Raw genomic sequence first — 576,716 nt, forward strand, 5'->3', positions numbered from 1 at the left:
GACCCTTTGCTCGCTGCTCCGGCAGTCTCGCTCTGCTCTGACCCTTTGCTCGCTGCTCCGGCAGTCTCGCTTTGCTCTGACCCTTTGCTCGCTGCTCCGGCAGTCTCGCTCTGCTTTGACCCTTTGCTCGCTGCTCCGGCAGTCTCGCTCTGCTCTGACCCTTTGCTCGCTGCTCCGGCAGTCTCACTCTGCTCTGACCCTTTGCTCACTGCTCCGGCAGTCTCGCTCTGCTCTGACCCTTTGCTCGCTGCTCCGGCAGTCTTGCTCTGCTCTGACCCTTTGCTCGCTGCTCCGACAGTCTCGCTCTGCTCTGACCCTTTGCTCGCTGCTCCGGCAGTCTCGCTCTGCTCTGACCCTTTGCTCGCTGCTCCGGCAGCCTCGCTCTGCTCTGACCCTTTGCTCGCTGCTCCAGCAGTCTCGCTTTGCTCTGACCCTTTGCTCGCTGCTCCGGCAGTCTCGCTCTGCTCTGACCCTTTGCTCGCTACTCCGGCAGTCTCTCTCTGCTCTGACCCTTTGCTCGCTGCTTCGGCAGTCTCGCTCTGCTCTGACCCTTTGCTCGCTGCTCCAGGCGGCCTCATCCTGCTCTACTCTCGCTCACCGCTCCAGGCAGTCTCGTCTTGCTCTGCTCTTGCTCGCCGCTCCGGGCGGCCTCACTCTGCTGTGTTTGTCCACCGCATCTGCGGTTCTGTTCCTGAGTCCCTGTCTGTACTGGGTCCTATCCACTCTGTGCTCCAACCTGTCGTACCTGCCGGTACCTCCCTGCCTGCATACCAGTCGTGCTTACCAACATCCACCTGCCTGCATACCGGCCGTACCTGCCAGTACCTCCCTGTTTGCATACCAGTCGTGCTTGCCAGCATCCACCCGTCTGCATACCTGCTGTGTCTGCCTGTACCCACCAGTCTGTGTGCCAGCCTAACCTGCCTGTTCCTGTATTCCCCGGTGTGGGTCAACAGCCGTGTCCGGGGTCTGACCTGGAGTAGCACCTGGTCCCTCTGCTCGGTCCCTCCTTGGTGCACTGGCGTCGTATGCCGTCGTGCGACCTTGGTCGGATCGGGTGGATACTTAGTTACGCCCCTCCAGGCATTCACTCTCCGGTACGGTCCAGTGGAATCACTACATATACACACACACGCCAGTCAGTCCGGGCGTGTGCATTACACCGTGTTTCAGAAGCGTTTGCAGCTTCCGGCTCACAGACTGGTGTGTGATGTCCCCACTCGTTGGAACTCTACACTGCAGATGTTGGGAAGGATTTGTGAGCAGAAGAGGGCAGTTGTTGAGTACCATCATCAACAAAGCCATTGGTATTCAGTTCAGACTCCACACATAAGACCTCAGGAGTGGACATGGATGTCAGACATATGTACCATCCTCCAAAACTTTGAGGACTCCACCAACATGGTGAGCGCCGATGACGCCATAATTAGTCACCATCTCGCTTCTCTGTCTTCTGAAATGCTCTCTGCTCACAATCAAAGAGGATGCATTGCAGGCAGAGCACGATGAGATGGAGCAAGGAACCATACAGGGTGATTACACACAGCCCAGCCTCATCTCATCCCAATGTGACAATGAGGAGGAGGAGGAGGAAGAACAGGAGCTTGTTTCATGCGCTATAGACGGTACTACCTGCACAACTGTCATAACGTCTGTTCAGCATGGATGGCCAGAGGATAGAGAGGAGGAGGAGGAGAGAATGGTCAGTCATCCTCTTGGTGAGGACACGGAAGTATTGCCTGTTAGCAGTCTGGCACGCATGGCTGAGTTTATGTTACGCTGCCTTTCCCATGACCCTCGCGTTCTCAAAATTTTGGGTGACAGTCATTACTGGTTGGTGACACTTCTAGACCCATGCTACAAGGAGAACTTTATATCTCTTATTCCTGAGGCGGACAGGTCTACAAAAAAGGTGAAGTACCAGAAGGCCCTTGTTGCGGAACTATTAAAAAAATTCCCATCTGAAAACTCTGGCGGTAGAGGTCACAGTTCGTTGGACAACCAAGGAGTACAGGAGAGAGAGACACAATTTCAATCCAGCAGAGGCAGGGGAACACTGTCAAAGTTCTGGGAGAATTTTCTCAGCCCCTCCCATCGCACAGGCCCTGAGGCGCGTCGTACTCTCACAAGGAGTGCAAAGTTTGGGAAGATGCTGAGGCAGTACCTTGCCGACCGTACCAACGTCCTCCGTGATTCCTCTGTGCCTTATAATTATTGGGTATCCAAGCTGGATACATGGAATGAACTGGCTCTCTACGCCTTGGAAGTCCTGGCCTGCCCTGCCGCTAGCATTTTATCACAGCGGGTTTTTAGTGCTGCTGGTGGAATTATAACTGATAAGCGCATCCGCCTGTTAACTGAAAATGCTGACAGGCTGACTCATAAAAATGAACAAGGGCTGGATTGGGCCAGACTTCTCAACACCACCGAATGATAGCAGCGTAACATAAACTCAAATCCAGTGTCTTTTTTTGGGAGGTGTATTCCCATGCACCTCTTCACACCCACACATGGGTATACGCTTCCTGATTTTGGCTATTTGCTCTAGTCCTCCGCCTTCTCCTCATCCTCATCCTCCACCACCATATCACCAGGGTGACCTTGGTCCGTGATGCAACACCCACATAATTTTTGTAAAGGGTGTTTATGATGCTCGTAAAAAAAAATTTTTATACAGTATGTTCATGTATACCCCCCAGGGGTAAATGTTTGTCAGCCCATACACTTAGTGCATGGGCATTACAAGTATAGGAGACCCGCTCCTTTCTAATGGGAACATTTTTTATGAGGCCCTCCTCTACGTCTCTTCCAAGGGGCATTGGAGTGCCTCCAAATTTTTGGCAACCCTTGAATTCACTGCATAGGCAAACACAATGGGAGACCTACTTCCTAATAATGGGAACATTGTTTTCAGGAGGCCCTCCTCTAAGTCTCTTCAAAGGGGTATTGGGGTGCGTCCAAATTTTGGGCAGCTCTACCACTCACTGCATACGCAATAACAGTAAAGGAGACCCATTCTTTAGTAATGGGAACAATAAAACAAAGCCGACTGATGTCTCTCTAAGAATAGTGAGGGCCGACAAGTCATTACCCTGGAAAGGATGTTCCTTAACATATTTCCCAGGAAAATCCATTTTGGTTTCATTTTTGTATGTTTTATTGTGAGTCCGTAAAAGTGGCGTAATACCTCTGACAGAGTTGTTGACAGAAGTGACCTGGGAGTCAGAAATGCTTCCAGGGGTCTTCCCCATGCTGTCCCCATGTTATTTGAGCACTGTTCCCATCGATTTGGTCAATTTTTAGGCCCTCTGCAGACCGCCGAGGGGAGCCGTCTGAAAAATGCTCGAGTTTCCCATAGACTTACATTGGGCTCGTTGCTCAGGTCGTGCACCCGAGTATTCCAATGTGCTGGACCCGAGCATCGAGCACCCGAGCATTTCAGTGCTCGCCCATCACTACTAGTGTGCATAGGGTCAGACCAAGAAGGATCCGGGTCATCACGTGTGAAATAATTAGCCGTTTATTGTATTTTCAATATACAAGTCATCAGACGTTTCAGCCCATCCCAGGCTTTTTTCAATAAATATTGTATGTTGAAACAATAAACTACTAATTATTTCACACGTGAGTGCCGGGATCCTTTTTGGTCTGACCTGCATTTCCTTCATGTGCACCACGAAAACTATACGCCGACCAGCCTGCCTTCTCTAGTATGCATAGGGGACCTTGAAGGAGTTATCCAGGACTATATCATTTTTATTTTACTATGGGCCTAAGAGCTAACAGGCAAGTAGCTGCTAACCTGCCTGTTCTACCCGGAGCCGATCTCTGCTGAAATAAGTCGGTCACAGACCGTTCATGCCTTTGATTCTGCAGTTTTTGCTGACATCACTTTGACAGAGCAGCAGTTTCTTTTCTGCTCTGCTCTGTTAACAGGGCATGACCTGCTAACGACATGGTGATTGACAGTCGGTTTCAAGCAGTTAGGCAGTGGGGAGCCGGATGTCAATAAGCATGACATCGGCAGTCACACCCCGTCGTCAGAGCAGCCCGGAAGAGCTGATCTGTTAATGTGGAGCAGCTAAATCGTCAGCAGGAGTGGTCAATGACTGCTGTGAGACGGCGTTGGATAGAACAAGCAAGTAGTTAGCAGCTGCCTGCCTGTTAGCTTTTTGGCTCATAGTAAAAAAAAAAATATAGTCCTGGATAACCCCTTTAACTACTATCTAACAGGTATGTGCACTTTTAGGGCAGAGACAGACTGCCGTATAACTCTTATGATGATCGCATCGCACTGAACGGACTGGCAGGTACAGCTGACATGCTCTGGTCAGGGCAGCATACAGGCAGTACGAGGTTTATGATGCGATCCTCACACGAGAAATACGGCAGTCTGTCCCTGCCTTAGTCTGACTTACCAGCAGGGAATGCGACCACTTAAAATGTCTAGGGCAGCATGAATGCCAAATACGGCCCTCCCAGGATTAGTAACACACACACCAGGAGACCTTGGGTCCCATTCAATAGGTTTTACTGTACAATTCAGGTACACTCGGCTGCGGCATACAGTATGGGGCAGAGCCCCCTCCGGTTGATGTTCCCATAAAACAGTACACTTCAAATCCTGCCTCCTGTCTGCCCAAACTGTCCCCACCTTAACAGCAGAATTAAGTATGCTGATGTCCTCTGCATCAGAACCACCACAGCCTGTGCTGTCTAATTTATAAATCAAGAATAACCTAGAAAGGATCAGCCTGACACACTTATTCACAGGCACATGCTTCTCTTTGAAAAGTCCAAAGTTCCTCACATCCCACAAAGTCTGCATCACACATGTGTGGCACCCTGCTGTTCACAGGTACCACAGGACCCAGGGTGCATGGATGGACTTCTCCACAAGAGGCCCTCACTACATACAAACACCTCCACCCTTCCACCTCATACCAGCAGAGGGAGCCGTTAGGGACATATATATATGGAGGGTGGAGCCAGGCAGTCAGTCAGTTGGAGAGAGTCAGACAGAGAGTGAGTCTGAGAGTGTGCTGCCACTGAGAGCAGTGAAGACGCAGCTCGTCTGCTGCTGAATTGAGGGCCCCGAGTGTGGCCGGAGGCAGTAAGGAGAGGAGTTGAGGGGGCAGAAAAGCATCATAGGCTCACCCCAAGTCACAAACCGGACACCGGGTCTGCGCCTACAGGGTCCTTTATACCCAGTAGGGATCACCGGCATACCAGGAGGACTACAAGTCCCTGGCTGACCTGAAGCTAAACCCATTACAGAACCAGGAACCACGAAGGCCCCGGCGCCCAGGGATAGTGGTTGCCAGCGGAAAGTCCTACTACCAAGCGACAGGTGAAGAGAGCAACACGACACAGAAGCTAGGCCCAGTCGCAGGCTGGCCAGTAGCTTAGAGAAAGTGAGACACGGACCAGGAGGCCTTATACCCGCTCACTGGGGAGAAGTCCTGAAGTGCACCCTTCCTACCGAGTACCCTGGACCGTACCTGACATCCGCACCAGTAAAGTTATTGAAGCGAAACCCCTGTCTCTGTCAGTTACTCCTGCTGCGCAATCCCGACTGCACTACAAGCCCCAGCATCACCACCCACCATCAAACTCTACACTGTCCTGAGGCCCGCTCCACCTGTGGGGAGCTGTTCCATCCTAGCTGCCTTATCAACTGCCTCAGAGGTCTGCAGCAGCGCTGGTACAAATTACCAGAAACCACAGGTGGCGTCACGATCAAACTGCAAATCCCATATAAACTATCCCCTTTTTGTTGACCGCCCTGGGCCACGGACCGGGCCAACCACTGTGACATATTCCCCCCAGCATCCATAGGCCCAGACACCGAGTACCCCACTGCCCTGGGGGGGCGCGTCACATGCCATAATTAAAAATAATGCTACACGCACCAATTCCAAACATCGCAACACGCCAATCAATAAAACTCACACGCACTAACACTTTACACAAACCACCTACACTCTTCCACAGACTGATGGCATAATCACAGTCCCACATAGTATGCCACACAGTTTCACATCCACCACATCCTTCTCTCGGGTACACATCCATTCTGATCAGATCTCTACTCTTCTGAACCTGTCTCACAGGCAAAATATTGTGCAAGGACATCTATACATTATCCCTTTGCCTATTAGACATCCCATACATACTGTAACAGAGTCACTAGCAGGTTACTGGGGAGAGAGATGTATAGCACTGATATTGATAGCTGCATTGATTGTGCATAGTGAAAAGTTTCCAGCGCACGAGTATGTTAAACCACCATCTTGGTTCTAGGGTGATTAAAGCACCTGTAGAAAGGAAGGAACTGGGAGGATAGAAAAACACAGCCTTGCAGATCATTTAGTGTGTGCTGGTCTGAAGGAGGGAGCTCTGAACTGTTTGTGGCACAAATGCTGGATATATGGAGATTGCAGGTCTCCTGATGTGAATTCCTTTGTTAAAGGACGTAGACGCTGGATTCTAAGCCAGGTGGGCTAAACAGCACTATTGTATGGACTTGTTATTTTATGTTTTACCTTCTGCTGGACAAAGGCTGTATTTACGTTTTCTACTGACATGTTTTATGAGGACTGCAATAAATCAGCTGCACTTTAAACAGAAACGGTTCCTGTGTCTGCCTCTTTAAGAAGCCGAGTGAGTCGATCAACTACAATACCCAAACTCTTCCATGCAACCAAAACTTCATTCCCTCTCAAACCCCCAATATTACACTCCACCTCCTTCCTACATATTATTTTCATCACATTCTTAGCCATTCTAAAATCATTCATCGGCACACTCAGTAAATCATGCTTCATCACAAACTTTTCAATCACCTCATACCAGACCGGACACTTGAACATTTTGGTACGGTACGATAAATGATTTCTTTCCCTTTTTCATGCATAATATGCTTTAATTCATTCTTCATCTCAACCAGCAGATCAGACACATCCATCCCACTTTCTTAACCAGTTTAATATCTGCTCCGATAAATAAGAGCTTTTTTATAGCCCCATTTTTTTGAAGATTTTTTGCAACACATTTACTCAGTCCCACCATTCAAGCACACACGCAAAATTCCTCTTACGTACTCTCCACTCTTTATACTTTATTTTTAATTCATTCATCACATCCTCATCTTCTAACAATCTTACATTTAACTTCCAAACCCCACCTCCATACACACGGTTATCAATCACACTATACACACCTCTCAAACACTCATGATCATAAAAAGGTACAACATTTTGTTCAAAATTCATACACAACATATTTTTGGAAAATAACATTTTATCTATTCTGAATACAATGCTACCCCTATCAGCATGGTTTGTTGGTGGTGGTGGGATGCCAAATTCAAGATCAGCAGCATTTAGAAGGGAGAAATCAGAAATAAGATTGGATAACTTATTACCAGTTATGTCACAATTCCCTTCTGTGATGCAATTCAAGTCCCCAACTAAAACTATAAGTTTGTTTCTTCCAGGCAAAATGACTAATTTTTCCAAAAGGGCCATCCGCTCCTTTTTTTGTCCTTTCCTGATAGACAGTACACATTAATAATTTTAGCCCACCACCTCCTATAGCTAATGTGCAATTATACATCTACCCACCTCTACCACTGTGTAGCTATCTAAACTAATCTCTCTGTTACAAATTAATATCCCTACACCATCATTCCCATTAACACATGAGCCAGACCATACATCCTGTCTGTAAGGCCAGTCTTTATCACTTGGAGAGTCCACAATCCCGCATTCCTGAAGACAGAAGATATGAGCATTCATCTGTTTGATATAATCTAGGACGGTTGCCCTCCTGGATTTGGATCTAATTTGCCTGACATTCAGGGACTCAATGCCCCAACAAGCCTGGGGAGCCATAACACGATGGTATTGTATACATGATGACGAACAGGCAACTTCCTCTTCAATCCGGAACTGCAACTCCTCAAATCTGTTTACTTCTGCGGGAATGCCTAAAAAAAGCATTGGTGTCAGGAGAGAAGACATTCTGAGGGTAACTACATTCACTTACCGGACTTAAACAATCTTTACCGGCGTCTGCCCAATCCGTTCAGGGCTTCTTACAAGAAGTTCCAGGCTCCTCGTCCTTAGAGGACCTCGCAAGAGTGAAGTCACTTTGACCTCCAAAACTGACCAACTCCTCCTCAGCAGCTATCCAAGATACACTGGGGAACTTTCCAAGAGAACCGTCCAACTCCCCTTCCCTGCAGACATTAGACTGATGAGGGAGCTCACATTCAACTTCAGCAAGTTCCAAACTTGCCGCCTCTGGGCTGGGAGATTCCGTTTGAGGCAGGGCCTCCTCATGTGCATCCATGATTTCTGGTTCCTCATTAAGATCAGGGCCTGTAACCTGTGGATTGTCACCAACAGCAGCAGGGGCGCAGGTGCCTCACCTGAGACTTCAGCATAAGATCTAGGACTGGTCCTGGCCTTACAGTCCCGATACTTGTGGCCCTCCTAACCGCAAGCATTGCACATAACAGGATTTGTGCAGTATTTTTCCATATGGCCAGAATGATTGCAATTCCTGCAAGTTGGCATCTCACCGCAACTATCCTGGGTGTGTCCGAAATTCTTACACCTCCTGCAGTACATCGGGGCATCCGGGAAAAACAAAACAACACTATTCTTCCCAATTGAAAAATTAAGAGGAGGGGGGGTAATGGATGCCTCCCGGGCTTTGGGGACCCATCCCAAATCTCACAAAAAAATTGTACTTCCCAGTCCAGTTTCCTTCTCCATTCAGGACCCTGTAGGAGTACTGAACATAAATGCAATGTCTCTTTAAAAATAAAGTAATGTCATCCAGGGAAACAAAATGGTTGTATATAAAAACTACAAGTGGGACACCCCCCTTAGAGTAAAGCACAGTAAAGGTTAGACCAGGGGTCTCAAACTCGGCTGGGTATATGGGCCGCACACGGAAAAAAAATTAATTTGGGTGGCCGCATTATTTGCAGGACAAAGTAACATTTTTAGTGATACAATTTTTTTTCTATACACCTTTTGAACATTTTTGCTGTTTTATTTTTTATAGCTTGGGTCGTTATGGATGTGGCGATAATAAAACATACACTTTTTTTGTTTACTTTAGTTTAGATATAAAGCAGCATTTTTAGTGGCAAAATATTTTTGCCACTAAACTTGTAATGCCCATGCACTAAGTGTATGGGCTGACAAACATTTACCCCTGGGGGGTATACATGAACATACTGTATAAAAAAATGTTTTACGGGCATCATAAACACCCTTTAAAAAAATTATGTGGGTGTTGCATCACGGACCTCGGTCACCCTGGTGATATGGTGGTGGAGGATGAGAAGAAGGAGGAGGACAAGACCAAATAGCCAAAATCAGGAAGCGCATATGTGGCACCCCAGGGGTCCGGTTTCCACAGTGGCATAGCCTCCCTCACAAGAGGTGATGCCATGCGTGGAAGCAAGCAGGGGTCCCCTAGTCAGGTATACTAGCATGCAACAGTTTCTTGGCTCCAGATCAGCAAGGGAAGCTCCTCCCCTTAGCAACTGGAATCTGGAGGCGGGTTAGTTAGAGTTAGTGAGAGGAGTTGAAGACAGGACAGCAAAGAGGAAAGACCTGGGGAGTGGAGCTGCAAGGCAGCTCACCCCAGAGAGGAGAACCGGACACCGGAGTCAGAGGTTGTGGGGCACTGAAGGTCCATCAGCAGAAACCGGAGGGCAGAAGACTTCAGGTCTCCTGGCCCCATTAGACGCCCGGAGGCTCAGCAGCACATAGGGCCCAGCACCGCCACGTGGGAGTGACACTCCAGGAAGGCCCGAGCTGCCTGCCATACGGATGAGCACAAAGACGTTTTACTCAGGGACGAAGGCCACAGCACAGCTATAAGCAGTAGGGCCAAAGAGATTAGCTCAAAGGGGAGGCCTCCAACTTCACCTAGTGAGGTGGATTCCCAACTCGCTTCCAGGCCGCCTGGACCTCTACTACAAGCTAGTACCCGTGCCCCGGTCTGCCTAACCACCGCAAGTAAAGATAAGAGGAAACCGCCATTAAGTTCTGGATTGGTTATTATCTGCGCCATCCCCTGCACTACACTGCACAGCAACATCTATAACATCACCATTTCCTGCCCTGGAGCTAAGCTCTGCCTGTGGAGAGCTGTCCCAACTCTGCAGCGTCACCATCAACTCCAGAGGATCTGCACCGCAGCGGCGGCTCCATATAGCCGCATACCACAGGTGGCATCACGAACATTAAACTAAAAACTATAATCCCCTTTTATTTGACCGCCCTGGGTCACGGACTGGGTCACTGCCACTGTGACATCCCCTGCACCGACCGGCCCGGCACTGAGTACCCCACGGCCCAGGGTGCGCGTCAACTTGTCGTCACGAACAGGATTCATGAAGCCCAGTATAACCGGGTCCTGTGTGCCATAGACTTTACTGAACGGTGTGATCACGTCATTTGCCGTCCGCCGAGGGGAAGCAAGAAGCCCCGATCCGGAACCGCCAGTTAAGCAATCCCTCCCGCCTGCAGAGCAGCATACTGGTACGTCAGCAGAAACCCAGGACCTGGCTGAGGTTCACTAGGGGGGAGGAAGATGCCAACCTAGAAGAGGATTCAGCCGCAGGAGAGGCCGCCGCCACTGTAATGCCGTTATCAATGCCGTATTTACCAGGGGTGGCGTGGTTGCCCCAGTACTCAGGGGAGTCGCATACCCTGAGCGCCTTTGAGGAGAGACTGCGCAGTTTGTTTAAAGTGTACCCCCTGTCTGAGGAGCAAAAAGTCAGCATCCTCATAGGCCAGCTAATCGGTGCAGCCCAGAGAGAGGTGAAGTCCTGGCCAGGCAGGGACAAAGGCACTGTTAAGGAAATACTGGCCCGGTTGAAAGATACCTTTGACACCCGCACCGCAGCAGAAATTAAGATAAAGCTCTACGGGTGCAAACAAAGGGTGCAGGACAGTGTACAGGACTATGCTCTAAACCTGCAGGAGGCACTGCAGGCCATTAAACAGGTAGACCCTGACAGTGTGTGAGACGGGGACTGATTGCTAACTGAGCAGTTTATTGAGGGGCTCCTGTCTAACGCTCACCGGACACAGCTGCGCATTATGGCTCTGCAAAACCCATGATCTGGACTTTGCGCAATTTAAAGACCGAGCCATCCAGGTGCTACGATAACCAACCCCAGGTGGCACTGCATCCCTCCGGCGCCAAGCTATCACCTACCACCAGGAGGTGGCGTCCTTTTCCCCAGCACCTGTGGAGGCTGACGCGCAGACCCTAGATAATAATCCGTCTGCGGACCTACGCCTTCAGGTCCAGGAGCTGACCAAAAGTGTGGCTGCGTTAACCAAAACCGTGCAGGCCATGCAAGTGTCTCTAAAGGAAAGGATCCATCTGGCTTCTAGTCCAGATGACGTCCCGTGGCGACGACAGAGAAGAATTCCACCGACCAGAGGGAGGAACAGCGATCGCTACGACCAGGATGGACAACCCATCTGCCGCCGCTGTCAAAAGGCGGGGCACTACGCAAGATTCTGCGGGGTTAAACGAGCAACCCCTGGGGCAGAGGGCCAACCCCCAGGAGTAAGACGACCAGGCCCACAAAGCTGGCGAGACAAGTACGTGGGAGGACGACCGATCCTACCTGTCGTGCTTGATGGCATCCCGATGAACGCACTGCTGGACACTGGGTCCCAGGTGACCACAATCCCATATATCCTTTATAAGCAATACTGGACTGATTCAGACATTACCTGCCGTCCAGATGAACATCTTAGCATCTATGCCAGCAATTGTCAGCGCTCGTCTCAGGTGGGGCATAAAGAGGTGACCATAAAAGTTGGTCGAGTAGAATTGCCATCACAAGGAATGATTATTGTTGATATTGATGGCCGAGAAAGTCATCTTATGATAACTATAGGCACCAATGTGATAGAGAATTGTCTTGGGGAAATTTTCTTTTGTTGCAACAGGTCACAGAGACTGCCAGTTCCAGTCAGCAGGGAGTTCTGCAGAAGGAAATCAGAGCCCCGATGAAAAGACAACATGTAGAGCAGTCTGGAGGAGAAGTTGGCAGTGTCAGAATGAGTGATTCATTCCCCATTGCAATGCCCCCTAGGAGTGAAATGTTAATATGGTGTCAGGCAGCAATCGGTCTCAGGGGTCAAGATTATCAGGCCCTGGTAGAACCCGTGTACTCTGATAGTATCTCCACCATCTTGACAGCCAGGGGGGTAGTCGATGTCCGCAATGGGAGAGTACCGTTACGCATCCTGAATTGTGGGGAGAAAAAGGTCCATTTACCCCGGTATGCTACCCTTGCTAAGCTATTCACTGTCAGTAACAACGCAATAAAGACAGTTGAACCCTTACCTCCATCCAAACCGGTGGAGGATAATGGCTCCAAGGGGCAGATGGAGGATTGGTGTCAGAAGCTACAAGTGGGCACTGACTCCACCCCTTTGCACCAAAAGTATGGAGTATACCGGGTGGTCCAAGAATATGAGAGAGTCTTCAGCAAACACCCACTAGATTTTGGGCAGGTAAAAGGGGTCCAACATCATATCCCCACAGGAGATCATCCGCCTATTAAAGAAAGGTAGCGGCCTGTACCCCCAGCTCACTATCAATGTGCCAAAGGAATGTTACGGAAGATGAAGGAGGCTGGGGTGATCAGAGATAGTTGTAACCCCTGGGCAGCTCCATTAGTACTCGTTAGAAAGACAGATGGTACAATGAGGATGTGTGTTGATTACAGGCAGATTAACCGCATTACACATAAGGACGCCTACCCATTACCCAGAATTGAGGAATCATTAGCAGCATTGAGATCAGCTAACTATTTCTCCACTTTGGATCTCACCAGTGGGTACTGGCAGGTTCCTTTTGCAGAGGCGGACAGAGAAAAGAGTTCAACTGCATGCCATTCGGGCTCTGCAACGCCCCAGGAACCTTCCAGCAGTTAATGGAGTGTTGCCTAGGACACAAAAACTTCGAAACCGTCCTGCTGTACCTAGACGACATAATCGTCTACTCAAAGACATATGAAGACCACCTGGCGCACCTGACCGAGGTGTTCAAAGCCCTATCTGGTTGTGGCCTGAAAGTAAAGCCGTCCAAGTGCCACCTGTTAAAGCCCAAGGTGCAGTACCTAGGTCATGTGGTAAGCGCCAAAGGTGTAGCACCAGACCCGGAAAAAGTAACTGTAATCAAGGACTGGCCAAGACCCTCTACTATCAAGGAAGTGCGTCAGTTCCTCGGGCTGGTAGGCTACTACAGGAGATTCATCAAGGGTTTCACCAAGATAGCTGCACCCATGCAGGACCTCTTAGTGGGCCAGCCCAAGAAGGCCAAGAACCCGAAACCTCCGTTCAAATGGGGTAAACCAGAAGACGAATCCTTCACTCGACTGAAAATGGCTCTTACTGGAGACGAAGTCCTGGCCTACCCCGACTATGGCCAACCCTTTATACTCCATACGGATGCCAGCAACGTGGGATTGGGAGCGGTGCTGATCCAGGTACAGCAGGGCAGAGAGAGAGTGATTGCCTACGCCAGCAGGAAGCTCCGTCCTATGGAAAGGAACCCCGACAACTATAGTTCCTTCAAATTGGAGTTTTTAGCCATAGTCTGGGCTGTAACAGAGTGCTTCAAACACTACCTCGCCTCCTCCAGATTTACAGTCTTCACAGACAACAACCCACTGACGCACCTGGAGACTGCGAAGCTTGGTGCCCTAGAACAACGATGCATGGCCCGACTGTCTAACTACGAGTTTACCATTAAGTATCGGGCGGGGCATAAAAACACCAATGCTGTTGCGCTGTCCAGGATGCCCAACTTGCCAGATGGGGGAGAAGACCTGGAAGATCTACAGAAGATAGAGCTACTTGCTTTCCATCGTCACGGGGTGACCCAGTGCTCCCACTGTGTGAGGGACAAGCGCTCCGCCAACAGAGAGGCCACGTTCAACCCATTGCCTCACCATGGATGGACAGAGACGCAGGATAGCGACCCGGCTGTCTGCCTGGTAAAGGAGTTGCTGACACAAGCTGATTCGCACCCTGATCCAGATGCTCCACAGGAGGTCCAACAGTTGTGGAAGGAGAAGGGCAAACTGTTCATCTACGAGGGAAAGCTGTGTCAAAGAAGTATCAACTCCCGGACACACGAACTGGCCTGGCAGGTGGTAGTCCCGAGGCAGGATGCGCCAATGGTCTTAGAAGCGTACCACGATGGAGCAGGACACTTCGGGTGGAAGAAGTTGGAAGCCCTGCTACGTGAGCAATTCTACTGGGCTGGCATTAGGAAAGCAATCGAGAGATGGTGTCGAGAATGTGGTCCATGCAACCTGAGATGGAAAGACCGTGATAGCCAGAGGGCTCCCTGCAGCCCATAATCACCAAACAACCACTTGAACTGGTAGCCTTGGACCATGTGAAGCTAGCTCCAAGCCGGTCAGGCTATGTCTACGCTCTCACCATAGTAGACCACTACTCACGATTCCTGGTGGTAGTGCCAGTGAAAGATCAGACGGCAGCCAAAGTGTTTCAACAACACTTTTGTCGCCCGCATGGTTACCCTGAACGAGTGCTAACCGACCAAGGTCCAGCCTTTGAAGCAGAAGTGTTTCAGTAATTCTGTAACTTGTACAGCTGCAAGAAAATAAGGACGACGCCGTATCATCCCCAGACCAACGGGTTGTGCGAGAAAATGAACAAGGTGGTAATAGACCTGTTGAAGACGTTGCCCCTTGAAGAAAGTAGCCTATGGCCAGAGAAGTTACCAGATTTGGTGGACCTATATAACCACATCCCGGTGAACTCCACCAACTGTACACCCGCTTACCTGATGAGAGCAAGACCTGGCAAGTTACCCATTGACTTAGACATGGGAGTCATAACACCAGAGACGACATCACCAGATGCAGATTGGGATACAGAGTGTCAGCAACAATACCGCAAGGTGCAAGAATGTGTGGAGAGAAGTTTGTCCCAGGCGAGACAGAAGCAGAAGAAAACTTACAATCAGCACGCACCTGCAGTTCTCTTATCACCTGGAGAACAGGTACTCAAGAGGAACAGACGAGTCCATAAATTAGATGACCAGTAGGAGGTTGAGCCATACACCGTCCTACCCTCGAATTACGATAACACCAAAGTGTGCCTCATCAGTAAAGATGGAGGGGAAACTTCAGCGGCAGTCTCAAGAGACCACTTGAAGATATGCCCTGAACAGTTGAAACACAAAGAAGACCAAGACAACCCTCAGCCCATAGAAAAAGTGGAGGAAACGGTCCAGACAGTCCTTGGAGCATTTCCCTGGTCTTGGACGCAGGTGAACAGAGCAATTGTGGTACTGGTCCTGACCTTTCTCCAAGCGACCTCACCGGAAGCTGCAGAGGTTTCAGAACAGCAGAGAGACCAATTGGCCCCAGAAACAGATGCTTCATCAGCAGCAGATCAGGAGAATCTACCCTCTGCTAGCAGTGAACCTGTCGTACCCAGGGTGAGCCAAAGAATTCGTAGGAGATTACCCAGCCTACCGGTGTTACCTCAGACTACCCGTAGTGTAGTTCACACTGAACCCACCACACCAGGGGTAGACATTAGGGACCAGGGTAGGTCAGTGCCAACAAATGTACTACGTAGATCGACCCAAAGTACTAAAGGTCAGCTCCCTGCCCGCTGGAGGAACTAAAGTGTATGTTATATATAGTTGTAACCGTTAAATAATCTTGGATATGTATAGTTGTTAAATTTATGGACAATCGGACTACAGGACTAGGTGTGGTCAGGACAATATTGAAAATAGTTAGTAAGTGGCCTTGAAAATAAAATGCAGGCGTGGCCGAAGACCAGGCCCAACGACAGAGTGCCCTGAAGCCACGCCCAGGAACGATACACAAAGTGGGTGGACGCGGTTCACACCAGCCAAATTTCAATTATCCGGATAAAGACTAAGCACCGCAGTGACTGCTATAAATTTTTGGTTGGCATGGCCAACCAAAAAAAGCTATTTGTAATGTGAATTGTTACTATTTGTAATGTGAATTGTTATTATTATTGATTGTTAATTCAAAAAGGTATCCTCAGTCCGGGAATTCTGAATTTAACTAGGGGGGAATGTGGCACCCCAGGGGTCCGGTTGCCACAGTGGCATTGCCTCCCTCATAAGAGATGATGCCAAGCCTGGAAGCAAGCAGGGGTCCCCTAGTCAGGTATACTAGCATGCAACACTTTCCTGGCTCCAGACCAGGAAGGGGAGCTCCTCCCCTTAGCAACTGGAATCTGGAGGCGGGGTTAGTTAAAGTTAATGAGAGGAGTTGAAGACAGGACAGCGAAGAGGAAAGACCTGGGGAGTGGAGCTGCAAGGCAGCTCACCCCAGAGAGGAGAACCGGACACCGGAGTCAGAGGTTGTGGGGCACTGAAGGTCCATCAGCAGAAACCGGAGGGCAGAAGACTATAGGTCTCCTGGCGTCATCAGACGCCCGGAGGCTCAGCAGCACATAGAGCCCAGCACCGCCACGTGGGAGCGACACTCCAGGAAGGCCCGAGCTGCCTGCCATACGGGTGAGCACAAAGACGTTTTACTCAGGGACGAGGGCCACAGCACAGATATAAGCAGTGGGGCCAAAGAGATTAGCGCAAAGGGAAGGCCTCCAACTTCACCTGGTGAGGTGTATTCCCAACTTGCTTCCAGGCCGCCCGGACCTCTACTACAAGCTAGTACCCGTGCCACGGTCTGCCTTACCACTGCAAGTAAAGATAAGAGGAAACCGCCATTAAGTTCTGGACTGGTTATTATCTGCGCCATCCCCTGCACTACACTGCACAGCAACATCTATAACATCACCATTTCCTGCCCTGGAGCTAAGCTCTACCTGTGGAGAGCTGTTCCAACTCTGCTGCGTCACCATCAGCTCCAGAGGATTTGCACCGCAGCGGCGGCTCCATATAGCCGCATACCACAGGTGGCATCACGAACATGAAACTATAAAAACTATAATCCCCTTTTATTTGACCTCCCTGGGTCACGGACCAGGTCACTGCCACTGTGACATCCCCTGCACCGACCGGCCCGGCACCGAGTACCCCATGGCCCAGGGGGTGCGTTACATACTCATGTGTGGGTGTGAAGAGGTGCATGGGAATACACCTCCCAAAAAAAGACACTGGATTTGAGTTTATGTTACCCTGCTATCATTCGGTGGTGTTGAGAAATCTGGCCCAATCCAGCCCTTGTTCATTTTTATAAGAGTCAGCCTGTCAGCATTTTCATTTGACAGGCGGATGCGCTTATCAGTTATAATTCCACCGGCGGCACTAAAACCCGCTCTGATAAAATGCTGGCGGCAGGGCAGGCCAGGACCTCCAAGGCGTACGGAGCCAGTTCATTCCACGTATCCAGCTTGGATACCCAATAATTATAAGGCACAGAGGAATCATGGAGGACGTTGGTACGGTTGGCAACGTACTCCCTCAGCATCTTCCCAAACTTTGCACTCCTTGTGAGAGTACCCCGCGCCTTGTGCGATGGGAGGGGCTGAGAAAATTCTCCCAGAACTTTGACAGTGTTCCCCTGCCTCTGCTGGATTGAAGTTGTGTCTCTCTCCTGTACTCCTTGGTTGTCCAACGAACAGTGACCTCTGCCGCCAGCGTTTTCAGATGGGAATTTTTTTTAATAGTTCTGCAACAAGGGCCTTCTGGTACAGCCCCATTTTTGTAGACCTGTCTGCCTCAGGAATAAGAGATATAAAGTTATCCTTGTAGCGTGGGTCTAGAAGTGTCACCAACCAGTAATTACTGTCACCCAAAATTTTGAGAACGCGAGGGTCATGGGAAAGGCAGCGTAACATAAACTCAGCCATGCGTGCCAGACTGCTAACAGGCAAGACTTTCGTGTCCTCACCAAGAGGATGACTGACCATGCTCTACTCCTCCTCCTCCGAGTACTGCCATCAGGTTACAGAATGCTTCCATCTCCATGAGCCTAAAAGGTAACATTTTGAGCACAAGAAGTCGTGAAATGTGGGAATTTAGTAGTGTGGCCTGTGGGTTGTTGGCTGCGTATTTGCAAATGCCTTCCAAGGACTGGGGTATGGACAACTGAATGCTGGGACAAGGACGTGGACGTGCTTCCTGATGCTGCTACTTGAGAGTATGCAACGACAGGTGCAGGGCAGGAGGCATCTTCGCATGCACCATGGACAGGGGATTGGCTTGCATGCACAACAGCGGAAGAAGCAATAGTGCCACCCGCAGACACTGTTCCTGGACCCTGGGGTTCGGCCCACAAAGTTGGGTGCTTTGCTGCCATGTGCCTGATCATTCTGGTGGTGGTCAGGCTGCTAGTTTTGCCACCCCTGCTGATGCTGGCCTGGCAGGTGGTGTAAATGGCTTTTTAGGGGTTATCGGCAGAGTCTTTAAAAAACATCCAGACTCGGGAAGACCTAACAGTTGTACTGGCAACTTCCCACGTGTCGGTGTTACGGGGAACGGTTGCCTGCCTTCTGTCTGCGGCCACCACACTGCTTCTTCCTGCCTGTTGGGGTGCTCTGCCTCCCTCCCCCTGTGTGCAGCTGTCCTCGCTCTGCATGTCCTCCTGCCAGGTTGGGTCAGTTACTATATCATCCACCACCTCATCTTCCACTTCCGCACCCTGGTCCTCCTCATGACTTTCTGGCAATTGTGTCTCATCATCGTCCACCTCTTGTGACACTTTCCCACCGTCACCTTCATGTGACCGTGGCTGCTCAAATATTTGGGCATTGCTACATGCGATTTCCTCTTGCCCCACTTCAAGTGGACCGGGCGAGAGGCCTGAATCTATAAATGGAAAAGTGAACAGCTCTTCAGAGTGTCCAAGTGTGGGATCAATTGTCTACAGGCACTCGGCATGGAGGGAGGAAGGAGGATCAGGGTGAGGAATATGCGGTCCAGACTCACGGCTACTGAGACTTGACCGTGTGGAAGACTGGTGGTGGTGGTGGTGGCTAAGTGACTGGAAGCATTATCCGCTATCCAACCTACAACCTTTTGACACTGCTCTGGGTTCAATAGTGGTGTGCTACAGTCCCCTAGGAATTGGGACAGGAAGGTTGGGCGAGAAGATGTGGATGTTTGTTGTGGCACAATTTCAGCTTGCCCACGGCCTCGGCCTCTGCATGCACCATCACCATCACGTCCAGTTCTCCGTCCCTTGCCACGCGCCGTGTCCATTTTAAATGGAGGACAATATCTTCCACGCTCACTACAAATGGCTGCATTTGGAGCGAAATTGTATGTAATCCGTGTGATGGAGAAACCACAGTTTTAAATACCTGGCCTGTAGGTAACTATTTTGAACAGCAAACCGGTGCCAAAAACTTTGCTGACACACTGAAAAAAAATTTGAATGGAGGCCAAAAATGGCAGTATTTTCAGCGCAATTATATGTGAATATGATCCGTGAGACAGAGAAACCACAGTTTTAAATACGTGGCCTGTATGTAACTTTTTTGAACAGCAAACCGGTGTCAAAAACTTTGCTGACACACTGAAAAAAAATTTCAATGGAGGCCAAAAATGGCATCATTTTCAGGGCAATTATTTGTGATCTGTGTGACGGACAAACCACAGTTTTAAATAGCTGGATTTAAGCGCTGTAATATGGAAAGGACCTGGCTGTATTCTGCAGTGCCAACAAGCAAATGGCGCAGAAAAACGGTGTTCTCTGAATTGCTTTTTAAGCAAATAATGAGGATTAAGATCCAAAAAAAATTATTCCTGGCCCCTGAGACCTGGGCCTTTGTCTAGAAGTATATAACAGCAGCAGAAGGCAGAACTGGAATGGAGCCTCTTGTGTTATATGCACTGCAGTCTGCTATATACACTGCCTGCCTGCCTATATACACTGCCTGCCCAATATCTCTGCAGATGGATAAGTCCTCAGAAGGACTGTTTGTTGAGATGGATATGTGTAATGTACTTGTTTTCTCCCTACGCTACCTAATACACAACCAAATATCTCCCTAGCTTAGCAGCCGCTCTCCCTACACTGTCTGATTCTGGAGTGACTGTGACGAGCATGGCGGCGTCTGGTCTGATATAGACCTGATGACGCTGTGTGGCCAGCCAATCACTGTAATGCCACAACCAACATGGCTGCGGCATTACAGTGAGTGGCAGGCAATCCCTGCTGTTGATTGGCTCTCTAAATAGCGCCAAACATGCAGAGAGGGAACCCGAGCATCCGCCCGAGCATCTCGCAGGTACTTGGCGAGCTCCGAGCATCTCGAGTACTGAGATGCTGGGGCGCGTACCGAGTCCTTGCGAGTATGCTTGCTCATCACTAGTCTTTTTATATACAGTCATGGCCAAACGTATTGAGAATGAGATAAATAGTAATTTTTCCAAAGTTTACTGCTTCATTTTTTGTAATGGCAATTTGCATATACTCCTGAATGTCAAAGAGTGATCAGCTTAACAGCAATTACTGTACTTGCAAAGTCAATATTTGCCCAGAAAATGAACTTTAACCCCCAAAACACATTTCAACATCATTGCAGTCCTGCCTTAAAAGGAGCAGCTAACATCGTTTTAGTGATTGATCCATTAACACAGGTGTGGGTGTTGATGAGGACAGGGCTGGCGATCAATCAGTCATGATTAAGTAAGAATGACATCACTGGACACTTTAAAAGGAGGCTGGTTCTTGGTATCATTGTTTCTCTTCAGTTAACAATGGTTATCTCTAAAGAAACACGTGCAGCCATCATTGCACTGCACAAAAATGGCCTAACAGGGAAGAGTATCGCAGCTACAAAGATTGCACTTCAGTCAACAATCTGTCGCATCATCAAGAACTTCAAGGAGAGAGCTTCCATTGTTGTCAAAAAGGCTCCAGGGCGCCCAAGAAAGACCAGCAAGCGCCAGGACCGTATCTTAAAACTGTTTCAGCTGCGGGATCGGACTACCAGCAGTGCCGAGCTTGCTCAGGAATGGCAGCAGGCTGGTGTGAGTGCTTCTGCACGCACTGTGAGGCGGAGACTCTTTGAGCAAGGGCTGGTTTCAAGGAGGGCAGCAAAGAAGCCACTTCTCTCCAGAAAAAACATCAGGGACCGACCGATATTCTGGAAAAGGTACAGGGAGTGGACTGCTGAGGACTGGGGCAAAGTCATTTTCTCTGATGAATCCCCTTTTCGATTGTTTGGGACATCTGGAAAACAGCTTATTCGGAGAAGAAGAGGTGAGCGCTACCACCAGTCTTGTCTCATGCCAACTGTAAAGCATCCTGAAACCATTCATGTGTGGGGTTGCTTCTCAGCCAAGGGAATCGGTTCACTCACAGTCTTGCCTAAAAACACAGCCATGAATAAAGAATGGTACCAGAATGTCCTCCAAGAGCAACTTCTCCCAACCGTCCAAGAGCAGTTTGGCGCCCAACAATGCCTTTTCCAGCATGATGGAGCACCTTGCCATAAAGCAAAGGTGATAACTAAATGGCTCATGGAACAAAACATAGAGATTTTGGGTCCATGGCCTGGAAACTTCCCAGATCTTAATCCCATTGAGAACTTGTGGTTAATCATCAAGAGACGGGTGGACAAACAAAAACCAACAAATTCTGGCAAAATGCAAGCATTGATTATGCAAGAATGGACTGCTATCAGTCAGGATTTGGTCCAAAAGTTGATTGAGAGCATGCCAGGGAGAATTACAGAGGTCTTGAAGAAGAAGGGGCAACACTGCAAATATTGACTTGCTGCATTAACTCATTCTAACTGACAATATAACCTATTGGTACTCATAATATGATTGCAATTATATTTCTGTATGTGATATAAACATCAGACAAGCACTAATAAAAACCAGAGGCCAGCAGATCATGTGAAAATATAATTTTGGTGTCATTCTCAAAACTTTTGGCGATGACTGTAGTGTATGTAAACTTCTGGTTTCAACTGTATATATTTTTATTCATGTTTTTATATATGTTTATAACTGTATGTATCTGTATACATATCTGTATATATCTTAATAGCGATCTATGTACATTATTGTATAGATGTCTGTTCATATGCCTAGGAATAGGAAAGGGTTCTTTACAGTCAGAGCAGTCAGGCTGTGGAATGCCGACCACAAGAGGTAGTGATGGCAGATACTATAACAGCATTTTTAAAAAGGGCTGGATGCTTTTCTCAGCAGAAATGGCATTGTGGGTTATTGATCATTTTGGTGACTAAGAATATATAAGTGGTGGTTAACTTGATGGACCTAAGTCTTTTTTCAACCTATGTAACTATGTCTGTATTCATATCTGTATATATTTGTATAAAGGTCTATATACAGTATATCTGTATACATGTATGTAAATATCTGTAAACATGTCCATATATTGCTATATTCCTGTTTGTAAATAGCTGTATACATGTCTGAATACACCATATACCAGTCTGTATAAATTCATATACATATGTGTATATCTCTGTGTACATGTTGTTATATATATAAAGCGAGGTTGCTGAGCAGAGCAAGGGCTGTGTTAAAGGGACTCTGTCAGCACAGAATGACTGTTCAAATTAAGCCCCGCTGCTCGGTGCATCATGGCGGGGCTTAATTATATAAACCTTCCCATCTGCTTGTTTTCCATCAATCCCCCCCCCTCTTCTTTTGATTGACAGCTCTGGCTTCCTAGACCCAGAGAAGGGTTGAGATGAGTGGAACACAAGCTGGGGTGACAGTGTATATAAATGTTTGACCCCGCTGTGAAGCATCGAGCTCCTGTACTTGGTTTGAACAGTCATTCAGTGCTGACAGAGGCCCTTTAAAGTGCAAGGGTTACAAATAAGTGCATGGTTAAGCACAATATCATAGTTTAGCACAAGAGCATAGTTTGGTGTTTTCCTTATCTATTTTTGTATTGTTTTTCTGCTATTATCTGTACTGTTTATCCCCATTTAGTATGTGCTCCATGGACAATGCTACCAGGTGAGCGTCTTGTAAGATGTATGCATGCCTTGAACAGCTGTTTGAGGGTGAATATATCTGAGCTGGATATCAGCGAGTTACATGTTTGGAAGCCCAGATACTGGATCTAAATGTGCCGCTAGCAACACTCAGGAGCTTTGCAAACCTCAAGAGGAGTTTAGAGCTCACTGAGCGTGCACTGGCTGGGGCCAGTGATATGGAGGAGGGTGGAAGTGGGGAAGATCAGGACCCAGAAGTAGGTACCTGGGTAACAGTTAAACAGTTAGAAGAAGGGGTAAGAGGAAAAGTGCCAGGGAGCCCAGTACTGATCTGGCAGAACATAGTAAATATGCCTGTTTGGCTGATATCAGAAATGCAGGCCCAGGGCTGGGATCACTACAGCAGGACATTGCTCCAAGGGCAGAGGAGAGGGGGAAGAAGAGGAGTAAAAAAAAAAAGCCTGCGGTTTTAAGGGACACGGGCCCTTTAAAAGCGCAGGAAGAGTATATGCAGGGAGGTGCACACGCAGCGCTCATTACCTGAACTGCCGAGGTGCACGACCTGCTGAAGCTGAGTGAAGTCATCGTCATGCGCCTACTGTGAAGGGCTCACGCAAGTCAGCCGCTAGCCTCTGCTATTAGCGCGCCGGATCTTAGCAGAGGAGGACACCGCACAGCGCCGGGAGCACAGGAAGGTAAGTGGAATCTTTTTTTTTTTTTGTGTGTGCGAATGCAGAATGGGATGGGGGCCTGGATGGACACATGGGGGGGCAGGCTGGACACATGGGAGCCTGGATGGATATATTGGGGGGGGGGCAGGCTGGACACTTGGGGGCTAGGATGGATATATGGGGGGCAGGCTGGACATATGGGGGCTAGGATGGATATATGGGGGGGCAGGCTGGACACATGGGGGCTAGGATGGACATATGGGGGCTAGGATGGATATATAGGGGGCAGGCTGGACACACGGGGGGCCTGGATGGATACATGGGGGGCAGACTGGACACATGGGGGCCTGGATGGATACATGGGGGGTGCAGGCTGGATACATGGGGGGCACAGGCTGGACACATGGGGACCTGGATGGATATATGGGGGGGCAGGCTGGACATATGAAGTCCTGGATGGATACATGGAGGTGGGCAGGCTGGACACATGGGGGCCTGGATAGATACATATGGGGGCCTGGATGGATATATTGGGGGGGCAGGCTGTACACATGGGGGCCAGAATGGATATATGGGGGGGACAGGTTGGATATATGGGGGGCAGGATGGACACATGGGGGCTAGGATGGATATATGGGGGGGGGGCCAGGATGGATATATGGGGGGGCAGGCTGGTCACTGGGGGGGCAGGATGGATATATGGGGGGGCAGGATGGATATATGAAGCGGGGCAGGCTGGATACATGGGGGCCAGGATGGATATATTAGGGGGACAGGCTGGACACATGGGTGCCAGGATGGATATATTGGGGGGGCAGGCTGGACACATGGGGGCCAGGATGGATATATCGGGGGGGGGCAGGCTAGACACATTGGGGCCAGGATGGATACATGTGAGCTAGGATAAATATATGGAGGGGCCGGATTGTACATATAGGGGCCAGGACAAATATATGGAGGGGCCAGACTGGACATATGGGGGCCAGGACAAGGGATATATGGGGGGGTGGGTAGCAGGATGGATATATGTGGGGGGCTGGCAGGATGGATATATGCAGGGTGGGGTTGCAGGATGCATATATACAGGATGGGGGGCAGGATAGATATATGTGGGGTAGTGGGGGTAGGATGGATATATACGTGGGGTGGCCCAGGATGGATATATGGGTGAGGAGTCAAGGCTGGACACATGGGGGGGCCAGGCTGGATGAGGAACATGGGGGCAGGCTTGACAAGGGACTATATTATTGTTTGGAGGCCAGATTGAGGAACATACATTATTAGTTTATGGTGGCGAGTGGGGAACATTATTACTTTAGGGTCCAATTAGGGACATTATTACTTCTGTAATATAATTTACTTTTTAGGAAACTGTTTTCCATGGGGTGGGGGACAAAAGGGAGGTCCTGTTACTGTGCAGACCGGCACTATGTCACTTTTTTTCTTCAACTGGTGCAGTGTAGAAGTCGGGGAAAAAGTGGGAATGTGCTCTAGAAGAGATCAGTTTTTGATAACTGTGTGTTATTTTCTGCAGAGATGAGTCCTGACTGAAAGAAGTGATGGTGGTCTGTGCCAGATGAAGAAGAGCGAAGATGAAGGACTTCACCTAGTGAGTCAGTGTATTACATGTACACTTACACTATACACTATATAGTATATACAGAGCTCCTGTGTATGTCGCTGGTGATCACTGTATTACCTCTACACTGTAGCCTATATACAGAGCTCCTGTGTATAATGTCACTGGTGATCACTGTATTACCTGTACACTATCTACAGAGCTCCTGTGTATAATGTCACTGGTGATCACTGTATTACCTGTACACTGACAATATACACAGAGCTTCTGTGTATAATGTTGATGGTGATCACTGTATTACCTGTACACTGGCACTATATACAGAGCTCCTATGTATAATGTCACAGGAGGTAATAACAGTGTTAGTATTGTGGTTTGTATTCATGATTAGTATTGTGGTATTTGGTCACTATGTTGTGGTAATATGTGGTCTGGTCATGGTGTGGTGGTATTTGTTCCTTGTATGTGGTATTATTCGGTCACTATGTGGTGGTAATATGTGATCTGGTCATGGTGTGGCGGTATTTGTCCCTTTTGTATGTGGTATTATTGGTGCTGGTATAGTGGATTGTGTTGTGTATGACGTTCATTTATTCTCGCTGATATTAACTAGGAAAAGGTTATTTCCATTAGGCCACAGCCCCACTATTAGTATTTGGTCAGTATTCGGTCAGTATTTTTTCTTACGAGTGGGGGTCAAAACCAGGAGTGGGTGATAAATGCAGAATTGGTGACTTGTTTGTATTATACTTTTTCTCTGATTGTTGCTCACCTGGTTTTGGCTCCCACTTCTGAGAAAAAATACTGACCGAATATTTTCCAAATACTGATAGTGGAGCAGTTTCCAATGTTCGGACCCAAACGATCAATAACTTATCACCTATCCTGTGGAGCCTATGGATCGGTGATAACTTGTTTTAACCAAAGAATTTCTTTAATGCAAACTGCCGTAGTTGTACATCCCGGTTATGGTGGCGTACAGTAGATGTGCAGGAGCCGCCTGTGATTTACAGTCGACGCTCCACTATAACAGGATTAACGGAAAACAAATATTTGCATATAGCTGTAGGGTGGGCCCCAGACACCCCAGTCCGACCCTGGTGCTCCTAGCAACCAGGAAGATGACTGCTGTAGGAAGGAGGGAAATAGGAGTGCAGCAAAGGCCAGTAGTATGTCAGTGGTAGGGGACTATATAATTAGACGGAAAGACAGGGTCATCTGCCGCCGAGACCGTGAATGCCGAACAATGTGTTGTCTGCCGAGTGCTTGGGTTTGGCATTTTGTGGATTGGATAGACAGATTGTTGGGTGGAGCTGGAGAAAACCCAGTGGTCGTGGTACACATCAGTACCAATGACAAAGTTAGAGGGAGGTGGAAGGTCCTTAAAAATGATTGCAGAACTAGGAGAGAAGCTGAAGGCCAGGACCTCCAAGATGATGTTTTCAGAAATACTGCCAGTGCCACGAGCGTCACTAGAAAGACAGCAGGAGGTAAGGGACATAAATAAGTGGCTTAGAAATTGGTGCAGGAAGGAAGGGTTTGGGTTCATGGAGAACTGGGCTGACTTCACTGTCAGCTACAAGCTCTACGGTAGGGACGGGCTGCACCTCAATGGGGAGAGTGCAGCTTTGCTGGGGTGGGAGGAAATGGTCAGACGGATGGAGGAGCTTTTAAACTAGGATCTGGGGGGAGGGTAGGTATTTGTGCAAATAAGGGGATAGATAGAGTAGACAGAGAGAGTGAGACAGTAGTGGTCAATGAGGATTTAGGGGGGTTGGGATAAGCAAGGAAAGTAGGGAGGGGAGCAGGAGTAATAAATGTGCTAACAGTATTAAATGTCAGCTGGAAAATGCAAGAAGTCTTGCAAACAAAATGAATGAATTGGAGACTCTTATGTCAGTCACTGATTACAATGTTGTGGGCATTACGGAAACCTGGCTGGACGAAAGCCATGACTGGGTAACAAATGCAGAGGGTTACCCTTCATTTAGAAAGGTTAGGAAAGACAGAAAAGGTGATGGGGTGTGTGTTTTCGGTAAATCCAACTTAAAGGGGTTATCGTGTCAAAAGTGATAACTCTGTGTGACTGCAGACCTATGAATCCCCTCAGCGCAGGCACTCAATACAAGTGCATGGAGAGCGAGGCCACGCCCACTGGCCGGGGGTATGCGTAACGTATACATACCCTCAGTTACCGGGTCTCATGCCAGCGTATCCTCACAGCGCAAAGTGTCTGTGCTGGGGGGGGGGTGGGGGGTATTCATAAGTCTGCAGTCACACAGAGTGACTGCAGACTTATCACCTTTGACCGGACAGGACAACCTGTTCTCAATGACGACATTGGGGGGAGCTGCGACAATGTGGAGTCAGTATGGGTAAATGTACATGGGGATGGCAATAATGGAAAGCTGCTAATTGGAGTTTGCTATAATCCTCCTAATATAGCTGAAAAGGTAGAGGATGAAATGCTGCAACAAATGGAAAAACAGCAAATAATAATAGGGTCCTTATTATGGGGGGTTTTAACTATCCAGACATTCAGTGGGACATAGAATCTTCTGGTTGTGCTAATAACTGCAAGTTCTTATCCCCAGTTCAGGACAATTACCTCTCTCAACTGGTAGATGAACCAACCAGGGGAGGTAATCTGCTGGATCTTGTGCTGTCAAATAGACCAGATACAATTTCAGATCTACAGGTCCAGGAACATTTGAGGAGCAGTGACCATAATATGGTAAGTTTCAATGTAATATTCAATAAAACATTTCAAAATGGGAAAAACCTGGAATCTTTAGGAATCTGAGTTCAACAAATTAAGGGAAGAGCTTAATCGTGTAGAGTCTGACTATGTCATAGTAACTGGGGATACAGAACATACATGGGGCATGTTTAAATATATACTACTGGAATCCTATAGTAAGCTGATACCATCTGGTAATAAAATGTCCAGGAATAAAAAGAAACCATGGATAAATAAGACAGTACAAAGTTTAATAAGATAAAAACAAAGGGCATTTAAAATCTTGAAGGCCAAGAAATCAGAAATAGCATTTCAGGAGTATAAAGATCTCAATAAGAAATGTAAAAATTAATCAAGCTAGCATAGTTGTCTACGGGGAAAGTAATAGCCAGTGACATTAAAATAAATACCAAACATTTTATAAATATATCAATACCAAAAAGGGAAAAATGGATGGTATTGGTCGCTTAAAATGCTGAGATATTAAACAGGCACTTTTCATTCGTGTTCACTAGAGATGAGCGAATATGTTCGGAAAACTAGTTTTTTTTTAAATTTCGGCATCAACATTGAAGATTAGGATTCGTGATCAGACAACCGAGCGTTTTTATTGAAAATCAGTCCAATTTGGCAAAAGTGCGGGAAATTATTGTGTTTCTGTGGCACCCCAGGGGTCTGGTCTCCACAGTAATAGCAATGTTATGTCTGAGAGCAGGTGGGAGGTCTCTTGGTCAGGAATCCTATTCATGCCACACCTCCTGCCCGGTCCTGGGAGGGGAAGGACTTCCCCTATATAAAACTGGGGCTGAGGCAGGGTTAGAGAGAAGAAGAGGAGCAGCTTAGGAAAGAAAGATCAGGAGCTCAGTGGGAGCAGTGCTAAAAGGAATCAGGGGCTGGCAGCTGAAGAGCTCGCCCTGATTGAAGAGTTACCACCGGACCCGGAGTCCGAGGCTGTGGGGATTAACCCTGACCCAGCAGCAGAAACCGACCGGCAGGGGATTTCAGGTCCTCTGGCCAAGAAACCCGAAGGCACGGTCACACGCGTGGGACCAGCACCGCCGTCGTGGAGCGGAAGCCACTAGGAGGCCCCGAGTCACCGGCCATACGGGTGAGCACCACACGGTACACTCAGGGACGTGGGCTACCTTTACCCGCCTCTAGCAAGGAAGCCAGAAGAGTACAATTAGTTGGGGAGGCCTACAACTCCGCCTGGCCAAGGGGGATCCCATCTGCTCAAGGACTGACCAGGCCCCGACCGCTAGCCAGTACTCCGGGAGGGTCTATCTTTGTCACCAGTAAAGACCCTGAACTACACCGCATCGTCTCTGAGTGGTTCCTGCTACCCCCATCATCCACGTCGGCTGCCCTGAGGCCATACCCCTCCCGTTGGGGGTTACACCATCCACGCTGCACCATCCTTCCACCGGCCTCAGCGGTCTGCCCTGCAGTGGCAGCTCCGTAGCTGCATTCAACGGGTGGCGTAGTCGTCCTACATCTACTGCTAATATACCGCCACTTAGTCTGACTCCCTGGGCACGGACCGGGTCATCGCCACGAGACTACTACCCCTATCCGATCCGGCTCCGGGTAGGCTCCCGCGTGCGCAACGCTGCGCGACTCAGGCCCAGGGGCTCGTCAGCTTTTGGCGTAGTCGGCAGGATCCCGTGCCCGCAACCACCGGGTACTGCGTGCCTGAAAAAAGAGACTTTTAAACTTACCTGTGGTGAAGATTCCCGCCATCCGGCGCCATCTTCAGCCTTCTTCCCGCCATCGGTGAAGATTCCCGCCATCCGGCGCCATTTTCAACCTTCTTCCCGCCTTCCGTGGAGTTTTCCGGCCGTTGGACGCCATCTTGAAGACGCCGCGCGGGAAGAAGAGGGGCGTGGACTCCAAAAGCGCGCGAGAACTGAAGCCCCGCCTCACGTCCAGACGTCGCGTAAGGTCCTGGAAGGAGCCCAGCAGATGCTGACGTCACAGGAGCGCGACGGAAGGTCCTCAACCCGATCCACTGCGGAGCCGCGGCCTACGGAAGAGGATCATCGCAAGGTAGGCCACGGTCCACTAGGGGGGAGGAAGATGTCGGATACGGAGGAGAGCTTCACTGCCTCAACCCCCGCCAGCGCCAGCGCTGCTGCAGTCATGCCTTTTACCATGCCCTATATCCCGGGAGCAGCCTGGCTACCCCAATACTCAGGGGAGTCACATACCCTGAATGACTTTAGAGAAAAGCTGGATAGCCTCTTCCAGGTGTACCCCCTCACAGAAGAGCAAAAAGTGAGCATCCTGGTGGCCCAACTAACCGGGGCAGCCCAAAGGGAGGTAAAGTCCTGGCCACCTGGGAGGAGGACTGTCGCGGGGATACTAACCCGGCTGAGGGACACCTTTGATACCCGCACCTCAGCCGAGATTAAGCTTAAATTCTATGGGTGCAAGCAGCGAGCACATGAGAGTATAAGGGACTATGCACTAAACCTACAAGAGGCCCTGAGAGCCATTAAGCAGACCGACCCCGACAGCGTGGGAAACGAGGACAGGCTGTTGACCGAACAATTTATAGAGGGACTATATTGCAATGTCCACCGAACCCAGTTGCGGGCCATAGCCTTACAGGATCCTCATCTGGACTTTGCACAGTTCAAGGACAGAGCCATCCGGGTGCTCCGAGAACCGGCACCGGGTGGCGTTGTGACCCACAGGCGCCCAGCTATCACTTACCACCAGGAGGCGGCGCCCTTGTTGGCAGGGCCTGTGGGGGCTGATGCGCAGGCTTTGAACAATGACCCGGCTCCAGACCTGCACCATCAGGTCCAAGAGCTAGCTAAAAGCGTTGCTGCGCTAACCCGAACTGTGCAGTCTTTACAGGTTTCCACTCCAGGGAAGATCCAGCTGGCATCCGGACCGGAGGACATCCCGTGGCGTCGACCAAGGAGGACCCCACCGGCCAGAGGAAGACCCAGCGACCGATACAACGAGGACGGACAACCCATCTGCCGCCGCTGCAATCAACCCGGACATATGGCAAGGTACTGTCCTTAAACTGGCACAACCTGGGGTAGAGGGCCAACCCCCAGGAAAAAGATCACCAGGCCCATCGAACTGGCGCGACAAATATGTGGGAGGACGTCCAGTCTTGCCTGTGGTACTGGATGGCATTCCTATGAGTGCCCTACTGGACACCGGGTCACAGGTCACCACCATCCCGTACGTGCTCTTCAAGCAGTACTGGAATGACTCGGATATAACCCGCTACCCTGACGACGACTTGAGTATCATTGCCAGCAATGGTCAACCCGTGCCGCAGATCGGATTTAAAGAGATGACCATTAAAATCGGTAGAGTCGAACTGGCAGCACAGGGACTGATCATTGTGGACATTGACAAGCGTGAGAGTCACCCAAAGATAACTCTAGGAACTAATGTGATTGAAAATTGTCTTGCAGAGGTGATTTTCATTTTACAGCAGGTTGCCAAGAACGCCAGCTCCGGCCAGCAGCGAGTGCTCCAGAAAGAGATCCGGGCACTGATGCGACGGCAACAAGTGGAACTCTCCGGCGGTGAGATTGGTAGCGTAAGAATGTGTGACCCTTTCCCTATTGCCATGCCCCCGAAAAGTGAAATGATGATTTGGTGCCGGGCAGCTATTGGTCTGAGAGGTAGAGATTACCAGGCCATGGTAGAGCCAGTCTACTCGGACAGTAGGCCCACCATTTTGACAGCCCGGGGGGTAGTTGATGTATGCCATGGGAGGGTACCCGTTCGCATAATAAATATTGGGAAAAGGGAAGTATACCTGCCCCGGTATGCTACGCTAGCCAAATTATATACTATCAACCAAAATTCTATACAGTCTGTGGAACCCTTGCCTCCATCTCATCCGGAGGAAGGTAACGGCTCTGAGAAAATAATGGAGGATTGGTGTCAGCAACTACATTTGGGTACTGACTCCACTCCCTCCCACCAGAAACAGGGAGTCTACCGGGTGGTTCAAGAGTACGAGAGAGTGTTTAGTAAACACCCGTTAGACTTCGGGCGAGTCAAGGGGGTAGAACACCACATCCCCACGGGAGACCATCCTCCCATAAAAGAGAGGTATCGGCCCGTACCCCCTGCACACTACCAACACGCCAAGGGGATGCTTAGAGACATGAAGGAGGCTGGGGTAATCAGGGATAGCTGTAGCCCCTGGGCAGCTCCACTAGTCTTGGTCAAAAAGAAAGACAACACCATGAGAATGTGTGTAGATTACCGGAAAATTAACCGTATCACACACAAAGATGCGTACCCCTTACCAAGAATAGAGGAGTCTTTGGCTGCTTTAAAATCTGCTAACTTCTTCTCCACCTTGGATCTCACTAGCGGGTACTGGCAGGTTCCTGTAGCAGAGGCGGATCGGGAGAAGACCGCATTCACCACCCCGATGGGACTTAGCGAGTTTACCTGCATGCCGTTTGGACTCTGCAACGCACCAGGAACCTTCCAGCGATTGATGGAGTGCTGTCTGGGACACCGGAACTTTGAGACGGTCCTGTTATACCTGGACGATGTTATCGTCTACTCCAAGACCTACGAGGACCACCTGAAGCACCTGGCGGAAGTGTTTGAAGCTCTGGCAAGTTACGGCCTAAAGGTGAAACCTTCCAAGTGTCACCTCCTGAAGCCAAAGGTGCAGTACCTGGGACACGTGGTGAGTGCTGACGGAGTGGCTCCCGACCCTGATAAGATCACCGCAATTAAGGAATGGCCAAGCCCCTCCAGCGTAAAGGAAGTGAGGCAGTTCCTCGGGTTGGTAGGCTACTACCGAAGGTTCATTCCCAGTTTCACCAAAAAGGCAGCTCCTATGCAGTACCTCCTGATAGGCCAGTCCAGGAAGGCCAAGAACCAGAAGCCACCCTTCAGATGGGAGAAGCTGGAAGAAGAGTCCTTCCGCCAGCTGAAGATGGCCCTAACGGGGGATGAAATCCTGGTGTACCCTGATTATAGCCAGCCCTTTATCCTCTACACCGACGCCAGTAACATCGGGCTAGGAGCCGTACTATCCCAGATCCAGCAGGGGAAAGAACGGGTAATTGCTTACGCCAGCCGAAAACTGCGACCCACCGAAAGAAACCCTGAGAATTACAGCTCATTTAAGCTAGAGTTCCTGGCAGTGGTGTGGGCAGTCACCGAACGCTTTAAGCACTACCTCGCTTCTTCCCGGTTCACCGTGTACACGGATAACAACCCGTTGACACACCTGGACACTGCAAGACTCGGTGCCCTAGAGCAGAGATGGATGGCCCGCTAGTCCAACTATGAGTTTACAATCAAATACCGGGCAGGACGCTCCAATACCAACGCAGACGCCCTGTCCAGGATGCCAAACCTACCGGACGTAGGGGAAGATTCAGAGGAACTGGAAGAAGTTGAGCTCCCCTCGTTCCACCGTCATGGGACTATCCAGTATTCCCACCGTGTAAGAAGTAAGCAAACCGCTACGTTCAACCCCTTACCTCATTACAACTGGGTGGAGACGCAAGACAGTGACCCTGCCGTCCGTCTGGTAAAGGAGATGCTGACTCGGCCAGATGCACGCCTTGACCCAGACGCTCCGGAGGAAGCCAACAACTGTGGGCTGAGAAGAGTCGACTGTTCCTTTACAAGGGAAGGCTGTGCCGCAGAATGGTTAACTCCCGGACGCATGAACTAATCTGGCAAGTAGTGGTGCCAAGAAGAGACGCAGCTATGGTGATGGAGGCATACCACGACGGAGCTGGGCATTTCGGATGGAAGAAGCTGTAGTTCCTGCTGCGCGGGCGGTTCCATTGGGTAGGCATGAGAGGAACCATCGAGAGGTGGTGCAGAGACTGTGGCCCATGCAACTTAAGAAGGAGGGACCGTGCCAGCCAAAAGACTCCCCTGCGGTCCATCATCACCAGACAGCCGTTGGAACTGGTAGCCTTGGATCATGTAAAACTGACCCCAAGCAGAAGTGGCTACGTCTACGCGTTAACCATCGTGGATCACTACTCCCGGTTCTTGGTTGTCGTCCCCGTCAAGGACTTAACGGCTCACACAGCAGCTAGAGCCTTCCAGCAGCACTTCTGCCGTCCGCATGGATACCCGGAGCAGGTGCTGACGGACCAGGGGCCTGCCTTTGAAGCGGAGGTCTTCCAGGAGTTCTGCACCCTGTATGGATGCCGGAAGATAAGAACAACACCCTATCACCCGCAAACTAATGGACTTTGTGAGAAAATGAACCAGGTGGTGATAGATCTCCTGAAAACATTGCCCCTGGAGGAACGCAGTCTGTGGCCTGAGAAGCTGCCCGACCTGGTGGACCTATACAACCACATCCCTGTAGGTTCCACCAACTGTACCCCGGCTTACCTAATGAGGGCAAGACCTGGTAAGCTTCCTGTTGATCTGGAGATGGGAGTCCTGACACCCGAGGACACTTCACCAGAAGCCAACTGGGACACAGAGAGGCAGCAGCAATACCGAAAAGTACAGGAGAGCGTGGAGCGTAGTCTCTGTCAAGCTAGGGAAAGACAAGAGAAAACTTACAACCAGTATGCTCCCGCTGTTCCCCTGGTGCCCGGAGAGCAGGTCTTGAAGAGGAAAAGACGGCTCCACAAGTTGGACGACCAATGGGAGAAGGACCCGTACACCGTACTGCCCTCAAGCCACGACAACCCAAAGATCTGTACAATCAGTAAAGACGGAGGGGAAACCACAGCCATTGTATCCCGGGATCACCTAAAGAAGTGTCCCGAACAGCTACGGAACCCTGAAGAGGAACAAGAGGACCCTCGACCCGTAGAGGAAAGGGAAGATATGGTTAGTACTGTGCTCGGAGACTTCCCTCGGTCTTGGACTCAAGTCAATGGTGCTGTTGTGGTACCCGTCCTCACGTTCCTCCAACCAGCATCCCAAGTGCCTACGGAGACACAGGTAGAACTGGAAGAACAGCCGGTCCAGGAGGCAGAAAGCCCCACACAAGCAGACCAGGAAAATCAACCCTCTGCTTATAGTGAGCCTGCCATACCCCTAGTGAGCCAAAGAGTCCGTAGACGGCTGCCCAGTTTACCCTTGACAGCTCCTATACCCTGTAGCTCAGGACCAATCAACCAGCTCCGTAGGTCCACTAGGGTCACTAGAGGCCAGCTGCCCATACGGTGGAAGATCTAAATGTTCAAGCTATTTTATTAATGTTTACCTGTTTATTGTTGCTTGTGTATAATTATGTGTTTCTAGTTATTTATAGGAGTCTTTGGTGGATTTACCGGGAATCCTTTGTGCATATAGTTGGAGCGTAACCCAGGACGGACTGAAAGACTGTTAAGGACTCGGGGCAGGACAGACCCCTACCTGGTTACGTCTCCCTGTGTTGGTGAAATGGACACCCTTGTTTTCCTCAAAAGTTACACCCGGTTGCGGACACGCCGTGACCACCTTATGTGTTGTCTCTATCAGAATGTTATTGTTTGCACCTTGTTATGTTTACAAAAGTATGTTTAGTCCCGGAGTACTAACTTTCACTAGGGGGGAATGTGGCACCCCAGGGGTCTGGTCTCCACAGTAATAGCAATGTTATGTCTGAGAGCAGGTGGGAGGTCTCTTGGTCAGGAATCCTATTCATGCCACACCTCCTGCCCGGTCCTGGGAGGGGAAGGACTTCCCCTATATAAAACTGGGGCTGAGGCAGGGTTAGAGAGAAGAAGAGGAGCAGCTTAGGAAAGAAAGATCAGGAGCTCAGTGGGAGCAGTGCTAAAAGGAATCAGGGGCTGGCAGCTGAAGAGCTCGCCCTGATTGAAGAGTTACCACCGGACCCGGAGTCCGAGGCTGTGGGGATTAACCCTGACCCAGCAGCAGAAACCGACCGGCAGGGGATTTCAGGTCCTCTGGCCAAGAAACCCGAAGGCACGGTCACACGCGTGGGACTAGCACCGCCGTCGTGGAGCGGAAGCCACTAGAAGGCCCCGAGTCACCGGCCATACGGGTGAGCACCACACGGTACACTCAGGGACGTGGGCTACCTTTACCCGCCTCTAGCAAGGAAGCCAGAAGAGTACAATTAGTTGGGGAGGCCTACAACTCCGCCTGGCCAAGGGGGATCCCATCTGCTCAAGGACTGACCAGGCCCCGACCGCTAGCCAGTACTCCGGGAGGGTCTATCTTTGTCACCAGTAAAGACCCTGAACTACACCGCATCGTCTCTGAGTGGTTCCTGCTACCCCCATCATCCACGTCGGCTGCCCTGAGGCCATACCCCTCCCGTTGTGGGTTACACTATCCACGCTGCACCATCCTTCCACCGGCCTCAGCGGTCTGCCCTGCAGTGGCAGCTCCATAGCTGCATTCAACGGGTGGCGTAGTCGTCCTACATCTACTGCTAATATACCGCCACTTAGTCTGACTCCCTGGGCACGGACCGGGTCATCGCCACGAGACTACTACCCCTATCCGATCCGGCTCCGGGTAGGCTCCCGCGTGCGCAACGCTGCGCGACTCAGGCCCAGGGGCGCGTCATTTCCACTACTGTATTTTTTATGACTTTGGCTAGGATAGTGGTGCTGTATGATGAGCGGGGGGGGGAGTGTTTGATGAGGGGAGGGGGTGGGGACTCGGGAGAGGTCAGAGTAGCGTCGGGTTACTTATCTATTTTTTTCTTAACTTAATGTGTGCAGATTCCGGTAAGCCAATTAGGGCACAGGAACCATACACAATGTCCAGACACAAGGGCTTCTGTCATTGGCTGCTGAAGTCACATGTCCCTCTCCATATAAAGAGTGGACATGTTGTTTTAGCACCATTTTGTCAGTGTAACAGCGCAGAGAGGCTGCTACTGATGCTGGTCCTGGATACTGAGAGATTTGAGATAGTTAGTAGGTGGTTGCTTCTAAGTCATATAGTTTAGATAGATAGGATCCTGCGTGGCTGGAAAATCGACCTTCCAGCAGATCAATCGGTTTTGCTATTAGTGTGGTTCAGACAGAGACAGCAGGCCACATTTCAGCATAGAACTATGTTGCACACTGCTGATATTGTGCTCCATGCAGAAGTACACCTTTGAAACTCTATTTTTTTCTGTTACTAACTTGATACATACAGCAGGCCACATCTCAGCTTGTAATTTTATTGTGGTGAAATTTAGCTGTGTCCAGGTCTCATCCACAGTAAAAAATCAAATTTCTTCTGTTACTAACGTGATACATACAACAGGCCACATCTCAGATTGTAATTTTTAGGCGCATATATTCTGCTGTATCCAGGCCTCATCCACAGTAAAAAATTTAATTTCTTCTGTTACTAACGTGATACATACAGCAGGCCACATCTCAGCTTGTGTCAGGATTTCTGTTGCCCTTCTACAGTTTGACTACTAGTGGCAGCTATTGTTCACTTTAATAATTTTTTTTACCACATTCACTGAATGCTAAAACTGACCTGCCATTATTATTCTCCAGGTCATTACGAATTAGTGGTGAAAAAAATCCAAAGTTTGCTAAAAAAAAAAAAAAAAAAGGCGCCATTTTCTGAGACCTGTAGCGTCAGCATTTTTCGTGATCTGAGGCCAGGTGAGGGCTTACTTTTTGCATGCCGAGCTGACATTTTTATTGATACCATTTTGGGGTAGATATAATGTTTTGATCGCCAGTTATTGCATTTTATTGCAATGTTGCGGCGACCAAAAAAACGTAATTCTGGCATTTAGATTTTTTTTCTCGTTATGCCGTTAACCGATCGGATTAATTCTCTTTTTATACTGATAGATCGGGCAATTCTGAATGCGGTGATACTAAATATGTGTGTATTTGTTTTGTTTTTTTTAATGGGGTGAAAGGGAGTGATTTAAATTTTTAAATATATATTTTTTTATATTTTTTAAAAACATTTTTTAATGGGAGACTAGAAGCTGCAGTTGTCTGATCCCCTCTGCTACACACAGGCGATGATCAGATCGCCTGTGTGTAGCAGAATGGTGGTCGGGGCTCATAGCAATCTGGCAATGACAACCACAGGGGTCTCCTGCAGACTCTGGGTGGTCATGCCAACCCATCGGTGACCCACGATCAGCTGACATGTGCCCAGAAAGGTGCAGGCTCAGCGCCGGAGCCGGCGCCAAACAGGGGCATCTGACGTGTGGCGTACTATTACGCTCCACGTCAGAAATGGGTTAATTCTTTGGTGCTGATATTGTTCTCCATACAGGGGTTCACATGATAAAATCAAAATTTGTTGTCTTACTACTGTGTGTCACGCAAGGTGTGGGAAAGACTAAGTGCAACACAAAGGGAAGAGGGGAAGGGAGCCCAGACACTAGGGAAAGGGGGAGTGGAGACCTCCTAGGCTGATCTGATATCACCCTGTCTCCCCTATCGTCACTATATTGGTTCCCTACCAATCGCCACACAGGAACCTAAACCCTGTATTTCCCTAGAGCTTGGCCCTGGATTGGGAAGGGGGGATGAGCACTTGTCAGTCCCCACTAACAACTAAAGACAAGGGAAACAAACACAGGGGAAAGTAACTTAGCATGAGCCGACTTCAGAGAGATACACCACACATCCTCTTAGCACCAGAGGAAGTAATCAGACTGCAACAGCTCCAAGCCTTCACAAGGGAACATGTGACTATCACCGGCACCTCCCTGTAGCAAACAGAAAGTATTTAAACACTCAGGCCTGGGTGTCAATTAGCAGGAGGGAGGTAGCTGCTGGGTCCTAGAGTGAGACAGATCTAAGAACGTGTCTGAAATGCGAAACGAAGAGATCTTCTGCAACCAACAGCAGGGCGACTGTCTGTCACATCTGACACACCTATGACACTGTGCTATAGAAACGATGCCACATTTCAGCTTTTAATTCTTTGGTGCTGATATTGTTCTCCATACAGGGGTATGCATAAAAAAATCTAAATGTATTTTCTTACTACTGTGCTACATAAAGCAGACTACATTTCATCTTTTAATTCTTTGATGCTGATATTGTTCTCCATACAGGGGTTTACATGATATAATCTAACTTTGTTGTTTTACTACCGTGCTACATAAAGCATGCCACATTTTAGCTTTAAATTCTTTGGTGCTGATATTCTTCTCCATAAAGGGTTCACATGGTAAAATCTAAATTTCTTGTCTTACAAGTGTGATACATAAAGCAGGCCACATGTCAGTTTCTAATTCTTTTTCTGCAGAAACTAGGCCGCATTTCAGCTTTTAATTGTTTGGTGCTGATATTGTTCTCCATCCAGGAGTCCACATTTCACAGTATAAATTTGTTGTACTAATAACTTGGTCCTGAAACCATGCCACATTTCAGCATTGGACAGGGCTTGGAGCAGCATTTCTAGATTAAACTTTGAGCAGTAACTGGTGGATGAGTGACAGCTGTAGGCCTGGTGCTCTGAGAGCTCTGCCAAATTCAAGCAACACACATGAAGGAGACCCAACTTGGAGACCAAACATTTTCAATAATTATAGTAACCCAGTAGTCAGCACTATTTCTAATCCTAACAATAAGGGCAATCATGTTGCAGATAGTGCTGGAAGAAGGCGCTCATGGGTCGGTCTTTTTCATGAGGTCCAAGCCCATAGATAGGGGATCATTATCCTCTTCATCTCCTAACTGTTGCGCGTCCATGTCCATAACCTCTTCCTCTTCATCCTCCTCCATTTGTTCCTCGGCTCCTGCACCTTCACTAACAGTTTGTCTGGTACCATGAGCCCCCCATTGATCACTGTAATCCACCCTCCTATTGCAACCGCCTGTGCGTTGACAGTCCAGAATTTAGAGATATTGTTAGCCCTTCCGCATCCTCCTCTGCTTCCTCCTCTTCTCCTGGGACCACCACCTCCTCTCGCAGACTATTCAAAGTGTGCTCCAGCATGTAGATGAATAGAATAGTGATGTTGATGATGGCATCATCAGCACTAACCAGAGGTCCTTCATCTGTGTCCACTCCGCAAGTGTGATTTGCACCACGTCCATACTACGTTGGGCCAGGCTATGCAAAATGACATACTGCGTCAGGGCTCATCACTGCTGCCAGATTGCAGGTTGAGGATGTGAGCCATGCAAGGCACGTGTGTGAGGTTGCCCCGGCGTAGGGCCGCCACCAGGTTTGCATCATTATCGCACATGGCCTTCCCTGGCTCCAGGTTAAGTGGAGACAGCCATTGTTCTGTATGACTGCGATCTCCAAGGCATTTTAATTTAAACACCGCCTGATTGCAGTGAGCCATGGGTGTGCAGAACGGAGGTGGGGGGGATTCTCTCTGCACTGTTGGAACGCTTGTCTCATTAAGGCAGAGGTTGAGAGCACAGGTGGAGACCCTAGAGGAGGTGGAGGAGGCAGAAGCAGTGGAGGAAGTGTTAGATACAGAGGTTTGTTCCGCAAGCCTTGGGGATTCCAAGACTTGATGTCTAGTGGTTTAGTTCTCCATCCCCTGGTGTGTAGTGGTTTAGTTCTCTAGCCCTAGCTGTTTAGTAGTTTACTTCTCCAACCCCTGTTGTCTATTAGTTTAGTTCTCCATGTTCTGATGAGTATTTGTTTTGTTCTCCAACTCTAGGTGTTTAGTAGTTTAGTTCTCCAACCTCTGTTGTCTAGTAGTTTAGTTCTCCATCCCCAAGTGTCCAGCAAGCCTTGGGGATTCCAAGACTTGTGGAGCAGCCCATTCCCTGCCTGCCCCCACAGCCATCAGAGTCACCTAGTGGCCAGTCAGCGAGATGTAACATCCCTGGCCATGCTTGCTTGTCCAGGTGTCAGTGGTGAAATGTACCCTGGCAGACATAGATTTTTTCCATGAACGGGTGATGTTGTCTGCAACATGCTGGTGTAGCACAGGCACATCTTTCTTAGAGAAGTAATGGTGATTAAGCAACTGGTACAGGGGGACTGCGACGGCCATCAGCTTTAGGAAAACGTCTGTATCCACCAGGCGCAAAGGCTGCATTACCGTGGACAACAGATTGGAGATGGTGAAGTTCAAGCTCTTTGCTTTGTAATGTGTAGGAGGAAACATCCTTTTACCTGACCAAAACTGCAGGACCGAAGGCTGTCTGCTGTGCTGAGAGAGCGTGGAGTAGGATGAACACGACAAACTGCTGGACTGTGAGAGAGGTGCAGGTGGAGATGTTATGATGGATTGAGAAAGATCGGGTGTGCTTGGCATCTGAGATCAGTCAAAAAACAGCAGGCATGTCCACTTCCATAACAGCTGACGGGCTCTCACGCACCCCAACTGTAGCGGTATCAAGGTTCTGCTTCTGGAGACCTGTGTGAGAACACTTACCACGGTGACGGAGGAGGAAAAAGCAGCAGTTGTGGTTGATGGGGCGGCCGGTGCATTTTAGTGCAGTGAGATTCCCAGTCTAATGAATGTTGATCGCGCATGTGTCAGTTCATGCATGTAGTAGTCAAATTATTGCAATTTTTGCCTCTACTCAGTCGTTTTTAACAAAGTTGGCAGATTACATGAGTTGGGTCATCCTTAGCGGTCTCCAAAAAGACACAGGCTAGGCAAACCTTGCCGCCCCTGCGAACTGCAGACCCACGACCGCTGTTGGCCACAACCAGAGTTGTGGCTGAGGATGCAGTGCTTTTTGTAGTTGCATCACTCAGTGTCTGTGTGGGAAGCCGCAATGTAACCTCCTCATCTTCTTCCTCCTCCACCTTCTCTGCTGAGCTACTCAGCTGCGTGCCTCTGGGTTCACACCAAGTGATATCTACAACCTCATCGTCATCCTATCTGTTCTCCCACTCCTCGCCCTGAGAGTCACCCTCCTCCTCTTCCTGCCCTGACGGCACAGTACAGTCTGCATGCGCCTCAGGTGTCTGAGTCTCATCAGTATAACCTCTATGCTGATGACACACAGATCTATCTTTCTGGACCTGATATCACCTCTTTACTAATCAGAATCCCACAATGTCTGTCCGCTATTTCATCTTTCTTCTCTGCTAGATTTCTGAAAGTTAACATGGATAAAACCAAATTCATCATCTTTCCACCATCTCATTCAATTCCCCCAACTGACCTATTCATCAAAGTCAATGGTTGCCCACTCTCCCCAGTCCCGCAAGCTTGACTCGGATCTCTTCTTCAAACCTGAGATCCTAGCCCTTTCCACTTCTTGCCGACTCCAACTCAAAAATATCTTCCGGATCCGCACATTCCTCAGATTCCATGAATCTGGAAAAACAGTAGTGCATGCCCTGATCATCTCCTGCCTCGACTACTGCAACCTCCTGCTCTGTGGCCTCCCTTCTACCACTCTCGCACCCACCCAATCTATCCTAAACTCTGCTGGCCGACAAATCCATCTGTCACCCTGCTATTCCCCGGCTTCTCCCTTCTGTCATTCCTTGCACTGGCTCCCCATTGCCGAGAGACTCCAGTTGAAAACTCTAACTTTGGCATCCAAAGCCATCCAAAACCTGTCTCCTCCATACATCTGTGACCTAGTCTCCCAGTACTTACCTGCACACAATGTCCGATCCTCACAAGATCTCCTTTTCCACTCCCCTCTAATCTCCTCTTCCCACAATCGCATGCAAGATTTGTCCCGTGCATCTCCCCTGCTCTAGAACTCTCTACCCCAACATATCAGACTCTCGCCTACTGTGGAAACCTTCAGAAGGAACCTGAAGACCTACCTCTTCCGATAAGCGTGCAACCTGCAGTAACCTTTGCTCAACCCGTACCGCTGTATGACCAGCTCTACCCTCACCTACTGTATCCTTACCCATCCCTTGTAGATTGTTTGTGAACCCTCGCGGGCAGGCACCTCTCTCCTTCTGTATCAGTCGGTGATTCTTTTGTTCAAGATTATTGTACTTGTTGTTTGCTATGTATAGCCCTTTTCACATGTAAAGCACTATGGAATAAATGGTGCTATAATAGTAAATAATAATAATTATACTATTTGTACTGTGGGTCAATTGATGCCTCTTTTCCTGGTGTCTGCCCCTTATTTGAACTGTTTTGGCAACTTTTGGGCCCCTTTGAAGGTGTTGTGTGTGCGTTTGGTTTTGCCTCCCATTGAATGTTTGACGAACTGTTAGACGAATAGTTCGGCGAACATCGGGAAGTTCGCCGATCAGAAAGAAATCGAACCTTTAAAAGTTTGCTCATCTCTAGTGTTCACCAAGGAACTGTCTGCTCCAGGGATCATTCAACAAGGCAAAAATCAAAGCTCACCATCTGATATAACTAATTTAACACAAGAAGAAGTACAGCTGCGTCTAAGCAAATTAAATATTGACAAATCCTACGGGCCAGATGACATTCATCCACGGATATTGAGGGAATTGAGCTCCAGTTATTGACAGACTGCTGTATCTTTTTAGACTCCCTTGTAATAAGGTCGGTGCCACAGGATTGGAAGATGGTTGATATGGTACTGCTATTTAAGAAAGGTAAGAAGGTGGATCCAGGCAACTACCGTCCAGTAAGTCTAAAATCAGTAGTGTGCAAAGTTTTTCAGGGCATTATAAGAGATGACCTGCAGAAATATATTGCAAATAATAATATAATAACTGACAACCAGTATGGATTCATGAAAGATAAGTCATGTCTAACCAACATGTTGGGTTTCTATGAGGAGGTAAGTGGAAATCTGGATGTTGGTAATGCGGCTGATGTGCTTTATCTGGACCTTACAAAGGCATTTGACACAGTACCACTCAACAGCCTTATACTGACGCTTCAGAAGCAAGGACTAGGGGAAGTTATATGTAGATGGGTAAGGAACTTGCTAAAAGACAGGAAACAAAGAGTCGTCATAAATGGTACATTCTCTAAATGGGATATAGTCAGGTCCGTATTTGACACTAGACAAAGGAGGTCCACCAGGCTCAGGATTTAATTTTTTTTTAAATCTTTCCTCCCATCCCCAGACTTCATAAGAAAACCGGAGTGTTTGTGGAGGGAGGCAGGGGGCGGCATCCCTGTATTCACCTGTACTAGCATCTTTAAGATGCTAATGCAAATGAAATTCCGTGCGCTTTAATCAGCTCCCTGACCCGGTGTGCGGTGGCGTGTGCATGCTTCTGATGTCATGTCAGTGCGATGAGTTTACCTGTTACTGCTGACCGCCGGAGAGGAGGAGACGCCGCCAGGGCTGGGAGCGGCCAAGTAAGCGCTCATTGAGCCGAAGATACAGGGGACAGCCTGAGGTGTGAAAAATGGGGCTGCATGGGGAGGATGTATCTAAAAAAGGGGGGCCACATGGGGGGGTGTATCTGAAAAAGGGGGGGCCACATGCGGGGGTGTATCTGAAAAAAAGGGCTGCTCAAGGGGGAGAGTCTCTGAAAAAGGGGGCCACATGGAAGGGAATGTCTCTGAAAAAGGGGGCCACATGGGGGGATGTCTCTGAAAAAGGAGGCCGTATGGAGGGGATGTCTATGGAGAAGGGGCAGCTGGGGTGGGATGATTATGTAAAAGAGGCAGCGTGGGGTGGTATGAATATGGATAAGTGGCAGCATGGGGTGGGATCACTATGGACAAGGGGCAGCATGGGGTGGGATGACTATGGAGAAGGGGCAGCGTGAGGTGGGATCACTATGGAGAAGGGGCAGCGTGGGGTGGGGTTACAATGGAGAAGGGGAAGCGTGGGGTGGGATGACTATGGAGAACAGGCAGCGTGGGGTGGGATGACTATGGAGAAGGGGCAGCGTGGGGTGGGATCACTATGTAGAAGGGGCAGCATGGCGTGGGATGACTATGGAGAAGGGGCAGCGTGGCGTGGGATCACAATAGAAAAGGGGCAGCACGGGGTGGGATCACTATGGAGAAGGGGCAGCGTGGGTTGGGATCACTATGGAGAAGGGGCAGTATGGGTTGGGATCACAATGGAGAAGGGGCAGCCTAGGGTGGGAACACAATGGAGAAGGGGCAGCATAGGGTGGGATCACAATGGAGAAGGGGCAGCGTTGGGGGGATCACAATGGAGAAGGGACAGCGTGGGTTGGGATCACAATGGAGAAGGGGCAGCGTGGGTTGGGATCACAATGGAGAAGGGGCAGCGTAGGGTGGGATCACAATGGAGAAGAGGCAACGTGGGTTGGGATCATAATGGAGAAGGGGCAGCGTAGGGTGGGATCACAATGGAGAAGAGGCAGCGTGGGGTGGGATCACAATGGAGAAAAGGCAGCGTGGGTGTCATGCAAGGTGTGGAAAAGACTTAGTACAACACAAAGGGAAAAGGGAAAGGGAGCCCAGACTCTAGAGAAAGGGTGGGAAGTGGAGACCTCCTAGGTTGATCTAGCATCACCTTGTCTCCTCTAACGTCCCTGTATTGGCTTTTCACCAATCGCCGCATGCGTACTTCGCCCTGTCTTTCCCTGGAATTTGGCTCAGGCTAGGGAAGGGAGGAGATGAGCATAAGTCGATCTCCACTAAACACTATAGACAACAAGGAAGGACAAACAGGGGGAAATAGCTTAGCTTTAGACGACTCTAGACAAATGCTGTTAATTAGCCAGAGGGAGGTAGCCGCTGGGTCCTAGAAACAGCCTCTAAGAAGACGTCTGCAATGCCAAACATAGAGATCTCCTGCAACCAACTGCAGGGCGACTGTCTGTTACTTCTGACACACCAGTGACAGTAGGGTGGGATCACTATGGAGAAGGGGCAGTTTTTCCTCATAGACTGTAACTTTGCGAGAAGGGCCCTCACTCCTTTTAATATATGAGTTACGCTTATTCTGTAATGTTTTTTTGTCTGTTCAAGCCCCCCTAAAATTGTAAAGTGCTGCGGAATATGTTTGGCGCTATAAAAATAAAAAAATATTATTCTTCTTATTATTAGTGTGGGGTGAGATCACTATGGAGAAGGGGCAGCAGGGGTTAGGATCATGGTATAGAAGGGAGGATGGTGTGGTGGTCGTAGTATAGAAGGGGGGCGGCTTGGTGGTCATACTATATAAAGGGAGAAAAAACTGTCTGGCACATCCAAAACAAGAAATAGGTGTGTAAAGGTGCTTACTAGGAGCAGCTACCTCCATATACAACTAACACACAAAGTAGAACTCTGTAACGCTAAGTATGCGAACATGAAATATATGAAATTTGAATAGTATTACTGCTCGAGACAATAGAAATAACTGACAAATCTTAGCGCATAAATTGGCCAATTCATGTATGCCTGGTAGCCATGGTAAGGCGTTTTGGATGTGCTGGTCAGTTTTTTTTGTTTATATGTATAAGCTTTGACTGAGCACTCCGCCTCTATGCCACAGGTGGTTTTAATTGCAGCAGGATCTTACCTTCCCATACACATGCAGACTTTGGTCTCTTAGAGAGGTATTCACATTGATAGGGTCCTGGTATCGAGAAACGCCTTACCATGGCTATCAGGTACACATGAATTGGCCAATTTATGCGCTAAGATTTCTCATTAATTTCTATTTTCTACAGCAGTAATGCTATTCAAATTTCATATATTTCATGTTCACATACTTAGCGTTGCAGAGTGCTGCTTTATTTGTTAACTGCCAAGAAAGATGATCTTTAACACCTTCATGACATGTGCCATATACAGTACAGACCAAAAGTTTGGACACACCTTCTCATTTAAAGATTTTTCTGTATTTTCATGACTATGAAAATTGTACATTCACACTGAAGGCATCAAAACTATGAATTAACACATGTGGAATTATATACTTAACAAAAAAGTGTGAAACAACTGAAAATATGTCTTATATTCTAGGTTCTTCAAAGTAGCCACCTTTTGCTTTGTTGACTGCTTTGCACACTCTTGGCATTCTCTTGATGAGCTTCAAGAGGTAGTCACCGGAAATGGTCTTACAACAATCTTGAAGGAGTTCCCAGAGATGCTTAGCACTTGTTGGCCCTTTTGCCTTCACTCTGCGGTCCAGCTCACCCCAAACCATCTCGATTGGGTTCAGGTCTGGTGACTGTGGCGGCCAGGTCATCTGGCGTAGCACCCCATCACTCTCCCTCTTGGTAAAATAGCCCTTACTCAGCCTGGAGGTGTATTTGGTGTCATTGTCCTATTGAAAAATAAATGATGGTCCAACTAAACGCAAACCGGATGGAATAGCATGCCGCTGCAAGATGCTGTGGTAGCCATGCTGGTTCAGTATGCCTTCAATTTTGAATAAATCCCCAACAGTGTTACCAGCAAAGCACCCCCACACCATAACACCTCCTCCTCCATGCTTCACGGTGGGAACCAGGCATGTAGAGTCCATCCGTTCACCTTTTCTGCGTCACACAAAGACACGGTGGTTGGAACCAAGGACTCAAATTTGGACTCATCAGACCAAAGCACAGCTTTCCACTGGTCTGATGTCCATTCCTTGTGTTCTTTAGCCCAAACAAGTCTCTTCTGCTTGTTGCCTGTCCTTAGCAGTGGTTTCCTCGCAGCTGTTTCACCATGAAGGCCTGCTGCACAAAGTCTCCTCTTAACAGTTGTTGTAGAGATGTGTCTGCTGCTAGAACTCTGTGTGGCATTGACCTGGTCTCTAATCTGAGCTGCTGTTAACCTGCGATTTCTGAGGCTGGTGACTCGGATAAACTTATCCTCAGAAGCAGAGGTGACTCTTGGTCTTCCTTTCCTGGGGCGGTCCTCATGTGAGCCAGTTTCTTTGTAGCGCTTGATGGTTTTTGCAACTGCACTTCGGGACACATTCAAAGTTTGCCCAATTTTTCGGACTGACTGACCTTAATTTCTTAATGTAATGATGGCCAATCGTTTTTCTTTACTTAGCTGATTTTTTCTTGCCATAATACAAATTCTAACAGTCTATTCAGTAGGACTATCAGCTGTGTATCCACCAGACTTCTGCACAACACAACAGATGGTCCCAACCCCATTTATAAGGCAAGAAATCCCACTTATTAAACCTGACAGGGCACACCTGTGAAGTGAAAACCATTTCCAGTGACTACCTCTTGAAGCTCATCAAGAGAATGCCAAGAGTGTGCAAAGCAGTCATCAAAGCAAAAGGTGGCTACTTTGAAGAACCTAGAATATAAGACATATTTTCAGTTGTTTCACACTTTTTTGTTAAGTATATAATTCCACATGTGTTAATTCATAGTTTTGATGCCTTCAGTGTGAATGTACAATTTTCAAAGTTATGAAAATACAGAAAAATCTTTAAATGAGAAGGTGTGTCCAAACTTTTGGTGTGTACTGTATGTACAGTGCAAGTTGTGTCTCTCCCTTTGATGCGGGCTTCAGCGCTAAGTCCCGTCACATGACAGCTGATCTGATCAGCTATCATGTGCCCCTAACAGCTCCGGGTGGAATCGTGATTCACCCGCAGCTGTCAACATGTTAAATGCTGCTGTCAATCTCCGACAGCAGCATTTAACATGGCCGCGCCGGAAGCGTGTCAAAAACCACGTCCATTGGTGCGCCTGTCACATGATCGTGAGCCGTCGATGGGTTGACATGACAGCCCGGGGTTTGCAGGAGACCCCTGTGGTTGTCATAGCTTATCTGCTATGAGCGCCGCCCAGTGGTCGGCATTCAGAGCAGATGAACATTTTTGTTACCAATAGCGCCCTGCTACAGTATGTGTAACACAGGTGATGAGATGATTGCAGATTCAAGTCTTCTATGAAGTAAAAACTAGAAAAAAAAGTTTTAAAAAATATAAAAGTTCAAATCACCCCCTTTTCGCCCCATTCAAAATAAAACAATAAAAAATACACATATTTGGTATTCATAATCACCTGATCTATCAGTATAAAAAGAATTAATCCGATCTGTAAACGGCGTAACGAGAAAAAAAATCAAAGCACCAGAATTACGTTTTTTTGGTCGTTGCAACATTGCAATAAAATACAATAACAGGAGATCAAAAAATCGTATCTACCTCAAAATAGTATCAATAAAAACGTCAGCCTGGCACGCAAAAAATAAGCCCTCACCCGGCCCCAGATCCTGATAAATAGAGACGCTACAGATCTCGGAAAATGGCAACTTTTTTTTTAACAAACTTTGGATTATTTTTAATAAAAAAGAACCTATACATGTTTGGTGTCTACGAACTCGTAATGACCTGGAGAATAATAATGGCAGGTCAGTTTTAGCATCTAGTGAACGTGGAAAAAAAAAAAAAAAAAAACAATTGTTGAATTGCACTTTAGATTGCACTTCCAGATACTGAGTCACAGCCTTTATTCTAGTCCCAGTTTTGCCGTTTGCTGGAGAAACTGACCTCAGGTGACAACACCTTCCCTGCAGTTGGTTAGTAGGTTTCCTTCCTCAGATTAGCGTTCAGCTCTTGGGGTACAGACTACACCACCCAGGCCAGACATAGAGGCATCATGGAGTACTGGGAGAGTTCAGCTTTCTACCCTGCAGAGCGAAGAATGCAGCATTGACTAGAATACAGGCTGTAACGTAAAACAATACATAACTTTAATGTTCAGCAATTCTATAGCTAAACTGTAAAATGGTGTTCAAAGGAAGACACACAGGCACAAATGAGTGTGACCAGTGAAAATCACATTGTGTCTTGTAAAGAAAAGGCCAGGACACTTCTTGACAAGACTCAGATTGAGCAGAGCTGTACCTGTGAGTACATTTAGGAAAGTGCCAGCAGAGGGAGCTCTTAGGAGCTAGCTCCCAGAATGGAGCTTGTTCTGCTTTTCACTCACACCCAGTGATGCAGCTAAGGGAGGAGAGCAGAGGCTGGTGGGGAGTAGGCACAGGGAGGGAGGAAGGGGAGATGTGTGCTGGATGGAGTGAGGAGACAGGGATTTGGCACTTGCAGTAGTGGGGCTTGGGATGTGCAGCAGTCACAGAGTCCTGTAAATAGCAGTGTGTGTGCTAGGGTGGGCTCAGCATTGTTCTTCATACCTGTTGTGTGGACTGTGCCTCAGGATCTGTTTCTTCTTCTTCTCCCCTCTGCCTGCAGGATGTCCTGACTGCTCCCTGATCCCGAGCTCAGGAGTTGTCATCTCCTGTGCTCTAGACCATGAAAACGGAGAGTGAACCTGAGCTGAGCTGGAGCCTGCTCCTTGCCCCTGGCCTGAGTGAAAGCCACCGTCTCCCTGCGAGGAAGAGAGCCAGATCCACAATTGGGGTACCCGGCAGATCCCCCATGGCATGGAGCTGAGAGCTGGCAGAAAGTGACAAAGTGACTAGCGTCTCAGAACCGTGGTACCGAGCTCTATCCATATTCTAGAACACTTCTCCGGGATAGTGTCCGGACATGGCAGCGCGGTGTCCACTGTGAGTGCAGCAAGAAACTTGGACCCCGAGTATGGGGCCCCTGGTCCCACTGCTGCTGGGGGCCCTGATTTGGGTCTGTGTCTGGACAGATGACCCCAGCAAAGTGATATCAGACCGGTATGCAGTCTACTGGAACAAGAGTAACCCCAGGTAAGACCGGTGTGGTGGGCAATGACGGTGAGGGGCAGAAACTTTCTCTCATGATAAAGTATAGCAGGGCGGCCAATGTAGAGCGGTATTGGTGGCATTGTAGAATACAGTAATGTGGTTTTCTGGTAAGTACCCCACTATCTTACATAGTTACGTAGGTTGAATAAAGACCTAGGTCCATCAAGTTCAACCTTTCTTCTCCAACTGTACATTGTGTCACTAATGAATGGAGTCTAGTTAGAAACTTAGTGTGAGAAGCTCTGGGGCGAGCACCTCCCAGATAATACCACAAATTACCCGTATAGGTAGCCATTATATGCCATGGTGAGGTAATATCGTTCCATTCTCTCTAGCCAGATCTAATCATTTCTACCTGACTAGCTGCGTTTATTGAAATCTTTTACTTCATTTTATAGCTCACACCACCAACTGGAACGAGATCCAGCCAATCCTCCAGATCCCTGCAATAATTGCCGGAACGATATGATCCATTTGTAGCAATATTGCCACTTTCTGGCCACGCCCCCTTTCCAGAAACAAACGAGACTATTGGAGAAAACATTGTAAATGAGCCGCAGTTTGCAGATTTGAGCAGTCTTCTGCCATAGGCACAACGATACATAAACTCGTGTGTGAATGATGACTTGTAACAGCAGGGCCTTGAGCGTTACATTAAAAGTGTAAGAAAAATGGGAGAAAGTCTAGAATATTAGTGAAGAAGGCGTTCCAAGCTCCCATGTGTGTACACGTTTCCCATCATCTGGGACATTGATGAAACTTTCTGATATCCTCTGCATTTATCCACAGCAATGCTTATTAGGCAGAAAGCTTCTCTCACCATATACAGCACAGCGGCCATGTGGGGATTTCCTTTGTGATGGGGTCTCCCTAATAACGTAACGTTTCCCTAGCTAACTCGTGTCTTCGCTGGTAGATGTTACTAGTGCGCAGTTCACACTATAGAGCTTTGTTAAGCTGTCTGTTTTTACTTTAGTGCTGTCTACATTAATCTTTCTGCCCCAGTGTCTCATCTACCAGCCAGCTCGGTGCCTGCTCAGTATGTGACATGCCATGCTGATCCTGGCCACATTATCGAGCTTCTCCAGAAGGAAACCCCAGGGAGCTGGCTTCTCCCCTAATGCCCTGAGTCATTATGTGCATCTCATGATCACAAATGGGCTCCCAAGAAAGTACCCACCAGACACTTGTAATGAGTGTGTGTAGACTGGTTCTGCGTGTGGGAAGCTGGTATGCCAGTGCCCATTTTTTGTTACTGGTTAGCATGCGTAGTGCGTACTATGTTGTATTGGTTGGCAAGCACAGTGCGTATTATGTTCAATTGGTTGGCATGCATAGTACATATTATGTAGTATTGCTTGGCATGCAACATGCTTATTTTGTAGTATAAGCTGGCATACATATTGTACCCTATGTGTAATTGGATGGCATGATGGATACATATTATGGAGAATGGGCTGCAAGCATAAAGTGCATTGTATTGTATGTGCTCACTTGCCCAAATAAGCAGGTACCAACTTGTACAAGTTGCTAACAAGTCTGTTCTGGCATGTATAACGGCATTAGCAACATGTGGATTTAGTGTGACACATTTTTCCATATTTCATGGGCTAATGGGTTAATAGATAATGGAACCATTACAAGAAGATTTATGAGCAATATGATACTTGAGGGTGTATTTTGTGTTCATGGATGGTCAGTATATCTGTGTATCTATCCTAATGATCTAGCCACTGTGTGTGCATACGACAGGTATTAGTGTGTAAATTGGGGGAAGTTGTGTCTGTGTGTGTTAGACTGCTCATTGGAGTCACAATCATACTTTTTGTATAGTTTAGTCTGTTTGCTATCATTTAAGGTGACTTACTTTCCATAGGTAAGTAAAATATCTCAAGTATTGCACTTTTAAGTACTTTGGCTTATATATGTACATTGCATGTAACAAGGTTGAGTCTTGCCTGTATGATCAGCATGCACTGGATTTATTGTACTGGACTAATCTCCATTCATTTGCTCCATGTTGGCACTATTGCATGACGTTGCATGTTTGGTGTAATCCCAGCCTCGCTGTTATATACGTGTGTATTGATGTGTCTCATATAATAGTGCCTCTGACATTGTAGTGCCTTGCTCTGTTCATATACTCTAGTAAGCTGTTATATGATCAGTGCAGAATTTCTGGCACCACCAGTAATATAGGTTGGCATGATCATTGGATGTACTATGAGCACCATAGTGTTCAGTGATAACCATGTGGAATTGTGTATGTACAACATATGCATGTATGGGTGTGTTCCTGGTTTTATGTCATATTTTCTTGACACTTAATATGCACAGTTCTATTATTAGTGCCATCATATGAATATTGACTCTTGGTGGCCATATTAATAATGTTTCCTCCAAATGTCCTTTTTTGGGTCTTAAAGGGATCGTCATGACTATCAATTCATTCTACATTGGAATGTAATAATGAATTTGTTGTGTTCAGCATGACAGTAGTGTAAAATATCCTAATTCTCAATGTTAGTCACTGATTATGTCTATTCACGTGGGTTCATATTTGGGTCTACTTTCCTATCTTATTACTATATACACACAATGGACAAACCAGTAACATGCGTGTTTTTTGCTATTGGCATGGACACAAGAGATATGGTCAACGAGTCAATAGTTGAACACTGAATAACAAATTTAGTAGACATTAAATTGGAGGGATGTGTATAGATCACAATGGGCATGATGCCTGTGTATCATAAAGGTCCTATAATAGCACAGGAAACCTTGGACTATCATTGATTGTCACCTATCACAAGTAAGCAATGCCACCATTGTAATGTATAGATTTGGCACATTCTTTTTAGCATTTCCCACTTGGTGAGTTATTGTAATATTTGTTAATGCAACCTGTTACTCTCTTTTGATGCAAGCTGTGACTAATATATGTAGAAAATCCATATATTTTCATTTCATATACTTACATACATATATGCTGTATAGTGCTTGGTAAGCTGGCATGTGCCCTGTATCCTCACCCAGAGTGTTGCGTGGAGAATATGTTGCCTTTTGTACTTCAGTCTGGGTTAATATCAGATTTTGTGATCTTACTTTGGCCTTTATATTTGTAAATGATTTCATAATCTATCATTATTTAATATTACATGTTGTAATATTAGGTGTAAAATAACATATCTTTACAGTCACTCGTTTATAGGAGCTGCCAGTTGTTTTGTAGGGTCCCTAAAAATCATGTAAAATCTGAATTTCAGAAACCTGGAGTACTTCTAGGAATACGGTGCCTGCCGTCTGCAGCTTTCCCCCATTTAACGTCAGTAAGTCTTATGGGCAATATTTGCAGAGGTGTTATCACTCTGTGCCCAGACCTGACATCAATTAAACGTTGTGCCGCCTAATCTAAAATACATTATTTCGGAAGGAAGAAACAGTCTTGTCATCTGTCCCACCACTACTTTCAAAGCATGGGAAGAGATAGAGTAGCTCAATGCACATCCATGCACCACAAATCTAGTCAAAAATCTCTCAGATAAATATGGACTTAGATGTGACAGGCTGATCCAGTTGCCAGTGTGAAACCTAAATTTCTTAAAAGTCCATTGAGGATGTGCATCAGAACCTTGCTCTGATCCGATGTACCTTCTTATTGTTGGGGAATGTCTTCCTCCACTTCAATACATGCACAGAGATGAATGAGTTAATGTTAAATGATCATTGGCCATTTTTTTTTCAGTTTTCACAATGGATGAGTAATAATAAAAAAGTAGGATTCTAAAATATAATGATAATTTTGTACCTCTTTAAGACTCAGTCTAATAAGTACATCCACCGGCGCATGTTTGAAAGCTAACCATAGCCGCTGTTTTGCAGAACTCAAGTTGTGAGATGAACTTTCTAAAACTTCTTGCTGCCGTCTGATTGTGGAGGCATGTTCTAGAAAGCCCTGGGTTACTATCTAGAAGCCAGAAGTGGCTAGGCGTGCTCACATTGGGACAATGCCATGTTCCAGCTGAGAGACTGTGGGCTATGCTGCTTTGTCCTCCACGTCCCTTGCTCTGCTGATTTCTTCACATATGGATTTTATTACATGCATTACTCCACATTTTTAGTCCCATTTCCCCAGTTTTGGTTTTCTGCCTGTGACTGTATGCTTGGCCTAAGATATTTCTTTTGTTCACCTAAATGCTCAACATATGTTAAAATTCTTTAAGGATCCCAAGTCTGGCGCGAATCAACATTTTTTTTTTTTTTTTTAAGCTCAGCATTTCCAGACCTGGCCGGCTTCTTTCCAAGTGCTCGAGTTATTAAATGAAAAAGAACAGTCTGAGAGGATTAAGCACCTCACATAATTTAACACACTGATAGCGATCTGTAAAAATAGCACTGCTTACTTACTCCGAGTGTTCCGGACAAGTTTTCAGGAAAAAAACCAATAAATCAAACAAAAAAAGAGAACATTTCATCCTAAACTATAGATTTTTTTTATGTAGCCTTACAGTACAATGGTAATTTTTACTGGAAAAAAATAGAAAATTGTTTAATATACTACTATGAGATACAACGTGTAATATACTGCAGTAGATTTTTGTAAACATTTTAGTGTTTTTGAAAAAAAAAAAACACAAAAAAATATTTCGGTAATTAGTTCAATGTCCTGTGTCCACAAATCTCTTAATATTATATATACATTTGGAAAATGTAACATAAATTAGATAGCTGCTCACAGAGGCTGCTATATACTCTCACACACACTAATATATATATATATATATATATATATATATATATATTTATATAAATTAATATATATTAATTTACACAACTTTTTTATTCAATTTTTTGCACATTTATTTGTACTTGCACTGTCCTTATGCCCTTGTATCATGTATATGCACAATTTACCACAATTATACAGCATTTTGGCGATGGCGTCTAACTCCATTTTCTTGTTCATTAAATATTTTTTTAAGCTGTTCAAATCTTAGAAAATATCTAGTCCTCCTTTGAAAACAAGCGCTATGTTCTGCACTCCCTCTATATTATTTCCTGTATTCTCTCTTTGTCATTCTTAAATACATATAAGTTAATTATTCACCATATGAGCATTGCAAAAATAATCCTAAAAATACTTCTTCTTTTTTTAAATAAAATAAAATACACACTATAAATGATATATGTCTAAATATTTAAAACCTAAAGATAGAATATCAATGTCTCTTTAGAAAAGCACCTATATATTGATAAATGTCACTAGAACTAATCTAATACTGTATAGTGCAAAGAAGAAATAGTAAAGTGATGCATGTGAATGTGAATTACCATTATTGTGTAACATGCAAGATACAACCAACAGCTTTTAAGAATTTCACATATTTATATTTCGGGGTTTTCGTAGTGCCCTCGTTATCCTGAGTACCTTTCATAGGAATTACATTATAGGGTAGTCAAGCAATGTTATCAGTGACATTGCTTAAGAAGAAGTATGGTGACATGGAGACATCTGATTCTTGATGGTAGGTGACATTGTTTGACAGTCTGCCTGCAAACTTGGGATGTTTGGGGGCAATCATTCTACCAGGATGGATTTTTCTTGTTTGCTTTCATAGACTACTCCAAAGATCTGTTGCCCATGTGTTAACACAAGTCTGTGGCTAGTTTAAAACAACCTTCATCTCATACGGAGCACATTGACTACAGTTTATAAGGTGCTTATGTCGATCTCCACTTTAATGCAACGTATCCACTTTGTATGTATTATATAGAGAGCACCTTAACCAGCCGGCCTCAGGATGTCAGTTACAGTTTTCCGGGGGCCTATGGATCAGTAAACCTTGAATCGTTTGTGACTTGTGGAAATTACATCAATACCATTACAGAGATACTTATATACGGCCTGCCGATAAATGCCGCTGTTGTTCATCATTATAATTAGATATTTTATCAGTGTTTACCGTGCATGTTGTTATATTACACCCAAAAAAGACTTTTATCCATCATAGATTCAGATTGCTGTCAGTTCTCACCTAAATACTCCATCCATACATGTAAATGTAAAATCCACACCTCTGAAACATTTTTAGATGTTTGGTGTTTCGCCCAAATTCATCAGCTTATCTTGGGCCACGTTCTGTGTTTCTTCTCATCTGAACATCTTTGTAAATCGTAGTCACTGAAAATATCCATAGTTATTTTGGCACCCACACCGTTGTATCTCTAGAAGAGCTTAATTCCCTAGGCGTGGAGTGTGTGGAGAGGTTTTCCATTTTCAGCCTGCTTGAGGAATCTCTTTGAATAAGCTAATATTTTACAAAAATTGCCAGGGTCCTTATGCCCATACATAGCAAGGACATTTGAAGAATACTTGCTGGGCCCTGCAAGTTCATCTGCAGTGAAAAGCAGGCGTTGATGGAATATGTAAGAACGGTGGTAATTTGGTTAATTTTACGTGGGGGTTTCTCCCTCTTCACATATGGAGCCATGGCTTTGGTCAGAGTGATTTAACTCATAAGATCTTATAGAAAACAGGGTGGGATGTGAGTCCACGATCTGTTGCATATATGCTTCTTCTGCTATTAAGCCCCTTAGGTTTGACCAGGTGTAGATATATGGTTATGATGATTATATTTAGCAGCTGGAGTCCAGTTTGATAACAGTGTTAAATTTGTTAGTAATAAAATGATATATAACTCGGCACTCAGAAGGACTCTGCAGAAAAGAAGAATTTTATTCACCACCCAATAATCTGGAATAATTACTACCAGCAATTCCATATCGCCGTTCTTTACACAATTCTTTACAAACGCCTCTTTCTGATGAAAGTCCAGGTGTTGGACCGAAATGTTAAAAAAATAAAATTCTTCTTTTCTGTTAAATCCTTCTGAGTGCCGAGTTATGCATAATTTTATTATACAAATTGGAACCCTACTCGCACTCCTACTCGTATCTTTGGAGTGGCATACACTACTATTTACTAGTGTTCAAATCACTAAGGTCCAGTATTTGTGAGAGGAAGTCTTACATATTGTCTTTTAGCTCGGTTTCCCTGAACATCTGTCACATGCTAATCACAAATTATTTTCCTAGTAGGATTTGTTCTACTTGGTGCAGTGGTATTTCAATGGCCTTCAACCATAGTCTGTTGTAGGTACCAATATCTCCATACCTCCTCTGACTGCACCTGAAACTTTTGGCCTCTGAAATGATCCTACATGTTGTTCCTGTGTATAAAACTGGTGTAATCATTTGCCATGTACATGATTTATGACCCAAGAATGGTCAGTTGTCTGACTTGTGTCTGTTGCCTGGATCACAGCAATATTTTTTATCTTATCATTTATTATAATACTTAGAGACGACAGGCATCTCAAGTTTTTTGGGACGCATAAATCATGGAAATATTGTTAACTCTTTTCTTGAAGCCCCACCATTTCTATGCATCCTCCCTATATATTTAGATTTACCATTTTATAATTTCACACCAGTGTTATATTTACTGTCTGCAAAGTATATGTATAATAGTATATAATGCAAAGCAAAAGGGAATAGTGGCTTTGAAGATATGAATGATGATTGTTGTCTCTATGTATATCTGGAAATGTTGTCTGGTGAAAGGGTTTTTCTGAGATCTTGCAAATTTGGCCAAGGGGAGGAAGTGGTATTAAATACGATAAGAACAAAAACCCACGTGTTATATCACCTGCTGCTGAGGCCCGTGAGTGTATACAGCGGTCACATGGATGAACGGGATGCGGTGGTGTGGCGGATGACTTAACAAGTGAGTATAGGTCATTTCGTCATTTTATATCATTCTTTCCCTGTGGCTACATTTTACAGGATCTCATAAAACCCTTTAAGCTGCTAAAGGTGCACAGTGACTTTTCTATCCTCAGTGTTGGGCAAGGATCCGGGTAAGTATACCATTCAGTTGAAAGTGGCCGTTATAATTTTTTATATAATAAAACTATTCAGTTTGTTTTTATTCTTAATACATGATTTGCAGAACACTGACTCAGGGGAAAGCTATAGAAACAACAGATAGCAGTATATATAGTTTAGGACGTTCTGCTCCTAGAACGCGTGGTTTGGGCACCAGTTGAGTGGTCTCACCCACACACATTGCATCCAGTGTAATGTGCTTTCTTCATGTTTATATTAGCACAATAAGGAAATTGAAATTTTACTTATGAACAATGATGCTTTTATTTCCATTGACTGCAGTAGTTACTGCATACTGTCATGGCCTCTAACACTATCTTATTTCTAGATAGTACCATCTGAAATGTATTCTTGATTTTCTCTTGTTGCGGAATATTTTTGATCATTTGATCCATCTTATTGTCAACCATTTTACATTCATTTTTGTGCTCACAGTCACATTTATTTCCCTTCTAATGTTTGGGCTATACTTGGGCATTTTGCTCAAGTAATGGGACTCACTAGTGATTTTTTTTCCAATTGCTAGTAGTTCGTTTCTCACTCCACAAAACGTTAAAATGATTCGAAAATCGCTCGGAAATCTTTTTAATCGCTTAAAAATCAGTAGTTTATGTTTCAGTTACTCTGTGGAAAAATAGCTATTCACATGTGTAGCCCCAGCCACCATATGGATTGCCTTGTAATTGGAAAGCACATGCTTTATAAGCTTTATGAATAATAATAATACTGGCATAGCTTTGACACTGTTAATATTTGAATACACATCGAATACAGTCATCAACTAAAATGCAAACATTCATGTTGTGGTACTGTATCTAAATTCAGAAAACCATATATCAGGCTAAAGACAGATACCTTGCAAAGTTTATATGACTTAAGATATTTGGGAAATAAATACTTTGAGGGTGAATTATCATGAAAATAAGTTATTTTCATCATCCATATGACAAAGTAGATCATCATCATCAACATATTCCTTAACACTGTGCTGCCCCATGCCCATGGTAAATCATGATGTCTATCTGAAGCACTGAGGAGCACATTTCTCTCACTATGTTGACTAGAAACTTGGGTTTATGCTTTTATTTCAGGTACAGGAATTATTTTTTAAAGAAAATAGTATATGTATACTATAAATGTTTAGCATTAAATCACCACAGATGTTCCACGGATCTTACAATATAAAGCGATTTTCGCAAATTTCTACTGGCCAACTATAGGATATATAGCTAGATGTCTGATAGTGCTCTAGGGCTGGAGTTCATTGAGTGTTTGCTCTGCACTAAAGGGAAGTTCTCATAAGTGTATATGCAGCAGGGACATGAATATATATATATATATATATATATATATATATATATATATATATACTTGTGATTGGTATGACCACCGACAAACCTGCATGCTAATTCACGGATGACAGCCAAAGTTATCATGGATGATTGATAGACAGATGGATAGATAGACGGATGGATAGAGAGATGGATAGATAGATCATATAGCTGGATAGATAGATAGATGGATAGATAGACGGTTCGATAGATAGATAAATAGATAGATAGATAGATAGATAGATATGTGATGGATAGATCATATAGCTGGATAGATAGATAGATGGATAGATAGACGGTTCGATAGATAGATAAATAGATAGATAGATATGTGGATAGATAGATGGATAGATAGATAGATCATATAGATGGATAGATAGATAGATCATATAGATGGATAGATAGATCAGATTGATGGATAGATAGATAGATATGTGATAGATAGATCATATAGATGGATAGATAGACGGTTCGATAGATAAATAGATAGATAGATATGTGGATAGATAGATGGATAGATAGATCATATAGATGGATAGATAGATCATATAGATGGATAGATAGATAGATCATATAGATAGATAGATTGATGGATAGATAGATATATATGTAGATAGATAGACGGATCAATAAATAGATAGAATCCAAAAAAAAGGACCGCACTCCCAATATAGTCTAATAAATCACTGGACTTTATTGGGGTGCTGTCCTTTTTTTGGATTCTATATAGCAGGTTTGGTCTTTGCCTGGGACGTGCACCCGCTGGTTTTTGTTTTTGCTTGCTGGTGCTGTTTTGGAGTCTTTTTTTCTAGATCAATAGATAGATATATGGATAGATAAATCATATAGATAGATAGATAGATAAATCTAACAATACTATATATAATACAACTTTTCTTTTTTTTTTTTTTGTGGACAAATATTACCGATGTGGTGAAATGGGTATGATATCATTTCTTGCAGAATGTAAGTACATAAGGTTCAGTTTGTTTATATAGAAAATGTATATAGCAAGCACGTTCCGACTAGGTACAGTATGTGAATGTGAGCACTGAGAGCATAAACCATAGTGACATTTTATTCTTGAGATGCATTTTTGGGGTTTCTTTATGTGTTTTATGACATTTCGGCTTATCTTGTAATGCATCAGTCGTATTTGGAACCACACACACCAGACAATTAGTTGCTAGATTGCCCTGTAACCTCACAATAGTCACACTCTCTAATTTGCTCTTTCTTTCCCTCTGTAGATCTGTTGTCTTTGTAGCGGCACACACTTTCCTTTGATCCGCTGCCAGCGTTATTTGCTCTCAGCTTCAGTATAGGAAGTTGTCAATCATGTCTCTCCAGCAGGAAGATTCATTCACATCACACCTGGGGACATTTCCACATTAGGAAAATGGAAAAAATAATAATAATAAAAGTGCAAGAATTGAGAATCTGCTACATGTCTTTATGCAGTGCGCATCGCTTACGCCCCCTGCTGATACTGTCTGAAGTGTAAGGTAATCGGAGGAAGGTAAATTTGCAGTCTCTAAAAAGATTTTTTTATTAAAATGTGCATAGTGTTCTCAACTTTCATGTCCGCTTCTAGATAAATATGTTCTCAAAACGATAAAATTGCGCAAAACCTTATGCAATAATATTCTCTTGAACCAAGAGGTCAAGGTGAAATAAAAACACCAAAATACAGTATGTTGAGGCTTGTTCTCTTAGGAACCTTACTTATGTAATATTAAATATATCAGTAATATTTTCCGCCTTCCAAATTCTTATATTAAACCCACATAGAGTATCTTGGAAAGTGGAACAACTGCACAACACCCCAGGAAATCAATTTTAGGCTAATATGGGCTTAGAAATAGCACTTGGCTTAGATAATGTTATTGGTCACAACATTTTAATCAAGCCAAGAGAACATCTACAATTGTAGACATACCGAAATAATCAATTTACCATTAGGCTTGTTATACATAGCTATACTTGTAAATGTTACCTGTAAAAAGTCAATTTGTCTTTTGTATTCCTGTGTAAAGGATTAAATAAAAATATAGCTCCAGCAAAATTAGAAAAGTGCTGCGCGATATTCTGGCGCTGCATTATTCTTATTTTTATTAAATTGTCCTGTCCCCCTAAACCTTAATCTACTGACAGTATGGCAAGTTCTGTACACTATAGTACCACCAGTTTATCCCTCCTCTTCTGTCCACTAAAGTAACTCCAATTTTAGAGCTTTTGTTTTTTTAAGATTTTTGTTGTGCATTTCATTATTGTGAGAAATAGATTTTTTTTGTGCGTGATGCGATTGTGTAATATAAAGTGCAGAGGAACGTGTAATAACATTTTCAGACAGCTTTGGGGGTTCAGAGTTGCCTTTGTCCAGTAGGTTTTCAAACATATCACTAGATCCCATGAATTTGTAGTACTACATGAATTTAAGATATATGCGTAGCACTTTTCTCCATGTAACCAGTGCACCAGGATGTTTCCTACACAAATCTGACTGGCAGGTAAGAACAGCCTGCTATTGAGGGTAACCAACGATTTGTTTGGAGGAGGTATATGCAAATTAAGGCCCCAATTACACAATTGTTACAATTTGTCTATTCCCGCACCATTTGTAATTTGTAATTGCCCAGTGTAAATGCACAAAGAGATTAGCCAAAAATGAGAAAATGTTCGTTTATTGCTGGCCTTAATTTTGCACTCGTCATCAGCAACAGGACCAGTAAATTCACGGGACTTACAATGGCTAGTACTAGTGCTCTGGAGAACCTCTGCTAGGTTAGGATGACTTTGGTTACCGGGAAGGGAAATTTTGTCACGCATTGCTTTTATAGAAATGTTCATCATTTACCCAGGATGATTTCCTAACCACAAATTGTTTGTCATCCTGTGGCTTAAAAAATATATTATGATTTTGTGATTTTTTTTTAACTATGATGCTTAAAATTTTACCTGGTGTCACAGTAGTCAGAAATGGGAAACATGTTGTTCCTTCTGTTGGTGCCCTGTCTTCTTTGCATAGACATTTTTTATCCTTCATGTTTGTACAGTCTGAAATATTTTTTATAAACATAGGTGCTGATTTATTAAAGTGGTTTAAGTCAGCTATTGCTATATAACTTATTGTAGAGATTTCACTCAGCATATTAAATTATTGTAGTTTTATTGTACAAATGTATATCTTTATGTATACCTCTTGTTTCTGGCTTTTCATTTCCATACTGCAATTGATCAAATACTTCATTGAATCCAGCATTAACGCTAACTGAGGAGCCATATACTAAGGAGAGAGTACAAAAACAGAGAGCGCCAGCCGACTGAACGAATAGTGAGTCACAAGCACAGCACACAATAATATTACTTATTGCAGGGGGGTGGACCCTCAGTGCCCCCTTATGCCGGTGCGCCTTCTCTTTACAAATTCTCAAACCTCCATGGAGGGAAATTTCAAAAGCCTGGGACCAGTGTTATTCTTACCAAAACAGGTTTTGTACAAAAGGTTTAACAAGGGAATGAGCTACGCGTTTTGGCTTTCCCATTCATTAGTATACGGCAAACGCATATTTCACACACTATGAAGCATGTGTTTGCCATTTCCTGATGAATGGAAACCCGAAACACATGGATGATTTCTCCTGCAGTAAGTATTATACTATTGTGTGCTTTGTTTTTATCACTATTCGTTTAGTTGGCTGGCACTTTCTGTTTTCTTGTGATGTCTCATAGTGGTGCGCCATCTAGTCCTGCTTACCATGTCTGGTAGTGGAAGCTGCAGGCCAACGCAGGAGTGTGGAGCTGTGTGCCTTATGTGAGTGACCATCCCATCACTCGCAGAGAGTAAGTTCACTTGTTAATTTCCCTCCTGTTTTTTTTGTCCTGGTCCTTTTCTGTCTTCAGAAGCGCCAATTACAGCCTAGTTTTGTTTTTGTTTGTTTGTTTTTTACTTGGAGAACCAGTAGGAATGAGGGAGAAGGAGAGAACAAGAATCATGTATTTCTATGGAGCTTGAGGGACCCTGTGACAACATAATTGCCCCAAAGCTGCTCCAATTAGCAAGTGTAACCTAGCTCCTTCACTTCTATCCAGCCTTAAGATGAAGGTGAACAGAACTGATTGACATAGGATGAGTTCACACCACAGCAAACGTTTTCATGTCCCAGCAGATATGTGCTTTTAGTTAAAAGGGATATCTGTGCAAAAAGTACTTGTTACTTAGGGGTTGAACTATGTAAAAATAACAAAATAAATCATACTCACCTGCTGGCACCCTCCTAGATCCAGCGCAGGCCACTTTGTCGTCTACGTCGGCCCTGGAATTACTGCACTGTTCATCCGGCCAGGGCTGTGGAGTCGGTAAGCCAAACCTCCGACTCCTCAATTTCCATGACACCGACTCCGACTCCTTCATACACGGCTCATGTTTAAGTGATAATTTTACTGTAGCACAGATTAATCTCAGCTAAAAGCCTAGTTCCTTAGATCAGGAATAGGACAGACATTTATAGGACATTTCATAACTTTCCCAAATTCTGATGAAAAATATTCCCCACAAACTGCATTGAACTACTGTACCCAATTTATTATATATTTTAGGAGTTGGAGTCGGTCCATTTTATACCGACTGCGACTCCATCAAAATGGACCACGACTCCGACTCCACAGCCCTGCATCTGGCCACAGGACTGTGTTGGCTTGTGATAGGCTGCAAAGGTCAGGAGACGTGAACAGCACATAATCAGGAAAACATTCATTAATTCACGGTTCAAGTCACCTGACCGCTGCAACCTATCACCATCTTTTACTGTCCTGTGGCTGGTTGAACGGTGACATGTTCGCTGGTGGTGTTGAAGCAGACAGAAGGATGGCCTGCACTGGATCCTAGAGGATGACAGCTAAAAAGTTAGATTTAGTTTGGTGTTTTTACATAATACAACCTTAAAGTATAAAGTACTTTTTGCCAAGACAACCTTTTTAACTTAAGCTCAAAGGAGTTAGGCCTCTTAGGTGAATAATGAGTTGCAGGGAAGGGACTTATACTTATTCTTTATTCTTGACTGTACATAAAGCAATATAACTTCACAAATCTTTATAATAGAATTAATCATCCTTAGTCATATTCATAACAGTCTGAAAATAGGTCACTGTGCCAAATATTGTGTTTATGATCCTATTAAAATGCAATGGGGGGGTAGAAAAAGAAGGATCTTGTCATTTACAATACGGTGTTACAGGTAGTAAAGTCATGGCCGCAGTCAGCAAATGTTAGCTTTCATCAGTGACTTTCACTAAGATGATTAAAGTTCCTTCCTGACAGTAGGACATGAGGCAGAGCACAGGGTGCCGCTGGAAATGTTACAACATGAATGTGGTAGTTTTGTTAATCCGTACTAATAAAACGTTCTTAAAGATCCTCCTTTGTGCCACCATACTGATGCCATGCTTAGAAGTTAGAACAAACAGTATGTGACAATCGTCATCGAACCATCTTCGCAGTACGGCACACATGGCAGTGACTGTAGTAAAGCTTTCTTTCTGTATAATGCATATTAGTTGAGACAAAGTGGCACTGTTACTAATTGCCCCTGCTGACTTTTCATTGGTCCTCCTACAGTAACCAATTATATACCCATATTCTTTTCGTACCTAGGTTGCACTTTGTTTTGAGGGAAAAGACAAGCAGCACACATAGATGGCTGCAGAGCATTAATGTCTTCTTCACCAGCAGACCTTTCTCAGGCCTCTTGAGTTTCTTCTTGAATAAAAAGTTCCCAACGTCCATACAAATCCACATTCACTGTCTGTGAAGTATTTTATTTGATAAAATTTGAGAGACATTGAAGTTCTCCCCTTCCAGAGTCTGGTCGTGGAAGGAATAGAAACAATGGTGAGCCTTCTAAATACGTCTTGGTTTTGGCCTGACCTGCATCTTTCTGTATAAAAAGCCTGTCGTCCCTTGTGCTTTCAATGTTCATTATTTATCGTTAAGTGTTGGGAATGTCCATTTATGCTGCGCTGTGTAAGGCCTGTTCATAATTGCTAATTATCTGTTAATGAGGTTTCCCACTAAGCTGAAGCTGAAGTGATATACATAACTGGGTCCTGCAGTAAGATGCAGTGCCCTGCCGGACAGCTGAAGCACTTGGGAGCAGAATGAATGGACACTACCTTTTTGTTAGACCACAGCACTTCTACAAACAATAGGCCACAAGATGTTTGTACAGAATATACACAGATAACTTCTCATAGTATCTTCAGGAATGTGTACAGAAACAGTCAGCAATTTTTCAAGGCAGTTTGATTTATTTTATTATTCCTATATAATAGCATATGTGGGTAGTACCAACATGATCAACAGTGATGTACAGAGAGCATATTCATCTACAATACTCCCAGACGGAGCTAATATTCTTATTTCCTGGGAACCAGACATGGGAACATTTTACAAGAAACCAGTCAACCCAAGAGTGTATGTTTATATGGGCGCATTGGAAGTAATGCTGAATAAAGCAACTCTGCGGCAAAAAGCATGATTGTAAAACCGCAGTACTGTCCCATATGTTAAAGCTTTTAAAAATACAGAGTACTATAAAAATGTATCTTTGTGGTCCGCATTGTTAAAATGTGATTTTTTAAAATTTCTATTCAGAACAATAAACTACTACTACATTGACCACAGCTCCTAAATATGAATATATTAGAAACATTAAACACATACAAATTTTATAAAGGAGATGCTATGTGTGTATTAAAACTTTAGCCCAAGTGCTGGAATGCTGGCCACTATCCCAGTGCTGTATGTTTCCCATTTTAATGTATACTAGAAGGAAACCAAGTGTTAACATTCTAACTTGCTATTATCCCATGGATTCATGGATATTTCCATTTGAAATATATGTGTAAAGGATTTCACACTGGTATATCACATCCAGCCTTATTTGTGACATTATTAAGAAATTGCATCCCGATATGGCAACATAATTTAATACAACAAATGTCTAGATCTTAACTTTTAGCCTGAGCTGGACCCCAGCTTAACTAGCAGTAATTTCTTACCATATCTCCTGCCTGAGGAAGGAATATGACAATCTGGTACTGACATTATCAGGCTATGTGCCCACGATGCAGAAATGCTCCGGATTTTTCCTGAGCGTTTCTGCATCTCCCTGGCAGGAAAAAACGCATGCGGATTGTACATGTGGATTGTACATGCGGATTGTACATGCGGATTGTACATGCGGATTGTACATGCGGATTGTACATGCGTTTTCCTGCCAGGGACATGTGGATGTGAAACGTTCTTCACTTGCATTTCTGCATGCAGGTTGACAAGCGCTTTCCAAGCGATTTTAGCATCACTTGGAAAGTGCTTGATATAATAATAATAATAATAATAATAAGTGCTTAACAACTTGGTCACACTATATAAATCCATGCGACCGGGATGGATTTATATAGTGTGACCGTAAAGAATGGTAAAAAATAAAAAAATAAATCTATACTTACCTTATGATGGCCCCCAGAGTCTTTATCTGATGCGTCTCGGCTTGCTGGCAGCTCGCGGTACACTGAAGGACCTGCCGTCACATGACTAAATGATGTCAGCGCAGGTCCTTCAGTCCACCGCGATCTGCCGGCAAGCGAAGACAAGGAGACCGGGGGCCATCAGAAGGTAAGTATAATATTTATTTTTTATTTTATTCTTTTTTTTACAGGTTCTATGGTACCCGGGTCCGGAGGAGAGTCTCCTGTCCTCTAAACCCGGGTACCATCCACACATTGAACCGCATGATATCCGCATGTACAGATGCAGTGATGCATATGTCATGTGATTCAATGCAAGTCAATGACGGTGAAAACGCCGCGCTTCCGCAAAATAATTGGTAGTGCTACGTTTTTTTCCCCAATGATAATCCGCAGTGGAAATTTCCGCAGCATGTGCACAGCACATGCGGATTATCATTGGGGAACATGGCAGACCTTCTACCAAGTGTTTTTTAAGCTTTTCTGCGGCCGAATTGCCGCTGCGGAAACGCTTAAAAAACGCATCACAGCCTTAGACTGACATTATTACTTCCTGTCCCATTCCTCAGTCACCTGGTAACTGGTACAAGATATGAATGAAGGGATGTGCCTCTGATGATGGGTTGTTGCACTAACCTGACTGCTCTAGCTAATCTTGGGTCTGACCAGCCAGGTGAGCAAAGAACAGAAAATCACAGCTTCTTGTCTCACCACAGACCATCGGAGCAGCCTGCGCTGGAGTCGTGGGGGTTAAAGAATGTGAGTATACACTGGTTTAAAAAGTTTTTACCCATTAGTGGCTTCAGTAATCATTTTTTTTTTAAGTTGGACAACTCCTTTAAGTCTACTACCCAGCAATGTTGTTGGTTTAGTTGAGAGAACTACAGACTCGCGCTAAGGGTACATGCTAAGGGGTGCATGGAGTGACCAATTATTACTCGTACACATAGTGTGCAAAAAATTCCTATTTAAATAGTGTTGTGAGATGACACACAGTTGCAGAGCACCAGTTTTACAGCATGTGACAAATGGCAGCATGATTTGATTTATTGGGAAGTGATATACATACCACATATTACATTAATAAAGCAGGAGCTGTAACTATAACTGACCTGCTAGCAGGATGGGCACCTTTTATTCCATGCCAGGGGCTGTTGTGTTCCCGTGTTTGTTGTTGTTATTGAATATTTTTTAACAGTATGCCAAGCACACAATGTCCTGGATGGATTCCATCCTATTCTACATCTTCAGTGACATCTGCAAATTGTTCTCGACTATTTCCCTTGTGTTTTGTGTTTGGAAAAATGAAATATCGTACTAATTACTATTTATATTTCAGCTCATTGTAATTAATATTTTATCACTTGCCAGATTTCTTTTATTTCTTTATTTGTGGAGGATTTTTAACCAGTTCCTAAATATTCCTGCTTTATTATCATGACAACTAGGACTTGTTCACACATAGATTGTAATGCTTCACGAACAATGATACTGACAATCAGATGTGTTCCAAAAGCATGTGTTCAATCTGAGCCCAGGATGTGGAGGCTGCCGGAGTGGAATGAGCTCTAACAGGAAGCGATGGATCTTGCTGATCCAGCAGGTAAGTATCACATATTAAACTCCTGATCCACCTGGTTAAAGTGCTTTTTCTAGCTTTCCGTCCCTGGTTAGTACCTCCATATTGAAGAAACAAATTGTCATTCTTCCAAAATGGATGACTTTTCTAAAGATAAAGAATTAGAATTCTTTTGACATCAAGTAAATGAAGATTACGCTCCTCATCATTCCTTGGATTAGAACATAAGACCGGTATGAATAGCCTGGCATGAGCCTTAAGGCCACATGATCTGGAAATATACTTAGGTATGGTTCCCTGGATGAGAAATCTTGGAATTCTCCCACCCGTTTGGCTGTTGTGATTGCCATAGAAACAGGGCCTTCCAAGACAAATATTTAAGGGATGCCTCATCTTTCGGCTCCAAGGGAGAGCCTTGTAAAGCTTTAAGAACTAACGTTAAATCCCAAGAGGGCGCTGGAGCTACAAAGGGCAGTCTCAGGTTTTGGATAGCTTTAAAAAACTTCTTTATAAGAAACAGCAATCCAGGTGGGCATTGATGGTAGAAAAATGAGTCTTGAGAGTGTTGAGCTTCAAACCCCTCTTGAAGGAACTGCAATGCTGAGTCTATGGATTTTATATCTGATTGTTCGCCAAACACCAGACTTTATATTTATATCTGGCATAGATATATACATCCATATTCTGGGATAGATTTTGAGTGTCGTTGGTGTTCTAGTTGTGGACAAAGTTAAAATTACCTTTTCTGATAGATTGTGAGCAGCTAAGTTCTCCTGGACAATCTCCATGCTGTCAGATGTAGCCCGGCTGAGTCTGGGTGGAAGTTGTTTCCTTGGATCAAGAGATCCGGCAACAGAGGTAGCTTTCAATATCTGCCTTTTGAAAGATGCCACATGGAAGGAAACCAATTTTTTCAAGGCCAGAAGGGAATGATCACTATTCCTTCTGCCTCTTCGTCCTTGATCAAAACCCTCAGAATTAATGGCAGTGGTGGAAATACATAGACCAGCATGCCTGCCCAGGGAAGAGAAAGACCGCCCAGAGCCAACGGATGGTCGCAAGCTCAGAGAGAACAAAAACGGAGGATCTTCGCATTCTGAAATGTAGCCATAGCTGTTAGAACCTTGCTCTTAGGTTTTTTTTCCTTTGCTGGTCACATGACCTTGTTGGCCTATTTAATCCTGCTCCGCCCTTCTGGCTTTGCTGGACTTCATTGTATATCTACTTTCTAGCTAGCCTGTGCTCTGTGTCTTGCTCTGTTAGTTTGCTTGGTCTACTGACCTCTATGTTCTATATATTTTGTTTGTTCGTCTGTCTGCTACTATTTCTGTTGGGAGGTGTCCCATATTCCTCCCAGTCCTTAGTACTTGTAGGGATTCCTTCCCCACATCTATAGGTCTCCGTACAGACTAGCTTAGGACTTTAGCAGGTCTGATCGCAGGATCAGGTTCCCTGTTACATCGTAGGGATTAAGCGGAGTTCTATCGTAGGGACAGATCTCCTCTCTTTCCTTAGCTCTGGTAGCAGAACATAACAGTAAGTCCAGCCAGCAAATTCTCTAAGGAAAGATTTTTCTGTTCCATCATGGTGTCGGTTCAGGATTTGGTTCATCGCCTGCAGGGACTCTCTCTGGAGGTGGCCGAGCTCCGTCAGCACGTGAGTAACTGTCCTGGAGCACATTTCTTGGAGCCTAAGGTATGTTTGCCGGATTTATTTTTTGGTGAACACCGAGAATTTTTTTTCATTCAAAAATGCTTGCTTATTGTATTTTCATTTGAGACCTAAGTCCTCTGGGGATGAATCCCAGCGCGTAGGGTTCATAATGTCACTTTTGCGCAAAGAGCCTCAGGAGTGGGCCTTTTCTTTGCAACCTAGTGATACATGCTTCAGATCAGTGGATAGTTTTTTTTCTGCTTTGGGACTATTATATGATGATCCTGACCGTGTCGCATCAGCTGAGACTGAGTTGAGACTGAACTGAATTACGATATTGGTAATCGGGAATTATTGGCTATTAAACTCGCATTTGAACACTGGCGCCACTTCTTGGAAGGTGTGGAATTTCCCGTTCAGGTTCTTACGGATCATAAAAATCTGATATATCTTGATGCTGCCAAGCGCCTGAATGCCCGTCAGGCTAGGTGGGCACTGTTTTTCTCGCGGTTTAATTTCTCCGTTACTTACATCCCTGGTACTAAGAATGTTAAGGCGGATGCCTTGTCTCGCAGTTTTTCTCCCATAGTCGGTGCTGAGAAAGAGGAGAACATTTTACAAGAAGGTGTTGTGATAGCTGCTTTGGACTCCGTTTTGGAAAATGAGATTCTTAAAGCACAGGAGAATGCCCCATCTAACACTCCTCATGGGAGGTTGTTTGTGCCTGGGACCTTTAGGAGAGATTTGTTTGTTGAGTGTCACGAATCTCGGTTGGCAGGTCATCCCGGAATCTCTGAGACCAAGAGACTGGTGGGTCGCAGTTTTTGGTGGCCTGGATGGCAGAATGAAGTCATTAAGTGGGTGCGTCAATGTACTATATGTGCTAGATCTAAGTCCTCACATACTCCTGCTGCGGGGTTGCTTTGTCCTTTGGAGGTTCCCAGTGCTCCTTGGACACATTTGGCTATGGACTTTATAACTGACCTTCCCCCCTCTGAGGGTTTTACTGTCATCTGGGTGGTCGTGGACCGTTTTAGCAAGATGTGTCACTTGGTTCCTTTCGTCAAACTGCCCTGCGCTAAAACTCTCGCTAAGGCCTTTGTCAAGGAAATTGTCAGACTTCATGGCGTTCCTACTGACATTGTTTCTGATAGGGGTCCTCAGTTCGTGGCTCGTTTTTGGCGTGCCTTTTGTGATAGGTTGGGAGTTCATTTGTCGTTCTCGTCCGGATATCATCCTGAATCTAATGGCCAGACAGAAAGGAAAAACCAGGATGTTGAGCAGTTCTTGCGTTGTTTTGTGGCAGACAATCAAGAGGGGTGGTCTGAGTTTCTGCCACTTGCTGAATTTGCTCTGAACAATCATACATCTTCTTCTGCTGGTTGTTCGCCTTTTTTTTGTTGTTCTGGGAGACATCCGTCGTTTGGGTCGTTCTCCAAGTTGGGATCTGCCGTGCCTGAGGAGGAGAATTTTTCCGGTGATTTGGAGAGAGTTTGGACGGATGTGCGTGGTAATCTTCAGGAGGCCAACAGAAAATCTAAAGACTACTTTGATAGGAAACGACAGGAGGTTTTGTTCGCTGTTGGTGACATGGTTTGGTTGTCCTCTAGGAATCTGCGGTTGAGGATTCCTTCAAAGAAATTGGGTCCCAAGTTTGTAGGGCCCTTTAAGGTGCTTCAGGTTGTCAACCAATCTGCTGTTAGGTTGGAGGTTCCTACCTCCTGGAGAATTAATCCGGTATTTCATGTCTCTCTGTTCAAAAAAGCTGTTGTATCGGATTGTGACGCCTCTGCCTCTGTTCCTCCGGTGGTGGAGGACGGGGAATATGAAATTTCTCGCATCCTTAACTCTAGACGGTATAGAGGTAGTTTGCAGTATCTTGTGGCCTGGAAAGGTTTCGGTCCCAAGGATAACTCTTGGGTGAGGTCGGATGATGTTTCCGCGTCCAGACTTATCAGAGCGTTTCACAGGAGATTTCCTGATAAGCCTGGTCCTAGGGGATCCGGAGGATCCTCTTAGAAGGGGGGGTACTGTTAGAACCTTGCTCTTAGGTTTTTTTTCCTTTGCTGGTCACATGACCTTGTTGGCCTATTTAATCCTGCTCCGCCCTTCTGGCTTTGCTGGACTTCATTGTATATCTACTTTCTAGCTAGCCTGTGCTCTGTGTCTTGCTCTGTTAGTTTGCTTGGTCTACTGACCTCTATGTTCTATATATTTTGTTTGTTCGTCTGTCTGCTACTATTTCTGTTAGGAGGTGTCCCATATTCCTCCCAGTCCTTAGTACTTGTAGGGATTCCTTCCCCACATCTATAGGTCTCCGTACAGACTAGCTTAGGACTTTAGCAGGTCTGATCGCAGGATCAGGTTCCCTGTTACATCGTAGGGATTAAGCTGAGTTCTATCGTAGGGACAGATCTCCTCTCTTTCCTTAGCTCTGGTAGCAGAACATAACAATAGCATCCAGATCGGGAGACCCCATCTTGCTGATTATATGAAGAAATATTTTGTCATTGAGGCTCCATTCTCCTGGGAGAATCTTGTTGCGGCTCAGCCAATCTGATCTGAAATTGCAGATCCCCAGAATATGGCTGCTGTGAAGCTGTGGAGATTTTCTACTGCTCAGATGAACATCTGCTTGTTAGAATCTGTGTCTTTTTGACCATCCGCCATTTTGTTGTGGTTTTCTGGCTGCTGGTCTTTTTCCCCTAGTGTTGGGTTTGTCTTTGTCAGGTGATTGTATCACCCTTTATTACCCAGCACCTGCCTCCTAGTACTTGCCGGACAACAGTGTTTATCCGTTATTGTTCTGGCCAGGAGACCAGTAGTGCTTCTGTGTTTAGTTTTGTGCAGTTCTGGGATCTTCTAGTTCTGCCTGCTGAGATTTCTTTTAGTCCTTTTTCGTTACTGCAGCTTCCTCTTTTCCTTCTAGGAGGTCACCTGTTTGTTATCCCAGCCCTTAGATCTTCCAGGGTTTCCTTCCCTCTTCCTTTAGGTCTTCTATTGAGTGTAGTCTACGAAATGTCGGTGGGTCTATTCGCCAGGAATAGGTTGCCCACTCCATCATAGGGCTACAGACTAGACCTAGTGCAGGGACAGCTTTCCCCCTCTTGTCCTAGTTCTTAGTTGTAGTATCGTAACACTGCTGACATTCTGCCTCTATTGAACAGCTCCTGTTCATGCCTTGCTTGTTGATGTATTAAATCGAGGTCAGATTGTTGGAGTGAACTATTATTGCCTGTTGGTATAGAAGAAATTGAAAATGACAGAGTACCAGGCCTATTGCCCTGAGTTCCCTGAGGTTGGATGATAGGCAACTTTCTTGGCTCGACCAGGATCTCTGAACCTATCTGTCGCTGACATGGACACTCCAACCAAAGCTTGATGCATCCAATGTGAGAATCACTTGGACGTTGAGGGCGAAGAGACTTGCCATACCTTAGATGGGTTGGAGACAACCATTGACGTAGATCTGGCTTGGTGGGTCAGGGAAGTAGAATTGAGGATAGTAGGGAAGAATGGTTCCTTCTCAAATGAAGGATATCTGTCTGAAGAGCATGAAAATGATGCTTGGCCCATGAAACTGCATCTATGGCAGAGGTTAGTGTACGTAAACTCTTCATTACCGATCTGATGGTGAGCCGAAGTGAGTGGACGAGATGTGTTACACTGTTCTGACATTTCTGAATTCTCTCTCTGGACATCCTGACTGATAGATGGTGTGAATTGATGATGTACCCCAGAAACTTCAACTCCATGAAAGGGGACAGCTGAGACTTCGCCCAATTGATTAGGAACCCATGCAAGGTCAATAAATTCAGAGTCATCTGCAGATGGTTCTTCAGCTGCATCCCGGAGGAAGCTTTCATTAACCAGTCATAAAAATAAGGGACTACATATATCCCTTGTAACCGGTGTGCTGCTGCTAGTACCACTGCTATTTTGGTGAAGACTACTTTGATGCCAAATGACAGGTGAACTGAAAGTGAAAAACCTGTGATCCCCACTTCATGGGCAGGTGAAGAAATCTCTGATGTGCTGGGAGGATTGGAACTTGTACATATGTATCTTTAAGATCTATGGTTGATAGTCTTCCTTCTGAAAAATTGCAAATACAGACCAAATTGTTTCCATTCTGAATTTTTTTCTTCACCAGGAAGTTGTCCAGGTAAGTAAGGTCTATCACTAGATGCCACTGTTCTCCAGGTTTGAGGACTGGAAATATGGTATAATATATTCCTGAGCCATCTTGCTGAGCTGTAACTTCTTACAGTGCACCAGTACACCATCGGATTTTTGCTTTGGTTCAATAGAAACTGATCAGACGGGAACTCTTTTGGCTCCAAAGAATAACCCCTCTTTATTATTGACAAAACCCATGCGTCCGAGGAAGTCTCTGCCCAAGCTGGATAGAAGTTGGCTAATCTTCCCCCTATGATTGATGATCAGCTGGCGTCATAGATTCCTTATTACTCTATTGCTTTTGGACCCAGCCTCAAGGTCTCAGTGGAGGAAAATAAAACAGTCTCTGTTTCTTTTTTTATTGTCTGTGACTTTTTCTTTCTCAACAGCTTTTTTAACAGCCTTTAGGGGGCTGACTCACTATTAAATACATATAGGAGGAAAATCATCCATAGGAAAATCATCTGCAATGTCCGAGCTGCTTCCATTTTCAGACTGTGAAGATGACGCAGAGTTCAATACTTGGGGAGTGTGCTCCCTGTGAGGTTTCTTAGACCCCCTTTTTCATAGCTCCTGAACTCCTGAAAGGTCTTTGAGAGTTGACCTTTAAACCAGCTGAGGAATGATGCAGCTTCTGACCGAAGGGAGGTCACACAGGAGGAATATAAATCCTGAGCACAGTCGTCAGGTAAAGGTTGATCGCAGGTAGAGTAGAGCCTGCGCCTTGATTTGTTTTTCCTTTTTGTGGAGCTGACATCTGAAAAGGAAAATGAATAAGATGTGGGAGTAAACAATACCTCTGTACAGTACACAGAACGGCTGCCGACATGAGTGCTACTAAGTAAAAGTCTGTGTCAGCAGAAAAGTGTCATCACCCGCGGCGCAAGTGACATCACCCGCAGCGACGCCTGCACCAAAGAAACACTGTGTTAGAGAGAAAAAGCACGTGCCACGTAACACGATGCCCGTGCTGGGTCAGTGCGTGCCGAAGTAACTGCCTCCTGTGTGTGACATCCGTGATCAGCCTCGCCTGGACTGCAGACATCCTCCTCAGGTAAATGTGATCGCAAGGGAAACTTGCAAAAAAAATGGAGAGAGAGCTTTCACTGTTCGCATGCAGCCATAGCTGCATAGGCACCAAGGATATAGGCTTACACTGTATAGCAGGCAGCCGTCTCCTGGGGTTAAACTGGTCACCATGACTGAGGGACAGATTTGTATGTAGTCACCCAGAACTTCTACCCCTAGGGAGAAAAAGCACCTTGTGTATACAAGGAGGCACAAACAGCAGGAACGGTGGGACATAAAGATGTATACCGGACCTGCTCTTAAAAAGGGTTCATCTTCCGTTCCTGCAAGAAGAAAGAAAAATACATGATATAGGGTCTCCTTACTCCATTTATGGGAGGGATTGTAGTAGTGTCTACTCAATTGATTATGTTTCTTGCCCATTAACCTATCTTCTGTTCCAGATAGGGATAGAGTATAAACCCATTGTGTGCTGCCGTAGAACGACAGGAAACAGTGTTTTATATTAACAGCAATATTAATCAGACTTCTATATCTCATTCATACATTTGTTTTCGTTGCATTTTTTGATCTGTGGTGCATTTTTTTAGAATGTCTCCAGTTCACCACTATATACATTTTAACAATATGGAGGGATTTTACGTATTTTGTACCATATATATACGTGTACTGTATATCTCTAGTGTAAGGACTCATCTGAATGGAGCCATTTGCACAGAGCTGTAATTGGACCACCATGCTGGTCCATGAGTCCTCTGTTGTCTGCTGCCCACATGCCATTGATTTCATAAAGAAGTTTCTTTTTATACAGGGTGGTCCAAAAGTAGGTGGACAGAAAGTGTAATAAGGTTATGAAGGGGGAGATTTATCAAACACTAAATTGCAGCCGTCTTTCTGGATCATTCTCCAATAAACCATGAATTAGACGTGGGCAATAAGCTTTCCACCCAATAGATTTCAGGATTCCCATGATAGAAGCTCGTGAAATTCACAATTCCAAAGAGGCTCTTCTGGTGGACTTTTTTGGACTCTGAACAAATGTTTCAGCAACAAGTTGTTTATTATCTTCTGTACAGACTGTTTTGGGTCGACCAGTTTTTGGAGCATTAAGGATTGAGCCAGTGGCATTGAATTTGTCACAAATGCGGTAAATGGTTTGTCTCTTTGGGGCTTCCGTACCAAATGTTTACACCCAATTTGCTCTAACGGTTTCAGCATTTTGAGATTTCCAATACTCTGTTAAAATCCATTTTCTTTGATCTGTATTTAAATTATTAGCCATTATGTGTTATCTGAATTATCTGAAAAGAAAACAGATTTGGGGGAGATCTATCTGTGAAAACTAGATCTGTGAAACTGGCTCAGTTGCCCTTAGCAACCAATCAGATTCCACCTTTCATTTTCCAAAGAGTCTGTGAGGAATGAAAAGTGGAATCTGATTGGTTGCTAAGGGCAACTGAGCCAGTTTCACTTTACATCATGTTTGATAAATCTCCCCCTACATAACCTTATTACACTTTCTGTTCACCTACTTTTGGACCACCCTGTATATTGGATTGTTTAAACACTTTGTGGCATGCTCCACAGCTCTGTACATACGGAGTCCAAGGAGCCTGGGAATGGCGGCTGTGCAATACTTCTAACTTTCAGACTTTTGTTTTGCAGGCTTTATGGAAAGGGCTCTGCCATGTGTATGAGCGCTTTAGTAATTGTCTTTGCATGTTAGTTAAATATGTCCACAAAACATATCAACTTTCCAGATATATGAAAAAAACACAAAAATATTGAGCTTTGGGTTTAAGTTGGCATACATGCAGCACATAAACGCATGTTCACATTGGCCATTAAACTGACAAAACCTACAAGAAACAAAATGATCATAAACCCTGGTGTAACTAAATAAGTAAAAAAGCAAAAGTGCATTTATATAACATAGGGTTCTTAGTAACACTGTTTTTGATCGAAAAAACATAAAAGCCATCCCACCATGACAAGTTGACCCTGTTTGGGATGGTCTTACATTATCTAATATTAAAAACCTTACCATGAGTCAGAGTTGACCTCAATGTGTATAATGGCAGACAAAGGACCAGGTCCCAAACTGTGGACACCAGCCATGGGAAGCTATTTAAATGTAATATCCAGCTCAAGGAAGGGAGGCCATGCCCTGGCTTGCATAAAATGCAAAAATACAAAGAAAAAAACACAAAAAATTGATCTTGGATTTGTCTGTCCTTATAGACATTGAGGTCAATTCTGACACATGGTAAGGTTTTTAATATTAGACAGTGTAGGACCGCCCCGAATAGGGTCACCTTGCCGTGGTAGGATGGCTTTTATGCTTTTTTGATCAAATTCAGTTATTTAAATCCACTTTTGTTTTTTTACTTACGGTATTTACTTACTGCAGGGTTTATGATCATTTTGTTTCTTGTAGGTTTTTTTCCAGGTATGTGGTAAAATTACATGTCATTTTATAATATACATTGACAGGGCAACTAATATTAGTAGCTCATCGTTAAATATATTCATTGTCAGTACAGTCTAATGTAGTGTTGACAAAAACAGATTTATGTGGCTTCCCACTTTTTGTAGAATCTATTTATCAGGTAGTAATGACGAGCAGACACACATTGACCTATGTGGACATAGTTTCTGTAGTCCCTTGCCATTGACAAGCCAACCTGCAACCAATATTGGCCTAGTAAACACAAATCCTTAGTAATGTTTTATCCCATAAGTCATTTATACCTAGAGGGTGACTCTGCTCAAGTCAGAATAATTACCTGCTCAGAAACTGCTTTATTAATTTCAATTAAATTATTTACAATTGACTTATAATTTAATGTAACTCATGTAATATTTGCTTTCACTATTGTAATTTATGCAGACTTTGTTTCAGATATTATTGTAAACCCAAGCTATTTTCAAGAGTGGTCCATATTGGAAAATGATGTATAATTTAGGAAATGTTTGGCAAAAAAGACATCTTTCTTCTGTTAGGCTATGTGCCCACGTTGCATTTATGAAGCAGAAAATTTCTGCTTCATTTCTGCAAGTCCTCTCCCGGAAAAACGCATGCGGAATTCCGCACGCGTTTATCGCGCATTTTTCGCGCGTTTATCACGCGTTTTCCACATGCGGAATTGCCTTGCGTTTTTTATGCATTGGACAAAGGCAATTCTGCTTGCGGAAACGCAAAATTAAATGACATGCTGCGGATTTTTGAACGCAGCATAAACGCTGCGGAAAAATCCGCAGCATGGGCATTGACATTGCGGAATGCCATTGGGGACCATGGGGTGTGGATATACATGCGTTTTTCAAGCGTTTACGCTGCGGAAATTCCGCAGCATATACGCTTGAAAAACGCTACGTGGGCACACAGCCTTAGAGTAAAATTGTATTTCTTGTATTCATTTATTCATTGCTTGTGACTTTTTTATTGATTAAAAGAAACCTGGATTTTTTTTGTACTTTAAGTTGGAGTAGACTTGTACATCTTAGTGGATGCACATTTCTTACAGATTTTCTTCCATTACCCTGCTATTATTTTGGCCTGCCTATGAGCTCTCTCAGTGCTTCAATGTCCTGTTGTTAATTAGGCCCCAAATCCATACTCCATATTAAAGTTGAGTTCCTGACAGACGGAGAGAAAATTATACTTTCCTCTTGTAAATGTATCATTTTTAGTACTGGAAACCATTTTGCTGGCTTTGGCTGATTGAGATTTTGTGCTGTTGCAAACTCTATTATCCACAATTACTTCCAAATCCTATTCCATCAACAATTCACTTAATATAATCTAATTTAATGTGGAGGATACATGAATATTCTTCACTTCCCAAATGCATTACCCTGCATTTATCCAAACTGAATCTCATCTCCACTTATCCACTCAGTCCTCAATTCATCCACATCCCTTTCCTGCGGTAAGAAAAATAATTTTTGAGTATGCACCCTTCATATTTTTTTCATTCTGTCATATTCCTTGTCTGACGTAACAAATAAAATGGCATTATAAAATGCAGCACAGTAAAAAGTCTACATAAGGTCTGACTTACAAATAGTAATAACATTGGTACAAGACTATATTTCCTATAGGTGCGAATGATTTATGAATCTATAGTGTCAAGCACAACAGTGATTCACAGCTTTATCTTTCCACCTTAATATCATAGCTTTGATTGTAGGACACCATCTGGGTCATATATCAATGAACTTACTTTATTTAGGTGGTATAATTACTTTGAAAAAAATAATGCATTCAGCACTTTTATGTTATAGACACAAACGGGTGTTTAGTTTGAAACCAGGGAGTGGTGTCCTAGGTGTACAGGTATCATAAGGAAAAAAGGGAGTGGTGTCCTAGGTGTACAGGTGTCATAGGGAAAACAGGGAGTGGTGTCCTAGGTGTACAGGTATCATAGGGAAAACAGGGAATGGTGTCCTAGGTGTACTGGTATCATAGGGAAAACAGGGAGTGGTGTCCTAGGTGTACAGGTGTCATAGGGAAAACAGGGAGTGGTGTCCTAGGTGTACAGGTGTCATAGGGAAAACAGGGAGTGGTGTCCTAGGTGTACAGGTATCATAAGGAAAAAAGGGAGTGGTGTCCTAGGTGTACAGGTGTCATAGGGAAAACAGGGAGTGGTGTCCTAGGTGTACAGGTATCATAGGGAAAACAGGGAATGGTGTCCTAGGTGTACAGGTGTCATAGGGAAAACAGGGAATGGTGTCCTAGGTGTACTGGTATCATAGGGAAAACAGGGAGTGGTGTCCTAGGTGTACAGGTGTCATAGGGAAAACAGGGAGTGGTGTCCTAGGTGTACAGGTATCATAGGGAAAACAGGGAATGGTGTCCTAGGTGTACAGGTGTCATAGGGAAAACAGGGAGTGGTGTCCTAGGTGTACAGGTATCATAGGGAAAACAGGGAATGGTGTCCTAGGTGTACAGGTGTCATAGGGAAAACAGGGAGTGGTGTCCTAGGTGTACTGGTATCATAGGACACCACTCCCTGTTTTCCCTATGATACCTGTACACCTAGGACACCACTCCCTGTTTTCCCTATGATTCCTGTACACCTAGGACACCACTCCCTGTTTTCCCTATGATACCTGTACACCTAGGACACCACTCCCTGTTTTCCCTATGATACCTGTACACCTAGGACACCACTCCCTGTTTTCCCTATGATACCTGTACACCAAGGACACCATTCCGTTTTCCCTATGACACCTGTACACCTAGGACACCATTCCGTTTTCCCTATGATACCTGTACACCTAGGACACCACTCCCTGTTTTTCCTATGACACCTGTACACCTAGGACACAACTCCCTGTTTTCCGTATGATACCTGTACACCTAGGACACCACTCCCTGTTTTCCCTATGATACCTGTACACCTAGGACACCACTCCCTGTTTTCCCTATGATACCTGTACACCAAGGACACCATTCCCTGTTTTCCCTATGACACCTGTACACCTAGGACACCATTCCCTGTTTTCCCTATGATACCTGTACACCTAGGACACCACTCATTGTTTTTCCTATGACACCTGTACACCTAGGACACCACTCCCTGTTTTCCCTATGATACCAGTACACCTAGGACACCACTCCCTGTTTTTCCTATGACACCTGTACACCTAGGACACCACTCCCTGTTTTCCGTATGATACCTGTACACCTAGGACACCATTCCCTGTTTTCCCTATGATACCTGTACACCTAGGACACCACTCCCTGTTTTCCCTATGATACCTGTACACCAAGGACACCATTCCCTGTTTTCCCTATGACACCTGTACACCTAGGACACCATTCCCTGTTTTCCCTATGATACCTGTACACCTAGGACACCACTCCCTGTTTTCCCTATGATACCTGTACACCAAGGACACCACTCCCTGTTTTCCCTATGACACCTGTACACCTAGGACACCATTCCCTGTTTTCCCTATGATACCTGTACACCTAGGACACCACTCACTGTTTTTCCTATGACACCTGTACACCTAGGACACCACTCCCTGTTTTCCCTAGGTGTACAGGTGTCATAGGAAAAACAGTGAGTGGTGTCCTAGGTGTACAGGTATCATAGGGAAAACAGGGAATGGTGTCCTAGGTGTACAGGTGTCATAGGGAAAACAGGGAGTGGTGTCCTTGGTGTACAGGTATCATAGGGAAAACAGGGAGTGGTGTCCTAGGTGTACAGGTATCATAGGGAAAACAGGGAATGGTGTCCTAGGTGTACAGGTGTCATAGGGAAAACAGGTAATGGTGTCCTTGGTGTACAGGTATCATAGGGAAAACAGGGAGTGGTGTCCTAGGTGTACAGGTATCATAGGGAAAACAGGGAATGGTGTCCTAGGTGTACAGGTATCATACGGAAAACAGGGAGTGGTGTCCTAGGTGTACAGGTGTCATAGGAAAAACAGGGAGTGGTGTCCTAGGTGTACTGGTATCATAGGGAAAACAGGGAGTGGTGTCCTAGGTGTACAGGTGTCATAGGAAAAACAATGAGTGGTGTCCTAGGTGTACAGGTATCATAGGGAAAACAGGGAATGGTGTCCTAGGTGTACAGGTGTCATAGGGAAAACAGGGAATGGTGTCCTTGGTGTACAGGTATCATAGGGAAAACAGGGAGTGGTGTCCTAGGTGTACAGGTATCATAGGGAAAACAGGGAGTGGTGTCCTAGGTGTACAGGTATCATACGGAAAACAGGGAGTTGTGTCCTAGGTGTACAGGTGTCATAGGAAAAACAGGGAGTGGTGTCCTAGGTGTACAGGTATCATAGGGAAAACGGAATGGTGTCCTAGGTGTACAGGTGTCATAGGGAAAACGGAATGGTGTCCTTGGTGTACAGGTATCATAGGGAAAACAGGGAGTGGTGTCCTAGGTGTACAGGTATCATAGGGAAAACAGGGAGTGGTGTCCTAGGTGTACAGGTATCATAGGGAAAACAGGGAGTGGTGTCCTAGGTGTACAGGAATCATAGGGAAAACAGGGAGTGGTGTCCTAGGTGTACAGGTATCATAGGGAAAACAGGGAGTTGTGTCTTAGGTGTACAGGTATCAGGGAAAACAGGGAGTGGTGTCCTAGGTGTACAGGTATCTTATGTAAAACAGGGAGTGGTGTCCTAGGTGTACAGGTGTCTTAGGCAAAACAGGGAGTGGTGTCCTAGGTGTACAGGTGTCATAGGGAAAACAGGGAGTGGTGTCTTAGGTGTACAGGTGTCATAGGGAAAACAGGGAGTGGTGTCCTAGGTGTACAGGTATGATAGGGTTGCCACAGGTATTTGATGTTAAAGTATCAGTAGTTGTTGGGGAGGAGGGTTGGAGGCTTACCACGTTGAAAGAAGGAATGACTTCAGCTTGAGAAATCCTGTGGGTGCCACACCCGTTGGTGGTCACAGACCATGAATGGAGCAAAAAAGAGTAGAACTGGCACTTCCAACCAGGACATATAAAAGGAGAAAAAATTCTTTTTTTCTTTACTTTTTTCTTCAAATAATTTTTTTCCTTTTATATGTCCTTGTTGGATGTGCTGTTTCTACTCTTTTTTTCTCCATATCAGTAGTAGTTGTTTGAAAAGCTCCTGATATCTATGCCAAGTGTAATTATAGGCTCCATTTACCCAACAGAGGCAGAAAGAGTATTCTTTTGGCCTCGGTAGGACCTCTATACATCAGTATACTTTTTTCAGTAAGGAATAACATATTAGAAAACACTATTCCTTCTGACTTACTCCTTGGGTGATTTTCCGCAATTTAAATCACTGAGGTCAAACATGATAGGAACAAAATGGAATGTATTACACCTTTATATTCATGCATTTTTTTAGCTATCACCGTCGAGGAGAACTAGTTAACCTGGCAGACAAGGGGCAGTCACCTGACATCCAATAGGGTCTGACAGCGAACCCTTCACACATTAGTTCCCACTCCACCAACATACTGTTCTATATTTGAGTGGCACACTACAATGATGCCACTAGTCCCAGACATGAGCCTTGTGGTGCCTGATGGTGTAGAAGCCCTGTCTAACGTGGGTACAGTCACAGCTCATTACACTGCATAGATATGGGAAGCTCTATAGGCAAACATATCGGAAAAGCTTTGAGTTTAGAGCAAATCGTATAAATGCATTTCCAGAAATTAAATAAAAATTGAGGCCTGTAAAAATATGTCCGTTACTAGATTTACTGAATTCTCTGTTAATTAGTATCAGAATACAGAAACCTGCACAGAAAAAGTCGACTCAATTAAGCATTATTAAAAGTGAATGAAAATGAACGGCTTGTGAATTACAACCTTATTATTACACTACACAAGGCAGATCATTTACTGCTGGCAGCGTGAGCCGCTGAATAGCACGCGTTCACACTGTAATCTCAGATTGACAGGTCGCATTATGTTCTGCAGTGACAGCGCCATATTGTTACAAAGGACTAGCTGACATTAGACAGGTATCTGACATTGCCAGAGCCCTGCACTTTGGTTCGCAGCTATTAGAGAGCACCGTGGACGTGGGAAACATTGCCATGGATTCGTCATTTCAGTTTTTTCAGTTGACATTTTTTCGGTATAAATGATATAATAATAAAAACTGATCAGGAGTGTATCATTGTTACAAGCAGCCAGAATCATTGATGGAGATAACTCTATTACCTTGAAAGCACAGATTAGGGCTGCTGTTCCTCTGTGTAACACAAAGCAGTTCTAGAATATCTATGATGCTGATTTTAAGGATTTGTTACAGGATAAGTCACAGTAACTTAATTTAGGGTGAGGCAGGTAACCCTTAACAATGATTAGGCCCTCTTTCCACGACATGGGCTGAACTTGAAGCGCTAAATATTAGGACGTCATATGAAATTAGTGCACGTGAATGACAGGAAAGAGTCATGAAAAAGCTCGTGCATGTTATCATAGTCTGTGGTATTAAGATGACTCCTCCAATACATATGCCATAGACTTCCCTGAAACTGACTGTAAAATATGTCTTTGAGACAGTATTTATACTGTACAACTTTTTACAACATTTTGTCGCACGTATGAACTAATTACACCCAATAATATTTAGCGTACTACTAAATTTAGCACGTTGTCTTAATTTTTTCCCCATCTGTTCTGCGGGAGCATGTTTTTAAGACTTTGTATAAAAAGTTGTCAATAAAAACAGGTCTTACATAATTTGGGTAAATGTTTCAGCAAGACATTACTAGTTATATTCAAATTTGCTACTTTCTAAATATGTTTGCTATATTCCGGGAGATAGCCACAGGACCGCCGCATCTGTGTAAAAATGTTCCTTTTACTGTTCTTCCATGTGCAGTGTTTTTGGCCGAGTATCCAGTGTTTACAGTTTTCACATGTAATGGAGACACTTACACAAATAGACCCATTTAATTGTATGGGACTGCGAACATGTCAGTGTGTTCACACGGACACACGGTCACACCCACACATAGACATGGCCGTTTTTTCCATCAGCACGGACCGCAATGGGTCCCGCACACATGCACTTATGACGCACGGGTAACATCCGTGTTTCTTCTGTGTGACACTTACCGGAATGAAATGTTCCGGCATCTGGGAAAAGCTGTACAGTTAGCGCTGTTCCCAGGCGCCGAGTTCTCACTACAACTGTCATCATCCTCGCCTGGTCTCCCTGTGATCAGCGAGACCAGGTGACGTTGATGACAGTTGTAGTCAGCATCGGTCGTCTGTGCATTAAATAAATAATTAAATTTAAAAAACGGAGTGGGATCCCCCCTATGTTTTATAACCAGCGCAGATAAAGCAGACGGCTGCAGGCTTCTATTATCAGGCTGGAACAGTCCATGGTCATTGGCCCGTCCCTGTCCAAAAAATAGAAGAGCGCAGCCACCCCAGAATTCGCACATCACATTAGATACGCCAATTCTAGCGCTTTAACCAGCTCATCCCGATGCCCTGGTGCGGTGGCAATCGGGGTAATATATAAGTTCGATGACAGCTATGATTTGTCAAAAATCACAGCTGCCATCAAGCCCTGGGTTCAGTAATGGAGAGGTGTCAGTCAAACACCCCCATTACTAATCCCGTAGTGAAAAGAGATAAACACACACAGAGAGAAAAGTCCTTTAATTGTAAAAAGCACTCTTCGACACTTACCCTCTTATACCCTTTTATTACAACAACAAAAAAGCAGTCCTCAGGGGCCCGCTGTAAATCCATAATAAGGCGGTCCCACATCGATCCTTGACTCTGCTACATCTGGAGGCAGTGATGAGCGGTGACATCAGTAACGTGACCGCTCACCACGGCTGCCGGAACACAATGACAGTAGCGTGAGAACCCGCCTGCAGTGACGAGCAGTGACGTCATTGAGGTTACCGCAGGTCACAAGAGGCGGTTCTCATGATAACCTCTGTGTGATCCGCCAGCTGTGAACTGCTTTAACCTTACTGACTTCACTGCTTACTGACTGTACATATCTTGGTTTATGAGAAACTGATGTTTTATAGCAGGTGTTGAAAATGTCCACCGTTTGCATCCAAGCACACCTGCACGCGCTGTTCCATATTGTTGAATGTATTCCGCAGGACGTCTGGGGTCATAGTCTGAATTTCTCCCTGTATGTTCTCTCGGAGTGCCTGTAATGTTCATGACTTTTACTGTACACCCAACCTTTCAAATGGCCCTAATGGACAAAAATGTGGTGGTGTTAATTCAGACGATCTTGGTGTCCACAGTCTCTTGGAGATTACTCTGTCATCAAAGAAAGCTTCAATACACAGCTTGGACTGCGGATGTCGACCTCCAAACTTCTTTAGAAACTCACTTTGGCACCTCTTTAACGTATTCACACCATGGCGGTTTTCCCTCCCCTCCTTCCAGAGCCATAACATTTTTATATTTTCGTCACTATATGGTAAAAGTGACCTGTCAATATGATCCCCCAGGTTATTACAAGTACGCAGATACCAAACATATATAGTTTATTTAAGTGGTGAAAAAAAATTCCCAAATTTGTATGAAAAAAGTTTTTGCGTTTGTTGCCATTTTCCAAGAACCCGTAGTGTTTCCATTTTTTGGGATATGGTGCTGTGTGATGGCTTATTATTTGTGCCCTGAGCTGCCGTTTTTATTGATACCATTTTGGAGTAGATACAATGTTTTGATTGCCCGTTATTTTATTATAATGTTGCGTTGACCAAAAAAATTTTAATTCTGGTGTTTCAATTTTTTTCTCGTTATGTCATTTACTGATCTGATTAATTTATTTTATATTTTGATAGATCGGACATTTCTGAACGCAGTGATACCAAATATTTATATTTTTTTATTGTTTTATTTTCAATAGGGCAAAACTAGGGTGATTTGAACTTTTGTGTTTTTTGTTTTTTTAGATATTTTTAAAAACTTTTTTTTCACTTTTTACTTTATTTAATTAGGAGACTTGAAGCTGCGATCATCCGATCGCCTGTGCTATACATAGCAGTTCTTCACCACCAGGAGTATCCTAATGTCAGGCATGAGGGTCTTCTGCAGATCCCCGGCTGTCATGATAACCCATTGGCGTCCTGCAATCACGTGACAGAGGCGCCGATGGGCGGTCGAAATGATGCGCTTCTAGAGATTGACAGTGTGATTTAACTGGTTAACAGGCGTGGGTGGAGCTCCTATACGCCTGCAGCTGTTAAAGGCACATGACAGCTGATTTAATCAGCTGTCATGTGTGGGGAAAGATGTGGGCTCAGCGTCAAAGTCAGGGACATGGCATATGATATAAATACATATCATATGCAAGGAGTTTGTATGTTCTCCCAGTCTTTGCATGGGTTTCCCCCGGGTTCTCTGGTTTCCTCCCACACTCCAGAGATATACTGATAGGGAATATAGATTGTGAGCTCCAATGGGGACAGTGCCCATAATGTCTGTAAAGCGCTGTGGAATTAATGGCGCTATATAAGTGGGTAAAATAAATGAATAAAAATAAAAAATATGTTATGAAGGGGTTAAGGACTCAGTTTTCCAATACGTTTTGACAATGAAAACATGCTCCTCCAAACTGTATCTGCACATTGCTAACAAATGAAGAAGAAATTTGGTAGGAGTGAAATGCAAGTATCACATAAACTACCGACATGCAGAAAGGCGTGCAGCAAGTCTATCTCATAGTGGAGACGACCGGAGGGGCGACAAGTCATTGAGACCACTCGGCGTGAGGTTGTTTCTTGCTGCTGTCGCTGAGGTTCCTTGCACTTGCACTTCTCATGAACCAAACTATGTACAGCCCAAATTTCAGTACGGTCGATGGTCTCTTTTAGAAGTTACAGCAATTTTTCTTGGTAAATTAGCGAATGAATCACCCTGTATAATATAACAAAATAAAATATATATTACCTGCCATCACATTATAGGTGTATTACACATCCGCTCAATAATCTTGTTTTTCTGATATAGGCATTTTGCTGCAAATTGAGAGTGCAAGAGCCAACAGGGCTTTCATTTTTCAGTATCATCAGAAACAATGATGTGCGCTGTATCAAAGGTTAAATTAGTGTATTTTTCAGCTGTGGCCACTAAGTAATCATTATCTATTACTAACCTGATATTAATAGTTGATGCAGCTGTGGGTATTGTCAGCATAGCATTAATATTACATGTAACACTATGTACTGTCAGCACAACATTAATATTGGATTAAACATGGAGTTCTGTCAGTGACATTAATATTACATGTATCATTGTGTACTTGCCTGTGTGACATTAATATTGTATCTAAGTTGTGTAATATCAGCGGAAAATTATCACACTTGTAATTTAGTCAGATGCATTGAAGTGAAAAAACTGTGTTCTACAAAGAAACAGATGTTGGAATATAGAAAATATGTCATCTGTTCTGGAATATATAAGACTTCACATACATGTCCTCATTAATATTCATTGTAGTTTACTTAATGACGGAAATAATTCATGTAATTTATTATGGTGCGGTAGAATCAATTAATTTTCAGAGTTTCATCAACCTATGGAATGATGAAGACGACATTTGTAGGGATCTGTGTTCTGATTTCCAAGACAAGGGTGCTATGGTCAATAACATGTCTTATGACTGCCAGCCATTGTATCGCCTTGGAATTGCAATTTATTTAGTGTCCTCCTGTTGTGGTGTCCATCATTTTAACGGGTAAAGTTAAACTACTTCACTAGTTGTTCCAGCTAATCCTGATGAAGGGCTCCTGATGTAGACTCCAATGCATATCTGGGCTTGTGTATCCTGCAGCATTGAATTTTATAGTATAAAGTATCCTATAAGTCATTGTAAACCGATTCAGATTTCTAAATGACTCTTTCTTGACGATATTGGGCACATGGTGTGTTAATACATTTTGTTCATAATATATTCCTAAATATCAGGTCACGAGTTATTATAATGATTTATAGGGGTTGTCAACTCCTGGACATCCCCTGCTTAATCAATTCAGGACCCTAATTAAAATAAAAATGGTGGATACTCCCCTCCAGCCGCAGCACCATGTCAGCGATGTCAACACCACTGCTCCCGGAGAGTGACGTGACTTGTGTCCCAGGCGGACTGCCGCCATTGAGTGGCCAGTCTCTGGCTGCAGCTCATCAATATTCCTTCACGGCGGACTAATGAAAATGATAATAATCCGCGGTTGCTCATTGACTGCAACCTGCATGTGACACAAGTCAGCGGCACCGACTTGCTTCGATGGCACCATTGCAGAAAGTAAGCATACACTGTTTTATTGTAATTAGCATCCTGAATTTATTAAGCTAATATCTTGTAATGAGCAGCCTCATATCTGCTGTATAAATATAGAACACAGCACAGGTTTATCATATGCACTGCATACATATCAGATTCTTTAATACTGGGGCATCTGTACCCCCTTATACACATTAATGTGCCAAACTAGCACAAAACCTTCCCTTTGTGGAGTTCGGTGGTATGAACATGGATGCTACCATTTATTATCTAACATCAGGATGGAAACCCCCCTAAGAGCTTGTTTACACGTAGCATTTTTGATGCTTTTTTAAGTGCTTTTTTTGTGCAGCGTGTCAATTATTTTAATATTATTACTATAGTGTTTCCCCATTGAGATTAAAATGAGTTAACTCCAAAAAGTGCATCAAAAATGCACCAAAAGTGTGTAATTTATGCAGCACTTTTCTGGCCATAGCCTATGTTTCATGCAGAAAAAAATGCACCAAAAACACTATATCTGTGCATACATTTAAAACATAAAAATAACCATAAAGGTAAAACATGATTTATGTGTGGCTGAATGTATTGTAAAATGGACACTGTGGAAGAGACAAACTTTGGCCGGAAGAGGAGTTATATTTTAAAATATCGGAGCCATGTTAACCATATTACTTTCCACTTACTGTTTATAACTTAGGCCTTAGCCAAAGCCATTTGATTACTGACAACTGAAACCACTGGCTTCAGTGGGACTAGTCAACCATTTAAAGGGAATCTGTCAGCAGGCTTTTGCTTTGTAATCTGAGGACAGCATGAGGTAGAGGTTAAACACAGATTTCAATGAGGTGTTACATGTCAGGCTGTGTGCTGTTGGTTACTTAAAATGAAGGTTTTATTACCTGGTGATTATCATTGCCTGGACTACATCAGTTACAGTAGCACATGCATGCTAGTGCGACTCCACCTCCTTTGATAAGCAGCTCACTGTCTATGGACATTGTACACTGCTCAAAAAAATAAAGGGAACACTTAAACAACACAATGTAACTCCAAGTCAATAACACTTCTGTGAAATCTACCTGTCCAGTTATGAAGCAACACAGATTGTGAATCAATTTCTCCTGCTGTTGTGCAAATGGAACAGACAACTGATAGAAACAATAGGCAATTAGCAAGATACCCCCTATAAAGGTGTGGTTCTGCAGGTGGTGACCACAGACCATTTCTCTGTTCTCATCCTTTTTGGCTGTTGTTTTGGTCACTTTTTCATTTTGCCATTGCTCTCACCCCTAGAGGTACAGTAGCATGAGGCGGTGTCTACAGTACAACCCACAGAAGTTGCTCAGGTAGTGCAGTTCATCCAGGATGACACATCACAGTGCGAGCTGTGGCAAGAAGGGTAGCTGTGTCTGTCAGCACAGTGTCCAGAGCATGGAGCAGATACCAGGAGATGTGGAGGGAGCCATAGGAGGGCAACAACCCAGCAGCAGGACCATTACCTCCTCCTTTGTGCAAGGAGGAACAGGAGGAGCACTGCCAGAGCCCTGCAAAATGACCTCCAGCAGGCCACAAATGTGCATGTGTCTGCACAAACAGTTAGAAACCGACTCCATGAGGGTGGTATGAAGGCCCGACGTCCACAGATGGGGGGTTGTGCTCACAGCCCAACACCGTGCAGGACGCTTGGCATTTTCCACAGAACACCAGGATTGGCAAAGTCGTCACTGACGCCCTGTGCTCTTCACAGATGAAAGCAGGTTCACACTGAGCACAAGTGACAGATGTGACAGAGTCTGGAGACGCCGTGGAGAGCAATCTGCTGCCTGCAACATCCTTCAGCATGACCGGTTTGGCAGTGGGTCAGTAATGGTGTGGGGTGGCATTTCTTTGGAGGGCTGCACAGCCCTCCATGTGCTTGCCAGAGGCAGCCTGACTGCCATTAGGTACTGAGATGAGATCCTCAGACCCCCTGTGAGACCTTATGCTGGTGCGGTTGGCCCTGGGTTCCTCCTAATGCAGGACAATGCCAGACCTCATGTGGCTGGAGTGTGTCAGCAGTTCTTGTAAGATGAAGGCATTGAAGCTATGGACTGGACTGCCCGTTCCCCAGACCTGAATCCGATTGAGCACATCTGGGACATCATGTCTTGCTCCATCCACCAACGTCACTTTGCACCTGTCCAGGAGTTGGCGGATGCTTTAGTCCAGGTCTGGGAGGAGATCCCACAGGAGACCATCCGCAACCTCATCAGGAGCATGCCCAGGTGTTGTAGGGAGGTCACAGACACGTGGAGACCACACACAATACTGAGCCTCATTTTGACTTGTTTTAAGGACATTACATCAAAGTTGGATCAGCCTGTAGTGTGTTTTTCCACTTGAATTTTGGGGGTGACTCCAAATCCAGGCCTCCATTGGTTAATAAATTTGATTTCCATTGATTATTTTTGTGTGATTGTGTTGTCAGCACATTGAACTTTGTACAGAACAAAGTATTCAATGAGAATATTTCATTCATTCAGATCTATGATGTGTTATTTGAGTGTTCCCTTTATTTTTTTGAGCACTGTATATACTGAGCCTGGTGTGGGCAGGGTTAGCTCTCTCAGCTCTGCTTCATTGCTAAATCTAAAAGCTCTGATTGTGTGAGAACGGCTGCACCGAGTAATCTAAGTGATACATCGTTGGATTCAGCTTCTCTTTGTCTACATCACACTGCTCTCAAATGAGGTAACACAATCCTGCTGACAGATTCCCTTTAATATGTATGGTGTCTTGACTCTCCTCCATCAGCAGATGTCAACAAACAGAAGGGTTGGACATGTTGGATTTCAATACTTGCCATTTATTTGTTCTTAAGAAGATAGCCTCCCTGATAACAGTTATTTAAATGTACATTATATGGACTGGTGATCAATAGCTCATCATAGAGCACCGCTTATGTTACTCTAATACATTTTACAGAGTGTGAGCTATAAAGTTATAAAATCAGACCCTTTTTGCTGCTTTTGATGTGACAGTGGGCCCTCTTAGCTATAGTGCCCCTGCACCATAGATACATCCCCCCTGGGCCAGCCTATGACTGCTCTATTACTGTAAGCCTAATTGGCTTATTTCATTATAGGAAAGCTTTGTGTATACTATCATACAATTCACCCTGAGATAAGAAAACTAACTTTTTTCAATAGCAGTCAGAGTGCTGTACTCAGCTGTCGGCCAGTTTTATAGACTTGACATGAAGCAACAGCGCCCATGAGGGACCACTGATCCATTCAATCCTCTCCTCGGGAGCCTATGAGTGGGTCCCCCATAGGGCCGACCCTTACTACCTATTCCTTCAATAAGATTAAAATTGTCAATATTATGTAGTTCTGGGAACACCCCATTAGCCTGAGCTATAATAGGAAACATGGATACTTTTTCATCAAGAAAGGTTTGTTACATTAAGTAGAGGTCTCCTGTAAGCAAAGCTTTTTTTCCTTTTTTTCTCTATTAAAATATTTTAATTTGTATTAAATAGAGTTCACTAAAACAACATGGGCTAATGACAGGCTCTGGTGGCAAGAGGATACCTCCAAACTACGGTGCAAATGGGGGTTGTCCTGTGCTGCTCAGGTTCCATTATTGTTCATACCATGGATATATATCTGCAGTCAGGGGCGTACATAGGAATCATGGAGCCCCATAGCAGAAGCTCTAATTGGGCCCTCCCCCCCACAAAAAAAAGTTAATAATTGTCGGGGTCACCAAAGATCAGATCTCACAACTTTCCATCCTTTACATAGTAATTTTCCTCCTGCTGAAGTCCTAGATCTCTTTCATTGCCCTATAAAGTGTGATTCCAATAAAAGGGCCCCCCAAACACAGTATGATACCCCCATGGTGAATTCCTCCACATATGCAGTATAATGACCATACTGTACCCCACCTCAACTCCCAGGGCAAAGTATGCTGACCCCAACACAGTATGATCCCCCAACTGTGAGCCCCTAGAGCTAGAAAGGATGGTACATAATAAGGGAGGGTGTTATACATAATAAAAGTGGAAACTATATAACTAAGGATGGCGCTATACATAATAAGTGAGTACACTATATATTAAGGGACTGTGCTATACATAATAAGGCTACATTCCCGCATCTGTGTGCAGTGTCGGTGTGCTGCCCTGTTTTACCGACACATTGAGTATGTCCTATTCTAATCCTCAAAATCGGATCAGAACAGGACATTCTCTGACCCTCACAGATCTCATTCTCAGATCCGTGATTTTCATGGGTGTGTGAATGGATCTATAAAACTGTACGAGTCCGTAGACCATCCTATAAAAAAAAAATCTGGCAGCACACAGACATTTCACACAAATGTGAGAATGCAGCCTAAGGGATTTTACAGATAACATTATCACTCCAAGTCACACAGTGCAGATATAGAATAATATTTACATCCAGGCACTTACCACTGACGTCTCATATGATCAGAGTCGGTTTCTGCTGCTTCTTCTCCGTCTGGTCAGACCTTCATATCGACATCTCCCAGCCACGACTCGTCTTGTCACGATGATCTCCAGCCTAGAAAATAACAAGGTCACATATTGTATGCATACATGTGTCTCCCCCGCTCTGCATCCTCGAATACAGATATGTACCCCCCCATTAATATACTATTAGCCACTTAGTAATCAAAATATAAAGTGATAAGCAGCACTGTGCTTATCACTTTAACTGTAATCTCCACTGGCCAATAATATAAATGATTCAGTCTCTGTGACTCTCCCCAATTAACTGTAAGGCTATGTGCACACGGAAAACATACAAGGCTTCACAGTACAAGCAAAGTGAAACCCCCATAATTGCTCTCTCCCAGCACCCTCATCATTGCTCTCTCCCAGCACCCTCATCATTGCTCTCTCCCAGCACCCCCGTCATTGTTCTCTCCCAGCACCCTCGTCATTGCTCTCTCCCAGCACCCTCGTCATTGCTCTCTCCCAGCACCCTCGTCATTGCTCTCTCCCAGCACCCTCGTCATTGCTCTCTCCCAGCACCCTCGTCATTGCTCTCTCCCAGCACCCCCATAATTGCTCTCTCCCACCACCTCCATCATTGCTCTCTCCCAGCACCCCCATCATTGCTCTCTCCCAGCACCCCCATTATTGCTCTGTCCCAGCACCTCCATCATTGCTCTCTCCCACCACCCCCATTATTGCTCTCTCCCAGCACCTCCGTCATTGCTCTCTCCCAGCAACACGTCATTGCTCTTCCCTTCCCCACCATCCCCATCATTGCTCTCCCCAGCCCTATCAGCCCCATTATTGCTCTTCCCAGACCCATCATTCCTCTCCCCAGCCCCATCATTGCTCTCCCTAGTCCCTAGCCCCATCAGCCCCATTATTGTTCTTCCCAGCCCCATCATTCCTCTCCCCAGCCCCATTATTGCTCTTCCCAGCCCCATCATTCCTCTCCCCAGCCCCATCAGCCTCATTATTGCTCTTCCCAGCCCCATCATTCCTCTTCCCAGTCCCATCAGCCCCATTATTGCTCTCCCCAGCCCCATCACTCCTCTCCCCAGCCCCATCAGCCCCATTATTGCTCTTCCCAGCCCCATCATTCCTCTCCCCAGCCCCATTATTGCTCTCCCCAGCCCCACCATCCCACCATCACTCTCCCCCCACCTCCCCTCCCCAACCTTTCAGTAAAAAAAAACAACAACTTACCTCAGCTTTCTCCTCTGCAGCAGCATCCTCCTGGTTGCCGGCAGCTTTCTTCCAGACCCAAGCGCGCGCTGCATGATGACGTCATCAAGCTGCGCGCGCCTGGGTCAGGGAGGAAGCAGAGGACGAACCCTCCAGCTCCGCTGCTATTCTCCTCCTGACAGCAGTGGAGCTGCAGGGATCACTCCCTGACCGCCGCCTGGGGACCCGGCGCAGTTGCACCGGCGGCGGTATGTCCACCCCTGGACTGCTATGGGGCCCCCCCGGTTCACGGGCCCCATAGCAGTCGCGTGGTCTGCCGCCATTGGCGGTACGCCACTGTCTGCAGTACATCATGAGGCAGGATATGCTCATGGTCCTCCCTACAAGCGACAGAAACTGCAAAACATATATTACATTTCCACTGGCAAGTGAAAAACAGAAGAATATATTTAGATGATTTATCCTATTTTCTGAGAAGCTGTTTCACATCCAAAATTCGTATACAAAACCCAAAAACTATGGCGGAAGCGGAATTGCATTCTTTTCACCATTTCATCGCTTTTCACATTTTTTCCTGTTTTCACAATACACTGTATGGGAAAATTGATGATGTCATACAAAACTACAACTCGTCCCATAAAAATCAATCGCTCATACAGCTATGTCAACGGAAAAATAAAAAGGTTATGGCTCTTGGAAAAAGGGAGGTAAAAGCAAACATAAAAAGGAGAATTGGCTGCAGAAGCAAGGGTTAATATATAATAAAATGGATTTCTAAGAAACAAAATCTCCTTTTTTCATATTTTTTAAGGTGTGGACACTTTATGAAGTAATGAAGGAAAACATAATCTTCTTTCATTTCTATGATGTATTATTAGTTCAATACATGTGTACTCTGTGTGTGTATATATACACATGCAGTATATACATAGCATATGTATTGCTCTCAAAAAACACTGGAAAATGCTAAAAAAAAAATAAAAATTGTGAAATCAGTATATATATTGTAAGGCAGCGCTATTCATCATGCTGAGGGGCACTCGCTTCACCGGGTCAATTAAAGCACACATGCAACGTCTTTCCGGTATTTCACAATCCAGCAGTTTATTACTTATCATAAACCGCTCATAACATAGTCCATCTCAGTGGCTCGCCGACATGTTACACATAATATCCCGGAGCCTTTCTAGTGACAGACATGTCCATTTGGCTCCTGATACAGCCTTCAGCAAGGTAACAATATCAATGTCCACATCAAGCAGCGTTTTACCTTTGCCGGGTTTTAGCTGCTTCTCTCAGCTCGGTTCTGCCACCGCTGTGGCTTTACGGCTTCCCAGACGTGGTCTCCAGGCCTCGTACCTTCCAAGGCTACTGGTATGTTTAGACACATAACATCCAGCCTCTGCCTTCCAGGACTCTTGCCTTCCAAGCCTCTTGCCTTCCAAGGCTACTGGGATCCCCCACACACCCAGGGATCCAGCCTCTGCCTTTCAGGCTTCACCAGGCTTCACCAGGCCTCTCTAGGCCTCACTCTCTCTCTAGCCTCTCCAGGCTAACGGTGTCCCACACACAGGGAACAGGCCTCACGCCTTTTTCACCCTGTTTCAAAACTACCAGGGTTTATATATCCTTTTGTGCACACAGGACCTGTGGTGATGTCACAGTCACGTGATCAGTCACCTGAGGGGGAGGTAAATGGTCAGCTAGAGCACACCCCCTGGACATTCTAGCAATGCAGCAAGCTGCTGCATTATATATATATATTGTGTGTGTGAGTGTGTATATACAGTACAGACCAAAAGTTTGGACACACCTCATTTAAAGATTTTTCTGTATTTTCATGACTATGAAAATTGTACATTCACACTGAAGGCATCAAAACTATGAATTAACACATGTGGAATTATACAGTCATGGCCAAAAGTTTTGAGAATGACACCAAAATTATATTTTCACATGATCTGCTGGCCTCTGGTTTTTATTAGTGTTTGTCTGATGTTTATATCACATACAGAAATATAATTGCAATCATATTATGAGTACCAATAGGTTGTATTGACAGTTAGAATGAGTTAATGCAGCAAGTCAATATTTGCAGTGTTGCCCCTTCTTCTTCAAGACCTCTGTAATTCTCCCTGGCATGCTCTCAATCAACTTTTGGACCAAATCCTGACTGATAGCAGTCCATTCTTGCATAATCAATGCTTGCATTTTGCCAGAATTTGTTGGTTTTTGTTTGTCCACCCGTCTCTTGATGATTGACCACAAGTTCTCAATGGGATTAAGATCTGGGGAGTTTCCAGGCCATGGACCCAAAATCTCTATGTTTTGTTCCATGAGCCATTTAGTTATCACCTTTGCTTTATGGCAAGGTGCTCCATCATGCTGGAAAAGGCATTTTTGGGCGCCAAACTGCTCTTGGACGGTTGGGAGAAGTTGCTCTTGGAGGACATTCTGGTACCATTCTTTATTCATGGCTGTGTTTTTAGGCAAGACTGTGAGTCAGCCGATTCCCTTGGCTGAGAAGCAACCCCACACATGAATGGTTTCAGGATGCTTTACAGTTGGCATGAGACAAGACTGGTGGTAGCGCTCACCTCTTCTTCTCCGAATAAGCTGTTTTCCAGATGTCCCAAACAATGGAAAAGGGGATTCATCAGAGAAAATGACTTTGCCCCAGTCCTCAGCAGTCCACTCCCTGTGCCTTTTGCAGAATATCAGTCGGTCCCTGATGTTTTTTCTGGAGAGAAGTGGCTTCTTTGCTGCCCTCCTTGAAACCAGCCCTTGCTCAAAGAGTCTCCACCTCACAGTGCGTGCAGAAGCACTCTCACCAGCCTGCTGCCATTCCTGAGCAAGCTTGGCACTGCTGGTAGTCCGATCCCGCAGCTGAAACAGTTTTAAGATACGGTCCTGGCGCTTGCTGGTCTTTCTTGGGCGCCCTGGAGCCTTTTTGACAACAATGGAAGCTCTCTCCTTGAAGTTCTTGATGATGCGATAGATTGTTGACTGAGGTGCAATCTTTGTAGCTGCGATACTCTTCCCTGTTAGGCCATTTTTGTGCAGTGCAATGATGGCTGCACGTGTTTCTTTAGAGATAACCATTGTTAACTGAAGAGAAACAATGATACCAAGAACCAGCCTCCTTTTAAAGTGTCCAGTGATGTCATTCTTACTTAATCATGACTGATTGATCGCCAGCCCTGTCCTCATCAACACCCACACCTGTGTTAATGGATCAATCACTAAAACGATGTTAGCTGCTCCTTTTAAGGCAGGACTGCAATGATGTTGAAATGTGTTTTGGGGGTTAAAGTTCATTTTCTGGGCAAATATGGACTTTGCAAGGACAGTAATTGCTGTTAAGCTGATCACTCTTTGACATTCAGGAGTATATGCAAATTGGCATTACAAAAAATTAAGCAGTAAACTTTGGAAAAATTACTATTTGTCTCATTCTCAATACTTTTGGCCATGACTGTATACTTAACAAAATAGTGTGAAACAACTGAAAATATGTCTTATATTCTAGGTTCTTCAAAGTAGCCACCTTTTGCTTTGATGACTGCTTTGCACACTCTTGCCATTCTCTAGATGAGCTTCAAGAGGTAGTCACCGGAAATGGTCTTCCAACAATCTTGAAGGAGTTCCCAGAGATGCTTAGCACTTGTTGGCCCTTTTGCCTTCACTCTGCGGTCCAGCTCACCCCAAACCATCTCGATTGGGTTCAGGTCTGGTGACTGTGGAGGCCCGGTCATCTGTCATAGCGCCCCATCACTCTCCTTCTTGGTCAAATAGCCCTTACACAGCCTGGAGGTGTGTTTGGGGTCATTGTCCTGTTGAAAAATAAATGATCGTCCAACTAAACGCAAACCGGATGGAATAGCATGCCGCTGCAAGATGCTGTGGTAGCCATGCTGGTTCAGTATGCCTTCAATTTTGAATAAATCCCCAACAGTGTCACCAGCAAAGCACCCCACACCATCACACCTCCTCCTCCATGCTTCACGGTGAGTACCAGGCATGTAGAGTCCATCCGTTCACCTTTTCTGCGTTGCACAAAGATCTCAAATTTGGACTCATCAGACCAAAGCACAGTTTTCCACTGGTCTAATGTCCATTCCTTGTGTTCTTTAGCCCAAACAAGTCTCTTCTGCTTGTTGCCTGTCCTTAGCAGTGGTTTCCTAGCAGCTATTTTACCATGAAGGCCTGCTGCACAAAGTCTCCTCTTAACAGTTGTTGAAGAGATGTGTCTGCTGCTAGAACTCTGTGTGGCATTGACCTGGTCTCTAATCTGAGCTGCTGCTAACCTGCGATTTCTGAGGCTGGTGACTCGGATAAACTTATCCTCAGAAGCAGAGGTGACTCTTGGTCTTCCTTTCCTGGGGCGGTCCTCATGTGAGCCAGTTTCTTTGTAGCGCTTGATGAGTTTTGCAACTGCACTTGGGGACACTTTCAAAGTTTGCCCAATTTTTCGGACTGACTGACCTTCATTTCTTAAAGTAATGATGGCCACTTGTTTTTCTTTACTTAGCTGCTTTTTTCTTGCCATAATACAAATTCTAACACTCTATTCAGTAGGACTATCAGCTGTGTATCCACCAGACTTCTGCACAACACAACTGATGGTCCCAACCCCATTTATAAGGCAAGAAATCCCACTTATTAAACCTGACAGGGCACACCTGTGAAGTGAAGACCATTTCCAGTGACTAACTCTTGAAGCTCATCAAGAGAATGCCAAGAGTGTGCAAAGCAGTCATCAAAGCAAAAGGTGGCTACTTTGAAGAACCTAGAATATAAGACATATTTTCAGTTGTTTCACACTTTTTTGTTAAGTATATAATTCCACATGTATTTATTCATAGTTTTGATGCGTTCAGTGTGAATGTACAATTTTCATAGTCATGAAAATACAGAAAAATCCTTAAATGAGAAGGTGTGTCCAAACTTTTGGTCTGTACAGTATATATATATATATATATATATATATATATATATATATATATATATATATATATATATACACACACAAATTTAGTATTTAAAGATGTACTGGTACAGTGCCTTCAAAAAGTATTCATATCCTGTGAAGTTTTCCACATTTTTTCACGTTGCACCCAAAACTTAACCTTTCTCCCCAAGCCTGTTTTCACCTTCCTGAATAGGCCAGATTTTACAATTCTGACCAGTGCGGTAATAACTCCAGAACTTTTCAACATATCCCAGTAATTCTGATACTGCTTTTTCATGATATACTGTACTTCATGTAAGTGGTAAATTTTGGTCGGTATGATTTGCATTTATTTATGAAAATATCGAAAATTTTACAATAAAATGTGAAAATTATCAAACTTTGAATTTTTATGCCCTTAAACCAAATAGTTATACCACACAAAATAGTTAATAAATAACATTTCCCACATGTCTACTTTAGATCAGCACAATTTTTTAAACTTTTTTTTGTTAGGAAGTTATAAGGGTTAAAAGTTTATTAGCAATTTTTCATTTTTCCAACAAAATTTACAAAACCATTTTTTTTTAGCGAACACATCACATTTGAAGTGACTTGGGGGACTATATGATAGAAAATACCCAAAAGTGACACTATTCTAAGAATTGTACCTCTCAAAGTCCTCAAAACCACATTTAAGAAGTTTATTAACCCTTTAGGTGCTTTATTTAAATTTTTCTACAAAAATGTTGCTTTTACCCCAAATTTTTCATTTTCAATTTCTCCTTAGTACACCATTACCTCATATGTAGTAGAAAACTACTGTTTGGGCGCACTGCACGGCTCGGAAGGAAAGGAGCGCCATTTGACTTTTGGAGCGCAAAATTGACTGGAATAGATAGTGGATGCCATGTCAAATTTACAGAGTACCCGATGTTAAATACTTGAAGAGAAAGAATACGACCATATCAACCCAGGGTTGTAATAAAAATTAACTTTTATTCATAAATAGTATAAAAAGTTACTACATAGTCAGTATAGGGCACAGTACAGAAATACGAAAAGACATATAACATGTAGAAAAAACCGTCTCACTGAAGGGACGATGTGGTCCACAAATAACGAAGGGGGGGCCTCAGCACCACAGCAAAAACATATATATATCTAGTCCTTCATCTGTAATGTCAATAAGGAGGACTATCGGATAGCCACAGAGAAATACCCATAATAATATCCATATGGTAATGCATGTCACAAGCAGTATTAGAGTACTTAAAGATTTCCTCAGGGGGGACTCATAATCAGTACTATCTGAATGCCATATGTGGGCTACTAGACTGTGCTTTTCATCATATCAGATGCACAGTATGAAAATAGGTGGATGTAGAGTTGAATAAAGGCAAATACTGCATAATATCAAGAAGGTTACCTGGGCTACAAGCTGTAATGTCGGGGCTCCCCCACGTGGACCACTCGCCCACCCCAACGCACGTTTCGGCGTTTGCCTTCTTCAGGGGGCGTGAAGAAGGCAAACTGTGCATCTGATATGATGATATGTTTTTGCTGTGGTGCTGAGGCCCCCCCTTCGTTATTTGTGGACCACATCGTCCCTTCAGTGAGACGGTTTTTTCTACATGTTATATGTCTTTTCGTATTTCTGTACTGTGCCCTATACTGACTATGTAGTAACTTTTTATACTATTTATGAATAAAAGTTAATTTTTATTACAACCCTGGGTTGATATGGTCGTATTCTTTCTCTTCAAGTATTTAACTATGTTCAAACGACCCAACCTTGATTTTCATCAGTAGGTGCTAGCTATTTAGCAAGAGACATACTATCTTTAATATGCACCGATTGAGAAACTTACATTAGAGTACCCGATGTGCCTAAACAGTGGAAACCCCCACAAGTGACCCCTTTTGGAAACTACGCCCCTCAAGGAACTTATCTAGAGGTGTATTGAGCACCTTGAACCCACAGGTGCTTCACAGAACTTTATGACGTTGAGCCGTGAAAATGAAAACATAAATTGAGTTTAGTAAATGGAAAATTACCATTTTTTCCAATACAATGTTACTTTGGGCACAAGTTCTTAATTTTCAAAAGGGATAATAGGAGAAAATGAGAGGAACAGAAGGAAAATAGCCCATATTATATTGCAGATTTTGCTGTTATGGTTTACCGGTGTCATGACGCACTGGAAGAGCCCCTGAGTTGACAGAATAGCAGAATGAATTCATCTAAAATTTGTCACACAATTTCTGCTGAATGTCGCAATACCCCATATGTAGCTGTGCAGAACAGGGACTTGGGAGGGACGGACCGTTATTTGAATCTTAGTTTGTAGCCTCCAAATACAGAGCCCCTAAGTGCCAGAAGAGCAGAATCCCCCCTCAAGTGACCCCATTTTGGAAATTACATCCCTCTGGGAATATATTAACAGGTGTAGTGATGATTTTGCCTCCATATGTGTTTTCCAAAAACAAGCAGCAGTGGATGTTGCCCAGAGAATATTACAAATCTGCCTTTGTAGTGACCAGTACATTGTAGTGCCAAGTATGTTGTAATGACCAGTACGTTGTAGTGCCCGTACGTTGTGCCCGTACATTATGCCCAGTTTGTGCTTCTGGAGACACGTACCAGTAAGTTAAATAGGCTCTCATCACTACAGAAATGGCAAACATGTGGATGCTAATTGTGGTTTTAGGCACCCTGGTGTTCAGAAAGGATGGAGGCATTTGGATTTGGGAGCACAGAAGTTTCTTGATTTCTTTTATAGAGCGAGTAGCCATAGCACTTTTCCAAAGCCTTTGTGTTACTAGTAACATGGAAGCCCCCTATATTTCCATTCACAGATGACGGATCTGAACTGAGACTTGCTTTTTGCGTGGATGGAGTTGAAGCTTTTACTAGGAACATTTTACAGAACGTTTTGGATCACATTTATACTGTGCTCTACATTGAGCACTTACATCGAGGCTTCAATCAAAATCTCCAAATGACATGATTCTGATGAAACCCCTGACCGATCCATTTTCTATAATGAGGCAGCAGAGTTACTCTGGGCTCCGTCTGGCCTCTGTTCTGCGGTGTCCTTCTTTTCAGAGGAGTTCAAAACTGTCGGACACCGCTGGATCACAGGTCAGACGGTGTCTACAGTGTCTCCATCTGTCTCATTATAGGGAATCTTCCGCCGGAAGTTACATCTGGATAACATATTTCAGAGATTTACACAGAATCCCTGGTGTAAGTGTTCAGCGTATAGTGTAGGATAAATGTGATCCGAGCCTTACTGTGATCTTTGGGAGGTAGGTCAAGAATTGTTTTTATTTATTTTTTTTGTATTGTCATATTTTGAAATAAATAATTTTTCTATATTTCTGCCGACACAGTCATGTGAGTGCTTGTTTTGCTGGATGAGTTCACGTTTTTATTTGTACCTTTTTCAGCAGATAACATTTTTTGATCGCTTTTTTTTCTGATTTTTGGGAGGCAGAATGAACAAAAACCAACAATTCAAGAATTGTTTTTTTTTAATGGCAATCGCTGTATGGTATAAATGATAAGACAGCTTTATTCTTTGGGTCCGTACAACTACAGTGATACCACATTTATATAATATTTTTTATATTTTGCCACTTTTTACAATAAAAACTATTTTATATAAAAATAATTGTTTTTGCATTGGTTTATTCTGAGAGTTCTAGCTTTTTTACTTTTCCGCTGATGGAGCTGTATGGTAACTTGTTTTTTGTGGGACAAGATGATATTTTCAGTGATACCATTTTTATTTACATACGACATTTTGATTGCGTTTTATTCCACTTTTTTTTTTGCGGTATGATGAAAAAGCATGGTTTTTTACCACGTTTTTTTTTTTTCATAATGTTCACCGATGGGGTTAAATATTGTGACTTTTTTATATATCAGGTTGTTCCCAACGTGGTGATACCAAATATGTGTACCCTTTTTTTGTTCATTTATATATTTTTTTACATAAATATACCTATTTATTGGTTTAATGTTTCTTTTCATTTTTTGTTCTTTATTTTTGTGATTTTTTTTTACTTATTTTTTAACTTTTTTACTTCGTCTCTCTAAGGTACTTTAACTTTTATTACTCTGATCACTAGTATAATGTGCACTGCAATGCATTATACCCATCAGTGATATAGTGACAGAACGCCTTTTAGTCCATGACGACCGCGGGTTGCAATGCCTCGGGGGTGCCGATCGCGTGGGAGAGGGAGTCTCATGCCTCTCCCATCCTCCTAAACACTGCAATCGTTATTGAGTGTGGCATTTAGGGGGTTTAATGGCCCGGGGGCTGTGCGGGCACCGCTCCTGGCTGTAACAGCCGGAGCTCGGATATCATTATCATTTATCCTGTGCCCGCATAATCGCCATGACTTAAATTTACGTCATTTTGCTTAAACCCCTTCCTGACCATGACTTACTTCAAATGTCGTGAAGGGGTTAAATGTTTTTTTTATTTGGATTTTATGCGATCTACCCTCACAAAGTAGCAAGTATTTGTGAAATGTAAAAGAAATGATACATGGTTTTCTAACTATTAAAAATATAAATCTGAAAATTGGGACGTTCATTTGTATTCAGCCCCCCCTGAGTTAATTCTTTGTAGACCCACCTTTCGCAGCATTTACTCCTTCAAGTCTTTTGGGGTTTGTGTATACGGTACCTGCTTTGCACATCTAAATGCTACATTTTTTACCCATTCTTTGCCCACATTTTTGTGCAGGAAAAAAAATGCCCAAGGTCATGTTCACACGTTCAGTATTTTGTCAGTATGTTACATCAGTATTTGTAAGCTAAAAACAGGATGAATTAAAGTTTTTATTGGTGCCATATTGGGGTACATATTATTCTACAATCTCTTTTTATTCAAATTTTTTGGACATAGAATGAAGAAAACTAATAAATTCTGGAATTGAAACAAGAGGGGATTGTAGGGAGAGAAAATAGGAAGCGCAGGCTTCTAAGTGTAGTAGTTAGATTCCAAGGGTATATACTCAGTATAAATCCACTCACCTATTTGGTATCTTGAGGTAAAGCATGTAAATCCAATCAGTGGATCACTCCATTCCTCTTTCCATTCAGTTTGCTGCAGAAATCTGGGAGCTGATGAGAGCACTGGACAGCGCTTTCATAGGCAATACCACTTTGTAAATGTTTTTTCCCAGCAATATGCGCTCCTGAAGGATGATGATGGAACTTGATATTCGGATTCAAAGAATTTTTATTTCAAACTAAAATACAACCGGTTTCGACTTCTTTGAGTCTTCCTCAGGTATAACATCATGCATATAAACAGATCTATCTACACACATTTTATAGCAGATATCCCTGCTTGTCATTTTGGGTGGAGACTGAAAGATCTGTTTTTCAGACACACCCAGATACTCAGATATGCAGGATTTTGCACTCTGAGGAATCTAACGAAACCCATATACTAAATGACTTTCATACAGTTTTAAAAAAAAAAAAAAAATTTTTTTACACACAAATTTTTTCTTTTTTTTCTCCTTTCCTTCCTTCCTTCACACAGAAAGCATTTTCTTTTCTAAAAACACTATAAATATAATTATAATTTTACCATATATAAAATGTCTTCTAAAATGTTATTGAACATACTAAAAGTGTGATTTCATACAGAAATGTAAAATCCTGCAAAAATGTACATTATGACAAAATTTAAAACCTTTTCTTTCTTCATATTAAAACCATTATCAAATACAATTTCGTAGAAAAAAAAAAAAAAAAAATATATATATATATATATATACATATACATACACATAAATACATACATACATACACATATATACACATACATGCATACATGCATATATACACACGAAAAAATATATACACACACATATATATATATATATATATATATATATATGCATGCACATGCATACCTGTCGACATTTGCATGTCAAATACCCTCTATAATATCATTTAATCCATCTGGGTATAATGTACCCAGACGGAAGATCCAATATGATTCTTTCCGGTTTAAATTTTGTACCCTATTAGTACAATTCTCAGGTATTTGCTCCAACGGGGTCACGGAAATATAAAATATTTTATTATGCTTCAAACATAAGTGCCGAGATAAGCTCTGTTTTAAAAACCCATTTTTGGTATTGTGCCTGTGGCCATTCATACGGGATCGTAGGGACTGGATGGTCCGACCCACGTATTGCAGGCCACAGGTACAGGTAATGACATATATTACAAAATCACTATCACATGTTAATTTTTGTGTGATTGCTATAGTTTCACCCGTACTGTACGATGTAATGTACTGAGTCATATGATTGATGATTTTGCAGGTACAACATTTTCGGGAGCCACATCGATGGACCCCCGATTTGAAAGCATCCGTTTTATTTGTCCTAGTTTTTTCTTTTTTCTTAATACATTCCTGTTCCCCATCTTTGGTCATTCTGAGATTACTAGGGGCAATTATACCCTTCACTGTTTGGCCCCTACGAAAGGTAATATTGGGTCTATCTGGTAGAAGTTTTTTCAAAAATGTATCCTTTTTCAACAAGTACCAGTATTTATTTAAAATGTTTCTTATCTCCGTATTACTACGATTGAAAGCGGTAATAAAGTTATACTGCCACCCATCTTTTTTTCTTTCCTTATTCTTATTAATTATCTGCTTGGGCTTTTCTCCTCCTTCCTTCGTTATCCCCTCCTCCACATCCTTATTTTTGTTATTCTCTCTAGATAAGCACTCCTGCTGAGTTCTTGCTAGATTAGTTCTGTATGCTGCCATAATTAATCGTTTTGGATATTTCTTATCTGTAAACCTATTGATCAGAATTTTTGATTGTTCCACATAATCTTCCTTATTTGTATTATTTCTCCTAATTCGACGAAATTGGCTATAAGGAATGTTTTGCTTCCATTTTTGGTGTGCGCTCCGAAAATCAAGGAAGCCATTAGTATCAGTTTTCTTAAAGTATGTTTTAGTGCTGATTTTTTTATTTTTATGGGATATTTCTAAATCGAGGAAATTTATTTTTTCTTTATTGACCTGTGCAGAAAACGTGATCCCCTGTCATTCCTATTTAATGTCGTGATGAATTCTCGAGCTTCAACCTCAGTACCTTTCCAAAAAATGATTAGATCGTCAATATAGCGACGATAATATAATATGTTGTTACAGTGGGGGCGCTGACACAAGGGCGATGAGGACTCGAAGCATCCCATGAAACGATTTGCAAAACTTGGGGCTACCCGAGTCCCCATCGCTGTGCCAAGCCGCTGTATATACAATTGCCCCTGGAAAGTGAAAAGGTTATGTTCCAATATAAATTTTAGACCCATTATTAAAAATCGTCTCTGCGTGTAGATAGATCTGTTTATATGCATGATGTTATACCTGAGGAAGACTCAAAGAAGTCGAAACCGGTTGTATTTTAGTTTGAAATAAAAATTCTTTGAATCCGAATATCAAGTTCCATCATCATCCTTCAGGAGCGCATATTGCTGGGAAAAAACATTTACAAAATTCTGGAATTGGTTTCATTTTTTTAAACCATTCACTGTTTGGTAAAATTGTTAAGACGGCTTTATTCTTCAGGTTCATATGTTTAAAGTGATACCACATTTATATCGATTTTTTATATTTTGCTCACTAAAAACTATTTTACACAATATAATTAGTTTTGCATCACCATATTCTGAGAGGTGTAATTTTTTTCTCTCCATGAGCAGAGCCATATGGAAAAAGTTGATGTTCTCAAGGATGCCATGTTTTTTTATTAAAGCAAAATAGAAAAACTGGAAAGACAAAAAGCACAAATAGGGTCCTATCTGATAGCCAAGTGGTGTAAAATATTATAGGTACGCTCACCTGATGGGGTTGTGACAGTTACAACTCCTATAGAGGCGTGTAAAGGCTGCGGCAGGACCACCAAGGAGATATGTTGCAGTAAATGTGGAGTACGGTGGTTCAGAATCTGCGCTGCCCAATGGTTCAAATATGTGATCACACACGAAAGTGAAGCATGAATGTGGTTTATTTTTGTCAGCGCGTTTCAAGGTTTTCAAAACTTCTTCATCAGGACCTAACCACAATGATAATCATGAAATGAAATGAAAAATTCTAAGTGTAGTGAAATTGCAATAGAAAAATCTCCACAATTCCGCCATTTGTTTTTTGTGGTTTGTTTTTACGGAGTTCTTTGTATGTTAAAAGTAAGCTTTAAACATGATTCTGCAAGTCAGTACAATAGCTTTGATACCAAATTTGTTCAGTTTATTAGCTTAGTGTCGAAAATAAAATTTTACATTTATAATAAAAATTGTTTATGTATCAGTTTTCTGACACCTCTATCTTTTTTTTCCACCTATGGAGCTGGGTGAAGTCATGTTGTTTTACACCTTGAGCTGATGTTTTTATTTTTACCGTTTTTGGATATGTATGACATTGTGAGCACTTTTTATTACATTTTTTGGGGGAAGTGTTGTCCAAAAAAGGGCCCTTCTGGCATTCCAGTTTTTTTTCTTTTTGATGATTAATGAGGGTTAAAATAATTTTGAGAAATTGGACTTTTTCAGACACAACAATCCCCAATATGTTTATTTTTTTAAATGTTTTAGTTTATTTTTGAGGGAGGAAATGAGGGGGTGATTTCAATTTTAAAATATATATATATATTTTTTAATTCTAATTTTATTTTTTAGTCGACTTAGGGGATTTGAACCAGTGATTGTTTGATCACATATTATGTAACATAATACCACAGTGTTTCTCTATATTCTGTATATAGTGAAATTGTGGATAAGCAATGAAGCAATGCAATGTGGCTGAACTTCAGGAGGACTACTAACATGGCTGTTACGGGGTCCTTCAGCAGGCTACCAGCAGCCATGGTAAACAATTGGTTCCAGATGCAGGAGGCGATGGCAGCTGGTGCATGCACACAGGCACTGGTGTCCTTTAATTGCGATAACACATAGGCCCTGATTCATCAAAGTGTTTGAAAAGTCACAACATTTTTGCGCAACACAAGGTTCACCAAACATTTTGTGACGTTTGATGTTTTTATAACAGTTTCAACCAGCTCCTCCATGTTGGATGAAGCTGAAGCAGGATGAGATGTGGTGATGTCCGCTCTTCTAATTCATGATAAGCTTTGGTGTACTACACCACAAATCTTACTCCGAGGCGCACACACTTTTAAGACACGCCTGATGAAATAAAAGGCGAGCGCAGCTTAATGAACCAGGCACCTCGAACGCTAACGTGCCCCTCATCAAGACTGGTAGAATCATCGGTAGGAGCTGTCTGTGATCGTTCTGAACCGGTAGAGATCAGCACTTGGCAGAACCGGCAGATAGATTGCAACTACCTGCCTGTAAGCTCTTAGCTCCATAATAAAAAAAAATACTAAAGTCTCCAATAACCCCTTTAAATTCAATTAGCAATTTATGGATAATTCCCTTTCTTATAGTTTTTTTCAGTTACTTGAAAGTTCCCTTGAGCCCTCGAATTATGGGCCATGATGTATAATACAATTCTTCCAGGGCATAACAGCTCTAGTTTAAAGTTTATGATATTTTCTTCTATGCATTCTCTCTTCCTTCCAGTTTAATTGGGAGCATAAACATTTCTGTTTTTATCAATGAATATCTATGTGTGTAATATTGTCTATATGTTATTGTATATGCCCATGCTTACCCTGTTGAAGGTAGGGTTAACATAGAAATGTGCCACAGAAATATGCCATATATTATTTATGTTTAAAGAGAACCTGTCACTTGATTCATGCTGCCCAAATCATGATCAGCATGATCCAGAGCCAGGTTTGTTTCTCTCTGAAATACTCAAGTGTTACAGAGAAAACATAGTTTGAAAGAGAAGAGATGAGTCTGGGTCCCCGGCGGGATACTCCCCCCTGCCCAGCTCCAGGTGACTCCCTATGTACACATGAGGAAGAGACCAATCAGTCAACTGCAGCAGGATGGGGGAATCTGGCTGGGGACGCATCAGACTAATTACTTCTCTTCCATTGGCTAGCTCTTCAAACTAGGTTTCTCAGAAACACCAGAGCATTTCAAAGAAAAACATATCTGACAATGTGGCACCCCTGGGGGTTCGATCGCCACAGGGATACTGCACCTCTTTAATGGGGTGTGGTATCTCTCCTTCGAGGTAAGGATGGTGCAACTGTCAGGACCCCACCTTCGCACCCAACACTACACTACTCCCACCTGCAGAGTGGGGCTAATAGGCACCAGTGTGCTGCCCCATCCGGGATAAGTGGAGATGGGGGAACCATGTAGTGGGTGAGGGTGGAGGACGCACATGTAGGTTACACTTAATAATTCATATTTAATAAACAGCCATCTTGGGCTCATGGTCTTTTGATTGTGATCTTCATCACTGAATGTGGCTTTCTGAGTGAACCTGCAGTTGATGGGGACAAGGTCCTCGTACTCTGGCCTTGAGTCGAGGAGCGGGCAAGAGTTAACGGTTGTCTCTACCTGGTCAAGGTCCCTGCCCAAGAAGGCCTGGAGCAGAGGAGTCTAGCTCCACCGCAAAAGGATCCCAGGGGGATGCAGACGGAGCGGTACACGCCACCTGTCCTCACTATTCTGGCCTGGTCAGAGGGATTCCTGCTGCAAAAGGGGTACCGGCCCCCGATATCTGACTTTGTTACTCTATGTCTCAGTTGGAGAAGTCTGGAGGCTCAGTGGATCCCACCGGGTAACGGAGCGGAGTCGCCTCCCGTGCCCTTGTTCTGTGCATAGTCCAGAGGGAGACCCGGCCTTTCTACACACAAGGATAGGAGAGGACTAAAGGTGAAGTCTAGGAACACTTTGGTGAGGGGTCCTGATTAGAGCACCTGAATTACTCGGAGGTTGTCGGACCCCCGGTCCTGGTGGCCGCAGAGCCCTGTGAGGAGCAGGGAGAAGCCTTGTAGCTGCGTGCTCTTCCGTGAGTAAAAACCCTGGAAGTCTACCCCTATGGCCTCTGGTCTCTTTATTTCTGCACCGCACAGCACAGCACCAGAACTCCTCCACTACAACTCCCTCCATCCTCCTCTCTGCCGTGAGGCCCTGCTCTGCCTGTGGGGAGTAGCACCATCTCCTGCTGCCACTACATCCCGCCTCAGAGGACTGCCGCAGCGCTGGTGGCCATCACCAGACACCACAGGTGGCGTAGTCAATTTCACCACTCTATGCACACTAATCCTGACAGCCCATTACATCCTTTTAATGTGACGGCCCTGGGCACGGAACGGGTCCAGGCCACGGCTACAACCCACCAAACATCTGACCCGGCTCCGAGTACCCCCATCTTCCCAGGGTAGGGCTGCGAGCGTCACAACAACAATCGTTCAGCCAGACTCTCAATTATGCTGCCTGTGGTTTGGGAAGCATGAATCAAGTGACAGGTCCCTTTAAGCACTGTTTTTTTAAATTGGACGCAATGCTTGGTGTTTGTGCTCTTGATGCATGTTAGTTCCAAACACTTGCCATCATGGCACCTACCCTGTAATAATATCCCCCATTCTGTAATAATGTCCGTCTTCCTCTAACAATGTCCGTCTTCCTGAGCTCCACCCTTTAATAATTGACCTCGTCTTGTAATAATGTCCCCCATCCTAGTCCCTTATTGTAATAATGTCCTCCATCCTGTAATAATAGCCCCCATCATAGCACTTTTATTTAATAATGTTCCCCATTAAAACCCCTTCCTGTAGTAATGTCCCCCCCCCCGTATTAATGTCTTCCATCCTGGGCCCCATCCTGTAATAATGGGCCCCATCCTGTAATAAAGCGTCCCATCCTGGGCTCCTTCCTGTAATAATGGTCCCCATCCTGGACTCCTTCTATATTAATGCTCACTGTCCTGTATTAATGTCCCCTGTCCTCGGCCCCATCCTGTATTAATGTCCCCTGTCCTAGGCCCCATCCTGTATTAATGCCATCCGTCCTGCCCTCATCATGTAATAATGGCCCTTTATGTAATAATGATCCCCCTCCTGACACTTTTTTAAACATAAAAAACAATCAATTCTTCTTACCTTTCCTCTCTCCTTTGGCGAGTACTGCCCCCTTCCTCCTTCATAGCGAATGGCACGCAGAAGTGGAATCATGCAAGCACTATAGCTTTTGCGGTGCAGGGAGCTGGTGGTTCGGTGCACCGCAATATATTTCAGCTTAATGTGCATTCAAGGAGGCACATTCAGTTGAAAATGGGGTTGGGATCAGTGGGCTCCCGCCCTGCGCGGGCCGTTATGCCCCTGGCTGAAATCTATCTTGTTCAAAAAAAGATGGACTGCTAGCAGAATGAAATGTTACATTACACAGCATTATTGAAATTTATGGAGAGAGGAGCTGGTGAGGAGGAGAGAAGAGTAGAGATATGCAGAGAAACAGATTCTGTAGGTTCTATATAGCTTATAACAGAGCTAGATTCACAGCTACACTGCTCAGTACTGTTGTATATTGTTCGTCATGCCTCTGCTGATTCGATGTTATGTGCTACCAAAGGAAAAAAAGAACAGGAAACCCTCTTTCTATGTTTTTAGTGTATGGAAGACGTCATAGCAGCTAGACTCCACTCACTAGATCAGAATACATTGCAAATTAGAGACAGAGCCTGAAGGGATTACTGGTGAAAATTCAGCTTACAAGTCATAATATAGCCTGCAATAGTGTACACACATCAGCTTAAACTTGCTTTAAAGTATAGTTCCCCTTTAAGTAGAACTATTCGTGAGTTCATCCTGCTGAGTCTCTCTATTCAACATAAATTGCATCCTCACTTGCTCCTTACATGTCCATAGATAAAATAACATGGTAGAAAAAAAATACCCTGATTTTGTATTTATATATATGTGTGCCTTTGTATAATGCTTGGAAATGATGCTCAATCTACAAGTATATGCCCCTAAAATCCTATAATAAATATGGTGACAATGACATCCCTTAGAGCATACATATGAAAGGTGCCATTCCATCCACTGTGATGACAAATAACTGTTCTCAACGCTGCAGTTACACAGACATACTTCCAGTCTTTGTTCCCTGTGTACGCTGCACTCTTCAGACCTAAATGACATATTTTTTTTCATATGGGCCCCTTTCTGTGTATCCATCTGTTCTGTTTGGAGCCTGTCTGTCTACTCTTTTGTATTGTCTGTCTAACCAATTTTCTGTCTTTTCCCAGTATATGTATGTCTCACTTCTCTTCTTGCTATGCTGTCAAAAGATTCAGGCAGGGGATTCAATCAGGTCAATATTAGCATAGAAAGCTTAGATTTCAGAATGTTAGACTAATATTGGAAATTTGCTAACATTTGTATGACTACTCAAATGAAAGAATGCATGTAGAAAAAGCTACGCTAGCAAATACATAGGGGAAAAGTTCCCTTTGTCTCTTCCAGATAGATAATACTCAGCAAATTCTATTTACCTTTTATTATGATATAGTAACTACAGCGACTGACAGGGAACACACATTTTTCTTGTGGAACTGGATACACGATGTAATAGTGTCTACAGAGCGGAATATAACTTTTTTTAAAATTTTTTATTTTTGCCTCTCCGTTGCGGAAATATTATCAATAAAAGTATTTAGCACCTAATGAGTTAATTTTTGTTAAGTACAAGTGGGTGTTATCAGATAGTTTTCACTGGGGGTGTGTACTTCTCCCTGTAGGATGCTGATCAGTCATAACTAGGCAGCAACACTCAGGAGAAAGATGAATACGCCCCCATCATAACTTAGAGCAAGTTTCTCAGTGTGCGAGATGTAATGACAGACAGCCCTGATCTCCTGGTCTAACCTCCTGCATGATAATAATAATAATAATAATAAGTTTATTTTTATAGCGCCAACATATTCCGCAGCACTTTACAAATTTTAGGGGGGACTTATACAGACAATACAGAATAAGCATATCTCATATCGAACGGAGTGAGGGCCCTGCTCGCGAGCTTACAGTCTATGAGGAAGTGGGGGAGACACAAAAGGTAAAAAGTACATATATTGTATAATGCAGCCTTGATATACTGAATAGGATAAATAATAATACATGGACTGGTCGCCAGCCAGTATGTGTGCAGTCCTGACAGAGGCTTTTATGTGCATGGTTGGTTTGAACCCGAAGTTGAAGAAGATTTTAATATGGGGGAAAGCTGGGATGGACAGAGTGTGTTTAGGTGATACGCCAGTCTAAAGAAATGTGTTTTTAGGGTTCGCTTGAAACTGTGGGTATTGGGAATTAATCGAACTGTCCTGGGTAGTGCATTCCAGAGAATTGGCGCAGCACGCGAGAAATCTTGGAGACGGGAGTGGGAAGTTCGGATTATGGAGGATTTTAGTTTCAAGTCATTTGCAGAACGGAGGGCACGTGTAGGGTGGTAGACTGAGACAAGGGAGGAGATGTAGGGGGGTACTGAAGCATGGAGCGCTTTGTGGGTAAGCGTGATAAGTTTAAAACGAACTCTATATTGGATGGGCAACCAATGCAATGACTGGCACAGGGAAGAGGCATCTGAGTAGCGGTTGGCGAGGAATATGATCCTGGCTGCTGCGTTCAGGACGGATTGGAGAGGGGAGAGTTTAGTAAGAGGGAGACCGATTAGTAGAGCGTTGCAATAGTCAAGACGAGAATGAATAAGAGCGACAGTAAGAGTTTTTGCCGAGTCAAAGGTGAGAAAAGTCCTGATTCTTGAGATGTTTTTGAGGTGTAGATGACATGAACGAGCGAGTGATTTGATGTGAGGAGTGAAAGAAAGATCTGAATCAAAAATGACCCCAAGACAGCGGGCTTGTAGCTGGGGAGTAATGGTTGAGCCACAAACGGAGATGGCAATATCGGGCACAGGTAGATTAATGGAGGGAGGAAAGACGAGCAGTTCAGTTTTTGACAGATTCAGTTTTAGGTAGAGGGAGGACATAATGTTAGACACAGCAGAAAGACAATCACTGGTCTTTTGTAGTAATGCAGGGGTGATGTCCGGAGCAGAGGTGTATAATTGGGTGTCATCAGCATAGAGATGGTACTGAAAACCGAATCTACTGATTGTTTGTCCAATAGGAGCGGTGTATAAGGAGAAAAGAAGGGGGCCGAGGACTGATCCTTGAGGAACCCCGACAGTAAGAGGAAGTAGGGAGGAGGAGGAGCCGGCAAAAGACACAGAGAAGGAGCGGTCAGAGAGATAAGAGGAGAACCAGGAGAGAACCGTGTCCTTGAGGCCAATAGTGCGGAGCATAGTGAGGAGGAGCTGATGATCCACAGTGTCGAATGCTGCAGAGAGATCCAGGAGAATCAGCAGGGAGTAGTGACCATTAGATTTAGCTGTTAGTAGATCATTAGAGACTTTAGTGAGGGCAGTTTCAGTAGAATGTAAAGAGCGGAAACCAGATTGTAAAGGGTCAAGAAGAGAGTTGTCTGAGAGATAGCGGATTAGACGGGAGTGGACCAGGCGTTCCAGGAGTTTAGAGATAAAGGGAAGATTGGAAACAGGTCTGTAGTTGGCCGTGCAGTTCTGGTCGAGGGATGGTTTTTTAAGTAATGGTTGTATGCTGGCGTGTTTAAACGAAGAGGGAAAGATACCAGATGAGAGGGAAAGGTTGAAAATTTTAGTTAGGTGAGAGGTGACAGCTGGAGCAAGGGACTGAAGGAGATGTGAGGGAATAGGGTCGCTGGTGCAGGTGGTAGGGCGAGAAGATGCAAGGAGCCTGATCACTTCATCTTCCGTGACTGGTTCGAAGTCAGAAAATGAGCAAGATACAATGTGGCGGGGGGGAGCATGCATAACATTTGGGGATTGGGAGAAAATTTCCTGTCGGATATGGTCAATTTTTTCTTTGAAATAGTTAGCCAGATCGTCAGCGCTGAGGTCGGTGGTCGGGGCCTGTGCTGTTTGATTGAGGAGAGAATGAAACGTGTCAAAGAGTCGTTTAGGATTATTGGAAAGTGAGATGATGAGGTTGTTAAAGTAGGTTTGTTTGGAGAGGTGAAGGGCAGAGTTATATGTTTTCAGCATAAATTTATAGTGGAGGAAATCTTCGGGCAGATTTGATTTTCTCCACAGCCGTTCAGCGCACCTGGAGTACCTCTGGAGAAGACGTGTTTGAGGCGTGTGCCAGGGTTGTCGCCGTCTATGCCGAATTGTTCTTTGTGTAGGAGGTGCGGCTTCATCCAGGGCGCATAGCATTATTTTGTTATAATGCTTCAATGCAGATTCGGGACATGAGAGGGAGGAGATTGGGGCCAATGATGATTGCAACTTTTTTATAAATTTCTGGGTGTTAATGGCGCGTAAATTTCTATAAGTGTGGACGGTGGGAGTGTCTTGAGTAGAGTCACAGTTCTTGACAGAGAATGAAAGAAGATTATGGTCAGAGAGTGGAAGGGGAGAGTTAGTAAAGTCATGTACTGAGCAAAGCCGGGAGAAGATCAGGTCCAATGTGTTCCCATCCTCATGTGTAGGAGAATTAGCAAGCTGTGAAAGGCCGAAGGAGGAGGTTAATGATAAAAGATGCGTGGCAGATGGGGAAAGAGGATCGCCAATTGGGATGTTAAAGTCTCCCATGATTATCGTGGGGATGTCGCAGGATAGAAAGTTTGTAAGCCAGGCAGCAAAGTGATCCAGGAATTGACGGAGGGGACCTGAGGGGCGATAGACAACCGCCACTCGCAGGGAGAAGGGCCGGTAGAGTCTGACTGTGTGGGCCTCAAAGGACGGGAAGATAAGGGAGGGTACAGGGGGGATAACCTGAAAAGTACATTTTGTTGAAAGAAGCAGACCAACACCTCCACCTGATCTGTTGTCAGGTCGCGGGGTATGAGAGAAATGTAGGCCACCATAGGAGAGAGCTGCAGCGGCGGTGGTGTCCGACTGCTGGATCCAGGTTTCAGTGAGAGCCAGAAGGTTGAGGGAATTAGAGAGGAAAAAGTCATGGATGTAAGAGAGTTTATTACAAGCTGAGCGTGCATTCCAAAGGGCACAGTTGAATGAGACAGAAGATATGCAGGGAATATTAATGAGATTAGCAGGGTTTCTGAATGTAACAGGGAAAGAGTTAGTGTTATTATTACTGGAGGGTCCTGGGTTGGGAGAAATATCACCTGCGACTAATAGAAGGAAGATACAGAGAGTGAGCAGATGATTGAGTGATTTGTGAGAGCGTTTCCTGCGTTGTATGGTGGGAATGAATGGATCTGCGTGGTATAACATTGTGAAGAGAGCATGACAACTGTACATAGGAGAAGAGAGGAGTGAGGGATTAATATGGATGAAGTGTGCCGCATTTGTGGGAGAACGGTGAATGTGGATGATTGTAGCAACCAGAGTATAAATGGCACAGATACAAATGGTGAATACTGTTTGCCAAAAAGATGATCTGTAAGCAAGTTTGTTTAATTGTCTTGCATGTCTTACCTGTCTCCTGCCCTGTCCAACTGCCATTTTCTAACTGCCAGGGCACTTTGCTAAATTATGGCACTTCGATAAAGTATGCATAAATGCTATATGCATAAATGCCCCCCCTTAACTAAGTCTCAATATATAGGGACGTATCTGCTTAGATCTGCACAGATTTAACTCATTAACAATCAATCACTAGCTTAAAAGACAACAGGAGACCATAAAGTGCAGGGAAAAAAAAAAGACTAGTAAACTCGGCATGGATCATAAACTCTTAAAGTAAGTGTGATGACCTTTAAGTATCATGGAATAAAAAAGCTAGAGGAGTGAAAAAATATATACCAGAAATTGATAGGCTGCAGAGCATTGCATGGAGATATAATGCAGTTTTCAGGACAGATCACACAAGCAGTGAAAAATATATACCAGAAATTGATAGGCTGCAGAGCATTGCATGGAGATATAATGCAGTTTTCAGGACAGATCACACAAGCAGTGAAAAATATATACCAGAAATTGATAGGCTGCAGAGCATTGCATGGAGATATAATGCAGTTTTCAGGACAGATCACACAAGCAGTGAAAAATATATACCAGAAATTGATAGGCTGCAGAGCATTGCATGGAGATATAATGCAGTTTTCAGGACAGATCACACAAGCAGTGAAAAATATATACCAGAAATTGATAGGCTGCAGAGCATTGCATGGAGATATAATGCAGTTTTCAGGACAGATCACACAAGCAGTGAAAAATATATACCAGAAATTGATAGGCTGCAGAGCATTGCATGGAGATATAATGCAGTTTTCAGGACAGATCACACAAGCAGTGAAAAATATATACCAGAAATTGATAGGCTGCAGAGCATTGCATGGAGATATAATGCAGTTTTCAGGACAGATCACACAAGCAGTGAAAAATATATACCTGTAAGAAGAGAAGAAAGATGAATATTAGCAAAGCCATTTTCTAACTGCCAGGGCACTTTGCTAAATTATGGCACTTCGATAAAGTATGCATAAATGCTATATGCATAAATGCCCCCGCATAAATTAGAGAGCACTGCAAGTAGAGCATAGATAGCTAACATCTTTGAGATAAGGTCATTGCATTAGCAGAGTAGAGTGTTTAGGCTGTCATTATATGTCTCACACAGGCGTAACCTACTCTGCTCTCACTGCAGAGCACTAACAATTTGCTGTTAGCACAACAGACATAAATGTGATTGTTGAGACATTTGTCTCTTCTCCTGGTAGTCCGTGTGGGGGTAGGGGTAGTACAGGTAATAGTGGTATGAGAGTATGAAAGCTGATCGAAGGGTTTGTAATATGGCACAGCTAAACTCAGATGTGCTGCCACCTCCCCCCACAGGAACCTTATCTGAAAGGTGTTAGTCTTCTGTGCTCTACCCCCAGCCCTTTCTAATCATGCAGGAGGTTAGACCAGGTTATCAGGGCTCTCTGTCATTGCATCTCACAACCTGAGAAACCCGCTCTAAGCTACAGTGGGGGCATTTTCTTTTTCTCATGTATGTTGCTGCCTGCTTATGATTGGCCAGCATCATACTGAGAGAAGAAGTACATGATTCCCAGTGAAAGCTGTCTGATAACAATCACTTAACAATGTCTGATAACAATCACCTAACATACGTTAACTCATTAGGTGCCAAATACTTTGATTGCTAATAACTCCTCAATTAAGAGGCAAAAATAAAAATGTAATAAATAAACCCCATTTTATTCCGCTCTACAGCCATTATTACATTGTGTGTGCAGTTCAACGTGTTCTGTCCCCTATATCGTCAGTAATGGACTTTAGTACCATGGACTTACCTAAGAAAATTATCATGGGAACATATGCTCTATCTATATTGCATATGGGCACTTGTAATCGGATCTTAAGCTCTGTTGTTTTCCTAGCACCACAAGTACCATTGTAAATGTTGAATCTCTTTTGTACCTGGGTCTTGTTATTGTGTTAGCTCCTTCTTTTATAGAAGCCTGCTACCCTCTATACAACAGTGTCAAACCCCGAGTACACCAGATTGTATATAAAGTGAATTATTTGGAAAACTCCCTATCCCCACCTGGTGGTAGTAACAGGTTCTGCTGCATTTTTATTTTGCTGTCTGCATCTTTTAAACATATTTATATTGAACCCTGTAATGCTCTTTTAACATGTATAAGTTTGTACTGATTTGTTCTTTCTGGTATCTTTAGTCTTCTTCCTAAAAGCAAGCTTCCATTATTTGTAGACCTACATAATTGTATAAAAGTGATAGGTTCTAATTATAAACGTTCTGAACATCTCTCTTAAAAGCAATGTTGCTTTGTTAGATCAATCTAACGATATATATACTCAGACTTAAGCCGGGTTCACATGAGTGTATGCACAATTGTCCCTTTGTCATCCAGAAAAAGACTATACAATTCACATGCCCTTTTAGTACATCTGTATGGCATCCGTTTATTACATGAACAATATAATAAATAATAAAAGGTCAAATACAGTTTCTTATGTTAATAATTGTAGTAGTTCCATGAAAATCAGATAACGTATTGATGGTATCCCATTTTTTGTGCACCCATTGACTTATAATGGATGAGTCTGATCCGAAATACTGACCAAAGTAGGACATGCTGCGATTTTTTTAAGCCAAAACCAGGAGTGGAACAATCCAAGGAAAAGTATAATAGAAACACGTCACCACTTCTGGATTTATCACCCACTCCTGGTTTTGGCTTATAAATACTGATGTAAAATACTGACCAAATACTGAACGTGTGAACATGGCCTTATTGTAAGGGTACTTTCACATGACCATATTTTCATTCAGAGTGTTGACCATGGAAAACACAAACAGCACTAGGACCAATGTTATTCAGTTGGGCTGGTCAGATGCACCAGGCTCTTCCATATTTCAGATGAGACTTGCCCATTTGAGCCTGTGGCCACTTTCACACGGTCAATATTTTACATCAGATTTGTAAGCAAAAATCAGGAGTGGAACAATCAGAGGAAAAGTATAATAGAAACATGTGCACAGTGTCGGCCTGGGGTGACAAGGACCCACCAGTAGCGTTGACTCTGGAGGCCCACTATTCAGCTACATGCAAATATTAAATTACCTTCATTCACAAATTTACCTGTGCTTCTATATAATAATAAGCTAGGTTGTTTTTGGATGAATGATGAAATGCTACATCTTTCTGTACATAGTAAGTCAAATGTATTAGGCCAGCTAATGCTCATGTTGGTGGAGAGTGGCTTACTCCTGCACAGGGGCCCACCGGGGAAATCACCTGTTCCCCTGTGGGCCAGTCCGAGCCTGCATGTGCACCACTTCTGCATTTTTCACCCACTCCTGACCAAATACTGAACATGTGAACGTGGCCTATGAGTGTGCAAAAAATATCCCATACAGATCAACCATATAGTATCTCATTTTTATGGATACATTGCAATTCTTTCACCCTTTCATGCTTTATCCATCATGGAGCAGGTAAGGGACTTTAGAGCCTATTCCACTCCGAGCTGATGCCAGGTATGGTATGTAGCCGGCATCTGCTTCTAAATGCATCAATCGGCACGCCTGCCAATCGCTGCTGTTACCCTCCTAAATACTGCTGTCAATCGGTTGATTGGTTGCTATGACACAGGAGGTGGGGGGTTCGGCTGCAAGCCCCCGTGCATGTCATATCATTTCTTCTGTGACATCCAGCCTGTGGCTGAGCGTCATAGAAGAGTGTGATTTTCACTGTAATGAGAAAAAAAATTAAAACAACACAATGGTTTTTGCAATTATTTAAAAAAATCCAATAAAAAGTAGTCAAAGCATAGTATTAAATAAAAGTATAAATAATAATAAATAGTATAAATAAAAACACCGCCTTGCCACGCAAATAACAAGTCCAAAAAACAATGGCGGAATTGCGTTTTTTCTCCATTTCACTGAACTTGGAATTTTTTTGCCATTTTTCCCTTACTCTATATGGTAAAATGAATGGTGTCATTCAAATCCACAACCCGTCCCGCAGGGCAAAAATAGAAATGTTATGGCTATTTAAGAAGAAGAGTAAAAATGAAAACGCAAAAATGAATATTTGCTGCTGAGGGAAGGGGTTGACAAAGGAACCTGTGCTTGGTCTTGTAAATTTGATTCACTGCTGATGTATAAAAACAAATGCCATATGGGTGGCATACAGATGACAAATGCAGATGAAAAATCGTCTTTTTTCCGGGACGACTTTTACACGGTTGTGTGAACTTGGCCTAAGTGAGGTCTTTTTATCACACCCCTCCCCCGAATCGGGCCTTTTATTTCACAGTTATCAAATACGTAGCATAAAGTTTGCCCAAATGGCCTCCTGGAAAACTATTTCTTTTTAAGGGATACTACAATTATTTTATTATTTAGGTAATATCACTTTTTAGTTCACTTTGAAAAGTAAACTGAGAACATATAGAAGAAGTATTTCTGTCTTCGAAATTGGATGCATTTCTAATGTTAGCGTTGCTAGTCCATCAATTTACAGTTTAATAGCATATACATGTCAGTATTAAATTATATACTACCAAACATAACATCAATGGGCTTGACTTGAAATGTGCAGTCTGACGTCTTCTTTATAGTGGACAGCATGATATTACATGCCATGTTGTATGCTGTCACTGTTCCAATAATAAAACGCTCCCTGCTACATGTAATTACTGTCATTGTGACAACACTTACATTTAACACTGTGATGTCTATGGAACCATAAAGCACATTGAACTGTCAAAAAAACTGCTTGCGCGGACTGCTGTGTCAACAATATAATACTGTACTCGGTTATAACAGGCTGGAGAATTCCATGCATCTCCTGATAACGCCCAATTCATGATACCCCTGTAAGTAAAGAATAGGTACGTGTCAATTCTGCATAACCATAAGGGTATATTCACACAATGCTTTTTTTTATGCATTCAATTTAATGGGTAAAAAAAATGCACCAAAAATCTGAAATAATTGACATGCTGCGGCTTAAAAATCACATGCAGCCAAAAACAAAAAGCGCGGAAAAAATGCACACTGTGTGAATGAGATTTTAGAAATCACTTTTATTTTATTGCTACACTAAAGCTATTTTTAAAAATAAAAACAATAAATATATCTCTATCAACATTTTAAATTAATTAAACCGTAATTTACACGCTGAAAAGAAAAAAAATCAGAATACTAGATTTGCTATATTTGGCCACCATACTTCCCAAGAAAATGCAATAAAATGCTATCAAAATGACAAATGTACCCCAAAATGATATCAATAGAAGCATCAATTCAGGGTGCAGAAAACAAGACTTCACTCACTTTCATTGATGAAAAAAAGTTATAGGTCTCAGAAGATCAGAAGATGGCGAGCAAACAACATTTTTTTTTTTTTTTTTAAATTTCAGAATTTTTTTTTACCATCAAAATAAAAAAACCTGGACAAGTTTATTATCGCCGTAAGGCCACGGCCCCACTATCAGTATGTGGTCAGTATTTTTTCTCAGGAGTGGGAGACAAAACCAGGTGAGGAACAATCAGAGAAAAGGTATAATAGAAACAAGTCACCAATTCTGCATTTATCATCCACTCCTGAGAATAAATACTGACCAAATACTGATAGTGGGGCTGTGGCCTAATTGTACTGACCTGGAGAATCGTTGCCAGATCATTTTTACCACATAATGAATGCCTTAAAAATTAAACCCAAAAACAATGGTGGAATTGCAGGTTTTTTTTTTTGCAATTTCACCGCACCTTGTTTTTTTTCTACCTGTGTATGGTATCACTTAAAACTACAACTTGTCCCCCCCAAAAACAAGACGTCATACAGCTAAAAAGGTAATAAATATATAGCTCTTAGATGAAGACGAGGAAAAATGATAGCCACAAAATTGAACTCTTTCCTCGTTAAAAGGTTGCCTGTTGGTGGCCAGGAAATTAAAACTAAATAAAAAAATAATTTTATACATATATATACAGTACAGACCAAAAGTTTGGACACACCTTCTCATTTAAAGATTTTTCTGTATTTTCATGACTATGAAAATTTTACATTCACACTGAAGGCATCAAAACTATGAATTAACACATGTGGAATTATATACTTAACAAAAAAGTGTGAAACAACTGAAAATATGTCTTATATTCTAGGTTCTTCAAAGTAGCCACTTTTTGCTTTGATGACTGCTTTGCACACTCTTGGCATTCTCTTGATGAGCTTCAAGAGGTAGTTCCACATGTGTTAATTCATAGTTTTGATGCCTTCAGTGTAAATGTACAATTTTCATAGTCATGAAAATACAGAAAAATCTTTAAATGAGAAGGTGTGTCCAAACTTTTGGTCTGTACTGTATATATATATATATATATATATATATATATATGGAATGGGGGAAAGAGCATATATACATGGAATGGGGGGGGGGAGCATATATACATGGAATGGGGGGGACAGCATATATACATGGAATGGGGGGGACAGCATATATACATGGAATGGGGGGGAAAGGGCATATATACATGTAATGGGGTGGAAAGAGCATATATACTGTACATGTAATGGGGGAAAGAGCATATATACATGGAATGGGGGGGGACAGCATATATACATGGAATGGAGGGAAAGAGCATATATACATGGAATGGGGGAGAAAGAGCATATATACATGGAATGGGGGGGAAAGAGCATATATACATGGAATGGGGGGGCAGCATATATACATGGAATGGAGGGGAAACAGCATATATACCTGGAATGGAGGGGAAACAGCAGAAATACATGGATTGGGGAGTGCAGCCATATGTACATGGATTGGGGGAGGGCGGCATATATACATGGATGGGGGCATATAACAAGATGGGGGTGAGCACATTCTTTATTTCAGCAGTCTCATACCCCTGCTCCTTTCTGTGGTTGCTCTATGCTACCCTTGTCTGCTCTCTCTATGAGTTGTTTTTTCTAAGCTAAAACCTCAGTATTCAGGTTAATTTGCCATGTTAGCACTTGGCGATAAATAAGTGGGTTTTGGATTGCAGTTTGGGCACTCGGTCCGTAAAAGGTTCGCCATCACTGGCCTATTACATCAAGGTGATCGTACAGACAGCGCTACTATGTTCACAGAATCAATAGTAGGAGGGGTTGGTTGTAATAAATAGCGGCACTGCTGCCCAGATCAGGGAAAATTCTGATCCTTCAGACCCTCTTGTGATCACCAGTCTTACTAACGTCATGGGTACTGGTGGCACTGTGCGGATAGCATGAGACCAAATAAAGGGCTCTGTTCTGTCCCTTAAAAACCCTTTAGGGCATACCAGTAGCATGGTATAGCAGCTGCCTCTTCATGTTAATACAAACAGGCGCGGTATACTGACATACATAGATAAGTTCCTTTATAGAATAACAAAAAAAAACAAGTTACAGGGAACCTGCCAGGTGAATCATGGTGCCTGATCCTCAGAAAAGATGGATCTGACAGTGGTAAAAGTTGTATAATTGCTTGATTAAATTAAATTCACTGTATGGATGAATTACCCACCAATTTGTATTTTTATCATACTTTAATGTTAACTGTTCCTATTAGGAGGTTAAATATTTTTTTGATTAATGATTATTTTCCAGCTTTCCTAAATAAAGTCTTAAACTGTTTTCAGGAGCACAGAGCCTCCCAGCTTTCCTACTTCCGGATTGCTTGGCGGGACAGGTGATTAATTAACAGGTTAAAAGTAAGATATAAAAAATAAAAAAAATACTCATACTCTACTCAACATCACCCATCCAGTCCGTTATATCTGATGTTTGCCTCTATAAATGCTGATCCCCAATCCTCTTCACACATGATGGGACTTCCGGCAACTACATACAGTAGGCCCGGGACTGTTCTGTGCAAGCGTGCAAAAGATCACAATAGTATGATGTCATGGGGTGATCAAAGCCGGAAGTTCTGGCTTACTGTGAAGAGGCACGGGAATTCAGCACTCGCATGGCATTCAGAAGATGCTACGAAGACTGGATGAGTGACTGTAAGGAGTGGAGGGGCCAAAGAGGTGAGCGGTAAGATGAGCGACCATCATCTCGTTGAATCTGCGCGGAAGCAAATTACAAAAATGCGCATTTTGGCAAATGGAGATTTTTGTAAAATTCAATTCCACTGGAATATTCGCTCATCTCTAGCGTTCTCCTCTTAATGAATTTGACGTATCTTTCAGCTGACTTGTGTACATTTCTGTTATAATTTACACCACTTTTACATTATGATGAATTTATTGGCTGCATTGACCATCCCCCACCCAGCTAAGCTTTGTCCACTTTTAAAAATTTGGTGGAGCTGGCGTAAAAATGCCAAAAGAAAAAAAAAAAATGCAACCACAAGTTGCGTTAAAATTTGAAGAAATTCATTCTGGCAAAACTGAGAAATCGGGGCCATAAACGTATTCTGAAACAGGCTCTGTGGCTACGAGAGAGGTTTTAACATTTGGTATTCAGTATTCAGTTTTTTCCCGTTTTAAGTCCATCATGATAAATGCTATAATTTCAAAATTAAATGTTAAAAGTAAAACAATGTGGCATGCTGTAAAACTGTTTCAAACCCAGAACAGAAATAAGCTACAATGTATAAATTTCACACCTATCATCTCATATCGTAGAAATACCTAACTCATTCTTATAATTACAGTACAATTCTTTTAATCTAACCTCTAGCTAATCAGAAACTCTTATCATCTGGCATCTTGTTTCCTCGACAGATTTGCAATATAATATAAAGTTTCACAAAACAAGGAAACAGAGCAGAGAAAACAAGCCTTACATACCTTGGATTATCATATATTTATTTCTCATACATATACTGAATATATTTTGGCCAGTATTTCTGAAAGTAACTTTTATATACTTTTGTATACTTTATATACTCAGCATGTCTTTAATTTCTCAAGGTGTTTGATATTCTAGCATGTATCAGCACACATTAATGCGGGATAAAAGGAATTTTATATATAAAATAGGGGTAGCCACTACTATTCTTTCTAAAACCAAATGAAACCATTTCATGTATTTGGTTTAAAGAAGTGTTTTCTAACCAGTAGACTTGGAGCCACGAGTGGCCATCAGGCCCCCAGCAATTTGCTCTCCAGTTGTTGGCTGCTCCAGATAAAATTTTGTTACTAGGGTCAAAACCATATTATTGTCAGTCAGCAATAGACTTAACAAACATAAAAGATGCAGCACTATTGTAGTGCTAATATTTGGCCCCATTACAATATTTGATATTTGCTCACGTCTGCTTCATGTATGGAGTTTCTGGTTTGACAAGGGTCGATATTGACTTTCAGGATTGCTACATCCAATGGATGTTACAAGAGTTCAAGTCCTTTTTTTGTCTGGAGAGTCTAGTTGTACAACTAAATATTGGCACACAGAGCTTGATGGTTACAAATTAAAGTTGAAGCACAGTTTAGTGATTACCAATTGGAGCAGTCTGTTAATATGGTTCACTGTAGGCACCAGCAACAAGAGGTATAGCCTATTTACTCAATACTCTGTGCAATTCACTTGGCACAAATTGCAGCCCAATGTGTCATTCATTTGGTACAGTCTACATAATAACTCACTTCAGGCAGCTACAGGATAGCCGGGTTGGTGTGATGACTCATGCCAGTCACTAATTTTACCTGGGCATATCATTTTGTTCTAACCCAAGAACTCAATATCTTCACCAGGGCATTCCTTTTTGTACTAGCCAACAATGCCAGCTACACTCAAGATGTAGTCCGTAATTACTTGCAAAATCTTAATTAGCCTGTTAGGGTTATGGCTTGTTCACTATAATCGTTAGGAAAGGCTAGATGATGCTAATTTCCCACCTTTATAAAAACCCAGCCTCCTCTAACCTTGTGCCAAAAAACAGCAGCCATAGGTTCTTCTAAGCAGCTGCCTAGCACTCTGAAAATGGTGGAGGCCCACAAAGCAGGAGAAGGCTATAAGAAGATAGCAAAGCATTTTCAAGCTGCTCTTTCCTCAGTTCGAAATGTAATTAAGAAATGGCAATTAACAGGAACAGTGGAGGTCAAGATAAGGTCTGGAACACCAAGCAAAACTTAAGTAAGAGCTGCACGTAGTATTGCTAGAGAGGCAAATCAGAACCCTCGCTTGACTGCAAAAGACCTTCAGAAAGATTTAGCAGACTCTGCAGTTGTGGTATATTGTTCTACTGTTCAGAGACACCTGCACAAATATGGCCTTCATGGAAAAGACATCAGAAAAAAACCTTTCCTGCGTCCTCACTATAAAATTCAGCATCACAAGTATGCAAAATAACATCTAAACAAGCCTGATTCATTTTGGAAACAAGTCCTGTGGACCGTTGAGGTTAAAATATAACTCTTTGGTCACAATGATCAAAGCTATGTGTGGAGAAAAAAGGGCACAGAATTTCAGGAAAAAACATCTCGCCAACCATTAACCCCTTTACCCCCGAGGGTGGTTTGCACATTAATGACCAGGCCAATTTTTCACAATTCTGACCACTGTCACTTTATGAGGTAATTACTCTGGAACGCTTCAACGGATTCCACTGATTCTGAGATTGTTTTTTCATAACATATTGTACTTCATGATAGTGGTAAAATTTCTTTGCTAACTCTTGCATTTATTTGTGAAAAAAAATGGAAATTTGGCGAACATTTTGAAAATTTAGCAATTTTCAAAATTTGAATTTTTATGCCCTTAAATCAGAGAGATATGTCACACAAAATAGTTAATAAATAACATTTCCCACATGTCTACTTTACATCAGCACAATTTTGGAACCCCAATTTTTTTTTGTTAGGGAGCTATAAGGGTTAAAAGTTTACCAGCGATTTCTAAATTTTCCAACAAAATTTACAAAACAATTTTTTAGGGACCACATCACATTTCAAGTGACTTTGAGGGGCCTATATGACAGAAAATACCCCAAAGTGACACCATTCTAAAAACTGCAACCCTCAATGTGCTCAAAACCACATTCAAGAAGTTTATTAACCCTTCAGGTGCTTCACAGGAATTTTTGGAATGTGGAAGAAAAAAATGAACATTTCACTTTTTTCAAAAATGTTAATTTAGACCCCAATTTTTTTATTTTTGCAAGGTAACAGGAAAAAATGGACCTCAAAATTTGTTGTACAATTTCTCCTGAGTACACCAATACCCCATATGTGGGGAAAAAACACTGTTTGGGCGCACGGCAGGGCTCGGAAGGGAAGTAGCTCCATTTGACTTTTTGAATGTAAAATTTGCTTGAATAATTAGCGAACGCCATGTTGCTTTGGAGAGCCCCTAATGTGCCTAAACAGTGGAAACCCCCCACAAGTGACCCCATTTTGGAAACTAGCCCCCTCAAGGATTTTATCAAGGGGTATGGTGAACATTTTGAACCCAGAGGTACGACACAGAATTTGATAACATTAGGTCATCATATTAAATACGTTGTCATTAGTCTTGAGTGCAAGTGGTCGCTATTTGAGTTTGCATCGGGTACTCAGGTATGTTCCAAGTATCGCAGGTGCTCAAGTGACCTGCTCGAGTCCCCGCCCGCATGTTTCACGGACACCCCAAAAAAAAACAATATGTAGGGATTGCTCGTGCATGGCAGGCAATCCCCGCGAGGTTTTTTTGGCTGTATAACAGCTGCAAAACATATGGGGCGGAGACTCGAGCATGTCACTCCAGCACCCGCGATACTCAGTACATACCCGAGCACCCGATGCAAACTCAAGTAGAGAGCACTTGCGCTCACTAGTCGCCATATCATTGTCATTTTTTTTTCTTTACTTTTTCTTTTAAAAAATCCCAATCCTAACCCTAACACAACCCTAACCCTAGAGTTTATTTTTTACGCTGTTCCTCGTGCGGTATAAGTGATTAGACCGCTTTATACTTTGGGTCGGTGCGATTACAGCGATACCAGATTCATATCGGGTTTTTATGATTGACAGCTGTCACACACTAAAAGAAGCTTTTTTTTGCAAAGACTAGTTTTTGCATCGCCATATTTTGAGAGCTATAATTTTTCCGTATTTTGGCCTACAGAGTCATGCGACGGCTTGTTTTTTTGCGGGACAAGTTGTCGTTTTTATTGGTACCATTTTTGGGCACGTGACATTTTTTGATTGCTTTCTATTCCGATTTTTGGGAGGGAGAATAAACAAAAAACAACAATTCTGGAATTTTTTTTTTTTTATATCGTTCCGCATGTGGTAAAATTCATAACGCAGCGTTATTCTACATTTATATTTTTTTTGTGTTTTGTCGCTTTTAAACAATAAAAACTATTTTATAGAAAAAATATTTTTTTTTGTATCGCTTTATTCTGAGAGCTATAACTGTTTTATAGTTTGGCCGATGGAGCTGTATGGCGGCTTATTTTTTGCTGGACAAGATGACGTTTTCAGCAGTATCATTTTTATTTGCATCCGTCTTTTTGATCACGTTTTATTTCATTTTTTGTTTGGCGGTATGATGATAAAGCATGGTTTTTTGCTTTGTTTTTTTTTTTACCGTGTTCACTAAAGGAGTTAACTAGTGGGGCAGTTTTATAGGACAGGTCGTTCCTGACGCGGCGATACCATATATGGGTACTTTTATTGTTTTTTTTTGTTTTTTTTCCACAATAATATTTATTTATGAGTACAATATATTTTTATTTTTTTGGATTTTTTTTTTTTAATAATTTTACAATTTTCTTTTTATTTTTTTTTCACATTCTGATTCTTTTTTACTTTTACACCTTGTCCCACTATGAAACTTTCACATTTTATTTTCAAATCGCCTGTGTAGCATAGAGAGCAGCAGCAGCAGCTCCCTGTGCTATACAGGCTGTCACTGCTGCAGAGGGAGAAGATACTTTGGTCGCGCACTGCGCATGACCAAAGTATCTTCCTGCTGTCTGGTGACCTGGATGTTGTCATGACATCGGGTCGTCATGGCAACATCTGGGAGCCATGGCAGACAGCGCTGGACGCCGGCAGGAGAGGAAAGTATCGGCGATCACCTCCCCTTGCTCCCGCAATGCTGCGATCGACTTTGATCGCAGCATTGAGGGGGTTAATGTGCAGGAAGCGGTGCGGGACCGCTCCTAGCACATAGCACCGGGTGTCAGCTGTGACAATCAGCTGATACCCAGCGGCGATCGCCCAGCACCGCTTGTGTGTGGGCGCGATCACCATATGACCTAATAGTATGTCATTGGTCCAATCGGCCCAGGTCACCATGACGTGCTTTTAGGTCAGACGTCAGAAAGGAGTTAAGCAAGGGGGTGGATCAATCATGCTTTAGGGTTGTGTTGCAGCCAATGGCATGGGGAACATTTCACGGGTAGAGGGAAAAATGGATTAAATTAAATTTCAACAAATTCTTGATGCAAACATAACACCATCTGTAAAAAAACTGAAGTTGAAAAGAGGATGGCTTCTACAAATGGATAATAATCCTAAACTCACATCAAAATCCACAATAAACTACCTCAAAAGGCGCAAGCTGAAGGTTTTACAATGGCCCTCTCAGTCCCACATCATTGAAAATCTGTGGCTAGTCCTCAAAATAGCTGTGCATGCAAGACGACCCAGGAATCTCACAGAACTGGAAGAATTTTCCAAGGAAGAATAGATGAAATTCCCTCAAACAAGAATTGAAAAACTCTTGGCTGGCTACAGAAAGTGTTTACAAACTGTTATACCTTCAAAAGGGGGAACTACTAGGTACTAACCATGCAGGATGTCCAAACTTTGACATCAGCCCATTTTCCTTTTTGTAATTTTTAAAATGTAAAAGATGAAAATATATATATATATATTTTTGTCTAAAATCCAAATGAAATCTGTCATCTTTAGCTTTAGGCCTTTTAGAGATCATTTCATTTTCAACTTGCTTAACTGTTCACAATAACAGTAATTTTGACCAGGGGTGCCCAAACTTTTACATGCCACTGTACGTTTGCCATGTATAGTCAACCTACCTGGTGCCCTCTAGATGCCTCATCCGTTGGGATTGGCATTTCAGTCTTCTTGCATCCAAGATGGCCACCACAGTAACATGGGGAGCTCAGTAGTAAGTGAATAACACCTCCCTGCATTTCATGTGCTGTGGATCATTCAGATTTACAATTGCGAGTCCTTATACCACTCTGATGAGCATGTTAGAAGCAGGAAGACCAGAACGCTAATCTGAGCGGATGTGGTAGCGAAAGTCAAACTGAAGGCACCATGTGGGTGACTACTCATAAGTGTATACTCATTTTTCAGTGCCAGGGCTGTGTGTGGCTTTCATATCACTTATAATACATGGAAAGCAGATAGTGTGTATTAGAAGCTTGCAGCCCTCTCTATAACATTATCATATGAGTGTATATACTGTACCAGAATGGAAGGGATTGGGCTTTACATTAAATAGTAGATCCAGATATATATAAGGTTGTGACACAGATGATCTCTTTAAGGCTGCCGTGTATTGATATACATGTTGAATCCATGCCAGTTCCCACTACCTGAAAGAACACAGCATGTTAATGTGTTATTGAAGTCTCAGTTTGATAAAAAACACTTCTGTGTGTGTAATTAATGGCTCCCGTCTCTGCAGACCCCTATATGCTGTTCTACATTATCAAGCTTATTGATTATTTTACCAATTTAAAGCAGAGTTATTGACATCCTGAAGAGTTTAGCACGATCACTGGTGTGAGACGACCAAAGGCGCTGGGTTTCCTGGAATCATGCATAGTTCAATGCATTTGTTATGTATCACAAGCAGGTATTTGTGATAAAAGAACCAGATCCATTACTTCACCTTCCATCTTTTTTATATTTTTTTTCCCCTAAGATTATAATTAAAAGTATTTAAAAAAATGCTAATGAATTCAGAAATACATGCCCAGCCAGAGGATACCTTCCACTTAGTAGAGTACCATATCTATAGTTTACAGTTCATAAAAGAGAATCTTTTGATAACAGTGTTCACATATGTAAATTATTTGGGCATTTTTTGTATGGGGATAAGAAAGGGCATTGTTAGGGTCTTAAAAGATCAGGGGCCCAAGCCCCAAAGTACATTTTTCCCCATTTGACCTGTCCCCTGCCACTTAAAAAAACAATCAATACAAATATAATGATCATATACCACTGATGCTATTATGCTAAGAATAATTATAACCTATATACTAAAACACAATTTACAAAAATCAATATTACCAAAATTACCACTATACAAAGCCCAAGTAATACCGCTACATGATTACCACTATATAATGAATAAAAAATATTACATTATAATAAGTTCTGTACATTACAGAGACCAATATTACCAATAATACCACTGTACAGTGTACACATACCACTACATAATGACTGAATTGCACCACCAAACTATTAATAAATAAAAATAGAAAACAAAAAGACCTCACATTACTAAAAAGACTGATTTTACCTCCATGCAGTAACCATATAGTGATAGATACCAGCCCTGCCATCTGTCACGTAGTGACAAGGGACTATGGGCACCTACACAATCCCTCAAACTAGGGGCACCCTAGTCTATCCCTGTCTCCCGGATTACTCCTGAAGGTGGGGACGTCGGGTTCTCTCACCTATCTATGCTCCTAACGTAACCATTTTTTGATCACTCCCCTACCCAGAGAAGTGAGGGGCTTAAGTGTATAGGAAAAAAACTAACCAGACAGACAGGGATAAAAGAAAACTACAATCATACAAATACACTCACAAAACAAGAGTGGGAAACAGGAAGTATAGGAAAGGGAAACCAAATGTGAGAGGATAAGGAAGAACACGCAAACCAACTCCACGCAGCAGTTGCCACAAAACTCCAACCTCCAGCTCCTAACACTGAACTCTCTCCGTCAGCACCAAACCAAGAAGTAGAACTATCACTGGCAACTCCCAAGTGCAAGTGGTGAGCATATATGATGCGCCCCCTGGGCCGTGGGGTACTTGGTGGCCGGTCGATGCTGGGGGATGTCACGGTGGCAGTGACCCGGTCCGTGACCCAGGGCGGTCAATTAAAGGGGATAAGTAAAAGGGGAATAAAGTAAAAGGAATAACGTTTTTATAGAGATAATGTTCGTGACGCCACCTGTGGTATGCGGCTATATGGAGCCACCGCTGCGGTGCAGATCCTCTGGAGCTGATGGTGACGCAGCAGAGTTGGTACAGCTCTCCACAGGCAGAGCTAAGCCCCAGGGCATGAAATAGTGATGTTATGAGGTAGATGTTGCTGGTGCTGTGTAGTACAGGGCTGGTGATGGCGCAGCAATAATTCCAGGACACAGTGGGGTGCAGTCTTCCAGGTTTTACTCACAGTTGTTCAAGACTCCAATTTACCAGGGCCAGTGTGTAACCTCCCACGTCGTCCTGCGTTCACTAAGGAAGGGGTTCAGCAATCTCTCAAGTATCTCAGGAGTACTTAAACAGGACCCCGTTCTATGTGCCTTCCTGCGCTGGCTCTCACCCTCCTGCCCTGCGCCTCACAATCAGTGTCCCAAGCCAGTAGCCTCGGATCTTGTCGGGCGACGTGCAGTCCCCTGAATCCAATGCGGCCACCTTTTCGGCGATGTAATTGTGGTTTTGGGCAGCTGTACTTTGCAAGTATAGTAGCCTCCGGTTATCTAGCTGAGCCTTGTAGTTCTCCACTAGTTAGGGGCTGGTTCCCTCTGCGGCCTGATCCCTCCACGTCCGTGTAGATTCGAGCGCACGGGTGGCTTCCGCACTTGCCGTGCCCCTGGGATCCCCTCTGTTCCTCTTGGACCCTTCCCTCTGCTCCTGTCCTCTCTCAGTCTGTTCTCCTGGGCCTCTCAGTCTAGGCCCGCTCCTTCCCCCTCTCCTCCTGAGCAGAGCTCCTACAGAGCTCCTGCTCCCATCTCTCTCCCTCTCTCACTCTCTCCTCAGACTGACTCTGTCTCCCTCAAGATGGTTCCCTTCTTATACTCCTACTGAAGGTGCTCCCCTGATCTACTTCCTCCACCCACACCCACTACATGGTTCCCCCCTCTTGGTTCCCCCCCTTACAACAGGGCTCAGCATTAAGCCAGTGCATCTTGCCCCGCCTGCTGGTCTGGAGTGGTGTAGTGTTGGATGCAGGTGGGTGGGTCCTGGGCAGTACTCCCTCCTTACCTGAGAGTGGGATACCACATCTCTGGGTCAGATGCAGTACCTCTGTGGCGACTGAACCCGCAGGGGCGCCACATATATACCAGAGGGGAGTGGCCAACACAAAAGAGCTGAGACAATTCAGAATGGAGAGCTCCAGGAGATCAGCTGAACTGATTAACCCTTGCCATGACAGCAAGGAAAGCCTGCACTGTTTAATAGGATGGTGAAGCAGTTCTAATAAGTAACTGCAGTTTTTTACATGCATATTTTTTTGGGCTTCACATACAAGGCTCTAGAGAAAAAAGCACCAAAACCACACAGTTCAGCAGTGGACGGAGTTTCCATGAAATCACATCCTATTTGCTTGGATTTTTTATGCAATTTACCGATCTCCATAAATAACCTGATCACTGTATTGTGCGGGTTGTTACAATTATAGGGATATCTAACATGTCCATGTTATTTGTTGATTTGTAATTTTTATTATTTTTTTGTTTAAAAAAAACACAGTAAAAATTACAATTTTTGATTGTTTTTCATTATTTTTTTGTCATTTCACAGGCAGAAAAAAATCTTCTATTTTCTCCCTAGAATACAGGTATATAGAAATACACTCCCCTATACAGAATTAGTGATTTCACAGACTACAATGCACATTCAGGTACAGAAAATCCTCCCATAGCTGTCAGTGCAGGCTGTGGCTCATAGATTTAGCTGCCGCCTGTAACGATACAAATTGTGGGGTTGATTTCCAGGGAGACCAGATCTCAAGAAAAGAAGACCTAATGACTAGTGATGAGCGAGCATGCTTGTTTCTCAAGATTTACGAGCATGCTCGGGTGTTTTCCGAGTATCTTCGGCCTGCTCGAATGTTATGTTTGAGTCATGTTTGACAGGCTACTCCTGCATGTGTCACAGCTGTTAGCGGCGGCTGTTACTGAAATGCCGAGCAGGCCGAAACTACTCTGCGAGTACCAGAGCATGCTCGTTTAAATGGTTAAATTAGTACGCTCGCTCATCACTAATCTCTATGTATCAGTATAATCTGCCTGTGGGTTCAGACCCTGCAATGCTGCATCAAGTACAGAAAATCTTCCCATTCTTGCCAGTGTAGGCAGTGGCCCCTAGCTTTATCTCCTGCAGTGATACAGATTTTGGGTTAGATTCCCAGGGAGACCAGATGAAAAGAAGAGAATTGTTCATGTAATTAATGTAAGTGTGTGCAAAGATATTCTGGCCCCACCCCTGAGGAGAGGAGGCGCTAAGGAGCGATGAAGACATCCCAGTTAGAATGTGAATGGAAGTCAGGACTAGAGATGAGCGTTGTTCTACTCGAACTGTTCGCCAATCTCAAATTCGAGCTGTTTTGGGCGGTGTTCGAGCCGTTCGGCGAACACGAACGATTTGAGAAAAATTCGGCTGTTCGAGGTTATGTTCGATAACTGTTCGTGCACCAAAATCATAACTGGATTTTTTCTCAGTAATGATGAAAATTAATGTTAATACGCAGTTTGAGTGTACAGCGGGGCGGGGGGAGGGGCAGGGGATGGATCTCTGCAGGAACAATGAAGATCTCCATTTTTTTTTCTCTTTCCCGCATTTGCAGTGGGGAGGTGCAATCTGTCAGCCTATCAGCAGCGCACACACGGAGCGAAGTGCTTTTTTTCACACAAACAAGGGCATGTGTGATTGGCAGTGTATGTCACATGTCCTTGCCCTATAAGACCAAGCCATTTTCCCCGTCGCCACCATTTTCTCACTGCTGCAGCTGCGTGTTAGACGGCACCGCTGTTGCTGTGTGCGCTATACCTTGTTAATTTCAAGCCAATTTTCGCACAAATATACAGATAGCTTGGGAGTAGGGAATAGTTGTGATTGCAGTCCTTTTAAGGACTAGGTTACAGCATTTCCTACGACTTTTATCAGGCAGGTCTGTGCTCTTAAATAGATAGATTGTGGGAGTAAAGACTAATTGTAATTGGAGTCCTTTTCAGGACTAGGTTACATCAGTTCCTATCAGTTTTTGCCAGGCAGGTCTGTGCCAGTGCTGTGCAAGTTTTTTTCACAGCATTTGGCTGAATCTAGCAAAGCTAATCCTTTTTGGCCTATTGCAGAGTGTGTTAGTCAGTGGAGTAGCCTATCTGTGTTGCAAGATATACCACCTGTGTATAGAATACCAATTTTTTTACTGCACCTAGTGAAGTAAAATCTTTTGGGCATAGCATCATTCTATTAGTCCATCTATACTGACCTCCATCAGGTTGCAAACTGAATATAATTTTTTTCTGCATCTAGCTCTGAAAAAATATTTGGGCTTCTAGCAGTGTGTGGGACTTGGTCTATTAGTCCATCTATACTGACCTCCATCAGGTTGCAAATTAAAAATAATTTTTTTCTTCATTTAGCTCTGAAAAAATATTTGGGCTTCTAGCAGTGTGTGGGACTTGTTCTATTAGTCCTTCTATACTGACCTCCAGCAGGTTGCAAATTGAATATAATTTTTTTCTGCATCTAGCTCTGAAAAAATATTTGGGCTTCTAGCGGTGTGTGGGACTTGGTCTATTAGTCCATCTATACTGACCTCCATCAGGTTGCAAATTAAAAATAATTTTTTTCTGCATCTAGCTCTGAAAAAATATTTGGGCTTCTAGCAGTGTGTGGGACTTGGTCTATTAGTCCATCTATACTGACCTCCATCAGGTTGCAAATTAAAAATAATTTTTTTCTTCATTTATCTCTGAAAAAATATTTGGGCTTCTAGCAGCGTGTGGGACTTGTTCTATTAGTCCATCTATACTGACCTCCATCAGGTTGCAAATTAAAAATAATTTTTTTCTGCATCTAGCTCTGAAAAAATATTTGGGCTTCTAGCAGTGTGTGGGACTTGGTCTATTAGTCCATCTATACTGACCTCCATCAGGTTGCAAATTAAAAATAATTTTTTTCTGCATCTAGCTCTGAAAAAATATTTGGGCTTCTAGCAGTGTGTGGGACTTGGTCTATTAGTCCATCTATACTGACCTCCATCAGGTTGCAAATTGAATAAAAAAATTTTCTGCATCTAGCTCTGAAAAAATATTTGGGCTTCTAGCGGTGTGTGGGACTTGGTCTATTAGTCCATCTATACTGACCTCCATCAGGTTGCAAATTAAAAATAATTTTTTTCTGCATCTAGCTCTGAAAAAATATTTGGGCTTCTAGCAGTGTGTGGGACTTGGTCTATTAGTCCATCTATACTGACCTCCATCAGGTTGCAAATTAAAAATAATTTTTTTCTTCATTTAGCTCTGAAAAAATATTTGGGCTTCTAGCAGTGTGTGGGACTTGTTCTATTAGTCCTTCTATACTGACGTCCAGCAGGTTGCAAATTGAATATAATTTTTTTCTGCATCTAGCTCTGAAAAAATATTTGGGCTTCTAGCGGTGTGTGGGACTTGGTCTATTAGTCCATCTATACTGACCTCCATCAGGTTGCAAATTAAAAATAATTTTTTTCTGCATCTAGCTCTGAAAAAATATTTGGGCTTCTAGCGGTGTGTGGGACTTGGTCTATTAGTCCATCTATACTGACCTCCATCAGGTTGCAAATTAAAAATAATTTTTTTCTGCATCTAACCCAGCCAATAGTTTTGGCCTAATACCACAGTTTGGCCACTCAGCTCTGCTCGGTTACCATCCATTGTTTTTTTGTGCAAACAACTCCAGAGTTGTGAATTAGTTAACCACCAAAATGAGTGGAAAAAGGCCTGCTGCTGGTGGAAAGGGGAATAGGCGTGTTGGGAAGGGGAAAAAAGGTTGTGTCCGTGGGGTAGGTGCAGAAGAAAGACCATCTTCCAGCCAAACTAAAATGTCTACTTCTTTTAGCGGACAATGTGATAAGATCCCTTTCTTACGGCCACGCCAATCGCTACAAATTCCAGATAAGGCACAAAAACAGCAGGTGCTTCAACGGATATCAAGTGCTCCTTTAAGTGGGCTCTCCTCCACATCAACTTCAACATCACAAATACTCCAGTCCTCAAAGGTGTCACCCAAATCGCACTTGCTTCCTCACAGCTCCCAAATCTCCAGCTGCCCGTCTGAGTATGAGGTAGAACAGATGGTTGAGTCTGCAGAGCTGTTTACTCATACTATAGCCTGGGAATCAGAGGTCGACTCCAGCGCTTCTGTGAATCCAGACGAGGAAATGATCTGCACTGATGCCCAGAATCTTTATGAGTCGGATCCAGGACCAGACGCAGAAGGTTCTGACCATAATGTAGACCCTCATTCCCAAACTGTAACTCCTGTTGGTGGAGACAATGAGGAAGACGATGATAAGACTCAAATACCTGATTGGAGCGACAACTTTAGTTTTTTGTCAGGGCAGGAACAGGTTGGCTCTGAGGACGACGGGTGTGATAACGCACAGGGTGATGATGATGAGGTCGGAGATCCCACTTACTGTCAACCCACAGTCAGCCAAGAGATGAGGTCAGCAGAGGAGGTGGAGGAAGATGCTAGTGACGACGAGGTCAGGTTGCGCCTTCCTGGACAGAGACGTAGTACTGGAAGCACGTCAACAACTGCATCCTCAAACACAACTCTGCCTCTCACCACAAGTCGTGGTGGCTCTTCAGGTCGCATGGGTGCTAAGCCTTGCATAGCCTGGGCATTTTTTCAGATCGATAAAGATGACCCAACTCGTGTTATCTGTAACATTTGTCAGCAAAAGCTAAGTAGAGGCCAAAAAATACATAGTTTGAGTACTTCATGCATGAACCGGCACATGGACATGAAGCATAAGTTGCAGTGGGAAGCTCAGTGTGCTACAATGCGGTCTAGCCGGCCGGGCCAACCACCGTCTGCCATATCTTGTGCATCCGCGGCCTCTTCATCCTCTGTGACTGGGGGGACAGCAGTCACACCTGTTTTGGGGCGCAGACCTGCCACCTCTTTACCCGCAACAGCCAGCGTGATTGGCAGGTCATCATTTTCTTTGGAGGTGGTAACACCAGCTGGTCTTGAGCGCTGTCCGACATCGATAGCACCACCTTTGGATCAAGGCAACCTAACATGTCCGCCTGCATCTTCCTCACAGACCGGCAGTTTGCCGGGGACACCCTTATCAACCCCGTCTAAGCACAATAGCCAGCCCTCGGTCCCTCAGATGTGGACAAGTAAAAGACCATTTCCTCCTAGCCATGAGAAAGCTAAGAGGTTGAATTTCACCATCTGCAAGCTCTTGGCTACAGAAATGCTGCCTTTCCGCCTGGTGGACACAGAGGATTTTCGAGACCTTATGTCCGTCGCAGTGCCCCAGTACCAGATGCCCAGTCGGCACTACTTCTCAAAGAAAGGTGTGCCTGCGCTCCACCAGCATGTCGCACACAACATCACCGCTTCTTTGAGAAACTCTGTGTGTGACAGGGTGCATTTCACCACAGACACTTGGACGAGTAGGCATGGACAGGGGCGTTACATGTCGCTGACTGGGCACTGGGTAACTATGGTGACAGCAGGACAAGGGGCTGCTGTCCAAGTCTTGCCGTCCCCACGAGTTGTGCGTCAATCCTCTTTATGTCATTTTTCCTCCACTGCTTCTGCCTCCTCAACCTCCTCTCGGTCTTCCACCTGCACCCAAAGCCTGTCTGGTCATGCCACAAGCTTTCTAACTGCGCAGAAGGGATCCTGCACACCTCCTTACTATGCTGGCAGTAGGGCTCAACGTCATCAGGCGGTTTTTACATTGAAATGTCTGGGAAATGTGAGTCACACAGCTGAGGAGTTGTGGTCAGCTCTGGAGAACCAATTTCATGAATGGTTGTCTCCACTGGACCTGAAACCAGGGAAGGCCGTGTGCGACAATGCTGCAAACCTGGGTGCGGCCCTTCGCCGGGGCAATGTCACACACGTGCCTTGTATGGCTCACGTGTTGAACCTGGTTGTCCAGCAATTTTTAGCCCACTATCCCAGACTAGATGGCCTTCTGCAGAGGGCACGGTCGCTGTGTGCTCACTTCCGCCGTTCGCATCCCGCAGCTCAGCGACTTACATCTCTACAGAAGTCGTTGGGCCTGCCACTTCACCGGCTAAAATGCGATGTGCCTACCCGGTGGAATTCAACTCTGCACATGTTGCAGCGACTGTGGCAGCACCGACAAGCCCTGGTGCAATACGTTCTGACGTATAGCCTGGGCCAACGAGATTCAGAGGTGGGGCAAATCACGCTGGAGGAGTGGTCTCAGATCAGGGACCTATGCACCCTTCTGCACAGTTTTGAAATGGCGACGAAGATGTTTAGTGCTGACGATGCCATTATCAGCATGACTATTCCGGTGATTTACATGCTGGAGCACATGTTAAACAGAATTCGGAGTCAGGTGGTGGCACAAGAGGAGGTGGAGGAAGTAGAGGAGGAGGAGTTGTATGCGGAAGGGCTAACATCTGCAAGGTCCAGACGGTCGGCAGCACCAGGGCGGCAGGCATGTGAGGGTGGGGGAGATGATTTTACCAGGGCGCATGGTAGCAGCCAAACTAGTGAGGAAGGTGCAGGAGCCCAGGAAGAAGTGGAGGACGAACTGATGGAAGACTCATCAGATGAGGGAGACCTTGATCACATTTCTGTTGTGCGAGGTTGGGGGGAGAGGACAGAGGAAGGAAGCATGATTGTTACCTCGCCACCAACACAACAGGGACTTGGTGCTCCTGGATGCGCAACACACATGAGTGCCTTCTTGCTGCACTACCTGCAACATGACCCTCGAATTGTGAGAATTAGAAATAATCCTGACTACTGGGTTGCCACACTGTTAGATCCCCGGTACAAAAGTAAATTTGCAGAAATTATTCCTGCCATAGAAAGGGATGCACGCATGCAGGAGTATCAGCAGAGACTGTTGCAGAATCTTACATGTGCTTTTCCACAAAATACCAGTGGTGCACGTAGTGAATCTCACAGTTCCAACTTGCCAACCATGGGACCGTCAAGTGTTCAGCACTCAAACCGTAACAGAACCACAGTATCTGCTGGTAACATCAATTTTGCGGAATCATTTCACCACTTTTTTAGCCCATCCTTTGCAAGGCCACAGGAGACAAGAAGTCTGACACATAGTCAACGCCTAGAGACGATGGTACAGGAGTATCTCCAAGTAAACATTGAAGCCACGACTGTGTCACTGGACCCTTGCTCTTTTTGGGCTTCCAATCTGGATAAATGGCCGGAGCTAGCCACTTACGCCTTGGAGATCTTGTCATGCCCCGCAGCCAGCGTTCTGTCTGAACGTGTGTTCAGCGCTGCTGGTGGTGTGCTGACAGATAAGCGCACGCGGCTCTCCACTGATAATGTAGACAGACTCACGTTCATAAAGATGAACAAATCATGGATCCGAAACGACTTTTCTACCCCTGTGTCATCCTGGGGAGAGTAAAAGCTTGATGATTGGTTAAAATCACCCTACCAACCGTTTTAAGCTTTCAAATTACTAATCATGTTTATCTGTATCTTGACTGGAAAATAATTTGGGCTTTGTAGCAGTGTGCAGCACTGATCCTATTAGGCCATCTATAATAAGCTTCACCAGATTTAAAATTAAAAATAATTTTTAGCTGCATCTAGCCCGGAAAATAATTTTGGGGCTCCGAGATGCGCAAGACACATAAGTGCCTTCTTGCTGCACTACCTGCAGCATGACCCTCATATTGTCAGAATTCGAAGTAATCATGACTACTGGGTTGCCACACTCTTAGATCCCCCAAACTTTTCGATCAACCTTTTCATTTTAATAAAGACCAAAAAAATGGTCATTTTTGAAATTATAAGCATTAGCAGGTTGTTAGAAACTGAAATCAAACAGTTTTCAACTCAAAACTTTATTCTAGGTGATGTTACATTTTCACATAGGACCCCTTGTTCGAAAGGAGCTTCTGAACTCTCTCGTCCATTGAATTTGTCAGGTTTTGGATGGTTTCTGCTTCAATTGTTTTGCATGAGGACAGAATACCCTCCCAGAGCTGTTGCTTAGATGTGAACTGCCTCCCGCCATCATAGACACTCCTTTTAATGATGCTCCAAAGGTTCTGAATGGGGTAGAGGTCAGGGGAGCATGGGGGTCACACCATAAGTTTGTCCCCTTTTATGCCCATATCAGCCAGAGATGCAGATGTTTTATGTGCAGCATGAGATGGTGCATTATCATGCAGAAAAATGATCTTGCTGTGAAATACACGGTTCTTCTTCTTGAACCATGGCAGGAAGTGCTGTTTGAGAAAATCCACATACATTATGGAGTTCATCTTTAGCGCCTTCAGGGATCCTAAAGGGGCCGACAATCTCTCTCCCCATGATTCCAGCCCAAAACATTACTCCACCTCCTCCTTGTTGGCGCTGTAGCCGTGTTTGCGTGGGGTGTCCATCAACCAGCCATCCTCCACTCCATTCATCTGGACCATCGAGCGCTGCACGGCACTCATCCGTGAACAAAACAGTTTTGAAATCAGTCTTCATGTAATGTTTGGCCCACTGGAGCCGTTTCTGCTTGTGTGAAGTGGATAGAGGAGGTCGACAGGATGGCGTATGCACAGCTGCAAACCTCTGAAGGACCCTGCATCTTGTTGTTCGGGGGACGTTGGAGGCACAAGCAGCTTCAAAAACTTGTCTGCTGCTATGACAAGGCTTTTTTGCCGCTGCTCTTTCAACCTGACGTAATTGCCTGTAGGAAAGAGTCCTCAATTTGCCCTTATCAGCACGCACACGTGTGTACTGTGAATCAGCTACATACTTCTTGATTGCCAAGACACTTCATCCTGATCATCGCACAATGTTGATTGTAGTCATGCCTTGACCTAAACACTCCACAATTTGTTGCTTCTCAGCAGCCGACACATCCTTTTTCTTTCCCATTTTGGCAGAAAATGTAGGCTGCTTAATAATGTGAGAGAGCCTTCTTAAGTAGTCTTGCCTTTCATTGGACACACCTGCCAAACTAATTAGCACAGGTGTCTGCAATTGCTTACAGTGATATAAAGAGCCCTGACACACATCACCATCAATGAGTTTAACTGACAAACAAACAAATTCTTCCCTTATCACTCCTAAACACTTTTTGCATAATAATTTGGAACGCGGTGTACATGTGCTTTTCCACAAAACACCAGTGGTTCACGTAGTGAATCTTACAGTTCTAACTTGCCAACCGTGGTCTGTATGGAGTTGTTCAATAAAGGGCCCAAAATTAAGATAACATAGATGGGAGAGGTCTCTATGAATAGGAATTCCTAAGTATTTGATACCCTGTGAGGGCCAGGCAAAGGGAAAGTTGGACTGGATGGAATCCTATATGGATTTAGGGAGGGAGACATCGAGGGCCTCAGACTTCGCTGCATTGATTTTAAAATTTTACCATGTAACAAAGTGATCTATTTCAGCCATAACAGCAGGGATGGATATATGTGATTGAGTGATATATACTAGGACATCATCAGCAAATAGAGAGCACTTGTACTCGGTGCCTCCCACCTCAATCCACCTAATATTGGGGTTATGGCGAATTGATGAGAGCAGGTGCTCCGTCACTAGGATGTATAAGAGAGGGGACAGAGGACATCCCTGCCTTGTCCCATTGGTGATTGTGAAAGGTGATGAAAATGTTCTGACGCACCCCCTGGGCCTTGGGACACCCGGAGCCGGACCCTTTTTGGTGGATGCTGGTGGTTGTAGTCTTCGTGGCGGCGATCCGGTTCCGTGGCTCAGGGCGGTCAAACCAGTGGCGGAACTATTTATGTGGTTTTGATGTTTAAATGTCCGACTACGCCACCCGTGGATTGCGGTCAGAGTGAACCGCCGCTACAGGGCAGACCGCTAAGGCTGGTGTTGTGGGTGCAGCAGAGCGTAGCATAACTCCCCACGGGAGGAGTATAGCCTCAGGGCAGTGTATGCGGAGGATGGGGGTGATGGTGCAGGGCAGCAGCAGTAACGACACGGAGTCAGTGATGCAGTTCAGGGCCTTTACTCACAGTTCTTATTATCCAGACCACGTCTGCAGGTAACGGCTGCCCACGTCGTACTGTGCTCACCAGGTGAGGGGCTCAGACAACTCCCAGATAACTTTGGAGCGCTTCACAGGACCCCCTTTGTGTGTCCTTTGGCCTTTCTTACCAACACTTCTGTCCGGCTGCCTCGGGCCTCCTCTTGGTAAACTTGGCGCCAGTTTCCCTGACCCTATGTGGTGCCTTCCTAGCGGGTGGAGCAAGGGGCTGCGCCACATAAAATGTCAGAGCCTCCGGTTTCTAGCTGAGGGTCGTTTCCTGCCTCCACTAGTTCGGGGACCGGTCTCCCCCTTTGGCCTGACCCCTCCACGCAGGTGGATTCGGGCGTGCGGTGGCGACTCGCCCGTCCGCACCCCTGGGATCCCTTCATTCCTCGTTCCTGGAGCCTTCTCCGCTCCTCTTCCTTCCTTCTCCCTCTTGCAGGCCTGGGCCTCTGTTACTAGGCCCGCCTCCGGAGCAGAGCTCATGCAGAGCCCCTGCTCCCTGCCACTTCTGCTCAGACTTCTCTGCACTGAACTAAGATGGTGCCCACCTTTTATACTCCCTTCTCAATGCACCCAGGAACTGCTTCCTCCCTGCTCCTGCACTGCAGGGTTCCCCTTCCTCAGTGTTCCCTCCCCCCACTCCAGCCAGGGACAGGGACTGTCGTGCCCATCTCAGGGGCATATTGGTCGCCCTGCCCCACGGCAATGTGGTGTAATGCATGCAGGTGTCGGGTCCTGATCCACACTCCATCCTTATCTGAGAGTGAGATATCACACCTCTGGGTGAGGTGCAATACGTCTGTAGCAACCGAGCCCTCGGTGCTACAGTTCCATTTATCTTCAGCCTAGGTGACGTATTGTGATACAGGGCCGTGATTTTGGCTATAAAAGGGTCCCCTAGACCCCTACCCCAAGCTTTTTAAGAGAATCATATATGGCGTGCCAGGAGACTCTATGGAATGCTTTCTCAGCATCCAACGAGAGTATCTACTTACAAATTTTTAACTGCATCTAGCCCAGGAAATACTTTGTGCCTAGTAGCAGTGTCTGCTAGTCAGCGGATTATCCCAGCTGTTAAGCAAGCTACACCACCTGTAGTTTGGACACTTAATTTTTTCAAAGGAAATGCTTCGGGACCACGGGATACTTAGTGAAGAGCATCAGGAGGCACCCCAAGGCATAGGGGCTGGGACTGGCACTAGGATGCCTTGCGGTGGACAGCCGAGCTCGATCCTTATAAAAGCTTTTTAACTGCAGCAGCTTTAGTGGACGCTACTGGAGCTGGAATTACGCGGCTGCTGGCATGAGACTTGCCCTCCAATAGATCCTTGTAAATGGATTTAAAGTGTATTCATTCAAATTAGAGGGACAATTTAAATTAAAAAGCTTAGAGCTGCCTCCACCACAGGGGGGCTCTCTCGACCCACCAGCGGACAGGCACCAGTATTGGGAGAGGGGGGCTGGCCGTCAGGGTTCACCGCGGCTCTGGCACAAACCCGGCGACACGGAGGTGGCACGGGCAGGAGCGGACTGGCCGTCTCGGCTTCTCACTTTTTGGATTTTAGAAGGGCATGACATGCCTATATCTGTGTCTCCCCCTCCTTTTACTCCTCCACCTCTTTTCTTTTCGCATGACTATATGTACTTGTCACTTTTCCATGTGTTAGTTGTGTCTTCTGAGCAGTTTGTCAGCTTTTGGACACCTTTGAAGGTGTTTTCTATGTGTTTCTATGTGTTTTTGTTTGCCTGCCATTGGTTTTAACGGTGTTCGAAGGTGTTCGACGAACAGTTCGACGAACAGTTCGGCGAACACACGGGTGTTCGACGAACCGAACCGAACTCGAACACTACGGGGGTGGCTCAACACTAGTCAGGACAAAGCCCTAATGTAGCATTTGGAAACTATGAGACTGACATGACAACTTCTTCCAGCTATGACTCTTCTGCAGCGTTTATAAGAAAGACACATTTGACTTCTCACATTTCCATCACCGTCCATACTTATTTAAATACGCAGTACTTGTCTCAAAGATACAGAAAATCACTGTTTTGTGTTGTCACAAGATCTTTTTCCGGGTCATGGTCTTGTAGGCCATTGGGTTAATCTTCCAGATAAAATGCTTACTAGTAGATAAGGGACAAGAAAAATGGTTAGTAGAGCTAACTACACATTACAGTAACACTGGAAGAATGCCTATTGAAATATGCCGTTTAATTTATATAGTTAAAACCCACAAAAAAGCTGATTCTAGCATGGACAATTAGAGATGTGAGAAGAAATAAAAGTAGCCTTGTAGTGACTTGTAGCTCATACAGATGGGTACAGGCGTCATATTCCGATGCCATGTAGCTTGCATGACTTATTGTAATCCCATCAGTGGCACTAATTCTGAACGGATCATGGGGACTGCAAGTCCACAAAAATCAACATCCAAATACTACCTTCAAATAACTAGTGATTATGAAAAATGTCTCTTACAGAGTATTTGCCACAAGAGGGCAACCTTATGGAACTAGACCCACCCAATAATTATATACCTTCAACATCTCCCGAATGGATTTCACAAGTATCATCAGAAATATTCCCCAACCTAAAAGATTCAGGCAACAATACAATATACACAGGAAAAAGTAAGACTATTGACACGTGCTCTTGTCAGTGCCAGCCATGTCTTGTCACCAATACTTCTCCTTTTTCATTCTGTACTTGGGTACTTAAAGCAGTATTTGGCATGGCCCTTGTGCCCTTCAGCGCTACTATAATATTACTTTTGTTTTCTGCTTGCATCCCAGTCTACTTCTAGTATCACCTGGATATTTGCCTATTAATTATCAGTGTGTTGTGGGTTTTAACTGTCTAAAGCCCTGTTCACACTGGGTTTACAGTATTTCCTGGGGATTCTGGCTGAATCCCTGAAAAATAGTATTGATAAGGGACTGCTGACAGAGCCACAGACTGCAGTGACACAAACAGAATTCCAATGGACTCCTTTTGTGCTTTATTTTTGAGTACATTATTGTTCCTGTCTGAAAATGGACAACATTGGAAAAGAGCACAAAGGGCGTCCATTTGTACTCTGTTTGTGCCATAATCACAGGTGAAGCGATGCATGAAGATATCCTCAATATCTTTACATTGTGCCCAATTCATTAAATTGTTTCTAAAACATTTTGATACAGCACTCTGAGCAACCAGCTTCTTTAGCAATGACCTTTTGTGGCTTACCCTTCTTGTGGAGTGTGTCAATGACTGCCTTCTGGACATCTGTCAAGTCAGCAGTCTTTCCCATGATTGCGGAGCCTATTGAAACAGACTAAGGGACCTTTTTAAACGCTTAGGAAGCCTTTGCTGGTGTTTTTTGGTAATTCTAATTTACTAAGATAATGACTTTTGTGTTTTCATTGGCTGTAAGCCATAATCATCAACATTATCAGAAATAAACACTTGAAATAGATCAATCTGTTTGTAATGACTATATAATATATGAGTTTCACTTTTTGTATTTAAGAACTGAAAAAAATCAACTTTTTGATGATATTCTAATTTAGTGAGAAGCACTTGTAACACGGCCAGTACCTGCCTGGTATAATGCAGGCTCAGTTCCTGAGATGGCTTCATACATTCTATTAACCTATGCCAAAAATTATGTCAGGAATACATGGAGACATATCTGATTTTAACCTGAGTCATGGTTCACACTCACCAATGCAAGTCTATACAGCTATGAAAAATGGATGGCACTCGGATGCCATCCATGTGCCATCCTAGAGCTGTCCCATTTTCATGTTGGTTTGGTAAAAGAAGATTGAGAAACTTGATGTACCTCCAGCATGAGCTGATTTGATCTTTATACAATTTAGTTAATTCCTTAAATGCAGAGTTAAATGATGGAGTCTATCTAGGTTGGGTATATAGTACAGAGAAATACGGCACTCCAGAATCCGGAGGGTGCACAGGTAGGGTACAACCCCGTAGTATATACAGAAAAGAATCTGGCACTCCTAAACCGAAGAAAATATTGAATTTTATTTTGTACAATCCAGAAAATCCAGTGCTGTGCATATAAATATGATGTTTTGGTAAATCAGACCTTTCTCAAACATGCACAAAGTGGCTGGAGTGAGAGGAGCTGAAATTGGCACAAAGCGCAATGGTAATGCAACTAAGTCGCTGCAAGAATGGCGCATGTTCTAGGTTGGGTACAGTAACGGTCTGAAAAAACCTCCTTGGCCTCTGTTATCCATTGATTGGTATCTAATCCAGTGGATAAACACCTGCCATATCCAGTTAAAGTATAGTAGAGAGATAGCAAATATGTCGTATACAAAAAGTTTCAGCGATAATATATGTCAGATGTAGCAAGTAGCAGCAAGTGGCTATTAAAAATTAACCTTTATTTGGTTGTTTAAAATATGAGAAAAAATGTTCATAAGAACCTGTATTACCAACAAACATACACTGAAACAAAAAGCACAAATAGTGACTAAAATGAGCGCATAGGCACCTCAGCCCTTTATGGTCAGTTTGGAGCTGCTGAGGACCAAGCAGCTAAACACACTCCCCTGATGCCCCCATGTTGAAGAAACGCGTCGGGACATATTTGGACCTTGAATGTTTGGAATGAGGTTATTTTAAAGGGTGTCTCCTCCCGTTCTCATCCTAAGGCCACTCCTGAGAAAAAATACTGACCAAATACTGATAGTGGGGCCGTGGCCTTAAATGAGGGGCCTCCTAGGAACACGCATGGACATTCCTGCATTAGTCTGGTGAGATTGTTCCTTCGTATCTCCATGCGGTATGTTATTCCTATATATATTGCCTAGACAGATATACTGTGCTGTAGTGGCATAATAGGTATATATACTGCTTTCATCAGACGCACCCCTGTTATATCGTACAGGTGACACTGACGTGCCTATGCATTAATGTTAGTCACTATTTGTGCTTTTTGTTTCAGTGTATGTTTGTTGGTAATACAGGTTCTTATAGCTTTTCGTTTATTTTAAACAACCAAATAAAGGATAATTTTTCAGAGCCACTTGCTGCTACATCTAAAAACCACTGATGTGTGAATGAGCCCTTAGATGTATATGTCTGTGTATTGAAAAAGTATGTAGATATTTAGTGTACAAAATCTATCGGCTTAATGGGGCAGATGTAGGCACAGTGTGCTCCTGCTGTGGATCTACGGTACTGAAAAGCTACTTTGGGACAGTGGGAAATCATAGCGATTACATACATTATGGTAGTTTTCTTTTTTTACCAGGATTCAGTGGCAGTTGTGTAAATGTGTTGGCTGGCAGTTCTATGTGTTTGCATCCTTTTATGTATCTGTAAACTTTAGCTTAATTATTAGCAATGTTAATTGTATATGGATTTTATAGATTTAGTCATTGTGCCCATCATTGTCAGTCACAGGTTTCTGTCTGAGATCGCCGTCTCATATCGGTGCGTGGGACCCAGAAACACAATGATAAAGTCACACAGAACTCCTATATATTTCCTTTATGAGTTATGTCTGTTTTTCCTTTTTGTGTTAGTATATGCTGTATAAACGACAGGTTTCCTTCTGATGTGAGTGTGTCATGGGTAGGGCTTTTTATTTCCTATTGTTCCTATTATTCTGCTTATTATAAATGACAGACTGGCTTAAAGCTTCTGTTTAACTGCTTAATAGCTGTTTGCCGCTGAGTGTGTTGGTGGGAATTGTTTTATGTCTCTGCAGTTGAAGCATTTGGAAGTACAGCGGGGCCTTAGCGGTCAATGGGACCTGTATGGTTGTGTGCATTGGCCCAAACATGGTTTCCAGATGTTTTTGACAGATCTCTCTTTTGCTTGTAGTAATACAACTACATAATTTTTGTTTCATAAATGTAAAGAATTTTTGATTGAAAATGGTACAGAAAGATACTTCACGGACCACGTCTGGCACTGACAAGACTATGATCTCACAGACCGTAGCACTATGACTTATTTTAGGTCGTCCTTTTCATCATTAGGGTGTTCTTTTCCCAGAAACCTTACTAGGTTAATTCTATAAATTGTAATTATTTCTGCTTTAGCTTCTCTATCTTGCTGTGAAATGCAGTTTTGTCCAGTAAATCGTGCCCCATTTGGCATATCTTGTTAGACTGAATTCCCTTGTACCTTACTGTAGTCATTATAACATAATTTTCAGCAATTTACCAAAACCACTTGAGAATTTTCATCCTCATTTGTTGGGTCAGTATGCTTTCCGTATTTAATTTATTTGTTGTCTTCTATATTCTAGATAATTAGGTCTTTATACTTGTAATTTATCTGCTGAAATTTGTTTTTGCCACTATTGCTTTCTGAAAGGTATTTATTTTCTTTTTACATATTCTACTTCTGTCATGTTTTCAGCGAAATCTCCAAAATCGACACTAAAATATAAACCTTTCAATGACAAATACTATACTCATATATTCATGTGGTTACTATTTAGCTGCTCTTGGTTGGCAACCTGTTTGTTCCATTTATTTGCCCAAATGTCGGAGAGGCGCTGCTGCCTGCACTCCTATAGCATTCACACAGCTGCCAAGAGTCCCGAAAGCTATTGTTACCCTGTGTAGCAGGACATAGACGTGATCCCTGCCTTCAATCTGCCCAGTAGACTTTGGAGATGTATAAAAGGTAGGGATTCAGAATAGTGATATATGCACAATCCCAGGTTGTATGGGATTATATGTATCTTTCCATGCTTTATGGGCTGTTTATTTTAGTAATGTTTAATGATTAATTACATTGCGAATTGCTTTTCCATGCAACTGCTAATGGTTCCTTAAGGTAGAAAGAAAACAAACTCTGGGTTGCCCGGAATATGTTCATATTGGGGCTTTCTACCAAATTGCAATATGGTTCCATAGTGAGTTTGACTTAAAGGAGTAGTCCTATCTATTGGAGTTATTATGTAAATGCTCCTGAGTTCAGTTATTGCTGTTACATACTTTTTATGGCACTCCTAATTTTCCTTTCTTATCCACCTTATGTGTCAAATGCTGGTAAGAAAATACACCAAATCTTTTTTTGCTGGCGACACAATAACAGGAGTCAGTGTGCAGACCATAAGGCCACGTTCACACGTTCATTATTTGGTCAGTATGTTACATCAGTATTTCTAAGGCCACATGCACATGTTCATTATTTGGTCAGTATGTTACATCAGTATTTCTAAGGCCACATGCACATGTTCATTATTTGGTCAGTATGTTACATCAGTATTTCTAAGGCCACATGCACATGTTCATTATTTGGTCAGTATGTTACATCTGTATTTCTAAGGACACGTGCACCCGTTCAGTATTCGGTCAGTATTTTACCTTAGTATTTGTAAACCGAAACCAGGAGTGGGTGATAAATCCAGAAGTGGTGACATGTTTCTATTATACTTTTCCTCTGATTGTTCCTCTCCTGGTTTTGGCTTACAAGTAGAGATGAATGAATCCGAAGTTAAAAGTTCAACATTCGTACCGGAAGTCCATTGCAATGTTCGGAGTTCCCGAGAGAGAGAGCATTTTCCAGCCAAAAGTCCGAGTCCCCATTGTTCTCAATGGGGTTCCGGGTCTGGCTCAAGTTCAGGTACAGTTATGACACACAAACCGAACTTTGGAATAAAATTTGGGTGAGGTACTAGAACCTGAACTTCCACAGGTCTGCTCATCCCTACTTAATGTGTGAATGTGGCCTTATACAGAGGATTCAGATAGTGAAGCTGAGTAAAGCTGCACTGGACAGATTAGGTGGACACTGAGAGAGAAAGTCAAAAGGCATGCAAGTATCGTATGTAACACCAAAGTCTAGCACAGGCAGAAATGAAAAGTGTTATGTTTTGTGTGATCTAACAGAGAATAGTGATAACGAATAGTGGATAAACCGGATGAGTGGACCCGTGGAAGTTCGGGTTCCGGTGCCCGACCCAAACTTTGTTCCAAAAGTTTGATTCGGTACCAGTACTGTACTTGAATTTTAACCAGAACCCAATCCCCATTGAAACGCAGACTTTTGACTAGAAAATCTCTGTCTCTGCAACGGACTTCCCTCAGAACTCTGAACATTGCAACAGACTACCGTGGAAAGTCCGTGTTCAATGTTTAGCATCGGACAGTAACTGTCCGGTACAAACGTGGAACATTTAACTTCGAGTTCGCTCATCTCTAGATATAACCTCTTTTTTGTATGAAGCTCAGAGATTTTGCTGAAATGACAGCAATAGTCTAATTTCTGCAGTATTTTTGCATTTTTGTTACACTTGTCCTGGATCTCTGCTTCTTACTTTGATTAGTTATAATCTGCTTTAGGCTATGTTCACATTGTCTGTTAGTCAGTGGCTCGTTGGGGCTTATGTCTGAAGCCCTGTAAATGGGATTTGGACGTTTGCGCTGATGGGTCCATTGACTGTAATGATGCAGAGTCAAATTGTGCTCTGTCGGACATTATTACCATCATTTGAAGTGGGCTCCAAGTCTCAGTTGAAAACGTTTTGTTGCCCACTTGTGAACGTAGCCTTAGTCTCTCCTCTCCACTTTTACGTTAACTCCTCCCTCACCTTTTTGCATTTTTCTCTTCTGCTTTTCTTCTTCTTTCACTAGTGTGTTTCTCCAGGTGTAAAACTATTTTCACACAGAATTTTTGAGGAGTTTTATGGTGTGGATCATCTTCAAAATCCTCCTCAAACACTCGGAAAACTCTTCCTATTCATTTCTATGGGAAATCCATTTTGCTGATCTTATGAAGATTTTTTTAAGTGTTATGTTTTCTGAAGAGCTCTCGAAAAACACCTGATGGAAAAGAAAGTGCATATCACTTCTTTGAAGTGGATTCTGCTTGAGAAACTTGTCATTTTTGATTGCCTCAAAAACTCAGTGTGAAAAGAATATTCTAAGGTCTCGCTTTGGTCTTCTTGAGTTTTGCATTTTTTGTTCACCACATGTGCCATTTCTGCCACTTTTTCAGCTTTGTTACTATACATGTTTGCAATCATAATCCCACAAGAGAATGTAAAAAAAAACTATTTACATTGTGGATTTCTTCTCTTTAACTTTTGATTCATGTTGTACACTGTCATGTTTTATACATTAAAAACTGTTTTACCTTAAATACAATGAATGGAATCAGTCGCTATAATACTTTATACAAGTATAATTCTGTATACCAATATGAATAGTTTTTCCCCATGAAAATACTCATTATCACAGGGCTGTAGTGGGATTGTGCTGTAGATCCACATGATCTTAGGACTACCAACACACGGGCAAATCCATCGTCTGGGACACCCGACTTTGTAATGTGCAGTTGAGTGTCCACCCTTCATGCCAAGGATTAGAAAAGAGGCCGGCATGCTTTACTCTTTCACTCCTTCTAATGTACTCTTGCTTTTTCCCTGCCACGGTAAATATGTTTTTGATACCACACCTTGTTGATGAAGTGCTGCTGTCTTTTTATGTCTTGTCGACATGATTTCTTTGAAGCTAGCAGTTAAGCCTTAACATAAATTTATGTTTATGTCAGCTCTACATATATGATTGCTACCCGTGAAAAACTGTCTTTTATGTCGGATCATATGTTGCTTAAAGGTGTTGTAAATTCTCCATCAAGCATTTCGTATCTGTCTGCCTATAACATATGCATACTAGTTCAGCCGTCTGTGACCCTCAATTACAAAACCATATGCAGACAGTTCCTTGTCTTTGATGTAACTCTACTCTTGAGTCTTGGCATTTTTCAGTATAAAGGATGATTGGAATGAAAGGTAAATTGAGAGCTTTTTCCGCTTGAAGAGACTTGGAAATTTCTACTAAATTTTGCATAAAATTTTGGTGAACATTAGGCCAACTAATAGGAAGCGTAAACTAGACTAGACAGTTTAAGTATAAGCCGAATCTATCATCCTGCATAAACCACAGTGATTCATTTTGCAAATTTAAAGACTATATAATTTCAGATTATATTTCCTAAAAAGTAGACAGCCTTGATAAACCTGCAGTAATGTGTGTAATGGAGAATTCTGTAATAGAACCCTAGAGTCCTGAATGTGCTGAATTAAGGCTATGTTCTCATGATCAATTGTTGGGGTGTATTTTTGCTACTCAAAAAAATGCAGCATCTTACAGTTCCAGCAAAGTGTATGGGATCTATAGGAATCTCATTATGCTTTTTTTACGCAGTGTAAACTGAACTGTGGTGCTTTTTTTTTTAATCTGCAGCATGTCAATTTCTCTTGCATTTGATTTGCAAATTTTCTATGTAGATTTGAATGAGATGAGGCAAATCCGCATGTAAAAAACGCATAGACGTGGAAATGCACTAAAAGCGCATGCAATCTGCACCAAAAATTTATCAATACAATTTAATCAAAGCCAAATACCAGGAAGTGTGAAAAACAAAGAAACTTTATTGAAAACATGACACATAAAAAGGAGACAAAAACCGCAGCAGACATAATGCGATAAAAACAGATGTGAAAACACGACTTTCTTTAGGTAATTGTAACACCAAATACCCATAATGGGAACATAGCCGAAGGGCTCATTTATGTCAGTGATTCTTCCCATACGCAAAAACAGTCTAAGTTTCATCAGTGTTTCTTATCAGAGTATCATTAGAGTTTGGTCAGTATGTCACATTTTACTATCAGAGTTTTGGTCCGAACTTTTCGTTTTTCTCAGATGACAATGGTGAAATGAATGGTGAAATGGTGGAGGTTTCTCAAACTTCTCCTATCAAGCAGTCCGTGAAAAACAGACAGCATACGGATGTCATCTGAGTGCTGTCCGATTTTTTTCACAGACCATTTGCATTGGCAAGTTTGATTCAACAGTTAGATCCATATCAAACATGTCTCCATGCTTTTGTGTGGAAAACTTCCTAGTAAAAAAATCGGTCATGTGAAAAGCCCATATACTATCATAGGTATGAGTGCTATGGGTGAAAAACATGTATAGCACTGGAACAAGAAAAACTGACGTTTGAATGAGCCATATTATGACATCAATTTATTTTTTAACATTATGATTCTATATTTAATTGCTCTGCAAACACATTAGTGTTTTTCCTGGCTAAACACACCTCTGTCCTCTTTATTACTTATATGTGGCCCAATTCATTATTTGCATTTTTCTCAAGTCACTTTTTTTTGTCTTATATTTGTTGACATTTTTCCACCAAATTCTTCTTTTTTGTTTTACTTCTCCATTGCTCAGATATTAGATATCAAAGTATCTGGCACCTAAACAGTTTTTTTTAAGTGGGTGTTTCCAGAAAGATTTCACTGGGGGCTTGTACTTGTTCCTCTTTCTGATGCTGACCAATTATAATTAGGCAGTAACACACTGGGAAAGAAGAACAGGCCCTCACAAAAGCTTAGTACAGGCTCAATGTGAGACATGTATTGACAAACAGTCTGCTCACCTCATTGCACAGTGATTACATGTGCTGTAGCACAGCAGACCTGCATGTGACTAACTGACAGCATTCAGCGTTAAAATCCCCGGCTGTCAGTTTTGGGAGGAGCAGTGCTGTAGAGTTGCGTCTTGTTACAAACACTTCTAGTAGCTCTTATCTCAAATTCAAATAAGCTTTATTGGTAGGATAAAATACAGATTAGCATTGCCAAAGTGTGTAGTGCTGCCAGCTCTGCCTGCTCCCCCCCCCACACTAACTGCTGGAGATGAAAAGTGGCTAATCACACTCAGGTCTGTTGTGCTTAGCACATATAATCACTCTGCAGAGAGGAGAGCAGACTGTGTCTTTATGTCTCACACAGCGTGTTCTGAGCTATTGTGGTAATTTGGGGACATGTTATTTTTTCCTCAGTGGGTTGTTGCCTACTTATCATTAGTCAGCTTCAGAAAGAGGAAGAAGTACACGCCCCCAGTAAAAGCTCTCTGGTAATGCTCACTTGGACTTAAACAAAGGAACTGTTTAGGTGCCAAATACTTTGATCGCTAATATTTCTTAAGTGGAAAGGCGAAATTAAAAAGAAACAAAAAACATTTTATTCTATTAATTAAATATTAAATAGTATTCCCATCTCCAAGATCCTATCCCAATATGTAGGAGGTGTAATAATAATAATATTAGCAAATACCTCCAATTAGAAATGTAGTATAGTATTTTTGATTCGTTATTTTTCCTCATGTGCAGGCATTGCAGGACCTTAGGTATCCATGGTTACGTCCACTGATAAAGTGATAGTTAGTTAGCTAGCTGCTAGTGGTCATAACCGTGGATACCTAAGGTCCTGCAATGCCTGCACATGAGGTAAGTGACATAGCGAATCAAAAATACTATACTACATTTCTAATTGGAGGTATTTGCTATTATTATTATTACACCTACTACATATTGGGATAGGATCTTAGAGATGGGAATACCCCTTTAATAAACATTTTATTCTGCTCTGCAACTACTATTACTTGTGTGTCCAGTTCAACATGAGAAAGGTCCTCCTTAACTTGTTTTGTGAAGTTTTAGCACAAAAAGTTGCATGTTTCGCTAAAATTGCACAAAATGTATGCAAAATTTCATATGTGTATAAAATTAATCTGTTGGGGGAATGAGATGACTGGAGTACACAAATTTTGCGATTTTTAAAAATTCTTTGCATTTAAGGAATCATGAAAGAAACTTTTGGAAACCCCAAACCCCACAGTGCCGAACATAAAAAAATGGGCGAATGCATATGTAATATACTTTAAAGGAGTTGTCCACTACTCTAACAACCCCCCCTTTAAAATGTGGCTGCCCTCTGACTTCCTGTTGATATTCGATACGTCTCTAGATGAGAACAGTGCAGACGGCACTGATTGGATGCAGGGCTCGTGTGACGTAACACCCTCACGTGAACCCCTGGGAATGCGAGTGCCGACACTGCTGGGACGGTGCTGGCATCGGGGCTGAGTATCAGTGTTTTTATTTTAACAGGGGCAAACACTCTGAGGAGGGTTCTCCGAGTAGTGGACAACCTCTTTAAAAACACTCAAATTAAAAGATAAATAATAACAACAAAAACTAGACAAGAAATAGGCACAAATGCAATAAATAATACAGTCAACAGAATTGTGCATGATTGAGCTAGTGCAGCTGCCTGTGAACATATGTATAGGAATAGCAATGAAGCGATTTTCATCTGTAGCCATGCGATGTTAAAGACACATTTTTCCGTGTAGCCTGTCTATTTACCTGATGTGTAATAAATAGCAGCTGTCTTCCATTACTACGGAGCAGTGGGTCTCTTGCGTGGAAATGCATACAACAGGGCTGTGCGGATTAACATCCAAGCCTGTTTAGAGTGAAGGTAAATCCGCACAGGGACGAGTACGGGAGGAAGGTCATAGTCATATGTGTGTCTTTAACAATAGACTTTTCTCCTAAACGTGGCAGAGTAAAGCGTCAATGATAAAAACCTACCAGCTGAATTAGCTGTAATATCAAGTTCTAGATGAAATTTGGAGCTTATTAACAAAAGTGAAATCCCTTCCCTTAAGCTCATTTTGCTTAATTATATCTTTAGAAGGAATGGTTTTTTGAATGAAGAGTAAAACCATTGAATTTGACTACATTTAAAGAATACAGCTTTATAGTGTATAATTATGTTATATATCAAGTACTGGAAAGCAGAGAGATAATATGAAGTTCTTAGCCGAAATGACAAATGATAAGATGATTCTTTTGCTTATCTGGAGATTTCTATGTATATATTCCCTGTGATTAGGGGAAATGAATTCTGATAGGTATTGTCTCCTTCACCGTGTTCCTGGAGCACGTCCTTGGTGGAATACCATTCTGAGGGCTCTGTAAGTACTCGGGCCTTTCAACCTTCTGCCATCAGCCAATTAGAAAGGTCCCGACGCTAAGCAGAGCTCACTCAGTGCCAACAGGGAGGGGAATGACTGAGCTGCCTTTGAAGTTTGGAAGTCGCCCGATGGGATTTCCACCGGCTTTTCAAAGCCTCTTTTACTTTTATTATTAAATAGCAATTGAGATGGATGGACTGACAATAAAAATACACACAGATATACACACTGTGGTGCACATATTAACCCTAATTTATCAATATGTTAGACAGCACTCATATTCTGCCTTAAATATAGCATTATCAACATTTCATAATTCAGAATAGATCTTCCCATGATTCACTTTTCAGGGGTTATCTATTTTTGCTATGTATAATTGGCTTGAAAGTAATGGTTTTGTACTGGGATGTGTATACACAGCCTGTAGACAGTTCTACGTCTGCACAGAATAGAAGGACGCCGGGTAGAAGACATTGTGGTCCCCAGTATTCAGAATGTAAAGAATGAATATATTGGAGACGGGGACTGAGGACGCAAATCTTCCACATAGACTTTTCACTGCTCTTCCCTTTATTCTCTAGTGTAACCTATGTGATGACAGCGCTGCAGCACTTTGGAACCGCTCTACAGTGTTTGATGCAGAATATATTGTTTATTGGATCTAAAGCAGCAGATATATCAATATTTTGGACCTAATCCTACATATTCAGTAGAGAGGTTATACATCATCTTATCACTGTCCCCATCAGAGCTTACAATCTAGATTCTCTATCAGTATGTCTTGGAGGTTGAGGGAAATCCCTTGCAAACACGTTGTCCTTGATGGGGTTGAGCTCAGGCCACCAGTGCTGCGAAGCCACAATGTTAACCACTCTATTACCATTGTGCTCATCTCAGAAAATCACATTTACATATTAGGCCCACTACTGTATTGCTATTGTCTTATTGCTGCGGTCACATTGCAGTGTCCATGGCAGATTCTGCATTTATATAGTAGCGTAATTGACTACTGACCAGACTGCATAATAGGGACATATAGTATGATGGGGGTGCCATACAAACTGGCCACATGGAGCACTAAGAGTACACATTTTGGAGGTACGTACAGTACTGATCAGCTATGTTCAGAGAATAAACATCACAGAAATCCAATAACTCATAACTGACATCTTCTCAGTTGTACTTCTCTTCTGGTCTTTCCTATGTTGCCTGGCATGAGGCTTCTTCCCGCTAAGATGCACCAGTGTTTCATTTGCAGGCATGTTTGGCTCATTGCTTTTACCTGCTATGACAGTTGCAGATTGTCATCATACCAGCCATTATTGCCCTTACCCTTGTGTTAGGCAGAGTGCTTCCAATGAGAGCAACAATGTAAGACAAGACCATCCCCAATGACGGCTAGAATATGCTCTATGCCAGGCACAGTGCTCATGTGTCAGCGCCCTTTAGTGCTTTTGCCAAGAGCCATTCCAGTTATACAGTAAATCAGTTGTGATTGGGAACTCCACATGGGTCGCGTGACACTGAAATCGCAGTGAATATGAATAGCGGTACCAGAGCGCCAATAACAGGGCAAAAATATTAAAAGGACTGATTTATTAATACACACAACGCATTTCGGTGGACACAGCCACCTTCATCAGGTTGTGGAGCTTTACACTGGGGTTGTGCAGAGGTGCACAACTTCATAAGGTTAGTAGCCATCCCCACACCCTTTTAACAATTGCAATACTGAGTCACCCATTGCGCCTTGTTCTCTCCTCTCTTTACATACTGAAATTGCAGTGACACATTGCAACACTGGAGGCAATGGTTAGGCTATGTTCACACACGTTGTGTTTTTTTCTACTACAAATCTGCTAACTTTTCTCTGGCAGGAAAACAGCTGCGTAAAAAACGCACATATTTGCTGCATATTTGTTGCATTCTTTGCTGTGTATTTGCGGCTTATTTTTGGCCACCCATTACTTCCTATGGGTGAAAACACGCAGGTGCGTTTTCTGCTGCAGAAACGCTGGAAGAAGTGACATTCTCCATTTTCCAAATACGCAGCAAACAAAAAGCAACAAGTGTGAACAGAGAATCCCGGAATCTCATAGACCTTGCTGGTTCTGCTAGACACTGCTGAAAATTTGTGTAAAAATCTGCTGCAAAATATGTGTGGCACCCCAGGGGTCTGGTTTCCACAGTAACAAGCAATGTTATGTCTGAGAGCAGGTGGGAGGTCTCTTGGCCAGGGATCCTGTGCATGCCACACCTCCTGCCCAGTCTTGGGAGGGGAAGACCTTCCCCTATATAAACCCGGGGCTGAAGCAGGGTTAGTCAGTCAAGGAGAGTAGAGACAAGAAACAGTCACAGGAAGAAACAGCAGAAGCTCAGTGGGAGCAATACTACTACAAGTCAGGGGCTGGCAGCTGCAGAGCTCGCCCTGACTGAGAAGCTTTCTTACCGGACCCGGCGTCCGAGGCTGTGGGGACTAACTCTTACCCAGCAGCAGAAGCCGACCGGCAGGGGATTTCAGGTCCTCAGGCCCAGAAACCCGAAGGCACGGTCACACGCGTGGGACCAGCGCCGCCATCGTGGAGCGGAAGCCATTAGAAGGCCCCGAGTCACCGGCCATACGGGTGAGCACCACACGGTACACTCAGGGACGTGGGCTACTTATATCCGCTTCTAGCAAGGTAGCCAGAAGAGTACAGTCAGTTTGGGAGGCCTACAACTCCGCCTGGCCAGGGGAGATCCCATCTGCTCAAGGACTGACCAGGCCCCGTTCGCTAGCAAGTACTCCGGGAGGGTCTATCGTTGTTACCAGTAAAGACCCTGAATTACACCGCACCGTCTCTGAGTGGTTCCTGCTACCCTCATCTTCCACGTCGGCTGCCCTGAGGCCATACCCCTCCCGTTGGGGGTTATACTATCACGCTGCACAATTCTACACCGGCCTCAGCGGTCTGCCCTGCAGCAGCAGCTCCTTAGCTGTACTCAACGGGTGGCGTAGTCGTCCAATATCTACCGCTGATACAGCGCCACTTAGTCTGACTCCCTGGGCACGGACCGGATCACCGCCACGGGACTACAACCCTCAACAGATCCGGCTCCGGGTAAGCTCCCGCGTGCGCAACGCTGCGCGACACAGGCCCAGGGTCGCGTCAACCTTTGGCGTAGTCGGCAGGATCTCGTGCCCGCAACCACCGGGTACTGCGTGCCTGAAAAAGAGACTTTTAAAACTTACCATCCGTGAAGTTTTCCCGCCATCGGTGAAGATTCCCGCCATCCGGCGCCATTTTCAGCCTTCTTCCCGCCATCTGTGAAGATTCCCGCCATCCGGCGCCATCTTCAGCCTTCTTCCCGCCATCCGTGGAGTTTTCCCGCCGTTGGACGCCATCTTGAGGACGCCGCGCGGGAAGAAGAGGGGCGTGGACTCCGAAAGCGCGCGAGAACTGAAGCCCCGCCTCACGTCCGGACGTTGCGTAAGGTCCTGGAAGGAGCCCAGCAGACGCCGACGTCACCGGAGCGCGACGGAAGGTCCTCAACCCTGACGATCTACTGCGGAGCCGCGGCCTACGGAACAGGATCATCGCAAGGTAGGCCACGGTCCACTAGGGGGGAGGAAGATGTCGGATGCGGAGGAGAGCTTCATTGCCTCAACCCCCGCCAGCGCCACCGCTGCTGTAGTTATGCCCTTCACCATGCCCTATATCCCGGGAGCAGCTTGGCTACCCCAGTACTCAGGGGAGTCACATACCCTGCATGACTTTAGAGAAAAGCTGGATAGCCTCTTCCAGGTGTACCCCCTCACAGAAGAGCAAAAAGTGAGCATCCTGGTGGCCCAACTAACCGGGGCAGCCAAAAGGGAAGTAAAATCCTGGCCACCTGGGAGGAAGACTGTCGCAGGGATACTAACCCGGCTGAAGGATACCTTTGATACCCGCACCTCAGCCGAGATTAAGCTTAGATTCTACGGGTGCAAGCAGCGAGCGCATGAGAGTATAAGGGACTATGCACTAAACCTACAAGAGGCCCTGAGGGCCATTAAGCAGACCGACCCTGATGGAGTGGGAAACGAGGACAGGCTGTTGACCGAACAATTTATAGAGGGACTATATTGTAATGCCCACCGAACCCAGTTGCGGGCGATGGCCTTACAGGATCCCCATCTGGGCTTTGCACAGTTCAAGGACAGAGCCATCCGGGTGCTCCGAGAACCGGCACCGGGTGGCGTTGTGACCCACAGGCGCCCAGCTATCACTTACCACCAGGAGGCGGCGCCGTTGTCGGCAGGGCCTGTGGGAGCTGATGCGCAGGCTTTGGACAATGACCCGGCTCCAGACCTACACCATCAGGTCCAAGAGCTAGCTAAGAGCGTTGCTGCGCTAACCCGAACTGTGCAGTCTTTACAGGTTTCCACCCCAGGGAAGGTCCAGCTGGCATCCGGACCGGAGGACATCCCGTGGCGTCGACCAAGGAGGACCCCACCGGCCAGAGGAAGACCCAGTGACCGATACAGCGAAGACGGACGACCCATCTGCCGCCGCTGCAATCAACCCGGACATATGGCAAGGTACTGTTCTTTAAACGGGCACAACCTGGGGTAGAGGGCCAACCCCCAGGAAAAAGATCACCAGGCCCATCGAACTGGCGCGACAGATATGTGGGAGGACGTCCAGTCTTGCCTGTGGTACTGGATGGCATTCCCATGAGTGCCCTACTGGACACCGGGTCACAGGTCACCACCATCCCGTACGTGCTCTTTAAGCAGTACTGGAATGACTCGGATATTACCCGCTACCCTGACGACGACTTGAGTATCATCGCCAGCAATGGCCAGCCCGTGCCACAGATCGGATTTAAAGAGGTGACCATCAAAATCGGTAGAGTCGAACTGGCAGCACAGGGACTGATCATTGTAGATATTGACAAACATGAGAGTCACCCAAAAATAACTCTAGGAACTAATGTAATTGAAAATTGTCTTGCAGAGGTGATTTTCCTTTTACAGCAGGTTGCCAAGAACGCCAGCTCCGGCGAGCAGCGGGTGCTCCAGAAAGAGATCCGGGCACTGATGCGACGGCAACAGGTGGAACTCTCCGGCGGTGAGATTGGTAGTGTAAGAATGTGTGACCCTTTTCCTATTGCCATGCCCCCAAAAAGTGAAATGATGATTTGGTGCCGGGCAGCTATTGGTCTGAGAGGTAGAGATTACCAGGCAATGGTAGAACCAGTTTACTCAGACAGTAGGCCCACCATCTTGACAGCACGGGGGGTGGTTAATGTACGCCATGGGAGGGTGCCCGTTCGCATAATCAATATCGGGAAGAGGGAAGTGTACCTGCCCCGGTATGCCACGCTAGCCAAATTATATACCATTAACCAAAATGCTATACAATCTGTGGAACCCTTGCCTCCATCTCACCCGGAGGAAGGTAACGGCTCTAAGAAAACAATGGAGGACTGGTGTCAGCAACTACATTTGGGTACTGACTCCACTCCCTCACATCAGAAACAGGGAGTCTATCGGGTGGTTCAAGAGTACGAGAGAGTGTTTAGTAAACACCCGTTAGACTTCGGGCGAGTCAAGGGGGTAGAACACCACATCCCCACGGGAGACCATCCTCCCATAAAAGAGAGGTATCGACCCGTACCCCCTGCACACTACCAACACGCCAAGGGGATGCTTAGAGACATGAAGGAGGCTGGGGTGATCAGGGATAGCTGTAGCCCCTGGGCAGCTCCACTAGTCTTAGTCAGAAAAAAAGACAACACCATGAGGATGTGTGTAGATTACCGGAAAATCAACCGTATCACACACAAGGATGCGTACCCCTTACCAAGGATAGAGGAGTCATTGGCTGCTTTAAGATCTGCTAACTTCTTCTCTACCTTGAATCTCACTAGCGGGTACTGGCAGGTTCCTGTAGCAGAGGCGGACCGGGAGAAGACCGCATTCACCACCCCGATGGGACTTAGCGAGTTCACCTGCATGCCGTTCGGACTCTGCAACGCACCAGGAACCTTCCAACGACTAATGGAGTGTTGTCTGGGCCACAGAAACTTCGAGACGGTCCTGTTGTACCTGGACGATGTCATCGTATATTCCAAGACGTATGAGGACCACCTGAAACACCTGGCGGAAGTGTTCGAAGCTCTGGCGAGTTACGGCCTAAAGGTGAAACCCTCCAAGTGTCACCTCCTGAAACCAAAGGTGCAGTACCTGGGACACGTGGTGAGCGCTGACGGAGTGGCTCCCGACCCTGATAAGATCACGGCAATTAAGGAATGGCCAAGCCCCTCCAGCGTAAAAGAAGTGCGGCAGTTCCTCGGGTTGGTAGGCTACTACCGAAGGTTTATTCCCGGTTTCACCAAAAAGGCAGCACCTATGCAGGACCTCCTGATAGGCCAGTCCCGGAAGGCCAAGAACCAGAAGCCGCCCTTCAAATGGGAGGAGCTGGAAGAAGAGTCCTTCCGCCAGCTGAAGATGGCCCTCACGGGGGACGAAATCCTGGCGTACCCGGATTATAGCCAGCCCTTTATCCTCTACACCGACGCCAGTAACATCGGACTAGGAGCCGTACTGTCCCAGATCCAGCAGGGGAAGGAACGAGTAATCGCCTACGCCAGCCGAAAGCTGCGACCCACCGAAAGGAACCCCGAGAATTACAGCTCATTTAAGCTAGAGTTCCTGGCCGTAGTATGGGCAGTCACCGAGCGCTTTAAGCATTACCTCGCTTCTTCCCGGTTCACCGTGTACACGGATAACAACCCGTTGACACACCTGGACACGGCAAGACTCGGTGCCCTGGAGCAGAGGTGGATGGCCCGTCTGTCCAACTACGAGTTAAATACCGGGCCGGACGCTCCAATACCAACGCGGACGCCCTGTCCAGGATGCCCAACCTGCCGGACGAAGGAGAAGATCCGGAGGGACTGGAAGAAGTTGAACTCCCTGCGTTCCACCGTCATGGGACTATCCAGTACTCCCACCGGGTACGGAGTAAGCAGGCTGCTACGTTGAACCCCTTACCTCACTACAACTGGGCGGAAACGCAAGACAGCGACCCTGCCGTCCGACTGGTGAAGGAGATGCTGACTCGCCCGGAGGCTTGCCTTGAACCAGACGCTCCGGAGGAAGCCAAACAACTATGGGCAGAGAGGAGTCGACTGTTCCTTTACAAGGGGAAGTTGTGCCGCAGAATGGTTAACCCCCGGACGCATGAACTACTCTGGCAAGTAGTGGTGCCACGAAGAGACGCAGCCATGGTGATGGAGGCATACCACGACGGAGCTGGACACTTCGGGTGGAAGAAGCTGGAGTTCCTGCTGCGCGAGAGATTCCACTGGGTAGGCATGAGGGGAACCATTGAGAAGTGGTGCAGAGACTGTGGCCCGTGCAACCTAAGAAGGAAGGACCGTGCCAGCCAGAAGACTCCCCTGCAGTCCATCGTCACCCGGCAGCCGTTGGAACTGGTAGCCTTGGATCATGTAAAACTGACCCCAAGCAGAAGTGGCTACGTCTACGCACTAACCATCGTGGATCACTACTCCCGGTTCTTGGTTGTCGTCCCCGTCAAGGACTTAACAGCTCGAACAGCAGCGAGAGCCTTCCAGCAGCATTTCTGCCGTCCACACGGGTACCCGGACCAAGTGTTGACAGACCAGGGACCTGCCTTTGAAGCGGAGGTCTTCCAAGAATTCTGCACTCTGTATGGCTGCCGGAAGATAAGGACGACACCCTATCATCCGCAAACTAATGGACTTTGTGAGAAAATGAATCAGGTGGTAATGGATCTTCTGAAAACGTTGCCCCTGGAAGAACGCAGTCTGTGGCCTGAGAAGCTGCCCGATCTGGTGGACCTATACAACCACATCCCGGTAGGTTCCACCAACTGTACCCCGGCTTACCTAATGAGGGCAAGACCTGGTAAGTTACCTGTTGACCTGGAAATGGGAGTCCTGACACCCGAGGACACTTCACCAGAAGCAGACTGGGACACAGAGAGGCAGCAGCAGTACCGGAGAGTACAGGAGAGCGTGGAGCGAAGTCTCTGTCAGGCTAGGGAAAGACAAGAGAAAACTTACAACCAGTATGCTCCCGCTCTTCCCCTGGTACCCGGAGAGCAGGTCTTGAAGAGGAAGAGACGGCTCCACAAGTTGGACGACCAGTGGGAGAAGGACCCGTACACCGTACTGCCCTCAAGCCACGAGAATCCGAAGGTTTGTACCATCAGTAAAGACGGAGGGGAAACTACAGCCATTGTATCCCGGGACCACCTGAAGAAGTGTCCCGAACAACTGAGGAACCCTGAAGAGGAACAAGAAGACCATCGACCCGTAGAGGAAAGGGAAGATATGGTTAGTACTGTGCTCGGGGACTTCCCTCGGTCTTGGACTCAAGTCAATGGTGCAGTTGTGGTACCCGTACTCACCTTCCTCCAACCAGCATCCCAAGCACCTACGGAGCAACAGGTAGAGCTGGAAGAACAGCCGGTCCAGGAGGCAGAAGACCCCACACCCGCAGACCAGGAGGATCAACCCTCTGCTTGCAGTGAGCCTGCCATATCCCTAGTGAGCCAAAGAGCCGGTAGACAGCTGCCCAGTTTACCCTTGACAGCTCCTACACCCTGTAGTTCAGGGCTAGACAGTCAGCTCCGTAGGTCCACTAGGGCCACTAGAGGCCAGTTACCCGCACGCTGGAGGATTTAAAGTGTATAAATTGTTTTATTTATGTTTACCTGTGTATTGTTGCTTGTGTATAATTTTATGTTTCTAGTTATTTTTAGGAATCCTTGGTGGATCTACCGGGAATCCTTGTACAATTAGTTGGAGCGTAACCCAGGATGGACTAGAGACTGTTAAGGACTCGGGGTAGGACAGACCCCTACCTGGTTACGTCTCCTTGTTTTGGTGAAATGGACACCTTTGTTTCTTCAAAAACTGCACCCGGTTACGGACATGCCGTGACCACCTTTATGTGTTTCTTTATTGTATTGTTATTGTTATATCTTGTTATGTTTTTCTAAAATATGTTTAGTCCCGGAGTACTAAATTTCACTAGGGGGGAATGTGGCACCCCAGGGGTCTGGTTTCCACAGTAACAAGCAATGTTATGTCTGAGAGCAGGTGGGAGGTCTCTTGGCCAGGGATCCTGTGCATGCCACACCTCCTGCCCAGTCTTGGGAGGGGAAGACCTTCCCCTATATAAACCCGGGGCTGAAGCAGGGTTAGTCAGTCAAGGAGAGTAGAGACAAGAAACAGTCACAGGAAGAAACAGCAGAAGCTCAGTGGGAGCAATACTACTACAAGTCAGGGGCTGGCAGCTGCAGAGCTCGCCCTGACTGAGAAGCTTTCTTACCGGACCCGGCGTCCGAGGCTGTGGGGACTAACTCTTACCCAGCAGCAGAAGCCGACCGGCAGGGGATTTCAGGTCCTCAGGCCCAGAAACCCGAAGGCACGGTCACACGCGTGGGACCAGCGCCGCCATCGTGGAGCGGAAGCCATTAGAAGGCCCCGAGTCACCGGCCATACGGGTGAGCACCACACGGTACACTCAGGGACGTGGGCTACTTATATCCGCTTCTAGCAAGGTAGCCAGAAGAGTACAGTCAGTTTGGGAGGCCTACAACTCCGCCTGGCCAGGGGAGATCCCATCTGCTCAAGGACTGACCAGGCCCCGTTCGCTAGCAAGTACTCCGGGAGGGTCTATCGTTGTTACCAGTAAAGACCCTGAATTACACCGCACCGTCTCTGAGTGGTTCCTGCTACCCTCATCTTCCACGTCGGCTGCCCTGAGGCCATACCCCTCCCGTTGGGGGTTATACTATCACGCTGCACAATTCTACACCGGCCTCAGCGGTCTGCCCTGCAGCGGCAGCTCCATAGCTGCAAATCAACGGGTGGCGTAGTCGACACTCAAATAACATCTATCAAGACTGCCACACACTGAGTTGACTCCCTGGGCACGGACCGGGTCCCCGCCACTCGGAGACTACAACCCTCATCTGATCCGGTTCCGGGTAAGCCCCCGTGCGCGAGACGCTGCGCGACACAGCAGGCCCAGGGGCGCGTCATATGCAGCAAAACACAACGTGTGTGAGCATAGCCTTATACCAAATAATCATTATGTCTGAGACGGAAGATGCGTGTGCTCACCTGAACAGCTGCTGCTCGTTGCTCTTTTCTTCATGTCTCTGCTCCTTACATGATGATTGAATAAAGTTGCCGTTATTTTATGCCAGTGGTGAGGGCCTGCATATTGGATGGAATGATTTCTTATGGTGTCACGTTACGACCTGCTACCTACTGCGACTATGATATGGAATATGTCTCCACATGTGCTTTGGAGTTTCTGGTCGCACACGATACCCTTGATATAGACTTCAATATTAGTTGCTCTCAACATGTGACTTGTGTACGATTTATCTCTGAATTGTTACAGGGAAAAAAAAAAAAAAAATATATATATATATATATATATTTTTTTTTTTGTACCGTGTTAGCCAATAGATAGAAAAATATTTCGATTTGAGAGTCCTCAGTGGTTGATACCTTTTAATGGCTAACTGAAAAGATGGTAACAGGTTGCAAGCTTTCCAGACTACTCAGACCTCTTCATCAGGCTAGTATAACCCAAAATCTGAAGAGTCACATATTTATACACAATAGGGCACAGAAATAATGCAATAGATGAGACAGGTGATTAAAAGCAGAGCTATTACTATGGGAGAGATAAACATTTCTGGCTGTAAATATTTTGGCACTATAATGACCACAAACAAGATGAAGATACCCAACTCACATCAGGACTACAAGATCCCAGGTACTTTCAGCTGTATCACATCTAATGTAGTGTACTTAATTATATGTACCAAATGTCCAGCTGGGTGTCTGTATGTAGGGGAGACGGAGCAAAAACTTAGGACAATGATGAATCATCATCGCCACACAATAAAAGAAAAAAGAATAGATCTACCTGTAGCCAAGCATGTTTGTTTCCCTCATCACAGCATCAAAGACATGAAATTACTGGTATTAAAAGGTAACCTCAAATCTCAGAGATAGAGAAGAGTCTCTTAATATAAACTAATGGTGACCTTTGACACCTTCAGAGCAGGAATGAATGTGTCGCATGGATTTATGTCATTCTACATCAATTAAGGAATGTTGCCATCAGACTTGTGGGGTCATCACAACACTGCACCAAACAATAAAACCTTCACACTCCTTATCTATGAACTGCTAAAATATTTACAGACAGAAATGTTTATCTCTCCCATAGTAATAGCTCTGCTTTTCATCCCTTGTCTCATCTATTGCATTATTTCTGTGCCCTATTGTGTATAAATATGTGACTCTTCAGATTTTGGGTTATACTATCCTGATGATGAGGCCTGAGTAGTCTTGAAAGCTTGCAACTTGTTGCCATCTTTTCAGATAGCCATTAAAAGGTATCAACCACTGAGGACTCTCAAATCTAAGTATTTTTCTCCGAATTGTCTGAGACTTGACTGCTTTATTTATGGCAAGCTCAGAGCTCTAGAATGGTTGCACAACAGGATGATGCAGAGAAGTTGCACAAATGTCGAGCAAGTTTTCAGAGAATTGCTGTGGCCTGACACGTTGCCATGTAGCCCCAACCTTAAAGGGGTATTCCCATCTCCAAGATCCTATCCTAAAATGTAGTAGGTGTAATTATAATATTAGCAAATACCTCCAATTAGAAATGTAGTATAGTTCTTCTGCTTCACTATGTCTCTTACCCCATGTTTAATGCATTGCAGTAGCTGAGGTATCTATGGTTATGACCACTCATATAGTCACAGCTGTTCATGGTTGTAACCATGGATACCTAAGCTACTGCAATGCCCTGCACATGGGGTAAGTGACATAGTGAATCAGAAGAACTATACTAAATTTTTAATAGGAGGTATTTATTAATATTATTATTATTATTACACCTACTACGTATTGGAATAGGATCATGGAGCTGGGAGTACCCTTTTAATCTAGCAGTTTATGTGTCATCATCACAAGAGAAATTATTGATCACCTGAATCACCTCTGAGTATACTTGAGTGACTATAAATGACTAACCCAGCCGTACTACCATAAACTCTATACTACGTTCTTCAATCTTTATACAGAAGTTTGCTGCACTGTTTCTCCACTGAAAGGCAAAATGTACCTATTATTGACTCCTCCATCCAAATGTCCACAGTATGTGATAAACATTTGTCATTAAGAATGGAATAAAACCTCTTGTGGGACTTCTGAGATATGGAACAGATGAGTAAGGACAGATGAAGCATAGTGGAAACAGGAACACATCAGTGTGCAGTACTGACATACAGGTGCATGCATTCATAGACACCTGGAGAGATGTAAATGCTCAGAAACACATCTCAGGGTACAGGCCGAAAGCTTGTAACAGTATACATAGCAGACTCTTAGGGGAGGAATTGGAGGAGATTGTCATACAGATCTTTACGTCAGAAGAAGAACATAGTTAATTTGAAGGCAAAGGAGAATGGGGGAGTTTGAGTAAAAAAAATGACAAGAGGGGGTTACGTAATACTGCAATGCAAAATAATACTGTGTCAGCATTGTGTTGGCAGGACCGCCATAGCATTTGTCAGGTTCATAAAAGTTTATATTGTCCATGTGGAACAGTAAATCTACTGAGTGACATTCCTGCTTATCTGCTCTTTCTCCAATCTTTTCTCAGCTGCAATTGGATCCAGATTCATTCACTTTCTTCATTCATATGTTTAGTTACCTCCTTAGTTCCTATGTAGTTTTTTTCTGATTCTCTTAAAACTCTGCGTTCTACTCCATATTTTTCATTTCCCAGCATTATCTAAAGTGTATTTTATTGATTTTCCTTAGTTAAACCACTACACATGATGATAGAGTAGTAAAAACTGTAGTGGGAATAGAAGAGCAAACAGATGCACATGTGGCATGGAGTTAGCAAAGATTCTACTATAGTACAAATGGACTGTATAGTGGACTGTATAGTGGACTGTATAGTGGACTGGATAGTGGACTGTATAGTGGACTGTATAGTGGACTGGATAGTGGACTGGATAGTGGACTGTATAGTGGACTGTATAATGGACTGGATAGTGGACTGGATAGTGGACTGAATAGTGGACTGGATAGTGGACTGTATAGTGGACTGGATAGTGGACTGTATAATGGACTGTATAGTGGACTGGATAGTGGACTGGATAGTGAACTGGATAGTGGACTGTATAGTGGACTGTATAGTGGACTGTATAGTGGACTGGATAGTGGACTGGATAGTGGACTGTATAGTGGACTGTATAATGGACTGGATAGTGGACTGAATAGTGGACTGGATAGTGGACTGTATAGTGGACTGGATAGTGGACTGTATAATGGACTGTATAGTGGACTGTATCGTGGACTGGATAGTGAACTGGATAGTGGACTGGATAGTGGACTGCATAGTGGACTGCATAGTGGACTATATAGTGGACTGGATAGTGGACTGGATAGTGGACTGGATAGTGAACTGGATAGTGGACTGGATAGTGGACTGGATAGCGGACTGTATAGTGAACTGGATAGTGGATTGGATAGTGGACTGTATAGTGGACTGGATAGTGGACTGGATAGTGGACTGTATAGTGAGCTGGATAGTGGACTGTATAGTGGACTGGATAGTGGACTGTATAGTGGACTGTATAGTGAACTGGATAGTGGACTGTATAGTGAACTGTATAGTGGACTGTATAGTGATCTGTATAGTGGACTGTATAGTGGACTGGATAGTGGACAGAGTGGGATGAATCCACATTGGCAAGGTATATGAACCTGGATGTGTATGGTTTATAGATTTAGACAAATGGCTGTATATCTAATGGCTGTTAACCCTAAAATACAAGTTGGTTTATGGTGCCACTAAGGGTGTTTCAACACGGGTCAATTGGTGCTTGTTTAGTAACATTTGCATGCGATTATTTGTATGAAAACCAGCAACATCGGTTACATGCAGCCTGCACAGACGTAGTGCCCTCACAGCACATGTCCACACACCCAGCCAGGACCCCCACCTTCATGTAACGTGACGGGGGCAAGAGACGAGTGCCTCGCCCACAGCTACCGCCCCACGCCACGTTACATTTACATGAGAGGATGTGATGCCAGCTAACAATAATTAGTATTATTATGTATGTTCAGAAGATGAGATCAATGACAAATGAACATTTTATTGTTTCTTGCTTAATCATTGGGGCAGCTTACACTGTTACACAGAGCAGTCATCAGACATTAACATTTGTAAGAATGATGGTTATGCAATCATTGGCCTATGTTGTTGTTTTTAACCCAAAAATTGCTATATATGATTTGGATTTCATTTCACATATACTGCGTCTTCTGTCATTTGAAAAATATCTCCAGATAGCCTTATTTGCGCGTATAATTGGTGATAGACAATACACTATTTACACCAGGCAGGCCTGTTTAAGAAGTAGCATCATCATCACATGCCACCATTTCTGCCTCGGTGTCACTTTGTAGTTTGGTTACCCACAATAAAGTGCTTCTTGTCTCTGTAATTGTATAAATGTTGCTATTCTCCTGAATCTGGTGTTGTTTTTCTTTTTTTCCTGCTCATTTCCATTCATGAGATATGGATCCCCTTTCCCTGTATGTAAATCTAGACTTTTTAGCCAAGTGGGTGTAGTCCTCAGATCTTCTTTATGGGAATTTTCTTTAGTGCTACACCCAATTCAATAAAAAGTCTAGATTTATGGATAGGGAAGAGATTCCATATTTTAGGAATAGAGAGGTGCACAAACAAAAATATAAGCAATGCCATAGTCAGAACAGAGGCACATACTGTACACCAGGTAAAAAAAAATCACATTTTTATAGCAAGTGACAGGTCCTCTTACAGGTATGTCCTTCATTCTAGCACAGTGAAGGTTCCATCTTTGGACCCCCTCAATCAGCAAGTGATATGTCACAATTAGTTACGATCGTAAAACCCCTTTAACCTTTCCTAACTAGTTCTAGAAGTACCAGACTCATCAGGCCATTTCATTTATCAGAGATGGACCAGATGTGAGTAGGATGGACTGTGCCTACTGAAGTTCTTGTAAATAATACAGGATGAAGAAAAGTTGTATATACTGGTGCATCTCACTAAATTAGAATATTATCAAAAAGCTCATTTATTTCAGTTCTTCAATACAAAAAGTGAAACTGATATATTATATAGAGTCATTATAAACAGAGTGATCTATTTCAAGTGTTTATTTCTGTTAATGTTGATGATTATGGTTTACAGCCAATGAAAACACAAAAGTCATTATCTCAGTAAATTAGAATACTTTATAACAACAGCTTGAAAAATGTTTTTAAAATCTGAAATGTTGGCCTACTGTAATGTATGTTCAGTAAATGCGCTCAATACTTGGTCGGGGCTCTTTTTTTATGAAAACACAAAAGTCATTATCTCAGTAAATTAGAATAATTAACAAAAAACACCTACAAAGACTTCCTACGCATTTAAAAAGGTCCCTTAGTCTGTTTCAGTAGGCTCCACAATCATGGGGACGTCTTCTGACTTGACAGATGTCCAGAAGGCAGTCACTGACACACTCCACAAGGTTCCAGAGTTCCAATTTTCATTTGGAAATCAAGGTCCCAGAGTCTGGAGGAAGAGTGGAGAGGCACACAATCCAAGCTGCTTGAGGTCTAGTGGGAAGTTTCCACAATCGGTGATGGTTTGGGGAGCCATGTCATCTGCTGGTGTAGGTACACTGTGTTTTATCAAGACCAAAGTCAGCGCAGCCGTCTACCAGGAAATTTTAGAGCACTTCATGCTTCCCTCTGCCAACAAGCTTTTTGGAGATGGAAATGTCATTTTCCAGCAGGACTTGGCACCTGTCCACACTGCCAAAAGTACCAATACCTGGTTTACACACAACAGTATCACTGTGCTTGATTGGCCAGCAAATTCGCCTGACCTTAATCCCATAGAGAATCTATGGGGTATTGTCAAGAGGAAGATGAGAGACCCCAGACCCAACAATGCAGACGAGCTGAAGGCTGCTATCAAAGCAACCTGGGCTTCCATAACACCTCAGCAGTGCCACAGACTGATCGCCTCCATGCCACGCCGCATTGATGCAGTAAGTGATGCAAAAGGAGCCCCGACCAAGTATTGAGTGCATTTACTGAACATACATTTCAGTAGGCCAACATTTAGGATTTTAAAAACATTTTTCAAGTTGTTGTTATAAAGTATTCTAATTTACTGAGATAATGACTTTTGTGTTTTCATTGGCTGTAAGCCATAATCATCAACATTAACAGAAATAAACACATGAAATAGATCACTCTGTTTGTAATGACTCTATATAATATATGAGTTTCACTTTTTGTATTGGAGAACTGAAATAAATTAACTTTTTGATGATATTCTAATTTAGTGAGATGCACCTGTAAGTATTTATATACATATCAGATGTAAAGTGAAAGAAGGATCTGTTATAATCACTGCAAAGGCAACAGAAATATTAAGCCTTTCTTTAAAAAAACACATGTAATATTAAACTGGTGTAACTTCTCTTCATTTCTTTTGCAATAATATGCTGAAACATTGACAGCCTTAAACATTTGGGAGTTTGCTAAAATATATTATCGTCACTTATAATGAAATATCTTACTCTTTGTTTAGGACAGATATAGACCAAAGAATACATGAAGACAGATCTTATTTTATTGTCAGTCCCGTCTTAGAAATGTCACAGCGGCTGCCTTTCTTTGACATGATGCAACAAAATATTGCCCCTCAAGACTCCGCGAGAAAACTGCTTAGCAAAGTCTCCATGTCCCTTCTCAGTGTTGATTGCATTATTATGGCGTCATGGTTCAGTTGGGAGGAAGAAGCCTTTGCTGAATGCTAAATAAAAAAACGAACAAAGCAGCATTTGCCGGATAGCGTGTCTGTGACAGTGCGGGGGTACTTCACGCCAGGTACAATGGAAGCTCCAGAGATCCCTTCCCTGGCCTTACGGTTGGGATATTTTTATGAATGCAGATGTCCTTGCCGTTAACATTATTATGTCTTATAAATTTCTAGAAAGCTTATAATGTCCTGTTTATTTTAGTAAAAGAGGCCCAAAGTTACTTTATATCTTGCCAAAGGCTTCATTGTAACTGCGGAAAGCCTGCATCCCCAACACTGTTACATGCATCAAACCTCATTTTTTACTACGAAGCATAACAATTTGATTTAATTATGTTATTAATGTCATCTGAAATATTACATGCAGGGATAGCAGGTTTTATAGAGCCTTCATTATTTGCATATCTGATGCATATTCGAGCTGTCATTGTATATAGGAATGGAGTCAACTTTATGTCATGCCACCCTAACTGCAAGAGTCTAGATTGATAGTAAAGTACAGCCGACTTCATACATAGGGTGAAGTGATAAGTCTGGCATTTGGTATGGCTTTAAAGAGGACCTGTCACCAGGTCAGAAGTGGCCAGGTTTGCTCTTATTTTATTCCCTATGCTCTCCTGAGTGTTTAGTTGTTCTTTTTGAGTGTCATACTGTTCCAGGGACTTGGGGTATTTTTATTTAGTGGTAAATTGTATGATCTTCACCAAGGGGGCGGTGCTTACTGGATTCTCTGGGGGCGTGTCTTTAGGCTGCTTTGCATAATCACCCCTATTTAACACTGAAGGCCCATATCTCTAGAACAGTATGGAAGATTTGAAAAGGGAAAAATGGAAACCTCAAGAGAGAGAGCAGAGGGAATAAAATAAGAGCAAAATCAGTCCACTTTTGATCTAGCTACAGGTCCTATTTAACTGGCGTCAATGGAATTTTACTTCAGAAATGATATTCCATCATCTAAACCACGATAAATCGGAGCAATAATCAGTGCCTTCACCGCAGCAGTTAGAGTTCTCCTGGCCAGAAGTTGGATTCAATGCAGTAACAGAACAACAATGTCAAGAACAGATCACATATAAGACTCAGGTCCACAAGTAATGAACTACTGAGCAAAGCATGGGTGATGGTGTGTTACTAAAGGCCATTAATTCCAGTCCATACGGCTGCTGTGATAATGTCAATCCCAACCAAACTATCAAGCCTGGTAAATTTACAATGAAGTCTGGTACATCAGCACCCAGCTCACCCGGGCAAGTGCAGTGGCCATGAGCAAGCGGGGGGCCCACTCACTGTCGGGGACCCCGGCACGCTATGTGGCCCGTGAGTCGGGGGAGCTCGTTGCCAGCGCCTGAGAGTGGGTCCACCTGCTTGCTCAGGGCCCCGGCACTTGCAATACTTATCTCTCCCTGTTCCTCTGCAGGTCCTGTCTCTTCCGCGTATTCTGACACTCTAATGTCTCAGGTCAGAGGGCGCGATGACATCACTACAGTGCGCCCTCTGCTCTGAGTGTCACAGTGCAGGGAGCCGGAAGACAGCGACGCTGAGGAGTCCAGAGCAGTGGCCAGCGAAGAGAGGTGAGTATTTGTTTTTTTTTAGATTTTTTTATGTATGGAGCAATATATGGAGCCCCTACAGCATGGAGCAATATATAGGGGCCCATAGTGCATGGAGCAATATATGGGGCACATACTGCATGGAGCAGTATGTGGAGCCCATACTGCATGGGGCATTATATGGGGCTGTTACTGTATGGACCATTATATAAGGCCCATTCTGTATGGAGCAATATATGGGGCCCATTATTCTGTATGGAGCATTATATGGGGTTCATTATTCTGTATGGAGCAATATATGGGCCCATTATTCTGTATGGAGCATTATATGGGGTCCATTATTCTGTATGGAGCTTTATATGGGGCCCATTATTCTGTATGGAGCATTATATGGGGTTCATTATTCTGTATGGAGCAATATATGGGCTCATTATTCTGTATGGAGCATTATATGGAATCCATGATTCTGAATGGAGCATTATATGGGGTCCATTATTCTGTATGGAGCTTTATATGGGTCACATTATTCTGTATGTAACTTAATATGGGGCCCATTATTCTGTGTGGAGCATTATATGGGGCTCATTATTCTGTATGGAGCATTATATGAGGCCCATTATTCTGTATGGAGCATATTATGGGGTCCATTATTCTGTATGGAGCATTATATGGGGCCCATTATACTGTATAGCGCATTATATGGGGTCCATTGTTCTGTGTGGAGCACTATATGGGGCCCATTATTCTGTATGGAGCATTATATGGGGTCCATGATTCTGCATGGAGCATTCTATGGGGTCCATGATTCTTTATAGAGCATTATATGGGGTCCATGATTCTGTATGGAGCATTATATGGGTCCCATTATTCTGTATGGAGCTTTATATGGGGCCCATTATTCTGTGTGGAGCTTTATATGGGGCCCATTATTCTGTGTGGAGCATTATATGGGGTCCAATATTCTGTGTGGAGCATTATATGGGGCTCATTATTCTGTGTGGAGCATTATATGGGGTCCAATATTCTGTGTGGAGCATTATATGAGGCCCATTATACTGTATGGAGCATCATTATATGGGGTCCATTATTCTATATGGAGAGCATTATATGGGGTCTATTATTCTGTATGGAGCATTTTATGGGGTCCATTATTTTGTATGGAGCATTATATGGGGCTCTTTATTCTGTATGGAGCATTATATGGGGTCCATTATTCTGTATGGAGCAATATATGGGGCTCATTCTGTATGGAGCATTATATGAGTCCCATACTGTATGGAGTATTATATGGGGTCCATTCTGTATGGAGCATTATATGGGGCCCATTATTCTGTATGGAGCCCATTATTTTGTATGGAGCATTATATGGGGCCCATTATTCTGTATGGGGCATTATATGGGGCCCATTCTGTATGGAGCAATATATGGGGCCCATTATTCTGTATGGAGCATTATATGGGATCCATGATTCTGTATAGAGCATTATATCGGTCTCATACTGTATGGAGCATTATACGGGGTTGATTATTCTGTATGGAGCACTATATGGTGTCCATTACTCTGTATCGAGCATTATATGGGGCCCATTATTCTGTATTGAGCATTATATGGAGCCCATTATTCTGTATGGGGCATTATATGGGGCCCATTATTCTGTATGGAGCATTATATGGGTCCCCTTATTCTGTATGGAGCATTATATGGGGCCCATTATTTTGTATGGAGCATTATATGGGGCCCATTATTTTGTATGGAGCATTATATGGGGACCATTATTCTGTATGGAGCATTATATGGGTCCCATTATTCTGCATGGAGCATTATATGGGTTCCATTATTCTGTATGGAGGACTATGTGGGGCCATTATACTGTATGGAGCAATATATGGGGCTCATAATACTGTATGGAGGACTATGTGGTAATGGATTAAATAAATAAATGTTCCAGCTCCAAAAAGTTAATTTTTAAAAAAATTCTTAGAAAATTTTATTTGAGAAAAATTATTTTAAAAACAGACAGGATACAAGGGCCGCAGTGGTTAATACCATGTAACAACCATACAAAAAACACACAGAGAAGAGGATAATAGGCTACGCGTTTCGGCTGCAACTACAGTCTGTTACGCTCGCGCCCGGACTGACTGGCGTGAGCGTGATTAGTGATCCAACTGTACCATGAACCGAGGAGTGCCTGGAGGGGCGTAACTAAGTATCAACCCGATCCGACCAAGGTCGCACGGCGGCTCAGTCGACTCCGTGAACCAAGGAGGAACCGAGCAGAGGGACCAGGTGCTACTCCAGGTCAGACCCCGGTCACAGCTGTTGACCCACACCGGGGAATGCAGGAACAGGCAGGTTAGACTGGCATACAGACAGGTGGGTATTGGCAGGCACAGCTGGTATACAGACAGGTGGGTACTGGTAAGCACGGCTGGTATGCAGACAGGTGGGTACTGGCAAGCACGGCTGGAGTGCGGACAGGGAGATACTGGCAAGCGCGGCTGGAGTGCAGACAGGTAGGTACTAGCAGGTTGGAGCGCAGGCTGGATAGGGTCCAGTACAGACTGGGAGACAGGAACGGAGCCGCAGATGCGGTAGACAAGCAGAGTTAAGCGAAGCCGCCGGAGGACAAGGCACAGCAGAGCGGAACCGCCGGTGCGGTGAGCAAGCAGAGCAGAGCGAAACCGCAGGTGCGGTGGATAAGGCAGAGCAGAGCAAAACCGCCGGAGCGGTAAACAAGGCAGAGCAGAGAGGAACCGCCGGAGCGGAGGACAAGGCAGAGCAGAGACGAACCGCTGGTGCGGTGAGCAAGCAGAGCGGAGCGAAACCGCAGGTGCGGTGGACAAGGCAGAGCAGAGCGAAACCGCCGGAGCGGTGGACAAGGCAGAGCAGAGAGGAACCGCCAAAGCGGTGGACAAGGCAGTGCAGAGCGAAACCGCAGGAGCGGTGAGCAAGCTGAGCAGAGCGAAACCGCAGGTGCGGTGGACAAGGCAGAGCAGAGAGGAACCGCTGGAGCAGTGGACAAGGCAGAGCAGAGCAAAACCGCAGGTGCTGTGAGCAAGCAGAGCGAAACTGCAGGCGCGGTGGACAAGGCAGAGCAGAGAGGAACCGCCGGAGCGGTGGGCAAGGCAGAGCAGAGGGAAACTGCTGGCGCGGTGAGCAAGCGGAGCAGAAGAGGGCTGAAGGTTCAGGCAGAGAGGACAGGGCTCTGTTCACATGGAACAGACTGGAAAATACAGGAAGATGGCTAGAACACAGGAGGTAGATACGGAGGAAGGGAAAAGGGACAAGCAGAACCAGATACACACAAGGTACTACAATGAAGTAGCGAGTGGACACAAAACTCACAAACAGAACTACAGAGACAACGAGTTGGAGTTAGGTGCAAGTTCAGACACTGCAGGAAAAGGGAAGGTACGGACATAGAGACAAACAGGTAACAGGCTAGGAGACAGTTCAGACAGGAACTGACACTGCAACGAGATACAGGAACGAGCCTTGGTATACAGCCCCCAGAGTGGCGGAAACAGACTAGAAGTCACAGGTAACAGGCCTGGATATACAGCCCCCAGAGTGGCGGAAACAGACTAGAAGTCACAGATACAGGTAACAGGTCTGGCTATACAGCCCCCAGAGTGGCGGAAACAGACTAGAAGTCACAGATAACAGGCCTGGGTATACAGCCCCCAGAGTGGCGGAAACAGACTAGAAGTCACAGGTAACAGGCCTGGATATACAGCCCCCAGAGTGGCGGAAACAGACTAGAAGTCACAGATAACAGGCCTGGGTATACAGCCCCCAGAGTGGCGGAAACAGACTAGAAGTCACAGATACCGGTAACAGGCCTGGGTATCCGACCCCCAGGGTGGCAGAAACAGACAAAATGCAGAACAAGACCTGGCAACTCAGAGGCAAGGAGCACACTGATAGTGTTGCTCAGGCACCTCCTTCTGGGTGGAGGAGGTTTAAATATCCAGTGACTCACAGAAATAGGCAGGGGACGCATTAGGAGTGCGCCCACAGCAGCTATAAGAATCAGGAAGTAACCGGGCCGCCGCCCTAAGCAATCAGACAAGAGACATGCACACAGCATGAAGGGGCCCATAATACTGTATGGAGGACTATGTGGGGCCCATTATACTGTATGGAGGACCTAGAGGGGCCATTATACTGTATGGAGCACTATGTGGGGCCATTATACTCTATGGAGGACTATGAGGGGCTCAGTATGCTGTATGGAGGACTATGTGGGGCTTATAATACTGTATGGAGGACTATGTGGGGCCATTATACTGTATGGAGGACTATACTGTCCGGTCTGCATTGTGCACTGCGAGGATTCGCCGGTTTCTGAGCTATTGTAGAATTTACAATAGATATATCTCATGTAATGTAAGAAGTGAAATCTTCTGCATTGTACTATATATATATATTTCTCTGCTGTATCTGTGCATCATGAATTGTGGTATGTGTTAAAGGGGCCCAATGAGACTTTTTCACCCGGGGCCTGCAAAAACCTGAAGCCCGCTCTGTACATCTGCATTGTCAAGTCAATATAAAAAGTTAACCTTGCTTCAGTTTTTCCATAACATTCAGAATTGATTTTAGTGGCTATGTATGAATGGTCGGCTTTGTTCCCTAGAAATGGTGCCACTCTTGTCCATTGTCTGTTTCTGGTATTGCAGCTCAGCCTCATTCACTAAAATAGGGATAAGCTGCAACGCCAGACTCTGCCCTTTACAATGGCTGTGTTTCCAGAAAAAAAATCAGATCCTTTTTTTCTGTTCCTGGACAATTGGTGATTGATGGACATTTATAAGAGGGAGTAATAATAATAATCTCTTTAATAATAAGTGGGTAGGAAGGATTTAAGCTGCTTAAAAGGTAAAAAGCCACAGCTGTTCGGAGAAGGTATACGGTATCGTTTCATTCACCAGGTCTCTCCTGTAGTTTGTGGGTAGCAGCATTTTCAGCCTTTTGGGATATTTTATTAAAGTAGGCCCCTTTCAGAAGAAGTTATAAGGTTACGTTATTAGGACCCTGGGATATAATGCATTTAGGGGATACCGGTAAGAGATGTGAGAAGAGAAGCCCAATATTTGCCATGTGAAAGTAGAGATGAAGACTAACAACTTGCCGCTCTCTATCATACTTCATTCCTTATACATCACATTCTCCCTTCTATTCATAAATATACATGCCAATATAATGTACATGTATGTATATACATGTATAATCTCCCATTTATTTTCTTCACAGTATAATTCTGAAAGACAGGGGCTTATGAATAATTTATTACCCCCTCGCTGCTTCTGCATACAATCCTGGTTTCTAGTGAGGGCCGTGTCCAATGCATTTGTGAGTAGATCTCGACCCAATTGAATTTCAATCATTTTTTTAAGTTAGGTTTAAGAAGGCAGGGTTTGGCAGTGGGGAGGGAGGTGGTGTGTGTCGAGGGTGAAAGGGCTGATTATGCAGCACATTTCCCTTTACTGGCTTTGTGAATATGGTTTTTATTTGCCTCCCTTTATCAGGGGGCCAGAATGGACATTATTATGATGCCATTCAGCAATGCTTTGGGAGAAACATGATTCTCTGGTAACGTCATGCAGACCTCCACATAGTTCACGCATTAAGCAATAATTTTACAAAGTCAGATCTGTAACCTACTGATATTTAGTAATCCTGTCTATTAAATCATTTAATGATCTGAAGAAGTAAAATGCAAAAAATCAATACATCTCTTGCATAAAGTATGGACATGGAGATGACAATGTATCATAACTTGCATCAAGGCCACCTTGGTGCGCTGTCTCAGGTATGGTCAGCAGAATAGAGGTGTTTTTTTTATAGTCTATGTTATATGAATGGACTCCAACCATAATGCCCCTCAACCCCTGCGAGATATAGTCTGTATTGTACTGATGGCACCTGAAGGAACGAGGCATTCCATTTCAGGACACACCTTTTGGCTTTGATCATGGAAGAGAGTGGTCCTGTTCACTGTTCATCAGTTAGGGTGTTGCTTGTAATGACGTTTTCTAATGTAATAATGAAAGTAGCTTCAAACTGAAACTTTAAGTCAGGTAAAAGAAATATGAAAGAAATATAAAAAAGGAGCTGAACAGAAAGGTTTATTCTGTGATAATCTTTACTAGGTTCAGTTCTTGCCATGGTGGAAATGGAGCCTGGACTCAGGTGATGTCTAGCATAGAAGAGGGAAGGTTCAGCGCAGGAGGAGAAGGCATCTATGGCCGGCTAGAATGGCTTTCAGGAGGTGGATAACAACAGGCAGGATGAGGTAATAGGACTCAAAGACATAAAACACTAACGATCTGGCTGCCAAAATCAGTTTTCTTGAGATGGCAATGGAGGAGGGGGCAGAGGAAGAGCGGGATGAGACTCAGTGAGAGAGAGACAGAGAGCACCTTTTGGAAAAAGATTTAATCTGATTAGTCCCTAAGTGAATAGAGAAAGGGAAAGGAATTAAATAGTAATGAAAGGGCCTGGAGAGGGAGCCCAGGCTGCTATTGTGTCCTGTGAAGTGGAGACCCCGATATCTCACGCCAAATTAGGTCACATTAATCTGCACAACATTAAAACTCATCTAAGGAAATCAGTGTGTTTTTGTTGGCCCTACTGACCTACTAGTCTCAGCAGGCTTCTACAAGGCAGTGTAAGCACAAGGATGGTACTGACCACCAAGGAGGAGGTCCATGTGTCTTGGTGCAGATCAGTGGTCAAAGCTAAAGTGTCCTATAGTCTTACATCACAGCACCCGAGAAAATGTAAGCATTGGTTAAACAAGCAGCCTGAATCAGTGGATCTCATCCTGAGACTGGACAATGTATACAGTATTCCCAGTTAATTAGTAGACTGCATTGTCATGGTTAAGCAGATTTTGATGGGACATAGTATATGGGAAGCAGCTGATTCATTTTCACTTCTTGATTAGAGCAATAAGTAGCCTAGAATGGTGCATCTCAGAAAGGTCTTGAAATGATTCCAGTATCGATCTTGGCATAGACAAGAGGGCCCTTACATAAAGTAACTTGACCAACACCAGCGTCAGAGTATAGGATTGGCATCATGCATGGCTATGGAGACATTCAACATGTGGGTGTATACAAATTCATGAGCAAATGGCAGAAACTTGCTAGATCAGCACACAACTGGTGAGTCACTGTGCTTCATGGAAATGAGATGGATACATCTCAAGTGCTCATATTAATAGGTCTGAGGATAAGTGCAAGGATGTATTTAATGTGCAGTACTGTTATTCCAAATTATCGGAATTGCTTACATAAAAAGAAAAATGGAGATTCGCTCTAGAATGATAGAAATAAATACACGTATTTTTTTAATTCTTATATCTTTATAGCCAAAAAGACTCTGTGTGCCTTTGCTCAGCCTCTTGCTTAGTACATGGTGTAGCTTGAGTGAACCTCAATACAATAGGGTAGAGCAGCTGCAGGGGAATAAAATTACAAGTTGTTACTCCTTAAAGGGGTTGTCCACGTATGAGGACTTTTTTTTAACTTAAATGCATGTAATTGTAGCTAAGGCCACGGCTCCACTATCAGTATTCGGTCAGTATTTTTTCTCAGGAGTGGGAGCCAAAACCAGGTGAGGAACAATCAGAGAAAAGGTAAAATAGAAACAAGTCACCAATTCTGCATTTATCACCCACTCCTGGTTTTGGCTCCCACTCCTGAGATACTGACCAAATACTGATAGTGGGGCCGTGGCCTAAAGATAACTTATTCTGCAGCCTGCAATAGACATCTTCAGTAAGATAGTTCTACCGATCTGACAGGAGAGTTTGTAACTCCTTTATCTGTCTATTTTTGAGCTCCTCTCAGCTGATTTATGACCACAGACCACATGAAAGTTGAGTGTACAGGGGAGCAAAGAGCCTGTTAAAGCCAAACGGTGCAAAATTTGCAATGCAACTCAATTGTAAAAATTGTTTTCAACCCCAGATCCATGCACATATTTAAAAAAAAATTGTCCGCAAAGAAAAACAACTTTAAATTTGATAGCATATTCACAGCAGCCTGTATTTTATCTATGAAAAAGTTACACACACGCTGCTGTAAAATATCTCGGATTTGCTGTCTGCTGATACAAGTAGCCCTGGGCGACCTACTTATTTACTTTATTTTCCAGAATAGTCCCACAGAAACCATCAGGATTCTATTTAAGTTCCAATGTTTGTTCTGATACAAAGTAATAACGCTTTAAAACAGATATTATGATGTTAAATAACATGCAGTTCACTTGTCAATTGAATTACCCATGAAGTGCAGTGCCGCCTCATATCTGGTGGGAGACACTTCCTATAACATGTACAAGAATCATCTGTGCAATATTTGGCAGAATTTCCAGTACCCTATCCTTCCAGTAGAGAGAAAATGGCCTGAGGCCTACTTCCTCCTGGCAGACACTGCAATAAAGAAGAAGTGACTGTCTGGGATCAAGCAGAACTATAATAACAGCTTATTATTAGACCACAATGTTTTTTCCTATCCTGGGTTGAGACCTTGCTTAAAAGAACACTGACCCTAGAATTTACTGTGAAAGGTAATCTGTATATAAACCATAGCTCCCAACCGTCCCGTCATGGCTCAGCTGTTCTCCCGGCGTCTATACTTACCTCTCTCCAGGTCCTCATCGCTCTGTAGCTCCTCCTCTGGGGGCGGGGCCAATCATCTCTTCTTAGTGCATAAATTATATATTCACCTCCTCTCACTCCTGTTATTGGTCTGACCCAAGACTCAAGCTCACAATCACAATGTCCCAACATGCTTCCCAATGCTCACAGGCTGCTTGCTCTAACCACTGAGCTACAACCCATAATGGTAAAGATAGGAAATTTTGGTCATCCTGACTCTACATTGCAATGAATCCAGAAGCCAAGTATACATTTCCATAGAAATACATTGTATATACAGTACAGACCAAAAGTTTGGACACACCTTCTTATTTAAAGATTTTTCTGTATTTTCATGACTTTGAAAATTGTACATTCACACTGAAGGCATCAAAACTATGAATTAACACATGTGGAATTATATACTTAACAAAAAAGTGTGAAACAACTGAAAATATGTCTTATATTCTAGGTTCTTCAAAGTAGCCACCTTTTGCTTTGATGACTGCTTTGCACACTCTTGGCATTCTCTTGATGAGCTTCAGGAGGTAGTCACCGGAAATGGTCTTCCAACAATCTTGAAGGAGTTCCCAGAGATGCTTAGCACTTGTTGGCCCTTTAGCCTTCACTCTGCAGTCCAGCTCACCCCAAACCATCTCGATTGGGTTCAGATCTGGTGACTGTGGAGGCCAGGTCATCTGATGTAGCACCCCATCACTCTCCTGCTTGGTCAAATAGCCCTTACACAGCCTGGAGGTGTGTTTGGGGTCATTGTCCTGTTGAAAAATAAATGATGGTCCAACTAAACGCAAACCGGATGGAATAGCATGCCGCTGCAAGATGCTGTGGTAGCCATGCTGGTTCAGTATGCCTTCAATTTTGAATAAATCCCCAACTGTGTCACCAGCAAAGCACCCCCACACCATCACACCTCCTCCTCCATGCTCCACGGTGGGAACCAGGCATGTAGAGTCCATCCGTTCACCTTTTCTGCGTCGCACAAAGACACGGTGGTTGGAACCAAAGATCTCAAATTTGGACTCATCAGACCAAAGCACAGATTTCCACTGGTCTAATGTCCATTCCTTGTGTTCTTTAGCCCAAAGAAGTCTCTTCTGCTTGTTGCCTGTCCTTAGCAGTGGTTTTCTAGGAGCTATTTTACCATGAAGGCCTGCTGCACAAAGTCTCCTCTTAACAGTTGTTGTAGAGATGTGTCTGCTGCTAGAACTCTGTGTGGCATTGACCTGGTCTCTAATCTGAGCTGCTGTTAACCTGCGATTTCTGAGGCTGGTGACTCGGATAAACTTATCCTCAGAAGCAGGGGTGACTCTTGGTCTTCCTTTCCTGGGGCGGTCCTCATGTGAGCCAGTTTCTTTGTAGCGTTTGATGGTTTTTGCAACTGCACTTGGGGACACATTCAAAGTTTTCCCAATTTTTTGGACTGACCGACCTTCATTTCTTAAAGTAATGATGGCCACTCGTTTTTCTTTACTTAGCTGCTTTTTTCTTGCCATAATACAAATTCTAACAGTCTATTCAGTAGGACTATCAGCTGTGTATCCACCTGACTTCTGCACAACACAACTGATGGTCCCAACCCCATTTATAAGGCAAGAAATCCCACTTATTAAACCTGACAAGGCACACCTGTGAAGTGAAAACCATTTGCGGTGACTACCACTTGAAGCTCATCAAGAGAATGCCAAGAGTGTGCAAAGCAGTCATCAAAGCAAAAGGTGGCTACTTTGAAGAACCTAGAATATAAGACATATTTTCAGTTGTTTCACACTTTTTTGTTAAGTATATAATTCCACATGTGTTAATTCATAGTTTTGATGCCTTCAGTGTGGATGTACAATTTTCAAAGTCATGAAAATACAGAAAAATCTTTAAAGGAGAAGGTGTGTCCAAACTTTTGGTCTGTACTGTATAACAATGTATTTTTATGGTGGCTGTATACTGAGCTGAAGAAAAATATTTATCTTGTTCCTATAAGGCTGTAAGCCCATGCTCTGTAATGGCAGCGTTTTGGACACAGCTCACCTGCACTGTATAAACTCACCAGAAGTGCAGATTTACAAGCCGCAGCATGTCAATGTCTGTTGCAGAGACACTGGTCTCCACTATGAAATTTCCACAATAAAATATCATTAGATGTGGTAACTTCACATGGTTCAGTGAACACATGCGGATTTACTTGCATGATTATAACGCAGCGTTTTGGACGCAGCGAGAATACGCTGCGTCCAAAGCGCTGCTGTTCCTGATTGTGGTAATGTAGCCTAAAAGTATTAAAAATAATAAGCAATTAAAATATATATTTTAGTGTCTACTCAGGTTTTGAACGCACAAACCTTCAGACATTACAGATAAATGGAGTTTTAGTGTGCTGAGCGACAAGCTCTAGTGGTGTAGTGAAGAGAATTTCATGTACTTGATCTGTACTGCAGAATCTGACTAGGCTGAAATATACTGCTGTGTACAATATACCTGTATGTATTTTTATTCTACAGGGAGAATCAGGGTATGTGCTCATGATGCGTACCATCCTGCGGCCCCAACAGTCCAGAATAGCCGGCGGCGGCTTCTGCTCAATATGCAAATGAGCGGCGCCATTTTTTTTTCCACCTACGGACTTTCCGCATAAAGGTTAGGTCTATGGGGAAAACCTGCATGCGGACCCCCAGGAGAAATTGACATGCTACAGTCTGGAAAGACGCCGCATGTCCGTTTCCGCGGGTGATCCGCTGGTGCCCAGATACGCTTAGTGGACATGGGATTTCTACAAATCCCATACACTATTCTGTAACACCTGGCCGCTGCGGGTTTGATGCTGCATAATACGCAGCGGCTCCGGATTGTGTGCACATACGCTAAGAGATTTTTTCATCTTATAAAATTACTGAAAAAATAATAATGAAATACACTTGAAAATGAAAAAAAAGTTATTTTTAATGCGTTTATTTTTAAATAATGAATATCACAAATCAGCAAATATCAGCCATATTTGGTGTCCCTGTAATCGTAACAACCCGCACAACACTGCGATCAGATTATTTATGGGGATCGGTAAAGGACGTAAAAAAAATGGCGTAATTTATATTTTTCTCTATTAAATCCATAAAAATGTAATAAAACGGCAATGCTGAGGCCGTGTTCACACGTAGCGTAAATGCTGCGTTCTTTCTGCTGCTTTTTTCTGCAGGTGTCCGCACCACATGACACAGTAACAATCTTCTCTGATTATTAGTCTTTGCTGCATTTCTTTTATGCGTTTTCCATGCAATTTTGGGGCAGATATGAAGCAGAGTTTTTAACATTTTTTAACAGTACAGAAAAGCTTTGATTCTTATTGTGTAGTTTGGTGCGGATCCTGCAGAAAACAAAAAACACAGTATTTCTGCACTGTGTGAACACGGCCTTACAGAAACAAAAAAGCCAGGTGTCATATAGTGACGCTACATAAAGATGAGAAAGTTCTGGCGGCTCTGACTGTGAATGAGGGAACAAAAAATAATCCACAGGTCCCAACTAGAGATGAGCAGGTCACACAGATGACTTTGCGCTGCCCCAGAAGATACGAGATTCACGGCCTCCCTCCAGCCGCCAGGTAGCACTGACCTGGACGCTCGACTGGAGACCCGGGAATCCATCCGCTCATCTGTACTATCAACTGTCCCGGATAAAACGGACAGTCCTGGATTTGGGTCTACGCCTGCAGTCTATGGAGTCTGCTGAATGCCCCCTCATTACCAGCGCCCCTCTGACAAATCCTCCTGGTGGGGGAGAAATAAATAGTAAATGGGCGTGGATTGGGGTGTGGCCAGGGGCATGACTAAAATTTGACATAGCACGCTACGCACGCCACATGATGTGTCCCTCTTTCTGTATAAATGTATAAACATCTGCACAGTGTTTCTCAGTCTGCAGGGGTTTTAGCTTGTTCTTGTGGAAATTATGTAGAGAATGTAGGGTTTAATTTCCTGGTGATTGGTTTCATTTGTGGCTGGTGAATGGCTGAGGAGTAGGGCTTAACACTATTTTGGTCTTACTGCAGATAAGTAAAGGGGAGAGGCTCCTGCTGCAGCCAGTTGTCTTATAGCCAGACAGAAGACGGTGAGATAGAGGATGGGAACATGATTGAGCATCTGAGACACATAGAAAAGGCTACTTCATATTTTTTTTTATTCTTGCTTATGATATGAGGCAAAATTGGATCAAAGAGGAAAAGGAGAGTAAGGGTTTTCCCATTCAATACATTTATGGCGTATCACTAGGATATGCCATAAATGTATAACAGATGTGGTCCCAACAATGAGACCCACTTCTATCACGAGAACTAGACCCTGTCACACACTACCTTCAGTGAAGAGTTGGTCAAAATTTCCGTATAAAAAATGTGAATTCCGACTAGCTCCCCACTGATAGCAGTGTGCCTTGTGGCCCCATTCTCAGGATAGGTGCAGCTCCCTGTACATCTATAGCTTGGGAGAGTTAGTGCTGGAATGTTTGGATATTTTTTTGAATTTCTTATGCTTAGTGCTCCATCAACCACCTGCAGCCAACCATCGCTGTAATAGGAGATTTACTTGGACCTTTGTAATAGTACCCCTACTCTTCTGTATACACCTCTGGCAAGCTTGTATGTGTCCGCAGCTAAGGTGTCTAAGCAATAAGGAACCCCTGATCTGTTTGCATTGCATGCAGGTTACAATATATACTATGCAGGTATAGGCTTGGATATAATATTTCCATTATTTTTGTTAAGTCGTTTTAAAAAGATAAAATAAAGGCTTAAAAAAATAAAATAAAGTGCACTCTATTACAATATGCAGCTCTTGACATACCTGACAAAATGGGCGTATATGGGTCTCACAGATAATAAAGCAGCTTCTTAGAGATCAACAAGCCCATGATGAACTGACTGACTAGGGTCTGAGGGTCTAAGAGATTGGTCACTGAAACCCATCTGATCCAGGAGGATAGATTTATGTCTGGTATTGGAGGAGGCATCAATCCAGGTCAGCAGGAATGTAAATTGCACCACATTTGGCCCAGCTTGGTAAGCAGGTGCCTGTATTATGCTCCAAAATGACATACAATTTCAATAGCTCATCTTTTCTAGGCAGGATAACTTTGGTGATCATGATACACTTCATTTTTCGCTCATTTTGTTTTACAGTTTCACCTCTATTGACTTTTCCTATCATGTGTTTACATATATAGCTTACCTTTGACATTCAGCTTTACATTTGCATTGATTTATGAAAAGTATAACTGATTTTAATATACAGGCCCTTTACATCTTTTATACTGTCGCCGTAAAAGGCAAAGTAAAATTCAGTTTTGGCTTGTAGTTGGAAAAATGATATTCATTATTGAAATAATAAAGGTTTAAATCTAGAAAAAGCTTCTTAGAAAGTAACCTTCTCAATGCGTTGTTGCATTACGTGTCTTGAGCTTTTGTTATAGACCTGAGCAGCATTCATTATTCTGCAGGTTTGCAGTGGAGTCGTGCATTACTGTGTTCACAGACACTTTCTTAACTGAGCTCCTCTACCCAATCCATCTTGGAGGGTTTGATGACTGGGGCATTTATACATGAGATTACTGTACAGTGCCTCCCAGCATTTAAATAGGCAGCACATGTTAGATTTGCTGGCAGATGTGAGCCCAGAGAAAAGACAAGCAGAATTCTGAATGCAGCTCCTGAGGATTACACTGCCACAAGGGCAGCAATGAGTCAATATCAGACTGGTAAGTGATCATACCTGTTGATCCTGTTACATACATTCTTTATATCCTGTGGATAGTGACTTGTATGTTTAGCAATGTAAAAAGACAAGATTTTCCAGGGCAGCAGAGCCTCACGCAGGGCTTGGTGGTACTGTTTAGGGCACGTACATGGGCTCCTGGGAGGCACACAGAATTAACAGAAGTTTTGATCTAAGCAAGTTTATGACACGTGTATGATAGAACTGAAATGGGACGTAATTGAATGACGGATGAGCTTGCAGCAGCCACATTTCCAGGGAGTAATGAAAACTAGAACAGCTATTGACTAAAGGAGCTTAACAGGCTGCTTGGAACAGGGAGAGGATGAGCCAGCAATCAGCTGGGAATATATCAATACGCAAAGTAATAGCTCAGTTATTATTATAACTCCTCACTGTGCAGAGCAAATACTAGTTAGGAACACAAAGGAATCATGGGATCCCGAGGACGCACTGCTGGCTTAACAAATAGTTGGCAAATTATATTTAAAAATGCAAAATGCTGCAGATTTGCAAATGTAAATATCTTGCCTTAAAATACATAATGGATGACAAAAAAGGCTTTTTTTCCCTTTTACTCTGATAGCTCATAATTATTGAGCAGCTGACTTTATATTACGAGATACAGTTTTATAAAGCTCAACCCTTTAAATGGATAAAAAGAGAGAAATGTTACTCCCACTGAATGGAAGAGGCTCTACCCAATGATGATACTTTTCAAAAAGGGGGTAAATATTATTAAATATCATTAATATTTACTGGTGTCTTTTTTATTCACTAGGTTAGGGTAGTAACTGTGTGCTGCAGTATTGTGGTTGAGGGTGGGAAGTTGGCTGCGTCTCACAGGGGTCATATTCCTGTGTCAGGATAGTCAGTGTGGTGCCATAAGCAGATCGCAATAAATCCCTTAAGAATTGGAATTATTAGCCCACGGTATCTAAAGTTGGAATTTGTCCAATAGTTCAGTCTGATGTTCCTTGACCATTGCCTATCTCAGTGTAGGAGCAGCTGGATAGACTGAAGCTTCAGTGCATTTAAGAGTTATTTTAGACTCTAAACCCTAGTGATTTTTTATTGGATTTTATCGCCATTATGTTTGCTAAAATATAAGCTGTGTCTCAGTTATATTCATCCAGAAGACCAGCATCTCTGATGATGATATATTATGACAAGCTCTATAGTATAAAAGTTTGTATTTCAGATTGATTTATATTTTTCTTTAATATGTATTTCTTTATATTTATATTTTATTTTAGCTCTATAAACAGCAAACAATAAATAACTTTTACGTTTAGGCTCATGCTGTGTTTTGTACATGTTATATTTTCTGTTATGGAAAAGTGCAAGAGCGCAATAGGGTCTTATCTTAATTAATAAATAGTAGGGTGGGACACAACACCTATAAAGCCTGGTCTCCAAATGCTGCAGCTTCCTATGGATATGTCAGAGATAGATGCTGGGAAAGGAAGTTGTTTCTACGCTCTCTGCAGTCACGACAAACCATTAGTATGGATATTTTCTGTTATATTGGTGTGGTGTCTATGCTTTTATGTCTAAAATACTTTCAGAGGTAACAAACTACAGTTTGCTATGGTAAGCGTTGTTTTTGAGACCTTTAGAGGAGCGAATCACTAAGCAGGACTTTGACATTGTAGCGAGTACAAGCTTTGTTGAAGCTCAAAGCCTCCAACTTGTGTCATTAGTTGACTAAATGTTTATTGTTAAAATTCACCATTAGTGAGCATTTATTTGATTCATATACAGGTGCATCTCACTAAATTATAATATCATCAAAAAGTTAATTTGTTTCAGTTCTTCAATACAAAAAGTGAAACTCATATATTATATAGAGTCATTACAAACAGAGTGATCTATTTCAAGTGTTTATTTCTGTTAATGTTGATGATTATGGCTTACAGCCAATGAAAACACAATAGTCATTATCTCAGTAAATTAGAATACTTTATTACAGCTTGAAAAATGTTTTGAAAATCCAAAATGTTGGCCTACTGAAATGTATGTTCAGTAAATGCACTCAATACTTGGCCGGAGCTCCTTTTGCATCAATTACTGCATCAATGCGACTTGGCATGGAGGCGATCAGCCTGTGGCACTGCTGAGGTGTTATGGAAGCCCAGGTGGCTTTGATAGCAGCCTTCAGCTCATCTGCATTGTTGGGTCTGGTGTCTCATCTTCCTCTTGACAATACCCCATGGATTCTCTATGGGGTTAATGTCAGGCGAGTTTGCTGGCCAATCAAGCTCAGTGATACTGTTGTTTTTAAACCAGGTATTGGTACTTTTGGCAGTGTGGACAGGTGCCAAGTCCTGCTGGAGAATGACATTTCCATCTCCAAAAAGCTTGTCGGCAGAGAGAAGCATGAAGTGCTCTAAAATTTCCTGGTAGACAGCTGCGCTGAGTTTGTCCTTGATAAAACACAGTGGACCTACACCAGCAGATGACATGGCTCCCCAAACCATCACTGATTGTGGAAACTTCACACTAGACCTCAAGCAGCTTGGATTGTGGCCTCTCTACTCTTCCTACAGACTCTGGGATCTTTATTTCCAAATGAAAATTGGAATTCTGGGACTTGTGGAGTGTGTCAATGACTGCCTTCTGGACATCTGTCAAGTCAGCAGTCTTCCCCAAGATTGTGGACCCTACTGAAACCGACTAAAGGACCTTTTTAAATGCTTAGGAAGCCTTTGCAGGTGTTTTTTGTTAATTATTTTACTTTGCTGAGATAATGACTTTTGTGTTTTCATTGGCTGTAAGCCATAATCATTAACAGAAATAAACATGTGAAATAGATCACTCTGTTTGTAATGACTCTTTATAATATGAGTTTCACTTTTTGTATTGAAGAACTGAAATAACTTTTTGATGATATTCTAATTTAGTGAGATCCACCTGTATATTTCATGTAAGAGACTTCTTTAATACAGACTTATTATGGCATCATGTTTGCAACTATTAACAGGAAATAACAGACATTGGGAAATTGTACCTTTGCATGCTGTTCCAATGGGGACTGTCATTGGACCACCCCTTCCTAGTCATGTTGTACCATGATACGCTATGTTATGTTTAGCATGTATTGCAGTTTCCTGTTATTTTATTGAAGAAACTACTTTTAGATGTTTCTTGTAATATGACAAAAATTCTGCTGTTAAATACTGGCCCTTTAAGAAGCAGTCAGCAAGTGTATTATAAGTCAGTCCTCCGAACATATATGTTTTAGTAAACAATTGTGTTATTAGAATAATTCTAAATCATCATTTCTTGTACTCCACTCCTTTGTGCTGTTATTTCTCCTATTACTTCATTATGAGTGTTACCATTGGGGGTTGTGTCCTTGCACCCTCTCATACTCTCCAAACAGTGATGACTGTGCCGGGACACAGGGAAATAGTAATACCCAGTGGTCAAATGAATCCTAAATTTCCAGGAGGAATGGCAGATGATGACATCGTTAAGGAAAAATAGTGGGTCCTGGCTGGCTACTAATATTACTTATATTGAGTTTAGTATGTATCCATGGTTTATTGTATGTTCTCTGCCTGCAAACCAAGTAGAGGTAGGGCATGCAGGTTGCCTAGTGAATGGTCACATATACTGTATGGACCCTACAGTGCTGCTCTTCTCAGGCTCCTTGCGAGATGAGATGCTATAGACATGGCATGCTGCACTATGTGGTCTGAGAGAGATATGATGGGGTGTGCAGCAAAGTCGCACCTGTCCCTAGCCCCTAGTAATGATCCTAAGATCCAGCAGGACAGTTCAGAGGCGGACATATCATTGATGCAACGTGTGCAGCTGCACAGGGGCCCAAGAGCAGGTGGAATTGTGCATTATGAGAAGCTATTGGACTGGGAAGGGCCCATATACTGTTCTTGCACAGGGCCCTTTTCTGTGTCCGCCAGTGGGACAGTTACACACTGCTGCATTTGGGCCTGCTGCCATGACCACTCTAGGGGCACATGTAGCCCTTGATAATACATATTGCTGTAACTGAGCTAGCCTACTTGCCCTATAGCTGCCACTGTTATCACATGAGTCACTGTGAGTTACATTCATCACCAGTATGAGTTGTGATCTGCCATGAGAGTTTTCCTCTTGCTGTTATTACAACCCAAATTCTGTGCCTCTGTTGGAAATGTAACTGACAAGCTCTGTGCCTGCACCCTGTTGTGTAATTGCCAATTTCCGTGCCAATAATGCATTGTAAGGTCATTGAGCAAACTTGTCAGTCATTGTGCCATCCTCGAGTGGGGTACCATGCCAAGGAGCCAGTTACTCTTCACAAATTCAACAGCTATTCACTGACAAAATGCAGTTACCACAATCTGCATGACGGCACCAGGGAGAGCAGCTACGGAGCGATTGATTGCCCATCTCTTCAGTCACCTATCGATCGCATTGTTCCCATCTGTACAGGGGCCATTTTGCTAATAAGTGTATATTGAAGAATTCCTGCCCACAAATGTTCACTCAGTGAGGGGAAGGACGTAGGGAGCGCAAGCGTTGATTGTAGTGGAAGTGGCGAGTGGGAGAACATACACTCCCATGTAGGAAGCTGCAATACGTAATATAATATAACTGATGGATAGACTCTTCAGTTCTCCCACTACTTCATAGCATTCATTCACCTTGTGTGAACTGCTGCTTACACAATGAAATGGATCCTTCTTCAATATATTGCAACTCAGAGAAAACATTTTTAATATGCAGAAGTATTCAACCAGTGTAGACGTTTTCCTTCTAGAGCAAAACATATGATGGCATTCACCTAAATCTTGTAGCTGCTTTTCTTTTTGCTCTGTCCTTTGATCTTATTGACACTTCTTGAAATGAAACATTTAATGGCTTTGCACAATGTCTCTGCGATTAAAATAACAGCCATGTGATTTAAGAAGCTGAAGGAAATAGGATTTTATGAGTTTCCCGGTGTTTTGTGCAGCAGCTTCTCAGACTAGTCTGTATGTGTGCGGGAAATGTATTATTATTATCATTATTTTTATTAATAATAATTGCCAAGATAAATTGCTGCATCCTTTTCACACAGAAGACCTCTACTTCCTGGCAATTCAGGGGCACATATACCTTACATACCAAAACTAGGGTATCGGGCATATTTTAACCCCTGAGCAACCAGTATTGTATATTTTCGTCACAGGTTGCATGTGAAGTGTATGGCATGGGTTTAGGAGACAGCTGGCATCTGCCTGTAACAACAGCGACCAACGCTAGCTCCGATCATTGCTGTCTAACACTTAAAGGCTGGGCGATTTTTTGTTTTTTGTTCTCTCGTTTTTCCCTCCCCTTCTTCTAAGAGGTCTAACTTTTTATATTTTTATCGAGATATGAAGGCTCGTTTTTTGCACGACAAGTTGTCATTTTGGATGGCACCATTAGTTTTCAATATAATATTATGAAAAATGTGAAAAAAATTTCAAGACTAATGAATTGGTGAGAAAATTGTAATTCTGACATTGTTTTCTGGGTTTTGTTTTTATGGTTTTCAGTGCACGGAAAAAATGACCTGACAATATGATTTTGAGGTCAGTATAAATACTGTGTATAGTTTTTTAAAACTATTTTAGAGGCTTAAAAAAATTCAGGACTTTGTAAAAAAAAAAAACTATATTTGACGCCATTTTCTGAGACCCTCAACGTTTTTTTATTTTTATGGTAACGGAGCTGTTACTGAAGCTTTATCTTAAACACCTAAAAGAAAGAAAAAATTTAAACTCTAGAATTATTGTTTTCAGTTGCTTCCTTTCCCAAAAATATTAAATAAACAGAGAACAAATTGTAGTATTTATCCCAAAATGGTATAAAAAAAAACTACACAAAAAACAAGCCCCTTTACAGTTAGAACAAAGTTATGCATTTCATAAACTGCCAATTTTTGTTACAAGGATCTGAGTTTTTTTAACCACTAAAATATGAAAAAATATATAATTTTGATAAAACATATGTGAAGAATCACAGCGCCATGTCATGTTTATTGCATAATAATGAATGCAAAACCCAAAGAACAACGGCAACGTTGCTTTTCTTTTAACATTTCTCCTATATTGGAATTGTACGTTATATGGTAAAATTAATGGTGTCATTAAAAACTCCAATTTGTCTTGCATAAAACAAGCCCTACTATGGCTATGCTAGGGGAAAAATAAAAGTGTTATGGCTCTTGGAAGAAGGGGAGGATAAAACAAAAATTAAAAATCAACAGGTCATGAAAGGATTAATCCAAAATGTGCAATCTTTGCTTTACCTGATCTTTGCCAGTCACCTCCCTACACATTAAACGACCAAACAGTCCCCAGGTTTCACTAACTTTCATCTAATGTGTAGAAGTATCTTTGGTCAGCAGAGAAAACACTCGTCAGCCAATCTTCCTCATACATTTCTTTATTCATTTTAGGTACCATTTATTTAGGTCTCTATACTCTCATTGGGACTACTTCTGAGCCTCTTTATGGACTCAGCTATACCAAATAACCAACCTAGGGTATCCTACAGCTCACCTTTCAGACAAGCATAAAAACTGGAACAGCAATTCTTTAGATGCCACCTTACGGGTGTCTCTCATGAAACAAGCACAATCTATTTGTTACTGAGAGCTTAAAGAGATTGTCCACTACTTTTTCATTGATGACATTCATAGGATAGATCATTAATGTCTTATCGGTCAGGGTCTGACACCCGGCACCTCCGCTGATCAGCAGTTATCGGTGACGGCGGCGGCGGCGGGCCGGCAATACTTGCGGAGCTGGTCGTCTTCTGATTACATCCGCCTCCTATAGATTTGAATAGGTGGTGGATGTGTAGTATAAAAAGCCTCGGCCACTACCAGAAGATGGCCAGCTCCGCAAGTGAGTACTTCTGGCCGATGGCTGCCGCCACAGATAGCAGCTGATCGGCGGGGATGCCGTGTGTAGGACCCCAGCTGATCAGACATAGATGACCTGTTTTAAGAATAGGTCATCAATCGAAAAGTAGTGGACAACCTCAATAATTTACACCTCAGTGTATTGTTCTACATCTATTTCTTACCCTTTACATTGAGCGCTCCCATGGATATGACTTTCTCTTGCTGCGTCTTATATCATACATTTGGTTTTTTCATTGCCTCTTTAATCTTTTTTTTGCGATTATAATTATACTTGTATTGTATTTTTCCAAAAACTACACTAGTGCAGAGTATGATGAAGGCACTGTTGGTTTTACATTGTACTATTAGCATTATCCTTAAAATTCCTTTATTTGCTTTATCTGATTGGTGCTGCAGCCAATCACTGGACTTGGTAGAGACACAGCTCAGTGATTGGCTGCAGCAGTGATGTGCACTGTGCTGGTAACGTTAAATCTGCAGCCAGTAAGCAGAGTCCATAACGGTGGCGGAGAGCCAGGACTGGACCCAAGGAGTATGAATACTATCTGTATTTGTTGCTGTAGAGATATGCCACCATTTGGGGAGATGAAAGACGACCTTGGGAAACTCATTTAATTCCAGAGTCATTTTCACTTTGGAGATTAGAATTTATAAAGTTCTACTCACCAGATGGTAAAAGTGTTGCACCAGGTTTCTTATTAGTAACGAGTGTTTTACATTTTGGACAACCATTTTAGAACAGAATTTTCAAAGATTCTTTCTTCTCTACAAGGATCCCAGATTGTATTTGATTTTTTCTATCTTTCTATATGCAGTAAAACCCTCTTTGAAATAACCACTCAAAATTGCAAAACGGCCAGTCTGCATGATATATGGTGGAATTGAAAATCTGTCACAGGAAATATGGTCTGGATAAGGATATGGATTTCTCAAAGAGGATGTCTTAGAGAGGATTCAGTGTGTATGAAGGTTGCCAAACATTTAGACATTCCTGAACAGTTAGTAAAAATAGTGGATTTTTTACAGAATAAAATAGATGTGGTCATGATTTTTTTCAGGCTGGTGGAGTTTGGACAGGTCCTTGTGACTGAAATGTTCATCATTTTTCAGCTCACAGTAAATGCTGCTAAGGAGTACATATCCGGATATTGACCTATAGACATGAACCATTTATTATATTCCTTATTCATCATTGATTTGTAATTTGTGCAGACGGAATGTTGGTTGTCCCTAATTTTGGTTGGTAGAACAGGAAATAATGACATTCTGGTTGACAACCCTACTGTATATCAAGTTTCTCATAGTTGATCATTTGCCTCTCTTCTTAATCTCTGTTCCTATTATAGTAGATGGCCCTTTATTCAGACTGACAGTTCCAATCAGTGGTCCACACACAACCAACTGCCAGTAATTGGAAATATGGGGGCTTTTCTCGTTGTTAGTTTTATGAAAGATTGGAAGTCAGACCTTCTCCCAATACTAGCAATTAATATGTCAATGGACTTAAATGATATGTTGAATGTTTACTCCCATTGTAAAAGACAGTATCCCAGTCTTGAGTTAGATCATCATCTTAGATACTTTCTCTGCTGACACGTGTAAGAAAATGCCTGTCATCCACTTCTTATATCATCAATGCATACTCTCTATATATGAACTTGTCAGAGTTTGGTACAGTAACATGAAGGAATGCCATGACAGCTCAATGAATGTCTGTACCACTGTAAATGGTGTGCTTCCAGCAGGGGCGAGCGAGACTCATAGAGTAGACTTTACAAGCTGGTATTATGGCTAGTGAGAAGTGACCCTAGTGAAGAACGAGGCTGCAGATCCGAGTATTATGTCGTACATCACCCCTGCGATCTCAGATCTGCATGTACTAGTAGTTATCTGAACAGTTAGTGCTTGAAAAGAATTATTCCTGTAATTTCAAAAATAGAAATCCTATAGTATGAGAAGGTCTTCTCTGTATCTCTATAAATGTAGTAGGTATATAACGTATGTAAAGTGCTGCGGAATATGATAGCGCTATATAAGCTATGCATAATAAATAGGTATGATGTATTTCCTGACAGATGGTGATTATATGTTCAAGTGGTTTTGCAGACCCATCACAAAATGTCAAATCATCTGGATTCAGGAAAAAGTAGCATAAACTTTCAAATATCCATCTCTCCTGTACTAATGGCGTCTTTGTTCCCCAACGTTATCTGGTTTATGTGACACAGCGACTCGTCACAACAGAGACATCAGTTAGGTCAAGAAGCCATCGATTTCTTTACAGAAATGGCTTCATTTTTAAGATGTCTTGTGGCACCAGAAATAATTTACTGATAGTTGGCTCAATGGTAAAAACAATGTCATTGGCAGCTGATACTTAGAGTATTACTGTTATTCTTTTCTAGGCTTCAGTATCACAGAATTTAAGATAGATGAAATATGGTACTTTCCATATTCCTTATTGGGACATGTGCATGTACTAGAGGAAGGAATCCCCCCCAGACTGTGTGTCACCTCTATAAATCAGAGCATGTCTGTTCATTACATAGATAGGTAAATAAGTTCTCTATTTCTCGTAGATGGATAAATATCGTAAAAACTAGACAACTGATTCAAAATGTAGACTGAAGGCTTCTCCACCTCACCAATATTTATTATGGTGAGTTTATGAGTACGAGTTAAAGGGCATGTATCATCAGAAAATGACTTATTGTTTAAATCTGGTTTGGATGTTAAATGTATTTTTTTTCTAGATGACAATGTTTTTTTCTTTCATTTTACAATCTGTATTAAACAAATAGAAATCTTGCAATTTTCACACTGGCCACTAGGTCTATTTTAGACTCCTATTTCCTGTTGAGTACAGAACACTTTTCAGAAAACTCATCGCCTTCACAGGCAGGATTGCAATGACAGGTAACATCTCCATACACAGCTGATAACACAGGAGCCGCAATTCACCGTAGGTAATGTGCAGCTCTGCATATCTCATTTTCACATGCTCATTCCATGATTCAATACAAAAGATTTCATTTAGATGTGAATTTCCTGAAGAAACAGAAGCATGTGTCTATGATAGCCAGAGAACAAAAATTGCAAGGTTTCAAACATTTAAAAAAAAAAATAAAAATACAGATTGTGATATGAAATAAAATGGCAAAAATCAAAAAAATACATGTAACTTAGAAACTTGCTTTAGACACTAGGTCATATTCTGCTTGTACTTTCTCTTTATGTAAAAGTATTTTAAATTTCATGCCCTTTTTCTGCCTTCAGTTAAGAGAGAATTCTGTTGTAATCTGAAAAACAAGTAATGTTTGACAGTTTCAGGGGGGTTCCACATGCCAACCTATAAAAAAGTCTGCGGTTGTTAGGGGGTTTATCCATACTAGCTGCTATACATGACTCCCAATGTCGTTATGGCACTATGACAAAGTAGCTTGGCAGCAGTGAAGGCATGACCATCAGCACCACATGCGGTAGGTAGAAGGCTTAAAACAAAGTTACATTAAGTTAGAGAACTTTTTCTATTAGCATGACGGTGACTTGGTGGAAAATGTGAGAGAACCACATATAGAAATGTTATTGTCTTAAATATATTTATAGTAGCGTAAGTCCCCAGAGAGTGATGATGTATCACATGTAATTCACACATTTCTATCATGATATAATATAGTGCCTTGTATTCAAAGACCACAGATAGTCTCCATGGTCAGTTCCCTCACTTCCTAAGACGTAGCTACAGCATAACTATTTCACATTACCTCCTTTTGGCAACATTTTTTATGATCTTGGAAAACCCCATTAAAGGGGTTGTTTGGAGACGCAAAATCCATGACCATGGCGCTTATGATTTATAAGTAAAACACTTAGTAATTAGATTCCATTAGCAAAGATTCCCTAATCCCATGAACACAAGAGCAGCCATGGAGTGGTTTTTCAGAAAGCTGGGACATATGATCACAGGAAGGGCAGAATGCATTACAGCTTTTAGACAAACTACTAAATGTCTGGAATCATGTGTCCTCTCAAACATTAGGGCATGTTTCCTAATGATATGTAATATCATGATTAAGCCTACGGAAAATCCTTCTAAGGGCCTGTGCACATTTGTCGCGTGTTTGTTGCGTTTTTTCTGTGCAGATTTGTCACAAAACCTGATGCCAGCAAAGTGAATGAGAATCCTGGAGTGTCATGCACACGTTGCTTATTTGTGACTTGCAGATTTGGTGCAGATTTCGATCTACAGCATGTTAATACTTTCAGTGTTTTTGCTGCAAATTTCACCCATAATAATAAATGAGAAAAAATCGGTAAAAAAAGTGCATATAAAAAATGCATCAAAAATGCACCTATTTTGCCCTGCATTTTTCCTGCCAAGAGATGCAGAAATGGTGCAGAGGTTTCTGCACCCAATACTTAACGTGTGCAGGCAGACTCCTTCCCAGCTAGACACATTTTCACTTTTCAGCTTTCATTTTTTCCTGTCCATCACACTTACCAAACTTGTGCATTTTTTTTAGGAATTTAGTGGCAAAAAAAATTAAGAACTTTGTAAAAAAAAAATTACCCATAGCTTTTTTATTTGTCCAATGATGCTGTAGGATTTCTTGTTTTTGCACGGTGAACTGTCTTTTCTTGGTACCATTCTAGGTTATACATGATGTTTAGATTGTTTTTATTGCATTTTTAGAGCACGGTACAGTGACTGAAAAATAGTTATTTTGCCGTTTCACATTTTTTTATACCATTTACTGCATGGGTTAATTAGTTTTATATTTTTGTAGATTGAACTTTTATTAATGCTGCAATATAAAATATGCTTATTTTTTCATTTCTTTTTACATTTCTTTATTTTTATAATTGGGAAAAGGGGGGTGAATAAGACTATAAGGCTACATTCACACGTTCAGTATTTGGTCAGTATTTTACATTAGTATGTGTAAGATAAAACCAGGAGTGGGTGATAAATCCAGAAGTGGTGACGTGTTTCTATTATACTTTTCCTCTGATTGTTCCACTCCTGGTTTTGACTTATAAATACTGAGGTATACTACTGACCAAATGTGCATGTGGCCTAATATTATTTAATAATCAGAAGAAATTTTTTAAAATTACCCTTAATTTTGTTTGATAACTTGTACTATATACTGCAATGTATTAAAAATTGAAATCTCCAAAGAGTCCAAAGATGTCAGTGATGGTTCGCCTGTAGTTGGTTCCGGACAGTCATACTTTGTAACCAGAATCAAAGGGCCTGATTCATCATTTGTCACTATTGTTTGTCTTGTGGCATTGTTGTCGTTCTTAGCATCAAATTGTACAAAATGTTGCACATGCAGGTCAAGAATTTTGTGCAAAATCAAAATGCTCCATATTTTTGTCTTTTACCTTTTTTAGGCCTTTTCAGACCAAAAAGTTGCCTGTTCCCTTAAAATGTCCCACAAAACTCAATGTAAAAATTTCTGGCCTACAAAAATCACTCCAGGGGCAGAGTGAAAAATATTTGTGCAAACATTTTCTAACTTTCGCCAATATTGAATCAGCCACAAATCATTATAAAAACGTTGAAAAGTCAAAAATAGACTTAAAATATATTGGTGCAATGTAAAAGAAGAATTGTTGAAAAACAGCCTTAAAACAGGAAAACCTACACAACAAATAATAATTCGGGCCCTAAATGTTCCAATGTAATACCTACCAAAGGTAGAATCAATTGACCTCAATATTATTGTAGCAAGCAGTATTTGTTAGAAAATCACATAATGAATAATGATTTGAGTAATTGAAATCTATATGTTAAAATGAAAAGCTATTATTGTTTGGAGGGCAAATTGGTTGCATAAGTATGAATGTGATATATGAAGGTAATGTTATATTTTGTTAGTTAAATTGTATGGTTCATGAGAGTCTACACGAGTATTGTCACTGCTGGGTGATATGTGTAATTATGTGTCACAAAGAACTGAGCTAACCCGTAACCATAGCTTGTAGTAAGAGGACTACAGAATGTTACATGAACATTACTACCTATGATGCTGTGATTCCCATAATTAGATGAGTGATTGTTTAATTATGATCTCAACAACCAATTGCTGCTTGAATTCCCCAGTGCAGTCATTATTTGAGGCTCAGAAATCATGAAATAAGGCCAAATGTTTGCACAGCATGTGGCACTTTTTATGCTGTATGTGATGCCTTAATGATTTTCCAGTTTTCCGAGTAGAATACCATATCTGCACACATTTCTTTTTACACTTTCCAATGCTGATACAGAACAACGATTGTGCAATTATTTAGGAGTAAGATAAATATTGGTGCTCAGGACACGCGTCGGTGGCTGTTACTATCTCGGGCCAAAAATTCAGCATAGCTGTAACAGTTATGTTTTTATATATTTTTATGGGGTTTTGAAATATATAAAGCATAAGGCTAAGGCTGCACCCAGACTTTTTGTAGCCTAATTTTCATGTTTTATAGGGAATCTGTTATTAGATTCATGCTGCCAGAACAATGGGTAGCATGAGTCAGAGCCTCCAGTGTTTCCGAGAAAACACTGTGTACACAGTCAGTCACCTGGAGTAAGACAGGGAGAAGCTGGCCTGGGGACATCATCGGACTAAGCAAACAAAGATATCCAGCCGTTTGGATATAAAACTTCACCACTGCATTAGTACAGCTTAAAGAGTTCCAGGTACATTAAAAATATTATGTTGGGACAAAACCGACGTGTTTCGGACATAGACCTGTCCTTAGTCATGGATACCATAGTTTTTGACTTGATGCAATATTTTATGAACCTGGAACCTTTTATAATGTACTAATAAATTCATTAAGGTTTATATTCAAATGGCTGTGGATACCTTCATTTGCTTTGTCGGCATCTCAAGCCAAGCAGGGGCTTTTATTTATTGTGCAGAGGGTCTTCCCAGCCAATCTACAGCAGCTGGTGAATTTTGTACTTTGTGCTTATATCATCCAACTAGTCAGATCTTTCCCTATAATCCCCAGACAGTTTTTCAAACGATGTTTTCTTTGGAATGTCACAACCTTTTAAAGAAAACATACCTGACTGTAAGCATGCAGCTAGGCTCTGGTTCATCCTGTTCATAGTTTGGGCAGCATGAATCTAATGACAGGTCCCCTTTAATTATTGAGCTACAACTGCCTTTCAAGGGAACAAGCTAATAACAACTTAGCAGTTCCCATAGAAGGCAGCTGTAGCTTGATAATTAAATTAAACATGATACTAATTACCAGCTGATCAGTGGGGATGCAGGGTGTGGGACCCCCACCAATATGATATTGATGACTTTTTCCAAGAATAGGTCATCAACATCATATGCTCAGAGAAACCCGTTAAAGCATTTTAGTAAGCTAAATGCACCGGAATTCTGACTCAATTTGCTTCAAAAACTGGTGTACATTGCCCTGTACTACATTTATTTGATTTATTTTTAGACACTTTTGTACCTCATTTGACAACAGAAAATGGTAAATCAGCATTACAAAGATTATTGCAGTAGCCCAAATTGTTCCAGATCTAGGACCATAGGACAAATATTGAAAATTCTCAGGTCTTTACTCTGCAGCCATGAGAAAAGTTCCACTTGTAAGAGAACAATAAAGTTCATAGGAGCAATGTTGGGTCTGGTTGACTATGTAACTTCCCCTACGACACCCTGAGGGCCGGCTCCAGAATCACGTCCAACGGTAATTCAATGTGGTTTAAGAGGTTTTAAGTCTCAATTCATCATCTTTTCGCCTTTAAAAATGGTTCTAATAGTGACGTTGTGCCTTATTCACTGTATAAATTGCACTGTTTTTAAGTTAGTTTTATTTGGTTTCGTCTTTTTTCTTTTTTTTACAATCTGGGCATGGTTTTCTTGTTTTAGCCCAATTCATCTCTTTCCACCTTTTGAATTGTAGTGAATTTGTTGTGCAATTGTACTCCATTATTTACTAGTGCACAAGATTTGTCTAATTGTATTTTTATGCAGTTGAAGATTAACAACATTTTACAGGATCATGCAACTTTTTACTTTAAAAAAGGCATAAAAAAGATTAAAAAAAAAAAGATCATCTTTGATTTTGGGCAAATTTTATCAACCCACATGTGTCATTTTATTGGTAATGTAAAATATCTGGTACTGTAACATCTGTTGTTACTTACTCCTTACTATACTGACAATGCATTAAATGGTAGACCACACATAGCACCACCTATAGAAACCACTATCAACTTGGTCTTATGGACATATACAATTTGACTCTGTAAGAGTTTCAAATGTCATTGTTATGCAAAAAAAAAGCACCATGTCAGTGTTGTTTTTTTATTTCTGCGCTGGAGTGGTACCATAAATGTCAGTTCCATGACTCTAGTATTATACTTACCAGCTGTCGTCTTCAGCTCTTCCCAGTGCCGCTCTGGTCTCGATCTGCCATCTTTCAATGTAAGTTTATGAGAGCTTCGTTTTAGCTCTTATAGATTTACATTGAGTTGTGACTTCCGGGTTACCCAGCAAATACTTGAGCGGTCTGGCAAGTCACAATCTGTTGAAGATGTCCGGAGCGGCGTCGATAGCATATGAAGAAGGCGCTTGGTAGGTATGATAGTAAGTGCAGGAACTAAGCTTAGTGGCTTCACTCAAGCAGTAAAATAAAAAAAACACGGAGTGGGGCTTTACCACAAGGGAAGTCTTTTAAAACTTGTTTAGTATGACAGAGCCATTCTTGATGTATATGACAATTTAACTATATTTACCTGCTCTTTGTACATTGTCCTGTCTGTCATGTTGAGCCACCAAGCTCTGTAGTGCCCAAATTGCAATACAACAAGGTTTAGGGTAACTATGGAACTTATAGCGCCCTGTTGCATGCATGATATTGATAGAGATTGCAGAAAGCTCATGAAACATGTTTCGCCTTTAAATGTAGCAATGTTTTGTAGCTCAATATACTGTTATTTCGAATAAGAGTAATATGGAGTGCACTCGGTGTCAATTGGATGGAGGTACAAGTAAACCAGGGTGGGTCCAACAATATATATAGTCTTATTCACTGCACACTCCTGAAGAGATTCACATAAAAAAAAGAATCTTCCATAAGATTCATAGAAGGTTATAGAGCACTTTAGGTGACTATAAAATAGAATATTTTGACTTCAAGCTTTTGTCATGCTGTCGCTATAAGTGAAATAAAGATATTATATGTACATATATATATATATATATATATATATATATATATATATATATATATGTTTATTTATTTGTAGTGTGCCTTGAAAAAGTATTCCTACCCCATGAACTTTTCCACATTTTTTTAGGGTACACCCACAAGCATAAACATATTTTATTGTGAATTTATATGATATGCCAACACAAAGTAGCAAGTATTTGTGAAGTGTAAAGAAAATAATACATGGTTTTTTACTTATTTTAAAAACATAAATATGAAAATTGTGATGTGCATTTGTATTCAGCCCCCTGTAGTCTGATACCGCTAAATAAAATCCTGAGTAACCAATCGCCTCCAGAAATCACATAATTAGTAAATTGAGTCCACCTGTGTGTAATTTATTTTCTGTATAACTACAACTGTTGTGTGAAGGCCTCAGAGGTTTGTTTGAGAACATTAGGGATCAAACAGCACCATGAAATCTAAGGAACAGATCAGACAGGTCAGGGTAAAGCTGTGGAGAAGAGTAAAGCAGGGTTAGGTTATATAAAAAAACAGACCAAGCTCTCAACATCTCATGGAGCACTGTTCAATCCATCATCCAAAAATGGAAGAAGTAAGGTAAACCTACCAAGACATGGCCCACCACCTAAAACTGAGATCCCAAGCAAGGAAAGCACTAATTAGAGAAGAAGCCAAGAGGTCCATGGTCACTCTAGAGGAGCTGCAGAGATCCACAGCTCAGGTGGGAGAATCTGACCACAGGACAACTAGTAGTCATATACTCTACAAATCTGGTGTCTATGGAAGAGTGGCAAGCAGAAAGCCACCTTGAAAGCAAGCCATAAGAAGTCCTGTTTGCAGTTTGCAAAAAGACATGTAGGGGACACATCTAGCACGTGGAAGAATGTGAGATGAGATGAAAGTAGAACTTTTCTGGCTAAATTGTAAATGCTATGGTGTGGGGATGCTTTTCTTCAGGAGGGAAGCTGGTCAGAGTTGATGGGAAGATGGATGGAGCTAAATACAGAATTCCAAAACAATCGGCAAGCCACTGTAGCGGTGGTGCACAAGGAGGGTAAATAGTGTAAAATCGGAGAAGTCACAGCACTCATTAAGGTGTAACATTTTATCTGAATGTTTCAGCCCATCCCGAGCTTTCCACCCCAGTAGGAAGCTCAGGATCGGCTGAAACGTTCTCTTGGATCAGTGTGATGTAATAAAGATAAAAGGTTACACCTTCCTTGAGTGCCAGGATTTCTCTGATTTTGAAGCTAAATACACGGCAATTCTGGAGGAAAACCTGGGGCGTAGGTTCACCTTCGAGCAGAGCAACGACCCTAAACATACTGCCAGAACTACAGTGGAATGGTTTAGATCAAAGCATATTCATGTGTGTGAATGGCCAGTCACAGTCCAGACCTAAATCCTAGTGAGAATCTGTGACAAAACTTAAAAATTGCTGCTCAGACGCCTCCATCCAACTGTACTGAGCTACGAGTGTGCAAAGACTAGTGGGCAAAAAATTCAGCCTCTAGAGGTGCAAAATTTTATTTATAGTGACAATGGATGAATCAGCCACACACCTTGTGGGCGTGTTTTGGTATCCATGTTTGAATCTTCATACTATTGAAGACTGTTATTTGCTGCTGTATATAATCTCTGTGGTTTCCTGAAGAAGTTGTAATAAACCGCACTACCAATACTTTTGCCTGATTCTGACTCCTTGATTGCATACACACCAGCAGCGCAGGTCACCTGCTATCTCCAAGCTACTCCGATGTGCAAAGCTGGTAGAGACGTAACCCCAAAGACTTGCTACAGTAATTGCCTGGTCCTACAAAGTATTGGCTCAGGGAGGCTGAATACAAATGCACGTCACAATTTACAGAGTTATATTTTTCAACAAAGACCTTACAGAATAACACAAAACTGAGATAGCAAAATGAGTGAGGGCCCTGCCCGCTAGCTTGCAATCTACATTTAAGTGTGTGGGTGTAACGTGGAAAAATGAAGAAAAGTTCATGGGGTGTGAATACCCTTTTTTCAAGGCACTGTTTATATATATATATATATATATATATATATATATATGTGTGTATAATGTCATACAGACAAATAAATATTGGGATAATGCTTAACTAAAATTTGGTCAGGAGATGTATCATAATCAATGGATTATGAAGTATTATTTTGACTTTTTAAGAAATGCTGTAATGAGTAAATTAAACATAATGTGATTTTAGATTCAGAACATAAAATACTGACTAATAGAAGACAATATACAGTAATGGGATTTACACTTTGCATTTTTCACTATTCACTATGATCATTTATATTAATACAGCATATCATTTGATACAGCATGTTATGTTTCTGTGTTTTCTACATAATTCAAAAACTCTAACATAAGTCAGTTTTGGCCTTAAGGAGCGCTGGATGTTTTCCTCCATGCCTCACAGCATTCTGTCAGTGGTTACTTCTGTTTTTCCTTTTCCGTCTACACAGTGGCTTGTGGCCTGCTCGGGTTCTTAATTTGAATGATAATCCCCATTGTAGTTGTCATAGACGTGTCCAGGCGTCTCATGTTCCATGCTTCACTAGAGATATGTAACACTACTAGTACCTCTTCTGAAGACACCGAAGAGGAAGATCTAAGCACATGGAGCTATCTGTAAGCACAGCTTCCAGTGCCCAGTCCAGATGCTAAGTGCCCATGTCTCTTTATTCTGTACAATTCTAATGGCTATTTTGGTTTCCCAGCAGTTTGCTGAGAGGCAGTAGATGCTCCTCAGAGGACGAGGACTTGATTCTCAGCAACGTTACCCTAAGAAACGTTACAGATTAGCTAACCACGGCAATGCGACATGAGATTGTGAATGTGATGTGACATGCCCATCTTGGCATTGCTTAATGACTTTAGTTGTTATACCAAGAGGATGTAATGAACAGTAATAAGGAGACTTCAGTGCTCCAGACGTTAATTGCTGGAAATATGAACATTGAGCTGATAAAACAGACCCCACCTTCTCTCGTGCTGCTCCTCTTACCAAGTTTAACCTCTAGACTTTCTAACATGCCACTAAGCCCGCGACTGGCACATTCAAAGCTTTTATGTGGAAATGAGTTTCTTTTTTAATCTTTGACAGAGTATGTGCTGTGTTTACATAACAGAGAGAGTGGGTCCTCTGGAGGCAGGCGCTGACAGTGCTGGCAGGAGATGCTAAGAAAGATCTAACATTTCTGATCTTTGTTTAGCCAGAGGCATTGAGAGGCAGCGAGAGGCGGCAGGGGAATGGGAAAGCAGGGGAGGGAGGCAAGGAAGAGGATGATTGTCGGGAGCTGGAATCCCTGACAGACCGAGGGACAGGCGAAGGAATCATCGCTCTCTGGCTTATGGAGTCACAGGGCCTAATGTGCCCTCTCGAAACTCACAGTTATGTTTGGTAACCTGAGCAAGAACATTTCATTCATGGCGCTTCTTCCCTTTGTCATCCTGGCCTAAAATCTTGGTGAAACTTTTGCATACTTTTGTGATATTAATGAACATACAAATATCTATAAATTATATCCACGAGTGCTGGGAATTAGTCTTCTTTCATAAATGGAACAGCTTAGAATTATGATAAAAAATACTAAAATAAATGATAATGCCATCTTCTCTGACTCCTTCCTAACCAGTGAATCCTCTTTCTCAATGACTCCTGATATGCCCACAGTTTACAGTAGAGGGTGCAGTAATCCGCATGTAGTCCAAGAATAATCAAGTCCATGAGATATTTGATAAATCCAGGTAAATGTTGCATAATAAAAAGCACCACCACACAAACAGAAAATGATAAGGTCTGTGTAAAATTACACAAAGGGCATATTTTATGCTCATCAACCTAATCCTTATCTATTATGAATAAATATATTCTGGAATCCCCCAGGTGAAGCTCTAAAATGTAGAAGACTGCAGGGCCTGGCAGGTTAAAATGCATGAATTGAGAATCGTTCATTAATGGCAGTTCTGATTAGTTTCACGGCTTAGCTAACAAGTATCCATGCTAATAGGTGAGACCCGAGCGGATGGCAGACGCTGGTGCCAGACCTGGAGCTGGCGTGCTGTACATACTGGATGGCTGTAGGATTTGTGGAGTGCACTACTGCAGATCTATGAATATAACTATTTTTTCTTGTTCTCTACAAATGTATTTGTGTCTATACTGAGAGGAAACAGCAAATATTTCAGGTACATTCACTAAGGGCAAATAAATGAGGCTGCGCTGTCAGCTCGCAACTTGTGAGCGCAGTTTAAAAGACATTTTTCTTCATAACAAGTGCACTGGATTACATGGGAAAGGGTATAGAAATCCACAGTTACACCATATTACAGTCCAGCATATTTCCTCATAGTATAATACTGTGAGAAATCATTCTTATAGGAACGGTAATAAAGAATGTTCATTTGACATTGATAAGAAAATTATTGTGTAGTATTTTCTAAAAGAATTCCCATCCTTGTAAAATCCTTTATAGGACACATTGAGCCATTGTATCTAAATTTATGATGTACTTTACTACAGAGAATTGCCTGGCGTTACATTTCTCATCATGAAATGACTACTGAAGTTTATATAAAAATAAAACATAGTAAAGTATAATAGCAATGTGTTTTTGTTTTTTTTGTATTCGGTTCATAGGAATACATTAAAAAAGATGGACTTCACTTAGCGATTGGCCTCAAGATTCTTAAAATTCTTGAATTATAAATTCTGCATTTACCCAGTAGTAATGTAATCACTGCCAAAGAAGATATTATTCATAATTCATAGCTATTTTTGAGATATTAGATTATATTTGTGCTATTGTGGTCCATATAAGGGTGTTTGTTTTTTTTTTACATATTTTTGATATTTTTTTCACTTGAAAACTTAATTGTAAGTACTTCATTTTGAAGCATCTCTAGAACTTTCCGGATTTAAACATGCAGTTTTAAAATAGAAGTAACATACCCTGTTTTCAGTGTATTGTGTTACCTCATTGATTAGTATTGTATCTCTTTTTGGATCTGTTAAGTTTAATTCCGGCATTCAGTGTTTAGGTGTGTTTTTTGCATCAAAGTTAAAATATTGCAGTTAGATGTGTTATTCTATAGGGACATCTACATTTCTCTACGCACATAGTCATTTAGTTTGTGGTTTTTGTGTGTTATTGTAGTCATTTCTTTCTTTAATGGTAACATATTAGACACATAGAGCACACACACCGATCACAAATAAACATGTACAGCAAACACTGCTCACATATTGGTCACATACAGCACAAACACCAATCACATATTGGATGTATACAGCACACACCTCTCACATATCAGCCGTATACAACACACACACACGGTTCATATATTAAATGCAGACAACACACACACTGCTGACATATCAGACAAATACAGTACACACAGCTTTTACACATACTGCACACTCCATTCACATGTCAGACAAATGTGGCACACACAGCTCACATGCTAAATGCATACAGTATACACACCACTCACACATCAGACACATACAGTACTCTCACTGCTTAAAGGAGTTGGCCACTACTTTTTATGATTACCCCAATCGATGGACCCTGTGCCCCTAAGTGTTTTTCTAATTACCTCCTGCTGTCTTTCTTGCCTGTGAGCAGTGCTACCGCTGGCCACTCACAGGCATCACGTGACCCGCCGCTGATGTCACGTCAAGTGAGGCATGACATCAGTGACGCGGTCCCTATGGTGGCTGATGGGCTGTGGGCGGGGGTTACCCCGCGTGTCACACCCAGCATCCACTGTGCGCTTTCCCAGTGAATGGGACATTAAACGTTAGCCTTAAATATTGCACACATATCAGACACGTGGCGCACTAATAGAACTTACATATCAGACACGTGGCGCACTAATAGAACTTACATATCAGACACGTGGCGCACTAATAGAACTTACGTATCAGACACGTGGCACACACATACAACTTACATATCAGACACGTGGCACACACATACAACTTATATGTTGTATCAGACACACGCAAAACACATGTCCAAAGAAAGAACCGACAGCACTCAGCAAAATGGACGCCCGTTGACTCCAAGGAACCCACTTGGAAAAATTGCAGCATATAAAAGGAAAAACAGCGTCCAATCCAGGGTGTTCAAGGTATCAAAATTGTAGTTTATTCCGCCAGAGTACAACGTTTCGACTGTTCGCCGGTCTTTATCAAGTATACATATACTTGATAAAGACCGGCGATCGGTCGAAACGTTGTAATCTGGCGGAATAAAGTACAATTTTGATACCTTGAACACCCTGGATTGGACGCTGTTTTTCCTTTTATACACGCAACACACATGACATTCTGCAAGACAGCTGAACACATCACACATCCTAAACTTTAATATTACACGATATTACTAACTACATTGTAAAGATTGCATTGTAACACTATCTATTCACTTCTGGGGCAGCAGGTCTCTCCTGCACATCAGCCCGGTCCTCTTCCCGTCACACGACTAAGGTCCGGCATACTCTAATACCAGATGGACCCCTTTCACTACTTTTTGTCCCCGCGACCTGACTGCAGTATCACTTGTATTGCTCTTATGGCGGACCTGTTAAGCATTCATGCACGTGACCATATTATGGCTCTGTACTATTTCCGAAGCCAAACAGAATATTGTATATCTACATGGCTCTTGTTTCATGCAATGTTTTTTTCTTGAATTCTATTAGTGTGCCATTTAATAGGACATAATGTGTGCCAGATACTTTTTCTGTACTATTGAAGAACTATTATAAGTATATAAATGTACTGAACTGAAATCTGTTGAATAGAGTCACCCGTTGAGCAAGGGCCAGATTACAATAATTTCTAGATTAAACAAATTTCACTTTATTATTCTTATTTTCCAATAAAGAGGCCGAATGTACAAAGAAAACCAAACTAATGCTTGAGAGGATTGTTAAGGAAAACTTTCCCTCCTACTTTTTTTAGTATAAAATCAGATAAAGCAGTAAAGCAGCTAGAGCATGTCCTCTTATATGTTTAGACAAAGCATCGTGAGCACTGAGGGCTCCTCCAAAATGATCACTGTTCGCGCAGTGAGATTTCTAAATGATCAAGGCTCGGGGAGCATTATGTATGCTTTCTAGGATAGACAGGCCTTTTATGCCAACAAGAGAGAATTATTCAGTAGTAGGAAGGTGTTTGACATCTGGTCTTGTGCTCTGCCCCGTTCATTTATGCAGAGAATGATACAGTTTTCTTTTCAACCAATTTAATAGAAAGCTTCAATCACACATAGAAGATGTAATACAGACAGCCTGCAAGGAGTAACATAAGGAACAATTGGCATTATAAGTTAAAAATGTGCTTAAAGACAGTGCTTTTGGGGAGACCAATCTAATCTTTTTAGTAGATGATTTGCGCAGTTGCATTTAGCTGGCAGGTGCAATCACCTTAATCTGGAGCTGCCACTCTTATCTATACAATGTAGACTGTATGGCTCTACTTTACTAGGATTTGGTGAAGATAGACAGAGATGTGATTATATTAGCCATGCTCACTATGCTACGAGAATGACAAGAATCTCATACCAACAACTATTTAGTGGGTGAGATAAGGCCCAGTTCTGGTTTTGCTGGAACAATGATGGATCCTTTGAGTAATAGATCCTGATGGATTTTGTTGACTTGCAATAGGTATAAGAATATAGTTTCTGTTTGATTCACAGGAAAGAATAGCTCAGCAGACTAGCCATCAGAGAGCAAAGTTACCCTAACAAAATGGATCCAGTGTGAATAGAGCAATAGAACTACAATGCATTATGGACTCATTGACTGTGTTCGTCGTTAGTGTTTATTCCACAGCTAAACATTCAGTTTGACCACTGACTATTGTTGACTCAGACAACAGCCTCATGAGGCTGTGGTTTCACATAACTTAAACGCCTACCATCTCTTTGGTATAATACATGCTCATGTTACTTTGATTTTATGTTTATTTGGGGAAAAGATGCTATGAAAGGGGACAGATGAAAACTATGACACATGACCAGCATAAAGTTTGCTACTATTTAATTGCACTGAAAAAACATATTCCTTGTATTTTTACACCAGAAATAGTCTGTTTAATATGTTTAGGTGTAAACATTTACTTTTAGCATTTGTGAAACTTTAAGGGGTAGTCTTCTCTTCTGCAGGAGGACATGCTACCCAGCCATCAGGCTTCCTCTCTGCTTGATTGACACTTTGGCCCAGAGGCATCATCACACCACTTGCCCACATAAGGTCTTGGCTTTGACTAGGCCACTCCAAAACATTTACACATTTCCCCTTAAACCACTCTCGTGTTCCTTTAGCAGTGTGCTTTGGGTCATTGTCTTGTTGGAAGGTGAACCTCTGTTCCAATCTCAAATCACTGACAGACTGATACTGATTTTGCTCAAGAATATCCCTGTATTTTTCACCATCCATCTTTCTCTCGACTCAGACCATTTTCCCTGTCGCCAAAAAACATCCCCACTGCATGATGCTGTCACAACCATGTTTCACTGTGGGAATAGTGTTCTTGGGGTGATGAGCTGTGTTAGTTTAGCGACAGACATAGCATTTACCTTGGTAGGTAAAAAGTTCAATTTTGGTGTCATGTGACTACAGGATGTTCCTACATACATTTGGGGAGTCTCCCACATGTCTTTTGGCAAACTTAAAACGAGCCTTACAATTGTTGTGTGTAAGTAAAGGCTTTTTTCTGCCCACTCTTCCATAAAGGCCATCTCTATGGAGTGTATGGCTTATTGTTGTCTTATGGACAGAGACACCAGTCTCTGCTTGGGAACTCTGCAGCTCCTTCAGAGTTACCTTTGGTCTCTGTGCTGCCTCTCTGATTAATGCCCTCCTTGCCCATGCTGAGAGTTTTGGTGGGTGGCCCTCTCTTGGCAGGTTTGTTGGGGCACCATGTTCTTTCCATTTGACGATAATGGATTTGAAGGTGCTCTGGGGGATCATCAGAGATTGGGATATTTTTTTATAACCCAACCTTGACTTGTACTTCTTGTACTCTGGGCCGAGTGCTATACAGTAAAATATCAGATAGCACCCAGTCGTGTTATACGCTCGTGTGAATGAGGCCTAATAGTCAATTCCTCCTCCTCCTTCCTTCCTCCTTTACCTAAAGGAGCATGGAGCAAAGATATGACTTTATTGTGATGTCCTGTTGTTTGGAAAATTTCTGCAGACTATTTTTTTTCTCAATATAATAAAAGATATTCAAATGTAAATAAACATGACATTGGTCTGGGCATTACCAGTATATAGATAATGTACATTAGATATCAGGATACTTTTGGGGATTTCTGGTGTATTCTGCCAACATTATGTAAAATTGTAGTGTAAATTATTCCTATTACTTTTTAGTTATCATTTGCATCCTGAATGTAAGTTTTTAAATATACAGTCATTAATTATTATTATTATTATTATTATTATTTATTATTTCATCTATGACTTTGGTTACTGCAAGATCAACATTATGGCTCACATGTGGTGTGTTTTTTTTTACATTTTTGGGATTTTATTTTTATAATTTTTTTAATGTGGATAAAACAAGCGTTTGGGTGTTAGAGATAGGATGAAACTTTTCCAAAATTATTCTAGAAGTTGTATTATATGTAGTGCAAATCCCAGGATTTCCATAAGTCTCCAAGCATATGTTTAACAAAGGAAAGGTCTACTCATCTCAATCCCTTTTCAAGCTCTTTAACACAAACACAGCCTTAGTAATGTCAAAGTTACCTCATCATAGAAAATGATGGATACCCAGTAGTAACCAGCAGCCAAATTAATAATACAGAGTACTGTCATGTTTCACGTTTTTTTTACATTTGAAATCAGTCAAAAAATGATCCCTCTTTGTCATTTCTGATCAGAAAGACAGTTCTGTGCTAGACACTGACTCAAACTGATGGTGTTGTTGTCAGAGGTAAAAGCATACTGCTGTCACAGAGACGAGTGATGTGCTATATTATTATTATATATTATTATAGCGCCATTTATTCCATGGCGCTTTACATGTGAAAAATGGGGTATACACAGCAAAAACAATTACAATAATCTTTAACAAAACGTGACGGCGACGGGTACAGGACAAGAGAAGAGCCTGCCCGCGAGGGCTCACAGTCTACAAGGGATGGGTATTCTATAATGCCCTCCACCTCCTCCCAACTTATACACTCACCAGAGACAAAGGAGCTCAACTCACCAATAGCTAGTTGCTAAAGCAAGTGATTTTGCTTTTGCTTCTTCAGGCAGGTACCAAATTCTTAGCTGTGCTATGGGACTTTTTCTTTTCAACTACCCCATCTATTGCCATTGTCACTATACTATAATTAAGTTTTGACAATCTTTTGAACTCCAATTGTTCAACCTTTGCCAAAAAGGATGTAACAAAAATACAAGGAAAGTATGTAGGTACAAGTACAGAAAACAAAATGTGGCAGCAGCATAGGTTTGGCGTGTATGGTTATCAAACTGGACTTGTAAAACAGGTGTGCAAAATAAGACATACACAGTTACATTTCAAAATTTTGGTTATTTATTTTTTTATTTACCAAAATTCAACCTCCTTCATAAAAATGACATAGTAATAAATGTGAGGTAGGTAAATATCCATAATCCCGCATCTGCAACAGAGCGCTATATTGGTTTGGTGTGTAAGGATGTTAAATTTGACTGGTAAAAGAGATGTGAAAAAAAACTAATTATTGCTTGCAACATGCACACTTTGTGAGGGAGACAGTCGCAAGTTAAATTTTGGAGAATTTTCTACCGACTTTTACACTCATTTCAGATGTTGTGCTGCCTTAGTGCTGCTTTTTTTGCATTAAGAATAAAGAAAAAATGTATTTGTAATTCATGTGCAACAGGACAGATGCCAACTACACCATATTACTGATAATATCTGTGATGAATGGCACCAGAGAGATCCCGCAGAATCCCACCGCTGCCACCACTTGTGATGGATCCACACCTCGCTACCCACCTGACATCACAATTACGTCTGACGGATCACGTGATACCAATCTGCCTTTTGCACCAATGTGACGTTCTGCACCCCCCTCGAGGATGCCTAAGGTTCTACACAGACACCCCCTGTCCACACGGGTACAGGAAGGCACCGGGAGTGAGAAGAGGTGGCCCATTCAGTCCTGACGTGGCACCACACTCGCTCACACCCCTGACAGGCTGAGAGGTCCCTTCACTAGCCCCAGTGAAGCAGAACCTTGTCGGCCTGGTAGAACTGCCACCAGTTCCTATTAAATATAATTCCCGCTAGTGGACTGGGGGATTATATCAGGCCAGGAACCAGCCTCGGTAGCGTGTTCGTGGGACCGAACAATAGACGTGAGAGTTCATGGATAAAGATAAAAGAGCAGCCCAAGGTTAAATTATATATTTAATCGCCTTAAGGGCACACTAGACAATACACTATATACATAAGGGTTACACATACATAATGGTCAGAGATGCAAGCACAATAGTAAGGTACAAAAGATATAAGCAGTTATTAAGTCAGTTACCAGTCAGATGGAAGGCCTGGCTGGCGGGGGAAGGGCTGCTACATGGGAGGCTTGTGGTCCCCTTTGTTGCAGGACTTCTCCCACACAATGTGTCGTCGCGACCTCCCAGGGAAAAAGACACTGAGCTAGGGCTGCTGGTGCTCTTAACCCCTCTTGGTCACTCCCCCTCCTGTCCCCTGGCTGAACCTAAATCTCCACCCCTGGTCTCTCAGCTACAAACTCCAAAAACTAAAATGGGCTATACTTCCTTAATGGACATTCCTAGGGAGCCGGTTCTGGTGTCATCGGATCCAGCTGGGCCCCTGCTACGTGGGGAGACCAAACACAGTGACTCTAGGGGTTTCCGAAAGGCTGTTCCGTTTATCTCCCTAGCCCTACGCGCTAGACTGTGCTGGAAGCTAGGGTGACATTCCTCCTGTTCGTGTGGTTCCAAAAATCTATTTGGTGTATCACTGGGATGTATCATATTCCCATAACTCGGTATTGAATTATACTTGTCTGACACAAAGGACATGCCGCATGGCTGGGGTCCACAGGAGGTCTTCCTGTGGCAGTTCCACAGAAGTAGGTGGGGGTTTTGTCACTCACTGTCCTTCAGCCCTCTTCCTTCTTCTTTAGCTGCAGAAGTGTCCGATTACAGCTGTACATTGTAGACCTCTATAATCTCCCGCCAAACAGGGCACAATGATTGACATGGGATTATATCTTCAATATTTTTCACAATATTACGCTGAGTATGATGCAGCTGCTGGCACAGCTCATATCTCTTCCACTGTGAAGTGAATCTCTGTATTATTTGCAGAAAACTATACTCATCTTTTTCAGTGTTTCATTTGTACAACACATTACTGTTTGGAGTATTTATTCAATGTTTTAGGGCTTTCTTTTCCTATCTCTATTGCTGAGCTCTGAAGTCCTCAGTGTATCCTAAATCACCCTAAAATAGCTGCTGCATTCACTCCCTTGACTCTTAAAGGGGTTATCCGGGACTTTTTATTTTTTTTTCTACTATGGGCCTAAGAACTAACAGGCAAATAGTTGATAACTACCTGCCTGCCATAGACTGTCATAGACTGCTCCTGCTGGCCATTTCTTGGGTTCCGTTGACGTCATGTCAACATAGCAGTTGCTTCTCTTCCACTCTGCCTTGTTGATGGGCCATGACTGCTATTGTCATGCTGATTGACAGCTGGCTCCCAGATGCCTAACTGCAAGAAGCTGGCTGTCAAGTCAGCATGACTCCAGCATTAACGCCCATTGACAGACCAGCCCGAAAGAGGAAGAGCTGCTCTTTTGAAGTGAAGTGGTAGAATCCACTTCAGGAGTGGTCTGTGGAAGTTAGCAACAACCCGCCTATTAGTTCTTAGACCCAGAGTAAAAATAAAACAAATATTAAACAGACTTTGATAGTCCCTCCTGATTGACTGTGCTATACCAAATCAAGTGATAGCCACAAGGCAAGGGGAAGCTTGGTCGTGCTTGAGGTCAGGTAAACTTTCTGTGGCTGATGCAATTTTCTACAATGTATAAAATAAATGCAGGCTTTTTTTTTGACAATTCATGTCAATCGAATTGCAAATTGTTCAAATTTGACGGGTCCTTTGAATTTCATAAAATTCAGCATGAATTTGATTTGCATCAAATTGATTCTCTCATCTCCAGGGTCAAATACAGATATATATTTTTTTTTGGACCACGCTGAGCCTAGTTTTGAAAAAAAAAATGTATGTCTGCGAACACTACTAGATTTCTCACGTTGTAGTATTAAACATTTTATTCATATTGCATACTTCTACCATTTATCCTCTTAGACATTTATGTTCACAACCCAGATCAGTTTTTAAGCAAAGCAACAAATATGGATTGTTCTTTTAAGTCCCCCAAAATCTACTATAATATAGAAGTTTTACAGTTTTAATTTGTCATAGTTACATAGTTATATAGTTTGAAAAAAGACAAGGGCCCATCAAGTTCCGTCTTTCTCCAACACTTAGACATTTTCTATCACTAGATTATTTATAACCCACAATGCCATTTATTGTGGGGAAAGCATTCAGCCCTTTTTATGACTTGCCTACGTATTCTGCACCTTTGTCCTAAATGTCCAGATCTAACTTCTCTGGTGCATTTTCTTCCTAAAATCTTAAATATACACAAAATACGAGAAGCATAATCCCACTCTGTGTACGTCATATAGTTAATGAGTCATGAGAAAGTCCTATCTGTGGGATTGAAGACAGTAACTGACCTCCAGGTAAAAATACTGATGTATCCCATTTGCCTTTTATTATTATTGTAATAATAATAATACTATTCTAGTTTAGTAATATATTATGAATAGTGCATCCTACTGTGGTGCACTTAGCTTACCTTCTAATGGTTTATAGACACTTGTCACAGTAAAAGTATACATAGATGACCAGTAAAGTGGTAAAGCACAAACTTTCTATTGTACAGTACAAAGTGCATGGTTTACTGAAATATCACACTGATTGTGGTCATTTTGGAGCTCTCCTTTTATAAATTGCCTGTGTTTTATATGATACAAATCGATATAGTGTCTGGACAAGAGGTGGAGAAGAAGTGCGAGGTAGTGGAGAGCTTGGGACTTTAGAAGTTTGGAGTGATTAATGGCAGCTGGAAGTTGGATGTTCAGTGCGGTTTGTGTATAGATCAGGAGCAGACTAGGCCAGGAGACTTAGTGGATTTCTCAAGGTTGGGATAACATCAATGCACAATGATATTTAGCTGCAATATAGCCCTAGCTGCTCCAAAGTTACTTCACAGCCTCGGATCGCTCACAATCTTTCCACATCGCTGGGCGCTGTTGTCTGAGAGATAGAAATTGAGTTCACAGGTGAAATAAATAGATATTAAAGTTGTTGTTTTGATCTGACACAAATACATTTAATGGGTCCCTCAAACCTGACCTTGCCGTCAACCTCAGCACAGCTCACCCATCCCATCAACAACATATATTCCTTTCCCAGGTGTGAAATATCTCATTTTAAGACGGGAGTCACTAATAGTAGCCTGAGTTTTTTTATTGCTTTATATATTTTTGTTTTGTTTCAGCGTGTTTTTCTCTAACACTAGAATTTTCTGGTTGTCTTCTTTTAAATCTCCCATTTTTTTTAATTAGCTGATTCACTAGCGCCGAGCTAAATTCAAATCCAGCACTCGGGGAACATCATTACCACAGATCAAAAGGAGGCATTAATGATGCAGAAAGGTGCAGCAGTTTGGCAAAATTAAATAATTTACATGGCTGTGTGTGGAGGGTCCCCAAAGGGGTTTACTCTAGGCTTTCTTTTGGATTTCTACCAACCCCCTCCCCCCACCCAGTTACACATCTTTGTGTAAGCCCATTGCTCTCTGAATATTTCTCTGCTACTTATGAAGCCCAGCACCCTGCTGCTTACACTCTGATTCCCGTTCCTCCGGGTAAGCGTCTCCCTGCAGTATTACCTCTCTATGCTCCATAGTTTAGCATTTTCTGGGCTAGAATCCTCATTCAAAGGTTAATCATCCTAACTAAATATTCTGTACAGATGAATCCTTGGCCCAAGGTGTTCTCTAGACGTTTGCTTCCATACTTAGTACCTGCGTGTCTCCAGAGCTTCCATATAGTGGTTTACACCTAAACAGATCATTCACATGCATATAGTAGGAAGATGAAATGCAGGCAAAACATTTATTCAGAATTAGAAAAAGTAAATCTCAGCTGAGGGATGGAGGGTTGTTTGCTTCCAAATAAACAAAGCAGAATAAGAGGGTAAAAAGAATGGAGGTTAGAAGATTAGTTTTCTTCCTTCGCAATTTCCCTACGATTGCAAATACAAAAACTGCAAAAGTAAGAAACAAAGGAAGGAGAAACCCCCTGATGGTTAAACGGCTTCATTCCTGGATCAAATCCAAAAACAAGTAAACTCGCCAGGCAAAAGTGCCCTGCGGGAGGCTTTGCAGGACTTAGTCCAGCAGGTGACACAGTGCTCTGTGGCAGAGTGACAGTATACGGTGGTGCGCACAGGAGGGGTTAATTTCTGGTAAATGAGCGATACCAGGAGCCTTCTCCTTACCCCACAGGGAATCTTCATTTGTCAGGCTCAAGTGTAGGAAACAGAATCAGCAGTTCTATGAGGAGCTAGACTTGCAGGGGAGCATAGGGGAGAGGGTGAAGAAGAAATTGGAAGAATCAGGTGCTTGTCTGTGTCCTCCTTACATGAGAGCTGAGAAAGAGATGCTCAGGTTGTCAGATGGAGCTTGCAGTAACGAATGCCCCTAATGAAGCACCCAATTAACTAGGATCGGAGCCTTAATAGTAGCTGACGGAGCTGAAAGCTCTGAGTAGTCAATTGTCAAGTTCAACATCCCTTTGGAGTGAAATGTGGTGAAGCTCCATTCATCTCTGTCAAGAAAGTAAAGGCCAAAATATTAACCCTTACAGTACCTTCATAGTGCTATATCTAATACTTTTATACAAGTGACACAATTTGGGATGAAAACAAATGCATTAACCATGAAACTATTGCACCAAAAAGATACAAATAGAAATGGGGATTTGGGGTAACGCCTGTACCTGCAAAATATAGCACTGGTGCCTTAAAGACTATAATCAGTTATTTTTATGGCAGTAAGTGTTACCTTTTTAGAAGTGCTATAGAAGATTATTAATAACTTTCTAGAAACATATTTATCCTAATTATCCTGACTGGGTGCATAGGTAGGGAAAGAGGGCTGGTGTGACATTAACCATAGGTGTCAATGGTTCAACTCATTTAGTCTTGACGCATCCTAGCTGCTACTCTACTCGGTGACAAAACTGGCCATCCTACAAGGAGTTATAAAATCTGAAAATGACATATTACCTTAACTCAAATGTCAACTTTGTTGATCTTAGACTAGTATAGTTGTATGTATTTAGTCAGTTATCATTAGCCTTATTTGATAATTACATGTGGAAATTAGCTATAGTTACATTTTCATGGTCATTGCACTGTGTTGTCAATGCAATATTGCATTTTGTTCTCCAATCAATAATTCCTATTTAGTAAATGATTATTTAAACCTATAGCTATATTAGGCTCACTAGACTTCTGTAGGAGGGAAGCTAAATATTCTAGGCAAGAGATTAAAATAAGGACAAAGTCTAGGTCAATGCATGTCCTTCTTCAGTTCTATTCCTTTCTTTTGTTATACATGTCTAATGTTGCAATGATATTTGTGTGGTATATTAACTTAAAACAATAGCAAGTATATTTGAAACTGCATATATATATATTTATATATATATATATATATATATATATATATTATAATATAATGTGCTTTGATATTCACTTTCATAACACACAGCCAAAGAATGAATAGTTAAAAAATTGTATCTAGAAGCTAGCTTATCCAAAGACAATAAGTGAATGGATGGATTGATAGATGGATGAATAGGTAGATAGATATCCAAGAAATTTTGAAAAAGTTCCACACTTGGAACGAAACATCGACCCTGACATGATGGTTCAATAAACCACTATATTTTGGACTTTTGGAGTGCTGGCTTCATCTTTCTTGGATATGTTTTGAGGTTTGGTTTTGCCTGGTAGGCTTTGCACCCTCTTAAATGTTTTGCCTTTGCTGGTGCTGCACCTATATTTTAGCTAATTAGATAGATAGATCGATAGATAGTGGAAGAATGTAATCAGCACACCAGCTTGTAGAAGGTGAAAAGAGTGCTATTTAATAGCCCATAATGACGACGTTTCGGTTCTGAATGATCATTTTTTCTACTATATTGAAGGTTTGGTATTTGCCTGGGAGACCCAGCACTCAGATCCATTGCTGGTGCTGCTTCTATTTTTCTTTTTTTTACATAGATAGATAGATAGATAGATAGATAGATAGATAGATAGATTTTTGGAAACATCATATATTCCCAGTCATTGGCAAGTATTTGTGCATTAATTTATAAGACTTCCAGTATAGCAACTGTACTTGGAGAAAAAAATGGCGACAATCTTAATGGTTTAAACTTTGTAGTACCTTCTGAGAAATTTTATTCAAGTTGTTTCATTACAGTTTATGAGTATGGATAATTTGGCATTATTATTATTGCAGAGAGAGGGGGCGCTTAGAGCAATATTGTTTGCTTTTTGAAATGACCATTTCATGATTTTATTTCATACTCAAAATATATATCTATACATGTCAACTTTGTAAATATTGATTTTAACAAATATATATTTTTCACTTGTAATTCTATATTATTCTAGAACTCAATAACTTGTCTTTAAAAATGCAAATCAATTTTTTTTTAAGTTTTTAGTCATATTTTACAATACAGGTACAAATTGTACATACCTGGCTCCAATAAGTCTGGGAGAGGAGTTAGCCAGAATTGAATGTAAATTTACCATATAGTACTATTTTATTAAAGTACCCTAACATGCTCTATTATTGCCACGGGAGAGATTTTGGAATACTTTAAAAATGTCACTATTACATTTTTTGCAGTCAGTTTTCCTACAGTGTCTGGCTCACGTGTTCTGTGCAGTAATTATCTGTATTTCCAACATAGGAAGCAAAATGCAATTTTGGTATTGATGACAGATTTTTAATGTGAGCCATTCTTTAGTAAAGACTAGCCTTTCTGTCGGTTTATGTATTGTTTGCAATGTGAGTGGCAGTATTTTGGCACTCGGTCAAGTTGCCAATGCTCTGAAGTGTGAGAGCTGAATAGTTTTGGGTGCGCCCGGTCCATGGCTATTGTTCCGTCTGTCCTTCTGTCTCACGGCACAGTGGCCAGTCCTTCCATGGCTGGGCTTATTGTGGCTATAATCTTGCCTCCAGTACCTGCTGAGAGCACAGCTGCCAAACTGTGCTCTCCTCCCGAACCCACCTGTTTAATCTACTTCTCCAGAACATGCTGCTTTCTGTGCATGTGGCGTCCAGTATTTGGTCCATTTGACTTAAAGCGACTATAAGTTACAGTATTGCTGCTGTAATATGTCACCGTAACATGTTTAAGGACATCCGCACTGGGAACAAGGGGCTGATCTTGGATCTGATATAATAGATGCCACTGACCTGTATTGCTTTACATTTATTTAGCGATTTACAACTATATTTAATGTTTACGTTTTTTTAATTGACATCAATTTGTATGGCGACAAAATCTGTCATCTTTAATTACAAAGTAGCAAATACAGTTGACATTTTCAACAAAATAAATAAAGCAAATCTGATATATCGCATGACTTTAGAGTGCAAATTCACACGTGTAAGGCTGTCTTATAGTGTATATGTGTGGTTTCTAGGACAATTATATTTTTTGCACTGTCACTAAAAAAATATACTTTTATCATTCTGGTAATTTAAATTTTATTGAATGTCAATATAAAATTATTTTCTTCTGCCTCTTCACAGTTTTTCACTTTATTTTGTTAAACAGTTTTTAGAATTATGAATTTGAATTTTAGTCGTTATTTATGATTGAAGAGTTCTGAAGATGCCTAATAGAACGTTGTATTGTAATTGAGATCCCTATTTTTATTCTATTTAAGGTTATTTTTCTTAACTATTTTTGAAAAAATATTTGTCATGCTTTGGCACTAGTCAAAAATGTTTTTCTTTATCATTTTTGGGATTCAGCGCTAAAACACTGATCCAGCTATTGAACCCCCTGCTCAGTCATCTTTTCTCTCTGCTTCATTTTGTTAATTATGCTTCCAAATCAAATCTATTACTGTTACTAAAACTGTAATGCAAGATGAGAGTTTATTTCTTTTCCTCTATGGAATAGGAAGTGTCATTCTTGCGCCATGTCCTATCATGGCATATGGGAGAAATGATTTCCAATACGATACTACCATTTACATACATATATTATTATTTATTATTATAGCACCATTTATTCCATGGCGCTTTACATGTGAAAGGGGTATACATAATAAAAGCAATTACAATAATCTTAAACAATACAAGTCACCGACTGATACAGGAGGAGAGAGAACCCTGCCCGCGAAGGCTCACAATCTACAAATATGTATATATATGTGTATCTATATATACATATATAAATATATATATATATGTATGTATGTATATATATATATATATCATTAGTTATGTCTTTCTATATTCTCAGTATGTGTTTAAACGCAGTGTTTCAAAAATGTAAATGTATAAGTTTATATTGTGGGCAGCAAAGATTTGGTTCATGTTTGTCCTGACACAAATGAGTTTTTGTACTTCTTGAATCAATAAACAGTAAGTCGATTAGAAAGTAAAACAATTTGTTAGAGCAGAAAAGAACTCAGTCATAAGTGGGCCGTAAATGGAATAAATTGAAGACAAAGAGGTGGAGAGAAGGCAAATAATATTTAAATTGCTACACAAGTGAAATTATGGCTATGTTGTCTTTGGAGGGGGCGGTGGGTGTAAAATTGCTAAATGGCGTGGTATTTCTGAACCTGTGACAGAGATGTTCTCCAAAGTGCTCTGTAATTACACCTTGTCTTGTGGACAATGGTACTGGCTGATTAGATCCGGCTCGGGGAGTGCTACCTTCTGCAGGGCCTCACTGAGATAAATAGTATGTTACCAAAAGCAACTAAGCATGTTCTTGATGAATATTTGTGTTTGAGTGTGAAGGACGCCACTTCCAGTCCTCGAAAATACAAACTAGAGCCTTAAATGTACAATTATGCACATACTTTGTGAGAGAGGAAAGGAAATAAATAGGTTGAAGAACATGTGCAATGTGCGCTGCAGCTTGAAATGAAAATTGGTAACAAAATAAGAGGTACAGCGAGTGGGTTCTCCAGGAGCATCAGCAATGAGTTCTTCTAGTCACCTCAGTAGCTAATTTGTCTCTGTTCACTCACCATTCCCTACTGATCACAAAACCTCATACTGCAGTTTGGACTCGAGTCATAAAGAGATATTTTGCTTGGTGTAAGCTTAATCTGGGCATGGGGCCATCTTCCTGCTTTAAGGTAGTCTTGGCATCCACAATGTGCTCATGACTGCTCTATCTGCTAACTCATACTCGGCAAGCACCTGTAATCATCTCTTTTGCAATGATCTGGGTCTCCACAATTACAAAAGGCCCTTTTCCCGCTTCACATTTGGAAAGAGTCTTATTAAGCAGACGCTGCAGTCTAACAATGATGTCTCAGCACAAGAGAGCGGACAGGAATGAAAGAATGATGCCGTGTCCATATTGTTAGAAGGGACTGTAGGCAAAGGGGACTCATATTTAGGAAAATGTGCACAATTTATTCTGTTACACCGGCATCTGTCACTCTTTCCTTGCAGTGTTTCAAGTATAGGATCCCTAACGCAGCATATCTTGTACTAGTCACATACCATTTCCTCCGGCCTCTTGGGACCATTTACGATACTGATCATTTATTTCTAAGGGCAGATCCTGTGGGGTTAGGAAATACCCCTTGACGCGCCCCATCTTGTCAACCAGAGGCAGAGTTTGTGTTGCACTTGGTCCTAAACAAATTACAAGGTGTCTGCTATCACAGTTATATATCTTCACACCAAGAGCTGACAGCTTTAATGAAGCGAGGGACACACATCAAATCCCACACAAAATATTTCTTTAGCATGTATAAAAGAGGCAGATGCTGGTTCTATCAGTAAGGTCATGTGTAGAGGAGCTGAGGGGCTCCGCTGCTGTAATTTGTGATGACGTTTAATCAATAGTTCATACTGTACTTTATTGCACAGTCCTGGGGGCTCCATTTATTTTGTGAACCATCCAAAACCAATACTGCTCAATTAAACTTATGTAGTGCTGCTACCTCACACTGATTTTTTTTAGCTGAAGCCTTTCCTGTGCTGGGGTACAAGAAATGCACTCAGCTTAGAAAACTCCTCGGTTAACCCCTTTCATGCAGAAAAAGCATGCTGAGCTTTCCCGACAAGAAAAGAAGCCAAAGTAGACGAGTATCAGTTAAAGGAAAGAATAGAGAATCCTCCTATTCTATAGCATTATGTGAAGCTTAAGATTTCTTGGGTGATATCATGCTGATGTACACCACCTTCTGTTTCCGCAAAGGAAACATTCTTTGTTGATTTGCCCTATTCCTCCTGTTTAACAAGAGCTTGCCTGTGCATGGCGTCTCTGTGATGAAAACAATACACGCAGAAGGAGAATCGTATCAGTAATCCATCCAAGGGACATCCGTATCACATTCCTCTGGAGATGAATGGACTAGTAGAAAGAACAAGAGATCCCACAGATAGAGTCCTCCCCAGCTGAAAGCACTCTACATGTGCATTAGCCATTTACCAGTTAAAAAAAACCTAGGCAGGCAGCTAAATGGTCCTCAACAAAAGACCATGGAAATGTCAGCTTTCTGGTCTTTCTTCTGTTCATCTCCTGCTTTATTTGAAGACAAAATAAAAGACTCGGGGCAAAAGGAAGATCCTCTGGATGCACGTTATTAAATAACCCCCAGAAATGTGTGATCACCGGGAAACAGTAAAGGGCCTGCCTGGTCTGTGCACCGCCACGCTACTGTGAGCGAACAGCGCAGCGTGACTGTGGTGTTATTACCATCATCTGTGGGATTCGTCTTTCAGCAGGACACGCAGTTGTACAAAATCTCTTTCAGGAGACCAAGATTTTTCCAACCACCACCTCGTATTTATACAAGGCTCAGATTCTGAAGACTCACATTACTACTTTGTATTCCAATATTTTGGTTAGATTTTCATGCTTTAGCAGTAAAATCTCAGCTTATTTTTTCCGATATTTGATATACCAAACGAGACAAAATAAGGGAATAGCAGCGTAAATATGTCCTGGCAAATCTACTGCTCAACCACCCGTTTTATCTGCTTTCATCTGTTTTCCAATGTGTACAATTTATAATATCTAATAAAGGGTAATTTAACAAATTTGTCAGTCTGCAAGGAGCTCTGAGTTTTTGATTTAAATGCAAATTATTTCTAATCCTTGCTCCTTGCCTAGACTTTAATATGAAGAGGAGTTCTGAAAAGGGCCCTGGTAAATTGTTCTCTTGTATTAATTTTACATTTTAAAAGTTACCTTGCCAGGGGCAGGGTTGGCACTACTGGATTGTGAGGATAAAAAAGAACTGCCCTTAATTAGTGTTTTTCCCCATGTGATCAGAGAGCTGATGAGGGTAATAATGAGATGGGAGGTTCATTTCAGATATTGCCAGACTGTTTTCAACTCCCTTACTGCAAGGGAAGTAGTCTACGTAGCTTTGCCCCTCCGCCTGAGCACTCTTTCCGTGCCATGCCCCACGTCCAGCAATGACTGCACACAAGGCAGGCACTGAGTGCCACTCTTCCAGTTATTGCTGAGAACATGCTGGTGCCAGCATATTGCTGATGCCAGCAGCGCCAGGGCTGGAGAGCCACGAGAGCTTGCTGAACGGTTCCATAGGCATACTGTGATTGCTGTGTCATAACTTACAGTCCATGCAATGACTATTCCAAGACATATGGATTATACTAGCAATTGAATTATCATGTTTCATTTAGTAGACATCACAATAGTCAAGCAGATACCTGTGCGATATTCTTTACTGTATCCACAACTACGGTACATTTTTTTTTTATTTTGTCATTCATTATTTTTGTCATTGAATAAAGATCATCACTAATTAAAAATCACTATCAAAGCATACTATTCAGAACTGGCAGTATAGTGTCTACGCAAAGTCATATGCTTTAATAGAAAGGAATCATGGCAAAAAAATATGATCAAATATGATTTACCATGAATTTCTTACTTTGAAACTCCTCTAAAAGATTCCTAAGGGAACAGAAATTTTGCAGTAAACGGACACTTCATTGAAATGCATTTATTCCAGCTCTGAGGCAGGTTAGCATTTTGCATTTTCTTCTTAGTCATATGTCTGGAACATTGTGCCTTTAAATGTTGCATCTGCTTTCATTCTCCCAGTGTCTCCCCATCTCTATTAAATGCTGCAGTATCTGCTCACACTATCAGGCTGCATTTCCAGGGGCCATCAATATGATCCTACCCATCGTGCAGAATTGCCACTTACAGGCCCAGTGGGACTCTCTTTGTTAGCTGGAGCAATCTCCATTTAAATAGAGATCAGACGGATGAATTCTTCACACGGAAGAGAGAAACAAGTAACTTTTTGGCATAAATGTTTCTTTAGAGAGGTGATAATCTGCAGCTTCATACTGTCCTTAGGTACAAGCCTCACATTCGAGAAGGCTGTCTGCACACAGTGAAGGTATACATGAAGGCCTTCCTTGCCCCTTTCATCAAACGGGAGTCTAAAGCCATACAAATGTACCATAAATATGTAATGTATATATGTAGAGGTTATTTTACAAAGGTCATGCGACTGGAATTAATATCATATTTTAGTTTTGACACGTGGCCAATGGTATTAGGCTGTGGAGCTCTTTGCGGTGCCTTACTGTGAACCCTTGTGTCATAGCGTGGTGGTGAACCCTGGAGATTGTGTGATGCAGTGTGGTGGGAATGTGACTCTACTAGTGTTGGTGCTATGAAGTTCCCCATGAAGATCTAGGCATTTTGAAGGACTTTCTAGTGTTCTGGAGGTTCATGAATTATTCCCCAGCTTCACAGCTGAAGTGTCAGTGACCCGGCCACTGACTTCACAGAGGGGGTTCTGTCAGTGTTTTGTCTTGAGTTGTTTAAAAGGAGACTGACAGCTGACAAGCGTTCCTGTAGCGCTTCCCGCACTCGTCTCCTCTTGCAAACATATTACAACAGGCGTACCATTTACGCCTGTCAATCTAGTCAGAGTCTATGAGGGGGGTGAAGTGCACAGATTTGGAAGACTGAATGCAGTTAATTCCTTTCCTGTTTATATTTGCGTATCAATTAGAACAGCCCAGCAGTCAGGAAGATATTACCCACTGATTTTAGGATGAGAAATCCTGCTTATCCCAATCCGTAGGTTCAGTAATCCAAGACTACCCAGCAGAGGGGCATTTATGCCAGGTGGGAATGGGAGAAACCTGCGCTGCACAGCTTGCACTTCGCTCACAATGCTTTCGCTAGTATTGTTACCCAAACAGTCTTGTTTCATTGAAAAATATTGGCGTTTGAGAATGAAGATAGATATTTCCAATTAGTCATCGTTCCTTGGCATGTTGCTTTATAGCTTCTCTCTGAACACTAATATAAAATCCACAGACCAAAAATAGGATCTACTGCAGATAAAGAAAAAATAGGATATTGATGGCAAAAAGACCGTGCTGCCGATCAAATCCTTTTTTATGTTTATCTTAGGATAGATATATGTTTATCACAAACATGTTTGAATTCACTTTTCAATCCACATTTGAGCAAAATAATATTTTTTGACTTTTTTTTTATTTAATCCTCAGCTAAATTCAGATTGTGCCTCCTTGATATAGAAACATAAAAAATATTAGACTGCAACACTCAGAAACCTTCAATAGGAGGGCTTTGACTGTTCTTTTCAATCTTCTGATACTTAGTCAATGTTTTAGATCACCGTAGTCAAATCTTTAAAAGTGTAATATTAAAGGGATTTTCCCACAAATAAAGTTCATTTTAATCAATAGATCTTGGAGTAATAATAAGTTCCACAATTGGATGTGTTTAAATAAAATGTTCCTGTGCTGAGATAATCTTATAAATGTGCCCCTGCTGTGTACTGTGTAATGGCTGTGTCTGACCGTGCAGGAATATGGTCTGATCATACCACAGCTCCTGGACAGGGGAGGAAGCAAAAGAGAGTATACAGGTAGCTTAAAAACAAGCAATATAAGCTTTACCTCACAGAAAGAATCATCTGTGATCCCCTGCTGTAATGTCTGTATACTCTTTTGCTTCCTCCCCTGCCCAGGAGATGTGGTATGATCAGACCATGTTCCTGTAGGTCAGACAAAGACATTACACAGGACACAGCAGGGGCACATTTATAAGATTATCTCAGCACAGGAATATTTTATTTAAACACATCCAATTGTGGAACTTATTATTATTCCAAGATCTATTGATTAAAATGTTCTTTGTTCAATGGAAAACCACTTTAATTGCCCTAAATAATGTAAAAGTATTACAAGCTCTCTGCCTGCAGTTGTTAGTGCCGCCTTCTCCTGTCCATACAATGGCTGCTGATGGTGGATGAGCATGTGACTAGAACGGTCTCCTCAAATTGAAAAACAGTTTACCCATGTGAACAGGTTTTTCAGTTTCAGGAGGCTAATGGATGTGTGTAGTAACGTGCTCCTCCACCAGCAGTCATTTAGTGGACGGGAAAACTTTCCCTGACAAGCTGGAGAATTCATACTACGTGTATATTAGTAAGTGCCACACAATCATGTCCTCAATATATTTGGTTAACTATAGATAAAGTGGCAAACCCCTTAAAGGAAATTGGGAATTGACAAATTCTTGCCTTGTGACTGAATTGAGAATTGAATGCTGAGTATTAGAGAGTTTTAGCAATTCATGTGTTGAAAAAAAGGGAATTTCTGTTTTATGGCTCTCAGTTTACCTCTTATGACGAAACAGAAGTTTTAGATATAATTTTCTTATGTTCAATTAGCATTTCTGCCTTTTGGGGGTTTGAAGGACCCTGGGTGACGTTCCCCTTAGTACAGTGCTGATCAGCCCAGATACTGAAGGCCCTGAAAAAAACACCTCTTTGAAAAGACCTAGATCGAGGTGTTTTTTTTTAAAAAGGCTAGTTTTTTTAGGAATGCCTCACTTATTAGATTGGTTTTAAACGCTTTTCGATTATCTAAAACTGTCTTTTCTTGAATGAACCAATGCCCTAGATGACAACTTCTCACAAAAAATTGTACGTGCTGGTCTCAAAAAGGTTTCCCTGAATTTGGAGTATACTTTGTAGCATGGAGCCAGATAGAGTCATAAAGATGGCTTTTTTAACGGAAATTGAAATCTTGAGGAATGAGATATCCTTACACAGTAGTTACTGTAAGTGAGAACCAAAATCCCTCAAGGGCTCCTCTGGGGTTTGACAAGTTAATTTCAGCAGTTTCTTCCAGCAACATACAAACTCACCCACACTACCTGTCCCAAAGGCAGCACACATGTCCCGAACTCTAGCAATATATATATATACTTCCATCTCCCACCAGGGACATCTGTATTAACTTCTCTATTCTTTCATTGTCTCAAGCTGGCATCCATTCAGAAGAGCCCTGAGCAAAACATTTTATCCTAAGAGTACCAGCCGCTGCAGTGTGTAGTCAACAATTGTTTTTGCAGGTAATTAGGGCGGATTTCTTTCCTACCTGTCAGAGGCTCAAAACAGAATTGTAGCGACAGGCCTGACACATCTCTGCCAGCGAGGCAGATTTATCCAACTGGAAGTGCAATGAGTAGAAACCTCAAATTAATTGGTGAGGAAGCCCTGCTGTGAAAAAACGTCAACATCCCGCTCTGGGATTTAACAGGGGGGACACAGAAATTTTGTCAAATTCATGCACGGAAAATCTTACAAGATATTTCAATTAATTTCTGTAAGAATAGATAGGTGTTCACATGGGAGACAGATGTACTTGTGAAGAGATTGAGATTGTTCTCTTCTCACCTTCATTGAGCAATGAGAAAAACCAAACAATTAACCCCTCTGTTTGTAAGGGTAAAATATATGAAATATTCATAGACAGGCATGAGTGCTTCTAATATTCATGTGAAATTAATTCCTGAGGGCCGCCTGTATGCCGAAATGAGCATTTTCGGGAACGCTGCTTTATGGCAGTACACTGCTGAGTTCGCACTCGAGCCCATGAGTACTAGTGAGCAAAATCATCTGCTATTGTTTTCTTTGACTTGTGTGGTTTGCATTTATTAAATGATGGAAATATTATACCTGACTATAGAACAAAAGCTGCTTTGTTATTCGCTGAAGTAAAGAAGAGAAAAATAAGACAATATCTTATGCCTTTCTGAGGCAATGTGTATCTGTCTAGATTGTGAGCCCTCCGGGCAGGGTCCTCTCCTCCTGTACCAGTCGTGGACTCGTTTTTGTTCTTGCTGTTTGCTATGTATACCCCTTTTAAACATGTAAGCGCCATGGAATTAATGGTGCTATAATAATAAATAATAAGAATTTGTGAAACCAAAGAAACGAGCTGTAGCACAAGTTAGTATACGTTCAATGTATATATGTGGTAGATTTATTGTGGATTCTGTAAGGAAAAACTGCAATAAAATAAAATACTGCACAAAAACACCTAATAAAAGGTTTATGTGTATTGTTTAAGTGTGTGACATCAGATATTGTGTGATATACATTTTTTTGCAGGATGCATTTGTATAGAGAAGCATAATGGATTACACTTTACCACACCAGTTAAAAAAGAAATATCTAGGAGTATATGTTGGCTAAATGGGGCCTATGGTGTGTGAACATAGCCTAAATGAATGAGGAAGGTGCAGCCAGCTTCTCTTTGGTCATTTAACAAGTTGGATGGTATTTGACAACAGTTTGGTAACAAGGCTGTTATGGCAAAAACGATCAGATAAGTGACAGGTTGCCCTGAATATATTGTATTTCATAGATATTCATACTTTAAGTTAATTTTCTGTTCCGGCTATGAAGACTTTACCTATGAGGTTAGGCTCATAAAAGTATATATCATGAAATCCTTTTGGCATGTGTTATTACAGGTTTTTGGGTATCTCTTTTTTGTAGTCAGGTGAGTGTTTCAATCCAGTGGAATTCTACAAGAGCTATGCTATACGACATCTATGAGACTAGATTTGCATAGGTCACAGATATCCTCTTTCGCCATAATTCATCGAATAGTTTTTGCTAGAATTGTGGCATAAAACTGTTTGAAATGATACAAAATTGATAAAAAATATAGTAATTTTTGGCAATGTAACACCAGTCTCAGAATCAGAGATTGCTGCTGCAAGAAGAAGGACCGCATTGTAAGAGAAAGCAACGTATGACCACTCGTCTGAAGGTGATCGTGGATGCAGAGATCTGCTATTGGTAGCTATCATATATATGGCTTACATTTCCAGCACTGTCCGATTTTCGGTCACTATTGGTTTGTGACTGTAGTCGGTGTAATGTGTTTAATGGATGTATTAATTTTTCTTAATCTATCATCTGACACTAAAGATGAAAATCAGTTGAGGCTGTACTAATATTTTGCTTTGAAAATGAAATATTGCATGGCAAAGCCTGGCATTTCGCATTGCTTTGATTAATCTGGTGCTATTCGTACTCCGTGGTGTTACACCTGCTTTGCACCTGACTGTAAATTTACAGACACAGCAGTGTGTGACATAATATAGTCACACATGGCAAATCTACCCAAAGGGCACATGTGAAAACAACTTGGAAACAGTGAAGACAAACTGCCATATTACATGGAATAATTATTTATTGACATTTCCCTCCCTGAACGGCGAATGAACAATGGTTGCTTATACTTGTAGCTGTGTGCTATAGCATTAAAGAACATCTTAGAAGATGAGAGTTAAAGGAACACTCCAGGAAACTTTTTTAGAAGTCAGTCTCTTTAAGCATTCCTATACGAGTCTCAATAAGTCTCAAGGAATGCACAGTGACACTGATTTTTGGGCCACACAGAGGAAGCTATAGGACACATTTAGTCAAAGTCTGGGTCACAGAAACAGAGGTGATGATTCAGCAATAAAACGCCTGGTAAGAGAATTACCTGCCCTACTAATTAGCTGATACGAACTGAGACAAAGATAAAAAAAAATTGTGAATGCTTCTTAAATATAGTGCCATGCTAGCCTAGATGCCAAATGTGGCTACAGTCATGAGATTTTTTTTAGGCATTTCTCAAACACAGCTACAGTGGGAAATTAAGTATTTGATACACTGCCAATTTTGTAAGTTTTCCCACCTACAAAGAATAGAGAGATATCCATTCTTTGTAGGTGGGAAAAATCCAGAAAATCTCATTGTATGGTTTTTACATAATAAATTTTCATTTTATTTCATGAAATAAGTATTTGATACAATAGAAAAACAGAACATAATATTTGGTACAGAAACCTGTGTTTGCAATTACAGAGATCAGACGTTTCCTGTAGTTCTTGACCAAGTTTGCACACACTGCAGCAGGGATTTTGGCCCACTCCTCCACACAGATCTTCTCCAGATCTTTCAGATTTCGGGTCTGTCACTGGGCAACATTGTGTTTCAGCTCCCTCCAAAGATTTTCTATTGGGTTCAGGTCTGGAGACTGGCTAGACCACTCCAGGACCTTGAAATGCTTCTTACGTAGCCACTCCTTAGTTTCACTGGCTGTGTGTTTCTGGTCATTGTCATGCTAGAAGACCCCACCACAACCAATCTTCAATGCTCTTACTGAGGGAAGGAGATTTTTGGCCAAAATCTCGAGATACATGTCCCCATCCATCTTCCCTACAATACGGTTCAGTCGTCCTGTCCCCTTTGCGGAAAAACACCACCGAAGTATGATGTTTCTCCCATCATGCTTCATAGGTGGGACGGTGTTCTTGTTGCTGCACTCATCCTTCTTCTTCCTCCAAACATGGCGAGTGCAGTTGATACCAAAAAGTTCTCTTTTGGTCTCATCTGACCACATGACCTTCTCCCCTGCCTCATCTGGATCATCTAGATGGTCATTGGTGAACTTCAAATGGGCCTGGACATGTGCTGGCATAAGCAGGGGGACCTTGTGTGCCCTGCAGGATTTTAATCCATGACAGCATAGTGTTCTACTAACAATAATGTTGGAGACTGTGGTCAAAGCTCTCTTTAGGTCATTGACCAGGTCCTCCCTTGTAGTTCTGGGCTGATTCCTGACCTTTCTCAGAATCATCCTTACCCCACGAGGCAAGATCTTGCATGGAGCCCCAGACCGAGGAAGATTGACAGTCATCTTGTGTTTCTTCCATTTTCTAATAATTGTGCCAACAGTTGTTCCCTTCTCACCAAGCTGCTTGCCTATTGTCCTGCAGCCCATCCCAGCCTTGTGCAGATCTACAATATTGTCCCTGATGTCCTTAGACAGATCTTTGGTCTTGGCCATGGTGGAGAAATTGGAGTGTGATTGATTGAGTGTGTGAACAGGTGTCTTTTATACAGGTAACGAGTTCAAACATGCACAATTAATACAGGTAATGAGTGCAGAGTAGGAGGGCTTCTTAAAGAAAAACTAACTGGTCTGTGAGAGCCAGAATTCTTGTTGGTTGGTAGGTGATCAAATACTTATTTCATGCAATAAAATGCAATTTCATTATTTAAGAATCATACAATGTGATTTTCTGTTTTTTTATTTTTAGATTCTGTCTTTCACAGTTGAAGTGTACCTACGATAAAAATTACAGACCTCTCTATTCTTTGTAGGTGGGAAAACTTGCAAAATCATCAGTGTATCAAATACTTATTTTCCCCACTGTATGTCCCAGCTAGAGTTGATGTAGCCACCACAATACCACTATGGTCTATATTCCTGGTCTCTAGCAGAATTTAGGGATTTCAATATTTCTAACTTTATTAAACCTGGTACATATACTACACATAATAATCATAAGTTATAAGCATATATCAAATGACAATTGCAGGGGCACAGAGGGAGGTGAGACGTATGCCCCATGGTCTGAGTACTTTTGGGAAATCAAGAAGCCACTCTGTGCTTGACAGATTATTTTGATACAGGGCTCGAGCAATACACTGATTTTTCACCCATGTGAAGGGAACCCTAGCTATGACTTAGAGAACCTAAAAAAATGCAATACAAAACTTCTCTATTTTCTGGATTAATTCTCATGTTTTTGGTTTTGCTGTATTTGGTTTATTCTGAAAATCTTTGAATTCGCTTTATCAGAATGAATTAGCCTGATGGTATTACATAGTGTCTAACATTGCTGTTATGTCCCATAGGTTTCATCATGGTGACTACACGGTGGATGTGAGTATCAATGACTACTTGGATATTTACTGCCCCCATTACGAGATTCCACTCCCAGCAGATAGAATGGAGCGCTATATACTCTATATGGTCAATTATGATGGCCATGCCTCCTGTGACCATCGTCAGAAGGGGTTCAAAAGATGGGAATGCAACCGACCAGATTCTCCTAATGGACCATTGAAGTTTTCAGAGAAATTCCAGCTGTTTACGCCTTTTTCTCTGGGGTTCGAGTTTCGTCCTGGACATGAGTATTATTATATTTGTAAGTATCAGAGGGGAATGGGGACATAAAAAGGCCTTACTTGTTGAACTATTTTATTTATAGATGGGCCAAAAGTAAGCACAAAATGAAATATTCTTTAAGTGTTAAACATCATATCATACATTGCCAATAAAGCAATATAAAATAGTAATGTAAAACAGGAAATGTCACATCTACTATGGGACTACACAAGGGCTTCCTGTCATATGGATTATAGAATTATTGTAATTTACTTTAAAGTGTGGTACAATATGTTCAAGAAAGCTAAAATGCTTAGTAAAAAATAGAATTTCACTTATTTTATAATATATAATAATGTGGCATATATTCAGTCTTACAGCATGTGATAGAGAGAGTAACTTAACATCTTCATATGTATATGGATTTATATGGCTGATCTGAAATTCCTTCAGGTTAATAATATTCCTGTCAATCATGGACCCCATGGGAATCTTTACCATTCCAAATATATTACAGATGACCTGTCAGGAAAGTGATTACTATATTTTATGCAACACAAAACAAACCCAACAAAAATAGGAAACTGTTAGTCATTTTCTATGTGCATTGCCTTCTCTTGTACAGGTAGAAGTGGTTACAGATCTGCAGTGAAGTAGCTGCACACAGTGTGAACATCAACTCATCCCCACGTGGCTGATATATAACAATTAGTGATGCGCGAACGTGCCCAGATAAGGGGTTACCCGAGCACGATCGGGTGCTAACCGAGTATCTTTGGCGTGCTCGGAAAATAGGTCTGTGTCGCCGCAGCTGCATTTCTGTTAGACAGCTGCAACACATGCAGGGATTGTCTGTTTGTTAGGTAATCCATGCATTTGGTGCGGCTGTCTAACAGCCGTGAGACATGCAGCCACGGCGACTCAAACCTATTTTTTGAGCATGCCAAAGATACTCGGTTAGCACCCGAGTTTGCTCGGGTAACCCCTTATCTGGGTTAGTTTGCTCATCACTAACAACAATGAGAATAATGGTAATCACCAGCCGAATATTTATTTTTATTGCAACACTTTCCACACGTAATATTTTAGAGAGTTTGTTAAAGGGTCAGCTTTGTGTGTGTGGCCTATAACCCTAAGCATGGTACCTCACGGGAGGATGGCACAGTAACTCACATGACCGAACCATGGTTTACCTGGAATGGATGTTTACTTGCAATATACAATTAGTATAGCACTTACAGTCTATTAATGAGAGCACAGGCATTATAGTTACACAGTAACTGAGGCAACTGGAACAGTTTATTGACACAGTTCACAATGTAAATCATGTCAATGTGAATCAAGCACGCTGTAACTCACAGGTGGTTGCAGAACTCAGCCGGCAGTAATTTACATAGCTGATGGCAGTGCTTTACCGGCTGTAACACACATAGGAGATTGCAGTGCTTTACCGGCTGTAACACACATAGGAGATTGCAGTGCTTTACCGGCTGTAACACACATAGGAGATTGCAGTGCTTTACCGGCTGTAACACACATAGGAGATTGCAGTGCTTTACCGGCTGTAACACACATAGGAGATTGCAGTGCTTTACCGGCTGTAACACACATAGGAGATTACAGTGCTTTACCGGCTGTAACACACATAGGTGATTGCAGTGCTTTACCGGCTGTAACACACATAGGAGATTGCAGTGCTTTACCGGCTGTAACACACATAGGAGATTGCAGTGCTTTACCGGCTGTAACACACATAGGAGATTGCAGTGCTTTACCGGCTGTAACACACATAGGAGATTGCAGTGCTTTACCGGCTGTAACACACATAGGAGATTACAGTGCTTTACCGGCTGTAACACACATAGGAGATTGCAGTGCTTTACCGGCTGTAACACACATAGGAGATTGCAGTGCTTTACCGGCTGTAACACACATAGGAGATTACAGTGCTTTACCGGCTGTAACACACATAGGTGATTGCAGTGCTTTACCGGCTGTAACACACATAGGAGATTGCAGTGCTTTACCGGCTGTAACACACATAGGAGATTACAGTGCTTTACCGGCTGTAACACACATAGGAGATTGCAGTGCTTTACCGGCTGTAACACACATAGGAGATTGCAGTGCTTTACCGGCTGTAACACACATAGGAGATTGCAGTCCTTTACAGGCTGTAACACACATAGGAGATTGCAGTGCTTTACCGGCTGTAACACACATAGGAGATTGCAGTGCTTTACCGGCTGTAACACACATAGGTGATTGCAGTGCTTTACCGGCTGTAACACACATAGGAGATTGCAGTGCTTTACAGGCTGTAACACACATAGGAGATTGCAGTGCTTTACAGGCTGTAACACACATAGGAGATTGCAGTGCTTTACCGGCTGTAACACACATAGGTGATTGCAGTGCTTTACCGGCTGTAACACACATAGGAGATTGCAGTGCTTTACCGGCTGTAACACACATAGGAGATTGCAGTGCTTTGTGGCTGTAACACACATAGGAGATTGCAGTGCTTTGTGGCTGTAACACACATAGGAGATTGCAGTGCTTTGTGGCTGTAACACACATAGGAGATTGCAGTGCTTTGTGGCTGTAACACACATAGGAGATTGCAGTGCTTTGTGGCTGTAACACACATAGGAGATTGCAGTGATTTGTGGCTGTAACACACATAGGAGATTGCAGTGCTTTACCGGCTGTAACATACATAGGAGATTGCAGTGCTTTACCGGCTGTAACACACATAGGAGATTGCAGTGCTTTACCGGCTGTAACACACATAGGAGATTGCAGTGCTTTACAGGCTGTAGCACACATAGGAGATTGCAATGCTTTACCGGCTGTAACACACATAGGAGATTGCAGTGCTTTACCGGCTGTAACACACATAGGAGATGGCAGTGCTTTAGCGGCTGTAACACACATAGGAGATTGCAGTGCTTTACCGGCTGTAACACACATAGGAGATTGCAGTGCTTTACCGGCTGTAACACACATAGGAGATTGCAGTGCTTTACCGGCTGTAACACACATAGGAGATTGCAGTGCTTTACCGGCTGTAACACACATAGGAGATTACAGTGCTTTACCGGCTGTAACACACATAGGAGATTGCAGTGCTTTACCGGCTGTAACACACATAGGAGATTGCAGTGCTTTACCGGCTGTAACACACATAGGAGATTACAGTGCTTTACCGGCTGTAACACACATAGGTGATTGCAGTGCTTTACCGGCTGTAACACACATAGGAGATTGCAGTGCTTTACCGGCTGTAACACACATAGGAGATTACAGTGCTTTACCGGCTGTAACACACATAGGAGATTGCAGTGCTTTACCGGCTGTAACACACATAGGAGATTGCAGTGCTTTACCGGCTGTAACACACATAGGAGATTGCAGTGCTTTACAGGCTGTAACACACATAGGAGATTGCAGTGCTTTACCGGCTGTAACACACATAGGTGATTGCAGTGCTTTACCGGCTGTAACACACATAGGAGATTGCAGTGCTTTACAGGCTGTAACACACATAGGAGATTGCAGTGCTTTACAGGCTGTAACACACATAGGAGATTGCAGTGCTTTACCGGCTGTAACACACATAGGTTATTGCAGTGCTTGACCGGCTGTAACACACATAGGAGATTGCAGTGCTTTACCGGCTGTAACACACATAGGAGATTGCAGTGCTTTGTGGCTGTAACACACATAGGAGATTGCAGTGCTTTGTGGCTGTAACATACATAGGAGATTGCAGTGATTTGTGGCTGTAACACACATAGGAGATTGCAGTGATTTGTGGCTGTAACACACATAGGAGATTGCAGTGCTTTACCGGCTGTAACATACATAGGAGATTGCAGTGCTTTACCGGCTGTAACACACATAGGAGATTGCAGTGCTTTACCGGCTGTAACACACATAGGAGATTGCAGTGCTTTACAGGCTGTAGCACACATAGGAGATTGCAATGCTTTACCGGCTGTAACACACATAGGAGATTGCAGTGCTTTACCGGCTGTAACACACATAGGAGATGGCAGTGCTTTAGCGGCTGTAACACACATAGGAGATTGCAGTGCTTTACCGGCTGTAACACACATAGGAGATTGCAGTGCTTTACCGGCTGTAACACACATAGGAGATTTCAGTGCTTTACAGGCTGTAACACACATAGGAGATTGCAGTGCTTTACAGGCTGTAGCACACATAGGAGATTGCAATGCTTTACCGGCTGTAACACACATAGGAGATTGCAGTGCTTTACCGGCTGTAACACACATAGGAGATGGCAGTGCTTTAGCGGCTGTAACACACATAGGAGATTGCAGTGCTTTACCGGCTGTAACACACATAGGAGATTGCAGTGCTTTACCGGCTGTAACACACATAGGAGATTGCAGTGCTTTACAGGCTGTAACACACATAGGAGATTGCAGTGCTTTACCGGCTGTAACACACATAGGAGATTGCAGTGCTTTACCGGCTGTAACACACATAGGAGATTGCAGTGCTTTACAGGCTGTAACACACATAGGAGATTGCAGTGCTTTACAGGCTGTAACACACATAGGAGATTGTAGTGCTACAGGCTGTAACACACATAGGAGATTGCAGTGCTTTACAGGCTGTAACACACATAGGAGACTGCAGTGCTTTACAGGCTGTAACACACATAGGAGATTGCAGTGCTTTACAGGCTGTAACACACATAGGAGATTGCAGTGCTTTACAGGCTGTAACACACATAGGAGATTGTAGTGCTACAGGCTGTAACACACATAGGAGATTGCAGTGCTTTACAGGCTGTAACACACATAGGAGATTGTAGTGCTACAGGCTGTAACACACATAGGAGATTGCAGTGCTTTATAGGCTGTAACACACATAGGAGATTGCAGTGCTTTGTGGCTGTAACACACATAGGAGATTGCAGTGCTTTACAGGCTGTAGCACACATAGGAGATTGCAGTGCTTTGTGGCTGTAACACACATAGGATATTGCAGTGCTTTACAGGCTGTAGCACACATAGGAGATTGCAGTGATTTGTGGCTGTAACACACATAGGAGATTGCAGTGCTTTACAGGCTGTAACACACACAGGAGATTGCAGTGCTTTGTGGCTGTAACACACACAGGAGATTGCAGTGCTTTGTGGCTGTAACACATATAGGAGATTGCAGTGCTTTACAGGCTGTAACACACATAGGAGATTGCAGTGCTTTGTGGCTGTAACACACACAGGAGATTGCAGTGCTTTGTGGCTGTAACACATATAGGCGATTGCAGTGCTTTACAGGCTGTAACACACATAGGAGATTGCAGTGCTTTACAGGCTGTAACACACATAGGAGATTGCAGTGCTTTACAGGCTGTAACACACATAGGAGATTGCAGTGCTTTGTGGCTGTAACACACATAGGAGATTGCAGTGCTTTACAGACTGTAACACACATAGGAGATTGCAGTGCTTTACAGGCTGTAACACACATAGGAGATTGCAGTGCTTTACAGGCTGTAACACACATAGGAGATTGCAATGCTTTACAGGCTGTAACACACATAGGAGATTGCAGTGCTTTACAGGCTGTAACACAGATAGGAGATTGCAGTGCTTTACAGGCTGTAGCACACATAGGAGATTGCAGTGATTTGTGGCTGTAACACACATAGGAGATTGCAGTGCTTTACAGGCTGTAACACACACAGGAGATTGCAGTGCTTTGTGGCTGTAACACAAACAGGAGATTGCAGTGCTTTGTGGCTGTAACACACATAGGAGATTGCAGTGCTTTACAGGCTGTAACACACATAGGAGATTGCAGTGCTTTGTGGCTGTAACACACACAGGAGATTGCAGTGCTTTGTGGCTGTAACACATATAGGTGATTGCAGTGCTTTACAGGCTGTAACACACATAGGAGATTGCAGTGCTTTACAGGCTGTAACACACATAGGAGATTGCAGTGCTTTACCGGCTGTAACACACATAGGAGATTGCAGTGCTTTACCGGCTGTAACACACATAGGAGATTGCAGTGCTTTACCGGCTGTAACACACATAGGTGATTGCAGTGCTTTACCGACTGTAACACACATAGGAGATTGCAGTGCTTTGTGGCTGTAACACACATAGGAGATTGCAGTGATTTGTGGCTGTAACACACATAGGAGATTGCAGTGATTTGTGGCTGTAACACACATAGGAGATTGCAGTGCTTTACCGGCTGTAACACACATAGGAGATTGCAGTGCTTTACCGGCTGTAACACACATAGGAGATTGCAGTGCTTTACAGGCTGTAGCACACATAGGAGATTGCAATGCTTTACCGGCTGTAACACACATAGGAGATTGCAGTGCTTTACCGGCTGTAACACACATAGGAGATGGCAGTGCTTTACCGGCTGTAACACACATAGGAGATTGCAGTGCTTTACCGGCTGTAACACACATAGGAGATTGCAGTGATTTGTGGCTGTAACACACATAGGAGATTGCAGTGCTTTACCGGCTGTAACACACATAGGAGATGGCAGTGCTTTACCGGCTGTAACACACATAGGAGATTGCAGTGCTTTACCGGCTGTAACACACATAGGAGATTGCAGTGCTTTACCGGCTGTAGCACACATAGGAGATTGCAGTGCTTTACCGGCTGTAACACACATAGGAGATTGCAGTGCTTTACCGGCTGTAACACACATAGGAGATTGCAGTGCTTTACAGGCTGTAGCACACATAGGAGATTGCAGTGCTTTACAGGCTGTAACACACATAGGAGATTGCAGTGCTTTACCGGCTGTAACACACATAGGAGATTGCAGTGCTTTACAGGCTGTAACACACATAGGAGATTGCAGTGCTTTACCGGCTGTAACACACATAGGAGATTGCAGTGCTTTACCGGCTGTAACACACATAGGAGATGGCAGTGCTTTACCGGCTGTAACACACATAGGAGATTGCAGTGCTTTACCGGCTGTAACACACATAGGAGATTGCAGTGCTTTACAGGCTGTAACACACATAGGAGATTGCAGTGCTTTACAGGCTGTAACACACATAGGAGATTGCAGTGCTTTACAGGCTGTAACACACATAGGAGATTGTAGTGCTACAGGCTGTAACACACAGGAGATTACAGTGCTTTACAGGCTGTAACACACATAGGAGATTGCAGTGCTTTACAGGCTGTAACACACATAGGAGATTGCAGTGCTTTACAGGCTGTAACACACATAGGAGATTGCAGTGCTTTACAGGCTGTAACACACATAGGAGATTGCAGTGCTTTACAGGCTGTAACACACATAGGAGATTGTAGTGCTACAGGCTGTAACACACATAGGAGATTGCAGTGCTTTACAGGCTGTAACACACATAGGAGATTGTAGTGCTACAGGCTGTAACACACATAGGAGATTGCAGTGCTTTATAGGCTGTAACACACATAGGAGATTGCAGTGCTTTGTGGCTGTAACACACATAGGAGATTGCAGTGCTTTACAGGCTGTAGCACACATAGGAGTTGTGATGAAGGCCGGCCGGTGGGTGCAGCTCTCTGGCGCCCCCTTACCTCTCAGGTCAGTCAAGGTACTGCACCTAGAGAAAGTAGTGCCAGGAAGCTGCAACCAGCGCAGGGAACACGGTAGAGTGTTCCCTTCAACGTCACTAAACCGTAACGTCACTACACAGCACAACTCGCTAGCGCCCTCTTAGCCTCAGGTCAGTCAAGGAACTGCACCTAGGATAAGCGGTCGCCAGGGAGACTGTCCTGTAACCTACTGGGTATCGGGGCCCTCTGTAGTGAGGGCGGTATATATATCTTCCTTGGCCGCGCCAGGAATATATATATCTGAACCTCCGACCGTCACTACCAGCCTTCCCCAATCCCCAGTTGGTATGCTGCCACCAGTCCCTATTTTAGATATACGCCCAGTCCGTGAATGGGCCTATATCGGGTCAGGAACCAACCCTGGGTAGCGTTTTTGGCTTGAGCCGAGCTCACACGGACGTGCGTTCGTTATGCAGAATAAAAGGCAGGCCCACAATTACTTGAGGTAATTGATTATAATAATACACTAGATACACGATATACAACTAAATATACACAGGTATAAGGTCAGGCTAAACTATACAACAATGGAATACAACACACAGAATCACCACAGCATATCAGTTACCGGTTTCTTGATTTTCTTGTGACGCAGGGAGAGGATTCTGCGGTCGCAGGCACGGTTCTTTGTTACAGGCTGAGGCCTACCACCGCATGGTCAAACTGCTCCTCCCCTTGGTGGCCTCAGCTGGTGCTCAGATGTTCAGCACCCCACTCTTGGGTCAAGACTGACTTGTCTCTTGTCTGTCCTGCTATCTTACCTGCCCCGTCCCGCCCACTGCTGGTGAGGTCAGCTGGCTCAGTCTCCACCCTCAGGTCTAACTTCGATCAGAAGCCCAAATTCTATGGAACCCAATAACTTCTTCTGGGATGGTCTCATGATACCCCCAGGGGTTCCCATGGATTCGGGCCGCCGTAACCGACCTTTTGATATCAATTATGATACCATACGGTCCTCAGGAATGGCTCCGCGCTATATCTTGGCTTCCAGAGCACGTACAAACGTCTACCGCGGAGGCTTGTGTGCGCAATGGCTCCGGGACGCCGTGATATTTTTTTTATTGGCCCATCCCACGCAACATGCGTGTACTATTCATGTTTCTATATCTTATGCCTCCATGCTTGTGACAGACAAAGAAACTAGTCCTATGGGACAAATGGTCAGGTACAGATAGACGAAGCACCCCCCCCCTGCTGGCTGTGTTTCCTCTCGAAGTCTTTGAAGCTCCTAGCATTCAAGTGTTAAGTAGGCTTCTTATCTTACAGGAGCCTGGATGGGGGGAAACTATCTAGTTGACATTTTAACAGAAGGTCCCAAGGGTGGGGGCTGCTGAAGTGTGGCCATCCCTGGATATGATTTATCATTACCAAGATGGCGGCTACAGGTTCATCACACCTCCCCCTATACGAGGGCGCGAGGGGGTAGCACATTCCTGTGTTCCCCCGTGCGTCCTTCTGCACCCTCCCCTTGCCGGGATAACCCGTCAGCGTTACCGTGGTCACGGCCTCTTCTGTGGCGAATGGAGAAGTGGTACTGCTGGAGAGCGAGGCTCCAGCGTAGCAACCTGCCATTCGACCCAGAGACCGTGTGTAACCAGCTGAGGGGGTTGTGGTCCGTCTCCACGGTGAAATGGCTCCCGTACAAGTAGGGCTGCAGACGCTGCAGGGCCCATACAATTGCCAGGCATTCTTTTTCCACCGTGGAGTAAGCCACCTCCCGGGGCAGTAGCTTCCTGCTCAGGTACAAGACAGGATGTTCCTGGCCTGTCGTGTTGACCTGACTTAGCACAGCACCGAGGCCAAAGTCACTGGCGTCGGTCTGTACCACAAACGGCCGGTCGAAGTCGGCAGCTTGCAGTACAGGGGAGCTACTTAGGGCGGCCTTGAGTGCCCCGAAAGCTGTCTCGCAGGCGACTGTCCAGTCGACTGCGACGGGCAGCTTCTTCTTGGTGAGGTCCGTCAGGGGCTTGGCCAGGGTGCTATAGTGTGGGACGAACCTCCTATAGTACCCGGCGGTCCCCAAGAAGGACATCACCTGCTTTTTGGTCCTAGGAGTGGGCCAGGATGCGATGGCATCCACTTTCCCCGGTTCTGGCTTCAGAACCCCCCCGCCTACCCGGTGACCCAGGTAGAGGACCTCACTCATGCCCAGCTGGCACTTTTCCGGCTTGATGGTCAAGCCTGCCCGGTGGATCCGACCGAGCACCTGCCGCAGGTGCTCTAGGTGATCCTCCCAAGTGGGACTGAAGACTGCAATATCGTCCAAGTACGCAGCCGCGTACCCTTCAAGTCCCTCAAGCAGCGTATTGACCATCCGCTGAAAAGTGGCAGGGGCATTCTTCATGCCGAATGGCATCACTGTGGACTCGTACAGTCCAAAAGGGGTGATAAAGGCAGAGCGTTCCCTTGCCGCGGGGGTCAGAGGAATCTGCCAGTACCCCCGGCTCAGATCCATGATGGTCAGGTACTTAGCCCCGGCCATCCGATCGAGCAGGTCATCGATGCGTGGTATGGGGAACGCATCGGTGGCCGTTACAGCGTTGAGCCCCCGGTAGTCCACGCAGAACCGTGTAGTTCGGTCCTTCTTTGGTACGAGGACTACAGGCGAGGCCCACGCGCTGCTGGATGCCTGGATCACCCCCAGCTTCAGCATCTCGTCTATCTCTTGGCGCATGTTTCCCTGCACCTCGAAAGAGACCCGATATGCTGAACGCCGGATCGGCGGGTGATCGCCAGTGTCCACGTCGTGGACAGCCATCTCAGTCCTTCCGGGCAGGCTGCTGAACAGCCCCCGGAAGGGGTGCAGGGTGGTCCCCAGCTGGGACCGTTGGTCCTCCGTGAGCTGGTGGCCAACCCCCACATCCTCGATGGACCCACCCGCCTTGGCTTGGGTGAGCAGATCCAGGAGGGTTTCTACCTCTCCTTCCTCGGGAAGGTTGCACACTGGGTGGGCAGTCGCTTCCCGCTCATGATGAGCCTTCATCATGTTCACGTGGAAGGCCTTCCTCCTTCCACGGGCGTGATCCAGGGTGACCAGATAGGTGACGGCATTGAGTTTCTGGTGCACGAAGTAGGGACCTTCCCAGGCTGCCTGAAGCTTGTTCTGTGGTACGGGGACCAGTACCCACACCTTTTGACCCACCTGGTAGGTCCTCTCACAAGCATTCTGGTCGTACCACCGCTTCTGGTCGGCCTGGGCCTGGGCCATATTGTCCTGCACCAGCTTTGCCAAGGCCATCATCCTGTCCCGGTGGCGCACGACATACTCGATGACCGACACCTCGGGGGTGGCCAAATCCCCTTCCCATGCTTCCTTCACCAGAGCCAGGGGGCCCCGTACCCGTCGCCCGTACAGGAGCTCAAAGGGGGAGAACCCCGTTGAGGCCTGCGGAACCTCCCGGTAAGCAAATAGGAGGTGTGGGAGGTAACGCTCCCAGTCTCTCCCGTGGGAGTCGACCAACATCTTAAGCATCTGCTTTAAGGTGCCATTGAACCGCTCACACAGGCCATTAGTCTGTGGGTGATACGGGCTGGCCACCAGATGTTGCACCTGCATTTGCTTACAGAGGGACTCCATCAGCCGCGACATGAACTGGGTCCCTCGGTCGGTGAGCATTTCTTGGGGGAAACCCACTCTGGAGAAGATCTCCAGTAAGGCGGTAGCCACCTTGTCGGCCCGAATGGACGACAAAGCTACCGCTTCCGGGTACCGGGTGGCATAGTCCACTACCGTGAGTATGAAGCATTTCCCGGAGTGGCTGGGAGTGGACAGAGGTCCAATAAGATCCACAGCGACCCTCGAGAAAGGCTCTTCGATGATTGGCAGAGTTACCAGTGGGGCTTTGGGGCGCGGCCCCGCCTTCCCCACCCTCTGACAGGTGTCACACGAACGGCAGTAGGCACCCACCGCGGCTCCCATCCCAGGCCAGTAGAAATGCTGAGCTATCCTGGCCTTGGTTTTAGCGATCCCTAGGTGTCCGGCCATCGGAATCTCGTGTGCGATCCGCAACAATTCCGCCCTGAACGGATAGGGTACCACTAACTGTCGGTCCCTGGGCCACGCCTCCGGTGAACCCTGCTGGACCGTTACCCGGTACAGCCGTCCCTGGTCCCAGACCACCCGCTCGCAGTCTGACTCCATGGGAGGCTGTGCCGCCTGTTCCTTGAGAGCTTTCAGGCTGTCGTCTGCTTCCAACGCAGCCTGAAATTCCTGACTTGATGTGGCCAGAATCGACGAAACTGCCACATCCTCTGTCAGCCCCTCCGGGCATGTCACCTGGCCGCTGTCTGACCCGGCAGACACTTGGTCAGAAGTGGGGAAGCCGTCGGACCTCTGCAAGGCTCCTTGGGCTCCGGCGCTCCCACTCCTGGTGACAGCGGCTATGACCGCTGTGACCGTGGGTAGTGCCTGCTTCCCCTCTGTTTCTGACCAAGCCGCCCGATCAGGCAGGCTTCCTAGGCCTTTGGACATCTCGGATGTGGGGAACTCCTGCCCTGGGGTCTTACCTGGCGGCTCCTCTCTTGGGACACCCCCACCTCCCATGGCCTGTTCCTCCCCCTGCAGTGGGCCTATGCTCAGCAGCCTGGATACCCCTGGGAGCCCTACACTGCCGGTAGCTGCCCCCCTCTCCATCCCTGAGCTTCCCTCTACAGAATCCTGCCCGCCCCCTCCCTCACCGGAGGACAAGAGGTCACGGCACGCCGGCTGAGCACCTCTGCGGGCATCCCCACACTCCCCACCTGCTTTCACTAACCCTGTTTGTGTTGTGTCTGTGCAGGTGTTACCCTCAGGTTTCACTCCCTCCTCCTCAGCAGGACACACACTACATACAACATGGTTGGCATTAGCAGCAGAGACAAATCAATACACTCTTGGGGGGCCGAACTTGGGGGTTCAGAGGGTACATACTGCGATACTAGACGCCCCAAGTCGGTCCCTAATAAAACATTTGCGGGAATATTTGGCGTTACTCCCACCTCCCGCATCCCCCTTCCGGCACCCCAGTCCAAATACACCATGGCAACGGGAAGTGCCGGCTCCACGCCTCCAACCCCGGAGACGGAAAGAGTCTTTCCTGGTACCAAGTCCTGGGGGGACACCACCTCAGGCCGTACCAGTGTTCGTTCAGCGCCCGTGTCCCGCAGTCCCATGACCGCAGAACGGCCTATGGTGACGGGTTGGATGTTGTCCAGGGACCTACCACCACCCCCTCCCACACACAAAACATTGGGCGCTCTCTGGGACTGGGATGGGGTCTTTTGGCGCTGGGGACACTCAGCCCTAAAGTGTCCTGGTTTGTTGCATAGATGACAACGTCTTACGTCTGGTCCTTGCCTGGAGAGGGCAACAGGGGGATACACCCCTTGTGTTCTAGGGGCCGGGGAAACAGGGGCATGACTGGGCTTACCCCCTCTCCAGGTGCTGCTGGCAGTCTTCTTCAGCTCAGGCGCCCTGTTATTGGCATACTCGTCTGCCAGGGCGGCTGTAGCAGAAGCCCCTGTTGGTTTTCGGTCACGGAGGAACTGTCGGAGGTCCTCTGGGCAGTTCCACAAAAACTGCTCCGTGACGAACAGTTCCTGGACCTCCTGGCGGGTAGTAAGCGCTAGACCCGAGGTCCAGTGCTCTGCGGCTCTCAACAGCGCCCGCATATGATCGGTCCAGGTGTCCTTGGGGCCACGCAGCAGGCTCCGGAACTTCTGGCGGTACGACTCGGGAGTGAGGTTGTACTGCCGGATCAGGGCCCGCTTGATGCAGTCGTAGTTCTGTACCTCCCCGGCAGGTAAGTCCCCCAAGGCATCCAGGGACTTACCCCTCAAACGGGGGGTCAGGTATCTGGCCCACTGATCCCGGGCCAGATGGTGCTGAAGACAGGTCCGTTCAAATGCCACCAGAAAGGAGTCCAGGTCCCCATCCTTCTCCAGTAGAGGGAAGTCCTCAGCTCGGACTTTGGACGACTTGGTCTCCTGATGGGTTGGTTGCTCTAGCGGAAGCCCCCGCTGGGCCAGGTCCAGTTGGTGCTGGCGCTCCGCAGCTCGCTCTGCACGCTCCGCAGCCTCCCGGCGCTCCGCAGCTTCACGCTCCGCAGCCTCCCGGCGCTCCGCAGCTTCGCGCTCCTCCTCCGCTGCCTTCTCTGATGCTGCCAGGAGGGTTTTGTAGACGGCATCGCCATGAGACTGGAGACTTGCCATAGCCGCTTGTAAAAGGGCTTGTGATCTGGACAGGCTGGGCTGGGTAGGTGGTGGGCAGCCCACTGCGGGACCGTATACTGGGGACTGGCTCCCTGAGGTGCCCGGGCTGGACTCCTCCTCGCCATGAGTAACAATGTCCTCCCCTCCTGCCACACGGACCGTAGCATTAGCCTCCTGCAGGGTCTTGCTCCTGGTGCCGTCTGCCATCTTGGTAACCGACACCGCTGCAACCCTGAGTTTGCACACACCTTGTTATACTTTTAGCCTGACCGTCTAACGTTGGGCTGACCTTAAGACTCCAGCAGTGGAAGTTACCACTGGCAGTCTTTAGTGCCTGGGAGTAGGGGTCCCACAACACTATTATTCTGCAATCCCACCGCTCTGCCACCAATGTGATGAAAGCCGGCCGGTGGGTGCAGCTCTCTGGCGCCCCCTTACCTCTCAGGTCAGTCAAGGTACTGCACCTAGAGAAAGTAGTGCCAGGAAGCTGCAACCAGCGCAGGGAACACGGTAGAGTGTTCCCTTCAACGTCACTAAACCGTAACGTCACTACACAGCACAACTCGCTAGCGCCCTCTTAGCCTCAGGTCAGTCAAGGAACTGCACCTAGGATAAGCGGTCGCCAGGGAGACTGTCCTGTAACCTACTGGGTATCGGGGCCCTCTGTAGTGAGGGCGGTATATATATCTTCCTTGGCCGCGCCAGGAATATATATATCTGAACCTCCGACCGTCACTACCAGCCTTCCCCAATCCCCAGTTGGTATGCTGCCACCAGTCCCTATTTTAGATATACGCCCAGTCCGTGAATGGGCCTATATCGGGTCAGGAACCAACCCTGGGTAGCGTTTTTGGCTTGAGCCGAGCTCACACGGACGTGCGTTCGTTATGCAGAATAAAAGGCAGGCCCACAATTACTTGAGGTAATTGATTATAATAATACACTAGATACACGATATACAACTAAATATACACAGGTATAAGGTCAGGCTAAACTATACAACAATGGAATACAACACACAGAATCACCACAGCATATCAGTTACCGGTTTCTTGATTTTCTTGTGACGCAGGGAGAGGATTCTGCGGTCGCAGGCACGGTTCTTTGTTACAGGCTGAGGCCTACCACCGCATGGTCAAACTGCTCCTCCCCTTGGTGGCCTCAGCTGGTGCTCAGATGTTCAGCACCCCACTCTTGGGTCAAGACTGACTTGTCTCTTGTCTGTCCTGCTATCTTACCTGCCCCGTCCCGCCCACTGCTGGTGAGGTCAGCTGGCTCAGTCTCCACCCTCAGGTCTAACTTCGATCAGAAGCCCAAATTCTATGGAACCCAATAACTTCTTCTGGGATGGTCTCATGATACCCCCAGGGGTTCCCATGGATTCGGGCCGCCGTAACCGACCTTTTGATATCAATTATGATACCATACGGTCCTCAGGAATGGCTCCGCGCTATATCTTGGCTTCCAGAGCACGTACAAACGTCTACCGCGGAGGCTTGTGTGCGCAATGGCTCCGGGACGCCGTGATATTTTTTTTATTGGCCCATCCCACGCAACATGCGTGTACTATTCATGTTTCTATATCTTATGCCTCCATGCTTGTGACAGACAAAGAAACTAGTCCTATGGGACAAATGGTCAGGTACAGATAGACGAAGCACCCCCCCCTGCTGGCTGTGTTTCCTCTCGAAGTCTTTGAAGCTCCTAGCATTCAAGTGTTAAGTAGGCTTCTTATCTTACAGGAGCCTGGATGGGGGGAAACTATCTAGTTGACATTTTAACAGAAGGTCCCAAGGGTGGGGGCTGCTGAAGTGTGGCCATCCCTGGATATGATTTATCATTACCAAGATGGCGGCTACAGGTTCATCACAGGAGTTTGCAGTGCTTTGTGGCTGTAACACACATAGGAGATTGCAGTGCTTTACAGGCTGTAGCACACATAGGAGATTGCAGTGATTTGTGGCTGTAACACACATAGGAGATTGCAGTGCTTTACAGGCTGTAACACACACAGGAGATTGCAGTGCTTTGTGGCTGTAACACACACAGGAGATTGCAGTGCTTTGTGGCTGTAACACACATAGGAGATTGCAGTGCTTTACAGACTGTAACACACATAGGAGATTGCAGTGCTTTGTGGCTGTAACACATATAGGTGATTGCAGTGCTTTACAGGCTGTAACACACATAGGAGATTGCAGTGCTTTACAGGCTGTAACACACATAGGAGATTGCAGTGCTTTACAGGCTGTAACACACATAGGAGATTGCAGTGCTTTGTGGCTGTAACACACATAGGAGATTGCAGTGCTTTACAGGCTGTAACACACATAGGAGATTGCAGTGCTTTACAGGCTGTAACACACATAGGAGATTGCAGTGCTTTACAGGCTGTAACACACATAGGAGATTGCAGTGCTTTACAGGCTGTAACACACATAGGAGATTGCAGTGCTTTACAGGCTGTAACACACATAGGAGATTGCAGTGCTTTACAGGCTGTAGCACACATAGGGGATTGCCGTGCTTTACAGGCTGTAACACACATAGGAGATTGCAGTGCTTTACAGGCTGTAACACACATAGGAGATTGCAGTGCTTTACAGGCTGTAACACACATAGGAGATTGCAGTGCTTTACAGGCTGTAGCACACATAGGAGATTGCAGTGCTTTGTGGCTGTAACACACATAGGAGATTGCAGTGATTTGTGGCTGTAACACACATAGGAGATTGCAGTGCTTTACAGGCTGTAACACACATAGGAGATTGCAGTGCTTTACAGGCTGTAACACACATAGGAGATTGCAGTGCTTTACAGGCTGTAACACACATAGGAGATTGCAGTGCTTTACAGGCTGTAACACACATAGGAGATTGCAGTGCTTTACAGGCTGTAACACACATAGGAGATTGCAGTGCTTTACAGGCTGTAACACACATAGGAGATTGCAGTGCTTTACAGGCTGTAACACACATAGGAGATTGCAATGCTTTACAGGCTGTAACATACATAGGAGATTGCAGTGCTTTACAGGCTGTAACACAGATAGGAGATTGCAGTGCTTTACAGGCTGTAGCACACATAGGAGATTGCAGTGATTTGTGGCTGTAACACACATAGGAGATTGCAGTGCTTTACAGGCTGTAACACACACAGGAGATTGCAGTGCTTTGTGGCTGTAACACACACAGGAGATTGCAGTGCTTTGTGGCTGTAACACACATAGGAGATTGCAGTGCTTTACAGGCTGTAACACACATAGGAGATTGCAGTGCTTTGTGGCTGTAACACACACAGGAGATTGCAGTGCTTTGTGGCTGTAACACATATAGGTGATTGCAGTGCTTTACAGGCTGTAACACACATAGGAGATTGCAGTGCTTTACAGGCTGTAACACACATAGGAGATTGCAGTGCTTTACCGGCTGTAACACACATAGGAGATTGCAGTGCTTTACCGGCTGTAACACACATAGGAGATTGCAGTGCTTTACCGGCTGTAACACACATAGGTGATTGCAGTGCTTTACCGACTGTATCACACATAGGAGATTGCAGTGCTTTGTGGCTGTAACACACATAGGAGATTGCAGTGATTTGTGGCTGTAACACACATAGGAGATTGCAGTGATTTGTGGCTGTAACACACATAGGAGATTGCAGTGCTTTACCGGCTGTAACACACATAGGAGATTGCAGTGCTTTACCGGCTGTAACACACATAGGAGATTGCAGTGTTTTACAGGCTGTAGCACACATAGGAGATTGCAATGCTTTACCGGCTGTAACACACATAGGAGATTTCAGTGCTTTACCGGCTGTAACACACATAGGAGATGGCAGTGCTTTACCGGCTGTAACACACATAGGAGATTGCAGTGCTTTACCGGCTGTAACACACATAGGAGATTGCAGTGATTTGTGGCTGTAACACACATAGGAGATTGCAGTGCTTTACCGGCTGTAACACACATAGGAGATGGCAGTGCTTTACCGGCTGTAACACACATAGGAGATTGCAGTGCTTTACCGGCTGTAACACACATAGGAGATTGCAGTGCTTTACCGGCTGTAGCACACATAGGAGATTGCAGTGCTTTACCGGCTGTAACACACATAGGAGATTGCAGTGCTTTACCGGCTGTAACACACATAGGAGATTGCAGTGCTTTACAGGCTGTAGCACACATAGGAGATTGCAGTGCTTTACAGGCTGTAACACACATAGGAGATTGCAGTGCTTTACCGGCTGTAACACACATAGGAGATTGCAGTGCTTTACCGGCTGTAACACACATAGGAGATTGCAGTGCTTTACCGGCTGTAACACACATAGGAGATTGCAGTGCTTTACAGGCTGTAACACACATAGGAGATTGCAGTGCTTTACAGGCTGTAACACACATAGGAGATTGTAGTGCTACAGGCTGTAACACACAGGAGATTGCAGTGCTTTACAGGCTGTAACACACATAGGAGATTGTAGTGCTACAGGCTGTAACACACATAGGAGATTGCAGTGCTTTATAGGCTGTAACACACATAGGAGATTGCAGTGCTTTGTGGCTGTAACACACATAGGAGATTGCAGTGCTTTACAGGCTGTAGCACACATAGGAGATTGCAGTGCTTTGTGGCTGTAACACACATAGGAGATTGCAGTGCTTTACAGGCTGTAGCACACATAGGAGATTGCAGTGATTTGTGGCTGTAACACACATAGGAGATTGCAGTGCTTTACAGGCTGTAACACACACAGGAGATTGCAGTGCTTTGTGGCTGTAACACACACAGGAGATTGCAGTGCTTTGTGGCTGTAACACACATAGGAGATTGCAGTGCTTTACAGACTGTAAAACACATAGGAGATTGCAGTGCTTTGTGGCTGTAACACACACAGGAGATTGCAGTGCTTTGTGGCTGTAACACATATAGGTGATTGCAGTGCTTTACAGGCTGTAACACACATAGGAGATTGCAGTGCTTTACAGGCTGTAACACACATAGGAGATTGCAGTGCTTTACAGGCTGTAACACACATAGGAGATTGCAGTGCTTTGTGGCTGTAACACACATAGGAGATTGCAGTGCTTTACAGGCTGTAACACACATAGGAGATTGCAGTGCTTTACAGGCTGTAACACACATAGGAGATTGCAGTGCTTTACAGGCTGTAACACACATAGGAGATTGCAGTGCTTTACAGGCTGTAACACACATAGGAGATTGCAGTGCTTTACAGGCTGTAACACACATAGGAGATTGCAGTGCTTTACAGGCTGTAGCACACATAGGAGATTGCCGTGCTTTACAGGCTGTAACACACATAGGAGATTGCAGTGCTTTACAGGCTGTAACACACATAGGAGATTGCAGTGCTTTACAGGCTGTAACACACATAGGAGATTGCAGTGCTTTACAGGCTGTAGCACACATAGGAGATTGCAGTGCTTTGTGGCTGTAACACACATAGGAGATTGCAGTGATTTGTGGCTGTAACACACATAGGAGATTGCAGTGCTTTACAGGCTGTAACACACATAGGAGATTGCAGTGCTTTACAGGCTGTAACACACATAGGAGATTGCAGTGCTTTACAGGCTGTAACACACATAGGAGATTGCAGTGCTTTACAGGCTGTAACACACATAGGAGATTGCAGTGCTTTACAGGCTGTAACACACCTAGGAGATTGCAGTGCTTTACAGGCTGTAACACACATAGGAGATTGCAGTGCTTTACAGGCTGTAGCACACATAGGAGATTGCAGTGTTTTGTGGCTGTAACACACATAGGAGATTGCAGTGATTTGTGGCTGTAACACACATAGGAGATTGCAGTGCTTTACAGGCTGTAACACACATAGGAGATTGCAGTGATTTGTGGCTGTAACACACATAGGAGATTGCAGTGCTTTACAGGCTGTAACACACACAGGAGATTGCAGTGCTTTACAGGCTGTGACACACATAGGAGATTGCAGTGCTTTGTGGCTGTAACACACACAGGAGATTGCAGTGCTTTGTGGCTGTAACACACATAGGAGATTGCAGTGCTTTACAGGCTGTAACACACATAGGAGATTGCAGTGCTTTGTGGCTGTAACACACATAGGAGATTGCAGTGCTTTGTGGCTGTAACACATATAGGTGATTGCAGTGCTTTACAGGCTGTAACACACATAGGAGATTGCAGTGCATTACAGGCTGTAACACACATAGGAGATTGCAGTGCTTTACAGGCTGTAACACACATAGGAGATTGCAGTGCTTTGTGGCTGTAACACACATAGGAGATTGCAGTGCATTACAGGCTGTAACACACATAGGAGATTGCAGTGCTTTACAGGCTGTAACACACATAGGAGATTGCAGTGCTTTGTGGCTGTAACACACATAGGAGATTGCAGTGCTTTGTGGCTGTAACACACATAGGAGATTGCAGTGCTTTACAGGCTGTAACACACATAGGAGATTGCAGTGCATTACAGGCTGTAACACACATAGGAGATTGCAGTGCTTTACAGGCTGTAACACACATAGGAGATTGCAGTGCTTTGTGGCTGTAACACACATAGGAGATTGCAGTGCTTTGCGGCTGTAACACACATAGGAGATTGCAGTGCTTTGCGGCTGTAACACACATAGGAGATTGCAGTGCTTTGCGGCTGTAACACACATAGGAGATTGCAGTGCTTTACAGGCTGTAACACACATAGGAGATTGCAGTGATTTGCGGCTGTAACTCACACAGGTGGTTGCATGACTTGGTAGACTGTAACACACATAGGAGATTGCAGTGCTTTGTGGCTGTAACACACATAGGAGATTGCAGTGCTTTGTGGCTGTAACACACATAGGAGATTGCAGTGCTTTACAGGCTGTAACACACATAGGAGATTGCAGTGCATTACAGGCTGTAACACACATAGGAGATTGCAGTGCTTTACAGGCTGTAACACACATAGGAGATTGCAGTGCTTTGTGGCTGTAACACACATAGGAGATTGCAGTGCTTTGCGGCTGTAACACACATAGGAGATTGCAGTGCTTTGCGGCTGTAACACACATAGGAGATTGCAGTGCTTTGCGGCTGTAACACACATAGGAGATTGCAGTGCTTTACAGGCTGTAACACACATAGGAGATTGCAGTGCTTTGCGGCTGTAACACACATAGGAGATTGCAGTGCTTTACAGGCTGTAACACACATAGGAGATTGTAGTGCTACAAGCTGTAACACACATAGGAGATTGCAGTGCTTTACAGGCTGTAACACACATAGGAGATTGCAGTGCTTTACAGGCTGTAACACACATAGGAGATTGCAGTGCTTTACAGGCTGTAACACACATAGGAGATTGCAGTGCTTTACAGGCTGTAACACACATAGGAGATTGCAGTGCTTTACAGGCTGTAACACACATAGGAGATTGTAGTGCTACAGGCTGTAACACACATAGGAGATTGCAGTGCTTTATAGGCTGTAACACACATAGGAGATTGCAGTGCTTTGTGGCTGTAACACACATAGGAGATTGCAGTGCTTTACAGGCTGTAGCACACATAGGAGATTGCAGTGCTTTGTGGCTGTAACACACATAGGAGATTGCAGTGCTTTACAGGCTGTAGCACACATAGGAGATTGCAATGATTTGTGGCTGTAACACACATAGGAGATTGCAGTGCTTTACAGGCTGTAGCACACACAGGAGATTGCAGTGCTTTGTGGCTGTAACACACACAGGAGATTGCAGTGCTTTGTGGCTGTAACACACATAGGAGATTGCAGTGCTTTACAGGCTGTATCACACATAGGAGATTGCAGTGCTTTGTGGCTGTAACACACACAGGATATTGCAGTGCTTTGTGGCTGTAACACATATAGGTGATTGCAGTGCTTTACAGGCTGTAACACACATAGGAGATTGCAGTGTTTTACAGGCTGTAACACACATAGGAGATTGCAGTGCTTTACCGGCTGTAACACACATAGGAGATTGCAGTGCTTTACAGGCTGTAACACACATAGGAGATTGCAGTGCTTTACAGGCTGTAACACACATAGGAGATTGCAGTGCTTTGTGGCTGTAACACACATAGGAGATTGCAGTGCTTTACAGGCTGTAACACATAGGAGATTGCAGTGCTTTACAGGCTGTAACACACATAGGAGATTGCAATGCTTTACAGGCTGTAACACACATAGGAGATTGCAGTGCTTTACAGGCTGTAACACACATAGGAGATTGCAGTGCTTTACAGGCTGTAACACACATAGGATATTGCAGTGCTTTACAGGCTGTAACACACATAGGAGATTGCAGTGCTTTACAGGCTGTAGCACACATAGGAGATTGCCGTGCTTTACAGGCTGTAACACACATAGGAGATTGCAGTGCTTTACAGGCTGTAACACACATAGGAGATTGCAGTGCTTTACAGGCTGTAACACACATAGGAGATTGCAGTGCTTTACAGGCTGTAGCACACATAGGAGATTGCAGTGCTTTGTGGCTGTAACACACATAGGAGATTGCAGTGCTTTGTGGCTGTAACACACATAGGAGATTGCAGTGCTTTACAGGCTGTAACACACATAGGAGATTGCAGTGCTTTACAGGCTGTAACACACATAGGAGATTGCAGTGCTTTACAGGCTGTAACACACATAGGAGATTGCAGTGCTTTACAGGCTGTAACACACATAGGAGATTGCAGTGCTTTACAGGCTGTAGCACACATAGGAGATTGCAGTGTTTTGTGGCTGTAACACACATAGGAGATTGCAGTGATTTGTGGCTGTAACACACATAGGAGATTGCAGTGCTTTACAGGCTGTAACACACATAGGAGATTGCAGTGATTTGTGGCTGTAACACACATAGGAGATTGCAGTGCTTTACAGGCTGTAACACACATAGGAGATTGCAGTGCTTTACAAGCTGTAACACACATAGGAGATTGCAGTGCTTTACAGGCTGTAACACACATAGGAGATTGCAGTGCTTTGCGGCTGTAACTCACACAGGTGGTTGCATGACTTGGTAGACTGTAACACACATAGGTGATTGCAAGGCTTTGCGGCTGTAATACACATAGGAGATTGCAGTGATTTGAATCTGTAACACATATAGGTGATTGCAAGGCTTTGTGGCTGTAACTCATACAGGTGGTTGCAGAACTCAGCCAGTTGTAGTTTATGTAGGTGGTTACAGAGCTTGGTAGGTTTTAACTCATATAGGAGGTTGTACGGCTTTCTAGGCTGTACTCACACAGGCAATTGTAGGGCTTCATGTGTCACTCAGATAGGCCGTTAGAAGGCTTAGCACGCTGTAATTTTTATAGGTGATTGCAGGGCTTGGCAGGCTGTAACAAGCAATTATTAGTTGTAGCATCAGGAACTTTACATAGTCTCTATACAGACTTCACAGTGTAACTCATTTGAACAAGGGCATCTCGAGTTGTACTCCCTCACAATACAGATTGTAGGCTTCAAGTGGTTCACATCAATTGGCAACACCCAGTGCCACATTATTTCCCGTGGCACTCACTGCAGCAAAGCCAATTGCATCCACCCTAATGTCATAGGTGGCAGTCCTACACTGACTTGCAGAATTTTATGGCTGATATTTCTGTCAGATGCCCTCTGCTGCTCTGCGCAGCCAATTTGAATATACCCCTGTATTACCTCCCTGTTAGGATTCTCCAGTTTTGGGAGTGGTCGGTCATGTGACTACAAGTATGCGTCTTGCCTACTTCTGGCCACATTCCAACTAGACATGTTTGGTCTTGTTCAATTCACTTGTATTGAGCGAGGTCGCACACATCTCTTCGGCACATGACTGCACGTATCCAAATCACATACTCGTGGTCACGCAACTGCCCGTTTCCAGGGTGCCGGCACTGGAGAATCCTGGCTGCACAGTGAGGATTCACAAGTCTGCAGTTACAAAGAGTGACTGCAGACTTTAACCCCAAGCCTGGACAACCCCTTAAAACAAGGTATGCCATTTAAAATCCATTTTCATTGATGCTTAATGAAAACTATGATAATTTTTAACAAGAAATTTTAATAAATAGGAATATTAAATGAATTAGCTATTTTAATGCTGAAATGTTCGTCCATTACCTCTTCTATAACATGGCATTATATGGCTACCAGTTCATAGGTTCATAGTTCAAAGATACATTATGTAAAAGTGTTATGTAAAGTTTTAATTCGGTTCACTGACAATCCTCATTGGAGGCTCTCTTTTACGGGTTGTGTATAAGGAAAATCAGACATTACAGACTACAATTAGAGCAGGATATTACAAATTATAAGGAAATAAAGGTGTGCTACAAGAATTAAAAGCGCTTGTTCTATACTAGATAGGGTAGTACATATAAAGTTGCATGATGCAGTCTCCAGCCAGTATGCACAGAGTAATAAAGATATTTGTAAATGCTTGAAATCGGTTCTGCTGGTGCTAAGGCGGCATGACCGCGGTGGTGAGGCGCTCTCATCAGATGACCAGTTGTTCTGGTTATCATGACTTAAAACACACTTGGTAATGAAGGGGTTAAATTTAAAGCAAATGACCAAGCGATGCAGTGACTAGAGCAAGGAAGAGGAATCAGTCTAGATGTCAGACAGAAAGATGAGCATAGTGCGTCACAGTAATCAAGACAAAAATGAATCAGGGCAAAATAATAGTTTTTGCTGTTTCCACATTAACCCCTAAATGAACTGGCCTAAAAGGGCCTTAATGACCGGCCATTTTTTTTATTTTTACCTCTTTACTTTTGAGCAACCATAACTTTTTCATTTTGTCAGTGACTTGGCTTGCACGAGGCTTTATTTTGTGCTTGACAAATTGTATTAGCTTTAGCACTTCTATGGGGTACAAATAAATTACTTAATATTTTATTTTTTAAACAACTTTTTTATGTATATATTATTTTTACATAATTTGTTTCCCAAAAGATCATCAAAGAAGAGTAACTTTTTTTTTTTTTTCCCTTTATTTATTTATTTTTCGCTGCAACTGAGGCATCCACAAGAGCTCCGGTTACAGGGGAAAACAACCGACTACAGTGACATAAGTTACTAGAAGAATTGAGCTGAGTCTGCTAGACCTAACAGCTCTTTTATACCAGCAGATACCTGGTGATCATGTGGTCGCAATGTACTGCAGGTGCAGCAGCAATATGGCGCTCATTGTACACTATGTAGCTGGTTAAATAGAAGATATAAGAAGTGGTAAACCACTTGTATCTTCTTCCCAGGGTAACCGGTTGTGTCTGACAGCCACAGACCTTAACTGTTCCTGCTAGAATGCAAAAGCAGAAGCCTTAAATTTACACTAGCATAAGGCTAAGCACCATAAAAGTACAGCACTTGATCCTTATGAGGGTAAGTAAGGGCCTATTCTGGATGATTGGTGGTTCGGTTAAATGAGCTATAAGGGATAAATGACTGGGATCAAATCCCAATTAAAAGAACAAGTGTTGGTTGTATAAGGGTGTGTTCACACGCTACAGTTTTTGTCACAATCGTGGTTGAACCATGGTTTTTACCAAGTGTGTACACAGCCTAATACCACTAACACCTGCTAGTGATGAAACTGTTCCCACGTCATACTGCGACTTAATAGTACGGCATCCAGGGTGAATTGCATTGTTCCCATGATGTACTGCTAAGCTCCAGGGTATTAATATACTGTAGTGGAGAATACTGAAAAATAGCTGATAAGGATAAAGTAGAACAAGCATTCTTGGAGTTTAGATTTCAAGGGGAGATTACAGACAGGTCAGTAGTTAATAGTGCAAAACATTTCAATTTTTTAAGTAATGAATTAATAGCATCTTTAAAAGAGGATGGAAAGATATTAAAACTATGATGTGGGCTAAATAATTTAGTGAGATGTGTACTGACACCTGGAATAGAGACTAGACAAGGTATTAAGTAATAGGGTCACTGTAGCCAGTAGGGAGTGAGAAGAAGAGGAGTCTAGAGTCTGTTATAGGGTCAAATCCTGAGGGAGATCAAAAAGAAGTGCTGGAAGGAAGAGGATCAATGCCACTTGTGAGTTAATTTCATGCTGGATGTTCTCAATCTTAACGTTGAATAAGTGGCCAGGCTTTCAGCAATTGGATCTTGAATATATCTACACCTCATATCTTCTATCCCAGACATCTTCTTTTCTACAGGGTTTGGCAGAGGTTCTGGCTGTCCATCCAAAAATCATGAATATGCTTCATCTAAATGTGGAACCCAAAGTCTAATGCTTAATGTTCTTTACTGTCAAATTATTTCAGTCTGCCAATCACCTAGATCCTAGATTGGCAAGCAAAGTGATAATGATGTTTTGTATTAGCATTCTACAGTGGATTGCCATTACTACCCATTAATCCAGACTATCTGATATAGGAATCTTACTGTGCAAAAGATATAATATAGTGCATTCATGCTCCTGACAGGCTTTCTTTAGTTGCTTTCATGACTTCTATAAACATTATTGATTTAAATTGGGTCAGTGAAAGATTGTCACAGAATATTCGGTGAACGCAAATGTGCAATTTTTTTTATGAAATCTTTACATTTTTCCTATGGTATTATATTTCATATACTGTCTTAACTTGCAGATATTTTCTGTGATATGCAAATAATTGGGTACTGGAGTGAATTTAACTGTTATGCCAAGATCGACTGCCATTTTTTTCCTTTGTAACTTGTTTCCACATAGTGCCATAATGGAGCAAGAGCAGGAGTATGGCTGCCAATCATAGATCTCTGATCTCCAGAGACCCAAGGGTTGTCCTTTAGTCTTTCCAGTCGTTAGGGCATATTTCTATATATTACAATTTTAAAAAATACAGTATATATATACAGTATATATATATTAAATTAATACTAAACGAAAGAAAAAAAGAAAGAAAAAGAAAGAAAGAAAAAAAGAAAGAAAGAGAATATAGAATTAATTTTCGTCCCTTTCCACCTAATAAATCATGCACACAAAAGATACAAGTGGCTCACCACTATGTTGAAGTAAAAATAAAGTTATGGCTAGTCTTGTCACAGGCTAGTGAGGTACTTAAAGTTACACTAAGGCCACATGCACATTGAGTATTCGGTCAGTATTTTACATCAGTATTTAGAAGCCAAAATCAGGAGTGGAGCAATCAGAGGAAAAGTATAATAGAAACACGTCACCACTTCTGGATTTATCACCCACTCCTGGTTTTATCTTACACATACTGATGTAAAATACTGACCAAATACTGAACGTGTGAACGTGGCCTTAATGTACAACTATATTGCTTCATGCATAAAGGCTGTATTTTCAAGTTTCTTTTCTCAATTATCTGTCAAGTGTGCATGAGAGCTAACACTGTTTCTGGCATTATATGACTTGTATGCTGCATTTCCAGCTGTTTTCCCCTCTACATAATTAATTTTTTAACTTGCAATTGACTGTGACTAGCTGTTTGATATTGTCTATACCCAGAGATATAGATTCTTGCTTTTTCAGAACAGAGAGAGAAGTAGTAGTAGCGTGGAGGAGAGTACTGAGCTGTGTGGATGTGAATCAAGCTCTAGGGTGAGGTAAAAGACTATAGAAAGCTCTGCACAATCTTTCTGTGTCTCTATAATCTTTCTGTGTCTCCTTCTGCCTGACTTTTCTCCTCCCTTCTCCATAGAATATTATAAACTGTGTAACCTGTAAGTCTGTCTTGTGTTTAGCAATATGGAGTTGAGCTGTTATTTTAGTGTGAATTTTAACTTCAGGAAGCAGCGTTAAGGGAAGAAATGACTTATAAACTTGGAAGGAAGCAGATTTCCCTGATAAGATATAATACAAAGTTTCTTATATTCGTCTGTACTATTGATTTAAGTGAAATTTGTTTAATGTATGACCCTGACACATGTAATCTAATAAATAATAATAAGCGCCATAAAAGGAATCTGTAACCAAGTTTATGATATCCCATCTTAAAGCAGACCAAGATTCCATCAATGTATTACTTCCTGGGCTGCTTGTTGTACTGCTGTACATGTACCAGTTCTCTAAATGCTGTGCCCTGTATAATCACACCCACACCTCTGATTGACAGCTTTTTGTGTACACTGTCAATCAGTGGTGTGGGTGTGATTATACATATGCAGAAAGCTGCCAATCAGTGGTAAGGGCAGGGTTATTTAGAGCTCATGAATATGGAGGACAGCAGAATTACTAGTCCTCTAGTGATCCCTTGCTGATAAAACAGTAATTTCATCAAAACTACAGCAAGCAGCCTAGTGAGTGGCACATCACTGGAATCAGGGTCTCTGTCTCAACATTAGCTGCTACCTGATTAATTAGCTAAAACCTGGTGGCAAAATGTCTTTAAGTGAGCCATTGCAAGTCCTGCTGGAGGCAGCCTGTGCCATTTTGCCCCTTAACCTAATCTGTACTAGTGTATATTTAGACATCACTAGGAATATATTACTATATAGAGATAGTACTTTCATCAAACTTTGGATGAATAAATAGTACTGGCAAATATAAGAAATATTGTAACATGTCTTATCAGAGAAATATGCTTTCTTCCCAACTTATGTGTAACGGACGGGGCACCCGTGGCCGAGGTTCACATGTGCGCCCCGCCACGCTACAGGAAAATGGGGATCCTGGCTAGGTGTGTGTGCCTTTACCTTGGTGATACGCCATTGCAGACCGCATATTGCATATTGACATTGCAGGCCAGGACGCAGTGAGGTAGATATGAATGAGGGAGAACAGAGTCCAAAAATAAACGTTTCTTTACTGAACAAACTGATGAGAACTATATACATCAGATAGCAGGCACAACATTTTAAGAATACATCTTCTGCACAATCCAGAAGCAGGAACTTCACAGTTACACATGGCGGTACATTACTTTTGTTATATATTACATTTAGTGATGAGCGAGTATGTTCGGTTAACCCTTTCGGCGAGTATGCTCGTGCGAGTATCTTCAGCATACTCGGTGATATGTTTGAATCACTCCCGTGTGCATGATTTGTGACTGTTTGACAGATTTAATACATGTGAGGAATGCTTGTTTCTTAAGCACTCCTCACATGTATTAAAGCTGTCAAACAGTCGCAAATCATGCACATGAGAGTGATTCAAACATATCACCGAGTATGCTGAAGATACTCGGTAGTGTTGAGCGAGTATGTTCTGTTAACCCTTTCGCCGAGTACGCTCGGGCCGAGCACTGAGTATTTATAGCTGCTCGGTGGTATGCTTGAATCACTCCCGTGTGCATGATTTGCTACTGTTTGACAGCTTTATTACATGGGAGGAATGTCTATTTCTTACACATTCCTCACATGTAATTGTGGCGCCCTGCTGCGCATTGGTGCCACAGAACCCAGAAGGGTGCATGGATGGACTTCTCCACAAGAGGCCCTCACACATTCACACACCTCCACCCTACCACCTCAGACCAGCAGAGGGAGCCCGTTAGGGATATATATAGGAGGGTGGAGCTAGACAGTTAGTTAGTCTCTCAGACACAGAGAGCGTGCTGACGCTCAGAGAGCAGTGAAGAGCAGCAAGCTGGCTGCAGTGCTTAGGTGAGCCAAGGCCTACAGCACGTGTGAAAGCCTAGTGAGAGCCTTGAGTGGGCCGAAGGCGAGAGGAGAAGGAAGAAGTAGTAAGGGGGCAGAGGAGCATACCAGGCTCATCCCGATATATATACCGGACACCGGGTCCGCGCCTACGGGGACTCCTTATACCCAGTAGGAACCACCGGAACCCCTGGAGGACTACAGGTCCCAGGTTCACCAAACGCTGATTACAGTACCAGGGCTAGGAGTCACGGAGGTCCCAGCGTCCAGGGAGAGTGATCTCCAAAGAGAAGGCCCTACCACCAGGTCAGCAGGTGCAAAGAGAGACAGTAACCAAGCTAGGCCTAGTTCCAGGCAGGCCAGAAGCTTAGTGAGTAAAGCAACGGATCAGGAGGCCCTATACCCGCTCTCTGGGGAGAGTCCAAAAGTGCGCCCTTCACCTGGAGTACCCTGGACCGTGCCTGCAACATCACCAGTAAAGGTACTGAAGCTTACCCCCGTGTGAGTGTCCGTCTTTCCTCCGGGACCGTCCTGCCATCTCTCCCCTGCACCACCATCCATCACACCCCACGCTGCCCTGGAGCTAGCTCTACCTGTGGAGAGCCACACCATCCCTGCTGCCATAACACCAGCTCCAGAGGACTGCTCCGCAGCGGAGGCACCCCTTAGCCGCATTCCACAGGTGGCGTCACGAACTTTCCCAAATCCCCTACATATATTTCCCCTTTTGACTGACCGCCCTGGGTCACGGACCGGGCCAGCCACCGTGATATCCCCCAGCAGCCAGAGGCCCGGCTGCCGAGTACCCCACAGCCCAGGGGACACGTCATAATAAAGCTGCTAAACAGTTGCAAATCATTCACACGGGAGGATTTCAAGCATATCACCGAGCAGCTATAAATGCTTGGAGCTCGGCCCGAGCGTACTCGGACAGAACATACTCGCTCAACACTAATACTCGGTACTGGCCCGAGCATACTCGCCGAAAGGGTTAACCGAACATACTCGCTCATCACTAATTACATTAGTTCAGCAAACTTTATGGGAATCTCCATCTTCCTCTGTGTGGACTGTGCAGGTTGAGGTGTGCCGCTACAGCCCCTCACAGCTAGTCTCAACTTCCAGTTGATTTGTGAGGACCTCAATGGCTGAGGTTTATTGCTATGACTCCTCACTGCTATTCTCAACGTCCATTTGATGTGGGCCACACTGTATCTGCAATTCCCCGTAGGAGAACACGTGTCCCAGCCTGGTCATCTCCTCTGTGACCCTCAGGTCTTCCTACACTTTATCTTATTATCTAGTATAGATAATGTTTGTGACGCACCCCTGGACCTTCGTTGCGCGGCGTCGCGCGCACGGGAGCTTACCCGGAGCCGGATCTGTTGAGGGTCGTAGTCTCGTGGCGGTGACCCGGTCCGTGCCCAGGGAGTCAAACTGAGCGGCGATGTATTAGCGGTAGATGTTGGACGACTACGCCACCCGTTGAATGCAGCGAAGGAGCTGCCGCTGCAGGGCAGACCGCTGAGGCCGGTGGTAGGATTGTGCAGCGTGATAGTATCACCCCCAACGGGAGGGGTATGGCCTCAGGGCAGCCGACGTGGATGATGGGGGTAGCAGGAATCACTCAGAGACGATGCGGTGTAGTTCAGGGTCTTTACTGGTGATAAAGATAGACCCTCCCGGAGTACTGGCTAGCGATCGGGGCCTGGTCAGTCCTTGAGCAGATGGGATCTCCCCTGGCCAGGCGGAGTTGTAGGCCTCCCAAACTGACTGTACTCTTCTGGCTACCTTGCTAGAGGCGGGTATAAGTAGCCCACGTCCCTGAGTGTACCGTGTGGTGCTCACCCATATGGCCGGTGACTCGGGGCCTTCTAGTGGCGTCCGCTCCACGACGGCGGTGCTGGTCCCACGCGTGTGACCGTGCCTTCGGGTTTCTTGGCCAGAGGACCTGAAATCCCCTGCCGGGCGGTTTCTGCTGCTGGGTAAAGATTAGTCCCCACAGCCTCGGACTCCGGGTCCGGTGATAGCTTCTCAGTCAGGGCGAGCTCTGCAGCTGCCAGCCCCTGACTCCTTATAGCACTGCTCCACAGAGCTCCTGATGTTCTTTTCCGAGATCTGCTTCTCTTCTCTGTCTCTACTTCTTCTCTACTCACTAACCCTGCCTCAGCCCTAGGTTTATATAGGGGAAGTTCTTCCCCTCCCAGGACTGGGCAGGAGGTGTGGCATGCATAGGATCCCTGACCAAGAGACCTCCCACCTGCTCTCAGACATAACATTGCTGTTACTGTGGAAACCAGACCCCTGGGGTGCCACATTCCCCCCTAGTGAAATTTAGTACTCCGGGACTAAACATATTTTTTAGAAAAACATAACAAGGTATAAACAATAATAATACAATAAGAAAAACACATAAAGATGGTTACGGCGTGTCCGCAACCGGGTGCAGTTTTGAAGAAAAGCAAGGTGTCCATTTCACCAAAACAGGGAGACGTAACCAGGTAGGGGTCTGTCCTGCCCCGAGTCCTTAACAGTCTTTAGTCCATTCCTGGGTTACGCTCCAACTAATTGTACAAGGATTCCCGGTAAATCCACCAAGGACTCCTAAAAATAACTAGAAACACATAATTATTTACAAGTAACAGACAGGTGACCACAAATAAAACAATTTAAACACTTCAAATCCTCCAACGTGCGGGTAACTGGCCTCTAGTGGCCCTAGTGGACCTACGGAGCTGACTGTCTGGCCCTGAACTACAGGGTGTAGGAGCTGTCAAGGGTAAACTGGGCAGCTGTCTACAGGCTCTTTGGCTCACTAGGGGTACGGCAGGCTCACTATGAGCAGAGGGTTGATCCTCCTGTTCTGCTTGTGTGGAGTCTGCTGCCTCCTGGACCGGCTGCTCTTCCAGCTCCACCTGTTGCTCCGTAGGCACTTGGGATGCTGGTTGGAGGAACGTGAGGACGGGTACCACAACTGCACCATTGACTTGAGTCCAGGACCGAGGGAAGTCTCCGAGCACAGTACTAACCATATCTTCCCTTTCCTCTACGGGTCGAGGGTCTTCTTGCTCTCCTTCTGGGTTCCGTAGCTGCTCGGGACACTTCTTCAGGTGATCCCGGGATACAATGACTGTGGTTTCCCCTCCATCTTTACTGATGGTACAGACCTTTGGGTTGTCGTGGCTTGAGGGCAGTACGGTGTACGGGTCCTTCTCCCACTGGTCGTCCAACTTGTGGAGCCGTCTCTTCCTCTTCAAGACCTGCTCTCCGGGTACCAGGGGAACAGCGGGAGCATATTGGTTGTAAGTTTTCTCTTGTCTTTCCCTAGCTTGACAGAGACTTCGCTCCACGCTCTCCTGTACTTTCCGGTACTGCTGCTGCCTCTCTGTGTCCCAGTCTGCTTCCGGTGAAGTGTCCTCGGGTGTCAGGACTCCCATCTCCAGGTCAACAGGTAGCTTACCAGGCCTTGCCCTCATTAGGTAAGCCGGGGTACAGTTGGTGGAACCTACAGGGATGTAGTTGTATAGGTCCACCAGGTCGGGCAGCTTCTCAGGCCACAGACTGCGTTCTTCCAGGGGCAAGGTTTTCAGAAGATCCATTACCACCTGGTTCATTTTCTCACAAAGTCCATTAGTTTGCGGATGATAGGGTGTCGTCCTTATCTTCCGGCAGCCATACAGATTACAGAATTCCTGGAAGACCTCCGCTTCAAAGGCAGGTCCCTGGTCCGTCAGCACTTGGTCCGGGTACCCGTGTGGACGGCAGAAGTGCTGCTGGAAGGCTCTAGCTGCTGTTTGAGCCGTTAAGTCCTTAACGGGGACGACAACCAAGAACCGGGAGTAATGATCCACAATGGTTAACGCGTAGACGTAGCCACTTCTGCTTGGGGTCAGTTTTACATGATCCAAGGCTACCAGTTCCAACGGCTGCTTGGTGACGATGGACTGAAGGGGGGTCTTCTGGCTGGCACGGTCCTTCCTTCTCAGGTTGCACGGGCCACAGTCTCTGCACCACCTCTCGATGGTTCCCCTCATGCCTACCCAGTGGAACCGCCCGCGCAGCAGGAACTCCAGCTTCTTCCATCCGAAGTGTCCAGCCCCGTCGTGGTATGCCTCCATCACCATGGCTGCGTCTCTTCGTGGCACCACTACTTGCCAGATTAGTTCATGCGTCCGGGAGTTAACCATTCTGCGGCACAACTTCCCCTTGTAAAGGAACAGTCGACTCTTCTCAGCCCACAGTTGTTTGGCTTCCTCCGGAGCGTCTGGGTCAAGGCGAGCCTCTGGCCGAGTCAGCATCTCCTTCACCAGTCGGACGGCAGGGTCACTGTCTTGCGTTTCCTCCCAGTTGTAGTGAGGCAAGGGGTTAAACGTAGCGGCTTGCTTACTCCTTACCCGATGGGAATACTGGATAGTCCCATGACGGTGGAACGCTGGGAGTTCGACTTCTTCCAGTCCCTCTGGATCTTCTCCTACGTCCGGTAGGTTTGGCATCCTGGACAGGGCGTCCGCGTTGGTATTGGAGCGTCCTGCCCGGTATTTGATTGTGAACTCGTAGTTGGACAGACGGGCCATCCATCTCTGCTCTAGGGCACCGAGTCTTGCCGTGTCCAGGTGTGTCAACGGGTTGTTATCCGTGTACACGGTGAACCGGGAAGAAGCGAGGTAGTGCTTAAAGCGTTCGGTGACTGCCCACACCACTGCCAGGAACTCTAGCTTAAATGAGCTGTAATTCTCAGGGTTTCTTTCGGTGGGTCGCAGTTTTCGACTGGCGTAAGCGATTACTCGTTCTTTCCCCTGCTGGATCTGGGACAGTACGGCTCCTAGCCCGATTTTACTTGCGTCGGTGTAGAGGATAAAGGGCTGGCTGTAATCAGGGTACGCCAGGATTTCATCCCCCGTGAGGGCCATCTTCAGCTGGCGGAAGGACTCTTCTTCTAACTTCTCCCATTTGAAGGGCGGCTTCTGGTTCTTGGCCTTCCGGGACTGGCCTATCAGGAGGTCCTGCATAGGAGCTGCCTTTTTGGTGAAACCGGGGATGAATCTGCGGTAATAGCCTACCAACCCGAGGAACTGCCGCACCTCCTTTACACTGGAGGGACTTGGCCATTCCTTAATTGCGGTGATCTTATCAGGGTCGGGAGCCACTCCGTCAGCGCTCACCACGTGTCCCAGGTACTGCACCTTTGGTTTTAGGAGGTGACACTTGGAGGGTTTTACCTTTAGGCCGTAGTTTGCCAGAGCTTCGAACACTTCCGCCAGGTGTTTCAGGTGGTCCTCATAAGTCTTGGAATATACGATGACATCGTCCAGGTACAACAGGACCGTCTCGAAGTTTTTGTGGCCCAGACAGCACTCCATTAATCGTTGAAAGGTTCCTGGTGCGTTACAGAGTCCGAACGGCATGCAGGTAAACTCGCTAAGTCCCATCGGGGTGGTGAATGCGGTCTTCTCCCGGTCCGCCTCTGCTACAGGAACCTGCCAGTACCCGCTAGTGAGATCCAAGGTAGAGAAGAAGTTAGCAGATCTTAAAGCAGCCAAAGACTCCTCTATCCTTGGTAAGGGGTACGCATCCTTGTGTGTGATACGGTTGATTTTCCGGTAATCTACACACATCCTCATGGTGTTGTCTTTCTTTTTGATTAAGACTAGTGGAGCTGCCCAGGGGCTACAGCTATCCCTGATCACCCCAGCCTCCTTCATGTCCCTAAGCATCCCCTTGGCATGTTGGTAGTGTGCAGGGGGTACGGGTCGATACCTCTCTTTTATGGGAAGATGGTCTCCCGTGGGAATGTGGTGTTCTACCCCCTTGACTCGCCCGATGTCTAACGGGTGTTTACTAAACACTCTCTCGTACTCTTGAACCACCTGATAGACTCCCTGTCTCTGGTGTGAGGGAGTGGAGTCAGTACCCAAATGTAGTTGCTGACACCAGTCCTCCATTGTTTCCTTAGAGCCGTTACCTTCCTCCGGGGAAGATGGAGGCAAGGGTTCTACGGACTGTATGGAATTTTGATTGATGGTATACAATTTGGCTAGCGTGGCATACCGGGGCAGGTACACTTCCCTCTTCCCGATATTTATTATGTGAACGGGCACCCTCCCATGGCGTACATTGACCACCCCCCGTGCTGTCAAAATGGTGGGCCTACTGTCTGAGTAAACTGGTTCTACCATTGCCTGGTAATCTCTACCTCTCAGACCAATAGCTGCCCGGCACCAAATCATCATTTCACTTTTTGGGGGCATGGCAATAGGAAAAGGGTCACACATTCTTACGCTACCAATCTCACCACCGGAGAGTTCTATCTGTTGCCGTCGCATCAGTGCCCGGATCTCTTTCTGGAGCACTCGCTGCTGGCCGGAGCTGGCGTTCTTGGCAACCTGCTGTAAAAGGAAAATCACCTCTGCAAGACAATTTTCAATTACATTAGTTCCTAGAGTTATCTTTGGGTGACTCTCGTGCTTGTCAATGTCTACAATGATCAGTCCCTGTGCCGCCAATTCGACTCTACCGATTTTAATGGTCACCTCTTTAAATCCAATCTGTGGCACGGGCTGACCATTGCTGGCGATGATACTCAAATCGTCGTCAGGGTAGCGGGTGATATCCGAGTCATTCCAGTACTGCTTGAAGAGCACGTACGGGATAGTGGTAACCTGTGACCCGGTGTCCAGTAGGGCACTCATAGGGATGCCATCCAGTACCACAGGCAAGACTGGACGTCCTCCCACATATTTGTCGCGCCAGTTCGATGGGCCTGATGATCTTTTTCCTGGGGTTTGGCCCTCTACCCCAGGTTGTGCCAGTTTAAAGGACAGTACCTTGCCATATGTCCGGGTTGATTGCAGCGGCGGCAGATGGGTTGTCCGTCCTCGTTGTATCGGTCGCTGGGTCTTCCTCTGGCCGGTGGGGTCCTCCTTGGTCGACGCCACGGGATGTCCTCCGGTCCGGATGCCAGCTGGATCTTCCCTGGAGTGGAAACCTGTAAAGACTGCACAGTTCGGGTTAGCGCGGCAACGCTTTTAGCTAGCTCTTGGACCTGATGGTGCAGGTCTGGAGCCGGGTCATTGTTCAAAGCCTGCGCATCAGCTCCCACAGGCCCTGCCGACAAGGGTGCCGCCTCCTGGTGGTAAGTGGTAGTGGGGCGTCTGTGGGTCACAACGCCACCTGGTGCCGGTTCTCGGAGCACCCGGATGGCTCTGTCCTTGAACTGTGCAAATCCCAGATGAGGGTCCTGTAAGGCCATTGCCCGCAACTGGGTTCGGTGGGCATTGCAATATAAACCCTCTATAAATTGTTCAGTCAACAGCCTGTCCTCGTCTCCCACGCCGTCAGGGTCGGTCTGCTTAATGGCTCTCAGGGCCTCTTGTAGGTTCAGGGCATAGTCCCTTATACTCTCGTGTGCTCGCTGCTTGCACCCGTAGAATCTAAGCTTGATCTCGGCTGAGGTGCGGGTATCAAAGGTGTCCCTCAGCCGGGTTAGTATCCCTGCAACAGTCCTCCCCCCAGGTGGCCAGGACTTTACCTCCCTTTGGGCTGCCCCGGTTAATTGGGCCACCAGGATGCTCACTTTTTGCTCTTCTGTGAGGGGATACACCTGGAAGAGGCTATCCAGCTTTTCTCTAAAGTCATGCAGGGTATGTGACTCCCCTGAGTACTGGGGTAGCCAGGCCGCTCCCGGGATATAGGGCATGGTGAAAGGCATGACTGCAGGAGCGGTGGCGCTGGCGGGGGTTGAGGCAGTGAAGCTCTCCTCCGTATCCGACATCTTCCTCCCCCCTAGTGGACCGTGGCCTACCTTGCGATGATCCTCTTCCGTAGGCCGCGGCTCCGCAGTGGATCGTCAGGGTTGAGGACCTTCCGTCGCGCTCCTGTGACGTCGGCGTCTGCTGGGCTCCTTCCAGGACCTTACGCAACGTCCGGACGTGAGGCGGGGCTTCAGTTCTCGCGCACTTTCGGAGTCCACGCCCCTCTTCTTCCCGCGCGGCGTCTTCAAGATGGCGTCCAACGGCGGGAAAACTCCACGGATGGCGGGAAGAAGGCAGAAGATGGCGCCGGATGGCGGGAAAACTTCGCGGATGGCGGGAAGAAGGTAGAAGATGGCGCCGGATGGCGGGAAACCTCCACGGATGGCGGGAATCTTCACCACTGGTAAGTTTGAACAGTCTTTTTCAGGCACGCAGTACCCGGTGGTTGCGGGCACGAGATCCTGCCGACTACGCCAAAAGTTGACGCACCCCTGGGCCTTCGTCGCGCGGCGTCGCGCGCACGGGAGCTTACCCGGAGCCGGATCTGTTGAGGGTCGTAGTCTCGTGGCGGTGACCCGGTCCGTGCCCAGGGAGTCAAACTGAGCGGCGATGTATTAGCGGTAGATGTTGGACGACTACGCCACCCATTGAATGCAGCGAAGGAGCTGCCGCTGCAGGGCAGACCGCTGAGGCCGGTGGTAGGATTGTGCAGCGTGATAGTATCACCCCCAACGGGAGGGGTATGGCCTCAGGGCAGCCGACGTGGATGATGGGGGTAGCAGGAATCACTCAGAGACGATGCGGTGTAGTTCAGGGTCTTTACTGGTGATAAAGATAGACCCTCCCGGAGTACTGGCTAGCGATCGGGGCCTGGTCAGTCCTTGAGCAGATGGGATCTCCCCTGGCCAGGCGGAGTTGTAGGCCTCCCAAACTGACTGTACTCTTCTGGCTACCTTGCTAGAGGCGGGTATAAGTAGCCCACGTCCCTGAGTGTACCGTGTGGTGCTCACCCGTATGGCCGGTGACTCGGGGCCTTCTAGTGGCGTCCGCTCCACGACGGCGGTGCTGGTCCCACGCGTGTGACCGTGCCTTCGGGTTTCTTGGCCAGAGGACCTGAAATCCCCTGCCGGGCGGTTTCTGCTGCTGGGTAAAGATTAGTCCCCACAGCCTCGGACTCCTGGTCCGGTGATAGCTTCTCAGTCAGGGCGAGCTCTGCAGCTGCCAGCCCCTGACTCCTTATAGCACTGCTCCACAGAGCTCCTGATGTTCTTTTCCTAGATCTGCTTCTCTTCTCTGTCTCTACTTCTTCTCTACTCACTAACCCTGCCTCAGCCCTAGGTTTATATAGGGGAAGTTCTTCCCCTCCCAGGACTGGGCAGGAGGTGTGGCATGCATAGGATCCCTGACCAAGAGACCTCCCACCTGCTCTCAGACATAACATTGCTGTTACTGTGGAAACCAGACCCCTGGGGTGCCACATTTGCTTTAGACTCGCTTGCCTGAGATAAGATATCCTTCTGCCACTTAATCCTAGCTTTAGTCCCACTTACCTGAGATAAAGAATCTTTCTTCCATTTAGTCTTTTTTTCCTTCAGAACATGCTATCCGAGTATGATCTCCCTTCTTTACACACAAACACCCTTTTTAGTGCATGTCTGCGAAGTATAGGACCATAGGTCCTTCTCCTTTCATGTACTCTTCCCTATCTGCCTAACTGCAACTGAATTCCTTTTGCCCACGTAACTCTTTCCTCGATGGGCTGTCCCCAGTAGTTAACCCTAACCCTGTCTACAGCTAACCCACAAACTAGATGAAACAACATTTAAAATAGTGCAATTCTCAGAAATGAAAAACTATGCTGTGCAGTTAGGCTCCGATTCACTCTGCACATGGCCTAAGCACTTGAAGCATACTCAGAAAAGCAGCCTGCTTTTTTTCCTGGTAGATGATGGCTATCTTATTCAGCCATCATCTGCTTATAACAGCTCAGTTCCATCCACTGCTGTTAACCTGATAATTGCCACTGTCCATCTCTGATAGTGGCATTTACAGTGGCAGACCGGGAGGATGGGTTGGAGCTTGCCATTCTAAACGCCCATTGGCCTTCTTGTGATCACAGGGCTGCCATGACTGCTGACAACGGGGATCTGCTGTAGGCCTACAATGACTAGGCTGGGCTTCATAGGAGACTGATTTTTACTATATACTGTTCTGAACTGCTACAAGCACTAAGGAAAGATAGGAAAACTGTCCCTACAATAGGACTAAGCTGATTCCCTATGATGCAGCGGGGGACCTGTTCCTTGTGAACAGACCCGCCTAAGTCCTCGGCTAGTCTGAACGCAGACCTATAGATATAAGGGAGGGGTCCCTACAAGAACTAAGGACTGGGATAAAGTTGGACACCTCCTAGCAGAAATTGTAGCATAGCAAAGACAAACAAACAAAAAGTACTAGTGGTCCAAAGACCAAGCAAACTACAGAGTTAGGTACAAGGCACCTGGCTAGCTTAAGAGTAAATGTAACACTGAAGTCCAGCAAGGCCAGAAGGGCGGAGCTGGATTATATAGGCAGAAAGTCATGTGACCAACACAATAGAAAAAAAACAACAGGAGGGTTCTAACATATACTACAATAAGATGCTATTGCAGAATATAGTATAAGCAATCAGACGATTGCACGTTCAAATAAAAATACTCTAAGAAGTAAAAAAAAAAAGTATAAAAAGTATAAAAAAATCAAAAACTTTGAATCGCAACCTTTTCCTCCATTAAAAATAAAGAAAAACAATTAAAAAATAAATATATTTAGTATCTCCATGACGTAAAAGTCTGGTTGATCAAAATATAAAATTGACCCAAATGGTAAATGTCGTAACGAGAAAAAAATGAAAATGCCAGAATTGTGGTCTTTAGGTCGCTGCTAAACTGCAAAAAATGCAATAACAAGCAATCTAACATCTTATCTACCCCAAAACTGTATCAATAAACATGTCAGCTCTGGGCGTAAAAAAACAAGTCCTCACATAGCTTTTTTTTTAATGACTTTCCACATTTTTTTCAATAAAAAATATAAATATACAAGTTTGGTATTGTAAATCTTCCATACTGGAGAATCATATTGCCGACTAGTCTGGGGACACTAACACCCCATCGACTAGTCAAAGTCCTCATTTACATATCATAAATGAACTTTAGAAATACTTTTTCTAAAGATCTGTTTATGTGTGTAATGTAATACAGGGATTGTTATTCAGGGTATTTACGTATGCAGGCACAACTGCTGGAGGTTCTGGGGGCACGGAGGACCTGACAGGTTAATGGTCTGTCAGTACATTTGATCTGGAGTCTATACTGTTATTAGTACAATTGAATATAGAGATAACAGGGCCTTTCAACAAGTGAACAGTGATTCAGAGAACTGCTCTGGAAATTGCCAATGTTGGGGGTTGGAGGCTAGTGATTTTGCAGAACTCATAACAGGTCAAGAGCCAAGAGGGAAGGGATGGGAAGTGATGAGAAAACTGCTGTATAGAAATTAGTGGGCTGGAGAGAAGTGGCTGATATCTAAAGGGTAACACATCTCTAGGAGGGTAGCTACTGTGCCTACTTGACCAGGCTCTGGGGGCCAATCTCCTTGCCAACGAGCTATACTCTATGTAAAAAACAAGCGCTCACAAATTGAGAATGAAAGCAGATAGAAAATGCAAGTCGATTGTAAACTTGCTTATTATCATGCTGTCTAACAAACTAATGCAATTTAATAAGATAAAAAAATATGTTTACCTCCAGGTTCACTTAAGAGTTTGTATTTCCATATTGTATGCTGTTGGATACTGATGTGCTACAGGTGCATCTCACTAAATTAGAATATCATCAAAAAGTTAATTTATTTCAGTTCTTCAATACAAAAAGTTAAACTCATATATTATATTGAGTCATTACAAACCGTGATCTATTTCAAGTATTTATTTCTGGTAATGTTGATGATTATGGCTTACAGCCAATGAAAACACAATAGTCATTATCTCAGTAAATTAGAATACTTTATAACAACAGCTTGAAAAATGTTTTTAAAATCCGAAATATTGGCCTACTGAAATGTATGTTCAGTAAATGCACTCAATACTTGGTCGGGGCTCCTTTTGCATCAATTACTGCATCAATGCGGCGTGGCATGGAGGCGATCAGCCTGTGGCACTGCTGAGGTGTTATGGAAGCCCAGGTTGCTTTGATCGCAGCCTTCAGCTCGTCTGCATTGTTGGGTCTGGTGTCTCATCTTCCTCTCGATAATACCCCATAGATTCTCTATGGGGTTAAGGTCAGGCGAGTTTGCTTTCTAATCAAGCACAGTGATACTGTTGTTTTTAAACCAGGTATTGGTACTTTTGGCAGTGTGGACAGGTGCCAAGTCCTGCTGGAGAATGAAATTTCCATCTCCAAAAAGCTTGTTGGCAGAGGGAAGCATGAAATGCTCTAAAATTTCCTGGTAGACGGCTGCGCTGACTTTGGTCTTGATAAAACATAGTGGACCTACACCAGCAGATGACATGGCTCCTCAAACCATCACTGATTGTGGAAACTTCACACTAGACCTCAAGCAGCTTGGATTGTGTGCCTCTCCACTCTTCCTCCAGACTCTGGGACCTTGATTTCCAAATGAAAATTGGAACTCTGGAACCTTGTGGAGTGTGTCAGTGACTGCCTTCTGGACATCTGTCAAGTCAGAAGACGTCCCCATGATTGTGGAGCCTACTGAAACAGACTAAGGGACCTTTTTAAATGCTTAGGAAGCCTTTGCAAGTGTTTTTTTGTTAATTATTCTAATTTACTGAGATAATGACTTTTGTGTCTTCATCGGCTGTAAGCCATAATCATCAACATTAACAGAAATAAACACTTGAAATAGATCACTCTGTTTGTAGTGATTCTATATAATATGAGTTTCACTTTTTGTATTGAAGAACTGAAATAAATTAACTTTTTGATGATATTTTAATTTAGTGAGATGCACCTGTATATAGTGGCTTACTATGTAATATTGGCAAGTATATTTTGCATCCCTTTAAGACCATGTTCACACATTCAGTATTTGGTCAGTATTTTACATCATTATTTGTAATTCAAAACCAGGAGTGGGCTATAAATACAGAAGTGGTGACGTGTTTCTATTATACTTTTCCTCTGATTTTTCCTCTCCTAATTTTGTCTTACAAACACTGATATAAAATACTGACTTCATACTGAACGTGGCCTTAGCTGTCTTTTGCTAACTTGAAAATGTTACCTGTAGTTGTTCCATCAGTTTCTTCACATTGCAATCCAAATAACATAGTAATTTAGTGTTGGGCTGTCAGAATCATTCATCATTTCATTAACCCCTTCATCCCTGGGCAATTTTCCTTTTTTTCCATTTTCGTATTTTCCTCCCCTTCTTTCAAGAGCCATAGCTTTTTAATTTTTCTGTCCACATAGCCGTATGAGAGCTTGTTTTTTGCTAGATGAGTTGTACTTTTTAATGACATCATTAATTTTATCATGTGATACACTGGAAAGTGGCAAAAAAAATTCCAAGTGCGTTACAAATATTACAAAAAAAGTGCAATATCCAATTAATGGGGCTTTTTTTTATCTACCATGTTCACTATGTGGTAAAACTGACCTGCCACTATGATTCTCCAGGTCAGTACAATTACGCGGATACCAAACATGCATAGTTTTTTTTTGTTTAAGTGGTGAAAAAAAAAATTGGAAACTTTCTTTGTGTCACCATTTTCCGATACCTGTAACACTTTAAATTTTCATGATATAATGCTGAGTGATGGCTTATTTTTTGTGTCCTGAGCTGAAGTTTTTACTGATGCCCTTTTGGTGTAGATATGATGTTTTGATCGCCTCATATTGTACTTTATTGCAATCTTGCAGCTGCCAAAAAAATAAATTCTGACTTTATTTTTTTCTCTCGTTACACCATTCACCAATCGGATTAATTTACTTTTTATTTTGATAGATCGGACTTTTATGAATGCAGCGACACTAAATATGTGTATATTTTTTTTTTATTATTATTATTTTACTTTTAATGGGGCAAAAGGGGGGTGATTTGAACTTTTGTGTTTTTTTTAAACTTCTTTTTTATAACTTTGTACTGTATTTAATAGTCCCCTTATTGAACTTGAAGCTGCGATCATCTGATCGCTTGTGCTATACACAGCAGTGCTTCAACACTGCTATGTATAGGGAAAATCACCTTCTTCTATGAACGACAGCTACAGGCTGGCTTTCACAGGAGAATTGTCATGACCAGCATGAAGGTCTTCAGCAGACCTCCGACTGTCATGGCAAACCATTTACGTCACGGGCGCGCCAATGGGTGGGTGGAACGAAGCATCCCCCTGCCAGCGCGTGTTAAATGCCGCTGTCAGAGATTGACAGCGGCATTTAACATGGTTGCACCAATGGGTGGCGTTCTGCTCCCCCACCGTCTATTAAAAGCACGTGATCGCTGATTAAATCAGCCATGATGTGTGGGAAAAGATGCCTGCAAGCCCAGGATCAAAGGCAGGGACACGACTTATATCGTGAAAGAGTTAAATCAGTAAATGATCAGTAATAAGGATAGCATCTTCAAAAGTGGGAAAGTTAGCTCCTATGTACTTTACATAAAAATGACATAGTAGAACTAAAGTGTGTTTCAAGGCAGACCAAAAAAGACGATCAAAATGGAGGTCATTTCATTTGGAAAAAAGCTGACTTAGAGATAATGTAGATATCACATCACTATGTACATAGAGTTGATTGCAGAGTTCCAGTCGTACTATAATACCCATGCATTTTTTACACTTAGACTCTTGAAGAAAGAAGGTTTCACCATCAGCACATCAAGTTACTGTAAAAACAAGAAGACTTAAGAACCCTCTACTAGAGGAGGTTGTTATGGTTGGTTTGTTACAGAGAATCTGTCAGTAAAATCACCCCCAAATCGCTCACATTAGCATGCAGGTCTTTGAAATGTCAATCAATTGACACCTTTATATCTTTTATCTGTTCCTGCATTCCTGTGAAATTAGAATTAAGTAATCCACATGCAAAATAGGTGTTATGTGCTCTGAGCGTGATGGAGCACTTAAGGTGTCACTGCTTCCCGAGGTTGTTTCCCCAACCAGCACCAGCCTCGTTAGCTTGATTGATAGCTCACTGTCGTCAGGTACCAGACAAGGAAATCAAATAGGGAGCTATGATACTAAAGAGACTGGTGCTCAACAAGGAAACAACCCCGGGAGGCACTAGCTCCTTAAGTGCTCTGTCACACAAGGAGCACTTAATGCTTCATTTACATATGGATTACAGCTCTAGTTATTCTGAATTGCAGCAACAGGTAGAAGATGTAAAGATGTTAATAGATTTGCTTTTCAAATGTCTGCATGCCCAAATGTGCAGTTATGGTGAGGTTGATTATACTGGAAGTGTTTTTTACACTGAGAGCACTGGATCTAAAACTTGCTTTAAATGAGTAACTGTGCTTCACCGAGTGTTCTCAGTGTTCATCCATAAGGAATTAATTATCAAGCCAAAGGAAATGGTGGTCACATCTTCTATATTACAAATTACCTACACTAGATTACTTGTGAAAGTGATTTAATGTAAAGATTTACTATAATTGCCATATGCCACTGCAGTACAAGTTATTTTGAAACTCCAGTATTACGTATGACACATGAATCTACACTTTTTATTTCTATAATTAACTTTGCTATTTGTATTGCAAAAGAATTTTACCAGAACCCGAGCCCATTGTAAGATAATATGGGGGAACCAGTTTTTCAGTGCACAAATGTCATTTAGAATATAGTACATAACACAATATCCTATTAGATTAGCAAGCTGTAGAGTAAAACAGCTCTTTGCAGCCTTCTATCCTGATCAGTCATTATTAAACATTTAGGGCCTGGTTTATATGACAGTGTACACCAGAAAACTGGTATGAAACTGCTTGAAATGTCACAACACATAGTTGGGTAAAAATGTTGCAACTTTTTGCATTCTTGTGCCACTTCTGCCAACGCTTTAAAAAGTAGGTGGAGCTGAGGAAGAGCAAGCATGGCATAGTGAGGCCAGACAAATTCATTACTGTAATGATACCCCGGTATGCCCAAAGTGAGTGGGAGTGTGCCTACTAGTTTCATCCAGCTTCTCAATACTAGAGAATTGAGAGAAGTCTGCAGTCTAGTCGGCATGCGACCGCAAGCATGCTGATCGCACACATGTAGTCACGCAGCCACCCATTTGCTCAGGGCATAGAGGGAAATCATGACAGTGTGGATATCGCACACTATCACAATTTGGCAGTCTGCAGTCACATAGAGGAAACTATAGACTTTTCATTTCAGCCTGGAAAACCCCATTTGAACAGCTGGCCTCATGAGGGTAAATAAAGCCATCCTGACCATTTGTAGATTTCTGTCGATCTCGCTTCACAGCGCCCGGCTTAACAGTTATAGCTGTGTTCAGTCAGACTTTCCCCCTCTAGTGAACACTGCAGGGAAAATGTTGTATTGCACTCTCTCATGGCAGCTCCCCACACAGACTCAACTGAAGGCGTGCCAAGGAGATATGTTATTTATGGGTATGTGAAAACCATTTATGATAGTGATACAACCTCTTCAAGTAAACTATAGATGATCAGATTAATAATGCATACCCCAAGGCAAAATATGAAGCAGCCTCAATTATTTCCAATTTTTTTCCACTTAGATTTGTTATTAGAGCTTTGCTGTAAATCCTGACCTTTGCATTTTTCAGTTTCATCACTTCTTTCCATTACATCGGACAGTTCACCATATAATTGTTTGTGCAGGTTTATGCTAAGTCACCTTGTATCTGATTACATCACATTTTTAACGTTTTGTTACATATTCTCACAAAGAATCCAGTCTTATTTTCCTGACAATATTGAAAGTCAGATAAAAGTCCTGTAAAGTCACTTATGACTGGAGTTTCACTGTGCACATGTGGCGCCCCTGCGGGTCCAGTTGCCAGAGAGGTATTGCATCTCAGCCAGAGGTGTGGTACCCCACTCTCAGGTAAGGATGAAGCACTACCCAGGACCCAAACACTCACATCCAACACTACACCACTCCTGAGGGAGGGTCCAGATAGCTCCTAAGGGAGAGCACAGACCTGGTCCCTGTCTGGAAGGTGGAACTAAGTAGAGGAGGTGGGTGGAGGAAGTAGTTTAGGGGAGCACTGAAAGAAGAATATAAAAGAAGGGTAAAAACATGTAGAAGGGGTCAGTCAGTCAGTTCAGTAAGTGGAGGAGAGGGGCCCAGTCAGAGAGGCCCAGTAGGAGAGTGAGGAGAGAAGACCGGAGCAATGAGGAGGGCTCCGGAGAGAGAGAGAGGATCCTAGGGGCACGGGAAGTGCGGAGTCCACCCGTGCGCCCGAGTTCACACTTACTGTGAAGGGATCAGGCCGCAGTAGGGGATCGGCCCCAGACTAGTGGATGACTGCAAGACTAGCAAACCGGATGTTGCGGTATCTTCATGTGCCGTAGCCAACAACCACACACATTCACTGAAAAGGTGGCCTTATAGGACAAAAGGGGACAGACAGGACGTCGCCCTCGGGACACTGTGTGTGAAGCATAGGGCAGGAGGGCGAGAGCCAGCGCAGAGAGACGACCCGGGAAGGTACATAAGAAGGGGGTCCTGATCAAGTGCACCCAAGTTATCTGAGAGTTGGCTGGATCACTTCCCCGGAGGACACAGGACTGCATCCCGCTGTGTCCTTGACTTAATTGCTGCGTCACCTGCCTTGCACTACACCACCAACATCCAAATTCTCCTATTTAACTGCCCTGGGGCCTAGCTCTACCCGTGGAGAGCTGAACCATCTCTGCTGCGTCACTAACTGCCCCAGTGGATCTGAACAGCAGCGGCGGCCACCTATAGCCGCATACCACGGGTGGCGTCACGAAACATTATCCCCAAAACTTTATTCCCCTTTTCTTTAATTATTGACCGCCCTGGGTTACTGCCTCCGTGACTACCCCAATAGAACCGACCGGCCCGGCTGCCGAGTACCCCATGGCCCCAGGGGGCGCGTCACACAAATGTTAATAGAACTTTCCAATGTATTGGGAAACGTTAAAGGGGTATTCCAGGGAATAAAATATTTTAAAGGGCTCTTACTGTTAGAATGAGGCTATGTGCCCACGATGCAGAAATGCTCCGGATTTTTCCTGAGCGTTTTTGCATCTCCTTGGCACAAAAAAATGCATGCGGATTGTACATGCGGATTTTACATGCGTTTTTCCTGCCAGGGACAAGCGGAAGTGAAGTGTTTTTCACATGCATTTCCGCATGCGGGTTGTCAAGCGCTTTCCAAGCGATTTTAGCATCACTTGGAAAGTGCTAGTCAACTTGGTCACACTATATAAATCCATGCAACCGGCATGGATTTATATAGTGTGACCGTAAAAGAATGATAAAAAATAAATATTATACTTACCTTCTGATGGCCCCCGGTGTCCTTATCTGATCCGTCGGGTGTCCCCGGCAGCTCGCGGTGGTCTAAAAGGACCTTCCATGACTTCATTTAGTCATTTGACGGGTCACGTGACCGAAGACATCAGCGTTCGCATGACCCGTCACATGACTAAATGATGTCATGGCTGGTCCTTTTAGACCATCGCGAGCTGCGGGGGACACCGGACGGATTGCTATGAAGACTGCGGGCCATCAGAAGGTAAGTATAATGTATATTTTTTATTTAATTCTCTTTTTTACAGGTACCATGGTACCCGCATGATATCCGCATGATATCCACATGTGCACATGTAGTGATGCGGATATTATGCAATTCAATGGCGGCGAAAACGCCGTGATTTCGCAAAATAATTGGTAGTGCTGCGGATTTTACTGCAATGATAATCCGCATTGCACAGCACATGCGGATCATCATTGGGGAACATGGCAGACCTTCTACCAAGCGTTTTTTAAGCGTTTCTGCAGTGGAATTGCCGCTGCGGAAACGTGTAAAAAACGCATAGTGGGCACACAGCCTGAGAAAGAAAAGAAATAATACTCCATCCTTACCGATCCACACAGCTCCCATTCCAATGACTGTCTCAGCTGCTATCTACTTTCTTGTTCCGTTTTGACATCGGGGAAATGGCAAAAATTACCTGATCAGTAAATCATTGTCAGCAACAGTAGCCTGTTTCAGCAAGTGATGGGCTATGTGGAATTTCTGAACTTTTTTGGTGTGCCAAAGACAAGACCAGAAAGTAGAGACAAGCAGGACCTGGTTATGTGTAGGAATGGGAGATACAATCAGTAAGGCCACGGCCCCACTATCAGTATTCGGTCAGTATTTTTTCTCAGGAGTGGGAGCCAAAACCAGGAGTGGGTGATAAATGCAGAATATGTGCACTTGTTTCTATTATACATTTTCTCTGATTGTTCCTCACCTGGTTTTGGCTCCCACTCCTGAGAAAAAATACTGACCAGATACTGATAGTGGAACTGTGGCCTAAGAGTTAGTATTGGTTCTTTTCTTTTTTTTAAGCTAAGTCTTTTAAAGAGGAATTCTATTACTGTTCCTAAATAAATGGAGAAACAGACTGTTGCTCCCTTTACAGATGCCAACAATAACTGGTCACTTGATCAATGATACCATTGATCTCTGCATAGAGAACAAAGGGAAATTCCCTGCCTACTGTATGTCTCCTCGTTGCTCTTTGACATAAAATGCCATGAAAAGTAGACATGTATATTGCCTGAAACAATATTCTTTTACCACAGCTAGGCACAATGGGCATGATTCACACTGTGAAAAGTCACAAAATTTTTGCACAGCGCAGTGTTGCGCAAAAGTTTTGTCACGTTTGCCTTTTTCAACTTCAGCCATGTCTGGGGACCGAACGGGACAGGGAGACAGCTGCTCGTCTAACTCATGACCAGTTGTGGTGTAACTTATGCCACAAATCTTACTCCAGTCCCCAGGCCACATAGGAGCCTCTTAATGAATCAGGCACCTCTGGCTATACCACGTCCCCTCATCAGGATTGGCGTATACAATGCCAGTCTTGATGAATCAGGGCCAAAGTGTGTATATCATAAATACTGACCTAAGCATGTTTCTGCGGCATGCTATTCAAGCCACAAAAATGCTGGATACTCAAAGAAAAAAAAACCTAATCTATTAATCCTGGATTGAGCGTTATTGAATCAAGAAGCCAATAACAAATGATATAGGTCCCCTCAGACCAAAAGCAGAATGTGCGGGCGAATAGAAGGCGTTTAGCTATTTTGACAAATGCCATTAACCAGAACATTGTAGCTGTAAGCTTTTTACTGAATCAAAACAGACTCCATATGTACAAGTTTTAGCATGTGGCAATGAATTCTCGTTACACTGGTAATTCAATATGTAGCAATGCTCCCTTTGCATATTTATTTTGGTTACTTTTGGGTTTATTTTATAAAATGTTATTACTTTTCCACTAATTCACTTTATTTTGCAGCTGATGCTGCTTGTATATATTTTGCTGGATGTCATTTACAAATACACCATTCCCTAGATTAATGTTCCTCTTTTAATGATATTAAAATGATCTGGTGAGCGCAGCGGAGATCCATACTGCTGCTGCTGCTAGACCAGTTAGGATTGAAGTCAGGCGGAACATCAGCAATTAGGCTTGCTTGGTAGAAATGCATTCAGCGGACATGAAAGGGACTGAGTAACACTGCATGAACCTCATAGGCATAAGGTGCATGGCTGACATTATAGGCCAAGGGTGTCATTTGTGGGTGCAGTTTTCATAAGGCGTATTGCTAACTGTTCTCAGTGTAAATCATGAGAGCACTTTAAAACAGAACATCAGCTTCAAAGAACCCATCACAGGATGCCTATATTTTATAATAGTAGCCATTGATCAATGAAAATGATCTGTTAACCCCTTCATGGCCTGTCTATGTTTTGTTTTTTCATTTTTAGTTTTTTCCTCCACCTCTTCCAAGAGCCATAACCTTTTTAGATTTCCATCCACATAAATGTTTGAAGGCTTGTTTTTTTGTTGGACAAGTTGTACTTTTGAATGACATCATTCATTTTATCATGTAAGGTACTGGAAAGTGGGCAAAAAATTGAAATTGCAAAAAAAGTGCAATTGCACAAATGTTTTTTTTTTTTTTTTTTATTACCGTGTTTACCATGTTCGCTATACAATAAAACTGAGCTGGCAGTATGATTCTCCAAGTCAGTATGATTATGGCGATACCAAACATGCAGGTTTTTTTTAATTTAACTGGTGAAATAAAATTCAGACATTTGTAGAAAAAATGTTGCTTTTGTCCCCATTTTCCAATATCCATAATGTTTTCATTTTTTGGGGTATGGGGCTTGTGTGATGGCTTATTTTTTTAACACTGAGCTGACGTTTTTACTAATACCATTTTGGGTTAGGTACGATGTTTCAGTCACCTCCTATTACATTTTATTGCAATGTTGTGGCAGCCCAAAATCATAATTCTGGCATTTCTATGTTTTTTTCTCAATACTATGTTTGCTAATCAGATTAATTGATATCATATTTTGATAAATCAGACTTTTCTGAATGCGGCAATTAATTGTTTTATTTTTAATGTGGTGAAAGGGGGGTGATTGAAACTTTTGTATTTTTTTTTTTTTTTTTAAACTTTTTTTTCTCACTTTTTACTGTACTTGTTAGTCTCCTTATGGGTGTTGAAGCCGCGTTCATCCGATCATTTGTACTATACATATATTTGAAAATGCAATGACATTTTCTTTTCACATGCATTTTTTTTAGGCTCCACATAGAAGCTTATAGAGGAAAAAAAGCACCAAAACCGCAGAGTTCAGCAGCGTCTTCAGATGCACCAACAGCAGTGATTTCATGGAATCACATCCACATTGCTTGGACATTTAGGCCGTATTCACACTTAGTGTAAATGCTGGGTATTTTCTGCTGCTTTTCTTTTGTACGGAAATTCTGCTGTGTTTAACTGTCTAAGCAAAGTGGATGTGATTTCATGAGAACTGCGCCCCCTGTGCTTCTAAAGACAATGCTGAACTGGTGCTTTTTTTTTTCTCTAGAGGCTTCAATGTGGAGCTTAAAAAAATATATACCGTATTTTGCTGATTATTTTTCTTAAATTTGGGAGGAAAAAGGGTGTGCGTCTTATAATGCAAACTTACAGTTTTACCTGGGGGTTGCGGCGTCGGATGGGGGTCCCAGAGGTTGGTGGATGCGGCGGTAGCGGGGCGATGTTGCGGGCCCAGGTGGTGGCGGGGCGATGCTGTGACCCCGTCCTCAGAAGCTGGCGGCGAGCGGAGGAAAGGTTCCCTATCGTCTCTCGAGATCTCGATCTGCGCATGCTTCGGCCGCCATTTTACTGAAGCACAGCGCTATGTATGGGATAGAGAACCTTTCCTCCACTCACCGCCGGCTTTTCAGGATGGGGCCTCAGCATCGCCCCACCATCACTGGGGCCCACAGCATCGCCCGCTACTGCCGCAGCCGACACTAACTTCCACTCACCAGCGGCTTCTGAGGACGGGGCCGCAGCATCGCCCCGCCATCACCAGGGCCCACAGCATTGCCCCACCACCAGGGCCCGCAGCATCGTACAGCCGCCACCAACCTCCACTCACCGCCAACTTCTGAGGACGGGGCCCGCAGCATCGCCCGGCTCCTGCCTCCGCTGCCAATCTCCGGTATGTGTGATCCCCGCTCCACCACTGCTGCCACCCAGGTGAAAAGGATTATAAGGCGCACCATTTTATTTAAAAAAAAACAACATTTTTTCCTATTTTGCACCCCAAAATGCGTCTTATAATCCAATGCGTCAAATAATCCGCAAAATACGGTATATAAAAAGCAGAGTTGCATTTTAAAATGCAGAATTAAGCTTTTCTGTAGTATGACAAACACATCACAGACGCTGCTTCATAGCTGCACCAAAAACACATCAAATAAATGGTAAAAGGATTAAAAAATGAAATAATAACTGCCCCCTCTGACATCTCCTCCTACCAGGAAATAAAGTAATAGTAAATGGTTGTGGCTTGGAGTGTAGCCAGGGAACGGGCAAAATTTGCCACAGCGCTCTTCGCACACCGCATGGTTTGTCCCTCTTTCTGTTCTGTGAAAGTTGGGAGGTATGGATATATAGTTTTGTGAGTAAATATTCACTTTAAGGCTACAATCACACTATCAGGATTTGGTCAGTATTTCACATCAGTATTTATAAGCCAAACCCAGGAGTGGGTCAAAAATGCAGAAGTGGTGACGTGTTTCTATTATACTTTATACTTTTCCTCTGATTTGTTCCTCGTTTGGTTTTGGCTTACACATACTGATGTAAAACACTGACCAAATACTGATAGTGGGGCCGTGGCCTAACAGGTGTTTTCATCATTTAAACCAGGGGTCTCAAACTCGGCTGGGTATATGGGCCGCACATGGAAAAAATTTGAATTTGGGGGGCCGCATTCTTTGTTCAATGTGACATTTTTAGTGATACCATTTTTTTTGTATACACCTTTTGAACATTTTTTCCGTGTTTATTTTTTTATGGCTTGGGTCGTTATGGATGTGGCGATAATAAACGTGCACTTTTTTGTGTTTACTTTAGTTTACATATAAAACAGCATTTTTAGCGCCCAATATTTTTTCATGCTTTATTTTTATTTTTTTGATTTTTACAATTTTGTTTCCCCCAATTGGCCACATTCAGTAATATTGTCTTACAATTAGCATCATATAGTAATAATGGCAAACATCTTGTAGTAATGTTCCCCATCCAAGTCCCCATCCTGTGGCTATGTGCCTCATCCAGGTCCCCATCTTGTGGCTATGTGCCCCATCCAGGTCCCCATCCTGTGGCTATGTGCCCCATCCAGATCCCCATCTTGTGGCTATGTGCCCCATCCAGGTCCCCATCTTGTGGCTATGTGCCCCATCCAGGTCCCCATCCTGTGGCTATGTGTCCCATCCAGGTCCCCATCTTGTGGCTATGTGCCCCATCCAGGTCCCCATCTTGTGGCTATGTGCCTCATCCAGGTCCCCATCCTGTGGCTATGTGCCCCATCCAGGTCCCCATCTTGTGGCTATGTGCCCCATCCAGGTCCCCATCTTGTGGCTATGTGCCCCATCCAGGTCCCCATCTTGTGGCTATGTGCCCCATCCAGGTCCCCATCCTGTGGCTATGTGCCCCATCCAGGTCCCCATCCTGTGGCTATGTGCCCCATCCAGGTCCCCATCCTGTGGCTATGTGCCCCATCCAGGTCCCCATCTTGTGGCTATGTGCCCCATCCAGATCCCCATCTTGTGGCTATGTGCCCCATCCAGATCCCCATCTTGTGGCTATGTGCCCCATCCAGGTCCCCATCTTGTGGCTATGTGCCCCATCCAGGTCCCCATCTTGTGGCTATGTGCCCCATCCAGGTCCCCATCTTGTGGCTATGTGCCCCATCCAGGTCCCCTCTTGTGGCTATGTGCCCCATCCAGGTCCCCATCTTGAGGCTATGTGCCCCATCCAGGTCCCCTCTTGTGGCTATGTGCCCCATCCAGGTCCCCATCCTGTGGCTATGTACCCCATCCAGGTCCCCATCCTGTGGCTATGTACCCCATCCAGGTCCCCTCTTGTGGCTCTGTGCCCCATCCAGGTCCCCTCTTGTGGCTATGTGCCCCATCCAGGTCCCCTCTTGTGGCTATGTGCCCCATCCAGGTCCCCATCCTGTGGCTATGTACCCCATCCAGGTCCCCTCTTGTGGCTATGTACCCCATCCAGGTCCCCTCTTGTGGCTATGTACCCCATCCAGGTCCCCATCTTGTGGCTATGTGCCCCATCCAGGTCCCCATCTTGTGGCTATGTGCCCCATCCAGGTCCCCTCTTGTGGCTATGTGCTCCATCCAGGTCCCCATCCTGTGGCTATGTGCCCCATCCAGGTCCCCTCTTGTGGCTATGTGCTCCATCCAGGTCCCCTCTTGTGGCTATGTGCTCCATCCAGGTCCCCTCTTGTGGCTATGTGCCCCATCCAGGTCCCCTCTTGTGGCTCTGTGCCCCATCCAGGTCCCTGTGCTGTTCTTCACACACATAAAAAAAAAAAAGATGATTCTCACCTGTCCTCCGTTCCCTCGGCGTCCTTCCTGCAGATGTGGCCCGCAGGCACCACAGAGTCCGACCCCTTGACGATCCCGACCTGGTCCAGGAGGAGCCGCCGACAGCAGCGCTGCATTGCCGCACAGAGACTGTCTCCCAGCACAGCATTTTCAATGTCAGCCGCCGGCCAATCAGAAGCCAGCAGCGGACATCTGCATATGGCAATGACGTCATACTCGCTGCGCCGACACGCAGATATCAGCTGCTGGCCTCTGATTGGCCGGCGGCTGGCATTGGAAATGCAGTGCTGGGAAACAGTCTCTGTGCGGCAATGCAGCGCTGCTGTCGGCGGCTCCTCCTGGACCTGGTCGGGATCATCAAGGGGTCTGTGCCTGCGGGCCGCATAAAGCAGCCTCAGGGGCCGCATGCGGCCCGCGGGCCGCGTGTTTGAGACCCCTGATTTAAACCTTTGCTTTTTCTGGGATTTTCAGTCCAGTGGGCCGTCTTATCAGTGGCAGCTTTCTTTTTATAAGTGTCAATGCAGAGGTGGCTGTCAGTCACTGATAGGACACCGCTCACAGGACTGAAAATCCCAGAAAGAAATGAGGTTTAAATGATGGAAACACAGGTTACACTGGACTTTTTCTCACAAAACTATATATCAATCTGCACAGTTCTTCCTGCTCTATAACATGGTGCCTGTAGATTAAAATGGAGTTTTATAGTGACAGATTCCATTTAACCTAATAGATAAGCTGAGAGCGGCAACTCCTATGTTGGTTTCCTAGGGTTTGGGTAGCAAAAGGTATTCTCTGTTTTTTCTCAGCTACGGTATTTCTTCTAGTTGGCTTTCAAAAATGCAGCTTTCATATACAGTACAGACCAAAAGTTTGGACACACCTTCTCATTGAAAGATTTTTCTGTATTTTCTTGACTATGAAAATTGTACATTCACACTGAAGGCATCAAAACTGTGAATTAACACATGTGGAATTATATACTTAACAAAAAAGTGTGAAACAAGTGAAAATATGTCTGCTTTTTTCTTGCCATAATACAAATTCTAAGTAAAGAAAAACGAGTGGCCATCATTACTTTAAGAAATGAAGGTCAGTCAGTCCGAAAAATTGGGAAAACTTTGAAAGTGTCCCCAAGTGCAGTTGCAAAAACCATCAAGCGCTACAAAGAAACTGACTCACATGAGGACCGCCCCCGGAAAGGAAGACCAAGAGTCACCTCTGCTTCTGAGGATAAGTTTATCCGAGTCACCAGCCTCAGAAATTGCAGGTTAACAGCAGCTCAGATTAGAGACCAGGTCAATGCCACACAGAGTTCTAGCAGCAGACACATCTCTACAACAACTGTTAAGGGGAGACTTTGTGCAGCAGGCCTTCATGGTAAAATAGCTGCTAGGAAACCACTGCTAAGGACAGGCAACAAGCAGAAGAGACTTGTTTGGGCTAAAGAACACAAGGAATGTGACTCGCCCAGAGGGATGGGGATGACTTGGTACCCGGGCCTTTGCCTGGCCTTGAGGATGTTGCGGTGGTCGGCTCCCGGGCCCGTACTCTGGGGTCAGCTTTTAAAAGGGGAATATTGGTTAACTCTATGAAAGTTCGTGACGCCACCTGTGGTTTCTGGTGAGAATCACCAATGCTGTGGCAGTCCACTGAGGCCGGTGATAAGGCAGCTCGATGGTATAGCTCCCCACAGGTGGACCTAGGCCTCAGGGCAGCGTACGGAGAGGGGGATGCAGGACAGGTGAGACCCAGCCGGGTCAGAGCAAGAACGGTAGTCACTTAAGTACCTTTTACTGATGGTAGTTCAGGCACATCCCGGAGCACTGTAGGGTGAAGCGGGTGTAGGGCCTCCTCTTTCTTGCCTCTGCGTAGTAAGTTTTTGACCTGCCTGAAGTGAGGCCTAACTTTATCTCTGTCCTGCACCGGCTGACGTTGTGGTAGGGCCTTCTCTTGGAGTGCACGCTCCCAGTTTATGGGGCCTGTGTGTCTCCTGGTTCTGTTACGTGTCAGCTCTCTGGTGAACCTGGGACCTGTAGTTCTCCAGGGATTCCGGTTATGCCTTACTGGGTCGTAGAGATCCCGGTAAGCTCGGACCCGGTGTCCGGTATATGTTTCGGGGTGAGCTGGGTAAGCTCCTCTGCCCCCACTGCTACTCACTCTCCACTCGCCTTCGGCCACGCTCGGGCCCTCACTAGGCTACTCACACTAACGGCAGCTTGCCGCTCTTCACCACTCTTACAGGCGTTGGCACACCTCGGGCTCACTTACTTGAGCTGCTTGAGTCTAGCTTGGCCTACCTCTGCAGACAGACTTCTGCAGGAATCAAACTGAGAACTCTGTCCCTCTCTGGCTGTGAGCAGGAACTCTGTTCTGGCTAGACTCACTAACTGCCTAGCTCCACCTTCCCTATTTATATCCCTAACGGGCTCCCTCTGCTGGTCTGAGGTGGAAGGTGGAGATGTGTGAATGTTTATGGGGGCCTCTTGTAGAGGATTCCAGTAATACACCCTTCTAGGATCTGTGGTACCAAGCGCAGCTGGGCGCCACAATTGGACATTAGACCAGTGGAAATCTGTGCTTTGGTCTGATGAGTCCAAATTTGAGATCTTTGGTTCCAACCACCGTGTCTTTGTGCGACGCAGAAAAGGTGAACGGATGGACTCTACATGCCTGGTTCCCACCTTGAAGCATGGAGGAGGAGGTGTGATGGTGTGGGGGTGCTTTGCTGGTGACACTGTTGGGGATTTATTCAAAATTGAAGGCATACTGAACCAGCATGGCTACCACAGCATCTTGCAGTGGCATGCTATTCCATCCAGTTTGTGTTTAGTTGGACAATCATTTATTTTTCAACAGGACAATGACCCCAAACACACCACCAGGCTGTGTGAGGGCTATTTGACCAAGAAGGAGAGTGATGGGGTGCTATGCCAGATGACCTGGCCTCCACATTCACCAGACCTGAACCCAATCGAGATGGTTTGGGGTGAGCTGGACCGCAGAGTGAAGGCAAAAGGGCCAACAAGTGCTAAGCATCTCTGGGAACTCCTTCAAGATTGTTGGAAGACCATTTCCGGTGACTACCTCTTGAAGCTCATCAAGAGAATGCCAAGAGTGTGCAAAGCAATCATCAAAGCAAAAGGTGGCTACTTTGAAGACATATTTTCTGTTGTTTCACACTTTTTTGTTAAGTATATAATTCCACATGTGTTAATTCATAGTTTTGATGCCTTCAGTGTGAATGTACAATTTTCAAAGTCATGAAAATATAGAAAAATATTTAAATGAGAAGGTGTGTCCAAACTTTTGGTCTGTACTGTGTATATATATATATATATATATATATATATGTGCAAAACCATTATGCGGCAGCTAATACTTCCCTAACGATCTGTCAGAAAAAGCACTGCCTGACAAACTGGCATTAGGGGTACAGTTATCACTTGAACCATTGGTGAATAAGAAAGCTGTATGTCAGTCTTATCTGTGCCCATGTCCATTGTCCATGTCACTCTGTCTTTGTCATTTCCATGTGTATACTTCACTGTGACAACTTTTATAACATTTTCCTGTTTCTTGCTGATAACTTGTGCTCTAATGTTTGAGTGTCACTACTCCTAAGGGCTCATTCAAACGTCCTGTCTGTCGCGTACAAGTAAAATAGTCCTAATTTTATCAATGATTTTGTTCAGACTTTCATCTGAGTATCATACTTGCTTCATCCAAGTTTAATCCAAGTTTCATCAGTTTTTCTGGAATGAGTAAAAAAAAGTTTCTCTTACGTCTCCTATCTAGCAATCCATGAGTGCTGTCTGATTTTTTCACTGACGCATAGACTTGCATTGCCGATTTTGATCTGAGACTTGGATCGATATCGGACACGTTTCTATGATTTTGCATGTACCCCACAGTCTTCAGGAAAAATTGGACATGTGAACAGCCCCAGAGACTATCATAGGCACGAGTGCTATCCATGAAAAACACAGAGAGCACTTGTACGAGAAAAACGGACATCTGAATGAGCCCTAATGGAAATACTTTGAATATCAAATCATACAGGAAAGGTTAAGCCCTTATCACCGAAACCTGTTTTCACCTTCCTGACCAGGCCAAAATGTCCAAATCTGACCAGTGTCCCTTTATGAGGTAATAACTCTGGAATGCTTCAACGGATCCCACTGATTCTGAGACTGTTTTTTGTGACTTTATGTTAATTGTACATTTAGGTTGATACCATTTGCATTTTTTAATAAAATATTGAAAATTTTACAAAAATTTACATCAAAATCAGTATTGAAAATAATTTTTTATTAGGATGTTAGAAGGGTAAAAAATTTAGCAGCAAATTTTTATTTTTTTTCAATGACATTTGCAAAATCTATATTTTTTTATTGACCAATTAACTTTTAACGTGACTTGAGGGGCTCATATGTCAGAAGATCCCCAAACAAGACCTCATTTTAAAAACTGCTCTCCCTCAAGGTATTCAAAACCACATTCAAGAAGTTTGTTAACCCTTAGGGTGCTGTACAAGAATTGATGCAAACTGAAAGGAAAAAATGAGAAATTACTTTTTTTTTACTTAATTATTACTTAGCCACAATTTTTTTTATTTTCACAAGGGTAAAAGGATAAAACTGACCTCAAAATTTGCTGTGCAATTTCTTCTAAGTACAATATTACATCATAGTTAATTGGAAACTACTGTTTTGGCACATGGCAGTGCTCGGAACGGAAGGAGCACTATTTGATTTTTGGAGAGTAAATTATGCTGAAATAGATTGTGGATGCCTTTAGGAGAGTCCTGGAGGTGCCAAAACAGCAGACCCCCCCCCACCCCACAAGTGACCCCATTTTGGAAACTACACCCCTCAAGGAATTCATGTACAGGTATGATGACTATTTTGAACCTACCTGTGCTTCACATAATTTTATAAAATGGAATAATAATTAATTTAAAATTGTAAATAAATATTATTGCTTTCCATAAATTTTTGCTCAAAATTTCTCATTGTCATATGAATAATGGGACAAATTGCACAACAGATTGTGGGGTCTGTTTTTACCTGAGTACACCAATATCTCACAAGGAACATAAGGGAAGGAGCACCATTTGACTTTTGGAGCACAATTATGGCTGGAACAGATTGCAGATACAATGTCACATTCAGAGAGGCCATAACAGTAATACAAAAATAAAACTAACTAAAAAATTATAAGCTGGTTTATTTGTAATTGTAATAGTGCAGTAATGTTAAAAAAAAAAAAGGGTAATTCATTTGTGGGGCCTAGTCCCAGTAAGTTAGTGTAGTGTTGGTATGGGGAGTATAATTGGGGGAAAAAGGTTGAACTTGATGAACTTAGGTCTTTATTCAATCTACGTTACTATGTTACTATGTGGGGCCAAAAAAAGCATAAACTTCCTAGAAGTGACCCCATTTTAGAAACTGCAACTCTCAAGGAATTTATACAGGGATCTAGTAAGCATTTTGAACCCAAAAGTAATTTGCGGAATTTTATAAAATTGGGCTGTGAAAAATTAAATATTATATTTTTCCCGCTAAAATGTTGTTTTAGTCCCAAATTTTTCCTTTCTACAAAGATAACTGGAGAAATAGGGTGTAATATGCATCTTAAACCCACTGGTGCTTCACATAATTTTATAATATTGTGTCATGAAAATGAAATATGCTTTTTTTCGCCAAAAATGTTTCTTTAGCCCCAAATTTCTCATTTTCACAACGGCAACAGGAGAAAATGAAACCCACTATTTGCTATGCAATTTCTCCTAAGTACATTGATACTCCACACGTGGTCCAAAGCTACTGTTTGGGTGCATGGTAGGGAAGGAGAGTCATTTGACTTTTGGAGTGCAGTTTTTGTTAGAATAGATTGCAAACACCATGTCACATTGGGAAGAGCGCCTGAGATGCCAAAACTGAAGAAACCCCCACAAGTGCCCTCATTTTGGAAACTACATCTCTCGAGGAATTCATCTAGGGGTGTAGTGAGCATTTCAAACCCACATGTGATTCACAGAAATTTATAGCATTGGGCTGTGAAAATGAAAAATTACTGTTTTTTCCACTAAAATGTTGTTTTAGTTCCAATTTTTTCATTTTCCAAAGGTCTAATCGGAGAAAATGGACCACATTGTTTATTACATAGTTTCTTCTGAGTACGGTAGTGCCTTACATATGGTAAGAAACTACTTTTCAGGCACAGTGAAAAGCTCAAAAGGGAAGGAGATCCATTTTGGAGTCTAGATTTTGCTGGAATGGTTTGAGGGTGCCATGTCACATTAGCAAAGCTTTAGAGGTTGCCAGAACAGCAGAACCCCTCATAAGTAACCCCATTTTACAAACTATACCCCTCAATGAATTCATGTAGGGGCACAGTGAACATATTGACACCTCAGGTGCTTCATAGAATTATAAACCATTGGGTGGTGAAGAAAAAAAATTGCCTTTTTTTACCACTAACATATTGTTTTAGCCTCCGATTTTACATTTTTACAAAGGGAAATGGGTAAAATTATCCCCACAATTTGTTTCCAGTTTCTCCTGAAAATAGCAATGCCCCATATACTGTATATCTGTAGTACAGTATATAGCAGGGCTCGGGAGAAAAGGATTGCTATTTGACATTCGGAGCGCAGATTTTCCTAGAATAATTTGTGGACTTCATTTGCAGAAACCCACTTCAAGTTATCCCATTTTAGAAATTACCTTAGTGGGAATTTATCTCTAGATGTAACAACAATTTTGACTTCATGGGTGTTTCCTAGAAACATGCACGCAGTCAATGTTGCTGATTGAAAATTGCAAATATGCCAGCTTCGTGGTAAATGCATTGTACCCAGATTCCACTTCAGGAAAAATGCACCCTATAATTTTTTAAGAGGGCTTTCCCCACTATAGTAATGCTAAACATGAGGATGCTAACTGAAGTCAAGGCTTGTTTGGGGGCTCAGAAGTGATGGGGATTTGGATTTAGGAGAAAAATTTCACTGGATTTATGTTGGGGGTAAGCCATGTCGCTTTTCCAAAGCCTTTGTGCTAGCAGTAATGTGAAAACCCCATGTATTTCCATTAGGAAATGATGAACCTGAATGAGTGCTTTGTTTTTTTGTGTGTAGTTGAAGTTTTTATTAGTACCATGTTAGGCTACATAACATTTTGGATCACTTTTAAAGGGAATCTGTCACCAGGTTTTGCTGTGTAGAATCATAGAATATTAGAGTTGGAAGGGACCTCCAGGGTCATTGTGTCCAGCCCCCTGCTCAATGCAGGATTAACTGAACCATTGCAGAATTCTGCAATTTGGGATCCACATTTTGAGCATCTTTTATCTGTTTTTTTCTACATCAACCCTCCACTCAGTATAATAGCCCCCACTAGCCCTCAAAGCAGGATAATAGGCCCCAAACAGCCCTGCAAACAGCATAATAGCCCCCACACAACTCTCCACACAGTATGATGAAACCCACACAAATCTCCATACTGTATAATGGCCCCAACTAGCCGTCAATACAGTATAATAGCCTCCTCTAGCCCTCCGAACAGTATAATAGCCCTCACATAGCCCTCCAAACAGTATGTTGTAGAGAAAAAAGATTACCAGATTACAAGAGCCACCAGAATATCAAGGAATCACCTCTTAAATTACAAACTAAAAAAGAAAGCAACCAGGTGCCTCAAGTAGTCACCTACAATTCAAATCTGGAGGTGCTAAGGGGAGCTACAATCTATTCTACAAAAAGATGCCCAATTAGAATCCATTTTTCCAGACCCCCCACTTCGGCGTTTTAGGCAGCCCCAAATCTAAGAAGCATCTTTGTCAGAAGCTCCCTATCATCTCCACCACCTACAGTGATTGCAATCATTTTCAGGAAGAAACTGAGTATTATCTGACAGAATTGCAGGGGTGCCAATACTTTTGGCCACCACTGTACAGGAACCTTTAACTGCAACCAGAAAAAATGGAAAACCTGTCCATTTATAATGACCACGGACAAGATAAAGATCCCCAACTCACCTCAGGACTACAAGATCCGAGGTACTTTCAGCTGCATCACATGTGATGTGGTGTACTTAATTAAATTTACCAAATGTCCAACTGGTTGTCTGTATGTAGTGGAGACAGGGCAAAAACTTGGAACAAGGATGAATTCTCATTGCCAGACAATAAAAGAAAAAAGAATAGATGTACCTGTAGCCAAACACAGCATCATGGACATGAAATTACTGGTAGTAAAAGGTAACTTCAAATCTCAGAGAGACAAGAGAGTCAGGGAATAGAAACTAATGACAACCTTTGACACACTCAGTGCAGGAATGAATATGTCGCATGGATTTATGTCTTTCTATATCAACTAAGGAATGTGCTCCTCTGACCATGTGGGGGCATCACAATCATGGAGCAGACCTCAATCACAGGACAATAAAACTTTCACACTCCTTATCCATGACTGTTCCAATATTTATGGCCACAACTGTTTATCTCTCTCCCATATTGATAGTTCCGCTTCACGTCACTTGTCTCATCTAATGCATTATTTCTGTGTCTTGTTGTGTATAAATATGTGACTCTTCAGATTTTTTGTAATACTATGCCTGATGAAGAGACCGGAATAGTCTCGAAAGCGTGCAATTTATTACCATCTTTTCAGTTAGCCATTGAAAGGTATCAATACAGACTTCTCCAGAGAAAGGAGAAAGAGCTTGCAATCTAAGAAGTTACCTTCACATGACCCCTTTCAGCAGCTGACCCCCTCCTTTGGAAATAGGTAATTAAGTAAAATTCGAATGGCTAGGAGATGTGAGGCCAGTCTTAGCTGGACACACAAGAATGCAGAGAAGGGCAGACCGGTAGAGATAAAAACATCACTGAACAGAAAACTAGAGTACATTCAAACCCTTTGTCTACTTTAATACAAATTATGAACTGAGGTTTTATGAACTGCATCAATATAACAGATAGGAAAGTTTACTTTCGAAAATATGATGAAAAGGCGAATGCAAAGCATGGGTTCGCTTCGAAAAGCGATGGCCGGCGTGATTCCAAATGGATATCGGCCAGACAGATGACAATATGCCATGATAAACAGTAGACAGCGTCCAGTCCAGAGTTTCTTCTGCCATTATAAAAATACAATGTTTTGACCTATTTATTTAGGTTTATATAGTGTGGTTCACATGCAAGCATCTATGGCATGTCTCCTATCTATGAATAGATAAAATTTTGATAAGAAAAATGACAGTGAGACCTCTCGCCTGGGATCTCTATTGGCAAAGATATCATATCATAAAAGTTGGGAATCCCACAATTTTTTAAGTCTAAGACACATCCTATAGTTCTCTAAAGTCCAACCTTATTATGAGTCACCAGAGGGGAAATATCTGAGTGTAACTTGTGCTAATAAAAAGTCAATGCCTTGTTGAATGCCAGGAAGATACATTGCTGTGTAGCATTGATCCACATTTTCACCGGATTTCTTCCCTCCAGAAATCTGAGCCATTTCCATAACCAGGTTTAGTAATTTTCTTTCGTTATTCCTCTTTATTTTATGTAATTGTATATGCTGTATTGTTTTGTCCCCTTTGTAAATTTTTTTGTATATTTTCATAAACACTGTTTATCTTTCTGGATTAAATATAAAATTTAATAGTTTTGTTTCTCTTGCTCTATAAACCGAACCCCTGAAGCCATACGCTACCTGTAACATGTGTCCAATCGGCCTATATAAATGATTGGTGATGGCAGCTAGTCGTTCTTTTTGTTATTGTAAAAAAACATTGTAAGAACTACTTATGCCCTAAATTCGGATTGATTGATCTTGCCGCGGAGGTTGGCAATCACTTACTGCTAATGCCCTAAATTCGGATTGATTGATCTTGCCGCGGAGATTGGCAATCCCTTACTCACCTTATTAGACCCTAGTATACAAAGAGGAAAATTAGAATAAAGCAGACAAGACTATTGGTACAAGAAGAACTAAAAAACCAGGGTATACCTTAGAATGAACCATTGATGAATCCAATGAAAGCCAAGATACACACAGATAGAGATAATGTCTCAATACGTCATTGTATACAATTAGAAAAAAAGGCACATCCCTGGTAAGTATGCTTAAAGGGGTTGTCAACTACTAGGACAACCCCTTTTCATACTTCATGGTTGGCCCCGATAAAATAAAAAAGGTACGTATGCCACTGCCCACAAAGTTCAGTGGGGATCGTCATCATTACCATGGATTCCTTAATGAATGTCGAATCTACTTTCGGATGCAACCTTCTCCGTTTACCAGTGACAGGAAAAAGGTTCTGTTCATCATTAATCTCCTGACTGATGAGGCTCTTGCATGGGCCTCACCTTATGTAGAAAAGAATTGTGACCTGACTTAGCTTCCTTCATCACAGCTATGGATCAATTGTTTGATAACCCGAATTGTTGTGCTACAGCTGAAACCAAGTTGTTTCTCTGCGGCGCTCTGTAGCTGAATATACTGTACAGACCAAAAGTTTTGACACACCTTCTCATTTAAAGATTTTTCTGTATTTTCAGGACTATGAAAATTGTACATTCACACTGAAGGCATCAAAACTATGAATTAACACATGTGGAATTATATACTTACAAAAAAGTGTGAAACAACTAAAAATATATATTATATTCTAGGTTCTTCAAAGTAGCCACCTTTTGCTTTGATGACTACTTTGCACATTCTTGGCATTCTCTTGATGAGCTACAAGAGGTAGTCACCGGAAATGGTTTTCACTTCACAGGTGTGCCCTGCCAGGTTTAATAAGTGGGATTTCTTGCCTTATAAATGGGGTTGGGACCATCAGTTGTGTTGTACAGAAGTCTGGTGGATACACAGCTGATAGTACTACTGAATAGACTGTTAGAATTTGTATTCTGGCAAGAAAAAAGCAGCTAAGTAAAGAAAAACGAGTGGCCATCATTACTTTAAGAAATGAAGGTCAGTCAGTGCGAAAAATTGGGAAAACTTTGAAAGTGTCCCCAAGTGCAGTTGCAAAAACTATCAAGCGCTACAAAGAAACTGGCTCACATGAGGAACGCCCCAGGAAAGGAAGACCAAGAGTCACCTCTGCTTCTGAGGATAAGTTTATCTGAGTCACCAGCCTCAGAAATCGCAGGTTAACAGCAGCTCAGATTAGAGACCAGGTCAATGCCACACAGAGTTCTAGCAGCAGACACATCTCTTCAACATCTGTTAAGAGGAGACTTTGTGCAGCAGGCCTTCATGGTAAAATAGCTGCTAGGAATCCACTGCTAAGGACAGGCAACAAGCAGAAGAGACTTGTTTGGGCTAAAGAACACAAGGAATGGACATTAGACCAGTGGAAATCTGTGCTTTGGTCTGATGAGTCCAAATTTGAGATCTTTGGTTCCAACCACCGTGTCTTTGTGCGACACAGAAAAGGTGAACGGATGGACTCTGCATGCCTGGTTCCCACCGTGAAGCATGGAGGAGGAGGTGTGATGGTGTGGGGGTGCTTTGCTGGTGACACTGTTGGGGATTTATTCAAAATTGAAGGCATACTGAACCAGCATGGCTACCACAGCATCTTGCAGCGGCATGCTATTCCATCCGGTTTGCATTTAGTTGGACCATCATTTATTTTTCAACAGGACAATGACCCCAAACACACCTCCAGGCTGTGTAAGGGCTATTTGACCAAGAAGGAGAGTGATGGGGTGCTACGCCAGATGACCTGGCCTCCACAGTCACCAGACCTGAACCCAATCGAGATGGTTTGGGGTGAGCTGGACTGCAGAGTGAAGACAAAAGGGCCAACAAGTGCTAAGCATCTCTGGGAACTCCTTCAAGATTGTTGGAAGACCATTTCCGATGACTACCTCTTGAAGCTCATCAAGAGAATGCCAAGAGTGTGCAAAGCAGTCATCAACGCAAAAGGTGGCTACTTTGAAGACATATTTTCTGTTGTTTCACACTTTTTTGTTAAGTATATAATTCCACATGTGTTAATTCATAGTTTTGATGCCTTCAGTGTGAATGTACAATTTTCATAGTCATGAAAATACAGAAAAATCTTTAAATGAGAAGGTGTGTCCAAACTTTTGGTCTGTACTGTACCTCAGAATTCTGCAGCTGGGAGGCAGACACCACATGGAATTTAGCTGCCCAGAGGAGTCAATTTCGACAAGGATTATCAGAGCTAATAAAGGATGTACTTGCAAGGGTCGAGACCTCTGATAATTTAGAGGACTTTATTCAGTTGTGCATCCAAATTGATCAGAGACTCGCTGAACGAAGAGAGGAAAGACTGCAAGTATTTGGAAACAACCCTAACTACTCCTTTTCTCAATCAGCCAATCAGCATTAAAAAAGAATGGGAAATAGAAAGTGTGCCTGAACCTATGTAAATAATCAGCCAATCAGCATAAAAAAACAATGGGAAATAGAAAGTGTGCCTGAACCTATGCAAATTGATATGATTAGAAAACCTCTGTCTGCAGTAGAGAAGGAGAGAGGATATACAGAAAATGTATGCCTCTATTGTGGGGGCTCTAGACATTTTGCCATTAAGTGTCCTACTAAAAGGACTATAGCTTTCAGAAATGGCAAAACTTCAAGCTATTTGGACCTTTCTGAACTGCTAGATCTGGTTATGCAGACCATCTCATCTGTAATGCAGGATAAAGGCAAAGAGCAATCACCATCGTCTCATTTTGTCGTTCCCATACAGGTCATAATCGGGAGCAAAAAAATGCAATGTTCTTCCATGTTAGATTCTGGAGCAAGATGGAATTTCATGGACTTATAATTCACACTTGATAATATCATTGCAAGTAGGACTAAATCATGCCAATCGATATGGAAACTGTGAATGGATCAACTTTATCTTCTGGACCTGTTACTCAGGAGACAATTGAACCTGAAATCTGTATTGAACCAGATCATCATGGAGCTGTTAGTTTTCATCTTATTTCCTCTCCAAAATTTTCAGTTATTCTAGGAATTCCCTGGTTCTCAACCCATAACCCTTCTATCAACTGGGCATCGAGGACCATTACCTTTCCCTCTGAGCACTGTAAGAACAATTGCCATGCTAATTTACCTGTTCTCAAACAAATTCAAGCCTCTGAAATTTCTCATCAAAATTATGATAAACTACCACCTCAGTACCAGCAGTTCAGTGAGGTCTGCCGTAAGAAGAAAGCCGATCCACTGCCTCCTCATCGTTCTTACCACTGTCCCATTGAATTGCTTCCTGGAGCATCCATTCCGTTTGCGCAAATTTACAATTTTTCTGAACCAGAATTGAAAGTACTAAAAGACTACCTAGATGAAAACTTAGAGAAAGGATTCATTCAACCGTCTTATTTGCCAGCTGGAGCAACCTTATTTTTTGTAGAAAAAAAGGACTCAACCCTGCGGCCCTGTATTGATTACAGAGAAATAAATAAAATTACCATTACAAATCGCTACCCACTCCCCTTAATTCTTGGGTTCCCGGAGAGAGTACGTTCTGCCAAGATTTTTACCAAACTCGATCTAAGAGGGGCTTATAATCTCATACGAATTTGTGGGGGAGATGAGTGGAAAAACGCATTTAGAACTAGATATGGACATAGTAAATACCTGGTTATGCCGTTTGGCCTTAGCAATGCTCCTGCCACCTTTCAGCACTTCATTAATGATGTTTTTTGAGATTTCTTGGATCAATTTGTTGCCGTTTATCTCAATGACATTCTTATATTTTCAGACACCATGAAGGAGCATTGCAGACATGTCCAGTTAGTCCTGGAACATCTACAGGAGAATCATCTCTATATCAAACTTGAAAAATGTGAATTTGAACAAATCAGAACTCAATTTTTGGGATACATCATCTCCCCAGAAGGTCTGAGCGTGGATCCCAGTAAAATCAGAACGGTAGTTGACTGGCCTACCCCAAGAAATTTAAAAGACGTCCAGCGCTTTATAGGATTTGCTAATTTCTATAGAATAAGCATTAAAAACTTTTCAAAAATCATTTTGTCAATTAATTCACTCACAAAGAAAGCCAACGTGTTTTTCTGGTCTCCAGAAGTACAAGGTGCTTTTGACAAACTAAGGACTCTTTTCACTTCTACACCATTACTAGTCAATCCAAATCCCGAACTGCCAATTGTTGTCAAAGTAGACGCCTCAGACTGCGGTGGGAGCCGTTTTGTTACAGTGTGTTGGAGACAAGATGCAGCTTCATCCATGTTCATTCCTTTCTCATACCATGTTATCTGCAGAAAAGAACTATGACATTGGAAATAAAGAACTTTTAGCTATTAAAGTCGCTTTCTCCAAATGGAGACATCTTTTGGAAGGGGCCAGTAATCTGGTGACTGTCCTTACTGACCACAAAAATTTAGAATTCATACGCGCATCTAAGAGGTTGTCTGCAAGACAAGCACACTGGGCCTTATTTTTCTCCAGGTCTAATTTTGTAATTTCTTATCGGCCTAGTTCAAGAAACGGCAAGGCTGACGCTCTGTCCAGGATATCTACTGAACCTCAGGAGAAGTCTAACACTGACTATACCATTCTTAGTCCAAAAAAATTTCTTGGGAATACTGGACACTAAAGAATTTTTTACGAAGATCAAAGATGAATACGAAACTGACTTTTTTCTTAACCATCCTTCTAAAGATGTTGTTCTTTCTTTTAAGAAGGGGTTTTGGATGCAGAAGTACCAAATATATGTCCCCGAATCTGCTTGACTTTAAGTTCTCAAACATGTCCATGATTCCAAACTTGTATGACACCCTGGAGTCATGAAAACATAAGGACTACTATTCCGTTCTTTTTGGTGACCAAATTGTAGGAGGGATGTGAGAAAATATGTTTCCTCCTGTTTAACATGTGCACGGAACAAGACGCCTCAATCTTCTCCTTTAGGACTCCTCCAACCTCTTCCAGTTCCATTCTGGCTTTGGGGATCAATCTCAATGGATTTTATCATGGACCTACTTCCATCTAAAGAAATGACTGTTATCCTTGTTGTGGTGGATTGGCTCACAAAGATAGCCCATTTTATTCCAACTAAAGGGATTCCTACCGCAAAACAAAAAGCAGAATTAATGGTCAGAGAGATATTCAGACTTCATGGAATTTCTGACAATGTAATTTCTGATAGAGGTGTTCAGTTTATATCAAAATTTTGGAAAAGCTTCTGTACAGCTTTAAGAATACTGTCAATTTGTCTACTGCCGCCTTCCATCCACAATCCAATGGCCAGACTGAAAGAACTAATCAAACTCTTGAACAATATCTGCGTTGTTTTATTTCTTACCTGCAGGATGACTGGGTGGACTATTTACCAACAGCAGAATTTGCCTATAATATCTCCAAACACAGTTTTACATCCCAAAGTCAATTTTTGCTAATTTTGGCTTGCATCCAGTATTTATTCCTAATCTTCCATTTAATACTTCGGTTCCTGCTGAAACTGACAGACTGACAAAGTTTTAGGAAGCTCAGAAAGAATTAATTGAGAGGGCGCAAGAAGATTATAACAAAAAAAAACAGCAGATAAACATTGCAAAGCTCCTCCTATCCTTCAGGTCAGTGACAATGTTTGGCTAGCTACAAAAAATCTGAAAACAAACGTACCGTCGTCGAAATTGGATCAAAAATTCATAGGACCTTTTCAAATTTCTGCACAAATTAACCAAGTTGCTTTCCATTTAAAACTTCCTAACAGCCTGAAAATTCACCCTGTGTTCCATGTGTTCTTGCTCAAGCCTTTCAGTGAGAACCCATTTCCAGGAAGAACTTAGCCATCTCCTACACCAAAAATAATCCATGGTGAAGAAATATACATTGTGGATAAAATTCTGGACTCTAGAAGATTTAGAGGAAGATTACAATATTTGGTGCCGGAGTGCATTGTCCTTGTACCCAGGCTTACTAGAGACTTTCATCGGAGACATCCAGAGAAGCCAGTGCCTGAGATGTCCAGAGGCCATCTTGGAAGAAGGGGACTAGTGTCAGGACTCAAACCCAGCAGCTCTTGTGCACCAGGCGGCAGCTATTCTTTCTGAGCTATTCAGCTCACTGGACTGTTCCTAGCTAACCTAGATTCTAGTACCTGTGTTGTTTCTGAGTGGCACCATCCTGTGTTGTTCCTGATTGGCTTCATTCTGTAAGTTCCTGATTGAACACCCTTTTTAAACCTGGCCTCGCACCTCCTTCCTTGTGAGATTATTGAGCTCTCAGCCTATAGTCAAGCTCTCCCTTCACCTGCTTCCTCATAAAGACTATACTGCTGTACCTGTGTATCGATTCCTGACGTTTCCTGACTACGCAACCTGATAAATCCTTCCAGACTTTACTGCTGTTTCTGTGTACCGATTACTGGCTTTTCCAATCCATGTGTATCAGGCTCCCACGATAAGGCAATTTTCGTTGCAAATGTGCTCCACAGATGTTCTTGCATGGTCCGGGAATATGCAAAGCCGGGCCACGCATGCGTAAACCAAACAAACGTGTAACGCTAATGTGCTCCACCTTTGCCCATGCACCCTATCGCACAGTCAAATGAATTTACTGTATATGAATAAAAGGAAAACTTTATTAGGCTTAGTCTGTATATTAACAAAAAGTATGCATTTACTGTGCTTTGTGAAAAATGAGGAGATGGTGGGAATCACTCTTTAATAATTGTATATTACACAACTGTTTAGAGAATAATTACACTGTTCTACATGTTTTCAAAAGTTGTCAGGTTCAGGTATGAAGTGAGCCATTTCTTAATGATTTTGACCTACTGAATTCAAATCTGAAAATTAGCATTTTAGTTGCCTCTTGTTTCTATGATATCAAAGAATTTTCCTTTTACTGCTACATGTAATTAATGCATAAAAGTTTCAGTACTTTGAAACATTATTATTTTTGCAAATATAAACATGCAGAATATTTTGTTATGCCAATTTTCTGATATTTATTTGGAGGGAACATCAACAATTCAAATAACTAAAAAAATTATAAACAGTTACAGAAATCGCAGTACAAAATTTGGTCCTCATTCAGTGACAATTCTTTTTTGCTTGTCTCTTGTACTCCTGCATCGAATCATCTCTAAGGCTATGTGCCCACGATGCAGAAATGCTCTGGATTTTTCCTGCGTTTCTGCATCTCCCTGGTAGAAAAAACGCATGTGGATTTTACATGTGTTTTTTTAGCCAGGGACAAGCGTTTGTCACGCGTTTTGCACATGCGATTTCGCATGCGGGTTGTCAAGCACTTTCCAAGCGATTTTAGCATTACTTCGAAAGTTCTTGACAACTTGGTCACACTATATAAATCCATGCAACCGGCATGGATTTTATATAGTGTGACCAAGTTAGTTAAAAAAAAAGAATAGAAATGGTAAAAAATAAAAAAAACATTATACTCACCTTCTGATGGCCCCTGTCTCCTTATCCGATGCGTACGGTCTCTCCGGTGTCTCGCGGTGGTGTAAAAGAACCTTCTATGACGTCATTTAGTCATGTGACAGGTCACACGACCGCCGACATGACTAAATGACGTAATGGAAGGTCCTTTTAGACCATCGCGAGCCGCCGGGGAGCCAGGACGCATCACTAAGGAGACCGGGGGCCATCAGAAGGTGAGTATAATGTATTTTTTTATTTTAAATGCTTTTTTTTTACAGGTACTATGGTACCCGGGCCTGGATGAGAGTCTCCTCTTCTCCAGACCCGGGTACCATCCGCACATTGAATCACTTAATATCCGCATGTGCACATGTAGTCATGCGGATATTAAGCGATTCAATGCAAGTCAATGGTGGCGAAAACGCCGCGATTCCGCAAAATAATTGGTAGTGCTGCGGATTTTTCCGCAACGGAAATTTCCGCAGCATGTGCACAGCACATGAGGATTATCATTGGGGAACATTGCAGACCTTCTACCAAGCGTTTTTTAAACGTTTCTGCGGCGCAATTGCCGCTGCGGAAACGCTTAAAAAACGCATAGTGGGCACACAGCCTTACAATTGTCCAACAGTAATCTGCAGGTATTGATGGATTCTATTCTCCTTCATCTTTTTTCCCCATAGCCTCAATATCTTGGTGACACCTCTCACCGTGCTCGTCACTCACTGCTCCGCAATTTGGTGGAAAAAAGTCTAGATGTCAATGTAAGAAATTAATCTTTAAGGACATGTTACAGCCAAGATCCTTATATGTTTTAATGAGATTTTCCACCAACTCTTCATAGTTATCTGATCTTTAGATTCCCAATTAAATCAGTTTTCACTAATGCTAATGCTACCCATGCAGCCTTTTCCTGGACCTGTAACAAACGGAGAAACTCCTCATCTTGAAAAAGCTTATGAATCTGAGGTCCAATAAAGACTCCTTCCTTTATCTTTTCTTCACTCAACCTTGGAAATTTATTAATGAGATACTTGAATGCTTTGGCATTTTTATCAGTTGCCTTTACAAAGTTCTTCATTAGGCCCAACTTGATATGCAATGGGGGTAACAAAATTTTATTTGGGTCAACAAGTGCTGGATGCAAGACATTTTTACTCCCTGGCTGAAGTGAATGTCAGAGAGGCCAGTATCTTTTATTGTAGTGATATTCTCTTGCACGACTATCACACTCACACAGAAAGCAGCGGTACTGGAGACTAAGTCAAAGGGCAACAACCTTTAAGTCACCACAGAGGGGCCACAAATGTTGATCATAGTTCAGGCACCTCAACACCTGCTTTATGTTGTCATAGGTTTCTTTCATGTGGACTGCATAACCAACTGGAATTTAAGGTAGCGCATTGCTATTTTGCAGCAAGACGGCTTTTAGGCTTGTTTTTGATGAATCGGTGAAGAGCCTCCATTCCTCTGGATTATGACTTATCCTCAGAGCTTCCATTAAACTGTTGATGTTGTTGCATGCCACAAGATCTCGATGAAGAAGTATTGGACAAGATCTTTATCACGGTTGCGGAACAGAGGAGATTCCACTGCTGTAGCCTGGAACCTAAGAGCTCAGCCTTACTCTTGGGCGGATCCAAATCTCTAACAAGATTGTTCAGTTCACTCTTTGTGTTATAAGGAGTAGTTCAGTTGAGGTTGCTGACAGAAAGTCTGGGTTGTGAGAGGAAGATGCTTCATGACACCAAATGCCTTCTTCTTCCTCACTTGACTCAAATGAAAATGTTTCTGGTGCTTTTGGAACTGGCAGTTCTTCCGTATGTTGTATTGGGCATATTGCAAATGGAATGTTTGGATACTGTAAAGTACATTTCTTCTTCCTTGAAATTCCTTTCCTAATGGGGGACACCATGCAGACATAGCAATTGGTAGTGTGATTGGTTGGCTGTCTCCAGATCATTCGGACTGCAAAAGGCATAGATTTTCTCTTCCCATGTAATCACTGGGTAAGATCAGATGGAAATCTATTGCAGCATATGTGTGGAGCACAACTCTTGTCTTGATCTCCTATTCTGCAGCCAGTTGTAGGCTTTCCTTAACATGGTAGTCAAATTCCACTTTTCTGATGCAAAAGTGACTTCTCCGTATATGTAGCAAAAACTATCTGCTTTGTTAATACAAGAACGAGGCATATCTGAAAAAAACATATAGAAACATGTCAATATACTAAAAAAGTAAGCAAGGAATTCCTAAAACTGTATACCTTACACAGAGAGCATTTATTAAAGTAAGTGATGCAACTGTAATTAGGATTAAGTCATCCGACTGAATTGGCATTTTTGATTGGTTACCCAAAGATGATAAAATACTGAAGGCTCAATAGACTAAATAGATGATGTAATAGATTAGCTACTAGTGTTAATTGAGCACCGAAATGCTCTAGTGCACAGTACTCAAGTCGAGCACGTCAGACACTTGGACATGCTGGACTCGACTAGCGAGCATAATGGAAGTGAATGGCAAACGCGAACATTTTTCCGGAGGGCGGAATTTTTTTTTCTCTCTCTCTCTCACCAAGCGATACTCAGCACTGCTTGATACTTGATCGAGCACCCTGATGCTCGATCGAGTATCGAGCAGTGCCGAGCACGCTCACCCACTATTAGCTACTAACAAAAAGACGCAATTTTTCTATAAGCCTGCACGAAAGGTGTCATAAATAATTACAACCTCCTCTGGATCTTTGGATTTTATATGTAGTTAAAGGGAACCTGTCACCAGAAAAAAACAATTTTAACCTGTAGATATGAGGTTAATCTGCAGGTTAATAGCTTTATTAACCTGCCTGGCGCCCGCACTTAGCTGAACGCTGCGGGGAGAAAATGAACAAATGAAATTGTGATCTCTCTACTGCAGGGAGATCCTCAATCGTGGGCATTTTCTTTACCACAGGATTCGGTTTGTCTCCAGTCTGTATAGGTTTTTTTTGGGGATCTGGCCCTCATCTATGATGACCCTGACTGAATCGCCTTGGCTGAGTCTAGGTTGCATCGCCTTCAGCAGGGAAATCAGTAAGTGGAGACGTACCGGTCTGAATTCCGTAGATGGGCAACGGCTTCCAAATGGAATGACTGAGCCCTTAAAAGTCAATTTTGTGAGGGTCTTACTGAAAGGTTGAAAGATGCCTTGGCAGTATATTAAACCCCTCAGTCCTTGGGTCTGCCATGTCATTGGCCATTCGTCTTGATCGACGCCTTCGGGATAGGTAGGTGAGACCACCTTCTCCGGAACCTTCTTGTCGGGGTTATGTACATCTGCCGGAGGGAGCGGTCTGGGGGTAAATCAGTACTTGGGGAGGTGGAGGAACCCATGCAGTTAGGGGGTGCCTTGACATCATACATTTCCCCGGAGAGTCGCAAGAAAAAAGGTGTTTGTCTTTTTCATGGGAAAAAGGGACATTTTATTTGGAACTGTCCTTCAATTCCTAAACAAAAGTAGACTCGATTAACTCTTAGTAGTCTGGAGTTGGATAAACAAGGGGTGCATTTTTTGCCAACCTGTAGTTCCCGGTTTGTCCTGACAGCAGAGGTGATGCTAGAGAGCAAAATCAGGAAAATTTCTTGTTTGTTGACAGTGGAGCCGGAGTCAGCATGGTTGATGCTGAGTTTGTGAAAACTCATGGTCTTGCTTGCTGTACTTTAGCTAAATCTATTTCCATCTTCGCCATCGACTCGACGCCACTTGCACAGAAAGCATTTACTCAGATTGTACATAATGTAAAACTGAGGGTTCATTGTGAAATAATCCCTTGCTATGTCATGGACAGTCTTCCCACACCTATTGTTTTGGGTATTCCCTGGCTGGTGAAACATAATCCGTTGGTGGAATGGTAAACCGTGGAGATTATTGAATGGGGAGATTACTGCCATGAGAACTGTTTAGATATTTCCCTTGCTACTGTCGCTACGGAAATATTACCTTCTTTTCTGTCTGGTTTTGAGGACGTTATTTCTGAGAGGGAGTGTCACAATTTTCCTCCTCATTGTGCATATGACTGTCCTATTAATCTGACCCCTGGAGGTAAACTACTGAAGTCCAGACTGTATAATCTTTCTGGCCCTGTGATTTCATTGCAGAAAGTCTGGAGAAGGGACATATCATAATAATCTATATTTTTATATAGCGCCAGCATATTTCACAGCGCTTTACATACATTATCATCATTGTCCCCATTGGGGCTCACAATCTACATTCCCTATCAGAATGTCTTTGCAGTGTGGGAGGAAACCAGAGAACCCAGAGGAAACCCATACAAACACAGGGAGAACATACAAACTCCTTGCAGATGTTGTCCTTAGTGGGATTTGAACCCAGGACCCCAGCACTGTAAGTGCTAGCCACTGTGCTAACCACTGAGCCACCATGCTGCCCAGATGGCAGTCTACGTCCCTGTTTAGATTTCCGGGAATTTAATCAAATTACCATCCTTGATCCATACCCTCTTCCTCTGATTCCTGATTTGTTCAGTCAGGTTGTAGGAGCTAAGGTATTCTCCAAGTTGGATTTAAGGGGAGCCTACAATCTGTTTAGAATCAGAGAATGGGACGAATGGAAAACAGCTTTCAATACCCCTGAAGAGCATTTCAAGAGTCTGGTTTTGCCTTTCGGTTTGACCAATGCACCGGTGGTATTCCAACATTTCATAAATAATATTTTCCATCATTTGGTGGGGAGGTTTGTGGAGGTCTATCTGGGCGATATTTTGCTTTACTCACCTGATTTTGAGACACATCGGGGGCATGTTAAGCAGGTGCTCCAGATATTAAGGGATAATAGTTATTTATTCCAAACTGGAGAAATGTGTTTTCGCTGTTCAGGACATGCAGTTTTTGGGGTATTAGTTGTCATCTTCGAGTTTTCTGATGGATCCAGAGAAGATCCGTGGAGTCCTTGATTGGGACCGTCCTGAAAACCTGAAGGCTCTACAATGTTATCTGGGCTTTAATAATTTTATCAGAAATTCATCCAAAATTACTCAACCCCCTTACTGACATGACTAAGAAGGGGGTGATTTTTTCAAATGGTCGGATGCCTCCCTCCATGCTTTTTCATTTTGCCACTGCACCTATACTCAGTCAACCCGATGTTTCCCAACCCTTTATTGTGGAAGTTGATGCGTCGGGTGTGGGGGTTGGGGCTGTGTTGTCTTGGTCAAATGGCGTCCATGCGCCTTCTTTTCTAAAAAAATTGTCTTCGGTCGAGAGAAATTATGACGTGGGTAATAGGGAACTTTTGGCAATGAAATTGGCGTTCGAAGAATGGCGACATTGGTTGGAGGGGGCTGTCCATCCTATTACTATCTCCAGTCAGCTAAACGTCTCAACCCTAGGCAAGCCAAATGGTCCCTGTTTTTTACTAGGCTCAATTCTGTTGTCACTTTTCGTCCAGGGGTGAAAAATATCAAGGCTGATGCTTTGTCCCGCAGCTTCCAAGGAAGTGGTGACCATGAGAACCCTTCCCCGATATTACAGAAAGGTGTAGTCATTTTGGCACTTTATCCTGAACTGGAGGGTGAGGTGTTGGAGGCTCAGGGGGATGCCCCTGCCTCCTTCCCTTCAGGAAGGTTATTTGTACCATCTAATCTGCGCCACAAAGTAATTAAGGAACATCATAACTCTGTGCTTGCTGGGCATCCAAGTGGCAAGGCAATCACAGACCTCCTCTCTCGTCGTGTTTGGTGGCCGGGATTGCATCGGGATGTTGTTGAACATGTATCTGCTTGTAGTATTTGCGCACGTTCTAAGATTTCGCATATCCGTCCGTCAGATACTCTTCTTCCACTACCTATCTCTAGTAGACACTTGTCCATGGATTTTATTACTGACCTACCGGTTTCTGCAGGCAAGACGGTGGTTTTGGTGGTTGTAGATAGGTTCAGTAAAATGGTTCACATCGTCACATTACCTGCACTTCCAAATGCCAAGACACTTGCTCAGCTGTTTATAAATAAGATCGTGAAGCTTCACGGAGTTCCCTCCGATGTGGTGTCAGATCGCGGGACCCAGTTTGTTTCAAAGTTCTGGAAGGCATTCTGTTCTCGACTGGGAGTGCAGCTGTCCTTTTCCTCTGCCTTCCACCCTCAGTCGAATGGACAGACCGAGCATGTCAATCAGAATTTAGAGACCTACCTTAGGTGTTTTGTCTCTGAAAATCAGGAGGATTGGGCATCCTACTTACCGTTGGCAGAATTTTCCATTAATAATCATCGTCAAGAGTCCACTGGCAGGTCACCGTTCTTTGATGCATACGGTCACCACCCACAAATTGGTACCTTTAGTGGGGGAGGAGCTTCGGGAGTTCCTGAGGAGAAACGTTTTGCTTTGTCGCTCTCCTCGGTGTGGCGACGGGGGGTTCTGAGTAATTTAAAGATCATGGTAGACAGGTATAAACATATGGCTGACAGAAAATGCTTGCCAGGTCCAGACCTGAATGTGAATGACTGTGTGTTTGTCTACCAGGAATATCAAGTTGAAGGTCCCTTCTTGGAAGCTGGGACCTAGATTTATTAGTCACTATAAAATAACCGCCGTCATTAACCCAGCAGCGTTTCGTCTTGAACTTCCTCAGGCCCTTAAGCTCCACAAGGCGGAAGGCCTCAGTGTCCACAAGCCTAAATGGAAACATTTCCAGGGCAAGCAGGCTGGAAATGTGCCCATTTAGTTTTTGGGCCTGTGGTAGGTGGCTGGGTATTTTCTTTTGCATTCCAAGTCCTGGGATAGGGACAGCTGAATGCTGCGCTGGGAGAAGGAATTGGATGTGGTTGCTGATTTTGCTTGTGAATGTGCAACTACAGGTGCAGGGCTGGAGGCATCCTTGCCTGCATCTTGGACAGGGGATTGGCAAGTATGTAGCACAGGGGAAGAGCAGTGGTGTCATCCGCAGACACTGATTGTGGACCTAATCGTTCAGCCCACCTAGTCGGGTACTTTACGACGTGTGCCTGAGCATGCTTGAGGTGGTCCGGCTGGTAGTGGTCAAGCCCCTGCAGATCTTTGGTACAGCACAGGTTGCAAAAGACCATTCTTTTATCATTCACACTTTTTAAAAAAAAGTACCAGACTGCGAAACATCTAACCTTTGCCCTGGAAACTTGATGCATGTGGGTGCTCTGGAGAACAGTTGTCGCCCTCTCCCTCTGGCCACCCCACTGCCTCTTCCTGCTTGTTGCGGTGCTGCGAATTCCCCCCCCTCTGCGCTACTGGCCTCACTCTGCATGACACCTTCCCAGGTTGTGTGAGTGACTTCATCAACCACCACTTTGTCTTCCACTTTCAAATTTTGATCCTCCTGACTTGTTGACTTAACAACATCACTTGTTGGCCACTGTGTCTCATCATCATCTACCTCTGGAGACACTAATTGCCATTCCCCACCATAGTCGTCTTTTGACCGTGGTTGCTCAGGTATTTGGGCATCACTACACAAGAGCGGTTTTACTACTTAAAGGAAAATATTTAACCCTGAAAGGACTGTTGTTTTAACAGTGCAGCAGTGGCGGTATACAAGTACTGCAATAGCAGTATTAAACCCTGACTATATCTTACCATACTACAGTGGGTTTCTGAGGGGCTACCCTCTAGCATAGCTGACAAGGTTCAATGCAGGTACTACCAGGGAGCATTAGACACATTGAAATGCTTTATGCCTCTATGGTTCTTGGTAGACACGAGATACAGTATAATGTATATGTTGCATACCTTGTTGAAGCTTACACTGTGTAGTCTAAGGCCCCAAAAAAGCAGATCCAGTCCCTTTATAAGCAATAAGATGGTCAATGGGAGAGTGTATAATTCTTTTTGCCCATACATGCACTATATGCAAAGCTGTTTAGAAAGAGGGTGTAATGCACACGCCCGGACTGACTGGCGTGTGCGTGTATATGTAGTGATTCCACTGGACCGTGCCGGAGAGTGAATGCCTGGAGGGGCGTAACTAAGTATCCACCCGATCCGACCAGGGTCGCACGACGGCATACGACGCCAGTGCACCAAGGAGGAACCGAGCAGAGGGACCAGGTGATACTCCAGGACAGACCCCGGACACGGCTGTTGACCCACACAGGGGAATACAGGAACAGGCAGGTTAGGCTGGCACACAGACTGCTGGGTATAGGCAGACACGGCTGGTATGCAGACTGGCGGATGCTGGTAAGCACGACTGGTATGCAGGCAGGGAGGTACTGGCAGGTACAACAGGTTGGAGCACCGAGTGGATAGGACCCAATACAGACTGGGACTCAGGAACAGAACAGCAGATGCGGTGGACAAACACAGCAGAGTGAGGCCGCCCAGAGCGGCGAGCAAGAGCAGAATAAGACGAGACCGCTTGGAGCGGTGAGCGAGAGAAGAGCAGGACAAGGCCGCCTGGAGCGGTGAGCGAGAGAGGAGCAGGACGAGACTGCCGAAGCAGCGAGCAAAGGGTCAGAGCAGAGCGAGACTGCCGGAGCAGAGAGCAAAGGGTCAGAGCAGAGCGAGACTGCCGGAGCAGCGAGCAAAGGGTCAGAGCAGAGCGAGACTGCCGGAGCAGCGAGCAAAGGGTCAGAGCAGAGCGAGACTGCCGGAGCAGCGAGCAAAGGGTCAGAGCAGAGTGAGACTGCCGGAGCAGCGAGCAAAGGGTCAGAGCAGAGCGAGACTGCCGGAGCAGTGAGCAAAGGGTCAGAGCGGAGCGAGACTGCCGGAGCAGCGAGCAAAGGGTCAGAGCGGAGCGAGACTGCCGAAGCAGCGAACAAAGGGTCAGGGCAGAGCGAGACTGCCGGAGCAGCGAGCAAAGGGTCAGAGCAGAGCGAGACTGCCGGAGCAGCGAGCAAAGGGTCAGAGCAGAGCGAGACTGCCGGAGTAGCGAGCAAAGGGTCAGAGCAGAGCGAGACTGCCGGAGCAGCGAGCAAAGGGTCAGAGCAGAGCGAGACTGCCAGAGCAGCGAGCAAAGGGTCAGAGCAGAGCGAGACTGCCGGAGCAGCGAGCAAAGGGTCAGAGCAGAGCGAGACTGCCGGAGCAGCGAGCAAAGGGTCAGAGCAGAGCGAGACTGCCGGAGCAGCGAGCAAAGGGTCAGAGCCGAGCGAGACTCCCGGAGTGGTGAGCAAAGCAGAGCAGAGCGGAAACCGCAGGAGCAGTGAGCAAGGCAGAGCTGAGCAGAAACCGCAGGAGCGGTGAGCAAGGCAGAACAGAGGGGACAGGGCTCTGTTCACACGGAACAGACTCTAAGGGAGAGGCAGAACCAGGTACACACAAGATACTTGCAATGAAGTAGCGAGTGGACTTTAAACTCACAAACGGGAGTACAGGGACAACGAGTAGGAGTTAGGTACGGGATCAGATTCTGCAGGAAAAGGGAAGGTACGGACATAGAGAAAAACAGGTAACAGGCTAGGAGAGTATTCAGACAAGAACAGACACAGCAGCAAGATACAGGAGCGGTTCTAGGTATGCAGCCCCTAGAAAGCGGAACGAACAGGCAAGGAGCGTGTTCACACTGGCCTGGAAATACAGCCTCCAGGATAGGCAGAAGACAACAGGCTAGAAGATAGTTCAGACAGGACACAGTTCAGACACGGGAACTGATACCGCAAGGCAGGAAACAGACAGGACCTGGCACATCAGTGACTAGAAGCCAACTGACAGAACACAATGCTCAGGCAAGGATTCCAGGAAAGAGCTGGGTTAAATACCAGGTGACAGACAGCAATAGGCTGAGGATGCACAAGGGGTGTGCCCGCAGCAGCTACAAGAAGCAGGAAGTGATCGGGCGCCGCCCTTAAGCAGAAGAAACAGGCAAGCAGACCGCATGGAGGAAAGCCAGAGTGATAGTCTGGACGGGGAAATCAAGTGCGCGCTCTTGCACAGTGGGAGATGGACCACTATGCAAGGACGCCGCCAGGTATGTTACAGAGGATTTCCTATTTAAATTAAGATTTCCTTTGCTCAGATTACCTGTTTCTGTGGCTAAAGAGCGAGGTTCATTATGTAGAGCATTATTTTCTATTTTTATGAAAAAAAATCCTATCTCACATTAATCTAAATGCTATCTTGTAGCTGCTCTGATTATTGAGTTCTATGATACCATATAACAACCCACTCAAACCATAGGTCATCATTAATTTATGCACACTAGATTAAATACAAGTAAAGGTTGACCCTTCTTTTACGCCACCTGAAAAGAATTATTATCCCTCTCTAAACTCAGAACTTTTGTTGAAACACATCCATAGGGCAAGCTTTTATCGAGAACTAGCCCCACTTGCTTACGCTTTACCATAATTGTCACTAATTACAAAGCAATGACAAGGTGAAATTTGTGTAAATTAGACACTTGAATACTAATTTGTTATTAGCGCAGCAGCTACTTAAGTACTTTGATTGCTGCAGAATCACAAGGGACAAACGAGCTTGCTAATTACACTGGCCTGTATGGAACACACACAGGGAGAAATGTACTAAGCAGTGATAAGTTACACCTCTTGCTGAAGGAAAACAGGACTATTTTAACCTTTAGCGACCGCCGCATTAAAATGGCAGCCGCTAAGGGGCCTTATTCCCTCATCGTCGTCTTAATACGGCGATCAGGAATAAGGGTATAGTGCCCCCCAGAGTCCAAAAATCTCTGGAGTTTCAGCTACTGGGGGTAGCTGAGACTTTGGAGAACATGATCAGGGCCGGATTTTCCAGTCCCCGATCACGTAAAAAAAAAAAAGCTGCTAAAATCATTTCTTTCTCTTCTGACATGTATATCATATCCCCAAGTCTCCTTTTTCCCGGTACCCCTGCCTTCCTCCGGGCCCACCTGCTCCATCTACCCGGCCCTCCACATCCTCTTCCTGGAAAAAAATGGCATGCACATGTGACGCCTCAAAGCCTTCTGTAAGCCCCTTACCCTGGGAGATGGGGGACTCGGACTCGGGTCCTGTGATGGAGAGATTGGGTGCAGCCGTGGCCCGGACCCGGTCCGTGCCCAGTGCCGTCACATTAAAAAGGATGGTATGGGCTTATCCGGGTTGAGTGGCTGATTACGACTACGCCACCTGTGGCACCTGGTGAAGACCACCAGCGCTGCTGCAGTCCGCTGAGGCATGGTGTTATCGCAGCCGTCGTTGTTACTACTCCCCACAGGCGGAGCAGAGCCTCAGGGCAGAGGGACAGGATGGAGGGGGTAGTAGTCCTGGAGGTCTGGTGCTGCGTGGTGCGGTGTAGTGCAGAATAAAGAGTCCGGAGGCCATAGGGGTGAACTTCCAAGGCTTTACTCACGAAAGAGATGGCAGTAGGAAGGCGATTCCCTGCTCCTCGCGGGGTTCTGCGGTCACCAGAGACGAAGGGATCCGACAACCTCCGAGTAAGTCCAGCGTTAAATCAGGACCCTGCACCAGAGTGTTCCTAGACTTCAGACCGGGTCCTTTCCTGTCTGTGTGTGTGTAGATAGGCCGGGTCTCCCTCTGAACTTCACTCAGAAAAAGGGTACGGGTGGCAGCGCCATTCCTTCCGTTACCCGGTGGGATCCTCAGGGCCTACCGGGCATTCCCGACCAGGACGTGGAGTAGCAAGGTCGGGTGTCGGGGGCCGGTACCCCTCTTGCAGCCAGAATCCCTCTGAATAGATCAGGTTGGCGAGGACAGGTGGCGTACACCGCTCCGTCTGCATCCTCCCTGGGATCCATTTGCGGTGGAGCTACACTCGAAAGCTCCGGGCCTTCTTGGTCATGGTCCCTGACCGGGCTGAGACACACATTATCTGCAGCCTACCCCTCGACCCAAGGCCAAGGTACGAGGGCTGTGTCTCCATCCAATGCGGGCCCACACAGGATCCACTTCCAGGGTAGGAGGTCACAGTAGAACAGTCAAAGAGCCATCAAAAGACCAAAAACCAAGATGGCTGGGTATTAAATATGAATTATTAAGTGTCACTAAAATGTGAGTCCTCCACCCTCACCCACTAATTAGTTCCCCTATCTCTTGGTTCCCCAGTCTCCCGATAACCAGGAGGGCAGCACCTAGTGCATTCTAGTCCCCTCTGGTGGGAGAAGTGTGGTGTTGGATGTGGAGGAAGGGTCCTAACCATCGCACTGTTCTTACCTCAGAGGAGGAACACTACACTCCATTAGAGAAGTGCAGCATCCCTGTGGCGGTCGAATCCTCAGGGGCGCCACACACAGTGCGCCCGCCGAGATCTGCAGGCCGTCACCCGGCAACAGCAGGCAACTTTTCCTATTGGTTCCTGGCTTGATCATTGTGATAGACTCTATCACAGTGATCAAAAAACAATAATTAGTAAAACATTTATTTTATAATTTTTATTTCTTCCAATCTTCGCCGTTAAGGTTGGACTTAGTGTTAGGGTTAGGTTTTTAAAAAAAAAAAAAAAAAAGATGATATGACGACTAGTGTTGAGAGCAAGTGCTCGCTACTCGAGTTTGCATCGGGTGCTTGCGTATGTACCAAGTATCGCTGGTGCTCGAGTGACATGCTCGAGTCCCTGCCCCGCATGTTTATGGCTGTTAGACAACCAAAAAAAACATGCGGCGATTGCCTGCCATACACGGGCAATTCCCGCATGTGTTGTGACTGTCTAACAGCCACGAAACATGAGGGGCGGGAACTCAAGCATGTCACTCGAGCACCCGCGATACTCAGTGCAAACTCGAGTAGTGAGCACTTGCGCTCAAGACTAATGACAACATATTCAATATGACAACCTAATGTTATCAAATTCTGTGTAGTACCTTTGGTTTCAAAATACTTACTGTACTCCTGGATAAAATCCTTGAGGGGTATAATTTCCAAAATGGGGTAATTTGTGGGGAGTTTCTGCGGTTTAGGCACTTTAGGGGCCGTGCAAATATCGCCCACAATCTATTTCAGCCAATTTGTGTTCCAAAATTCAAATATTGCTCTTTCCGCTCGGAGCTCTGCCGATTGTCCAAACAGAACTTTTGACTACATGTAGGATATTGCTGCGCTCGAAAAAAAGTGGGTAACAAACTATGGGGTCCACTTTTTGGTGTTGCTTCTTGCAAAAGAGAAATTAAAAATTGGGGCTAAATCAACATTTTAGAGGTAAAATTTAAATGTATTTTTTTTTCATTCCACTTTGCATTAATTCCAGTGTAGCACGTGAAGGGTTCAAAAATTTCCTGATAACAGTATTTCAGGGTGCAGTTTTTAAAATGGTATCACTTTTTGAGTGTTTCCAATATATAGGCTCTTCAAAGGCCATTAAATCTGAATAGGTCCCTAAAGAAACAGGTTTTGAGTTTGTTTAAAAAATGAGAAATTGCAATTAAACTTTTAACCCTAACAAAATAAAATGACATTTGAAAAATGAAGCAGATGTAAAGCGGACATATGGGAAATGTTCTTTATTAATAATTTCGCACAGCATGGCTAACTGGTTTAAGATATAAAGATTGAAAGTTTGAAAATTGTGATTTTTTTTTTTAAAAAATTTTCTCAAATTCCGATATTTTCACAAATAAATGCAAGTCATATCGAACAAATTATACCACTATTAGGAAGTAAAATATGTCACGAAAAAACAGTCTCAGAATCTCTGGGATACACTGAACCGTTCCCGAGTTATTACCACATAAAGTGACACTGAGCAGATTTCTAAAATTTGGCCTGGTCATTAAGGTCAAAATTAGCTTGGTCACTAAGGGGTTAAATCAGAAGAAACCTGTTCACTGATTGACATGAGACTACTGTGCATAAGAAAAAAGTTGCAGCCAGGCTGTAGATCACTTCTTTCATATCTTTCTTCACTATAGTTAGGAATATAACTAGATGTCATGTTCCAATAGTAAAGCTCTAATAGATCCATCTAGTCTCCAGGCTCCTTCATCAACCAGTTTCTGGTTACATTACTAGGTTGTCCGCCTGTGGTTCATGAAACCTAGGGGGTACAGACTATATCTCTAGGGGGCACTTGCATTGTGCTCATTTGTATGAGTACAATCTCAGGAATACTTTTAATGTATTTTTTTTCACCAGGACAAACTAAGTACTTCATACAACTGACATCAGCCATTATACAGTCACATTTAACTTAAACTTCTATCACATACATATATTCTAACCTAAAATCCATTCCAGATTGGCCATCTCGTCAAAAAATGTTTTGTGCTGCAACTGCAACTTTGTGTTCTTGCATTTTTCATGCTAAGGCTGAGTGCACACGATGCGGTTTTAATGCGTTTCCGCGGTGTTAATTCCGCCGCGGAAACGCATTAAAATCGCTTGGTAAGAGGTCTGCCATGTATACCAATGATAATCCGCATGAGATGTGCACATGATGCGGAAATTTCCGCTGCAGATTATCATTGCGACACAAACCGCAGCACTACCAATTCAGGCGCGATTTCACGGCGAAATCGCGGCCATAGCCTTGCATTGGATCGCAGCAAACCCGCATGTATATTATTTATAAATGTGGATTTGCTGCGTTTCAATGTAAATCAATAGGCGCAAAATAGCGCCGGAATCGTGCCGCGGCTGGTACCCAGATCAGGAGAGGAGGCTGCTACTTCTCTCATCCAGCCACTGCTCTGGCTGATAACAGCGAGCGCAGCGTGGATGGGAGAAGCAGCAGTCTGCTCTTCCCAGCCCTTGTGCCAGCGGCAGTTAAAGAAGAATAAAAAAGCAAAAATTTTAAAAAAACTTCATACTCACCTGTCCGGCAGCCCCCGGTGTCGTCTTCTGCCATGATCTCTTCGGCGGCTCGCGGTACACTGCGGGGTACAGGCTCGCGCCCCGCAGTGTACTTCCAGGACCTGGGGTGACGTCACTGATCACCTGATGGTCACGCGACCATCAGCTAATCGGTGATGTCAGCGATCACCTGATGGTCGCTTGACCATCAGGTGATCAGTACCGGCAGCAATCAGCTGATGGTCTCATGACCATCAGGTGATCAGTGACGTCACCGCTGGTCCTGGAAGTACACTGCGGGGCGCGAGCCCGTACCCCGCAGTGTACCGTGAGCCGCCGAAGAGATCATTGCAGAAGACGACCCCGGGGGCCGCCGGACAGGTGAGTATGAACTTTTTTTAAAATTTTTGCTTTTTTATTCTTTTTTAACTGCCGCTGGCACGAGGGCTGGGAAGAGCAGGCTGCTGCTTCTCCCATCCACGCTGCACTCGCTGTTATCAGCCAGAGCAGCAATCAGCTGATGGTTTCATGACCGATCAGCTAATGCTTACCGTGGGAAGCTTCACAAGAAGCTTCCCATGGTCTCTAGCTCACCGGGGCTCATCAGGTGATCTTCAGCTGATGAACCCCAGTGACCCCCTACAGCACTGTATACTGACAGGGGGTGATTTTACACCCCTGTCAGTATACAGTGCTGTATTCTACAGCTGTGACATCAGTAATGGCTGATGTCACAGCTGTAGAAATGATCCTGGATCGTCGTGGGACAGTTGTGATCGTGGACTGCGTCGTTGATGGCGGACAGGTGAGAGATATTGTTTGTTTTTTAACATTTTTTTCAGGAGATCGAGGGCTTCACGGAGGCGTGTAATAAAAAAAATTGTAGACCCCATGTCAATTTTTTTCTGGGGTCCCCTGTAAAATAGCCAGTAAAGGCTAAATAAACAGCTGTGGGCTGATATTAATAGCTATGGAACATTGTTGGCTAATGGCCCCTTCTGCGGCCACTAATATCATCCCCCAGCAGTCGGCTTTCCCTCTGCTGGTTATAAAAATTATGCGGGAGCCCACGCCAATTTTTTTTTTAATTTTAGGCTTTGTGCCCATAATTCAGACATAGCACCGCTTTGGATGCATATCTTTTCAGCGTACAAAACGTTGCATTCTATTGAATTCAGGTAAATCCACATGTGTTCACTGAACCATGCGGATTTACTGCATTCTATACATTCTAGTGGTCAAATTTCTGTTGCGTAGACAAGCGACTGCACAAGAGAATTTGACATGCTGCGGTCCTGAAAGACGCAACGCATGTCAGTGTCCACGGGTGATTCGCAGCCTCAGATGCACACATAGTGGAGGATTTCTAGAGATCCCATCCACTATGCTGTAACATCTGGATGCTGCGGGTTTGATGCTGTATAAACACGCAGCGTCAAACTTGCAGCGGCTCCTGACCGTGGCCACGTACCCAAACTCACCCGCAGCATGTCAACTTCTGTAGCGGACACGCTAGTCTACGCTGCAGATTTTGACCGATTGAAGTGTCTTTATATGCAGTGGATTCACATGTACCAACAACAAAAGTGCGGCATTATAACTCCGCGTTTTGGACGCAACATAAATACGTTGTGTCCAAAGCGCTGCTGAGTGCTGATCTGAGAGGGGGGATGTAGAGGCTAACGAACCAGCTGTGAGATGTTAATTATGGCCAGGGAAAATGTTTGCCTAGTGGCACATTCCCAGGCTAAAAAAAACAGCTCACAGCAGTCGCATAAATTACGTGAATAGAAATGCTAATGAAGATTGGGTGAATAGGACTAGCTGACACCCAGCTCTTTTGTTTGGTGATGTCAAGGTGTCAATCAGACCTTTGCATGACCAAACAAAGTAAAGAAACACACAGACACAGTGTAAACTCTTTATTTGAAATACAACAGACCCATTCTTTAATCATTTAAATGAACCAATATACTCACCCAGTTCTTATGGTATTCCAAGGGCTTAAGCAATGTCCCACCAAATTTATTTAGCTCCAAAAATCATTCATTGATGCTCAAAAACGCTTAAAAAAACGCTTAAAAAAGCGCATGTAAAAACGCGTCAAAAACGCATGTAAAAACCACATGCTTTTCTACTGGCAAGGAGAGACAGAAACGCTCAGGAAATTTCTGCTTCAAATCTGCATCGTGGGCACATACGCTAATAGTCTTCATTGTTTTCCCTTTTATGCAATACATTTTTGCCAGTGTCCTATAACACATTTTTTTAAGGTGTAGACCATTATGTAATAATGCATCATGGTTCTAGCTTGGGCATTCTGACTTTCTGTTACATCAAGGTGATGGTAGGGGTACTGCCACTACGTATATGTGATTATTAGACTGATTGGCTCTTTTGTTTAAAATTCTCAAAGAGTAGTTGACACATCTTGACATTCTAGGTGATGGCACGGGCATTGCTCAAAGAAAACTCAGTGTCATAATTGAGCTTGGCTACGGCACTACATGTTAAGGGGACGGTTGCAAACAACTTTATTAAATAATGGAAAGCAACCGAACCCGGGGTCCGCGATGCAGCCTGGTGGACTGCGGCCGAACACCTTCTGGGTGAGAAGGTAAAACAACCAACTTAAATAACAATCCCCTCCGTGTTACTGCACACCGGAACGGGAATAGGGATTCGCACTATCTCCGTTAACTGCACGAGAGATGTGCGATAAATAATGTATCTGTAGTCCTGTTACAGCACAGAGACTACACAGCAGGCGGTAGGATGCATGGATGCTACACGCCGGCGTATAAGTGCTCTCAGCCGGCGTGCTACCGGACAGAGGAGTATCTCTCCACGTGGCTTACAGGCGGTGCCGGGAATACAGCGTCTGCAGACTGCTCGGGGTGTATGGCGACCCCTATGTTGGAGCCAGACTGTCAGACGAAGCTACCTGCCTCCCTCCATCTAAGGCTGCCTATCCCCCGCTAAACCTGCCTAAATCAAGCTAAAGCACACGTGGAGCTCAAACGACCAAGCGTCCACACAACACCATCACTGCTCAATGATCAGAGCCACCGCCATGTTTGTGGGCGGGCTTTTTAAAGATTAAGCCCTGCCCACCGTCGCACTATTGGTGACGTCACCCGCGAACAATCAGGCGGTGCCAGGTCACCGGATCAGCTGACTCCCAAACCACCAATCACGGTCCGCCATGTCACGGGCATGCTCAGTGCAGAGAATCCTGGACTTAGGCTGCAGCAGCCCTGTTTCCCTCCGCAACCTATCCTTCATGTTGCTAGGAACAAAGACCCAAGAAACAACCTGTACATCTCGTGCTCCAGCTAGGTGTTGGGACTGATGACGATGCTGAGCAGCATCCAGCTGGACTGGAATGGGAGACCACAGAATCCACTGATGGCTCTGAACCCGTTTCAAATCCAGCAAACGCCCGACGCCTAACACTACAAAAGTGGGAACCCACGTGTATCTGTGGTCACCTTGTAAAAGCCATGATAGAGCATACAAGTAGTATTCCTTAATTGGGTGGTCCAAAACTAACACTGATTTACTGTAATCCTAAATCTCTGTCTTTTTAATGTAATATTCTAATCTCTTTTCTAATATATGTTCATTAAAAATTCCCTATTGTTCCCTCTCTACTCCTTCTAACTGATTTGTTGTTTTTTCTTCTTACCAACTTCCTGTTTGATGCTTTGTTGAGAATTCCCATTGCATGCTTGGATACTCTAGCAAGATGTCATCATGGGGCAGATACTGTGGTCACTGCTGCAGGCCCAGGGACTACCCTGAAACGAAGTGTCAGCAGTCACTTATGTTTCAGGGGCTGGGCTAGTCCCTGCTTTACTGACCATACATTAGTTGTCAATTCCAATTCCATACTAGTAGGAATTTGCCACTTTGCAATATTTTTTTTTAATGCACAGTGACAGTGTGCTCCCTTGCTGGCTCTGATGAGAATTGATGAGCCGACAAGAGAGCATGCTGTCAGTGCGCTTTGTAAAGAGATTAATCGGTGGGGCAAAGTGACAAAAGTCACTTTTGTGGGTGGGGCTGGTCTCTGCTTTTTCAGCTTGCTGGGTGATCTCCTTCCAATGAGCAATGACAAAGTGCTCTCTTGCCAGCTAGTGACTTCTCATCAGAGCCAGCAAGGGAGCACACTGTCACTGTGCATTAAAAAGAATATTGTACAGTGACAAGATCCTATTGAGCATACGTCAGTATTGACAACTGACACATGCTCAGTAGAGCAGGGATTAGCACAGTCCCTGAAACGGTCGTAACTGATGACGCTTCGTTTGAGGGTGGGGACAGATGCTACGGCCTCTGCCCCCTGATGAAGTTTCATTTGAGTATCAAAGCATGCACTGGGGATTCTCAAACAAAGCGTTATTAAACAGGTAGTTGGTAAAAAAAATTAAGCAGTTAGAGTAGAGAGGAAATGGTAGAGATTAGTTTATTACATTAAATAGAGATTGAGGGTTAACCCCTTTCTGACTTGTTACATAATAATACGTCCCTGTGCCCTGGTACTTATGGACCAGGTACATATTATTATGACATGGCGATTGCACCCTCACACAGGCTGTGTGGGCGCGATCGCCGCCAGGTGTCAGCTGATTCTGACAGCTGACACCGGGCACTCAGTGCCAGGTGTGGTGCCATCACCGCTCCCAGCACTTTAACCATCTAAAAGCAGCGATCGCATTTAGCGAGTGAGCAGAGGGACAGAAGCCCCTCTGCTCTTGGATCGGAGACCCCACAAGGTGTCCTGTCACTCACTGAGGTCAGTGCAGCTCCGGGGCCCGCTCGCTGGAGTGAGTCGTTCTCCCCTGCTCCTCTGCATGAGCGGTCAGGGGACATCTTCAGACAGGTGAATATAAGGATTTTTTTTATTTTATTCTTATTTTTACATCAGGACACAGCGGGAGCAGAATACTACTCTCATTATTTCCATTGCTCGCGCTGATAGCAGCGCAAGCAGGGGTCAATGATGAAGGCAGCGTTCAGCACCCAGCTCTTGGGAACAGCGCTAACTGTACACTGATTCCCAGGCGCCGGTACATGCCACACTGATGACATTCAGATGTCATCAGTATGGGATGTTTTGCGGCCCGTGCAGAGCAGAGCACAAAAAAATGGACATGTCAACGTGTTTTGTCCATGGACACATGGTTCATGGAAACACACTGACATGTGCACAGAAATGGGTCTGCGTGTGTATGTGTCTCCGGTATGTGTGGAAACTGTCACCACACGTACTGGACACACTGACGTGTGAAAGAGGTCTAACTCTGCTGCCTCATTATAGTGAATGGATCCCTCGGGGGTTCATCTGAATTACATAGGAGCTGTGTATATGGAGCCTGCATATTATGCTAGGAAAATCTGAGCTTCAGGAGGCAGAGAGCTCTCCGTCCCTCCCGAGTCTCACCGTGTGGCTAAGCAGTACTGTACAGTCACATATGGGGTATTTCTACATTCAGCAAAAATTGAGAAGTGTAACTTGTAAAATGGGGTCTCTTATGGGGGGGCTCTGCTATTATGGCACCTTAGAGGCTATGCCAATGTGTCATGGCACCGATAAACCAGCCCAGCAAAATATTAACGCTTCTTCCTTCTGAGCTTTGCACTGTGCCTCAAAAGTAGTTTTCTACCATATTTGGGGTATCCTGTCCTCAGGAGAAATTGCGCAACAAATTTTGGGGTCCATTTTCTCCTGTTATTCATGTGAAAATATTTTTTTTTTGGGCTAAAATAACATTTTTGTGGAAAAAAAAATTATTTTCACAAGTCAACGTTTTAATTTTCTGTGAAGCACCTGGGGGTTCAAGGTGCTCACCACACATCTAGATAAATTCATTGGGGGTCTAGTTTCCAAAAAGGGGACACTTGTTTGGCATTTATACTGTTTAGGCACGTCAGGGGCTCTGCAAACGTGTCATGTCGCCCGCAGGCCGTTCCATCAAAGTCTGCATTTTAAAACGTCATTCCTTCCCTTCCGAGCCTTGAAGTGCGCCCAAACAGTAGTTTTCTCCCACATATAGGGTATCAACTTTTGGGGTACAATTTCTCCTTTTACCCTTGTGAAAATAAAAAAATTGGGGCTAAAAGATAATTTTTGTGGAAAAAAAGAGCTTTTTTTTTATTTTCACAGCTTTACGTTAGTTTCCAAAATGGGGTCACTTGTGGGGGGGTTCTACTGTTTAGGCACATCAGGGGCTTTCCAAACGCAACATGGTGTCCGCTCTCAATTTCAGCGAGTTTTGCATTGAAAAAGTCAAACGATGCTCCTCCCCTTTTGAACCCTCCCTCATATGGGGTATCGTCATACTCAGGAGAAATTGCACAATAACTTTTGGGGTACAATTTCTCCTGTTACCCTTGTGAAAATAAAATAATTGGGGCTAAAAGATAATTTTTGTGGAAAAAAAGTGATTTTTTTATTTTCATGGCTCTACGTTATAAACTTCTGTGAAGCACCTGGATAAATTTCCTGAGGGGTCTAGTTGCCAAAATAGTGTCACTTGTGGGGGGTTTCCATTATTTAGGCACATCAGGGGCTCCCCAAACACAACATAGCATCTGCTAATTATTCAAGCAAATTGTACATTCAAAAAGTCAAATGGCGCTCCTTTCCTGCCAAGCCCTGCCGTGCGCCCAAACTTTGGTTTTCCCCCACATATGGGGTATTGACGTGCTCAGGAGAAATTGAACAACAAATTTTGGGGTCCATTTGTTCCTGTTACCCTTGCAAAAATAAAAAAAACTTGGGACTAAAGTAACATTTTTGTGAAAAAAAGTTAAATGTTCATTGTTTTCTTCCACATTCCAAAAATTCCTGTGAAGCACCTGAAGGGTTAATAAACTTCTTGAATGTGGTTTTGAGCACCTTGAGGGGTGCAGTTTTTTGAATCGTGTCACTTTTGGGCATTTTCTGTCATATAGACCCCTCAAAGTCACTTCAAATGTGATGTGGTCCCTAAAAAAATGGTTTTGTAAATTGTAATGGAAAAATGAGAAATCACTCGTCAACTTTTAACCCTTATAACTTCCCAACAAAAAAAAATTTTGGTTACAAAATTGTGCTGATGTAAAGTAGACATGTGGGAAATGTTATTTATTAACTATTTTGTGGGACATACAGTACAGACCAAAGGTTTGGACACACCTTCTCATTTAAAGATTTTTCTGTATTTTCATGACTATGAAAATTGTACATTCACACTTAGGCTGCGTGCCCACGTAGCGTTTTTCATGCGTATATGCTGCGGAATTTCCGCAGCGTAAACGCATGTGAAACGCTGGGTAATCCGCTCCCCATGGTCCCCAAGGGGATTCCGCAAGTTCTATGCACATGCTGCGGATTTTTCCGCAGCATTTATGCTGCGTTCAAAAATCCGCAGCATGTCCATTAATTTTGCGTTTCCGCAAGCGGAATTGCCTTGTGCAATGCATTAAAAACGCAAGGCAATTCCGCATGTTGAAAACGCGCGATAAACGCGCAATAAACGCATGCGGAATTCCGCATGCGTTTTTCCGGGAGAGGACTTGCAGAAATGAAGCAGAAATTTTCTACTTCATTTCTGCAATGTGGGCACATAGCCTGAAGGCATCAAGACTATGAATTAACACATGTGGAATTATATACTTAACAAAAAAGTGTGAAGCAACTGAAGATATGTCTTATATTCTAGGTTCTTCAAAGTAGCCACCTTTTGCTTTGATGACTGCTTTGCACACTCTTGGCATTATCTTGATGAGCTTCAAGAAGTAGTCACCGGAAATGGTCTTCCAACAATCTTGAAGGAGTTCCCAGAGATGCTTAGCACTTGTTGGCCCTTTTGCCTTCACTCTGCGGTCCAGCTCACCCCAAACCATCTCAATTGGATTCAGGTCTGGTGACTGTGGAGGCCAGGTCATCTGGCGTAGTACTTCATCACTCTCCTTCTTGGTCAAATAGCCCTTAAACAGCCTGGAGGTGTGTTTGGGGTCATTGTCCTGTTGAAAAATAAATGATGGTCCAACTAAACGCAAACCGGATGGAACAGCATGCCGCTGCAAGATGCTGTGGTAGCCATGCTGGTTCAGTATGCCTTCAATTTTGAATAAATCCCCAACAGTGTCACCAGCAAAGCACCCCCACACCATCACACCTCCTCCTCCATGCTTCACGGTGGGAACCAGGCATGTAGAGTCCATCCGTTCACCTTTTCTGCATCGCACAAAGACACGGTGGTTGGAACCAAAGATCTCAAATTTGGACTCATCAGACCAAAGCACAGATTTCCACTGGTCTAATGTCTATTTCTTGTGTTCTTTAGCCCAAACAAGTCTCTTCTGCTTGCTGCCTGTCCTTAGCAGTTGTTTCCTAGCAGCTATTTTACCATGAAGGCCTGCTGCACAAAGTCTCCTCTTAACAGTTGTTGTAGCGATGTGTCTGCTGCTAGAACTCTGGGTGGCATTGACCTGGTCTCCAATCTGAGCTGCTGTTAACTTGCGGTTTCTGAGGCTGGTGACTTGGATAAACTTATCTTCAGAAGCAGAGGTGACTCTTGGTCTTCCTTTCCTGGGGCGGTCCTCATGTGAGCCAGTTTCTTTGTAGCGCTTGATGGTTTTTGCAACTGCCCTTGGGGACACTTTCAAAGTTTGCCCAATTTTTTGTACTGACTGACCTTCATTTCTTAAAGTAATGATGGCCACTCATTTTTCTTTACTTAGCTGCTTTTTTCTTGCCATAATACAAATTCTAACAGTCTATTCAGTAGGACTTTCAGCTGTGTATCCACCTGACTTCTGCACAACACAACTGATGGTCCCAACCCCATTTATAAGGCAAGAAATCCCACTTATTAAACCTGACAGGGCACACCTGTGAAGTGAAAACCATTTCCGGTGACTACCTCTTGAAGCTCATCAAGAGAATGCCAAGAGTGTGCAAAGCAGTCATCAAAGCAAAAGGTGGCTACTTTGAAGAACCTAGAATATAAGACATATTTTCAGTTGTTTCACACTTTTTTGGTAAGTATATAATTCCACATGTGTTAATTCATAGTTTTGATGCCTTCAGTGTGAATGTACAATTTTCAAAGTCATGAAAATACAGAAAAATATTTAAATGAGAAGGTGTGTCCAAACTTTTGGTCTGTACTGTATTTCTCTGATTTAAAGGCATGAAAATTCAAAGTTTGAAAATTGCGAAATTTTCAAACTTTTCACCAATTTTCCAATTTTTTCATAAAAAAAGCCAGTCATATCAAATAAATTTTACCTCTATCATGAAGTACAATATGTCACGAAAAAATAGTCTCAGAATCAGTGGGATCCAAAGCGTTCCAGAGTAATTACCTCATAAAATAACACTGAACAGAATTGTAAAAATTTGCCTGATAATTAAAGTGCAAACAACCTTTGGGGGTAAAGGGGTTAAACCAGTGTTAATTTCGGACCACCCTTTTAATAAGTGTCTGCATATTTCTATGAACAAGCACAATAGACTGGCATGTAACGGTTAAAAATTAAAAAACAAAAAGCTTAGAAAACAAAATGACAAACACATTTTTAAATATTAAATACAAAAAATACTTTTTATTTTACAAAATATAATTGGATGTTTGGTGTTGTTTGGTCAGTCCAAGCGATAGACAAAGACCTTGGTTATCAGAATAGCAACTTGTCATTCTTTTGTGAGTCACAGAATGGCTAATACATTACATAGGTTGAAAAAAAGACCTAGGTCTATCAAGTTCAACCTTCCTCCACCAATTATACATTTTGTCACAAATTTAATTATAACCCACAATGTTATGTGTATTGATGTAATCATCAGTCCCTTTTTTAAAAGTTGTTATAGCGTCTGCCTTTACTACCTCAATCTGACTGCTCTAACTGTAAATAACACATTCCTATTTAGCTGCCGGAATCGCCTTTCTTCCACCCGTAATGAGTGCCCCCTGGTCCTTAGTATGGTCTTTGGAAGGAATAAGTCATGTGCCAGCCAGTCCTTTCTACTGACCACACATATATTTATACATATAAATGAGATCTCCTCTGAGGCGTCTTTTTTCTAAGCTAAACAAGACCAACTTTTCCAACCTCTCATCATATGAGAGGCCTTCCATCCCTTGTAATATTCTAGTTGCCCCTTTGAACTGACTCAAACTTCTGAATATCCTTTTTAAAATATGGAGCCAAAAACTGGATCCCATATTCTAGATGTGGCCTCACAAGTGATTTATAAAGGGGTAATACATTGGGATCGCAGGATTTTATCTCTTTTTATACACCCTAAATTCTTGTTTGCTTTTGTGGTTGCAAAATCATCCAGATTTGCACTTACCTCCTCATAGAAACCCAACATGTTAGTTAGACATGACTTATTCTTCATGAATCGGTGCTGGTTGTCATTTGTTATATTATTTTCTGCAATATATTTCTGCAGGTCATCTCTAATGCCCTCAAAAACTTTGCACACTACTGATGTAAGACTTACCGGACAGTAGTTGCCTGGATCTACCTTCTTACCTTTCTTAAATATCGGTACCACGTGAGCCATCCTCCAATCCTGTGGCAAAAACTCTGCTACAAGAGAGTCTAAGAATATAAGATACAGCGGTCTGTCAATTACTGAGCTCAATTCCCTCAGTATCCATGGATGAATGCCATCTGGGGCAGGGGATTTGTCAATATTTAATTTGCTCGGACGCAGGCATACTTCTTCTTGTGTTAAACTAGTTATATCAGATGGTGAACTCTGATTTTTGCCTTGTTGAAAGATCCCTGGAACAGACAGTTCATTTGTGAACACAGATGAAAATTACCTGTTTAATATCTCAGCCTTTTCTTTGTCCTCTTTAATTAACGTGTTATTATCGTTTTTTAAGGGGCGATACCATCAGTTTTTTTCTTTTTGGCATTTATGTATTTATAAAAATAATTTGCATTTGTTTTAATGTCGCTGGTGATTTGTTTCTCTGTAGATAACTTTGCTAGTTTGATTTATTTTTTGCATTTCTTATTGAGATGCTGTTTCTGTATTCTCGGCCTTCAAGATTTTGAATGCCCTTTGTTTTTGTCTTATTAAACTTTGTACTGTCTTATTTATCCATAATGGTTTCTTTTTGTTCCTGGACATTTTATTACCAGAGGGTATAAGTGTATTCTAGTTGTATATCCTTAAACATGCCCCATTTATGTTCAGTATTCCCATTTACCATGACATGGTCCCAGTCTACACGATTAAGCTCTTCCCTTTTAATTTGTTAAAATCAGCTTTCCTAAAGTTCCAGGTTTTTGCATTTCCCCTTTTGAACTTTTGATTGAAAATTACATTGAAACTTACCATATTATGGTCACTGGATCCCAAATGCTCCCTGACCTGTAGATCTGAAATTGTATCTGGTCTATTTGACAGCACCAGATCCAGCAGATTACCTCCCCTGGTTGGTTCATCTACCAGCTGAGAGAGGTAATTGTCTTGAATTGTGGATAAGAACTTGCAGCTTTTAGCACAACCAGAAGATCATATGTCCCATTGAATGTCTGGATAGTTAAAATCCCCCATAATAAGGACCCTATTATTATTTGCTGCCTTTTTAATTTGTTGCAGCATTACATCCTCTACCTGTTCTGCCATATTAGGAGGCTTATAGCAAACTCCAATTAGCAGCTTTCCATTATTGCCATCCCCATGTACATTTACCCACACTGACTGTACATTGTCTCAGCTCCCCCCAATGTCATCATTGAGCATAGGTATTAAGTTGGATTTAATGAAAATACATATCCCTCTACCTTTTCTGCCTTTCCTGTCCTTTCTAAATGAATTGTAACCCTCTACGTTTGTCACCCATTCATGGCATTCGTCCAGCCACGTCTCCGTAATGCCCACCACATCGTAATCTGTGACTGACATAAGAGTCTCCAATTCATTCATTTTGTTTGCAAGGCTTCTTGCATTTGCCAACAGACATGTAATACTATTAGCACATTAATTACTCCTCCTCACATCCCAATGTTCCTTGCATGTCCCAATCCCTCTAAATCTTCATTGACCCCTACTGTCTCACATTCTCTGTCTATTCTATGTATCCCCTTTTCAGCACAACTACCCACCCTCACCCTAGATCCCAGTTTAAAAGCTCCTCCATCTGTCTTACCATTTTTTCCCCAAGCACAGCTGAACCCTCCCTATTGAAGTGCAGCCCGTCCCTACTGTAGAGCCTGTAGCCGACAGAAAAGTTGGCTCAGTTCTCCATGAATCCCTTCCTTCATGCATCAGTTTCTAAGCCTCTTATTTATCTCCCTAAGTTACCGCTGTCTTTCTAGTGACGCTCGTGGCACTGGCAGTATTTCTGAAAACATCACCTTAGAGGTCCTGGCCTTCAGCTTCTCTCCTAGTTCCTTGTAATCTTTTTTAAGGACCTTCCACCTCCCTCTAACTTTGTCATTGGTACTAATGTGTATCATGACCAGCCTCACCCAGCAATTTGTCTATCCGATCCGCAATATGTCGAACCCGAGCACCCGGCAGACAACACACTGTTCATCATTCACGGTCTCTGTGGCAGATGACTCTGTCTGTCCTCCCAATTATAGAGTCCCCTACCATCAACATCTGTCTGACCTTTGCTGCACTCCTATTTCCCTCCTTCCGTTCCTACAGCAGTCGTTTTACTAGGAGCAACGGCCTGCTGTAGTGACCTGGGCCTGCATTCCTAATATCAGCCAAACAGGCATATTTACTAGGTTGTGCCAGATCAGAACTGGGCTCCCTGGCACTTTTCCACCTACCCCTTCTTCTGTCACTTACCTAACTACCTACGTCTGGGTCCTGATCTTCCCCACCTCTACCCTCCTCCATATCACTGGCCTCAGCCAGCCCATGCTCAGTGAGCTCTTAACTCCTCTCCAGGTTTGCAATGCTCCTGAGTGTTGCTAGCTGCACATTTACATCTATCATCTGGGATCCAAACATGTAACTCACTGACATCGAGCTCAGATATATTCACCCTCAAACGGCTGTTCCAGGCACGCTTACACCTCACAAGATGCACACTTTGTAGCATTGTCCATGGAGCACATACTAAATGGGGATAAACAGTACAGATAAAAGCAGAAAAACAATGGAAAACTAGTATGGAAAATACCAAACTATGATCTTGTGTTAAACTATGGTATTGTGTTTAACTATGTACTTATCTGCAGCCCCCCACTTAAAATGCAGTCTCTGCACCGCTCAGCAGCCTCACTTAGAGCATTTGGAACTTGTAGTCCTCTAAACAGCAAAGCACAGGTTGCTAGATTTAAGTGATTGACAAGAGCTGGGAGATGTGATGGAAAGGTCTGTGAAGAGTTACAGGATTAGGATGCCTATGGGAGTAAGTGCTGGCCCTAGAGAGGAGGACATCTTGGTTGTCTTGCCTAGTGAGGCTTGGTATAAAACATGAAGTGGATAGTAAGTTAGCAAATGTCCAATAGTGGTTCAAAACTGATAAGAAGGTGCCAAGTAGGAAGTGGTCCTGCAACAGCCTAGCTAATAATGACTTAAGCCCCCATCTCACATAGCGAGATCGCTGCTGAGTCACGGTTTTGGTGACGCAACAGCGACCTCATCAGCGATGTCGCTATGTGTGACAGTTTGCAGCGATCAGGCCCCTGCTGTGAGGTCGCTGATCGCTGCAGAATGTCCTGGACCTTTTTTTGGTCATTGCCCTCCCGCTGGTCAGCACACATCGCTGTGTGTGACCAGCGGGAGCAGCGATCAGGCTGGTAACCATGATAAACATCGGGTTACTAGGGGCACACGCGCACCTAGTAACCCGCTGTTTATCATGGTTACGAGCCTGCTAAAGTGAGCGGTAACCTCCCGCTCACCTTAGCAGAGTGGTAACCATGATAAACAGCAGGTTACTAGGTGCGCGTGTGCCCCTAGTAACCCGATGTTTACCATGGTTACCAGCCTGCTCCTGCTTCAGCAGGCTGGTAACCAGGAGCCGGATATCGTGGAAAGATTCTTTCCACGATGTCGCTACTCCCCTGATCGTTGGTGAGCCTGCCTGTTTGACAGCTCACCAACGACCACATAGCGACGCAGCGACGATCCCTGACAGGTCGTATCTTTTTCGGGATCGCTGCAGCGTCGCTAAGTGTGACAGGGCCTTAAGGCATGTCATCAGTTTGAGTGGTTAGCTCTAGAAGTCTGCTGGGGGTTGTAGGAATGATAAGTGAGATGGGAACTTGTGTGGGGTAGGGTATGTTCACAAGTGGTACAATTGTAGCGTTTTTGCTGTGCAGTTTATGCAGCGTATATGGTACATAAAATAAGCAGAATTTTAAACTACCAGTAAAATGAATGAGATTTCTCAAATCTCATGCACATTCTGCTTTTTGTTGTTGCGTATTTTAACCATCAATACATTTTTTTAAAGCTGAAGCAAGTCAATGCTTTCAGAGCTTTGGCAGCGTTGTTCACCCATTCAAATGAATGGGAAAAAATACAAGACAATGCTAATAGAAATGCATCAAAAACGCATGTATTTTATGGAACTTTTTTCCTGCTTACATTCAATAATACCAACAATCATGAGCTCAAACCAAGGGAAATTGTAGCCAAGTACCCTAGAAGGGTGGAGAGCATCCAAGTGAGTCAGTAGGGAATATATTAGTCATCTTGTTTGCCTGTAAGCCTGGGAAAAGGCCTTGAGACACTGCCCTAAATCACTGGTGGACACAGACAGAAAAGGGCCCCTGTGCAAGAACGACATATGGGCCCTTTGCAGCCCAAAAGCTCCTAAAAATGCAAAATTGCATCTGCTTTAGAGGTATAAATGCACCCCTTACCTCTTGGACCCCTGTGGAGGGGATCATGAAAGTGGGCATGACTTCCTGTGGTGAGAGTGCATGCTGGGCATAAGTGCATAGCTCCCAACCATCCTGTAATCTGCAAGACTGTCCTGTCACAGCTCAGCTGTTCTCCCAGCTTCTATTTATACTCACCTCTCCAATGTCGCTCTGCTTCTTTCTCTGGTGATCACATCTGCCATGGACTCAAGCTGGGAACTCAGTGTCCAGAGGTTGCAGCTCTAACCACTGAGCTACAGCTCTTGCTGCTAAGCATAGGAGGATTTAGTTTTCTTGATGCTACAATGCAGTCAGTGACTCCAGAAGCAGAGTATACATGTCCATAGAAATACATTGTATATAGCAATGTATTTTTATGGTGCCTGTATACTGAGCAGAAGAAAATTATTTTTTTGATCCTATAAATAAAAGTAGTAAAATTGTGAGCAATTCTAAAAATATTTTTTTCTGTGAGTCCCTTGTCTTGAACCCACAACCTTAAAACATTACTGACACTTAACCTGCAGAGCCACAAGCTATAGTGACATAATTGCTAAAATTCTGTCTACTTGATCTGTACTGCAGGATCTGCCTAGGATAGAAATACACTGATACATAGTACACAGCAATGTATTTCTATGTATTTTTATTCTACAAGGAGAATAAGAGTTTTTCAGCCTATAAAATTGCTAAAAAATAATAAAGAAAAACATGTGATAATGAAAAAAATATTTTCATTTTTAATACGTTTTGTAAAAAATAATGAACATCACACATCAGCAAAAAACCTGGACATATTTGGTATCACTGTAATCGGAATGACCCGCTAAACACAGCTATCAGATTATTTACGGGGATCAGTAAATTGCGTAAAAAAAATGGCATGATTGATATTTTTTCTTTATTAAACCCATAAAAAATGTAATAAAACTGTAATGCTGAGGCCGTGTTCACACGTAGCATAAATGCTGCATTCTTTTTTCTGCTTTTTTTCTGCAGGTGTTCGCACCAGACAACCCAGTAACAATCTTCTCTGATTATTTGCGTTTGCTGCGTTTCTTTTATGCGTTTTCCCGCTTGCCGAAAGGGTTAACAACACACGCTCGCTCATCACTACCGCAGAGTTCAGCAGCGTCTTCAGATGCTTCTATGTGGAGCCTAAAAAAACTCAGATATTTCATTAAGTGCAAAATCAAAGCTTTTCTGTACTATAAAAAGCACCTTAAAAACGCGGCTTAACATCTGCACCAGAAACGCATCAAATAAGGGGGAACAGATTGTTATTGTGGAGTTTGGTGCGGACATCTGCAGAAAACAAAGAACACAGTATTTCTGCACTGTGTGAACACTGCCTTACAGACACAAAAAAGCCAGATGTCGTATAGTAAAGCTACATAGAGATGAGAAAGTTCTGGCGGCTCCGACTGTGAATAAGGGAACAAAAAATAATCCTCAGGTCCCAACTAGAGATGAGCAGGTCACACAGATGACTTTGCGCTGCCCCAGAAGATACGAGATTCACGGCCTCCCTCCAGCCGCCAAGTAGCACTGACCTGGACGCTCGACTGGAGACCCAGGAATCAATCTGCTCATCTCTACTATCAACTGTCCCGGATACTGCAGACAGTCCTGGATTTGGGTCTATGCCTGCAGTCTATGGAGTCTGCTGAATTTCCCTCACTACCAGAGCTCCTCTGCCTGGGAGAAAGATAATTGATTGGGGGCGTGGCCAAAATTTGCCACATAGTTTGTCACTTTCTGTTCAACAAAAGTTGGGAGGTATGCATAAGTGTGAGAGAAACCTTTAGGCTGCGTGCCCACTATGCGTTTTTCAAGCGTTTTTGCCGCGGAATTTCCGCAGTGAAAACTCTTGGTAATACGTGCCCCATGGTCCCCAAAGGTAATCCATATGTGCTTTGCGGACACGCAGCGTAATTGCCGCCATTGACTTGCATTGAATAGCTTAATATCCGCATGACTACATGTGCACATGCGGATATTAAGTGATTCAATGTGCGGATGGTACCCGGGTCTGGAGAAGAGGAGACTCTCCTCTAGACCAGGGTACCATGGTACCTGTAAAAAAAAGAATTTAAAATAAAAAAAAACATTATACTCACCTTCTGATGGCCCCCGGTCTCCTTAGTGATGCGTCCTGGCTCCCCGGCGGCTCGCGGTGGTCTAAAAGTACCTTCCATGACGTCATTTAGTCATGTGATGGGTCACGCGACTGCTGACGTCGGCGGTCGTGTGACCTGTCACATGACTAAATAACGTCATGGAAGGTCTTTTTAGACCATCGTGAGCTACCGGGGAGACTGGAGAAGGAAACCGGGGGCCATCGGAAGGTGAGTATAATGGTTTTTTTTTTATTTTTTACCATTTTTATTCTTTTTTTTTTAACTATTACTTGGTTACACTATATAAATCCATGCCGGTTGCATGGATTTATATAGTGTGACCAAGTTGTCAAGCACTTTCCAAGTGATGCTAAAATCGCTTGGAAAGCGCTTGTCAACCCGCATGCGGAAATGCATGTGAAGAACGCTTCACATCCGCATGTCCCTGGCAGGAAAAACGCATGTACAATCCGCATGTACAATCCGCATGTACAATCCGCATGTACAATCCGCATGCGTTTTTTCTGCCAGGGAGATGCAGAAAAAATCTGCAGCATTTCTGCATCGTGGGCACTTAGCCTAAGAGACACCTTGGGAGACATATCCCTTTAAGACCTAAGTCAGGAAGTGGTGACAGAGAGCCAAGAATTGTTATAAAAAGGAGGAAGCCTTGTCACTGTGATGCAGAAATAAAGGGCTTGTAGAATGAAATTCTTGATATGCAGTTCCACAAGGTAAACACTTGCTTGAGCTATGTCTCCTGACTGCCTCTGAGATAATCAGCTGCCAGACACCTCTGGCAGCTGATTATCTCCTCTGAAAACCAAAGGATCATCTGCCAGGGGAGAGTCAGGAGGCCATAATTCACATCAAAAGGTAGGCTGGTGCTGCTGAAATTGGCTGACTTTCTTGTAATGTGTATGCAGGTTTTTACATTTGACAAGAGTGCGGTGTGACTGTGTGTGATGACGAAGCATGTGTTTGTGCGGGTTTCCCCCGGTTCTATGGTTTCCTCCCACACTCCAGAGACATACTCATAGGGAATGTAGATTATGAGCCCCAATGGGGACAGTGCTGCTAATGTCTGTAAAGTGCTGTGGAATTAATGGTGCTATGTAAGTGAGTAAAAATAAAAAGAACTAAAAATAAATTCTAGGAATTGCACAGTCCTGGTGGGGTATGATTTTCCTCAGTAATTGCACAGTCCAGGCGGAGAGATTATGAACTGTTTCAGTCCTTACACCAGTGCCCTCTCTCTCAAGAATACATACATTTTTTTCTGCCACAGTTTTGCAGTTTACATTTTGGTAGTTTGTTTTTTTACAGATAAAACACATTTTTCTAATGTATTTCATCAGGAACAGAATAACACTGATCTAAAAGTTCTATGGACCTAAGTCACTAATGAAACATACAGCTCATCCCTCAAAAAAGAAGCACTCAGCTCAGTTAACCCTCAACTGGTGAGGTGGGGTTTTTGTCACGCAACTGGTGAGGTGGGGTTTTTGTCACGCAACTGGTGATGTGGGGTTTCCTATACCCCAATGTTTAGAAATCTCTTATTTTTACAGAAAATGCAAAGATCACGTTTGTTTTAATCATTTTCTTATTGGCGATTGATTACACATGAGTAGAACAAATTTTTGCCACCCACAAATGGATGGAAGCTAGTGAGACACGTATCCTCATACCAGCATTTTTCAATGAATGGCAGCCGAACAAAAATTCCCTGGGGTGCGGCAAACCCCACCTCACCTCACCAGTTGAGGGTTAACAAAAAAATGTAAAAAAAACATATAGCACTCAAATTATGGGTACACAAAAACAATTGTTGCTTTTTTTTTGGTGTGCAAAAGTAGTGAAGCATTAAAAATAAACCGTATAAGTCAATACCAGAGTTTACTAGCAGTTGCTTATCTCATTTTGAAATTCCATGCACTTCTGGCCAAGTGTGTATGTGTATAGGAGAGTCAGGAGAGATAGCAGTCAGCTGAACAAGTGTTTGACTAACTGCTCAACATTTAAAGTGCCTAGGGCAGCATGAACTCTAAATATGGCCCTGGGTTTAATATATCACATTCTAGTGGAATCTGACTGCTTTCAGTATCAATCTAGTTTTGTTTGAAACAAATGGTGCCTGCAATAATCCATTAGGAAGCAAGGATACAGAAAGAAAACATTTTAATACTACTATAGAGTCATAAAGAAGACATAGATGGTAGACAAAAATACATGCACTTGCACGCTTTGGCATGTTATCAATGAGGGTATTAAAGGGAATCTGTCACCTGGGTTTTGCTCCCTCATCTGAGAGCAGTGTAATGTAGGCGAAGAGAAGCTGAATCCAATGATGTATCATATAGTTTACCGGGTGCAGACGTTCTCACAAAATCAGAGCTTTTAGATTTAGAATGAAGCAGAGCTCAGAAAGCTAACCCTGCCCACACCAGGCTCTCTGTGTGCAAAATCCATAAACAGTGAGCTGCTTATCACAGGAGGGGGCAGAGTTGGCAATGTTAATCTCTTAGTAACATAGTTTTTTAAGGTTGAAGAAAGACTAAGTCCATCTAGTTCAACCCATAGCCTAACATGTTGATCCAGAGGAAGATAAAAAAAAACCTGTGTGGCAACACTAAGCTCCACATTGGGGAAAAAAAATCCTTCCCGACTCCATACGACAGTCAGACTAGTTCCCTGGATCAGCACCCTATCAAGGAATCTAGTATATATAACCTGTAATATTATACTTTTCAAGAAAGGCATCCAGGCCCTTCTTAAATTTTAATAGTGAATCACTCATTACAACATCATGCGGCAGAGAGTTCCATAGTCTCACTGCTCTTACAGTAAAGAATCCGCGTCTGTGATTATGATTAAACCTTCTTTCCTCCAGGCGTAGAAGATGCCCCCTTATCCCCGTCTCAGGCCTCAGAGTAAAAAGATCAGTAGAAAGGTCTTTGTACTGTCCCCTCATATACTTGTACATAGTAATAAGATTACCCCTAAGCCTTCGTTTTTCCAAAGTAAATAACCCCAAATGTAATAACCTGTCTTGGTATTGCAGACCCCCCAGTCCTCTAATAACCTTGGTAGCTCTTCTCTGCATCCGCTCTAGTTCAGCTATGTCTTTCTTATACACCGGAGACCAGAACTGTACACAGTATTCTAAGTGTGGTCGCACTAGTGACTTATATAGAGGTAAAATTATGTTCCCCTCATGAGCATCTATGCCTCTTTTAATGCATCCCATTATTTTATTTGCCTTTTCAGCAGCTGCCTGACACTGGCCACTAAACGTGAGCTTGTCGTCCACCAATACACCCAGGTCTTTTTCAGTTACAGTTTTGCCCAGTGTTTTACAATTAAGCATATAATTATACATTTTATTTCCTCTGCCCAAGTGCATTACCTTACATTTATCCCCATTAAAGCTCATTTGCCATTTATCAGCCCAAGCTTCTAGTTTACATAGATCCTCCTGTAATATAAAATTGTCCTCCTCTATATTGATTACCCTGCAGAGTTTAGTGTCATCTGCAAATATTGAAATACTACTCTGTATGCCCCCTACAAGGTCATTAATAAATATGTTAAAAAGAAGCAGGCCCAATACTGACCCCTGTGGTACCCCACTGTTAACTGAGACCCAGTCTGAGTGTTTTCCATTAATAACCACCCTTTGTTTCCTATTACTGAGCCAATTCTTAACCCACATACATATATTTTCCCCTATCCCCATTGGTCTCATTTTATGTATCAACCTTTTGTGTGGAACCGTATCAAAAGCTTTTGAAAAGTCCATATACACAACATCCACTGAATTTCCTTGGTCCAGTCCGGAACTTACCTTTTCATAAAAACTGATCAGATTAGTCTGACAGGAACGGTCCCTCGTAAACCCATGTTGATATTGGGTCATGAGGTTATTCTTCTTCAGATACTCTAGTATAGCATCTCTTAGGAAACCCTCCAGGATTTTACCCACAGTAGAGGTTAAGCTTACCGGCCTATAATTCCCAAGTTCAGTTTTTGTCCCCTTTTTGAATATTGGCACCACATTTGCTATACGCCAGTCCTGTGGTACAGACCCTGTTATTATGGAATCTTTAAAGATTAAAAATAATGGTCTATCTATGACATTACTTAATTCCTGTAGTACTCGCGGGTGTATCCCATCCGGGCCCGGGGATTTGTCAACTTTAGTGATTTTTAGACGCCGCCGTACTTCCTGCTGGGTTAAGCAAGTGACATTTAATGGAGAATTTTTGTTATCATTGATCATGTTTTCTGTCATGCGATTTTCTTGTGTAAATACTGTTGAAAAAAAATCATTTAGCATATTGGCTTTTTCCTCATCCTCATCCTCCATTTCACCCAGACTATTTTTAAGGGGGCCAACACTATCATTTTTAGTTTTTTACTATTTATGTAGCTAAAGAATATTTTGGGATTATTTTTACTTTCTCTGACAATGATTCTCTCTGCCTCAATCTTTGCTGCCTTGATTTGGTTTTTACAGAATTTATTTAATTTTCTGTATTTATTTAATGCCTCATCACTAGTGATAAATCCTTCACAGTTAGTAAGCAGCACGCACTGTGACAAGTGACACATCCCTAAACTCTGTGTTCGACTCTCTATCTCCTGCTGTCTTCAGATCACATAGCAAAAACCTGCTGACAGATTCCCTTTAATGATCGTCTGAGGAATGCTATGCCACGCTGAATGCACTTGTGCATGCAAATCATCAAGATCCATCGCTGGCAGCTCCCTTTTCAATTGCCAACCAATGACGTTCCCGATGTGCACAATGGGAGACAACTCCGGAGATGATAGTAATGACACTGTCAATATAACAATGCCAGATAGCACGTTGCTTCAGGCTACTGTGAACAGCCAGTGTGGTCTTAATGTTCTGTCATGGTGCGCGCGTGTGTGTGTATATAAAATATATGTGTGTGTGTATACAGTATATATATGTATGTGTGTGTATGTGTGTACATATATATATATATATATACACTGCTCAAAAAAATAAAGGGAACACTCAAATAACACATCCTAGATCTGAATGAATGAAATATTCTCATAGAATACTTTGTTCTGTACAAAGTTGAATGTGCTGACAACAAAATCACACAAAATCATCAATGGAAATCAAATTTATTAACCAATGGAGGCCTGGATTTGGAGTCACCCCCAAAATTAAAGTGGAAAAACACACTACAGGCTGATCCAACTTTGATGTAATGTCCTTAAAACAAGTCAAAATGAGGCTCAGTATTGTGTGTGGCCTCCACGTGCCTGTATCACCTCCCTACAATGCCTGGGCATGTTCCTGATGACGTTGCGGATGGTCTCCTGTGGGATCTCCTCCCAGACTTGGACTAAAGCATCCGCCAACTCCTGGACAGTGTGGTCTGTGATGTTGGTGGATGGAGCGAGACATGATGTCCCAGATATGCTCAGTCGGATTCAGGTCTGGGGAGCGGGCGGGCCAGTCCATAGCTTCAATGCCTTCGTCTTGCTGGAACTGCTGACACACTCCAGCCACATGAGGTCTGGCATTGTCCTGCATTACAAGGAACCCAGGGCCAATCGCACCAGCATATGGTCTCACAAGGGGTCTGAGGATCTTATCTCGGTACCTAAAGGCAGTCAGGCTACCTCTGGCGAGCACATGGAGGGCTGTGCGGCCCTCCAAAGAAATGCCACCCCACACCATTACTGACCCACTGCCAAACCGGTCATGCTGAAGGATGTTGCAGGCAGCACATCACTCTCCACGGCGTCTCCAGACTCTGTCACGTCTGTCACATGTTCTCAGTGTGAACTTGCTTTCATCTGTGAAGAGCACAGGGCACCAGTGGTGACTTTGCCAATCCTGGTGTTCTGTGGCAAATGGCAAGTGTCCTGCACGGTGTTGGGCTGTGAGCACAACCCTCATCTGTGGACGTCGAGCCCTCATACCACCCTCATGGAGTTGGTTTCTAACCGTTTGTGCAGACACATGCACATTTGTGGCCTGCTGGAGGTCATTTTGCAGGGCTCTGGCAGTGCTCCTCCTGTTCCTAGTTGCACAAAGGTGGAGGTAGCTGTCCTGCTGCTGGGTTGTTGCCCTCCTACGGCCCCCTCCACGTCTCCTGGTGTACTGGCCTGTCTCCTGGTAGCGCCTCCAGCCTCTGGACACTATGCTAACAGACACGGCAAACCTTCTTGCCACTACTCGCATTGATGTGCCATCCTGGATGAGCTGCACTGCCTGAGCAACTTCTTTGGGTTGTAGAGTCCGTCTCATGCTACCACGAGTGTGAAAGCACAACCAACATTCAAGGGTGACCAAAACATCAGCCAGAAAGCATTGGTACTGAGATGTGGTCTGTGGTCCCCACCTGCAGAACCACTCCTTTATTGAGGGTGTCTTGATAATTGCCAATAATTTCCATCTATTATCTATTCCATCTGCACAACATCATGTGAAATTGATTGTCAATCAGTGTTGCTTCCTAAGTGGACAGTTTGATTTACTTGGAGTTGTATTCTGTTGTTTAAGTGTTCCCTTTATTTTTTTGAGTAGTGTATATATATATATATATATATATATATATATATATATATATACAGTACAGACCAAAAGTTTGGACACACCTTCTCATTTAAAGATTTTTCTGTATTTTCATGACTATAAAAATTGTACATTCACACTGAAGGCATCAAAACTATGAATTAACACATGTGGAATTATATACTTAACAAAAAAGTGTGAAACAACTGAAAATATGTCTTATATTCTAGGTTCTTCAAAGTAGCCACCTTTTGCTTTGATGACTGCTTTGCACACTCTTGGCATTCTCTTGATGAGCTTCAAGAGGTAGTCACCGGAAATGGTTTTCACTTCACAGGTGTGCCCTGTCAGGTTTAATAAGTGGGATTTCTTGCCTTATAAATGGGGTTGGGACCATCAGTTGTGTTGTGCAGAAGTCTGGTGGATACACAGCTGATAGTACTACTGAATAGACTGTTAGAATTTGTATTATGGCAAGAAAAAAGCAGCTAAGTAAAGAAAAACGAGTGGCCATCATTACTTTAAGAAATGAAGGTCAGTCAGTGCGAAAAATTGGGAAAACTTTGAAAGCATCCCCAAGTGCTGTTGCAAAAACCATCAAGCGCTACAAAGAAACTGGCTCACATGAGGACCGCCCCAGGAAAGGAAGACCAAGAGTCACCTCTGCTTCTGAGGATAAGTTTATCCGAGTCACCAGCCTCAGAAATCGCAGGTTAACAGCAGCTCAGATTAGAGACCAGGTCAATGCCACACAGAGTTCAAGCAGCAGACACATCTCTACAACAACTGTTAAGAGGAGACTTTGTGCAGCAGGCCTTCATGGTAAAATAGCTGCTACGAAACCACTGCTAAGGACAGGCAACAAGCAGAAGAGACTTGTTTGGGCTAAAGAACACAAGGAATGGACATTAGACCAGTGGAAATCTGTGCTTTGGTCTGATGAGTCCAAATTTGAGATCTTTGGTTCCAACCACCGTGTCTTTGTGCGACGTAGAAAAGGTGAACGGATGGACTCTACATGCCTGGTTCCCACCGTGAAGCATGGAGGAGGAGGTGTGATGGTGTGGGGGTGCTTTGCTGGTGACACTGTTGGGGATTTATTCAAAATTGAAGGCATACTGAACCAGCATGGCTACCACAGCATCTTGCAGTGGCATGCTATTCCATCCGGTTTGCGTTTAGTTGGACCATCATTTATTTTTCAACAGGACAATGACCCCAAACACACCTCCAGGCTGTGTAAGGGCTATTTGACCAAGAAGGAGAGTGATGGGGTGCTACGCCAGATGACCTGGCCTCCACAGTCACCAGACCTGAACCCTATTGAGTTGGTTTGGGGTGAGCTGGACCGCGGAGTGAAGGCAAAAGGGCCAACAAGTGCTAAGCATCTCTGGGAACTCCTTCAAGATTGTTGGAAGACCACTTCCGGTGACTACCTCTTGAAGCTCATCAAGAGTGTGCAAAGCAGTCATCAAAGCAAAAGGTGGCTACTTTGAAGAACCTAGAATATAAGACATATTTTCAGTTGTTTCACACTTTTTTGTTAAGTATATAATTCCACATGTGTTAATTCATAGTTTTGATGCCTTCAGTGTGAATGTACAATTTTTATAGTCATGAAAATACAGAAAAATCTTTAAATGAGAAGGTGTGTCCAAACTTTTGGTCTGTACTGTATATATGTGTATGTATATATATGACATATGACTATGACTAAGGTAGGTCACCCCTGCTTCAAAACCAAACAATTGCACAGTGGCAGCTCTCATAGCTGTGAAGAAGACCAACAATAAACTGAAGGTGTTGATACTAAATGATCATTACATTATCATTAAGGAGCATTTTCCATTTTTCCATAAATAAAAGCCATGATGGCAAGTATGAGATTATTGAATTTGATCCAGATTGCCTGGATTGATAAATTTGTTAAATTTTTTGTGCAAAGAAAACCGAAAAGATAGTTTTATATGTGGAGGATGATTTTTTGTGAATTTCCAACTTTTAGCAATAGAAAGTCTGTAATAATAATGTGACTGATAACCAGAGAGGAAAGGTTTTGTCTCAATGTTGGCAATCCGAGCCACTTTTTAAGTCATGCTCCTGTCTCGTATGTTATGACCACTTGTCAAATGAAGCACAAAAAGTGTCTAAAAGACAAAAATGGAATGTAAGTTATTTTGCCAAAATTCTGGCTAATTTAATTTAAGTGTGCCTCATTTGATTTTGTTCAAACCATTGAACATAATTATATAGGTAATAAGGTGTGTCTAAAGGATCTCCAAAGAGTACAAAGCTGGGATGAGGAAAAAACATTGTTAAACTATTCGAAATGCCCCAGAATTCTACAGCATTTTGCGACAACAGACTATTATATGCCTTGTAGCAGATTTACATGTTTTAAACACCTTCTGTGGTTCATCTTACAAGGAGGCCTGACTTTATGGGATAGGGGCGTGACTTCTTATGCACAACATGCACAAATTAAGCCAATTTATTGAGGGTATAAATTTAGACTAGATAGTATAAAGGTGAGCCAAATTTAGAAAAACATTTTATAAAATAATAAATAATAATAATAATGTCCAACTGCCTACATTAGCCCATTTTAGTACGTCAGTCCCTTGGTGTCCTGTTAATTGACTTGTGGGACATATAGAAAGATTACTAGAGCCCTTATAATCATATTTATCATGTCATGTGTAAAATCGAATGTTTTATGTCAGTGAATGTGTATACTTTTTTATCTTCCAGCCTCCACCCCTCCAAACTTGGTGGATAAACCTTGCCTCAGGCTGAAAGTTTACGTACGTCCAACAAGTAAGTACCTTAATTTTTCCAATTTGTACTCGTGTGTCTATGTGTACCAGTTATATTTGGTATGATATATACTTCATATAAATAGTGTACATGAGAAGATATGCAAAGATATTTTGCACTGTCTAGCCACTGCATATGCTATTCATGGATCCAAAAGTATATTCTAAAATATTAGCTGTGAAGTACAAATTAACTATTTGAAGTTCTGTAAGGAAGGCACAAGACCACTAGAAACGAAAAAGTATCAGGCAGGTGCTTACCATAGATTGGACCAATGCAGATGACTACCCATACCCTTGGGGCTTTGAATTTTTAGAAACTGGAGTTCACAAGGTAAAATAAATCTTATGGTTGTTCCGGCAGATCATAATGCTTCACTTATAATCCCTTCACTTATTTCAATACATTTATAATTTTTTGTTTTCAACTACTAGTAATAATGATATTGCAGTGGTGATAACCACAGAACTCTTTACAGCCCCTACAAACAAAGATGCTCCCTGTTTACCAGTGAACGAGAAAGTCACAAATATAAAGGTTGCAAGATGACTGAAACTAGATTAGGTGATTAAAGAGATTTTCCTGATTTACAATATATTTATAATCATCAATATTAGATCGGGGGGAAAGTCCAATTCTTGGCACCCGTAAGGCTACGTTCAACTTACCAAAAATTCATTGTGGGAATGTAGCCCAACAATCAGCTGTGTGACATTTAAAAATGTTAAAAAGACTGCCAAGGCATTGCAATGGCCCAAGGTCCTCACTAGATCTTCCTAGTGGACATCCTGGGTGTTGAATGCAGTCTTTCATTCACTGCCATCCTTGGTTTAGATTAAGTTGTATACTCCAAAAAGATAAAGTTTTATTTAAAAAAATGAGCCCCTTTAATGCCATCAAAGGAATTATAATTTTGTTCAAATCATGATAGTTGATGCAAGAACCAAGAGACACATTATTTTTCTTCCCGGAAAAGAGACCAGCTGCAACTAGAGGAGGACTTTCCAATAAAATCCTTTGAGATTTTTTTTTTAATATAGGCCAGTATTGATTTTAGGTAGGAATAAGTAGTACACCGTACTTCTAGAAGGATTATGATCAGGAACGAGAAGTATAGTGTAGTTAAAGTAATGATGTTTAGGCTGGATCTCAGAACATGTAAGGTTACATTCCCATGATTCGTTCTTGGTGAGTTTTTTACTCTGTGTATTTTTGAAAAAATGCAAGTATCCTATTTTAATTAATGGGTGCGGAAAAAGATCTGTTGACCAAACGTAGGCATATGGGTTTTGTTAGTGGCAACAAGGGGAACTAAAGTTTTTCAGCCAAGGAGAGGTCAGTAAATACGTTGTGTCAACAAAGTCTAGAAAAGAGAAAAATCTAACATAGAATCATAATCTAAGAGAACTGGCACTAAAAGTTTGTCATTGGGTAAAGTAGGAATTAGACTTTAACCCTTTCCCGATGCGCTCAATTTCCGTTTTTGTGTTTTTGTTCTTTCCACCCCTTCTTCCCAGAGTCATAACTTTTTTATTTTTCTGTCCACATAGACCTATGAAGGCTTATTTTTTGCAGGATGGGTTGCACTTTTGAATGACATCATTCATTTTACCACATAATGTACTGGAAAATGGGAAAAAATTCCAAGTGTGGTGAAATTGTGAAAAATCCGCAGTTATGACATTGATTTATGGGAATTATCTTTAACGGCATACATTTGTGGTAAAAATCACCTTGTAGTATGATTATGCTAATTGGTATGATTACGGCGGTACTAAACGTGAAGTTTTTTTATTTTGGGGTTGTGTTGCCATTTTACGAGACCCATAACGTTTTCATTCTTCGGTCGAGGGAGCTGTGTGACAGCTTATTTTTTGCTGGGTGACACAACATTTTTATTGATACCATATTGGAATAGGTATGATATTTTGATTGCTTCTTACAGAATTTTCTTGTGGCATTACCAAAAAAACATAATTTTGACGTTCTTGTATCTTTTCCATTTACAATGCTTACTGATCAGGTTAATTATTTTTATATTTTGATAGATCGGACTTTTCTGAATGCGGCAAAACCACATATGTGTATTTGTTTTTTTTCATTTTCTTTATTATATTTATTTTTAATGGGGGAAAAAGGTGATTTACATTTTTTTTTTCAGATTTTTTAAAACTTTTTTTTAACTTTTCACTGTTCTTGTTAGTCCCCTTAGGGGACTTTAACCTGCGATCGTCTGATTGCTTGTGCTATATACAGTAATACCATAGAATTGCTGCATATAGTGAAAATCACGGTCTCCTTTGAGGCCCGGCCACAGGCATGGTATCAAGGGAGCTCCATAATGACAACCATGGAGGCCTTCAACAGACCCTCTGCTGTCATACAACCCATCAACAACCCGCGATCATGTCATGAGTGCGGCGATGGTCGCACTGAATTACACGCCCCCTACCAACGTGTTGTTAATGCCGCTGCCAGAGTTTAACAGCGGTATTTAACAGGTTAACAATCGCTTCACACCACCCGCGATTGTTGGAGGCAGGTTCTGGCTGTAACACACAGCCATTACCTGCCAGGTATGGGGCGAGCTCACCCTGTACATGTATGCCAGATGTCGGTATAGGGTTAAGGGAAGCTATGATAGGTTGTTTTCTTATTTGTAAAATCAGGTTTTTGCGGTACATTATTTTTAAAACCTTTTTGGAAATGTTTTTTTTCTTTTCATATCACAAGCTTTATTAAAAGAACAAAAAAACAACAACTTGGTAATCTAGCAATTTTCACACTGGCATCTAGGGCTCTTTTAGACTTTCCTGTTCTTTCAGGAAACATTTTTAGTTGGCTCCTTATTATCAGAGGCAGGATTACAAAGTAACCCCTCTATACACAGCTGATAACACAGGATCCATTAATGAAAATAGGAAATGTCACATCTGACCCTGCTCCCGCTCCTTTCATAATGATCTTTGCACCCTCTGATTAGTCACTTCAATGTAAAAGATAGGGTCGAGATTCTTCAATTGTGCAATGTACATGTGATGTTCCCTAAAACAAAAGAAAATTGGAGTCTAAAAAATCAACGTTGACCATTGTTAAAATTGCAAGATTTCTATTTTGTACTTTTCATACAGATAGTGAAATAGAAAAACCACATATTGCTAAAAATGCTTAACAAATACATTTAATACAAAAACTTGATTTAAACAATAAGTCATTTTCTGATGATGGCTTCCCTTTAAAGCCGAGGTAGGGAACCTCAGGCCTGTTGGCCATTTACAACCCATTAACCTTTTCTCTGGCCTCCGGGCAGATTTCCGGGAACCACAGTGCTTGGGCCGGCAGCCCTTTAATTTCTTCTTGCTCTGTGAGCACATGAACGCAGTATTCACTACTGAACGCTGAGGCGCGTGCAGTGAAAGATTATGTCCTAACACCAGTGCCAGCGTTAGGATATACCTTGTGGGAGGAGTTAGCGTGCAATTTGTACCGCCCCCGAAGGATGGTATAAAGATCCAAAAGGCCCTCAGCAGAAAAAAGGTTTCCCACCCCTGCTTTAAGGTGATCTCACCATATTCACCAATATTTACAGGTACATGTCTTTTCTTAAGATCTTCACTGGAATAAACAGTAAACTCTGGAAGCCATAAGAGCTTTAAGAGCTGGAGGAAGGTCATAACCAGCCAATTCAGTCCTGAGGCCGGGGTCACACGAGGGTATGTTCTCTCATGTGAGAGAATTGTGCTGATTATGCTAATGAGACTCGGATCAAAATTTCTCAGAGTTTGATCCGAGTGTCACCTTAGTGTGATCCGATTTTGTCGCATGAGAGAATCGCAGCGCAGGTCTGGAGAAAATGGAGAACTTATTTTCTCCATCTTTTCCATGTTATCGGTGTCCGTGGTAATCGGACTGCACTCAAATGACATCTGAGTGCAGTTCTATGTTTCACATGCACCCATAGACTTGCCTGGGTGCATGTGATATGAATATCAGATGCACTCACAGCATGCTGCGATTGTTTTCTCATGCCTTTTCGGCATGAGAAAAAAATCGCAGATCTGCGCTCCCCCATAGTATAACATTAGACTGAGTGCAATCCAATAAAACATCAGATAGCACTCAGCCATGTTATATGCTACTGTGAGAGAGCCATAATACAACTAGATAGCCTTTCAGAAAATTAACTTTTCTGAATTTAAACCCTTCACCTCCCCAGCCTGGTTTCACCTTCCTGACAGGAGAATTTTTTCAGTTCTGACCGGTGTCACTTTGTGAGGTAACAACATTGGAACACTTCAATGAATCCCAGTGATTCTGAGACCGTTTTTTCATGACATGATGTACTTCATGTTAGTGGTAAATTTTGGTCAAACTTTGAATTTTTATACCTTTAAACCAGATAGTTATGCCACATAAAATAGTTACTAAATAACATTAACCACATGTCTACTTCACATCAGCATAATTTTTTAAATATATATTTTTAGTTAGGAATTTAGAAGGGTTAAAAGTTTATCAGGAATTTCTAATTTTTCCAACAAAAAACTATTTTTTTAGGGACCACATCCCATTTGAAGTGACTTTGAGTGGCCTATGTGACAGAAAATAACCAAACGTGACACCATTCTAAAAACTACACCCCTCAAAGTGCTCAAAACCACATTCACCGGAATTAAAGCAATGTGGAAAAAATGAGAACTTTATTTTTTCTTACAAAAATATTGCTTTGGCCGTAAATTTAGCATTTTCAAAAGGGGAATGGGAGAAACTGTAAAACAAATTTTATGGCCCATTTTCTCCTGAGTACACCAATACCTCATATGTTGTGGAAAACTACTGTTTGGGTGCACGGCAGGGCTCGGAAGGAAAGGAGCACCATTCAACTTTTGAAGCACAAATTGGCCATGTCACGTTTGCAGAGCCCCTGATGTGCCTAAACAGTTGAACCTCCCCGATAAGTGTCCCAATTTTGGAAGCTACACCCCTCAATTAATTTATCTAGAGGTGTGGTGAGCAACTTGAACCCGCAGGTGCTTCACAGATATTATAATTTTGAGCCGTGAAAATAAAAAAAAGTCACATTTTCCCCACAAAAATGTTGCTGTATCCCAAAATTTTTCATTTTTACAAGTGTACAGGAAAAAAATGGACCATACAATTTGTTGTGCAGTTTTTTCTGAGTACACCGATACCCCATATGTGGTGGAAAACTACTGCTTGGTCACACAGCAGGGCTCGGAAGCAAAAGAGCACCATTTGACTTTTGGAGCCAAAATTGTCTTGAATAGAGGATGCCATGTCGCAGTTGCAAAGCCCCTTATATGCCTAAACAGTGGAATCCTCCCACATGTGACCCCATTTTGGAAACTACAACCCTTAATGAACTTATGTATAGGTGTTGTGAGCACCCTGAACCCACAGTTGCTTTACATAATTTTATAACGTTGGGCTGTGAAAATTATAAAATACATTTTTTTTCTCCCAAAAATGTTGCTTCAGCCACACATTTTTTCATTTTTGCAAGGATAACAGGAGAAAATGGTCAGTACAATTTGTTGTGCGATTCCTCCTGAGTATGCCAATACATAATATGTGGTGGAAAACTACTGTTTGAATACACAGCAGGGCTTGTAAGGTAAGGAGCACCAATTGAATTCTGTAGCGCAATTTTGGCTGGAATAGATTGTGAATGCCATGTCACATTTGAAAAGCCCCTGACTTGCGAAAATAGCAGAAACCCCCACAAGTGACCTCATTTTGGAAACTACATTTCTTGAGGAATACATCTATGGCAGTAATGAGCATTTTTAACCCTCAGGCGATTCACAGAATTGTATAAAATAGGGATGAGTAAATGGAAAATTACCAATTTTTCCGCTAAAATGTTGCTTTGGTCCCAAGTTTTTAATTTTCAAAAGGGATAAGAGAGAAAATAGACCATACAATTTGCTGTGCAATTTCTCCTCAGTACGCCTATATCCCATATGTGGTCAAAAACTACTTTTGAGGCACAGTGAAAAGCTCAGAAGAGAAGGAGTGCCGTGTTGGAGTTCAGATTTTCCTGCAATGGTTTGATGGTGTCATGTCACATTGGCAGAGCCCCTGAGGTGCCAGAATAGCAGAAACTCCCATAAGTGACCTCATTTTACAAACTACACTTCTCAATGAATTCATCTAGGGGTGCAGTGAGCATATTGACACATGTGCCTCACAGAATTTCATACCATTGGTCGGTGAAGAAAGAATAATTACATTTTTACCACTAAAATATTGTTTTAGCCTCAACTTTTTAATTTTATATGGGCTAATAGGAAAAATGGACAGTTTTTTGTACAAGTACTCCTGAATGAGCCACAGTACCTTACATGTCGGGAAATACTTTTCAGGCACAGTGAAAAGATCAGAAGGGACGGAGCACCATATTTTAGTGCAGATTTTGCTGGTATGGTTTGTGGGTGCCATGACTTACTGGAAGAGCCCCTGAGGTACCAGAACAGCACAACCCCCACAAGTGACCCCATTTTACAAACTACACCTCTCAATGAATTCATCTAAGGGTGCAATGATCATATTGACAGCGCAGGTGTGTCACAGAATTGTATACTATTGGGCAGTAAAGAAGAAATAATTACTTTTTTACCTCAAAAGTTTAGTTTTAGTCCCAAATTTTACATTGTCACACGGGGAAATATGTAAAAATGGCACCAAAATGTGTCACACAATTTAGCTGAACATGGCAATACCCCATATATGGCTGCACAGTACTGCTTAGCCACACGGCGAGATTCGGAAGGGAAAGGGAACAAATTATCATAGAATAGTTGTGGACTCCATATACAGAGCCCCTGAGTACCAGAAGAGTAAAATCCCCCCTCAAGTGATCCCATTTTGGAAATGATGTCCATTGTGCTCATCTCGTGCTTCTGGAGACATGGACCCCGTAAATTGAGCAGGCTCTCATCACTACAAAAATGCCAAATGTTGATGTTAAATGTGGTTTAGGCACACTGGGGCTCAGAAGGGCGCATTTGGATTTGGGAGCGCAGAATTCACTGGATTTCTTTTGGGGGGCGAGGAGCCATAGCGCTTTTCCAGTTTCCATTGACAGATGACAGACCTGAGTAGATACTTTTTTTGTGGATTGAGTTGAAACTTTTATTGGGAACATTTCACTTAACATTTTGGATCACATTTATCCTGCCTTCTACGCTGAGCACTTACTTTGGGGTTTCCATCTACATCTCCGAATGACATGATTGAGATTAAATCCCTGATAGATCCAACCACTATAATGAGGCAGCAGAATTACTCTGGACTCTGACTGGCCTCTGTTCAGAGGTATCTTTTCATAGGTGTACAAAGCTGTGGCCAACTGCACTTTTATGCACGCTTAAAAAGACGGACACCGCCGGATCAAAGGCCAGACAGCGTCCACAGTGCCTCCATCTGCATGATTATAGGGAATCTTCCGCCAGCGTTCTGTCTGTATCACGTATTTCAGAGATTTACAGGGAAACCGGTGTAAGCGCTCAGCGTAGAGTGAAGGATAAATGTGAGCCGAGCCTTACTACAATCTTTCGGAAGCAGAATGAACAAATCAATAGTAGGTCAAGAATTAGTTTTATTTATTTTTTACTCCGTTCCTTGTGCGATATAAGTGATTAGACGACTTTATTCTTCGGGTCGGTGCGATTACAGAAATACAAGATTTATATCGGCTTTTTATGTTTGGCTGCTGTCACACACTAAAATACGTTTTTTTTTAGCAAAAACAATTTTTTGCATTGCATATTTTGAAAGCTCTTATTTTTCTATATTTCTGCTGACAGTCATGTCAGGGCTGATTTTTGGCGGGACAAGTTGACGTTTTTATTGATATCATTTTTGGCCAAGTAACATTTTTTGATTGCTTTCTATTTCAATTTTTGAGAGGCAGAATGAACTAATCCAACAATTCAGGAATTTTTTTTTTTCATGCCGTTCACTGTGTGGTAAAAGTGATAAGACAGCTTTATTCTTCGGGTCAGTACAATTACAGTGAAACCACATTTATATAATTTTTTGATATTTTGGCGCTTTTACACAATAAAAACTATTTTATAGAAAAAATTAATTTTGTGAGCTATAGCTTTTTATTTCTCCTCTGACTTAGCTGTATAGCTGCTTGTTTTTTGCTGACAGAATGACGTTTTCAGTGATACCATTTTTATTTCTATTGGACTGTTTAATCTTGTTTTATTCCACTTTTTGTTTGGAAGAATGACAAAAAAAATGTTTTTTTGCCACTTCTTTTTTATGGCGTTCACTGAAGGGGTGACATTTTTATAGGTCGGATCGTTCCAGATGTGGCGATACCAAATATGTATACTTTATTGGTTTATTTTTACATAAATGAACCTATTTATTGGTATAATATTTTTCCTTTTTTTCCAATTTATTTTGTGATATATATTTTTTTTAACTATTTTTTTACTTTTTTACTCAGTCCCTCTATGGAACTTTAACTTTTATTACTCTGATCGCTGGTATAATGCATTGCAATGCACAAGCAGGCTTCCGTAGCTGGCGGACCCGGAGATCGCCATGGCTGCCTAGAGTTGCCACCATGACAGTGATCGGCACCGATTGGATGGGTGAGGGAGCCCCCTCCCTCCCCTAGCCTCCTAAATGTTGTGATCAATATTTGGGGGGTTAAATAGCCAGGGGTGGTGCAGGCACCGCTCCTGGCTGCGACAGCCAGGGCTCGACTATCACGTAAGCCGATCGCCATGACGTACCTATACGTCAAAGGTTGGGAACCTAAATCCGAACATGTATAGGTACGTCAGAGGTTGTGAAGGGGTAGAATAGCCATTGTTTTATTTATTGATTTTTACATAAATCAATAGTACACATGAAAATAAGAAAATTTGTAATATATATTATCAGAGAAATCCGATTCTTTCTTTTCCTGGACTGATCTTTTTTCTCAAAATGGTCAGTTCATGGGTAAAATCTGTCTTCCCACTACTGAGAAACAATTCTTGCTTATAAAGTTCTATGGAGAACTGTAACTGTTATTTCTGAAGAACTTGCCACAGAATGTATCATATCTCCTCCCTCCTGTCCTTTCCACAGAATTTTAAAAGCACCAACTGCCATCTCCTATCCCTGTAATGGGAAAATCTGTCTTCATTGATTACAGATTTTACCCCTGTAGAGTAATATGCAAATTGCCTCTTCAGGGAGGAAGAGGACTTGAACCCTATAGCGCCACCTGTCGGAAGCAGCAATCCTACCTAGCCAAATCAGTTCTCATACTCTGCACTGACAAGGGGCAATACCCTGAAACACCGTGTCTGCAAATTGAGATTCTGATTTGGCTTTTATCCTAAGTCATATTACAAGGCTCGTTAAAGGTTCGATAGTGACTTGTAGGATTGCTGCTTCCAATAGGTGGCGCTATAGAGTTCAATTCTTCTTCCTTTCAGGAGAGGCAATTTGCACATAGAATTTCCTAGATGAGGAATAAGCTTACTTATAATGGCATGCCAGAGCCGGTATGTAACTCTCCAGAAGGAGAAATGTTACTCCTTAGACCTCAGTCCAGATCCTCTCACCTAGCCAAATCAGTTCTCATACTTTGCACTGATGAGGGGCAATACCCCGAAACACCGTGTTTGCAAATTGAGATTCTGATTTGGCTTTTATCCTAAGTCATATTACAAGGCTCGTTAAAGGGTCGATAGTAGCTTGTAGGATTGCTGCTTCCAACAGGTGGGGCTATAGAGTTCAAGTCCTCTTCCTCTCTAAAGATGCAATTTGTATATTAAATTTCCCAGGGGAGCATTGTACAGCAAGTAAGCCTCCTTAAATGGCATGTCAGAGCCGATATGTCGCTCTCCACAAGAAGAAACGTTACCCTTTACACCTCACCCCTGAAGAGTAAAAGAAAAAGATCAATCTTGGAGGAATAAGAAGCAGATTTCTCTGATAAGATATAGCACAAAGCTACTTACCTTCATGTTTACTATTGTTATCTGGAATCATAATTAAAATGATGGATATTTTTTAAATATTGTATTCTTTTCAGTCTTGCTTTACAGTTTTGATCCTTATGCTATAGTGAACCATGCTTGTTTTACCTTTGTCCCAGCTATGAGTTTTGTTTGTTCTTGGTGATTGGCTATATAGTATGAGCAATCAATAGCTATTCACAGTAATGGTTGTCCTATTAACGCTGGCTAACCAAAGACGAGAGATCTGAGCGACTTCATGGTATTCCTGGCAGGGTGCAGCAACAAAAGGCATAGTCATGCATAGCTGAGGTCAGAACATTTAGGCCACATGCATAAGTTGAGTTTTTTTACATCAGTATTTGTAAGCCAAAACTAGAAGTGGAACAGTCCAAGAAAAAGAATAATAGAAACACGAGCACCACTTCTGCATTTTTCACCAGCTCCTGGTGAGTTTTTGATGTTGTAGATTTCCTGCACCATTTCTGCACTCAGTAAATAAAATAGGATACTTGCATTTTTTCTAAAATGCCCAGCGTTAAATGCTCACTAAAAGCTCATCGTGAGAAAGTAGCCTAAGGCCTTGCTCCAAAAAAATCACATTGCACTCGCACCAATGATATTCTGTGAGGCTGTTTTCATCTGCAAGTTTTTCCTCAACTGGAATCGGGCTGAGGAAAAAATCACAGCATACTGCGTATGGCCGCGTTTTTCAGGATGCAAGTCAATGGATGCGAGAAAAAAGCAGACGGCACATGGACCATCCGTATGCAGTCTGATTTTTGCGCAGCTCAAGTCAAAGGAACCAAAAAATTGCATCAGCCAAGCACAGGAAGTTCACAGCCAGAACACTGAGGATAGATGGATAGAATAGATAGATAGATAGATAGATAGATAGATAGATAGATAGATAGATAGATAGATATCCTGCAGATGTGTAGTTTATTGTTGAGCTTGTTAGCCTTGTTTAACCTAATAAATAATTTTAAAAAATAATGTGGGGTCCCCTCTATTATATGAAACCAGAAAACATAAAGCAGCTGTGGGCTGATATTATCAGGCTGGGAAGGTCCATGGTTATTGGGACCTTCCCAGCCTAAAAATATCAACCCGCACCCGCTCCAGAAGTGGCACATCACATTAGATGTGCACATCACATTAGATGTGCCAATTCTGGAGCTTTGCCTTCGCTCTTCCTGGTTGCCCTGGTGCGTTGGTAATGGGGCTTGGGGTTGATGTCAGCTGTAAATTGTCCAAAAACACAGCTGACATCAAGCCCTGGTGTTAGTAATGGAGAGGTGTCTATCAGACACCCCCATTACTAATCCAGTAGTGAAAAGTAAAAAAGACGCACACAAAAATAATTTATTTAAAATAAAACACTCCCCAACATTTTCCCTGGTTCGACAATTTATTGAAAAAAAAACCCCATGCAAGTGTAAAGGGCTGCAGAGTGGTAGTCATGACCGAGCTGCTGTCTGGTGTCACTCTGGCACTTTATAGACAAATGGTGTGCAAGTCCCACTGTGCTGTTGGGTATGGGGTGCATCACACTCACTTGTAGGCCGCAGGCCTCCGCTGCCTCCAGGCTTCTGTACTTAGAAGCTGTTGCACACAATTCAGGGGACACCAAGTTCTTTACAACAGGCAAACGTTTACTGACCAGTTCAAGTTCATCAGGTGGTGACAGGTGGGATAGTGCACAGCAATTAACATATTCCTCCTTTTTAGTACAACTCCTCTTCAGTCCTGTCGCTAGTTTGTTCTGGGCTATCCCCAAGCCCACTGACTCTGTCAGCTTCAGGGATTTCCTGTCCACCGCGGCAGTGCACCCGGGACCGGCCATCACCTTTCATCTATGCGGGTCCCTGTCCATCTTCCACTGTACGGCAGAGGACACGATGTGTCCGGCAGCCCCTATGGCAGGCTTTGGGCTCCGGACGTGCCAGGAGCAACCGCTTGGGATCCCAGTAATGCCTCAAACTGTCTGGAACAAGTGACTCATGCTGCCCCTAGTAACCCACTGCACCTGAACTTGACCTTCACTAAGCACTTCCCTAACTCTCTCTAACCACACTCTATCAGGAAGTGCCCCCACTTTTTATTAACACTAGTGCCCACCCACTGGGCTCATTCTATCATTAACTATTTCCTATCTCATATGCTAAACCTATTATCCTTATCCTATGTCTTATGCTGTTGCTAAACCACTTACTGTATAAGCCATGCTTATGCTCTCCTAAGCTAATCCTATGCTTAATCTGTACTATACCCTACTCACATTATGCATTAACACTTCACATTACTATAATACATTACGTAAGATGCACATCACTCTTGCATTCAAAACCACATGACAGTATTCGCATAATGCACTTGGTGTCTTCAGGGGCAGGATCAGGGTAAAACAGTCTACAACCCTACACAGGTCCGACTTAGTCCAGGGAATTCGATGTGGTCCACAAATGGATACCTGAAAAAACATAAAACGAGAGAAATACAAACAAGACAATATCCCTCGTTCACCAATTTATTATAAAAAAAAGTTCCAACTCAGATCCGAAGTAGTCCAGTGCCTCCCACGACATTCCCCAAATCCTTCGTATATAGCCTATGGAGCCTCTTTCCAAGGCTCCATAGGCTTTAGCAGCAGCCTCTCCGAGCTCACGTTGCGCTTTGCGAGACTCGGCGACTCTGATGAGCGGTAACGTTACTGATGTCACCGCTCTTCAGAGCTGCCAGGTCTCTCGGAGCACAGCATGAGCTGCGAGTGGCTTCTGCTAAAGCCTATGGAGCCTCAAACTGAGGCTCTATAGGCTTTATACGACGGATTCGGTTAACGTTGTGGGAAGCGCTGGACTACGTCGGACCTGCATGGGAACTTTTTTTTCTAATAAATTGGTGAACAAGGTACAATGTCTTGTTTTTGTTTCTCTCTTTTTATATTTTGTAGGTATCCATTTGTGGACTAGGTTGGATTCCCTGGATACCGTAGACCTCCTTGTTTTTTTTTTTTTAATAAATTGTTGAATCAAGGAAAGTGTCTGGGAGTGTTTTATTTTAAATAAAGTATTTGTGTGTGTTTGTTTTACTTTTTACTACTGGGTTAGTAATGGGGGTGTCTGATAGACACCTGTCCATTAGTAATACCAGGGCTTGATGTCAGCTGTGTTTTTGGACAATTCAAAATGATGATGACATCAACCTCATTACCCCAATTGTCAACTCACCAGGGCAATCGGGAAGAGCGAAGGCAAAGCTCCAGAAATGGTGCATCTAATGTAATGCTCCAATTCTGGGGCGACTGCGGGCTGGTATTCTTAGGCTGGGACGGGCCAAAAAAACATGGACCTTCCCAGCCTGATAACATCAGCTCACAGCTGTCTGTTTTACCTTTGCTGGTTTCATAAAATAGGAGGGACTCACATAATTTTTTTTAAATTATTTATTTACTTGGCTAAATAAACCTGAAAATATGTAGAATAAACTCCGCATTGGAAGGCACTAAAGGGTACAAGTTTATAATATGTAGAGTTTTTAAAATGGTATATCTGCAGGGTATCTATCTGTCTGTGTAATATTTATCTGTTTATTATCTATTATATATCTAACATCTTTCTATCATCTAGCTATCTGTATCTCTATATAAGATTGCTTTATTTTATAAACTAGCTTTAAATGACATAGAGAATTACAGTATGTGAAAGATAATGTTAAAACCACATTGTATACGGATTGCATACGCATGTCATACACATGTCGTAGGGATGCTAGGTGAGGAAAAAAAATCGCACTTTCGCATTGCAGTCGCATAACATACGGAGTGACATACGCATGACACTTGTTCCACTTTTCGGAATGAGGGATTTATTTCACACTAGTGGAGCCAGGCCTTAGGCTGAACTTTTAGTGAGTTTTTGGGCTGCAGAATTTTTGCACTATTTCTTCGCTGATTATTTAAATTAGGTTACTTTTGTTTTTTTATTGCGTTTTTGTGTGCATTTTTTAATAAGCGTTTTTTTCTCTCTTGTTGGCATTTCATGTTTTCAATAAAGATTTTTTGTTTTTTGATACTTCCTGTTATTTAGCTTTAACAAAATTTTCTTGATATACTACTGCGCTTTTGATCCATTTCCGCAGAGGAAACGCGCTAAAAACACATGCGTTTTTTGGCTGCAGATTTTCCACATCTAATGCAAGTCTATGGGGAAGATCTGCACAGAAAACTCAGCATAGTCGTAAGAGAAATTTGACATGTTGTGGACTTGAAAGCCGCATCGCAGGTCAATTTACACTGAGTAAACTAAAAGCACAGTGGGCAGGAGATTTCTATAAGGCCAGTTTCACACGTTCGCATATCTCCAATACCAGAAAAACCAGTACCGGAGATATCCGTGTGTCTGAGTGTGTCACACGTGTGGCAACCGTGTGCCACCAGTGTGCTGCATTATGATCACATGTACCAGCTCCTGGGAATCAGTGTATAGTTAGCGCTGTTCCCAAGCGCCGGGTGCTGAACACTGCCCTCATCATGGTTCCCTGCCAGCGTTGCGATCAGCACCAGCAGGGACAGTGATGAGGGTAGTGCTAGTCTTCTCCCGGTGTCCACCTGTGTAAAAATAAGAATAAAATACTAAAATCCATATACTCACCTCTCCTAGGTGTCCCCCGCTGTAATCCATGCGACCGCTGCTGCAGAGGAGCCGGGGAGAATGAGCGGCTCCGGAGATGTGCTCGGTGAGTGACAGGATACCGCTCCTGAGCTGCAGCTCCAGAAAGGCTCATTCTCCCCGGCTCCTCTGCAGCAGCGGTCATATGGATTACAGCGGGGGACATCTAGGAGAGGTGAGTATATGGATTTTTTTTTTTTTTTTTTACACAGGTGGACACCGGGAGAAGACTACCACTACCCTCATTACTGCCCCTGCTGGTGCAGATCACAGCACCGGCAGGGAACCATGATGAGGGCAGTGTTCAGCACTGGCGCTTGGGGACAGCGCTAACTGTAGCGCTGATTCCCAGGCGCCGGTACGTGTCACACGCATGACACACGGATGTCATCCGTGTGGTACGTTTTCCACCAAAAAACGGACTTGTCTCCGTGTAGAGCACACAGACCCACGGTCCGTGAAAACACACTGAGGTGTGCACAGACCCATTAATTTGAATGGGTCTGCGTGTGTCACTGTCTCCGGTACATGTGGAAACTGTCACCACTTGTACCGGAGATACTGACGGGTGAAAGAGCCCTAAATCCCATCCACTTTGCATGAAAGGTAAGATTCTGCATTTTTGACACAGCAAAAATATGCAGCTTCGAAAACGCACCAAAAGCGCATTGTGGAAACGAAGCCTAATAGTGCTGCCATACGCCTACTCTACCTCCACTAATGTCATCAAAATGACTCATTGTGTGATTTATTTAATATACATTACTAAAATAAAATGTCTGCAAGGCAAAGTCATAGTTTGTATCATGTGAACCCAGCATTAGTCCTAGAAGTGAGAAAAAGCTGTATACCCAATATTTACTATAGCATTGGTTGCAGAAGGTTTTTTGGGGAAAAAAGCACTGCACAGCTAATTCAGTACAGTTGACACATACAGTATGTATATTCCATGCCTGGAGATATTGGAGATTTCCACATTTGGTGTCTATTACATAATTTATATGGTGCTTTGTAAATTATCTCAGTAAAGGTACTATGCAAATGTCAACTGTAGATGCAGCTCTGTTTATGATTTTATCGCAAACCATGATGCCATAATGATCTCTATTCTTTGTGTGTTTTTTTAACCTCAGATGATTCTCTTTATGAGTCTCCGGAGCCTATCTTCACCAGCAATAATTCGGGCCTAAGTCTCAGGGTCCCTCACTCCAGCCTTGGTTTTCTTCTGTTTTGGACTATCATTGTCTTGTAGCTTTTTGATGGCGATTAGCATAACATCAGCATAAAGACGAGGGAGAATAAAGGAGCAAAGAAGAGGCTGACACCTGGAAATCTGGAACATTTATATGAGACATGGACTGAAAAGAAGTGAATTCCCCTCATGAGAACAGTATGAACAACCGTGACTTCTGCCGACATTAAAATGAGGGCAAAGCTTTGCTTACTAAATTGGGGCCCACGCGTGCAGGTTTGCTGGAGTTTGGAGCTTTCCAGTAACTTGCTTTTTACATTTTCAGACCAAATGTAAAGTCTTTTTATTTTGTATTCTTAGTATGTTTCCAGCATTTGCACCAGTAGAACAACATAATTGTGGAGATTCTTTTCCAATATGTTTGTAATGGGTTTCGATTCACTCTGACTATTCTGTCATCTGACACTTCCTTCCATTCGCCTGTCATATTCCATTCCAATTTCTCTACTAAGAGTTTGGATTCATATCGTGAAATATTTTGTGGATGTGTAAGGTGCAAATATGGAGGAACCAAGATTGGTTACCATGCCCCTGTCTCAATGACTACACAAGGCAGCCCAAAACAAAAAAAACGATTGTTTGTCTTCTGTAATAGCTCTTTAGTGCTTCTTTTTTTGGACAGAAAATCTCACTTTAGACCCTTATAATGTCAATTTCCTTGTAACAATTCAATTTTTCGTCATTCTGTCCTTCATGGTAACATCACTGAACAGCTAGTGCTAAATAATTAACCTTCCTCTGTGAATCAGTTTATTAAGCTCTTAATCGATGAAATGTGCCATGTGAAATTTATTGATCCAGACATCAGAGTATCGCCTCCTCGCCGTAGAGTATTTGTTCACAAGAACCTACACATATTATCAAGGATATTGACATCAGTATTGTAACTGAGGGTTCACACATCATTCTGTAATTCTACTTTTTACACACAGATTGCAGTACATTTCGGGAACACGGTAATTGCCCATTCTAGCGGGAGGGGGTCCTATAAATTATCTTGAGTTCATGGCCATCAGATGCGAGTCAGAATGAATGAGCAATAGTGATGACTGTGATGTATACAGCCATTACCCTTGGACTTACATATATAAATATATATATATACATATATAAATATTTTTTAAGTTAAAAAATTAGATGAAAAAAAAATAACATAAAAGTTTATATAAAAAGTCAGAAATGCTGAATAACTCTATTTGTTTTAAAGGAATAGAGAATTTTTGTGCCAATATTATACAGATTTCCAAAAAGAAACCTAGTAGAAAACCTTTAATGGTGCTGTAAAATAAATTAAAAATAAATACGGCTGCCTCTCAGCATAGGTAAGAAGGACATTGAGGAAATCAAAGTGAAGTGTCTGCGTTCAGCAGTTCCTAGTACCTTTATGGCTGTAATGTACATGCATCCATCATGCCTCCGCTTTTCGGTGGTGGCATGCTAACAATTTCTAACTTGCACTTACGCTCTATGTGCTGGTCTGTCTTCTCCAGTCTTCTCTACTCCGTCACCTTTTTAATACAGCAAAAAATAAAACGTGGTGTTGTTTCTCAAGCTCCTATGCTCCAGTGGCAAATAAAAACCTATACTATGTCTGTTTTATTATCCATATGTGATTCTCCCATCTCATCACTCGGTATCTGTCTGCCTGCTATAGGTGCAAGTCTCAGACACTTCATCCATGTGTGTAAATAGAGCCAGCAGGTATACTGTGATTTTCTATGTATTGCTGACAATGAATTTTATGGAAGTTGTATGATTTATAGACTAGGAAGCAAAAACTTGCAATAAAATACATTTTATCCACTCTCGTTTTTCTGTGCTGCTGCCTAGGGTCATACGTTTTTTGAAAAGATCTATAAAGATTAAATAGAATGATTTATTTATTTTTTTTATTCTCTTTCCCACCTAGTGGGCAATCATATACTGACATTTATAATCTTTCATGCAAGGATGAAAATATTTAAACAGCATCATCTGGTTGTGCTTTCTACATACTCCAAGGGAGGGAAGCTATCATGTTTAGGCCTCATTCAGACATCTGATCAAAATAATAGGTCCGATTTTCATGTACGCGAAAAAAAAATCTGAGTTTGATCACAGTGTGGTACAAGTGTCATCCGATTTTCTCGTACGTAGAGAAATTTAAAAAAAAAACTTTCTCCACCTTCTTCATTCTGACAGTCCGTGAGAATCAGACCACACTCGGATGTAATCTGAGTGCAGTCCGATTTCTTTCACGGACCCATTGACTTTCAATGCTGATTTTGATCCAACCCTCAGATCAAAATCAGGCATGTCTCCGATATTTTCTGCGGACCACTCTATTTGGGGGAAAAATGTGACATGTTTATGGCCCCATAGACTATCATAGGTACAAGTGCTATCTGTGAAAGTCATGGATAGCAGTCGTACACAAAAAACGGACATTTGAATGAGCTCTTAGGCTGATTTGACATGTTAGAACTCAATATAATAAACTAATTTTGCAAAGTGAGAGGGCTCTGTATTAATGTCCTGAGAATGAGATGTTCAATAAGCATACTTTATTATTATTATTGCTTATTTATATAGCACCATTGATTCGATGGCGCTGTACATGACGAGGGGTTACATACCAGATACAGACATCACTTATAGTAAATGAACTAACAATGATAGACTGGTACGGAGGGAAGAGGACCCTGCCCCTGCGGGCTTACATTCTACAGGAACCGGGAAGGAGACAGTAGGTTGGGGGGTTGCCGTAGCTCCGATGTTGTTGAGGAGCAAGGTCATGGCAGGCTGTAAGCTTGTTTGAAGAGATGGGTTTTCAGGTTCCGTCTGAAGGATCCAAATGTGGTAGCTAATCGGACGTGTTGCATACTTGGATATTATGTTCTGATGTCCAGATACTTTGGGCAGTACATTACATATTTTGGGCCTGATTCATTAAGACTGGTGTTTTGTCTTACAACTGCTGTGCACCTTCGCCAGAAATGTTACTCGAGTCAGGGACTGGGTATAATTTACACCACTAAAGTCTTGTAAATTTTGATGAAATTGCTGAGCCAGCTTTCTAATGTCCCATCCTGCCCAGTCCTGTCCCCAGAATAAAACCAACAAAAGTCACTACATTTTTGTGCAATTTCGAGTTGCACAGACATTTTGCGACATTTGATGATGTTTTATATACAGTCGTGTGAAAGTGTTTCCCCTCCTTCCTAATATCTTATTCTTTTGCATGTTTGTCACACTTAAATGTTTCAGATCACAAAACAAATTTAGATATTAGACAAAGATAACACAGGTAAAAACAGAATGCAGTTATTAAATGAAGGTCTTTATTATTAAGGGAAAAATAAATCCAAACCCACAGGGCCCTGTGAGAAAAAGTGATTGCCCACCCCCCCCTCCTTAAAACATAATTTAACTGTGGTTTACCACATCTTGGGGAAGCTGAGTTCACACAGGCCTGATTACTGCCACACCTGTTCTCAATCAAGAAATCACTTAAATAGGACCTGCCTGATAAAGTGAAGTAGACCAAAAGATCTTCAAAAGCTGGACATCATGCCGTGATCCAAAGGAATTCAGGAACAAATGAGAAACAAAGTAATTGAGATCTATCAGTCTGAAAAAGGTTATAAAGCCATTTATAAAGCTTTAGGACTCCAGAGAACCACAGTGAGAGCCATTATCCACAGATGGCGAAAACATAGAACAGTGGTGAACCTTCCCAGGAGTGGCCGGTTGAAGAAAATTACCCCAAGAGCACAGCGACGACTCATTCAAGAGGTCACAAAAGACCCCACAACAACATCCAATGAACTGCAGGCCTCACTTGCCTCAGTTAAGGTCAGTGTTCATGACTCCACCATAAGAAAGAGACTGGGCAAAAATGGCATGCATGGCAGAGTTCCAAGACAAAAACCACTGCTGAGCAAAAAGAACAAAGGCTCGTCTCAGTTTTGCCACAAAACATCTTCATGATTGCCAAGACTTTTGGGAGAATACTCTGTGGACTGACAAGACAAAAGTTGAACTTTTTGGAAGGTGCATGTCCCATTACATCTGACGTAGAAATAACACTGCATTTCAGAAAAAGGAACATCATACCAACAGTAAGATATGGTGGTGGTGGACCTGGAAGACTTGCTGTGATAAATGGAACCATGAATTCTGCGGTCTACCAAAAAATCCTGAAGGAGAATGTCTGGCCATCTGTTCGTGACCTCAAGCTGAAGTGCACTTGGGTTATGCAGCAGGACAGTTATCCAAAACACACCAGCAAGTCCACCTCTGAATGGCTTAAGAAAAACAAAATTAAGACTTTGGAGTGACCTAGTCAAAGTCCTGACTTTAATCCAATTGAGCTGCTGTGGCATGAGCTTAAAAAGGCGGTTCATGCTCGCAAACCCTCAAATGTGGCTGAATTTCAACAATTTTGGAAAGATGAGTGGGACAAAATTCCTCCAGATCGTTGTAAAAGACTCATTGCCAGTTATCGCAAAGCTTGATTGCAGTTGTTGGTGCTAAGGGTGGCCCAACCAGTTATTAGATTTAGGGGGCAATCACTTTTTCACACAGGGCTCTGTAGGTTGGATTTTCTTTTTCATATAATAATAAAGACCTTCATTTAAAAACTGCATTTTGTGTTTACTTGTGTTATCTTTGTCTAATATTTAAATTTGTTTTGTGATGTGAAACATCTAAGTGTGACAAACATGCAAAAGAATAAGAAATCAGGAAGGGAGCAAACACTTTTTCACACCACTGTAAGTAAACTGGTAAAAACACAGGGATAAATCAGGCGCACGTGTCCAAATTTGCTAGATACAATCAGTGCTACAACTGAAAATCATAACGTAGTTTCACAACTAACTGCAATTAAAAGTATAAGGATGACAGGGAACAGCTATCAAATTCTGGTATCGCAACCAAGATAAAATATCTAAAAATGCCCTCCATACCCAATAATATCTTGTTTAAAAATGGTGCAAACACAAGGTGAATAAATAGGTCCATATATAGTCCGCCTTGAGTAGACTCATTGCATGCCATTTGCCTGTGCAGCTTTGTTCTATAGCCATGTAAGACTGGTTCCACATACAGTATATCTGTTGCATCAGGCTCAGTTTATGAGCCTGATATATCTCAGCTGGCCCACAACTGATGCAAAAATGCCTCAGTTGCCATTAGGCTTTTTCTCCATTTAGGCTATGTTCCCACAATGAGCTTTTGGTGTGTTTTTGACTCTGCGGATTTTTGCCGGGTCAAAAAATCACCAAAAGCTCATCATGACAACATAGCCTTTCTCTCATGCGCAGATCTGGAGCATTCGGTCCAGCATCTGTACCTGTCTGACACAACAACTGATCCGCTGGACAGGTAGGAACAATCCCATTGTAAACAATCAGTTCCGCCATCTGTTTCCATCCAGCATTTTTGTTAAATGCTAGATAGAAACTACAATCCAGTGCCAGACCCAACCTAACTTCAATATGCAGGGTGGGCATTTATATGGATACACCTAAATTAAATGGGAATGGTTGGTGATATCAACTTCCTGTTTGTGGCACATTAGTATATGGGAGGGGGGAAACTTTTCCAGATGGGTGGTGACCATGGCGGCCATTTTGAAGTTGGCCATTTTGGATTCAACTTTATTTTTTTCAATGGGAAGAGGGTCATGTGACACATCAAACTTATTGAGAATGTCATAAGAAAAACAATGGTGTGCTTGGTTTTAACATAACTTTATTCTTTCATGAGTTTTTTATAAGTTTATGACCACTCTCTTCTCCCACTCTTGACACACTGATAGCACCACCGCAGAAGAAATGCTAGCGCAGGCTTCCAGTGTCCGTTTTTCGCTGGTCCATTTCCAGACGGGTCGCTACATTACACAAAATTCAAACAATACCTAAGTGAGAATCCACGTGTCACACATCACCTATTCTGGCCGTGCACTAGACGTAACAAGCAAACACAATCTTTTTATTTACAACAGTGTTCCTTTCAGTGAATGAAAAGGCTTATAATATTATACAAAACCCCCCTGAAAATATGTTTACATGAAATAATGGTGTTACAAAATACAAAACAAAGGTCATATTAATATGTATAGTATCAAAACAGACTCGAGAGCGATAGAGAGAAATTAGAAATGTCAATAAATGACTGGTAATTCCTTAAAGGGAATCAGCCTGTCATGTCCAAAAAATACTATTTAGGGGCGGTGCAGGGGCGGTAATTACCCCTTGGCACTTTGATTGGAAGCCCGCTCGGCGGCACACACACTGCACACACACGTTGCAGAGCGGCCTGTCAATCAGGGTGCTGGGGAGTAATTACAGCGCACTCACTGTATAGTGAACAGTGACTGTAACTTCTCCCTGCACTGCCCCTATCACTAGAAGCAAGTGGCTACAGAAGGGTTATATGTTCATTTCCCCCCTCTAGCCACTCTTCCAGTAAGGTAGCCAGGCAGAATATTCATTACATTTATCCGCAGATTAACCCTATATCTGCAGGTAAATGGCATTTTTGGACAACACAAGTTCCCTTTAACTTTGAATTCTATCCTATTGAAATCCACAAAAGACCTAGTGATCTCCACACACATAAATTTCCTAGGTCTTTGTCTCAAAAGAAAGGGTTTAGGCTAATGGTATTTGTCTATACTGCCAAAACCAGCACTTTATAGCATAAATTCCTAGCAATCAAAGTAAGCTAGGAGAAAATGGTAGCTTTGCATTAAACAAGCTCAGGGCCAATGTCAAGCACTTGGCAGCAACAGAGATCCACAGGAGAACATTTAGATGTTTTTCCTCTGCAATTTATCTGTTGATATTCTGAAGGTAAAAACACACACCCAAGAAAGCAGTTCTCCACGGAGCACATTATATGATTGCTGGTTACAAAAATATATAAATAAGAGTAAAAAATTCACTGTCTTCATGAAAGAAGCAGCAATATTGCCACTGTCTATGTATCTGTTTAGAAATATGTACATAGATTTGAAGGTCAAAGCGTATTTGAAAGCATTTTCAAATCGTTTTCAAGAACACTACGCTCTGAGCCGCAGGGTAAGTTAAAGCTGGCTGACCTTTTTTATACTACAACTCCTATTATACCAGACAATGTGAACTGAGGTCTAAGATGGCAGACATACAAGAAACAGAGGCATGTTCACACTAGCAAAAAAGAAGCAAGACAAAAATATATCTCATACCCTACCATAATTATATATAAATGTAAAGCAAAATTGCATAATAAATATAGGGTACTTAGTGAACTATTTTTGATCAAAAAAAGTATACAAGCCGTCCCACCAGCGGCAAGGTGACCCTAAATTGGGACGGTACCTATACTGCCTATATTAAAAACCTTACTGTATATCAAAGTTGAAGTAATGCATATAAAAGGGTAGACAAATAGGACCGGGTCCCAACTCCAGACCACCTAGGCCCGTGGTAAGCTACATATATACCAATCAGCTCAACAAAGGGCATGCCACACCCTTAAATTGCACAGAATGCAAACAAGTCAAAAAACCAGACAATGTGAACTGAGGTCTAAGATGGCAGACATACAAGAAACAGAGGCATGTTCACACTAGCAAAAAAGAAGCAAGACAAAAATATATCTCATACCCTACCATAATTATATATAAATGTAAAGCAAAATTGCATAATAAATATAGGGTACTTAGTGAACTATTTTTGATCAAAAAAAGTATACAAGCCGTCCCACCAGCGGCAAGGTGACCCTAAATTGGGACGGTACCTATACTGCCTATATTAAAAACCTTACTGTATATCAAAGTTGAAGTAATGCATATAAAAGGGTAGACAAATAGGACCGGGTCCCAACTCCAGACCACCTAGGCCCGTGGTAAGCTACATATATACCAATCAGCTCAACAAAGGGCATGCCACACCCTTAAATTGCACAGAATGCAAACAAGTCAAAAAACCAGACAATGTGAACTGAGGTCTAAGATGGCAGACATACAAGAAACAGAGGCATGTTCACACTAGCAAAAAAGAAGCAAGACAAAAATATATCTCATACCCTACCATAATTATATATAAATGTAAAGCAAAATTGCATAATAAATATAGGGTACTTAGTGAACTATTTTTGATCAAAAAAAGTATACAAGCCGTCCCACCAGCGGCAAGGTGACCCTAAATTGGGACGGTACCTATACTGCCTATATTAAAAACCTTACTGTATATCAAAGTTGAAGTAATGCATATAAAAGGGTAGACAAATAGGACCGGGTCCCAACTCCAGACCACCTAGGCCCGTGGTAAGCTACATATATACCAATCAGCTCAACAAAGGGCATGCCACACCCTTAAATTGCACAGAATGCAAACAAGTCAAAAAACCAGACAATGTGAACTGAGGTCTAAGAACTAACTCCTATTATAGCATGTTTGTTGAGTTTGGTACATATGACTACTAGTGATGAGCGAGCATGCTCGCCACTGCTCTGTACTCGCCCGAGCATCTCACTACTCAAGATGCTCAGAGCTCGCCGAATATTTCCAGGGTTGCTCGGCGGGAGCTCGGGTCTCCTCCCTGCATGTTTGGTGCTCTTTACAGTGCCAATGAACATGCAGGGATTGCCTGTCACTCACTGTAATGCCGCAGCCATGTTGGTTGTGGCATTACAGTAATTGGCTGGCCGCACAGCGTCATCAGGTCTATATCAGACCTGGTGCCGCTGTGCTCGTCACAGTCACTCCGGAATCAGACAGTGTAGGGAGAGGTGCTGCTGAGCTAGGGAGAGATTTGCTTGTTTCTAGTTAGTGTAGGTGTACCAAACTACACTGCTCAAAAAAATAAAGGGAACACTTAAACAACAGAAAATAACTCCAAGTAAATCAGACTTCGGTGAAATCAAACTGTCCACTTAGGAAGCAACACTAATTGACAATCAATTTCACATGCTGTTGTGCAAATGGAATAGGCAATAGATGGAAATTATTGGCAATTATCAAGACACACTCAATAAAGGAGTGGTTCTGCAGGTGGGGACCACAGACTACATCTCAGTACCAATGCTTTCTGGCGGATGTTTTGGTCACTCTTGAATGTTGGTTGTGCTTTCACACTCGTGGTAGCATGAGACGGACTCTACAACCCACAGAAGTTCATCAGGTAGTGCAGCTCATCCAGTATGACACATCAATGCGAGCTGTGGCAAGAAGGTTTGCTGTGTCTGTCTGCGTAGTGTCCAGAGGCTGGAGGCGCTACCAGGAGACAGGCCAGTACACCAGGAGACGTGGAGGGGGCCGTGGGAGGACAACAACCCAGCAGCAGGACCGCTACCTCTGGCTTTATACAAGGAGGAACAGGAGGAGCACTGCCAGAACCCTGCAAAATGACCTCCAGCAAGCCACCAATGTACATGTGTCTGCACAAACGGTTGGAAACCGACTCCATGAGGGTGGTACGAGGGCCCGATGTCCACAGATGGAGGTTTTTCTCACAGCCCAACACCATGCAGAAAGCTTGGCATTTGCCACAGAACACCAGGATTGGCAAAGTCGCCACTGGCACCCTGTGCTCTTCACAGATGAAAGCAGGTTCACACTGAGCACATGTGACAGACGTGACAGAGTCTGGGGATGCCGTGGAGAGCGATCTGCTGCCTGCAACATCCTTCAGCATGACCGGTTTGGCAGTGAGTCAGTAATGGTGTGAGGTGGCATTTCTTTGGAGGGCTGCACAGCCCTCCATGTGCTCACCAGAGGTAGCCTGACTGCCATTAGCTACCGAGATGAGATCCTCAGACCCCTTGTGAGACCATATACTGGTGCGGTTGGCCCTGGGTTCCTCCTAATGCAGGACAATGCCAGACCTCATGTAGCTGGAGTGCAGTTCCTGCAAGATGAAGGCATTGAAGCTATGTACTGGCCCGCCCGTTCCCCAGACCTGAATCCAATTGAGCACATCTGGGACATCATGTCTCGCTCCATCCACCAACGTCACGATGCACCACAGACTGTCCAGGAGTTGGCGGATGCTTTAGTCCAGGTCTGGGAGGAGATCCCACAGGAGACCATTCGCAACCTCATCAGGAGCATGCCCAGGTATTGTAGGGAGGTCATACAGGCATGTGGAGGCCACACACAATACTGAGCCTCATTTTGACTTGTTTTAAGGACATTACATCAAAGTTGGATCAGCCTGTAGTGTGTTTTTCCACTTTAATTTTGGGGGTGACTCCAAATCCAGACCTCCATTGGTTAATAAATTTGATTTCCATTGATGATTTTTGTGTGATTTTGTTGTCAGCACATTCAACTTTGTATAGAACAAAGTATTCAATGAGAATATTTCATTCATTCAGATCTAGGATGTGTTATTTGAGAGTTCCCTTTATTTTTTTGAGCAGTGTATATTAGAGACACATATCCATCTCAACAAACAGTCCTTCTGAGGACTAATCCATCTGCAGAGATATCAGGCAGGCAGTGTATATAGGTATAGCAGACTGCAGTGCATATAGCACAAGATGCTCTATTCCAGTTCTGTCTGCTGCTGCTGCTGTTACACATTTCTAGACATAGGCCCAGGTCTCGGGGGCCAGGAATAACTTTTTTTTGGATCTTAATCCTCATTATTTGCTTAAAAAGCAATCCAGAGAACACAGTTTTTCTGCGCCATTTGCTTGTTGGCACTGCAGAATACAGCCAGGTCCTTTCCATATTATGGCACTTAAAATCCAGCTATTTAAAACTGTGGTTTGTCCGTCACACAGATCACATACAGTACAGACTAAAAGTTTGGACACACCTTCTCATTTAAAGATTTTTCTGTAATTTCATGACTATGAAAATTGTACATTCACACTGAAGGCATGAAAACTATGATTTAACACATGTGGAATTATATACTTAACAAAAAAGTGTGAAACAACTGAAAATATGTCTTATATTCTAGGTTCTTCAAAGTAGCCTTCTGCTTTGATGACTGCTTTGCACACTCTTGGCATACTCTTGATGAGCTTCAAGAGGTAGTCACCGGAAATGGTTTTCACTTCACAGGTGTGCTCTGTCAGGTTTAATAAGTGGGATTTCTTGCCTTATAAATGGGGTTGGGACCATCAGTTGTGTTGTGCAGAAGTCTGGTGGATACACAGCTGATAGTCCTACTGAATAGACTGTTAGAATTTATATTATGGCAAGAAAAAAGCAGCTAAGTAAAGAAAAACGAGTGGCCATCATTACTTTAAGAAATGAAGGTCAGTCAGTCCGAAAATTGGGAAAACTTTGAAAGTGTCCCCAAGTGCAGTTGCAAAAACCATCAAGCGCTACAAAGAAACTGGCTCACATGAGGACCGCCCCAGGAAAGGAAGACCAAGAGTCACCTCTGCTTCTGACAATAAGTTTATCCGCGTCACCAGCCTCAGAAATCGCAGGTTAACAGCAGCTCAGATTAGAGACCAGGTCAATGCCACACAGAGTTATAGCAGCAGACGCATCTCTTCATCAACTGTTAAGAGGAGACTTTGTGCAGCAGGCCTTCATGGTAAAATAGCTGCTAGGAAACCACAGCTAAGGACAGGCAACAAGCAGAAGAGACTTGTTTGGGCTAAAGAACACAAGGAATGGACATTAGACCAGTGGAAATCTGTGCTTTGGTCTGATGAGTCCAAATTTGAGATTTTTGGTTCCAACCACCGTGTATTTGTGTGACGCAGAAAAGGTGAACGGATGGACTCTACATGCCTGGTTCCCACCGTGAAGCATGGAGGAGGAGGTGTGATGGTGTGGGGGTGCTTTGCTGGTGACACTGTTGGGGGTTTATTCAAAATTGAAGGCATACTGAACCAGCATGGCTACCACAGCATCTTGCAGCGGCATGCTATTCCATCCGGTTTGCGGTGTACAGGCTGTGTAAGGGCTATTTCACCAAGAAGTAGAGTGATGGGGTGCTACACCAGATGACATGGCCTCCACAGTCACCAGACCTGAACCTAATCGAGATGGTTTGGGGTGAGCTGGACCACCGAGTGAAGGCAAAAGGGCCAACAAGTGCTAAGCATCTCTGGGAACTCCTTCAAGATTGTTGGAAGACCATTTCCGGTGACTACCTCTTGAAGCTCATCAAGAGAATGCCAAGAGTGTGCAAAGCAGTCATCAAAGCAAAAGGTGGCTACTTTGAAGAACCTAGAATATAAGACATATTTTCAGTTTTTTCACACTTTTTTGTTAAGTATATCATTCCACATGTGTTAATTCATAGTTTTGATGCCTTCAGTGTGAATGTACAATTTTAATAGTCATGAAAATACAGAAAAAAATTTAAGTGAGAAGGTGTGTCCAAATTTTGGTCTGTACTGTATAATTGCGCTGAAAATACTGCCATTTCTGGCCTCCATTAAAAATTTGTTTCAGTGTGTCAGTGAAGCTATTGACACCAGTTTGCTGTTCAAAATAGTTACCTACAGGCCAGGTATCTAAAACTGTGTTATCTCCGTCACACGGATCACATATACATTTTCAGAAAATACTGCCTTTTCTGGCCTCCATTAAAAATTTGTTTCAGTGTGTCAGTGAAGCTATTGACACCAGTTTGCGGTTCAAAACAGTTACCTACAGGCAAGGTATTTAAAACTGTGTTTTCTCCATCACATGGATCACATATACGTTTTCAGAAAACACTGCCACTTCTGGCCTCCATTAAAAATTTGTTTCAGTGTGTCAGTGAATCTATTGACACCAGTTTGCTGTTCAAAATAGTTACCTACAGGCCAGGTGTTTAAATCTGTGGTTTCTCTGTCACACGGATCACATATACGTTTTCAGAAAATACTGCCATTTCTGGCCTCCATTAAAAATTTGTTTCAGTGTGTCAGTGAAGCTATTGACACCAGTTTGATGTTCAAAATAGTTACCTACAGGCCAGGTGTTTAAATCTGTGGTTTCTCAGTCACACGGATCACATATACATTTTCGGAAAATACTGCCATTTCTGGCCTCCATTAAAAATTTGTTTCAGTGTGTCAGTGAAGCTATTGACACCAGTTTGCTGTTCAAAATAGTTACCTACAGGCCAGCTATTTAAAACTGTGGTTTGTCCATCACACGCATCACATATAAGTTCGCTCCAAATTCAGCCATTTGTAGTGAGCGTGGAAGATATTGTCCTCCATTTAAAATGGGCAAGGCACGTGGCAAGGGACGGGGAACTGGACGTGATGGTGATGGTGATGGTGCAAGCAGAAGCCGAGGCCGTGGGCAAGCTGAAATTGTGCCACAACAAACACCCACATCTTCTCGCTCGACCTTCCTGTCCCAATTAATACATCCCAGAACACCACTATTGACCACAGAGTATTGTGAAAAGGTTATTAATTGGTTAGCAGATAATGCTTCAAGTCACTTAGCCACCACCACCACCACTCTGTCTTCCACACGGTCAAATCTCAGTAGCCGTGAGTCTGGACCGCATATTCCTCACCCTGATCCTCCTTCCTCCCACCATGCCGAGTGCTCAGAGAGAACTGATCCCACACTTGGACACTCCGAAGAGCTGTTCACTTTTCCATTTATAGATTCGGGCCTCTTGCCCGGTCCACTTGAAGCGGGGCAAGAGGAGATCGCATGTAACGATGCCCAAATATTTGAGCAGCCACGGTCACACAAAGGCGACAGTGGGAAAGTGTCACAAGAGGTGGACGATGATGAGACACAATTGCCAGAAAGTCAGGAGGAGGACCAGGGTGCGGAAGTGGAAGATAAGGTGGTGGATGATATAGTAACTGACCCAACCTGGCAGGAGGACATGCAGAGCGAGGAGAGCAGCACACAGGGGGAAGGAGGCAGAGCACCCCAACAGACAGGAAGAAGCAGTGTGGTGGCCGCAGACAGAAGGCAGGCAACCGTTCCCCGTAACACCAACACGAAGGAAGTTGCCAGTATAACTGTTAGGTCTTCCCGAGTCTGGTTGCTTTTTAAAGACTCTGCCGATAACCCCAAAAAGGCCATTTGCACCACCTGCCAGGCCAGCATCAGCAGGGGTGGCAAAACTACCAGCCTGACCACCAAAAGCATGATCAGGCACATGGCAGTCAAAACACCCGACTTTGTGGGCCGAACCCCAGGGTCCAGGAACAGTGTCTGGCACCACTTTTTCTTCCGCTGTTGTGCATGCAAGCCAATCCCCTGTCCATGATGCATGCGAAGATGCCTCCTGCCCTGCACCTGTCATTGCACACTCTCAAGTAGCAGCATCAGGAAGCACGTCCACATCCTTGTCCCAGCGCAGCGTTCAGTTCTCCATACCTCAGTCCTTGAAACGCAAGCGCAAATAAGCAGCCAACACCCCACAGGCCACACTACTAAATTCCCACATTTCGCGACTGCTTATGCTTGAAATGTTGCTTTTTAGGCTTGTGGAGATGGAAGCATTCTGCAACCTGATGGCGGCGGCTGTTCCTCGGTACTCAGTCCCCAGCCACCACTATTTCTCCCGGTGTGCCGTCCCCGCATTACACAAGCACGTGTCCCAAAACATTAGCCGTGCCCTCAACAACACAGTTACCGGGAAAGTCCACCTAACCACGGATACATGGACCAGTGCTTGTGGGCAGGGATGGTATATCTCGCTGACGGCACACTGGGTTAACATAGTGGAAGCCGGGACCCAGTCGGACCTTGGGACGGAACATGTCCTCCCGACGCCAAGGATTGCAGGACCTAGGTCAATCAGGGTTGCCCCCACAGTCTACAGCTCCTGCACCTCATCCTCCTCAGCCTCCACCTCCTCTTGAGCCTCCATCTCCGAAATGACCACATCAGTCACAAGCTGGAAGCACTGCAGCACTGCCTCGGCCAAGCGGCAACAGGCTGTGCTGAAGCTAACATGCTTAGGTGACAAACCGCACAATGCTGAAGAGCTGTGGACAGCTCTGAAAGAGCAGGCAGAACTGTGGTTCACACCGCTGAACCTACAGCCGGGCATGGTCGTGTGTGACCATGGCCGGAACCTGGTGGCGGCTCTGAGGCGAGGCGAGCTCACACACGTACCATGCTTGGCCCATGTGCTTAACTTCATGGTTCACCGGTTTCTCAAATCCTACACGGAGCTGCCAGATCTGCTTGTTAAAGTACGCCATCTGTGTGCCCATTTTAGAAAGTCACCTACAGCTTCCGCCGCCCTTGCCGTGTTTCAGCAGCATTTGCAGCTTCCGGTTCACAGACTGGTGTGTGATGTCCCCACGCATTGGAACTCTACACAGCAGATGTTGGGAAGGATTTGTGAGTGGAAGAGGGCAGTTGTTGAGTACCAGCACCCACAAGGCCATCGGTATTCATTTCACACATAAGACCTCAGGAGTGGACATGGATGTCAGACATATGTACCATCCTCCAAAACTTTGAGGACTCCACCAAGATGGTGAGCGGCGATAATGCCATAATTAGCATCACCATCCCGCTTCTCTGTCTTCTGAAACGCTCTCTGCTCACAATCAAAGAGGATGCATTGCAGACGGAGCACGATGAGATTGAGCAAGGAACCATACAGGGTGATTACACACAGCCCAGTCTCATCTCATCCCAATGCGGATTGGGTGACAATCAGGAAGAGGAGGAGGAAGAACAGGAGCTAATTTCATGCGCTATAGACGGTACTACCTGCACAACTGTCATACCGTCTGTTCAGCTTGGATGGCCTGAGGACAAAGAGGAGTAGGAGAAGGAGAACATGGTCACTCGTCTTCTTGGTGAGGACATGAAAGTCTTGCCTGTTAGCAGTCTGGCACGCATGGCTGAGTTTATGTTACGCTGCTTTGCCATGACCCTCGCGTTCTAAAAATTTTGGGTGACAGTCATTACTGGTTGGTGACACTTCTAGACCCACGCTACAAGGAGAATTTTATATCTCTTATTCCTGAGGCGGACAGGTCTACAAAAATGGGGCTGTACCAGAAGGCCCTTGTTGCAGAACTATTAAAAAAATTCCCATCTGAAAATGCTGGTGGCAGAGGTCATAGTTCTTTGAACAACCAAGGACTACAAGCGAGAGAGGCACAACTCCAATCCAGCAGAGGCAGGGAAACACTGTCAAAGTTCTGGGAGAATTTTCTCAGCCCCTCCCATCGCACAGGCCCTGAGGCGCGGGGTACTCTCACAAGGAGTGCAAAGTTTGGGAAGATGCTGAGGGAGTACCTTGCCGACCGTACCAACATCCTCCGTGATTCCTCTGTGCCTTATAATTATTGAGTATCCAAGCTGGTTACGTGGAATGAACTGGCTCTGTACACCTTGGAGGTCCTGGCCTGCCCTGCCGCTAGCATTTTATCAGAGCGGGTTTTTAGTGCCGCTGGTGGAATTATAACTGATAAGTGCATCCGCCTGTTAACTGAAAATGCTGACAGGCTGACTCTTATAAAAATGAACAAGGGCTGGATTGGGCCAGACTTCTCAACACCACCGAATGATAGCAGCGTAACATAAACTCAAATCCAGTGTCTTTTTTTGGGAGGTGTATTCCCATGCACCTTTTCACACCCACACATGGATATATGCTTCCTGATTTTGCCTATTTGCTCTTGTCCTCCTCCTTCTCCTCATCCTCATCCTCTACCACCTGTAGGGATTTGTACTCACTGAGCAGCGTTGGAGGTAGGCACAGGTTCACACAGTGATGCAGTCCGCGGGTTCAAACAAACTGGTGGTTTATTTATTGTCCATATGTCCATACACCAGTGAGGAAACAAAAGTAACAGCCTTTTCCTGACACAAAAAGGAATAAGGCTGTGTGCCCACAGTGCATTTTTTAAGCGTTTCCACAGCGTTAAAAACGCTGCAGAAACGCTTAAAAAACGCATGGTAGAAGTCCTGCCATGTTCCCCAATGATAATCCACATGTGCTGTGCACATGCTGCGGAAATTTCCGCTGTGGGTTATCATTGTGGAAAAAAACGCACCACTACCAATTATTTTGGGGAAGCTCTGCGTTTTCGCCGCCATTCAATTGCATTGGAACGCTTGGATTCCGCATCACTGGATCTGTACATGCAGAATCCAAGCGTTTCAATGTGCAGATGGTACCCGGGTCTGGAGGACAGGAGACTCTCCTCCGGACCCGGGTACCATAGAACTTGTAAAAAAAAGAATAAAATAAAAAATAAATATTATATTTACCTTCTGATGGCCCGCGGTGTGCTTGTCTTCGCTTGCCGGCAGATCGCGGTGGACTGAAGGACCTGCGCTGACGTAATTTAGTCATGTGACGGCAGGTCCTTCAGTGTACCGCGAGCTGCCGACAAGCCAGGATGGATCGAATCAAGACTGCGGGGGCCATCGGAACGTAAGTATAGATTTATTTTTTTATTTTTTACCATTCTTTAAGGTCACACTATATAAATCCATGCCGTTTGCATGGATTTATATAGTGTGACCAAGTTGTCAAGCACTTTCCAAGTGATGCTAAAATCGCTTGGAAAGCGCTTGTCTACCCGCATGCGGAAATGCATGTGAAGAACGCTTCACATCCGCTTGTTCCTGGCAGGAAAAACGCATGTTACAATCCGCATGCGTTTTTTCTGTCAGGGAGATGCAGAAACGCTCAGGAAAAAATCCGGAGCATTTCTGCATCGTGGGCACATAGCCTAATAGAACACAGCTCAAAATAACAAGTCCATTCTTGCACGGCCTCAGCCGTTTAAACAAAGTGCTTTTCTCTGCCTCCTGCAGAGTCTAAGAAACACATGCAAGGTCTGCTCACCTTGCCCAACACAGACAGACTGAGACTGTCTTAAATCAGCCTTCTAAGACCTGGATTGGAGGTAAGTGAGCAGCTGTTTCCCCCCAGCTCTTTCAGCTGCTCGTAAAACCCGGCCCTGTAATCCGGGCCCATTAAATTCCTCCCAGCACTATGTGTGCTGGAGCCTGCTTCTCCGGGTCCTACATCACCGAAGCTTGGCACTTCGGGGACACATATCTCCCGTCTACGACCTGTCCGGCTGCCACCTTACATACCCCCCCCTCTGCCACCATACAATAAACCCTTGACAAGGCATCAGCATTCCCATGTTGTTTCCCAGGCCTATGCTCTACCCGGAAACTAAAATCTTGTAGCGCCAGGAACCACCTAGTCATTCTGGAATTGTTCCCCTTCTTTTCTCGCATCCACCTCAGTGGGGCATGGTCTGACACTAACCTGAACCTTCTACCTAACAGGTAATACCTCAGAATGTCTAACGCCCACTTAAAGGCCAAACATTCTTTTTCTACAATGGAGTAGTTCTTCTCACAAGTGGAGACAATCCAACTGAGGTATATTATAGGGTGTTCTTCTCCGTTAATCTCCTGGGACAAGACTGCTCCCAGCCCGACATCCGATGCATCCGTCTGAACCACAAACTCCTTGGAGAAGTTGGGCGCCACCAAGACTGGCTGTTTACAGAGGACCAGTTTCAATTCCTGGAAGGCAGCTTCTGCTTCCAGGGACCACTTGGCCATAGCTGACTTCATCCCTTTCAGAAGATCCATCAGCGGGGCTGCTATCAGGGCAAAGTTAGGGACAAATCTTCGATAGTAGCCCACAATCCCTCGAAAGGCCCTGACCTGCTTCTCCGAGAGGGGCTGAGGCCAGTTCAAGATCGCCTCGACCTTATTTATTTGTGGTTTTATCTCCCCTCTACCAACACGTACCCTAGGTACTTGGCTTCCTCCATCCCCTTGGCACATTTCTTTGGGTTGACAGCAAAGCCCGCCTTCCTTAGGGCATCAAGTATGGCTTGAACTTTGTCCAGATGACTTTCCCAGTCCTGGCTGAATATGATGATGTCATTTAGGTAGGCCGCTGCATAGTTTTTGTGGGGTGCTAAGATCCGGTCCTTGGCTCTCTGGAAGGTGACCGGAGCTCCCTGCAACCCAAACCTCATCCTGACGTATTGATAACATCCGTCTGGTGTCGAGAAGGCTGTCTTCTCCTTGGCCTCTTTGGACAGGGGAATTTGCCAATATCCTTTGGCGGGGTCCAGAGTGGTGATGTACCGAGTGGGTCCTAGCCTTTTGATAAGCTCATCTACCCTAGGCATTGGGTAGGCGTCGAACTTAGAGACCTCGATCAGCTTCTTATAGTCGTTCCAAAACCGCCATTCCCCATCTGGTTTCGGCACTAAGACTATAGGACTGGACCATCCACTTTTGGACTCTTCAATGACTCCCAGGTTAAGCATCCGCCTCACTTCTTTTGAGATCACCTTTCTGCGGGCCTCAGGGATTCAGTATGGTTTTAGATTGACGCGAACATGAGGCTCTATGAGAACCTCATGCTCTATGACCTGAGTGAGTCCTGGCAACTCGGAAAACAGGTCTTTATTTCACTGTAGCAACTCTTTGCACTGTTGCTTTTGGGCATGTGACAGTGCCACCTTGACTTCTTTCACATTGGCCTCAGCCTCAGCCACTAAACAGGGAGCTTCCACGGGCTCTCTATCTTGCCATGACTAAATCAAGTTAACATGGTAAATTTTGTAGTGCTTCCTCTTCCCCGGTTGGTGGATTTTATAGTTGACTTCCCCCACTTTCTCTACCACCTCATAGGGGCCCTGCCACTTTGCCATGAACTTGCTCTCCACTGTGGGCACTAGCACAAGCACTCGATCTCCTGGGTTGAACGATCTCACCCTGGCCGACCTATTATACACCCTGGACTGTGCCTCTTGTGCCTTGAGGAGGTGCTCCCTCACAATGGGCATCACGTGGGCAATCCTCTCTTGCATCTGAGCCACGTGCTCCACCACGCTCCTATAGGGAGTGGTCTCAGCTTCCCAGGACTCTTTCGCCACATCCAGGAGTCATCGAGGGTGTCGTCCATAGAGTAGTTCAAACGGGGAGAAACCTGTGGAAGCTTGGGGAACTTCCCTGATGGCAAACAACAGATAGGGAAGCAGACAGTCCCAGTCTCGGCCATCCTTTTCCACTGCTTTCCTCAACATTGCTTTCAAGGTTTTGTTAAACCTCTCGACCAGTCCGTCCATCTGGGGATGGCACACGGAGGTTCTCAGTTGTGCAATCTGCAATGTCTTGCACAATTCCCTCATGACCTTCGACATAAATGGAGTTCCTTGGTCTGTTAGGAAGGATCTCCTTAGGCAACCCCGTTCTTGAAAACATGTGGACTAACTCCCGGGCTATACACCTGGCGGATGAGTTTCGTAGTGGTACGGCCTCCGGATACCGTGTAGCATAATCTAATACCACCAGGATATACTGATGCCCTCGGGCGGACTTGACCAGGGGCCCCACTAGATCCATCGCTATGTGTTCGAATGGAACCTCGATGACGGGGAGGTGCACTAGGGGACTGGGGAAATGGGCCACTGGGGAGGTTATCTGGCATGTGGGGTAGGAACAACAATAACTCTTTATTTCTCTATAGCAACCTGGCCAGTAGAATCTCTGGAGGATCCATTCCTGAGTCTTGTCTGCACCCAGGTGACCACCCAACACATGAGAATGAGCCATGTCTAACACCCTGGGTCTATATGACCCTTGCACCAGCAACTGTTCTATTATCTCACCCCTTGGCTTGGTTACTCTGTACAGCAAACCCCCATTTACAGCAAAATGAGGGAACCGAGTGTCAGCCCCCAGTTCCTGAGGCTCCCCATTTAACACAGTAACATTTTCAAAGGCCCCTTTCAGAGTTAAATCCCTAAGTTGGGCAGTTCCAAAGTTTCCCTCGGACACCTCCAGCTCAGAGATATTGGCCTCAGGGGATGTTGCCTCATCCTCATCGCCCACAAACACACACATGGGAAACTCATCTACCATGTTCTGCGGGTAAGTTTCCTTAGCGGCGATCTGGCTGTCGTCCGAGCAACCCGGTGTCCCCGCTTTCCCCCTCATTTCCCAGAATAATGCAAAGTCACGTCCAATTATTATGGGATGCAATAAGTCCTTAACGACCGCCACTTCATGAGATGTGGTGCCACAGTCCGTGTTTACATCTACCTGGGCCACAGGATAGTTCTTAGCGTCCCCATGGATACACCGGACCCCCACTACCTTCCCAGGAACCAGTCGATGAGGGAGTTTGGCCCTTACCAGGGTCACCAAACTTCCTGAGTCCAATAGTCCAGAGACTTGTACCCCATTTACTGACACTGAGCATGCCTGAGGGCCCTCGCCATGTTGAGGAACCGCGCTGCAGGCGGGGTAGGCAAAATAGGAGCAACGCCGGCCCATGTTGCAGTCCATTGGCTCAGAGTTTATGGGACACCGGGCGGCAATAAGGCCAGGGGTATGACATCTCCAACACACTACTGTATATTATGGGGTGGGACCTTGGGCAGCAACTCAGACCCCTCCTGAACTCTAGGACGCCCCCCAGGTGTGGGGGTGTAGCTCCCTTCTTTTGGGTGTCCGTCTCCTTTTGGGAACCCCAGTATTGAGAGGCTACGACCCCTTGTTTTCCCAATGGACTCTCAACCGCCTGGTATCTTTCCATCAACCTCACCAAATCATCGGCATTATGGGGATCTCCCTGGGCAACCCAGGATTTCACCGACTTCGGGAGAGAGTGTATACACCTGTCTATAACGACCTTCTCCACCATCTATGCTGGGGAGGAAGATTCAGGTTGTAACCACTTTTGGACCAGGTGTAGGAGGTCGAACATCTGGGACCAGGGAGGTTTTTCACTGCAATAGGCCCAGTGGTGCACCCGTTGCGCCCTGACAGTCAGAGTCACTCCCAAGTGTGCCAAAATCTCAGTTTTCAACTTAGCGTACTCTTTCACGTCCTGCAAGGCCAAGTCATAATAGGCCTTCTGCGGCTAGCCTGTCAAATATGGCGCCAGTACCTCCGCCCACTGCTCTGAAGGCAATTTCTCCCGCTCTGCCACCCTCTCAAAGACCGTCAGGAATGCCTCGACGTCATCACCTGGGGTTATATTTTGTAATGCTCTTCTTACCGTCTCCCTGACGTGTGAGTCATCACCTGGATCAGAGGATGTGGCGATCGTCCTGCCACGGATCTGCTCTGCCAAGATTTCCATTTGTCTTTGCTGCTGTTGGATCTGCTGCATCAGAAGTTTATTTGTTTCCTGCTGCTGCTCCCGTTGCTGCTGCAGCTGCTCCCGATGCTGCTGCTGCATGCTCTGCTGGCTCTGCTGCATGCTCTGCTGCATGCTTTGCTGGCTCTGCAGGTACTGCTGCTGGAACTGCGCCTGCTGAGACTGCTGTTGCTGAAGTTGCTGCTGGTGCTGCGCTTGTTGCGTCTGCTGTGCCTGTAACAGATGTTTAAGCAGGTCCTCCATTTTGTCCGGCGACACTTGCTGGCTTATGGCCGGCTTCACCCAGGACATATATGTCTTCTTGCAGCAGTCACACTGCCGCTTGGGATCTGTGCCCGTGCTTCTAGCACCAATTGTATGGATTTGTACTCACTGAGCCGCATTGGAGGTAGGCACGGGTTCACATAGTGATGCAGTCCACGGGTTCAAACAAACTGGTGGTTTATTTAGTGTCCATACACCAGTGTGGAGACAAAAGTAACAGCCTTTTCCTAGCACAAAAAGGAATAACAGAACACAGCTCAAAATAACAAGTCCATGCAGCATGGCCTCAGCCGTTTAAACAAAGTGCTTTTCTCTGCCTCCTGCAGAGTCTAAGAAACACATGCAAGGTCTGCTCACCTTGCCCAACAAACACAGACAGCCAGAGACAGGCGCAGCTGTCTTAAATCAGCCTTCCAAAACCTGGACTGGAGGTAAGTGAGCAGCTGTTCCCCCCAGCTCTTTCAGCTGCTCGTAAAACCCGGCCCTGTAATCCGGGCCTATTAAATTCCTCTCAGCACTATGTGTGCTGGAGCCTGCTTCACCGGGTCCTACATCACCGAAGCTGGGCACTTCGGGGACACATGCCTTCCGTCCATGACCTGTCTGGCAGCCACCTTACACACCATATCACCATGGTGACCGTGGTCCGTGATGCAACACCCACATCATTTTTTTAAAGGGTCTTTATGATGCCCGTAAAAATTTTTTTTATACAGTATGTTCATATATACCCACCAGGGGTAAATGTTTGTCAGCCCATACACTTAGTGCATGGGCATTACAAGTATTGGAGACCTGCTTCTTTCTAATGGGAACAATTTTTTATGAGGCCCTCCTCCACGTCTCTTCCAAGGGGCATTGGAGTGCCTCCCAATTTTTGGCAGCCCTTGCATTCACTGCATAGGCCAACACTATGGGAGACCCATTTCCTAATAATGGGAACATTTTTTCATGAGGCCCTCTACGTCTCTTCCAAGGGGCATTGGAGTGCCTCCCAATTTTTGGCAGCCCTTGCATTCACTGTATAGGCCAACACTATGGGAGACCCACTTCCTAATAATGGGAACATTTTTTCATGAGGCCTTCTACGTCTTTTCCAAGGGGCATTGGAGTGCCTCCCAATTTTTGGCAGCCCTTGGATTCACTGCATAGGCCAACACTATGGGAGACTCACTTCCTAATAATGGGAACATTTTTTCATGAGGCCCTCTACGTCTCTTCCAAGGTGTTATGCACACGTCCGGACTGGCTGGCGTGTGCGTGATTAGTGATCCCACTGTACCATGAACCGAGGAGTGCCTGGAGGGGCGTAACTAAGTATCAACCCGATCCGACCAAGGTCGCACAGCGGCTTAGTCGACTCTGTGGACCAAGGAGAAACCGAGCAGAGGGACCAGGTGCGACTCCAGGTCAGACCCCGGTCACAGTTGTTGACCCACACCGGGGAATGCAGGAACAGGCAGGTTAGACTGGCATACTGGCAGGTGGGTATTGGCAGGCACGGCTGGAGTGCAGACAGGAAGATACTGGCAAGCACGGCTGGTGTGCAGACAGGGAGGCACTAGCAGGTTGGAGCGCAGGCTGGATAGGGTCCAGTACAGACTGGGATACAGGAACAGAGCCGCAGATGCGGTAGACAAGTGAAGCAGAGCAAAACCGCCGGAGCGGTGAGCAAACAGAGCGGAGCGAAACCGCAGGTGCGGTAAACGGACAGAGCAGAGCAAAACCCGTGGATGCGGTAAACGAACAGAGCAGAGCAAAACCCGCAGGTGCGGTAAATGGACAGAGCAGAGCAAAACCCGCGGATGCGGTAAACGAACAGAGCAGAGCAAAACCCGCAGGTGCGGTAAATGGACAGAGCAAAGCAAAACCCGCAGGTGCGGTAAATGAGCAGAGCAAGGCAAAACCCGCGGAAGTGGCGAACAAGCCAAGCAGAGCAAAACCGCAGATGCGGCGAACAAGCCAAGCAGAGCAAAACCGCAGACGCGGTGAACAAGCAAAGCAGAGAAAAACCGCAGACGCGGTGAACAAGCAAAGCAGAGCAAAACCGCAGACGTTGTGAACAAGCGGAGCAGAGCAAAACCGCAGATGCAGTGAACAAGGCAGAGCAGAGAGGAACCGCCGAAGCGGAGAGCAAGGCAGAGCAGAGAGGAACTGCCGGAGCGGTGAGCAAGGCAGAGCAGAGAGGAACCGCCGGAGCAGTGAGCAAGGCAGAGCAGAGAGAAACCGCCGGAGCGGTGAGCAAGGCAGAGCAGAGAGAAACCGCCGGAGCGGTGAGCAAGGCAGAGCAGAGAGGAACCGCCGGAGCGGTGAGCAAGGCAGAGCAGAGAAGAACCGCCGGAGCGGTGGACAAGGCAGAGCAGAGAGAACAGGGCTCTGTTCACACGGAACAGACTGGAAGGGACAAGCAGAACCAGATACACACAAGGTACTTGCAATGAAGTAGCGAGTGGACTCCAAACTCACAAACAGAAGTACAGAGACAACGAGTTGGAGTTAGGTGCAGGTTCAGACACTACAGGAAAAGGGAAGATATGGACATAGAGACAAACAGGCTAGGAGAGTGTTCAGACAGGAACAGACACTGCAACGAGATACAGGAGCGAGTCTGGGTATACGGCCCCCAGAATGGCGGACAAACAGGCTAGGAGACACAGATAACAGGTCTGGGAATACAGCCCCCAGAAAGGCGGGACAGGCAAGAAGCAGAAACAAGACCTGGCAACTTCAGAGTAGGAGCACACAGAAATTAGTGTTGCTCAGGCACCTGCTCCAAGGTGGAGTGGGTTTAAATATCCAGTGACTCACAGCAATAGGCTGGGGAAGCATTAGAAGTGTGCCCACCGCAACTATAAGAATCAGGAAGTAACCGGGCCACCGCCCTAAGCAATCAGACCAGAGCATGCACACAGTATGAACAGGAGCACGACTTACAAACTGGACTGAAGGCTAAGACCGCGATCTTGCATAGTGGGAGATGGTGCACTATGCAAGTACGCCGCCAGGTATGTTACTCAAGGGACATTGGAGTGCCTCCAAATTTTTGGCAGCTTATGCATTCAGTGCATAGGCAAACACTATGGGAGACCCACTTCCTAATAATGGGAATATTGTTTTTAGGAGGCTCTCCGACCTCTACGTCTCTTGCAAGGGGCATTGGAGTTCCTCCAAATTTTTGGCAGCTTATGCATTCACTGCATAGGCAAACAGTATGGGAGACCCTCTCCTTTCTACTGGGAATTTGTCCTTACTGTGGCCCTGCTCTATGTGTCTTTAAATTGTTAGTGGGGTCTTTCCTAAATTTTGTCAGCCGTTGGACTCACTGCATACCCTATAACTGAATAGCACACGTGCTCCTTTGTAATGGAAACATGTCATTACTGTGGCCCTGCTCTATGTGTCTTTATAGTGTTAGTGTTTTTTTCCCAAATTTTGGCAACCCTTGCAGTCACAGCATGGTCATTACCACTATAGGAGACCCGCTCCTTTATACTGGGAACATTCTTTTTACTGAGACCCTCCTCTATGTCTCTTCAAAGGGGTATTGGGTTACGTCCAAATTTTTGGCAGCCCTTGCAGTCACTGCATACGCAATAACAGTATAGGAGACCCACTCGTTAATAATGGGAACAACAAAGCATAGCTGGCTGATGGCTCTCTAACAATAGCGAGGGCCGACTGCTGGCCCTTTAAGAATAGTAAGGGCCGTCTGATGGCCCTATAAAAACAGGCTTTGTGACTTTCTGAGTCCCTCCATCATAAATGAAACAGGATGTGTCTGATGATGTGTCACACACCACATGGCCAGATAAGGTTGTAAAATGTTAAAATGACATTTCCCGGTGAATGCATTTGTCTTAAAAAAGAAAGTAAAAAAACAAACAAACAGTAGGATCTTTCTTTAGTATAAAAAACAGAGTCGCCAATGTAACCTCAATGTAATCACATTGTTCAGTTCCTGCACCTCCTCCTCCATCTCCGAAATGACCACATCAGTCACAAGCTGAAAACACTGCAGAACTGCCTTGGCCAAGCGGCAACAAGCTGTGCTGAAGATAACATGCTTAATGCTTAGGTGACAAACTACCCCCAGCGCTGCAGAATTGTTGAAAGCTGTAACACAGCAGCCTGATCTGTGGCTCTCACCGCTGAACATACAGCCAGGCATGGTCGTGTGTGACAATGGGCGGAACCTGGTGACGGAGAAATGACAGCCGGAGTAGATACGTTTTCCCTCTATGCCAGTCCTTTCACTGAGCTAAAGAATAAGGCTGTGGTGAAATATAACTCCCACTGAGAAGCAGTTTCAAACTGAAAAACATTGGGCCCACCAGAGGATTTGATTCTGAGGGCTCACCTTTGTCCCCCGCTCAAGAGCCTCATAGCTGCTGCAAAGTTTGTGCTATCATGAACTCTCCTGATGGAGAAGCCAGGGCCCACCCGAGGACTCTCTGGTGGGACTGTCCAACCCTGCCTAGAAGCAGTCCTGGCTAAGAAAAGTGTGTGGGAAGGTTCCAGGACACTCTATGGCTCCATTTTTACTGAGGTGGAAACCCACGCAAACACGGGAAGAACATCCAAAATCCTTGCAGATGTTGTCGTTGCTTGGATTTGAACCCAGGAACCCAGTGCTGCAAGGCTTCAATGCTAACCACTGAGCCAATGTGCTGCCGTTCACCCTGTGATGTCTAACAGGCTGGAGAAACTTGCACCTACTGCCACTCTATCTTCAGCTCCTTTGTGAGAAACTAATGTATTTGGGCAGCCACTCAGTCTACCAAATAGAATTCCTGAGAAAGAAATTGGGGATGGCTTTTGTGATGAAAGCCGGCCGGTGGGTGCAGCTCTCTGGCGCCCCCTTACCTCTCAGGTCAGTCAAGGTACTGCACCTAGAGAAAGTAGTGCCAGGAAGCTGCAACCAGCGCAGGGAACACGGTAGTGTGTTATCCCTTCAACGTCACTAAACCGTAACGTCACTACACAGCACAACTCGCTAGCGCCCTCTTAGCCTCAGGTCAGTCAAGGAACTGCACCTAGGATAAGCGGTCGCCAGGGAGACTGTCCTGTAACCTACTGGGTATCGGGGCCCTCTGTAGTGAGGGCGGTATATATATCTTCCTTGGCCGCGCCAGGAATATATATATCTGAACCTCCGACCGTCACTACCAGCCTTCCCCAATCCCCAGTTGGTATGCTGCCACCAGTCCCTATTTTAGATATACGCCCAGTCCGTGAATGGGCCTATATCGGGTCAGGAACCAACCCTGGGTAGCGTTTTTGGGCTTGAGCCGAGCTCACACGGACGTGCGTTCGTTATGCAGAATAAAAGGCAGGCCCACAATTACTTGAGGTAATTGATTATAATAATACACTAGATACACGATATACAACTAAATATACACAGGTATAAGGTCAGGCTAAACTATACAACAATGGAATACAACACACAGAATCACCACAGCATATCAGTTACCGGTTTCTTGATTTTCTTGTGACGCAGGGAGAGGATTCTGCGGTCGCAGGCACGGTTCTTTGTTACAGGCTGAGGCCTACCACCGCATGGTCAAACTGCTCCTCCCCTTGGTGGCCTCAGCTGGTGCTCAGATGTTCAGCACCCCACTCTTGGGTCAAGACTGACTTGTCTCTTGTCTGTCCTGCTATCTTACCTGCCCCGTCCCGCCCACTGCTGGTGAGGTCAGCTGGCTCAGTCTCCACCCTCAGGTCTAACTTCGATCAGAAGCCCAAATTCTATGGAACCCAATAACTTCTTCTGGGATGGTCTCATGATACCCCCAGGGGTTCCCATGGATTCGGGCCGCCGTAACCGACCTTTTGATATCAATTATGATACCATACGGTCCTCAGGAATGGCTCCGCGCTATATCTTGGCTTCCAGAGCACGTACAAACGTCTACCGCGGAGGCTTGTGTGCGCAATGGCTCCGGGACGCCGTGATATTTTTTATTGGCCCATCCCACGCAACATGCGTGTACTATTCATGTTTCTATATCTTATGCCTCCATGCTTGTGACAGACAAAGAAACTAGTCCTATGGGACAAATGGTCAGTTACAGATGGACGAAGCACCCCCCCCTGCTGGCTGTGTTTCCTCTCGAAGTCTTTGAAGCTCCTAGCATTCAAGTGTTAAGTAGGCCCCGGGGCTTCTTATCTTACAGGAGCCTGGATGGGGGGAAACTATCTAGTTGACGTTTTAACAGAAGGTCCCAAGGGTGGGGGCTGCTGAAGTGTGGCCATCCCTGGATATGATTTATCATTACCAAGATGGCGGCTACAGGTTCATCACACCTCCCCCTATACGAGGGCGCGAGGGGGTAGCACATTCCTGTGTTCCCCCGTGCGTCCTTCTGCACCCTCCCCTTGCCGGGATAACCCGTCAGCGTTACCGTGGTCACGGCCTCTTCTGTGGCGAATGGAGAAGTGGTACTGCTGGAGAGCGAGGCTCCAGCGTAGCAACCTGCCATTCGACCCAGAGACCGTGTGTAACCAGCTGAGGGGGTTGTGGTCCGTCTCCACGGTGAAATGGCTCCCGTACAAGTAGGGCTGCAGACGCTGCAGGGCCCATACAATTGCCAGGCATTCTTTTTCCACCGTGGAGTAAGCCACCTCCCGGGGCAGTAGCTTCCTGCTCAGGTACAAGACAGGATGTTCCTGGCCTGTCGTGTTGACCTGACTTAGCACAGCACCGAGGCCAAAGTCACTGGCGTCGGTCTGTACCACAAACGGCCGGTCGAAGTCGGCAGCTTGCAGTACAGGGGAGCTACTTAGGGCGGCCTTGAGTGCCCCGAAAGCTGTCTCGCAGGCGACTGTCCAGTCGACTGCGACGGGCAGCTTCTTCTTGGTGAGGTCCGTCAGGGGCTTGGCCAGGGTGCTATAGTGTGGGACGAACCTCCTATAGTACCCGGCGGTCCCCAAGAAGGACATCACCTGCTTTTTGGTCCTAGGAGTGGGCCAGGATGCGATGGCATCCACTTTCCCCGGTTCTGGCTTCAGAACCCCCCCGCCTACCCGGTGACCCAGGTAGAGGACCTCACTCATGCCCAGCTGGCACTTTTCCGGCTTGATGGTCAAGCCTGCCCGGTGGATCCGACCGAGCACCTGCCGCAGGTGCTCTAGGTGATCCTCCCAAGTGGGACTGAAGACTGCAATATCGTCCAAGTACGCAGCCGCGTACCCTTCAAGTCCCTCAAGCAGCGTATTGACCATCCGCTGAAAAGTGGCAGGGGCATTCTTCATGCCGAATGGCATCACTGTGGACTCGTACAGTCCAAAAGGGGTGATAAAGGCAGAGCGTTCCCTTGCCGCGGGGGTCAGAGGAATCTGCCAGTACCCCCGGCTCAGATCCATGATGGTCAGGTACTTAGCCCCGGCCATCCGATCGAGCAGGTCATCGATGCGTGGTATGGGGAACGCATCGGTGGCCGTTACAGCGTTGAGCCCCCGGTAGTCCACGCAGAACCGTGTAGTTCGGTCCTTCTTTGGTACGAGGACTACAGGCGAGGCCCACGCGCTGCTGGATGCCTGGATCACCCCCAGCTTCAGCATCTCGTCTATCTCTTGGCGCATGTTTCCCTGCACCTCGAAAGAGACCCGATATGCTGAACGCCGGATCGGCGGGTGATCGCCAGTGTCCACGTCGTGGACAGCCATCTCAGTCCTTCCGGGCAGGCTGCTGAACAGCCCCCGGAAGGGGTGCAGGGTGGTCCCCAGCTGGGACCGTTGGTCCTCCGTGAGCTGGTGGCCAACCCCCACATCCTCGATGGACCTGTTCCTCCCCCTGCAGTGGGCCTATACTCAGCAGCCTGGATACCCCTGGGAGCCCTACACTGCCGGTAGCTGCCCCCCTCTCCATCCCTGAGCTTCCCTCTACAGAATCCTGCCCGCCCCCTCCCTCACCGGAGGACAAGAGGTCACGGCACGCCGGCTGAGCACCTCTGCGGGCATCCCCACACTCCCCACCTGCTTTCACTAACCCTGTTTGTGTTGTGTCTGTGCAGGTGTTACCCTCAGGTTTCACTCCCTCCTCCTCAGCAGGACACACACTACATACAACATGGTTGGCATTAGCAGCAGACAAATCAATACACTCTTGGGGGGCCGAACTTGGGGGTTCAGAGGGTACATACTGCGATACTAGACGCCCCAAGTCGGTCCCTAATAAAACATTTGCGGGAATATTTGGCGTTACTCCCACCTCCCGCATCCCCCTTCCGGCACCCCAGTCCAAATACACCATGGCAACGGGAAGTGCCGGCTCCACGCCTCCAACCCCGGAGACGGAAAGAGTCTTTCCTGGTACCAAGTCCTGGGGGGACACCACCTCAGGCCGTACCAGTGTTCGTTCAGCGCCCGTGTCCCGCAGTCCCATGACCGCAGAACGGCCTATGGTGACGGGTTGGATGTTGTCCAGGGACCTACCACCACCCCCTCCCACACACAAAACATTGGGCGCTCTCTGGGACTGGGATGGGGTCTTTTGGCGCTGGGGACACTCAGCCCTAAAGTGTCCTGGTTTGTTGCATAGATGACAACGTCTTACGTCTGGTCCTTGCCTGGAGAGGGCAACAGGGGGATACACCCCTTGTGTTCTAGGGGCCGGGGAAACAGGGGCATGACTGGGCTTACCCCCTCTCCAGGTGCTGCTGGCAGACTTCTTCAGCTCAGGCGCCCTGTTATTGGCATACTCGTCTGCCAGGGCGGCTGTAGCAGAAGCCCCTGTTGGTTTTCGGTCACGGAGGAACTGTCGGAGGTCCTCTGGGCAGTTCCACAAGAACTGCTCCGTGACGAACAGTTCCTGGACCTCCTGGCGGGTAGTAAGCGCTAGACCCGAGGTCCAGTGCTCTGCGGCTCTCAACAGCGCCCGCATATGATCGGTCCAGGTGTCCTTGGGGCCACGCAGCAGGCTCCGGAACTTCTGGCGGTACGACTCGGGAGTGAGGTTGTACTGCCGGATCAGGGCCCGCTTGATGCAGTCGTAGTTCTGTACCTCCCCGGCAGGTAAGTCCCCCAAGGCATCCAGGGACTTACCCCTCAAACGGGGGGTCAGGTATCTGGCCCACTGATCCCGGGCCAGATGGTGCTGAAGACAGGTCCGTTCAAATGCCACCAGAAAGGAGTCCAGGTCCCCATCCTTCTCCAGTAGAGGGAAGTCCTCAGCTCGGACTCTGGACGACTTGGTCTCCTGATGGGTTGGTTGCTCTAGCGGAAGCCCCCGCTGGGCCAGGTCCAGTCGGTGCTGGCGCTTCGCAGCTCGCTCTGCACGCTCCGCAGCCTCCCGGCGCTCTGCAGCTTCACGCTCCGCAGCCTCCCGGCGCTCTGCAGCTTCACGCTCCGCAGCCCGCTCCGCAGCCCGCTCCGCAGCCCGCTCTGCACGCTCCTCCTCCGCTGCCTTCTCTGATGCTGCCAGGAGGGTTTTGTAGACGGCATCGCCATGAGACTGGAGACTTGCCATAGCCGCTTGTAAAAGGGCTTGTGATCTGGACAGGCTGGGCTGGGTAGGTGGTGGGCAGCCCACTGCGGGACCGTATACTGGGGACTGGCTCCCTGAGGTGCCCGGGCTGGACTCCTCCTCGCCATGAGTAACAATGTCCTCCCCTCCTGCCACACGGACCGTAGCATTAGCCTCCTGCAGGGTCTTGCTCCTGGTGCCGTCTGCCATCTTGGTAACCGACACCGCTGCAACCCTGAGTTTGCACACACCTTGTTATACTTTTAGCCTGACCGTCTAACGTTGGGCTGACCTTAAGACTCCAGCAGTGGAAGTTACCACTGGCAGTCTTTAGTGCCTGGGAGTAGGGGTCCCACAACACTATTATTCTGCAATCCCACCGCTCTGCCACCAATGTGATGAAAGCCGGCCGGTGGGTGCAGCTCTCTGGCGCCCCCTTACCTCTCAGGTCAGTCAAGGTACTGCACCTAGAGAAAGTAGTGCCAGGAAGCTGCAACCAGCGCAGGGAACACGGTAGTGAGTTATCCCTTCAACGTCACTAAACCGTAACGTCACTACACAGCACAACTCGCTAGCGCCCTCTTAGCCTCAGGTCAGTCAAGGAACTGCACCTAGGATAAGCGGTCGCCAGGGAGACTGTCCTGTAACCTACTGGGTATCGGGGCCCTCTGTAGTGAGGGCGGTATATATATCTTCCTTGGCCGCGCCAGGAATATATATATCTGAACCTCCGACCGTCACTACCAGCCTTCCCCAATCCCCAGTTGGTATGCTGCCACCAGTCCCTATTTTAGATATACGCCCAGTCCGTGAATGGGCCTATATCGGGTCAGGAACCAACCCTGGGTAGCGTTTTTGGGCTTGAGCCGAGCTCACACGGACGTGCGTTCGTTATGCAGAATAAAAGGCAGGCCCACAATTACTTGAGGTAATTGATTATAATAATACACTAGATACACGATATACAACTAAATATACACAGGTATAAGGTCAGGCTAAACTATACAACAATGGAATACAACACACAGAATCACCACAGCATATCAGTTACCGGTTTCTTGATTTTCTTGTGACGCAGGGAGAGGATTCTGCGGTCGCAGGCACGGTTCTTTGTTACAGGCTGAGGCCTACCACCGCATGGTCAAACTGCTCCTCCCCTTGGTGGCCTCAGCTGGTGCTCAGATGTTCAGCACCCCACTCTTGGGTCAAGACTGACTTGTCTCTTGTCTGTCCTGCTATCTTACCTGCCCCGTCCCGCCCACTGCTGGTGAGGTCAGCTGGCTCAGTCTCCACCCTCAGGTCTAACTTCGATCAGAAGCCCAAATTCTATGGAACCCAATAACTTCTTCTGGGATGGTCTCATGATACCCCCAGGGGTTCCCATGGATTCGGGCCGCCGTAACCGACCTTTTGATATCAATTATGATACCATACGGTCCTCAGGAATGGCTCCGCGCTATATCTTGGCTTCCAGAGCACGTACAAACGTCTACCGCGGAGGCTTGTGTGCGCAATGGCTCCGGGACGCCGTGATATTTTTTATTGGCCCATCCCACGCAACATGCGTGTACTATTCATGTTTCTATATCTTATGCCTCCATGCTTGTGACAGACAAAGAAACTAGTCCTATGGGACAAATGGTCAGTTACAGATGGACGAAGCACCCCCCCCTGCTGGCTGTGTTTCCTCTCGAAGTCTTTGAAGCTCCTAGCATTCAAGTGTTAAGTAGGCCCCGGGGCTTCTTATCTTACAGGAGCCTGGATGGGGGGAAACTATCTAGTTGACGTTTTAACAGAAGGTCCCAAGGGTGGGGGCTGCTGAAGTGTGGCCATCCCTGGATATGATTTATCATTACCAAGATGGCGGCTACAGGTTCATCACAGCTTTGCTACTGGTACTCGGGGCAGTGCTAATACCATGGCATTGTACCATAGCTCACTGGAAATACTACAGGCTGGTAGGAGTCAAGCAGATTCACACAGAAAAGTACCAGCAGTAATGTTCAGGGACCCTTGCTAGTGGAAGGCGGAGACGACACCGGGATAAATAGTGGTGGATGGGGACTGAGTATGGACACCCGGCCGCTGCCGGCATGAGGTTGTGAAAAGCTTCCGCCTACACGAGCCTAAAAGGCCACATTTCAAGTGAAAGCAGCTTTAGAGGACTTCCTGGGAGAAATGACAGCTGGAGAAGATACGTTTCCCGAGTCCTTTCACCAAGCTAAAGAATATGGCTGTGGTGAAATACATCTCACCAACAAGTTGTGGACTGGCTCTGTACCGTCCCTGGCCACATTCACTTGATCACGTGTTTGTGGGTAGGCGGTCCTTCCCAATAAGTTCACTGGGGAGGGCACAGGTAATGTTGTGGGACCCATACTTGTGGAAGGCAGAGACGATAACGGGAGAAATAGTGGCGGCTGGGGACTGAGTATGGACACCCGGCCGCCGCCATAAGGTTGTGGACAGCTTCCGCCTCCAAGAGCCTAAAAGGCCACATTTCAAGTGCAAGCAGCTGTCAAAAATTTGGCAGTATACAGTAGTATGGCAGCCTGTGGGTGGGTGGCTGGCTGGCTGCATACTTGCACTTGCATTCCAAGGAATGGGATAGAGACAACTGAACACTGCACTGGGACAAGGACGTGGATGGTGATTATTGCAAGTCTGCAATGACAGGTAAATGGCGGCATGCATCTTCGCATGCGCCAAGGATCACTTATGATGGGCACACTTTTAGGCAGTGACCTGAGAGTCAGAGATGCTTCCAGGGGTCTTTCCCATGTTGTTCACATGTCTTTTCAGCACTGTATGCATGTGTCTGATGATGTGTCACACACCACATGGCCAGATAAGGTAGTAAAATGTTAAAATGGCATTTCCCAGTGAATGCATTTGTCTTGGTTGAAAGCAGTGCAAAAGTCCAAAAACGCATCGAAAATGCTACGTGTGACATAGCCCAAGGTGTGGAGGAGCATTTTTGTTTTTGTATATTTATTTTGCCTTATATACAAGTCATTACCCTGGCAAGGATGTTCCTTAACATATTTCCCAGGAAAATCGATTTTGGTTTCGTTTTTGTATGTTTTATTGTGAGTCTGTAAAAGTGGCGTAATACCTCTGACAATGTTGTTGACAGCAGTGACCTGGTAGTCAGAAATGCTTCCAGGTGTCTTCCCCATGCTGTTCCCATGTCATTTAAACACTGTTCCCATCGATTTGGGCAATTTTTAGGCCCTCTGCAGACCGCCGGGGGGAGCCGCCTGAAAAATGCTCGAGTTTCCCATATACTTACATTGGGCTCATTGCTCGGGTCAATCACCCTAGTATTCCAATGTGCTCGACCCGAGCATCGAGCACCCGAGCATTTTAGTGCTCGCCCATCACTAATGACTACAATTCAATGTTATCAAAAAGTGTGTTTGGGAATTAAGTTCAAAATCAGTAGATGTGTTCTCAGGGTGAACTGGTATTCTGTATTTAACAGTCTACATCTCAGTGTATTAGGGTGGCCACCCAAATCATGATGCAATGTTCCCACAATGAATATTTAGTGAATTTTTGATGTTGCGGATTTTCTGCCCCAATTCTACATCTAATAGCTAAATTAGATTACTTGAGTTTCTTCATTGTTTTCATCTTGTTTTTTGACCCTGCTCGTTTTTGATGCTGTAAATGCACTAAAAACCCATAAGTGTGTTTTATCTGAGGATTTTCCGCATCTAATGCAAGTCTATGGGGAACTACCGCATATAATACTCAGCTTACTCACAAGAGAAATTTAAATGTTGCTTATTTAATTTCTATAAATCCCATCCACTTTGCTGGAACTGTAAGACGCTGCGTTTTCTTTTTGCTTACCAAACTCACCAAGAACTCATTGTGGGAACTTAACCTAAAATTCATATGCCTCAAATGTTTGTTTTCGCAGTTGGATAACTTAGATATATTTGGTTTGCTATTTCTTTACCTCTCTTAACCTCGGGAAGGGGTTCACGACTTATGACATAAACTTACATCATTGCGATTGTACAGGCACAGGAGAAGTGCCCATGCGATTGCCGCAAGGAGCTCAGGGTAAGCATTAGCCAAACTCCGCCCTGAGCCGTTTAACCCCATAAATGCGATCTATATCGATCACAACATTAAGGAGGCTGGGAGAGCGAGGGGGCTCTCACTTCTCATCAGCGCCCCCGCAACATCATTGCGAGGGCTCGATTGTTGCCTTGGCACCTCGAGGTCGTCATGACGACCTCCGGGTTTGCCAGCTATGGTGGCCTTGTAAGACCATACCCGGTGTATGGTCAAAGAGTGTTCTGTCAGTGCAGCACTGACAGGTATAATACATTGCAATTCTGGTGCATCTGTAATGACCCAAACTATAAAGTTGTCAAATTAGTTAACCCATACAGTGAACATCGTAAAATAAATAAATAAAAAATTGGGCAAAAAACTATGCTTTTTCATCACACCGCCAAAGAAAAAGTGGAAAAAGTCACAATCAAAAAGTTGAATGTAAATAAAAATGGTATCGTTGAAAGAAATAAAAAAGCTATAGCTCTCAGAATATAGCAATGCAAAACCAATTATTTTTATTGTGTAAAAGCGGCAAAGCATTAAAAAATTATATTAATGTAGTATCGCTGTAAATGTACTGAGCTGAAGAATAAAGCTGTCTTATCACTTTTGCCACAGTTATCAGCATAAAAAAAACAATTCCTGAATTGCTGTTTTTTGTTGATTTTGTCTCCCAAAAATCGGAGTAGAAAGTGATCAAAAAATGTTATGTTCCCAAAAATGGTACCAATAAAAAAGTCAACTCGTCCCGCAAAAAACAAGCCCTGACACAAGTCTGTTGGCAGAAATATAGAAAAATGATAGCTCTCAAAATATGGAGATGCAAAAACTTTTTTTTTTTGCAAAAAAAAAAGCGTCCTTCAGTGTGTGACAGCAGCCAAACATAAAAAACTGATATAAATCTGGTATTGCTGTAATTGCACCGACCCAAAGAATAAATCCATCTAATCACTTATACGCATGAGGAACGGTGTAAAAAAATAAGTAAAGTCAATTCTTGACCTGCTGTTCATTTGTTCATTCTGCCTCCCAAAAATCGCAGTAAGGCTCAACTCACATTTACCCTTCACTCTACGATGATCACTTACATGGGGGTTTCCGCGTAAATCTATTAATTAATTGCTTTAGGATGGACCCCCTGGAAGATTCCCTATAATAAGGCAGATGGAGAAACTGCGAACGCAGTCTGTCCTATGATCCAGCGGTGTCCATCTTTTTAGGCATGCATAAAAGCGCAGGCGACCATAGTTTTGTATACGTATAAAAAGAAGGAGACCGCTGAACAGAGTCCAGATGGAGATTTAGATGGAATCCCCAATATACAGTAAGTGCTTAGCGTAGAGCGGAGGATAAATGCGATTCAAAATCTTATGTAAAATGTTCCCAAAAAAAGCTTCATCTCAATCCACAAAAAAAGCAAGTCCCTACTTAGGTTCATCATCTGTCAATGGAAATATAGGGGGCTTCCACGTTACTGGTAGCACAAAGGCTATGGAAAAGCGCTATGGTTCCTCACTCCCTAAAAGAAATCCAGCGAATTCTACACTACCAAATCCTAATGCCCCTCTCCCTTCTGAGCCCCACAGTGTGCCTAAACTACAGTTAACATCCACATATGACATTTCTGTAGCAATGAGAGCCCGCTTACGGGGTCCAAGTCTCCAGAAGCACAAGCTGGGCACAATGTATGGGCACTATGACGTACTGGGCATTACAACATACAAGCACTGCAATGGCAGATTTGCAATTTCCATTCAGCAACATCCATTGCTGCTTGTTTCTGGAAAACACCCATGGAGTCAAAATTGTTACAGCACCTGTAGATAAGTTCCCAAAGGGGTATAATTTCCCTAAAATGTAGTCACTTGAGGAGGGAGGAGGATTCTGCTCTTCTGGCACTTAGGGGCTCTGTATATGGAGTCCGCAAACTATTTTAGAATAATTTGTTCTCCAAGAGTCAAATAGCTCTCCTTCTCTCCTGGGTCTTGTCGTGTGGCTAAGCACTACTGTACAGCCACAAATGGGATATCGCCACTTTCAGCAGAAATTGTGTGACAAATTTTGGTGCCATTTTTACCCATTTTCCCATGTGAAAATGTAAAATCTGGGGCTAAAACAAAATTTTTTTCATAAAAATTGAATTATTTTTTCTTCACCGCCCAATGTTATAAAATTCTGTGACACACCCGTGGTGTCAATATGATTACTGCACCCTTAAATAAATTCATTTAGAGGTGTAGTTTGTAATATGGGGTCACTTATGGGGGGTTCTGCTGTTCTGGCACCTCCGGGGCTCTGCCAATGTGACATGACACCTGAAAACTATAAAAAGAAAATCTGCACAATAATATGGTGCTCCTTCACGTCTGAGCTTTTCACTGTGCCTGAAAAGTATTTCCTGATTACATGTAGGTATTGGTGTACTACTAACTGAGGTACATTTTTTCCTATTAGCCCTTATAAAAATTAAAAACTTGGGGCTAAAACAACATTTTAGTGGTAAAAATTTAATTATTCTTTCATTACTGCCCAATGGTATAAAATTCTGGGAGACACATGTGGTGTCAATATGCTGACTGCACAGCTAGATAAATTTATTGAGAGGTGTAGTTTCCAAAATGTGGTCACTTGTGGGGATTTCTGCTGTTTTGGCTTGTCAGGGGTTCTTCAAATGTGACATGGCATCCACAATCTATTCCAGCCAAAATGGTGCTCCAAAATTCAAATGGCGCTTCTGTGGCACCCCAGGGGTCTGGTTACCACAGTAATAGAAATATTACGTCTGAGAGCAAGTGGGAGGTTTCCTGGTCAGGAGCCCTTAAGCAAGCAACACCTCCTGCCCAGACCTGGGAGGGGAGGAATCTGCCCTTATAAACTGGGTCTGGGGCGGGGTTAGACAGTCAGAGCCTGGAGTGAAGTTCCAGACACAGGGCAAGAGACAGCTAGGAGCTCTGTAGGAGCAGGAGCTGAGTGCCAGGGGCTGGAGCTAAGCAGAGTTCGCCCTGGCAGAAGAATCTAAGTACCGGACACCGGGGTCCGAGGCTATGGGAACCTCTAAGGCCAGCAGCAGAAACCAGCCGGCAGGGGATTCCAGGTCCTCTGGCCATAGAAGCCCGGAGGCTCAGTCACAAGGAAGGGATCAGCACCGCCATCGAGGAGTGGAGGCTATCAGAAGGCCCCAAGTCACCAGTCATACGGGTGAGCACCACACGGTATACTCAGGGATGTGGGCTACTTCCACTCGCTTACTGCAAGGTAGCCAGGAAGAGTGCAGATAGGCGGGGAGGCCTACAACTCCATCTGGCCAGGGGAACTCCTGCTTGCTCGCAGACTGACCAGGCCGCTTATGCTAGCCAGTACTCCCGGGAGGGTCTGCCTTAATATCATCAGTAAAGACCCTGAACTGCACTGCAAAGACTCTGAGTCGTTCCTGCTTTCTCACCGCATACAGCACTACTAGTACTGGGACGCCCGCACACCATCACTCCCATCATCCACATTCCATGCCCTGAGGCCATACTCTTCCCGTGGGGAGTTATCCCATCTTTAGCTGCGCACACCACACCAGCCTCAGCGGACTGCCTCGCAGCGGCGGTACACCCTGGCCGCAATCCATGGGTGGCGTAGTCGGACATTAAACCACAAAAACCCTATAAAGACTGCCACTGGTTTGACCACCCTGAGCCACGGGACCGGGTCTCCGCCACGGAGACTACAACCCCCAGAGACCCGGCTCCGGGTAACCCACACACGTGCACACACGGCCCAGGGGGCGCGTCACTTCTTCTCTTCTGTGTATCAGTGTACTCAGGAGAAATTTCACAGCAAATTGTACAGTCTATTTTCTCCTGTTACCCTTCTGATAATGAAAAATGTGGGGCAAAGACAACATTTTTGTGGGAAAAATGTTTGTTTCAGTTTCACAGCTCAACGTTATAAAATTCTGTGAAGCACCTGGGGGGATAAATTTCTTGAGGGGTGTAATTCCCAAAATGGGGTCACTTTGTAGGGGGGTTCCAATGTTTAGGCACCTCAGAGACTCTGCATACCTTTTTGAAAATAAAAAAAGTGGGGCTAAAGCAACATTTTTTGGGGAAAATGTATATTTTTATTTTCACGGCTCCACGTTTTAAAAATCTGTGAAGCACCTGAGGCAGGGGCGGACATATCGTCAGTGCAGCTGGTGCAGCTGCACCGGGGCCAGGAGGTGGAGGGGGGTACTGCAGGGCAGCTAATACTGAAGGCAATCTGACCTGTTTCTTGGAGCCTGAGGCTCTGAGGGGCCCATGGCCAGATTGCCCTCACCATGCACAGCGAACAGGGAGCGATCCCTCCAGCTCCGCTGCTGACAGGAGAAAAATAACAGCGGAGCTGAGCGATCCGTCCTCTGCTTCTTTCCCTGCGCTTTCTCCCTGAGACAGGCTCGTGCGACTTGATGACGTCAGCATGCAGTGCAGGCCTGTGTCAGGGATAAAGTTTCCAGCAACGACGATGCTGCGGGGGAACAAACAGAGAGGTAAGTGGTTTTCTTTTGTTTGTTTTTTTACTAATACACTGGGGAGGGGTCCAGGACAATGAGGGGTGGTGGGGGTGACAATAATGGAGCCTAAGTGGGTGAGACAATGATGGGGATGGAGTAGACAATGATGGGGATGGGGAGATGACAATGATGGGGATGGGGAGATGACAATGATGGAGGTGGGGGAGATGACAATGATGGAGGTGGATGAGATGACAATGATGGAGGTGGTGGAGAGTAATAATGGAGGTGGTGGAGATGACAATGACGGAGGTGGGGGAGAGCAATGATGGAGGTGGGGGAGATGACAATGATGGGGATGGGGAGAGCAATGATGGGGATGGGGGAGATGACAGTGATGGGGATGGGGAGAACAATTATAGAGCTGGGGGAGATAACAATGATAGGGATGGGGAGAGCAATGATGGAGGTGGGGAGAGCAATGATGGAGGTGGGGGAGAACAATAATGGGTTGGGGGGGAACAATGATGGTGGTGAGGGAGAGCAATGATGGATGTGGGGAAGAGCAATGATGAAGGTGGGGGAGAGCAATGATGAAGGTATGGGAGAGGACAATGATGGTGATGAGTAAGAACAATGATGGAGGTGGGGGAGAGCAATGATGGAGGTGCTGGAGAGCAATGATGGGGAGAACAATGCTGGGGATGGGGAGAACAATGATGGATGTGGGAGAAAGGACAGTGATGGACGTGGGGGAGATGATGATGGAGGTGGGGGAGATGACTATGATGGAGGTGGGGAGAGCAAAGATGAAGGTATGGGAGAGGACAATGATGATGAGTGAGAACAATGATGGAGGTGGGGGAGAGCAATGATGGAGGTGGGGGAGAGCAATGATGGGGAGAACAATGATGGGGATGGGGAGAACAATGATAGAAGTGGGGGAGAGCAATGATGGGGATGGGGAGAACAATGATGGATGTGGGAGAAAGGACAATGATGGACGTGGGGGAGATGACGATGATGGAAGTGGGGGCGATGACAATGATGGAGGTGGGGGAGATGACAATGATGGAGGTGGGGGAGATAACAATGATGGATGTTGGAGAAAGAGCAATGATGGAAGTGGGGGAGATGACAATGATGGAGGTGGGGGAGATGTCAATGATGGAGGTGGGGAGAGGACAGTGTTGGATATATTTTGATTGGTGTGTGGCTTATAGTATATTAAAGGTGGGGTACATATATGCAGGGCCGTATTTGGAGCTTCTGCTGCCCTAGGCACTGTCAGTGGTCGCCCTCCCCGGTCACGCCCACCCTCACCCCCGTCACGTCCCCCCCACGTCGTGCCCCCCTCGCATCCAATATCTTCCCCCCGTCGCGGCCGTTTCCCCAAGTTTCATGTAGCTTCTCCCCCCCATTCCATGTAGCACATATAAAAGGTTGGGGTGGGGGGGTGGGAGCGGCCCACACAGACCACAGGGCTGCAGCATTGCATATGGGGGTGGGGGGATGGGAGCGGCCCACACAGATCACAGGGCTGCAGCATTACATATGGGGGTGGGGGGGATGGGAGCGGCCCACAAAGAACTGGGCTGCAGCAGGCACTGCAGCATTGCATATGGCCCATATGCAATGCTGCAGTGCCTGATGCAGCCCATGTCTGGGATTCAGACCCCACTGTGTCCCTTCCTGCTGCTGCCTGCCATCATGTCTGACCAGTGACAACAGTCACAGACTAGTCAGACTCCTCAGAGTCTGAGACTAGTCAGAGACTCAGGCAGTCTGGGCTCTGTCAGGTTGGAACTGCTGCCCGCTGGCTGTACTGTCTGTGCACAGCACAGAACACAGTACCGGTGGCAGCCGCTGACTGCGCGTCTAGGCCTAAACTATGATCCCGCCGCCCGCCTCGCCGCCCGCCATCATCAATTATGCTGCAGAGGAGACTGCCTGCAGAAGCGGCAGCTCCTCAGCCAGCATCATGCACCAGCACCACGGCCCGGGTGGCAGTGTCTGCGCAATGGCACATCACAACAGGACACAATTACCGGCGCTGCCTGCTGAGATGAGCCGCCGCCAGCGATGTGCTGCCCGGGCCTCCGCGGGAACTTCAAGTGCCCAGGCTCCTCCTCTTCTTTCCAGATTGCAGCAGCAGAGCAGACTAGAGAGGTGAGGTGGGTGGGCGTGACCGGAGGGCGAGAGGGCACGATCAGGGGTGGATTAAGAGTAGCAAGGGCCCCGGGCAGTTTAGAAGGCGCGGGCCCCCCCCCCCACACCTGATGTATCACATGTCACATGATCCCCTGTGATAGATCATGTGATAGTTCACGTGAAATTAATTTGGCACAATATTAATTATAATAATTTTTTTTAGGCTGTATGCCCACTATGCGTTTTTTAAGCAATTCCGCTGCAGAAACGCTTAAAAAACGCTTGGTAGAAAGTCTGCCATGTTCCCCAATGATAATCCGTATGTGCTATGCACATGCTGCGGAAATTTCCGCTGCGGATTATCATTGTGGAAAAATTCACAGCATTACCAATTATTTTGCGGAAGCTCGGCGTTTTCGCCGCCATTGACTTGCATTGAAACGCATGTAATCCGCATCACTGCATCTGTACATGCAGAATCCATGCGTTTCAATGTGTGGATGGTACCCAGGTTTGGAGAAGAGGAGACTCTCCTCCAGACCCGGGTACCATAGTACCTGTAAAAAAAAAAGAATAAAATAAAAAATAAATATCATACTTACCTTCTGATGGCCCCCGGTGTCTTTATCTGATGCGTCCTGGCTTGCCGGCAGCTCACGATGGTCTGAAAAGGATCTTCCGTGACGTAATTTAGTCATGTGACGGGTCACGCGACCGCTGACGTTGGCAGGCCATCAGAAGGTAATTTTATATTTATTTTTTATTTTTTACCATTCCTTTGCGGTCGCACTATATAAATCCATGCCGGTTGCATGGATTTATATAGTGTGACCAAGTTGTCAAGCACTTTCCAAGTGATGCTAAAATCGCTTGTCAACCCACATGCGGAATTGCAAGTGAAGAACGCTTCACATCCGCATGTCCCTGGCAGGAAAAACGCATGTAAAATCCACATGCGTTTTTTCTGCCAGGGAGATGCAGAAACGCTCAAAAAAAATCCAAAGCATTTCTGCATCGTGGGCACATAGCCTTACATTAATTGTATGACTCAATATTGAGCACACATAGCCATCTATACACGGCGGGAGGCCGCACAGCGCCATCTATACACGGCAGGAGGCCGCACGGTGCCATCTATACACGGCGGGAGGCCGCACGGTGCCATCTATACACAGCAGGGGGCCACACTGTGTCATCTATACACAGCGGGATGTCGCACGAAGCCATCTATGCATAGCAGGAGGCAGCACGTAGCCATCTATACACAGCGGGAGGCCGCACGGAGCCATCTATACACAGCGGGAGGCCGCACAGCGCCATCTATACACAGCGGGAGGCCGCACAGCGCCATCTATACACAGCAGGAGGCCGCACAGCGCCATCTATACACAGCAGGAGGCCGCACAGTGCCATCTATACACAGCAGGAGGCCGCACAGCGCCATCTATACACAGCAGGAGGCAGCACAGCGCCATCTATACACAGCAGGAGGCCCCAGAGCGCCATCTATACACAGCAGGGGGCCGTGAGCGCCATCTATACACAGCAGGAGGCCACAGAGCGCCATCTATACACAGCAGGAGGCCGCAGAGCGCCATCTATACACAGCAGGAGGCCGCACAGCGCCATCTATACACAGCAGGAGGCCGCACAGTGCCATCTATACACAGCAGGAGGCCGCACAGCGCCATCTATACACAGCACGAGGCCGCACGTAGCCATCTATACACAGCAGGAGGCCGAACAGCGCCATCTATACACAGCAGGAGGCCACACGGCGCTATCTATACACAGCAGGAGGCCGCACGGCGCCATCTATACACAGCAGGAGGTTGCACAGCGCCATCTATACACAGCAGGAGGCCGCAGAGCGCCATCTATACACAGTAGGAGGCCGCACAGCGCCATCTATACACAGCAGGAGGCCGCACAGCGCAATCTATACACAGCAGGAGGCCGCACAGCGCCATTTATACACAGCAGGAGGCCGTACAGCACCATCTATACACAGCGGGAGGCCGCACGGCGCCCCCCAAGAGACAGCGGGAGGCCGCACGCAGTCACACACGCACAAACATATACAGACATATACATACACGCATAAACACATTTGAACATCTGCACACACACACACACACACACACACACATTCAATCACACATATGTAGCGCCCCAAGGGTTCGGTCGCTACAGAGGTATTGCACCTCAACCAGAGGTGTGATATCCCACTCCCGGTTAAGGATGGTGTGTGGACCGGGACTCAGTTAGCTGCATGCATCACACACACCCCATTTCCGGGGGACAGCTCAACGGTGCTCCCATTAGTACAGTAATGCAGGCACGACAGAACATATCCCTGGCTGGAGTGGGGAGGGGGGAGGAAAACCCAGTGATGTAGGAGCAGGAGGGGAAGGTTTCTGGGCATAGGTAGGAGCCCATTGGTTGCAAGTCACCTGGGCTCATACAGAGAGGGAGGTATAAAAGGTGGGCACCATCTTAGATCAGGGTTGTAGAGAGAAGGAGTTCAGCCAGAGAGGGCTGACAGGGAGCTGTGGCTCAGTCTGGGCCCAGCTCCACAAGGCAGGCCTAGGGTGAAGGCCGGAGCCAGAAGAAAGGAACAGAAACAGAAAGGAACAGCAAAGAAAGAGAAGAACCCAAAGTGTAGAAGGGCCCAGAGACACGAAGGCGGAAGGAACCCTAAGGACCCAGGAGATTACGGGTGACGGGTTGGCAGAACAGGGTACCGGATCCCAAGTTGGTGGAGGTGACTAATCTTTAACCAAGAACCGGTGGTCGTTATTAGAGATGAGCGTTGTTCTACTCGAACTGTTCGCCAATCTCAAATTCGAGCTGTTTTGGGCGGTGTTCGAGCCGTTCGGCGAACACGAACGATTTGAGAAAAATTCGGCTGTTCGAGGTTATGTTCGATAACTGTTCGTGCACCAAAATCATAACTGGATTTTTTCTCAGTAATGATGAAAATTAATGTGAATACGCAGTTTGAGTGTACAGCGGGGTGGGGGGAGGGGCAGGGGATGGATCTCTGCAGGAATAATGAAGATCTCCATTTTTTTTTCTCTTTCCCGCATTTACAGTGGGGAGGTGCAATCTGTCAGCCTATCAGCAGCGCACACACGGAGCGAAGTGCTTTTTTTCACACAAGCAAGGGCATGTGTCATTGGCAGTGATTGTCACATGTCCTTGCCCTATAAGACCAAGCCATTTTCCCCGTCGCCACCATTTTCTCACTGCTGCAGCTGCGTGTTAGACGGCACCGCTGTTGCTGTGTGCGCTATACCTTGTTAATTTCAAGCCAATTTTCGCACAAATCTACAGATAGCTTGGGAGTAGGGAATAGTTGTGATTGCAGTCCTTTTAAGGACTAGGTTACAGCATTTCCTACGACTTTTATCAGGCAGGTCTGTGCTCTTAAATAGATAGGTTGTGGGAGTAAAGACTAATTGTAATTGGAGTCCTTTTCAGGACTAGGTTACATCAGTTCCTATCAGTTTTTGCCAGGCAGGTCTGTGCCAGTGCTGTGCAAGTTTTTTTCACAGCATTTGGCTGAATCTAGCAAAGCTAATCCTTTTTGGCCTATTGCAGAGTGTGTTAGTCAGTGGAGTAGCCTATCTGTGTTGCAAGATATACCACCTGTGTATAGAATACCAATTTTTTTACTGCACCTAGTGAAGTAAAATCTTTTGGGCATAGCATCATTCTATTAGTCCATCTATACTGACCTCCATCAGGTTGCAAATTTTTTTCTGCATCTACCTCTGAAAAAATATTGGGCTTCTAGCTGTGTGTGGGACTTGTTCTATTACTCCATCTATACTGACCTCCATCAGGTTGCAAACTGAATATAATTTTTTTCTGCATCTACCTCTGAAAAAATATTTGGGCTTCTAGCTGTGTGTGGGACTTGTTCTATTACTCCATCTATACTGACCTCCATCAGGTTGCAAACTGAATATAATTTTTTTCTGCATGTAGCTCTGAAAAAATAGTGGGCTTCTAGCTGTGTGTGGGACTTGTTGTATTAGTCCATCTATACTGACCTCCATCAGGTTGCAAACTGAATATATTTTTTTCTGCATCTACCTCTGAAAAAATATTGGGCTTCTAGCTGTGTGTGGGACTTGTTCTATTAATCCATCTATACAGACCTCCATCAGGTTGCAAACTGAATATAATTTTTTTCTGCATCTAGCTCTGAAAAAATATTTGGCCTTCTAGCAGTGTGTGGGACTTTCTCTATTAGTCCATCTATACTGACCTCCATCAGGTTGCAAACTGAATATAATTTTTTTCTGCATCTAGCTCTGAAAAAATATTTGGCCTTCTAGCAGTGTGTGGGACTTTCTCTATTAGTCCATCTATACTGACCTCCATCAGGTTGCAAACTGAATATAATTTTTTTCTGCATCTAGCTCTGAAAAAATATTTGTCCTTCTAGCAGTGTGTGGGACTTTCTCTATTAGTCCATCTATACTGACCTCCATCAGGTTGCAAATTAAAAATAATTTTTATCTGCATCTAGCTCTGAAAAAATATTTGGGCTTCTAGCTGTGTGTGGGATTGTTCTATTACTCCATCTATACTGACCTCCATCAGGTTGCAAATTGAATATAATTTTTTTCTGCATCTAGCTCTGAAAAAATATTGGGCTTCTAGCTGTGTGTGGGACTTTCTCTATTAGTCCATCTATACTGACCTCCATCAGGTTGCAAACTGAATATAATTTTTTTCTGCATCTTGCTCTGAAAAAATATTTGGCCTTCTAGCAGTGTGTGGGACTTTCTCTATTAGTCCATCTATACTGACCTCCATCAGGTTGCAAACTGAATTTTTTTTTTCTGCATCTACCTCTGAAAAAATATTTGGGCTTCTAGCTGTGTGTGGGACTTGTTCTATTAGTCCATCTATACTGACCTCCATCAGGTTGCAAATTGAATATAATTTTTTTCTGCATCTACCTCTGAAAAAATATTTGGGCTTCTAGCTGTGTGTGGGACTTGTTCTATTACTCCATCTATACTGACCTCCATCAGGTTGCAAATTGAATATAATTTTTTTCTGCATCTAGCTCTGAAAAAATATTGGGCTTCTAGCTGTGTGTGGGACTTGTTGTATTAGTCCATCTATACTGACCTCCATCAGGTTGCAAACTGAATATATTTTTTTCTGCATCTACCTCTGAAAAAATATTGGGCTTCTAGCTGTGTGTGGGACTTGTTCTATTAATCCATCTATACAGACCTCCATCAGGTTGCAAACTGAATATAATTTTTTTCTGCATCTAGCTCTGAAAAAATATTTGGCCTTCTAGCAGTGTGTGGGACTTTCTCTATTAGTCCATCTATACTGACCTCCATCAGGTTGCAAACTGAATATAATTTTTTTCTGCATCTAGCTCTGAAAAAATATTTGGCCTTCTAGCAGTGTGTGGGACTTTCTCTATTAGTCCATCTATACTGACCTCCATCAGGTTGCAAACTGAATATAATTTTTTTCTGCATCTAGCTCTGAAAAAATATTTGGCCTTCTAGCAGTGTGTGGGACTTTCTCTATTAGTCCATCTATACTGACCTCCATCAGGTTGCAAACTGAATATAATTTTTTTCTGCATCTAGCTCTGAAAAAATATTTGGCCTTCTAGCAGTGTGTGGGACTTTCTCTATTAGTCCATCTATACTGACCTCCATCAGGTTGCAAACTGAATATAATTTTTTTCTGCATCTAGCTCTGAAAAAATATTTGGCCTTCTAGCAGTGTGTGGGACTTTCTCTATTAGTCCATCTATACTGACCTCCATCAGGTTGCAAATTAAAAATAATTTTTATCTGCATCTAGCTCTGAAAAAATATTTGGGCTTCTAGCTGTGTGTGGGATTGTTCTATTACTCCATCTATACTGACCTCCATCAGGTTGCAAATTGAATATAATTTTTTTCTGCATCTAGCTCTGAAAAAATATTGGGCTTCTAGCTGTGTGTGGGACTTTCTCTATTAGTCCATCTATACTGACCTCCATCAGGTTGCAAACTGAATATAATTTTTTTCTCCATCTAGCTCTGAAAAAATATTTGGCGTTCTAGCAGTGTGTGGGACTTTCTCTATTAGTCCATCTATACTGACCTCCATCAGGTTGCAAACTGAATATTTTTTTTCTGCATCTACCTCTGAAAAAATATTTGGGCTTCTAGCTGTGTGTGGGACTTGTTCTATTAGTCCATCTATACTGACCTCCATCAGGTTGCAAATTGAATATAATTTTTTTCTGCATCTAACCCAGCCAATAGTTTTGGCCTAATACCACAGTTTGGCCACTCAGCTCTGCTCGGTTCCCATCCATTGTTTTTTTGTGCAAACAACTCCAGAGTTGTCAATTAGTTAACCACCAAAATGAGTGGAAAAAGGCCTGCTGCTGGTGGAAAGGGGAATAGGCGTGTTGGGAAGGGGAAAAAAGGTTGTGTCCGTGGGGTAGGTGTTAAAGCAACAGTAACATCTGCAGAAGAAAGACCATCTTCCAGCCAAACTAAAATGTCTACTTCTTTTAGCGGACAATGTGATAAGATCCCTTTCTTACGGCCACGCCAATCGCTACAAATTCCAGATGAGGCACAAAAGCAGCAGGTGCTTCAACGGATATCAAGTGCTCTTTTAAGTGGGCTCTCCTCCACATCAACTTCAACATCACAAATACTCCAGTCCTCAAAGGTGTCACCCCAATCGCACTTGCTTCCTCACAGCTCCCAAATCTCCAGCTGCCCGTCTGAGTATGAGGTAGAACAGATGCTTGAGTCTGCAGAGCTGTTTACTCATACTATAGCCTGGGAATCAGAGGTCGACTCCAGCGCTTCTGTGAATCCAGACGAGGAAATGATCTGCACTGATGCCCAGAATCTTTATGAGTCGGATCCAGGACCAGACGCAGAAGGTTCTGACCATAATGTAGACCCTCATTCCCAAACTGTAACTCCTGTTGGTGGAGACAATGAGGAAGACGATGATGAGACTCAAATACCTGATTGGAGCGACAACTTTAGTTTTTTGTCAGGGCAGGAACAGGTTGGCTCTGAGGACGACGGGTGTGATAACGCACAGGGTGATGATGATGAGGTTGGAGATCCCACTTACTGTCAACCCACAGTCAGCCAAGAGATGAGGTCAGCAGAGGAGGTGGAGGAAGATGCTAGTGACGACGAGGTCAGGTTGCGCCTTCCTGGACAGAGACGTAGTACTGGAAGCACGTCAACAACTGCATCCTCAAACACAACTCTGCCTCTCACCACAAGTCGTGGTGGCTCTTCAGGTCGCATGGGTGCTAAGCCTTGCATAGCCTGGGCATTTTTTCAGATCGATAAAGATGACCCAACTCGTGTTATCTGTAACATTTGTCAGCAAAAGCTAAGTAGAGGCCAAAAAATACATAGTTTGAGTACTTCATGCATGATCCGGCACATGGACATGAAGCATAAGTTGCAGTGGGAAGCTCAGTGTGCTACAATGCGGCCTAGCCGGCCGGGCCAACCACCGTCTGCCATATCTTGTGCATCCGCGGCCTCTTCATCCTCTGTGACTGGGGGGACAGCAGTCACACCTGTTTTGGGGCGCAGACCTGCCACCTCTTTACCCGCAACAGCCAGCGTGATTGGCAGGTCATCATTTTCTTTGGAGGTGGTAACACCAGCTGGTGTTGAGCGCTGTCCGACATCGATAGCACCACCTTTGGATCAAGGCAACCTAACATGTCCGCCTGCATCTTCCTCACAGACCGGCAGTTTGCCGGGGACACCCTTATCAACCCCGTCTAAGCACAATAGCCAGCCCTCGGTCCCTCAGATGTAGACAAGTAAAAGACCATTTCCTCCTAGCCATGAGAAAGCTAAGAGGTTGAATTTCACCATCTGCAAGCTCTTGGCTACAGAAATGCTGCCTTTCCGCCTGGTGGACACAGAGGATTTTCGAGACCTTATGTCCGTCGCAGTGCCCCAGTACCAGATGCCCAGTCGGCACTACTTCTCAAAGAAAGGTGTGCCTGCGCTCCACCAGCATGTCGCACACAACATCACCGCTTCTTTGAGAAACTCTGTGTGTGACAGGGTGCATTTCACCACAGACACTTGGACGAGTAGGCATGGACAGGGGCGTTACATGTCGCTGACTGGGCACTGGGTAACTATGGTGACAGCAGGACAAGGGGCTGCTGTCCAAGTCTTGCCGTCCCCACGAGTTGTGCGTCAATCCTCTTTATGTCAAAGTTCCTCCACTGCTTCTGCCTCCTCAACCTCCTCTCGGTCTTCCACCTGCACCCAAAGCCTGTCTGGTCATGCCACAAGCTTTCTAACTGCGCAGAAGGGATCCTGCACACCTCCTTACTATGCTGGCAGTAGGGCTCAACGTCATCAGGCGGTTTTTACTTTGAAATGTCTGGGAAATGTGAGTCACACAGCTGAGGAGTTGTGGTCAGCTCTGGAGAACCAATTTCATGAATGGTTGTCTCCACTGGACCTGAAACCAGGGAAGGCCGTGTGCGACAATGCGGCAAACCTGGGTGCGGCCCTTCGCCGGGGCAATGTCACACACGTGCCTTGTATGGCTCACGTGTGTGAACCTGGTTGTCCAGCAATTTTTAGCCCACTATCCCAGACTAGATGGCCTTCTGCAGAGGGCACGTTCGCTGTGTGCTCACTTCCGCCGTTCGCATCCCGCAGCTCAGCGACTTACATCTCTACAGAAGTCGTTGGGCCTGCCACTTCACCGGCTAAAATGCGATGTGCCTACCCGGTGGAATTCAACTCTGCACATGTTGCAGCGACTGTGGCAGCACCGACAAGCCCTGGTGCAATACGTTCTGACGTATAGCCTGGGCCAACGAGATCCAGACGTGGGGCAAATCACGCTGGAGGAGTGGTCTCAGATCAGGGACCTATGCACCCTTCTGCACAGTTTTGAAATGGCGACGAAGAGTGCTGACGATGCCATTATCAGCATGACTATTCCGGTGATTTACATGCTGGAGCACATGTTAAACAGAATTCGGAGTCAGGTGGTGGCACAAGAGGAGGTGGAGGAAGTAGAGGAGGAGGAGTTGTATGCGGAAGGGCTAACATCTGCAAGGTCCAGACGGTCGGCAGCACCAAGGCAGCAGGCATGTGAGGGTGGGGGAGATGGTTTTACCAGGGCGCATGGTAGCAGCCAAACTAGTGAGGAAGGTGCAGGAGCCCAGGAAGAAGTGGAGGACGAACTGATGGAAGACTCATCAGATGAGGGAGACCTTGATCACATTTCTGTTGTGCAAGGTTGGGGGGAGAGGACAGAGGAAGGAAGCATGATTGTTACCTCGCCACCAACACAACAGGGACTTGGTGCTCCTGGATGCGCAACACACATGAGTGCCTTCTTGCTGCACTACCTGCAACATGACCCTCGAATTGTGAGAATTAGAAATAATCCTGACTACTGGGTTGCCACACTGTTAGATCCCCGGTACAAAAGTAAATTTGCAGAAATTATTCCTGCCATAGAAAGGGATGCACGCATGCAGGAGTATCAGCAGAGACTGTTGCAGAATCTTACATGTGCTTTTCCACAAAACACCAGTGGTGCACGTAGTGAATCTCACAGTTCCAACTTGCCAACCGTGGGACCGTCAAGTGTTCAGCACTCAAACCATAACAGAACCACAGTATCTGCTGGTAACATCAATTTTGCGCAATCATTTCACCACTTTTTTAGCCCATCCTTTGCAAGGCCACAGGAGACAAGAAGTCTGACACATAGTCAACGCCTAGAGACGATGGTACAGGAGTATCTCCAAGTAAACATTGAAGCCATGACTGTGTCACTGGACCCTTGCTCTTTTTGGGCTTCCAATCTGGATAAATGTCCGGAGCTAGCCACTTACGCCTTGGAGATCTTGTCATGCCCCGCAGCCAGCGTTCTGTCTGAACGTGTGTTCAGCGCTGCTGGTGGTGTGCTGACAGATAAGCGCACGCGGCTCTCCACTGATAATGTAGACAGACTCACGTTCATAAAGATGAACAAATCATGGATCCGAAACGACTTTTCTACCCCTGTGTCATCCTGGGGAGAGTAAAAGATGGATGATTGGTTAAAATCACCCTACCAACTGTTTTAAGCTTTCAAATTACTAATCATGTTTATCTGTATCTTGGCTGGAAAATAATTTGGGCTTTGTAGCAGTGTGCAGCACTGATCCTATTAGGCCATCTATACTAAGCTCCACCATATTTTAAATTAATAATAATTTTTAGCTGCATCTAGCCCGGAAAATAATTTTGGGGCTCCGAGATGCGCAAGACACATAAGTGCCTTCTTGCTGCACTACCTGCAACATGACCCTCATATTGTCAGAATTCGAAGTAATCATGACTACTGGGTTGCCACACTCTTAGATCCGCCAAACTTTTCGATCAACCTTTTCATTTTAATAAAGACCAAAAAATGGTCATTTTTGAAATTATAAGCATTAGCAGGTTATTAGAAACTGAAATCAAACAGTTTTCAACTCAAAACTTTATTCTAGGTGATGTTACATTTTCACATAGGACCCCTTGTTCGAAAGGAGCTTCTGAACTCTCTCGTCCATTGAATTTGTCAGGTTTTGGATGGTTTCTGCTTCAATTGTTTTGCATGAGGACAGAATACCCTCCCAGAGCTGTTGCTTAGATGTGAACTGCCTCCCGCCATCATAGACACTCCTTTTGATGATGCTCCAGAGGTTCTGAATGGGTAGAGGTCAGGGGAGCATGGGGGTCACACCATAAGTTTGTCCCCTTTTATGCCCATATCAGCCAGAGATGCAGATGTTTTATGTGCAGCATGAGATGGTGCATTATCAAGCAAAAAAATGATCTTGCTGTGAAATACACGGTTCTTCTTCTTGAACCATGGCAGGAAGTGCTGTTTGAGAAAATCCACATACATTATGGAGTTCATCTTTAGCGCCTTCAGGGATCCTAAAGGGGCCGACAATCTCTCTCCCCATGATTCCATCCCAAAACATTACTCCACCTCCTCCTTGTTGGCGCTGTAGCCATGTTTGCGTGGGGTGTCCATCAACCAGCCATCCTCCACTCCATCCATCTGGACCATCGAGCGCTGCACGGCACTCATCCGTGAACAAAACTGTTTTGAAATCAGTCTTCATGTAATGTTTGGCCCACTGGAGCCGTTTCTGCTTGTGTGAAGTGGATAGAGGAGGTCGACAGGATGGCGTATGCACAGCTGCAAACCTCTGAAGGACCCTGCATCTTGTTGTTCGGGGGACGTTGGAGGCACCAGCAGCTTCAAAAACTTGTCTGCTGCTATGACAAGGCTTTTTTGCCGCTGCTCTTTTAACCTGACGTAATTGCTTGTAGGAAAGAGTCCTCAATTTGCCCTTATCAGCACGCACACATGTGTACTGTGAATCAGCTACATACTTCTTGATTGCCAAGACACTTCATCCTGATCATCGCACAATGTTGATTGTAGTCATGCCTTGACCTAAACACTCCACGATTTGTTGCTTCTCAGCAGCCAACACATCCTTTTTCTTTCCCATTTTGGCAGAAAATGTAGGCTGCTTAATAATGTGAGACAGCCTTCTTAAGTAGTCTTGCCTTTCATTGGACACACCTGCCAAACTAATTAGCACAGGTGTCTGCAATTGCTTACAGTGATATAAAGAGCCCTGACACACATCACCATCAATGAGTTTAACTGACAAACAAACAAATTCTTCCCTTATCACTCCTAAACACTTTTTGCATAATAATTTGGAACACAGTGTACATGTGCTTTTCCACAAAACACCAGTGGTTCACGTAGTGAATCTTACAGTTCTAACTTGCCAACCGTGGTCTGTATGGAGTTGTTCAATAAAGGGCCCAAAATTAAGATAACATAGATGGGAGAGGTCTCTATGAATAGGAATTCCTAAGTATCTGATACCCTGTGAGGGCCAGGCAAAGGGAAAGTTGGACTGGATGGAATCCTATATGTCTTTGGGGAGGGAGACATCGAGGGCCTCAGACTTCGCTGCATTGATTTTAAAATTTGACCATGTAACAAAGTGATCTATTTCAGCCATAACAGCATGGATGGATATATGTGATTGAGTGATATATACTAGGACATCATCAGCAAATAGAGAGCACTTGTACTCGGTGCCTCCCACCTCAATCCACCTAATATTGGGGTTATGGCGAATTGATGAGAGCAGGTGCTCCGTCACTAGGATGTATAAGAGAGGGGACAGAGAACATCCCTGCCTTGTCCCATTGGTGATTGTGAAAGGTGATGAAAATGTTCTGACGCGCCCCCTGGGCCTTGGGACACCCGGAGCCGGACCCTTTTTGGTGGATGCTGGTGGTTGTAGTCTCCGTGGCGGCGACCCGGTTCCGTGGCTCAGGGCGGTCAAACCAGTGGCGGAACTATTTATGTGGTTTTGATGTTTAAATGTCCGACTACGCCACCCGTGGATTGCGGTCAGAGTGAACCGCCGCTCCAGGGCAGACCGCTGAGGCTGGTGTTGTGGGTGCAGCAGAGCGTAGCATAACTCCCCACGGGAGGAGTATAGCCTCAGGGCAGTGTATGCGGAGGATGGGGGTGATGGTGCAGGGCAGCAGCAGTAACGACACGGAGTCAGGCTATGTGCCCACGATGCAGAAATGAAGCAGAAAATTTCTGCAGCATTTCTGCATCTCCCTGGCAGAAAAAAATGCATGCAGATTGTGCATGCGTTTTTCCTGCAGAATACATGCGGATCCACATGCGGGTTCACATGCTTTTCCGCATGAAGATTGACAAGCACTTTCCAGGCGATAGCATCACTTGGAAAGTGCTTGACAACTAGGTCACACTGTATAAATCCATGCAAACAGCATATACAGTGTGAACCGTAAAAATTAAAACAAATAAAGCTATACTCACCCCCGAGGCCCCGGCGTGGCTGCAGCGCTGCTTCCTGGCTGGTTCCCGGCTGCCGGCATATCGCGAGACAGAGCGGTGAAGGGCCTACGGTCACATGAATGTGACGTCACCGAAGGTCCTTCAGCGCTGCTGGCATTCAGAGAGAAGACGCCGGACAGGTGAGTATAAACTTTATTTGTTATTTTATACTTTTTTTTACAGGTACAATGGTACCCAGGTCTGGATGAGAGTCTCCTCTCCTCCAGAACTGGGTACCATCCGCACATAGAGACGCATAGAAGCCGCTTGTAAAAATGTACAGTCGCGGTTTCTGTGCGTCTCAATGCAAGTCAATGGCGGGAGTTCCGCTGCACTTCCGCAAAATTAAATGACATGCTGCGGATTTTTGTACGTAGCATAAACGCTGCGGAAAAATCCGCAGCATGTGCATAGAACATGCGGAATCCCCTTGGGGACCATGGGGTGCGGATTACCTAGCGTTTTACAAGCGTTTCCGCTGCGGAAATTCTGCAGCATAAACGCTTGAAAAACGCTACGTGGGCACACAGCCTCAGTGATGCAGTCCAGGGCCTTTACTCACAGTTCTTATTATCCAGACCACGTCTGCAGGTAAAGGCTGCCCACGTCGTACTGTGCTCACCAGGTGAGGGGCTCAGACAACTCCCAGATAACTTTTTAGTGCTTCACAGGACCCCCTTTGTGTGTCCTTTGTCTGGCCTTTCTTACCAACCCTTCTGTCCGGCTGCCTCGGGCCTCCTCTTGGTAAACTTGGCGCCAGTTTCCCTGACCCTATGTGGTGCCTTCCTAGCGGGTGTAGCGAGGGGCTGCGCCACATAAAATGTCACAGCCTCCGGTTTCTAGCTGAGGGTCGTTTCCTGCCTCCACTAGTTTCGGGGACCGGTCTCCCCCTTTGGCCTGACCCCTCCACGCAGGTGGATTCGGGCGTGCGGTGGCGACTCGCCCGTCCGCACCCCTGGGATCCCTTCATTCCTCGTTCCTGGAGCCTTCTCCGCTCCTCTTCCTTCCTTCTCCCTCTTCCAGGTCTGGGCCTCTGTTACTAGGCCCGCCTCCGGAGCAGAGCTCATGCAGAGCCCCTGCTCCCTGCCACTTCTGCTCAGACTTCTCTGCACTGAACTAAGATGGTGCCCACCTTTTATACTCCCTTCTCAATGCACCCAGGAACTGCTTCCTCCCTGCTCCTGCACTACAGGGTTCCCCTTCCTCAGTGTTCCCTCCCCCCACTCCAGCCAGGGACAGGGACTGTCGTGCCCATCTCAGGGGCATATTGGTCGCCCTGCCCCACGGCAATGTGGTGTAATGCATGCAGGTGTCGGGTCCTGATCCACACTCCATCCTTACCTGAGAGTGAGATATCACACCTCTGGGTGAGGTGCAATACCTCTGTAGCAACCGAGCCCTCAGGGTAATGCAGTTCCATTTATCTTCAGCCTAGGTGACGTATTGCGATACAGGGCCGTGATTTTGGCTATAAAAGGGTCCCCTAGACCAGGGTTCCCCAACTCCAGTCCTCAAGGCCCACCAACAGGGCATGTTTTCAGGATTTCCTTCGTATTGCACAGGTGATAATTACATCACCTGCACAGGCAATAATTCCATCACCTGAGCAACACCAAGGAAATCCTGAAAATATGACCTGTTGGTGGGCCTTGAGGACTGGAGTTGGGGAACCCTGCCCTAGACCCCTACCCCAAGCTTTTTAAGAGAATCATATTTGGCGTGCCAGGAGACTCTATGGAATGCTTTCTCAGCATCCAACGAGAGTATCTAATTACAAATTTTTAACTGCATCTAGCCCAGGAAATACTTTGTGCCTAGTAGCAGTGTCTGCTAGTCAGCGGATTATCCCGGCTGTTAAGCAAGCTACACCACCTGTAGTTTTGACACTTAATTTTTTCAAAGGAAATGCTTCGGGACCACGGGATACTCAGTGAAGAGCATCAGGAGGCACCCCAAGGCATAGGGGCTGGGACTGGCAGTAGGATGCCTTGCGGTGGACAGCCGAGCTCGATCCTTATAAAAGCTTTTTAACTGCAGCAGCTTTAGTGGACGCTACTGGAGCTGGAATTACGCGGCTGCTGGCATGAGACTTGCCCTCCAATAGATCCTTGTAAATGGATTTAAAGTGTATTCATTCAAATTAGAGAGACAATTTAAATTAAAAAGCTTAGAGCTGCCTCCACCACAGGGGGGCTCGCTCGACCCACCAGCGGACAGGCACCAGTATTGGGAGAGGGAGGCTGGCCGTCAGGGTCCACCGCGGCTCTGGCACAAACGGAGGTGGCATGGGCAGGAACGGACTGGTCGTGTCGGCTTCTCACTTTTTGGATTTTAGAAGGGCATGACATGCCTATATCTGTGTCTCCCCCTCCTTTTACTCCTCCACCTCTTTTCTTTTCGCATGACTATATGTACTTGTCACTTTTCCATGTGTTAGTTGTGTCTTCAGAGCAGTTTGTCAGCTTTTGGACACCTTTGAAGGTGTTTTCTATGTGTTTCTATGTGTTTTTGTTTGCCTGCCATTGGTTTTAACGATGTTCGAAGGTGTTCGACGAACAGTTCGACGAACAGTTCGGCGAACACACGGGTGTTTGACGAACCGAACCGAACTCGAACACTACGGGGGTGGCTCAACACTAGTCGTGATCATTTACTGGTGCGACCCCTCACTACACCTACTAGGAAGGCACACCACATAGGGTCAGGGAAGTGGACACCCAGTCCTCCCAGGAGAAGACCCGAGGCAGCTGGACAGAAGTAGTGTCACTGGTGGGGCACGGCTGATGAAAGGATAGAAGGGAGTCCTGGGCCACACTCCGGAATTGCCTGGGGGTTGATCGAACCACCTGCCTGGTGGACGCAGCATGGCTCGGGCGGTCCTATCTGTGCACAAGTGACCTAGATGAGAACTGTGAGTAAAGAACCTGAACAGCAACACCTTGTCTCTGTACTTTCTCACCGCGTCAGCACTACTAATATTGGGACGCCCGTGCACCATCACTCCCATCATCTACACCTACTGCCCTGAGGCTATACTCCTCCCGTGGGGAGTTATCCCATTCTCTGCTGCGCACACAACATCAGCCTCAGAGGTCTGCTCAGCAGCGGCGGTTCTTATTGACCGCAATCCACGGGTGGCGTAGTCGGACAATTAACCTAAAACCACATAAATAGACTGCCACTGGTTTGACCACCTTGAGCCACGGGACCGGGTCGCCGCCACGGTGACTACAACCTCCAGCATCCACAAAAAGACCCGGTTCCGGGTTCCCCACGCGGCCCAGGGGGCGAGTCACATACGCACATACACATTCTCTCATACACCCACTCTCTCATACACACACACACTCTCACACACACACACACAAACTCACCATCCCCCGGCTCGGCTCCAGTCCTCTCCGGTGGTAAGTAGCACTGCAGGCCGGGCGCGCACTGCGTGACGTCACAGCTAGGAGACACGGCCGTGCACAGGGCCGTGTCTCCTAGCAGTGACGTGGCCGGGCCAGACACAGGGAAGTTAACTGCTGCAGTGCTGGCCCGGCCGGAGAAGAAGCAGCGGCCGTGCGCCGCTGCTGGGGGAGCTGTCCGGGGGCCCCCCCGCCACTGTCTGGTGGGGGTGGGGGGGGCGGAGCCACCCGGCCGGCTCGTGGCACGAAAAAAAAAAAAAACACGCTCAGGTGCCTAAGGGCAAATACGGCCCTGCATATATGTATTCAGGGGCGCAGTACGGGGGAGACACATGTATGTATGCAATATATGTGACCTTGTTATTTTTAGGGCTGCTTTGATCATCGTGACAAGACGAGTCGTGGCTGGGAGATGTAGACATGAAGGTCTGACCAAATGGAGAAGATGCAGCAGAAACCGACTCTAGTCAGATGAGATGTCAGCGGTAAGTATCTGTATGTAAATATTATTCTGTATCTGCACTGTATGACTTGGAGTGATAATGTTATTTGTAAAATCCCTTAGGCTGCATTCTCACATTTTGTGTGAAATGTCCATGTGCTGCCAGATTTTTTTATTGGACAGCACACAGATCTGTAGAGTTATCTAGGTCCTTTCACACATCCGTGAAAATCACGGACCTGAGAATGAGATCCGTGAGGGTCAGAGAATGTCCTGTTCTGATCCAATTTTGAGGATCAGAATAGAACATGCTCAATGCGTCTGTAAGAGCGGGCAGCACACCGACACTGCACACAGATAAAGGGATGTAGCCATATTATGTATAGCGTAGTCCCTTAGTATGTAGTGTACTCACTTATTATGTATAGTGCGGTCCTTAGTTACATAGTTTCATCTTTTATTATGTATAACACCCTCCCTTATTATGTACCATACTCTAGTTATAAATGGTGCCGTCTTTTATTATATAGTTTCCTCTGCTGTTATGTACAGTGCTGTCCCTTACATAGCGTATTCTTGTTATTTTTGTCAGTCACAGAGTCCTCTTCTACTACATAGTCATCTCTTGTTATATATAAAACTAGCTATTGAATCCGTTCTACGCCCGGGTGGCGAGCATTTTTATTGGTATATGGTCCCCCATCCTGTTATATGCTGCCCCCATCCTGGTATTTGTGCTGTCCCCATCCTGGTATTTGTGCTGCCCCCATCCTGGTATTTGTGCTGCCCCCATCCTGGTATTTGTGCTACCCCCATCCTGGTATTTGTGGCCCCCCATCCTGGTATTTGTGCTACCCAATCCTGTTCCCCCATCCTGTTATGTGCTTCCCCCATCCTATCCTGGTATGCACGGCACCCCCTCATATCAATCCTGGTATGCAAGGCTCCCTCATCCTGAATCCTGGTATGTATGGCCCCCTCAGCCTTATGCTGGTATGCATGGTACCCCTCATCCCCATCCTGGTATGAATGGCACCCCTCATCCCCGATCCTGGTATGTATGGTACACCTCATCCCTATCCTGGTATGTATGGTACCCCTCATCCCCAATCCTGGTATGTATGGTACCCCTCATCCCCAATCCTGGTATGTATGGTACCCCTCATCCCTATCCTGGTATGCATGGCACTCCTCATCCCAATCCTGGTATGCATGGCACCCCTCATCCCCCAATCCTGGTATGCATGGCACCCCATCCCTCATCCTAGTATGTATGGTACCCCTCATCCCCAATCCTGGTATGCATGGCACCCCTCATCCCCAATCCTGGTATGTATGGTACCCCTCATCCCTATCCTGGTATGCATGGCACCCCTCATCCCTATCCTGGTATGCATGGCACCCCTCATCCCTATCCTGGTATGCATGGCACCCCTCTTCCCTATCCTGGTATGCATGGTACCCCCTCATCCGTATCCTGGTATGCATGGCCCCTCATCGGTATCCTGGTATGCATGGTACCACCTCATCCCTATCCTGGTATGCATGGTACACCCTCATCCCTATCCTGGTATGTATGGTATCCCTCATCCATATCCTGGTATGCATGGCCTCTCATCCGTATCCTGGTATGCATAGTACCCCCTCATCCCTATCCTGGTATGTACGGTGCTCCCTCATCCCTATCCTGGTATGCATGGCCCCTCATCCTGGTATGCATAGCACCCCTTATCCCTATCATGGTATGTATGGTACCCCTCATCCCTATCCTGGTACGCATGGTACCCCCTCATCCCTATCCTGGTATGTGTGATACCCCATCTCTCATCCTGGCATGCATGGTACCCCATCCCTCATCCTGATATGCTTGGTGCCCCCTCATCCCTATCCTGGTATGTATGGTACCCCTCATCCCAAATCCTGGTATGCATGGTACCCCATCCCTCATCCTGGAATGCATGGTACCCTCTCATCCCTATCCTGGTATGCATGGTACCATATCCCTCATCCTGGTATGCATGGCACCCCCTCATTCCTATCCTGGTATGCATGGTACCCCATCCCTCATCCTGGTATGCATGGCACCCCCTCATTCCTATCCTGGTATGCATGGTACCCCATCCCTCATCCTGGTATGCATGGTACCCCTCATTCTTATCACGCTGCATACACAAAAAAAATAAACACTTATACTCACCTTTTTTACTACACAATGTACACCGTAAAAACAGTTCCCAAAAACAACGTCAGACTTTTTTTTTTCACAATTTCTCCCCACTTTAATTTTTTTTCCCATTTTCAAGTACATTATGTGGTAAAATAAATGGTGGCATTCAAAAAAAACAACTTGTCCCGCAAAAAAAACAAGCCCTCATATGTCTATGTGGACAGAAAAATAAAAGAGTTACAGTTATATGAAAAAGTTTGGGCACCCCTATTATTTCAGATCATTTGACAGTTGTTTTGAGGAGCCCATGATGCCACTCTACAGAGGAGATTCAAACAGGAGAACAACTTGCAAGTGGCCACTTGAAGTAGCTTTTCTCATGATTGCATACACCTGGCTATGAAGTTCAAAGCTCAATGAGGTTACAAAACCAAAAAAAGTGCTTTAGTAAGTCAGTAAAAAGTAGGTAGGAGTATTTAAAACAAGAAAATGATAAGGGTGCCCATACTTATGCACCTGTCAAATTTTGTTTGAATGCAGATTGCACATTTTCTGTTAGTACAATAAACCTCATTTCAAGGCAGAAACATTACTGTGTCCAACAGTTATTACATATATCAAACTGAAATAGCTGTTGCAAAAACACCAATTTTTATAAAACATTAAGCTTAAGATTAATAGGGATGCCCAAACTTTTTCATATAACTGTATGGTTCTAGGAAGGAGAGGAAAAAATGAAAACTCAAAAACGGAAATTGGCCCCGTCATGAAGGGGTTAAAGGGAATCTGTCGTCAGCTTTTTGCTACCTCATCTGATAACACTATAATGTAGAAAAATAGACTGATTCCAATGATGTATCTCTACTGGGTGCAGCAGTTGTGACACAATCAGAGTTTTTAGATCTAGCATGTGGCAGTTCTCAGAAGGCTGCCCCTGCTCACACCCCTGATTAGCAGCTTTCTGTGTGCTTTGTATATTGACAGTAAGCTGCTAATCAGAATATATAAAAGACAGGGTGCACCACAGGATGCAAAGAGTAAACCAATGTTAAGGGTGCTTCATCATGTATGGAGACAGTACTATACAAAAACAAAGGAAAAAGGCCAATACATAGCGATGAGCACACCCTATTCAATATATAAATGTCTTTATTACACACCATTAAACATACACAATAAAAATATTTAAGAAACACATGTTAAAACAGCAATTAAACACCCCTAAGTCTAAAATAGACAAAAGCCATGGGAAATAGATGATATGGGGCTGCCGGTGTATTAAATAGACAATGGTAACCTTTAGTATATAACTCCGTGCAGATACCCAAGACAGTAGGAACCCAGATTCATCTATAATTCTGTATAATACTCCACAATACCCAATACTTGTATATAATGACACACTGCGATTGTAAAAACAGTTAGACCACCCTCATGTAAGATGGAGACTGGAAACTGCAGAATATAGACAATTATCGCATAAACTTGTCCAAACGGACTACCCCATTTACTTGATATGCCGGTAGGGTATACAAATGGAGTAGCCCAATTGAGTACGCATAAAATATGTGCACAAAACAAGAAGAGGGTGCATGGTATATGTACAGGAAGGGAGAGTAGGAAGGAGCAATCTAGCATGTAAGGAGTCCACAGGAGTGGGTAATGCAAAATAATGTATGGCCAAAACCACCATAACTCACGTTGCTCGAGTAAGCGAAAATAGACCATGGCAAGCTGTTAGAAAAAAGAGGAACAGGGGTGTGTGGAAGAACCCCTCGTATATCGCTTCGTCAGGGGCTTGTTGCAGAGTTGGACCACTTGGCACTTGAGTGAGATGTAGTCTGGCAGTAATAATCTACTGCTGATAGAACACTCATTGTATTGAAACAACAGCAGACTGCCTAATAAGTGACACATTGCTGAAATCAATGCTCATGCTGCTCTCAGATAGCATAGCAAACACCTGCTGTCAAATTCCCTTTAAAAGACCACATTCTCCTGATGCATGAGGCACCCAGAGATGACTACATAGTGCACCACTAGCATAGCTCCCAACCGTTCTGGATTCAGCGGGACTGTCCTGATTTGAGGGCTCAGTCCCGCCAGTCAGAGATTTTGTCCCGGCTTCTAATACTCATCGACTTTTCCATCGTTCCGTAGCTCCTCCTCCACAGGGGTGGGGTCACATTTTTCTGCTCAGTGCATAAATGAAATTATATATTCACCCTTTTTCTGAGTCCCCAGAATTTGCGTTGCCATGTTCTTAGTCAGCAGTTTTAGCTAGGAGCACAATTGTACAAATGAGAGATTTTGGTAATCTTGACCTCTATTGCAGGCAGTGAATCCAGAAGCAGATTATACATGTACTTTGTACACAGCAGTGTATTTCTTTGTACTTGTATACTGAGGTAAAGAAAAAGTCATATTTTTTACTCCTATGAAAATAGTAAAAATAATGAAAAGCAATTACAAAAATGTCATTTTCTCTTTTTTTGTGAGTCTTCCCAGGTCTCCAACTCATAACCTACAACATTACAGACAGGATTTACAGGCTCTAATGATATAATGGGGAGAATTTTGTGTATTTGATCTGTATTGCAGGTTCTGACTCCACTGGCAGATTATACTGATACATTGTGCACAGCAGAGTATTTGTATTTGCCTCTATTCAAGAGGGAGACTAAAAGAGATTTTTTCTTCCTATAAAATGACTAAAATACAATGAAAACAATTACAATAATGTCAGTTTTAATTTGCTTTATTAAAAAATAATAAACAAATCAGCAAATAACAGACATATTTGGAGTCTGTGTAATGGCTACGACCCGCAGAGCACAGCGATCAGATTATTTACCGGGATCGATAAATGGCATGAAAAAAATGGCGTGATAGAGAAAAAATATGAATTAAACCCATAAAAAATGTAATGAAAATGTAGCGCTGAGGCCGTGTTCACATATATTGTAAATGCTGCACTTTTTCTACTGCTTTTTTTCTGCACATTTTCTGCAGGTGTCCACACCAGACACCGCAATAAAAATCTTCTCTAATTATTGCATGCTTGCTGTGTTTCTTTTATGCGTGTTCCACATACTTGATGCGTTTTTTATGTAGATGTGAATCTGCGTTTTTAATACTACAGAAAAGCTTTGATTCTGCGCTTAAAAATGCAACGGCATTTTTTTTTCCTTGCGTTTTTTTCAGGCTCTACATAGATATCTATAGAGAAAAAATGCACCAAAACCGCAGAGCGTCTTTAGACACACTGAGGGCAGAGATTTCATGGAATCACATCCATTTTGCTTAGACATATAGACCATGTTCACATGTAGCGAATATGCTCTGTTTTTTCTTCTTTTTTTGCACAGAAATTCTGCTGTTTAACTGTCCAAGCAAAGTGGATGTGATTTCATGAGAACTGTGCCCACCGTGTGTCTAGAAACACTGCTAAACTGTGCAATTTTAGTGCTTTTTTTCTCTCTTGTCTACTATGTGAAGCATAACTAAAACTGCAGATACTTTTTTAAAACGAACCTGTCACCAGGTTTGACCAATATGAAATACGGCCATCACCTTTCAGCCCTCATATACATCATTCTATAATGTTATATACAGTGCCTACAAGTAGTATTCAACCTTCTGCAGATTTAGCTGGTTTGATAAGATGCAAATAAGTTAGAGCCTTCAAACTGCAAACGAGAGTAGGTTTTATGAACAGAAGCATAAATCTTACAAACCAAAAAGTTATGTTGCTCAGTTGAATTTTATTAATTTTTAAACATAAAAGTGTGGGTCAATTATTATACAACCCCTATGTTTAATATTTTGTGGAATAACCCTTGTTTGCAATTACAGCTAATAATCGTCTTTTATAAGACCTGATCAGGCCGGCACAGGTCTGTGGAGTTATCTTGGCCCACTCCTCCATGCAGATCTTCTCCAAGTTATCTAGGTTCTTTGGGTGTCTCATGTGGACTTTATTCTTGAGCTCCTTCCACAAGTTTTCAATTGTGTTAAGGTCAGGAGACTGACTAGGCCACTCCAACACCTTGACTTTTTCCCTCTTGAACCAGGCCTTGGTTTTCTTGGCTGTGTGCTTTGGGTCGTTGTCTTGTTGGAAGATGAAATTACGACCCATCTTAACATCCTTGATGGAGGAGCGGAGGTTCTTGGCCAAAATCTCCAGGTAGGCCGTGCTATCCATCTTCCCATGGATGCGGACCAGATGGCCAGGCCCCTTGGCAGAGAAACAGCCCCACAGCATGATGCTGCCACCACCATGCTTGACTGTAGGGATGGTATTCTTGGGGTCGTATGCAGTGCCATCCAGTCTCCAAACGTCACGTGTGTGGTTGGCACCAAAGATCTCGATCTTGGTCTCATCAGACCATAGAACCTTGAACCAGTCTGTCTCAGAGTCCTCCAAGTGATCATGAGCAAACTGTAGACGAGCCTTGACATGACGCTTTGAAAGTAAAGGTACCTTACGGGCTCGTCTGGAACGGAGACCATTGCGGTGGAGTACGTTACTTATGGTATTGACTGAAACCAATGTCCCCACTGCCATGAGATCTTCCCGGAGCTCCTTCCTTGTTGTCCTTGGGTTAGCCTTGACTCTTCGGACAAGCCTGGCCTCGGCACGGGAGGACACTTTCAAAGGCTGTCCAGGCCGTGGAAGGCTAACAGTAGTTCCATAAGCCTTCCACTTACGGATGATGCTCCCAAAAGTGGAGACAGGTAGGCCCAACTCCTTGGAAAGGGTTTTGTACCCCTTGCCAGCCTTGTGACCCTCCACGATCTTGTCTCTGATGGCCTTGGAATGCTCCTTTGTCTTTCCCATGTTGACCATGTCTGAGTGCTGTTCACAAGTTTGGGGAGGGTCTTAAATAGTCAGAAAAGGCTGGCAAAAGAGATCTTTAATCCACACATGTGAAGCTCATTATTCTTGGTGCCTGAACTACTTCTTAATACTTTAGGGGGACCAAACAGAATTCTTGTGGTTTGAGGAGTTGAATAATAAATGACACTCTGAATTAACTTTTAACGTTTTAAAAAAAAAAAAAAAAAAAAAAATTTGCTGCAGTGCATTTCCCACTTCCAGGCTGATCTACAGTACAAATGTCACAATGCCAAGTTAATTCCGCATGTGTCAACCAGCTAAAACTGCAGGGGGTTGAATACTACTTGTAGGCACTGTATAAGCCCCTGATCCGACCTATAAGACAATAAAAAGACCTTTTTTATAATACTCACCTGGGGGGGGGGGTGCGATCCGGTCCGAGGGGTGTTGCTCATCTTGGTCTGGGGCCTCCCTTCTTCTTGCGATGCTGTTCTGCTTTTTGCTTCGTGTGGATGATGCGTCCCTATGTCATGCACACAGTCTCCCCGGAATTGCTCTCCTGCGCAGGCGTACTTCTCTGCCCTGACAACGCCAGCGTAAAGTGCTGCAGTGCGCATGCGCTGGGGCTCTTTGACCTTTCTCGGTGCCTGCACACTGCAGTACTTTGCTTTGCTCTAGTCAGGGCAGAGAAGTAAGCCTGCTCGGGAACGCAATGCTGGGAACACTGTGTGGATGACGTGGTGGATGATGTAGGGTCACGTCACCCACATGAAGCAAGAAGGAGGATGGCATCGCAAGAAGAAGGGAGGTGCCAGACAAAGAAAAGCAAGGTATGCATGGGAGATATACATTAGTACTTGCCACTCTCTGCTCCTTAGCTGCTTGCTATTACTCTTCAGTGTGAGGCTGCTCACATATATTGTAGTTAACCCATCAGAAAAGCGTCCCAACTGTCCAAATGGTTGGGAGCCGCACAGAATGACATCTCGGGCCGCACCTTGTGCTCCCCTGGTTTAGGGATTATTTGAATTTAAATTGTACCAGAAAAAGATTGGCTACTGTCTGCTAATCTCCCCATAAAATGGAATATATCATAGAAAAGCAAGTGTACTAGAATGGCTAAAGAGGAGCAATCCGTTTTCTGTAATATAGCAGGATTTTCACTTCTGCAAATTCAAAAATTATTCTAACACAGAACATCAAAGTGCCTCGCAAAATAACGCTGTCATCTAACCCAAAGCAGCACTATCTGCTGCTCCCAGTTAACGACTCGTTAAAGGGTTGATTGTGACTTGTAGGATTGCTGCTTCCAATAGGTGGCGCTATAGAGTTCAAGTCCTCTTTTTCTCTGAAGAGGCAATTTGCCTACCTGGGTAAGAAACTTTTATCAACCCTTCTGAGAACCATTTGATAAGTCAGAGAGTGATAATAGTGACCATTATATCTCACTCATGGCAGATTGTAGGAATTTTCCTGTGTTTGAATAACTGTTTGTGTATATCTGTAGACTTGTTGGATAACACATGCTTTTTCCAACATGAACGTTAGATCATTGGGGATAATTTGCAGCAATTACTCACAGTGTAAAAATGTGTTTCTCATTATGCGAGTTTGTCCTCCACACGCTGCCCTCTGACTTACATTTGCCAGGTGCGGTGTCTAAGTACAGCATGTCATTGTTTGCTTCCAGCGCTTAATAAGCAACTTCCCCAAATGACTTGTTTATTCCCCCCTGTATTACTAAACAAGATATAGAATGTGTGTCCAAGATGCTTGATGTCATTTAATCATCTCGTTACATTTTTCCCATCTGGACAGTTGCAGGCGCCTATATGCATTTCTATTAAAATCTACTATAATTATAACTATCTCTCAAAGCCTTGGAAAAATGATACCTCCTGTTGTAATCAGCCAATGTCATTTGATCAGATCTTCTTCTTTTCAATTTTATGAGAACTGCACAGGAAATAGAAACATAGGAACATTGACAGAAACGAGCGCTTGGTATATCTAGTTTGATCCTATATTATTTTCTTTTTCTTTTCATTTTAGGACAGATATATGTTTATCTCAAGCATGTTGACCCTTTCACTACCTTTAACGCATGAGTACGTCAAAAGTAGTGTGAGCACACATCTTTCCCTGCACTTGATGTGGCTGTTAGAGGCACCTAATGGCTGATTAAATCAGTCATTAGGTGCCTCTAACAGCCACAGGTGGAGCGGTGCTCCGCCCATGGCTGTTAACAAGTTAAATCCCACTGTCCATCACGGAAGTGTGTCATTCATCCCACCTATCGACACCCCTGTCAAGTGATCGTGGGGCGGTGATGGGTTGTAATGACAATGGGATCTGCTAATGACCCCCGTGCCTGTCATTACGAGCCTCCTGTGAATGCTGGCCTTTTGCCGGCGTTCATAGGAGATCGTAATATCTGCTATACATAACAGTGCTGAAGTGCTAGACCCCACATATTGCTGCTCTTCTTTAACACAGATAAAAAAAATTCTGTTTACCTTCTTTCCACGGCGCCCTCTTCCTGCTCCATATGTGATGCGTAAAATTCCCACAACTGACATATGACATATGACGTCACCACTGGCGCCAACATCAGTTGCCGGCGTCTGATAGGCCAACGTCCATTTTAATTATTGTGGTGCAGGAAGCCTTTTGCTTCCTGCACCACAATATATTTCAACTGAATGTTCGAGGATGCGCATTCAGTTGAAACTGGCAGGCCCGCTCTTCAGTACCAGATCGGGGCGCTGTTTATTGCCAAATTGGCGAACCGGTTGCAATTTTAACAACCAGATCCCTCAATCCAGCTGAATCCCACCACTGTGTCTGCTGACTCAAATGTACAACTTCATAGGCATATGTATGGCTGTAAGTTCTGGTTAGTAGACCACAGTCAATCCGGGCATTACAGTCCATATACAGATCATGAAATATGGCCAGGGCCATCTGAACCCAGCCGAAAAGTGATCTGGGCTGGGTGAACCTACCTATGGTAATCTCAGCACCATTTTTGCCATTGATCATAAGAAATGTTTCTTCTCTAAAACTATCCAGCAGATTTATAAAAGAAAAGGTATGGCTCTTCTTAGTGCAAGGTTACCTACAATGAACTGTGCTTAATTTGATACAGACTTCCTTTGAGTGTCTACTGATCAGTTTTGGTGAAGATTGTTCACTATTTTCATAGCTGTCAGTGGACATATTTTTTTATCAATTTTTTTTATGTAGGTGGGGTCTGCAGAACTGAACAAAATATTCCAGAAGTGGATTTTCTACACTGAGATCAAAATTTATTTTTTTCTCGAGGTATGTAGGCAAGCATTCGACTTGCTTTTTCTGAGCCTGGTCACAGTATTGACTCATTTTCAGGTTCTCAGGAATCGGTACTCCTACATCCCTCTCTTCTAAAGTCCTTTCTGACACAAAATTGCCTTTGTGATACTCAGAGGATTAAAGGGACTCTGTCAGCACAGAATAACTGTTCAAACCAAACACATGCACTCAGTGATCACTTGGCTTACCTAAACATTAGAGTACTCCTTCCTACCTGCTTTTTTACTTCTATCTCCACCATCTATCCCTTCTTCGATTGACACTTCTGGATTCATATAGGCAGAGAAGGCCAGAGATAGATGGAAAACAAGCAGATGGGAAGGTGTGCTTAAATGGACTGTGTCAGCACAGAATGACTGTTTAATCCAAGCACAGGCGCTCGGTGCATCATGGCATAGCGAAACATTTAAGAGCATCTTCCCACTTGCTTGCTTTACCTCTATACCTGCCCTTCTTTGGCTATTAAGCCACAGTTGTCAATCAAATAAGGGTGGTGGGGGGGTGGTGTGGAGATTGAGGGAAAACAAGTATGAGGGAAAGTGTAGTTACATGTTTGGCCACACCATGATGCACTGAGCGCCTACACTTGGTTTGAACAGTCATTCTGTGCTCACAGAATCCTTTCATTGTTTTCTCCCTAAATACAATGTTTTACATTTGGCAACATGAAACAGTAGTTTACTTTGTATTCATCATTATTTCCTTAAAGATAAATACTTTTTAATGAATCATATTTCTAGGAATAACAACCCAATAATATATCTTGCCCATATCCACAGGATCACTGGGACACACACTAGTTACAGCGCTGGCCTTTTTCCTTCAGTTTCATAGACTTTAAATAGTGTAAACAGGTGCATGCTTGACCACCATTCAAACTCCTGCAAATTGTTGTTGTGTTGTCAAGAATAACAGCAACCCTGACACAGTTGTTCTGCTGTGAGACCCCCAGCGACCTTGCATTTAATACCTAACCTCATACCTCCCAACTTTTACAGAACAGAAAGAGCAACAAAACAATATATATGTTGCTACGTGTGCAACAGCAAATTTTGACCATGTCCCTAGCCACACCCCCAAGCCCATTTACCATTTCTTTCTTCAACGGCAGGAGATGCTAGAGCGCTGTTCAATCAACCTTGCTGCATTTGGTTGATTCTGAGCAGAACGTATAGCCCTGTACACTTCAGAATTAATCCTGCTGCTTCTGTCTTCAGTCACGTCATCAATAAAGACTAGTAACCCAGTGCCACTGGAAGCCATGCATTCCCATGCTTTCACACTGCCTCCACCATGTTTTACAAAGGATGTGGTGAGCTTTGGATCATGAGCTGTTCCAAGCCTTCTCCATACTTTTTTTTTCTTCCCATCATTCTGGTACAGGTTAATTTTAGTTTCATCTGTGCACAGAATGCTTTTCCAGAACTGGGCTGGCTTTAGATGTTTTTGGCTAAACTGGTCTTTCTATTTTTAAGGCTGATTAATGGTTTGCACCTTGTGGTGAACCCTCTGTATTTCTCTTTATGGTAGACTTAGATACTGAAACACCTACTTCCTGGAGAGTGTTCTTCACTTGGGTGGATGTTGTAAAGGGTTTTTTATTCACCATGGAAAGGATTCTGCGATCATCTACCACTGTTGTCTTCTATGAACACCCAGGACTTTTTGAGTTCCGAGATCACCAGTGAGATCTTTTTTTTGCAGTATGTTCCAAACTGTTGATTTGGCCACTCGTAACATTTCTCCTCTTTCTCTGATGGATTTCTTTCTTTTTGCAGCCTAATGATGGTCTGTTCTTTTTCCATTGAGAGCTGTATTGACCGCATGGCCCGGAGCATGACTTCTTTGTTAGTACAGCGTATAAGTTTTACCTGGTATTATCCTTAAAGGGAAGCCATCTTCAAAAAATATCACCTATTGTTTAAAACAGGTTTTTGTGTTAACTGTGTTTTTTTTCTTCATTTTTTGTCATTGTTTTTTTCCATATCACAATCTGTAATAATGATAAAAAAATAAATATTGTGATTTTCAAACTGGCTATTGGGACATTTTTAGACTCTAACTTCCTGTTGCTTCAGGAACCTTGTATAGAGGTGTTACCTGTCATTGTACTCCCTACTCTGCTCATAAGGAGCCTAGTTAAAAACTCTTCCTGAAAGAACAGGAAGTATGAGTCTAAAAAATGCCTTAGTATCTAAGGATGTTTGGGTTCGTCAGGTTCGACTGATCTTTAGTCCAAAATTTGGTTTGGGTACCAGAAATAGTCATAGTAAGGGCTAGGGGGCTTCTCTTTCTCGCAAAATTACTAATTTTGTTTTAAGTAAAGAAAGATTTAAAATAGAGATAAAAACCTGATTTAAACCACAGGTAATTTTCTGAGGATAGCAATGGGAGTGAGGAAAGACATAGGCAAAGGAAATATAATTACTATGCCCCAAGGCATGAAGTTTACTCCTTTCTTCCAAAACTTTTGTGAAAAAAAGAACTGGTAAAAAAATAATTATAATTTTTTTTTAATTTTCCCACATCTCCTGGAAATACAAGGTAGATTTTTCATGGCATTTATTATTCAAACTCTCTATTGGTTTATTAAAGGGAACTTGATATGAGAATCATGCTGCCTGAACCATGAGTAACATGTAGCAGACACTGGCTGCATTATTGCAGCCATGTATGCTTTATTATGCAATGCTATGGCATTTCAGAGAAAATATACTTTGGAAAGCTAGCCAAGGACTATGCATCTCAGATGACTACAAGTCAGGTCACGGAGGCTTCTCCCATGCATATTCTCTATGATTGACAGGTCTCTCCCTATACACACATAGTGAAAGACATGCCAATCTAGGGGAGTGAGGAAGGGGGAAGCAACCAAGGAACTGCCTCGGATTAGTCATCAGAGATACATGGAACCTGACCAACTTTTCAAAGTATGCAAGTAAGCGAGGCTTTATGACACAGTTAGTGTCTGATTCATGCTGATTGTAGTTTGGACAACATGAATCAAATGACAGGTTCCCTTTAATAAGCCAGTGGAGGATTTGCCTGATAAATCCCCTGATAAATCTACCTTGTATTTCTGGAAGATGTGGAAAAATGAAATATTAAATATTGTCTGTAAATCTTTCTTTACCAGTCCTATTTTTCTTTAAAACTTTTGTAGGTAAGGAGTAAACTTCATGGGTTGGCACTTAGCAATTCTATTGCCTTTGCCAATATCTTTCCTCAATCCTGTTTTTATTGTGTCACCTTCTCACCTTGAGCCCTTAATGCCCCAGGACAGTCATGGAGCTGGTTAGGATTTGAGGAGTGGGCTCAGGAGCTGAGCTTGCTCTACACAAGGCAGATGCTGACTGTGTTGCACTGCAGAACTATACTGCAACAGTGAGAACAATCAATCAAGTTAAAAATAAAGAACTTTTTAAAAACATATTCAGCATTGTCACTTCCATGAAAGTTCTATCTATCAAAATATAAATTTGTTTAAACCATATGTTAAATGTTGTAAAGGAAAATATAGTATATACCTTTAAAATAGTAACGTTAACACAAACTCAACTATGGAAATATAAAGAAGTTATGAAACTGGGAAAATGGAACAAAAAACAAATTTTATTTGTACAAAGTTAAGAATTTTTTAAGTCACTAAGGCTACATTCCCACAATGAGGATTAGGTGAGTTTTTGTTGTTGCAGATTTTCTCCAGCATTTCTGCACGTGTTATGTAAATTAGGTTTCTTGCATTGTTTTCATTGTGTTTGTAAGTGCGATCTTTTCTATGTGTTTTTGACAGTGTTTTTTGTCTCTTGTTGGAATGCCATGTTTTAAATAAAGCTGCTTGTTTTTTATTCTTCCTGGTGTTTCACTTTGACAAAACTTTGTTTATATAGTTATGTTTCGATTAGGGGCGTTTTTAGTGCGATTCCGCAATGAGAATGTATTAAAGACGCATAGGCAGTTTTTACCTGCAAATTTTCTGCATTTATTGCAATTCAATGGTGAAAATTCACACATAAAACTCAGTGTACTCGCAAGAGAAATTGACATGTTGTGGACGGAAAAACCACACTGCAGGACAGTTCTGTTAGAACTCTCCTGTTAGTTTTTTTTTAGTTTGCTGGTCACATGACCATTTTTGCCTATTTAATCCGGCTCCGCCCTCCTGGTCTTGCTGGACTTCATTGTATTTACTGCTCTTGAGCTAGCTTGGTGCTCTGTTGCCGTTCTCTGTTAGTTTTGCTAGGTCTTCTGACCTCTATGCTTTTTGTTGTGTGTTTGTCTTTGACTGCTACTATTTCTGCTAGGAGGTGTCCAACTTATCCCAGTCCCTAGTTCTTGTAGGGATCCCTCCCTCACATCTATAGGTCTTCGTACAGACTAGCCGAGGACTTTAGCGGGTCTGATCGCAGGATCAGGTTCCCCGTTACATCGTAGGGATCCAGTTTAGTTCTATTGTAGGGACAGATCTCCTGTCTTTCCTTAGTGCTTGTAGCAGATCATAACAGTAAGTCCAGCCCTAAAAGAAAAAAAAAAAATTTTCTCTAAGGAAAGACCTCCAGTTTTCCATCATGGTCTCGGTTCAAGATTTGGCTCAACGCTTGCAGGGACTCTCTCTGGAGGTGGCCGAGCTCCAACAACACGTGAGTAGCTGTTCTGGAGCGCATTTTGTGGAACCAAAGGTACGTCTGCCTGATCTATTTTTTGGCGAACAACAAGATTTTTTTTCTTTTAAAAATGCTTGTTTATTGTATTTTCGTTTGAGACCCGGATCCTCTGGTGATGAATCACAGCGCATAGGGTTCATAATGTCACTTTTGCGCAAAGATCCTCAGGGATGGGCCTTCTCTCTCCAACCTAGTCATCCGTGCTTTAGATCAGTGGATAGTTTTTTTTCTGCTTTGGGTTTGTTGTATGATGATCCTGATCGTGTCTCATCTGCTGAGACTGAATTGAGACGTTTGAGGCAGGGATCAGGTAATGTGGAAAAATATTGTTCTCACTTCCGTCGGTGGTCTGCCCAGGTGGGGTGGAACGATTCAGCTTTGAAAAGCTTGTTTCTTGCAGGGCTAGGTGAAAGGGTTAAGGATTTACTGATTGCTTATCCCACACCTGGAAACTTGCAGGAGGCAATGCAATTAGCTATACGGGTGGACAGGAGACTGCGTGCAAGGGTTAATGAGAGCAAATCCTCTGCTATGTCAGCTCCGAGTCCTGAGAGGGTCTGTGCTGACAATGGAGAGCCGATGGAGATTGGGGCGATGACACCCCGCTCTCAGGAAAAAGACCGCAGGCTTTCTGAAGGCTTGTCCTTCTATTGCGGAAATTCTGGTTATTTTATTAAGAACTGTGTGCTTCGTATGAAGAAAGAAAAAAAAAATGGTCAGTTATGCCTGTATTGCCTGTTTAAATTCTAAGGGAGTATTCCTATCTGCCACTACTGCTGCTCAGGATGAATTAATTGAATTTCGGGTATTTGTGGATTGTGGTTCTACTCTGAATGTGATTGATGGGGGATTCTTGGAAAAACTTAGATTAGAACCTAAAACTTTGTCATCCCCTATTGCTGTGGTTTCTGTTGATGGCTCTCCCTTGAAGAGTGTTACTCATAAGGTCTGTGAATTTCCCCTCACTATTAATGGTATTCACCAAGAAAATTTGGATTTGGTGGTATTGGATAATTTGCCTTCTCCAGTAATATTGGGGTTACCCTGGTTAAAATTGCACAATCCTGTACTGGATTGGTCTACCAATGAAATTAAGTCCTGGAGCCCTAAGTGTTATGACAAGTGTTGTAACGGACGTATTGCTGCTGTGGATAAAGGGGAATTGCCTGTACCTATTCAGGATTTTTGGAGAGTTTTTTCTGAGGAGGAGTCACAAATTTTGCCTCCCCATAGAGACTATGATTGTACCATTGAATTTGTCCCTGGAGCGACTCTTCCGAAAAGTCGTTTATTTAATCTTACTATTCCTGAGAGAAAGGCTTTGGAGGAATACATACAGACAAGCTTGGCCGCCGGTCACATTAGGCCTTCCAAGTCTCCTGTGGCTGTTGGATTTTTTTTTGTAAAAAAAAAAGATGGCGGTTTACGTCCTTGTCTGGACTTTCGTGAGATTAATTAAATTACTGTACGCAATCCTTACCCACTGCCATTGATTCCTGTTTTATTTAACCAGTTAGTGGGGGCCAAGTGGTTCTCTAAAATTGATCTCCGGGGGGCATACAATTTGTTGCGCATGAAGGAGGGTGATGAATGGAAGACTGCTTTTAACACTCCTGTGGGTCATTTTGAGAATCTGGTTATGCCTTTTGGTCTTACCAATGCTCCAGCATTTTTTCAGAATCTTATTAATGACATCCTTAGACCTTTAATCGGCAAAAATGTGGTTGTGTATTTGGATGACATTCTAATTTATTCGCCTGATCTGGAGTCTCATTGGCGGAGCGTACGTGAGGTATTACAGTTATTAATGGACAATTCGCTTTTTGCTAAGCTGGAGAAATGTGAGTTCGCTGTACAGAGAATTCGTTTTTTGGGCTACATTATCTCCAGTGAAGGTTTTGAGATGGACCCGGTTAAAGTTCAAGCTGTGCAGGAATGGCCTAGGCCTATTGGTTTGAAATCGATACAGAGGTTTTTGGGTTTCGCCAATTATTACAGAAAATTCATAAAAAATTTTTCTATTATTGTCAAACCGCTGACCGATCTCACCAGGAAAGGTGCTAATGCGGTTCAGTGGACTTCTGAGGCCATTGAAGCTTTTGTGTTTCTAAAGGAGAGGTTCACCTCTGCTCCCATCCTTATGCAGCCTGATGTGACTAAGCCGTTTTTGGTTGAGGTTGATGCTTCTTCGGTGGGGGTCGGTGCGGTGTTGTCTCAGGAAAACAAGGATGGAGTACATCCCTGTGCCTTTTTTTTCAAAAAATTTTTCTGAGACTGAACTTAATTACGATATTGGTAAATCGGGAATTGCTGGCGATTAAACTCGCATTTGAACACTGGCGTCACCTCTTGGAAGGTGCTGAATTTCCCATTCAGGTTTTCACTGATCATAAAAATCTGATCTATCTTGATGCTGCCAAGCGCTTGAATGCCCGTCAGGCTAGGTGGGCACTTTTTTTCTCGCGGTTTAATTTTTCCGTTACTTACATCCCGGGTACCAAGAATGTTAAAGCGGATGCTTTGTCTCGCAGCTTTTCTCCCATAGTCGGTGTTGTGGAGGAAGAGGAGAGCATTTTACAAGAAGGTGTTGTGATTGCTGCTTTGGACTCCGTTTTGGAGGATGAGATTCTTAAAGCTCAGGAGAATGCCCCATCTAACACTTCCCATGGGAAGGTTGTTTGTGCCTAGGACCTTTAGGAGAGATTTGTTTGTTGAGTGTCATGAGTCTCGGTTGGCAGGTCATCCAGGAATTTCTGAGACCAAGAGACTTGTGGGTCACAGTTTTTGGTGGCCTGGATGGCAGAAGGAAGTCATTAAGTGGGTGTGCCAATGTACTGTGTGTGCTAGATCCAAGTCTTCGCATGCTCCTGCAGCGGGGTTGCTTTGCCCTCTGGAGGTTCCTAGTGCACCTTGGACACATCTGGCTATGGACTTTATTACTGACCTTCCCCCCTCTGAAGGTTTCACGGTCATTTGGGTGGTCGTGGACCGTTTTAGCAAGATGTGTCACTTGGTTCCCTTCATCAAACTGGCTTGCGCTAAGACACTCGCTAAGGCCTTTGTCAAGGAAATTGTCAGACTACATGGTGTTCCTACTGACATTGTTTCTGATAGGGGACCTCAGTTCGTGGCTCGTTTTTGGCGTGCCTTTTGTGACAGGTTGGGAGTTCATTTGTCGTTTTCATCTGGATATCATCCTGAGTCTAATGGCCAGACAGAAAGGAAGAACCAGGATGTTGAGCAGTTCTTGCGTTGTTTTGTGGCAGACAATCAAGAGGGGTGGTCTGAGTTTCTGCCACTTGCTGAATTTGCTCTTAACAACCATACATCCTCTTCTGCTGGGTGTTCGCCTTTTTTTTGTTGTTCTGGGAGACATCCGTCTTTTGGGTCATTCTCCAAATTGGTTTCGGCTGTGCCTGAGGAGGAGAGTTTTTCCGGTGATTTGGAGAGAGTTTGGACGGATGTGCGTGGTAATCTTCAGGAGGCTAACAAAAAATCTAAGAGGTACTTTGATAGGAAACGGCAAGAGGTTTTGTTTGCTGTTGGTGACATGGTTTGGTTGTCCTCTAAGAATCTGCGATTGAGGATTCCTTCTAAAAAATTGGGTCCCAAGTTCGTAGGGCCCTTTAAGGTGCTTCAGATAGTTAACCAATCTGCTGTTAGGTTGGAGGTTCCTACGTCCTGGAAGATTAACCCGGTGTTTCATGTTTCTCTGTTGAAAAAAGCTGATGTGTCGGATGGTGACGCCTCTGCCACTGTTCCTCCGGTGGTGGAGGACGGGGAATATGAAATTTCCCGCATCCTAAATTCTAGACGGTATAGAAGGAGTTTGCAGTATCTCGTCGCTTGGAAGGGTTTCGGACCTGAGGATAACTGATGGGTGAGGGCGGATGATGTTTCTGCTTCCAGACTTGTCAGAGCGTTTCACAGGAGGTTTCCTGGTAAGCCTGGGCTTAGGGGATCCGGAGGATCCTCTTAGAAGAGGGGGTACTGTTAGAACTCTCCTGTTAGTTTTTTTTTAGTTTGCTGGTCACATGACCATTTTTGCCTATTTAATCCGGCTCTGCCCTCCTGGTCTTGCTGGACTTCATTGTATTTACTACTCTTGAGCTAGCTTGGTGCTCTGTTGCCGTTCTCTGTTAGTTTTGCTAGGTCTTCTGACCTCTATGCTTTTTGTCGTGTGTTTGTCTTTGACTGCTACTATTTCTGCTAGGAGGTGTCCAACTTATCCCAGTCCCTAGTTCTTGTAGGAATCCCTCCCTCACATCTATAGGTCTTCGTACAGACTAGCCGAGGACTTTAGCGGGTCTGATCGCAGGATCAGGTTCCCCGTTACATCGTAGGGATCTAGTTTAGTTCTATTGTAGGGACAGTTCTCCTGTCTTTCCTTAGTCCCTGTAGCAGATCATAACAAGTTCACGCTGTTTAATAAAAAACACAGTGAGTGGAGATTTCTATAAATCTCATCCACGTTGCTGGATCTGTATGACGCTACGTTTTTTGCGCAATGAAAATACAGTGTCAAAAAATCCTCATGGGAACTTAACCTAAAATAGTAAAAAAAAACTTATAGATGTTTGGTATCACCGTAACTGTACTGACCTGGAAAATCCTGTTTTTTACTGCACAATTAACAAAAATTAAACAAACATTTATTTAGATGTGTGGTGAGCACCTTGAAGGCATACTGAACCAGCATGGCTACCACAGCATCTTGCAGCGGCATGCTATTCCATCCGGTTAGCGTTTAGTTGGACCATCATTTATTTTTCAACAGGACAATGACCCCAAATACACCTCCAGGCTGTGTAAGGGCTATTTGACCAAGAAGGAGAGTGATGGGGTGCTACGCCAGATGACCTGGCCTCCACACAGTCACCAGACCTGAACCCAATCAAGATGGTTTGGGGTGAGCTGGACCGCAGAGTGAAGGCAAAAAGGGCCAACAAGTGCTAAGCATCTCTGGGAACTCCTTCAAGATTGTTGCAAGACCATTTCCGGTGACTACCTCTTGAAGCTCATCAAGAGAATGCCAAGATTGTGCAAAGCAGTCATCAAAGCAAAAGGTGGCTACTTTGAAGAACCTAGAATATAAGACATATTTTCAGTTGTTTACACTTTTTTTTAAGTATATAATTCCACATGTGTTAATTCATAGTTTTGATGCCTTCAGTGTGAATGTACAATTTTCATAGTCATGAAAATACAGAAAAATCTTTAAATGAGAAGGTGTGTCCAAACTTTTGGTCTGTACTGTATATGTATTTTTTCACTTTATTCTTTAGCCCCCTTAAGTGACTTGAAACTGAAATTGTTTGATTACTTGTTCTATACACTTCAATACTATATTAGTGTAGTATATACAACCCCTGGCAAAAATTATGTAATCATCGGGCTTGGAGGATGTTCATTGAGTTGTTTAATGTTGTTGAAAAAAAGCAGATCACAGACATGGCACAAAACTAAAGTCATTTCAAATGGCAACTTTAGGGCTTTAAGAAACACTAAAAGAAATCAAGATTAAAAATGTGGTACTCAGTAAGTGTAATTTTTTTCAGACCAAGCAGAGGGGAAAAATTATGGAATCACTCAATTCTGAGGAAAAAATTATGGAATCACCCTTTAAATTTTCATTTCCAAAACTAAGACCTGCATCAAATTAGATCTGCAAATTAGTCTGTATCTAAAAAGGAGTGATCACACCTTGGAGAGCTGTTGCACCAAGTGGACTGACATGAATTATGGCTCCAACACGAGAGATGTCAATTGAAACAAATGAGAGGATTATCAAACTCTTAAAAGAAGGTAAATCATCACGCAATGTTGCAAAAGATGTTGGTTGTTCACAGTCAGCTGTGTCTAAAATCTGGACCAAATACAAACAACATGGGAAGGTTGTTAAAGGCAAACATACTGGTAGACCAAGGAAGACATCAAAGCGTCAAGACCGGAAGCTTAAAGCAATTTGTCTCCAAAACAGGAAATGCACAACAAAACAAATGAGGAACGAATGGGAGGAAACTAGAATCAATGTCTGTGACCGAACTGTAAGAAACCGCCTAAAGGAAATGGGAGTTGCATACAGAAAAGCTAAACATAAGCCATCATTAACAACTAAACAGAAAAAAACAAGGTTACAATGGGCTAAGGAAAAGCAATCACGGAATGTGGATAGAAGTCATTGTTAGGCGTCGGGCGTATGCTGGATTTGAAATGGGTTCAGAGCCATCAGGGGATTCTGTGGTCTCCCATTCTGGTCCAGCCAAGGCTGATGCTGCTCGGCACTTTCATCAGTCGCAACACCTAGCTGGTGCACGAGATGGACGAGTTGTTTCCCAGGTCTTTATCAATAGCAACATGAAGCGTAGGTTGCGGAGGGAAACAGGGCTGCTACAGCCTAAGTCCAGGATTCTCTGCACTGAGCATGCCCGTGACATGGCGGACCGTGATTGGTGGTTTTGGAGTCAGCTGATCCGGTGACCAGGCACCGCCTGATTGGTCGCGGGTGACGTCACCAATGGTGCGACGGTGGGCAGGGCTTAATCTTTAAAATGTCCGCCCACAAACATGGCGGCGCGCTCTGATCATTGAGCAGTGATGGTGTTGTGTGGACGCTTGGTCGTTTGAGCTCCACGGGTGCTTTAGTGGAAATAGGCAGGTAGCTTCGTCTGACAGTCTGGCTCCGACTAAGGGGTCGCCATACACCCCGAGCAGTCTGCAGACGCCGTATTCCCAGTACCGCCTGTAAGCCACGTGGAGAGATTCTCCTCAGTCCGGTAGCACGCCGGCTGAGAGCACTTATACTCCGGCGTGAGTCACACACGCATCCTAGTGCCAACTGTGTAGTCCCTGTGCTGCAACAGGACTACAGATACTTTATTTATCAGACATCTCTCGTGCAGTTAACGGAGATAGTGCGAATTCCTATTCCCGCTCCGGTGTGCTGTAACACGGAGGGGATTGTTATTTAAGTTGGTTGTTTTACCTTCTCACCCGGAAGGTGTTCGGCCGCAGTCCACCAGGCTGCATCGCAGACCCCGGGGTCGGTTGCGTTCCATTATAATAAAGTTGTTTGCAGCCGTCCCCTTAACAGTATCAGAGCGCCAGGGTCTTTCTGAACATGGCTGACAACCAGCAACTGCAGCGCTATATACAGCAGCTTGAGACCAGACTTAGGACTCTGGAACAAGCTGACCCGGTAGCTGATATCACTGCAGTAGCTACCCAGACGGCTTCTCAAGCAGTCAATCTGGTTAACTCGGCTGCGATAAATGCTGCGGCAGCTGCAATTGCTCCATTACCCCGTTTTGCTCTCCCGGAAAAATTTTCTGGTGACAGCAGATTTTGCAGAGGTTTCATTAACCTATGCTCCATTTAATTTGAGATGATGGAGGCACGGTTCCCCTCCGAAAGGGCAAAAGTGGGTTATGTCATCTCGTTACTCTCCCACAAGGCTCTGGAGTGGGCTACTCCTCTGTGGGAGCGCAATGACCCGGTAGTGGCTAATGCGGGTCTCTTTCTTAATGCCCTAAAGAGTGTTTTCCTTGGTCCTCAGGTCACGCATGATACGGCTCTTAAGCTTCTTGCAGTGGTCCAGGGTTCGGTCACCGCCAGCCACTATGCCATCCAGTTCAGAACCTTAGCGGCTGAATTGGATTGGTCTGAGCGGTCTTTAATCCCGGTGTTCTGGAAGGGTCTGGCTGGGCATATTAAAAATGCTCTATCTACCAGAGAGATTCCAACCTCCCGGGAGGAGTTAATCTCTCTCGCTAACCGAATAGATTTGCGTCATGCAGAACACAAGTTAGAGCTGGAGGTCGCCAGACCACAGTGTCGGTTGGCACCATCTTTCTCTAGACCCATTCCCAAACCCGCGACTGAGGCTATGGATATACCCCGAACTGAGCCTAGCTCTTCTCGTTCCCGACCTGCACATCTCTTGGAGTCCCCCGTTAATAGGGGTTCCAAGCAGTCGGGAAAAACAGTGTGTCTAACCACCGTTGGAGGAGATGTGTTAGATTCTGGGGCTTCTTCCTCCAAATTATTGTATAAGGTGACATTGTCCGTTGGAGCATCCGCGGTTACTGCCAAAGTGTGGGTGGATTCTGGCGCCGATGGCAATTTTTTGTCATCTACGTTTGCCCAGAGGCATGCCATCCCTATAGAGTTACTGCCAAGACCAATGAACATTAGGGTAGTCAACGGTTCACTCCTGGACACGCCAATCACCCACCAGTCGATTCCCCTCACCATGTCATTTCCTCAAGGTCACCGGGAGGTTATCTCCTTTCTTATTATTCCCGGTGGTTTAGATGAGGGAGTTATTGGGTCTTCCAAGGTTATGTTGTCACACTCCTACACATTGACTGGAATACGGGGAGAATTTCTTCCTGGAGTGAGAATTGCGTGTCTCAGTGTATGGTGACAGTCACCCGGAGGGTAGTCTCTGACCCTTCTACCGATGTGGCCCCCGGCACAGACCCTCTGTCTGTCCCCAAGACCCAGGTCTTGTCAGATTATGTTAAAAAGAACCCTCGGGTAGACCTCTTGTCCCGGCCCATGAATACGGCTGAGGGCAATGACGAGCCCAGGCTCATTCTTCCTCCTGGGAGGACGTTCGTTCCTCCTAGTCTACAAAATGAGGTGCTCTCCTGGGCACATGCCCCTAAGTCCGGAGGTCATTTTGGCGTCAAACGTACCGCTAAGTTCCTTCAACGATCGTATTGGTGGCCCCGGTGGCGCCAGGACGTTAAGGAATATGTTCTAGCATGTGTCTCCTGTGCGAGAGATAAATTATCCCGTCAAAGTCCGGCTGGTCTTCTCCATCCGTTACCCATGGCGGATTCCAAGAATCAAAGAAATGAGTCGGCTGACACTCTTCCTCGTCCTGCTCCCGTATTCTATCCGGGCGACAGAGTGTGGCTCACGGCTTGCAACACTAAAGTACGCGGGGAATCTGCTAAGTTTGCCCCACGCTTTATTGGTCCTTTCAAAATTTTGGCCCAAGTAAACCCAGTAATGTACCGTTTACAATTACCACAACAACTGAGGAGTCACGACACTTTTCATGTGTCGCTCCTCAAGCCCGTTCGCCTGACAAAACTCGCTGAACCCCAACCTGCTACACACATCAGGGGTGATAGTCGCGAGGTGCAGGCTATTATGAGATCTAAAATGGTTCGTGAAAAAAAAAGGCTACCCGGTACACTGGAGGGGTCATGGATCTGAGGATCATTCCTGGGAACCAGTGGACCACATTCATGCCCCCTTGCTCATTGAGGAATATGAGCGTCAAGTGGAGGGGGAATAATGTTAGGCATCGGGCGTTTGCTGGATTTGAAATGGGTTCAGAGCCATCAGGGGATTCTGTGGTCTCCCACTCTGGTCCAGCTGGGGCTGATGCTGCTCAGCATTTTCATCAGTCCCAACACCTAGCTAGTGCACGAGATGGACGAGTTGTTTCCTGGATCTTTATATCTAGCAACGTGAAGCGTAGGTTGCGGAGGGAAACAGGGCTGCTACAGCCTAAGTCCAGGATTCTCTGCACTGAGCATGCCCGTGACATGGCGGACTGTGATTGGTGGTTTGGGAGTCAGCTGATCCGGTGACCTGGCACTGCCTGATTGGTCACGGGTGACGTCACCAATGGTGCGACGGTGGGCAGGGCTTAATCTTTAAAAAGCCCGCCCACAAACATGGCGGCGTGCTCTGATCATTGAGCAGTGATGGTGTTGTGTGGATGCTTGGTCATCTGAGCTCCACGGGTGCTTTAGTGGAAATAGGCAGGTAGCTTCGTCTGACAGTCGGGCTCCGACTAAGGGGTCGCCATACATCCCGAGCAGTCTGCAGATGCCTTATTCCCAGTACCGCCTGTAAGCCACGTGGAGAGATTCTCCTCAGTCTGGTAGCATGCCGGCTGAGAGCACTTATACTCCAGCGTGAGTCACACACGCATCCTAGCGCCAACTGTGTAGTCCCTGTGCTGCAACAGGACTACAGATACTTTATTTATCAGACATCTCTCGTGCAGTTAACTGAGATAGTGCGAATTCCTATTCCCGCTCCGGTGTGCTGTAACACGGAGGGGATTGTTATTTAAGTTGTTGGTTTTACCTTCTCACCCGGAAGGTGTTCGGCCGCAGTCCACCAGGCTGCATCGCGGACCCTGGGGTCGGTTGCGTTCCATTATAATAAAGTTGTTTGCAACCTTCCCCTTAACAGTCATATTCAGTGATGAATCGTGAATCTGCATTGGGCAAGGTGATGATGCTGGAACTTTTTTTTGGTGCCGTTCCAATGAGATTTATAAAGATGACTGCATGAAGAGAACATGCAAATTTCCACAGTCAATGATGATATGGGGCTGCATGTTCGGTAAAGGTACTGGGGAGAAGGCTGTCATTACATCTTCAATAAATGCCCAAGTTTACATTGATATTTTGGACAGTTTTCTTATCCCATCAATTAAAAGGATGTTTGGAGATGATGACATCATTTTTCAAGATGATAATACATCCTGCCATAGAGCAAAAACTGTGAAAACATTCCATTAAAGAAGACACATAAGGTCAATGTCATGGCCTGCAAATAGTCCGGATCTCAATCCAATTGAAAATCTTGGGTGGAAGTTGAAGAAAATGGTCCATGACAAGGCTCCAACCTGCAAAGCTGATCTGGCAACAGCAATCAGAGAAAGTTGGAGCCAGATTGATGAAGAGTACAGTTTGTCACTCATTAAGTCCATACCTCAGAGACTGGAAGCTGTTATTAAAGCCAGAGGTGGTGCAACAAAATACTAGTGATGTACTGGAGTGTTCTTTTGTGTGTTTGTTTTTCATGATTCCATAATTTTTTCCTCAGAATTGAGTGATTCCATAATTTTTTCCCTCTGCTTGGTCTGAAAAAAATTACCCTTACTGAGTACTACATTTTTAATCTTGATTTCTTTTAGTGTTTCTTAAAGCCCTAAAGTTGCCATTTGAAATGACTTTAGTTTTGTGCCATGTCTGTGATCTGCTTTTTTTTCAACATTAAACAATTGAATGAACATCCTCCGAGCCCAGTGATTCCATAATTTTTGCCAGGGGTTGTAGTAAAACCAAAGGCTACCCATGAAGCCCAGCCAGTACCTGGGCTAGTACTACTAAGATGGCAGCCATGGGAGCCTCAGCAAGCATATTGTCGGTATCAAAAATCCCATAACAGGGAATCAAAGTGTGTACAAAACAGTGTGACACCAAAAACATGCATCCTAAATGCCGCTGTTAGAAATTAAGTGGTTAATAGCTGCAATGGGTGCTTGGCTCTAATTGCTGCTGTTTGTGGTGGATGCCAGCTGTATAACACAGATGATGTTCGCTGTGTAAGCCAATGGTTCAGCTCCTATGCCAGATCCTGAGCAGAGGTAGCACACAGGAGGCTGGGGGAGAATTGTTTTAAAGTAACTAGAGCCTGAAGAAAAGTGGAGTCCTTTTGGCTGAAGAGTGGTAGACTCCATACTAAATAAGGAAGGAGTCACTGACTGTGGTGGCCCCTCCCCGGGCCGTGGCGATTGGTGACCCCCCTTCGCTGCCCCTTACTGACCAGTGATCCTGAAGCCCCTGGAAGGATCCAATGAAGCGAAAGGGGACACTACAAGCCGTCCCATGGATACATAAACACCGGGACATCCCACGTTACTTCCTTTCTTTGCTGGTCCCAGAGTGGAACGTCCCACCCACCCTCCCTGATGTGAAGACTGTAAGAAGGACAATCATAGAATTTTTAAAGTCACAGCGGCCTGGAAATAGAAAGGACATGTTGGAAAGTTATTCTTGTTGGCCAACTTACCGGTGTGGAGACACAGGGCATGCTGCAACAAGCGGAATTATTTTTGGAAATAAAATGCCTTTCTAATGGAATGAGTTAAAGTGTTAATAAAGCTGTGATCGATCCTCACCCATCCAGTTGTAAGAGTTACATTATTGTAGTGTTAAGGAAGAGGTGGCGGTAGGGGGGCTGAGCATCTGGGTTTGGTTGAGGGTCCCCACAGTCTGAGTGGAAGAGGCAGCAATAAAGAGAGATGGATAATGGAGAGGGAAACACTTTAGTCGCATCACTTGAAAAAAATAAAGAGATGCCATAGACTAGTGAAAGACTGTTGTAAATGATTCAGGGCTGAGTAGTATTAAGAATATCATTTAAACTTATAGAACTTAGCAAAAGGACTGGGTATCCATGGTCTAGCCAAAGGCCATTAGAGTCTTGGATGGTTAGTACATGAGGCTTTGGAGAAGTAAGAAGTGATTTAGCTTTTAAATTACTGCAGTAGGTAAATGACTGAAAGAGGATGAGTCTGTAAAAATCCTCCTCCTACAGGTGCAAAAGGTGCAAGAGCTATTCAGAAAAAAAAGAGTGTAATTACAACAGTTAAATTGTATGCTGTGCACTTAAAGGGATATTCCATCTCCAAGATCCCAATATGTAGTAGGTGTAATAATAATAATAATATTAGCAAATACCTCCAATTAGAAATGTAGTATAGTTTTTCTGATTTGCTATGTCACTTTCCTCATGTGCAGACATTTCAGGACCTTAGGTGTCCATGGATACGACCACTGATATAGTGACCGTTAGCTAGTTGCTAATGGTCTTAACCATGGATACCTAAGGTCCTGCAATGCCTGCACATGAGGAAAGAGACATAGAAAATCAGAAAAACTATACTACATTTTTGATTGGAGGTATTCGCTAATATTATTATAATTATTACACCTACTACATATTGGGATAGGATCTTGGAGATGGGAATACCCCTTTAAGTCTGCCATCACATATACACTGCTCAAAAAAATAAAGGGAACACTTAATCAACAGAATATAACTCCAAGTAAATCAAACTTCTGTGAAATCAAACTGTCCACTTAGGAAGCAACACTGATTGACAATCAATTTCACACGCTGCTGTGCAAATGGAATAGACAATAGATGGAAATGATTGGCAATTATCAAGACACACTCAATAAAGGAGTGGTTCTGCAGGTGGGGACCACAGACCACATCTCAATACGAATGCTTTCTGGCTGAAGTTTTGGTCACTTTTGAATGTTGGTTGTGCTTTCACTCTCGTGGTAGCATGAGACGGACTCTACAACCCACAGAAGTTGCTCAGGTAGTGAAGCTCAACCAGGATGGCACATCAATGCGAGCTGTGGCAAGAAGGTTTGCTGTGTCTGTCAGCATAGTGTCCAGAGGCTGGAGGCACTACCAGGAGACAGGCCAGTACACCAGGACACGTGGAGGGGGCCGTAGGAGGGCAACAACCTAGCAGCAGGACCACTACCTCCGCCTTTGTGCAAGGAGGAACAGGAGGAGCACTGCCAGAGCCCTGCAAAATGACCTCCAGCAGGCCACCAATGTGCATGTGTCTGCACAAACGGTTAGAAACCGACTCCATGAGTGTGGTATGAGGGCCCGACGTCCACAGATGGGGGTTGTGCTCACAGCCCAACACCGTGCAGGATGCTTGGCATTTGCAACAGAACACCAGGATTGGCAAAGTCGCCACTGGCGCTTTGTGCTCTTCACAGATGAAAGCAGGTTCACACTGAGCACATGTGACAGACGTGACAGAGTCTAGAGATGCCGTGGAGAGCGATCTGCTGCCTGCAACATCCTTCAGCATGACCGGTTTGGCAGTGGGTCAGTAATGGTGTGGGGTGGCATTTCTTTGGAGGGCCGCACAGCCCTCCATGCGCTCGCCAGAGGTAGCCTGACTGCCATTAGGTACCGAGATGAGATCCTCAGACCCCTTGTGAGACCATATGCTGGTGCGGTTGGCCCTGCGTTCCTCCTAATGCAGGACAATGCCAGACCTCATGTGGCTGGAGTGTGTCAGCAGTTCCTGCAAGTTGAAGGCATTGAAGCTATGTACTGGCTCGCCCATTCCCCAGACCTGAATCCGATTGAGCGCATCTGGGACATCATGTCTCGCTCCATCCACCAACGTCATGTTGCACCACAGACTGTCCAGGAGTTGGCGGATGCTTTAGTCCAGGTCTGGAAGGAGATCCCACAGGAGACCATCCGCAACCTCATCAGGAGCATGCCCAGGCATTGTAGGGAGGTCATACAGGCACGTGGAGGCCACACACAATAATGAGCCTTATTTTGACTTGTTTTAAGGACATTACATCAAAGTTGGATCAGCCTGTAGTGTGTTTTTCCACTTTAATTTTGGGGGTGACTCCAAATCCAGGCCTCCATTGGTTAATAAATTTGATTTCCATTGATGATTTTTGTGTGATTTTGTTGTCAGCACATGGAACTTTGTACAGAACAAAGTATTCAATGAGAATATTTCATTCATTCTGATCTAGGATGTGTTATTTGAGTGTTCCCTTTATTTTTTTGAGCAGTGTACATATAATATACACTTATATATCAAAGTCAGCTAAACCCAACGATATTACAGGATCCTCACAACTTTGCCCCACAGATGATGTCAGGAGAGATAAGCAGTTTGAACCAAATGGCCAACCTTTTTTTTCTGTAGGAGATAAAACTCTGCTAAATGAGTTCAAATACTAAGGGGCCCCATACACAATAGATAGCTGTCAGCCAAACAATGGTTTGCATGATTGTTTGATTGGCAGCTAACCGTACACACTCCTGTGTATACACTCCGTACAGAGAAGTGCTTGCTCTGCCGAGCACTCCTGTTTTTCAATGAGAAAACTGCTGCCAAACTCCTCTTGTGACGGCTTACCTCGCTGGGAAAACTAAAGAATTATCGGATCATTTCCCAACGACATCATCTATTGGTGAGAGTTGTGGGGTCCCCCTAGACATTAAACTGTTGACCGATCCTGCCAATATTGGCAAGTTCAGTCGACTTTATTCTAATTTGTATGGGGGACTTAAGCCAAGCATTCATATGTAGGGTGGAGTCAGGACAGAAAGTGTCAGATGAATGGGTATTTGGCCAACAGATATTGCATTTGTGTGGCCAGCTTTAACAATAACTAAGACCATTATGGGGCTGCACTTTCTATCTAATAAAAGAATGGGTTAACTCGGACTGGTGATTTTTCTAGATGTCAGTTATTGTGAAAGTGTGTGGAATGAACCTATATCCCCCCACAACCCCCCAAAAATCCTGATTTTCTAGCAAAAGTCAGGCCTGAACTTCATGTTTGTGGGATTCCAGCATGCAGAGCTGGATCTCACCACCCTCCATGGCCCCGCTGGTAGTGAAAATACAAGATCTTGCGTGTTATTGCAAGATCTCTAATGCGAGATCTCACTCCTTGCACTAACCCATCACTGTTACATTGCTTACTAAACTGTTAAAGAATTAGAACATCCTTAGAGTTACCATTCGCAAACTGCTTAGTAAAGGATGCGGCAGCACAGGACTAGTGCAAAGAAGAAACCACTATCTGTACATATTACAAGTTTTAAATGATGTGCAAACTACAAGGAATGAGCTGCTGGCAGGCAGGTGCATGACTAAGGAAAAGCTGATGTGGCACCCCAGGGGTCTGGTTACCACAGTAATAGAAGTATTACGTCTGAGAGCAAGTGGGAGGTTTCCTGGTCAGGAGCCCTTAAGCATGCAACACCTCCTGCCCAGACCTGGGAGGGGAGGAATCTGCCTTATATAAACTGGGTCTGGGGCGGGGTTAGACAGAGCCTGGAGTGAAGTTCCAGACACAGGGCAAGAGACAGCTAGAAGCTCTGTAGGAGCAGGAGCTGAGTGCCAGGGACTGGAAGCAGAGATATTGCTTGTTCTGGCTGAAGAGACTACGACCGGACAACGGAGTCCGAGGCTGTGGGAACCTCTAAGTCCAGCAGCAGAAACCAGCCGGCAGGGGATTCCAGGTCCTCTGGCCATAGAAGCCCGGAGGCTCAGTCACAAGGAAGGGACCAGCACCGCCATCGAGGAGCGGAGGCTATCAGAAGGCCCCAAGTCACCAGCCATACGGGTGAGCACCACACGGTATACTCAGGGACGTGGGCTGCTTCCACTCGCTTACAGCAAGGTAGCCAGGAAGAGTGCAGATAGACGGGGAGGCCTACAACTCCACCTGGCCAGGGGAACTCCTGCTTGCTCGCAGACTGACCAGGCCCCTTATGCTAGCCAGTACTCCCGGGAGGGTCTGCCTTAATATCACCAGTAAAGACCCTGAACTGCACTGCAAAGACTCTGAGTCGTTCCTGCTTTCTCACCGCATACAGCAATACTAGTACTGGGACACCCGCGCACCATCACTCCCATCATCCACGTTCCCTGCCCTGAGGCTATACTCTTCCCATGGGGAGTTATCCCATCCTTTGCTGCGCACACCACACCAGCCTCAGCGGAGTGCCTCGCAGCGGCGGTACACCCTGACCGCAATCCACGGGTGGCGTAGTCAGACATAAACCACAAAAACCCTATAAAGACTGCCACTGGTTTGACCACCCTGAGCCACGAGACCGGGTCGCCACCACGGAGACTGCAACCCCCAGAGACCCGGCTCCGGGTAACCCACACACGCGTGTACACTCGGCCCAGGGGGTGCGTCACTGACATTTCAGCCTCTTCTACACAAACTAAATCACTCTCCCCTTCCCCTTTTCATCCCATCTTTTTCCCTTCACCCCTTCACCCCTTCATTTTACAAATAACGATAGACAACTGTGGATTTGGATAAATGGCCACAGCAGCCTTTATTTTATAACATTAACTATCCTAAACCTTTATTAACATATTAAAGAACTTGACCTGATATAAGGAAAATGTTCTTTGGAAGCCAACCAATAAAACCCTGGCATCATCAGCTGCTCCTCTTTGCCCTCAACAACAACAACATGCCGATTCGGGGGCCCTCCTGCTGAATGGTGCCCCATACAATTTTTCCTCTGAGACCTTGGCCCAGTAGGGACCCCTGGATATTCTTTACCATTTACCAATGGAGAGGAGGTGACTCTCCCAAATGGGTCCCTCCCGCACTTACAACATACCACTATTGGTTTTCCAGAGACCCAATCCCTCCAGCTGCCATGACATACTGCCTAACCAAGCAGCCACACAATACCCACCTCAATGCCAAAACCAGTAATCAAAATTTATATTGAAGGGAGGGAGGGTGGGATGCTGCTCCACCTACAGACTGCTCCTAACCGTCACTGGTCAACCTATATACTCCAGCTCTATTACCAACCAGGTATGGTCACTTTTTAGCCACATCCCTCTATGTCCCCCTACCCTTCCTATAACCCTGCTCCCTTTCCTCATGACAAAATGCAATCTTAGGAACCCTCATGCCATGTCCCCATAAAATGGACTTTTTAAATAAATCCCGCCATTGGCCAGGGCATGCCTTTTAGTCATGGGGCCTTACCTTCTATCCCCTTTGGGCCACAGTCTGGGCCTTTCTTGACTAAGAAAAGGCTGACCTTTCAGCCTCTTCTACACCACCTAAATTACTCTTCCCCCTCCCCTTTACATCCCACCTTTTTTCCCTTGCCCCCTCCCTCCTTTTACAAATAACGACAGACAACTGTGGATTTGGATAATAGGCCACAACAGTCTTTATTTTATAATATTAACCATCTTAAACCTTTATTAACATATTACTTTATTAACATACTATAAACAACTGGACCTGATATAAGGAAAGGGGTCTTTGAAAGCCAAGCAATAAAACCCTGGCGCCATCAGCTACTTCTCTTTACCCTCAACCGCAACACTCCAATTCAGGGGCCCTACTGCGGAATGGTGCACCATACAATTTTCCCTGTGGTTCCAGGTATAATGTGTATAACCTTCTCTGCTCATGGAATTCCTGGAAATTATGTATTCATAAATGGAATTTATTAGAACGGTTACAAGCCAACGAGTTTTGAAGTTATCCTCAACTTCTCCCTCAGGACATAACCTAATCATACAAATTATATCTGGAACTACATTTCTTTCAGTCTGACGATCCATGTCCTGCAGCAGCTGATCTATGCTATTGAATGGTTGCAAATGTGCAACCACATCTAGTGAGCGTACATACTCTCTCATCCACTTTATTCTGTTTATCAGTTAAGAACCTGTTTGCGCTGTTCTACTCCCCAGTATTTCCACTGCATACTATTTTCCCTCTGATACCTTGGCCCAGTAGGGACCCCTGGGTATTCTTTACCATTTAACAAAGGAGGGGAGGTGACCCTCCCAAATGGGTCCCTCCACCCCTTCACCATACTACCATTGGCTTTCCAGAGACCCAATCCCGCCATGACATGCCTGAATGAAACCTCATGAATGCATGTTCCTCCACATCCGCATCGCCTTCTCCTGGCCCTCCCTGAGCCCGAAGGCCCAAATATAAATCCCAATAGGTGACAAATGAATGCCATCACATCGCAAGTGTTCCCACGAAGGTATTTCAAACTGGTGCCTGATAACAGTGGCACAATTTGCTGACAAGAAACGGACTACCTCTCTATTAACCTTAAAGCAGGCCTTATTCAAGCGCTATATGGAACGATCATGTTTCCAAGTGAGCCGGGCAACAATATCCGACCAAAGCAAGGTTAAACAAGGGTGGGAAGACATGAGCCTAAAACAATCAAATTTTGCGTCAATCAAATCCCAACACCCAGGTCATTATCATCTGCGTGAATTAGCAAAATGTCCAGAGGCCTGTCCGGACTTACATGGAATTGAAATTCAGGAATGAGCCTGGACCATAACATGTCACTGACCCTGATTCACATAAGCGGCACTTCTTCTCTCAGAAGGCCAAGTTGGCCTTAACGCTCCCCATACCACGTAAGAATGTCCAAGCACCCAAACCAGCAACTGACTATCTGGAGGAAGAAAAAATGACACAAAATACCTATTAAGGTACTCAAGATTAACATTTATAACGCCTTTTGACGAACATACAACCAAAATCTCTCAGACTCCCATAGGCAAATTCTCTGTGCCATGTTGGGGGGCAGGCCCCATCAAGACGCCTTTGTCGCTGCCCCTATTCTAAAAGAATGGAACCCAAGGTTAGAACCATCCTCCCCATAAGCCAATAAACACCTCCTAAAGATCAAGACAAACTAGAAACGAGACAGAGCCAACCCATTCTCATGAATTAACAAAGATCCCATATTGGCACCCCTTACCTTCAAGTACTGTCTCATGCGAGATACCAGGCACGCCACTAATCCTTCTACTGCTTGTAGCTCAATTAATCAGCCTCTGCCTCCACAATCCATCTTGGGTTTTCTCAACCAACAGTACATCACACCTGTTTCGCAAACCACATGCTCATATTGTAGCCTACCTTGACTATGTTTGTTATTAGTCACTAGTGTTGAGCCACCCCCGTAGTGTTCGAGTTCGGTTCGGTTCGTCGAACACCCGTGTGTTCGCCGAACTGTTCGTCGAACTGTTCGTCGAACACCTTCGAACACCGTTAAAACCAATGGCAGGCAAACAAAAACACATAGAAACACATAGAAAACACCTTCAAAGGTGTCCAAAAGCTGACAAACTGCTCAGAAGACATAACTAACACATGGAAAAGTGACAAGTACATATAGTCATGCGAAAATAAAAGAGGTGGAGGAGTAAAAGGAGGGGGAGACACAGATATAGGCATGTCATGCCCTTCTAAAATCCAAAAAGTGAGAAGCCGACACGGCCAGTCCGCTCCTGCCCGTGCCACCTCCGTGTCGCCGGGTTTGTGCCAGAGCCGCGGTGAACTCTGACGGCCAGCCCCCCTCTCCCAATACTGGTGCCTGTCCGCTGGTGGGTCGAGCGAGCCCCCCTGTGGTGGAGGCAGCTCTAAGCTTTTTAATTTAAATTGTCTCTCTAATTTGAATGAATACACTTTAAATCCATTTACAAGGATCTATTGGAGGGCAAGTCTCATGCCAGCAGCCGCGGTAATTCCAGCTCCAGTAGCGTCCACTAAAGCTGCTGCAGTTAAAAAGCTTTTATAAGGATCGAGCTCGGCTGTCCACCGCAAGGCATCCTACTGCCAGTCCCAGCCCCTATGCCTTGGGGTGCCTCCTGATGCTCTTCACTAAGTATCCCATGGTCCCGAAGCATTTCCTTTGAAAAAATTAAGTGTCTAAACTACAGGTGGTGCAGCTTGCTTAACAGCCGGGATAATCCGCTTACTAGCAGACACTGCTACTAGGCACAAAGTATTTCCTGGGCTAGATGCAGTTAAAAATTTGTAATTAGATACTCTCGTTGGATGCTGAGAAAGCATTCCATAGAGTCTCCTGGCACGCCATATATGATTCTCTTAAAAAGCTTGGGGTAGGGGTCTAGGGGACCCTTTTATAGCCAAAATCACGGCCCTGTATCGCAATACGTCACCTAGGCTGAAGATAAATGGAACTGTAGCACCCTGAGGGTTCGGTTGCTAAAGACGTATTGCATCTCACCCAGAGGTGTGATATCTCACTCTCAGGTAAGGATGGAGTGTGGATCAGGACCCGACACCTGCATGCATTACACCACATTGCCGTGGGGCAGGGCGACCAATATGCCTCTGAGATGGGCACGACAGTCCCTGTCCCTGGCTGGAGTGGGGGGAGGGAACACTGAGGAAGGGGAACCCTGTAGTGCAGGAGCAGGGAGGAAGCAGTTCCTGGGTGCATTGAGAAGGGAGTATAAAAGGTGGGCACCATCTTAGTTCAGTGCAGAGAAGTCTGAGCAGAAGTGGCAGGGAGCAGGGGCTCTGCATGAGCTCTGCTCCGGAGGCGGGCCTAGTAACAGAGGCCCAGGCCTGGAAGAGGGAGAAGGAAGGAAGAGGAGCGGAGAAGGCTCCAGGAACGAGGAATGAAGGGATCCCAGGGGTGCGGACGGGCGAGTCGCCACCGCACGCCCGAATCCACCTGCGTGGAGGGGTCAGGCCAAAGGGGGAGACCGGTCCCCGAACTAGTGGAGGCAGGAAACGACCCTCAGCTAGAAACCGGAGGCTCTGACATTTTATGTGGCGCAGCCCCTCGCTACACCCGCTAGGAAGGCACCACATAGGGTCAGGGAAACTGGCGCCAAGTTTACCAAGAGGAGGCCCGAGGCAGCCGGACAGAAGTGTTGGTAAGAAAGGCCAGACAAAGGACACACAAAGGGGGTCCTGTGAAGTGCTCCAAAGTTATCTGGGAGTTGTCTGAGCCCCTCACCTGGTGAGCACAGTACGACGTGGGCAGCCGTTACCTGCAGACGTGGTCTGGATAATAAGAACTGTGAGTAAAGGCCCTGAACTGCATCACTGACTCAGTGTCGTTACTGCTGCTGCCCTGCACCATCACCCCCATCCTCCGCATACACTGCCCTGAGGCTATACTCCTCCCGTGGGGAGTTATGCTACGCTCTGCTGCACCCACAACACCAGCCTCAGTGGTCTGCCCTGTAGCGGCGGTTCACTCTGACCGCAATCCACGGGTGGCGTAGTCGGACATTTAAACATGAAAACCACATAAATAGTTCCGCCACTGGTTTGACCGCCCTGAGCCACGGAACTGGGTCGCCGCCACGAAGACTACAACCACCAGCATCCACCAAAAAGGGTCCGGCTCCGGGTGTCCCAAGGCCCAGGGGGTGCGTCAGAACATTTTCATCACCTTTCACAATCACCAATGGGACAAGGCAGTGATGTCCTCTGTCTCCTCTCTTATACATCCTAGTGACGGAGCACCTGCTCTCATCAATTCGCCATAACCCCAATATTAGGTGGATTGAGGTGGGAGGCACCGAGTACAAGTGCTCTCTATTTGCTGATGATGTCCTAGTATATATCACTCAATCACATATATCCATCCATGCTGTTATGGCTGAAATAGATCACTTTGTTACATGGTAAAATTTTAAAATCAATGCAGCGAAGTCTGAGGCCCTCGATGTCTCCCTCCCCAAATCCATATAGGATTCCATCCAGTCCAACTTTCCCTTTGCCTGGCCCTCACAGGGTATCAAATACTTAGGAATTCCTATTCATAGAGACCTCTCCCATCTATGTTATCTTAATTTTGGGCCCTTTATTGAACAACTCCATACAGACCACGGTTGGCAAGTTAGAACTGTAAGATTCACTACGTGAACCACTGGTGTTTTGTGGAAAAGCACATGTACACTGCGTTCCAAATTATTATACAAAAAGTGTTTAGGAGTGATAAGGGAAGAATTTGTTTGTTTGTCAGTTAAACTCATTGATGGTGATGTGTGTCAGGGCTCTTTATATCACTGTAAGCAATTGCAGACACCTGTGCTAATTAGTTTGGCAGGTGTGTCCAATGAAAGGCAAGACTACTTAAGAAGGCTCTCTCACATTATTAAGCAGCCTACATTTTCTGCCAAAATGGGAAAGAAAAAGGATGTGTCGGCTGCTGAGAAGCAACAAATTGTGGAGTGTTTAGGTCAAGGCATGACTACAATCAACATTGTGCGATGATCAGGATGAAGTGTCCTGGCAATCAAGAAGTATGTAGCTGATTCACAGTACACACGTGTGCGTGCTGATAAGGGCAAATTGAGGACTCTTTCCTACAGGCAATTACGTCAGGTTGAAAGAGCAGCGGCAAAAAAGCCTTGTCATAGCAGCAGACAAGTTTTTGAAGCTGCTTGTGCCTCCAACGTCCCCCGAACAACAAGATGCAGGGTCCTTCAGAGGTTTGCAGCTGTGCATGCGCCATCCTGTCGACCTCCTCTATCCACTTCACACAAGCAGAAACGGCTCCAGTGGGCCAAACATTACATGAAGACTGATTTCAAAACTGTTTTGTTCACAGATGAGTGCCGTGCAGCGCTCGATGGTCCAGATGGATGGAGTGGAGGATGGCTGGTTGATGGACACCCCACGCAAACACGGCTACAGCGCCAACAAGGAGGAGGTGGAGTAATGTTTTGGGCTGGAATCATGGGGAGAGAGATTGTCGGCCCCTTTAGGATCCCTGAAGGCGCTAAAGATGAACTCCATAATGTATGTGGATTTTCTCAAACAGCACTTCCTGCCATGGTTCAAGAAGAAGAACCGTGTATTTCACAGCAAGATCATTTTTCTGCATGATAATGCACCATCTCATGCTGCACATAAAACATCTGCATCTCTGGCTGATATGGGCATAAAAGGGGACAAACTTATGGTGTGACCCCCATGCTCCCCTGACCTCTACCCCATTCAGAACCTTTGGAGCATCATTAAAAGGAGTGTCTATGATGGCGGGAGGCAGTTCACATCTAAGCAACAGCTCTGGGAGGGTATTCTGTCCTCATGCAAAACAATTGAAGCAGAAACCATCCAAAACCTGACAAATTCAATGGACGAGAGAGTTCAGAAGCTCCTTTCGAACAAGGGGTCCTATGTGAAAATGTAACATCACCTAGAATAAAGTTTTGAGTTGAAAACTGTTTGATTTCAGTTTCTAACAACCTGCTAATGCTTATAATTTCAAAAATGACAATTTTTTTGGTCTTTATTAAAATGAAAAGGTTGATCGAAAAGTTTGGGGGATCTAAGAGTGTGGCAACCCAGTAGTCATGATTACTTCGAATTCTGACAATATGAGGGTCATGCTGCAGGTAGTGCAGCAAGAAGGCACTTATGTGCCTTGCGCATCTCGGAGCCCCAAAATTATTTTCCGGGCTAGATGCAGCTAAAAATTATTTTTAATTTTAAATCTGGTGAAGCTTTAGTATAGATGGCCTAATAGGATCAGTGCTGCACACTGCTACAAAGCCCAAATTATTTTCCAGTCAAGATACAGATAAACATGATTAGTAATTTGAAAGCTTAAAACGGTTGGTAGGGTGATTTTAACCAATCATCAAGCTTTTACTCTCCCCAGGATGACACAGGGGTAGAAAAGTCGTTTCGGATCCATGATTTGTTCATCTTTATGAACGTGAGTCTGTCTACATTATCAGTGGAGAGCCGCGTGCGCTTATCTGTCAGCACACCACCAGCAGCGCTGAACACACGTTCAGACAGAACGCTGGCTGCGGGGCATGACAAGATCTCCAAGGCGTAAGTGGCTAGCTCCGGCCATTTATCCAGATTGGAAGCCCAAAAAGAGCAAGGGTCCAGTGACACAGTCGTGGCTTCAATGTTTACTTGGAGATACTCCTGTACCATCGTCTCTAGGCGTTGACTATGTGTCAGACTTCTTGTCTCCTGTGGCCTTGCAAAGGATGGGCTAAAAAAGTGGTGAAATGATTCCGCAAAATTGATGTTACCAGCAGATACTGTGGTTCTGTCACGGTTTGAGTGCTGAACACTTGACGGTCCCACGGTTGGCAAGTTGGAACTGTGAGATTCACTACGTGCACCACTGGTATTTTGTGGAAAAGCACATGTAAGATTCTGCAACAGTCTCTGCTGATACTCCTGCATGCGTGCATCCCTTTCTATGGCAGGAATAATTTCTGCAAATTTACTTTTGTACCGGGGATCTAACAGTGTGGCAACCCAGTAGTCAGGATTATTTCTAATTCTCACAATTCGAGGGTCATGTTGCAGGTAGTGCAGCAAGAAGGCACTCATGTGTGTTGCGCATCCAGGAGCACCAAGTCCCTGTTGTGTTGGTGGCGAGGTAACAATCATGCTTCCTTCCTCTGTCCTCTCCCCCCAACCTCGCACAACAGAAATGTGATCAAGGTCTCCCTCATCTGATGAGTCTTCCATCAGTTCGTCCTCCACTTCTTCCTGGGCTCCTGCACCTTCCTCAATAGTTTGGCTGCTACCATGCGCCCTGGTAAAACCATCTCCCCCACCCTCACATGCCTGCCGCCTTGGTGCTGCCGACCGTCTGGACCTTGCAGATGTTAGCCCTTCCGCATACAACTCCTCCTCCTCTACTTCCTCCACCTCCTCTTGTGCCACCACCTGACTCCGAATTCTGTTTAACATGTGCTCCAGCATGTAAATCACCGGAATAGTCATGCTGATAATGGCATCGTCAGCACTAAACATCTTCGTCGCCATTTCAAAACTGTGCAGAAGGGTGCATAGGTCCCTGATCTGAGACCACTCCTCCAGCGTGATTTGCCCCACCTCTGAATCTCGTTGGCCCAGGCTATACGTCAGAACGTATTGCACCAGGGCTTGTCGGTGCTGCCACAGTCGCTGCAACATGTGCAGAGTTGAATTCCACCGGGTAGGCACATCGCATTTTAGCCGGTGAAGTGGCAGGCCCAACGACTTCTGTAGAGATGTAAGTCGCTGAGCTGCGGGATGCGAACGGCGGAAGTGAGCACACAGCGACCGTGCCCTCTGCAGAAGGCCATCTAGTCTGGGATAGTGGGCTAAAAATTGCTGGACAACCAGGTTCAACACGTGAGCCATACAAGGCACGTGTGTGACATTGCCCCGGCGAAGGGCCGCACCCAGGTTTGCAGCATTGTCGCACACGGCCTTCCCTGGTTTCAGGTCCAGTGGAGACAACCATTCATGAAATTGGTTCTCCAGAGCTGACCACAACTCCTCAGCTGTGTGACTCACATTTCCCAGACATTTCAATGTAAAAACCGCCTGATGACGTTGAGCCCTACTGCCAGCATAGTAAGGAGGTGTGCAGGATCCCTTCTGCGCAGTTAGAAAGCTTGTGGCATGACCAGACAGGCTTTGGGTGCAGGTGGAAGACCGAGAGGAGGTTGAGGAGGCAGAAGCAGTGGAGGAACTTTGACATAAAGAGGATTGACGCACAACTCGTGGGGACGGCAAGACTTGGACAGCAGCCCCTTGTCCTGCTGTCACCATAGTTACCCAGTGCCCAGTCAGCGACATGTAACGCCCCTGTCCATGCCTACTCGTCCAAGTGTCTGTGGTGAAATGCACCCTGTCACACACAGAGTTTCTCAAAGAAGCGGTGATGTTGTGTGCGACATGCTGGTGGAGCGCAGGCACACCTTTCTTTGAGAAGTAGTGCCGACTGGGCATCTGGTACTGGGGCACTGCGACGGACATAAGGTCTCGAAAATCCTCTGTGTCCACCAGGCGGAAAGGCAGCATTTCTGTAGCCAAGAACTTGCAGATGGTGAAATTCAACCTCTTTGCTTTCTCATGGCTAGGAGGAAATGGTCTTTTACTTGTCCACATCTGAGGGACCGAGGGCTGGCTATTGTGCTTAGACGGGGTTGATAAGGGTGTCCCCGGCAAACTGCCGGTCTGTGAGGAAGATGCAGGCGGACATGTTAGGTTGCCTTGATCCAAAGGTGGTGCTATCGATGTCGGACAGCGCTCAACACCAGCTGGTGTTACCACCTCCAAAGAAAATGATGACCTGCCAATCACGCTGGCTGTTGCGGGTAAAGAGGTGGCAGGTCTGCGCCCCAAAACAGGTGTGACTGCTGTCCCCCCAGTCACAGAGGATGAAGAGGCCGCGGATGCACAAGATATGGCAGACGGTGATTGGCCCGGCCGGCTAGGCCGCATTGTAGCACACTGAGCTTCCCACTGCAACTTATGCTTCATGTCCATGTGCCGGTTCATGCATGAAGTACTCAAACTATGTATTTTTTGGCTTCTACTTAGCTTTTGCTGACAAATGTTACAGATAACACGAGTTGGGTCATCTTTATCGATCTGAAAAAATGCCCAGGCTATGCAAGGCTTAGCACCCATGCGACCTGAAGAGCCACCACGACTTGTGGTGAGAGGCAGAGTTGTGTTTGAGGATGCAGTTGTTGACGTGCTTCCAGTACTACGTCTCTGTCCAGGAAGGCGCAACCTGACCTCGTCGTCACTAGCATCTTCCTCCACCTCCTCTGCTGACCTCATCTCTTGGCTGACTGTGGGTTGACAGTAAGTGGGATCTCCGACCTCATCATCATCACCCTGTGCGTTATCACACCCGTCGTCCTCAGAGCCAACCTGTTCCTGCCCTGACAAAAAACTAAAGTTGTCGCTCCAATCAGGTATTTGAGTCTTATCATCGTCTTCCTCATTGTCTCCACCAACAGGAGTTACAGTTTGGGAATGAGGGTCTACATTATGGTCAGAACCTTCTGCGTCTGGTCCTGGATCCGACTCATAAAGATTCTGGGCATCAGTGCAGATCATTTCCTCGTCTGGATTCACAGAAGCGCTGGAGTCGACCTCTGATTCCCAGGCTATAGTATGAGTAAACAGCTCTGCAGACTCAACCATCTGTTCTACCTCACACTCAGACGGGCAGCTGGAGATTTGGGAGCTGTGAGGAAGCAAGTGCGATTTGGGTGACACCTTTGAGGACTGGAGTATTTGTGATGTTGAAGTTGATGTGGAGGAGATCCCACTTAAAGGAGCACTTGATATCCGTTGAAGCACCTGCTGTTTTTGTGCCTCATCTGGAATTTGTAGCGATTGGCGTGGCCGTAAGAAAGGGATCTTATCACATTGTCCGCTAAAAGAAGTAGACATTTTAGTTTGGCTGGAAGATGGTCTTTCTTCTGCACCTACCCCACGGACACAACCTTTTTTCCCCTTCCCAACACGCCTATTCCCCTTTCCACCAGCAGCAGGCCTTTTTCCACTCATTTTGGTGGTTAACTAATTCACAACTCTGGAGTTGTTTGCACAAAAAAACAATGGATGGTAACCGAGCAGAGCTGAGTGGCCAAACTGTGGTATTAGGCCAAAACTATTGGCTGGGTTAGATGCAGAAAAAAATTATTTTTAATTTGCAACCTGATGGAGGTCAGTATAGATGGACTAATAGACCAAGTCCCACACACCGCTAGAAGCCCAAATATTTTTTCAGAGCTAGATGCAGAAAAAAATTATTTTTAATTTGCAACCTGATGTAGGTCAGTATAGATGGACTAATAGACCAAGTCCCACACACTGCTAGAAGCCCAAATATTTTTTCAGAGCTAGATGCAGAAAAAAATTATTTTTAATTTGCAACCTGATGGAGGTCAGTATAGATGGACTAATAGACCAAGTCCCACACACCGCTAGAAGCCCAAATATTTTTTCAGAGCTAGATGCAGAAAAAAATTATTTTTAATTTGCAACCTGATGGAGGTCAGTATAGATGGACTAATAGACCAAGTCCCACACACTGCTAGAAGACCAAATATTTTTTCAGAGCTAGATGCAGAAAAAAATTATTTTTAATTTTCAACCTGATGGAGGTCAGTATAGATGGACTAATAGACCAAGTCCCACACACCGCTAGAAGCCCAAATATTTTTTCAGAGCTAGATGCAGAAAAAAATTATTTTTAATTTGCAACCTGATGTAGGTCAGTATAGATGGACTAATAGACCAAGTCCCACACACTGCTAGAAGCCCAAATATTTTTTCAGAGCTAGATGCAGAAAAAAATTATTTTTAATTTGCAACCTGATGGAGGTCAGTATAGATGGACTAATAGACCAAGTCCCACACACCGCTAGAAGCCCAAATATTTTTTCAGAGCTAGATGCAGAAAAAAATTATTTTTAATTTGCAACCTGATGGAGGTCAGTATAGATGGACTAATAGACCAAGTCCCACACACCGCTAGAAGCCCAAATATTTTTTCAGAGCTAGATGCAGAAAAAAATTATTTTTAATTTGCAACCTGATGGAGGTCAGTATAGATGGACTAATAGACCAAGTCCCACACACCGCTAGAAGCCCAAATATTTTTTCAGAGCTAGATGCAGAAAAAAATTATTTTTAATTTGCAACCTGATGTAGGTCAGTATAGATGGACTAATAGACCAAGTCCCACACACTGCTAGAAGCCCAAATATTTTTTCAGAGGTAGATGCAGAAAAAAATTATTTTTAATTTGCAACCTGATGGAGGTCAGTATAGATGGACTAATAGACCAAGTCCCACACACTGCTAGAAGCCCAAATATTTTTTCAGAGCTAGATGCAGAAAAAAATTATTTTTAATTTGCAACCTGATGGAGGTCAGTATAGATGGACTAATAGACCAAGTCCCACACACCGCTAGAAGCCCAAATATTTTTTCAGAGCTAGATGCAGAAAAAAATTATTTTTAATTTGCAACCTGATGGAGGTCAGTATAGATGGACTAATAGACCAAGTCCCACACACCGCTAGAAGCCCAAATATTTTTTCAGAGCTAGATGCAGAAAAAAATTATTTTTAATTTGCAACCTGATGTAGGTCAGTATAGATGGACTAATAGACCAAGTCCCACACACTGCTAGAAGCCCAAATATTTTTTCAGAGGTAGATGCAGAAAAAAATTATTTTTAATTTGCAACCTGATGGAGGTCAGTATAGATGGACTAATAGACCAAGTCCCACACACCGCTAGAAGCCCAAATATTTTTTCAGAGCTAGATGCAGGAAAAAATTATATTCAGTTTGCAACCTGATGGAGGTCAGTATAGATGGACTAATAGAATGATGCTATGCCCAAAAGATTTTACTTCACTAGGTGCAGTAAAAAAATTGGTATTCTATACACAGGTGGTATATCTTGCAACACAGATAGGCTACTCCACTGACTAACACACTCTGCAGTAGGCCAAAAAGGATTAGCTTTGCTAGATTCAGCCAAATGCTGTGAAAAAAACTTGCACAGCACTGGCACAGACCTGCCTGGCAAAAACTGATAGGAACTGATGTAACCGAGCCCTGAAAAGGACTCCAATTACAATTAGTCTTTACTCCCACAACCTATCTATTTAAGAGCACAGACCTCCCTGATAAAAGTCGTAGGAAATGCTGTAACCTAGTCCTTAAAAGGACTGCAATCACAACTATTCCCTACTCCCAAGCTATCTGTATATTTGTGCGAAAATTGGCTTGAAATTAACAAGGTATAGCACACACAGCAACAGCGGTGCAGTCTAACACGCAGCTGCAGCAGTGAGAAAATGGTGGCGACGGGGAAAATGGCTTCGTCTTATAGGGCAAGGACATGTGACATACACTGCCAATCACACATGCCCTTGCTTGTGTGAAAAAAAGCACTTCGCTCCGTGTGTGCGCTGCTGATAGGCTGAGAGATTGCACCTCCCCACTGCAAATGCGGGAAAGAGAAAAAAAAATGGAGATCTTCATTGTTCCTGCAGAGATCCATCCCCTGCCCCTCCCCCCGCCCCGCTGTACACTCAAACTGCGTATTAACATTCATTTTCATCATTACTGAGAAAAAATCCAGTTATGATTTTGGTGCACGAACAGTTATCGAACATAACCTCGAACAGCCGAATTTTTCTCAAATTGTTCGTGTTCGCCGACCGGCTCGAACACCGCCCAAAACAGCTCGAATTTGAGATTGGCGAACAGTTCGAGTAGAACAACGCTCATCTCTATTAGTCACTAACTCACCAATTCTGAAAGCCCCAAAAAAAGCTAGTGTAAAAGACAACTGAAACAACAAAGTCTCGTACCCAGAAAAACAAATTTCCTTCAATACCTGCAATATTCCACCTATCAATTAGAATGAAACCGGCCGTCTCTAATCTCTAACTGTCCGACCTTTCCTATAACCCTTCATCGCCTGCCTAACCATGAAATCTTTGCTGAAGTCATTCTTCTTTGCTAATTTAATCATGAAGGTAAAGGCAGCCATGTGACCATTCAAAGCAAACACAGAAATGCCTTCATTACAAGCTTTCCTGATCATGTGCAACAACAACTCCACCCACTCCTCATCAGACTGACACTAGTGATGAGCGAGCAATAAATTGCTCGGGTACTCGTTGCTCGGGTCGAGCAAATTGGAATACTCGGATGCTTGACCCAAGCAACGAGCCCAATGTAAGTCTATGGGAAACTCGAGCATTTTTCAGGCGGCTCCCCCCGGCAGTCTGCCTAAAAATTGCCCAAATCGATGGGAATAGTGCTCAAATGTCATGGGAACAGCATGACACTGCTGTCAACAACGTTGTCAGAGTATTACGCCACTTTTACAGACTCACAATAAAACATACAAAAACAAAGCCAAAATGGATTTTCCTGTGAAATATAATAAGGAACATCCATTCCAGGGTAATGACTTGTATATAAGGTAAAATAAATAACCAAACCCAAAAATGCTCCTTCACACCTAGGGCTATGTTCACACGTAGCGTTTTTGATGCATTTTTGCACTTTTGCATTGCTTTCAACAAAGACAAATGCATTCACTGGGAAATGTCATTTTAACATTTTACAACCTTATCTGGCCATGTGGTGTGTGACACATCATCAGACACATGCATACAGTGCTGAAAAGACATGGGAACAGCATTGGGAAGACTTCTGGAAGCATTTCTGACTCCCAGGTCACTGCCTAAAAGTGTGCCCATCATAAGTGATCCTTGGCGCATGCGAAGATGCCTCCCGCCATGCACCTGTCGTTGCAGAATTGCAACAATCACCATCCACGTCCTTGTCCCAGTGCAGTGTTCAGTTGTCCCTACCCCATTCCTTGGAATGCAAGTGCAAGTATGCAGCCAGCCACCCACCCACAGGCTGCAATACTATACTGCCAATTTTTTAACAGCTGCTTGCACTTGAAATGTGGCCTTTTAGGCTCGTGGAGGCAGCAGCTTTTCATAACCTCATGCCAGCCGCGGCCGGGTGTCCATACTTGGTCCCCAGCCGCCACTATTTCTCCCGGTATCGTCTCCACCTTCCACAAGCACCAGTCCCTCAACATTACCCGAGCCCTCCCCAGTGGACAGGTGGACAGGTGAATGTGGCCAGGGACGGTACGGAGCCAGTCCACTGCTTTTTTTGATGAGAGTTGTATTTAGCTCGGTGAAACGACTGGCGTAGAGGGAAACCGTATCTATCCTGGGTGTCATTTCTCCCAGGAAGTCCTCTAATGCAGCTTGTTGCAGAAGCAATGGCAGCCCGTCCAACATCAACTCGCACTTGTTGGTGGTACTTTGACACACAAACATCTTTCTTTGCGCATTTAATTTCATGAATACAGAGTTGGACAATGGCCTGATCTGCAATGCGGTTTAAGAAATAACATGCATAAGTGATGCGCCCTCTGGGCCTTGGGGAGCCCGGGGCTGGGCCGGTAGATGCTGGGGGAATGTCACAGTGGCGGTGACCCGGTCCGTGACCCAGGGCGGTCAATAAAAGGGGTATTGGATAGGGGATTTATAGTGTTTTTATAGATTTCGTGACGCCACCTGTGGAATGCGGCTAAAGGGAGACGAACAGTCCTCTGAAGCTGATATTACTGCAGCAGGGATGGTGTGGCTCTCCACAGGAAGAGCTAGCTCCAGGGCAGTGTGGATATTGCAGGTTGTGCTGGACGTTGTAGTGCAGGGGTTGATGGCGCCGCAAGAAACACAGAGACAAGGAAGTGCAGTCCCAGGATCTTTACTGGTGCTGATTAAACAAGCCGGGACTAGAGTACTGGCTAGAAGTGGAAGTCCGGGCAGCCTTGAAGCAAGTAAAGAATCCTCCTTGCCAGGTGAAGTTGGAGGCCTTCCTTTTCCACTAAACTCTTTGGCCCTGCTGCTTGTAGCGGTGCAGTGACCCTCGTCCCTGTGTGCGGCGTTTCTGTGCTCACCCTTATGGCAGGCAGCTCGGGCCTTGCTGGTGCATCGCTCCCTCGTGGCGGTGCTGGACCCTGCGGTGCTGCTGAGCCTCCGGGCGTCTGATGAGGCCAGGAGACCTGCAATCTCCTGCCCTCCGGTCTCTACTGCTGGGCCTTTGGTGCCCCAGAGCCTCGGACTCCGGTGTCCGGTTCTTCGGTGTTTACTCCTTCTGGTGTGAGCTACCGCGCAGCTCCAGTCCCCAATCTCCTCTCTCTTCGACATCCTCACTTCAACTCCTCACACTAAGACTAACTAACCCCGCCCCCAGATCCCAGTTGCCAAGGGGAGGTGCTCCCCTTGCTGGTCTGGAGCCAGGAAAGTGTTGCATGCTTAGTAAAACCTGATTAGGGGACCCCAGCTTGCTTCAAGGCATGGCATTACCTCTTTTGAGGGAGGCAATGCAACTGTGGCAACCGGACCCCTGGGATACCAAATTCCCCCCTAGTTAATTTCAGTACTCCCGGACTGAGGATATCTTTCAAAATTAGCAAATAACAATTACAGTTCACATTAGAAGATTATGAATTTAACATTTCTTGAACGTTACTGGTTATCAAAACATTATAAACACTGTTAATAACATTCTTCTTTAGTCAGGTGCAATTTTGAGCAACATGAGGGACCCGTCCGAAAACCCTCAACGTAGGCCCTGGGCGTGGCTGCAGGGCATAGATGATCCAGGTGTTGGACCATGTCTTCGGCCACGCCAAACGGGTTTTTGTTCTGAGGTCATTTGTTATAATCATAAAACCAATAAGGGGGGCACTCTAATAAGTGCAACTATTTACAATGGAAAGTTCTTTGGTTATTCACCGTCCATAACCTACAAGTCTTTATACCCTTACCGGGTAACTAAATGCAGCATACATTTTAGTTCTGTTATACTTTAATTCTTTACATTTTAGTTTCTCCAACGGGCAGGGAGCTGACCTTTTGTACTCCTGGTCGATCTACGCAATACATTGGTAGTTACTGCTCTACCCTGGTGCCTTGTGTCTAACCCTGGTGTGGTGGGTTCAGTGTGAACTACACTACAGGTAGTCTGAGGTAACACCGGTAGGCTGGGAAATTTCCTACGAATTCTTTGGCTCACCATGGGTACGACAGGATCACTGCTAGCAGAGGGTCGATTCTCCTGGTCTGCTGATGATGAAACCTCTGTCTCTGGGGCCGACTGGTCTTCCAGCTGTTCTGGGACTTATGCAGCTTCCAGTGAGGCCGCTTGGAGAAAGGTAAGGTACTACAATTGCATTGTTCACCTGCGTCCAAGACCGGGGAAATTCTCCGAGTACTGTTTGGACCACTTCCTCCTTTTCTGTGGGCTGAGGGCTGTCTTGATCTTCTTCTGTGTGTTTCAACTGTTCAGGACAGATCTTCAAGTGGTCTCTTGAGACTGCCGCTGAAGTTTCCCCTCCATCCTTGCTGATGAAACACAATTTGGTGTTATCGTAGTTTGAGGGTAGGACGGTGTATGGCTCAACCTCCCACTGGTCATCTAATTTGTGGAGTCGTCTCTTTCTCTTAAGTACCTGTTCTCCAGGTGATAAGGGAACGGCAGGTGCGTGCTGATTGTAAGTCTTCTCTTGCTTCTGTCTTGCCTGGGACAAACTTCTTTCAACACACTCTTGCACTTTGCGGTATTGTTGCTGCCACTCGGTATCCCAATCCGCATCTGGTGAAGTCGTCTCTGGTGTTAGGACTCCCATGTCCAAGTCAATGGGTAGCTTACCAGGTCTTGCTCTCATCAGGTAAGTGGGTGTACAGTTGGTGGAGTTCACCGGGATGTGGTTATACAGGTCCACCAAATCTGGTAACTTCTCTGGCCACAGGCTTCGTTCTTCAAGGGGCAACGTCTTCAACAGGTCTATTGCCACCTGGTTCATCTTCTCACACAACCCGTTGGTCTGGGGATGATACGTCATTGTACTTATTTTCTTGCAGCCGTACAAGTTACAGAATTCCTGGAACACCTCTGCTTCAAAGGCTGGACCTTGGTCGGTTAGCACCCGTTCAGGGTAACCATGCGGGTGACAAAAGTGCTGTTGGAATGCTTTGGCTGCCGTCTGAGCCGTCTGGTATTTTACTGGCACTACTACCAGGAACCGAGAGTAGTGGTCTACTATGGTTAGAGCGTAGACATAGCCTGACCTGCTTGGGGCTAGCTTCACGTGGTCCAAGGCTACCAGTTCTAGTGGCTGTTTGGTGATGATGGGCTGCAGGGGAGCCCTCTGGCTGTCACGGTCTTTTCGTCTCAGGTTGCATGGACCACATTCTCGACACCATCTCTCGATTGCTTTCCTCATGCCAGCCCAGTAGAATCTCTCACGTAGCAGGACTTCCAACTTCTTCCACCCGAAGTGTCCTGCTCCATCGTGGTACGCTTCTAAGACCATTGACGCATCCCGCCTCGGGACTACCACCTGCCAGACCAGTTCATGTCCGGGAGTTGATACTTCTTCGACACAGCTTTCCTTCGTAGATGAACAGTTTGCCCTTCTCCTTCCACAACTGTTGGGTCTACTGTGGAGCATCTGGATCAGGGTAAGAGTCAGCTTGCGTCAGCAACTCCTTGACTAGGCGGACAGCCGGATCGCTATCCTGCGTTTCTGCCCATCCATGGTGGGGCAATGGGTTCAACGTGGCCTCTCTGTTGGCGGAGCGCTTGTCCCTTACACAGTGGGAACACTGGGTTACCCCATGATGATGGAAAGCGGGGATCTCTATCTCCTCCAGCTCTTCTGGGTCTTCTCCCCCATCTGGCAAGTTGGGCATTCTGGACAGCGCATCAGCATTTGCATTTTTATGCCCCGCCCGATACTTGATGGTAAACTCATAGTTAGACAGTCGGGCCATCCATCGTTGCTCTAGGGCACCAAGCTTCGCAGTCTCTAGGTGCATCAGAGGGTTATTATCTGTGAAGACTCTAAATTTGGAGGAGGCGAGCTAGTGCTTGAAGCACTCCGTTACAGCCCAGACTATGGCTAGAAACTCCAACTTGAAGGAACTGTAGTTGTAGGGGTTCCTTTCCATAGGACGGAGCTACCTACTGGCGTATGCAATCACTCGCTCTCTGTCTTGCTGTACCTGGGACAGCACCGCTCCAAATCCCATGTTGCTGGCATCTATATGGAGTATAAAGGGTTGCCCATAGTCGGGGTAGGCCAGGACTTCGTCTCTGGTCAGAGCCATCTTCAGTTGGGTGAAGGATTTGTCTTCTGGTTTACCCCATTTGAACGGAGGTTTCAGGTTCTTGGCCTTCTTGGACTGGCCTACCAGGAGGTCCTGCATGGGTGCTGCCATCTTGGTGAAACCCTTGATAAATCTTCTGTAGTAGCCTACTAGCCCGAGGAACTGCCGCACTTCCTTGATAGTGGAGGGTCTTGGCCAGTCCTTGATTACGGTGACTTTTTCAGGGTCTGGCACTACACCTTCGGCGCTTACCACATGACCTAAGTAATGCACCTTGGGCTTCAACAGGTGGCATTTGGACGGCTTTACCTTCAGGCCAAAACCAGATAGGGCTTCAAACACCTCGGCCAGGTGCTCCAGGTGGTCTTCATATGTCTTCGAGTAGACAATCACATCGTCCAGGTAAAGCAGGACAGTTTCGAAGTTCTTGTGTCCTAGGAAGCACTCCATTAACCGCTGGAAGGTTCCTGGGGCATTGCAGAGCACGAATGGCATGCAGTTGAACTCGCTGAGGCCCATTTGTGTTGTAAACGCGGTCTTTTCTTTGTCCGCCTCTGCCACTGGAACCTGCCAATACCCACTGGTGAGATCCAAAGTGGAGAAATAATTAGCAGATCTTAATACAGCTAGTGACTCCTCAATCCTGGGTAATGGGTAGGCATCCTTATGTGTAATGCGGTTAATATGCCTGTAATCAACACACATCCTCATTGTACCATCCTTCTTTCTAACGAGAACTAATGGAGCTGCCCAGGGGCTACAACTATCTCTGATCACCCCAGCCTCCTTCATCTCCCGTAACATTCCTTTGGCACATTGATAGTGAGCTGGGGGTACAGTCCGGTACCTCTCTTTAATGGGCGGATGATCTCCCGTGGGGATATGATGTTGGACCCCTTTTACCTGCCCAAAGTCTAATGGTTGTTTACTGAAGACCCGCTCATACTCTTGGACCACCCGGTATACTCCATGCTTTTGGTGCAAAAGGGTGGAGTCAGTGCCCACTTGTAGCTTCTGACACCAATCCTCCATCTGCCCCTTGGAGCCATTATCCTCCACCGGTTTGGATGGAGGCAAGGGTTCCACTGTCTTTATTGAGTTGTTACTGACAGTGAATAACTTAGCAAGGGTAGCATACCGGGGTAAATGAACCTCTTTCTCCTCACAATTCAGGATGCGGATCGGCACTCTCCCCTTGCGGACATCAACCACCCCCCTGGCTGTCAAGATGGTGGGCCTACTGTCAGAGTATACGGGTTCTACCAGGACCTGATAATCTTGACCCCTCTCGCCAGCTTTGTGGGCCTGGTCGCCTTACTCCTGGGGGTTGGCCCTCTGTCCCAGGTGTTGCTTGTTTAAATTGCAGAATCTTGCGTAGTGTCCCGCCTTTTGACAGCGGCAGCAGATGGGTTGTCTGTCCTGGTTGTAGCGATCGCTGTTCCTCCCTCTGATCGGTGGAATTCTTCTCTGTCGTCGCCGCAGGACATCATCTGGACTGGAAGCCAGCTGGATCTTTTCCTTGGGGGACACTTGAATGGCCTGCACGGTTATGGTTAACGCACCACACTTTTGGTCAGCTCCTGGACCTGAAGGCGCAGGTCTGCAGACGGGTCATTGTCCAGAGTCTGCGTGTCAGCCTCCACAGGTTCTGGGAAAAAGGAAGCCACCTCCTGGTGGTAGGTGATAGCTGGGCGCCGGTGGGATGCAGCTCCTCCTGGTGTTGATTCCCGCAGCACCCGGATGGCTCTGTCTTTAAATTGTGCAAAGTCCAGATCAGGGTTTTGCAAAGCCATAATGCGCAGCTGTGTCCTGTGAGCGCTGGACAGGAGCCCCTCAATAAACTGCTCAGTCAGCAATCTGTCCTCATCATGCACACTGTCAGGGTCTACCTGTTTGATGGCCCGCAGCGCCTCCTGCAGATTTAGAGCATAGTCCCGTACACTGTCCTGCACCCTTTGTTTGCACCCGTAAAACTTCATTTTAATTTCTGCTGCTGTGCGGGTGTCAAAGGTATCCTTCAACCGGGCCAGTATTTCTTTTACAGTGCCTTTGTCTCTGCCTGGCCAGGACTCCACTTCTCTCTGGGCTGCACCGATTAGCTGTCCTATGAGGATGCTGACTTTTTGCTCCTCAGACAGGGGGTATACTTTAAACAAACTGCGCAATCTTTCCTCAAAGTCATTCAGGGTGTGTGACTCCCCTGAGTACTGGGGCAACCACGCCGCCCCCGGTATATATGGTGTTGATAACGGCATTACAGTGGCAGCGGCCGCGCCTGCGGCTGAACCCTCTTCCATGTTGGGCATCTTCGTCCCCCCCTAGTGAACCTCAGCCAAGTCCTGGGCGTCTCCTCACGCACCAGTATGCTGCTCTGCAGGCGGAAGGATCTCTTACCCAGCGGTTCCGGATCGGGGCTTCTTTCTTCCCCTTGGCGGGCGGCAAACCACATGATCACACCGTTCAATAAAGTCTATGGCACACAGGACCCGGTTATACCGGGCTTCGTGAATCCTGTTCGTGACGCCAAGTTGACACACCCCCTGGGCCGTGGGGTACCCGGTGCTGGGCCGGTAGATGCGTGGGGAATGTCACAGTGGCAGTGACCCGGTCTGTGACCCAGGGCGGTCAATAAAAGGGGTATTGGATAGGGGATTTATAGTGTTTGTATAGAGTTCGTGACGCCACCTGTGGAATGCGGCTAAATGGAGCCGCCGCTGCGGAACAGTCCTCTGAAGCTGATGTTATTGCAGAAGGGATGGTGTGGCTCTCCACAGGAAGAGCTAGCTCCAGGGCAGTGTGGATATTGCAGGTTGTGCTGGGCGTTGTAGTGCAGGAGTTGATGGCGCCGCAAGAAACACAGAGGCATGGAAGTGCAGTCCCAGGGTCTTTACTGGTGCTGATTAAACAAGCCGGGACTAGAGTACTGGCTAGAAGTGGAAATCCGGGCAGCCTGGAAGCAAGTAAAGAATCCTCCTTGCCAGGTGAAGTTGGAGGCCTTCCTTTTCCACTAAACTCTTTGGCCCTGCTGCTTGTAGCGGTGCGGTGACCCTCGTCCCTGAGTGCGGCGTTTCTGTGCTCACCCTTATGGCAGGCTGCTCGGGCCTTGCTGGTGCATCGCTCCCTCATGGCGGTGCTGGACCCTGCGGTGCTGCTGAGCCTCCGGGCGTCTGATGGGGCCAGGAGACCTGCAATCTCCTGCCCTCCGGTCTCTACTGCTGGGCCTTTGGTGCCCCACAGCCTCGGACTCCGGTGTCCGGTTCTTCGGTGTTTGCTCCTTCTGGGGTGAGCTGCCGCGCAGCTCCAGTCCCCAGCTCCTCTCTCTTTGACATCCTCACTTCAACTCCTCACATTAAGAGTAACTAACCCACCCCCAGATCCCAGTTGCCAAGGGGAGGTGCTCCCCTTGCTGGTCTGGAGCCAGGAAAGTGTTGCATGTTTAGTAATACCTGATTAGGGGACCCCTGCTTGCTTCCAGGCATGGCATTACCTCTTTCGAGGGAGGCAATGCCACTGTGGCATCCAGACCCCTGTGGTGCCACATAAGCATGTCCGATCCACTTTAAAAAAGCAGCCATAGAGTGTCCGTGAACCTTCCCCCACACTTTTCTTAGCCAGGGCTGCTTCTCGGCAGGGTTGGACGGGCCCACCAGAGAACCGGAGACTCCTCCGGTGGGCCCTGGCTTCTCCTTCAGGAGAGTTCATAGTGCCGAGGTGAGGCCATGATGATGATAGTGGCCACCATCTGCTTAGTTTTCTGTTAATTGGAATTCAAGCGCAAGTATGCAGCCTGCCACCCACCCGCCCACAGATTTCTGGGCAGCTGCTTGAATTTGATATATGGCCTTTTAGGCTCGTGGAGGCGGAAGCTTTTCACAACCTCATGCCGGCGGCGGCCGTGTGTCCATACTCGGTCCCCAGCCGCCACTGTTTCTCCTGGTGTCGTCTCCGCCTTCCACAAGCATGGGTCCCACAACATTACCCATGCCTTCCCCAGTGCATTTACTGGGAAGGACCACCTAACCACAAACACGTGAACAGGTGAATGTGGCCAGGGACGGTACGGAGCCAGTCCACAGCTGTTTTTGATGAGAGTTGTATTTAGCTCGGTGAAAGAACTGGCATAGAGGGAAACCGCATCTACTCTGGGTGTCATTTCTCCGTCACCAGGTTCCGCCCATTGTCACACACGACCATGCCTGGCTGTATGTTCAGCCGTGAGAGCCACAGATCAGGCTGCTGTGTTACAGCTTTCAACAACTCTGCAGCGCTGGGCGGTTTGTCAATTAAGCATTAAGCATGTTATCTTCAGCACAGCCTGTTGCCGCTTGGCCAAGGCAGTGCTGCAGTGCTGTCAGCTTGTGACTGATGTGGTCATTTCGGAGATGGAGGAGGAGGTGCAGGAGCTGAACAATGTGATTACACTGTGGTTAAATTTGTGACGCTGTTTTTTATACTAAAGAAAGATCCTATTGTTTTGTTTTTTTACGTTATTTTTTAAGACAAATGCATTCACCGGGAAATGTCATTTTAACATTTTACAACTTTATCTGGCAATGTGGTGTGTGACACATCATCAGACACATCCTGTTTTATTTATGATGGAGGGACTCTGAAAGTCATTAAGCCTGTTTTTATAGGGCCATCAGATGGCCCTTACTATTCTTAAAAGGCCAGCAGTCGACCCTCGCTATTGTTAGAGAGCCATCAGCCGGCTATGCTTTGTTGTTCCCATTATTAACAGTTCGTCTCCTATACTGTTATTGTGCATCCAGTGACTGCAAGGGCTGCCAAAAATTTAGACGCAACTCAATACCCCTTTGAATAGACATAGAGGAGGGTCTCAGTAAAAAAAATGTTCCCATTATAAAGGAGCGGGTCTCCTATAGTGGTAATGCCCATGCCGTGACTGCAAGGGTTGCCAAAATTTGGGAAAAACCCCACTAAGAATTTAATGACACATAGAGCAGGGCCACAGTAACGACAAATTCCCATTAGAAAGGAGAGAGTCTGCTACACAGTTATAGGGTATGCCGTGAGTCCAACGGCTGACCAATTTTAGGAAAAACCCCACTAAGAATTTAAAGACACATAGAGCAGGGCCACAGTAATGACAAATTCCCATTAGAAAGGAGAGAGTATGCTATTAAGTTATAGGGTATGCAGTGAGTCCAACGGCTGACCAATTGTTAGAACTCTCCTGTTAGCTTTTTTCTATCTTGCTGGTCACATGACCTTTTTTGCCTATTTAATCCTGCTCCGCCCTCCTGGCCTTGCTGGACTTCATTGTAATTTCTACTCTTTAGCTAGCCTGGTGCTTAGTTACCTTTCTCAGTCAGTTTAGATAGGTCTTCGGACCTTTATGTTCTATGCTGTGTGTTTGTCTTTTACTGCTACACTCTCTGCTAGGAGGTGTCCAACTTTGTCCCAGTCCCTAGTTCTTGTAGGGATCCCTCCCTTCCATCTATAGGTCTTCGTACAGACTAGCCGAGGACTTTAGCGGGTCTGATCGCAGGATCAGGTTCCCCGTTACATCGTAGGGATCTAGCTTAGTTCTATTGTAGGGACAGATCTCCTTTCTTTCCTTAGTGCTTGTAGCAGATCATAACAGTAAGTCCAGCCCAAAAATATCTCTAAGGAAAGACCTCCAGTTTCCATCATGGTGTCGGTTCAGGATTTGGCTCAACGCCTGCAGGGACTCTCTCTGAAGGTGGCCGAGCTCCAACAACACGTGAGTAGCTGTTCTGGAGCACATTTTGTGGAGCCAAAGGTACGTTTACCTGATTTATTTTTTGGTGATAAGCAAGAGTTTTTTTCCTTTAAAAATGTGTGTTTGTTGTTTTTCCATTTGAGACCCAGATCCTCTGGTGATGAATCACAGCGCATAGGGTTCATAATGTCACTTTTGCGCAAAGAACCTCAGGGATGGACCTTTTCTCTCCAACCTAGTGATCCATGCTTTAGATCAGTGGATAGTTTTTTTTCTGCTTTGGGTTTGTTGTATGATGATCCTGATCATGTCTCATCTGCTGAGACTGAATTGAGACGTTTGAGGCAGGGATCAGGTAATGTGGAAAAATATTGTTCTCACTTCCGTCGGTGGTCTGCCCAGGTGGGGTGGAACGATTCAGCTTTGAAAAGTTTGTTTCTTGCGGGGCTAGGTGAAAGGGTTAAGGATTTGCTGATTGCTTATCCCACACCTGGAAACTTGCAGGAGGCAATGCAATTAGCTATACGGGTGGACAGGAGACTGCGTGCAAGGGTTAATGAGAGTAAATCCTCTGCCATGTCAGCTCCTAGTCTTGAGAGGGTCTGTAATGACATTGGAGAGCCGATGGAGATTGGGGCGATGGCACCCCGCTCTCAGGAAAAAGACCGCAGATCTTCTGAAGGTTTGTGCTTTTATTGCGGGAAATCTGACCATTTTATTAAGAACTGCGTGCTTCGCATGAACAAAGAAAAAAAAAAAGGTCAGTTACACCCGTATTGCCTGCTCAGGAAGAATTAATTGAATTTCGGATATTTGTGGATTGTGGTTCTACTCTGAATGTGATTGATGGGGGATTCTTGGAAAAACTTAAATTAAAACCCAAACCTTTGTCATCCCCTATTGCTGTGGTTTCTGTCGATGGCTCCCCCTTGAAGAGTGTTACTCACAAGGTCTGTGAATTTCCCCTCACTATTAATGGTATTCACCAAGAAAATTTGGATTTGGTAGTATTAAATAATTTGCCTTCTCCAGTAATATTGGGGTTACCCTGGTTAAAATTGCACAGTCCTGTACTGGATTGGTCTACCAATGAAATTAAGTCCTGGAGCCCTAAGTGTTATGACAAGTGTTGTAATGGACGTATTGCTGCGGTGGAAAAAGGGGAATTACCTGAACCTATTCAGGATTTTTGGAGAGTTTTTTCTGAGGAGGAGTCACAAATTTTACCTCCCCATAGAGACTACGATTGTACCATTGAATTTGTCCCTGGAGCGACTCTTCCTAAAAGTCATTTATTTAATCTTACTATTCCTGAGAGAAAGGCTTTGGAGGAATACATACAGACAAGCTTGGCCGCCGGTCACATTAGGCCTCCCAAGTCTCCTGTGGCTGTTGGATTTTTTTTTGTTAAAAAAAAGGACGGCGGTTTACGTCCTTGTCTGGATTTTCATGAGATTAATAAAATTACTGTACGCAATCCTTACCCACTGCCATTGATTCCTGATTTGTTTAACTAGTTAGTGGGGGCCAAGTGGTTCTCTAAAATTGATTTCCTGGGGGCATACAATTTGTTGCGCATGAAGGAGGGTGATGAATGGAAGACTGCTTTTAACACTCCTGTGGGTCATTTTGAGAATCTGGTTATGCATTTTGGTCTTACCAATGCTTCAGCATTTTTTCAGAATCTTATTAATGACATCCTTAGACCTTTGATCGGCAAAAATGTGGTTGTGTATTTGGATGACATTTTGATTTATTCACCGGATCTGGAGTCTCATTGGCGGAGCGTACGTGAGGTATTACAGTTATTAATTGACAATTCGCTTTTTGCTAAGCTGGAGAAATGTGAGTTCGCTGTACAGAGAATTAGTTTTTTGGGCTACATTATCTCCAGCGAGGGCTTTGAGATGGACCCTGTGAAGGTTCAGGCGGTTCAGGAATGGCCTAGGCCTATTGGTTTGAAATCGATACAGAGGTTTTTGGGTTTCGCCAATTATTACAGAAAATTCATTAAAAATGTTTCTATTATTGTCAAACCACTGACCGATCTCACCAGGAAAGGTGCTAATGCGGTTCAGTGGACTACTGAGGCCATTGAAGCCTTTGTGTTTTTAAAGGAGAGGTTCAGCTCTGCTCCCATCCTTATGCAGCCTGATGTGACTAAGCCGTTTTTGGTTGAGGTTGATGCTTCTTCGGTGGGGGTCGGTGCGGTGTTGTCTCAGAAAAACAAGGATGGAGTACATCCCTGTGCTTTTTATTCAAAAAAATTTTCTGAGACTGAACTTAATTACGATATTGGTAATCGGGAATTGCTGGCTATTAAACTCGCATTTGAACACTGGCATCATCTCTTAGAAGGTGCTGAATTTCCCATTCAGGTTTTCACTGATCATAAAAATCTGATCTATCTTGATGCTGCCAAGCGCTTGAATGCCCGTCAGGCTAGGTGGGCACTTTTTTTCTCGCGGTTTAATTTTTCCGTTACTTACATCCCGGGTACCAAGAATGTTAAAGCTGATGCTTTGTCTCGCAGCTTTTCTCCCATGGTCGGTGCTGAGGAGGAGGGGAGCATTTTACAAGAAGGTGTTGTGATTGCTGCATTGGACTCCGTTTTGGAAGATGAGATTCTTAAAGCACAGGAGAATGCCCCATCTAACACTCCCCATGGGAGGTTGTTTGTGCCTAGGACCTTTAGGAGAGATTTGTTTGTTGAGTGTCATGAGTCTCGGTTGGCAGGTCATCCAGGAATTTCTGAGACCAAGAGACTTGTGAGTCGCAGTTTTTGGTGGCCTGGATGGCAGAAGGAAGTCATTAAGTGGGTGCGTCAATGTACGGTGTGTGCTAGATCTAAGTCTTCACATACTCCTGCAGCGGGGTTGCTTTGCCCTCTGGAGGTTCCTAGTGCACCTTGGACACATCTGGCTATGGACTTTATTACTGACCTTCCCCCCTCTGAGGGTTTCACAGTCATCTGGGTGGTCGTGGCCTGTTTTAGCAAGATGTGTCACTTGGTTCCTTTCATCAAACTGCCCTGCGCTAAGACACTCGCTAAGGCCTTTGTCAAGGAAATTGTCAGACTACATGGCGTTCCTACTGACATTGTTTCGGATAGGGGACCTCAGTTCGTGGCTCGTTTTTGGCGTGCTTTTTGTGACAGGTTGGGAGTTCATTTGTCGTTTTCATCCGGATATCATCCTGAGTCTAATGGCCAGACAGAAAGGAAGAATCAGGATGTTGAGCAGTTCTTGCGTTGTTTTTTGGCAGACAATCAGGAGGGGTGGTCTGAGTTTCTGCCACTTGCTGAGTTTGCTCTTAACAACCATACATCCTCTTCTGCTGGTTGTTCGCCTTTTATTTGTTGTTCTGGGAGACATCCGTCTTTTGGGTCATTCTCCAAATTGGTATCGGCTGTGCCTGAGGAGGAGAGTTTTTCCGGTGATTTGGAGCGAGTTTGGATGGATGTGCGTGGTAATCTTCAGGAGGCTAACAAAAAATCTAAGAGGTACTTTGATAGGAAATGGCAAGAGGTTTTGTTTGCTATTGGTGACATGGTTTGGTTGTCCTCTAAGAATCTGCGGTTGAAGATTCCTTCTAAAAAATTGGGTCCCAAGTTTGTAGGGCCCTTTAAGGTGCTTCAGGTAGTTAACCAATCTGCTGTTAGGTTGGAGGTTCCTACCTCCTGGAAGATTAATCCGGTGTTTCATGCTTCTCTGTTGAAAAGAGCTTATGTGTCGGATGGAGACGCCTCCGCCACTGTTCCTCCGGTGGTGGAGGACGGGGAAAACGAAATTTCCCGCATCCTAAATTCTAGACGGTATAGGGGGAGTTTGCAGTATCTCGTCGCTTGGAAGGGTTTCGGACCCGAGGATAACTCATGGGTGAGGGCAGATGATGTTTCTGCTTCCAGACTTGTCAGAGCGTTTCACAAGAGGTTTCCTGATAAGCCTCGGCCTAGGGGATCCGGAGGGTCCTCATAGAAGAGGGGGTACTGTTAGAACTCTCCTGTTAGGTTTTTTCTATCTTGCTGGTCACATGACCTTTTTTGCCTATTTAATCCGGCTCTGCCCTCCTGACCTTGCTGGACTTCATTGTAATTTCTACTCTTTAGCTAGTTACCTTTCTCAGTCAGTTTAGCTAGGTGCTTGTAGCAGATCATAACACCAATTTTAGGAAAAACCTCACTAAGAATTTAAAGACACATAGAGCAGGGCCACAGTAACAAGTATGACATGTTCCCATTAGAAAGGAGAGCGTCTGCTATACAGTTATAGGGTATGCAGTGAGTCCAACGGGTGAACAATTTTAGGAAAAGCCCCACTAAGAATTTAAAGACACATAGAACAGGGCCACAGTAACAACAAATTCCCATTAGAAAGGAGAGAGTCGGCTATATAGTTATAGGGTATGAAGTGAGTCCAACGGCTGACCAAATTTAGGAAAAACCCCACTAAGGATTTAAAGACACATAGAGCAGGGCCACAGTAACAAGTACGACATGTTCCCATTAGAAAGGAGAGGGTCTGCTATACGGTTATAAGGTATGCAGTGAGTCCAACGGCTGACCAATTTTAGGAAAACCCCCACTAAGAATTTAAAGACACATAGAGCAGGGCCACAGTAACGACAAATTCCCATTAGAAAGGAGAAAATCTCCCATAGTGTTGTCCTATGCTGTGAATGCAAGGGTTGCAAAAAATTTGGAGGCACTTCAATGCCCCTTGGAAGAGACGTGGAGGAGGGCCTCATAAAAAAAAATGTTCCCATTAGAAAGGAGCGGGCCTCCTATACTTGTAATGCCCATGCACAAGTGTATAGGCTGACAAACATTTACCCCTGGGGGGTATACATGAACATACTGTATAAATTTTTTTTTTTACGGGCATCATAAACACCCTTTAAAAAAATTATGTGGGTGTTGCATCACGGACCACGGTCACCCTGGTGATATGGTGGTGGAGGATGAGGAGAAGGAGGAGGACAAGAGTAAAAAGCCAAAATCAGGAAGCCTATACCCATGTGTGGGTGTGAAAAGGTTTCATGGGAATATACCTCCCAAGAAAAGACACTGGATTTGAGTTTATGTTACGCTGCTATCATTCGGTGGTGTTGAGAAGTCTGGCCCAATCCAGCCCTTGTTTATTTTTATAAGAGTCAGCCTGTCAGCATTTTCAGTTGACAGGCGGATGTGCTTATCAGTTATAATTCCACCAGCAGCACTAAAAACCCGCTCTGATAAAACGCTGGCGGCAGGACAGACAAGACCTCCAAGGCACAGAGGAATCATGGAGGACGTTGGTACGGTCGGCAAGGTACTCCCTCAGCATCTTCCAAAACTTTGCACTCCTTGTGATAGTACCCCGCGCCTCAGGGCCTGTGCGATGGGAGGGGCTGAGGAAACTCTCCCAGAGCTTTGACAACGTTCCCCTGCCTCTGCTGGGTTGAAGTTGTGTCTCTATCGCCTATACTCATTGGTTGTCCAGCGAAGTGTGCCCTCTGCCACCAGCATTTTCAGATGGGAATTTTTTTAATAGTTCCGCAACAAGGGCCTTCTGGTACAGCCCCATTTTTGTAGACCTGTCCGCCTCAGGAATAAGAGATATAAAGTTCTCCTTGTAGCGTGGGTCTAGAAGTGTCACCAACCAGTAATGACTGTCACCCAAAATTTTGAGAACGCGAGGGTCATGGGAAAGGCAGCGTAACATAAACTCAGCCATGCGTGCCAGACTACTAACAGGCAAGACTTCCGTGTCCTCACCAAGAGGATGACTGACCATGCTCTCCTCCTCCTCCTCTCTATCCTCTGGCCATCCACGCTGAACAGACGGTATGACAGCTGTGCAGGTAGTACCGTCTATAGTGCATGAAACTACCTCCTCCTCCTGTTCCTCATTGTCACCCAATCCACGTTGGGATGAGATGAGGCTTGGCTGTGTGTAATCACCCTGTATGGTTCTTTGCTCCATCTCATCGTGCTCCGCCTGCAATGCATCCTCTTTGATTGTGAGCAGAGAGCGTTTCAGAAGACAGAGAAGCGGGATGGTGATGCTAATTATGGCGTCATCGCCGCTCACCATCTTGGTGGAGTCCTCAAAGTTTTGGAGGATGGTACATATGTCTGACATCCATGTCCACTCCTGAGGTCTTATGTGTGGAGTCTGAACTGAATACCGACGGCCTTGTTGATGCTGGTACTCAACAACTGCCCTCTTCTGCTCACAAATCCTTCCCAACATCTGCAGTGTAGAGTTCCAACGAGTGGGGACATCACACACCAATCTGTGAGCCGGAAACTGCAAATGCTGCTGAAACACTGCAAGGGCGGCGGAAGCTGTAGCTGACTTTCTAAAATGGACACCATTCCTGCCCACAAGCACTTGTCCACGTGTCCATGGTTAGGTGGACTTTACCGGTAACTGCGTTGTTGAGGGCACGATTAATGTTTTGGGACACGTGCTTGTGTAATGCGGGGATGGCACACCAGGAGAAATAGCGGTGGCTGGCGACCGAGTACCGAGGGATGGCCGTCGCCATCAGGTTGCGGAATGCTTCCTTCTCCACGAGCCTAAAAGGCAACATTTCAAGCGCAAGCAGTCCTGAAATGTGAGAATTTAGTAGTGTGGCCTGTGGGGCGTTGGCTGCATATTTGCACTTGCGTTCCAAGGACTGGGGTATGGACAACTGAGCACTGCGCTGGGACAAGGACATAGACGTGCTTCCTGATGCTGCTACTTAAGAGTGTGCAATGACAGGTGCAGGGCAGGAGGCATCTTCGCATGCACCATGGACAGGGGATTGGCTTTCATGCACAACAGGGGAAGAAGCAATGGTGCCACCTGCAGACACTGTTCCTGGACCCTGGGGTTCGGCCCACAAAGTCGGGTGCTTTGCTGCCATGTGCCTGATCATGCTGGTGGTGGTCAGGCTGGTCGTTTTGCCACCCCTGCTGATGCTGGCCTGGCAGGTGCTGAAAATGGCCTTTTTGGGATTATCGGCAGAGTCTTTAAAAAACAACCAGACTCGGGAAGACCTAACAGTTGTACTGGCAACTTCCTTCGTGTTGGTGTTACGGGGAACGGTTGCCTGCCTTCTGTCTGCGGCCACCACACTGCTTCTTCCTGCCTGTTGGGGTGCTCTGCCTCCCTCCCCCTGTGTGCTGCTGTCCTCGCTCTGCATGTCCTCCTGCCAAGTTGGGTCAGTTACTATATCATCCACCACCTCGTCTTCCACTTCCGCACCTGATCCTCCTCCTGACTTTCTGGCAATTGTGTCTCATCATCGTCCACCTCTTGTGACACTTTCCCACCATTGCTTTCGTGTGACCGTGGCTGCTCAAATATTTGGGCATCGCTACACGCGATCTCCTCTTGCCCTGCTTCAAGTGGACCGGGCGAGAGGCCCGAATCTATAAATGGAAAAGTGAACAGCTCTTCAAAATGTCCAAGTGTGGGATCAGTTGTCTCTGGGTACTCGGCATGGTGGGAGGAAGGATGACCAGGTTGAGCAATATGTGGTCCAGACTCACGGCTACTGAGACTTGACCGTGTGGAAAACAGGGTGGTGGCTAAGTGACTGGAAGCATTATCCGCTCTCCAACCAACAACCTTTTGACACTGCTCTGGGTTCAATAGTGGTGTGCTGTGGTCCCCTAGAAATTGGGACAGGAAGGTCAGACGAGTAGATGTGGGTGTTTGTTGTGGCACAATTTCAGCTTGCCCACGGCCTTGTCCTCGGCCTCTGTATGCACCATTACCATCACGTCCAGTTACCCGTCCCTTGCCACGTGCCTTGCCCATTTTAAATGGAGGACAATATCTTCCACGCTCACTACAAATGACTGAATTTGGAGCGAACTTATATGTGATCCGTGTGACGGAGAAAACAGAGTTTCAAATAGCTGGCCTGTAGGTAAGTTGCTTGAAAAGCAAACGGCTGTGAATTGCTTCACTGACACACTAAAAGAATTTTTTAATGGAGGCCAGAAATGGCAGTTCTTTCTGACAACGTATATGTGATCCGTGTAACGGAGAAAACAGAGTTTTAAATAGCTGGCCTGTAGGTAAGTAGTTTGAACAGCAAGCTGCTGTGAATTGCTTCACTGACACACTAAAGGAAATTTTTAATGGAGGCCAGAAATGGCAGTATTTTCTGACAACGTATATGTGATCTGTGTGACGGAGAAAACAGAGTTTTAAATACCTGGCCTGCAGGTAAGTAGTTTGAACAGCAAACTGCTGTGAATTGCTTCAATGACACACTAAAGGAAATTTTTAATGGAGGCCAGAAATGGCAGTATTTTCTGACAACGTATATGTGATCCGTGTGACGGAGAAAACAGAGTTTTAAATACCTGGCCTGTAGGTAAGTAGTTTGAACAGCAAACTGCTGTGAATTGCTTCATTGACACACTAAAGGAAATTTTTAATGGAGGCCAGAAATGGCAGTATTTTCTGACAACGTATATGTGATCTGTTTGACGGAGAAAACAGAGTTTTAGATACCTGGCCTGTAGGTAAGTAGTTTGAACAGCAAACTGCTGTGAATTGCTTCAATGACACACTAAAGGAATTTTTTAATGGAGGCCAGAAATGGCAGTATTTTCTGACAATGTATATGTGATCCGTGTAACAGAGAAAACAGAGTTTTAAATACCTGGCCTGTAGGTAAGTAGTTTGAACAGCAAACTGGTGTGAATTGCTTCACTGATACACTAAAGGAAATTTTTAATGGAGGCCAGAAATGGCAGTATTTTCTGACAACGTATATGTGATCTGTGTGACGGAGAAAACAGAGTTTTAAATACCTGGCCTGCAGGTAAGTAGTTTGAACAGCAAACTGCTGTGAATTGCTTCAATGACACACTAAAGGAAATTTTTAATGGAGGCCAGAAATGGCAGTATTTTCTGACAACGTATATGTGATCCGTGTGACGGAGAAAACAGAGTTTTAAATACCTGGCCTGTAGGTAAGTAGTTTGAACAGCAAACTGCTGTGAATTGCTTCATTGACACACTAAAGGAAATTTTTAATGGAGGCCAGAAATGGCAGTATTTTCTGACAACGTATATGTGATCCGTTTGACGGAGAAAACAGAGTTTTAGATACCTGGCCTGTAGGTAAGTAGTTTGAACAGCAAACTGCTGTGAATTGCTTCAATGACACACTAAAGGAATTTTTTAATGGAGGCCAGAAATGGCAGTATTTTCTGACAACGTATATGTGATCCGTGTGACAGAGAAAACAGAGTTTTAAATACCTGGCCTGTAGGTAAGTAGTTTGAACAGCAAACTGGTGTGAATTGCTTCACTGACACACTAAAGGAAATTTTTAATGGAGGCCAGAAATGGCAGTATTTTCTGACAACGTATATGTGATCTGTGTGACGGAGAAAACAGAGTTTTAAATACCTGGCCTGCAGGTAAGTAGTTTGAACAGCAAACTGCTGTGAATTGCTTCAATGACACACTAAAGGAAATTTTTAATGGAGGCCAGAAATGGCAGTATTTTCTGACAACGTATATGTGATCCATGTGACGGAGAAAACAGAGTTTTAAATACCTGGCCTGTAGGTAAGTAGTTTGAACAGCAAACTGCTGTGAATTGCTTCATTGACACACTAAAGGAAATTTTTAATGGAGGCCAGAAATGGCAGTATTTTCTGACAACGTATATGTGATCCGTTTGACGGAGAAAACAGAGTTTTAGATACCTGGCCTGTAGGTAAGTAGTTTGAACAGCAAACTGCTGTGAATTGCTTCAATGACACACTAAAGGAATTTTTTAATGGAGGCCAGAAATGGCAGTATTTTCTGACAACGTATATGTGATCCGTGTGACAGAGAAAACAGAGTTTTAAATACCTGGCCTGTAGGTAAGTAGTTTGAACAGCAAACTGGTGTGAATTGCTTCACTGACACACTAAAGGAAATTTTTAATGGAGGCCAGAAATGGCAGTATTTTCTGACAACGTATATGTGATCCGTTTGACGGAGAAAACACAGTTTTAAATAGCTGGATTTCTAGCGCTGTAATATGGAAAGGACCTGGCTGTATTCTGCAGTACCAACAAGTAAATGGCACAGAAAAATGGTGCTCTCTGGATTGCTTTTTAAGCAAATAATGAGGATTAAGATCCAAAGAAAAGTATTCCTAGCCCCTGAGACCTGGGCCTTTGTATAGAAATATCTAACAGCAGCAGAAGGCAGAATTGGAATGGAGCCTCTTGTGCTATATGCACTGCAGTCTGCTACTGTATATACCCTGCCTGCCTATATACACTGCCTGCCTGATATCTCTGCTGATGGATTAGTTAGTCCTCAAAAGGACTGTTTGTTAAGATGGATATGTGTAATATACGGTTTTTCTCCCTACATTACCTAATACACAAGCAAATCTCTCCCAGACCCAGCAGCACCTCTCCCTACACTGTCTGATTCCGGAGTGACTGCAACGAGCATGGCGGCACCAGGTCTGACATAGACCCGATGACGCTATGCGGCCAGCCAATCACTGTAATGTCAAAACCAACATGGCTACGGCATTACAGTGAGTGGCAGGCAATCCCTGCATGTTCATTGTCTCTGTAAAGAGCACCAAACATGCAGGGAGGAGACCCGAGCTCCCGCTGAGCAACCCCGGAAATACTCGGCAAGCGCCGAGCATCTCGAGCAGTGAGATTCTCGGGCGAGTACCGAGCAGTGGCGAGCACGCTCGCTCATCACTAACTGACACTCCTCCCTCTCCTTCTTCAGCCAGTCCCATAAACCCCATATAGCCGTATACTTCACCCCAGTGCCTGGAGCCACCGATTCGCTGACCAACCTCATTGCCTATCCAATACCAGGTTCCATAATTCCAGTGGCTAGTTTGCTCCATGCTGCTCCGCAACAGGTGCCAGCTCTAAAAACAGACCCCACTGAAACCAAGAAAGAGCTTCAGCTATTGAATTAGTGACCCTGGGGACATGAGACGCCCGCAACCATACATTCAGCTCCAGACAAAGCAACACCACATGCGTCATTATGTTTACCACCAGTGGGGATTGGGCAGATATATTATTCATGCACTATACCACTGCTATATTATCAAAAAAAAAAATCATTCTTCAAAGACTCGCCCCAAATCTCTACTGCAACGACAATTGGAAACAATTCCAGTACCGCCAAGTTCTTTATCAACCCATTGAGTCTCCACACCTCGAGTCACTCCCCCACACACCATTTTCCCTTAAAGTACGTGCCAAAACCATGTCACCCTGCAGCATCCGTTACTAGTTCCAAATCTATGTGGGGGGGAGGGGAATTACTTTTTCACACAGGGCCCTGTAGGTTTGGATTTATTTTTCCCTTAATAATAAAGACCTTCATTTAAAAACTGCATTTTTTTTGTTTACTTGTGCTATCTTTGTCTAATATTTAAATTTGTTTTGTGATCTGAAACATTTAAGTGTGACAAACATGCAAAAGAATAAGAAATCAGGATGGGACAAACACCTTTTCACACCACTGTATATATAGGTACTTGAAATTTAACGATAAGTCTGTACTGATATATATAGATTTGATACCATAGCCAGGGACTAATATTTGATTTATCTATGTTAGAGATATTTTTGTCCATCTAAACGGATCATCCACATAAACAAGTCTGCCTTCTGGCCTACATTTAAACGGATGAAATGGGTTGGACGAGAAGCCGAAGCGCTGGCCCAAGCCAGCCTCCTGGAAAAAATTCGCCCCATCGGCAAAACACAAAAAGCAAACTTAAGCTTGCCCTGTAATGGTTGTAGCTGGCGCAAGCGTATCTTGTGGACCCAGAGGGACTACTGAATACAAGACATAAGATCCTTCAACTGCCAGAAGGTGACACTCCATTAACACCGTGTCCAATCCAATCCCCAAAAAACTTAAGGCAGTTGTCTGGCCTACTTTTTTTTCAGGGGCTGGCAGAATCCCAAACTTGCGAGCCACTTGTTCCTTCATCCGTAAAAGAACGGCATACATGAGGGTCTCAGCTGGTTTAATACAAAGGAAATTGTCTAAATAATGCATAACAGACCCGTTTCATCCTTGACAACCCACTCAAGGAAAGAACTGAACTTCTCAGAATACACACATGAGATTGAGCATCCACATAAAAACTCCCTTTCGATTGGCACCCTAAAAAGTAAAAACTGTCCAGATAAACAGTTAATAAATAAAAAGCTGCTTCAAAGTCTGTTTTTGCCAACAAGGACCACTTTCCAAATTGCCTAACCCATTTAATTGCCCTGCCAAAAATAAACATATAACATTGAAACCAACTCAGGATTGATCCCATCATTCACCGACAACCCTTCTGAGTACGATAAGTGATGGATCAAAATAAATTTGTTAGGCTCCTTCTTGGGAACTAAACCCATCGGAGAAATCTGGAATCCCTGGAAAGACCTGCCACCCTTCCCAACTCCATCTCCTTTGTTAACTTTTCAGAAACCATTGAGGGATGAATTATAGTGGACTTCAAATTCCAGACTGGGTAGAAACCTTATCCACCTTGAAGTGAATTCTGAACCCTAAACGAAAACCGTTCCCCAAGAAAGTAGCAGCTTTCTTTTCTGAATACCAATTTGGGTGTGGTTCCATCTGTTCTACTTTCACTGGAGTCATCCCTCTTACTTGCAGCTTCCCCTGACTTACACTTTCCATTCTTGAAACATCGGAAATAGCTATGGGTTCCCCTGCACCCTGAACACTCCTGTTTAAATCTACATGATGTTCCAAAATTGCACTCCTTCTCATTGAAGCATCAATACACTCCCCTACTGGCACCTGCCAAGGATCCCACTGTACTAGAAGAACCCCCTTCAGCTCCTGGAAAGGACTGCGAGGCGGCCTGTTCTTTGTCATTAACTGCATCCAGAAACTAATTTCTTTATGGTCCCAATGCAAATTAATCAGGTTTGCTTTCCTTTGTCTAAATTGTTCATCATAGCTCCCCGCTATAACCAATAGCCCCGTAGATACGAAAGGCTTCGTCCGTACCGTGTAAATAATAAAACAAAGCCAAACAATTTTCTGGAGCCTTTTCACCCCCTTCTGGCTAAAATTGTAAAAGCCTGAAACCAGTTGGCGAAGGTCCGAGGAATTAAACGAGACCTCCTTCGTTCTTCCTCTTCCTTCTTACTCTCACGCGGTTTCACCTGATCTAAATTAAACGTCTCAAGTGGGAAAAAAGAAAAAAATCTCAATATACTCATCTTTCCAGATTTTTTCCTTTATATCCTGTTTTAAGTGCGCCCCCAACAGTCTGTCAAAACAGACATAAACCCCTCCTCGAGCTGTATCATCCATCTGTACTATATCAGTGCTGCTTGCTGTCGACACTGTGGGGGCACTTACCGATACCGTTGCTGCATTCTGTGTAACAACCTGACTCTCCACAACAGGCGTTGATGTTGCAGCCACAACCCCTGCCATCCCTACTGGGGACTTGTCCCCCTGCCATACTGCATACCGCCGCCGGGCTCAACCCCGCCAAGACAATCAGTTCCCTCATCACCCGCAATAACTGCGACATAGCACTGCCATCCACAAAGCTCTCATGTGCAGCCTGTCATTCAACCTTTACATTCCCACTACATACTGCTGACATATAGTGACCACATGACTTACCAGGCTGACTGTGAGGCGTGCTCAAAACAGCCTTTGCGTGCATCTGCCGCCGATCCGATTCCGACTTCTCTCCAGATGACGCCAATCCCTCTTTTTCCGAAACCACTGCTGGTTCTTCGTCTTCCTGTACATCTCCAGCCGCTGTTGTGCTGCCAGTAAAGTGAGCCAGAGAGGGTGATGGCATGTCAGCTGCACGCCTGCAGCTAGCAATCCTGTGGCAGCCATATCCCTCCTCTGTCACTCTCCTCTCTCCGCCTGTCACCCGACATAGATGCAGGTGCTCTGGATCCTTCATGCTCCGTGTCCTCCGAATGCTGTTCCTCAGAGCAAGGCAGAGCTCCAGCCGTCCGCACTGATGATACAGAGCCATCAGCTCCCTTTGTCGTCAGCACACCGGTGCGGGTTGATGTCGGGGCATCAGCGCACGCTGACGTCAGCACACCAATGCACGTGGTATTCGGCGCGTCGATTATGTAAGTGCACCTTGACGTCCGCTCATTACTGGGCTGGCGCTTCGGTACGGATTCCTTCCGGAACTCTGAGCCACTGGCTTGCATGGTGTGCGTCAGTCACAGGAGGGTCCCTAGTGAGGCTCCTTTGTCTCTGCCGCACCCGCAGGGTCATCTCCGGGCTAAAACGTTTGGGAGGCACTGGTGCCGCAGTCGCCACTCCGACCCCTCTGCTCAACATTCTTAACTGCTCTAGGAGCCAGCTTGGACCCCTCTCTTCGGTCAAAGACTTCACACTGCTGAAGAGGGACTCCATAATGTCCAAAGTTTCCCTGATGCTGCTCCACCTACAGATTGCACCTAACCATCCCTGGTTAACCTATATACTCAATCTCTATCACCAATCAGGTATGGCCACGTTTTAGTCGCACCCCCTCTATGTCCCCCTCCCCTGCCTATAACCCTGCCCCCTTCCTCATGACAAAACGCCATCTTAGGAACCCTCATGCCATGTCCCCATAAAATGGACTCGCTGAATAAACCCCGCCCACATCCTGGGCATGCCTCCTAGTCATGGGGTCCTACTTTCTAGCCCCTTTGGGTCACAGGCTGGGCCTTATTTTCTGGAAATGTGTTGTGGCTTAGCAACTGCAGACACGGAGGCACCATAGCATTTTTAGACAAGAAGCTGTTGCAGATGCCTTATTCAATGCCTAGTGTTTTTTTTGATAGGGAGCCCCATACCTTTGGCCACTAGGTGCATCAGGGTTCCATCAACAGCTGGCAAGCATCATGTGGTGCAGCCATGTCCACATGAGAAAGTTTTGTATTTCTTCAGAGACTGTATCCACTAAGCTTCTAACTAGGGATGAGCGGACCCGTGGAAGTCCGGGTTCTGTTACCGGACCTAAACTTTATTCCAAAGTACAGTTTGGGTACCAGAAATGTACCCAAACTTGCACCTGAAACCTGAACTTTTGAGCTGGAAAATACCCTCTCTCTCTTTCTACCTCCCTGCCTGGAACTCCGACCATTGCAATAGACTTCTGGGAGAAGTCAGTGTTCGGTGTTTAGCACCTTACACTAACTGTCCGGTACTAAACCCAAACTTTTAAGTTCTGGTTCACTCATCTCTACTTGGAACAATAAGCTTTGAGGAAATACATAATCTTTGTTTGCTCAAAAACGTTTTACGATTATCCAGCAGTGCATAGGACTTTTTTTCAAAATCACTCCCATTAAACTGTGAAGCATCTTTTCTGAGCAACAAAAAAGCTCAAGTACTGAATTACTATATTTTGCCGTGTCTGATAACTTCCCCCTGAAATTGACAGATGTTTAGATGATATACATTTCACAGTGATTTTAAGTCAACCTCTTTATAGAACGGACATTTACAAATGTTCTTTTTGGGTTCATTCAAATTCAGGCTAGTTTCCTCTTCATCTATCTACCATATATTGTATTGCATTTTATTCTACAGCTCAGAAATTGATGTGTGCAACTAGAGGTATCAAAGATAAGATATACTATTCGCTATGTGCTGTAGTTCTTACCTGGTAAATGTTATCTGTAACGGCTGAACTCTACGTTGGCTGTACAAAGCATCCTGTGGGAATTTTGTCAAAGGAAAACACCAGTTAAACTACGTATTCAGTAACCTTACATATTTTATTGATATATGTGCATTTCTTTGTAGTTTAACTGCACAGTTAGTACCCCTAAAGATAGATTATACAGTTCCCTAATTAGGGTGAAACCTGCCTTACGGGCAAATTCTCTGTAATCCAGCTGTCGTGAGACTGGGATTCACATGTTTTTTTAGTCAGCACTAGAGTTGCTGTGGAAAAATTAACGCAATATCAATAATAATTATTACAGCTGAAGTCCCAATGAAGTAATAACGTCTGGACAGTCAGTATGATCCTGTCTCCATTAAAAAATAAAGCAATTATTTTTAAAATGAAAAACGAGTACTCACTTAGACCCTGAGACTTAGGCTAGGGCTACAAGGTAACATGTACGACACTGAAATCGCAGCAACACATTGAAACATTCAATGTAATGATTTACTATGGTGTCGCGGTGCGACCTGTGACAAACTGCAAATTCGACACAGAGTTGTATATGTTTCCATGTGGGTTGGATTTCTGTCGCCAGTCACAAGTCACATGCGACACACTTGCCATAGACTTCAATTCAAATTGCACATGATATGCAATTGATTTGCACCTTGGCTGTTTTAATAACAGCAAAATCAGAGTTCTAGAACAGTCACACTACAGCAAGTCGCAGACAAGTTGCACAAATAGTTTTGTTTCCTGATTTTTCTGAGAGTTGATGTCACGCGACACAAGTCTCCATGTAGTCCTATATGGCTATAATTTTTGCATTTTTGTCCACTGCAGAGTGGAGTGGACATGCAGAGTCTGGTGTATGATATCATTGGTCTCTGCCCTTCCATTCTAGAGCAATACCTATGCTGATATATGGCAATTTTAGCAAAGTAAAAGCCAGAGACTTAGGCCACGTTCACACGTTCAGTATTCGGTCAGTATTTTACCTCTGTATTAGTAAGCCAAAATCAGGAGTGGAACAATCAGAGCAAAAGTATAATAGAAACACGTCACCACTTCTGTATTTATCACCCACTCCTGGTTTTGGCTTACAAATAATGATGTAAAATACTGACCAAATACTTAAGGTGTGAACGTGGCCTTATAGTCAATTTAGACAAGCCAATAATTGGCAAACATTGTCGCTTATTGGCATATTGCCCAATGTAAACAGCAGATGTGCTGCTGATAACATGCTGTCCCATTACTGTTTCGTTGGTCTCTGTAAACAGTCCTCTATTGCAATATTAGAGAAGAAAATTGCAGGGTTGTATCTATTCCATTATAATTATATTTAAGCAACATTCTAACATTCTGCTCAGTGTCATTTTAATAATGGCTTTTCACTTATTTCCTTTATTAATAAATAATGAAGTAATAAATAAAAATATATTTTTCATGCTTTAGATCTCTAAGTGAGGACTATAAGAGTTCTTTCACACACACACAGTTTTTTTCTGTATTTTTAAAAAAAATGGCAAGTGCTTCAATGGAGTTTTTCAATTTTTGCCATGCCGTTTTCAAAGTCCTGTAGAGAATCCCATTGGGAAAACACCAGAAAAAACTTACATAGAGAAACAACCCAAAACACAAATCCTGCTTACCACTAAAACAATGAAAGCCAAAAAGCAAAATGTTCTGAATTTACACTTTACAATATTCTGACTTGTATTATTGATAATACAACACATCTGGCCAAGCTGTGAGAAATTACCTTTCATTGCATCCACATCAACCACATCTCTGTAAATCAAATGAAATGGTGTTCAGCTGTGTGCATAACATGGAAGTGCAGTGATAACATTTAAATCACCTATCCACAGGATAACTTTTTGATTGGTGGGGTCTGTCAACTGGGTTTAAAACTTCTGAAAGGTTCTGTTGGGATAGAGCAGTGCGTGTCTGACTCCTGGGACTCCCTTGGCTAAATGATGTATTATGTCAAGTTAAATGGATCATTCTTGTGACCTAACATAATAATTAGAATCAAAGAATGTTAGAGTTGGAAGGGACCTCCAGTGTTATCGTGTCCAACCCCCTGCTTAATGCAGGATTCACTGAACCATCTCAAACAGATGTCTGTCCAGCCTCTCTTTGAAGACTTTCATTGAAGGAGAACTCACCACCTCTCGTGGCAGCCTGTTCCACTCATTGAAAAGTTTTTTGTAATATATAATCTGTATCTTCTCCCTTTCAGTTTCATTCCATTTTTTCTAGTGTTTCCATTTGCAAATGAGAATAAAGCTGATCCCTCTATACTGTTACATCCCTTTAGATATTTGTAAACAGCTATTATTCTCCTCTCAATCTTCTTTTTTGCAAGCTAAACATTCCCAAATCCTTTAACTGTTCCTCATAGGACATAGTTTGCATTCGGCTCACCATCCTGGTAGCTCTTCTCTGAACTTGCTCCATTTTTCCAATGTTTTTTTTTTTAAATGTGGTGCCCAGAACTGGACACAGTATTCCACATGAGGTATGACCATGGAGGAGTAGTGGGGGATAATTACTTCACGTTATCTAGACTGTATGCTTCTCTTAAAGGGGTTCTCCACTACTTTAGATTACCCCCCCCCAATGTATCTCCCTGAGGCCCCTAAGACTTTTTGTAAATACCTTCAGTTCCAGATACTGCCTGTGAGCGGCGCTATCACTGGCCGCTCACAGGCATCATGTGACCCCCGGCTGCAGCCGGCTCTGACATCCGCTGATGTCACGACAAGTGCTGGCAGCAGCCGGGGTCTTTGTCTTCCTGGTTCCACGGTGGATGCCAGGCTGTCGGCGGGGTTACCCGGTTGTGACGCGGGGGATAACCCTGCCAACAACCCAGCAGCCACCGCGGGGACCCCAGCGCTGAGTCACGCCTCACTTGCCGTGATGTCAGTGTGGGGTCACGTGGTGCCTGTAAGCGGCCACCGATAGCGCAGCTCACAGGCATTATCTGCAACGGAAGGTATTTACAAAAAGTCTTAGGGGCCCCGGGGGATACATTGGGGGAATAAAATAAAGTAGTGCACAACTTCTTTAATACATCCCAGAACTGTGTTTGCCTTTTTTGCTGCTGCATCACACTGTTGACTCATGTGCATTCTGTAATATATTAGTATACCCAAGTCTTTTTCACAGGTGCTGTTGCTTAGTTCTATCCCTCCCATTTTGTAGATGTACTTTTCTTTTTTCTTGCCCAGATGTAGAGTTTTGCATTTCTCCCATTGTTCAACTTATCTACATCCTTCTGAATCCTTTCTCTGTCTTCTCTAGTGTCAGCTATGCTAAGTGAAAGGCATCTTAAATTTTTCCATCCAACATAAAGGGCCCAGCGGGACTCTGCAAAACATAAAACAATGTTCAAAGAAAAAAAGATGTAAAAAATGCATGAGGTAGGTATTTGTCGATATGTTAGCCAAAATTACACGAGCTGCTTGTAACCCATTTCTAGGGTCCTCATTGTCTTGCGAGTACCAACACTAAAATTAAAAGCAACTCACCAAAAAACACATTACACGTATCTGTGTGACTGATGCCCTAAATAAGCCTTACCTATGGGCATTTATTCTAGACCACCACTCCCTCCATGAATGGTAGGTGTGTGCGTGGTTGTGTCATCAGTATTTTGCACCACTGCAGCCTGTGCCTTTATCATGGGGGTCTTCTACTATCTGTAGGACATTAATATTGTGACTTGATGTTGGTAAATATGGCTGCCTTTTTTCTGTGATGTTTTTTGACATGTTTTAGGATATTGAACAGATTTGAAAATGTGCAATGAGCCCTAAAAACTGATTTGCTTTCATTACAGTGTACTATACTCCTGAGCCGAAACTCCTCTACAAATTCACTCTAAGTGATGCCTGAAGCTTTTCTCCAGTAGAGACTAAAATATATCTGGCATATAATGTAAGGAGTCTTCTTTCAGGAAATGGATATAAGATGTTTGCATGGGACTGTTTCCTAGTAATCTAGGCCCTTTGTTGGCTGGGATATCTGTTCTTAAAAAGATAGCTATGCCAGTTGGATTAATGCATGCACACATTAAAAATAACTTTACAAACACAAATTTGTTTTGACAGTGAAAACCAAGATGCTTGCCAGTAAGTGACTTACACATGGCAGAATTGGCAGCTAAGTCAATGCATTAAATGAAAACAAAAAAAAAGAGATTGTGTTTTTAAATCTGTGAGTAGACTTATTGTATGTGTGTGTTTTTAACCTGCTCATGTTTGTGCAATGCTGCCAAGTGGATCCATCCACAAGCTCTTCCATATAATGAGTGCATATTACAGAACAGAACCCAGGAGGATATACTTTAAAGAACAATGATGACAAAATGCCGCTATGAGTCTTAATCTGACGTTAACAGCCATTGACTCCAATTTCACCCAAATTCTTATTCCGTTTTACTTCATCGTATAGGCTTTTGTCAGAAAGAAGAGACATGACAAAAGCTACACTGCAATGCTTACTGTGTGCTCTGAAAAATGCAATGACTTAAAGAGAACCTGTCACTTTCTTTTTATAGCCTGTATATTTATATTTATTTCTTTTCTTAACATAACACATCATTATTTTAGTGCCTATTGCAAATGTGCAATAGGTACGGACATAAAGAATACACCCATTATTTTGAATACTTGCCATTTTAATTTCTTTCATTTTCTTTCAAATAGGGAACTGAAGATAGTCTAAATATTTTCTTAAAACCCTGCAGGAATATTTAGCATAGAAAGAAAGCTAGTTGGTGGGGTATTGGTATTTTAAATATGATACATTGCAAAGTTCCATTTATTAAAAAAAACATTAACCAATAACCTTTTAAGGAACCAGACATTTTTCTTTTCTGTGTCTTAAACTTTTCCTTATCTTGTTCCAAAAGCCATAACTTTTTCATTTTTCCAGTAACATGGCTATATGAGGGCTTGCTTTTTGTGGGACAAGTTGTTGAATTGTAACCATTCATTTTACCATGCAATGTACTATAAAAGAGGAAAACATTCCAAATGGGGTGAAATTAAGAAAAAACAGAATCGCACCATTGTTCTTTGGGTTTTCTTAAGAAGGGCATTCATTGTGCGGTGAAAATATAATATATAAATATAATATATAAATACAGTGGGAACGAAAAGTATTCAGACCCCTTTAAATTTTTCACTCTTTGTTTCATTGCAGCCATTTGGTAAATTCTAAAAAGTTAATTTTTTTTCTCATTAATGTACACTCTGCACCCCATCTTGACTGAAAAAACCAGAAATGTAGAAATTTTTGCAAATTTATTAAAAAAGAAAAACTGAAATATCACATGGCCATAAGTATTCAGACCCTTTGTTCAGACAGTCATATTTAAGTCACATGCTGTCCATTTCCTTGTGATCCTCCATGAGATGGTTCTACTCCTTCATTGGAGTCCAGCTGTGCATAATTAAACTCATAAGACTTGATTTGGAAAGGCACACACCTGTCTATATAAGACCTCACAGTTCACAGTGCATGTCAGACCAAATGAGAATCATAAGCTCAAAGGAACTGCCCAAGGAGCTCAGAGACAGAATTGTGGCAAGGCACAGATCTGGCCAAGGTTACAAAAGAATTTCTGCATTACTCAAGGCTCCTAAGAGAACAATGGCCTCCATAATCCTTAAATGGAAGAAGTTTGGGACCACCAGAAGTCTTCCTAGACCAGCCAAACTGAGCAATCGTGGGAGAAGAGCCTTGGTGAGAGAGGTAAAGAAGAACCCCATGATCACTGTGGCTGAGCTCCAGAGATGCAGTAGGGAGATGGGAGAAAGTTCCACAAAGTCAACTATCACTGCAGCCCTCCACCAGTCGGGCCTTTATGGCTGAGTGGCCGACGGAAGGTTCTCCTCAGTGCAAGACATATGAAAGCTTGCATAGAGTTTGCTCAAAAACACATGAAGGACTCCCAGACTATAAGAAATAAGATTCTCTGGTCTGATGAGAAGAAGATAGAACTTTTTCATGATAATTCTAAGAGGTATTTGTGGAGAAAGCCAGGCACTGCTCATCACCTGCCCAATACAATCCCAACAGTGAAGCATGGTGGTGGCAGCATCATGCTATGGGGGTGTTTTTCAGCTGTAGGGACAGGACGACTGGTTGCAATTGAAAGAAACATGAATGCGGCCAAGTACAGAGATATCCTGGAGGAAAACCTCTTCCAGAGTGCTCTGGACCTCAGACTTGGCCAAAAGTTCACCTTCCAACAAGACAATAACCATAAGCACACAGCTAAAATAACAAAGGAGTGGCTTCAGAACAACTCTGTGACCATTCTTGAGCCCTGACCTAAACCCAATTGAGCATCTCTGGAAAGACCTGAAAATAGCTGTCCACCAACATTCACCATCCAACCTGATGGGACTGGAGAGGATCTGCAAGGAAGAATGGCAGAGGATCCCCCAAATCCAGGTGTGAAAAACTTGTTGGATCATTCCCAAGAAGACTCATGGCTGTACTAGCTCAAAAGGGTGCTTCTACTCAATACTGAGCAAAGGGACTGAATTAGTGCTGATTCACATTCCTCATATGTATTAAAGCTGTCAAACAGTCGCAAATCATGCACATGGGAGTCATTCAAACATATCACCGACTACGCTGAAGATACAAGCATACTCGCTGAAAGGGTTAACCGAACATACTCGCTCATCACTAGTCTGAATACTTATGACCATGTGATATTTCACTTTTTCTTTTTTAATAAATTTGCAAAAATTTCTACATTTCTGTTTTTTTCAGTCAAGATGGGGTACAGAGTGTACTTAATGCGAAAAAAATGAACTTTTTAGAATTTACAAAATGGCTGCAATGAAACAAAGAGTGAAAAATTTAAAAGGGTCTGAATACTTTCCGTACCCAATGTAAATCTAAAATATATATTTTAGTAGTTAAAAATATTCAGAACTTTAAATCATCAATTCAGAGTACAAATAAATAATTGTGTAGAGTTAAACTATAACCCTGCAAGTAATGTACTGACTCGCCCCCTGGGCCACGTGGGGAACCCAGAACCGGGCCTCTGGTGGGATGCTGGGGCTGGTAGTCTCAGTGTGGCGGCGACCCGATCCGTGGCTCAGGGTGGTCAAACCAGTGGCAGTCTTAGTGTAATAACAAATGTCCGACTACGCCACCCGTGGATTGCGGTCAGTGGGGACCGCCGCTGCGCTGCAGGCCGCTGAGGCTGATGTTGTAAGTGCAGCCAAGTATGGGATAACACCCCACGGGAGAAGTATTGCCTCAGGGCAGCTAGTGTGGATGATGGGAGTGATGGTGTGAGCATCCCAGTACTAATGGTGCTGGTGCGGCGATGAAACACAGAAACGTGTGGTGCCGTTCAGGGTCTTTACTGATGGTATAAAGCAGACCCTCCTGGGAGTACTGGTTAGCAGTAGAGGCCTGGTCAGTCTGTGAGCAAGCAGGATCTCCCCCTGGCCAGGTGGAGTTGTAGGCCTCCCCGTCTATCTGCACTCTTTCCTGGCTACCTTGCTCTATGCGAGTAGAAGTAGCCCACGTCCCTGAGTATACCGTGTGGTGCTCACCCGTATGGCCGGTGACTTGGGGCCTTCTGTTAGCCTCCGCTCCACGACGGCGGTGCTGGTCCCTTGCTTGTGACCGTGCCTCCGGGCTTCTAAGGCCAGAGGACCTGGAATCCCCTGCCGGTTGGATTCTGCTGCTGGACCTGGATGTCCCCACAGCCTCGGACTCCGTGTCTGGGTTTAGTGTCTTCAGCCAAGGCGAGCTATCTAGCTTCCAGCCTCTGGCTCTCACTCCTGCTCCTACAGAGCTCCTGCTGTATCTTTCCCTCTCCAAGCTCTGACTCACTTAATCCCGCCCCAGAACCAGTTTATAAGGGCAGATTCCTCCCCTCCCAGGCCTGGGTGGGCAGTGTTGCATGCTTAGGGCTCCTGACCAGAGAAACCTCCCACTTGCTCTCAGACATAATATTTCTATTACTGTGGCAACCAGACCCCTGGGGTACCACATTCCCCCCTAGTAAATTTTAGTACTCCGGGACTAAACACATTTTTAAAGAAACATAAATACAAGGGTATAAACGATAATACAATAACATATTTACAAGAAGCTTTAGTTCTTTAAAGGTTACGGCGTGTCCGCAACCGGGTGTCCATATCACCCAAGGTGAAGTTTGTGAAACAAGAGGGTGTCCATGTCACCCAAGGTGAAGCTTTAAGCGAAGCAGGGGACCTGTCCAAAGCAAACCCCTTGCGTTGGCCTTGGGCGTGGCTGCAAGGCTGAAGCTAGCTACTTTGGGCCGCAGGAGGCCACGCCAGACAGGTTCTCTCTTCTGCGGCCGTCTGTGCAACTATCTACAAGATTGTTCCGGTTATCCAGCGTCCAAAACCTGTTAGTCCAAATAAATCTGCAGGGTAACTGAGAAACATAATTAATAACAGGCAACAACAAAAACCATAAACATTTTCAAGAAACAGGTAAATTTACAGTGCATTACTTTATATTTTCCAGCGAGCGGGCATCTGACCTCTAGTGACTCTAGTGGACCTACGGAGCTCACTAACTGGTCCTGCACTACAGAGTGTAGGAGGTGTTATGGATAAGCTGGGCAGCTGTCTGCGCACTCTTTGGCTCACTAGGGGCACGGCAGGCTCACTACTAGCAGAGGGTTGATCCTCCTGCGCTGCTGGTGTGGACTCTTCTGCCTCCTGGGCCGGCTGCTCTTCCAGCTCTACCTGGTCTTCTGTAGGCACTTGAGGGGCTGGCTGGAGAAAGGTGAGGACGGGCACCACGATAGCGTTGTTTACTTGTGTCCAGGACCGGGGAAAGTCTCCGAGTACGGTGCTGATCATTTCCTCCTTTTCCTCTACGGGTTGAGGGTCTTCCTGATCTTCATCCGTGCTTTGCAACTTCTTGGGGCACTTTTTCAGGTGGTCTCTGGAGACAGTGGCTGTGGTCTCTCCTCCATCCGTGCTGATGACGTACACCTTTGGATTATTGTGGCTTGAGGGCAGTACTGTGTACGGGTCCTTTTCCCACTGGTCGTCCAACTTATGGAGCCGCCTTTTTCTTTTCAAGACCAGGTACCAGGGGAACAGCGGGAGCATGTTGGTTATAAGTCCTCTCCTGCCTTTCTCTTGATTGACAGAGACTTCGCTCGACGCTCTCCTGTACTTTCCGATACTGCTGCTGCCGTTCTGTATCCCAGTCTGCCTCTGGCGAGGTGTCCTCAGGTGTCAGGACTCCCATATCCAGGTCAATAGGCAGCTTACCGGGTCTTGCTCTTATTAGGTAAGCCGGGGTACAGTTGGTGGAACCTACCAGGATGTGGTTGTACAGGTCCACCAGATCGGGCAGTTTCTCAGGCCACAGGCTGCGTTCTTCCAGGGGCAATGTTTTTAGCAGATTTATCACCACCTGGTTCATCTTTTCGCAGAGTCCGTTGGTCTGCGGGTGATAGGGCGTTGTTCTTATCTTCTTGCAGCCATACAGGTTGCAGAACTCCTGGAAGACCTCTGCTTCGAAGGCTGGTCCTTGGTTTGTCAACACTTGCTCCGGGTACCCGTGTGGACGGCAGAAGTGCTGCTGGAAGGCTCTAGCTGCTGTTTGAACCGTTAAGTCCTTGACGGGAACCACCACCAGGAACCGGGAGTAGTGATCTACGATTGTGAGGGCGTAGACATACCCAGATCTGCTCGGAGCCAGTTTCACATGGTCCACGGCTACCAGTTCCAGTGGCTGTCTGGTGATGATGGGCTGCAGGGTTGTTATCCGTGTACACGGTGAACTTGGAAGAGGCAAGGTAATGCTTGAAACATTCGGTCACTGCCCACACCACTGCCAGGAACTCCAGCTTGAATGAGCTATAATTCTCAGGGTTCCTCTCCGTGGGCCGTAGCTTTCGGCTGGCGTAAGCGATTACCTGTTCTTTCCCCTGCTGGATCTGGGACAGTACGGCTCCTAGCCCGATGTTGCTTGCGTCCGTGTGGAGGATAAAGGGCTGGCTGTAATCAGGGTACGCCAGGATTTCATCCCCCGTGAGGGCCATCTTCAGCTGGCAGAAGCACTCCTCTTCCAGCTTTTCCCACCTGAAGGGCGGCTTCTGGTTTTTAGCTTTCCGAGATTGACCTATCAGGAGGTCCTGCATAGGGGCTGCCATTTTGGTGAAACCGGGAATGAATCTTCGGTAGTAGCCTACCAACCCGAGGAACTGCCGCACTTCCTTTATGCTGGAGGGTCTTGGCCAGTCTTTAATCACGGTGATCTTATCGGGGTCTGGAGCCACTCCGTCAGCACTCACCACGTGTCCCAGGTATTGCACCTTTGGTTTCAGGAGGTGACACTTGGAGGGTTTCACCTTTAGGCCGTAGCTTGCCAGGGCGTCAAACACTTCTGCCAGGTGTTTCAGGTGGTCCTCGTAAGTCTTGGAATAAACGATGACATCGTCCAGGTATAACAGGTCTGTCTCGAAATTTCGGTGTCCCAGACAGCATTCCATCAACCGTTGGAAGGTTCCTGGTGCGTTGCAGAGCCCGAACGGCATACAGTTAAATTCGCTGAGTCCCATCGGGGTGGTGAATGCGGTCGTCTCCCGGTCCGCCTCTGCTACAGGAACCTGCCAGTACCCGCTAGTGAGATCCAAAGTAGAGAAGAAGTTAGCATATTTTAATGCAGCTAAGGACTCTTCTATCCTTGGTAACGGGTACGCATGTTTGTGTGTGATACGGTTGACCTTCCTGTAGTCTACACACATTCTCATGGTGTTGTCTTTCTTTTTCACTAAGACTAGTGGAGCTGCCCAGGGGCTACAGCTGTCCCTAATTACCCCAGCCTCCTTCATGTCTTTTAGCATCCCCTTGGCGTGCTGATAGTGTGCAGGGGGTACGGGTCGGTATCTCTCCTTTATGGGAGGATGGTCTCCCGTGGGGATGTTATGTTCTACCCCCATTACTCGCCCGAAGTCCAGCGGGTGTTTACTAAACACTCTCTCGTACTCTTGAACCACCCGATAGACTCCCTGTTTTTGGTGTGAGGGAGTGGAGTCAGTACCCAAATGCAGTTGCTGACACCAGTCCTCCATTGGTTTCTTAGAGCCGTTACCTTCCTCTGGTTGAGATGGAGGCAAGGGTTCCACGGCCTGTACAGAGTTCTGGTTTATGGTGAACAATTTGGCTAGCGTGGCATACCGGGGCAGGTATACTTCTCTTTCCCCGATATTTATGATGCGGACGGGCACCCTCCCATGACGTACATCGACCACCCCCCGTGCTGTCAAAATGGTGGGCCTACTGTCTGAGTAGACTGGTTCTACCATTGCCTGGTAGTCTCTACCTCTTAGACCAATAGCTGCCCAGCACCAAATCATCATCTCACTTTTTGGGGGCATGGCAATAGGGAACGGGGCACACATTCTCACGCTACCTATCTCACCACCAGATAGTTCCACTTGTTGCCGCTTCATCAGTGCCCGGATCTCTTTTTGGAGCACACGCTGCTGGCTGGAACTGGCGTTCTTAGCAACCTGCTGCAAAATAAGAATCACCTCTGAAAGACAGTTTTCAATTACGTTAGTACCTAGGGTTATTTTTGGGTGACTCTCGCGACGGTCAATGTCCACAATGATCAGTCCTTGTGCCGGCAGTTCAACTTTACCGACCTTGATGGTCACTTCTTTAAATCCTATCTGTGGCACAGGCTGACCATTGCTGGCGATAATGCTCAGGTCGTCATCTGGGTAGCGGGTTATGTCCGAGTCATTCCAGTACCGCTTGAAGAGCACGTACGGGATGGTGGTGACCTGTGACCCGGTGTCCTGTAGGGCACTCATAGGAATGCCGTCCAGTACCACAGGCAAGACCGGACGTCCCCCTACGTACTTGTCACGCCAGTTCGATGGGCCTGATGATCTTAGGCCTGGGGGTTGGCCCTCTACCCCAGGTTGTGCCCGTTTAAATGACAGTACCTTGCTATATGTCCGGGTTGATTGCAGCGGCGGCAGATGGGTCGTCCGTCCTCGTTGTACCTGTCGCTGGGTCTTCCTCTGGCCGGTGGGGTCCTCCTCAGTCGGCGCCACGGGACGTCCTCCGGTCCGGATGCTAGCTGGATCTTTTCTGGAGAAGAGACCTGTAAAGACTGCACAGTTCTGGTTAGCGCGGCAACGCTCTTAGTCAGCTCTTGGACATGATGGTGCAGGTCGGTAGCCGGGTTATTGTTCAAAGCCTGCGCATCAGCTCCCACAGGCCCTGCAGACAAGGGCGCCGCATCCTGGTGATAAGTGATAGCAGGGAGCCTGTGGGTCACAGCGCCACCTGGTGCCGGTTCTTGGAGCACCCGGATGGCTCTGTCCTTGAACTGTGCAAAGTCCAGGTCAGGGTCCTGTAAGGCTATTGCCCGCAACTGGGTTCGGTGGGCATTGCACAGTAGACCCTCAATAAATTGTTCGGTCAACAGCTTGTCTTCATTCCCCACGCTGTCAGGGTCTGCCTGTTTAATGGCTCTCAGGGCCTCTTGTAAGTTTAGAGCATAGTCCCTTATACTTTCATGTGCCCGCTGTTTGCACCCGTAAAATCTGAGCTTTATTTCGGCTGAGGTGCGGGTGTCAAATGTGTCTTTCAGCCAGGCTAGTATTTCTTTGACAGTCCTCTTCTTCCCAGGTGACCAGGACTTTACCTCCCTTTGGGCTGCCGCGATTAACTGGGCCACCAGGATGCTTACTGTTTGCTCTTCCCTGAGGGGGTATACCTGGAAGAGGCTATCCAGTCTTTCCCTAAAGTCACTTAGGGTATATGACTCCCCTGAGTACTGGGGTAGCCAGGTTGCCCCCGGGATATAGGGCATGGTGAATGGCATGACCGCTGCAGCGTTTGCTCTGGCGGCCGGTGTGGCGGTGGAGCTCCCCTCGGTGTCCGACATCCTCCTTCCCCCCTAGTGGACCGTGGCCTACCTTGCGATGCTCTTCTTCCGTAGGCCGCGGCTCTGCAGTCGATCGTCGGGGTCAAGGACCTTGCGTCACGCTCCTGTGACGTCAGCGTCGCTCTTCCTCCCTTCCAGGACCTTACGCAGCGTCAGTGCGTGGGGCAGAGCTTCGGATCTCGCGCGTTTTCGGCATCCACGCCCCTCTTCTTCCCGTGCGGCGTCCTGAAGATGGCGACCGATGGCGGGAAGCGGCTGCGGATGGCGAGAAGATGGCAGAAGATGGCGGGAAACGACCCAAGATGGCGTCCGATGGCGGGAAACGACTCCGGATGGCGGGAAACTTTGCCACAGGTAAGTGCAAAAGTCTTTTTCAGGCACGCAGTACCCGTTGGTTGCGGGCACAAAATCCTGCCGACTACGCCAAAGTTGACTCGCCCCCTGGGCCGCGTGGGGAACCCGGAACCGGGCCTCTGGTGGGATGCTGGGGGTGGTAGTCTCAGTGTGGCGGCGACTCGGTCCGTGGCTCAGGGTGGTCAAACCAGTGGCAGTCTTAGTGTAATAACAAATGTCCGACTATGCCACCCGTGGATTGCGGTCAGTGGGGACCACCGCTGCGCTGCAGGCCGCTGAGGCTGATGTTGTAAGCGCAGCCAAGTATGGGATAACTCCTCACGGGAGAAGTATTGCCTCAGGGCAGCTAGTGTGGATAATGGGAGTGATGGTGTGAGCGTCCCAGTACTAATGGTGCTGGTGTGGCGATGAAACACAGAGACGTGTGGTGCAGTTCAGGGTCTTTACTAATGGCATAAAGCAGACCCTCCCGGGAGTACTGGTTAGCAGTAGAGGCCTGGTCAGTCTGTGAGCAAGCAGGATCTCCCCCTGGCCAGGTGGAGTTGTAGGCCTCCCCGTCTATCTGCACTCTTTCCTGGCTACCTTGCTCTATGCGGGTAGAAGTAGCCCATGTCCCTGAGTATACCGTGTGGTGCTCACCCGTATGGCCGGTGACTTGGGGCCTTCTGTTAGCCTCCGCTCCACGACGGCGGTGCTGGTCCCTTGCTTGTGACTGTGCCTCCGGGCTTCTAAGGCCAGAGGACCTGGAATCCCCTGCCAGTTGGATTCTGCTGCTGGACCTGGATGTCCCCACAGCCTCGGACTCCGTGTCCGGGTTTAGTGTCTTCAGCCAAGGCGAGCTATCTAGCTTCCAGCCTCTGGCTCTCACTCCTGCTCCTACAGAGCTCCTGCTGTATCTTTCCCTCTCCAAGCTCTGACTCACTTAATCCCGCCCCAGACCCAATTTATAAGGGCAGATTCCTCCCCTCCCAGGCCTGGGCGGGCAGTGTTGCATGCTTAGGGCTCCTGACCAGAGAAACCTCCCACTTGCTCTCAGACATAATATTTCTATTACTGTGGCAACCAGACCCCTGGGGTGCCACAGTACCATACTTAAAAAGGTAAAATGTCTAAAAATTTTCTTAGGAATATTTAAAAACACATTATGTTATGTTTAAGCAAGTGTATATAAGGGATATATAAAACACATAGGTGTACATAGACTGGTGCGACCATTATCTATGGTGTCTGTTGTGTTGCCAACCTCTGAGACTTTTTCATTTTACTGATTTCAGGACAAATTAAAGGCTGGATGACCTGTACAGACAATCTCAAATGTAAAGATCAAGTCTGCGTTTTCCCAATTCCTCAAATACAGTTAAAGTCAGGATGTTCATTTCACTAATAAAATGCCAATGCCAATCAGCACAATCACTTTGGGGGAAAGTAGAGCCAAAAAGTTTGTGCTGTATTACTTAAGTGCATAAACTGATTGGCTGTATAACATTTCTCATCAGTATACGTACTGTATTTACTGGAATTAGATCATTATAGAGATGCAGGTAAACCTATAATCGATCTTAAAAAAGTTGCATCCAAATTAATTATTGCAAATAGATTTTTTAGTAATACATAAATATATACAATTAAAGGAGTGGTCCACTTTCAAGAAAGTGGGCCGCAAACCGTGTAAAATAAATAAAATAACAAACTCAGCAGGTACTCATCCTTCCTGAGACCTGCACTGGCTCCCCACTATTGTTACAGTCCCGGTGTTTTGGCTGTAGTGGTGACATCATGACATCACGTCAACAGTGCACATCATCGCTTTAGCCAGTAACTGAGCTGAGCTCGTGCACTTAACTCAACTCTGCGTGAAGTCAACCTCCACACAGCCACTAAGCTAAGTGTACGAGTAGCTGAGATAAGTGACTGGTTAGAGGGAGTAATATGCACTGTTGATGTGACATCACCACTGCAGCCAAAACACGAGAGCCGGGGTGGGGAGCTGGTGCTGGACCTGCTGGACCCAGTGAGGATGAGTACCTGCTGAGTTTGTTATTTTATGTATTTTATTCAGTTTGTGGCCCACTTTCCTTAACGTGGACCACACCTTTAATTGTATATATTTATGTATTAATAAAGAATTGAATTGGATTTATTATTTAGGATACAAGTTTATTGAGCTAGTTTATAGAATTACATGTTTGAATATGCTGCTGGCTTACTATGTAGCTGCGGCTGGTTGATTGTAGATAATATATATGATTATAGAAACCCTTTGACTTTTTTTTTAGATTTTGACAGATCTCTAGTGCCCAGAGTTCGTTTTTACTCAGTTAAGTATGGAGTTATTTTTTCATGGGAAAAATTTGTGAATTACATCTCTCCTATAGGGACAACAAGTATCTTGCTAGTGTCAATCCAAGTGAAAGTAAAAATAGGCTCTGTGTTCTGAATTGTAGTATCATCCTCATGCCACCTATTTCTTCTGTATGGAGAAACTAGTTGCATACATTGCTCAGTTATGAGTTTGGTCCATTATTCCACACAAACACTCTTCAAATCCTGAAGGTTCCGTGGGCTTCTTGTCACGCAAGGTACTGTAAGAAACAAGTGTACAACGATGGGAAGAGGGGGATGGGAGTCCAACAACTAGGGAAAGGGGGAGTGGAGACCCCTAGGCAGATCTAATATCACCCTGACTACCCTATCATCCCTAAATAGGTTCTGCACCTACTACCGAGCAGGAAACCTAATCCCTGAATGTCCCTAGAGTTAGGCCCTAGGTAGGGAGGGGACGGGGTGAACACTAGTCAGGCCTCACTGTAACTAAAGACAAAAAGGTAAACAAACAAATGTGATACACTTAGCTTGAGAAGACACCAGAGACATAACGCCAACTGTCCTCCAAGGGAAGTCTAAGAAGAAACTAGCCGACTACTAGTACTCCAGGCATGGTCAGAGAAACATAGAACTATCACCGGTGACTCTCTGGAAACACTGAGAGTTTTTAACTACCAAGCAAGGGTGTGTCAATTAGCAGCAAGAGGTGGAGGTCACTGCTGGGTCCTAATGGAGAAGGATATGACTACACTATAGAGATGAGATGATCAAGAAGGCGTCTGCAATGCCAAGCGCAGTGACCTTCTACAGCCGGATCCAGAACGACTGTCACACTGGATACACCCGTGACACTCCTTCTATGAACTCTGAGCTTTAGTTCCTTCCATAAATTTTCTATTGAAGTCAGGTTAGGTGATTGGATGGGCCAATTTAACAGCTTTTCTTTATTTCTATGAAACCAATTAAGAGTTTCCTTGGCTGTTTGTTATGGATCATTGTCTTGCTGAAATTTCCACCCTTATTTAATCTTGGTACATTTGTCCATTCATCCTTCCTTAAATTATATGAAGTTTGCCAGTGCCGTATGCTGAAAAAAACCCTACACCATGATGTTCCCACCTCCAAACTTCACTGTTGCTATGGTGTTTTTGGGGTGATATGAAGCGCCTTTTGGCCTCCATACATGGTGTGTATTATGGCATCCAAAGAATTCAATTTTGGTCTCATCTGACCAGACTATAGTCTCCTAGTATTTCATAGGCTTGTCTAAATGTTGTTGAGCAAAGTGTAAAAGCAGTTGAGCATGCTTTTTGTTCAGCAATAGAGTCTTGAGTAGTGAGCGTGCATATAGGCCATGGAGGTTGAGTGCATTGCCTATAGTTTTCTTTGAGACAACTGCACCTGCTGATTCCAGGTCTTTCTGTGGCTTTCCAGAGGTGGTCATTGACTCTTGGACAACCCTTCTGATAATCTTTTTCACTCCTCTGTCTGAAATTTTGCGGGATGCACCTGGTTGTGGCCAGTTTATGGTGAAATGATGTTATTTCCACTTCCAGATTATGGCCCCTACAGTGCTCACTGGAGCCTTCAGTAGTTTCGAAATTCTTCGGTAACCAATGTCATCAGTATGTTTTGCAACAATAAGGTTGCAAAGGTCTTGAGACAGTTCACTGGTTTAACCCATCATGAAATTTTTATTGTGTGGCATCTTGGCAGTGGGACACCTTTTTAAAGGCCATCAGTCGAATCAGCTGATATTATTTTTCACTAAGTTGCAGGATTACTTTCTTTCTTTTTACGGATAGATTTCAGCTGGTGTCATCACTTTCCACGGCTTTTTGCACTTCTCTTTCTTCATGTGTTCAAAACTTTTTCCCTGTGTCATTACTCATTATTACACATAACTTAAATTAGGGCAGCACTGCAGCCTTGAAGCGCTGGGGTCCTGGGTTCAAATCCCACCAAGGACAACATCTGCAAGGAGTTTGTATGTTCTCCCCGTGTTAGCATGGGTTTCCTCCCACAATCCAAAGACATACTGATAGGGAATGTACAGTAGATTGTGAGCCCCAGTGGGGACAGTGCCGATAATGCCTGTAAATTGCCTGAATTGTAAAGCTCTGTGTAATATGTTGGCGCTATATAAATAAAAATATTATTATTATATTAAGGACATCTATGGTTTGAGTTCTTTGCCTGTATGGATTGGATGGGTTGTTACTGACATCTGGTGAGAATTTCATGTCAATAGCACCTTTAGAAAAATATTTACTTAGAAAATTTGTGATGTGTTCAATACTTATTTTACCCACTCTATATAAGAAGACTAGAGTGAGACAGGCAATGGGGGTTGCAGTCATAGAAAGTGTGTTTTCAGTGGAGGTCTCCTTTAGCACATTCCTGACATCTGCTGTACATTTATTTATTTTACTCACTTATATAGCGCCATAAATTCCACAGTGCTTTACAGACATTAGGGGCACTGCTCACAATCTAAATTCCCTATCAGTATGTCTTTGGAGTGTGGAAGGAAACCCATGCAAACACAGGGAGAAAATACAAACTCCTTGCAGATGTTGTCCTTGGTGGGATTTGAACCCAGGACCCTAGCACTGCAAGACTGGAGTGCTATCCACTGAGCCACCATACATGCATGGTAAATATTGAGTTCACATGTATGGAATGGGCACAGGGGCTGAGTAGACTCAAGAGCTAAGCCTACACCAAGTATGGCTAGTGCCAGCTGTGTTATGCAGCTTGGCAACTGCTATAATAGTGATCAGAGCTGGCAGTAACAGGTTCATGTCCTACAGTGGTACTAAAAACAAGTAAAATGTTTTAAAAAAAAGCATAAAAGTTTTATTTTCATCTCCCTCCTTTTCCCAATACAAAAAGAAATTAAAAACTAAAAGGAAAAATAAACATATTTAATATTGCTTTATCTGACAAAAACTATAAAAACATACCATTATGTGAACAGTGAAATGAAAATAATAAAAAATTGAAATGCCAGAATTGTCATGTTTTGAGTCTCCAGACCCCTCCCAAAAATGCAATGAAAAAGATCAAAACGATGTATATACCCCAAAATAGTACCAATAAAAATGTCAATATGCCAGGCAAAAAAAAAGCTGTACACAGCTCAATTGATTTAAAAAACAAAAAATATATGGATCTCTGAACATGACAACACCAAGTTATTTTTTTTAAAGTAGTGAATTTTTTTTTAACCACTAAAATATAAAATAAACACAAATTCAAGTTTGCTATCACTGGAATCATACTGACCTGAAGAATCATGAAAATAGTGTTGGTAGGTCATTTTCTATTCATTGTAGCTGGGGAGGACAGTGTGTATGTAATGAGAGACACATTTTAATCCTGTACAAGCAGCTATGTCCTCCTCAGCCAGGGAAACCTTTTAGTAGCAGCTATGTCTCTCTCCAATTGATTATCCCTTGAGAAACAGCTCTATCCTACTTCATCAATCATTTTTTTTGTTTTTCTTTTAAAGTACCATTAATTCCATGGTAGAGGTAGAGGTGTTGCAGCAACTTTGGTTGTAGTGAGAAGGTAGCAAATTTATTTCAGGCTGTGGCATTTCTGAAAAGATGAGTTTTCAGCTTGCATCTGAAGATTTCAGTTATGGAAGACATTAGGATATGCTGAGGCACTGAATTCACTGAAGGCATTGTGGCGCCCCTGAGGGTTCAGTCGCCACAGAGGTACTGCACCTCACCCAGAGGTGTGGTATCCCCTTCTCTCAGGTAAGGAGGGAGTGCTGCCCGGAACCCCAAACACCTGCATCCAACACTACACTGCTCCAGGCCAGCTGGAGGGGCAACATGCATGAGCGCAGCTGATGAGCCCTGAGCCTGGCCGGAGTGGGGGAAACCCAGAGGTAGGGGGAACAAGTAGTGGGTGTGGGTCTAGGAAGCAGTTTAGGGGAGCACCATAGTAGTAGGTATATAAAGGGAAGCCATCTTAGGGTGGCAGATGAGTCAGTGGAGAACAGTCAGGGAGCAGAGTCTCTTTAGGAGCTCTGCTCCACAAGCAGGGCCCAGTCCTAGAGGTCCAGGTGGGGAGCAGAGGAGTAGGCTCCATTCTAAGAAGGGATCCTAGGGGGTACTGCGAGTGCAGGACGGCACCCGTATGCCCCGCATCTGTCAGAAGACAGAGGGATCGTAGGCCGCAAGAAGGGGACCGGCCCCTGGTCCAGCCGTGTTACTCCAGGTCTCGGCTGGGAAAACCGGAGGCTTCTGGCTTATATGGTCAGTTGCCGAAGCCTCATTCTAATCCCCGTGAGGGTCAAGCAGGTCCAGGAACTCCGACGTACAGGAGGGACTTCAGAGCACCCGAGCGGGATTGAGAGTGGGAAGCGCAGGGCAGGAGGGAGAAAGACTCAGCGTGAAGTTGGTCTAGAGAGGAACACAAGAAAGTGGGGTTCTGTCAGGTACTCCTAATCTGCCTGAGGAAGTGCTGAGCCCCTGCCTGGTGAACCCAGCGCGACGTGGGAGGCCAACAACTGTACAGTGCACCAGTGGAACTGTCATAAGAACTGTGAGTAAAATCTCGGATGACTGCACTGCACTGCCTCCGTGCCTTCTTTCATCTGCGCCATCACTCCCTCACGGCACTACAACGCTCAGCGCAATTCACACCTTACAAATCCTACACTGCCCTGGAGCTAGCTCTACCTGTGGAGAGCCACACCATCCCTGCTGCCATAACACCAGCTCCAGAGGACTGCTCCGCAGCGGCAGCTCCCTTTGGCCGCATTCCACAAGTGGCGTCATGAACTTTCCCAAAAACCCCATATAAATAGAAGTTTCCCCCCCATTTTTACTGACCGCCCTGGGTCACGGACCGGGCCAGCTACCGCGATACCCCCCCAGCAGCCAGAGGCCCGGTTGCCGAGTACACCACGGCCCAGGGGGCGCGTCAGCATCAATTTTCACAACTAGAGCATCTACTGAAGACATCAATTCTCCAGACGAGGTGGACATCACTTCTGTCGATGAGGTAATCTACTGATGACATCACTTCTCACAACCAAAGCATCTACTGATGGCGTCACTTCTCACAACCCGAGCATCTACTAATGACATCACTTCTTACAACCAGAGCATCTACCGATGGCATAATTTCTCACAACCTAATTAACTACTAATTACATAACTTCTCACAATCAGAGCAGCTACTGAGGACATTAATTATCACAAACACAGCATCTACTAAGGACATCACTTCTCACAACCAGAGCATCTACTGAGGACATCAATTCTTCAGGCGAGGTGGACATCACTTCTCTCGATGAAGTAATCTACCGATGACATCACTTCTCACAACCAGAGCATCTACTGAAAGCATCAATTCTCACAACCAGAGCATCTACTAATGACATTACTTCTCACAACCAGAGTATCTACTAAGGACATCACTTCTCACAACCAGAGCATCAACTGAGGAGATCAATTCTCCAGACGAGGTGTATATCACTTCTCTCGATGAAGTAATCTACTGTTGACATCACTTCTCACAACCACAGCATCTATTGATGACATCACTTCACTAAATCAGAGCATCTACTGAGGACTTCACTTCTCTTGACCAAAGCATCAACTGATGAGATCATTTCTCACAACCAGAGAATTCACTGAAGACATCAATTCTCCAGACGAGGTGGACATCACTTCTCTCAATGTGGTAATCTACTGATAACATCACTTCTCACAACCAGAGTGTAACATACCTGGCGGCGTCCTTGCATGGTGGTCCATCTACCACTGTGCAAGAGCGCGCACTTGATCTCCAGTCCAGAATGTCTCTCTGGCTTCCCTCCATGCTGTCTGTTTATGTCTGTTTCTGCTGCTTAAGGGCGGCGCCCGATCACTTCCTGCTTTTTGTACCTGCTGTGGGTCACACCCCTTGTGCGTCCTCAGCCTATTGCTGTCTGTCACCTGGTATATAGCTCAGCTGCTCCCATCTATCCCTGCCTGAGCATAGTGTTTAATTCAGTGTGTGCTTGCACTCTGAAGGTGCCAGGTCCCGTTCTTTGTCTCCTGCTTTGCGGTATCAGTTCCCGTGTTTGAACTGAGTCCTGTCTATTTCTCCTGCTTTGCGGTATCAGTTCCCGTGTCTGAACTGAGTCCTGTCTATGTCTCCTGCCTTGCGGTATCAGTTCCCGTGTCTGAGCTGAGTCCTGTCTATGTCTCCTGCCTTGCGGTATCAGTTCCCGTGTCTGAACTGAGTCCTGTCTATGTCTCCTGCCTTGCGGTATCAGTTCCCGTGTCTTAACTGAGTCCTGTCTATGTCTCCTGCCTTGCGGTATCAGTTCCCGTGTCTGAACTGAGTCCTGTCTGTGTTCTCTTGTCTGCCTATCCTGGAGGCTGTATTTCCAGGCCTGTCTGAACTCGCTCCTAGCCTGTTCCTCCCGCCTTCTAGGGGCCGATTACCTAGACCTGTTCCTGTATCTTGTTTGTCCTGTCTGAACACGCTCCTTGCCTGTTCGTCCCGCCTCTCTGGGGGCCGTATTCCCAGACCCGCTCCTGTATCCCGCTGCAGTGTCGGTCTCCTCCGTACACTCAGTTCCAGTCTGAACTCTTTCCTATCCTTTACCTGTTTTGCCTCTATGTCCGTTCCCTTCCTTTTTCTGCAGAGTCTGAACTCGTACCTAACTCCTGCTTGTTGTCTCTGTACTCCCGTTTGTGAGTTTGTGGTCCACTCGCTACTTCACTGCAAGTATCCTGTGGGTATCTGACTCTGCCTTTCTCTTCCTGTCTGTTCCGTGTGAACAGAGCCCTGTCCCCCCTGCTCTGCCTTGCTTACCGCTCCGGCGGTTCTAGCCTGTTCCTACTCCTTTGTTCACCGCTCCGGCGGTTCTAGCCTGCTCTGACTCCTTTGCTCACCGCTCCGGCGGTTCTAGCCTGCTCTGACTCCTTTGCTCACCGCTCCGGCGGTTCTAGCCTGCTCTGACTCCTTTGCTCGCTGCTCCGGCAGCCTTGCTCCGCTCGGACCCTTTTGCTCGCTGCTCCGGCAGTCTCGCTCCACTCTTATCCTTTTGCTCACTGCTCCGGCAGTCTTGCTCCACTCTTGCTCACCGCTCCAGGCGGCCTCGTCCTGCTTTACTCTTGCTCACTGCTCCGGCAGTCTCGCTCAGCTCTGACCCTTTGTTCACCGCTCCTGGCGGCCTTGTCCTGCTCTACTCTTGCTCACCGCTCCAGGCGGCCTTGTCCTGCCCTGTTCTCGCTCACCTCTCTGGGCGGCCTCACTCTGCTGTGTTTGTCCGCCACATCTGTGGTTCTGTTCCTGAGTCCCAGTGTGTACTGGGTCCTATCCCGCCAGTGTCCCTACCTGCTAGTGCCTCCCTGTCTGCACTCTAGCTGTGCTTGCCTGTACCTCTCTGCCTGTATTGTTCCTGAGTCCCAGTGTGTACTGGGTCCTATCCCGCCTGTGTTCCTACCTGCTAGTGCCTCCCTGTCTGCACTCTAGCTGTGCTTGCCTGTACCCCCCTGCCTGCATACCCGCCTGCCTGCATACCAGTCGTGCCTGCCTATACCCACCAGTCTGTGTGCCAGCCTACCAGTCTGTTCCTGTATTACCCTGTGTGGGTCAACAGCCGTGTCCGGGGTCTGTCCTGGAGTAGCACCTGGTCCCTCTGCTCGGTTCCTCCTTGGTGCACTGGCGTCGTATGCCGTCGTGCGACCCTGGTCGGATCGGGTGAATACCTAGTTACGCCCCTCCAGGCATTCACTCTCCGGTCCATGGTCCAGTGGAACCACAACACCCGCACACGCCAGTCAGTCCGGGCGTGTGCATAACACAGAGCATCTGTTGAAGGCATCACTTTTCACGACCAGAGATTTACTAAGAACATCACTTCTCACAACCATAGGTTCTACTGAGGACATTACTTTTCACAACCAGGCCATCTACTGAGGACATCACTTCTCTGGACCAAAGCATCTGCTGATGGCATCACTTCTCACAACCAGAAAATCTAGTAATGACATCACTTCTTACAACCAGAGCATCTACTGATGGCATCACTTCTCACAACCAGACCATCTACTAATGACATCACTTCTCACAACCAGAGAATCTACTGATGGCATCACTTATCCCAACCAGAGCAAGTACTAATGACATCACTTCTCCCAACCAGAGCATCTACTAAGAAATTAATTCTCACAACCAGAGCATCTACTAGTGATTTAACTTCTCACAACCAGAGCATCTACTAATGACATCACTTCACACAGCCAGAGCATCTACTAAGAACATCACTTCTCCCAATCAGAGCATCTACTGAGGACATCAATTCTCCAGACAAGGTGGACATCACTTCTTTCCATGAAGTAATCTACTGATGACATCACTTCTCACAACCAGAGCATCTACTAATGGCATCACTTCTCACAACCAGAGCATTTACTGAAGACATCCCTTCTCACAACCATAGGATCTACGGAGGACATTACTGTTCACAACCAGAGCATCTACTGAGGACATGACTTCTCCGGACCAGAGCATCCACTGATGGCATCATTTCTCACAAACAAAAAATCTACCGACAACATAAATTCTTCTGACCAGAGGACCTACAGATAACATCACTTCTTATTGCCAAAACGTTTTGAGAACCTTAGCTTCATATTCTTGAAGGGGATCTCAGGTATCCTGTGAAGGAGATGCTTTCAAGGTAAGATTATAACTTTATCTAATAGTAAGAATGGGATGTGTTTTTTTTTACTTCTTTTCAGGTCCAATTGAAGCCTTCTCACCTCTGACTTCCATCATTTCTTTGCTTGCTCTGCCACTTGTGGACTACTGAATTGAGGATTTATCCATATTTTAAAATACAATTGTTTAAAAAAAAGGTTGTAATTTTTCTTACAACCTGCAGGTGCATCTCACTAAATTAGAATATCATCAAAAAGTTAATTTATTTCACTTCTTCAATACAAAAAGTGAAACTGATATATTATATACAGTCATTACAAACAGAGTGATCTATTTCAAGTGTTTATTTCTGTTAATGTTGATGATTATGGCTTACAGCCAATGAAAACACAAAAGTCATTATCTCAGTAAATTAGAATACTTTATAACAACAACTTGAAAAATGTTTTTAAAATCCGAAATGTTGGCCTACTGAAATGTTCAGTAAATGCACTCAATACTTGGTCGGGGCTCCTTTTGCATCAATTACTGCATCAATGCAGCATGGCATGAAGGCGATCAACCTGTAGCACAGCTGAGGTGTTATGGAAGCCCAGGTTGCTTTGATATCAGCCTTCAGCTCGTCTGCATTGTTGGGTCTGGTGTCTCTCATCTTCCTCTTGACAAAACCGCATAGATTCTCTATGAGATTAAGGTCAGACAAGTTTGCTGGCCAATCAAGCACAGTTTATTTTTAACCCCTTTACTAGTGTTGAGCCACCCCCGTAGTGTTCGGGTTCGGTTCGGTTCGTCGAACACCGGGATGTTCGAGGAACTGTTCGTCGAACTGTTCGTCGAACACCTTAGAACACTGTCGAACACCGTTAAAACCAATGGCAGGCAAACAAAAACACATAGAAACACATAGAAAACACGTTCAAAGGTGTCCAAAAGCTGACAAACTGCTCAGAAGACGCTCTCTTTAAAAAAGCCGGCCGGCAATTCAGCAGCGGCATACACCGGTACCCGACAATTTAGACAAGAAGGAATAAAGCATCACACATAGATTAGATAGATAGAAACATGTCAGTCACATATATAAGAAGTACAGTGACAGTGTTGGTTACTGTACTTGTCATTTAGTGTAAAGGATTTATTAAAAAAAATATTAGTGTTTTCATGCACCGTCTCTTTAAAAAAGCCGGCCGGCAATCAAGCATCGGTACCTGACAATTTAGAACAGAAAGAATAGAGCTTCACACATAGATTAGATAGATAGAAACACGACAGTCACATATATATGAAGTACAGTGACAGTGTTGCTTACTGTACTTGTTGTTTAGTGTTAAAATAAAGGATTTATTAAAAAAAAAATTGGCGTGGGGGTCCCCGTAATTTTAGTCTCTAGAAGAGGTTAAGCAGACGGCTGGGGCAGATGTTTGAAGCCTGGGAAGGGGGTAATACCCATGGAGCTTCCCAGGCTACTAATATCAGCCCCCAGCTGAATACCTAGCCTTTACTAGCTATTAAAATGGGGGACCCCCACAAAAAAATGACGTGGGGTCCCCCCTATTTTAATAGCTAGCAAAGGATAGGCAGACAGCTGGGGACTGATATTAATAGCCCAGGAGGGGTGCCATGAATATTGGCCCCCTCCCAGGCTAGAAACACCAGCCGTCAGCCGTCCCAGAAATGGCGCATCCATAGGATGCGCCAATTCTGGCACTTAGTCTCGCTCTTCCCACTGCCCTGTAGCGGTGGCAGTGGGGTAATAGGGTTGGGGTTGATGTCATCTTATAATGCCAGCTGACATCAAGCCCAGGTTAGTAATGGAGAGGCGTCTATAAGACACCCCCATTACTAACCCCATAGTCAAAGTTAAAAAAAACCACAAACACCCAGAATAAAGTCCTTTAATTGAAATAAACACACAATTCTTTATTGTTCTAAATTAAACCATATTTACCATCACGCCCATTCCAGCTGAAGCCAACGAACTCCTGCAATAAAAGAAACATAATAAAGCAACATCATCCTTACCTTTCCATGGTTGCCAGGACAGCTCCAGCTCTGCTACATCGAGATGACAGGCTGGACCGCAGCAGAAAGCTGTCATCCAGCCTGTCATCCTGAAGACACTGAGAAGCGCAGGCATGCTTGCGCTCCTCAGTGTCTTGCTGTGACGGCATCCAGATGAGCCGAGGTCATGTCCAATGAACTCAGCTCACCTCATGCACGTCACTGACAGCGTGGGAAAATTCTCCTGCACTCAGCGCTTCAGCGTGAGAATTTTCCCACGCTGTCAGTGACGTGCATGAGGTGTGTTCATGTCCAATGAACTCAGCTCAGCTCACCTCATATATATCACCAAATATAGTGCGAAGCCCCACGTCAATTTTTTTAAATTATTTCAGGAAATTCATGAAATAATTAAAAAAAAATTGAAGTGGGGCTTCGCACTATATTTGTGTCCAGCCAAGTACAGCAGGCAGGAACGGGCTGCCCCCAACCACCAGCTGCCTATTTGTACCTGGCCGAACACAACAATATAGGGATGCCCTTTTTTTCTTAATTATTTCATGAATTTCATGAAATAATTAAAAAAAAAAAATACGTGGGGCTTCGCCCTAGTTTTGTGTCCAGCCAGGTACAACTAGGCAGCTGGGGGCTGGAATCCGCAGAGCAGGGAGGCCCGAGCTTTCTGGCACCCCCCCCCCGCTGCAAATTGCAGTCCGCAGCCACCCCGGAAAATGGCGCGTTCATAGAAGCGCCCTCTTCTGGCGCTGTACCCAACTCATCCAGGGCCCTGGTGCGGTGGCTCACTGGGTAATAAAGGGGTTAGGGCCAGCTTGGCATTATCAGCTGGCCCTAAGCCCGAAATTCATGGGGTCACGCCAATATTAGACATGACCACCATGAATTTCTAGTAAAGTATTTAAAAAAAACACAACACCCAGAAAAAAGTCCTTTAATTGAAATAAACACACAATTCTTTATTGTTCTAAATTAAACCATACTTACCATCACGCCCATTCCAGCTGAAGCCAACGATATCCTGCAATAAAAGAAAAATAATAAAGCAACATCATCCTTACCTTTCCATGGTTCCCACGACAGCTTCAGCTCTGCTACATCGAGATGACAGGCTGGACCACAGCAGAACGCTGCCATCCAGCTTACCATGCCGCAGACACTGAGAAGCGCAGGCATGCTTGCGCTCCTCAGTGTCTCGCTGTGACGGCATCCAGATGAGCCGAGGTCATGTCCAATGAACTCGGCTCACCTCATGCACGTCACTGACAGCGTGGGAAAATTCTCCTGCACTCAGCGCTTCAGCGTGAGAATTCTCCCACGCTGTCAGTGACGTGCATGAGGTGAGCTCATGTCCAATGAACTCAGCTCACTTCATGCACGTCACTGACAGCGTGGGAAAATTCTCCTGCACTCAGCGCTTCAGCGTGAGAATTTTCCCACGCTGTCAGTGACGTGCATGAGGTGAGTTCATGTCCAATGATCTCAGCTCACCTCATGCACGTCACTGACAGCGTGGGAGAATTCTCACGCTGAAACGCTGAGCGCAGGAGAATTCTCCCACGCTGTCAGTGACGTGCATGAGGTGAGCCGAGTTCATTGGACATGACCTCGGCTCATCTTTATGCCGTCACAGCCAGACACTGAGGAGCGCAAACATGCCTGCGCTTCTCAGTGTGTGCGGCATGGCAAGCTGGATGACAGCTTTCTGCTGCGATCCAGCCTGTCATGTGAATGTAGCAGAGCTGAAGCCGCCATGGGAACCATGGAAAGGTAAGGATGATGTTGCTTTATTATTTTATTTTTATTGCAGAAGACATTGGCTTCAGCTGGAATGGTCGTGATGGTAAGTATGGTTTAATTTAGAACAATAAAGAATTGTGTCTTTATTTCAATTAAAGGACTTTATTCTGGGTGTTTGTGTTTTTTTTTTTAACTTTGACTATGGGGTTAGTAATGGGGGTGTCTTATAGACGCCTCTCCATCACTATCCTGGGCTTGATGTCAGCTGGCATTATAAGTTGGCATCAACCCCAGCCCTATTACCCCACTGTCACCGCTACAGGGCAGTGGGAATAGCGAGGCTAAGTGCCAGAATTGGCGCATCCTATGGATGCGCCATTTCTGGGGCGGCTGACGGCTGGTGTTTCTAGCCTGGGAGGGGGCCAATATTCATGGCACCCTTCCTGGGCTATTAATATCAGCCCCCAGCTGTCTGCCTAGCCTTTGCTAGCTATTAAAATAGGGGGGACCCCACGTCATTTTTTTTGGGGGGTCCCCCATTTTAATAGCTAGTAAAGGCTAGGTATTCAGCTGGGGGCTGATATTAGTAGCCTGGGAAGCTCCGTGAGAATTACCCCCTTCCCAGGCTTCATTCATCTGCCCCAGCCGTCTGCTTCACCTCCGCTAGAGCCTAAAATTATGGGGAACCCCACGCCAATTTTTTTTTAAATAAATCCTTTATTTTAACACTAAATGACAAGTACAGTAAGCAACACTGTCACTGTACTTCATATATATGTGACTGACATGTTTCTATCTATCTAATCTATGTGTGATTCTCTATTCCTTCTATTCTAAATTGTCGGGTACCGCTGCTGAAATGCCGGCCGGCTTTTTTAAAGAGACGGTGCATGAAAACACTATTATTTTTTTTAATAAATCCTTTACACTAAATAACAAGTACCGTAAGCAACACTATCGCTGTACTTATTATATATGTGACTGACATGTTTCTATCTATCTAATCTATGTGTGAAGCTCTATACTTTCTGTTCTAAATTGTCGGGTACCCGTGTATGCCGCTGCTGAATTGCCGGCTTTTCATGTTTCACTGTGAGCACTGTTCCCATCGATTTGGGCAATCTCTGTAATGCCACAACCACCATGGCTGTGGCATTACAGTGAGTGGCAGACAATCCCTGCATGATTGGTGCTCTAAATAGCGCCAGACATGCAGGACATGCTTTTGGTGCACGAACAGTTATCGAACATAACCTCGAACAGCCGAATTTTTTGCAAATCGTTCGGGTTCGTCAAACAACTCGAACACCGCCCAAAACAGCTCGAATTTGAGATTGGCGAACAGTTCTAGTCGAACACCGCTCATCTCTACCCTTTACCTCCGAGGGAGGTTTGCACGCTAATAACCGGGCCAATTTTTTCAATTCTGACCACTGTCACTTTATGAGGTAATACCTCTGGAACTCTTCAATGCTGATTCTGAGATTGTTTTTTCGTGACATATTGTACTTCATGATAGTGGTAAAATTTCTTCAATATCACTTGCGTTTATTTGTGAAAAAATCGGAAATTTGGCGAAAAATTTAGAAAATTTCGCAATTTTCAAAATTTGAATTTTTATGCCCTTAAATCAGAGAGATATATCACACAAAATAGTTAATAAATAACATTTCCCACATGTCTACTTTACATCAGCACAATTTTGGAACCAACATTTTTTTTTATTAGGGAGCTATAAGGGTTAAAAGTTGACCAGCGATTTCTCATTTTTACAACAAAATTTGTAAAACTATTTTTTTTAGGGACCACATCACATTTGAAGTGACTTTGAGGGGCCTTTATGACAGAAAATACCCAGAAGTGACACCATTCTAAAAACTGCACCCCTCAAGGTGCTCAAAATCACATTAAAGAAGTTTATTAACCCTTCACGTGCTTCACAGTAATTTTTGGAATGGGGAAGAAAAAAATGAACATTTAACTTTTTTCACAAAAATGTTACTTTAGACCCCAATTTTTTTATTTTTGCAGGGGTAACAGGAAAAATGGACCCCAAAATTTATTGTGAAAATTCCCCTGAGCACACAGATACCCCATATGTGGGGAAAAAAGACTGCTTGGGCACATGGCAGGGCTCAGAAGGGAAGGAGCGCCATTAGACTTTTTGAATGGAAAATTTGCTTGAATAATTAGCGGACGCCATGTTGCGTTTAGAGAGCGCCTGATGTACCTAAACAGTGGAAACTGCCCCACAAGTGACACCATTTTGGAAACTAGACCCCTCAAGGAACTTATCTAGATGTATGGTGAGCACCTTGAACCCCCAGGTGCTTCACAGAAGTTTATAACATGGAGCCGTGAAAATAAAATCTTCACATTTTTCCCACAAAAATGTTTTTCAGCCCCCAGTTTTGCATTTTCATAAGGGTAATAGGAAAAATTGCACCATGCCACTTGTTGTGCAATCTCTCCTGAGTAAGCTGATACCCCATATGTGGGGGAAAACCACTGTTTGGGCATACAGCAGCGTTTGGAAGTGAAGGAGCGCCATTTGACTTTTTGAATGTAAAATTTGCTTGAATAATTAGCGGATGTGCCCCTGATGTGCCTAACAGTGGAAAACCCCCACAAGTGACACCATTTTGGAAACTAAACACCTCAGGGAACTTATCTAGATGTGTGGTGAGCACCCTTAACCCCCAGGTGCTTCACAGAAGTTTATAACATGAAGCCTTGAAAATAAAAAAATATAACTTTTTCCACAAAATTTTTTTAGTTTCACTAGGGTAAAAGGAGAAACTGGAACCTAAAAACTGTTGTGCAATTTCTCCTGAGTACGCCAATACCCCATATGTGGGGAAAATACCTTGTTTGGGAGGGAAGGAGCACTGTGTGACTTTTTGAATGCAAAATTGGCTGGAATCGAGAGCGGATGCCATGTCGAATTTTGAGAGCCCCTAATGTGCCTAAATACCACCACAATTGACTCCATTTTGGAAACTAGACCCCTCAAGGATTTTGTCAAGGGGTATAGTGTACATTTTGAACCCAGAGGTACAACAGAATTTGATAACATTAGGTCATCATATTGAATAAGTTGTCATTAGTCTTGAGCACAAGTGCTCTCTATTTGAGTTTGAATTGGGTACCCAGGTATGCACCATGTATCACGGGTGCTCGAGTGCCATGCTCGAGTCCCTGCCCCGCATGTTTCACGGTTGTTAGACACACAGAAAAAAACATGCGGGGATCGCTCGTGCATGGCAGGCAATCCTAGCAACGTTTTTTTTGGCTGCGAAGCATATGAGGCAGAGACTCAAGCATGTCACTCGAACACCCACGATACTCAGTGCATACACGAGCACCCGATGCAAACTCAACGCTAGTCGCCATATCATCATTTTTTTTTCTTTACTTTTGAAAAAATCCCAACCCTAACCCTAATACAACCCCAACCCAAACCCTAATCCTAGCCCAACCCTAACCCCAACCCTAACCCCTACTCTAACCCTAACCCTAGCCCAACCCTAACCCTAGCCCAACCCAGACCCTAGCCCAACCCTAACCCTAGCACAACCCTAACCCCAACCCTAATACAACCCTAACCCTAATACAACCCTAACCCTAGAGTTCATTTATTTTTTTACACGTTCCTGTGGTACAAGTGATTAGACGACTTTATTCTTTGGGCCGGTGTGATTACAGCGATGCCAGATTCATATTGAGTTTTTATGATTGACAGCTGTCACACACTAAAAGACGCTTTTTTTTGTAAAGACTAGTTTTTGCATAGCCATATTTTGAGAGCTATCATTTTTCCATATTTTGGCCAACAGAGTCATGTGATGCCTTGTCTTTTGCGGGACAAGTTGACGTTTTTATTGGTCCCATTTTCGGGCATGTGACTTTTTTTTATCTCTTTCTATTCCGATTTTTGGGAGGCAGAATAAAAAAAAAACATGTTTTTTTTTTTATGCCGCTCTGCGTGTGGTAAAATTGATAAGGCAGATTTATTCTTCGGGTCAGTACGTTTACAGCGGTACCGCATTTATATAGATTTTTTATGTTTTGGCGCTTTTACACAATAAAAACTATTTTCTAGAAAAAATAATTTTTTTGTATCGCTTTATTCTGAGAGCTATAACTTTTATTTTTCGGATGATGGAGCTGTATGGCGGCGATACCAAATATGAGTACTTTTATTGGTTTATTTATTTTTTCATAATAAATAAATATTATGGGTTCAATATATTTTTATTTTTGGGGATTATTTTTTTAATTTTTTAAAATATTTTTACAATTTTCTTTTCATTTTTTTTTTCACTTTCCTACTTTTTTTTAAACTTTTACACTATGTCCCACTATGGGACTTTCACTTTTTGCAGCCTGATTGGCTGCATGGCATAGAGAGGAGAAGCTCCCTATGCCATGCAGCCTGTCAGTGCTGCACACAGGGCAGACATTACTTTGGTCATGCACTGCGCATGACCAAAGTAACGTCCTGCCTCCTGGTGACCCGGATCTTGTCATGACGACATCGGGTTGTCATGACAACATCCGGAAGCCGCCGCAGACACCGTGGGACGCCGGCAGGAGAGGTGAGTATAGCGATCACCTCCCCCCTTGCCACAGCAGTGCTGCGATCGACTTCGCTCCCTGCACATAGCACCGGGTGTCAGCTGTGACAATCAGCTGATACCTGGCGGCAATAGCCCCGCAACGCTTGTGTGCGGGCGCGATCGGGGCACGCATAATAGTACGTAGCTGGTCCATATGTCCCAGGGCACAGCTACGTACTAATACTGACATCGTCAGAAAGGGGTTAAACCAGGTATTGGAACTTTTGGCAGTGTGGACAGGTGCCAAGTCCTGCTGGAGAATGAAATTTCCATCTCCAAAAAGCTTGTCGGCAGAGGGAAGCATGAAGTGCTCTAAAATTTCCTGGTAGACAGCTGCGCTGACTTTGGTCTTGATAAAACATAGTGGAGCTACACCAGCAGATGACATGGCTTCCCAAACCATCACTGATTGTGGAAACTTCACACTAGACCTCAAGCAGCTTGGATTGTGTGCCTCTCCACTCTTCCTCCAGACTCTGGGACCTTGATTTCCAAATGAAAATTAGAACTCTGGGACCTTGTGGAGTGTCAATGACTGCGTTCTGGACATCTGTCAAGTCAGCAGTCTTCCCCATTATTGTGGAGCCTACCGAAACAAACTAAGGACCTTTTTAAACACTTAGGAAGCCTTTACAGGTGTTTTTTGTTAATTATTTGAATTTACTGAGATAATAACTTTTGCGTTTTCATTGGCTGTAATCCATAATCATCAACATTAACAGAAATAAACACTTGAAATAGATCACTCTGTTTGTAATGACTCTACACTGTGTTCCAAATTATTATGCAAAAAGTGTTTAGGAGTGATAAGGTAAGAATTTTTTTGTTTGTCAGTTAAATTCATTGATGGTGATGTGTGTCAGGGCTCTTTATATCACTGTAAGCAATTGCAGAACCTGTGCTAGATAGTTTGCCAGGTGTGTCCAATGAAAGGCAAGACTACTTAAGAAGCCTGTCCCACATTATTAAGCAGCCTACATTTTCTGGCAAAATGGGAAAGAAAAAGGATGTGTCGGCTGCTGAGAAGCAACAAATTGTGGAGTGTTTAGGTCAAGGCATGACTACAATCAACATTGCCAAGACACTTCATCATGATCATCGCACAATCAAGAAGTATGTAGCTGATTCACAGTACACACGTGTGCATGCTGATAAGGGAAAATTGAGGACTCTTTCCTACAGGCAATTACGTCAGGTTAAAAGAGCAGCGGCAAAAAAGCCTTGTCATAGCAGCAGACTAGTTTTTGAAGCTGCTGGTGCCTCCAACGTCCCCCGAACAACAAGATGCAGGGTCCTTCAGAGGTTTGCAGCTGTGCGTCAGCCATCCTGTCGACCTCCTCTATCCACTGCACACAAGCAGAAATGGCTCCAGTGGGCCAAACAATACATAAAGACTGACTTCAAAACTGTTTTGTTCACCGATGAGTGCTGTGCAACGCTCGATGGTCCAGATGGATGGAGTGGAGGATGGCTGGTTGATGGACACCCCATGCAAACACGGCTACGGCGCCAACAAGGAGGAGGTGGAGTAATGTTTTGGGCTGGAATCATGGGGAGAGAGATTGTTGGCCCCTTTAGGATCCCTGAAGGGGTAAAGATGAACTCCATAATGTATGTTGAGATTCTCAAGCAGCACTTCCTGCCATGGTTCAAGAAGAAGAACCGTGCATTCCGCAGCAAGATCATTTTCATGCATGATAATGCACCGTCTCATGCTGCACATAACACATCTGCATCTCTGGCTGCTATGGGCATAAAAGGGGACAAACTTATGGTGTGGCACCCATGCTCCCCTGACCTCAACCCCATTGAGAACTTCTGGAGCATCATCAAAAGGAGTGTCTATGATGGCGGGAGGCAGTTCACATCTAAGCAACAGCTCTGGGAGGGTATTCTGTCCTCTTGCAAAACAATTGAAGCAGAAACCATCCAAAACCTGACAAATTCAATGGACGAGAGAGTTCAGAAGCTCCTTTCGAACAAGGGGTCCTATGTGCAAATGTAACATCACCTAGAATAAAGTTTTGAGTTGAAAACTGTTTGATTTCAGTTTGTAATAACCTGCTAATGCTTATAATTTCAAAAATGACCATTTTTTTGTTCTTTATTAAAATGAAAAGGTTGAAAACTCTGCTGTGCATAATAATTTGGAACATGCATTTTGAGTGCAGTTTGAGTGTTTTATTTTTTTTTAAATATACTGTTATCATAGGCAGTTTGTACAAAAAACTTTCAATTGTACTCTAATAGTTATTTGACTGGAAAATTACAATGACTGCAATTCATATAGGTAATTTGGGAAAATCTGAGAAAATATTATTTGCATAATAATTTGGAACACAGTGTATATAATATATGAGTTTCACTTTTTGTATTGAAAAACTAAAATAAATTAACTTTTTGATAATATTCTAATTTTGTGAGATGCACCTGAATGTCAGTAACTGCCTAGCTTTAAGGGCATGTGCACACGATGTGGTTTTCATGCGTTTCCGCAGCGTTTTTTTCTGCCGCGGAAACGCATTAAAACCGCATGTTAATTGGTCTGCCATGTATAGCAATTGTAATCCGCATGTGCTATGCACATGATGGGGAAATTTCCGCTCCGGATTACCATTGCGGTAAAATCCGCAGAATTACCATTTCTAACGCGATTCCGCGGCGAATTCGCGCCCCTTGACTTGCATTGAATCGCAGTAAACCCACAGGTAGAATATTTATAACTGCGAAATTGCTGTGTTTCAATGAAAATCGCCGCAGAATCGTGCTGTGGGTGGTACCCGGGTCGGGAGAGGAGGCTGCTACTTCTCTCATCCGACCACTGCTCTGGCTGATAAAAGCGAGAGCAGCGTGGATGGGAGGAGCAGCAGTCTGCTCTTCCCAGCCTGGGTGCCCACGGTAGTAAAAAAAGAATAAAAAAGTAAAAATAAAAAAATAAACCGTTATACTCACCTGTCCGGAGGCCCCCAGTGTCCTCCTTGTCCACGGCGGCGATGCTGTCTCCCTGGCGAGAAGCGGTACACTGCAGGGTGCGGTCACGTGACCATCAGCTGATAAGTGTCCTTTTTGGTGAGTTCCTACTGTATATGTCACATATTTCTTGAACATTTCTGCTATAGTTTTTACCCTTTGCAATGCAACAAGTAAAATCCAGCGCAATTCCCTTGCAAAATCATTTTTGCCTTGAATTTACCTAAACTTATTTTTAGATCCAAGCAGAAACTGTTCAAATGTATGCAAACAAATAACATACATTTAATTCTGTCTACCCTTGATTTTTGCTAGTTAGATATACAATAAACGGTACCTATGATTTTCCGTCATGTCAGAGAAAGGGTGTCGAGTTCAATGTACAGTGTATATCTATATATATTTTTTGGGGAAAGTGGGGTAAAAAAATTAATTTCCTCTTAAAATTACTTATGTACTTCCAGGTTGTAATTTGAACATATTGTATCTACATATCAAGAAATTTGTTTTTGGTGTAAGAACAACACAAATGGTATTAAGAGATTAAAGGGGAAAAACATTGCAGGTACAAAAAAGTATGGAGAAAATGAAATTCTTTAATCAACTAAATCTCATTGCCTTATAAAATACTCAAGTATTCTATTATTTTTTAGACGGTAAAATACAGAAAATACATAGCTTACCATTTAAATAGATTTCTGGGCTAGGTATATGTTATCTCCATACAACATTAACTGGGTAAGTGTTATCTAACATGGCAGAAGAATTTAGCCTCCGTGATAGCACTCACTAAGCTGGCAAACCCATGAAAACCTTAATAGTCAGGGTGGGTCTGGCAGGAAGGGTACTTGATTGGAATAAAAGCCCATCAGTAGTCCAATCAGTAAAAGTATTGCCTGGTCAGTGAAGACAACCTATCACCACTGAAAATGAAAGTACTTAGCATTACTATATGTTTTTTTTGCTATTTTTCGTTAATCTTCATAACTCTTGAGTTACATGGTGTCAAAAATCTACATTCTCAGCATACACATAACATGCCTGTGGTGCACTCTGAGCTTGACTATGGTTAACTGATAACATTGGACATGCATAACATTCTGACAAACTTATTTCTTTACCTATATGTCTATTTTTTGTCAAATAGCTGAGGCAAACAGTTCAGTATATATATTTTTTCAAGAAAAATAAACCTTAGCAAATATATTTTTGATCTATTAAATATCATAATGTTCTAGATTTATCTATACTTTAAATATCAATATCAAGAGGATGATGTGAAAGAAAAAACATTTTCTTGCAATAAAAAACAGTTATATGAAAAAGTTTGGGCACCCCTATTAATCTTAAGCTTAATGTTTTATAAAAATTGGTGTTTTTGCAACAGCTATTTCAGTTTGATATATGTAATAACTGTTGGACACAGTAATGTTTCTGCCTTGAAATGAGGTTTATTGTACTAACAGAAAATGTGCAATCTGCATTCAAACAAAATTTGACAGGTGCATAAGTATGGGCACCTCACCAGAAAAGTGACATTAATATTTAGTAGATCCTCCTTTTGCAAAAATAACAGCCTCTAGTCGCTTCCTGTAGCTTTTAAAGAGTTCCTGGATCCTGGATGAAGGTATTTTTGACCATTCCTCTTTACAAAACAATTCCAGTTCAGTTAAGTTTGATGGTCGCCGAGCATGGACAGCCCTCTTCAAATGATCCCACAGATGTTCAATGATATTCAGGTCTGGGGACTGGGATGGCCATTCCAGAACATTGTAATTGTTCTTCTGCATGAATGCCTGAGTAGATTTGGAGCGGTGTTTTGGATCATTGTCTTGCTGAAAGATCCATCCCCTGCCTAACTTCAACTTTGTCACTGATTCTTGAACATTATTGTCAAGAATCTGCTGATACTGAGTGGAATCCATGCGTCCCTCAACTTTAACAAGATTCCCAGTGCCGGCATTGGCCACACAGCCCCAAAGCATGATGGAACCTCCACCACTGTGGGTAGCAAGTGTTTTTCTTGGAATGCTGTGTTTTTTTGCCGCCATGCATAACGCCTTTTTGTATGACCAAACAACTCAATCTTGGTTTCATCAGTCCACAGGACCTTCTTCCAAAAAGAAATTGGCTTCTCTAAATGTGCTTCTGCATACCTCAGCCGACTCTGTTTGTGGCGTGCTTGCAGAAACGGCTTCTTTCGCATCACTCTCCTATACAGCTTCTCCTTGTGAAAAGTGCATTGTATAGTTGACCGATGCACAGTGACACCATCTGCAGCAAGTTGATGCTGCAGCTCTCTGTAGGTGGTCTGAGGATTGCCCTTGACTGATCTCACCATTCTTCTTCTCTGCCTTTCTGATGTTTTTCTTGGCCTGCCACTTCTGGCCTTAACAAGAACTGTCCCTGTGTTCTTCCATTTCCTTACTATGTTCCTCACAGTGGAAACTGACAGGTTAAATCTCTGAGACAGCTTTTTGTATCCTTCCCCTGAACAACTATGTTGAATAATCTTTGTTTCCAGATCATTTGACAGTTGTTTTGAGGAGCCCATGATGCCACCTTCAGAGGAGATTCAAACAGGAGAACAACTTGCAAGTGGCCACTTTAAGTAGCTTTTCTCATGATTGCATACACCTGGCTATGAAGTTCAAAGCTCAATGAGGTTACAAAACCCAAAAAAGTGCTGTAGTAAGTCTGTAAAACGTAGGTAGGAGTATTTAAAACAAGAAAATGATAAGGGTGCCCATACTTATGCACCTGTCAAATTTTGTTTGAATGCAGATTGCACATTTTCTGTTAGTACACTAAACCTCATTTCAAGGCAGAAACATTACTGTGTCCAACAGTTATTACATATATCAAACTGAAATAGCTGTTGCAAAAACACCAATTTTTATAAAACATTAAGCTTAAGATTAATAGAGGTGCCCAAACTTTTTCATATAACTGTATATCTAAAGAAAAATATGGGTACATCACATTATACGTCACTGAAAAGCATCCTCCTGTTAAGGCGAATAAACAATTGAGGGAATTTATTAATGACCGTGTGCCAGAAAAGTGAAAAAACACACATTATAAGTGCAAAAAAATGGATGGGATTTACCGAAAGAAAACAGGACCTCTGTGGTATGAAACGGCAGTCTTATTGTCCAAAAGAGTTGATCTCCCCAGCTAGACTTACTGTATACTGACTATTTAGTTTTATTAGTTTTCTACTTAGTATTTTTGACAAAAATTAGCCCATCAGTTTTTATATTTGGTCCTGCAATTTCTAACTTTTATTGGGTATAAAATGTAAGGTAAGTAATAGTGTTGAGCGAGCACTAAAATGCTCGGGTGCTCGAAGCTCGGGCCGAGCTCACCGTGATACTCGGGTGCTCGACCCGAGCAACGAGCCCAATGTTAGTCTATGGGAGACCTGAGCATTTTTGCGGCGGCACCCCAGGCAGTCTGTAGAAAGCCTAAAAAGTGCCCAAAACGATAGTGACAGTGTTCAAATGACATGGGGACAGAATGGGGATCTCCCCAGGATGCATTTCTGACCCCCAGGTCACTGCTGTCAACAACGTGGTCAGAGGTATTAAGCCACTTTTACAGGCTCACAATAAAACGTTCAAAAAGGAAACTGAAACGGTTTTCCTGTGAAATATGCTAAGGAACATCCTTTCCAGGGTAAAGACTTGTGTATAAGGTAAAATAAATAACCAAAAACAAAAATACTCCTCCACACCTTGGGCTATGTTCACAAGTAGCATTTTTTATGCGTTTTTGCACTTTTGTATTGCTTTCAACCGTGACAAATGCATTCACCGAGAAATGTCATTTTAACATTTTACAACCTTATCTGGCCATGTGCTGTGTGACACATGCATACAGTGCTGAAAAGACATGGGAACAGCATGGGGAAGACCCCTGGAAGCATCTCTGACACCCAGGTCACTGCCTAAAAGTGTGCCCATCAGAAGTGATCCTTGCCGCATCAGAAGATGCAGACTTGCAACTATCCCCGTGCAAGTCCTTGTCCCAGGGCAGTGTTCAATTGTACCTCCCCCATTCCTTGCAATGCAAGCGCAAGTATGCAGCCTGCCACCCACCCACCCCCAGGCTGCAATACGATACTGCTTGCTTGCTTGCACTTGAAATTGGGCTTTTTAGGCATGTGGAGGCGGAATCTGGCCACCACGTCATGGCTGCGTCGGCGGCCTGGAATCCATACTCAGTCCCAGCCGCCCGGCAGCCGGGTGTCCACGCTTGGTCCCCAGCCGCCAGGGGGCGGCCGGGTGTCCATACTCGGTCCCCAGCCGCCCCGTGGTCGGGTGCCCACACACGGTCCCCAGTCGCCTGGGGGCGGCCGGGTGTCCATAAATGGTCCCCAGCCGCCCCTATTTGACGGACAGTCCAACCACAAACACGTGGACAAGTGAATGTGGCCAGGGATGGTCCATCTCACTGATGCCTTCACACTGGGTTAATATTGTGGAAGCCGGGACACAGTTGGACACTGGGATGCAACACGTCCTCCAGACATAGAGGATTGCGGGTCCTGGGTCAATCAGGCTTCAACACAAAGTTCAGAAGGTAGACAGCAGCAGTGGTCGGCCTCCTACACAACGAGTAAATTATTCATGATCATGAGGCCATCCATCTCCTTAGCTTTCTGTTCCTTGGAATGCAAGTGCATGTATGTAGTAGCGACTAGGCCGGAGGTGGTCAGCGTTTTGGCGCATATCCCACCTCCTCCGAGGATTGCTGGATGTTTTCCTGCTACTATTCCAGTTCTATGACTCCCGTTTAAACAAAGCTTGAGGTGATGAATGATGGATGAGGTGGTGGCAAAGGAGAAAAAGCAGGAGGAACAGGGACCATTCACATCAATATCAGGTCAGTCAACCACACATGTCTTGTAGGATATGTTTCTGTACCAAAAGGAGTGGTTCAGCTACACAGTTATAGGGCATACAGTGAGTGCAATGCCTACCAAAAATTTCGAGGCACTCCAATGGCCCTTGGAAGTGACATGGAGGTCAGAGGGCCTTAACTAAACATTTTTTTCCATTCATAGCAACTGGGTCTCCTGTACACTGTTGGCCTAAGCAGTGAATGGAAGGCTTTCCAAAAAGTATGAGGAACTGCAATGCCCCTTGAAACAGACGTGGATTACAGCGTACTAAAAACCTTCTACCCATTATTGGGGAGTGGGTCTCCCTTAGTTTTCGCCTATGCAGTGAAAAGCAAAAGCTGACTAAAATTAGGAGGAAATGCAATGCCCGTTGGAAGAGTCGTGGAGGTTGGAGGTAATTAAAAACAACATTTCAATGCCCCTTGGAAGAGCTGTGGAGTTCAGAGTGGTTTAACAAGACGGTTTTAATGCCCCTTGGAAGAGACGTGGAGGTCACCGTAGCTTAACAAGATGGTTTTAATGCCCCTTGGAAGAGCTGTGGAGTTCAGGGTGGTTTAACAAGACAGTTTTAATGCCCCTTGGAAGAGACGTGGAGGTCACAGTAGCTTAACAAGACAGTTTTAATGCCCCTTGGAAGAGTGGTGGAGGTCGCAGTGGAATAAAAAGACAATATCAATGCCCCTTGGAAGAGCTGTGTTGTTCAGAGTGGTTTAACAAGACAGTTTTAATGGCCCTTGGAAGAAACGTGGAGGTCACAGTAGCTTAACAAGATGGTTTTCATGCCCCTTGGAAGAGCTATGGAATTCAGAGTGGTTTAACAAGATGGTTTTAATGCCCCTTGGAAGAGACGTGGAGGTCACAGTAGCTTAACAAAATGGTTTTCATGCCCCTTGGAAGAGTTGTGGAGTTCAGAGTGGTTTAACAAGACGATTTTCATGCCCTTTGGAAGAGCTGTGGAGTTCAGAGTGGTTTAACAAGACAGTTTTAATGGCCCTTGGAAGAAACGTGGAGGTCACAGTAGCTTAACAAGACAGTTTTAATAACCCTTGGAAGAGTGCTGGAGGTCGCAGTGGAATAAAAAGACAATATCAATGCCCCTTGGAAGAGTGGTGGAGGTCACAGTAGCTTAACAAGACGGTTTTAATGCCCCTTGAAAGAGCTGTGGAGTTCAGAGTGGTTTAACAATACGGTTTTCATGCCCCTTACAAGAGCCATGCAGTACAGCATATTAAAAACATTATTCCCATTATTGGGGAGTGGGTCTCCCATAGTCTTTGCCTAAGCCTTCCAAGCAAAAGCTGCCAAAAATTAGAACGGAGGAACTTGCAATGCTGGCAAACAAAAGCCATGCAGTGCAGCATATTAAAAACATTATTCACATTATTGGGGAGTGGGTCTCCCATAGTCTTTGCCTATGACTTCCAAGCAAAAGCTGCCAAAAATTAGAACGGAGGAACTTGCAATGCCCCTTGCAAGAGCCATGCAGTATAGCATATTAAAAACATCATTCTCATTATTGGGGAGTGGGTCTCCCATAGTCTTTGCCTATGCCTTCCAAGCAAAAGCTGCCAAAAATTAGAACGAAAGAACTTGCAATGCTGGCAACACGCACCACGGACCACGGTCACGGTTCCACCTCAGGAATAAGAGAGTGAAAGTTCTCCTTGTAGCGGGGGTCTAAAAGTGTCACCAACCAGTAATGACTGTCACCCAACATTTTGACAATGTGAGGGTCACGGTTAAGGCTGCGTAACATAAAGTCAGCCATGCGTGCCAGACTGGTAACGGGCAAGACTTCCGTGTCCTCACAAAGATGACAACTGACCATGCTCTCCTCCTCATCCCCCCTGTCCTCAGGCCACCCACGCTGAACCGACGGTATGACAGTTGTACAGGTACTACCGTCTACAGCGCATGATACCAGCTCCTGTTCCTCCTCCTCCTCTCCCTCATTGTCCCCTAATGCACGTTGGGATGAGATGAGGCTGGGCTGTGTGTAATCGCCCGATACGGCTTCTTGAGCCATCTCATCATACTCTGGCTGCAATGCCTCCTCTTTAATTCTCTGCAGAGAGCGTTGCAAAAGACAGACAAGTGGAATGCTGTCACTAATGATGGCGTCATCGCCACTCACCATCTTCGTGGGCTCCTCAAAGTTTGTCAGGATGGTACATATGTTAGACATCCAGGTCCACTCCTGAGGTCTTATGTGTGGAGTCTGACCTGAATATTGACGGCCTTGTTGCAGCTGGTACTCCACAACTGCTCTCTTCTGCTCACAAATCCTTTGCAACATGTGGAGGGTAGAGTTCCAACGTGTGGGGACATCACACACCAGTCGGTGTGCCGGAAGCAGCAAACGCTGCTGCAACACAGCAAGGGCGGCGGAAGCTGTAGCCGACTTCCGAAAATGAGCTGAAAGGTGGCGTACTTTGTCGAGCAGATCTGGCAACTTGGGGTACGATTTAAGAAACCGCTGAACCACGAGGTTAAGCACATGAGCCAGGCATGGTATGTGTGTGATCTCGCCTCACCTCAGAGCCGCCACCAGGTTACGGCCATTGTCACACACGACCATGCCTGGATGTAGGTTCAGCGGTCTCAGCCACAGATCTGCCTGCTCTTTCACAGCTGTCCACAACTCACAAGCAGTGTGAGGTTTATCACCTAAGATTATGAGTTTCAGCACAGCCTGTTGCCACTTGGTTGAGGCAGTGCTTCCAGCTTGTAACTGATGTGGTGATATCTGAGATGGAGGCTGAACATGAGGAGGATGAGGAGGATGATGCGCAGGAGCTGTACACTGTGGGGGCAACTCTGACTGACATAGGGCCCGCAATCCTCGGTGTGGGGAGGATGTGTTCCGTCCCAAGGTCTGACTGGGTCCCGGCTTCCACTATGTTTACCCAGTGTGCCATCAGGGAGATGTACCGTCCCTGGCCACAAGCACTTGTCCACGTGTCCGTTGTCAGGTGGACTCTCCCAGTAACTGCGTTGTTGAGGGCACGGCAGATGTTTTTGGACACGTGCTTGTGTAGTGCGGGGATGGTACACCGGGCAAAATAGTGTCGGCTGGGGACCGAATACCGAGGGACGGCCACCGCCATAAGGTTGCGGAAGGATTCCGTCTCCACCAGCCTAAAAGGCAGCATTTCCAACGCAAGCAGTCGTGAAATGTGCGAATTCAGGACTGTGGCCTGTGGGGCATTGGCTGCGAATTTGCACTTTCATTCAAAGGTCTGGGATATGGACAATTGAATGCTACGGTGGGACATGGACGTTGATGCTGTTTCTTGAGTAACTGCCATAACAAGTGAAGACTGAGAGGAGGGGGCATCTTTGCATGCAGTATGGACAGGGGATTGCCTTGCATGCACAACAGGGGGTTCTCTTACACGCACAACAGTGGAAGAAGTAGTGGTGACACCCGCTGACACTGGTCGTGGACCCTGGGGTTCGCCCCACAAAGTCAGGTGCTTTGCTGACATGTGCCTGATCATGCTGGTGGTGGTCAGGCTGGTAGTTTTGTCACCCCTGCTGATGCTGGTATGGCCGGTGGTACAAATGGCCTTTTTGGGATTATCAGCAGAGTCTTTAAAAAAATTCCAGACTCTGGAAGACCTACCGGTTGTACTGGCAACGTCCCTCATGTTGGTGTTACGGGGAACGGTTGCCCGCCTTCTGTGTGCGGCCACCACACTGCTTCTTCCTGCCTGTTGGGGTACTCTGCCTCCCTCCCCCTGTGTGCTGCTGGCCTCACTCTGCATGTCCTCCTGCCGCGTTGGGTCAGTTACTAGATCATCTACCACCTCCTCCTCTTCCACTTGTGCACCACGATCCTCCTCCTCACTTCGTGGCAATTGTGTCTCGTTATCGTCCACCTCTTGTGACAAATTGCCAGCGTCGACTTCCTGTGGCCGTGGCTGTTCAAATATTTGGCCATCGCTACATGGGATCTCTTCTTCCAGCACTTCAAGCGGAGCAGGCGAGGGGCACAAATATGGAAATGGACCAGTGAACAGCTCTTCAGAGTGTCCAACTGTGGGATCAGTTGCTGTCTGATGACACTCGGCATGGTGGGAGGAAGGAGCATCAGGGTGAGGAGGAGTATGCGGTCGAGACTCACGGCTACTAAAACTTTACCGTGTGGAAGACAGACCGGAGGTGGTGGTGCCCAGGTAACTGGAAGTATTATCTGCTATCCAATTAATAACCTGTTCACACTGATCAATTCGCAATACCGGTGTTGTAGTGTGCTTCCCTAGTAATTCGGTCAAGAAGTGGGAGCGAGAAGATGTGGTTGTTGGTTGTGGCACATTTTCACCTTGGCCACGGCCCCGTCCTCTACACGCACCATCACCAGAACGTCCAGTTCCACGTTCCTTGCCATGCGCCTTGCCCATAGTAAATGAAGTAAAATAGCTTACACTCACACTATCAATGGAAAAAGGGTAATAAAAAGGAGATTAGAACCGTGGAAGAGGAAAACCACAGTTCTATTTCTCTGGCCTACAACAGAATCTTTTAAACAGATATATTTGTGTCAGAACAGTCAGGGAGACACTATTAGTGGTTTTTTTAATGGAAAAAAGGCCAAAAGCTGGATAATACTGAGATTTGAACCGTGGAACTGCAAAACCACAGTTATAGTTATGTGGCCTACACCAGAATATTTTAAACAGATATATTTGTGCCTGAACAGTCAGGGAGACACTATTACTGTTTTTTTTTTTAAGGAAAAAAGGCCAAAAGCTGGATAATACAGAGATTTGAACCGTGGAACTGCAAAACCACAGTTATAGTAATGTGGCCTACACCAGAATCTTTTAAACAGATATATTTGTGTTTGAACAGTCAGGGAGACACTATTACTGTTTTTTTTTTACGGAAAAAAGGCCAAAAGCTGGATAATACTGAGGTTTGAACCGTGGAACTGCAAAACCACAGTTATAGTTATGTGGCCTACACCAGAATCTTTTAAACAGATATATTTGTGTCTGAACAGTCAGGGAGACACTATTACTTTTTTTTTTTACGGAGAAAAGGCCAAAAGCTGGATAATACAGAGATTTGAACCGTGGAACTGCAAAACCACAGTTATAGTTATGTGGCCTACAGCAGAATCTTTTAAACAGATATATTTGTGTCTGAACAGTCAGGGAGACACTATTACTTTTTTTTTTACGGAGAAAAGGCCAAAAGCTGGATAATACAGAGATTTGAACCGTGGAACTGCAAAACCACAGTTATAGTTATGTGGCCTACACCAGAATCTTTTAAACAGATATATTTGTGTCTGAACAGTCAGCGAGACACATTACTGTTTTTTTAATGGAAAAAAGGCAAAAAGCTGGATAATACAGAGATTTGAACCGTGGAACTGCAAAACCACAGTTATAGTTATGTGGCCTACAGCAGAATCTTTTAAACAGATATATTTGTGTCTGAACAGTCAGCGAGACACTATTACTGTTTTTTTTTACGGAAAAAAGGCCAAAAGCTGGATAATACAGAGATGTGAACTGTGGAACTGCAAAACCACAGTTATAGTTATGTGGCCTACACTAGAATCTTTCAAACAGATATATTGGTGTCTGAACAGTCACAGACACACTGATTTTTTATTTTTTTTGGGGGGGGGGATAACAAAAGGTTAATAAGACGCGTATTTGTACAGTCTGACCGAGGAAAAAAACAAACAAATTTTTTCATCTAAATCCTGTATTTTTCCTGGCCCCTGAGACCGGGGGATAAGTCTAGCAATTTGACCAGCCGGAGCACACTGGACTGTAATGCACTGTTTGTTGGTATAACCACTGCGTCTCCTATACAGCCTGCCTGCCTGATATCTGGGATGGATATTAGTCCTGAGAAGGACTGTTTGTTTGATTTGGCAGGCTTTAGAGACCCTACACTACCTATTTCGCACTATATATCTCTCCCTAACTCAGCAACACTGACCCTACACTGTCTGATCCCGGGCGACTGTGTCCAAGATGGCGGCTCCCGGTTTTAAATACTCGAGGTGACGCTGTGTGGCCAGCCAATCACTGTAATGCCCACAAACATCATGGCTGCTGCATTACAGTGACTGGCTGGCAATCCCTGCATGTTCATTGGCTCTGTAAAGAGCGCCAAACATGCAGGGCGGAGACCCGAGCTCCCGCCCGAGTAACTCAGAAATGCTCGGTGCTCGCCGAACATCCCGAGTAGCGAGCTGCTCGGGCAAGTACCGAGCAGTGTCGAGCATGCTCGCTCAACACTAGTAAGTAAGGATTTGTTCCTTACTGTTTGCATATTTTTATACATTGCTCATTGAGAGGAATTTCTAGGTTTTAAAATAATTAAGACCTCCGTTTCCACTTATAGGTAAGGCTGTCAATCAAGGATTAGAACTGCCCACTAAAGCTAATTTTGTAGTGAGCAACAATTTAAATAACATAATGGCCACAGACCAGACAGCATTTTTCTCATGTTTGGTTTGTTTAATAGGATTTTTACTTTTTGATGTCCTTGGATCAGAGCCCACCACAATTACTATATGGACTCTCTTCATATAGAGAAAATTATCAGTTAGTTAACTGTAACTTTTAGTCCATTGTCTGAGATGTTTTTTCAGGACTCTGGAATGACCAGCTAATGTAGTTTTTGTCTATGTTCTCAGGCGTTCAGATTCCCTGTGAGCATAATAAGTTACGGAATGAACCAGGTAAAAAAGCGTAAAACATGAATTCTATGACTTTTCCAAGATCAGCTGGCTGTGCCTGGAAGATTTTTAAACATTTTTTGGGAATCAAACATCATTTAATTTTTTTTAACTATAGATGGCAATGGATCCAATGAGAACAGAAGGCTAATAATTGTAAACCTCCTCATTCCTAAACTTTCCTTCATGGATATTTTCCTACTGGGAAATGCTCAATGCACGGCTGGACCTGCTCAGCTGTGGAACTGCTCTGTCTTCTGAGAGTGGCCATGGCAGGGTAGTGCACATCTGCTTCCCATTAAAATCAATAGTACCCTGCCACAGCCACTATCAGAAGATGGAGCAGCTCAGCAATTGAGCAGTTCTGGTGGGTGGCGTAATCCGCCGACACCAAGAACAGCTGTTTGGCGGAAGCGCCGGTTGTCGGATCCCAACTGATCAGACATTGATGACCTACAGTACAGACCAAAAGTTTGGACACACCTTCTCATTTAAAGATTTTTCTATATTTTCGTGACTATGAAAATTGTACATTCACACTGAAGGCATCAAAACTATGAATTAACACATGTGGAATTATATACTTAACAAAAAAGTGTGAAACAACTGAAAATATGTCTTATATTCTAGGTTCTTCAAAGTAGCCACCTTTTGCTTTGATGACTGCTTTGCACACTCTTGGCATTCTCACCGGAAATGGTTTTCACTTCACAGGTGTGCCCTGTCAGGTTTAATAAGTGGGATTTCTTGCCTTATAAATGGGGTTGGGACCATCAGTTGTGTTGTGCAGAAGTCAGGTGGATACACAGCTGATAGTCCTACTGAATAAACTGTTAGCTGCTTTTTTATTGCCATAATACAAATTCTAAGTAAAGAAAAATGAGTGGCCATCATTACTTTAAGACATGAAGGTCAGTCAGTCCGAAAAATTGGGCAAACTTTGAAAGTGTCCCCAAGTGCAGTTGCAAAAACCATCAAGCGCTAGGAGTTACCAGAGATGCTTAGCACTTGTTGGCCCTTTTGCCTTCACTCTGCAGTCCAGCTCACCCCAAACCATCGCGATTGGGTTCAGGTCTGGTGACTGTGGAGGCCAGGTCATCTGGCGTAGCACCCCATCACTCTCCCTCTTGGTCAAATAGCCCTTACACAGCCTGGAGGTGTGTTTGGGGTCATTGTTCTGTTGAAAAATAAATGATGGTCATACTAAACGCAAACCAGATGGAATAGCATGCCGCTGCAAGATGCTGTGGTAGCCATGCTGGTTCAGTATGCCTTCAATTTTGAATAAATCCCCAACAGTGTCACCAGCAAAGCACCCCCACACCATCACACCTCCTCCTCCATGCTTCACGGTGGGAACCAGGTATGTAGAGTCACCTTTTCTGCGTCGCACAAAGACACGGTGGTTGGAACCAAAGATCTCAAATTTGGACTCATCAGACCAAAGCACAGATTTCCACTGGTCTAATGTCCATTCCTTGTGTTCTTTAGCCCAAACAAGTCTCTTCTGCTTTTTGCCTGTCCTTAGCAGTGGTTTCCTAGCAGCTATTTTACCATGAAGGCCTGCTGCACAAAGTCTCCTCTTAACAGTTGTTGAAGAGATGTGTCTGCTGCTAGAACTCTGTGTGGCATTGACCTGGTCTCTTATCTGAGCTGATGTTAACCTGCGATTTCTGAGGCTGGTGACTTGGATAAACTTATCCTCAGAAGCAAAGGTGACTCTTGTTCTTCCTTTCCTGGGGCGGTCCTCATGTGAGCCAGTTTCTTTGTAGCGCTTGATGGTTTTTGCAACTGCACTTGGGGACACTTTCAAAGTTTTCCCAATTTTTCGGAATGACTGACCTTCATTTCTTAAAGTAATGATGGCCACTCGTTTTTCTTCACTTAGCTGCTTTTTTCTTGCCATAATACAAATTCTAACAGTCTATTCAGTAGGACTATCAGCTGTGTATCCACCAGACTTCTGCACAACACAACTGATGGTCCCAACCCCTTTTATAAGGCAAGAAATCCCACTTATTAAACTTGACAGGGCACACCTGTGAAGTGAAAACCATTTCTGGTGACTACCTCTTGAAAGCGAAATAAAATCAATCAAATCAATATTTGGTGCGACTGCCCTTTGCCTTAAAAACAGCATCAATCCTTCTTAGTACATTGGTACACAGTTTTGGAAAGAACTTGGAAGGGAGGTTGTTCCAAGCATCTTTGAGAACTAGCCACAGATGTATGGACGTAGGCTTGCACAAATCCTTCTGTCTCTTCATGTAATCCCACAAAAACTCAATGATGTTGAGATAAGGGCTCTGTGGGGGTCAAATCATCACTGCCAGGGCTCATTAGTGTTCTTTATGCTGAAGATAATTCTTAATGACAATTTAGATCCAACCAGACCAAATCCCCAACTATATTTTCTAAAATGCAGCACAAATCTTACAACCGCCACCATTCTTCATTGTTGCCTGCAGTTTCTATTATTGTACCTCTCTCCAGCCCTTTGACAAACATACTATCTTCTGTTACAGTCAGATATTTAAAATTTGGACTCATAGGGTCAAAGCACCTACTACTATATTTCTGCACCAAAGTTCCTATATATGTATAGTTATACTTGAGTCACTTGGTCTTGTTTCCATGTTAAACTTTGGATTTTGGCAGCAATTCTTCCATTAAGACCATTTCTGGCAAGGCTCATTCAAACCGTAGATGGGTATAGCTGAGTCCCACTGCTTTCTGCCAGTTCTGAGCTGAGGGCACTGCTGGACATCTTTGTATTTTGAAGGTAAGTAACCATGATGTGTCTTTCGTCTGCTTAACTAAGTTTGCACTGTGTCTATGGTCCTCAACGTTGCCTATTTCATGGTGTCCTCAATGCTGAAAAATACAGGCAGATCCATCATGCATTGCTATAGGGGAGGAATCTGACTCGCTCAAAATTTATTCTGCAGTTGGGAATCGATTAGTGATGAGCGAGTACTAAAATGCTCGGGTACTCGTTGCTCGGGCAGAGCAAATTGGAATGCTCAAGTGCTCGGTTCGAGTAATAAGCCCAATGTAAGTCTATGGGAAACTCGAGCATTTTTCCGGCGGCTCCCCCCGGCGGCCTGCAGAGGGCCTAAAACTTGTCCAAATCAATGGGTGCTCAAATGACATGGGAACAGCATGGGGAAGACCCCTGGAAGCATTTCTGACTCCCTGGTCACTGCTGTCAACAACGTTGTCAGAGGTATTACGCCACTTTTACGGACTCACAATAAAACATACAAAATAAAACCAAAGTGGATTTTCCTGGGAAATATGTTAAGGAACTTCCGTTCCAGGGTAATGACTTGTATAAAAGGCAAAATAAATAACCAAAAACAAAAATACTCCTCCACACCTTGGACTATGTTCACAAGTAGCGTTTTTGATGCATTTCTGCACTTTTGCATTGCTTTCAACCGTGACAAATGCATTCACCGGGAAATGTCATTTTAACATTTTACAACCTTATCTGGCCATGTGGTATGTGAAACATCATCAGACACATCCTGTTTCATTTATGAAGGAGGGATTGTGAAAGTCACAAACACTATTTTTACAGCCTTACTATTCTTAAAGGGCCAGCAGTCGGCTATGCTTTGTTGTTCCCATTATTAAAGAGTGGGTCTCCTATACTTTATTGCGTATGCAGTGACTGCATAGGCTGCCGAAAATTTGGACGCACCTCAATACCCCTTTGAAGAGACATAGAGGAGGGTCTCAGTAAAAAAAATGTTCCCATTATAAAGGAGTGGGACTCCTATAGTGGTAATGCCCATGCTGTGACTGCAAGGGCTGCCAAAATTTGGAAAAAACCCCACTAACAATTTAAAGACACATAGAGCTGGTCAACAGTAAAGAGTATGACATGTTCCCATTAGAAACGAGAGGGTCTGCTATACAGTTATAGGGTATGCAGTGAGTCCAACGGCTGCCAAAATTTAGGAAAAACCCCACTAACAATTTAAAGACACATAGAGCGGGCCACAGTAATGATTAGTGTTGAGCATTCCGATACTGAAATATCGGGTATCGGACGATATTCGCGGTATCGGAATTCCGATACTTAATTCCGATACTTTTACAATATGGAATACCGGAATCGGAAGTTCCCATAATGCCTGCACTCTGCAGTGTCTCTGAAGGATGACAAGCTGGATGGCAGTGCTCAGCTGCGATCCAGCCTGTCATCAGAATGCCATCCCAGCGTGAGAGAATTCTCCTGATTGTTTAAAAGCCGGCGGGCGGTAAAAAGCCCCCGGCTTTTAAACAATCACACAGCCCCATACTGCTCCCCCGCAGCCTCCCACCCCGATACTCCGCTCCCCTCGCCACCTCCCATCCCGATCGTAAGTTAGGACCGGGCGGGGAGCACAGCACCAAGGAGCGGGGAGCGAAGGACCCGGGCGGGGAAGCCGGCAGTGAAAAGACTTCACCGCCGGCTTTCCCGTTCTGTGCTGCGCTTTCCCGCCGGTTATTTCAAATGAACAGCTGAGGTATCAGGTGATGCCGATCAGCTGTTCATTTGAAGTAGCCGCGGTGCCCTCGGAGGGTTCATGTGAGTTCATGCTTGACTGCATTGCATGAACTCACATGAACTTTCCCACGGCCGCACAGGTCAGCCACACCTCGCAGACCATCAGCCCGTCATGATTGGTGTGTGTGGGTGTCTGTGCGATGTGTGCGGGTGTGCGCGGTGTCTGTGCGATGTCTGTGCGATGCCTGCGGGTGTGTGCGGTGTCTGTGCGATGTCTGCGGGTGTGTGCGTGCAGGCAAACATAGGCCGATGTGACACTACTACTCCCATCGGCCTATGTCTGTCCCCCGTCCACTCGTGCCAGCAGGATCAGCTCGATGGGAGCAGTAGTTCCCATCAGCCTGATCCTGCTATTTAAATTGCCCTACTGTGTCCCCAATAAATTTTAAATACATTTCATTGGTGGCCAGTGGTTACCTAAAATAAATTAGTTTATACATTACCTGTCCCCGCCGATCGCCACCTAAAATAAAGTAAAAAATAAAAAACTACACCTATACTCACCTAGACACCTAATTCCCCGAAGCCATCGATCTCCTGTAATAAAATATAAAATAATAAACCACAACCTTATCCTTACCCCTCCGTAGTAGTCCACGAGTGTCCCACGAAGATCTCCAGTTTAGAGCAGCCACATAGAATGTGACCGCTCTGAACCGCCGCCGCTAGAATGATAGGGCCGTAAAGCAGCCCCGTCATTGCATAAGCGGGTTCGCCGGAGTTCAGGCAGCGCTGCTCCGGTTAGCTGCTTTACGGCCCTGCTGTACCGTGAGAAATTCCCACGGTACAGCAGTGCCGTAAAGGAGGTCTCCGGAGCAGCGCTGACTGAATGCACTCCGGTGACCTCAGTCAGGGGCTCCCGCTGCCGGGAGCGGACGTGTTCTCGGCAGCGTGAGCTTACAGCAGCAATGACAGCTGTCACATCTCCAGATGTGACAGCTGTGCATGGGAGATCAGCGCAGGAAGGTGGACAGGTAACTTTTTTTTTTTTAATAAACTAAGAATTAAATAAAATGGTGTGTTTTATTTCAAATAAATTATTTTTTTCTGGTGTAGTGTGTTTTTTATTTTTAACACTTTGTAGGTTAGTAATGGGGGTGTCTTATAGACGCCCATCATTACTAACCTGGGCTTCATGGCAGCTGGCGCTGACATGAACCCCACCACTATTACCCCCTGCCACCGCACCAGGGCAGCGTGGAAGAGCGAGGCTAAGTGCCAGAATTGGTGCATCCTATGGATGTGCCATTTCTGGGGCAGCTGACGGCTGGTGTTTCTAGCCTGAGAGGGGGCCAATATTCATGGCACCCTTCCTGGGCTATTAATATCAGCCCCCAGCTGTCTGCCTAGCCTTTGCTAGCTATTAAAATAGGGGGGACCCCACGTAATTTTTTGGGGGGTCTCCCATTTTAATAGCTAGTAAAGGCTAGGTATTCAGCTGGGGGCTGATATTAGTAGCCTGGGAAGCTCCGTGGGTATTACCCCCTTCCCAGGCTTCAAACATCTGCCCCAGCCGTCTGCTTAACCTCCGTTAGAGACTAAAATTATGGGGGATCCCACGCCAATTTTATTTTTAATAAATCCTTTATTTTAACACTAAATGACACTTGAGGGGTTAATAAAGATGCAGTCCCTAAATTATTATTTATTTTTTAATTAATTTTTCCCAAAAATTTTGACGTGGGCTTTGCCATATTTTTGTATGCCAGCCAGGTACAGCATCCAGGAATGGGCTGCCCCCAACCCCCAGCTGCCTATTTGTACCTGGCCGGACACAACAATATAGGGAAGCCCTTTTTTTTAAAATTATTTCATGAAATAATTAAAAAAAAATTGAAGTGGGGCTTCGCACTATATTTGTGTCCAGCCAGGTACAGCAGGCAGGAACGGGCTGCCCCCAACCACCAGCTGCCTATTTGTACCTGGCCGGACACAACAATATAGGGAAGCCCTTTTTTTTTAAATTATTTCATGAAATAATTAAAAAAAAATTGACGTGGGGCTTCGCCCTATTTTTGTGTCCAGCCAGGTACAACTAGGCAGCTGGGGGATGGAATCCGCAGCGCTGAGAGGCCCAAGCTTTCTGGGCCACCCCCGCTGCAAATTGCAGTCCGCAGTCACCCCGGAAAATGGCGCGTTCATTGAAGTGCCATCTTCTGGCGCTGTACCCAACTCATCCAGGGCCCTGGTGCGGTGGCTCACTGGGTAATAAAGGGGTTAGGGCCAGCTTGGCATTATCAGCTGGCCCTAAGCCCGAAATTCATGGGGTCACGCCAATATTAGACATGACCACCATGAATTTCTAGTAAAGTATTTAAAAAAAACACAACACCCAGAAAAAAGTCCTTTAATTGAAATAAACACACAATTCTTTATTGTTCTAAATTAAACCATACTTACCATCACGCCCATTCCAGCTGAAGCCAACGATCTCCTGCAATAAAAGAAAAATAATAAAGCAACATCATCCTTACCTTTCCATGGTTCCCACGACAGCTTCAGCTCTGCTGCATCGAGATGACAGGTTGGACCGCAGCAGAAAGCTGCCATCCAGCCTGTCATCCCGCAGACACTGAGAAGCGCAGGCCTGCTTGCGCTCCTCAGTGTCTGGCTGTGACGGCATAAAGATGAGCCGAGGTCATGTCCAATGAACTCGGCTCACCTCATGCACGTCACTGACAGCGTGGGAAAATTCTCCTGCACTCAGCGCTTCAGCGTGAGAATTTTCCCACTCTGTCAGTGACGTGCATGAGGTCAGCTGAGTTCATTGGACATGAGCTCACCTCATGCACGTCACTGACAGCGTGGGAAAATTCTCATGCTGAAGCGCTGAGTGCAGGAGAATTTTCCCACGCTGTCAGTGACGTGCATGAGGTCAGCTGAGTTCATTGGACATGAACTTACCTCATGCACGTCACTGACAGCGTGGGAAAATTCTCACGCTGAAGCGCTGAGTGCAGGAGAATTCTCCCACGCTGTCAGTGACGTGCATGAGGTGAGCCGAGTTCATTGTCGGCTCATCTGGATGCCGTCACAGAGAGACACTGAGGAGCGCAAGCAAGCCTGCGCTTCTCAGTGTCTGCGGGATGACAGGCTGAATGGCAGCTTTCTGCTGCGGTCCAGCCTGTCATCTCGATGTAGCAGAGCTGAAGCTGTCGTGGGAACCATGGAAAGGTAAGGATGATGTTGCTTTATTATTTTTCTTTTATTGCAGGAGATCGTTGGCTTCAGCTGGAATGGGTGTGATGGTAAGTATAGTTTAATTTAGAACAATAAAGAATTGTGTGTTTATTTCAATTAAAGGACTTTATTCTGGGTGTTTGTGTTTTTTTTTAACTTTGACTATGGGGTTAGTAATGGGGGTGTCTTATAGACGCCTCTCCATTACTAACCTGGGCTTGATGTCAGCTGGCATTATAAGCTGACATCAACCCCAGCCCTATTACCCCACTGCCACCGCTACAGGGCAGTGGGAAGAGCGAGGCTAAGTGCCAGAATTGGCGCATCCTACGGATGCGCCATTTCTGGGGCGGCTGACGGCTGGTGTTTCTAGCCTGGGAGGGGGCCAATATTCATGGCACCCTTCCTGGGCTATTAATGTCAGCCCCCAGCTGTCTGCCTAGCCTTTGCTAGCTATTAAATTAGGCGGGTACACCACGTCATTTTTTTGGGGGGTCCCCCATTTTAATAGCTAGTAAAGGCTAGGTATTCAGCTGGGGGCTGATATTAGTAGCCTGGGAAGCTCCGTGGGTATTACCCCCTTCCCAGGCTTCAAACATCTGCCCCAGCCGTCTGCTTAACCTCTGCTAGAGCCTAAAATTACGGGGAACCCCACGCCAATTTTTTGTTTAAATAAATCCTTTATTTTAACACTAAATGACAAGTACAGTAATCAACACTGTCACTGTACTTCATATATATGTGACTGACATGTTTCTATCTATCTAATCTATATGTGATGCTCTATTCTTTCTGTTGTAAATTGTCGGGTACCAGTGTATGCCGCTGCTGAATTGCCGGCCGGCTTTTTTAAAGAGACGGTGCATGAAAACACTATTATTTTTTTTTATAAATCCTTTATACTAAATGACAAGTACAGTAATCAACACTGTCACTGTACTTCATATATATGTGACTGACATGTTTCTATCTATCTAATCTATGTGTGATGCTCTATTCTTTCTGTTGTAAATTGTCGGGTACCAGTGTATGCCGCTGCTGAATTGCCGGCCAGCTTTTTTAAAGAGACGGTGCATGAAAACACTATTATTTTTTTAAATAAATCCTTTACTCTAAATGACAAGTACAGTAAGCAACACTGTCACTGTACTTCATATATATGTGACTGACATGTTTCTATCTATCTAATCTATGTGTGAAGCTCTATTCTTTCTGTTCTAAATTGTCGGGTACCGGTGTATGCCGCTGATGAATTGCCGGCTTTTCGTGTAATACATTCTACATTATTCTTAGTTGTTTTACTTCATGTAGAATTAACCTACAAGGAAAGAAAGGGTTAATTTTCATTCCGATATTTGTGTCCCATTGACTTGCATTGGTTTCCGGTATCGGAATCGGCGATATCCGATACTTTTTGGGTATCGGTCCGATCCAATCCGATACGATATTTCCTGATATCGGAAGGTATCGCTCAACACTAGTAATGACATGTACCCATTAGAAAGGAGAAGGTCTGCTATACAGTTATAGGGTATGCTGTGAGTCCAACGGCTGCCAAAATTTAGGAAAAATCCCACTAACAATTTAAAGACACGTAGAGCTTGGCTACAGTAACCAGTACAACATGTTCCCATTAAAAAGGAGTGGGTCTCCCATACTGTTTGCCTATGCAGTGAATGCAATGGCTGGCAAAAATTTGGAGGAACTCCAATGTCCCTTTCAAGAGACGCAGAGGTTGGATGGCCTCCTGAAAACAATGTTCCCATTAATAGAAAGTGTGTCTCCCATACTGTTTGCCTATGCAGTGAATTCAACGGCTGCCAAAAATTTGGAGGAACTCCAATGTCGCTTGCAAGAGACGTAGTGATATGGTAGATATGGTGGTGATATGGAGGAGGATGTGGAGGATGAGGAGAAGGAGGAGGACAAGAGAAAATAGACAAAATCAGGAAGCATATACCCATGTCTTGGTGTGAAGACAGAGGTGCATGGGAATAGAGTTAGACCTCCCAAAAAAAAGACACTGTATTTGAGTTTATGTTACGCTGCTATCATTCGGTGGTGTTGAGAAGTCTGGCCCAATCCAGCCGTTGTTCATTTTTATAAGAGTCAGCCTGTCAGCATTTTCAGTTGACAAGCGTATGCACCTATCGGTTATAATTCCACCAGCGGCACTAAAAACCCGCTCTGACAAAACGCTAGCGGCAGGGCAGGCCAGGACCTCTAAGACATAGAGAGACATGTCCAGCTTGGATACCCAATAATTATAAGGCACAGAGGAATCACCGGAGGACGTTGGTACGGTCAGCAAGGTACTCCCTCAGCATCTTCCAAAACTTTGCACTCCTTGTGAGAGTACCCCGCGCATCAGGGCCTGGACGATGGGAGGGTCTGAGAAAACTGTCCCAGAACTTTAACAGTGTTCCCCTGCCTCTGCTGGATTGCATTTGTGTCTCTCTCGCCTGTACTCCTTGGTTGTCCAATTAACTGTGACCTCTGCAGGCAGCGTTTTTAGATGGGAATTTTTAAAATAATTCCACAACAAGGGCCTTCTTGTACTGCACCATTTTATTAGGCCTGTCCTGCAAGGGAATAAGAGACAGAAAGTTCTCCTTGTAGAGTGGGTCTAGAAGTGTCACCAACCAGTAATGACTGTCACCCAAAATTTGGACAACGCGAGGGTCACGGGAAAGGCTGCGTAACATAAACTCAGCCATGTGTGCCAGGCTGCTAACAGGCAAGGCTTCTATGTCCTCACCAAAACGACGACTGACCATGCTCTCCTCCTCATCCCTCTCCTCCTCCTCCCTGTCCTCAGGACATCCACGCTGAACAGACGGTATGACAGTGGTGCAGGTAGTACCGTCTATAGTGCAGGAAACTAGCTCCTGTTCTTCCTCCTCTTCCTCTTCCTCATTGTCACCCAATACACGTTGGGATGAGATGAGGCTGGGCTGTGTGGAATCACCCTGCATGGTTCCTTGCTCCATCTCATCATGCTCCACCTGCAATGCATCCTCTTTAATTGTGAGCAGAGAGCATTTCAGAAGACAGAGAAGCGGGATGGTGACTCTAATTATGGCATCATTGCCGCTCACCATCTTGGTGGAGTTTTGGAGGATGGTACATATGTCTGACATCCATATCCACTCCAAAGGTTTTATGTGTGGAGTTTGACCTGTATACCGATGGCCTTGCTGATGCTAGTATTCAACAACTGCACTCTTCTGCTCACAAATCCGTCCCAACATCTGCAGATCAGTCGGTGAGCTGGAAGCTGCAAACGCTGCTGAAGCACGGAAAAGGCGACGGAAACTGTAGCTGACTTTCTAAAATGGGCACACAGGCAGCGTACTTTGACAAGTAGATCCGGCAGATCTGGGTAGGTTTTGAGAAACTGCTGAACCACGAGGTTAAGCACATGGACCAGGTATGGTATGTATGTGAGCTCGCCTCGCCTCAAAGCCGCCACCAGGTTCCGGCCATTGTCACACATGACCATGCCTGACTGTAGGTTCAGCGGTGTGAGCTACAGATCTGCCTGCTCTTTCAGAGCTGTCCACAACACTTCAGCGCTGTGCAGTTTGTCACCTAGGCATATTAGCTTCAGCACAGACTGTTGCCGCTTGGCCGAGGCAGTGCTGCAGTGCTTCCAGCTTGCGACTGATGTGGATTTCGGAGATGGAGACTGAAGAGGAGGAGGAGGAGGTGCAGGAGCTGTAGACTGTGGAGGCAACCCTGATTGACCCTGGGCCCGCAATCCTCGGCGTCGGGAGGACGTGTTCCGTCCCAAGGTCCGACTGGGTCCCGGCTTCCACTATATTAACCCAGTGTACCATCAGTGAGATGTACCGTCCCTGCCCTCAAGCACTTGTCCACGTGTCAGTGGTTAGGTGGACTTTCCCATTAACTGCGTTGTTGAGGGCACGACTAATGTTTTGGGACACGTCCTCGTGTAATGCGGGGACGACACACCGGGAGAAATAGTGGCAGCTGGGGACCGAGTACCGAGGAATGACTGCTGCCATCAGGTTGCGGAAAGCTTCCGTCTGCACGAGCCTAAAAGGCAACATTTCGAGCGCAAGTATTCTCAAAATGTATGAATTTAGTAGTGTGGTCTGTGTGGTGTTGGATGCGTATTTGCGCTTGCGTTCCAAGGACTGGGGCAGGGACAATTGAACGCCACGCTGGGAAAAGGACGTGGACGTGCTTGCTGATGGTGCTAGTTGAGAGTGTGCAACGACTCGTGTAGGGCAGGAGGCATCTTAGCATGCGCCATGGACAGGGGATTGGCGTGCACGCACAACAGCGGAAGAGGCAGTGGTGTCATCCGCAGACACTGTTCCTGGACCCTGAGGTTCGGCCCACTTAGTCGGGTTCATTGCTGTCATGTGCCTGATCATGCTGGTGGTGGTCAGGCTGCTAGTTTTGTTACCCCTGCTGATTAGAGATGAGCGGTGTTCGACTAGAACTGTTCGCCAATCTCAAATTCGAGCTGTTTTGGGCGGTGTTCGAGTTGTTCGACGAACCCGAACGATTTGCAAAAAATTCGGCTGTTCGAGGTTATGTTCGATAACTGTTCATGCACCAAAAGCGTGTCCTGTATGTCTGGCGCTATTTAGAGCACCAATCATGCAGGGATTGTCTGCCACTCACTGTAATGCCACAGCCATGGTGGTTGTGGCATTACAGTGGTTGCCCAAATCGATGGGAACTGTGCTCACAGTGAAACACGAAAAGCCGGCAATTCAGCAGCGGCATATGTGGCACCCCAGGGGTCTGGTTTTCCACAGTAACAGCAATGTTATGTCTGAGAGCAGGTGGGAGGTCTCTTGGTCAGGGATCCTATGCATGCCACACCTCCTGCCCAGTCCTGGGAGGGGAAGAACTTCCCCTATATAAACCTAGGGCTGAGGCAGGGTGAGTAGTAGAGAAGAAGCAGAGAAAAGAAGCAAATATAGGAAGAAACAACAGGAGCTCTGTGGGAGCAGTGTTACAAAGAGTCAGGGGCTGGCAGCTGCAGAGCTCGCCCTGACTGAGAAGTTATCACCGGACCAGGAGTCCGAGGCTGTGGGGACTAACTCCTATCCAGCAGCAGAAACCGACCGGCAGGGGATTGCAGGTCCTCTGGCCCAGAAACCCGAAGGCCCCGAGTCACCGGCCATACGGGTGAGCACCACACGGTACACTCAGGGACGTGGGCTACTTATACCCGCCTCTAGCAAGGTAGCCAGAAGAGTATCGTTAGTTTGGGAGGCCTACAACTCCGCCCGGCCAGGGGAGATCCCATCTGCTCAAGGACTGACCAGGCCCCAATCGCTAGCCAGTACTCCGGGAGGGTCTATCTTTGTCACCAGTAAAGACCCTGAACTACACAGTACCGTCTCCGAGTGGTTCCTGCTACCCCCATCATCCACGTCGGCTGCCCTGAGGCCATACCCCTCCCGTTGGGGGTTATACTATCACGCTGCACAATCCTACCACCGGCCTCAGAGGTCTGCCCTGCAGCAGCAGCCCCCCTGGCTGCACTCAATGGGTGGCGTAGTCGTCCAACATCTACCGCTAAAACAGCGCCACTTAGTCTGACTCCCTGGGCACGGACCGGATCACCGCCACGAGACTACAACCCTCAACAGATCCGGCTCCGGGTAAGCTCCCGCGTGCGCAACGCAGCGCGACACAGGCCCAGGGGCGCGTCAACTTTTGGCGTAGTCGGCAGGATCTCGTGCCCGCAACCACCGGGTACTGCGTGCCTGAAAAAGACTGTGAAAACTTACCCGTGGTGAAGATTCCCGCCATCCGGCGCCATCTTCCGCTTTCTTCCCACCATCGGTGGAGTTTTCCCGCCATCCGGCGCCATCTTCGGCCTTCTTCCCGCCATCCGTGGAGTTTTCCCGCCATTGGACGCCATCTTGAGGACGCCGCGCGGGAAGAAGAGGGGCGTGGACTCCGAAAACGCGCGAGAACTGAAGCCCCGCCTCACGTCCGGACGTTGCGTAAGGTCCTGGAAGGAGCCCAGCAGACGCCGACGTCACAGGAGCGTGACGGAAGGTCCTCAACCCTGATGATCCACTGCGGAGCCGCGGCCTACGGAAGAGGATCATCGCAAGGTAGGCCACGGTCCACTAGGGGGGAGAAGGATGTCGGATACGGAGGAGAGCTTCACCGCTCCAACCCCCGCCAGCGCCACCGCTGTTGCGGTCATGCCTTTCACCATGCCCTATATCCCGGGGGCAGCCTGGCTACCCCAGTACTCAGGGGAGTCACATACCCTGCAGGACTTTAGAGAAAAACTGGATAGCCTCTTCCAGGTGTACCCCCTCACAGAAAAAAAAGTAAGCATCCTGGTGGCCCAATTAACCGGGGCAGCCCAAAGGGAGGTAAAGTCCTGGCCACCTGGGGGGAGGACTGTCGCAGGGATACTAACCCGGCTGAGGGACACCTTTGATACCCGCACCTCAGCCGAGATCAAGCTTAGATTCTACGGGTGCAAACAGCGGGCACATGAGAGTATAAGGGACTATGCCCTGAACCTACAAGAGGCCCTGAGAGCCATTAAGCAGACCGACCCTGACGGAGTGGGAGACAAAGACAGGCTGTTAACTGAACAATTTATAGAGGGTTTATATTGCAATGCCCACCGACCCCAGTTGCGGGCAATGGCCTTACAGGACCCTCATCTGGGATTTGCACAGTTCAAGGACAGAGCCATCCGGGTGCTCCGAGAACCGGCACCAGGTGGCGTTGTGACCCACAGACGCCCCACTACCACCTACCACCAGGAGGCTGCGCCCTTGTTGGCAGGGCCTGTGGGAGCTGATGCGCAGGCTTTGAACAATGACTCGGCTCCAGACCTGCACCATCAGGTCCAAGAGCTAGCTAAAAGCGTTGCTGCGCTAACCCGAACTGTGCAGTCTTTACAGGTTTCCACTCCAGGGAAGATCCAGCTGGCATCCGGACCGGAGGACATCCCGTGGCGTCGACCAAGGAGGACCCCACCGGCCAGAGGAAGACCCAGCGACCGATACAACGAGGACGGACGACCCATCTGCCGCCGCTGTAATCAACCCGGACATATGGCAAGGTACTGTCCTTTAAACTGGCACAACCTAGGGTAGAGGGCCAACCCCTAGGAAAAAGATCATCAGGCCCATCAAACTGGCGCGACAAATATGTGGGAGGACGTCCAGTCTTGCCTGTGGTACTGGATGGCATTCCTATGAGTGCCCTACTGGACACCGAGTCACAGGTCACCACCATCCCGTACGTGCTCTTCAAGCAGTACTGGAATGACTCGGATATTACCCGCTACCCTGACGACGACTTGAGTATCATCGCCAGCAATGGTCAGCCCGTGCCACAGATCGGATTTAAAGAGGTGACCATTAAAATTGGTAGAGTTGAACTGGCAGCACAGGGACTGATCATTGTAGACATTGACAAACACGAGAGTCACCCAAAGATAACTCTAGGAACTAATGTAATTGAAAATTGTCTTGCAGAGGTGATTTTCCTTTTACAGCAGGTTGCCAAGAACGCCAGCTCCGGCGAGCAGCGAGTGCTCCAAAAAGAGATCCGGGCACTGATGCGGCGGCAACAGGTGGAACTCTCCGGCGGTGAGATTGGTAGCGTGAGAATGTGTGACCCTTTCCCTATTGCCATGCCCCCAAAAAGTGAAATGATGATTTGGTGCCGGGCAGCTATTGGTCTGAGAGGTAGAGATTACCAGGCAATGGTAGAACTAGTTTACTCAGACAGTAGGCCCACCATCTTGACAGCACGGGGGGTGGTTAATGTACGCCATGGGAGGGTGCCCGTTCGCATAATCAATATCGGGAAGAGGGAAGTGTACCTGCCCCGGTATGCCCGCTAGCCAAATTATATACCATTAACCAAAATGCTATACAATCTGTGGAACCCTTGCCTCCATCTCACCCGGAGGAAGGTAACGGCTCTAAGAAAACAATGGAGGACTGGTGTCAGCAACTACATTTGTGTACTGACTCCACTCCCTCACATCAGAAACAGGGAGTCTATCGGGTGGTTCAAGAGTACGAGAGAGTGTTTAGTAAACACCCGTTAGACTTCGGGCGAGTCAAGGGGGTAGAACACCACATCCCCACGGGAGACCATCCTCCCATAAAAGAGAGGTATCGACCCGTACCCCCTGCACACTACCAACACGCCAAGGGGATGCTTAGAGACATGAAGGAGGCTGGGGTGATCAGGGATAGCTGTAGCCCCTGGGCAGCTCCACTAGTCTTAGTCAAAAAGAAAGACAACACCATGAGGATGTGTGTAGATTACCGGAAAATCAACCGTATCACACACAAGGATGCGTACCCCTTACCAAGGATAGAGGAGTCTTTGGCTGCTTTAAGATCTGCTAACTTCTTCTCTACCTTGGATCTCACTAGTGGGTACTGGCAGGTTCCTGTAGCAGAGGCGGACCGGGAGAAGACCGCATTCACCACCCCGATGGGACTTAGCGAGTTTACCTGCATGCCGTTCGGACTCTGCAACGCACCAGTAACCTTCCAACGATTAATGGAGTCCTGTCTGGGCCATAGAAACTTCGAGACGGTCCTGTTGTACCTGGACGATGTCATCGTATATTCTAAGACTTATGAGGACCACCTGAAACACCTGGCGGAAGTGTTTGAAGCTCTGGCAAGCTACGGCCTAAAGGTGAAACCCTCCAAGTGTCACCTCCTGAAACCAAAGGTGCAGTACCTGGGACACGTGGTGAGCGCTGACGGAGTGGCTCCCGACCCTGATAAGATCACCGCAATTAAGGAATGGCCAAGTCCCTCCAGTGTAAAGGAAGTGCGGCAGTTCCTCGGGTTGGTAGGCTACTACCGCAGGTTCATCCCCGGTTTCACCAAAAAGGCAGCTCCTATGCAGAACCTCCTGATAGGCCAGTCCCGGAAGGCCAAGAACCAGAAGCCGCCCTTCAGATGGGAGAAGTTGGAAGAGGAGTCCTTCCGCCAGCTGAAGATGGCCCTCACGGGGGATGAAATCCTGGCGTACCCGGATTACAGCCAGCCCTTTATCCTCTACACCGACGCAAGTAACATCGGGCTAGGAGCCGTGCTGTCCCAGATCCAGCAGGGGAAAGAACGAGTAATCGCTTACGCCAGCCGAAAACTGCGACCCACCGAGAGAAACCCTGAGAATTACAGCTCATTTAAGCTAGAGTTCCTGGCAGTGGTGTGGGCAGTCACCGAACGCTTTAAGCACTACCTCGCTTCTTCCCGGTTCGTCGTGTACACGGATAACAACCCGTTGACACACCTGGACACAGCAAGACTCGGTGCCCTAGAGCAGAGATGGATGGCCCGTCTGTCCAACTACGAGTTCACAATCAAATACCGGGCAGGACGCTCCAATACCAACGCGGACGCCCTGTCCAGGATGCCAAACCTACCGGACGTAGGAGAAGATCCAGAGGGACTGGAAGAAGTCGAACTCCCTGCGTTCCACCGGCATGGGACTATCCAGTATTCCCACCGGGTAAGGAGTAAGCAAGCCGCTACGTTTAACCCCTTGCCTCACTACAACTGGGAGGAAACGCAAGACAGTGACCCTGCCGTCCGACTGGTGAAGGAGATGCTGACTCGGCCAGAGGCTCGCCTTGACCCAGACGCTCCGGAGGAAGCCAAGCAACTGTGGGCTGAGAAGAGTCGACTGTTCCTTTATAAGGGGAAGTTGTGCCGCAGAATGGTTAACTCCCGGACGCATGAACTAATCTGGCAAGTAGTGGTGCCACGAAGAGACGCAGCCATGGTGATGGAGGCATACCACGACGGGGCTGGACACTTCGGATGGAAGAAGCTGGAGTTCCTGCTGCGCGAGCGGTTCCACTGGGTAGGCATGAGGGGAACCATCGAGAGGTGGTGCAGAGACTGTGGCCCGTGCAACCTAAGAAGGAAGGACCGTGCCAGCCAGAAGACTCCCCTGCAGTCCATCGTCACCCGGCAGCCGTTGGAACTGGTAGCCTTGGATCATGTAAAACTGACCCCAAGCAGAAGTGGCTACGTCTACGCACTAACCATCGTGGATCACTACTCCCGGTTCTTGGTTGTCGTCCCCGTCAAGGACTTAACAGCTCGAACAGCAGCGAGAGCCTTCCAGCAGCATTTCTGCCGTCCACACGGGTACCCGGACCAAGTGTTGACAGACCAGGGACCTGCCTTTGAAGCGGAGGTCTTCCTTTAATTCTGCACTCTGTATGGCTGCCGGAAGATAAGGACGACACCCTATCATCCGCAAACTAATGGACTTTGTGAGAAAATGAACCAGGTGGTAATGGATCTTCTGAAAACGTTGCCCCTGGAAGAACGCAGTCTGTGGCCTGAGAAGCTGCCCGATCTGGTGGACCTATACAACCACATCCCTGTAGGTTCCACCAACTGTACCCCGGCTTACCTAATGAGGGCGAGACCTGGTAAGTTACCTGTTGACCTGGAAATGGGAGTCCTGACACCTGAGGACACTTCACCAGAAGCAGACTGGGACACAGAGAGGCAGCAGCAGTACCGGAGAGTACAGGAGAGCGTGGAGCGAAGTCTCTGTCAGGCTAGGGAAAGACAAGAGAAAACTTACAACCAGTATGCTCCCGCTGTTCCCCTGGTACCCGGAGAGCAGGTCTTGAAGAGAAAAAGACGGCTCCACAAGTTGGACGACCAGTGGGAGAAGGACCCGTACACCGTACTGCCCTCAAGCCACGACAACCCAAAGGTCTGTACCATCAGTAAAGACGGAGGGGAAACCACAACCATTGTATCCCGGGATCACCTGAAGAAGTGTCCCGAACAGCTACGGAACCCTGAAGAGGAACAAGAAGACCCTCGACCCGTAGAGGAAAGGGAAGACATGGTTAATACTGTGCTCGGAGACTTCCCTCGGTCTTGGACTCAAGTCAATGGTGCAGTTGTGGTACCCGTACTCACCTTCCTCCAACCAGCATCCCAAGCACCTACGGAGCAACAGGTAGAGCTGGAAGAACAGCCGGTCCAGGAGGCAGAAGACCCCACACCAGCAGACCAGGAGGATCAACCCTCTGCTTGCAGTGAGCCTGCCATATCCCTAGTGAGCCAAAGGGCCCATAGACCGCTGCCCAGTTTACCCTTAACAGCTCCTACACCCTGTAGTTCAGGGCCAGACAGTCAGCTCCGTAGGTCCACTAGGGCCACTAGGGGCCAGTTACCCGCACGTTGGAGGATTTGAAGTGTATAAATTGTTTTATTTGTGGTTACCTGTTTATTGTTGCTTGTGTATAATTATGTGTTTCAAGTTATTTTTAGGAGTCCTTGGTGGATTTACCGGGAATCCTTTGTACATAGTTGGAGCGTAACCCAGGACGGACTAAAGACTGTTAAGGACTCGGGGCAGGACAGACCCCTACCTGGTTACGTCTCCCTGTTTTGGTGAAATGGACACCTTGCTTTCTTCAAAGACTGCACCCGGTTACGGACATGCCGTGACCACCTTTATGTGTTTCTTTATTGTTATTGTTATATCTTGTTATGTTTTTCTAAAATATGTTTAGTCCCGGAGTACTAAATTTCACTAGGGGGGAATGTGGCACCCCAGGGGTCTGGTTTTCCACAGTAACAGCAATGTTATGTCTGAGAGCAGGTGGGAGGTCTCTTGGTCAGGGATCCTATGCATGCCACACCTCCTGCCCAGTCCTGGGAGGGGAAAAACTTCCCCTATATAAACCTAGGGCTGAGGCAGGGTGAGTAGTAGAGAAGAAGCAGAGAAAAGAAGCAAATATAGGAAGAAACAACAGGAGCTCTGTGGGAGCAGTGTTACAAAGAGTCAGGGGCTGGCAGCTGCAGAGCTCGCCCTGACTGAGAAGTTATCTCCGGACCAGGAGTCCGAGGCTGTGGGGACTAACTCCTATCCAGCAGCAGAAACCGACCGGCAGGGGATTGCAGGTCCTCTGGCCCAGAAACCCGAAGGCCCCGAGTCACCGGCCATAGAGGTGAGCACCACACGGTACACTCAGGGACGTGGGCTACTTATACCCGCCTCTAGCAAGGTAGCCAGAAGAGTATCGTTAGTTTGGGAGGCCTACAACTCCGCCCGGCCAGGGGAGATCCCATCTGCTCAAGGACTGACCAGGCCCCAATCGCTAGCCAGTACTCCGGGAGGGTCTATCTTTGTCACCAGTAAAGACCCTGAACTACACAGTACCGTCTCTGAGTGGTTCCTGCTACCCCCATCATCCACGTCGGCTGCCCTGAGGCCATACCCCTCCCGTTGGGGGTTATACTATCACGCTGCACAATCCTACCACCGGCCTCAGCGGTCTGCCCTGCAGCAGCAGCCCCCCTGGCTGCACTCAACGGGTGGCGTAGTCGTCCAACATCTACCGCTAAAACAGCGCCACTTAGTCTGACTCCCTGGGCACGGACCGGATCACCGCCACGAGACTACAACCCTCAACAGATCCGGCTCCAGGTAAGCTCCCGCGTGCGCAACGCAGCGCGACACAGGCCCAGGGGCGCGTCACATACACCGGTACCCGACAAATTAGAACCGAAAGAATAGAGCTTCACACATAGATTAGATAGATAGAAACATGTCAGTCACATATATAAGAAGTACAGTGACAGTGTTGCTTACTGTACTTGTCATTTAGTGTAAAGGATTTATAAAAAAAAATATTAGTGTTTTCATGCACCGTCTCTTTAAAAAAGCCGGTCGGCAATTCAGCAGCGGTACCCGACAATTTAGAATAGAAGGAATAGAGAATCACACATAGATTAGATAGATAGAAACATGTCAGTCACATATATAAGAAGTACAGTGACAGTGTTGATTACTGTACTTGCCATTTAGTGTAAAGGATTTATTAAAAAAAATAATAGTGTTTTCATGCACCGTCTCTTTAAAAAAGCCGGCCGGCAATTCAGCAGCGGTACCCGACAATTTAGAATGGAAGCAATAGAGCATCACACATAGATTAGATAGATAGAAACATGTCAGTCACATATATATGAAGTACAGTGACAGTGTTGATTACTGTACATGTCATTTCGTGTTAAAATAAAGGATTTATTTAAAAAAAAATTGGCGTGGGATCCCCCATAATTTTAGTCTCTAGCGGAGGTTAAGCAGACGGCTGGGGCAGATGTTTGAAGCCTGGGAAGGGGTAATACCCACGGAGCTTCCCAGGCTACTAATATCAGCCCCCAGCTGAATGCCTAGCCTTTACTAGCTATTAAAATGGGGGACCCCCCAAAAAATTGACGTGGGGTCCCCCCTATTTTAATAGCTAGCAAAGGCTAGGCAGACAGCTGGGGGCTGATATTAATAGCCCAGGAAGGGTGTCATGAATATTGACCCCCTCCCAGGCTAGAAACACCAGCCGTCAGCCGCCCCAGAAATGGTGCATCCATAGGGTGCACCAATTCTGGCACTTAGCCTCGCTCTTCCCACTGCCCTGTAGCGGTGGCAGTGGGGTAATAGGGCTGGGGTTGATGTCAGCTTATAATGCCAGCTGACATCAAGCCCAGGTTAGTAATGGAGAGGCGTCTATAAGACACCCCCATTACTAACCCCATAGTCAAAGTTAAAAAAAAACACAAACACCCAGAATAAAGTCCTTTAATTGAAATAAAGACACAATTCTTTATTGTTCTAAATTAAACCATACTTACAATCACGCCCATTCCAGCTGAAGCCAACGATCCCCTGCAATAAAAGAAAAATAATAAACCAACATCATCCTTACCTTTCCATGGTTCCCACGACAGCTTCAGCTCTGCTACATCGAGATGACAGGCTGGACCGCAGCAGAAAGCTGCCATCCAGCCTGTCATCCCGCAGACACTGAGAAGCGCAGGCTTGCTTGCGCTCCTCAGCGTCTCTCTGTGACGGCATCCAGATGAGCCGAGTTCATGTCCAATGAACTCGGCTCACCTCATGCACGTCACTGACAGCGTGGGAGAATTCTCCTGCACTCAGCGCTTCAGCGTGAGAATTCTCCCACGCTGAAGCGCTGAGTGCAGGAGAATTTTCCCACGCTGTCAGTGACGTGCATGAGGTGAGCCGAGTTCATTGGACATTAACTCGGCTCATCTGGATGCCGTCACAGAGAGACACTGAGGAGCGCAAGCATGCCTGCGCTTCTCAGTGTCTGCGGGATGACAGGCTGGATGGCAGCGTTCTGCTGCGGTCCAGCCTGTCATCTCGATGTAGCTGAGCTGAAGCTGTCATGGGAACCATGGAAAGGTAAGGATGAGGTTGCTTTATTATTTTTCTTTTATTTCAGGAGATTGTTGGCTTCAGCTGGAATGGGCGTGACGGTAAGTATGGTTTAATTTAGAACAATAAAGAATTGTGTGTTTATTTCAATTAAAGGACTTTTTTCTGGGTGTTGTGTTTTTTTTAAATACTATACTAGAAATTCGTGGTGGTCATGTCTAATATTGTCGTGACCCCATGAATTTCGGGCTTAGCGCCAGCTGATAATGCCAAGCTGGCCCTAACCCCTTTATTACCCAGTGAGCCACGCATCAGGGCCCTGGATGAGTTGGGTACAGCGCCAGAAGATGGCGCTTCTATGAACGCGCCATTTTCCGGGGTGGCTGCGGACTGCAATTTGCAGCGGGTGGGGCCCAGAAAGCTTGGGCCTCCCTGCGCTGCGGATTCCAGCCCCCAGCTGCCTAGTTGTACCTGGCTGGACACAAAAACAGGGCGAAGCCCCACGTCAATTTTCTTTAAATTATTTCATGAAATAATTAAGAAAAAAAGGGCTTCCCTATATTGTTGTGTCCGGCCAGGTACAAATAGGCAGCTGGTGGTTGGGGGCAGCCCGTTCCTGCCTGCTGCACCTGACTGGACACAAATATAGTGCGAAGCCCCACGTCAATTTTTTTTTAATTATTTCATGAATTTCCTGAAATAATTTAAAAAAATTGAAGTGGGGCTTCGCACTATATTTGTGTCCAGCCAGGTACAGCAGGCAGGAACGGGCTGCCCCCAACCACCAGCTGCCTATTTGTACCTGGCCGGACACAACAATATAGGGAAGGCCTTTTTTTCTTAATTATTTCATGAATTTCATGAAATAATTTAAAAAAAAATACGTGGGGCTTCGCCCTATTTTTGTGTCCAGCCAGGTACAACTAGGCAGCTGGGGGCTGGAATCTGCAGCGCAGGGAGGCCCAAGCTTTCTGGGCCCTCCCCGCTGCAAATTGCAGTCCGCAGCCACCCCGGAAAATGGCGCGTTCATAGAAGCGCCATCTTCTGGCGCTGTACCCAACTCATCCAGGGCCCTGGTGCGGTGGCTCACTGGGTAATAAAGGGGTTAGGGCCAGCTTGGCATTATCAGCTGGCCCCAAGCCCAAAATTCATGGGGTCACGCCAGTATTAGACATGACCGCCATGAATTTCTAGTAAAGTATTTAAAAAAAACACAACACCCAGAATAAAGTCCTTTAATTGAAATAAACACACAATTCTTTATTGTTCTAAATTAAACCATACTTACCGTCACGCCCATTCCAGCTGAAGCCAACGATCTCCTGCAATAAAAGAAAAATAATAAACCAACATCATCCTTACCTTTCCATGGTTCCCAGGACAGCTCCAGCTCTGCTACATCGAGATGACTGGCTGGACCGCAGCAGAACGCTGCCATCCAGCCTGTCATCCCGCAGACACTGAGAAGCGCAGGCATACTTGCACTCCTCAGTGTCTGGCTGTGACGGCATCCAGATGAGCCGAGGTCATGTCCAATGAACTCAGCTCACCTCATGCACCTCACTGACAGCGTGGGAAAATTCTCCTGCACTCAGCGCTTCAGCGTGAGAATTCTCCCACGCTGTAAGTGACGTGCATGAGGTGCGCTGAGTTCATTGGACATGAACTCGGCTCATCTGGATGCCGTCACAGCGAGACACTGAGGAGCGCAAGCATGCCTGCGCTTCTCAGTGTCTGCGGGATGACAGGCTGGATGGCAGCGTTCTGCTGCGGTCCAGCCAGTCATCTCGATGTAGCAGAGCTGGAGCTGTCCTGGGAACCATGGAAAGGTAAGGATGAGGTTGGTTTATTATTTTTCTTTTATTGCAGGGGATCGTTGGCTTCAGCTGGAATGGGCGTGACGGTAAGTATGGTTTAATTTAGAACAATAAAGAATTGTGTGTTTATTTCAATTAAAGGACTTTATTCTGGGTGTTTGTGTTTTTTTTAACTTTGACTATGGGGTTAGTAATGGGGGTGTCTTATAGACGCCTCTCCATTACTAACCTGGGCTTGATGTCAGCTGGCATTATAAGCTGACATCAACCCCAGCTCTATTACCCCACTGCCACCGCTACAGGGCAGTGGGAAGAGCGAGGCTAAGTGCCAGAATTGGCGCATCCTATCGATGCGCCATTTCTGGAGCGGCTGACGGCTGGTGTTTCTAGCCTGGGAGGGGGCCAATATTCATGTCACCCTTCCTGAGCTATTAATATCAGCCCTCAGCTGTCTGCCTAGCCTTTGCTAGCTATTAAAATAGGGGGGACCCCACGTCATTTTTTTGGGGGGGTCCCCCATTTTAATAGCTAGTAAAGGCTAAGTATTCAGCTGGGGGCTGATATTAGTAGCCTGGTAAGCTCCGTGGGTATTACCCCCTTCCCAGGCTTCAAACATCTGCCCCAGCCGTCTGCTTAACCTCCGCTAGAGCCTAAAATTATGGGGGATCCCCACGCCAATTTTTATTTTAATAAATCCTTTATTTTAACACTAAATGACAAGTACAGTAACCAACACTGTCACTGTACTTATTATAAATGTGACTGACATGTTTCTATCTATCTAATCTATGTGTGATGCTCTATCTTTCTGTTATAAATTGTCGGGTACCGCTGCTGAATTGCCGGCCGGCTTTTTTAAAGAGACGGTGCATGAAAACACTATTATTTTTTTAAATAAATCCTTTACACTAAATGACAAGTACAGTAAGCAACACTGTCACTGTACTTATTATATATGTGACTGACATGTTTCTATCTATCTTATCTATGTGTGAAGCTCTATTCTTTCTGTTCTAAATTGTCGGGTACCGCTGCTGAATTGCCGGCCGGCTTTTTTAAGGAGACGGTGCATGAAAACACTAATATTTTTTTTAATAAATCCTTTACACTAAATGACAAGTGCAGTAACCAACACTGTCACTGTGCTTCTTATATGTGTGACTGACATGTTTCTATCTATCTAATCTATGTGTGATGCTCTATTCCTTCTTGTCTAAATTGTCGGGTACCGGTGTATGCCGCTGCTGAATTTGCCGGCCGGCTTTTTTAAAGAGAGTGTCTTCTGAGCAGTTTGTCAGCTTTTGGACACCTTTGCAGGTGTTTTCTATGTGTTTCTATGTGTTTTTGTTTGCCTGCCATTGGTTTTAACGGTGTTCGACGGTGTTCTAAGGTGTTCGACGAACAGTTCGACGAACAGTTCCTCGAACATCCCGGTGTTCGACGAACCGAACCCGAACACTACGGGGGTGGCTCAACACTACTGCTGATGCTCGCCTGGCAGATGATGCAAATGGCCTTTTTGGGGTAATCTGCAGAGTCTTTAAAAAACAACCAGACTCAGGAAGATCTAACAGTTGTACTGGCAACTTCCGTCGTGTTGGCATTACCACACTGCTTCTTCCTGCCTTTTGTGGTACTACGACTCCCTCCCCCTGTGTGCTGCTGTCCTCGCTCTGTATGTCCCCCTGCCAGGTTGGGCAAGTGACTATATCATTCACCACCTCGCCTTCCACTTCCGCACCCTGGTCCTCCTGATGATTTTCTGGCAATTGTGTCTCATCATCATCATCCACTTCCTGCGACAGTAATTGCACTTTCCCACCATTGCCTTCGTGTGACCGTGGCTGCTCCAATATTTGGGCATCCCTACACGCATTCTCCTCTTGACTCGCTTAAAGCTGGCAGTGTGAGAGGTTCGAATCTACAAATGGAAAAGTGAACAGCTCTTCTGAGTGTCCAAGTGTGGGATCAGTTGTCTCTGGGCACTCGGCATGGTGGGAGGAAGGAGGATCAAGGTCAGGAATATGCGGTCCAGACTCATGGCTACTGAGACTTGACCATGTGGAAGACAGGGTGGTGGTGGTGGCAAAGTGACTGGAAACATTATCTGCTATCCAACCAACAACCTTTTGACACTGCTCTGGGTTCAATAGTGGTGTACTGCGATGTGGGTGTTTGTTGTAGTACAATTTCAGCTTGCACACGGCCACGTCCTCAGCCTCTGCATGCACCAACACCATCATGTCCACTGCGCCGTCCTTTGCCACTCACCTTGCCCATTTTAAATAGAGGACAATATTCTCCTCGTTCACAAGAAATGTGTGGCGCCCCTGCAGGTTCAGTCGCCACAGAGGTACTGCATCTCACCCAGAGGTGTGGTATCTCACTCTCAGGTAAGGATGGAGTACTGCCCGGGACCCAAACACCTGCATCCAACACTACACCACTCCAGACCAGCAGGAGGGGCAAGATGCACTGCTCCGCTGCTGAGCCCTGCCCCTGGCTGGAATGGGGGGAACCAAGAGAGGGGGAACAATGTAGTGGGTGTGGGTGGAGGAAGCAGTTTAGGGGAGCACTTCAGGAGTAGTATAAAAAGGGAAGCCATCTTGGGAGTTCAGTTCAGTGCAGTTCAGTCAGAGGAGGACAGTGAAAGGAGCAGGAGCTCTGTAGGAGCTCTGCTCGGGAGGAGCGGACCTGAGTGAGAGAGGCCCAGGAAGAGAGACTGAAGGGAAGAGAGGAGCAAGGAGAAAGGCTCCAGAAGGAAAGAGTGGATCCTAGAGGTACTGGGAGTGCAGGAGGCCACCTGTACGCCCAAATCTACCAGTAGTGGAAGGATCAGGCCGCAAAGGGGACCAGCCCCTAACTTGTGAGAATTATAACATTCAGCTAGAAACCGGAGGCTTCTAGATTTCCAGGGTGTAGTTGCCACAGCCGCAATTAATCGCCAAAAAGGTAGCCACACAGGATCCAGGGAACTCCAGGTTGCCCGCCAAGATCTGAGGTTACCGGCTTGGGACACTGTTTGCGAGGCACAGGGCAGGAGGGTGAGAGCCAGCGCAGGAAGACGACCAGGAGAGGCACACGGAAAGGGGTCCCATTAAGTGCTCTTGAATTACCTGAGGGATTGCTGAACCCCTCCCTGAGTAAACACCGGACGACGTGGGTGGTTATGAACTGCAGTTGTAACCAGGAGCAACGTGATAATTGTGAGTAGACCCTGAAGACTGCACCCCACTGTCTCTGTGAATTATTGCTGCGCCATCATCTCCTGCACCACACTGCACAACAACATCTTCCTCATCTATAATCACCACAGCAATGCCCTGGAGCTTAGCTCAACCTGTGGAGAGCTGAACCAACTCCGCTGCATTACCAACAGCTCCAGAGGACCCGCTCCGCAGCGGCGGCTCCATATAGCCGCAAACCACAGGTGGCGTCACGAACATTAAACATAAAAACTATAATTCTTTACTATAAAATCCCCTTTTATTGACCGCCCTGGGTTACGGACCGGGTCACCGCCACTGTCACAGTGACATCTCCCCTAGCAATGACCGGCCCGGCTACCGAGTACCCCACGGCCCAGGGGGAGCGTCAAATGACTGATTTTGGAACGCAGTTATAGATGATATGTCTGACAGAGAACCACGGTTTTAAATAGCAGGCCTGTAATTTACTAATATTATTCTACACAGAGACCTAGTGTGAATAGCTTGACCGACACGCTGCAATGAAATGGAAGGCAGAAATGGCTGATTTTGGAACGCTGTTATAGGTGTTATGTCTGACAGAGAACCACGGTTTTAAATTGCAGGCCTGTAATTTATTAAAACTATTCTTCACACAGAGCTACTGTGAATAGCTTGACGAACACACTGCAACAGAATGGAAAAGGAGGCCAATATTTTCAATGTTCAGTTCCATATTTCAGCGATAAAAATCCAGAAATTTGAACAGATCTGGCTGTATTCTGCAGTGCTAACAGGCAAATGGAGCAGAAAAATGGTGTACTCTGGATTGCTTTTTAAGCAAATAACCAGGATTCAGATAAAAAAAAAAATTGCCCTGGCCCCTGATATCTGGGGCTATGCCTACAAAGATCTGTAATTATTACAGCAACAGCAGACAGGATGTTCAATGAACCCTCTTCCGCTATATGCACTGCAGTCTGCCACATACACTGCCTGCCTGCCTAACACTGATTATATGCAGCTGGATTAGTCCTCAGAAGTTAGTTCAGATGGATATATATATATGTTGTGGAATTCTTTTACTAAATATAAACAAGCAAATCTCTCCTGACGCAGCAGCTCTCCCTACTCTGCCTGTTTCCAGGGTAGACTGTGACGAGCATAGTGACGCCAACCTGATGACGCTGTGCGGCCAGCCAGTCACTGTAATGCCACAACCAACATGGCTACGGCATTACAGTGCATGGCAGGCAATCCTTGCATGTTCACTGGCTCTGGCAGACAGTGTATATAGCAGACTGCAGTGCATATAGCACAAGAGGCTCCATTCCAGTTCTGTCTTCTGCTGCTGTTAGAAATTTCTAGAAATAGGCCCAGGTCTCAGGGGCCAGGAATAATTTTTTAATCCTCATTATTTGCTTCAAAAGCAATCCAGAGAACACCGTTTTTTTGCGACATTTGCTTGTTGGCACTGCAGAATACAGCCAGGTCCTTTCCATATTACAGAGCTAAAAATCCAGCTATTTAAAACTGTGGTTTCTCCGTCACACGGATCACATATACATTTTCAGAAAATACTGCCATTTCTAACCTCCATTAAAAATTTGTTTCAGTGTGTCAGTGAAGCAATTGACACCAGATTGCTGTTCAAAATAGTTACCTACAGGCCAGATATTTAAAACTGTGGTTTCTCCGTCACACGGATCACATAGGCTTTCTCAGGTAAGTTTTGGCAAACTCCAGCCTGGCTTTTTTATGTCTCGGGTAAGAAGTGGGGTCTTCCTGGGTATCCTACCATACAGTCCCTTTTCATTCAGACGCGGACGGATAGTACGGGTTGACACTGTTGTACCCTCGGACTGCAGGGCAGCTTGAACTTGTTGGGATGTTAGTCGAGGTTCTTTATCCACCATCCGCACAATCTTGCGTTGAAATCTCTCGTCAATTTTTCTTTTCCGTCCACATCTAGGGAGGTTAGCCACAGTGCCATGGGCTTTAAACTTCTTGATGACACTGCGCACAGAAGAGACAGGAACATTCAGGTCTTTGGAGATGGACTTGTAGCCTTGAGATTGCTCATGCTTCCTCACAATTTGGTTTCTCAAGTCCTCAGACAGTTCTTTGGTCTTCTTTCTTTTCTCCATGCTCAATGTGGTACTCACAAGGACACAGGACAGAGGTTGAGTCAACTTTAATCCATGTTATCTGGCTGCAAGTGTGATTTAGTTATTGCCAACACCTGTTAGGTGCCACAGGTAAGTTACAGGTGCTGTTAATTACACAAATTAGAGAAGCATCACATGATTTTTTAAACAGTGCCAATACTTTTGTCCACCCCCTTTTTTAGGTTTGGTATGGAATTGTATCCAATTTGGCTTAAGGACAATTCTTTTTTTAGTTTTTTCATTGAAGACAAATTAAATGAAGATAATAATACCAAAGAATTTGTGATTGCAATCATTTTCAGGAAGAAACTGAGTATTATCTGACAGAATTGCAGGGGTGCCAATATTTTTGGCCACCGCTGTAAGTTCACTCCAAATTCAGTCATTTGTAGTGAGCATGGAAGATATTGTCCTCCATTTAAAATGGGCAAGGCACGTGGCAAGGGACAGTGAACTGGACGAGATGGTAATGGTGCACGCAGAGGCCGAGGACAAGCCGAAATTGTGCCACAACAAACACCCACATCTTCTCGCCTGACCTTCCTGTCCCAATTTCTAGGGGACCGCAGCACACCACTATTGAACCCAGAGCAGTGTCAAAAGGTTGTTTGTTGGATAGCGGATAATGCTTCCAGTCACTTAGCCACCACCACCACCCGGTCTTCCACACGGTCAAGTCTCAGTAGCCGTGAGTCTGGACCGCATATTCCTCACCCTGATCCTCCTTCCTCCCACCATGCCGATTACCCAGAGACAACTGATCCCACACTTGGACACTCTGAAGAGCTGTTCACTTTTCCATTTGTAGATTCAGGCCTCTCGCCCGGTCTACTTGAAGTGGTGCAAGAGGAGATTGCGTGTAGCGATGCCCAAATATTTGAGCAGCCACAGTCACACGAAGGTGACGGTGGGAAAGTGTCACAAGAGGTGGACGATGATGAGAACAATTGCCAGAAAGTCAGGAGGAGGACCAGGGTGCGGAAGTGGAAGACGAGGTGGTGGATGATATAGTAACTGACCCAACCTGGAAGGAGTACATGCAGAGCGAGGACAGCAGCACACAGTGGGAGGGAGGCAGAGCACCCCAACAGGCAGGAAGAAGCAGTGTGGTGGCCGCAGACAGAAGGCAGGCAACCAACCCTTCACTGTAACACCAACACGAAGGAAGTTGCAAGTACGACTGTTAGGTCTTCC

The 576,716-nt window shown here is 44.6% G+C and overlaps 1 protein-coding gene across 1 annotated transcript; it reads left to right on the top strand.

The window, feature by feature from the left end:
• Window positions 1-49,584: 49,584 nt before the first annotated feature.
• EFNA2 (ephrin A2) lies at window positions 49,585-369,612 on the top strand. The gene is made up of 4 exons (XM_073686174.1): window positions 49,585-50,311; window positions 238,874-239,166; window positions 351,827-351,892; window positions 367,691-369,612. Exons 1-4 carry the CDS (start codon window positions 50,193-50,195, stop codon window positions 367,807-367,809), a joined length of 597 nt encoding a protein of 198 aa, XP_073542275.1. The 5' UTR covers window positions 49,585-50,192; the 3' UTR covers window positions 367,810-369,612.
• The last annotated feature ends 207,104 nt before the right edge of the window (window positions 369,613-576,716 follow it).

The sequence above is a fragment of the Phyllobates terribilis genome, unplaced genomic scaffold (assembly GCF_046119375.1).
Source record: "Phyllobates terribilis strain yellow unplaced genomic scaffold, ASM4611937v1 Scaffold_1__5_contigs__length_1240528914, whole genome shotgun sequence".
In the NCBI taxonomy this organism is placed as follows: domain Eukaryota; kingdom Metazoa; phylum Chordata; class Amphibia; order Anura; family Dendrobatidae; genus Phyllobates; species Phyllobates terribilis.

Coding starts and splice junctions, on each gene's coding strand:
- EFNA2 (XM_073686174.1), top strand. CDS start 50,193: ATGGGGCCCCTGGTCCCACTGCTGCTGGGGGCCCTGATTTGGGTCTGT. Junction 50,312..238,873: donor TGGAACAAGAGTAACCCCAG/GTAAGACCGGTG, acceptor TATGTCCCATAG/GTTTCATCATGGTGACTACA. Junction 239,167..351,826: donor ACATGAGTATTATTATATTT/GTAAGTATCAGA, acceptor TTTATCTTCCAG/CCTCCACCCCTCCAAACTTG.